The sequence below is a fragment of the Cydia fagiglandana genome, chromosome 12 (genome assembly GCF_963556715.1).
Source record: "Cydia fagiglandana chromosome 12, ilCydFagi1.1, whole genome shotgun sequence".
NCBI lineage: Eukaryota > Metazoa > Arthropoda > Insecta > Lepidoptera > Tortricidae > Cydia > Cydia fagiglandana.
The window spans coordinates 6906514-7333406 of record NC_085943.1 but is presented as its reverse complement, the minus strand read 5'-3'; the positions used below and the strand labels follow the sequence as shown (position 1 = coordinate 7333406).

The 426893-nt window shown below is 39.2% G+C and overlaps 9 protein-coding genes and 2 long non-coding RNA genes across 18 annotated transcripts; 6 read left to right on the top strand and 5 right to left on the bottom strand.

The window, feature by feature from the left end:
• Window positions 1–14574: 14574 nt before the first annotated feature.
• On the bottom strand, window positions 14575–139379 carry LOC134669515 (endophilin-A). 7 transcript variants are annotated; one of them, XM_063527108.1, is made up of 15 exons: window positions 139160–139379; window positions 49438–49511; window positions 38529–38597; window positions 37540–37756; window positions 33582–33715; window positions 32946–33012; window positions 32119–32175; window positions 30984–31069; window positions 29710–29813; window positions 28059–28150; window positions 23600–23689; window positions 20484–20605; window positions 19464–19626; window positions 16871–19359; window positions 15284–16727 (listed from the first exon to the last, which is right to left on the bottom strand). In XM_063527108.1, exons 2-13 carry the CDS (start codon window positions 49480–49482, stop codon window positions 19501–19503), a joined length of 1209 nt encoding a protein of 402 aa, XP_063383178.1. In that variant the 5' UTR covers window positions 49483–49511; window positions 139160–139379; the 3' UTR covers window positions 15284–16727; window positions 16871–19359; window positions 19464–19500. The 7 variants fall into 7 exon arrangements, with proteins under 7 accessions (XP_063383174.1, XP_063383181.1, XP_063383175.1 ...); XM_063527110.1 differs by having other exon boundaries at window positions 23600–23686; XM_063527104.1 differs by lacking the exon at window positions 23600–23689 and having other exon boundaries at window positions 14575–16727; window positions 27852–28150; window positions 139160–139374.
• Window positions 50551–53501, top strand: LOC134669224 (alpha-(1,3)-fucosyltransferase C-like). Its single transcript, XM_063526738.1, has 3 exons — window positions 50551–51612; window positions 52040–52132; window positions 53203–53501. Exons 1-3 carry the CDS (start codon window positions 50687–50689, stop codon window positions 53408–53410), a joined length of 1227 nt encoding a protein of 408 aa, XP_063382808.1. The 5' UTR covers window positions 50551–50686; the 3' UTR covers window positions 53411–53501.
• Window positions 63278–67349, top strand: LOC134669333 (alpha-(1,3)-fucosyltransferase C-like). Its single transcript, XM_063526845.1, has 3 exons — window positions 63278–64080; window positions 65515–65607; window positions 67145–67349. The coding sequence occupies exons 1-3, from the start codon at window positions 63278–63280 to the stop codon at window positions 67347–67349; spliced, it is 1101 nt and encodes a 366-aa protein (XP_063382915.1).
• A 1104-nt stretch (window positions 139380–140483) lies between the features above and the next one.
• Window positions 140484–249337, top strand: LOC134669521 (dmX-like protein 2). Its single transcript, XM_063527117.1, has 62 exons — window positions 140484–140748; window positions 141687–141887; window positions 154847–155000; window positions 165539–165618; window positions 167381–167510; window positions 171500–171620; window positions 172898–173083; window positions 173256–173383; window positions 173797–173957; window positions 174272–174344; window positions 175390–175576; window positions 176353–176537; window positions 178975–179088; window positions 180376–180560; window positions 181707–181821; window positions 182489–182681; window positions 184135–184285; window positions 185528–185729; window positions 185917–186129; window positions 186586–186740; window positions 186916–187061; window positions 187863–187969; window positions 188362–188669; window positions 191758–192039; window positions 194565–194828; window positions 195141–195290; window positions 195815–195966; window positions 196642–196705; window positions 198081–198158; window positions 199684–199806; window positions 200555–200696; window positions 201367–201546; window positions 203159–203380; window positions 203988–204163; window positions 205459–205596; window positions 206526–206641; window positions 207107–207347; window positions 207726–207966; window positions 208397–208535; window positions 210320–210531; window positions 211322–211558; window positions 212391–212623; window positions 217578–217747; window positions 218462–218568; window positions 219722–219966; window positions 220813–221004; window positions 221667–221788; window positions 226098–226240; window positions 226768–226930; window positions 227784–227886; window positions 227983–228162; window positions 228612–228793; window positions 230362–230470; window positions 232053–232115; window positions 233068–233128; window positions 233858–234093; window positions 235556–235625; window positions 235713–235787; window positions 236424–236641; window positions 241783–241888; window positions 242380–242489; window positions 243745–249337. Exons 1-61 carry the CDS (start codon window positions 140662–140664, stop codon window positions 242484–242486), a joined length of 9624 nt encoding a protein of 3207 aa, XP_063383187.1. The 5' UTR covers window positions 140484–140661; the 3' UTR covers window positions 242487–242489; window positions 243745–249337.
• A 352-nt stretch (window positions 249338–249689) lies between these two features.
• LOC134669512 (isoleucine--tRNA ligase, cytoplasmic) lies at window positions 249690–254813 on the bottom strand. The gene is made up of 4 exons (XM_063527101.1): window positions 254584–254813; window positions 254358–254463; window positions 253379–253580; window positions 249690–253002 (listed from the first exon to the last, which is right to left on the bottom strand). The coding sequence occupies exons 1-4, from the start codon at window positions 254709–254711 to the stop codon at window positions 249800–249802; spliced, it is 3639 nt and encodes a 1212-aa protein (XP_063383171.1). The 5' UTR covers window positions 254712–254813; the 3' UTR covers window positions 249690–249799.
• A 168-nt stretch (window positions 254814–254981) lies between these two features.
• LOC134669223 (COMM domain-containing protein 10-like) lies at window positions 254982–255904 on the top strand. Its single transcript, XM_063526737.1, has 2 exons — window positions 254982–255117; window positions 255286–255904. Exons 1-2 carry the CDS (start codon window positions 255086–255088, stop codon window positions 255833–255835), a joined length of 582 nt encoding a protein of 193 aa, XP_063382807.1. The 5' UTR covers window positions 254982–255085; the 3' UTR covers window positions 255836–255904.
• A 530-nt stretch (window positions 255905–256434) lies between these two features.
• On the top strand, window positions 256435–277643 carry LOC134669509 (E3 ubiquitin-protein ligase ariadne-1). 2 transcript variants are annotated; one of them, XM_063527100.1, is made up of 10 exons: window positions 256435–256800; window positions 266133–266285; window positions 266712–266780; window positions 269039–269125; window positions 269507–269635; window positions 270399–270569; window positions 271365–271561; window positions 272027–272216; window positions 273788–274014; window positions 274744–277643. In XM_063527100.1, exons 1-10 carry the CDS (start codon window positions 256597–256599, stop codon window positions 274823–274825), a joined length of 1509 nt encoding a protein of 502 aa, XP_063383170.1. In that variant the 5' UTR covers window positions 256435–256596; the 3' UTR covers window positions 274826–277643. The 2 variants fall into 2 exon arrangements, with proteins under 2 accessions (XP_063383170.1, XP_063383169.1); XM_063527099.1 differs by having other exon boundaries at window positions 266700–266780.
• LOC134669510 (uncharacterized) lies at window positions 262940–264215 on the bottom strand. Its single transcript, XR_010098912.1, has 2 exons — window positions 263523–264215; window positions 262940–263299 (listed from the first exon to the last, which is right to left on the bottom strand). It is a non-coding gene; the product is annotated as an uncharacterized LOC134669510 (long non-coding RNA).
• Window positions 277644–278208: 565 nt separating the features above from the next.
• Window positions 278209–279812, top strand: LOC134669511 (uncharacterized). Its single transcript, XR_010098913.1, has 2 exons — window positions 278209–278403; window positions 279612–279812. It is a non-coding gene; the product is annotated as an uncharacterized LOC134669511 (long non-coding RNA).
• An 839-nt stretch (window positions 279813–280651) lies between these two features.
• Window positions 280652–368114, bottom strand: LOC134669508 (sodium channel protein para-like). Its single transcript, XM_063527097.1, is given in 37 exon segments — window positions 280652–283232; window positions 283235–283639; window positions 283986–284189; window positions 284425–284729; window positions 285002–285272; window positions 285661–285906; window positions 286447–286641; window positions 286731–286853; window positions 288558–288680; window positions 290335–290508; window positions 290595–290860; window positions 290940–291081; window positions 291165–291280; window positions 291364–291525; window positions 292817–293021; window positions 293334–293521; window positions 294745–294907; window positions 295959–296132; window positions 296540–296826; window positions 298680–298745; window positions 299168–299270; window positions 300047–300252; window positions 300522–300765; window positions 304348–304650; window positions 305957–306121; window positions 307779–307923; window positions 308521–308581; window positions 308730–308942; window positions 310503–310594; window positions 310888–311016; window positions 311780–311985; window positions 314045–314200; window positions 317279–317458; window positions 324861–324961; window positions 328262–328368; window positions 333540–333659; window positions 367779–368114. Coding segments are annotated over 33 exon segments (6402 nt in total). The 5' UTR covers window positions 317426–317458; window positions 324861–324961; window positions 328262–328368; window positions 333540–333659; window positions 367779–368114; the 3' UTR covers window positions 280652–282815.
• A 13884-nt stretch (window positions 368115–381998) lies between these two features.
• On the bottom strand, window positions 381999–386182 carry LOC134669507 (phosphomevalonate kinase). Its single transcript, XM_063527096.1, has 3 exons — window positions 385830–386182; window positions 385180–385376; window positions 381999–384771 (listed from the first exon to the last, which is right to left on the bottom strand). Exons 1-3 carry the CDS (start codon window positions 385907–385909, stop codon window positions 384488–384490), a joined length of 561 nt encoding a protein of 186 aa, XP_063383166.1. The 5' UTR covers window positions 385910–386182; the 3' UTR covers window positions 381999–384487.
• Window positions 386183–426893: the final 40711 nt, after the last annotated feature.

Here is a 426893-nt window from a genome sequence, read left to right as displayed (position 1 = left end):
GCGTTAGCGATGCTGTAGCGCGTTACAAATGCGACTAACGCGCGTTAGTAGCGATGCTGTTGCGTTTCGTAAAAGCGCGACAGCATCGCTACAAAAAGTCGCCGTGGACGAGGGGCCTTATAGGATCACTCTTGCGTCTGTCCGTCTGTCACAGCCTATTTTCTCGGAAACTACGGGACCAATTAAGTTGAAATTTAGTACACATAAGTAAAGGAGAATGGGCAATTTGTCCCATGGATGTATACTATTGAGACATACCTCGTTTGAAAGGGCTTACACATAGCATTCATTTGTTGTATGACACCAACTTTGGATAACGTGCAGGGACTGAGCTATTAAAAAAAAAGTGTGACGCATATAAACTGTTTTTTTTTAGAGTATACTTGTTATGTAGCTAGTTGTTAGGTGTTTTATACGAAAGACCATGAGAAATGGTACACTTCAGTGTACCAATACCTACGTTTAAGTACGTAAAGGGCTGGAATTAATTGATAAAAGTTATGCTTGAATTAAAAAAACTGTAATTAAACACTTAAGCTTGCTTGTATACACAAGCCATATATAACAATTAAAAGCCATTTTTATAAGGTATTTTTAGACGTACACTTAACGTACACTTAAATGCTTGCAGGGGCTGAGATATAACTAGTTTATTAATTAATTCATTGTGGTAAATGCCGCTTTCATTGTTCTACCTGACACTAGATGGAGCTTTTGTAGAAGAATAGGCATTTTTACAATTGTTATACATAAATGAGACATATATTATTTGGAAGGTGTTAACTTTAGCATTAATTTCTTATATGACACCATAGGCCGAAAGTATCCAGGGAATATACTATTAATTATTTCGATCATGCACTGCGGCGTAAGTTGGAACTAAAAAATGTCACTCATCTAGGCTTCGTTTTCTAACTATTTACATCACTTTGCATGCCTGTAATATAAAGTTATTGGATTTCGTAAATTATTACTGGTATAATTCTTATATTTTCGTATATAATCAAGTCGCACTAAACAACTTAAGTATGTATTTTCAAATCCTCTCTAGTACTGACATCTTGCGTGCAATAGAAGAACCAAATAAGCGGCAAATGCTGGGTCCACATAGTCGCATTTAAACGCTCTAAAATATCACTGAGAACTAAGAATTCACGACATCACAAGTTTGTTTAAACCTGAATGTTGACAATAAAACGAGAGGTCACCATGAACATCGTAAGTTTCATATATATATTTGTCTCATTTTGTTGTTCTTACATATTCCAGTAATAAAGCAAGATAAACGAGACATAAGTTTCGAAGTTTGCGGTGGGGATATAACCCTGGCGGTCAGGCTAAGTGTTCTATAGAACCTAGTCAGTCCAGGCCAGATGATCAGGAAAAAAATTGGCGTCAATCTCATGTAGCGTCCACTCGATTTATCTCTCTGCAAGAAAGTATTACCGCAATTTAGAAATGCTTTACGTCAAGTTGAATTTTGACTTGTTGCGACATCTAGCGGTGAGTAGAAAAATTAAGGCTTAATTAACCACACTTAATTAACTCATTAAATGGATTTATTTCGATTCCTGCAAGCGTATGACCTCAGCTATGTTATACGAAAAATAGCTTATACAAATACTTTTCACATGATATACATGGCATGTGTATACACTCTTATTCCGCTGTACCTTTTGTGGCTGTACAGCAAGTAATTTTTAGTATGACGATTTTGTAAAACTGTAAACTCTTTATCGTTGGTGTTGATACAAAAACCATAAAGCATTCTTCATATTCTTTCTATTAAAATACGCTACAACTTATTATATCAAGCGTATTATGAAAAATAACTGCTTATGTGCGCAACTTTTTTTTGTATATAGCTCGGTCCCTGCAAGGTGTCTAAGGTTGGTGCCATACAATAAAATGATACTACGATTATGAGCTTCAAAACGACATATATCTCAACAGTATACATCCATGGGACACTGCCCATACTAAAGTGCCCATTCTCCTTTGTGACTCAAAGATGGACATGTTTTTTTATAATTTTAAAATACATAGGTTCGAAGTTATTTAAGAAAATAGCCAAAAAATGATAAGATAAATATAAAAAATAGTTTATTCAAGAAGGTGTCAGATTTACTTTAATATTATCGTTGATAAAATAGGAAATAAGGATGTAAGGCAGTATTTAATTAAGACTAGTTAATTATTGCTCAAAGTAATGTATTTATTATAGCGACAACTACAAGGTTTAGAATATGAAAAATGGTAGACATTATTTAAGTAATATATTTATATAAGCAGATTGTAAGTAAAAGTATATTGTAGATTTATGGAACAATTAATCGGCTTTATTATCACATCATTCACAAAAATATTATTTTATGCGTAATAAATATTGGTGGCTTAATAGTTAGTACTGGCTACCTTAACGTACACACTTGGCATAGTTTAAAATAGTAATAAAGATCGAGCAATAAGCCACATGATGTATTACACCGTAATCAGTTGGAATATACGTTACATAGTAACTATTAAAAACTCATCAAAGGGTTATATTCACATTAAAGATTGTAACGTACATACCATCAGACTATAACACAAAGAAAACATACAGAAATTTATAACAAGTCATAAAATCACAATTAAATAAAATTGACACTTAACTTCGTTCGTCGTCGTAGCTCTCCAACTGAGAAGTGACCCACAACTGTCAGACACCCGCTTATATTCGATTAGACTTCACCCCTTCTACCACTTCTTGGTGGGAATAACAAGTAAGATGTTTCCTGCACATCCGGTTATTATAATAATTCAATTCAACAAATGTATTTGCTGCATTTAGTTTAATTTATTATAGAATAATTAACGCAAACTAATACAAATTTAATATCATGGCTTATTATTATAAAATACTTTATTTACCTTACTTATGTTCTGACAGTTATGGTCAAGAAATATACATGGAGGGTAGTTGTGTTATTGAACAGCAGTTCTAACTTATTATTTCGATATAAGTACGTATTAGCTTAGCAAAAGTGAACCATCTCGTAAAAATGTAAGTGTGATCTTTGTTTTTATACTACGTATCTCACACGGCCATACTGACAGGTGCTTCGTTCTCGAAGTACCTTATTTCTATATTTATTATTATTTATTTATTATATTAAACTTAGTATATGCAATGACTATTTTTTATTAGTCAGATACTATATCACATATCACATTAATCAAGTGAGAGCTCGAAGGCTCGGCAGCAATTATCCTACTTACAATCACCATACTACTGTTTCACTTATCACATCAAGTGAGCCTCAGTAGCATGTATCACCCTAGGTTGGCTACTGGTCCACTTATAACATCAAGTGGGGCACACAGGCTCTGCAGCAGGTCCCTATATTGCTACTTTTTCACTTACATCAAGCGAGAGCTCGCAGGCTCGGCAGCAATTATCCTACTTACAATCACCATGCTACGGGCACTTATCACATCAAGTCAGCCTCGGTAGCATGTATCGCCCTGAGTTGGCTACTGGTCCACCTATAACATCAAGTGGGGCACACAGGCTCTGCAGCAGGTCCCTATATTGCTACTTTTTCACTTACATCAAGTGAGAGCTCACAGGCTCGGCAGCAATTATTAATCGGTTATTATTTTGTCAAATAAGCTTTTTAACTACACTGGAATGATGTACACTGGAAGTTCTCAATCGATTGATAATCAACTCATGTCTCATTCACATAAGTAAACTTTATAAACTTTTCTTTTTTTCTTTTTTTTTTCTTTTTTTTAAATACATAAATTACCTTAAGTATATAAAACTTCTTAATCCCATAGTCCAACTAGCTTATGTTTTGAACACTAGAAGATGATAGACATGTATAAATATATTTATGCATATGTACATAATAATATGTTACATATTCATACTTACATACATAAAAATTATTCACGGTTAAGGAACAAATCCTTCCGATGAACACACAGATGTACCCACTGGATAACGAACCCGGGACCTCCAGTTTGGTATGCAGAGATTTCTCTTTTTTTTTTTGACAAATAAAAATGCCAACACATGAAGTTTACTAATCCAAGACCTCCAATCTTCGTAAACTTACTAAGTTCTTGTGCACTATAGGTTTACAACCACAATAAATAATGAATTTTAAAGAGAGAAAAAAAAAGCTAAATTTTATAGTATCATTCGCAAACGTTTCTGTTTAATACAAAATTAATTTGGCATTCAGCTGGCAGTAGACGGTCGGGAAGGCATCATGGAGGTGGTCAGTTAAGAAGGAGGCTTGCTCAACTGGACTCGACTGATAGCTGGAAGTAACCGCTTAAGATCGCGACAAATGGAAAATAAATCTGGGAACCCTATGTCTCAAATTAATTTACAATAATTAATGTTTCTAAACTATTCTCCTGCCACAGGTAATGTCTATACCTACTAGGAGTTCTTAACTTTTATAAATTAACCTGAATTGTTTAACAGAAATAAACATTTTTCATTTTTTTTTTTGTTTTTTTTTTTTCATTCCATTAGGACTACGTTGGGCACTCCCATGAATTATATAAACCTAATGTAACAGAATTTTAAACTCCGTTCGGCCATCCCACAAAACAACTATTTTAAAAGTCAGTGATCAGTATTATCTATAATGTATTCAATATGTATAGATCTATCTTTTATTTAGCTGAAGCTTCGGTGGCAAAATAAAAATGTGGTTACAAATAATAGGCAACGTATTTCTTTTTATGAAATGGTATTTTGGAGCTTCCATCGTAACTGTCCTTAAACCGCAGGAGATAACGCGATATTCTTCTAGTTGAATCTTAACTTATCGTACAAAGGCGGATTCATCTTACAAAAGTCGTTCTCTAGGATGGGTCTAGGATGTTTTGGGCTTCTGGGTAGGACACAATTAATTCGAAGACATATTATTTATATCAGTCATGCTTCATTATGGCAATAGGTTAGGTATAAATAAAAAAAAAATTGATGTTTGCTAAATACTATAGAATCAGGATTATACGATTCATTTTATTCCTGAACAGCTCACTCATAGCAACAAGTGGCACCAAAAGGTTAATTCACCTATCTACCTTCCACTTGGCTTTATCAGTATTCCGGTGGTCTTATGTTTTCTTGTATGTACCAAAATTAAAACAAACATTAAAATGAACCAGAAGATCATAGGTACAAAATTGCCATTGTTATAGGCATTTTATTACCGCAGCATATTTAATTACCGCCAGACCAGGTAAATGGTGGTACATATACCCAAGGGCTTATGCGAGTTTACTACGAGAACTGGTAAAGTATATAACAGTTTAAAATATCGTATGTACATGGTGTTCACAAGGAATGCGAAAGACCTTAGCCACGCATTTCTGAGGTCAAAAGAGAGAAAATAATGTAATATGTGTATATGTCAATTTCGCCCAAAACAAAAAAAAAATTTTTTTTTATGTACTTGTACATAAAAAGTATATGTTATTGGTAAACATGTCACTTAAAATACATTTTTACAATTTTTTTTTTGTAAATCATAGTTGTTGCAAAGTGTTACTCGTTACTTTTTGACATCTATCGATAAGGATATTTAGACTACGTCCCATAGTAGTAACATCGTCATCAAAAAGAAAACTAGTTTTTTTTTTTTTTGTAAAGTATTTTTATTACCAAGAGAATATGTGCTTTTTATTTACTGACTAATTTGCATGTGCAAAAATCTTTCAACTTCACGGTTTCAAAACATAATTTACTAACACGGGACTTGAATTACCTCTGATTACCACAAGAACAATACTGACTAGTCTACTATTTTGTATGACGTAATTGTCTAAGGTTGTCACTGAGATATCCTTTTTTTTTATAGTCATTTAATACCCATCAATCAGTAAATTTATCAAATTGGAAGCATACTTTCAAAAACGCTTTTATGCCAAACACGTATTACTATCTGTACACAGAACTCGCATTAAGCACTGTAGGTGCAAAATTGTAAATAGCCGTTACTACTATTTATGAAAGTATCACGACTACCACCGACTGTTTTATTATCGATAAGCTTACGAGGGGCTTGTAACTGAAAACCAAAAGCGTGTTGACTTTATCCTTTACAGTTTTAAAACGACCTGACAGTTTAATATTGTTTACTGTTTTATACTTATTGAAATAGTTCCTTGATAAGATCCTGATCGGTGAGATAGAATCTTTAAGATATGTGCCTTCGATATCAGACTATTGAACCTAAGTAATTGGTGTTATATAAATATTTATTCGTATCAATCGTAACAAAAATAAGAAATAATGTGACTAATAAAATACAAAGGACGTATAAGGGTATTTCCACTTAACTGTATACCGTTAACGGCCGGTTAGGAAAAGTCACAAATCTGACGACAAATATCATAACCGCGACAATTAAATTAAGTATCAAATTCGTAACTAAACCGACAGCTGAACGTGACTTGATAAACGTACCTAACTTAAGACACGCGGTAAGTTACAATTAAAATGCCCATTGTTATTAACCGCCTAAAATTTCCAACGTAGTCTTTAATGCAGACCTCAAAATCTTATAATGAGATTCGAGTTGTAGCTAACTGATCACGATTAAAATATTTATCCAGGCCATAAATAACGTTATTCCAACGTTTGGAAACTTATTCAAACCAAACTGCTTTTCTAAAATCCAATTTCACAAATAGCTTCTTTTTTTATTATTATTCGATTCAGTCATTAACTAAGTCGTCATTTAGAATAGTATAGATTAGAAAATATGTATGTATGCGTCATTATGGTTACATAACAGGTTATGAAAAGGACAGACGTTTACGTTTATCTAACTCGGTAACTATTCGATGTGATTCGATATCTAAACATACCTATACAGTCCTATTTTTAAGTGTAACCAAATTTTAACATACCAGAAACAACATCATTCATCAGTCATCCTTCCAGACAGGCGCCACTCCGCAGCGTCTCACAGGTGCGGCAGTTTCTGTTTCGCGAAGTACTTTTGAGCTGCTTGCTGCGGTTCTCCATAAAAAGCATCATGCTTAGTATACCAAATATCTTGTTTCACCTGGGGTTTTCACTGAAAGTGAAACACCAGTGTCCTTGTGTCCAGGATAGCGCGGCTTACAGTGTCTGTTTGGAGTTGGATGGCGTCCCGCTGTTGACTAGCATAAGCAGTCCTTATACTCGTACTGCTCCTGAAACATTAGTTTTGTAGGCATAGAATGTGTGTAATATCATCCCACTTCTGATGTCAGATTTACTTTAATATTATCGTTGATAAAATAGGAAATAAGGATGTAAGGCAGTATTTAATTAAGACTAGTTAATTATTGCTCAAAGTAATGTATTTATTATAGCGACAACTACAAGGTTTAGAATATGAAAAATGGTAGACATTATTTAAGTAATATATTTATATAAGCAGATTGTAAGTAAAAGTATATTGTAGATTTATGGAACAATTAATCGGCTTTATTATCACATCATTCACAAAAATATTATTTTATGCGTAATAAATATTGGTGGCTTAATAGTTAGTACTGGCTACCTTAACGTACACACTTGGCATAGTTTAAAATAGTAATAAAGATCGAGCAATAAGCCACATGATGTATTACACCGTAATCAGTTGGAATATACGTTACATAGTAACTATTAAAAACTCATCAAAGGGTTATATTCACATTAAAGATTGTAACGTACATACCATCAGACTATAACACAAAGAAAACATACAGAAATTTATAACAAGTCATAAAATCACAATTAAATAAAATTGACACTTAACTTCGTTCGTCGTCGTAGCTCTCCAACTGAGAAGTGACCCACAACTGTCAGACACCCGCTTATATTCGATTAGACTTCACCCCTTCTACCACTTCTTGGTGGGAATAACAAGTAAGATGTTTCCTGCACATCCGGTTATTATAATAATTCAATTCAACAAATGTATTTGCTGCATTTAGTTTAATTTATTATAGAATAATTAACGCAAACTAATACAAATTTAATATCATGGCTTATTATTATAAAATACTTTATTTACCTTACTTATGTTCTGACAGTTATGGTCAAGAAATATACATGGAGGGTAGTTGTGTTATTGAACAGCAGTTCTAACTTATTATTTCGATATAAGTACGTATTAGCTTAGCAAAAGTGAACCATCTCGTAAAAATGTAAGTGTGATCTTTGTTTTTATACTACGTATCTCACACGGCCATACTGACAGGTGCTTCGTTCTCGAAGTACCTTATTTCTATATTTATTATTATTTATTTATTATATTAAACTTAGTATATGCAATGACTATTTTTTATTAGTCAGATACTATATCACATATCACATTAATCAAGTGAGAGCTCGAAGGCTCGGCAGCAATTATCCTACTTACAATCACCATACTACTGTTTCACTTATCACATCAAGTGAGCCTCAGTAGCATGTATCACCCTAGGTTGGCTACTGGTCCACTTATAACATCAAGTGGGGCACACAGGCTCTGCAGCAGGTCCCTATATTGCTACTTTTTCACTTACATCAAGCGAGAGCTCGCAGGCTCGGCAGCAATTATCCTACTTACAATCACCATGCTACGGGCACTTATCACATCAAGTCAGCCTCGGTAGCATGTATCGCCCTGAGTTGGCTACTGGTCCACCTATAACATCAAGTGGGGCACACAGGCTCTGCAGCAGGTCCCTATATTGCTACTTTTTCACTTACATCAAGCGAGAGCTCGCAGGCTCGGCAGCAATTATCCTACTTACAATCACCATGCTACGGGCACTTATCACATCAAGTCAGCCTCGGTAGCATGTATCGCCCTGAGTTGGCTACTGGTCCACCTATAACATCAAGTGGGGCACACAGGCTCTGCAGCAGGTCCCTATATTGCTACTTTTTCACTTACATCAAGTGAGAGCTCACAGGCTCGGCAGCAATTATTAATCGGTTATTATTTTGTCAAATAAGCTTTTTAACTACACTGGAATGATGTACACTGGAAGTTCTCAATCGATTGATAATCAACTCATGTCTCATTCACATAAGTAAACTTTATAAACTTTTCTTTTTTTCTTTTTTTTTTTCTTTTTTTTAAATACATAAATTACCTTAAGTATATAAAACTTCTTAATCCCATAGTCCAACTAGCTTATGTTTTGAACACTAGAAGATGATAGACATGTATAAATATATTTATGCATATGTACATAATAATATGTTACATATTCATACTTACATACATAAAAATTATTCACGGTTAAGGAACAAATCCTTCCGATGAACACACAGATGTACCCACTGGATAACGAACCCGGGACCTCCAGTTTGGTATGCAGAGATTTCTCTTTTTTTTTTTGACAAATAAAAATGCCAACACATGAAGTTTACTAATCCAAGACCTCCAATCTTCGTAAACTTACTAAGTTCTTGTGCACTATAGGTTTACAACCACAATAAATAATGAATTTTAAAGAGAGAAAAAAAAAGCTAAATTTTATAGTATCATTCGCAAACGTTTCTGTTTAATACAAAATTAATTTGGCATTCAGCTGGCAGTAGACGGTCGGGAAGGCATCATGGAGGTGGTCAGTTAAGAAGGAGGCTTGCTCAACTGGACTCGACTGATAGCTGGAAGTAACCGCTTAAGATCGCGACAAATGGAAAATAAATCTGGGAACCCTATGTCTCAAATTAATTTACAATAATTAATGTTTCTAAACTATTCTCCTGCCACAGGTAATGTCTATACCTACTAGGAGTTCTTAACTTTTATAAATTAACCTGAATTGTTTAACAGAAATAAACATTTTTCATTTTTTTTTTTTTGTTTTTTTTTTTCATTCCATTAGGACTACGTTGGGCACTCCCATGAATTATATAAACCTAATGTAACAGAATTTTAAACTCCGTTCGGCCATCCCACAAAACAACTATTTTAAAAGTCAGTGATCAGTATTATCTATAATGTATTCAATATGTATAGATCTATCTTTTATTTAGCTGAAGCTTCGGTGGCAAAATAAAAATGTGGTTACAAATAATAGGCAACGTATTTCTTTTTATGAAATGGTATTTTGGAGCTTCCATCGTAACTGTCCTTAAACCGCAGGAGATAACGCGATATTCTTCTAGTTGAATCTTAACTTATCGTACAAAGGCGGATTCATCTTACAAAAGTCGTTCTCTAGGATGGGTCTAGGATGTTTTGGGCTTCTGGGTAGGACACAATTAATTCGAAGACATATTATTTATATCAGTCATGCTTCATTATGGCAATAGGTTAGGTATAAATAAAAAAAAAATTGATGTTTGCTAAATACTATAGAATCAGGATTATACGATTCATTTTATTCCTGAACAGCTCACTCATAGCAACAAGTGGCACCAAAAGGTTAATTCACCTATCTACCTTCCACTTGGCTTTATCAGTATTCCGGTGGTCTTATGTTTTCTTGTATGTACCAAAATTAAAACAAACATTAAAATGAACCAGAAGATCATAGGTACAAAATTGCCATTGTTATAGGCATTTTATTACCGCAGCATATTTAATTACCGCCAGACCAGGTAAATGGTGGTACATATACCCAAGGGCTTATGCGAGTTTACTACGAGAACTGGTAAAGTATATAACAGTTTAAAATATCGTATGTACATGGTGTTCACAAGGAATGCGAAAGACCTTAGCCACGCATTTCTGAGGTCAAAAGAGAGAAAATAATGTAATATGTGTATATGTCAATTTCGCCCAAAACAAAAAAAAAATTTTTTTTTATGTACTTGTACATAAAAAGTATATGTTATTGGTAAACATGTCACTTAAAATACATTTTTACAATTTTTTTTTTGTAAATCATAGTTGTTGCAAAGTGTTACTCGTTACTTTTTGACATCTATCGATAAGGATATTTAGACTACGTCCCATAGTAGTAACATCGTCATCAAAAAGAAAACTAGTTTTTTTTTTTTTTTGTAAAGTATTTTTATTACCAAGAGAATATGTGCTTTTTATTTACTGACTAATTTGCATGTGCAAAAATCTTTCAACTTCACGGTTTCAAAACATAATTTACTAACACGGGACTTGAATTACCTCTGATTACCACAAGAACAATACTGACTAGTCTACTATTTTGTATGACGTAATTGTCTAAGGTTGTCACTGAGATATCCTTTTTTTTTATAGTCATTTAATACCCATCAATCAGTAAATTTATCAAATTGGAAGCATACTTTCAAAAACGCTTTTATGCCAAACACGTATTACTATCTGTACACAGAACTCGCATTAAGCACTGTAGGTGCAAAATTGTAAATAGCCGTTACTACTATTTATGAAAGTATCACGACTACCACCGACTGTTTTATTATCGATAAGCTTACGAGGGGCTTGTAACTGAAAACCAAAAGCGTGTTGACTTTATCCTTTACAGTTTTAAAACGACCTGACAGTTTAATATTGTTTACTGTTTTATACTTATTGAAATAGTTCCTTGATAAGATCCTGATCGGTGAGATAGAATCTTTAAGATATGTGCCTTCGATATCAGACTATTGAACCTAAGTAATTGGTGTTATATAAATATTTATTCGTATCAATCGTAACAAAAATAAGAAATAATGTGACTAATAAAATACAAAGGACGTATAAGGGTATTTCCACTTAACTGTATACCGTTAACGGCCGGTTAGGAAAAGTCACAAATCTGACGACAAATATCATAACCGCGACAATTAAATTAAGTATCAAATTCGTAACTAAACCGACAGCTGAACGTGACTTGATAAACGTACCTAACTTAAGACACGCGGTAAGTTACAATTAAAATGCCCATTGTTATTAACCGCCTAAAATTTCCAACGTAGTCTTTAATGCAGACCTCAAAATCTTATAATGAGATTCGAGTTGTAGCTAACTGATCACGATTAAAATATTTATCCAGGCCATAAATAACGTTATTCCAACGTTTGGAAACTTATTCAAACCAAACTGCTTTTCTAAAATCCAATTTCACAAATAGCTTCTTTTTTTATTATTATTCGATTCAGTCATTAACTAAGTCGTCATTTAGAATAGTATAGATTAGAAAATATGTATGTATGCGTCATTATGGTTACATAACAGGTTATGAAAAGGACAGACGTTTACGTTTATCTAACTCGGTAACTATTCGATGTGATTCGATATCTAAACATACCTATACAGTCCTATTTTTAAGTGTAACCAAATTTTAACATACCAGAAACAACATCATTCATCAGTCATCCTTCCAGACAGGCGCCACTCCGCAGCGTCTCACAGGTGCGGCAGTTTCTGTTTCGCGAAGTACTTTTGAGCTGCTTGCTGCGGTTCTCCATAAAAAGCATCATGCTTAGTATACCAAATATCTTGTTTCACCTGGGGTTTTCACTGAAAGTGAAACACCAGTGTCCTTGTGTCCAGGATAGCGCGGCTTACAGTGTCTGTTTGGAGTTGGATGGCGTCCCGCTGTTGACTAGCATAAGCAGTCCTTATACTCGTACTGCTCCTGAAACATTAGTTTTGTAGGCATAGAATGTGTGTAATATCATCCCACTTCTGATGTCAGATTTACTTTAATATTATCGTTGATAAAATAGGAAATAAGGATGTAAGGCAGTATTTAATTAAGACTAGTTAATTATTGCTCAAAGTAATGTATTTATTATAGCGACAACTACAAGGTTTAGAATATGAAAAATGGTAGACATTATTTAAGTAATATATTTATATAAGCAGATTGTAAGTAAAAGTATATTGTAGATTTATGGAACAATTAATCGGCTTTATTATCACATCATTCACAAAAATATTATTTTATGCGTAATAAATATTGGTGGCTTAATAGTTAGTACTGGCTACCTTAACGTACACACTTGGCATAGTTTAAAATAGTAATAAAGATCGAGCAATAAGCCACATGATGTATTACACCGTAATCAGTTGGAATATACGTTACATAGTAACTATTAAAAACTCATCAAAGGGTTATATTCACATTAAAGATTGTAACGTACATACCATCAGACTATAACACAAAGAAAACATACAGAAATTTATAACAAGTCATAAAATCACAATTAAATAAAATTGACACTTAACTTCGTTCGTCGTCGTAGCTCTCCAACTGAGAAGTGACCCACAACTGTCAGACACCCGCTTATATTCGATTAGACTTCACCCCTTCTACCACTTCTTGGTGGGAATAACAAGTAAGATGTTTCCTGCACATCCGGTTATTATAATAATTCAATTCAACAAATGTATTTGCTGCATTTAGTTTAATTTATTATAGAATAATTAACGCAAACTAATACAAATTTAATATCATGGCTTATTATTATAAAATACTTTATTTACCTTACTTATGTTCTGACAGTTATGGTCAAGAAATATACATGGAGGGTAGTTGTGTTATTGAACAGCAGTTCTAACTTATTATTTCGATATAAGTACGTATTAGCTTAGCAAAAGTGAACCATCTCGTAAAAATGTAAGTGTGATCTTTGTTTTTATACTACGTATCTCACAAAGGCATATTAGAATGCGCTTATGAACGTCAAATAAAGCTCCATCTGTGTATTTTTCAACTGTCTAGCTATCACGGTTCATGAGATACAGCCTGGTGACATACGGACAGTGGTGTCTTACTAATAAGATCCAGTTTTTACTTTTTGGGTACGGATCTCTAAAAATGGTCATTTATGCCTGAGTTATACACTCTTGCTTTTCACTTCGATTGTTAGTAAAATATACAATATTGTAGGTTATTTGCCGAGACTCAAAAAAATCGTACTCTGGCCGGTCGGGAGCGCGCCAGCAGGGCTGGCAGTTTGTATGGCAGATTTTGGACTTTATTGCCAAGTCAATAAGGGTCGTAATAGATGACTTTATGCTCTAGAACGCTATAAGCGACTGTATGTCGTCTACGCACGACTTAAATTCGAACGTTACGAGCATGAGAAGTGAAAAGGGTAGGTACTTATGTGAGTTATACTTAATAAAAATATTGATTTTGTTCCAGATTTATATCTTAAGGTACGTAAGTATCCATCTATTTAGGTATGCATGTAGGTGTATTGTCGCCCTCAGGGGTAGGTACGAACCCCTGCTACAAGCTCGCCCTATTACAAGCTTAGCTTAGGTAGGGACTAGGTCGATCTGTTTAACCCTTTATAAGGCAGAGGCGATATATCGACCACATACGCTCAATCAGAAATTCGACCATACTGTTTTAATAATAGGGCTCAAAATCGTTTGCATTAATTGAATATTCAACTTGCTTTTAAAATAGATTTTTGAAATGTAGGCTTCTGATAGCTGCAACAAATTCTGCGATAGCACGTCCCTGTCAACGGGCCTTATAAAGGGTTAAGATTCTCTATTTATATTTAGTAGTTCAGGCTTCCACTTGGTTTACCATTCAAGGTGCATACTAAGTAGACAGGAGACGGGTATACGGGCTCTGTTCTATGAGATTATACATATACATGTAAATTTGTTGGGTGTGGGGGGGAAAGAAACAACAATATAATTGTTAACATTTTATTAGGAGGCGAAAACGAGCAATAAGTTTTTGGATAAATTTTAATACAAATCAATATTAAATTTGTATTACATGTCGTAAATCGTCAAGTTTATTCTAACAAATTACAGTACATATTTAAGATTACAGTAACATGAACAGGAATAATAATATTATGTAGGTAGTAGGTACCTTGGCGCACAAGTGTTTTAACTATAGTTAACTATAGTTTCCTGGTGGTGGTGAAGTATTTACGCGTTAGGTTTCTCAGCACTTATGTCAGCTGGATAACAATCCATTATAATATAATACAGGGTACCAAGTAGAACACTAGAGGATATAAAGCAACACTGAACAAACATTCCATGGATATGATTTAAGTCAACGATAAATATTAGCGAAAGTCAACTAGGTATTCATCTGGTCAATAATACGTACTTTACGCATAACAACATTTTAAACTCATTTTAGGAGGACTTTGTTTAGAGATTGAGTACATACATCGATTAAAATTGGAACATCGTCGGCTTAAGTCGTAAACCTCGTAACTCCCCCTGAGGAGTTCCGAGGTTTGCGATGTAAGCCGACGACATGAGATGTTAAGGCGCGTTTATACTGGTTAAATTGTCAATTCTGACCGCTGAGTCAGCGTAGACGCGCTCTTACAGCCCAGTGAGTGCTTTGTCCCACACACCGAACATTAAAACACGACATCCTCATACCATTAATGAATGTATTATTCTTTCAAAATACTTACATTAAGGAGACTTGAAGATAGAACAATTATCATGAACTTACGTGTAACTAACATTAGATCTAGGTATTGTCTTTGTATGCCAGAAATGCGATTCAATGGGGTCCATTCACTTTATAATGATTACTATGAAAATGAATAGAATGAGATAATTATGTTCAACATTACTGCAACATCAATATTTGGACAAAGTGAAATATGACGATTTAAGATCTTATTCAATAAGTGCTATTATTACAAGTACATTTAACAATACTATTTTAATAGAGGCCATGAAGTAAAATTCCTAATTCAATATGTTTTGGTATAAATCATGCATAAACTAGTTTACAATTAAAAAAGAAAAAATATTATGCAAAAAAAAAAAGTATGAGCGAATTGTAATAATAGGTACGTAAAATTGATTTAAGTAATAATTATACTGTTTAGGACACTGCACCAACAGCACGATATCTAACGTTATCACAATGACATTATAATATGTTTATATTATACTTCGCCATAAAACATCAAACATCGAAACGCCACAAACTCCTGGCAAGATTGCAACAACTTACAACTCCATTCTCATAATTAAGTATAAGTATTACATACATTGTATACATTCTCCATTTAGATAAATAATTACCCGCAAAGATATAACTATAAAATCTAATCTCGTATTTTTAACTAGTATTACACCATAATCCTAATACATGTTCTGTGCTGTCACTGTTTTGAAATAATGTGATAACGCGTCCAGCTAACCATACGTTGAGAGGAAATACTATACAAATGTGAGAGCGCATCTACAAAAATAGATTCACAATAACTAATTTACAAACATTACTTGAAAATATCACTTTTCAAAATTGATGCTGCCGAAGGCATCGAGCCGCTGCTCGTCTCCACCTAGTTTGCAAAGCTATGGCCACGTTACATTGGGCTCATAGTCGGCCGAGTACTACTGGTATAACATACATAGTATGAATTTTATGGAATGATTTTTTCGGCTAAGGCCCTAATCTGTTTGTTTGTTTCTTTTCTGCATCGGTTACCAATGCTCAATGCTATCGCTACTGACTGAACGGGAACAAATTCGTTTAAAAAGCAATTTTACCGTCCTATTTATATGGTTTAAATTCATGTAACAGCTCATTGTGTTACCTGACAGGCCACAAACAGGCGACCGATTGTCCTACACTACCCAAACTCTATCTCAGAATGAGCTGTTACATAAATTTGATAATTAATACTATCACGATAGTTGCTTTGGCACCCGCCTAACACCTCTCCATAAAACAAACAGGCTTTTGTTTAAGAGATTAGGGCACGAGCCGAAAAAATCATCTCATAAAATGTATACTATATCTGTACTGTAAATAGTATTGGACGCTGAATGAGTCTCAACTTATGAGCCTAAAGGCTCCTCTTCACGTTGGGCCAACGCCAACGCCAACGAGGGACGCAGCCATGCGGTAGAATGAAATAGCAATATCACTTGCTCCCTCTAACGCATAAATGCGTCCCTCGTTGGCGTTGGCCCAACGTGAAGAGGAGCCATAATACGAACGTGTCCTAACTCTTCGCACCGCGTGGCTTTATTTTGGTGCTTCATTCATTACTCTCTAGACAATTATCGTAAGCCTAGGATTCTCAAGTCTCATGATCAATAACCAATCTCTACAGGTACCTAGCTTTAGGGGTGGGATTCGCATATTCAAAACTCCTTCATCCGACCATCCTAGGCTTAATTCTAATTATTGTAACACACTTCCTAGCTATAAGATGGAAGGTATCTGTGTTTACACACGTTCTAATGCTATTTAATTACCGTTGGTAATAGTTTGCCAAAACACGGCCATATGATTTAATACAATATTAACATAATGCAGTCGCATACTTAAAACATACTTAACTGACACATTCAATACATCAAAATGTAAAAAAATAATAATTAAATGGCAACGTAAACTAAATATAATCATTAAGCCCAAACATAATTTAATTGTGTTTTAAACGGAGCCTAGTTTGTACCTACAATTTATTTTCATAATTTCATGTAGTAAAATCAGAAGGGTAAATCTCACGTTCCGTAAAAAAATACATGTCATTTCATACAGGCAAACACATTCTGGAATGTCCAATAAAATAGCTACACTGCTAAATCAGGAAGGTAAAAAAAAACCTTGGAAGACGTGACCAAAAATATAGACGTTTGTAAAAACAGGGGTAACCATGGATAAAGTAATGAGTATGTATTATTTAAGAGGACACTTCATAACTATAACATTGAGCTTTTGACATAGTTCAGACGAAATGAAGGTATTATCTACTTACGAGTAATACTGCGTGGCGAATATAACAGTTTTTATAACGATTTGAAAACGCAGCACCCATTGACTACGTTGCTGTCGAAAACATTTTGTCTGTCTTGTCATTTGGTATTGATTTATTGCTTTAGGTACCAACCTCGCCACGAATGCTTCTGCGTCTCACAGAGATATTTGAAGAGTGTCTTTTCAAAAGGGCTTATTTTTATATGGTGTTCATAGATAAATAAGCCCTTATGAAAAGACACTCCTCATTTGTATTGTCTTGTACGGTACAAATATTATCGAACATAAGATAAGGTAAATTTACTCCTGCCTTCCAGCGATTTTATTTCAGTAGATTCATTTAAGAGGCCTGTTATTTGATTTGGTGCCTTATTCAGGACGCAGTCATTGTGTCTTTCCACTGGTTGTTAGTATTGGATCTGACTTTATTTCTGAGCGGTATACCTATGGACCCCTTTTACACGATTACAGTACATGTAAACTTGAACGTCAATCGTTTTAGTTATTTATACAATATTATATTCATACAACCAGCCACGAGAGGACTAGCCATGAGAGGACCAGCCATGGTCTTACATGAACTCTCAAATGGTGTTTGACAGAAGTAGCCAACAACGTAAACAAATGTATAATGTTTAAGCGGTCATAATGGCTGAAATGTGTTTTGTTCACTTCTTCAGTTGCGTACATAACAAGTTAGCTGCTTGTTTACAATATCGGCTTCAAACACCATTTAAAATACAAACATTAGGCTAGGCGATTGACAAAATGTCCCCGACACGAAGTCGCCGGCGTTGCGAGCCAGTGTTATTCCAACTCTTGCCGAGCCCACACAAGTCGAAAGCTCAGAAAAATCACCATAAATGCACTATGCATGTTTGTAACCAAAAACAAAAAAAACCTAAACGCAGCAAAGGGAGTACATTTTTAGCACTGAACTAGATGGCGCTGTACAGCATTTAGCTTTATGAGTACGGAGTGACAAAGGAGTCTCCTGCTTAGGGCTTTTTTACACATTGCAATATTTCACAGCGATAAGCGGGTTTGACAGCCGCGCGATTACTACGAGATACGAGCATTATTCATAATAACTGTATCGCCACTGCACTTTACAGTACATAATTAAATCTTATTTAAGCCACAAGATGGCTCATGAACGCGTACGATCCTTATTAAATTCCCAATAGGTATATTATATGGCTCCGTGCAGCACCATCTAGTAAAATGTCATTCTATGGAACTTGCTATGTAAACAAACCGCCATATTAAAATTGTCACTGAATGATGATTTCAATATGGCGGTTTGTTTACACAGCAAGTTCTATACAATGATACTTTACAGTACTAAACATGGTTCCACTTGGCGTGTCAATACCGTAGGCACGTTCAACGCTGACGCCGACCGGAATACAATTATTTTGACTAATGCAGCGGTCGGCAACCTTTGGCCCGGGGGCCGCATGCGGCTCGTGAACCTGTCACTTGCGGCCCGAGAGCCGCCTTGCCTATTTTGTATGTAATAGTGACAAACAACAGTGTCTCATAAAGTCATAAATATTAACAAAGTACGGCCCGCGTCACCTCTGTTAACTACTATGTGGCCCTTGGCTGCTAAAAGGTTGCCAACCGCTGGACTAATGCATGGAAGCTTCGCTGCGTCCGAGGCGTTTGTCTATTGTTACAATCATATTCGTCATATTCGTCGTTCTGAGTTTTCGAGTGAGCGCCCAGCTTAGGGTGGTATTCCACCTGTCCAATTTCATTGCCTCTCACTCTCTCATTAAAGCAAAATGTGAGATGCAATACAAATTGGACAGATGGAGTACCTTTCTCGGTAAGATGGTGCGGCCAGGACTGGGCTTACATGTTGGGCAGCGGCACGGTGACCTGAACGTAGCTGATGGGGAAGTAGCCCGTCTTGCCGTTGACGGAGCCCTCGAACCAGTTGTCGTCCACTTTGTTGATCAGTGTGATCACATCGTTTTCCTGGGGAACACGACATGATTGGTTAAATGTGGCAAAATGAAATGAGCTGGCGGCTACCTCGCATAACGTATCAGCATTGCGATACAGCGAGGAAATGCCGCCAGCTTCCTTGGTACAATGCCTCAGGGGCCTATTGTAGATTTAAGCTAGTTGTTAATTTATTTTAGTAATACCACTGTATATATCTTGTTTGTAAATAAATTAAATATAGTTTACTGGATTCGGACGAAGCTAAGTCTGCATGACAAAGTGAGCAATGTCATCTTATAAAAAAAATAGAGTAAAAAAATAAAAGCGTACAGGCGAGTTAAGTCGTTGTGGTGGTAAGTTTTGAGCCCTATTCTTCTTCCTCGCGTTATCCCGGCATTTTGCCACGGCTCATGGGAGCCTGAGGTCCGCTTGACAACTAATCCCAAGAGTTAACATAGGCACTAGTTTTTACGAAAGCGACTGCCATGTGACCTTCCAACCCAGAGGGGAAACTAGGCCTTAATAGGATTAGTCCGGTTTCTTCACGATGTTTTCCTTCACCGAAAAGCGACTGGTAAATATCAAACGATATTTCGTACATAAGTTCCGAAAAACTCATTGGTACAAGCGGGGGTTTGAACCCGCGACCTCCGGATTGAAAGTCACACGCTCTTACCGCTAGGTCACCAGCGCTTTTTTTCGTTTTTTTCGTTACGAAGCGTGAGTTTTGAACCTTATGGCAGGGATAAATATTAAATATATTTCCACCACAATTTAGACCTTAATTTAAAGTGATAAAGTCCAATTTCATGCACATTCCGACCCTCATGCCCGTTTAAAGGTCTCATATACATATCGGTGCTGTTGCATATATTTGAATTGCATACCTTGAATCCAAGCTCGCCCTGGTTCTCAGGCTCGAAGTCGTAGAGCGCGGTGCAGCACGGGCCCTTGGCGGGCGCCACCGGCGTCCGCGCGGGCGACTTAACCGGCGACGGCAGCGGCGACGCTGCGCAAACTCCTCGTTACTTACACGAATATAGTTGTAAGTGAAATGAGACCTTACCATGTGGTTTTAAAGATCAATTTCGATGTTTACTTCTTGTTGACACTGGCTTAATCGTTGATATAGAAATCACGGTAATGTAAAGGCTGGTTTTAGTGTCACGCGGACCGTCCGTGCGGATCGCTTCGCATCCTGACCAATATGTATTAAGTTCAGGGAGCGTTATAAACATACCTGGGATAACTCGGGGCAAGTTCTAGGGATTTGATACCGATAAAAAAGATGTCGATATAATTAAATTCATACATGTGCTCATTGAACATTCTCGATTACTATAAAAAGGTTTAGCAGTTTAAAGTGGGTGTTTTCATCTAGACGGCAATCATTAATACTGACGAATGTGGAATAAATACTGATTGTATATTATGAAAACTATTTTGAAATAAACATATACCCACACGTTTTAATTTGTTTATTTTTTTCTTTAATAATTAGGAAAAAATAAGTAATACTTATCTATTTATGTCGAATAACATTTAGATGTTGACAGTAATGTCAATATATTTTTTTGTCGATAATATATTTTGCTACATCACTTTCGTGCCCTGAGTTATCCGGTATGGTTACAAAGTAAAGCTGACGGGTCCGCGCGCACAGCTTTCTCATACAATTTGGCGGTGCGGAGCGATCCGCACGGACGGTCCGCGTGACACTAAAAGCAGCCAACAAGCTGCAAGTATTTTTAAACATATTATGGTAAGGTCTCATTTGTGTTTGAAATTCTATTATTTAGTAACAAACATGTCTAAAATCTACCTAATAAAAGACAACAAAATACGCCTACTAAACATCAACCCGAAATAATTAAATATTGGTACATACGAGTTGATTGTTTTTCAAATGGTAATTCACACATCGATGGCCATTACAAAGACAAACAATACGAATTAGAATCTTTCAGAAAGCAAAACGGGAACATCATAGAACCATGTCTAATAATTTTAATAACCAACAGAGAGAAAAAGGTCTTACGATTCGATTTACAACGTACTCTTGCCACAGCTATGTCGGATTAAGTTATTTTTTGTTGACTGTGGTGTACAGCCAACTGTAAAAATATGGGTGTAGACAACTTACTCAAAAATATGTACCATAGTTTTTAATTCACTGACAAGAGTTATGGGACATATTTTTGAGATGATCTTTACACCCATACTTTTACAGTTGACTGTACCTGAAGATACCGCCTGGGTCATTGCAATCTACTTATGCATTTGAACAACAATCAACTCGTAATACTACCACAGGTAGATTTCCAACAATTTTGTAAAAGCTATTTCGTTCACGAAGCAGCGTCAAGCGTGATTTCCCTTCGTAGATACTACTTGATAAACATATTATTTTATAAATAACATAAATCCACAGTAGTCTCTACTACGAGATAATTCTGAATCAAAATTAGATGGACTAGTTCGTACGAATGATTTTGAACATGGCCGTAAGCTCTACGATGAAAACATGCGACGTATAGCGAACATTTTCGTCGTAACACTATTAGTTGATGTCGCGAAAAACAAATGAATGATTGCGACATGCATGACACGACTAATGCCAGTAGAAAGGAGAACCGAACGAAAACAAACAAGCGAATCAGTCAACAACACTATTAAAATAAACCCAGCACTCGATAAGAAAAGTTACTAACCAAAACTCAGCTACGTGATTTAATGTATGTGTTTAATTGTAAGAGATGTCTAGAAACTAGGTTCAGACTTGATTTATTATATAAATCTCAGTAAAAGCACTTTCTAAGGCATGAATTTACATTTAGAAAAAAAATAAGGCTAGCCATTGTCAAACAGCAGTCTTTAACGAAATACATTTTCTTGAAAAACAACAGCATTTTATGCTAGAAATACACAAAAATAATATTTAGCAATATATTTTACAAGTTCAGCGTTATTTTTATGCCTTTGGTTACTTTTATCAGTGGCCAGGAAGCCTCATTAAATGCATTGTCGATATAAAAATAAGTTTTTTAAATCGGGCAACAAACAATTTTAATAAAATGGTAAAAATCAATTAGCAGTTTTATACACGTAGTCTTTTATGCATCTAGAAATTCAAAGCGGACTCGCTCGTCTTTCTATTTAAGTACCCACGTATTCGTATATTTGTATCTGTGTTCGTGTGTTGTGTTTGTGGATATTTTGTTTACCGAGAATATGTATATGTGTGACAAGTGAGCGTCTTCTAGAACTTGAAGCATTGTAGCAAACAAATAAACCGAAACAATTGACCGGGATCACAAACGCAATGCACAGACAACTAATCTAATAAACGCGTGAAATCGAACCTGACATCATGGCGTAGGTAAAAGTACCTACCAAGTAGGTAAGTAATACTTACCTACTTGCACAATGCACATTTAGCTCAACGACTGAGGGCTTTATTTTTTTACCTTCCTTTTAGCACCTAGTTAACATCAAAACAAAAAAGATTGTGTTTGACAATCATAATATAACACTGTAGAATAATAATATTTAGGAACTTACTTTAAACTAAAGGTAGAATCGAAAGGTAGAAAGAATTAAATTAACTGAACGAGAACCAGGACACTTCCGACACCTCGGTGTCTGTCCGTCCACTGTCTAATCTAAACACCAGCGGGCAACGTAAAGTCGTTCCTACATTTGATCGAGTTCAATTTATGAACACCGCTCTGTTTCCCGTTGGCATGCAGACCGCCTAAGTCTGTTATAGCCGTCACAAGAGACTTAAAGAACAAGCTACACTAAGGTCGCGTGCTGGACGCAAGCAGCGAGCGGCAAATCCAGGCCATTCATACATTGCGCTCGACCAAATGTATGAACGGCCTCGATTTTCCGCTAGACCACTTGCGTTTAGCCCGCGGCCTAAGCTGACGCTCCTACGCCAGAGTCTTGTTTGAATTCACGCATTATCAGATCAGTAGTGTGTGTTGGCGGTGTGTGTTACCGTTGTTGGAGCGCGAGTTGTTGCCGCCAGGGAACAGCTCGAGGTTCGACGGCGGCTTGTGATCCGGCGAGCCCGCGCGCGAGCCGTCTTCTCCCCGACGCAATCAGACAAAGTCCATACTCAGTAACATTTATCTCAACATAATTTACGCTGTTTCTGACTGGTCTGTGTGAAATCAGTGTAATGCATTATACCTTCCAGCAATTACCGCGGAAGCGAACCTCGCATCGCATCCTTAGCAATCATGGGGCCCCGTTTTACGAAAGCTTGTTACTTGTAAACAAGCAAGACTCTTTGTAATAAAAAGGGTAAAAATTAAATTTTAGGCGCCTATTTCTCAGAATTACAATTGACACCTAATAATTACATTTTCCTGTAGATGACCAGCAATGTACGGTGAATTTTCATAGTCTTGCGATAGTTGCCAGCGTGGTGAAACAGGCGTCACCTTTGTACTACAAGTTGCTAGCTTTCATGAAATGGGCTACAGCAATACTGATAGGTATCACGCTGATTTCATACCGCCCAGTCAGGTACGGGCCTTATAAGTAGTGGGAGTAAGATAGGCATTGATATGTGAACGGACGGGCCCACGCAAAGGTACTATTAGTGTTAAGTTTAGCTATAAAAGCCCGGATGACAGTTCCGGCGCGGATGCGGTAACATTTGTAAAGTTTGAACTTGTAATAATAAGATATATACGTATATCCTTTCGTACTAATCGAAATATTACAAATGCCGCGCCGCTGTCCACCTATTTGAGTTTGCATTTTAAATAGCCCGGTATTAATGATCGCACATTAATTTTGATCTCGACAGTTCTTAAGGTATATGACGGCAAATTTAAAGATGTGCTTCAAGTACGTATCTAAAACTTTAACCGGGTTTATAATAAAATCAATAATGGACTTCTACACCGGGGTAATGGACATCTTCATGCTAACGAATCAATCTAAGTAAATTCGTGTTCAACTTTGAGGTTCCTAGGATGTTGTGCAATACCATCGGCCATACAGTTAATTGAAGATTTGTAAACCTTATTACAAAGTTATAAGGCCCAAAAATGGTCAGTTAAGAGTGTTGCCTTTAGTACGATGTCGTAGGACTTCTGCATCGTGCATGTCAAATTTGTTCGTCGGTGTGACAGAACATAGAACACACATAGCCTCCTAAGGCCCAAGGTAGCTATAGTACCTCTTCAGTTTGATGAAATTTAAATCCTATTCAATTGGGACAGAGTCGCTTTTGCTTTGTTTCGATCCATTCTCCAACAACGCAAAATCAACTCTATTTCCTACACCATAGGTTAAAATTTCAGTGGCAAATTTTGGATTTTATATATGGCTGGGCCTTAGGAGAATAGAGAAGATAAGACACATCAAGTACTCGCTACTCGTCCATCGAAAATTAGTTTCAGGAAATCACAATATTACGAGTATCAATTCAGAGAAAAATCATAGGACAGTATCAGTGATAAGGGACATATAACATTCATTCATAGAAAAATAAAAGCTATATGCAAGAATATTTTTAAATTGTTATCGTTTTAATGATAATATAGGTTTTTTTTAAATATTTTCCATTCGTTGCATATTGCTTTATATGTTATGACATTAATAATAAAGTAAACATTATAGATAATTCGAGTTTGGGATAGGTATAGGTAGGAAAGGGAATGGACTCTCGGCAACCTGCGAAAAAAACTGTATTTCTGTACAGATTCACCGTAAACCGTACTAATTACTTAGTATACAAAATGCTCAAGTGAATTCTTTAATAACGATTAAACAAATGTTTTTATTAGAAAGTGCCAAAAAACCTACGAAATCCTTGCCCTAATAATACCCCCTTAAAAGACCCCGGATAAATTAGTCACGAGTGTTAGTTATGTTTTGATGTGTATGTATACAAATATTAAGATGTTAACACAGAGGTACAAATGAATAGTACAGAAAGACCACTCGATGCAGAACATGATTAACTCTCTCAGATAAGTCACATATATAGAGCTAGTCCATTTAGCTAACATATTTACACGAGCAGAATAAATAGGTATACTTATATGAAAAAATATATATCACTAAAATTTACTATTGTAATAGCACAAAATAATATAGTGCATTCGGCTAAACTAAGTCTCATTTATAATTATCCTTCAGTGAGATGCAAAGAGAGATTATGAATCCCACCAAAAACGTCAGCCGTAAAAAAAATTATGTCTTGATTGGCTTGGTTGTAGGATATGATGTAGGCAAAATCAATAAATTATTATAACGAGTACAGTCGCCATCAGATATCGACGCTTATCATGAATAGTGACACAAAACAAAATGAAATGCCATTCGACTTTAAATCTTACCAGTAAAAGATAGAATATTAAATGCAATAGCATTTCATTTTTAGTTGTACCACTGTTCATGATAAGCAACGATATATCGGAGCGGCCAAGGTGCTCACATAATTATATCTGAACACGCCTCTATTGCCAAGGCGTTAGAGTGCGTGTTCAGATTTTGTGAACACCTTGACCGCTCCGATATATCTGATGGCGACTGTACCTAACGGATTCATAGGTGAACCACGTAGATGCATCTGTTTTGGTAAAACCTAACCACTAAAGTAATCATTGGTCTACACAGCTATACTTGGTCAAACCAATTTGTCAGTCAATAGGAACCAGGAAAACTCATACTCGTCCTTTTCTTTTGGGTGCTAGTACTAGTGTAAGATAGTATGATTCTCTCTGTCTATGATTGAAATGAGACATTCCTTTGGCAAACTACAGAGTGTGTCTGACCATGGGGCTTTAAATCCAAGGCTCGATTCTACTCGCTAAACTGAACTACTTTTATTATGGCACCAACCCCGAAAAATTTTTTTACTTTTTCATACATTTTGGCTGTTCAATAGTCGACGTTTTCCATGGAAAAGCCAAAAAAATTTCCCCGATTTTAGGGTTGGTCCCATAGTAAAAGTAACTCAGTTTAGCGAGTAAAATCAAGCCCTGGATTTAAAGCCGCATGGTCAGACACATACTGTATATGTGGCGAGCATTTGTTATTCATATGTTTGGCATCCCTCAGTGTTTCTGTACTATTATCTGATGAAGAGTTTGTCTCTGAGAGTTTCAAGTGCCACAGTCCGCGATAAGCGTGCGAGTGCCCCGAGACAAACGTGACGTTTGACTGTGGATCGCAATACTTTTCACCCAACATGTTGACAAGGTTAATCAACTTTTCATCCAACATGTTGACAAGGTTAATCAACTTTTCATCCAACATGTTGACAAGGTTAATCAACTTTTCACCCAACATGTTGACAAGGTTAATCAACTTTTCATCCAACATGTTGACAAGGTTAATCAACTTCTCACCCAACATGTTGACAAGGTTATTAACTTTTCACCCAACATGTTGACAAGGTTAATCAACTTTTCACCCAACATGTTGACAAGGTTAATCAACTTTTCACCCAACATGTTAACAAGGTTAATCAACTTTTCACCCAACATGTTGACAAGGTTAATCAACTTTTCACCCAACATGTTGACAAGGTTAATCAACTTTTCACCCAACATGTTGACAAGGTTAATCAACTTTTCACCCAACATGTTGACAAGGTTAATCATCTTTTCACCCAACATGTTGACAAGGTTAATCATCTTTTCACCCAACATGTTGACAAGGTTATTCAACTTTTTTGCTGTGACAGCCGCCTTTATGGTTTGAGGATTTAACAGTTTAGAGTACTTTAAATATCAAGCAGTTGATATATGAGACCAATTCGAAGACCAGTACAAAAATAACTGATTATTTACACTACAGATACAGCTTGCGTCCGTTGCACTAACTTCTGTAAAATAGTTCGTTCTTCAATAATCTAGCACCCAAAAAGACTACATGTTAGGCCCGTAACCACACATATAATATTCAACCTTTTGAACGCGTGCGCGGCGCGTCATCGTGAACCTTATCAGAATGCACGAAGGTTGATATTGGGCTGTAGCCCCGCGCGTCAGTTGACGTCTCTGGCGGTCAAAAGGTTAAAAACTTTAGCGTTATTTACATCAAGTTGGAGTGATAGAATTCTGTAGTAACATAATAACACTGTTCAAATTAGACAACAAAGTTGATTCACCTTGCACTATCTACTTTGCGAAGTATGTAACCTTCACCTTCAAACCCCACATATACCTTCACCAAAAGCAATCCACAACCAAAACATAAATAAAACAAATAAAAACCTAAGTCACCTTTCCATGGGTCTCTGCCGTTAAACTGATTTCTTGGCGCCGGGTGGGGTTTGAACTGATACGCCGTGGGGTTAGGGCGGGGTTTGGGTGGGGTGGGCATTTCCCAGGCTTTGAAGGGGTCGCTGGTGCTGAGGTCGCCGACGGAGGAGGAGGGGGGGATGTGCTGGCGGGGCCGGGAGAGGCTTTGGGTGGAACCGTACCGCCTACCATTGTTCAGGTCGTGGATACCCTCGATGTGGAGGTCGGCGAGGGTCTTGGGCACGAACTCCATCTTGGGACGGTTCACGGCCTCCTCTTTCCTGTGGAAGAAGGCATGCATGGGTTTACTTAGAACCGCGTCCACGTATCAAGTTGACATTCTATGAAGTATAAAGAAAGAAATATTTTCTCCTCATCTTTCACTCTTTCCCGTCACAAATAGTGTCGCTGACAGAATCAAACGATATCGAAAAAAGAATCTAAGTCATTGCATCAGGGAAATATAGCCCCTTATGATGAAATCCCAGCATTTTTTTTATTAAAATTAACAGGATCATATCGCACCCACGGCGTGGTTTTACATTACATAGTCAACAAGCCCGTCTAAGAGGTTGACGACCAATTTACTTAACATCGCACAAAGCTTACGCCTACGACCTCTCCGAATGCTAATGAGTTTTGGCGGCCCACAATGTCTCTGTTTTGTCTATGTCATTGACCTTCTGATAACAGATTCTATTGATAACATTATTGTTCATTTAGATTACAAATTGATACTCGTCAAGTGTTAACAATCAGAATGTTGTTTTTATAAATCAAAGTATTTAAATGAATTGCATTGCATGCAGATTATCCCTCTCAGAAATTATATCTACGGTCTACCACTACCCCCAGGCTACTAACGTAAATTACATACTTATACTGGCGGTAAATTTGAAATTTTTGTGACCGTTCCCGTCACAAAAACCGTTGAACATTCCAATTTTGGTATACGAAATTTTATAAAGTTTAATGATAGTAAATTTTCAAATTTAATCAAGATATTGAGATAGATAGTGGCTACATTTTCGACGTTACGAGTTCTTAAAACATCACGAAAATTTCGCAACCCTCGGGAAAAGGAAACAAGTAAATAAACGTTTTCCGATAGTTTCTTAGGACTTGGGAGCCAATTGTGAAAGAAACTGCTATATTCCCAGAGGCTTCCCAATGTCTGACGATGCTATTTACATAAACATCCTCTATTCAGGCGGGATTTAGGAAACGCCGTGGAAGGTAACGACATATTCCAAGCGCCATACTCGTAAAGGATCAAACTAACAAAGGATGTTTAGTTTCCCTATAAAACGCGGTCGGCATGTTTTAGCGACAAAGTTATTGATTGTACGCTTCGAATTTGATGATTTACTGGAGCTGTACGACTGGACTGGAGCTGGACATTATGCAATAAGTCTAGCTGTCAAGATCATCAATACACAGCTACCACAGAACATACTGCGGCTTACAGTGCCATCTACTATAGCTGTCAAACTCTGAGAGATTTACTTACGACTACCTAAAATATTCATAAAACTTCGTAAGCTTCTATTAAATTTTGTTTCTTTCTTACAAACACAGACGTCAAAATTACGCATGGGAGAAACGGCAATTTTGATTTGATAGACGTTTATACAACTGACAACCTGATGTGTTGTGTGCAATATAGTGATTACTACTACAACTCTTTTATTAATAATATTTAATTTTATACCATCCTTTAAACATTTGCAATACATTTTACTCAGAATGTCGTTATAGACGTTTTTACGCAGAAACTTCCAAAAACTAGGTAGGTACCGCTGCCGCTCAACCATAGTCCAATATTCTACAAGATACTAACTTCTCCATAAGCGTCGATACGAGCCCTTGCAGGATCTCCGTACATTGCTGGTGATACTCCAGTAGTCCCTCCGCGAAGAATGTGAGCTGCGCCACTTGCTCCACCTAGAAGCACAAGTGTTGAATTTTTGTGAATTATTATTGTGAATCATTGTCACAGGGTGGACACGCCATACATCAAAAATCATTTGCGTTTATATGTGTGCGCGGCACGTCAGTACACGCGTCATTGTGAATGTGTGGGTAAGTCGCTTTACTGAGAGGACGCCAGAAGTCCGCCAGATTCATGTCGCGGTAATGCGAGTCGGGGTGGGGCGGTGCGTGGCCGTTCTGTATGATAATACATACTATTACTTATTCTGTGTCATTGTGATGTTATTTACAATAACATAACTGTAAGTATTGGAGCGTATTCAGTGTGAATCAATGTGAATATAATTATAAAACTTCCGACACTCAAGTTGGTACCAAACCTCCTCGTTATGGAGCGAAACATGGCGAGCAATTTTCAATGTGATTTAGTTTACAAAACGTTAAAATACCGAAAATAGCACTTAACTATATAAATCATGGAGTATAAAGTAAAAGGAGTGAAATCTCTTATGGTAGAGTAGTTGTAAAAGTGTCCAGCAGTCAGCTGTAAAGAATAATTCGAAATATCTCCAGAGTAGCGCTAGAGTAGCTAAGAACGTAGGCGTTATGGAAGGAGTGAAGTGCGCTGTCAATGATTTGATTTCTTTAATCAAATATTTTAGGTATTGTGGCGCCACCTATTTAAGGTTTTTTGATGGTGACTCTTTGATACATGGAGATTGTTTTCCTTACTAAAGTCGGACCAAGAAAAGTCTGCAGCGGATTTGATAGCCCATGCAGTGCAAGTGTCATTTATGCGTCATAATTTCATAGAAGTTTGACGTTTAAAATAACACGTGCATTGCGTGGACTATCAAATCCGCTGCAGACTTTTCTCGGTCTGATTCTATAATACGGAGTGTGTCTGACCATGGGGCTTTTGAATCCAGGGCTCGATTCTACTCGCTAAACCGAGCTACTTTTACTATGGCACCAACACCGAAATCCCGAAATTTTTTTTTACTTTTTCATACATTTTGGCTGATCAGATGTCGACGTTTTCTATGGAAAAGCCAAATTTTTTCCCCGATTTGAGGGTTGGTCCTATAGTAAAAGTAGCTTAGTTTAGCGAGTAAAATCAAGCCCCGGATTTAAAGCCCCATGGTCAGACACACCATGTATAAATTACGAAAATTAACTTACGTCATTGTCGAGAAGGTTGAACATGCCAATCTGCGCGAGCGTCAGAGACTCGGCGAACTTATCTTCCGCCTGCCGTATCTCATCATCTGGAATTTGAGAACCTGCCGTGTCAGCGCTTAATCAAAATCAACCAGCAAAAAAAAAACGTGAAATAATACAGACCAAACGGCGAAAATAAACGCAAGCGGGTTATATGGATTAGGTCCGACGTATGCGCAGGGCGGGAGCGGAACATGAAAAAAAAAACGAGCGAATATTAAAGTAACGGGGGTTAACAACTGCCAATTATTCAATACAGAGGACGCCGGATTGGATACAATTTGATAAATTGTCACAGGAGTGGCATTCAAAGTTTACAAATCGATCTCTTTTTGACAGCACTCGCAGTGCATAATTGGTCAAAAGATCAGCTGCGAGAATCATCATTCTGCTATCAGAATGAGATCAATCAGAAGTGTCGTCACGACGGAAATCACATACCTGAGCGTCCTCTGTAGAGTTGAGCTTATAAAATAAAAATCGAAAACGTCCCTTGCTAGAATGAGAGTTTCAAGTAACGTTTCAAGGAATGTCTAATAAGAGGCGAGTTAAATGACTAAATAATTGAATCAGTCCAACGCAAAAATACATTTCATCAGAATATTTTATCACAATGATTACCTATATGGAGGTCTTATCGCCATACAAACTTTAATCAATTAAATCTATAAGGGCCACTTGCACCATTCACTAACCCGGAGGTTAACCGGTTAAACCTGGAGTTACCATAGTTACCAGTACAATTTTACATTGGATTATCGGTTTAACCGGTTAACCCCGGGTTAGTGGGATGGTGCAAGTGGCGCTAAGAGTAACGCTGTACAAACAGCAACACTCCTAACTGTACATCGGTGGACCTTATTACAAAAGGCATAAGGTCCACCGATGTACAGTTAACAGTGTGGGGGATGGTATGACAATTTGTGAATCATTTCCATGAATACCACTGCTAATTTCTCATTATCAAATGAGCTTTAATAGCAATATATACCTCATCGATCTAGCAAAAGATACTATTAGCCTTAAATTAAATCAAAACATGATTAGGGACAACTTCTAGCCTCGAATTACGATTATTTCAGTATATTTCACATACCCTGTCTTGGAGTATTGCCGTGACTGGGGCTCATGTAAGGGCTCACCTTACCATGGCCTGGCCAATCATTCATATAAACAAACAGAGATAAACTTAAAGGTTGACTGAACAAAAATATATAGATGAGTAATTAAATTTAAACCGTGTTGAAATGCTAACTTTTTAATAAGAAAACGGCTTGACTCACGTTATTAGCTATACGTAGTTCGTTTTTTTTAGCATTAGAAAGAAGGTAAGCAATCTTGACATGTCTTTTAATTGAAAAACGCTTTATAAAAATCAATAACTATTATTTATGGAAGCAGAAGAATATAAATGATCGTATTAGATTCAGAATTGTTACATATTTGCCGTGACTTATTTTTAAAAAATGTTTTTCAATTAAAAGACACGTGAAGATTGTTTAACTTATGTAATGCTAAAAAAACGACTATATAACACGGACCACAGATAAATGCGACGTGGAATGAATGCATAGGATTTTTAATTAAGATAACGAAGTTCTTTCATTTGCCTACGGTTTTTTAATTTATGTCGCATGGCTATGAGATACCATTATTTCGGACTTCTAAGAGTCTTTCATAAGGGCTGATTTAGACGGCGCGCGAACTGGCATGCGATTTTAGTTACATTGCGGACTGTGGATTACGTCCAATTCAACCGACCAATCAAAACCCGCAATGGTATGAAACTCGCATGCGAGTTCTCGCATCGTCTAAATCGGCCTTAAGGCTGAGATTTAAGAATGTCTTCAGAACTTTTAGTAAGTACGAACGTGAGTCAAACCGGGTTTTATTACTGTAAGAAGATGAGTTAATCATAATCACCTTTTGCTTGGCGACGTCGTTTGCAGTCGAAGTCCAATCTACGGCCCTGTAGTTTCTTTCGGTGGTGCTGTAAAACATTTCATGTTGAATTTTGTGACCGGCATAGAGAAGCGTCTAAAAAAATATTACTCAGAATAAAAAAATATTACTCAAATGTGGTAGAAGTAGAAAAGATCAGAGCTGGACTAACTAATAAAAGTTACTGAACTCGCACAGCGCGTAATATACCGAAACTCGCTCACCGCCGAAACTTGAGAGCGCTCTTAATCTACTACGACAGTTACTGGTTTTAGTAGAGGCACGTAACGCAAGCATGAGAGAACTAAAATTACTCCATAGATCACAAACGGCTTGAGCACACGCCACGAGCGGAACCGTGCTTCGTCTAGTGAGTGTAAACTGACCTTTAACACAGAATAAATAATAGTACTAGGTCAGAAGACTCACTCTTTAACAAAACGCGTCTGTTACGATCAGGACAGGTATGGCCGCTAGGTGGCGACAGCGCCACTTATGCGGCTTATGGGTAGCCACCAAAATTGGTGTGGAACGGATGTACTTTTAGCTACCTGTAGCAAAGCGACGAAATCGCTTAATAAAATAAATTAATAAAGACAAATAGGTAACGTGACGTACCATAACTTCTTTGAGGTCTTTGGTTTGCAGGTGATGCAGTGGTTCGAGGAAGCTTTGTTTGATGTTGTCGTCGAGGGAATACTTCACGTCCGCCATATTTTTCATGGCCTCACCCATTTCGATGAGACATTGGGCTGAAACAATAATCATACATGAATCAAATTATGTCTTATGGCCCAAGATACGCACGCGTAGCACATTTTTCCGGTATGTAGGTACGAGGTAGCACTTCGGTAATGAGGCTACGGCGTAGCACTTCGTAGCGGAGCTGTGTTTTGTATTTAACAAAGGCTCGATTACTCTGATAACCCTAATTTACACATAACAGTGTCTTCTCCAAGTTGCAAGCGTTGTGCAGTTACAATCGGTCAGTACACCCTCTGGCTAAGGATAGATATTGTTTTTCGCCCACCCACGATAAGCTGATTACATAAACAACAACCATCTTAATTCGGTATTACCTAAATGAAATAGTTATTTGTACAACAAGAGATCAAAGTTTGATATTTCTTCGAGTGCTTATTTTGAGTCCCGTGCAAGCGAAAGATTCTACAATAGATTCACGAGCGTAGCGAGTGAATCTAATTTAGAATCTTGAGCGTAGTAAGGGATTCAAAAGCGCACGAGATGTAAATAACTTTGATCTCGTGTAGTACACAAAATTTTTCACCCTAAGCAGTGAGAACATACCTAGAGGGACAGAGATAATAGAACCCAAGTATATCGAACTTGTATTAGACCCCACATGTTGAAATGACATTTGACTATAAAGGTCACTTGAATGTCATTTTGTCTCACTCAGTGAGCAAAATCGCATTTTGCTCACTGAGTGAGACATACTCGGTGAGCAAAATCGCATTTTCACAACAAAATGACTCAGTGAGCAAAATGCGATTTTGCTCACTGTTTTTAAGAAGCAAAGTACCCTTGTTCGAGCTGCTGAGGTGAAAAAGTATTTTCTTTAGTTGGGTCAATTTTTGAAGAGGGTGTTTTTTCGACATTTGTATGGCAATTTTTTATTTTTGAAAAATCTGATTTATAATCATCGTTTCAGGAAGGGTTTTCAACAACAAAAAATATACTGTAGGAGGCACCTCTGTACTATTTATAGTTAGCTAGATATGGACGTTTAAAGATCGACATTTGTATGACACTATTTAGCCATTTGTAAGGCGCTTTTGACATGTATAAGGCATTTTTTCGACATTATATGGCAGTATCAACATATGCCACTATTTATTATTTTTGTTGCATTTATAAGACCCTGACGACATTTGTATAACACCTTCTCGACATCTGTATGGCACTATGTCGACATTTGTATGCCACAATCGACATTTATACGGTCAAAATCGCCGTATAAATGTCGCCATACAAATGTCGCGACATGTCGCCAATAATATTTTTTAGCGATATTTCCTACACAATACAACCGATTCACTTATTTATTTTACTATATATTTTAACACTATATTTGTAACTATTATTATAAAATAAACATTTTTATTCCAACTATGTACCAACGTATTAAGCGTCCATACAAATGTCATTGTAGTCGTACCAAAATATATCGAAAGAGATTTTTATCTGTTTTTAAATAAATTAAACTGTTTCCGGGTCTACATTTGATGTCAATCGATGCCCAACTAACCGCACTATTGCGTTGTAAATTTAATCTAACCGTTATTCAATAGACAAAGAAGATTATAGGGGGTATATTTAAGTCATAACAAAACAGGTGCCGCGCGGGACAGCGATAAAAAGGCTTCCCTTGTTTTATTAAATAACGCATTAATTTATCAATATGATTAAATAAATTCTTTAGAAAATGCTCTTTATAGAAATACAAAGTTGTTTATAATACGTTGCCTACATCCAAAGTTATGATTTTTTTTATTGCGCGATGCCGCCACTGGGACACGCGAAAAACGGCAAATTTCGCCGTTTTTGGAACTTCAAATGCGATTTTGTCAGGAACGAATAATATTTTAGGTACAGTTGTGCATGATTTTTAAAGCTTATAATACACTGAATGAAAATATATACATAGCCAGTCTTTTAGTCCTATGGACTTCGAGTTTTAGCCGTGGGACAGCAAAAAATGCCTATTTGAAAATTGACCCAGTTATAAGTGTACTATGCAACAGGGTTGTCACTGCCATACAACAACAACAAAACAAGAAAGCGGTGGGCGTCGACAATGTACCTGGAGAGCTATTAAAGTACGGAGGGACGGAGCTTCATGAGGCGGTCTGGAAGCTGTTCTCTAAAATGTGGGACGAAGAGCGAGTACCTGCTGACTTTCGAGTCTCTCGCATCTGTTCCTTATACAAGAACAAAGGAGACCGCGCTGACTGTAACTCCTACAGAGGTATATCCCTTCTAACTTCTCCGGGGAAGGTTTTTGCCCGTATTCTACTAAACCGCCTGATGCCGCTATCGGAAAGCATTCTTCCTGAGACCCAATTTGGCTTCCGGCCAGATAGAGGCACCTGCGAGGCTATTTTCTCTATACGGCAACTGCAAGAGAAATGTAGAGAGGAAGGTCAACCAATGTATCTGTGTTTTGTTGACCTAGAAAAAGCCTTCGACAGTGTGCCTCGCGAAGCTTTATGGGTGGTTTTGGCGAAACTGGGATGTACAGAAAAGTTTGTTAGGATGGTCCGGCTATTGCATGACAACATGCAATGCTGCGTAAGTGTCAAGGGCGAACAATCGGAGTTTTTCTCTGTTAGCTGTGGCGTGAAGCAGGGCTGTGTGCTTGCGCCCACTCTATTCGCCTTGTACTTCGCCGTAGTAGTTCGGGAGGCACTGCAAACTTCTTCTGATGGCATTCGTATTCGCTATCGCACCGATGGTGGCATATTTAACCTAGCCCGGCTAAGAGCGCACACCAAGGTGTCTCACGCAGTCATAACGGAGATGATGTATGCAGATGACTTGTGTTTTGTGGCCGAATCTCCAGGTGCTCTACAACAGCTTATGTCGAGTCTAGATGAGTCATGTCAAAGATTTGGCCTAAAAATAAATGTCAAAAAGACTGAAGTTCTGGCACTTGACATAATTGCCAATTCCCAGATTGACATTAAACTCGGCCGGGACTCGCTTAAGCATGTAGAGCAATTTAAATACCTGGGTAGCACTATTACAGCCAAGTGTCACCTTGACAACGAAATAAACTGCAGAATAGGAGCCGCTGCAGCAGCGTTCGGGAAACTTCGTTTCAAGGTGTTTCGGTCCCACGACATAAAGCTCTCTACAAAAGTTGCTGTATACATGGCTATTGTCCTGCCAAATCTCCTTTATGCCTCAGAAACGTGGTGCGTATATCGGAAGCATATTCGCTCATTGGACAGCTTCCACCTAAGATGCCTCCGCGATATTATGGGCGTCCACTGGTCCGACCGTGTTCGGAACACGGAGATCCTTAGACGTGCTGATGTCGCCGGAATAGAGGCCTACCTAATGAGGCGACAGCTACGATGGAGCGGTCACGTCTCCCGCATGTCCCAAGATCGAGTCGCGAAACGCATCTTCTACAGCGAACTGCAAACTGGTAAGCGAAAGCAAGGCGGACAGTTTCTGCGGTTCAAAGATGTGTTGAAGCGGCATATGAAGAGAGCTCATATAGACCCATCAACATGGGAGACACTAGCTGGTGACCGTCCACAGTGGAGGCATATTGTGCAGACGCAGGTGCGTGAGTTTGAAGCCAGGCGACGCACAGAGCTCGACGTTAAGCGTGACGAGCTAAAGGCCAGACCACCTGTGGCCATCACGTACAATTACGTCGGAGGGGTGCTGACATGCAGCGAATGTGGCCGCACATTTGCTGCAAGGATTGGCTACGTCAGTCACCTGAGAGCGCACCAGCGACGCTCTCAGCTGTAGCATAGCAGTCGCTGTAGCCGAAAACGGCTAGGAGGAGATGATGACTATGCAACAATTAGTTACTTACAGAACACAGTGTCCTCCCCAAGTTTCTTCCCGTAGTGCAGCATACAGTCACCCAGCACGCCCTCTGGTTGAGGGTAGGTATTGCTCTTCGCCTGCCCGCTCAGTTTGCTGATCCCCTTCACGGCAGCCATCTTCGCTCGCGCTGTCGGATTTGGCTGGAGGAACTCTTTTGTTTTGATTTGTAGCTCTTCCACTAGCTCGCACGTTACGTCTGTTTTCTGAAACATATTTAAATCGAAATTTGAGACGAACCTTACGGCACGGCTACGGTACCTTATACGCTAAAATCCGTGGTGCCATTTACTCATACATTCGATAATCATAGCCTTGCACGTTCGTCAGTCTCAGTCGAGTAAAAAGTACCTATTCTCAAACAAACACCGCGCTGCGGTATTTATGCTTTTATTAGAACACTTTGCCTCAAAACGGAAGAACAATAGACGAGCCGACACCGGAAGCAGGTATACCCCGAGGCTTCCACACGGAAAGGAGTTTTTGAAGGTGTTTTGTAAACAAACCCCCTAGGAGGATATTCGCCGCGTTGCCGTATTGTTTTGATGCGAGACGAGACTACAAAGCGTCAGCGCTTCGGTTCTACCCGACAGACGAGTCCCAAGTCCCAAGTTTATACATACATATTTTTGCTAATACCATTTAGTCCATTTATCATCATAATCCTTATAAATACCATCGCTGTATAAAATACAAATCCTACTCCAGAGGCTTAGTCAAGATCGCAATCGTTTGAAGAAAACGAAACGCTATCATTTCCGTACATTATTTACGTTTATCATAGCGTTTCGTTTTCTGCAACCGATTGTCATCTTGACTAGGCCCCCATATATGAATTGTAATAGAACCGCGGCAAGTAAATAGGTACACATTTGATTCTATCAAACAACGATAGAGTTTATTCCAAATGAATACCATTTTCGCATTTAATGTCAAATTAACTCCTTATAAATTAAATTGAATGTTTGAATAACTCACTCTTTCCATTTCCACGAAGTCCAAATCCAATTTCGTGCCTTCGGCACCTCCCATTTTCTCTGTGACATACTGAAACAAAGGAAAGCAATGAATTAACGAAGCTGCTTTTCAAAACAAGTCATTAGTTAATTAAGTGGTCGCAATCTACAATATTATCTGACTTTGTTCATTGTAATATATGTATAAGTATAATAGTTTCATAGTTTTAATTGAAATTAATCCAACACGTTATTGCGCTAATACATTAATAGCTCATTCCTAAATAATAAACTAAGTACGCGATACATCACCATTTACCGAGAAACAATCAAATTCCAGTTTTGCCGACACGTGTTTTCATTTTCGTGTAACGTACATAATTAAACACGCGAGTTCTATTTCCAACTTGTATAATAAATTAGTAAAATCTAGACAGTTCTAGCACGATCAATAAAAAGACCGAGAAACATCATAGCAGCAGCGTTGGGTCAATTGGATTCGTCAAAATCTAGCGCGTTGAGGGGTTATCTTATTTTATACCAAGTGGCAATTGAAGCGAAACAAAATATTGTGTACGAATTCACCTTTAGATGAGGATTTCACTTGGACGATCAATCAGTTTGAGGATGCCGGGAGCTTTGGCTAGGAGATAGGCTCCGCTGATGGTAGGTAATGATCAACCAATTCAATGCCAATCACATCATAAGTATACGAGTATATAGGCTTTACGAAGCTATACGAAGCATTTACGCTATATATCAGGAAAAACCATGCTATCGGCTACAACTTAGCGCTACGAGTAGCTTAGCAGTGAATGCATTAAGACGAAACAGGAGCTGAGTTTTAAATATTTTAGGTAAATATACCCGTCTCGCTAACGGAAGCGGCACCTAAAAGTAGTGCGATAAGGACAAGGCGAAAAATCCTGCGTAAAAATCTCAAAAATCGAGGTTTCGTACTCCTCTGTTTCCTCCTCCAAAACTTAACCAATCGTAACCAAATTTGGAAATCTAAATGATTATGAAATTATATTGTAATAAACTCAAAGTATTAGGTACTGGTAGTACCTATTAGTTAGCTAAAATAATTCGCAATTTGTGTCTAGAGGGAACAGTATAACTCATGTATTTTAACTGTTAAAGGTTTTGTAGGACAGGGGACTTAGGTAGCATTATTATTTATTCTCTACCTTTTCACGAGCGCTTTTACAAAGTATTTCATTACAATTCTGTTTGAGATGAGAGACGGGATCCTGCCTGCGACTAGCCAATTGAAACAAAGCGTCTATTTGTTCGCGTGTTCAAATTTGATCCGCGCTCAAGGAGACTCGACAAAGGATCGCTCATGTGAGACTAGGGGCCGATCTACTGAGTTGGAAGAACAATATTGTTATTTCAGACTACGTCTTGGAAACTTATCAATTAGTTTTTTGAAGCAGAAAAGAAGTTTGCTGAAATGTTAAGATTTATTCTATGGTGTTAGGTTGACCATAAATTATTGATGTATAGTGTTTTGATAATACTACCCAGCTGTTTAGATCCGGAGAAGGACATACCTACGATACTTTTAACCAAAGAATGATTCCTCGATTAAGGGGTGCTGTAAATTTCAATAGGTGCAGCCGACGTCAAAGTTATGTTTACATTTTTCGATATATTAAAAAGTAGTAAGGTGAATGTGGTTTTAAAGTACCTAAAGAGAACATACGGTGTAGGAATTTAATAGTACTATTTAGTATAGTAACTTGTCACTGTGAATGTGACAATAGCATCATGAGATCCCTAGCGACTTTCCTATTGAGTGTCACTGAGACAAGGTACGAAATGGTACGGAAATTAAATTCTAAGGACTGTACACTAGTAACCAATGAAGGGCCAAAAATATCTATATATCGGCGGCCGATCGTAAGATCAGGCATATCGTGAAATTCCTAGGCATATCGTGAAACGTGAAAATCTTTGACTCGTTCCCTGAGTCGAGCGGGGCTCCTATTTCTGGGCAGTTTGCCCTTCGGGCATCTGAAGCAACCTAACGAACCTATATATTGGTTTAATGTGACTATCGTTAAAACATTACACAGGAACATTACGATCTGCCTGATCTTACGATTGGCCGCCGACATTTATACTACCGTAATACTGACTGTACGTCGGCTTAAGTCGCAAACCTCTTAACTCCATTTCAAGGAAATTAGCAATACTTAAAGTCGTAAACCTCGGACAGCAATACTTAAAGTCGTAAACCTCGTAACTCCCCCGGAGGAGTTCCGAGGTTTGCGACTTAAGCTGACGCTGTAGCTTTCTTGTAGTGAATGGGACAAATTGATCAGTCACGGCGTCAACGGAGTCGCAGATACCTTCCATAACACTGAAGGTAGCGCAGCAGAAAAAGTATGAGAAAAACATTCTACCCCACAGCGTTATCGTAATAACATCGAAAAGCCGAGCACATTCGAAAGCGAAGAATGGCCGTTTAGCCGTGAAGAGTTATCGGAGCGCCGTATAAAGCCCGGGGTCGAGGCCTACCCTTGACCGAGATCGTCCTCTCGTTCCGTCGCCAATTATATAACGGAAGCTTCCATGTTACAATGTGAAACGTCGATTTATGGGATTACTTGGTAATCAATATCAGGGTTTATTTATGTAGTAAATCTCGTGGTAGTTAATTGGAACTAGGTGATTTATAGGACCTTGAGTCTAAATATTTTACAAGCTTTAATTTAGGGGTACCCCTTACGTTTTGAGCATGTATCATTGAATTTTGGCTCGTTAAAATCACCGTGAACATGTCTGAAATAACAGTAAATAATCGGCCAAGAGCATGTCGGACCATGCTCAGTATAGGGTTTCGTTCGTAGTTACCATTCTGTCAAAATACGCCAAACGAGGGCTAATAGTAAGTATCAAGTACATTACAAGCATAAGGCCTTTGCAGCGATTTGTACGTCTTTTTGCTAACGCTACGTCTTACGTAGGCGAACAACGCGCGAACGCGGCGCGGCGCGGCGCGGCGAAATCAATCCTTTGATGCCCATAGAAGTGTCCTACGTAAGCGATCTCGTTGCGAACGCGGTGCGGCGCGATTTGCACGCGAATGTCAGGCGGCGCGGCGCGGCGCGGCGCGGCGGCGGCCGCTTTCGCCGCGCCGCGCCGCGCCGCGTTCGCGCGTTGTTCGCCTACGTAAGACGTAGCGTAAGAAAATAAGATTTTTTGCAATAACTCAAAAACTACTTACTGGACGATCATTGATCGCTATAGTTTACATTGAAAGTATTTATTAAGCTCTTGTTTCACGATTTCTTTCATATCTTTTGGACCCATTGTTCAAAAGTTACATATTCCAGTTATAATACGTTGGCTTTAGTAAAAAACGCTGTCTATCTTTCTAAATATTATAGATAGTATATTTAGAAGGGCCAAAGTATTTTTATACTACCTTGATGTTCAGGCAATAAGGTCGTGAACACACATTTTAGCGCTTTGTCCTTCAGTATTAAATTTTTGGGAACGATCAGCACTGTATTACATTTTTGGGAACGAGCAGTTGAACTTTTAAAGAGCGGCACGCGAGCACTAGTTTGCTTAGATTGGGCTAGTGCGAGCAATTTAAATCTCTAATTGTCCCAATGTCGCAGGATCCTGTCAGGAGACGAAGGCCGCCATAATTGGGACACGGCTATATAGAGCGAGGCGCGGGTCACGGCCACCGCCCCGCACCCCGCCCGCCCAGGACAAATTATTAAATTTTCCACTTTAACCATAACCATAGTTATAATGCCGCTATATTAATACCATGTAACTTAAAAAAGCGGCCAAGTGCGAGTCAGAGTCGCGCACGAAGGGTTCCGTACCATTAAGCAAAAAACGGCAAAATAATGACGTTTGTTGTATGGGAGCCTCACATAAATATTTATTATGTTCTGTTTTTAGTATTTGTTGTTATAGCGGCAACAGAAATACATCATCTGTGAAAATATCAACCGTCTAGCTATCACGGTTCATGAGATACAACCTGGTGACAGATAGACGGATAGGAGTCTTAGTAATAGGGTCCCGTCGTGTTTACCCTTTGGGTACGGAAACCTAAAAAGGAACTTAGGAAACAGAGATATCGTCACATTTTTTCGTATGTTTAGACTAGTCTAAGAAACTGGAGGTCCAGAGTTCGATCCACGGTAAAGATATTCACTTATGTGATGTGCTTATCATTATCATAGGTGATGAGTTATCAAATCGTTAGATTTGACTTTGATTTTGCATTGCTATCGAATTAAACCCCCAATTATGAAAATAACCAATAATTGACTGATAGAACTTGTCTTATGGCATTAAGTCCGCCTTTTGTACTACAAAGTTTTCTTTTGTGTAATAAAATTGAATTAAAAGATAAATAATTCAAGCAAACTATAGCATAAGGAATCACGTCAAATAACAGTACAAATTACCCATTTTAAACTAACCCAACATTATATATTATTCAAAAATCCATTGGGTAGAAGTAGGCTAAGGCCTGAGTTACACTTGTAAGTTTTACTTACGTAAGTAGGGACAAAGCTATTTGTTAGAATGAGATAACGATATTCATCTCTCATTCTGTAGTATAGCCGTGTCCCTACTTACGTAAGTAAAACTTACAAGTGTAACTCAGGCCTAAGGCAATATTGTATGCGCTATTAGAGCTCCATCAATCACAAGAGGCTCGATTTACTTGTATATCCGCGCAGGACGAAACGCTTTTAAGGGGTTACCCGAGGTTTTCATCGATTTTTGACAAGTTTTAAATCGTATCTCCTTTTTTAGGGTTCCGTACCCAAACGGGACCCTATTACTAAGACTTCGCTGTCCGTCCGTCCGTCCGTCCGTCTGTCACCAGGCTGTATCTCACGAACCGTGATAGCTAGACAGTTGAAATTTTCACAGATGATGTATTTCTGTTGCCGCTATAACAACAAATACTAAAAACAGATTTAAATGGGGCTCCCATACAACAAACGTGATTTTTGACCAAAGTTAAGCAACGTCGGGAGGGGTCAGTACTTGGATGGGTGACCGTTTTCATTTTGCTTTTTTTTTGTTTTTTTTTTTGCATTATGGTACGGAATCCTTCGTGCGCGAGTCCGACTCGCACTTGCCCGGTTTTTTTGCACTACAGATAGAATTATAAGACAAACGGTTATCGGTTCTTCAATCTTTTATCTCCGGTTTAATCCACCGGATTTTGAAAAAAATGAATACTTATTTTTTTATGAATTTTTAAAACATTGTCAAATAATCACTTTTTTCGTATCTAGTTTGCAGTGAAGGATCTTACATGTACGAAATCTACATATTTGGGTTCGTCTTTGAAGTCTCGAAAATCGTGTCCAAGGTTTTAATTAACTAATTAACACAATAGTTATGGCCAGAAAACCAGTTTTTTAGCCTAAAATTGTTCAACTTTGATGCCAAATATCTCGAAGACAATGAACTTTAAAGTAAATATGGGATACTATATTGCTTAAAGCCGTTGCTATTAATATGATAAGCTAGAAAAAACATTAGAAAACTAAGGGATTCAGATCGAAGGTCATTGGCGTGGGGGAGCCCCTTAATACAATGTTACAAGAATTACCATACTTACCTATACTTGGTGAAGCTTTACCTAAACGGGACATTGCTAACAGTACTGTTTAACTAAGGTGGTTGGTAAGAAGTTATTATGCTCACCTAAGGACTGATTGAAGACATGAAGGTAATTTTTGTATTATGTTAAATCAAAACCCAAATAAAAAACGGGTTGCACTCCGGGAGTGCCGAGAGAAGTGAAAACTCAATGACTAGTCCAAAACGTCTGCAGCCTTCGAGCAACACCGGCTTCCGACATGTCGGAAGGGAGGGGCCGAAGCGATATCTCGCCGTACAAATCTTTCTGCCATTTTTCGCGGGGGGAAAGGTGCACACAGTCGCATTTCTCACACACTTACATACAAAATCCAATCTGTAATGACGACACAAATACATAGAAAATGACACACGTCAAAGACAAATCTTGCAAACCTCGATCTCTTTTTGTGTACGGACGAGTGACTAGTGTCACAACACGCACACTAATACATTTTCGTTGAAGTATGTCATTGTATTCTGAGAGGTGACAAGTCGGATTTGTCGCTCGACCGATCCGCAATTTGTACTGAGCGAGCAAAATCGATAAATCCAACAATTACTTGAGACTAAAATATAATAGTTGTATTTAAATGTAAGTTAACGTATGATATGTAAAAAAATATTACATGTGAAATGTAACACTTTCTTTTTGTGAATTTGATGTCCCCGACCTCTTTTTATAACAAAAAACCGAGCAAACAGGCATTTTTGTGCAGCAGTGTTCACGCGCGCGTCTGGACTCGGTCTAGTGAAAAATCCAAGTGCAACTAGTTTTATTACCCGCGCTAGATTAAATTGACGCACTAATCTTGTACCTCGGCAGAGGGGAAATAGTGCGAATGCCGCCTCCCTTCCGTGTTGCTCTAAGTCTGCAGCACTATGTATAATTGACCCATCCTCCTTTCTATTGAAAAACTTTAGTTCCGAAATTGCTGGCCAGTGAGCTTAAATTTGTAGCGTTGATTGTTTAAAATTCGAATAGAAATTGTAAAGTTACCTTGCAGACCTCGCAATATTTGGTCATGATATTTTGAGTTTTATTCACCAGTACTAGAGTTCACTTTTATTAGCGATTTCATCAAGATGTAGCTTTATTTAATTATATTGGAGTGATATAAAGTTAGAATGTAACTGTGAGATCCCCGTATTTCAGCCCGTACAAGATTAGAACATTGAGCTTTATTGCTTAATATAAAAGTCCAGTTTTAAATAATTCACCTGATTATGATACGTTATGACTAAAGTTCTTTGGTGAATAACATTGTCCGTCACACATGATATGACGTCAGCGCGTTACGCGTTACGCTGTCTCGAGTTTATTTCAGTTCATTTTTTCCCCACCTCAAAAAGTGCTCAGCGCCGCTAAAGAAGTTTTCACTTCAAAAATTCTGATTCTGACCCTTTAAGTAGAAAATCACCACGCAACTTATTTACTAACCGTCTGAGATATTAGAAGCGCACATAGATACTCAAACAATTTCCATACTACAGCACATCCCTCCCCAGTCTCCCCACCAGTGACATCGTGGCAGACTGAATAGGTACAAGCTCGTGACGTCACGGTCATTAAGTTTAATGAAGTTCGAGAGAATCCAATCGGTTAATTGCAAAACATTTCATCCGAACAAAATGCAGAATCAGCGGGTTTGAGGTCGATCGATGTTCAGGTCGCCGATTCTGTTTCAACAATTTGATAATTATGATCTTTAATTACTTTATCTCTTTCTTTGACCTTAATTATGAGCACTCTTAAGGCCGAGCCACACCGGCTTGCGTGTGCGTGACGTGCGCGTGTGCGTGCGCTAAAATGTTGGAGCCGCACACGCACACGTCACGCAAGCGGTGTGCCATCTCTCATAAGGATCTGTATACTACAACGCCGCACGCGCACGTGCACGTCACGCACACGCAGCCGGTGTGCACAGGCCATTAATCAGCTTTACCGGCTTACGCAGATTGGCGTTGACTATAGTCTGTATCTTTGTGTATGTAAATAAAAGTAAACAATTTGTAAATTTTCGGGCAGCAGTTATAACATTTATTGGTTAAGCAACCAAAAAATACAATACCGCCGGATCAGTCACTGAACGACTTGACTTTAACCTACATTATTTTGATCATGTAATGTTTTCATCTATTATTACCCTCAACTGGCTTAAGGAGATAAGGAGCCATTTGGGGGTAGATTTTGTTTACTTTTATTTAAATACCTAAAGATACAGAGTATAAATGCAATCAGCGGCGTTAGCATGGTTGCGTTTTTGTCGCCTCTCGCGTCTTGCGTCACTTTGGCACTTACCTACTTGTTAGAACGTGACAGAGATGGTGACAGATGATAAAGTAATGAGCATAGATTTATAAGGCATAGATTCCTAGTTCGTACACCCGCAGTGAAGCCATTTCAAGTGCGACGTCACGTCACACTCGCATCATCGTATTCGAACGGCCCTCGCAGTACTCAAAGTCAAATCGGTCTGTGTACACCTCCCGTTTAACCCTTATCTTGGCAAGGCTCAAAATATCTTAAATATAAACATTTTTTTAGTTTTTTGTCACCTATTGAGCATACTAGACTATTAAAAAATAAGAAAAAAAATCCAGGATTTTCCAGTTTCGGAAAATCATATGTATCATATTTGATACAATGCCAATAACTCGACAAAATAGTTACCTACTTTTTAGAAGAAAAATGAAGATTTAAATAAAAATAAAACATGTAATGCAACAGAAATTAGCATTTACTGCTAATTAAACGCAATCTAAAGCATCAGATGACTATTAAACCTGTAAAAATAAATTATATCTACGAATACCTGATCACATGGGCGGAAAATTAGATCCCGTGAAGTTTCAAAAAAGTCGTCAGCAATAAGTTGAGTAAAATATGAAAAGTAAACAAATAATTAAAATTAAAAAAAAAATACATTTTTTTTACTTTGGGGCCATTTTTTGCCATACACATATTTTTTCGTGCTACGGGCTACGGCGTAGCAATAATGCTACAGCGTACGAATATATAGTTAAATAACATCTAGTACTTAAAAAAATCAAAGTTTATTAACTAAATAATACGACAACTAATATTAAATAATTTAAGCATGTTTTATAACCCCACAAAAATAAAAAAAATAAAAAAAAATATTTAAAAATATTTTGACGATAACTTGCCAATGTATTAAATGTAATACAATCCTTTCGATATGTAGATTTCTGAGTTCTTGGCAGTGTATCAAATATAATACATATCAGTTTCATGTAAGGTTCTGTGTACTAAATGTTTTTAAATTCGAAGGCATTGTAAATATGTATACACTAAGAGACAGTAAACATATAAAAATGTAGATTATGGAAAAATATATACTAACATAAGAAATAAATGCGAAACTTCCAGTACGAACCGAAATCTATTGTTTCCGCGGCGCCATGTTGCTTATTACTAATTAATTTACAATGACACTCGTGTCAATTATTTTTTTCTATAAGTAAGGAGGGTAGCTCGACATATTGATGGCAGAATTATTGTGTTAGGTAATAAAGTGAACCTGCTAGATTTTTTTAAGTTCCATGTATCACGGGTGTTACGATGCCAAGATAAGGGTTAAAAATCAAAAACTACAGGAAAGATGCATGTGTGTACAGTGAATGGGTGTCACAACACATCATATAATAAAAACAAACCGCTTGATATTACATTTCACGCGTAAGTATCGAGTTTAAAGTGATATTTTTACATAATCGTAAATACGAAAATCGAAATTTTCGTCAGCCGCCATTTCTTCTAAATGTTGCCAGTGTAGTGAATATTTTTTCCTCCAAATGGGACATGACGTCTACATTCTAAAATAAATACGCTCAATTAAATTTCAGTGTATAATTATAGAAAATTATAATTAAGTTAATTATTTAGGTAAGTATTTACTTTTTTCTTATTTATATTTATTTGTGTCATGTGCGTTTCAGTTTTCTGACTGATCTACTTCTGTCTGCGAGATGGAAGGAAAAAAATAGACTAAATCGGAATGACGCAATATGGAAACATTGGAAACGGACTAAACACAGTCGAATATGCTCTGTCCTATTTAAATTTATTCTTTTTATTTTATGCATATTTGTTAAATAAATAAAAATAGTAAAAACTTATCAGCTATTTATTTATTCCTTATTTCACAATGTACAGAAATGCAACAAATCCCAAAATAAATAAAAAGCTTTTGCTAAAAAATCTAATCTACACACTTCCAAATTATTAATAACCAAGTGTGATGTTGTTAAAATTCCCCTACTTTGAGAGAAGTAAATGAATACTGGCAACATATTTTGTATATATGTGTGTGTTTGCTGAGCGTAAAACACGAGCGTTCCACGCACACATCGATCGTGTTTCGGCTTCACTTTTGGCAGGTTAGCCGTATGGAGACTATCAGTCTATGCGTTATTAGTTTAAGGTAATGAGGCGATCATGCTAGCGGTATACTAGGTTGAATCAAATATTAACATTCGGAGATGTTGAGAGAACATAGTTGTATTCATTGTATATGAAGTCCATCTTCATTTAAGCCATTTTAAGCCGGGCAACAAGACCGGATTAGCGAAACGCGGGTCCGAATTATGTGGTTAATAGAACACATTCACCGTAAAATGTAAATGTACCTTCACCCACACTGTTAACTGTACATCGGTGGACCTTATTACAAAAGGCATACAGTTAGGAGTGTTGCTGTTTGTACATAACTGTTAGGTTATGAGACATAATATATGTTAAGTCTTTGTCCATTTTCTACGGTCAAATGAATATAAACAAATAACGTTAGGATGTTTAGGATTCGCTGAACATGATTGGGAATTAAGGAACTAATTAATTCCGTTTTGTGTCCACAATAGTTAAGCCCTTTAGATTCCACTAGTAGGTAAGGTGTTTATACGGTTTAAAAGGACAGGGTGGCCTTAATCTTGGACAAAGACGGCTTGAGCCTTTAAAGCTTGGCGAGCCTATCTCACAACACTATTCCATTGTCTATTTTCATACCGATTATATACAAGGATATCGCGGGTGCTGTAGACTGTTACGGAATTCTTTTTGGTATAACCAAACTTTTGGCAACCAGAGGAGTTACCCTGCAACTGCATAATGTACGAAGCGATACAGCTATACTTCTAAATCACCTGTCAAATTCGAGACACAGATGTGTCTTAGAGTTTTCACATCTTTCTTGCACATTCAAAGGATCTTTGCAAAATGTAAACAATTAATCTATTCTGCCAATTGTAACTGAATAACGTCTACTTACTTGATTTGCTTTGTTAATTTGCTTCTTAAGACCCGCGAAAGCCATTGTGTTGATTCCTCGTAGAGCCTAATGGTCTGAAACAAAATAATAGTACATTACTACAGAAGCCGGGAAGTAAGGGATTGCTGGCTGAGTACATACTAGTATAGACGTCCGAGCTTTAATTTTTCACCAGGAAAAGTTATTTATTTAGTCATGCAGAAATCTTTATAGTTTATAGGGTTGTATCTCCTAAACCGTGCGTTGTAGCATTTACGATACAAGTGCAAAAAGTAGTAAATTCGCAACGAGTAGCGATAAATTAAAACGAGACATAATTACCTATTCGTCATAGGCACACGTTGATATTTATGGCATTAGTGCGGTAAAGTTGTAACATACATGCTTTACATAGTTTTTTTTATTATTAGCCTATAGGAGTGCCCCACTGCTGGGCAAAGGCCTCCCCTCTTTCCCGCCATTTGGTCCTACCCGATGCACACTCCCACCACTCTTTACAAAATGTGTCAATGTCGTCCCGCCATCTCCGTTTTGGTCTTCCTCTGTCCCGAGATCCATCCTGTGGGACTCAGTCTGTAGCTAGTTTGGTCCAGCGCTCAGGGTACATTCGGCAGACGTGCCCTGCTCAAGTGCTCAGTCCCACTTTAGCTTGATTATTTTGATTGGCTTATAGAAAAAGTATTACATAAAAGAAATTGGTGATGTTGGTTTTACTATAAATCCATTGTATTTTTTTGTTTTCACGTGTCAAACGTACGAGTTTTGTAACATTCTGAAGTAAATATGCCGGAGCGGGAAGGAGGCTGAAGCCAATTAATGATAATCTTATCAACTAATTTCAGTTCGGGCTTACGATGCAATATTACATGCACAATTGAACATTTAATTGTACTATTAATTTGTATACATAAAACCTATTCATTGAAATTGTTCTTGTACCTACTTAGTTTTATTTTCAATACTTCCGGGTATGGTACCTATTTAGTATGAACAATACAAGTTCTAAACAATTCACTTTGTATATCGATTTCACATGACTAGCAATTTTAAATTGATAGTTGATAACGATATCAAATGATTAAAATCCACTTCAGTAACAACGAGTGTGGATAAGCTAGCTCTACGTATCCTAGTCGCGAACGCTCTGACAGTCAGTGGTAACTAAATACAAAATAACAAAGGTGGTGGCACTTGGCGGTGGAGGCGGGAGTAGGTAACGGGAATAGTATATTTTCCCGGCAATACCGATATGGAATTAACGACGAAACGAAAAATCATTTTTATATGTATGTTAGTTTGTTTCATGCTGTTGCTAATATATCAGTCGGACTTTACCAGAAGTGCTTTACAGATACAGGATATGGATAATACTGACGAAAGCGAGGTATTAATTCCACAGAAGGGGATGAAATATATATTAGTATGGACGAACCCAAATGATGAACCAATCGCAAGTTGGGGTCGAGGACAGGAACAGTTTATTAAACGTAAGTGTAATGTAAACAGTTGCTACGTAACCTCAAAGCGATCGCTTCTACCGAGCATCTCACAGTTCGATGCAGTTGCGTTTCATGGCCCTGAAATAAAAAGAAAATACGTGCCAGACCCAGGAGTACGGAGTCCGCAGCAAAAATACGTGTTCGTCAGTATGGAGTCATCACATTATTACCCGATTTGTGCCGAGAGATATGATGGATTTTTCAATTGGACTTGGACTTACAGGTTGGATTCTGACGAATTTTACGGATACGTAACTATAAGGAACATTACGGGCGATATCATTGGCCCGAATAAAATTATGCACTGGATAAAACTGGATTCCATGCACCCAGTCGATAACGAGACAAAAGTGCTGTTGAAGAAAAAAAACAAGACCGCTGCATGGTTTGTTTCAAACTGCGATAGTTTAAGTAAAAGAGAAAAATTCGTCACTAAGTTGCAATATGAATTAAAAAGTTACGGTTTGGGGATAGACATTTTTGGAGAATGTACTGGGGCAACGAAAAAATGTCCAAGGACAAGAATGAATGAGTGCCTGAAGATGGTTCAAGAGGAGTATTATTTTTATCTCTCCTTTGAGAATTCGTTTAGCGAAGATTACGTGACTGAGAAATTGCTGACGGCGCTTCAGAATTACGCGGTGCCGGTGGTGTTCGGAGGCGCTAACTACACACGGTAAAATAATGCAATTTTTCTAAACGAAAATCGATTAGTTACTGCATTTAAACATAATTCTTTTAGCATTAGTAAAAGGGTACCTATACAATGATGTGTCTTTTTATTGACCCCAACTTATGAAACCAACAGAATAGTATGTTAATGCTCATTTATGATATTAGCTGTAAAAGTCGCTTAAGACCTTCTTTATAATGCCAAAAATACGAAGTAGGTATAATAATTGCCCAAAAAATTTGACTCATGAAAACGAATCATATGAATCCTATTCCTATCTCTAGAGGTCTACTAGCCACCGAAGAGTTCCGCTGTCCATCCTCTGGCTCCATTGGCTGCCTTCCATTGTTAGTTTGTTACAAGCGAAGTTACTTATACTCCTAACATAAGTATGTTAATAAAACTAGTGTTTAATGTAGGTACATTTCAGATTCATGCCAGATGGAATTTACTTGCATGGGGGTAAAATGAAGCCACCCGACTTGGCGAAAGAAATGAATGATATCATAAAAGACAAAGACAGGTAGGTGCTTATATATCTCTTTTTTTCCTACACTGAGAGAAAAGTACAACAAAAATACACTTAGAATTACAAAAATAAACTTAATCCGGGTACAAGGAGAGTTAACTAATAGGAACAAATTGACTTTTGTAATTTCTATTAGTTCTTGCAATTTCTATTATCTGTTTGTTGAAATTATATTTGGGATTACGGAGCTGTTTGTAGAAATAAATAAACTTTTCAGAAATCGTGAAACGTCCATAATTATTACTAAAACTTAATTTTTTCCCCCAGTACAGAACTGTTTTTTTAATTCCTGGTGATGATTTTTCTCTCATTGTAGCCTATTTGTTTGTCCCATTGCTGGGCAAAGGCCTTCTCCCCTTAATTTCCACGACTCACTCATGATTTGGTATTTCCTCCGGCCAGTTGTTCAGGAAGCTGTCCAAGTCATCCCGCCATCTCGGTTCGGGCCTGCCGCGCAAGTTAAACGTAAAATTTGACAACTCCGAACAACTGACATCAGGCTGGCCCCAATTTCACCACGGTGACAGGTGCCAGGTGCGACAATTGTAAAACATCACTGTTGCTGACGTCACAGGCATCCATGGGCTACGGTTACCGCTTACCATCGGGCGGGCCATATTCCTGTTTGCCACCATCATGGTATTATTAAAAAAACTTTATTATATCGAAAAAAAAAACCAGATATTTCTCTTACTAAGTTTATGACAATTGTCACAAGAAACACGACAATTGTCACGAAATTCCGACATATAACTCATTTCCTATAAGATTCACCAACAATTCTACAAGTATGTCGACTAGAAAAAATAATTCTTGTTTCACAACATAATTGTAATACATACAATTGTAGCAAAATGCTTGTCATGTTTGTAAGTATTTCTATAGAAAATATTTTATAAAATTGTAATATGTCACCTGTCGCTTGACAATTGTCGCTCGACATATGTCACTGACAATTGTAGCCGTTGTGAAATTGGGGCCGATATCGTCCGGCGAACTGGTAATCTCTGGGCCCCTTTAGACGGTCGTTGTATATTTATTTGATTGTAATGATAAATTTGCAGGTACTACAGTTTCTTCAAGTGGCGTAATCATTATTCTTACCACGATAAAAACGAGGCGCCAGATTCTGATGACCTGTGCAGAATGTGCGAGATGCTTCACGACCAAGCTCTTGTGAAGAAGGAAACTGTGTACAAGGATTTCAGAAAATGGTGGAACGTACCAGGAGCATGCTCAACTATACTTAGCGTTTTAAAAGCCTACTTTTAATATGCATAAAATCAGTGGCGTAGCGTGAACTAATCTAGCCGTGGCCGAAGTCGCATCTGCGAGGCCCTTTTCTTTCACTGTGCCCGAAGGGACCTCGTGGCCCTCGGGCCTTGAGCGCGAGGCCGTGGGCGACGGCCCACTTCTAGCTACGCCACTGCATAAAATAATGAGGATTTAATTTATTCATGAAAAATGTACATATTTAAATTTAGTTTGCTACAGCGTTTTACGAAGCTGTGTAAAACAAGCGGGTATCATTTTCTAATAACAAAGGTAAGCGCAAAAACCTAACATTTTTTAGTATAACTTTGGAAAATGACATAAGCAAATCTTTATTAAACTATAACTGGGACACAAACGCAATAAAGTGACACAAACGGTCGAGTGTTTAAAGTTTTATCAACGTACAAGTTCTTGGGGCACGGTAGTTTGTTATTGGCAGCGTTCCACGCGCCCAGATCGATGCGGGGGCGTAAGTAGGCTTACGTAATACTTGGTCAACAATAGCCCTAAATTGACCCCTAATGCGGCTGCATTAGGACATCGCGCCGGTTATGGACTGGTTACTTGATTTGATAGCGCGATTCGGGAAATGAATTAGAAAGTCAGTAGATAGCCAGCGCTTACGCTATTAATATTAACGTCGCTCCAATGTTCAGCCGGGGCAATGGTACCTTTTGCCGTGGAACGTCACATATCTTTACTATTTCATATCTAGTTCATTTCCCGAATCGCGCCGTGAGGAGTGAATCTGACGCTTCCAAAGACCATGACGTCTGCATTTTATGCAATAGCTTTCACATGTACCTAACTAAGTAAATGGCGGAGTTACCTACCAAGTAAGCTATATAGACCAGCGGTGGAACAAAAATGGGTTTTGATAACATTAAAGTTTTTTCTTTTTTGATATGTTATTGTAAGCATGTTAAATAACATTCATGTAAAAAGTTAGAAAATTTTAGGTGGAGCGTTCGGCCATATTTAAATTTTTAATTTTTGCTAAATAACTATGTAAATATAAAATTAAAGTTACAAAAAACTTTAACATATTCAATAACACTTTAATTTATTCACACTATTCGGTTTTTAGAAATCTGGAACAGCTGCTTTCTGGTGAACGTAAAAACAGGAATTATTATGAAAATACAGAATTAGAGTAGCTGATATTGCAAAATTACGATATTATCTATCAACTTAGTATACATGTAAAAAGTTAGAAATGTAGACAATGTGCTTGTCTAGATATTGATTTCTCGTTAAGCAGTATAGCCAATATTGAATTAAAGTTTGTAGAGTTAATATTACACGGTCATAATAAAGATCTTACTTCTCACACAAAAGATTAGAAATATAAAATCACGGCGACACTAAATACTGATACGTAAGTATGCATTCCGAGCTTATATTAAGTTACATTTCAAACGCGCGGCGTTTGCGCGCGCCGCGCTGTGCGCCGTGGCAGGAGGCAGCGATCGACGGTCGCGGGCTAGCGGTTAGCGCGGTGCCCTTAAAAATACGCAAAGCGTTTATAAAATTATTATCAATGGTAAATAGTTATTTTACACAGTACACTAATGGAAACTTACCTTCCCTTATTTATTTCTATATGTACTAGGGATTGCCCGCGGTTTCGTTTACGTAGAATTCGTTATCGTGTTAAGTACAGAAATAATAGATACATTTGAAAATTATTTTAGGTGCATTGTCATACAGATAACTACCCTTGTTAAAGTATTCTTCAAATTCAATACACAGGTGTCATTTCAATATAATTTTGCGTAATTTGGCGCTTTTAGGTTATAAATGACTAGCGACATATATTTTTTAAGAGCGATCATCTCCGATAATATTTACTTTATCATAAAATCAATTTCAAACTGACGTTATTCAATATTTATCATTTTAAAGTCAATATTACCAACCAACTGATCCAATTTACCTACGGTAACAACTCAAAATTTGCATCAAATTAAATGCCACTTTTCTTATCCGTTACGAACAATCAAGAGGGCCTTTACGAGCTGATGTGGTGAAAATTTTATTTAACCTTCGTCCCTTGAAACCTTCACTACGCTCAAGGTTCAACTTTACGAACCACTAACTACGCTCGTGGTTCAATTTTAGAATGTTTGAATTTGTGAATGCCTCGAACAGCCAAACTGTGGAATGAACTGTCCGATACGACCTTCAAACCTTCAAAGACCCCCATCTTAAAGGTCGGCAACGCGCTTGCAACCCTTCTGGTGTTGCGGGTGTCCATGGGTGGCGGTAATCGCTAACCACCAGATGATCCGTCTGCTCGTTTGCCTCCTATTTAATAAAAAAAAATGTTTCGCTTGTTTGGGTATCAATATTAGCACGAGCGGTTAATCAACAACTTTTCCCCTTGTAAAACAAATAAATAAGGTAGATGAGGTGCAGGCATATGAGGCCCGGCGGGTAACAAGGCCCAGCATTCAAAAATAGCAGTTGCTCCCTATTATTCCCAATTATTCTGAATTTGTACTTGTTGCTAAGAAGGCCCACTGTCAGTGCAGGTAAAAAGGTCTAGTCCCGGGCCTTATTGAACGTATGAGATGAAATATTAGATTAAAATATTTTAAGATAATTTTCAATATTTTTAATCTCTTATTAATAAGGTCGATTTGAAGAAACTTCTATGAAATTATGACTTATAAATAACACTTGCACTGCGTGGGCTGTCAAAATTGCTGCAGACTTTTCTTGGTCTAACTCTAATAATTTTTCACGTGCTTTATTGACCTAAAGACGTTTTAAAGAATCAAAAAGTCTAATAACATTGAGGCACTTATACTTTTTAAAGGCAGTAACTAATTACAAGTGACTTTTTTTTGTTAATACATAGGTAGGTATTTACGATCATCATCATATATTTAAGAGTATGACTCTTGTCGGTGGAGCAAATTCCATGTTTGGCGGTCCTCCGCCTTCTCTTTGACAGCCCGATACGACACGACTTTGATCTTTTCCTTTATTTGATCCATGTACGCTCTCCTTGGTCTTCCCCTCTTCCTGTTTGCTTCAACTTTCCCTTCTATGATATTTTTGATAAATTCGTCGTGTCGTATCAGGTGCCCAAGCATCCTTCCTCTTCTATTGTCTATAGTTCTTAACAAACTCCTCCTCTCTCCTACTACATAGGCCACACTGAATGTTTTGCACTACTGGCCACTGGTAAACATTTAAATTATGAATTGTATATTTAAAAAAAATACAGGCTTTTGATTATGGAATGTGACAAATGTTGGCGACAAATCGATCGTCTTTTGTTTTTAATGGCTTGTCAAAGTAAGTCAGTGCGTTGAACGTGGCTTTAACGCGAAAATATTTTTAGAGCTATGATTTTGTTATGATTTTAAAAGTTCGCTTACTCCGCAAGAGTGTAGTGCTTGCCTTCAAAATGCTTTTGGGATTGAAGCACCACATCTGAGCATCGTGAGCGTTGGTATGGTGAATTTAGTAGAGACAGTATTATTCTAGATAATTATTTTCGTGAAGGTCGACCGTCCACGGCGATCATTCAAGGAAACGTGGCTACTGTGAGACGACTCATTGAAGAAAACCCACGAATCACCTATGACGAAATTTGAGGACAATTAGGGATAGGTATGAGACAAATACAAAAGATTTTACAAGAATATTTAAAAGTCGGGAAGCCTTGTTGTCTTTGGATTCCTCACGAATTAACTTCAGTCCAAAAACAGGTACTTTTTGACTGGTGCCGAGAAATGCTGCGTAAGTACAAGCAAGAAAGTTCAAATGCTGTATATAACATCGTTAGAGGAGATGAAATCTGGATTTACTGCTACGATCCGGAAAAAAGGCATTAGTCCAGTCAATGGGTCTTTCGAAGGTGACAGGAGGCCCATAGAAGTTCAACAAGCCAAAAGCGTTGCCAAACATTTTGATCGTCTGTTTTTTTTAAACGCGACTTTTTTGTACCGTACTTTTAAATAATAAAAGAACGTTAAATACTGAGTAGTACACTACCATTTGTGTGCCCGCAGTCATTGAAAAAGACCGCGAGAGACGACCGAGAAGCCGCATCCTCCTGCGTCATAATAATGCGTCCACCGATACCGCAATAAAGGCAAAAACATTTTTTAATTACGAAAACGTGGAAAATGTCTCTTATACGGATTATAATCCAGACATTGCACCCTGTGACTTCTATCTATTTCCCAAAATTAAGGATTTAATTTGGGGTTTGACATTTAAGACCCCGGATAAGGCAGTTACTACGTTTCATCACCACGTCGAAAACATGCAGTCAAGTGATTGGGCCTCATGCTTCCAAAAATGGTCTGAGCGAGTGAATATGTGCATAGAATGTAAAGGGAAACATTTTGAGAAGCAATAAATGTATTATTATGGTTATAAATGATTTTATTCAAAAGTTACGCAAAACTTTCAGTGCGGCCCTCGTATGCGTAAAACCTCTTCGTTAGTTTTCTTTTCTTTTACGATAGAATTGCGAAAAATAGATATTTTGCAACGAGTGACGAATTTTAAAACACGGTCAAAGGGAGTGTTTTAACGTGCTTATTATAGCACCGGTCGTAATGTAGCACCAGATGTACTGTAAAAATTATGTTAAAAGATAATACTTACTGTTACGAATAAATATTTTTACTGTAAAAAAATATCCCACCAAACACATTTTCATGTAAATTTTGTTGCTAAGACGAAACCATAAGACTCGCACTGTCAAAAAGTTGTCAGATCTCTTGTCGAGCCAAGCTTCAAACTCTACAAGCCCTAACTTCACTAACTCTACACCTTAGTCAAAATATGTGGCTTGGCTGTTTCGCTACCGCCACATGGGCATAAGGTGAAAAATTTATTAAATTCATTATTTTTAGGGTTCCGTACCTCAAAAGGAAAAATACTGAACCCTTATAGGATCACTCGTGTGTCTGGCTGTCCGTCTGTCACAGCCTATTTGCTCCGCAACTACTGCACCAATAAGTTAAAATTTGGTATACACATGTAAGTCTCTAGCCCAAGGACATACACGTAAAGTAAATAATAGAAATTCAAATAAAGGGGTCACTTTTGAGATGAATGATAAATAGAAGAAAAAAAAACTATATCTTGTTATAATTAATATAAGAGAATTAGAATATGAATTAATATAAGAGAATTTTGTTAGAATTTTAATTAGTATAAGATGGATATGTATATTGTCATGTTATTTTCTCGAACTCCCCATCGGCATACAAACCTCCTCAAGGTTTTGCCCACGATGGGTCTTGTAATAATAATGTACTTTATTTAGCTTATTGTTCAATAAATTAAAAATATATATATATCAAACGAAGGGGCTCATTGTAAGAATCTCAGATATATTTTTTCATAATTTTAAAATAAATAGTTTAGAAGTTATTTAAGAAAATACGCAAAAAATGACCATTCCCTCCCCCCTTATCTCCGAAACTACTGGGTCTAAAATTATGAAAAAAATACACATATTAGCTCTCTTCCTATAGATGACAGGAAAACCTATTAGAAATGTGCAGTCAAGCGTGAGTCGGACTTAAGTACCTAGTTTTCCGATACCTACGGGTTTTTTAAAGACTACTCACTTTTCTCTTAAAAAAATATATTGTTAAAAATTGTGTAATGTACAGAACCCTTGGAACGCGAGTGCGACTCGCATTTGGGCGGTTTTTGTATTATACTTACATACAATAGTTCTTGTAGAAACGAAACGGCCAAGCCACACACTTTTGGTGTAGAGCTAGTAAAGTTAGAGGGCTTGTAGAGTTAGAAGCTTGGCAAGAGATCTGATAACTTTTTGACAGTGCGAGCCTTATGGTTTCGTTTGGGCAACATTGTACATCAAAATGTTTTTGATGGGATTTCACTTCTTTTTGTAAGTTGTTTATGACAATCTTCCATCCCCTAATTTAAAGGGTTGGGGGTGATTTACTATTAAAAATCCTGAAATAAGTATCTGGGGGCATCTGTTACACAATGTACTTCTTACTGATTCCCCATATAACCCTTCACCCCGTAAGGGTAAACTTTGGGGTTGAAATCTGCCTTCACCCCGTAAGGGTAAACTTTGAGGTTGAAATCTATTCTATATCCTTCCCCATGACAATACCTATCTACATACCAAATTTCAACTAAATCGGTTCAGCGATTATTGATTTCCCATACAAAATTAAACCCCATCTTCATCCCCTTAGGGATAATTTTTTTTTTAATTTATTTGTTGTTTGTGTACTAAAACTATCTTACATACCAAATTTCAGCTTCTTAGAGGACTTCAGGAAGTACCCGGTATTGATGATCATCAAGTGAGTGAGTCAGTGACGAAATCGAAGTTTTTAGATATGAATAAAATCTAAAGTATAAGAGCTATGCAATTGATATGCTTAATAAGTCCGAGAACTTTGTTTATCTGGTATAATCCAACCCCAAGTTATGAGGGTTCCAAAAAACGACGAAGCGCTTCGAGAAAAGGTAGATAGTGCCCTTGCGCTTTTCTCGTCTTGGCGGGGGCACTGCCGTGCCCCCAGATGTTAAAAGATGAGCCTACTGTAACTAATAAAGATTTATGTTTAGTTACCTACTATTTTCGCGTAAACTAGACAATTTTTATATCTTTAGTTATTAAGACCCAAAATAATTATTTTCACTTATTATAAATAAATCCTCCTGTTATGAAGTATCAAATATTGTTATTTGTATATGTATAACTCTTAAGTTAAAAACAATAAAATCTGTTATTACCTACAGTCAAAATGATTATTTTTTGCGGGATTAAGTAATACACTGGTAGTGTTCAATAAGGCCCATAATAGGACTTTTATAAAAGGTATATTTTCCAAGAGTATCGTAATATTTTTATAACTATTTTGGTATAATGAAGAAACTTAAATAAATGAGAAACCTATTTGAGTGAGTTTTTCATACTTCATATCCTGTTTATTAAAAAAAAACCATTTTAATTTAAGGTGGGCTGTATATAGGCATATACGGCCCACACGGAATATACAATAAGGTAAGTGAGGCCACTTACCTTATTGTATATTCAGGATGTATACCGTGTAATATTGATCAGTTGGTTTATAATATACATATTATGATATTGACGTTGAATAGGACAGGACATGACAATAGGAACCAGAAATGGGTATAGTTGGTCAAACCAATTTGTCAGTAAATAAAAACAAAAAACTATATTCACTACATCCTTTTCTTTTGGGTGCTAGTACTAGTGTAAGTCAAAGATAGTATGATGATTCTCCCTGTCTATGTTTGAAATGAGACAGTCCTTTGACAAACTATGTATAGTAAAAAATAGTTGTGAATATCTTGTACATTTTTATTACAATATTAGTCAAGATAATGAAATATAGCTGGTCAAGCAAATCTTGTCACTAAAAAAAGGCGCGAAATTCAAATTTTCTATGGAACGATATCCCTTCGCACCTACATTTTTCAAATTTGCCGCCTCTTTCTACTGACAAGATCTGATTGACCAGCTGTAGGTATTTTTACTTAATAAGATATTTTAATTTCACGTAATGTCCGCATCTAATTTATATATGTGCACGGTAAACAAACAAATGAATGATAAGAAAAGACAGACAGTGTTACTGAGCGGGAGGTGGGGCGAGGGGCGAGGTATAGGTAGGCTATGATAGGCTCTCGAGCGCCGCGCCGGCGACTGACGGACCAGCGCGGCGTATGTATGAATTTCGCGCCTTTTTAACTAGATTTTACTATTACAATGCAAGCTACACACAGAAATTTCTTACTTTCCATAATATGGCTGCGTATATTATTTTATAGTAATAGACTTATTTTTACAGACTCTAATTCAATATTAGATCTTATAGGACAAAAAACGTATATTAATTCTAAAGCATATATCTTATTCTTCTAGCTTTTTAGCTTGCCTATTAACTTATAAATTTAGATATGTTGTTGTGGATTTATTAAACTTTAATTCAATATCGACAAAATAATAAGCTAATTGTAGTTTGACAAAGAAGCACGTTAAAAAAAATTCTAATAATTTTACATTATAAAGCGTCATACATATTATAAACAATGGAACTTAAACATTGCACTTTAATTCAATATTAAAAAATCATTACTAAAAATATATAAATACCTAATTTATATCTAACGCTCGTTCTAACTTTTCATCATATATAGCATATATGCTTAAAAATATGTCCTATATCAGATAAGTATCACTTTTTCAACTTTAGAATTATCAAAACTTTTAGTGCAAAAATCCGGTCCCACTATTGAGCTAATAGTATAACTTACTAGGCTAAAAATAACTGCATTCCCGTTGCCAGGGAGGTTTTGGGTGTATACTGAGCAACTTTACTATGGAACAAACCCCGAAATTTCCCTGGCAACGGGAATGCAGTTATTTTTTAGCCACCCTGGCCACCCTGTATAGGTAGGATGAGTCGAGCACCTAACACAGACAACGATATTTTCTGTGTATTAAGTCCTTAAAAGCTCAAAGCTCAATTGACTGGAAACCCATCACATACAGTCCCGGTATATCGTATCTGCGTGTATTACCACACTTATACAATAGTTACAAGAACTTTTCCGACATTAAAAACTGAGGCGGCTAATAAATCAAAGTTGCATAACAGGAAAAGTACCATCTTACTACGCTGAATAGCCGTAGCCGTTACTTTTGCGGACGGGTCAAACTTTTCTTTAATTTAAAAAGTCACGTAATATTTAACAAGCAAGGGGATCCCCCTTAACGAGAACTCTTAAATAAATAAATAAATATATAAATAAATATTGGGGACATCTTACACAGATCAACCTAGCCCCAAACTAAGCAAAGCTTGTACTATGGGTGCTAGGCGACGATATATATACTTATATAGATAAATACATACTTATCGACATAGAAAACACCCATGACTCAGGAACAAATATTAGTGTTCATCACACAAATAAATGCCCTTACTGGGATTCGAACCCAGGACCATCGGCTTAGCAGGCAGGGTCACTACCCACTAGGCCAGACCGGTCGTCGTAGAAGGCAGAAGTTATATTCATTTTGAATCCAATTATCTAAACTCGCGAAATCGAAACAGAGATAAAAACAAAAACCGGCCACGTGCGACTCCGACTCGTGCACGAAGGGTCGCGCTCGCGTACCATTACGCAAAAAACGGCAAAAAAAGTTTGCTTTACGGGAGCCCCACTTAAATATTTATTATACACAATACGGATGCATATGTAAATGTGCATGCACAATTGCACACATAAGTTAGTACCTACATAGTTAGTTTCAGATCCAAATTAGAGATGGCGCTTTGAAATGAGTTTCAATAAAATGCTTCAAGAGGGCTCTCTTTACCTATTTAATATACCTATGAACCTACTATACTCTTTGCGTCATACGACGTCGGCCAGGAGTAAGAAGGTTTATACTATTTGACAGAAATTAAACCTCTGACACTTTTCCTGTCAGGCCCGTTTCACAAATGTCACAATAGTTTCATCTATAAAAATTAAATAATGTGTGACTTAGTTTTAATCTCAGTACTTCTGGGTGAATTAATACCCTCATTATGTACAATACAAGTTTAAAACAATGAACTTTGTATGTCGATTTCACATGACTAGCGAACGCTCTGACAGTGGTAATTTGGTAAATACAAAATAAGTACAATAAAAAAGGTGGTGGCAGTTGGCGGTGGAGGCAGTAGGTAACGGGAATAATATATTTTCGCCGGCAATACCGATATGGGATCATCGATGAAACGAAAAATCATTTTTATGTATATGTTAGGATGTTTGATACTATTTTATCAATGGGGTTTTACCAGAAGCGGTTTACAGATGCCGATAACCGAGGTATTCATTCCACAGAAGGGGATGAAATATATACTGCAATGGACGAGCCCAAATACAATACCAATGATATATTGGGGTCGAGGACAACAGGAGTTTATTAAACGTAAGTGTAAAGTCAACAGTTGTTACGTAACCCCAAACAGATCGCTTCTTCCGAACATCTCACAGTTCGACGCAGTTGCGTTTCATGGCCCTGAAATAACAAAATACGTGCCAGGCCCAAAAGTACGGAGTCCGCATCAAAAATACGTGTTCGTCAGTAGGGAGACACCACAATACTACCCGATTTGTGACAAGAGATATGATGGATATTTCAATTGGACTTGGACGTATAGGTTGGATTCTGATGGATCTTACGGATACGTTACTATTAGAAACATTAGTGGCGATATCATTGGCCCGAATAAAATTATGCACTGGATAAAACTAGGTGCCATGCAACCAGTCGATAACGAGACAAAAATGCTGTTGGAGAGAAAAAACAAGGCCGCCGCCTGGTTTGTTTCAAACTGCGATACTCATAGTAGAAGGGAAAATATCGTCACTAAGCTGCAAAGTAAATTAAAAAGATACGGTTTGGGGATAGACATTTTCGGCGAATGTACTAGAGCATCGAAAAAATGTCCAAAGACAAGAATGAACGAGTGCTTGAAGATGGTTCAAGAGGAGTATTATTTTTATCTCTCCTTTGAGAATTCGTTTAGCGAAGATTACGTGACTGAGAAATTGCTGACGGCGCTTCAGAATTACGCGGTGCCGGTGGTGCTCGGAGGCGCTAACTACACACGGTAATATAATGCATACTAGTCAAATCAGTTACTTTTTTAGAACTGTCAAAACGATTTTCTATATAGAATTTATATGAAGCATTACATTGTGACGTCACGGTCAACTCACCTACTTTTTTATATTTCTATCCGATCAATTATGTAAATAGAACTTTTGTTTAAAATAACTCCTATGTGTTTTTCTAATAATTATCTGGTGCTTTATTTCATGCATGGTGTAAAATAATTTATTTTAAATACAGTATAATAACCAATTCTTCTAAACCTAATCGATGAGGTAGGTAAGGTTTACTCGGGTAATTCCGAAATTCGGAATATTCCGAAAATTACTAATATGTATCTACCAAACGCGGCTACATTATTTGCTCTGGTAACAGTCCCTATGATAGCTCCTCTACACGATGGGCCAACGCCGGCCGCTCCAAGGGACGCAGCCATGCGGTAGAATGAGATAGCAATATCACTTGCTCCCTCTAACGCATAAATGCGTCCCTTGGAGTGGCCGGCGTTGGCCCATCGTGTAGAGGAGCCATGACGTTCAAGTATCTCCCTCCCCGCGTCAGTTGGCTCGGCACGTTAATGTAGCCGCGTTTGGTAGATATTAGTAATTTTCGGAGTATTCCGAATTTCGGAACTACCCGATGAAACACTGCATTCAAATTGAGATCATTTCTGCCAAAACTTTGATTTTACAATAAAGAGACATTTCGAGATCGCTTATCTTCTTTCTAATAATAAAAAAAACGAAGTTTAATAATTTCCCAAAGAATTAGACTCATCAAAACGAATAATATGAGCCCTATTCATATCTCTACTCTACTACTCTACAAGCGACCAAAGAGTTCCACTGTCCATCTTCTGGCTCCATTGGCTGACTTCCATTGTTAGTTTATTATGTAAAGTTACATACACGGTGTAACATGAGGAAACCGAATAATTTTAACCACACATTTTTGAGGTCAAAAGAAGGAAAAAATGTAATATAAGTTTAGGTCAATTACGCCAAAAAAAAATTTTATTTTTGTTCTATTCTATTTTTTGAATGTATTTGTACATAAAAAATAAATGTTATTGGTAAACTTGTCACTTAAAATTGATATTTACATTTTTTTTTTCGTAAAACCATATTTTTGCAAAGTGTTACTTGTCACTTTTTAACATCTATCAAGAAGGATATTTAGACTACGTCCCATAGCAGCAACATCACCATCAGAAAGGCCTTTTACACTATGTAACAATAAAAACTTGTTTTTTTTTTAAAATTTATATTATCTCTGAAACTAGCCGAATTTCAAAAAAGTTTATAGGACATTTTTGTCTCTAAATATGATCAGGAATACGCTGTTAAAATCATCGGTTTCCTCATGTTACACCGTGTATAGGAACTCGTGACATAAGTGTGTTGATAAAACTCGTGATTAATGTGCGTTTCAGATTTATGCCAGATGGAATTTACTTGCACGGGGGTAAAATGCAGCAGTTCCGCTTGGCGAAAGAAATGAAAGCTATCATAAAAGACAAAGACAGGTAAATAGGTGCTTAAATATCCCATTATACATTAATAATTAAATGCTCCTGAAAGCCTCAAACGCCGCAAATATGTCACACTCTAGGTAGTAGCTACATACAGTGTACCCAAAAAATAAGTGCATTCCCGTAGCCAGGGAGATTTTGGGATTATACTGAGCAACTTTTACTATGGGACCAACCCCGAAATCGTGAAAAAAATTGGCTGTTTCATATATTTTGGCTGGTCCATTCTATGGGAGGATATTTTGTTTTCGCAAGTACAACGAACAAAAAGTTGGAATTGCACGATATTTTGTATACCGAAGTACTAAAATCCTAACTAGACATTGGTAGAAATGGTAGACCTTTTTGTCACCTAACTGTGAGGATGATGTTATACCTGGATTTTCGATGTGTAGCGGAAGCAGTTATAAAGTTGACCCAAAAAATTTTTATTAAGCTATGAGCTTCATCACATATGTTCCTTGAGTAATTCTAAGCATTTCAAGCCTGGGAGCCAATAAGAAATGTGTGTCTACTCGGATTTGTAATGGATTCAAACTTTCAACCCCTTTTTAACCCTGTTAGGGGATGAATTTTACAAAACGCTGAAATTACTTTTCCTGTCTTTTAATAATATCCCCAAATACAAAGATTCAAGTCCCGCGTTCGAAAATTTTTTTGATATCCATACAAACTTACAACTCCTTTTTCACCACCTTAGGGGATGAATTTTCAAAAACGCTGAAATTAGTTTTCTTGTATTTTAATAATATATCGTTTTACGAAGTTTCAAATTCCTAGCTTAAAATAAAACTTGAACCCCATACAAACTTTCATCCCCTTTTTAACCCCCTTAGGGGTTGAATTTCTCAAAATCGCTTCTTATCTCTTGTACACTTTATAAATGTAATCTAGTGTGCAAATTTCAACTTTCTATCTTTTGTAGTTTCGGCTCCGCGTAGCAAAAATCTCCAACCAAATTTTTCACCTTTTTACGTTTTTCTTGTAAAATTACTATGAAATTGAAAAAACAAATATCAGCAATGAATTCTACGTCTTTGGTTTATACGAAAATGATACCAAACTTGCCCTAGTACCCACCAGGATCAGAGTAGATTTTTTTTAAAGATGACGGATGGCGGCCGTCTTTGTACCCCACCCTCCCCCCCACTTCAGGCTAGAAATGCTTAGAATTACTCAAATATCAGATGTGATGAAGCTCATAGCTTAATAAAAAATTTTTGGGTCATGTATGGCAGCGTTACATAACTGACTCCAGTAGTGTACCTGTTATGTATGATGTTACGATATGTGTATATTAAGTCCCCCAAATACTAATTTGTGTTATTTTTAAATACGTATATTTCTTATATAATTATACTAAGGAGCCCACTGATTACCAGTTCGCCGGACGATATCAGCCTGTCAGTTAAACGCAAAATTTGACAGCTCCGAACAACTGACAGGCTGATATCGTCCGGCGAACTGGTAATCTGTGGGCCCCTTTAGACGGTCGTTGTATATTTATTTGATTGTAATGATTAATTTGCAGGTACTACAGTTTCTTCAAGTGGCGTAATCATTATTCTTACCACGATAAAGACGAGGCGCCAGATTCTGATGACCTGTGCAGAATGTGCGAGATGCTTCACGACCAAGCTCTTGTGAAGAAGGAAACTGTGTACAAGGATTTCAGAAAATGGTGGAACGTTCCAGGGGCTTGCTCAACTAGACTTAGGGTTGTAAAATATTTTTAATATGCATAAAATAATAAAATTTTATTTACTATTTTGTGCAATACCTTTGGCATGTCATAAAGTGAATGATAGACTTAAGCGTAACACGTAAGCTAGGTATAAGTAATTATGATTACAACTGTCACCGGAAAGAGACAATTCGCCGTTAATTGCTGGTCCAACGAGTAAATACCTTGTCAGTATCAAACCCAAAACCCAAAGCAAAGATTAAATGTAAAATATCAAACAAAATCAATCAAAATCAAATCCAAATAAATGTTATTAAATATTTATCATCTAAAATCATCATTTAAAAGTCGATTCTACCAGCAAACATAAGAAAACAACTCAAAATTTGCATTTGATTACTTTTCCTCACATGTGAATAAAATGCGACTTTGCTATCAGTTTTTGAAGTGCAAAAGTAAGCCTTTCCGAGCTGGTGTGGTGAAAAATATTTTTTAATACAGTTGCTCAAAAAGTGCTACTTTACGTAGCTGTTTAGCGTGCGGAAAGTTGGTTATCTCGAACTAGTGCTTTTTACTTTTCCAATTTTTTTAAATTTATACTTGTTCCAATTCACGACTACTTATTGATGAGTGTTAATATTAGTTTCCTTTAAACGTCGTAATCAGCATAAAAACCTACCGTTAATGTAAGAATACGAAAAATATTACATATTTCATATTTAATTACTTACCTCTTCATCATTATAACACGTTTATTTTTTAATATTCAATATTGAAAATTCCGTTCTTAATAAGTTGACTGAATGGAACGGAATAGCTGCCAAACGCCCATAGATATAATATACTTAAAGACGACGTCTAACCGAGCTGTCACTGTTACCACTTTTGTTTAGTGTACGATTAACAATGTTTTTCTTATTTTTTCGCAACTGTATTAAAAAACGTCGTTCGATACACGTGCGGAAATGTCATTCTTCACTCGTCCCGAGTCTTGCCACTCGCCTGCGGCTCGTGGCAAGATATCTCGGTACTCGTGAAGTAATGACATACCTTCCGCACTAGCATCGAAATGTACTATTTTAATACAGTTGCTCAAAAAGTGCTACTTTACGTAGCTGTTTAGCGTGCGGAAAGTTGGTTATCTCGAACTAGTGCTTTTTACTTTTCCAATTTTTTTAAATTTATACTTGTTCCAATTCACGACTACTTATTGATGAGTGTTAATATTAGTTTCCTTTAAACGTCGTAATCAGCATAAAAACCTACCGTTAATGTAAGAATACGAAAAATATTACATATTTCATTACTTACCTCTTCATCATTATAACACGTTTATTTTTTAATATTCAATATTGAAAATTCCGTTCTTAATAAGATGACTGAATGGAACGGAATAGCTGCCAAACGCCCATAGATGTAATATACTTAAAGACGACGTCTAACCGAGCTGTCACTGTTACCACTTTTGTTTAGTGTACGATTAACAATGTTTTTCTTATTTTTTCGCAACTGTATTAAAAAACGTCGTTCGATACACGTGCGGAAATGTCATTCTTCACTCGTCCCGAGTCTTGCCACTCGCCTGCGGCTCGTGGCAAGATATCTCGGTACTCGTGAAGTAATGACATACCTTCCGCACTAGCATCGAAATGTACTATTGTAAACCTTGTTATCTTTGAATCGTACCAATAAATGTATCGATGAAAATATACGTCAGCGTATAACATTGTTTTCCGTGACGCAACTACAAAGGAGTAATCCGGGGGGTTGTTATTCAATCACGTTTGAACTAATGGGGCTCCTAGCTCAATAGTGGGACCGGACTTTTGCACTAAAAGTTTTGATAATTCTAAAGTTGAAAAAGTGATACTTATCTGATATAGGACATATTTTTAAGCATATATGCTATATATGATGAAAAGTTAGAACGAGCGTTAGATATAAATTAGGTATTTATATATTTTTAGTAATGATTTTTTAATATTGAATTAAAGTGCAATGTTTAAGTTCCATTGTTTATAATATGTGTGACGCTTTATAATGTAAAATTATTAGAAATTTTTTTAACGTGCTTCTTTGTCAAACTACAATTAGCTTATTATTTTGTCGATATTGAATTAAAGTTTAATAAATCCACAACAACATATCTAAATTTATAAGTTAATAGGCAAGCTAAAAAGCTAGAAGAATAAGATATATGCTTTAGAATTAATATGCGTTTTTTGTCCTATAAGATCTAATATTGAATTAGAGTCTGTAAAAATAAGTCTATTACTATAAAATAATATACGCAGCCATATTATGGAAAGTAAGAAATTTCTGTGTGTAGCTTGCATTGTAATCGTAAAATCTAGTTAAAAAGGCGCGAAATTCATACATACGCCGCGCTGGTCCGTCAGTCGCCGGCGCGGCGCTCGAGAGCCTATCATAGCCTACCTATACCTCGCCCCTCGCCCCACCTCCCGCTCAGTAACACTGTCTGTCTTTTCTTATCATTCATTTGTTTGTTTACCGTGCACATATATAAATTAGATGCGGACATTACGTGAAATTAAAATATCTTATTAAGGGCCACTTGCACCATCCCACTAACCCGGGGTTAAGCGGTTTAACCGTCAACCAAGTGTCAAATTGTACTGGTAACCATGGTAACTCCAGGTTTAACCGGTTATCCCCGGGTTAGTGGAATGGTGCAAGTGGCGCTAAGTAAAAATACCTACAGCTGGTCAATCAGATCTTGTCAGTAGAAAGAGGCGGCAAATTTGAAAAAAGTAGGCGCGAAGGGATATCGTTCCATAGAAAATTTGAATATCGCGCCTTTTTTTAGTGACAATATTTGCTTGACCATCTTTATATACCTACGCTAACGTCTACGTAATTTACTTTCTAGACATCTCGCTCACAATAATATGCGAGTACGAGCGAGATGCATAGAAAGTAAGTTACGTTCTCAATAACGTTTATGTCAGTGCCAAACTGGTGGTAGTCACACTGTAGGACTGTAGAGTTAGACCAAGAACAGTCTGCAGCGATTTTGATAGCCCACGCAGTGCAAGTGTTATTTCATTGTATATTTCATTATCTTGACTAATATTGCAATAAAAATGTACAAGATATTCACAACTATTTTTTACTATACATAGTTTGTCAAAGGACTGTCTCATTTCAAACATAGACAGGGAGAATCATCATACTATCTTTGACTTACACTAGTACTAGCACCCAAAAGAAAAGAATGAATATAGTTTTTTGTTTTTATTTACTGACAAATTGGTTTGACCAACTATACCTATTTCTGGTTCCTATTGTCATGTCCTGTCCTATTCAATGTCAATATCATAATATGTATATTATAAACCAACTGCTCAATATTACACGGTATACATCCTGAATATACAATAAGGTAAGTGGCCTCACTTACCTTATTGTATATTCCGTGTGGGCCGTATATGCCTATATACAGCCCACCTTAAATTAAAATGGTTTTTTTTTAATAAACAGGATATGAAGTATGAAAAACTCACTCAAATAGGTTTCTCATTTATTTAAGTTTCTTCATTATACCAAAATAGTTATAAAAATATTACGATACTCTTGGAAAATATACCTTTTATAAAAGTCCTATTATGGGCCTTATTGAACACTACCAGTGTATTACTTAATCTCGCAAAAAATAATCATGTTGACAGTAGGTAATAACAGATTTTATTGTTTTTAACTTAAGAGTTATACATATACAAATAACAATATTTGATACTTCATAACAGGAGGATTTATTTATAATAAGTGAAAATAATTATTTTGGGTCTTAATAACTAAAGATATAAAAATTGTCTAGTTTACGCGAAAATAGTAGGTAACTAAACATAAATCTTTATTAGTTACAGTAGTCTCATCTTTTAACATCTGGGGGCACGGCAGTGCCCCCGCCAAGACGAGAAAAGCGCAAGGGCACTATCTACCTTTTCTCGAAGCGCTTCGTCGTTTTTTGGAACCCTCATAAATTGGGGTTGGATTATACCAGATAAACAAAGTTCTCGGACTTATTAAGCATATCAATTGCATAGCTCTTATACTTTAGATTTTATTCATATCTAAAAACTTCGATTTCGTCACTGACTCACTCACTTGATGATCATCAATACCGGGTACTTCCTGAAGTCCTCTAAGAAGCTGAAATTTGGTATGTAAGATAGTTTTAGTACATAAACAACAAATAAATTCAAAAAAAATTTATCCCTAAGGGGATGAAGATGGGGTTTAATTTTGTATGGGAAATCAATAATCGCTGAACCGATTTAGTTGAAATTTGGTATGTAGATAGGTATTGTTATGGGGAAGGATATAGAATAGATTTCAACCTCAAAGTTTACCCTTACGGGGTGAAGGCAGATTTCAACCCCAAAGTTTACCCTTACGGGGTGAAGGGTTTATATGGGGAATCAGTAAGAAGTACATTGTGTAATAGATGCCCCCAGATACTTATTTCAGGATTTTTAATAGTAAATCACCCCCAACCCTTTAAATTAGGGGATGGAAGATTGTCATAAACAACTTACAAAAAGAAGTGAAATCCCATCAAAAACATTTTGATGTAAAATGTTGCCCAAACGAAACCATAAGGCTCGCACTGTCAAAAAGTTATCAGATCTCTTGCCAAGCTTCTAACTCTACAAGCCCTCTAACTTTACTAGCTCTACACCAAAAGTGTGTGGCTTGGCCGTTTCGTTTCTACAAGAACTATTGTATGTAAGTATAATACAAAAACCGCTCAAATGCGAGTCGCCCTCGCGTTCCAAGGGTTCTGTACATTACACAATTTTTAACAATATATTTTTTTAGAAAAAAGTGAGTAAAATGTCTTTAAAAAACCCGTAGGGATCGGAAAACTAGGTACTTAAGTCCGACTCACGCTTGACTGCACATTTCTAATAGGTTTTCCTGTCATCTATAGGAAAAGAGCTAATATGTGTATTTTTTTCATAATTTTAGACCCAGTAGTTTCAAAGATAAGGGGGGGGGGGGATGGTCATTTTTTGCGTATTTTCTTAAATAACTTCTAAACTATTTATTTTAAAATTATGAAAAAATATATCTGAGATTCTTAAAATGAGCCCCTTCATTTGATATATATATGTATATATATATATTTTTTAATTTATTGAACAATAAGCCAAATAATAGTACATTACTACAGAGGCCGGGACGAAAAGGGTTGCCGGCCGAAGACATATAGACTATAGGATAGGTCTGAGCGCGGGCAACCCCATTTCCCGCCGAGGTATGTATAGTGCTTTTCTCAAACATGCAATGAAATAAATAAAATAAAAAATCCACGAAACCCAAGTTTAATTTATAGAAAAAACTAAAAGTAAACTACACCCAAAATATAACCAACACGTACCTATATCATTATCACGCGTATGTTTTACACGAGTCGTGTATTTTTACTACCCGTATATTTTCATGTATCTTTGATTTTTTCGCCTTGTATCCGTCTGACTGTCGTTTTCGTCACATAAGTTTACATAGTCTTTCATGTTGATTTCATGTTTCACATACATCGTTGCTTTATGCATGGAGTAAATAAGTATAATTTCCAGTGTTGACGAATTTGTAGTTACATTCATTTAAAATAAGCCACAAAACTGTTTCTAATAATCTGTAAGCCATTTTTCTTAGTTTCTCAAATAATAAAATTGCCATAAGCAACCATATACATACTTCGTCTTTGACTTGGCGGCAGAGGCAGCAAGTTATTTAAAATCAATTCTGCTTACGCTGCCAATTCCAACACCTACGATTACAATTAATATTAATTTCGTTATTTCGTCGGAACTCATATTAAAGTAAAAAAATCAACAACGCACCATAAATCCAATAAAACAGAATGAAAATTTTTCAACTTTACCTCCATAACAATTTAAAAAAAATAACTACGCGTGTTTGAGTAGACCTTTTTACCGATAACGTTTAGATGAAATATTTTAAATGTTTTTATTTGTGTAGTTAAATTTATAATTAAAAATTATAGAATTTGGTTAATAATGTATTATTTATTAAGTTCATGTTGATTTTATACAAATAAAACTGCAAATTATAGCAAACATTGTTTTTTGTTTTTTTTTATAGGCGTAGTGGCAGAGTGTCATTACGAACCATAAAGCAAATACTGCCTCTAGTTTTTTTTTAATGGATGAATGCCACGATGCTGTGTCACAAATATCTGTGAAATGAAAATTAAAAAAAAGGACTTTGTCGGCCTAGGCCTGCAAGATTTGTATGAAATTCCATTAACTACCTTTTGTCCTAGCCGCACCTGAAACGTCATACTTCGCAGCCTATTATAAGGAACATAACATCAATATTTCATTGCATGTTTGAGAAAAGTACATTATTATTACAAGACCCATCGTGGGCAAAACCTTGAGGAGGTTTGTATGCCGATGGGGAGTTCGAGAAAATAACATGACAATATACATATCTATCTTATACTAATTAAAATTCTAACAAAATTCTCTTATATTAATTCTTATTCTAATTCTCTTCTATTAATTATAACAAGATATAGTTTTTTTTCTTCTATTTATCATTCATCTCAAAAGTGACCCCTTTATTTGAATTTCTATTATTTACTTTACATGTATGTCCTTGGGCTATAGACTTACATGTGTATACCAAATTTCAACTTATTGGTGCAGTAGTTGCGGAGCAAATAGGCTGTAACAGACGGACAGCCAGACACACGAGTGATCCTATAAGGGTTCAGTATTTTTCCTTGAGGTACGGAACCCTAAAAATAATGAATTTAATAAATTTTTCACCTTATGCCCATGTGGCGGTAGCGAAACAGCCAAGCCACATATTTTGACTAAGGTGTAGAGTTAGTGAAGTTAGGGCTTGTAGAGTTTGAAGCTTGGCTCGACAAGAGATCTGACAACTTTTTGACAGTGCGAGTCTTATGGTTTCGTCTTAGCAACAAAATTTACATGAAAATGTGTTTGGTGGGATATTTTTTTACAGTATAAATATTTATTCACTCCCTTTGACGGCTTTGACCGTGTTTTAAAATTCGTCACTCGTTGCAAAATATCTATTTTTCGCAATTCTATCGTAAAAGAAAAGAAAACTAACGAAGAGGTTTTACGCATACGAGGGCCACACTGAAAGTTTTGCGTAACTTTTGAATAAAACCATTTATAACCATAATAATACATTTATTGCTTCTCAAAATGTTTCCCTTTACATTCTATGCACATATTCACTCGCTCGGACCATTTTTGGAAGCATGAGGCCCAATCACTTGACTGCATGATTTCGACGTGGTGATGAAACGTAGTAACTGCCTTATCCGGGGTCTTAAATGTCAAACCCCAAATTAAATCCTTAATTTTGGGAAATAGATAGAAGTCACAGGGTGCAATGTCTGGATTATAATCCGTATAAGACATTTTCCACGATTTCGTAATTAAAAAATATTTTTGCCTTTATTGCGGTATCGGTGGACGCATTATTATGACGCAGGAGGATGCAGCATCTCGGTCGTCTCTCGCGGTCTTTTTCAATGACTGCGGGCACACAAATGGTAGTGTACTACTCAGTATTTAACGTTCTTTTATTATTTAAAAGTACGGTACAAAAATGTCGCGTTTAAAAAAAACAGACGATCAAAATGTTTGGCAACGCTTTTGGCTTGTTGAACTTCTATGGGCCTCCTGTCACCTTCGAAAGACCCATTGACTGGACTAATGCCTTTTTTCCGGATCGTAGCAGTAAATCCAGGTTTCATCTCCTCTAACGATGTTATATACAGGATTTGAACTTCCTTGCTTTTACTTACGCAGCATTTCTCGGCACCAGTCAAAAAGTACCTGTTTTTTGACTGAAGTTAATTCGTGAGAAATCCAAAGACAACAAGGCTTCCCGACTTTTAAATATTCTTGTAAAATCTTTTGTATTTGTCTCATACCTATCCCTAATTGTCCTCAAATTTCGTCATAGGTGATTCGTGGGTTTTCTTCAATGAGTCGTCTCACAGTAGCCACGTTTCCTTGAATGATCGCCGTGGACGGTCGACCTTCACGAAAATCATTATCTAGAATAATACTGTCTCTACTAAATTCACCATACCAACGCCTCACGATGCTCAGATGTGGTGCTTCAATCCCAAAAGCATTTTGAAGGCAAGCACTACACTCTTGCGGAGTAAGCGAACTTTTAAAATCATAACAAAATCATAGCTCTAAAAATATTTTCGCGTTAAAGCCACGTTCAACGCACTGCCTTACTTTGACAAGCCATTAAAAACAAAAGACGATCGATTTGTCGCCAACATTTGTCACATTCCATAATCAAAAGCCTGTATTTTTTTTAAATATACAATTCATAATTTAAATGTTTACCAGTGGCCAGTAGTGCAAAACATTCAGTGTGGCCTATGTAGTAGGAGAGAGGAGGAGTTTGTTAAGAACTATAGACAATAGAAGAGGAAGGATGCTTAGGCACCTGATACGACACGACGAATTTATCAAAAATATCATAGAAGGGAAAGTTGAAGCAAACAGGAAGAGGGGAAGACCAAGGAGAGCGTACATGGATCAAATAAAGGATAATTTTTAAGAAAAAAAACCGACTTCCATGGGGGCCGGTGAAAGATTATTGTAGTTGGTACACTACGTAGAAAAGGAGGTAAAACCACCCACTTTTCTACTAGCATCTCGCTTCTGTAATGGCTCCTCTACAGGATGGGCCAACGCCAGCCACTCCAAGGGACGCAGCCATGCGGTAGAATGAGATAGCAATATCACTTGCTCCCTCTAACGCATAAATGCGTCCCTTGGAGTGGTCGGCGTTGGCCCATCGTGTAGAGGAGCCATAAGGGTCGTAGTTCTAGCCTAACCTAACCCACTTCTCAGATAGCAGTTCGGTTCTGTGAGGATCGCAGTTCAAACCTAACCTAACCCACTTAATGGCGCATGCGGTGCGGTGTACGGGGGTTTAAGCGAGAAGGGCTAGTAAGATTGGCATCATCATACTTTATTTAGTGATTTATTTAGTTAAGGTATCATAGTGGTTTTCCGGGTCAAGGTCCGGGTCCGAACCGGATCCGGGTATGAGCCCGAGTCCGGGTCCCAGTCCAAGTCAAAACCGAAATTCGTAATCACCAAACGTGTACCATGCGTCGTTGAAGAGTTCTGTTCTGGTCATCATCAGCAGTTCCACTTCATCAAATGCGACAGTTTTTAATGTAAATGCTTGTTTTTATGATGAAAATACAAAAAAATCTATACGTATGCCATTAATATTTGAGGAGTTCCCTCGATTCCTTATGGATCCCATCATCAGAACTCGAGCTTGACAAAAATGTGGCTTAAAAACTTAACTTGTTTAACAAACATAACGAAAAGGAAAAATCGACAAACGTGAACTATGCGTCGTCGAAGAGTTCTGTTCTGATCATCATCAGCAGTTCCACTTCATCAAATGCAACATTTTTTAATGAAAATGCTTGATTTTCTGATGTAAATGCAAAAATCTCTATACGCATGCCTTTAAGATTTGAGGAGTTCCCTTGATTCCTCATGGATCCCATCATCAGAACTCGAGCTTGCCAAAAATGTGGCTTAAAAACTTAACTTGCTTAACAAACGTAACGAAGAGGACAAATCGCCAACCGTGAACTATGCGTCGTTGAAGAGTTCCGTTCTGATCATCATCAGCAGTTCCACTTCATCAAATGTCACTTTTTTGGATGTATATGCTTGATTTGTTGATAAAAACCCAAAAATCACTATATGTATGCCTTTAAGATTTGAGGAGTTCCCTCGATTCCTCATGGATCCCATCATCAGAACTGGGTTTTGATAAAAACGGGACCAATCTGTATGCATACACATTCAATCAAAAAAAGAATTTTCAAAATCGGTCTAGTAATGACGGAGATATGGAGTAACAAACATAAAAAAAAAAAAAAAAAACATACAACCGAATTGATGACCTCCTTCTTTGAGATTTGGAAGTCGGTTAAAAAGATCAACGTCGTGTCGTATCGGGCTGTCAAAGAGAAGGTGGAGGACCGCCAAACATGGAAATTGCTCCACCGACAAGAGTCATACTCTTAAATATATGATGATGATCGTAAATACCTACCTATGTATTAACAAAAAAAAGTCACTTGTAATTAGTTACTGCCTTTAAAAAGTATAAGTGCCTCAATGTTATTAGACTTTTTGATTCTTTAAAACGTCTTTAGGTCAATAAAGCAAGTGAAAAATTATTAGAGTTAGACCAAGAAAAGTCTGCAGCAATTTTGACAGCCCACGCAGTGCAAGTATTATTTATAAGTTATAATTTCATAGAAGTTTCTTCAAATCGACCTTATTAATAAGAGATTAAAAATATTGAAAATTATCTTAAAATATTTTAATCTAATATTTCATCTCATACGTTCAATAAGGCCCGGGACTAGACCTTTTTACCTGCACTGACAGTGGGCCTTCTTAGCAACAAGTACAAATTCAGAATAATTGGGAATAATAGGGAGCAACTGCTATTTTTGAATGCTGGGCCTTGTTACCCGCCGGGCCTCATATGCCTGCACCTCACCTACCTTATTTATTTGTTTTACAAGGGGAAAAGTTGTTGATTAACCGCTCGTGCTAATATTAATACCCAAACAAGCGAAACATTTTTTTTTATTAAATAGGAGGCAAACGAGCAGACGGATCACCTGGTGGTTAGCGATTACCGTCGCCCATGGACACCCGCAACACCAGAAGGGTTGCAAGCGCGTTGCCGACCTTTAAGATGGGGGTCTTTGAAGGTTTGAAGGTCGTATCGGACAGTTCGTTCCACAGTTTGGCTGTGCGAGGCAGGAAGCACATTAACAAATTCAAACATTCTAAAATTGAACCAAAGCGTAGCGAGTGGTTCGTAAAGTTAAACCTTGAGCGTAGTGAAGGTTTCAAGGAACGAAGGTTAAATAAAATTTTCACCACATCAGCTCGTAAAGGCCCTCTTGATTGTTCGAAACGGATAAGAAAAGTGGCATTTAATTTGATGCAAATTTTGAGTTGTTACCGTAGGTAAATTGGATCAGTTGGTTGGTAATATTGACTTTAAAATGATAAATATTGAATAACGTTAGTTTGAAATTGATTTTATGATTAAGTAAATATTATCGGAGATCGCTCTTAAAAAATATATGTCGCTAGTCATTTATAACCTAAAAGCGCCAAATTACGCAAAATTATATTGACATGACACCTGTGTATTGAATTTGAAGAATACTTTAACAAGGGTAGTTATCTGTATGACAATGCACCTAAAATAATTTTCAAATGTATCTATTATTTCTATACTTAACACGATAACGAATTCTACGTAAACGAAACCGCGGGCAATCCCTAGTACATATAGAAATAAATAAGGGAAGGTAAGTTTCCATTAGTGTACTGTGTAAAATAACTATTTACCATTGATAATAATTTTATAAACGCTTTGCGTATTTTTAAGGGCACCGCGCTAACCGCTAGCCCGCGACCGTCGATCGCTGCCTCCTGCCACGGCGCACAGCGCGGCGCGCGCAAACGCCGCGCGTTTAAAATGTAACTTAATATAAGCTCGGAATGCATACTTACGTATCAGTATTTAGTGTCGCCGTGATTTTATATTTCTAATCTTTTGTGTGAGAAGTAAGATCTTTATTATGACCGTGTAATATTAACTCTACAAACTTTAATTCAATATTGGCTATACTGCTTAACGAGAAATCAATATCTAGACAAGCACATTGTCTACATTTCTAACTTTTTACATGTATACTAAGTTGATAGATAATATCGTAATTTTGCAATATCAGCTACTCTAATTCTGTATTTACATAATAATTCCTGTTTTTACGTTCACCAGAAAGCAGCTGTTCCAGATTTCTAAAAACCGAATATTGTGAATAAATTAAAGTGTTATTGAATATGTTAAAGTTTTTTGTAACTTTAATTTTATATTTAGATAGTTATTTAGCAAAAATTGAAAATTTAAATATGGCCGAACGCTCCACCTAAAATTTTCTAACTTTTTACATGAATGTTATTTAACATGCTTACAATAACATATCAAAAAAGAAAAAACTTTAATGTTATCAAAACCCATTTTTGTTCCACCGCTGGTCTATCCGGGAGTTTAGTAATATAGCGAGGCAGATAAGCCAAAGAGTATATAAGTATTATGTTTCTCTTAGGATTTGCTTTATGTTTGAATATTTAGTATTTGTATATTTTCGTTTACTACCCAAGCCTAGTAGAAGGTACATTTATTTGCCGATTCATAAAAACGTTAATAGCTTTTGATGGTGTTATAAAAGATTATATCGTAGACTAAACACACATTGAGTAAACTTCAACTTACTAGACCCCGCCGAGAGACAGACAAATGGACGGACTACGACAAAGGTTTATTAATAGGGTGTCACGCTAAAAACGTATATATTAGGGTGGTCCACAAATGTATGAAAAAAAAAATTGTTTTATTTTTTCAGGCTCCACCAGTGTTTTCTTATTCGACTATGAACGAAACTTATATGTACCAAAATGGAGCCTTCTAGGACAACGTTTAGAGGTTGCTATGATTTGGAAGTAGTAAAATTCACTGAAAAGCGTAGTACCCGCAACGGCCAATTTCAATAGTACCTAATCTTAACGAGGTTTACCCTAATTACCCTGTTTCGTTATTTGTTTCATTTCTTATTAATACTTGCGTAAGTGAAAGAAGTATTTTTTGTTGTGCTTACTTGCGTTATGATATATTAAGTATCTGGTATAAGTTTATGATAAATCGATATGCGTAATTAATTGCATGGACCGTTTGAGAACTAGTGAAATATGGCATCGACTAGTAGTTCCGTATCAACTAGGGCTAAAACACCAGCAATATTGGTCTAACCTAGGCACATGCAGGCAGGCGAAGGAAGCCCTCCCGACACTCAACCCCAATCTGTCGCGGAGGCTTCGACAGCTGAAGAGACCACAGCTCCGGCTTTTAGCTGGGGCAATAACTGGACACGCCTCATTTAACAAACACCTATTAACCCTACGTGTTACAGATAGCCCCTCTGCAGAGCATGCATGGAGGCAGAGGAGACAGCCGCCCACGTCATTCTCGAATGCCCGGGGGTGGCAAAATACCGGGCACAACACCTCGGCTCACCGGGGTCTCTCCCAGAAGTCGTCGGCAACATTAAGGGTCTGCTAGGCTTCTTGGTGGAGTTGGGTTGGCAGGAATAGTGCCGCCATCCCATCACGCAAAATAGGCGCAATAATAGACGTCGAGTTGCGGAAAACAAGCCCGCGATAACCTATAACCTATCAACTAGGGCTACAGCGGCAGTGTGGTTAATTGGAAAACCAACAGAATCAATATCTCATGCGAGACCTCCGTCTAAAGGTGATGTGCTCAGAAGATTTCACTTTCATCATTTAGAAGAGAAGAAGTCCGTGAAACAAAGCATTAAAAATACGGTGAAATCTGTTCTAGCAATTTGGGCAAAAGCCAGGATTCCCACGCAAATAATTGACACTGCAGAAGGAACATTTAGAAAGCTCTGAGATGCATACAGCCTTTTAAAAAAATATATTAAAACTGATTTAGTCATGTCGTGTTAAAGAGGCGCTGTTTACATCTGATCTTTTAGAGCTTTTTAATATAGCTGCAAAAGACGCTTTAAACATAATGCAAAACGAAGAAGATAAGATATTTCTCACCATGCAACGAAAATATACAACAAGCTGTAGTATGGCTGGCACAGATGTAGCTTTAGCAATGGTCGAGAGAAATCTGAAGCATTTTTAGTAAAAGACCCGTCACACTGGCACACTGATCAAACTTATGTCGATATGCAGAAATTGCAGAAAAAGGTAGGTACAACAAATGAAAGTTGTAAATGACTGTGCAGAAAGAGGTATTGCTTTGATCCAAAAAATTAATTCAAGCATTACAAAAAACGAAGAACAGAAGCAATACCTTATCCGCGTCGTCGATCTGCATAGGAAGAAATACCCCGTAGCTTCAAAATCTAACATCCTCAAAATAAGTTCTGGTGATAAGGATCCGAGTGAAGTTAGTAAATAATTAATTAATATACTAGTATAGTTTAATGTTATTTCATGTTCTTTTTTTTCATGTTCATTTTCATATAAAAATGTCTAATTAAAGTGTGCTCCTTACAAAAATGTCTACTTTTTTCTGTACCTACATTCCAAAAAAGCGTCAAATCATAGCAACCCCTAAACATTACCCGATTTGTCTAAATTTTTATACAACGCCGTTTTAAGTCTAATCAAACGAAAAGAAGCTGGTGGAGAAAGGAATTTAAAAAAAAATTTTTTTTGGACCACCCTAGTATATATTTATTACAAATGTTTTCATTTGTAATAAATATATACTCTGTTTACAAGTGAAAACTTTGTATGATCATCATCGTTTGCCCTTACCAAATTCATTTGGGGTCGGCGCAGCATGTCATTTTCTCCCACACCTCTCTCTCGCCCGTCAACTCATCATTCACTCGCGTTCGTTTCATATCATCTCTCACACAGTCCATCCACCTTTTCCTCGGTTTTCCTTTCCCCTTACTGCCCTCCACATTCATTCGTAATACCTTTCTCGTCACATGACGACACCATAACCTTCTTGCAGTTCCAGCAACGCGTACTGCAGCACACCTAAAATCTCCTCTCATTCACGCTCTAAAATTTCTGAACACGCGTCTGTCATGGGCTCCTGAAAGTGATTTGTTTGCAAGTCGATGGGCAAGTGTATGTAAGTAGTATCTGTAGGTATTGCGAGGCGATGGATGGTAGTGGTATTTTATAAAACTGTTTTTTTAAAGTGTTGTGTACCGTAATAGCGTATAAGTTAACTCTAAATTGTACAATGATTTTGTTTATACTGTCAGACTGTATACATTTTGTTTGAATAAATAAAGTTAAACAAATAAATGACTTTCGTTATGTTATGTATGCAAATATGATTATGATAATCTCACATTCCCTCAAAGCATTTTATGTTAACATAGCCATAAAATATAGGTCGGTACAAAGCTTAAGGGAGTAAAATAATAGGCACTAAAAGTGAAACTATTTCTAATATATACAAAAGATATGAAAACGATGTGATAGAACGTCATATAAAGTAGCTAACTTGTTGCAGAATTGGAATTTTTATGACTTTAACGCTTGGATCGTGGGTTTTATTACCTATTTATATTTAAGGCTAAGTGCAAGTGCCTGAGTGCTGGTGGTATACATAATACATGTAGCTAAGACTAAAATTTGACATTTCTCTGTCGTGTTGAGTGCTGTACACCGAGCATTATTCATAAGGAAAGTGAAAAAGCTCAGGTACTTGTAATGCTTTGCACTCAGGCTTATCTTGAGGATATTGACGTACTATGTTGGTGTAAACGTACTATATGTATGCTGATGACATGTGTTGAAGGAGAGCTTCCAAAATTGCGAAATTGTTCCATATGTTTTTTTTTTGGAAGCCACTTATATAGTTTAATGAGCGAAAAGGTTTTTCATTTTCCAAACTTTGAAAACTTAATCTAATTTGAAATTTATCCAACTTTTTTGAAAACTTATATGAAGGAGATAGGGTAAGTTGGGTAACCATAACCAAACATTTTATTAGTAATCTTGAGGCCTTTCTTTAGTAACTTCAACGGTTCAAAACCTGATTTCTTGGCTTTCGCTCGATAGAAAAAAATCACGAACACGGAAACAACAAACGCACCTTTAAAATTTCTAACAATTTTGCATAAAAGCTAAAAATTGCTTCTAAAAATGCGCAATTTTATTTTTGATTGTAGTCATCGATTACTTTTTTGTAAAAACTTATAAACAAATTAAATAAATTTAAAAACATGATACCCGTGATCTCGCGGGCATGCACAGCCATCTCGCGTCCGCTAACGGCTAACGCTCAATGAGAATGAGAAAAGAACCTGAAGCCACAGGCCCTTAAATAGATACTAGATAGACAGATAAACTACTAGTTAGAAAATGACGGGTAGTATATCTACACCTCTACCTACAATATTGCGTCCACGGTCGTCACTGTCACTTACCAAAGTGTCTATGTCGGCGGCCGATCGTAAGGTCAGGCATATCGTGAATTTCCTAGGCATATCGTGAAACGTGAAAATCTTAGCGTAGCGGGGCTCCTATTTCTGGGCAGTTTACCCTTCGGGCATATGAAGCAACATCTAAGGAACCTATCCTACCTATATAGGTTTAAAGATCTTTATTTCTCATAAGAATACATAATATTCACTTACACGAGAATTTCTTACTTTTTTTTCATGCAAAATACATATTTTTCGGTGAGCGCACACTTAACTTATAACCACTTAATACTATTATATATTGGTTTAATGTGACTATCGTCAAAACATTACACAGGAATATTACGATCTGCCTAATCTTACGATCGGCTGCCGACATCTACACGAAATCTAGAATCCTACACCAAGTCAGACGACGCAACGGAGCCATGCACGCTGTTATGTCGACGTCCAAAATGTTTAATTTGTCGTTGATTTTTATTTGTTTCCTGGTTTTGTAGTTTCACAGTGCCTTGATTTTTACTGTAATGCTGTGTCAGTTATTTGAGTAATAAATAAATAAAATATAAAATGAAAATTCCTATTTTTGCACCTTACAAACATTGAGTGCTAATTTGCTATTGAATTGTTGTGGTTCACACATACAGTCAGTAGCAGAAGTTGCTAAGCGGGCGAGGTGTTCAAAATTACCTTGACATGCTCTTATTCTCTTAACAATAAAGTCGCGTCATGATCATTGAGAACACCTGGCCCGCTTAGCAACTTCTGCTGCTGACTGTACACATTCACATGGAGGCGGAAAGGTCAGAGAGCGCGATGTTGAACTTAATGCAAAGTAAACAGTACCAGCGGTTAACTTCATAAAAGCAAAAAGCTGTCTAATTATACTCCCGTGAAGAGTTATTTATTTATTAAAGTATCTTTTTAAGGATGTATTTGTATAATTATCTGATAACTATACGTGAGTAACATTAATTAGAAGGTTATGGGCCATTTAGACTGCGGGGTAATTTAAACTAATCGAAATATGTTCCATGTTTTACATTATTAACTAGACTTGAGATCTTTTTCGCTATTCACTTACCTAAAAACAATGTAGATGAAAATAAAGCATAAAATAATAATAAAAGTATTTAACAAGCGTGTTTTTTTTTTATTATAAAGGGGAGATGTTAGGAGACAGAAACTCCAACCACATAGGCACAACAGCTCTACCGGCGGGCTTTTAACTCGGTCCCTTATTGTAATGAAACCGAATAATCTACAGTCTACACGGGTTGGGTAACCAGATGATTGAAGCAAGTTGTTGATTGCCATCAGAACTCATTTAATTATCAATAATATGATAGTTTATTAGAATTAAAGGGGTTAGGAACGTTAGGAAACAAGAACCCCAACCCCATAGATACAATAGCTGTAGCTGTAGGTACTCGGCGGGCCCTCAGCTCGCTTCCTTGTTGTAATTAAACCGAATAATCTACAGTCAACAAGAGTTGAGTAACCAGATGCTTGAAGCAACTTGTTGATTGCTAATAGAACTCATTTAATTATCAATAATATTGTAGTTTATTAGAATTAAAGGGGTTATGAACGTTAGGAAATAAGAACCCCAACCCCATAGATACAATAGCTGTAGGTACTCGGCGGGCCCTCAACCAAGGCCTGTTCACTTCCTAAGAAAGTTATGTCCCCAAATAATTGCGCATGTGTGCGCCTGAAGCTTCTATGTATGCGTTGGCCTCCGGGAAAAAGTTGCGAGTAATAAAAATAAAAACATTTTTCTACAGCAACATTGCTCCCAACTCTGATTTAAATTATCACGAATTTTATACATAATTAATCATAAAACGGGACTTAAAACTTAATTACACGCGATTAAGTTTTATAATGAATATTTGCTTCCAACTGTCTTTATCAATATTCATAAAATATATGGAGGGTAGGTACGTCTACCCACCATAATAAAAAAATATATTTGTCAATGACTCTGTCCAACTGCTGTGGTTCAAGTTCATAACGAATTTTATTTATTAAATCTTTAAATAATAAATACAACGTAGCGGTGTTGGAAATTATATTCTCAACTATGGCAACACCGAATGTCATTCTGTCCTGATGTCCTCTTTCCTTGATGGCTATCTCTATGGCCGCTGTGTTTGCTATCCTCGTATTTTAAATTATATTCTAATTAATAGTTAATTAGTTATCGTGTGTCGTGTAACCCGCCTGACAAATATGAACGTATGGTATTCTGAGAAATACACATTGCTTCATCTGCAGAGACGTGAGTGTTTTATTTCCACGCCAACTCCTTACCGCCATTAACACGCCGTATTCCACTGCACAGGCCCCGATCTTTACTACAAGCGGTACAACCACTTAAGACTGTAAGTCTGTACCTACATAGATTACAGCAATGCACATAGAAAATGTGCTAAATGCGGAGCAACGGCTGTTGAAGCAGCCAGAGTGAAATTTATACAGCTTTAGTGGGTTCAGAAGGAACCGAGTCATAACGCATCTGGAAAGCGTATTAATTAACCGTGAAGAAATGTATGAATGAATACAAGTTACAAATCTGTGTAAAATGCCGTGTGTAAAGTGTAGTGTATCTGTGGGTAAAGTGTAACAGGTAGGCATGCCTAATGTTATTTTATTTGTATAATACTGAAAACTTTGTGAATGCGCTTTATTAATGTCTATTTTTATTAAGTTGTCAGGGTTTAATTTTCAGTGTATATTTCTATATGTAAAACATAATACAATGTTATAAACATAAATATGCCTTTTATTTAAATCAATAGATAATACCACAAACAAGGGGTAATATTTGCATCTTTCATATATTTCGTGATATGAAGATAACAAATATGTTTATCAACATAATTACTATATACCTATAATACCAATACCCACCAGGCTAAACCGGTTGTCAACTTTAGTTCCATTGGTACACATCGAGGGCGCCAGTAGTATAAACGTATAAACGGTTGGGGACATTTTTTTGTATGGAGTTACCGTTCTTCTCCTAGTGAGTATTATATTCTTTGCCCTCAACCCGCTTCCTTGTTGTAATTAAACCGAATAATCTACAGTCAACAAGAGTTGAGTAATCAGATGATTGAAGCAACTTGTTGATTGCCATCAGAGCTTAATTAATTATATATAAAATAGTATTTTTCTGATAATTACGCTAATGAATAAAGACTCAATTTATTTATAATGACGCCATAACGGCACTACTTTGAAAAAATTACGTATCTCACACTGCTACTCAAAGTTGAAAGGCAGTAAGGCTGTATGCATCCCATACATACGTACTATACGTAGTTACATTTTTCTTTTGATTGACAAACAAGATACGAGTGTTTTCAAAGTAGTGCCGATATGTAATTTGTTTATGTGCAAAACATGATATTTAGTAAAATAAGTTGTAGCTACGAATACAAAACAAATTAAGTATAACACATAATATGCATAAAGTCAGGTATATATTTATTCGTATGGCATTCACTATGAGTCGTTCCACAGTTTTATTTACAAATTAATGTCTGGGGGCCCGATTCGGATTTTGAAATAGACATCTATTAGATATCTTTTAGACATCACCAAGATAGTTACGATAACGATATGTTTAAGATCTAACCTGTCAAATTTGACATTTGCGCGATTCTGGAGATACTCTTGATCGATTTTCACAGGATATGACTTAGAGATCCAATTCACATCTAATAGATATCTTACTCTATCTAACGTAAAAGTGACATTGGTTGCCCGAATTGCGCTGCAAAAGAGAACTATAGTTGATATCTAAACTATAACGTAATATCTATAATGGATCTAGTACGTGTCGTCTCTTGTGAATATCTTGAAGTTCGAAAACGGCAGTAGGTTCTTCATCCATTGGGCTGCGTTATCACTAATAGACTGGTCATATTTTTCATAAAATCGATTTCGACTGGCAAAGCATATTACTTTTTGGCAACCGGGTTTTTTAACCTAATTAGACCCTGCTAAATCCGAATTTGCCGGTTGCTCGATCGAAATCTTGACCGGAAGTGTGATATTTGACATTAAAGGTCCCTTTTTTTCGTTTTTCGCAAATAACTCTTAAACGGTGGCACATAGCAAAAAAATTTCTATTACATAAGTATTCTGCATAAAATTGCCTACAAGAAAGATTCAGTACAATTTTTCGCTAGGATCAATATTCAAAGACATTTTAACGCGGGAAATTTAATTATAATCACTTCTAAGGTCCCGTTTTTTAGGTTTTCGTAAATAACTCATAAACGGTGGCCAATATCAAAAAATGTTGTTAGACGTTAATAATCTACACAAAATTTTGAACAAAAAAGATTCAGTACACTTTTCGCAGGGATCAATATTTAAAAAGATAATAAAGAGGGAAAGTTAATTATAATAAATTCTAAGGTTCCTTGTTTTTATTTTTTCGTTAATAATTTGAAAAGTTTGACTCATAGCAAAAAAAAATCTTATACATAAATAATAAACGTAAAATTTCCTACAAGAAACATGCAGAACACTTTTCGCTAGGATCAATATTAAAAAAGACAAAGCAGCGGGTAAGTTAATTATAATCAATTCTAAAGTCCCTTTTTAGTTTTTTGTAAATAACTCGTAAACGGTGTCCCATAGCGAAATAGGTTTTTAAGAATAAATTATCTACATAAAATTTCCTCCAAAAACCATCTAGAACACTTTTCTCTAGGATCAATATTTCAAGCGATATTAAAGGAAGAAAATTAATTACAATCAGTTCACAGGTCACTTTTTTTTAGTTTTTCGTAAATAACTCGTAAACGGTGGCCCGTTGCAAAACAATATTCTACATAAATATTAAAGATAAAATTGTCCACAAAAAAGGTTCTGTACACTTTTTCGCTACGATCAATATTTAAAGAGATATTAAAATTATAATCAATTTCCATGTCCCTATTTTTAGGTTTTCGCAAATGACTCGTAAAATAAGGCTCATAGCAAAATAAGTTCTTAATGTTCTTGTAAATAAATAATCGATATAAAATTTTCTACGAAAAACATATGGAACACTTTTCTCTTTTTAGGGTTCCGTACCTCAAAATGAATAAAAACCGGCCAAGCGCGAGTCGGACTCGCGTTGCAAGGGTTCCGTACATTACCCAATTTTTAACAGTGTATTTTATACATGTGAAACGCGAGTGAATTGCCTTTAAAAAACCTGTAGGGATCGGTTCAAAAACTAAGTAATGTCCGACTCGCGCTTGACTCCATAATTCTAATAGGTTTTCCTGTCATCTATAGATTCTATTCTGTATATTTTTTCAAAATTTTAGACCCAGTAGTTTCGGAGATAAAGCCCCCTTCCCCAAAATAAAACATTAAAATACAAAAAAATACCATCCCCTCCTTTATCTCCGAAACTACTGGCTCTAAATTTTGAAAATAAAATAAAATAGTTCTTTACCTATATAGACGTAAACCTAAAAATAGGGACCTGGAAATTGATTATAATTAACTTACCCCCTTTAATACCTCTTTAAATATTGATCGTAGCGAAAAACTGTACAGAACCTTTTTTGTGGACAATTTTATGTTTAATATTTATGTAGAACATTGTTTTGCAACGGGCCACCGTTTACGAGTTATTTACGAAAAACTAAAAAAAAGTGACCAGTGAACTGATTGTAATTAACTTTCTTCCTTTAATATCGCTTGAAATATTGATCCTAGAGAAAAGTGTTCCAGATGTTTTTTGGGGGAAATTTTATGTAGATAATTTTTTCTTAAAAACCTATTTCGCTATGGGACACCGTTTACGAGTTATTTACAAAAAACTAAAAAGGGACTTTAAAATTGATTATAATTAACTTACCCGCTGCTTTGTCTTTTTAAATATTGATCCTAGCGAAAAGTGTTCTGCATGTTTCTTGTAGGAAATTTTACGTTTATTATGTATGTATAAGATTTTTTTTGCTATGAGTCATACTTTTCAAATTATTAACGAAAAAATAAAAACAAGGAACCTTAGAATTTATTATAATTAACTTTCCCTCTTTATTATCTTTTTAAATATTGATCCCTGCGAAAAGTGTACTGAATCTTTTTTGTTCAAAATTTTGTGTAGATTATTAACGTCTAACACCATTTTTTGATATTGGCCACCGTTTATGAGTTATTTACGAAAACCTAAAAAACGGGACCTTAGAAGTGATTATAATTAAATTTCCCGCGTTAAAATGTCTTTGAATATTGATCCTAGCGAAAAATTGTACTGAATCTTTCTTGTAGGCAATTTTATGCATATTACTTATGTAGTAGAACATTTTTTGCTATGCGCCACCGTTTAAGAGTTATTTACGAAAAACGAAAAAAAGGGACCTTTAATGTCAAATATCTCACTTCCGGTCAAGATTTCGATCGAGCAACCGGCAAATTCGGATTCAGCGGGGTCTAATTAGGTTAAAAAACCCGGTTGCCGAAAAGTAATATGATTTGCCAGTCGCATCAAGAAGGAGAGCGATTTTGAATTTTTTTGTCTAGTCTATAAACGCTATTAAGTCCAGAGGGTCACCAGGAGTTTCGGGTTGGGGCACTCGTGAATTATATGGTTGATAGATTGTATAGGCGCTCCGCAATAACATCCCGGTGAGTTTTTCCACACACACCGAAACATGAAATCGCCAGATCGACCGTGCCCTGTGCGAAGTCTATTAAGCTGGCACATTTCCCGTCTTGCGACCGACTGTCGTATTCGAACTTCAATATATTCACAAGAGACGACATGTACTAGATCCATTCTAGATACGTAATAGTTTAGATATCAACTAGTTCTCTTTTGCAGCGCAATTCGGGCAACCAATGTCACTTTTACATTAGATAGAATAAGATATCTATTAGATGTGAATTGGATCTCTAAGTCATATCCTGTGGAAATCGTTCAAGAGTATCCCCAGAATCGCGCAAATGTCAAATTTGACAGGTTAGATCTTAAACATATCGTTATCGTATCTTGGTGATGGCTAAAAGATATCTAATAGATGTCTATTTCAAAATCGTAATCGGGCTCTAAGTCCAGAGGGTCACCAGGGTTTCGTTTTGGGCACTCGTGAATTATATGGTGGATAGATTGTATAGGCGCTCCGCAATCACATTCCGGTGAGTTTTTCCACACACACCGAAACATAAAATCGCCAGATCGACCGTGCCCTGTGCGAAGTCTATTAAGCTGGCACGTCCCGTCTTGCGGCCGAGAAGCCTTTGGGCCTTTCGGTGGGATGGTATTCGCTGAACGTCATAAGAAATTACTAGACATTCTTACGTCACACAAGGCAATCTTAACAATACTTAAAAGCCTAGAACAAGCCTAGGACTTAGGGGACCTAAGTAAGGTCTAAGAGTTATCCTTGTATTCCAAGTATTCTGTGTGCAGCAGGCACACATTGTCGTATAAATAGAATTGACATTTCAGGCATTATTAAACTCTGTGGGCGGTATAATACGGTTACTGTATTTTCCAATGTCGTCCAAGTTTCGCAATATCATCCTTAATGAAAAAAAGGTATAACAATAGAACGTCTTGAATTAAATACTCGCTAATACCCGTGTTGGGTACTAGCGCGCGAACACATAACGACATTAAAATGCTGCAACAGCAAAATGTCAATCGTATAAGGCTTCATTTAAACATCGATTACGTAATACCTTTAGATCCTTCGACTCGTTCTACGTCCTTTTAACAACAAAGTCACAACACTGACGGGGGGTATTGTAATGTCAGTTTTATGCGGGGTTAGAGCGGCGTAGCGGCCGTAGGTCGGCTCTCGTAGCGCGGGTCGACTGAGGCGCTCGTAGCGGCTACGGCGTAGCATGCGCGCGCAGCCTCGCCCCTTCACACATGGACCCAATACTAATCCACGGTCAAAATCACAATTAATATCGAATTGGGATCTTCTAAAAATAATCTAGATAGTCATCTTATTGATTATTGGTAGAATGAAGTAAGTATTTATTAGAAAATAGAGACAGTTGAAATAAACGTGAATGAGAATAATTATTGACTAGTAGGATGTCCTATAGGCGGAATAAACTTACCAAGATACTATGTAGGAGGCATTAAACAGTTTTGCTAAAATCACACAATACCAAATGTTCTTTGTTTAGGACACATACGAATGAAACGTAAACGAAACATTTTTCGTTGTAATATGACGTAACACTCAAGATATTAAAATGGAACAAGAAAAACAAATGTTTCCTTGGCAAACGTAACATAAATGGAAATTGAGGTAATATTTTAAAAGCTAAAAACAGTAAGAAAACATTTTCATCGCACTTGTTATAAAATATTCATTTTCTCCACAAATATACTCTGTATCTTTAGATACTTAAATAAAAGTAAACAATTTGTACATTTTCGGGTAGTTAGTAGTTATAAATATATGTATAGGTAAGATAGTTTCGTAGCAACCTATGCTTCAGATGCCCGAAGGGCAAACTGCCCAGAAATAGGAGCCCCGCGACGGGGCTCCGTCGACTCAGGGAACCAGTTAAAGATTTTCACGTTTCACGATATGCCTAGGAATTTCACGATATGCCTGATCTTACGATCGGCCGCCGACATATACAGGGCAAAACATCTCGGATCCCCGAGACCTCCCCGCCGAGGTCCTACTCAACATCTAAGGTTTGATATGATTCCTTGAGGGATTGGGCTGGCACCTGGCAGGACTTGTCTACCCCCACCCCCGTCACGCAAAATAGGCGCTAGTCATCTAGTTGAGAAAAAATCGCCCGTGCTACAATACAATCTTACCAAAGCCTTAAAATGCGTAGACGACTTGCTATGGTAAAATATTTCTTTAAACTGATACGAGGCACATTGTCTAATCCTTCCTTATTACAATTTGTATCGCTTAAAGTACCACTCTCTGATCAGATCAGATCGGGGAAATCCTGAAGAAAGGCCAGGTCAAGAGCACCCTAAACCGGCGAGCGTGTATGAGGAATGTTATGAATGTGAAGGAAGCGAAAGAGGTATGTCAGGATCGTAGCAAGTGGAAATCCGTGGTCTCTGCCTACCCCTCCAGGAAATAGGCGTGATTATTGTATGTATGTAAAGTACCACGACACATTAGAGGTTCCCTCCGTCCATGCCAACGGCCGCTATTCCTGGTCCCGCACGCCACGATAAATCTGAGCAACTCTCCTCTGTATGTGGCCTTGAACCACATCAACAATATTCTGCTATTTGACCCAACACTGGACTTGTTCTCGCATTCGGAGTCGAGATTTCTGGCCACAGCCGCTCGCTATTTGGAGTCAATTAACACTCCTACCACAATACAGTATTAGATTACTTTACTTGTGCATGTCATGTTAGGCCTAATATGTGACGTCTCACGAGTAAAGGTACCTTATGGCGGTTGGCGCTTACGCTATTATTAACGCCGCTCCAATATTATTGCGGCCTCATGCGACGTAAGCGCCAGTCCCCATGAGGTACCTTTTACCGTGGAACGCCACATATGTGTATCAAAATTAATGTATATTAAAATTTAAATTCACCTACATATACATTGAAATGTATACGTGTTTATCTTATAATTTAACTAATAGTACATTACTACAGAGGCCGGGACGAAAGGGGTTGCCGGCCGAAGACATATAGACTATAGGATAGGTCTGAGCGCGGGCAACCCCATTTCCCGCCGAGGTATGTATAGTGCTTTTCTCAAACATGCAATGAAATAAATAAAATAAAAAATCCACGAAACCCAAGTTTTATTTATAGAAAAAACTAAAAGTAAACAACACCCAAAATATAACCAACACGTACCTATATCATTATCACGCGTATGTTTTACACGAGTCGTGTATTTTTACTACCCGTATATTTTCATGTATCTTTGATTTTTTCGCCTTGTATCCGTTTGACTGTCGTTTTCGTTACATAAGTTTACATAGTCTTTCATGTTGATATCATGTTTCACATGTACATCGTTGCTTTATGCATGGAGTAAATAAGTATAATTTCCACAGTATTGACGAATTTGTAGTTACATTCATTTAAAATATGCCACAAAACTGTTTATAATAAACTGTAAGCCATTTTTCTTAGTTTCTCAAATAATAAAATTGCCATAAGCAACCATATACATACTTCGTCTTTGACTTGGCGGCAGAGGCAGCAAGTTATTTAAAATCAATTCTGCTTACGCTGCCAATTCCAACACCTACGATTACAATTCATATTAATTTCATTATTTCGTCGGAACTCATATTAAAGTCAAAAAATCAACAACGCACCATAAATCCAATAAAACAGAATGAATATTTTTCAACTTTACCTCCATAAGAATTTAAAAAATATAACTACGCGTGTTTGAGTAAGTAGACCTTTTTACCGCTAAAGTTTAGATGAAATATTTTAAATGTTTTTATTTGTGTAGTTAAATTTATAATTTAAAATTATAAAATTATAGAAAGTATTATTTAAGTTCATGTTGATTTCATACAATAAAAACTGCAAATTATAGCAAACATTGTTTTTTTATATATAGGCGTTAGGCAGAGTGTCATTACGAACCATAAAGCAAATACTTACTGCCTCTAGTTTTTTTTAATGGATGAATGCCACGATGCTGTGTCACAAATATCTGTGAAATGAAAATTAAAAAAGAGGACTTTGCCGGCCTAGGCCTGCAAGATGTGTATGAAATTCCATTAACGACCTTTTGTCCTAGCCGCACCTGAAACTTCATACTTCGCAGCCTATTATAAGGAACATAACATCAATATTTCATTGCATGTTTGAGAAAATGCTATTTATGTAATTACCTATAACTTTCATGGTTGGCAATCTGCTGTAAATGTAAGTTGGTTAAATAAATAAACAATACGAGGTGCACTCCGGCCCGATCCGATTATTGGTAATCGCACACAATGCCAAAATCGCACATAACGCGGTAATCGCAGTGGCTCCACACCGGTTCCACCGCAAACTTCCTCTGTGTTAAATTGATCCATTTTTCCTCTCGACACCCGGAACTTTTTAATTCCCAACTTTTGTATGATACAGGGCTAGAACTTCGACACGACGCCTATTTGATATTAACTGAATAATGCGAATTCTAAAGTGGTCAGTTCAAGTTCTTAAACTTGAACTGAGGCTGAAATAAAATATTTTTATGAAAATAGCCTGACGACAAAAGTAATTTCTGGGTTAATAATAGCGTAAGCGCCAAACACCATAAGGTACCTTTACCCGTGGGATGTCACATGTTTTTACTATTTCATATCTAGTGAATCTCTAGGTAATTCATTTCCCGAATTGCGCCATTAAGTCTAGTAATATAATTTGAATTCCCTTAATCAGAGGCACCTTTATTTTTTAATATGTAATATATGTATTGTGAAATGCGTTACATAACATGCCGTATTTCAGTATATTTATAAGTAAAGATCTCTTCTTTCTAATAATTTAATATTAAATGCTCCGTCAATGCCTTTTTATGTTAAATTTAATTCCACATAATGAGGCCGCGAGATGGAAAAAACGCGAATTATAAGGTATCGAAGGACGCGCTATGTGGGGCAAGAAGCCCCGTGAAATTTTGCGACTCGATGACAATAGCTGTGGATTAGAGGCAAAACAATTTTTCGCTCCAGCTATTCTATATACAGCTAAGGGGTCCGTATAATTTCTAAAATCGTAAATTACTAGGAAACTCCTGAAGAAGGTAAATTACTCTGTCTAGTAATGTAATGTAGGTAGTACAGGTACGTAGATATTAAGGATACACCACTAATCACCTTGTTTTGTGTGTCGGCAGATTTTTATTTTACTGTATGTTTAAATACCCTCCATGTTATTATTTAGTTCTTTCGCTAATTTCATGCAAAATAAATGTATTTGTGTAGTTTTAAGTTCTCATATAAGTGAATTGTCAAATTCTTAATGAGAATAAAGAATCTTAAACCTAAAATATGTTTCAAAGAACACTAAAGTTTTACATCATTGAAATTAAAAGTTAAGACCTAAAATAATTTGTGAAACGTTAATTATATAGTCGTTCCACGGCAAAAGGTACATGATGTTGGCTGGCGCTTACATCGCATAGCGCCGCAATGATATCGGAGCGGCGTTAATAATACCGTAAGCGCCAACCGCCTTAAGGTACCTTTACCCGTGGGACGTCACATATTATGATCATGTTATTGTAGATACATTTTTAATTGAAAAACGTCTTTTGAAAAGCGTAAAAACATTTTGGTCCTGCTTCTTGTTACCTGAAATTATACTGTAATTTCAAAGATCTCTTAAATTATTACTCGGCGAAAAGTGTAGATTTTAATAAACCTAAATTAAGGGCTTCAACTACCAAAGCCGCCTACGCAGTCGCCCACGTCTTGCCCACGTCACGGATCTCTTTTACGAAAGAAAACTACCTCACAGACTTTTTGCAGGTAAGTACCTATAACAATTTTATGTCTGTACCTATAGGTATTACAGTCTGACGACCTTATTCTTTTTAACCTCTTATAGAAATGTCAGAATTACCGATAGGGGATCAACGGTTTAAATATTAGATTTTACAAACATTTATGAAAACGGCATTAGTCATTATCTACATTACAACCCCATGTGGATACAAGTGAAAACTTACAAGGCCTAGCTAAGTATTATTACGGCCAGATTCCAACTTTAGGATTTTAGGATACGTCAAATATATCGGCTAGATACGTATGGGTTGTATATGTCCGTGTCAAATGTGACGTTCCTTCAAACAAAAACGTCACTTTTGACACTGACATAACTATCTATCTGACGTATCTAGCCGTAATATCTTAAAATTCGAATCGGGCATCAGTCAGTCAACTAGGGTCGAGTGCGTAAAAAGAGAAAGATATTATATCCTAAATAATTAAGTAAGTATTCAAAATAGTTTTGATTCAGACTCCATGGAGGTGTTACGCAAAGCAAAATGATGACCATATGTCAAAAAGAACTCCGGTATTCTGTTAACTAATAAGCGCCACTTGGTCAACACCGACATTGGCAAATTCACCCTGTGCAAAATTGCAGGGAGTAAGCCAGAAAAAAAAAAAAAAAAATCCATCCCACTAACCCGGGGTTAAGCGGTTAAACTGTTAACCCAGTATCAAATTTTAATGGTAACCATGGTAACTGCAGGTAACCAGTTAACCATAGTAACAAGTGGCCCTACAGTAGAGTGCGTAAAATGAGTATATTCAAAATTGTTTCGATCCAGAACGCAGAGGTGTTACGCAAAGCAAAATGACGACCGTGTGTGAAAAAAAACCCTGGTAATTAGTTTGATGATATGGTGACCACAACAACCTTATTATGGCGGTGATGGCCACACTTAATATGTCACCTTATGTCCGTGTACCTTACCTGCAACAAAGGATTACATTATGAATTTATGATTAATACACTGGCCTGATACAATTAGGATTACAATAATACTAAATATCTTGAAAATCAATGACGTGCCTACACTGTATTTTAAAAATCAGAAAATATAAAGTCAACATGTTGATATTTAAACGTCCAGTCGACTGTATTTGTAACAATTTGTTCAGTGAAGTTAACAAAAATCAATAAATGTAAATTATAAATTAGTCATAATTATAAATTTACACGTTCACTGCGGGGATGCGGCCAAAAAACCCCAAGCCCAACCCATTATAGTACCTATTTTGCACTAATTGCCGAAGGGAAGGTTTTCAAGCGATAATAGGGGCATGCATGACAGAATTATTAACAACGACTTTATACATATAAGTCAGTGGTTACAGCCAAGTTTTTAAATATTGACACGGACATAGTTTATTGTATGGGCAACATGAGAGGTCATGTATACATATTTTTGACACTTTGTACGCGTCGATATTTAATGCTTTGATTGTACAGTACCTATAGCCTCCTACTACCTAGTACCTCGCGTGATAGGATAAAGATCATTCACATGCGGCACTCATCCATAGTTAACTACCCAAGGCTGAGAAAACTATTGTCTTAGAAATAAGACGCCTAAAGTAGATATCTAATGAGTAAGTAGTGTTTATTTGATAATTAAAAACTGTGTTTGTACATCAAAAACACGAATCGATCGGGGCAATGCATTGTGCTTGCATCATTTAGGTACGTGCGTATTCATTGTTTGATGATGGCATTAATATTTCAATTAAGAGATTTGCTAAACATTACGTTTTTGTCATATATCTATATGACTATAAGTATCTATACAAAACAGATAACAGTTGTCTATACGCCCACCTAATTATCAAGGCATGCCTTTATTTGAGCTGATTTGGCGCGTGATACTACAGTTTCTTATCAGAATGTTTATACGAACTAGATCATAGAAATATGTATTGAACACAAATTAAACCCTCGGCGCGATTCGGCAAATGAATTAGACATTTACTAGATATGAAATAGTAACGATGTGTGACGTTCCACAGAAAAAGGTACCCTATGGCGGTTGGCGGTTACGCTATTATTATTAACGACGCGCCAATATTATTACGGCCATAAGACAAGGTACCTTTTGCCGTGGAACGTCACATATCTTTACTATTTCATATCTAGTGAATCTCTAATTCATTTCCCGAATCGCGCCGTCTCGCGTTTTGTAATACACATATTTATTGATACTAACGTGTCTACCGTGATAAAATTTCATTATTTTACAATTTATTACGTTATTTACGTTTCAACTGGACGGCTGTTTCAAATGTAATTTGTTTCAAATGAATAAGCCATGAAACCGGCGCGGTGAGAAGGTATTTAAGGCAGGTAAGGATTAAGGGCTAAGTAAGGGAGGTAACGATTTTATAGCGCGAGTCTGGGGAGTCGGGCATCAAATATTAATTTAGTTTTGTAATTAAGGAATGCAAATCGGTTATTTTTTGTATGGAAATAACCGCGGTTTCGGTTAAAAACCGATTATTTCCATACAAAAAATAACCGATTTGCATTCCCTATTTGTAATTAGAAGACTCAAAGAGGATAGAAAATAGGATATAAAATTACCAACCAAATTAACTAAAAAAATATAAACCACGTGTTCTTTCTCCTTTCACTTCTACAAAATAAATATCATATAGGTTAAATAAAAATAATCCAAATAAGTATAGAAAATTAAAATCATTTCAACACGATCAAATATTTTTTGCCGACCGCGCTTTGAGGAATTACCGGGGTTGGTACCGCAATGTCGGTTATATGTGACGTTATCTATGAAAAGGGACCTTATTGTCAATGGCGCTTACGCCATTACTAACGATGCTCCGATATAAATACAATGCCGAGCGAGGCTGTGCGGCGTAAGCGCCATCGACAATAAGGTCCCTTTTCTAGATAATGCCCCATATTATACGTTAGGAAACCTTCAAAAGGGTCAGTTTGCGCGTCTGGTTACTGGTTAGTAGAAGTAAGAGTAAGAGTTTTTAAACCTGACTGATTTGAGACGAATCTAACTACACCTTAAGGGGCCCACTGATTAACAGTCCGCCGGATGGTATCTGCCTGTCAGTTGTTCGGAACTGTCAACTTTTTGTTCTAACTGATAGACCGATTCCGTCCGGCGGACTGTTAATCAGGGCCCCTTTACAGTTTCAAATCCTTTAAGTCTATGCATCCCAAAGAAATGGACATACATATCGAAAAACGCCTATCAACCCAATCAACGGGATAGAAATTAGGAACAACGGCCAAGATCAATGAAAGATACCATCAACCATCAATACAGCGTGAAGGACGCGTGTGGCGCGAAGCTGACAATTCAGTGATGACCGTCCGTTCATTCAAATGGGTGGCTCGGATCGAAGAGGGTGCGCGCGCATCCCCCCGCCTGCTAAAACTGTTCACAAAACATTTTATATATTGAAGTTGCTAGTATAACTTGACCTTTAGAGCCGCCATACACGGACTGCTCGAGCAGTAACCCAGTGATCAACATACACGGACTGCTTTTGCAGCTTGACCGCATGATGAAACTTCACCGCGCAGCCAACCGCCCGAAGGAGTTGCAACTGCTTGAGCGGTTCGTGTATTGCGAATGACGATTTTGTATTGAAACTGCAGATCACCCAACGGCGACCGCTTGAAGCTGTTGGCACTGACTGCTCAAAGCAGCCCGTGTATGGCGGCCCTTAGAGGTAAATAATACTGCGAACAGTTACAAACATATGAGCGTCTCGCCGTCATACTGAATTGATTTGGGACAGCACATATATGGTGACTTCGCCTGCAATCTTAAAGAAATAAAAACAGTTTATATTTTTCTGTGACTTCTATTTGTCGTATATACTTCATCTCTAGATCCACTGAATGGAACACAGGTATATTTTTATATCCTTGCTAAGAAGCGATGCGCTAATCGTTGTGAACAGCGCTGAGTATAAGAGGCTTATATGGCTATATTTTACGATTATTAAAATAATAAAAAAAAAAGATTATTAAGGGGTAATAATATAGTAATCATACAAGATTTCGTGAAACACATACTGAACTGACTAATTAAAAAGACCAACACTGAAATCGCAAATAAAAAAAAAACGCGATTTAAAAAAAAATCTAAACCTGATATAGATTAGGTTATCATATTATAATAAATTCATCAGGCCAAAACAATACGCTTTTTTTTAAATTTCAAACTCATAATAAAGTTCAATAACCGTAATTACATGACCTACATATTCTGCTTACGGAGTGTTGCTGGTCATATAAAAAGTCACCTTATTCAGGTCGTTGGAAACTGGAACATGATTAAAACTCCTCCAAAACTCGATAGACACTTATGTTATTCGATTCCCCTTAATTTTTAGAAGCTTATGAAAATACTTTGGATGTAAATGTGATGTAAATTGGACTAAAATTGTTACTTCCTGTCGTTTCGTTAAAAATGCATATTATTAATTCTAAGCGTTTTGTATAATTTTAAGGTAAGGCTTTCACAAGTTTTATTAAAATTTTACTTCGTTTTGACACTTCCAAACTTGATAAACGTCTTGAATTAGCATAAGTTTGATCAAACGTATAACTTATTTACCAGCGTAATAATTTGTTTCAACGAAGACTCCGAGTGCATTATGATCTGTTTGCTTGCATTGTTTCGGACTACGAAGAACTACGGTATAAGGTTTTTAAAAATGGAGTGTAGTGTAGTGTATACGTAACATGTGCATGTGTACGGGTATTTAACACCTTGCATTTGTCCCCTACAGCTCAGTTTCTAAAATAAAAATCTGGACATATAAGGAAAAATCATGTACGTGTGAACGGCAAACTGACCCCTCCGAAAGTGAGTCAATGTGTCAGGGGCGCGTCGATCTTATGCACTAAGAGCGATGTCACACTGGGGCTATACGAGCGAGTGGGTAACTTGCAGGGTGGTTTACTTACTTTACACGATGGTCGATGAGAAGTTAGTGGGTGGTGGTCAAACATATTACTGTATGATTTGTATGACGTACGTGACTGCAACGCTACAAGGTTAACTGCAGCATGGTTATAGGTTCAGGTGCATGCAACTGATTTGTTAGTAGGCGAGTCAAAATTAAAGATTTAAACGTAAAATTATTCAATGTTAATGTCTCACAACAGTTTAAATTAAAGATTCATCATCATATATTTAAGAGAATGACTCTTGTAAGGCCTGATTCGAAACAAATTTGACAAATTCAGAGTGATTTTTCTTGGATATTTTCTAGCTTACTTTATATATACACTACGACATTATAATTATCAGAATCACAAAATTATTATACCAAAAAAATTTTTTTTTATCAATTCTAAGATGATCAAAAAAATCAAATAAACGCCGCCGTCTTTTTAATTAGGCGCCAAATTGCTGTCAAAAACTTGATAAGTATGGAAGAAACTTGCACATAACTAATTTCCAACATAACCTGTTACCTAATATTATACCAATACTGAAAGGTAATTTCATTGCAATATCCATGAAACAATGAGGATCTAGACATATCTTCAAATATCTGGCGTATCAGGAATTTCGTCGATGTGGTGTCAGTTACCGGGCATTGGTTACTTTTCGACAGAGAAATCGACACCAACATCACTAAAAGAAACGGTTCGCAGCTTTAGTTTAATAATGCGGATTTCCAATATTACTTTGATAATATTTGGAGATGATCCACGATGTTTATGAGGCAATCAGCATGCTTAAGCCAGTACCCTCGAAATCGGACCAAAAAACTTGATTCAACAAAGTCCCACAGTATTGACCTATTGAACGGTATGGAGTGGAGTGTCCAAGGAATTAGTTCGTTAAAACAACAAAAACTATATGCAATATAATATTTCAAAATAAACATTGTTCTTGATAGGACTCAAACTAAGAAACTGTCAAAAAACACTGTCGGATGTATGATGGAGGGCATACAACAAAACTAACGACAGGAGCGGGAAGAAATGGAAAATGATGAATTTACTTATAAATAACAATTTTTAAACAAATTTTCAATAAATTATGGAAAAACAAATCTTGATTCAGCTAGCTTCAGTACCATTAATAGGGTTTTCAATTTGGCAGATTGAATTCGAATCAGGCCTTAGGTGGAGCAATTTCCATGTTTGGCGGTCCTCTGCCTTCTCTTTGACAGCCTGATACGACACGACGTTGATCTTTTCCTTTATTTGATCGATGTACGCTCTCCTTGGTCTTCCCTTCCTCCTGTTTGCTTCAACTTTCCCTTCTATGATGTTTTTAACCGACTTCCAAATCCCAAAGGAGGAGGTTATCAATTCGGTTGTATGTTTTTTATTTTTATTTTTATTTTTTTTTATTTTTTATGTTTGTTACTCCATATCTCCGTCATTATTGGACCGATTTTGAAAATTCTTTTTTTGATTGTATGTATATGCATACAGATTGGTCCCGTTTTTGTCAAAATCCAGTTCTGATGATGGGATCCATGAGGAATCGAGGGAACTCCTCAAATCTTAAAGGCATACATATAGTGATTTTTGTGTTTTTATCAACAAATCAAGCATATACATTCAAAAACGTGACATTTGATGAAGTGGAACTGCTGATGATGATCAGAACGGAACTCTTCAACGACGCGACGCATAGTTCACCTTTGGCGATTTGTCCTCTTCGTTATGTTTGTTAAGCAAGTTAAGTTTTTAAGCCACATTTTTATCAAGCTTGAGTGCTCATGATAGGATCCACGAGAAATCGAGGGAACTCCTCAAATTTTAAAGGCATGCGTATAGAGATTTTTATATTTTCATCAGAAAATCAAGCATTTTCATTAAAAACTGTCGCATTTGATGAAGTGGAACTGCTGATGATGATCAGAACGGAACTCTTTAACGACGCATAGTTCACGTTTGGCGATTTGTCCTCTTAGTTATGCTTGTTAAGCAAGTTTAGTTTTTAAGCCACATTTCTGACAAGCTCGAGTTCTGATGATGGGATCCATAAGGAATCGAGGGAACTCCTCAAATCTTAAAGACATACGTATAGAATTTTCTGTGTTTTCATCATAAAATCAAGCATTTACATTAAAAACTGTCGCATTTGATGAAGTGGAACTGCTGATGATGATCAGAACAGAACTCTTCAACGACGCATAGTACACGTTTGGTGATTTCGAATTTCGATTTTGACTTGGACTCGTACCCGGATCCGGTTCGGACCCGGACCTGGACCTGGACTCGGACTCGGACTCGGACTCGGACCCGGACTCGGACCCGGACCCGGACTCGGACCCGGACTCGGACCCGGACTCGGACCCGGACCCGGACTCGGACCGGGACTCGGACCCGGACTCGGACTCAGAGACCCGGACCTTGACCCGGAAAACCCCTATGATACCTAAACTAAATAAACCGCTATGATTACCTACCATAAAATGTAGGTTTAAAGTATGATGATGTCAAACCCCTCCCGCTCAAACCCCCGTACACCGCACCGCATGCGCCGTTAAGTGGGTTCGGTTAGGTTTGAACTGCGATCCTCACAGAACCGAACAAAAGTAGGTTAGGTATGGCAGTGTTGGCATCAATCTGAACTAAATCAATCCGGATTGATCAATCGAATTGACGCGTCAATCCGAATTGATCAATCCGGATTGATCAATTCGAATTGATTCAATTCAGATTGACGCGTCAATCCGATTGAATCAATCGGAATTAACGCATCAATCCTCAATTCGGATTAAATCAATTCTCAATCTAGATTAACCATAGTCCCTAAGATTACTTTTCAAAGGTGTCCTTTTTTGGGACTTACTTACTGGACTTAAAGTCGATATCTGAGGTTCCCAGAGGTTCGAAAACATGTTCCTGATGTCAGTATTGACTGATGTCCCTTTTTGGGACATTTTTCGAAATTGGCCGATTACGTTCATATTCGTAATCGATGTCGACCATAGGTCCCGAAAGATGTCCCTTCCATTTCGGGACATTTTTTTAAATTATTCGTTGGCACTTTAAAACGATATCTGAGATTTCCAAAGGTTCACATGGTAGGTAACATGTTTCCGACGGCAATACAGACGTAGTATCCTTTTTTTTTTACATTTATGGGACATTTCTTAAAATTATCCGATTGCGCTCAAAATCGATATCTGAGGTGCCCAAAGGTTTCGAAACATGTTTCTGACGGCAATACCGAGAAATGACTTTTTACCTACGCTAAGGTTCCGAATCATGTTTCCCACGGTAATATTCCGAGATCCCTGTTTTGGGACATTTTGGGACATTTCTTGAAACCAACCGATTGCGTTCAAAATTTATATCTGAGGTGCCCAAAGGTTGCCCAAAAGAATGATTTATTTTTATTGAATGCCTTGCGAGTATTACAGTAAGTATCGGGATATCCCCCGGTATTCACTGTAATACTGGCAAGGCTTTATATATTGAACTTTACTTGTTATTATGGATATTATTTATTCATTTATCTCACAATAACAATCTGCCATAAAAACATAACAAGCATCAAATGAAATCGAAGGGAGCCCGAAATATGATATTTTTTTATTGATTTAGACATAATTATAATATCGTATAGAAGTTATCTTACAGATGTATTCTCATAATTATTTTTTATCCATTAATCTTGCAAACGAAAATAACAAAGTGAAATTTTTAAACCCACATAACATTGTTCTAGAATAAAAAAATGTACCTATAGATATTCAATGTTAACCTTTACGACAAATAATAGTTGGTAAATGTTACTTACCGTAAGAACAACTGCGATGTCCAATCCTCAAAGTCACGCCAAGTTAATCGTATGAAACAGTCCAGAAGTAAATCCAAAAGTCCGTATAACAAGCCAACGCCAAAAGAAAATCCACAGTCCAATTTAAAACAAACACACACAGTCACACACCAACAAACAACAAGGGTTGAAGACCGAATGTCTTATCTCTACTGGACTCAAACTGGACACTACTAGAACAATAAAAGGATTAGAATCATGCTATCTCTTTCGCACTCGTACGTTTTTAGAACGCATCTTGTTATCAGCAGGGTGGCGTAATGCAGGTAGTAAAGTAAGTACGCGGCTAAAGTGTAGAATCTAAATATTGCCGTTGAAACCATGTTTTGCACCTCAGATATCGATTTTGAATGCAAGCAGTCACTTTCAAAGAATGTCACTAAAATGTTCCAAAACTGGACCTTTCAATATTGCAGTTAAAAAGATGTTTAGAAACCTCTGGTTACCTCAGATATCGATTTTAAACGCAATCGGGTAATTTCTAGAAATGTCCCAAAAAAGGGCATCTCTCAATATTTCCCTCGGAAACAAGTTTCGAAACCTTTGGGCACCTCAGATATCGATTTTGAACGCTATTGGTTAATTTCAAGGAAAGTCCCGAAAATGTTCCAAAAAGGACATCCTTCATATTGCCGTCGGAAACATGTTTCGGAACCTTTGGTAAACTCAGACAAGTCAGACACCGCTTTTGAACGTTGAAACTAGCCAAATTAGTTTCGAAAAGTGGCCTAAATAAAAAGGACATTAGGTAGGTACATACAAAGTAATCGTCAATCCGAATTGACGATTGAGGATTGAGGATTGACCGATCAATTCGAATTAACGATTAGTAATCGTCAATCCTCAATCAGTAGATTTAGAATTAGTTTCGTCAATCGTCAATCGTCAATTCGGATTGATCGGTCAATCCTCAATCGTCAATCGTCAATTCGAATTGATTTTTTGCCAACACTGAGGTATGGTTAGAACTGCGAGCCTTACAGAAACGAAATGCTACTAGAAAAGTGGGTTTGATTAGGCTCGAACTGCGATCCTCACAGAACCGAACTGCTATCAGAGAAGTGGGTTAGGTTAGGCTAGAACTACGACCCTTACGGAAACGAAATGCTACTAGAAAGTACTGTTTTTACCTCCTTTTCTACATAGTGCACCATCTACCATAATCTTTCACCGGGCCCCATAGAAGTCGGTTTTTTTTTCTTAAAAATTATCTTTTATTAATACATTCATCGTGTCGTATCAGGTGCCCAAGCATCTTTCCTCTTCTATAATAGTCACGTGAATATTCATAGCATCTGTCAATCCGATACATTTCTCCTTTTCGTTTATCAACTATACGATAGTCATCTTGGCTAAGCCCCAGTACGTTAAGATAAAGATAGTTTGAATAATATCAAGTAGGCATATTACAATGCGCTTATAAACGTCAAATAGAGCTACGCCGGCTCCTAAATCTGTAACCTTCCCGCTCACAAATCGCCAGTGTGTTAACGCTCTAACAATACAGAAATATAGATCGCGAGCCGTCCCTTGACCCTCTCCGGTTAGTCCGGTAACGATTTACCCCGCACCCGGTGTTCATTTTATTTCCATTCAACATTTTCCCCGTTAATAACCAATTTGGCTTATCAACGCTCCAGTTAACACTGCAAATTATGAGTCTTTAGCTGAAATTCAAATGTCAATTAAGAATAAGTAGCTATGATTACGTTATTGCAGATTGCAGAATACGTATCGAAGGAGAATTTGGGACAACAGGAAGTGTTATGATTTGAGCAGCTGGTTCGGGATCCTTTTGCTTCAAGTTAAAATAAATAGATTATTTAATTCAATCGAGACCCGGTCCGCGAAATCTAGGCTTTTGTGTGCGCATAGCGCTCTCATTTGGTCTTAAAACGATAACGATGACGTCATACGAATCTATATCTAGGTCTAGACCTACATCTCGCCCTTATTTAGTGGCGTGGGCGTTATGGCACGATCTTGGCATGAGACGAGTCGTCAATGGCGCCCGACTGTCTGCCGTCTACTTTCACTACTAGATCAGCATATTACGCGGTCAAGATTGAGGAGAAAAGCGAAACGCATCAAAATTATTTTATTTTGTATTTTATTTATTAGGAAAACTTACAGCTTGAGTAACAAGTTACGTAAATAACATAAAAACAGTAAACCAATTACAAGTTTCCACAGGCAGAAACTGTGTAAAGTACATAGCTTATAGTCAAAATATTTTGTTACATCTTCAAAAGTGACACGATTGCTAAACGGAGCTTGCAAAATTACATGTTCATAAATAAGAGCTAATATGGAGCTAATATGAATGCTTACTTTTCGGCATCTTGGCAGAAATTCGTTTGAATAAAATCCAATTTATTGTTCGTTCGAAAATGGTAGGTACAAAAAATTAGAGCTTAAAGGTGACAGCCCATTTCCAACGACAGCTGCATTACTGTTCATTTTACTATGGAAATTGACAATAACAGCGACGCGTTCAGTACTAGTAGTGCAGCTGCGGTCAGAAATGGAATGTTACCATAAAATAGCTACAGTTCTAGCCTTCACTTTATTAGAATAATTTTTACTCTATTTTTCCGTCTGCCTTTACTTTTTAAGGTCGTATAGGTTAAAGCGCGGTTGAACCATTTACGATCGACTAAGGGTCATTTTACGACCTCCACTTTCGGACACAAGATCTCCACGGAATACCAACGGGCATTTGCTGCATGAATACTGAATGGCCTGAGTTAAATATGGATCGAGTGCTACTGAATTAGGGTCCGACGGAATGGAACGGCGAGTCAAACCTTAGTTAAATATTTATATGCCTTCATTTCGACTGTTTCAGCTACAGATCACATGGGAGATTAGGGCTGATTGAGTTGTTATATTGATTTTATATGTTTTGGCTAAAACATAAATCAATTTCTATTTAGGAATAAACACATGGAGGGACGACGTAGACTAGTTCACATGGCACATTTTGACACCCTTTTGACTCGATTCGACTAGCGAATTGTAATAGTTAGGATAATAGGGGGTATGGGATCAAAAAATTCCATGCAAAGTATGCTTATTTAAAGAGTTACACTAATTGCCGCAGCTAAAGTGTTAAGTAACAATTGCTACATCGCTGGCCGAATATTACAGGCCCAATGTTTCACTTTTATCGAACTGAAATTTGAACATTGTCATAGTGACATTAAGTCGAATTTCAACTCTCTTGAAAATGTAACATAGAACCCTGTAACATTGGGCCAGACATATTTACGTATATTTATAATCCTTCGGCCAAAGTTTAACATGATTAATCAGTTGATCACTCACTCAACCGGATGTTGATATTTAACTTTATTAATAATTTGTTTAAAAAACTGACACAAACATGCCGATGCTCAATAGCCCGTTGCCCCGATGATATTGATCAAATACGAGTAACACATGATTCACTGACCGAATTAAAGGTAGGCATAACAATAAATGACCCGTATTAATCGTACCCCATACAGAAAGATTATTAGGAATGAAAAGTTTGTTTGGTGGGGTTATCCGCAGATGGTTAGAACGCAAAATGACTAGTGTGTTGTTTTGCCTAAATCGCAATTAGTCTACATCGCAAACGGTCTAGAACGCAAAATGCCCGAATTATTGTTTCCGTTTTATCTTAAGAGTGCTATTACATTTCGGGGTTGAGCGAGTTTAGGTATTTTACGCGCTGCGGCAGGCCGTGCGAGCTCAGTATTCCGATCCCTTCTACCACACTCGCACTACAATGATGGATTAAACATTCTTGATCCTTCGCGAAGCATATTGAAATCAACCATAACAACACTAACTGTACTTAACTTATAAAGTCCTAAAACTGTTATTTGGTAAGTACGAAAATACTAAATGCAGTGCAAATGTACATAGGGGCTGTTCATAAATTACGTCGTCTATTTTTGACCCCCCCATCCCTCAAATCATCCAAAAATCATGCTTCGGATGACTCTGTTTCCTCCTACGTCATGCTACCATCATCCGATGTCCATGACCCCCTCCTCCCATTTGAAACGACGTAATTTATGAATAGCCCCATACTCGTACTTATGAACGTATATTACTCGAAAGAAATTATAGGTACTCGCTTATTTACAAGAAACAAGTTACAAGAAACTGAAGATACACAGGGTCTGATGATGGAGCTGGAAGGTGGCCACGGGTACCAGTCTATCATGTAACTAAACCACTTCGTGTTTGGGCTCGTTTGATTCGTCTAAACAAGATCTTTGACACTGAAGATACACAGGGTCTGATGATGGAGCTGGAAGGTGGTCACGGGTACCAGTCTCTCATGTAACTAAACAATTTCGTGTTTGGGCTCGTTTGATTCGTCTCAACAAGATCTTTGACACAAGACAGTACTCAGGGTCTGATGATGGAGCTGGAAGGTGGTCACCATTACCAATCAACCATACAACTAAACCACATCGTGTTTAGGCTCGTTTTATTCATCTCAACAAGATCTTTGACACTATATAGGTGATACTCAGAGTCTGATGATGGAGCTGGAAGTTGGTTACCGGTACCAATCAACCATGCAACTAAACCACTTCATGTTTAGGCTCGTTTGACTAGTCTCAACAAGATCTTTGACACTAGGTGATACTCAGAGTCTGATGATGGAGCCGGAAGGTGGTCACCGGTACCAATCAACCATGCAACTAAACCACTTCATGTTTAGGCTCGTTTGATTAGTCTCAACAAGATCTTTGACACTAGGTGATACTCAGAGTCTGATGATGGAGCTGGAAGGTGGTCACCGGTACCAATCAACCATGCAACTAAACCACTTCGTGTTTAGGCTCGTTTGATTCGTCTCAACAAGATCTTTGACACAAGATAGTACTCAGGGTCTGATGATGGAGCCGGAAGGTGGTCACCGGTACCAATCAACCATGCAACTAAACCACTTCGTGTTTAGGCTCGTTTTATTCGTCTTAACAAGATCTTTGACACAAGATAGTACTCAGGGTCTGATGATGGAGCCGGAATTTGGTCACCGGTACTAATCAACCATGCAACTAAACCATTTCGTGTTTGGGCTCGTTTGATTCGTCTCAACAAGATCTTTGACACAAGATAATACTCAGGGTCTGATGATGGAGCCGGAAGGTGGTCACCGGTACCAATCAACCATGCAACAAAACCACTTCGTGTTTGGGTTCGTTTGATTCGTCTCAACAAGATCTTTGACACAAGATAGTACTCAGGGTAATTAGTAAGTAGTAATACAAAATAGCCAGGTTTAGCAGAGAAAACTTCTCAACATTTCCAAATAAAAGCTTGCCGTTCAGTGCTTCACGCGGTTTTTCGGAAACGACCATCAGAAAAAAATTCATTACTTATTTAATAAGTCCTTTTTCTAATATTTACAACGATATTTAAAAAGATAAGAAGACGCTTTTACTGGAACAAGTACTCATTGTTTCTAATAAGGAGCACAAAGTCCTGAATTTCGTCGACTAGTATCATCAATTTTGCATTATTTCGACTTTTCTTGTAAGAGCGCTCTTAACTTTATAGCGCTGTCGAGCGCGGGGCTCCTATTCTTTGCTGTTTGGCCTTCGGCCATTTGAAGATGCCTAAACTAACCTAACCTACCTATGTAAAATGTGGTGATATAAAAAGTGGGCATTTTGCGTTCTAGACCGTTTGCGATGTAGACTAATTGCGATTTAGGCAAAACAACACACTAGTCATTTTGCTTTCTAGACCATCTGCGGAGTGTTAGTCTATTTTTTTTAATAAATAAACGAAAATTCATGTTTATTTTAAATATTTTTGAGTTATCAAAGGGTCAAAAGTGGTTCTATTTATAGTAGAAGAGCCGGCCGCAAATTTTCTAACCGACTTGATACCACGATGAAATGCACAATGGTTTCCCATAAAAGTGATGCTAAGTCCGAATTCGATAGTCTGCCACGGCGGAACTTGCCGAAAGTACGAAAAAGAAGGCCACTTCCGGTGCGAAAAAAGGGGGCTGATTTAACCCATCTGATACCGAAATAATAGTTATGGCAGCAGTTAGAAATTTACATGTAGACACATAAAAGCGAAGTCTGCCAGTGTTTTTTTTGCCGGAAGTGCTTGGCAGACGCTCTCAAAGGTGGCCAACGGGACCCCTAATTTAACCCATCTGATACCACCATGAAACCAATTCCAGTCGGTAGGTATGAACCCTCATGTCAGGAATATATAAGTCTGCCAAGGCTTTTCCTGCCGAAACACCTTGGCAGACGAGATTATGTAAGCAAGGTCGGCATCGGTTACCCTACACTAACCCATCTGATACCACCATGAAACCAATTCCAGTCGGTAGGTACGAACCCCCATTTTAGGAATATATAAGTCTGCCAAGGTTTTTCCTGCCGAAACACCTTGGCAGACGAGATTATAAGCAAGATGACCATCGGTTACCGTACACTAACCCATCTGATACCGCCATGAAACCAATTCCAGTCGGTAGGTATGAACCCTCATTTCACGAATATACAAGTCTGCCAAGGCTTTTCCTGCCGTAACACCACGGCAGACGAGATTATGTAAGCAAGGTCGGCATCGGTTACCCTACACTAACCCATCTGATACCACCATGAAACCAATTCCAGTCGGTAGGTATGAACCACTATTTTAGAAATATATAAGTCTGCCAAGGTTTTTCCTGCCGAAACACCTTGGCAGACGAGATTATAAGCAAGATGACCATCGGTTACCGTACAGTAACCCATCTGATACCACCATGAAACCAATTCTAGTCGGTAGGTATGAACCCTCATTTCAGGAATTTATAAGTCTGCCAAGGCCTTTCCTGCCGAAACACCTTGACAGACGAGATTATGTAAGCAGCATCCACATACGAGGGATCCGTATTTTGGGATCATACAGATTACGGACATTATTAATAGCTGTAGGCTTATTTATTACTTTATGCTTATACATATTTGTATATTATTATGTTATTAATAAAATATATTTATAATTTATTAAACCTAAACTTAATACATTGGGAATTCATTACCTGCTTACGGCAGTAGTAGGGATAAGTGGGTCAGTTCTGGCTCACCGAGCCAGGCCAACAGTCCCTCCCCCTTTTTTCCCTTGTTGAGGCCCTGCAACCTTGCCTTGAACCCAAACTAATGTCATTGTAGCTCGAATCTAACCTAATTTATTTTTATTGCTTTTAGAATATTTCAATTATCTACTATTGCAAAGTTAAATGTTGAAATCTCTATTTCGAAAAATGGAATTTTAATGTGACTTTAACACGTTCACTGCGTTACGGGGGCTTTAAGCCCCGTACGATGTCATCATTCAGTGCGAAGTTAAATTTATTTGAGAAGTTAAAGGGGGAGAGGGTGCACACATTTTACCACTTTGGAAGTGTCTCTCGCGCAAACTATTCAGTTTAGAAATAAATTATATTAGAAACCTCAATATCATAAGCGATAAGACCGCCTGTTGTTACCTCTATTGTCTTTTTTTATGTTATTGTCCATTTATTGTAAACTAAGTGTATGTGAGGCGTGCAATAAAAAGTATTGTATTGTATTGTATCATTTTTGAAGACCTATCCATAGATACCCCACACGTATGGGTTTAATGAAAAGACATTTTAAGTTTCAGTTCTAAGTATGGGGGACCCCCAAAATTTATTGTTTTTTTTTCTATTTTTGTGTTGAAATCTTAATGCGGTTCACAGAATACATCTACTTACCAAGTTTCAACAGTTCTTATAGTTTCGGAAAAAAGTGGCTGTGACATACGGACGGACAGACAGACAGACATGACAAATCTATAAGGGTTCCGTTTTTTGCCATTTGGCTACGGAACCCTAAAAAGGAGGTATTAATTCGGTTTTTTAATGTTTGATATCTCCGTCATTTTGGGATCGATTTTGAAAAATATTTTTTTAGTTGAGTTGTAACTTGTAAGTATATACATACAGATTGGTTCCGTCTTTGTCAAAACCCAGTTCTGATGGTGAGATTTATGAGGAATCGAGGGCACTCTTCAAATCTTGTAAGGGTGGTTCACGTTTGTATGGGAAAAATTCAAACTCTAGCTAGAAGAAGCGGCACCCCCCTTATTTTGTTTCACTTATTATGTTGACAAAATACGCCAAGCATCTTGCAATCTTAACTACAAGGGGGTGCTCAAACACTTTTTTTAAATTGTATGAAATCAAAAAAATAAATAAGTTACTATTTTTTTGATTTTTATGTAAGTAGTAGTTTTCACATTATTTGAAAGTGTGATTTAAAAGATATTATTTTGAAAGAAAATGTTTTTCTACTTCAAAACTTATACATCACATGTGCAAATAGTGTGAAACCAGATATTTTAAATAAAATTCTGAATCATAATTACTCTTTTTGTTGGGTTTCAAACAACATACAAAATTTCAACGTGGTTAAGCACCACCTTGTATATGTATAGTTCGTTTTTTTAGCATTAGAAAGAACTTGCAAGAAGGTAAGCGATCTTAGCATGTCTTTTAATTGAAAAACGCTTTTCAAAATTCAAAAACTATTACTTATGAAAGCAGACGACACATCAAGATTGTTTACCTAATTTCTAATGCTAAAAAAAACGAAGTAAAGTTGAGATAAATTAAGAAACTTTTACACCAAGTTTCTTAATTTATCTCAACTATAATCTCAATTTATTAACAATAACAATTTAAAAAATGTTTTTTGAACCACCCTAACATATAGTGATACTGGTGTATTTTAAACAAACCAAGCATTTACATTCAGAATTGTGACATTTGATGAAGTGAAACTGCTGATGATGATCAGAATGGAACTCTTCAACGACGCATAGCTCATGTTTGGGGATTTGTCCTCTTCGTTATGTTTGTTAAGCACGTTAGATTTTTAAGTCATATTTTCGTGAAGCTCAAGTTCTGATGATGGAATCCATAAGGAATCGAGGGAACTCTACAAATCTTAATGGCATTGTATAGTGACTCTTGTATTTTCATCAGGCAAACAAGGATTTACATTAAGAACAGTGGCATTTGATGAAGTGGTATTGCTGATGGTGATCAGAACGGAACTCCTCGACGACTTGTCTTTTTCTAATTGATTGTTAAGCAAGTTACCCCACTGGCAAAACAAGCAAGATTTTGAATTCGACTTCTACCTGAACCTGGACCCGGACGCGGACCCGGACTCGAGATCACGAATTCGGACACGGACCCGTTTTCTATTTGGTTGGTGTAAATGGAGTTGGTGAATTTTTTGATTAATTCGGGCGAAAACTGGAAGGTTAGGTATCATAAAATGTTCATGAAGAGAAATAGTAAGAGATGGTATCATTACCAACAACTGTGGAAAATACTGTGTAGTTACTCTTTATTTAAAAATAGCAAAATCAAATTGCATGATTTCATTCGTTTTCTCCACTGTACACAGAATAAGTAATGATATTTAGACTAGACAAAAAAATTCAAAATCGCTCTCCTTCTTGATGCGACTGGCAAATCATATTACTTTTTGGAAACCGGGTTTTTTAACCTAATTAGACCCTGCTGAATCCGATCCGGTTGCTCGATCGAAATCTTGACCGGAAGTGAGATATTTGACATTAAAGGTCCGTTTTTTCGTTTTTCGTAAATAACTCTTAAACGGTGGTGTATAGCAAAAAATGTTCTATTACATAAGTAATATGCATACAATTGCCTACAAGAAAGATTCAGTACAATTTTTCGCTAGGATCAATATTAAAAGAGATTTTAACGCGGGAAATTTAATTATAATCACTTCTAAGGTCCAGTTTTTTAGGTTTTCGTAAATAACTCATAAACGGTGGCCAATATCAAAAAATGTTGTTAGACGTTAATAATCTACACAAAATTTTGAACAAAAAAGATTCATTACACTTTTTGCAGGGATCAATATTTAAAAAGATAATAAAGAGGGAAAGTTAATTATACTAAATTCTAAGGTTCCTTGTTTTTATTTTTTCGTAAATAATTTGAAAAGTATGACTCATAGCAAAAAAAAATCTTATACATAAATAATAAACGTAAAATTTCCTACAAGAAACATGCAGTACACTTTTCGCTAGGATCAATATTCAAAAAGACAAAGCAGCGGGTAAGTTAATTATAATCAATTATAAAGTCCCTTTTTAGTTTTTTGTAAATAACTCGTAAACGGTGTCCCATAGCGAAATAGGTTTTTAAGAATAAATTATCTACATAAAATTTCCTCCAAAAAACATCTAAAACACTTTTCTCTAGGATCAATATTTCAAGCGATATTAAAGGAAGAAAGTTAATTACAATCAGTTCACAGGTCACTTTTTTTTAGTTTTTCGTAAATAACTCGTAAACGGTGGCCCGTTGCAAAACAATATTCTACATAAATATTAAACATAAAATTGTCCACAAAAAAGGTTCTGTACACTTTTTCGCTACGATCAATATTTAAAGAGGTATTAAAGGGGGTAAGTTAATTATAATCAATTTCCAGGTCCCTATTTTTAGGTTTACTTCTATATAGGTAAAGAACTATTTTATTTTATTTTATTTTCAAAATTTAGACCCAGTAGTTTCGGAGATAAAGGGGGGGGGTGGTATTTTTTGTATTTTAATGTTTTATTTTGGGGAAGGGGGCTTTATCTCCGATACTACTGGGTCTAAAATTTTGAAAAGATTTACAGAATAGAATCTATAGATGACAGAAAAACCTATTAGAATTATGCAGTCAAGCGCGAGTCGGACATTACTTAGTTTTTGAACCGATCCCTTCATATATAAAATACACTGTTAAAAATTGGGTAATGTACGGAACCCTTGCAAGGCGAGTCCGACTCGCGCTTGGCCGGTTTTTATTCATTTTGAGGTACGGAACCCTAAAAAGAGAAAAGTGTTACATATGTCTTTCGTAGAAAATTTTATATCGATTATTTATTTACAAGAACATTAAGACGAAACGGGAGCTGAGCTAAAAGTCAATTTTGAGATTTCAAGCTGAATATACCCGTCGCTCTGACGGGGCGTAACCGCGGCGTGAGAGACTGTATTTGTATGTATAATGCACGCACACAGACGCGTGCGGTGCGCCCGTACTCGCGCTGGCGCGCACCTCACTGATTGCAATTTGCATTGCCACTTTTTGTTACTGCTACTACTAAGCAGGGTAATTCGCCAGTAACTGGCCACTTTTAATAACTGGCCGCCCTAAACTAAAAATGAATCCTATTCACCTATAAACAGAATTCATTTTAGTATAAGGTTTCAATAACTTCAATAACTGGCCACTTTATACTAAAATTAATTATATTTATAGGTGAATATAATTAATTTTTGGTTTGGGGTGGCCACTGACGAATTACCCTATTGCGATTGAACTTTTTTACTTACCCGGCTTACGTTTACGGAACTCGATATCGAATAGGGTAATTCGCCAGTAACTGGCCGCCCTAAACTAAAAATGAATTCTATTCACCTCTATACACCTTTATGTACTTAGTGGTTAATACTAGTATTTAGTAAGTATTTTTTTTTTTCAATAATGCTCAGAAACGGAGTATAGACATGACAAATATAAATATTAACGTCTTTGTAAGGCAGGATTGGACATTCTATAGAGTAAGAGTAAGTGTATGTAACAACCAATTCAGCTAGGACTAGGGAATGCTATCTAGATCTCGCAATTTCGAGATCTCGCTAGATCTCGCACGTATTTTCGAAATTTAACCTAGTTGACAGGAAATCTCGATATATGCAATCTCGGTCGAGATCTCGATTAATATATTCGAGATCTCGAACAAGACTGAAAGTGAAATACTTTGTTTTAAGTAATATATGACCTTAGATTCATGTTTTTCAGGCAGTGCTATTATGTGTACGGCTTTAGCTCTATTATTATTACGCAGTTTCTAAGTAAAGGTAAATAGTGGTTTAACATCGATAGCATTTCAAAGAAGTAAAGTAAAAATTAAAATTGATTTTATGTTAAATATTTAATTTGTTGTTGTTATTTTCAAAATATAACATGAGGTACCTTAAGTAAGTAGTATGTCGGCGGCATATCGAAAAATCGTAATCCTTGGCGTATCATGAAACGCCACCATTTCCTGATCTAATATTAACCCAGGCATATCACGATCTTCCTTATGAAAGAGACGGCAGATCCATCAGAGCAATGCATTCTTTGATATTCCTAGCTTCATAGCGGGCGCATTGTAAAATAATTGATCGAGAAATCATATACATATTTTCAATGATTTTGTAAATGACTACAGTTATGACTACGGTTATTAGAAACCAATTATAGTATGTTTAATATTCTTTCTAATGGTATGCATCACCAATTGATCAGTAAAATAGAACCCGAGAAATAATGATCAGTTGAGGTCGGTCGCCCGCCATTTACGTGACGGAACAAAATTCATCATTACCTACTTTGTTATATGTATAATATCATACATCAATAAAACTTATGTTTTTTGAAAGCTAATGAAATTTTTCGTATATTTTATAATAACATTAATTGCGATAAAGTTATAATTTATTGAGTTAGACGCATGTTTTGTCAGTACTTATGCCATCCATGCACGGTAAAAAATCATATATTTTAAATATTTTGTAAATGACTACAGTCATGACTACGGTTATTATAAAACAATAATTGCACGTTTAATACTCTTTCAAACGACATCTCACACGAACCGATCGGTCCCATAGGACTAAAGACGTGAACAAATATCAATGCTGGTCGGCCGCCCAGCCTTGATATTTGTCCTTCTTCCTTCCTTCACTTTTTCCTTCCTTTTTTTCGACACGTCCCCCCCCCCTCCATAAAATAAAAACCGGTTTATTCATATTCTGGAGACCACGAGGAACACGTCCATACCAGTTTTAGGTATTTAGAAGAGATGTCGACGAAAATCGTGAAGGAGACGACTTTTGTTTAATTTGCCTATAGACTATAGGAATATCAGAATATCACACCTTGAGGTTTGCGCAAAATGGCTGGTGTTCGCTAGGCAGATCATGAAATGTCGGTGTTTCATTATATTCCTAGGAATATCTCGATACGCCCGATTTTACGATGTCTATATCTATGGAATTCTTAGAGATTATTGATTAAAATAACACATTTTTAGTTACTTTGTCAAATTCGATCTCGTCGAGATATTAATCTCGATCCCGAAATCTGACTGTCGAGATCTCGAAACACCCAATCTCGATTCGGATTTTTCGTGCGAGATCTCGAATCGCCAATCTTGGTGCGAGATTGCATTCCCTAGCTAGGACCTTAAATTGCTTGACAATTACGGAGCGTGACTGTACCTAAAAATTTTGTAAACCCATAACCATGCAATAAAATATTTTTGATTTTGATTTCTAATTTGAAATATTAGAATCAAAAAGTTCAAAATAGATTGTACCTATGTAACTACAAAAATGTGTTCCCTCTCAACGCAAAACCCCTTGTGTCTTAGGAGGATCTAGATATTTTCACACAAGACGGTTTATCGATAACTTCTTACATCACTAGATTATCGACATTAAATGTCGACTATTGCCCATCACTTTTCTGGCTGTGTACGTATTTAGAAACTTGACTCCGCCCCTAAAATTAGTGCGATAGGGACAACTGCAGCTGAGGCGAAAAATCCTGCTTAAAAATGGCAAAAATCGAGGTTTCGTAGTCCTCTTTTTCCTCCTCCAAAACTTAACCAATCGTAACCAAATTTGGAAATCTAAAAGATTATGAAATTATCTGTGTCGGACCGTTTTGCTTTTTTGGCTAATTGATATCAGTTTTGAATACCACGCCTCTCATTGCGGCATAGTCAATTAGGCCATTTTGGCCATTTTTGAAGGGCTCTAGCGCCTTAAAAAACAAAAATATAAAAAAAAGCAAAACGGTCCGACACAGATATTGACAATATTAATCTGTGTTGAAAAAATCATTGCTCTAGCTTCAAAAACCACGGAGGAAAACGAGGACTACGTTTGTATGGAGAAATGACCACTCCTGTTGGCTCTTAAGAACTTATTTTGCTATGAGCCTTATTTTACGAGTCATTTGCGAAATCCTAAAAATAGGGACCTGGAAATTGATTATAATTAACTTACCCCCTTTAATATCTCTTTAAATATTGATCGTAGCGAAAAAGTGTACAGAACCTTTTTTGTGGACAATTTTATGTAGAATATTGTTTTGCAACGGGCCACCGTTTACGAGTTATTTACGAAAAACTAAAAAAAAGTGACCTGTGAACTGATTGTAATTAACTTTCTTCCTTTAATATCGCTTGAAATATTGATCCTAGAGAAAAGTGTTCTAGATGTTTTTTGGAGGAAATTTTATGTAGATAATTTATTCTTAAAAACCTATTTCGCTATGGGACACCGTTTACGAGTTATTTACAAAAAACTAAAAAGGGACTTTAAAATTGATTATAATTAACTTACCCGCTGCTTTGTCTTTTTAAATATTGATCCTAGCGAAAAGTGTTCTGCATGTTTCTTGTAGGAAATTTTACGTTTATTATTTATGTATAAGATTTTTTTGCTATGAGTCATACTTTTAAAATTATTAACGAAAAAATAAAAACAAGGAACCTTCGAATTTATTATAATTAACTTTCCCTCTTTATTATCTTTTTAAATATTGATCCCTGCGAAAAGTATACTGAATCTTTTTTGTTCAAAATGTTGTGTAGATTATTAACGTCTAACAACATTTTTTGATATTGGCCACCGTTTATGAGTTATTTACGAAAACCTAAAAAACGGGACCTTAGAAGTGATTATAATTAAATTTCCCGCGTTAAAATCTCTTTGAATATTGACCCTAGCGAAAAATTGTACTGAATCTTTCTTGTAGGCAATTTTATGCAGAATACTTATGTAATAGAACATTTTTTGCTATGTGCCACCGTTTAAGAGTTATTTACGAAAAACGAAAAAAAGGGACCTTTAATGTCAAATATCTCACTTCTGGTCAAGATTTCGATCGAGCAACCGGCAAATTCGGATTCAGCGGGGTCTAATTAGGTTAAAAAACCCGGTTGCCAAAAAATTATATGCTTTGCCAGTCGAAATCGATTTTAGGAAAAATATGACCAGTCTAATTACTATATATGTTCAGAATATTATTTGAATTAACTTAGGATAGGATACTTAGGATAGGAAATAAATGTGTGTTTTTATATCTTTAAACCCAATTACTAAGTAGACTGCACATACATTAAAGTCACATTAAAATTCCATTTTGCGAAATAGAGATTTCAACCTTTAACTTTGCAAAAGTAGATAATTGAAATATTCTAAAAGCAATAAAAATAGATTAGGTTAGATTCGAGCTACAATGACATTAGTTTGGGTTCAAGGCAAGGTTGCAGGGCCTCAACAAGGGAAAAAAGGGGGAGGGACTGTTGGCCTGGCTCAGTGAGCCAGAACTGACCCACTTATCCCTACTACTGCCGTAAGCAGGTAATGAATTCCCAATGTATTAAGTTTAGGTTTAATAAATTATAAATATATTTTATTAATAACATAATAATATACAAATATGTATAAGCATAAAGTAATAAATAAGCCTACAGCTATTAATAATGTCCGTAATCTGTATAATCCCAAAATACGGATCCCTCGTATGTGGATGCTGCTTACATAATCTCGTCTGTCAAGGTGTTTCGGCAGGAAAGGCCTTGGCAGACTTATAAATTCCTGAAATGAGGGTTCATACCTACCGACTAGAATTGGTTTCATGGTGGTATCAGATGGGTTACTGTACGGTAACCGATGGTCATCTTGCTTATAATCTCGTCTGCCAAGGTGTTTCGGCAGGAAAAACCTTGGCAGACTTATATATTTCTAAAATGGGGGTTCATACCTACCGACTGGAATTGGTTTCATGGTGGTATCAGATGGGTTAGTGTAGGGTAACCGATGCCGACCTTGCTTACATAATCTCGTCTGCCGTGGTGTTACGGCAGGAAAAGCCTTGGCAGACTTGTATATTCGTGAAATGAGGGTTCATACCTACCGACTGGAATTGGTTTCATGGCGGTATCAGATGGGTTAGTGTACGGTAACCGATGGTCATCTTGTTTATAATCTCGTCTGCCAAGGTGTTTCGGCAGGAAAAACCTTGGCAGACTTATATATTCCTAAAATGGGGGTTCGTACCTACCGACTGGAATTGGTTTCATGGTGGTATCAGATGGGTTAGTGTAGGGTAACCGATGCCGACCTTGCTTACATAATCTCGTCTGCCAAGGTGTTTCGGCAGGAAAAGCCTTGGCAGACTTATATATTCCTGACATGAGGGTTCATACCTACCGACTGGAATTGGTTTCATGGTGGTATCAGATGGGTTAAATTAGGGGTCCCGTTGGCCACCTTTGAGAGCGTCTGCCAAGCACTTCCGGCAAAAAAAACACTGGCAGACTTCGCTTTTATGTGTCTACATGTAAATTTCTAACTGCTGCCATAACTATTATTTCGGTATCAGATGGGTTAAATCAGCCCCCTTTTTTCGCACCGGAAGTGGCCTTCTTTTTCGTACTTTCGGCAAGTTCCGCCGTGGCAGACTATCGAATTCGGACTTAGCATCACTTTTATGGGAAACCATTGTGCATTTCATCGTGGTATCAAGTCGGTTAGAAAATTTGCGGCCGGCTCTTCTACTATTAACTGGTTCGCGTAATGTAACACACTAATGCCGCGCAGCCAGTTCCTTTTATGGCTCCTCTTCACGTTGGGCCAACGCCAACGCCAACGAGGGACGCATTTATGCGTTAGAGGGAGCAAGTGATATTGCTATCTCATACTACCGCATGGCTGTGTCCCTCGTTGGCGTTGGCGTTGGCCCAACGTGAAGAGGAGCCTTTACTGGAACTTGGCTTGGCACTCTGCTGCGTGTCTTGATTTCTTGATATTAATTAGTAAAGTGTCATTCTATGGAACTTGCTAACTATGTAAACAAACTGACTGAAATCATCATTCAGTGACAGTTTCAATATGGCGGTTTGTTTACATAGCAAGTTCTATAAAATGACACTTCAATACTAGTTACTGGCAGACTTAATCATAAAATTCATAAATTATAATTCGTGGCTCCTTGACACTTCAAAAACTGCTGATTTGTACTGCTGCGATTGACTCTGCTTATGAAAAAATTGCCGACTGTTGAGACGGTAAAACTATGTTGACCCAAACGACTGCAATCCTATCAATATAACTGTGGAGCTATGAATTTACGATCATTTTAATGTGGAAGCCGTTCCGCACCCAACCTAAACTTTCCACACGCGCACGCTCGACGAATCGAATTCCTTAGGGGAAAAGTGTTTACGTATGCCTATAGCTAAGAGTCTTAGGACAGAGATCACTGGTTCTCGAAGCCAGCCAGGCTTCTCTATTTCTTCGAGCTATTTTAATTAGCTGTACTCGTATATAAGTAGTTCTGGGATAGATACAGTACTTAGGTTCTACGCTCTTTTATCTTCCGGCCCGAGATTTCATATATCCCATACCCATACACATACTCGTAACCATAATATTATATGGATTTGTGGGGTTGGTGGTTTCCGTTGCCAGACGTCAGACCGTCCACACCAATATAGCATTACTGTTTCCTGATTATCATTACACCTCATTAAACAATGTTTTTATGTTCAATTTGATTGTATGTTTGCGATAAACTCAAAAACTACTGGACGGATTTTCATGCGGGATTCACCTATCAACAAAGTGATTCTTGAGGAAGGTTTAGATGTATAATTTGTTAATCCGTGCGAAGCCAGGGCGGGTCGCTAGTACCTTATATAGAGAGGCGAACCATATGTCGAGTTTTGGTGGTGGTTTATTTATTTATTTTCGCGGTGGGAGGGTGATAATGGGAACAATAATTGTCATCAGTTCGCCTCCGGCGAAATGCACTGCGAGCCGAAGGAATTCCAGTCCAAGAGCATCATTCGCATTTTAACAATGACATTTTAATTGGACTAGCAATCAACAATATTAAGTACGAGTGAGATCACTATAAGTAGTGTCAAATTAAGTTCATATTTTTACTGTTCGAATCCAACACTCCAGGCGTGTGTACATACTGTACGTAGCAATAAACCGTTAATGGATGTTCCCATGTTAACACCTTCACAGGAAAGAATGTATAAAAATACAGGTAAACAAAGTTTATGTTTTCCTTGTATTATGGCTGCCTTTATAAGCCGAAGGAACTAAAGAATTTCTCTTTGTGTAGGTACGCGATTTTCTAGCGGTTAACAAGGTGTAGGTACTGCCTGCAAGAGCTGTGATTACATCGCGCTGTGGAATATCTACAATATCTAAATTCTTAATACGAAAAAGGGAATTTCTAGAGGTTAAGCAAAACCATAAACCAGTCAGTGAAAACGATTTCGCATATCTAATTCATAACGTTATTACGCAATTTGAAAGTTACGTTACGGTCAGGTATGTGATTAGTTATGCTTGTCATTATCACAGAAGCACGACTACATCTGATAAAAAAAAATATTTTTTTTTACAAAGTATAATTTAAAGTGATCTGCCTGGATATTGGATATATTTTAAGATAATTGGGTAAATTCAATTAAATCACTCCAGCGTCACTTTGCCTACGAGCGCAAACATTTTCAACTTATTTTAAACCAATTTCCCTGACACTATTAATACCAGAGAAACAGCCTCACACTATGAAAATACCTGTTCTGTTTTCCGTGCTGCTCAAGCGTCAACTTTCGGCACACTGCGCTAAAGAAGTTGCGGCTTTTCGGCTCCGTCGAACAGTAATACTATAGACACATCTGCCAGTAAATAAGAAAGTCAGATCACATGGAATAGTCGGCCGAGGCGAAGCCGATAATTCTTACTTTACGGTAACTATGTAAGTACATACATACTTAAGAGCCAACAGGAGTGGTCATTTCTCCATACAAACGTACTCCTCGTTTTCCTCCGTGGTTTTTGAAGCTAGAGCAATGATTTTTTCAACACAGATTAATATTGTCAATATCTGTGTCCGTTTTGCTTTTTTTGATATTTTTGTTTTTTTAAGGCGCTAGAGCCCTTCAAAAATGGCCAAAATGGCCTTATTGACTATGCCGCAATGAGAGGCGTGGCATTCAAAACTGATATCAATTAGCCAAAAAAGCAAAACGGTCCGACACAGATAATTTCATAATCATTTAGAGTTCCAAATTTGGTTACGATTAGTTAAGTTTTGGAGGAGGAAACAGAGGAATGCGAAACCTCGATTTTTGAGATTTTTACGCAGGATTTTTCGCCTTGTCCTTATCGCACTACTTTTAGGTGCCGCTTCCGTTAGCGAGACGGGTATATTTACCTAAAATATTTAAAACTCAGCTCCTGTTTCGTCTTAATATCTTATGTATACCTATCTTTAAGCAATTCGCGCACCTACAGTCACAAACAGTGCAAACTTCGATTATATGGCAGCAGTTAGGATCATGCATGTGGCTCTCTATGGTCTGTATCTTTAGGTATTTAAATAAAAGTAAACAAAAAATTTGTACATTTTCGGGTAGTTATAACATTTATTGGTTAACCAACCAAATACAAAACCGCCTGGATCAGTGACTTAATCACCTGACTTTAACCTACATTATTTGATCATGTAATTTTGTTTTATCTTTTGTTTACTTTTATTTAAATACTTAAAGATACAGAGTTTAGTGACATGACAGTGACCCTCACAGCGCGATTGTATCGAGTTACTCTGTTCTGGACTCATTCTGTGTTAAAGGTACTATTTTAAAAGCGAGCAAGTGCCGTTAACCACCCGCTCAATACGCCAGGGGGGCTTATTACTATAAATAGAGACCCCCCGCGTCTCGAGTGCACTTTGTAAACTTACAATACAAACGTATTAGTTTCACATCAAGCAAAAACAGACTTTATGTGACATGGTATAAGGTAGAAAAAATCTATGACAAATTAGTGTGTACCTGCTATGCCAGCTGTGTATATGCACACTTCAGATGCAGCTGATGTGGTAATTGAGCGTTATTATGTGGGAAGCACGAATAAACCACGATTTTCTTTAGCATCAACATAAAAAGTAAAAAATACGGTACCCGTACCGGTAAAATTAACGTTAACTAGGTAACGTTATAATAATGTTAAGTTATCAAGTAACGTTACCATTTACTACCGGTAGTAAGGTATTTTTATGATTTTAACGTTACTTTATAATGCGAATTGGTAACGTTAACAAGCCCTGAACTCTACAGAATAAATAAGTTTAAAACCATGGCAGTTTAATTTATAGTCAAGAATAAGTAGATACATTTGACTAAACTACTCGTACCTAGTCCACAGCAGAAAACACTAGAAAAGCGGCTGAATTCCATATTATGATAATCAAAAATACAGGGTGTTACTTTCCATGGGGCTTTAAATCCAGGGCTTGATACTACTCGCTAAACTGAGCTACTTTTATTATGGCACCAACCCCAAAATCCCGATTTTTTTTTTAAATACATTTTGGCTGATCAGATCTCGACGTTTTCTATGGAAAAGCAAAAAAAAATTCCTGTTGGGAATGGGTTGGTCCCATAGTAAAAGTAGTTCAGTTTAGCGAGTAAAATCAAGGCCGGGAATTAAAGCCCCATGGTCAGACACATACTGTATAAAATTAGCGTGTGGTAACTACACGTCCATTTAACCATTATTAATATTTAACAATTTCCAGGGTTACGTAGGCAGGTAGATAAGTCGTTGGCTACAAAGATTACCAAACGGAGCCTCCTTTTCACCGTAGAGAACCGTAAAGGTAAGCGGACCTCTAAAACAAAAGTCAGTTAACCTACCTAAGTACCTATTAAATTAATAAGTAGGTAGAGGTAGATATTCTGGGTATCACTAGTGTCTAAAATCATTCACCTAAATAATTCCTTAACACACATGCATAATCTTTTTAACCTTGTGTGAGCAAAAAACATGGATGACATCATGAACAGCGCCTTGCCTACATACAAGCAATTCACGCTATTCATAGTAATAATAACAGTAAGGTTCAGAATAGTTCAATTGAGCCAGTTTTAATGCAGGCAAATGGAGTTTGGCACAATTGCACCAGAGACCAGTAAATGGCAAAGACAGGTCACGTACAATGTTGCGCTCTCTCCTAATATTATTGTTGCACAGTGAGCATGGGCATATCTGGACGCGTCCTAATTTTTTATTGACACGCAAACAAAAGGTAACAAAGGTTGTTACGGTATATTTGGCTACTTAGGCGGTCAAGTATTTCATGTTACCTGTACGCATTTGTAAAGGTTTGACATTCATGTGTTGTGTACCGTTTATGCTTGGAATATGAAACCTTGGAATATGTTGTCACTGTAACGTAATACCATCTGTTTTAACGCTCGCAGATAACTCAATAAGTCAATCGATATCGTTAGGGCGTATTGAGTTGAGGTAAGGTGGAATGTATTTTTGATGAGATGAGCAGTGATTAGTGAGTGTTGCATTCTTTACAAAATATATGTTTTTGAGTCTTTAGTAAGTAGCGTAAGCAGCGCATGATGGTGAATTTACAAAACCGGGCAAGTGCGAGTCGGAATCGCGCACGAAGGGTTCCGTACCATAATGAAAAAACCGGCAAAAAAAAATCGGTCACCCATCCAAGTACTGACCCCGCCCGACGTTGCTTAACTTTCGTCAAAAATCACGTTTGTTGTATGGGAGCCCCACTTAAATCTTTATTTTATTCTGTTTGTTCTGTTGTTATAGCGGCAACAGAAATACATCATCTGTGAAAATTTCAACTGTCTAGCTATCACGGTTCGTGAGATACAGCCTGGTGACAGACGGACGGACGGACGGACGGACAGCGAAGTCTTAGTAATAGTTTTACCCTTTGGGTACGGAACCCTAAAAAACGATGTCTCTTCAGTGAATGCATACAATGTCATATTGATTGACTGTCTGAATTATTTACTTTGTAACGGTTCGGGGAGCCCTATAGTGGTATAAAATAAAAGTAATAAAGAAATTTGTATTAACAAGTATATTTACCATTCCGACAAGAAATTTAAGTGGCAATATTATAATAATAACTAGCTCAGTCGTAATTTAAATAAATAGGTATTAATTTTTAGAGCACAGGGGGTGAGTCTGTGTTTCAATAGGCTGGAAGACCTTGGTAACTATGGGTAAAAATATTTGAATATTGGGCGCCTTTATAAAATAATAAAAACCGTCTGACCTCCAGTTAGATAAGGAATGAGAAACGAGCCTTGCAGATTCGTGGTGGTGAGCTCAACCACCCCGGTGCCGCAGCCGCCGCCTCCGAACGTCCATGCTAGTTAAGCCGCCAAGGAAGCACCAGCTCAGCGCGGTCTGGAGCACATCCTCGCCCATGCCGACGCCCTTGACTAACTAGGGGACTGAAGGGGTAAACGAAAACCTCTTCTTAAATAAACCTCTTTCTGAAATACCCTTTCTTGAAAGCCCTGCCTGAAGGCCTGCCTGAAGACCCTGCCTGAAGGCCCTGGAAATAATTTAAAAAACAATAAGTATGTGGCTTTGCCGATTCTCGACGAGAGTTAAAATTCACCAGAACGGTTGAGCAACTTACCCAATGCAGAAAAGAAGCCGGCTTGTAAGTCCGTGCTTTCATGTCGATGCATGGGGCCTTCAGAGGTTATGGTACGAGGAACATAATATTCTCTCTGAAAATAAGTAATAAAACAATAAGCACTGAACACGTCTCGAACAATTTGATACGTAGATCAAGGAAAATACCTACGATTAAGCGGTTTAAGCCGCGATTTAAAAACAATGTGGCTCACTGGCCTTTGAAGAAAACGAATCGAACTACACCATCTCATCCGAATTGAAAATGACAGCTGACAGATCAAACCGAAGATACTTCCACTGCTGCGCTGCGTTTCGTTGCGCGCACGATGTAAATAAATACCGCTTTCAAAACTCGTATCAGTCAAGAAAAAGATAATAATAATTTCCAAAAAGGAAAGAAGAACAGCAATTATACTTTTAATTAGGTTTTAATTTTTGTAAATTAATAAAAGAAAACCTTTTATTTAAGAAAATGCAGATAGCAAGCTAACTCACGCCCTCTGTCGATCCTTCCAGCAACTAATTAGCCTTTAGACCGACGTCAATTCGATCAATGCAAGTATTACCATTGCTCAACGCTAGATGACCTTTATATTAGAAACGAAATATATTAATGCCTATGAGGCTTTAAAAAAATGTTGTTACAGTACATCCCTCCCCGAATAAAATTTTGACGTAGGCAAAATTTTGAGCTGGTCTCCAGCTCCAAACATCTATCCGCAGAAAGTAAACAACAGTTATCCACCACAAAATAATAAATTTAATAAAAAAAACAACCACCCAAATCGAACCCACGCACTAAACTAGACTTACTTTATAGTAAACTCAACGTTTGCAAGTCGAGCTCCAAGCTACAATTAAATACTACAAAACGTCGCATCGCGTATATTTCTTGGTGACATAACGAACGGCCCAGGCCGCGGGTTGTGCGTCCAAGTGATATAGCGGAAGACGGCATATAGCCAAGTGAAATTAAACTAACTAATATCGGTGACTGTACTACAACTAATTTAAATATATACAACGCGCATATCAGGCCGTGACTGTCAGACGTCACAGGTCTAAACGCGGTAATCAGACAATAACACAACAACAATGATACGTTGACCAGCTGTGTCTGAACGACAAGCAGACGGTAACGTTCAAAACAACACGAGACACAAGGAACTCGACTGTACAGGCTCCATTTCAGGCAATGCAAGTCTGTCAGTCTGACACACAATAATCCGATGTTTGCGGACAACGCTTTAAGGCGTGTACCACATAACAACCCCCTAACATCAACATTAACGTTCACGCATATGATTTAAGTCATACCGCAAAGCGTTAACAAGGTAGACGGCACTGCTATTAAGAGCTTGACGGTTTAAAATCCGCCAAAACCCGACCAGCCAGTGCCGATTGGAATGCTGGTTTAAAGCGCCAGCACCCCGGTAAAACACACGAAGAGTCTTTAAATCGTCCTCTTCGCCCACCAATAACAAACAAACCACGTGCCTGAGTTACGTTTGCTCAGACACGATCGAAAGAAAGTAATACGTAAACAAAACTCCTGCACGCAACACATAAAAAAAAAACTCCTACCGAACATCAACAAAAAAACGCGCAATCACCGATAGTTAACTAATAAGTAAGTATTTACTCCATCTAAAGTAACAACAATAAGGAAAAACTCGATTTAAGTCGAGATATAGATAAGGAAAAGTAGGTAATTAACATAACTCCCGTACGAAACAACTACAATAAGATTCAACAATAAAGACAAACCTCAAAGAAATGAACCCGGATATTGTTAAATGCGCACGTTGGACTGAGTTAAACGATTAAAGAACTAAGAGGTCAACCAGTTATTCAAAACTTAAATGGATGTTACATTTTTTATTTTTAGAATCACCCTGTATGCTCTTCACATGTTTAACTTACTGTGTTAAAGTTCCAAAAGTACTAAATATTTAATATGAATATCTTGTGCTACCATTTACAAAACCGCAATTCACTATCATTAAGTTAGTAATAATATATTTAAGGTAAAAACAGCAGCAATAATTTGGCTGACTGTACTTAATTATTCTCCTACGCATCTATAGTGATTAATATTATTTAATATTAAATTAACCACCTTCCGGAACAAACAGTAATAAAACTAATAAATTTAGTACAACATTATAAAAAAATAAACTGCTGACTGTACCTCGTTCACATCAAAAAGACAAATTCATCTTCAACCATTAAGCATAAAAAGAATAGATAAGCTTGCGGTACTATTTGAAAGAAAATTTAGGTATAACTTGCTTGACACTTCACTTCGGTAAAGGAATAAAATAGGTAGGTATGGTCAGCACTTTTAGCAATTAAAAAATAAAACTGAATAATTATATTTGGTAACTCACTAAGCAAGGGTAAATAATTCCAACTGACTGTACTTTTAATACATAAGAAACCTCCTACAACAAAACATTCTAAATTAATTAATAATTTTTAACTAATATTTTAACAATTATTTTGCCAACCATACCAATGAGGATAAATGTACACTAAAATAGGTACAGAAATACTTGTAACACCTGTTCATAACATTCTACTTCAAATTATTTAACTTACTACCTTCATAACTACAAGATAACCTCTCAAAAGTATAAATAAAATATTTAGTTTTAATTACACAGTACCGCAACACTAAGGTAAATTAATAAGTAATTGTAAGAATACAAGAATGGCTATTGCTTTATAACCTCCATTATACACAACACACGGTGCTTAACTGCTTTAACTACAAAGGAAATAATAAAAAGAATAATGGTCTTCCAGCTTGAACACACTAGAGCCACACGTAGGGCTGCCACTGAACGGTTCGGGGAGCCCTATAGTGGTATAAAATAAAAGTAATAAAGAAATTTGTATTAACAAGTATATTTACCATTCCGACAAGAAATTTAAGTGGCAATATTATAATAATAACTAGCTCAGTCGTAATTTAAATAAATAGGTATTAATTTTTAGAGCACAGGGGGTGAGTCTGTGTTTCAATAGGCTGGAAGACCTTGGTAACTATGGGTAAAAATATTTGAATATTGGGCGCCTTTATAAAATAATAAAAACCGTCTGACCTCCAGTTAGATAAGGAATGAGAAACGAGCCTTGCAGATTCGTGGTGGTGAGCTCAACCACCCCGGTGCCGCAGCCGCCGCCTCCGAACGTCCATGCTAGTTAAGCCGCCAAGGAAGCACCAGCTCAGCGCGGTCTGGAGCACATCCTCGCCCATGCCGACGCCCTTGACTAACTAGGGGACTGAAGGGGTAAACGAAAACCTCTTCTTAAATAAACCTCTTTCTGAAATACCCTTTCTTGAAAGCCCTGCCTGAAGGCCTGCCTGAAGACCCTGCCTGAAGGCCCTGGAAATAATTTAAAAAACAATAAGTATGTGGCTTTGCCGATTCTCGACGAGAGTTAAAATTCACCAGAACGGTTGAGCAACTTACCCAATGCAGAAAAGAAGCCGGCTTGTAAGTCCGTGCTTTCATGTCGATGCATGGGGCCTTCAGAGGTTATGGTACGAGGAACATAATATTCTCTCTGAAAATAAGTAATAAAACAATAAGCACTGAACACGTCTCGAACAATTTGATACGTAGATCAAGGAAAATATAAAAATTTTACCTTCCAATAAAATTATTATTATGTTTCCTATCCACATCGGATATCTTCATTGAGAGAGTAACGCGATCGTTGACCAATGATGCCGCTAGCGTCTATGTAGTCGCTCCGCCCCACGCCGTGACGTAGTTCCGCTTCCACTTCCTGCGAACCGTTGCTCGCTTCCCGCCACTCGCCACCGCCATGTCATTGTTGAGGAGAAGTACCGTCGGCATAAAAGTAGCCTAGTAGCCTGCCAGGAAGGCATTACTCAGATATCCGATGTGGATAGGAAACATAATAATAATTTTATTGGAAGGTAAAATTTTTATATTATGTGTTCCGTACTCCACATCGGATATCTTCATTGAGACCTGTTTATTATCTCCTGGTGGCGAGTTAGCGGGCGCGCAAGCGATAGGGCTACACCTACTGTCATAGAACTCAGAGAACGAATAAATATGTATACACCATATTGCAACCCATGAAATCACAGTGACTCGTTATAATGTGAATTACAGGAAATTGAGAATTGAAATTGTAATCTCAGGTTCGAAACTGGTTTAAGAGAATTCTCATTCGAAATCGCATCCGATCCGCAGAATCTCGGCGAGTCATGTTCCCAATTAACATAAGCGAAAATATCGCTAAGTGAATAGCTTTCCAGCCAATTTAGTTATTAAGTACATCGTGGATCAAAAGCAATCGTAGGCGAGGCCGGCTTGGATGAGACTGTGGCTGAAAGAAATAAGCGAAGTGTCCCCTAACATTTTGTGTAATTCTCGCAAGGTGACGTACCCAGACTACCTACTTATACTGGGTCTATACTTTATTCCGGAGCTTCTAAGAGTCCAGTCGGTAAGACACGTTATCTGGTTTAGAGCCGAATTTCGGACACAAAATAATAGCGTTAAAGTTATCTATGTAATTGCCCGGGCTACAGTGTAGTAGAGTAAGGTCATTGACCCTGCTGCCTGATGCTAACAGCAAAAGTGCGGCAGCTATTCTATCGTACTTCTTCTAACGTACCTAACGTTGTAGGGCTATTTAAATTAGGGCAAGTAGATGTCTCGCGTCCCAAGCTGGTGCTTTGGGAGGCGCTGGTCTCGCTATTAATGGCGTTGGAAGAAGGCATAGTGTCCGATAGTGGTTCATACACAGCACTTGTGAGAGGATTATGAACGAGTATCGTTCTGAAAGCTAACATGGATAATAGAAATAGACGTCTGAGATAGCTCGCTACTTCACTGGATAGAGGTACCTGGCAGTTGATCTTATTTTTGATGCACCATAAAGACCGTTTCTACATTGTGGCCGTACATGCAGCCTGGACAAGGGGACGATCTAGGGGCTCCCGTTACTGTTTTCTATACAAACACAGTACCGGAATCGGGAATATCCGGTTCTTCCATATTAGTGAGACAGTGACAGTTGCGTTTCGTTCGCTACGTAGCGTTAGACCTTGGCATGTTATATGCATGCGCCAGTCACGCCAGTAGCGGACGTCACTCCTGATCCCGCCAGCTCGGTGTTGGAGCGTCCTATCTGACAGGAGCTACGCCTCATTCTTAAGGTCGTTGACTCGTAAGGGAGGGCGGTCTGACGTTGTGTTCACTAGGACCGCCAGTAAATTGCAAGCTTACCACAGCTGCTTTAAGACTCCTTATCACGCCGTCGCAGTACACAGACTAGGCTGGGAGGTGGAGACATCCATGCCAAGTCTCACAGGCAGCTGTCAAAGGTCGTGGTAGCAGTTCAATGAGTCTGTTAAGAAATACCGTGGCACAGTGCGAGGGCTCTCGAAAGCGGAGGCCGGCCAACAAGGCGCCTGTCAGGTGAAGACAGTCTCGGCGGCTGCTGGGCGCAGCTGCCACTCGGGCGCGCAGTGACTTCTTGATAAACCGTTGCCCTCGGGGGTTGTACCGACCTGGCAAGTAGCAAGCAACCAGCGCGACCTGTAGACGATCTGCTGGCATCAGCAGTTTTAGCGACAGCCGTAGTAACGGAAGGGATGTAGTGTCGCCGTCGTTTTATGTATACTGTACCGGTGCGGTTGTATGTTTACACTTCTGTCGTCAGCGCTGCAGATGCGGCCCGTTAACGGTTACTCTTCGCTGAAAGGGCCTTACCTCGTACATTGTCTACCAATATTGGAGATTGTAACGGACTGCTTGCATAAGATGAGGAAGAAAGTGGTGCGAGGCTTTCGGCAGCTCCGTGTTGCTGGGGACTGCGAAGGCTTCACCTTCCTCCATGAACTAAAGTTTGCGAATTTGAGACTGAACAGAAGGCATTGAGTCTCATTTCTGCGAGAAACTCTGCAGCAAGGCAGGCCTGTATGTCGCGAAAAAGAAAACTTTCAATCGGTGTGTTGTGCCGCGTGTCCCACGTGATGTCTAGGAGCGTGATGGTCTAATTCGCTTTATCCGAAGAGACACCCTATATCGAGTTAGTATAGGGCATCGAGTTAGTAGCATGCTTTTAAGGAAATCGAACTGATGAAATCAAGTCTAAAATCGATTTTGGCGCTTTGCGTAACAAAACTGTTTCGATAAAGTCGAATACAGACAGATGGAAACTGCTGGAGTCCTCCTGGCCCCTTTCTCTTAGCACCGGAAACTCAAGCTTGTTCAGGCGCAGCGGGTTTATTTGTCCCATTTTGTTTATTATGGCTTTTCGCACGAGTTCGTCTTTGTAAGACGGAACTTAAGCTGGAGAGCGCGAGCAAGCAGAGATAATTATGTGAAGTCTGCAGACCTTTTCGATGCCTTTCACCTCGGTTTCGAGCGGTCGCACAGGGCCTTGTCGCTAGCTGTCCTCTGGTTGGACCACTCCATGGCCTCGAGAAGTCGTAGGAGCTTCGAAGCGACACAGCGAAGTCGATCAGCACCTTTATGAAGCCCGGGAACACGACGTATTTTCCTCTGAGTATCGACATATCTTACCGCTTTCAACTCCGGGCAGTCGAGCCGCGCTAGGACGGGGCTCTTTACGACCTTGTCTGCCGTCGCCGGAGGATTCTTTAACCGAAACCAAGAGCTTAGCGGTCTGTTCGTGCTGTACCATACCATACCTATACCTGCACCATAGCTATAGGCGCCTGCGTACCTCAATGGAACCATGTGGACAGGACAAAACTGATACTGTGGCGCCCAGCGAGCAAGGGACGACATCGTCGTAGTTGCAGCATCGGTGGGCAGCATCGGCGTGATTGTGGCAACCGCCGCCGCTCGGGAGGCGCCGGTGCGTGAAGCTAGGGGCGCCATCGTGCCTGAGGCCGGGCGGTTCATGGCGGCCGCCACTGGTTCGGGAAGCGCTGGTGCGTGAGGCGAGGACCCATAGTGGCGGCCCGCTCTAGAGGCGTTGTCGCGTGAGGCGGGCGGCTCCATCGTGGCGGCCGCCGCCACCGGCTCGGGAGGCGCCGGTGCGTGCGGCGAGAGGCGCCATCGTGGCGGCCAGCTCGGGAGGCACCGGTGCATGAGGCGGTCGCCGTCTGGCTGGCTGGTCTGGGAGGCACTGCTGTGAGGCGAGAGGCGCCATCGTGGCGGCCAGCTCGAGAGGCGCCAGTGCGCAGGTGGTGGTGCCATCGTGGCGGGCGGCATCATCGTGGCGGGCAGCGCCATTGTGGCAGCCGCCGCCACCGCGTCGATGCGTAATGCGAGAGGCGCCATCGTGGCGGCCAGCCTGGGGGGGCAGGCGGTGTCATCGAGCGGGCGGCGCCATCATGGCGGCCACCGTCGCCAGGCTCAGGTGCGAGAGGCGCCGTCGTGGCGGCCAGCTCGACAGGCGCCGGTGCGCGTGACGGACGTTACCGGCACGGGAGGCGCCGATGGCTAGGCTCGTAGTTGCACGCATCATCACGGCGACGCTGTTGCCCTCGGCGGTGCCATCGTGGTGGCCACACCGGCGCGTAGGTCACCAGCGACGTCATGACGGCCGGCAACCAACGCGGCGATCGTCGCTGTACTCGTAGCATTTCCACTGCTTACACGTAACTTACCTTCCTTCCGCTCGAGCAGTCGGGACGCAGAAGCGGTCCGCCTTCACCTTGGCGCGATCCACCCGCGATGCGCCCGCAGCTGCAGGAGCGGCCGTGTGACGTCTCGCAGAGCCACGCGGATCTCTCGGAGTCCCGCTGGACTGGAAGCGTCCGCACCGCAACTGCAGCAATAGGAGCGGGCGTAGCAACAGGAGCGGGCGTGTGACGTCTCTCGGAGTCCCGCGGACTGGAGGCGTCCGCACCGCGACTGCAGCAACAGGAGCGGGCGTGTGACGCCTCTCGGAGTCCCGCGGACTGGAGGCGTCCGCACCGCGACAGGCGTCCGCACCGCGACTGCAGCAACAGGAGCGGGCGTGTGACGTCTCTCGGAGTCCCGCGGACTGGAGGCGTCCGCACCGCGACTGCAGCAACAGGAGCGGGCTCTCTCCCGCGGACTGGAGGCGTCCGCACCGCGACTGCAGCAACAGGAGCGGGCGTGTGACGTCTCTCGGAGTCCCGCGGACTGGAGGCGTCCGCACCGCGACTGCAGCAACAGGAGCGGGCGAGTGACGTCTCTCGGAGTCCCGCGGACTGGAGGCGTCCGCACCGCGACTACAGCAACAGGAGCGGGCGTGTGACGTCTCTCGGAGTCCCGCGGACTGGAGGCGTCCGCACCGCGACTGCAGCAACAGGAGCGGGCGTGTGACGTCTCTCCGAGTCCTGCGGACTGGAGGCGTCCACCGTGGCCCGCAGCGTCGCGGTGTCTCGGAGTCACCTTGGACGACAGCAGAAGACGCGGCGCGCGCGGGCGGGGGCGGGCGCCGGGCCCGCGCCCCCGCGTGGGGGACGGGGCGCCCCGGGCGCGCCGCAACTAACAACACGAGGTACTCCCAGGCTACTGCCTGAGAACCCTCCGCGAGTGACGAAGTAACTTCTGAACGCCAATAAAATTAGAATATCTTAAACTGGCTCACCGGATGGTTCGAGACAATCCAAACCTCCTTATCAGCGAAGCGCGGCGCCCGAAAGCAGCGCGCGCAGGCCGTCCGCCGCCGCGCCGCCCGGGCGCCGCCGCCGCCGCCGCAGGCACGATGACCGCGCGTTCCCTCTCCGATGCGGAGCGACTTGTTACCACTTGTTAACAAAAACCACTGACGCACTTCCTACTTCGATCTCGAAAATGCGAGTTAACGGTAACGATTTTAGCAGCATGGAATGTGAAAATTAATTTAGCAAGAAAAAAGTGGGTAGAATCGAAAAGCACCGTTCGATGACTTCGATCGCGAGACCGCCAAAAGACTAATAGTGGCGATCTCTGCCATATCTCACTATTTAATCGACCGAGCTTTGGATCGGAAATGTTAAAGCACCATGCTGCAAAAATATACGCAAAAAATATTTGCGGACCATCGGTCAAGACGGTCGACGAAACAATGTCATGGCGGTGGCGAGTGGCGGGAAGCGAGCAACGGTTCGCAGGAAGTGGAAGCGGAACTACGTCACGGCGTGGGGCGGAGCGACTACATAGACGCTAGCGGCATCATTGGTCAACGATCGCGTTACTCTCTCAATGAAGATATCCGATGTGGAGTACGGAACACATAATACCTACGATTAAGCGGTTTAAGCCGCGATTTAAAAACAATGTGGCTCACTGGCCTTTGAAGAAAACGAATCGAACTACACCATCTCATCCGAATTGAAAATGACAGCTGACAGATCAAACCGAAGATACTTCCACTGCTGCGCTGCGTTTCGTTGCGCGCACGATGTAAATAAATACCGCTTTCAAAACTCGTATCAGTCAAGAAAAAGATAATAATAATTTCCAAAAAGGAAAGAAGAACAGCAATTATACTTTTAATTAGGTTTTAATTTTTGTAAATTAATAAAAGAAAACCTTTTATTTAAGAAAATGCAGATAGCAAGCTAACTCACGCCCTCTGTCGATCCTTCCAGCAACTAATTAGCCTTTAGACCGACGTCAATTCGATCAATGCAAGTATTACCATTGCTCAACGCTAGATGACCTTTATATTAGAAACGAAATATATTAATGCCTATGAGGCTTTAAAAAAATGTTGTTACAACTTGTCTTTGCCTTTTGGTGAGTTATTAGACTCAATTAGAAATACAAGTGTTCCTTTCATGATAAAACAAAAAAATAGATGGGAAGTTGCCAGAGGATCGCACTTTATCGCGTGAATGAACGTAAAACGATAACAAACAAAACAGAAAATTACTAATAAAGATAAAAAAAATAATCAGCAACAATGTTTTTAGTTGAACAGATGTATGGACAATTGAACTGATAATTGTTCACTAATGAATTTTTCTACAATAATATTTTTTGTAGATTGGATCATCATAAATTTATAACCTATAGTTCGTTTTTTTTAGCATTAGAAAGAACTTGAAAGAAGGTAAGCGATCTTGGCATGTCTTTTAATTGAAAAACACTTTTTATAAATCAATAACTATTACTTATGAAAGCAGAAGAATATAAATGATTGTATTAGATTCATAATTGTTACATATTTGCCGTAACTTATTTTTAAAATGTGTTTTTCAATTAAAAGACACATCAAGATTGTTTACCTAATTTCTAATGCTAAAAAAAACGAAGTATAGTTTTAGTCAGTAGAGTAATTGTCATTTTCTTCTATTCTACTGGTCTTTTGTTTTCTAATGTTTTGATCACTGATCCATTATTTTAGCCCTTTGTTCTGAACATATTTGTTGATTTTATGATAGTAAATCAGTTTTCAATATTTTTATGATGTCTCTTAGTTTAGCCTTCACAGACAGGATGCATTATTAAATTATTTTATTAACTTGATGACAGAAATGTTGGTCTTGCTCTGCGATTATTTAGGTATTCTGCCTTCAATAATTGTATGGGTCTCAATAAGAAATTCTTAGATCAAATTTTCTAATAAAATTAAATCTAGTATTAAATGTATAACTTAAGGGAAAATTATTGTTATTGCCACTGAATAGGGCCTCAATTTGTAACAACTGTTATTCCAAACAAGTATATTTGTGATACGTTTTATTTATTTACTGTTCAATGTGAAAACAAATACATATAACATATCTTTAAATCTGGTTAGGTACGAGGTACACTAATTGCCGCAGCAAACATGTTAATACCGGCAGGGTCATGGGTATTGTTAATTAATATAAGGGTTATAGATATGTGACATTAACTTTTCATATAGGTGAGGTGGTCACAAGTCATGGGTTCAAACCTCCACCAGAAAATATTGTTCTAGAAACTGGCGGATTTGCCCTAATGCCCACTAGGCACGGGTCTAGGGCGGCAGCAAGGCAAGTCTATAATATTGCTGAGAAAGGGGCGGCAAGTAGTAACTACAGTGCCTGGGGCCTAAGGCGCCCAAGACTACAAATCCGCCACTGTCTAGAAAAAATACAATATGTGACTAAAACTTTGGTCAGCATCCACAAACACAGACAACAGGTTATAAGCAAATAATTAGTAAAATAAAACAAAAGATTGTCGGTTATTTAAACTAAAGTATAGGGTATTCTAATGGTTGACTTACAAGAACTAAACTAAGATGAATTGGCATAGACCAGCCATCAAAATGTTCCAAGTCAAATGCAGTTTTGATTTGTCAAAATAAAGATTCAAATTGGAATGGAACAGGAGACCTTTTAATAGGACGCTGGGCAGCTAGAGGATAGACAGTTGCAACAATATTTTATTTACAATTCATGCTGATTCTATCCTATTATGCATCCACAGAATCTGATCTACTTGATTATTAGTTTAGAGCCTCATATTGTTACATATATTCACACAAGAGAAAACTGTGAGTACTAAGAAAAGGCATTAGGCCCAAAACTACACAAAATATTTTGTTTATAATAATCAAATCTAAATTTGCCTTAATTTACTTGGTATAGTCGCAATTACTGTCTGTTAGGGAAATATTAAATTATGTTAACCTTATACTCATGTCCCTTTAAATCTGTACCATATATATTATATACTTAAGTGTTTAAATCTTATATCACTAACTTGAACTGCCTTCAGCATATCAATACTAACATTATTCGATTCTTTATGCCATTATTTCAATTAGTAATACTTCGCAATTTACTGGCTAACTTTCTATTAAAAACGAGAGTGGAATGAAATTAATAATATGCTGATACAGATTATATCTCTTACCTTTTCCACAATCCAATTCCAGCAAAGAGCTAATAGGTGTTGTAGCTGATAACACAAACACAAATTCCACTATTGTTTAAGTAAAGTCTCCGTAAATTAATTTCTTTCGGATTCCGCGATAATCAATACGCGTACACAAAAAACAGTCAACCGACTATCATCTCGTCTCTCAGACAACTATACAACGTAACTTTCACGTTTACGTCCGCTGAGTTCTGGATGATTTTATTGGACGATCTAAAAAAAAATATTAAATGTAATACTTCTCAAATGTTAATTAACTTGATTTGAATCACAGTAACAACATTAAAAGTTGTCAAATAGGGAAATTGGTGAAGAAAACATACTCATGTGAATTAAACTGTCATTGTAGGATGGCAACGTTACGTTACGTTCTATGTCGGTGATATTTCTTCGGTGTGGTCAGGTAAAAGTTCTTAAATATGGCAAAAAATGTAAAGGGCTCCACAGACATTTGTGATTTACGGACACAACAAATGAACAAAGTAAAATGAAGCAAAAATAAGTTAGAATGAAACAACGTATCACAGCATATATATATTTGTAACGATATTGTGAAACCCTTTTTAGACTACGCAATTTCTTGGCTCTATTTCTCGTGTATCCTGCTCCAAGCTTTACCTTCTCCTTTTTGAACAATAATTTATAATTTTATTATCATACTGAACATTAGGTTTATGTATTCGTATACATTTAAGTGGAGTATGTTTGGAAAAAGAAGAGTCGTGGAATGTATGGCAACCAAAACATTATATGACTCTTCTCTTTCCAAACATACTCTACCTTAGACGCATTTATTCATTCATTTTTTAGAAAGACGAGACGATGGGCCTTAGTAGCTTGGTGCAGGGATCTAAAAACTACTTATGAACACTAGGTTACATTCAAGTCATGATTTGGGTTTGAAAAATTTATTGGTGTCATATCTAGGATTGATTTACCTAAAATATTTATTATGTGTACATATATGAAATCTTGAGTTATTATTATGAGGGTAATGAAATAACCTCAAAAACCTTAAAAGTCTCGATTTACATTTTACTATAGCAACACAAGTTACAAGGACCGTTCCGAAACTATCATATTATCTTCCAACGGTATGTCGTGAATTTTATATTCACAAGTTTTCTTTTAATAATTTATTTAAATGTGAACCATTTATTTAATTATTTCTTTGAATATAGTAATAACATTATATTTTTAACCACAACGTATTTATTATTTTAATAAATTATGTAAAAGATTTTATGAATTTTGAACGTGTCCCATTTTTTATCTCTTTCCTTCACTCTACGTCATTCTCTCACGTTCGATGTATGGTGTCATTTCGTTTGTAATATTCGTGATTAAAGAAATATTAAAATGTTGAGAAGATTCCTTGTATGTTTAGTCAGCTATGTCTTGCTACATTGAAGATATGCTAGTGACTTTTGGTGGTGTGGAAAAGTTATAGCGAAGAAATTATAGTTAAATAGTTCAGTATGAACTGTCACCAAGTATTAAGTGGGGCCTGTAATTCAGGAGATCAATGTTTTGCTGTGGGTTCAGTCGAGGGAATCCCTTTCACAGTAAGTCATATGGTTGAGCATTAAATGACAGTTCTTATTAAGCTAGGTCTTGTGATGAGATATCTTTTAAGGTGGTAATAGAGTAATAGTTCTAACAGGAAAATCTAATTTAGCCAAGATTGATAAGCACTATATTTTGCATTGGGTGCTCTATTAGGTAGTAATGAAACAATTTTAGAAGGATTATAGTGCCTTGCGGAGTTGCGGCCAGTAAGTATGGCCTCATGAAAGAGTTAGATAATTTCCTTGAACATTAATTTGCATCTGTTAGCTACAGATATTTAAATAAGAATGTTATTGTAGACACCATTGTTATCCTTGAAGGTGATCAGTTACATTGCTTGTCATTGTTATTATGATCTTGTTGATTTAATTTCAAGTTCACAGTATTATTCTTGAACCTTAGTTAATTATGATTTATCTCTAACAATCTAGACTAGACTAGTCTAGACTTTTTAGAGTGCTAACAAAGTACTTGCTGTAGATAGTCTCTAAACACACAGATAACACTTAAATTTATTACTGATATTTGTTTATACTATGTCATATTACAACATATATACTTCATTGTAAGGTATTGTAATTTTTTTTTGCATTTCATAGTTGTAGTAGTGTTGTATTATCTTAGGGTCATTGCGTCAGTTTTCGTCCAGTTGAGGAAATTTGAATATAAACCTACATTGCTGCACAAATTTAGACTTATTGCAATCCTTAATGTCTAAACAATACATCTATCTACATAAAAATGATATTTCACAAGTAGAAAATTAAATATATTATTTGCTAATCCATCAAGTGGGTGAAAACTAGCACAATGACCATATTCCATCTGTCCAATTTCTTTGTCAAAAATAGGCTTTACTGACTTAAAAAGTCTTAAGTGGGTTTTACTGTAGTAGTTTTCAAATCAGTTGCTGTATCATCAATATTCTTTCCAGGCTTATGCTGCGGGCTGCAACATAGTGATACTAGCTTCAAATTTTGAGAGGGTCCAGATTATCCCCGGAGCTATCCATGGCTACATCCGTATCGGCTCCCTGGACTGCAGTACGGACACTGGAAAGATCGCTGCGGCGTATGGTGCTGAAGTCTGTATATTTGAGCCAACACCGTTGATCCATAGTGCAGCTACTACTCATGTAAGTACATATGCTCGCCCACACCGTTAACTCTACATTAGTGGACCTTATGCCTTTTGTAATAAGGTCTACCAATGAGGAGTGTTGCTGTTTATACATAGAAATAAAATTTAAACTTTTTCATATTATGTTCCTGGAATCCACGAAATTGACAGTTTGTAAATTGTGAATGAATTTGTTCATAAATTTTGCAGCTGCTTTACATTATTACTATAATAAATTAAATTATTCATAAGGAATAAATTATTCATAAATAATAAATGATTCGTGGAAATTAAGGGGAGAGGTCTTTGCCGCTGGGCAACTGGTGGGACACTCAAATAGGCTAGGAAAAAAAAAATATTTATGCTTGGTGGCCCATTGGTAAGGTGTGTAACTTCCAAACCAAAGCCCGCAGGTTCGAACTGTAGCTGAGTTTCTGGAAATATATGTTCAAAATACCAATTGATATTTGCCAAACGCTTTTTGGTGAAGGAAAACATTGTGAGGATATCGGATTAGTTCCAAAACCCTAGTTTCTCCTCTGTGTTTAAAGACTATCAGATCGCAGTCGTTTTCCTATTATCATAGTCATTTGTACCTATGTCATTTCCTGCAATCTGGAATTAGGTTGCCGAGCGGACCCCACGGTGCCCAAGTAAGCAAAAAAAGTGAATAGCGTTTATAACTTTTATAAGTCCACATATTAGCATATATCTGGACGGCATACCGCAACTATAAGATACCTATTTGCTGACATAAACCTATAGGAAATAAAAGATTTAAGCTTCGAAATGAAATGTTTCAATAGAAATGTCAATCCGTTAAAGGTTGAACTCTGTAAGAGCTGCCAACGACAAAAGCTGTCAGCACATTTCTGTCGTGGCCATTTAGACGGCAATTAGTTGTAACGTTCACGGCGAGGAAATGTAAACCGTTGCCACAGACATTCATGGAAATAGACACAGAATCACACATGCCTGAGGGTGGTATTCCACCTGTCCAATTTCTTTGTCCAATGTCAGTGCGTCTCACTCTCTAATTCAAGTAAAATGTGAGACGCAATACAGATTGGACGGATGGATTACTACCCTTAGGTATGGCAACCAAGTGACAGTTTTGTGTGAAACTGTGAAGCATCTAAGGTGCCCAAAAATAGCTTAAGGCCCCGTATTGTGATCTAAAAAAGCGGTACGATTTTCCAATAACTCCCCTCTCTGAATCTAGAAGGTTTAGACAGAAGGTGCCGTCAGCTTAATAATAAACGTGGTAGCATTTAAAAAGTCAACTAATTCTTACTATTACGGTGTTATACGTAGGTATTATTCAGTTTGTTCTACTGACCCGACCGAAGATTACTGAGATGAAAGATAAGATTTAACTATCAAGTAAGTACAAGTTAAGAACTTAAAGTCGCGCCACCACGGAAATACATTTTTACTTTTCAGTCTTTTCACCTAACAAGCTGTTACAAACATAAAGTTTGAATCTGGCTAGTCAGACATGTTAGACAATAATAAGTGTAATTACAGAGATACGCATTGGGACTATTTGGACTGAATTCTAAAAACATGGGGTGTCCAATTTAATGATAACATTATAACTTAATTGTTAAAGAATTACCTACCTCAATCAATCAATCAATAATTTATTTCGTCATCATAGGTGTAAATACATTAATACAGGTGATAGGGTGTTTTTAGGGTTCCGTACCCAAAGGGTAAAACGGGACCCTATTACTAAGACTTCGCTGTCCGTCCGTCCGTCCGTCCGTCTGTCACCAGGCTGTATCTCACGAACCGTGATAGCTAGACAGTTGAAATTTTCACAGATGATGTATTTCTATTGCCGCTATAACAACAAATACTAAAAACAATAAAATAAAGATTTAAATGGGGCTCCCATACAACAAACGTGATTTTTAACCAAAGTTAAGCAACGTCGGGAGTGGTCAGTACTTGGATGGGTGACCGTTTTTCGTTTGCTTTTTTTTTGTTTTTTTTTTGCATTGTGGTACGGAACCCTTTGTGCGCGAGTCCGACTCGCACTTGCCCGGTTTTTTTTCAATGCAGCAGCACAAATCTCTGCCATTCATTCTTTAAGTTGGTAAGGTAATAATTAGCATAATCATTCGCACGCAATGTTCCGTGTGAGCGGTGTGTGTAATCTACACGAGTATATGTCTGAACCTGTTAGTTTCAGCCAGGTGTTGTAGTTGTAACGACTGGATACAGTTAAACAAGCTCTATTTATCGAGGGAACCCTTCATCCCACGCTTCCCAGACGAAACCCAAAGTAATAAAACTCCGCGGTCGGATTGGTAAAAATAACGCGTGTACATTGACTGACAAGATGTAAGCCTTATTCCAAAGGCATAAAGTCCAAATGATCAGTTAAGAGTGGTAGTAATGTTTCAATGCCTGTTTCATTTAGTAGGCTAATGGTTTGTCTGTATTAGACGTATACGATCTAGAACAGTGGTTCCTAACCTGGGGGTAATTACCCCCGTGGGGGTAAAACTGGTATTTTACGGGGGTAATAAGCTAACCTAATATAACAATACAACAAACTTACACGTTTTATTTTTTATTACCATTGGGAGGAGGGGTAAAATCAGGTTCCCTAGTTAGTCATAGGGGTGACCGGACTGAAAAGGTTAAGAACCACTGATCTAGAAAGATAAAGCATGCCGCGAGCTATCTGCTGCGAGTCGTTACTCGTTACCTTATCAAATGTTTTTAAACAATAATGGTCGTATTATTTCAGGAGTATTTTAAAGGCTAGTTTGCCAAGTGTTATGGACTTACTAGGACGTAAATAAATGCGGATTGAATATACGCTAAGCTATTATTATCACTGCTTAAAATTATCTGTTAGAAAATGAACTAACTGCCGGTAGGAACACTAACAAAAATTAAGAATTTAAAAAACCCCTCAGCGCACTGAAACTGGCGGACCGATTTTGATAAAACATGTCTTAGAACCACCGCTAGAAAGCCTGCGTAAAAAACCGCATCCAAATCAGTACATCCGTTTAACAGCTACGGTCACTACGGTGCCACAGACAGACACACACACTTAGCGATCAAACTTATAATTATAACACCCCTCTTTTTACGTCAGCGGTTAAAAATCAGTATTAAAGTTAATAAATAATAATTTTCAGATGTCAGCAGACAAATGGGATAGGATCAATTTTGTATATTTCTTCGTTTTAATCTTGACACAGCACCAGTAGAAGTTCGAACGTAAAATGCATTCTGTAACTATAAATTGTTCTTAATGTCGAAAAACTAGTTCCAAACTTGGCACCGTTTCAGATACCACTGCTAGTGTCAAATGCGAACTATATTATATCCTTTAACTTTTTTATGGTTCCGTACCCAAAGGGTAAAAACGAGACCCTATTACTAAGACTCCACTGTCTGCCTGTCCATCTGTCTGTCTGTCACCAGGGTGTAGTAGTAGTAAACTCTTTATTGTACAAAAATACATATTAAAAATAACATACAATTAGCAAGAAGTACAAAGGCGAACTTATCCCTTTGAGTGTATCTCATGAACCGCGATAGCAAGGCAGTTGACATTTTCACAGTTCACAGATGATGCATTTCTGTTGCTGCTATAACAACAAATACTAAAAAGTACGGAACCCTCGGTGGGCGAGTCCGACTCGTACTTTGGGTTTTGGTGTTTTCATTCGTTCCGTGTACAAGTGTATTATGTATGTTATACTCATACATATAGTATATCTGACTATAGGTATTCATAATATTCATTCATTTACTTTAACGGAGAGGCGACCCGTCTATCAAGGTATTTCTATCACATTGATTTTACAAGATGTTTATATAAATGTATTTATGTACTGTTATGTTAAACGTTTGTAGTAGGTACCTATGTTGTAGTCTTCAATTGCCTGTTAACGAATGCCACATATGATTGATAATGCTAACTAAGCAATTTAGTTGGGCGGTCATTTAAATTATATCAGTTCATACCGGTTTTCGGTATAATATACACTATACAGCCGGCCGGCCCAAGGTGACATTCGCTATCGAACGCTTTGTGTCTCTCTATCACTCTTCCATATTAGTGCGACAGTGACCGTTGCGTTTCGATCACTACGGAGCGTAAACAGGGGTGCGAAACTCCTGACTTCGGGCAAACTCGGCTCCGTTCGGCTCAGCATTGCTCCGAGCAATTATTAGGGTTGGCACAACTTGACGTCCCTTTGCGTGCACGACCACGGATAAGATAATGACTTGAATTTTGAAAACCCTAAATAGCCGAAAGGGACATGTCATATATTAGAAAGGGACTGATTCGACCCTGAACCGCTGTCAAACTTCGGTCTTGTAGGAAGTTGCCTTTCTGTACGGTAATCATCATCATCATCATTTCAGTCATATGACGTCCACTGCTGAACACATGCCTCCCCCTTGGACCTCCATTCGTACCGGTTGGAAGCGACCAGCATCCAGCGTCCTCCGGCGACCTTAACAAGGTCGTCTGTTCATCTTCTGGGTGGACGGCTTACGCTGCGCTTACTAGTCCGTGGTCTCCACTCGAGCACTTTTCGACCCCATCGGCCATCTTCTCTGCGTGCAATGTGGCCCACCCATTGCCACTTAAGCTTGCTAATCCGGTGGGCTATGTCGGTGACTTTAGTTCGTCTACGGATCTCCTCATTTCTGATTCGATCACGCAGAGAAACTCCGAGCATAGCCCTCTCCATAGCTCGTTGAGCGACTTTGAGTTTTGAGATGAGGCCGATAGTGAAAGACCACGTTTCGGAGCCGTAAGTCATCACTGGTAACACACATTGATTAAAGACTTTCGTCTTGAGTAGTACGGTAGTACTATTATTTATTCTGTGGCGTAAGCGATTGGCATGTTGGCTACGCGGCCAGTATTGTTTGTATTTATGTATAGGTCGTTAGTGCCATTCATGTTGTTCTTGGCATGGTTACTCTTGAATAAAGAGTATATTGCTGCATATAAATACTAGTATCTACCTCAGAAATGAATTTAAACACCACTGACCTAGTTTGTTGTGTATAGGTAAGTAGGTTTTAGTCTTTAGGTGTTGGATAATAATGTAATGTGTACGTTTCCGTTTTTAACCGACTTCCAAATCTCAAAGAAGGAGGTTATCAATTCGGTTGTATGTTTTTTTTTATTTTTTTTATTTTTATTTTTTTTTATGTTTGTTACTCCATATCTCCGTCATTACTAGATCGATTTTGAAAATTCTTTTTTTGATTGAATGTATATGCATACAGATTGGTCCCGTTTTTGTCAAAACCCAGTTCTGATGATGGGATCCATGAGGAATCGAGGGAACTCCTCAAATCTTAAAGGCATACATATAGTGATTTTTGGGTTTTTATCAACAAATCAAGCATATACACCCAAGAAAGTGACATTTGGTGAAGTGGAACTGCTGATGATGATCAGAACGGAACTCTTTAACGACGCATAGTTCACGGTTGGCGATTTGTCCTCTTCGTTATGTTTGTTAAGCAAGTTAAGTTTTTAAGCCACATTTTTGTCAAGCTCGAGTTCTGATGATGGGATCCATGAGGAATCAAGGGAACTCCTCAAATCTTAAAGGCATGCGTATAGAGATTTTTGTATTTACATAAAAAAATCAAGCATTTTCATTAAAAACTGTTGCATTTGATGAAGTGGAACTGCTGATGATGATCAGAACAGAACTCTTAAACGACGCATAGTTCACGTTTGGCGATTTTTCCTTTTCGTTATGTTCGTTAAGCAAGTTAAGTTTTTAAGCCACATTTTTGTCAAGCTCGAGTTCTGATGATGGGATCCGTAAGGAATCGAGGGAACTCCTCAAATATTAAAGGCATACGTATAGATTTTTTTGTATTTTCATCATAAAATCAAGCATTTACATTAAAAACTGTCGCATTTGATGAAGTGGAACTGCTGATGATGACCAGAACATAACTCTTCAATGACGCATGGTACACGTTTGGTGATTACGAATTTCGATTTTGACTTGGACTGGGACCCGGACTCGGACTCATACCCGGATCCGGTTCGGACCCGGACTCGGATCCGGATTCGGACCCGGACTCGGATCCGGATTCGGACCCGGACTCGGAACCGGACTCGGACCCGGACTCGGACCCGGTCTCGGACCCGGTCTCGGACCCGGACACGGACCCGGACTCGTACCCGGACTCGGACCCGGACTCGGACCCGGACTCGGACCCGGACTCGGACCCGGACTCGGACCCGGAACTTGACCCAGAAAACCACTATGATACCTTAACTAAATAAACAACTATGATTACCTATCATAAAATTAATGTAGGTATAAAGTACGATGATGCCAATCTTACTAGCACCTCCCGCTTAAACCCCCGTACACCGCACGGCATGCGCCATTAAGTGGGTTAGGTTAGGTTTGAACTGCGGTCCTCACAGAACCGAACAAGGATTAGGTTAGATTAGAACTGCGAGCCTTACAGAAACGAAATGCTACTTGAAAAGTGGGTTTGATTAGGTTCGAACTGCGATCCGCACAGAACCGAACTGCTATCTGAGGAGTGGGTTAGGTTAGGCTAGAACTACGACCCTCATGGCTCCTCTTCACGATGGGCCAACGCCGGCCACTCCAAGGGACGCATTTATGCGTTAGAGGGAGCAAGTGATATTGCTATCTCATTCTACCGTATGGCTGCGTCCCTTGGAGTGGCCGGCGTTGGCCCATCCTGTAGAGGTCGTAGAGGAGCCATTATACAGAAGCGAAATGCTAGTAGAAAAGTGGGTGGTTTTACCTCCTTTTCTACATAGTGTACCATCTACAATAATCTTTCATCGGCCCCCATGGAAGTCGGTTTTTTTTTCTTAAAAATTATTATGTCTATACAGTATGTGTCTGACCATGGGGCTTTAATTCCAGGGCTTGATTTTACTCGCTAAACTGAGCTACTTTTACTATGGGACCAACCCTAAAATCGGGGATTTTTTTTTTTACTTTTCCATAGAAAACGTCGACATTTGATCAGCCAAAATGTATGAAAAAGTAAAAAAAAATTCGGAATTTTGGGGTTGGTTCCATAATAAAAGTAGCTCAGTTTAGCAAGTAGAATCGAGCCCTGGATTTAAAGCCCCATGGTCTGTAACACCCTGTATATTCCGTAACTATGAGTATGTCGGCGGCCGATCGTAAGATTAGGCAGATCGTAATGTTTTGAGGATAGTCACATTAAACCAATATATAGGTAGGATATAGGTTCGTTGGGTATGCTCGTGAAGTTGACCACCCCATATCTTAGTGAAAGATTTTCACGTTTCACGATATGCCTAGGAATTTCACGATATGCCTGATCTTACGATCGGCCGCCGACAAGTATACCAGCTTTGTAGTATTGGTAGGGAAATTTACACTAACGATATTATGACACATATCATCAGCTGACATCCGCAGTATAGTCCCAGGATTAATTTATCTAATAACAGTAACATTCCACTTGATTAGCGAAGTAGCGTATAAAACAACGTGACATTAATGTATAAAATTGTATAAGCTTGTAATCGTTGTCCCTGTCTCTTTCGAACAAAGATGAATGTCAGAGAAAAGAATGAACAAAATATGACCCAGATATTGAGCACATTTTTTACCCGACTACGAAAAATTTTTAGAAATAAGGTAGGTACATGTAGGTACAGTGTATCCATGTACCATAAAATGTATCGGAGCGGCCAAGGTGCTCACAAATATCTGAACACGCCTCTATTGTCTAGGCGTTAGAGTTCGTGTTCAGATATTTTAGAGCACCTCGGCCGTTCCGATATATCTGATGGCAAGATGGCAACTGTACCTACATGTCTCAAAGTTGGGAACAGGCCTCTCCTCTTCTTTTCTCCGAAATTAAAATATGTGTGTGAAGTCCTCAATGGGTATTAGATTTCACATTTGAATTTCTTCGCAGAATCGTACTTCGGTATGCATTGCAGGTTTTCTCATGTGGTTTATATTATGTTTATACTTAGATGTACAGTCGCCATCAGATATATCGGAGCGGCCAAGGTGCTCACAAAAATCTGAACACGCCTCTATTTTCAAGGCGTTAGAGCGCGTGTTCAGATATTGTGAACACCTTGGCCGCTCCGATATATCTGATGGCGACTGTACTCATGTAATCTTATGATTTATGATAAAGATTATGTTGTCAAAATGCGTCAGTGATTAATTAAAATGTAAATATTGACTGGACATGGTCCATAAACACACAATTTGTTTACAAGCAAGCATTCAATAAATTATCTTAGGGCGCCCTCTATTCTATTTCATTCGAGCTCTTGATTCGATTATTTGATGGCAAAGAGACGGAAAGTCGTTATTTTTAAGGCTCCGTCACACAGGCGCATTTTGCGGGCGGCGCTTGAGCGGGGCGCGCCGCTTTTACATATAAAACGCTCACGTCGCGCTCACTCCCCGCCCGGAAACACGCCTGTGTGACGAAACCTCCACTATTTAAGGGTTCAGCTATAATAAAATTTATTAAATGTAAAGTTTTGTTACTATAAAGTTAATAGATAGTCGTATCGAGTGACATCACAATATACATGTATTTCATTTAATTACTGCGGTTACTGTAATTTTTCAAAAAGCAAAATATGACCATTCATTACACTTGTGTCCATTTTTTTAAATTAAGTATAGTCACGTAATTTGAATGTTAGTCACTTTTGAACCTTAATGCCATATGTTACCTACAAAGAATCGAAAAGTGTCAAAACTTAAAATTCCTTGACTGTACAATACAATGTCTTCTTCCATTCAAACAAGTCGAATTTTCTCTCAGCACCTTATACTTCTCAGTAAAACAAATATGACAGATTCATCGCATGCAAATTATGTATGTCACGACCGCGACTGTTGTAATCAAGAGGAAGCGTACACTAGAGAATGCTTATCGAGTCACGTTCAATTTGGGATTGAATTTAAACGGCATGATAATGAACCGATGTCAGAACCCACGTACTTACTCGAAAAGACTTTATGAACAATAATTATAATAGTACCTACAGTCAGAATCGAGATGATATATTATACCTACTTATACTGTGACTGTATGTCACGCTCCGTGGGTTTTAGGGTTCGCTAAATAAAATTGAACATTCCATAGCGTAAGTATTGAACAACCAATTTAGCTAAGACCCTAAAAGGCTCAACAATCGGGGAGCGTGATAGTACATAAGTTCCGAAACACTGATGTTTAATAACTTCATTATCGTCCATCATTCTTTCTGTCATTTCTGATTCCATCATTCTAACCAATTCACTGTCAGTATAATGTCATTTCTAGTATCATTACTTTGACATAACTCCAATACTGACGGAAATTATTAAAATAAACTTCATTACTTGCCGTCATTCCTTCATGACACTCCCTACACTATCACTAAAAACGTCATTCCGTCAAAGTAATGTCAGTATCCATGATAGTGTCGGGGCCGTAATTGGTAGGTACGAGCCGGGGTTTAAATCCGCAACCTCCGGATTGAACCTCATGCCGCTAAGCTACTAGAGCCCTATATTGTTTATTTTTATTAAATTAAAATAAATAAACCTTAGGTACGTATAAGATCATTTAAATGTAGGTATACATTTATTTGATCTTATACAATAATGGTGCGCGTAAAAATATACCACTCGCTTATGACTCTGCAAAATAAAATCGTGTCAGATTTTTTGCGCAGTTATAGTGGTTATTTTCTTATGAAAAATTAAGCTAGAGCTCCAGTTGAGCTGCTGAACGATCAGTAAAGTGATATTTTGCTCTAACGGCTACATCAGATACATATTTTGCAGTTTAATTTATACGTCGAACTGCATTCGTGACTTAAATTGGATTGCAAATCAATACTGTTAGAGCCACGTGATTCCAATTCGCCGACGGACTATAATACCGGACGCATCCCGAGCTCTGAACATATTAAAAATATTGTAAATAAAATACTTAGTAGGTTAAAAATATTAAAATTACTAACTAAACGGACTGTGAGGTCTATGAGTTAGTCGAGTTATAAAATTCAGGATAGGTGGGTATTTATTATTTATTATTAGCCTATATTGTCCCACTGTTGGGCAAAGGCCTCCCTCTTATTCTTCCACGTAGGGATACGTGAGGGAATCCTCAGAAGTTTCCCACCAGTCTCTGTCAAAAGCGTCAATCTCGTCCCGCCACCGACGAGGTCTACCGTCACGCCTTACAATTTGTGGGACCCAACGGGTGGACCCAATCGATTCAGGCGTAAATACGTACGAGAAGTAGTCCCCGTCCGAGGTTTCTGTTTCGGCATAAAAATCATGTTTTGGCCGAGTGTTCGCTTTCGGCCAAAAACATCCAAAGCGCGCACCCGAGCTGCATACATCGCCATTGTTAGTAGCTCGGTACTACTTACAGGGCTAGCGTGTTTTGTTTGAAATGTTCAGTATATTTGTGTTGGCTTGTAAAAATCTGACAAGCCTACTGTGTTCTTGTGTGGTGACGGCTTCGGAAGCCGGTGTTGGCGGTGTTGCTCGAAGGGTGTCGGCATTTACGCAAACATCAAAGGGCTCCTCTACATGATGGGCCAACGCCGGCCACTCCAAGGGACGCATGTATGCGTTAGAGGGAGCAAGTGATATTGCTATCTCATTCTACCGCATAGCTGTGTCCCTTGGAATGGCCGGTGCTGGCCCATCGTGTAGAGGAGCCAAAAGGCGTCGGACCACTGTTACATTTTACACCGTGCCCATGTTGTTTGAAAAATACTATAATGTAGAGCCATAAACGGCCACGGGCAATTGATCTTCATTATATTATAAATTATCAAGTCTTCATAAAGTGGATAGAGTAGTTCTAAATGGCTATTGTCCAATGTCAAAAGTACGTGACTCTTTGCCGTACCTACTTACGGAAAAAAAACATAAAATATCAAAGCAGTTTTACGCTTTAAGTGGCAATTCTTGATTACGTATTCAAGAGCGCCACAATAACACACATCTTTGTTTGTGAAACATTTCAAATGAATGTTGTCTAATTTATATTGATTGAATCTCGGAAACGGCTCTAACGATTTCTATGAAGCTTGGTATATGGGGGTTTTCGGGGGCAAAAAATCGATCTAGTTAGGTCTTATCTCTGGGAAAATGCGCAATTTTGATTTTTTATATGTTTTTCGAGCAAAGCTCGGTCTTACTATTAACTACAACAGCTTACCTACTTATTTCACGACTAATGATAGTTGAGATATAAACGCTTGTGTTTAAAACATACCGATTTATTGTTCCAATTAAATATTAACTTTGATCGTGAAGATGATTTAATTTCATATATGATATGTTCCACTTAGAATTTGCTTAAATACAAACTGCCATGCTAGTTTTTCTATCAACCTGTACCAATAGGTATATTGTAACTATTACCATGTTACACAATTGTTGTATTCGCTCGTTCAATCCATTTGTGGCAGCACATTTAAATCGGCCTGCACATACTACGTACAGACCTAATAACATGTGTACACAATAGAACATGGTACGGAAGTATGAACATATGTAACTTCCACTGTAGATTTGTACCATCGTACACACTGTTAACTGCCAATCCGTAGCCTTCTTTCCTTCCTTCTTTTAAAGGCATAAGGTCAGGGCCGTCTTAAACTATGCTGGGGCCCCTGGGCACATAAGAATTTGGGGCGCTTTTGGAAAGTAAAGAAAGCTATTAAAGTTAAATTTTTTTACTATGATCTTCTGTTTATTATTTTGTTACTGTCTGTCCTTCGGGGCCCTCTGAGGATGGGGCCCTGGGCAAGTGGGCAGGGGCCCCGTGTGCCCTTATGGTAAAGACGGTACTGCATTGCATAAGGTCCACCCGTGGCCAGCGTGGCTGTTAGTACTTAAATCCATCGCGTGCCGACATACATAGCCGAGCCGGTGCTAACTAATTCTACGTAATTTTTCTTCAAAAGCTGTAAGCAAAGAGCTCATTGTCTTTAAGTAGGCAAGCCAATCAACTTTAATTTTGCTTGCTTTGCTTTTAGACCTGCCATTGATTGAAAATGCCCATTCTATGAAGGTGCAATATGCAGTCATACATAATATGACGGCCAAGTTGACCAAATAAATCGTTTCATTCGTAACACACCATTTTACCATGGAAATAAGAATGTGTTCCGATATATGTTGGGGCACTTTGGCAGTCACTATCTAAGTATATATTTGATGCTAACTAACTGTACGATCTGGCTACGAAGTTTACCATTTTTCGCCAAATTCCCATACACAGTTACCCGTTGTTATTGCTCTCTAGTATATATAGTTGACATTTAGTATACATAGGCTTTGTATCTCAAGTTATTGAAACGTTACGTAAAGCTGCTGGAGACTGTTTGTCTCCAGTTTATCGATTGCAGAAGTTTTAAGCACTGCGGTGTTAGCCGCTGCGGAATATCTGTTCATACCTATAGGTAATGTAGGTGTCGTACAGATATTTGCCTAGTCTTTCCTGTTTCGGATACTGGTTATAATACTTGCTATTTTGAATCGAAATAAAATGACGTAGGAAGAATTGTACTTTCGCAAACGCGCTATGGTTTCCCGAGCTGTATATTCTGATGTGTTTTTTAACTGAGAGTTTATATTTTATAAAAAATGTCCCACAGTTTTTTTCCTATTGTGTTACCATTTCCCCATATACTTTGTATGGCGGGAACAAAAAGGAAAGTTTGAAAAATGTATGAAAATTTTAGGACATTTTTTTTCCTATGAGGATGAAAAGGGCTCGCGATCCTGACTAGTGACTAGAAATAACACAAAATTGGTAAAAAAGGTCACAATATGTAAAATTGCCAAAAAATAAAACAAACGCTTAACTACGCAATAAAAAGAGTTTCACAATTAAGAATTCACCTGAAAAATCGACAGGTTTTTTTATGTAGTTATTTCTTTTAAGGGTTTGGAGTACCGATGGGTGCAAACCGGGAAGCTCACCGCGGACGGACCAATCACTGCCCTTTCATGGAACTTGGAGGGCACGCGGCTCCTCACCGGTGGAAAGATCTTGCAGCTCTGGCACCAAGCATCACTTTATCAAGAGGACAGCCAACGTAAGTCAAAGTCGCCATTTTGAATTATGTCTCTGACGGTCCGATTGCGATCAAATCGATGTATAGTCGTTTCTGGCGTATTTATATAGGTAGGAAAAACTGTTGGGAACTTCAAACGTAATTTATTCGTAAAAAAAAGGTGTGTATGTGATGTATCACATCTAATTTTTTTTTTCCCTATTCAGAAAGCCTACCGCGAACCACGTTCGACGCGTTGCCCCCCTGTCACACGGCGCGATTCGGGAAATGATTTAGAGATGCACTAGATAAGATATAGTAAAGATATGTGACGTTCCACGTGAAAGGTACCATTACCCCGACTGAATATTGGAGCGGCGTTAATAATAAGCGTAAGCGCCTGCTGCCATAAGGTACCTTTTGCCGTGGAACGTCACATATCTTTACTATTTCATATCTAGTGAATGTCTAACGGCGCGATATCTTAAAGTTCGAATCGCGCCGACACTTTCGTACAACAAGGGCAACAGAGAGGCAAGACATTGAAAGTTGTTCGCGGTAGGCCCTTAGCAACCCTTTGTCGTTATCATTACACATCTCTACGAAGCATTCGGCTATCGGCTATTTCATCAGTCAAAGTGTCGTCTAGCCTAGTCTGAATCCAATAAGAAATAGAAAAGATCGTTTCATTAAATATTATGTACATACTCATACTCATATACCTACTACACCGAGCTTACACAATACAAAACCGTACGGCTACTACCAGTTTTAACATTGACAGATACGCTCGCGTCTACGTAAATTACTTTCTATATATCTCGCTTGCACTAATATGTGAGTACGAGCGAGATGCATAGAAAGTAAGTTACTTAGACGCGAGCGTATCTGTCAATGTGAAAACTGGTGGTAGTGGTTCTGGTCGCTTTTAGTCGTCTTTTCGTTTGTCGTGTTTTGTAGTAACGTGCGCCCAAGGCTCAAGCCTGTAACATAAATACATATAAACTTTTTGGGTGAAAATGTTAAAATGTATAGTAATAAGAGTAAAGTTGTGAGCCTTGAAAATCTGAACATTACGCGATTATTCATGGATTCGTCCTTTATACACGTAAAATGTCACTCGGACTCGGACCCAAAGTTAGAAAATTATTCCCTATTGCGAACAACTTTTTCATTGAGGGTTATTCTTCCGCAATTTCACCTAATAATAGTGACTTATGTCACTATTTATAGGTGAAATTATCAATGAAGCTATCAGTCCGAAATCCTTTAAAAGCATAATGAAATGAAATGAAATGAAAACATTTATTTTCAGGCAACTATTGGCCCATAGATACATACCTTAAAACTAGCATACATATTAATACAAAATCTATCTTAAAACTAAAAACACAATTATGGCTGCGATGCAGTTCGCAACCCCGCAGTGTCAGGGAGCCGGCCGCGGAACCGCCTGAACTTGACACCCTTCGGCCAAAACTCCGCCTTGGTGAAGGTCGCTAGATGTTCAGTCGGAACGCTCAGCACAAAAGAATTAAAATTCACACTGTGTCGAGATTCCAACTTCACGACCCTCAGGATGAATCCGGACTTGGCTCGTACATACTTCACGATCTCCTCGACCTTCGTAAGGTAGTAGGTAGTAAGGTAATAAATCAATCGCTAAGATATGCTGTTCACGTGACTATAATTCACTTTTGTCTAAAACGCGATATGACACAGGTTTTATCAGAATGTACTCAGTGTTAGCACACTGAGATAATGGATAATGTGGATAATCTTATTTTGAGCGCCACCTTAGTTGACAGTGGCGGTCGTTTAATGTACAATGGGACCATATGAGTTAAGCTTTATTCGTAGATCACAAACAAGCAATTATCGATATATGTATATTAATGTCATGGGAGTCTAATGCGCGTTGCCAGCTTTTTATAAATATTTCTTTCTTGAGAACGTCCCTTGTCCCTTGAGGAAACCTCGATAGAAAGCCCATTCCTTAGCCTCTGTGCGCGTCATTTTATGTGAACTACTAAACATACTATAAACTACGTACGTAGGTACTTCTCCGTGATGCGCTATGGCCGGCACTTAGGTATATATGTCGGCGGCCGATCGTAAGATCAGGCAGATCGTAATGTTCCTGTGTATTGTTTTGAGGATAGTCACATTAAACCAATTATTAGGTAAGATAGGTTCGTTAGGTTGCTTCAGATACCCGAAGGGCAAACTGCCCAGAAATAGGAGCCCCGCGTCGACTCAGGGAACGAGTCAAAGATTTTCACGTTTCACGATATGCCTAGGAATTTCACGATATGCCTGATCTTACGATCGGCCGCCGACATATACATCATGAACGATGCATTTAAGTAATATTATTTCAAACAGGAACATTATCAATTCAGGAATACGAATACAATAACTTGTTATGCTCATTTTATTGCAATTACATTGATTTATCGCTTACGAGTATATAATTAATTGCTCGAGCAATTTTGTTATATAACATAACGAAATAATCAATTATCAATAAATTATGGGTTGTACACAAGTTTTAATTATGGCGCGTAAATCATTGACATTTAATAACCAGCTTTTGCTGTAGGACTTAGCTAATTATTACAATAACGGCTAAAACGTAAATGTCAACCACAATATCCTCATGACAACCTAATGAGTGAGCCGGAAATGTAACTCAAGCCACCGAATAACTAATTATGTGTGTGGCATTATGTGATGCGTAGGTCCATGTTCATATTATGTATTCTGAAACGCTTATCTGCCTGTTAAATTGGGCTAGTTTCAGTATGAGCGTTATCGCATAATTCTATGCCATCGTATGCTCCTGTTTCTGTACCTATGTACAGCACAATTATCCGATTGATTAACCTCACTTAGCAGTGAGCTATAAAAATTAAGTGAACGTTTTAACGTTGACAGATGATTTGGTGAAACCTACCCCTATCATACGTAATTCAAAGTGACAGTTAAGGTGGATGTCTAGGGATGGGATGCCGATTATCAGCCAAAAGATGGCGTCACTGTGCACGAATTGTGGATTTTCACTATTTCTCCCAAAATACAAAGTTTCATAAGATGTGTTGATATGTGCGAAAACTATAAAAAATACTACATCTAAATCGAGACATGTTCAACTCAACATTGTCTCATTTCGTTATTACCGGAATCCAACTGCAAAATATTGCAATTTCTTGCATTCACGCACACTTACGTACTTAAAGTCACCTTAAAGTCAGTGTCAAATGTCAGCACATTCGTAATGTTACAGTAAAGTAACCTAGAGGGCGCAGCGGATGAAATGTTTATTGTTGAAAAAAGATTGGAAATTAAATAATAAATTCTTGTTTGAGCAACGATTAAGAATTACAACGCATTCAGAAGCAACTAATGTTTTCGACCATCAAATGTCATGTGCTCGTGGCACCCGTAGCCTCTATTTTGAAAAAAATCAGATTGTAGCTAAGATACATGGTTCAAACCCCGACAATGCCAGTTTTTTTTTATTTTATAATTTTAGCATTCTCTTTTGAATTATTTTAAGCGTATGTTATTCTTCGAAACTAAACTTACGTGAGTAAAATATTTTCAGTATTTTAATTATTTTTTAATAATATTATGGGAAGATTTATAAAAGTATTTTTATTTTCCGATTTCAAAGGATATAAATAATGATTAAAATAATTAAAAAAAAGTCATGCATGAGGCTAATTAGGATCGCAGAATAGGTATATAAGAAGTCAACTATCGACGAAGTATAGCTGGTCAAGCAGATCTTGTCAGTAGAAAAAGGCGGCAAATTTGAAAAATGTAGGCGCGAAGGGATATCGTTCATAGAACATTTGAATTTCGCGCCTTTTTAGGGTTCCGTACCCAAAGGGTAAAACGGGACCCTATTACTAAAACTTCGCTGTCCGTCCGTCCGTCCGTCCGTCCGTCTGTCACCAGGCTGTATCTCACGAACCGTGATAGCTAGACAGTTGAAATTTTCACAGATGATGTATTTCTGTTGCCGCTATAACAACAAATACTAAAAACAGAATAAAATAAAGATTTAAATGGGGCTCCCATACAACAAACGTGATTTTTGACCAAAGTTAAGCAACGTCGGGAGTGGTCAGTACTTGGATGGGTGACCGTTTTTTTTTTGCTTTTTTTTTTGTTTTTTTTGCATTATGGTACGGAACCCTTCGTGCGCGAGTCCGACTCGCACTTGCCCGGTTTTTTTACTGACAAGATTTGCTTGACCAGGTATAAAATAAGTTTCCAAAATTTTATTGAAATGATATACCTACATGAAATAATCAAATACAACACATTTACTTAAAATAACTTTTAAAATAAGGCATATAAAATTTCCAAAAAGATGAAACAAAATAAATAAATAAATACAAAAAGAAATGAGTCTTTGTTCGTGGTTTGAACCCTGTCATGCTGTTCAACTTGTTAGACTTATACTCAGTAGCTAAAAGCCACTAGACCATTTGACCATAGTAGACCCGGGCGAAAAATGCCTTCTTATTTAAGTAACCCATTACTGTCAAAAATATCAAGTTTGAATTGATTTGAAATATAATTTTTCATTGTCGAGTTATTGACATCCAAACGTTGCGAGCATGTTGTACTTTAAACCACTTGGCAACGTCGCACGGGGAATTCTTCTGAAAATGTATGTCCTTTTATATTTTGATATTTATGGATATATGAGGATTCTTCTACTTATGTTGCAAATTGATTAAATTATCGAGAGAAAAATGCTAATGCAAAGAAAACAAGAAATATCCGTTTCATTTCTCATGCTATTGATTCGGTTAAATTGTGTTCTAATGTATGGGGAAGACAAACTAATTATAGCCAGCCTTTTATGAATGTAGTATGACACCATAGGGTATGGTGCTTTACGCACACTAGCGTCCCTTCCCCTCCCCCTGACGCAACCCCCCCTTTTTGCATGAAATATGTCCCGGTACACAGTTTTTTACATTTTTTGAGGAAAGAATATATTTTAGGAAAAAAGTGTCAATGAAAGAAATAATCCTTAATAAATTCTTAATAAAAAAGGTCATATTCATTTTTTTTATATCATGCACCTAATTCATGTATTAGCTTGTCAAAATTCGAAATAACATAGTTTTTACTTAGGGTTCGAAACTCATTTATTATACACGGTGTAACATGAGGAAACCGAATAATTTTAACAGCGTATTCCTGATCACATTTAGAGACAAAAATGTCCTATAAACTTTTTTGAAATTCGCCTAGTTTCAGAGTTAATTCCAATAAAAAAAAAACAAGTTTCTATTGTTACATCCAATCCGCATTGGGCTAGCGTGGGGACTATAGCCCAAGCCCTCTCGCGCATGAGAGGAGGCCTGTGCTCAGCAGTGGGACGTATATAGGCTGAAATGATGATGATTGTTACATAGTTCAAAACGCCTTTTTGATGGCGATGTTGTTACTATGGGATTTAGTCTAAATATCCTTATTGATATGTCAAAAAGTGACAATTAAGTAACACGTTGCAAAAACTATGTTTACCGAAAAAAAAGTAAAAATCCATGTTAACTGACAAGTTTACCAATAACATTTACTTTTTATGTACATACATATATACTCAAAAAATTAAAAAATTGCGGCCAAGTGCGAGTCGGACTCGCGTTCCAAGGATTCCGTATATTACACAATTTTTAACAATGTATTTTTTATTTTATTTATTTATTTATTTAGATATTTAATTCAGGGAACAAGGCCCATATTACAAATACCTTACAGACTAACATACATATGTATTTTATAAACTTAAAACTAAACATTATTTATGCGAAACGTGAGTGAAATCTTTAAAAAATCCGTAGGAGTCGGATCAAAAACTGTAATTAAGTCCGACTCACGCTTGACTGTACATTTCTAATAGGTTTTCCTGTCATCATAGACCTATTTTATGTATTTTTTCAAAATTTTAAACCTAGTAGTTTCGGAGATAAAGGGGGAGGGGGGAATAGTCATTTTTTGCCTATTTTCTTGAATAACTTCTAAAGTGTTTATTCGAAAATTATAAAAAATATATATTTGAGATCCTTACAATAAGCTCTTTCATTTGATATGTAACATGATATAGTTTGAAATTTTTTATTTTTTAATTTTTTCATTTACCCCCCAAAAGTGGCCCCCATGTTTAAAATTCATTTGTTTACAAACTTACATATGTGTACCAGATTACAACTTGATTGGTCCAGTAGTTCCGGAGAAAATCGGCTGTGACAGACGGACAGACAGACAGACGCACGAGTGATCCTATAAGGGTTCCGTTTTTTCCTTTTGAAGTACGGAACCCTAAAAACAATAAAAAAAATTGTTTTCGGCGAAATTGACCTAAACTCATACAAACATTTTTTCCTTCTTTTAATTTGACCTCAGAAATAAAATCTTTCGCATTTCTTGAGGACACCTTGTATAATAAGTGTTATAAAATGAATATATAACCTTTTTTACTAAGAATTTAATAAGGAACTATTTCTTTCATTGACACTTTTATCCTAAAATGTATACATGAGGTCAAAAAAAGGAAAAGATGTAATATGTGTTTAGGTCAATTTCGCCAAAAAAAAAATTTTTTTTGGTTTTTTTTTTAATTTTATGAATGAATTTGTATATAAAAATTGTCACTTAAAATGGTTTTTTTTTTCGTAAAACTTAGTTTTTGTAAAGTGTTACTTGTCACTTTTTGACATATCAATAAGGATATTTAGACTAAATCCCATAGTAGCAACATCGCCATCAAAAAGGCGTTTTGAACTATGTAACAATAGAAACTTGTTTTTTTTTTATTGGTATTAACTCTGAAACTAGGCGAATTTCAAAAAAGTTTATAGGACATTTTTGTCTCTAAATGTGATCAGGAATACGCTGCTAAAATTATTCAGTTTCCTCATGTTACACCGTGTATAATAAATGAGTTTCGAACCCTAAGTAAAAACTATGTTATTTCGAATTTTGACAAGCTAATACATGAATTAGGTGCATGATATAAAAAAAATGAATATGACCTTTTTTATTAAGAATTTATTAAGGATTATTTCTTTCATTGACACTTTTTTTCCTAAAATGTATACTTTCCTCAAAAAATGTAAAAAACTGTGAACCGGGACATATTTCATGCAAAAAGGGTGGGTTGCGTCAGGGGGAGGGGAAGGGACGCTAGTGTGCGTAAAGCACCATACCCTAAGGTATCATACTACATTCATAAAAGGCTGGCTATAATTAGTTTTTCAAAAAGCACAATTTGACCGAATATATGAAAGAGGGTCATTGTTGTTGTAAAAGGTGTGCAGGAAATGATACGTTTCTGCACTAGAGCAGTTTAGGTTCCAATTACAAGTACGATTTTATTATTCTTTTTACAATAAGCAATTGAAATTTGGGTATAAATGGATTTGTTATACAATTTCCATTCTGATATTTGACTCCCCATTCCATAAATTACTTTTGGCCAAATTGTTAATTGAAAATACCTACTCTCAAAAATACCTACTCTCAAAAATACCTACTATAAAAATGTATTTAAAAAAACACATGCATTTTACTTTCCTCGTATGCGAAATGAAAAGTAGAGTGTTTTAACTCGGGTGAAAGGCAGCATTTTTGAAAAAAAACCAGGCAAGTGCGAGTCGGACTCGCGCACGAAGGGTTCCGTACTATAATGCAAAAAAAAACAAAAAAAAAAGCAAAAAAAAAACGGTCACCCATCCAAGTACTGACCACTCCCGACGTTGCTTAACTTTGGTCAAAAATCACGTTTGTTGTATGGGAGCCCCATTTAAATCTTTATTTTATTCTGTTTTTAGTATTTGTTGTTATAGCGGCAACAGAAATACATCATCTGTGAAAATTTCAACTGTCTAGCTATCACGGTTCGTGAGATACAGCCTGGTGACAGACAGACGGACGGACAGCGAAGTCTTAGTAATAGGGTCCCGTTTTACCCTTTGGGTACGGAACCCTAAAAGTATCATCTACTAATGTTATTGTTATGCACAAGCAGAAGATATTATAGAATCTTGTTTATTTACAAGAAGATGACATTTTTCTCCACATACCTATAGTAACAGCACCAGTCATGGGACATTTAAGAAGAAATTTGGAGTATTTATGATATTTCCCTTATACATGTAACTGGTCTACCGCTTAGCGTGTTAAAAGATGAAAGTCCTATCCGTCTTTCATGTTTTAGGCGTGTTGTATCAAAGATATTGCAATGAGTTTCCACATACTTAACAAATTAAAACTATGTTTTTTTCTTCTCCAGTCATGGACACCAAAGCTCCAGTAATGGGCCCCCAGTAATGGACGTGGATCCAGTAATGGGCCCCCTATAATGGACATTGCTCTATCAGTATAAAATATTGAAATGGGGTATAAGTTATGGCAAAAAAATCAATTTTTGGTATAAGCTTTTATCGATGAATGTATTTTTCTTTCCACAGCCAATTATTATTGTATTAGATCCATCGAGACAATTCTAATATACCTAACACAATTAGTTAGGGTTTATTTCGATAAAATTCCCATGGCCACCTCCTGTCTCCATCATAAGATCAGGTCGATGTTATCATATATAATATTGCATTATCATCAGATTTGCATACTTAATTACGTACTTACAAAAAAATTCAATTGTATCGGAAATCGAAAAGTGGCTCAAATTCAGTTACCAAAATTTGACCCACACAAACTAACAGGGCAAGTTAAATAAAAGTTTGGAAAAACGATATTAATTTATGCGAAGTCCGAGAATACCTCCTGGTTGACGTATTTCGTAACTACATTTTACTTCTGTATTGTTTAAACATGAAATTATGCCATGGCAAGCATTATAATGTCAATTGTCCCATTATAGGAGGCATGCAGTTTTACAGCTCCTATAATGGGATTGGGCCAAATACCACTATTTTTTTTACATCTGTGGAGTCACAACATAGTGTGTTGTATACATTATCTCATGGTAAATGCAATTAACAAAACACATTCTAGTTTTCATCGAGTATTAATTAATTAAAATTTAATAAATTAACTCACCTCTCTTAGCGAAGTTGTTAAGAATTCGTAGTGGTATTTTTTTTCAGTGACACGACAACTTTTGGGTTGACGCCAATTTCTTAAAAAATAACCAAATTTAATGAAACTTTAAATTGAAACAGCTCTAAGACTCATATTTATGATAATATACAGACAGTGTTTATAAACTATTTTTAGATACTTATTTTAGAGGATTTGTGGTTTTTTGTCCCATAACTGGTTCCACGTCCATTATAGGGTCCACTACTATATATATTTTTGAGAAAAATATAGCTAGGTATTTTAGTTTAAAAATCATTGTTACAATAAATATAGGCTTTTCCAGAGAACATTTACCGAAACGAAAGCAGAATTCACAAGGGTTTTCGGTGGACGACCGTAACGCGAATGATTGTTTGGACTGACCTTTCTATAAATATATTAATGTATTTTATTGTGTAATAATCATAATAATTATTAAGTTATATTAAATCTGGGAATGAAATTATATCAGAAAGGAGATTCTTAAATGAGTAGGTATACTCGTAACATGCTTTGTGCATTAAATATACCTCCCTCTATTGAGTGAAAATAAAACAAAATACACAGGTAATCTGTGTTGCGGTTTTAAAGTGCCATCTGTTACACCTTTGACAAATTAAAAATGATTGCTTGTCAAATGAAGTCGCCATGTTAGAATTACACCGATACTATAAGCATCACTCACACAAACAAGCAATGAGGCAAAATTTTACCAATATTCAAAGGCTTTTTTCTTAATAATTTTAATCAAAATCTAGTATTTTTTTACGTTCTGCGAAGACAGAAATATATATACTACCCAAACATTACATATACAAGTGAAGAAACCCTATATAATAGGAGCTAGGGTGCCAAGAAAGTTGTATGAAAATCGAGCAAGGAGAACCACCTTAAGCGCGCGGTTGTTTTATTTCTGAGATTTTATGCAGTGAACGCATGCTTCAACGGAATGTAGGAAAAATGGCAATGCGCTTGCCGCTGCGTTTATAGAACGTAGCTTTGTAATAGAGCCCGGCGGCTAATCCTATTGTCTATTGTTAAGTAAAACCGCACGAGCTACTTACCTGCAAAAAAGGGTCATAATTATTCTATTTGGCACCTGAGCGCGGGCTAGTCCAACGCTCAAAAAACCAGTGTAGGTGCGCTCTCCGATAACGCGCCTTTGTTACGCATCTCGATGACACATTTTAAACTGGTTCTGTAGCGTTCGACTCGCTGGCACTCAGTAACCGAAGTATTGTACTTTTTATGCAGGTGGTTGTGGCACGTGGCACGAGCGGTTTTACTGAACAATAGACAATAGGATTAGTTCGGGCTCTATTCGAAACCTACGAACTATACCGCATAAATAATCATCATCATCATTAGATTATCTGATCTAAAATGGGTGTGCGGCAAACGCATTGCGTTTAACGCTGCGCTTGTCGCATAAAACAAACGCGCGCTTTATGGTATTACTTTAATTGCAGCAAGCTCCGGTGTAACATTCCAAATTGGCGGCAGCGACAAAGACGACAAGCCGCCGAAGTTGCAGGATGAAGACGAGCCCGTAAGTCTAAAGGCCTGTGCACACCGGCTGCGTGTGCGTGACGTGCACGTGCGCGTGCGGCGTTGTAGTATACAGATCCTTATGAGAGATGGCACACCGCTTGCGTGACGTGTGCGTGTGCGGCTCCAACATTTTAGCGCACGCACACGCGCACGTCACGCACACGCAAGCCGGTGTGGCTCGGCCTTAAGTCTAAATCATTTTGGAGTTTTTCGTATGTGACATAAAGGTCTTTCATTTCATCCTGCATTCAATATTAAATTACAACGAGAGAGAGAGAGAGAGAGAGAGAGAGAGAGATATAGAGAAAGACTTAAAATTGTGATTCTACGATGCTCAGCAAAAGACAATGATAGATGTCCATTTAGTGCAAATTTTTGATTCGTCTTAATTTTCTCATGTCTATACATCTCTATAGATCTCCACGTACACTATTCTACATTTATTTTTTAACTACTATGAAATCATTTAGACCGATTATGTAGCGTATAATAAATTTTAAATACATCCCGACGTTTCGAACCCTTTACAGCGGTCGTACTGTTTAACGGGTGGCTGAGGAAAATATGATAACTATCGCGGTAACCGAAGAAAATATTACTACAAAAAATCTTTTATAAGATGCATCCGTATATCTTAAAACATATATCTGCTAAATCTAGAAAGAAGATCTTCCGTGGAAATCTGTAGAGTTCGAAACAATCCGTTTAACGGACAGATCCTAACAGATAAGATAACGTTCTTAATTAACTGTTTACTCTCTTAACCTAACAACATCATGCTCTAATTTAAATTACAACTATATACTAGTTGACACAAGGTTGCTTCTCCAATGAACAAATGAGTAAGATATGAGGTTTACTAAGTAAGCGCCAAAATGGAAATATGCACTGACAGTGTGATATCATTGTTTGTTGTTACCTGATATCAGTTGATACGAAGTACGGACGGAATCTAATTTGATTATATTCATATCAGCATTATTTTTGAAAGAGCAACGAACTTTGAAATATAATTAACATGTGTTAATTTGTCATGTGTTTGTTTTGATTAACCAATAACCAAACATTTTGATGTTAGTATAAAATTATGTCAATAAAGGTGGCAAACGAATGCCTAATTCATTTTTAGGGTTCCGTACCCAAAGAGTAAAAACGGGGCCCTATTAGTAAGACTCCACTGTCCGTCCGTTTGTCTGTCTGTCTGTCACCAGGCTGTATCTCATGAACTGTGATAGCTAGACGGTTCATGAGATATAGTCTAGTCAGAGACAGTGGAGTCTTAATAGGTTCCCGTTTTTACCCTTTGGGTACGGAAGCCTAAAAAAATGAAGAATCCATAAATTGAACCTTGTAGTAAGGGTTACTCCACGGACGAAAACAACGTAGTTATATCTCAGTCGGCTTTTATTGATATACTATCTAACCATCTAAGTACAGTTACTAACAACTTTTACGTAAGTAACTACTGTAACATCAGCAGGCGTTTTGACAGAGACACCGCACTGTGATCACAATAACTATTTTTGCAAGATTAATGTTGGAAGGTGTTCAATAGCTTGAATGCAGCCAACCAAGCAGCAATCCGCTCCTAACATTTGACATCGTTCGTAATTTGCACCTCGGAGGTCACTATTCTACGTCGACACATCGTTAGCGTGTTCTATCTCGGAGGTGGCGCCATCTCTTGAGAAGTTTGGGTACTACAACCTTATTTACAGCGGTTAAAGTCAATTTTGCATTAACTGTACATTCATTTTCAGGGTTGGCTGTGCGTATGGCAGTGTCATACGGCGACTCCGGCGCATCACCTCGCCTTTTCACCGGACGGTGTTCTCTTCGCTACTTCGGGAGTCAATGACAGATTAGTTAAGATCTGGTATCAAAATAAAGGTAATTCAATTTAATCAATTCAACTGATTGTGCAAAAGTTAAGGCCTGTCTCCATTTCGCGCGGCAAACTATCGAACATTGGCTCGCGAGGCAGCCGCGCGCAATGGATACATTATAACAACGCTACAGAAGGTATCTAGAGTTAGAGCAAGAAAAGTCTGCAGCGATTATGATAGCCGAAGTGTTATTTTAAACGACAGACTTCTATGAAATTATGACGCATTAATAACGCTTGCACCGCGTGGGCTATCAAAATCGCTGCAGACTTTTCATGGTCTGAGTCTAAGCGATTGTCAATGCAACTGAAATAGCGCTAGAATATTTTTGGATGCGTCAGCATAGGTAGGTATTATTTGCCATTTAGGAAAAATATAGTCGGCATACTTCACATAAAACCTAATTTAATTGGGTGGTAATGGTTAATTAATTAAAAATATATTAGACTAAATTTCTAACACGTGTGTTCCTTTAATAACAAAAATCATTAGCCGAATTATATCACGCGTCGAGAAATTTAAAATTTGAACTTTATACTGATAGTTTTAAGACTCAAATTCAATAGTAACAAACATGTCTCTTTCGCTGTTTCAATTTTGCGGTAACAATACAGTTAAACGCCCTCTGTTTATAGACATGTGTTAATATGAGTTAATCCGATTAATGTGTACCTCACGTATTAGTAAGCCTTGGTCACGTGTTGTGTATTAGACAATTGTATTTACATTTTTACAACGTGGTTACAATGTATCTTTGCCTTTTAGGAGTTGTAAATGGTTTTACAACTGGCATTGTTATGTTTGGTGTTAGGTTTTGTGTGGTCATTTGGTCGGTATCGTCTTGGGTCGTCCCATTCGTTTTTCGTCAAGTTCTTAAATTAGTCCTATTCTGCTTTCGTCACTCATTCTACATTCGTCACAATCGTCGTCGGTGGCTTTCAATGTAGAATGAGTGACGAAAGCAGAATAGGACTAATTTAAGAACTTGACGAAAAACGAATGGGACGACCCAAGACGATACCATTTGGTCAACTTATATTTCTAAGTCACGTTGTACAAAACACTGATTGATTTTAATGCCACCTGACGCAAGAAGACACGAGAAAGGAAATATCATATTAAATTAACATCACAGTATTTAACAATTAACATAAAACTAGAGCAGACTCGCGTGTTTTAATTACTTTTTGAGTTAAACCCATAGATTAGATCTACGCATTTCACAATGGACAGAAAACTGCGAGAACATGATACAGCCTGGTTGTTTCAACGTCTTTTATCAGTCTTAATTTTAGACAATTTAATTTCGAACCTTATTTACACGTGGGTAGATGTGTTATATCACTTGAACCGAAAATACAAGTAATCGGTCGCTTTTTTTAATAGCTTAGGTGTGATCCTGCATGTGAAGCTGGTGGTTCAGGGTTCGAATCCTAGCACGAGCATTAATTTCTTTCAATGCCAATATATCTGTTCGACAATTTCAAAAAATCTTTAATAGCGTTCAGTAAAGGGTAACTCGCAAAAACAAGAAAGCCGAGATTGGACACTGATTCTAGCACCCTCAGTTTTTCTATTTACTTGTTTGCTAATAGAATATTATGCTCCTACTAGTCAAATCAGTTTCTTTTTTAGAACTGTCAAAACGATTTGATAATATGGAATTTATATGAAACATTACATAATAACGCACAGTGTTCGATTTCCTTCAAAAAATTTCCCTATGCTGTTAATTGCATAAATCAATCAAGGAATGCATTTGAAATGCAAGACTAGAACACCCAGAAGTATATTTCAAATACTTTTTTTAATAAAAAATAAATTATATTTCATGACCTTGACATCGAAAAATTACTAAATAAATTCTACAAAAATATCTGATGAAGAAGTCGCTTTTTAATCAATGTAGTTCGATAAAGAAGCCTTTGGCGCATATTTTCTAGTTCCAAGTTTTGGAATTTACCCTCTGGTTATCGAGTAATTCATATAAATAGAAATTTTTTATTTCATTTTTTTCTCCTAAATAACTCAAAAGTGCGACTTGTGACTAGCACTGACAGATTGCTCTTAACTAGGTCAACCACTGGTAAAAAAATCACGTTCCACTATCGCGGTGTTTGGGAGTTATCGAATTTAAAAATACAGTGTTAGGGTTGACCCTCAACTTGACCTTTAATTTTTAGTCAGAATTAATTCAAAATTTTCCTCTATTACAAAACTGTATATTGTTTAGACATACTCCAGGTACATAAATAAAAATACAGGAACACTGGATTGACGGGAGCAAAAGTGCACCAGTGCTAGTGATTAATTAAAAATCGACTAATCGTAAAAAACAATTTTATCCATCATTATCAAAATGGCTAAGTTTGAATACATTTAATTGTGTGCAAACCTCTTTCATTTATACTTATCACAAGCGCTATCCGATAAATATCGTGCCATATTTACTGAGATATTAGGTCTTGATGCGTGGTTAATCGACGGATTACATATTATACTTGTCGTTGTCGCCATATCTTGCGAGTATCCTATCGATGCAAAAAAGTTCGGTACTCTTTGCCGTACGCTCGCGGAAAGGTATGTGAAGAAGTCGTCATATGAATGGCATCCGATGACTGTAACGGTACACAAAATTCTAGTACACGGCGAAGAGATCTTAGATTCATGTTTTCTTCCTGTTGGTATGCTCTCAGAGCAAGCGGCCGAATCGCGCAATAAATTTTGGCAGTCAGATAGGGAACACCATTGACCAACTATGATAGATCTCTTTCACCGTGCACTAGAATCATCAGATCCGTTCGTGTCTATGGCACACTACAGACAACGCCAAAAATCGTCCAGTAGGATTAGTCTACCAGAAGCAGTTCGTGAACTTCTGAAGCCGATTCATGAAGAAAACTTACAAGAGGCTGAAGTCGATGATGAAGATCTAGCTAATGATGGATCTTCGTTAATAGACGGTGATGAAAATCCATCCCATGTTGACGACTGGACGTTAGTTCTCGAAAATGAAAATGATTTGTATGAGCCACAAAATACATAAAATCTGAGACCAACTTACGAAAAGAAACTATAACTTGACTTCTGAATTTCTTTCTTTCTTTTCTGAATTTAATGACTTTATTGTTTAATAAAGTGCACTGCACTTAAAAGTTTCTGCGTGGCCCAATTGACTGGTAGAGAATGCCTTTTGGCAAGTCTGCCATTTGTAATTTCTTGTATTGTGCAATAAAGGTTAAATAAATAAATATAAATAAAGTTTCTTATGTTGTTCCTTAATTTAATTTAATCAGATTTTTCAATTACTCCGACCTTTCATATTTGTTTGACCTTTAAGTAACAACCCTAAAAAGTATAATTTGACCTTTATACGTAACTCCCAAACGCCGCGATAGTGGAACGTGATTTTCGTGGTGACGTGACCAGTGGTAGACCTAGTTAAGAGCCATCTTTTAGTGCTAGTTACAACTCGCACTTTTGAGTTTTTCAGGAGAAAAAAAATGAAATAAAAAATCTGTATTTATATGAATAACTCGGTAAGCAGAGGGTAAATTCCAAAACTAAGAACTAGAAAATATGCGCCAAAGGCTTCTTTATCAAACTACATTGATTAAAAAGCGACTTCTTTATCAGATACTTTTGTAGAATTTATTTAGCAATTTTTCGATGTCAAGCTCATGAAATATAATTTATTTTTTATAAAAAAAAAGTATTTGAAATAGACTTCTGGGTGTTCTAGTCTTGCATTTCAAATGCATTCCTTGATTGATTTATGCAATTAACAGCATAGGGAAATTTTTTGAGGGAAATCGAACACTGTGTAACGTCACGGTCAACTCACCTACTTTTTATATTTCTATCCGATTTATTAAATAGAAATTGTGTAAGTAACTGCTATGTATGTTTTTGTAATAATTATCTCGTGCTTTATTCCATGTATGGTGTGATATCATTTATTTCAATTTATTAATATGCTCGTTTGTGTTTCAGTATTGGTGCACGCGCAAGGCGAGCACGCGTCGTCTGACCTCAACTACACGTTCATATACGTCGCGCACCCGCGAGCGGTCACGCATCTGTCATGGCGGAAAACGAGCAAATATATGCCCAAGTGAGTCTTACTTTAACGTTGATAAGAACTAGGGCATGCAGTACCGGTCCCGGTACCAAGAAATTCATTTCCCGGTTCTGGGCATGGCCGGAACCGGGATTCCCGGTTCTTCCCGGTTCTCAAGGCATCTTTAGATTACTTTTAAGAAATTGTTTGAGTTAGCGTACAATCTTTATAAATGACTTATTTACATATAAATAATTGCTTAAAAAATAGTAAATGACTTATTTTATTAAAAACAAACACTTAATTGGCGTTCCAATCTATTTTACAAATTTAACCGGCACACTTTGCCTCCGCCTGGGCCGAGCCACACGGCCGTAGCGTAGTCGATGCACTCAGCACTATATGACGGCACGGCCTGCCTGCACGAATGCCTACTTTACTAGGTTAGTTTGTCGGGTTGTTCGGGTCCCCCGTTTCATAGCATCATTATTAAATGTTATATAATGTCCCGAGCTAAAATACTAAAACATTACTACTATTGAAATGGGAATATATAGTCATATGATGAGAACCGGGAAGTACCGGTACCGGGTCTCCAGTACCGGTTCTTTTGACACTATAAAATTCCCGGGAAATCCCGGGAATATGAGAACCGGGAATTCCCGGGAGCATGCCCTAATAAGAACTGTTAAACTAGAGCTTTACAGTCATATCTGTCTTACAATTTAGAAACAATGCGCAATTTTTGTATACAAGTCGTTTAGTTTTCTGATAAGGAAGTTTTGTAACATTTTAGTACTTCTTCATGATTGTTAATGTTGAATATGAGTTTTGTTAAGTTGGTATGCAATAAGTGCAATAACTAACGTATGTTGTGGGACTATAATGTAGTCCCACGCATCAAAAATGAATTGACTGTATAAGATGTGTAAAAAGTCTAAGAAAACATTGTGCTCCGAGTATGACAGTCGTAGAAGATGACGCTGTACGTGTACAGCGCTATAGGGACCGTGCGCATTGGAGGGTCTGCCATCTTGTCGAATCGGAAACATATGTGCACATGTACATTGCCAAAACAAGTGCTACCATCTACCGTTCTCGTAGGTATGTTTCCTTGTGCATGGTAGGTTCTGCCATCTTGTGGGCTACATCGGAAGCATAAACGTCATGTTTACGCCGCGCGCCAAAAATCTGACGGCTATCTAACCCTATAGTTCATGCACGCCCCCTTTATGTTTATTGATAACTGAATTGTCAAACAGAATTATCGCATAAGGCGCATAATATACGGAGCTATGCAGCGCCAACTTTAACTTAATTTATATTTTCAGGGGCAGCGTTGGCAACGTGCTAGTGACATCATGCGTGGACAATATCTGCCGCGTGTGGTCGGAGACGCTACTGCCGGACGACGAGTGGGGCGGCTGCGTGACGGCGCACAGCCGCTCGCCGCCGCGCCGCCAGCGCGCCACGCACCGCCACAAGCACCGCTTCATGCAGCGTCTCAAGCACATGAAGTGAGTGTCGGAGCTGCTATAGTGTAGTGGACCGCGTGTGGTCGGAGACGCTACTGCCGGACGACGAGTGGGGCCGCTGCGTGACGGCGCACAGCTGCTCGCCGCCGCGCCGCTTAACTTAAAGTTAACATCCCTCTCCTTATCATGTTAATAAAGTAATATTTTTTTGCAGGACATGCTTCCACATACGACGGAACGCGCAGTCCTCTAAGCAGCCCGGGGCGCCCATCCCCACTCTACCCTCGACGTATAGTGCACACGACTTCCACAACCCTTATCACGCCACATCTTATACTGGAGGTACATATTTAGACCTACTTTTATTGTTGTCAATTGTTTTTCGTTAGATTTGGATAAAATGTATTTATTTCAAAACGTTACATCAAAAAAGGTACAAATAAGTCTTAAACTCACATAATACTTGTAGTAAAATTTGTTTCTTTCTGTCCCCACAAAAATAAACTAAACGCCGAAGACTAAAGGAACCAACTGATTACCAGTTCGCCGGACGATATCAGCCTGTCTGTTACACGCAAAATTTGACAGCTCCGAACAACTGACAGACCGATATCGTCCGGCGAACTGGCAATCAGTGGGCCAATAATAAAACACTACTTCGTGTGATAAACAAAAGACTGGGGTTTTGTTTATCACACGATGTGGTGTTTTATTTTATATTTTCGATCAAAAACATGTGTTTTGTGTTGTTTTAGGTCTACATTTCCATCTAGCAGCATCTATAAACGCAGAGACAGACATTCCCCTAGTGCCGTCGCTGGCCGGCGGCGGGCGGTTCATACTGCACTGGCTACACAATAAGGAAATGCATTTCACCAGCCAAGCTGAGGCCATACTGCATGATCTTACTAAGAAGGTAATCTATATAGGAGCATTCCACGGGCTGTCCCGTACAAACGCATTTTATTTCATATAATATTACAACTTTTTCTTCGGCGTTTAAAGCCGACGGCTATTTTTTGTGCATATTTCTGACCTTTTGTCACAGAAAAAGAAACTCCTGTACTTACATATCTTGAGAAAATTCGCGTTTGTACGAAAATTTTTGAAATTTCCAAGTAGATATATGATTCCTGAGGGGTTGTGGCGCCCCCTGGCCAATATTTTCATAGAAAGTAATTGAATTTGTTCTTAGTTAATTGTAATTAAAAAAAAATTGTTTATTAACAGGTTTTGGATAAAGAAGAGTCTGAAGAAGGAGGTTCAGAACACACCACGCATCCGGACGGAGAGAATGACGCGAGTATGACATATTAATTCTTAATACAAATATTGTTCATGCATCGATAATGCATTGAGGAGTGATTTACAACAGTTTCTACGAAATTTTATCGTTCTCAAATAATGGCACGACCTGCGATGCGAGTATATGACCTCAGTTTTTTATTAGAAACTTGTTTATGATCAAATCACTCCTTATTTATGTAATAAAAACCCTTAAGGTTTGAGAGATCTTGATGTAGGTGACATGAAAGAGTAAAAATCTAAATATGGCACTCTCAATATCAGCTTGATTTTATTTTGTATTTTATACGTTTAACTTGGCCGTACACACTGCCGGGTGTTTAGATACATTTATATAACATCGCTTGTCGTGTAATATTCACTCATTCAACATTGTCATTGAGGTAAAATTGTCTCCATAACCTGTAACTCATATACATAAACTCTCTCATAATAGTCATAATTATACCTATAAACATTAGGTACGTGGCCTCGGCTAAGTAACTACAGCAACTGAAAGCTATGTTGAGTCTTTCGCAGGCAAAAGTTATCACTTTGTTCGATGTTAATAAGGGTATTCCACCTGTCCAACTTTTTTGTCCAATGTGTATTATGTCTCACATTTTGCTTTAATGAGAGAGTGAGACGTAATAACATTGGACAGATGGAATACCACCCTACGGCATAACTTACACTATGTTTATTAATAATCGCACAAAGCACCTTTTGTCTGCGAACGCCTCAATTTTGTAGTAGATAGTCAAACGGCTTGGTAACTATGCGCTTCCTTGCTTATTCCATGCTGCATAGGACATAGGCGGCCCAGTCAGTTGGCTAAAGTACAGTCTGAGGATAACAGCAATAGTGACGAACAACCAGGTAATCATATCTTCGATATACATTATACCTCGTTTTTTTAGCATTAGAAAAAAGGTAAACAATCTTGATGTGTCTTTTAATTGAAAAACATCATCGTTATCGACATATTATTGTCCGTGGTCAGAGAAAAGTGTAACATAGCAACTCTCCTATTCACTGTGAAATAAAACATCTATGTGTCACAGGTAGCGGTAACCACAGCCATCCAACCCTGTCCAACACGACGTCCATAAACTCCATAGCAACAGACGTAACGTGCACGCACTTACCCGACTCGTTAGACGCGAAGATTGAAGGACTTTTACGGGATTGGCATCAGAGCCCTGATCTACTCTTCTCTATACATCCTGTGGACGGCAGTTTTCTTATATGGTACGTATGGTATTTTTGTAATACCGTAGGAAACTAATATACATCCAATAGCGATGGAGGTCACATGCACGCACGAACCACCATAATCCTCTGTTGCCTGGTCTGCGTACTGGTGAAATTGACTATGTGTGTAGACACGAAAGAGGAAAACCACTCTCCAAGCGAATGGCCCCACCTCGTATCCCTGTCATTTAAATGTATACATAGCTTTCGCGTGAGCCAGTTCATGTCTGAACTGAGCCCCATTTACTTTACATTAGATCTTTTTGATACCTAAGACATATATGTAAAATAATACTGCTTGTACTTGGCGGGCCATAATTCTGTACCTTAAATTATATAAAATAAAGTTTTATTCTATTCTATGTCAAACTTCGAGTTTTGCTCCGAGCAATTATTAGGGTTGACCTTTGCGTGCACGACCACAGATAAGATAATAGCTTGAATTTTGACAACCCTAAATAGCTGAAAGGGATAGGGCCATATGTTAGAAAGGGACAGCATGTTGCGACCCTGAACCGCTGTCAAACTGTTTTGTAGGAAGTTATTATTATCCTCCTAAGGCCCAGCCGTACAAATGAAAGATCCAAAAATTTCCACTGAAACTAGAACCTACAGTGTAGGACAGAGTTCTCTTTTCGTTGCTGGAAAACTGAACGCAACAAAGCAAAAGCGACTCTGTTCTAATTGAATAGGATTTAAGTTTCATCGAACTGAAGAGGTACTATAGGTAGGACCTTGGGCCTTAGGAGGATATTATTTATTCTGTGTTACAGGGTGTGCGAATGGCTAGACGAGCTGCAAGCGGGCGCGATCCGGCAGGCGCAAGTGTCGTTCTCGGCGCGGATCCCGTCCGCGTTCCCGCTGGGCGACGCCACCACCATGTGCACGCCGGCCGCGCTCTACCACGCCGCGGCGCAGCCGCTGTACGTGCGGCACCGCACCAAGCCCGTCACACCCGGTGAGTCACTTGCTCACACGTCTGTCCTACAACGTGTCGTTCTCGGCGCGGATCCCGTCCGCGTTCCCGCTGGGCGACGCCACCACCATGTGCACGCCGGCCGCGCTCTACCACGCCGCGGCGCAGCCGCTGTACGTGCGGCACCGCACCAAGCCCGTCACACCCGGTGAGTCACTTGCTCACACGTCTGTCCTACAACGTGTCGTTCTCGGCGCGGATCCCGTCCGCGTTCCCGCTGGGCGACGCCACCACCATGTGCACGCCGGCCGCGCTCTACCACGCCGCGGCGCAGCCGCTGTACGTGCGGCACCGCACCAAGCCCGTCACACCCGGTGAGTCACTTGCTCACACGTCTGTCCTACAACGTGTCGTTCTCGGCGCGGATCCCGTCCGCGTTCCCGCTGAGCGACGCCACCACCATGTGCACGCCGGCCGCGCTCTACCACGCCGCGGCGCAGCCGCTGTACGTGCGGCACCGCACCAAGCCCGTCACACCCGGTGAGTCACTTGCTCACACGTCTGTCCTACAACGTGTCGTTCTCGGCGCGGATCCCGTCCGCGTTCCCGCTGGGCGACGCCACCACCATGTGCACGCCGGCCGCGCTCTACCACGCCGCGGCGCAGCCGCTGTACGTGCGGCACCGCACCAAGCCCGTCACACCCGGTGAGTCACTTGCTCACACGTCTGTCCTACAACGTGTCGTTCTCGGCGCGGATCCCGTCCGCGTTCCCGCTGAGCGACGCCACCACCATGTGCACGCCGGCCGCGCTCTACCACGCCGCGGCGCAGCCGCTGTACGTGCGGCACCGCACCAAGCCCGTCACACCCGGTGAGTCACTTGCTCACACGTCTGTCCTACAACGTGTCGTTCTCGGCGCGGATCCCGTCCGCGTTCCCGCTGGGCGACGCCACCACCATGTGCACGCCGGCCGCGCTCTACCACGCCGCGGCGCAGCCGCTGTACGTGCGGCACCGCACCAAGCCCGTCACACCCGGTGAGTCACTTGCTCACACGTCTGTCCTACAACGTGTCGTTCTCGGCGCGGATCCCGTCCGCGTTCCCGCTGGGCGACGCCACCACCATGTGCACGCCGGCCGCGCTCTACCACGCCGCGGCGCAGCCGCTGTACGTGCGGCACCGCACCAAGCCCGTCACACCCGGTGAGTCACTTGCTCACACGTCTGTCCTACAACGTGTCGTTCTCGGCGCGGATCCCGTCCGCGTTCCCGCTGGGCGACGCCACCACCATGTGCACGCCGGCCGCGCTCTACCACGCCGCGGCGCAGCCGCTGTACGTGCGGCACCGCACCAAGCCCGTCACACCCGGTGAGTCACTTGCTCACACGTCTGTCCTACAACGTGTCGTTCTCGGCGCGGATCCCGTCCGCGTTCCCGCTGGGCGACGCCACCACCATGTGCACGCCGGCCGCGCTCTACCACGCCGCGGCGCAGCCGCTGTACGTGCGGCACCGCACCAAGCCCGTCACACCCGGTGAGTCACTTGCTCACACGTCTGTCCTACAACGTGTCGTTCTCGGCGCGGATCCCGTCCGCGTTCCCGCTGGGCGACGCCACCACCATGTGCACGCCGGCCGCGCTCTACCACGCCGCGGCGCAGCCGCTGTACGTGCGGCACCGCACCAAGCCCGTCACACCCGGTGAGTCACTTGCTCACACGTCTGTCCTACAACGTGTCGTTCTCGGCGCGGATCCCGTCCGCGTTCCCGCTGGGCGACGCCACCACCATGTGCACGCCGGCCGCGCTCTACCACGCCGCGGCGCAGCCGCTGTACGTGCGGCACCGCACCAAGCCCGTCACACCCGGTGAGTCACTTGCTCACACGTCTGTCCTACAACGTGTCGTTCTCGGTGCGGATCCCGTCCGCGTTCCCGCTGGGCGACGCCACCACCATGTGCACGCCGGCCGCGCTCTACCACGCCGCGGCGCAGCCGCTGTACGTGCGGCACCGCACCAAGCCCGTCACACCCGGTGAGTCACTTGCTCACACGTCTGTCCTACAACGTGTCGTTCTCGGTGCGGATCCCGTCCGCGTTCCCGCTGGGCGACGCCACCACCATGTGCACGCCGGCCGCGCTCTACCACGCCGCGGCGCAGCCGCTGTACGTGCGGCACCGCACCAAGCCCGTCACACCCGGTGAGTCACTTGCTCACACGTCTGTCCTACAACGTGTCGTTCTCGGTGCGGATCCCGTCCGCGTTCCCGCTGGGCGACGCCACCACCATGTGCACGCCGGCCGCGCTCTACCACGCCGCGGCGCAGCCGCTGTACGTGCGGCACCGCACCAAGCCCGTCACACCCTGTGAGTCACTTCTGTCACGTCTGTCCTACCACTGAAACAGGAGGCACGATTTGATGGCGTGATGCACATCTGTCACATGTCGTCCACTTTGTTAATGTTTCTTATGATTACAGGCCAACAACAGCAGCAGCCTGAAACCGTGACGACACCGCTGGCGAGCGTGCAAGAGGAGAAAGAGGACACCGAGTGGCCTCAGAACGACGAACAAAAAGAACCTCTGGAAAACGGTATTATTTATTTATTATAAGCCTATACGGTGTCCCACTGCTGGGCAAAGGCCTCCCCCCTTGGTTTCCATTCGTCTCGATTTTGGGCAATCTTCGGCCAGTCGTTAAGATATGTGTCCAGGTCGTCCCGCCATCTCCGTCTGGGCCTACCACATCCTCGCCCGTCTTGCGGCACCCATACCGTGGTTATTTTGGCCCACCTCTGTGGGTGCATGCGGCAGACATGGCCGGCCCAGTCCCATTTGCCCAGCCCAGCCCAGCTTGGCGGTATTATTATGTGACGTTATCTATGAAATGGGACCTTATTGTCGATGGCGCTTACGCCATTATTAACGATCCTCCGATAGAAATGCAATGCCGCGCGACGCTGTGCGGCGTAAGCGCCATCGACAATAAGGCTCCTTTACATAGATAATGCCCCATATATCTTTACACTTTTGATTCATATAAATTAATCCTGCTTTATGTGGGCCGTAGTTCAATGAAATGGAGTAGAATCGTGAAAATAAAAGTAACTTTTATCTCAAAAAGTATTAGATAACGCGGTACTCTCAAGTAATACTCGTCCGTAAACGTCACTTTATGGTTTTGAATAGTAGTTTACAATCTTAATTTGCGTTGACATTATAATCAATGTAGAGGTATGTCAGGATAGTAGCAAGTGGAAATCCGTGGTCTCTGCCTACCCCTCTGGGAACTAGGCGTGATTATACACGGTGTAACATGAGGAAACCGAACGCATTTCTGAGGCCAAAATAAGGAAAAAAAAATATTAGTTTAGGTCAATTTCGCCAAAAAATATATATTTTTTTTAATTTTTTTTTTTTCAAATTATTGAATGTATTTGTACATAAAAAATAAATGTTATTGTTAAACTTGTCACTTAAAATTGATTTTAACATTTTTTTTCGTAAAACCTACCTTTTACAAAGTGTTACTTGTCACTTTTTGACATCTATCAATAAGGATATTTAGACTACGTCCCATAGCAGCAACATCACCGTCAACAAAAAGGCCTTTTACACTATGTAACAATAAAAACTTGTTTTTTTTTTTAAATTAATATTATCTCTGAAACTAGGCGACTTTCAAAAAAGTTTATAGGACATTTTTGTTTCTAAATATTCAGTTTCCTCATGTTACACCGTATATGTATGTATGTATTGTATGTATGTATTGTAATCAATTCAGTGCGTCGGAAGATTCGAAAAATCAACTACGGCGCTTTCGCTAAATGTGATCGGACTTTTACACAATGCTAATTTTAATATACTATTTTAATTTTAGGAGAATTAGAAGAAAATAACAACGACATGAAGCGTAAACAGAGTATAGCCACAGAAGACTTGGGTGAAAACCAAGAGGGCGACGTGTTGGACTCGGCCCCTGTCATATCCATGGTCACCAACCATACTAATGGCACGCTCAATCTATGGCAGCTCACGTTTGATGACAAGTCTAAATTTTCACAGGTAATATATGAAATAATTGTTCATTAAAAAAAGGGGTCGTCTACTTTATTGATGATAAGTGTCAATGTTCAGTTTTAAAGGTCGGTTGCACCAAACTGTTCATATCGTTAAAGAGTTCGCTAAATTTGTATGTATGGGAAGTTTCATAGTAAAGCGCCGGGGTGCACCGGCTGACGTTGATCAGTCTGTCAAATGTGGTTGGTGCAACTGACCCTAAGGGTCGGTTGCACCAAACTGTTCGTATCGTTAAAGAGTTCGCAAAATTTGTATGTATGGGAAGTTTCATAGTAAAGCGCCGGGGTGCACCGGCTGACGTTGATCAGTCTGTCAAATGTGGTTGGTGCATCTGACCCTAAGTCTTCGATTTCTAGACTGACCACGCTAACTTTCACAATTTGAGAGTAAGGATGTCCATCCTTGACGTTTTTTTTTTTTTTTATTATGAATGGGCTTACTCATGGCCACAGACTAGCCGAGGCGTAGACGTGGCCTACGATGGAGCGAGCTCGCCCAGAAGGTGCCTGTTCACTCTTGATTTGAAGGTTGCCGGGTTATAAGAACACGGAAATATAGACGCCGGCAGGGAATTCCATTCCTTGGACGTTGGACTTGACATGAAAACTAAGCGTGGTCGCGACTCTAAGGTCGCGTGTAATATTCTTAAACATATGTTGGGACCGCGAAGAAAAACATCAATGGTCTTTTAACCTTTCTGGTGTTGAAACAGAATCGATGTTTTTATCTACGGCTGTGCCAAAGAAGGCAAACTAAATTGGCTATTGTGGTTTGATTGACGTTATAAAAATAGACAATTTATCTGTATTTTATTTTTAACCGACTTCAAAAAAAGAGGAGGAGTTTCTCACATCGTCGGAATCTTTTTTACCCGACTACGGCAACGCAAAAGGAGGGTTATGATTTATGTATGTTCCCCGATTACTCGAAGACGTCTGAACTGATTTGGAAAATTCTGTTTTTCAAAGAGTATACTTTCCAGGTTCCCTTTTTAATCTTAGAGCTTTTAGACTGTTCGGGTCAAATGTTTTTGATGGTATTGTCCCACGTTCTATTGAAAATATCCCAAGATAGTTTTAGTACGAAGGAAATTTTAAATAAAGAGTCATTCTATAAGCTTTATATTTACAGGTGTTATCAATAGGACACGCGTCAAGAGCGTCCGGACATAGGTTTAGGGTCAACGACATCACATGCCATCCAGTATTACCTCTATTACTAACGACGAGCCACCACAACATATCAGGTAAGCTAAATAATTCATTTTAAATACTTATATATCTTTGTATGATATTTAACCCTTTCGAGTTTTGAATACATAATAACTCACATTTATAGACGGGTCAATAAATTCGCGATAGACCCGTTTATAAATGTGAGTGATGTGAGTAATATATCTTTGTGTGAACGATTTTCACAGGCTTGGAAATATCCCAGGAGTATAATACTAAAAAAATAAGAAAAACTTTTACCTTTTACAGAGTTTGATAGGTTATTTTGGATGTCAAAAGATGGTATAATATCTCGGGCACCCCGAAATTGAAGGCCCTCGAAAGACGTCGCACGTATAGTAGCTACATTATAAGGGATTACAGCAACTTTGCTGATAAATAGAGTCGCTTACATCTCGTCACGCTTGCGTGTGACGCCACAGAATAAATAATAGTACTACCGTACAGAAGACTCACTCTCGAACAAAACGCGTCTGTTACGATCCAGACAGATATGGCCGCTCGGTGGCGACAGCGCCACACGCGGCTTATGGCAAACCCCAAAATTGGGGTCGAACGGATGTACTTTTAGCTACCTGTAGCAAAGCGACGAAATCGCGGAGTGAGACACGCCTGGTGACGCATACAAACATGGCGGTATCAATCGGAAACCAGAGTCTTAAACATTGTTTACACTTTCAGATAGTGACAGAGATACGCACGCACCCAACGACGACACCGCGGCCGGCGGGCTGTGCTCGGAGCTCATAATGTGGCGAGTGGAGTGCGTGGGGCCGCTCGGCAAGTCGGGCGGCGTGTCGGAGCTGGCCAGAGTCAACTCGCCGCATCTCTCCGCCTTTAGCAACGTGGCGTGGCTACCTACGCTACTGCCTAGGTAATCTTTAACAACAGACACACACACAACGACGACACCGCGGCCGGCTGTGCTCGGAGCTCATAATGTGGCGAGTGGAGTGCGTCGGGCCGCTCGGCAAGTCGGGCGGCGTGTCGGAGCTGGCCAGAGTCAACTCGCCGCATCTGTCCGCCTTTAGCAACGTGGCGTGGCTGCCTACGCTGCTGCCTAGGTAATCTTTAACAACAGACACACACAACGACGACATCGCGGCGGGCTGTGCTCGGAGCTCATAATGTGGCGAGTGGAGTGCGTCGGGCCGCTCGGCAAGTCGGGCGGCGTGTCGGAGCTGGCCAGAGTCAACTCGCCGCATCTCTCCGCCTTTCGCAACGTGGCGTGGCTGCCTACGCTGCTGCCTAGGTAATCTTTAACAACAGACACACACAACGACGACACCGCGGCGGGCTGTGCTCGGAGCTCATAATGTGGCGAGTGGAGTGCGTCGGGCCGCTCGGCAAGTCGGGCGGCGTGTCGGAGCTGGCCAGAGTCAACTCGCCGCATCTCTCCGCCTTTAGCAACGTGGCGTGGCTGCCTACGCTGCTGCCTAGGTAATCTTTAACATGTAACAAACACTTGTCTTGTAAATTTGGCATTTTTAATGCTTCTAAGCAATAAATGTGCGCCGAGCCGAGTTTTCTGCGATGTGGCTAGGATAGCGTCGCGTCAAGTAACAAATATGTGCAGCATGCAATGAGGCCGCTCGCATTCGTTTGATTAATTCGTGTGCTATAAACGCCGCACGGCCCCGCCTGGCTGCGCGCTATTCTTGATTGGGGTGATTAGAACTTAACCAGCCGTCTGAAGTGAGGAACTGAGGGCCTACCGCCAACATCAAGAATCGTTATTTTCTCCTCTTTATCCCTCGAGTGCGTGAAAGATAGAAAAGGAGATAACGATTTTCGATTTTTATATGTTAACTTCAGGCCCTCCGAATTTATGCTTATATACAGGTTCATTCACGAAAGCTGGCACCAATGGAATTAACGAAACGTTCATTGTATGAGTATCACCTGTATCGCTATACAGTCAGAGCCACCCTTTTATTGGTTAATGTGACACACACAGATATTTTCATTCACTCATTCCATTCGTGCCAGCTCTTGTGAATCTACCTGTACCAAGTCACGACTAAACTAAGGGCTCATTTAGACGATGCGAGAACTCGCATGTGAGTTTCATTAAATTGCGGGTTTTGATCGGTCGGTTGAATTGGATGTAACCAATAGTCCGCAATGTAACTAAAATCGCATGCCAATTCGCGCGCCGTCTAAGCGTCGGTTGCACGAAACTGTTCGTATCGTTAAAGAGTTCGCAAAATTTGTATGTATAGAAAGTTTCATAGTAAAGCGCCGGGGCGCGCCGGCTGACGCTGATCAGTCTGTCAAATGTGGTTGGTGCATCTGGCCCTTAATCAGCCTTAATTCCACTTTCACAGCACAACTCTCGGCAACCTGTCAAACTCTCCGTCGGCGTGTTTCGTGGCGAGCGACGGCGAGAGCCTACGCGTATTCCAGGCGGTTATCGACGCGCGGACGCTACTCGCCGAGATAGCCACGTCGGAGCGGCGACACAACAACAACGTAATGGTAGTAGCTGAGATGTGTGTTTAGTTCCTTACCACCCGGTATTCCACCTGTCCAATGTCAGTGCGTCTCACTCTCTCATTAAAGCAAAATGTGAGACGCAATACACATTAGACAAAGAAATTGAATAGGTGGAATACCACCCTTAGACCCTACAGGTATTTACATTTTGATTAGTGTTAAGTGCCAGTTCATATATTTGCTACTAAACGCAAGATGTATGCACTCGCACGTAACACTATTCAAAGTGTAAATCAGGCCCTTAGATACAAAAGAGTTGACTGTTGTGGTAGCTATAAATTGACTCCTGTAGATCTTTTAGAACTCTTCGGAACTTGTTGATTTTTTAGATAGCTACGTGGTAGTTTAGTTGTGTGTGTTAGTTTAGTCTTCCAGTAAAGTTAGCCTTAGAACTAATATTGTTGAATTTATTAACTGTCACGGTAGTAATAGATTGGCTGATTTAAGTTCAACTAGGGTTGCAAATAGAAAAAAAAAACCAAATGTTTTTTTTCAAATTTATGAAAAAAAACATGAATAAAAACCTGGCGCCATGGTTTTTTTTCTAAATTAGGTTTTTTTTCAGATGAACAAAAATATGCCACAATAACGGTTTTTCGTGATTTATTTATATAAATAACTTAAAACTAAGTGCCCCGATGCGGCGGCGAGAGGCGTTGGTGTTGCCAACAGTAAATTGCGATAACTACCACTACAGATTTCATTTATGCTGTTATTAATCAAAGTTGTTAAATTAAACTGGTTTAATGGTTAACATAAAGTCTAAAACAAGTAAAACAACCGTATAAAAGTATTAACTGCCTTGCAAATTTTGAGTTTTTATACTTTTGAAAAAAAACGTACTCCAGAAAAAAAACGGTTTTTTTTCAAGTCAGAAAAAAAACCGTTTTTTTACAACCCTAAGTTCAACCCTTGGTAGTTTTGGTTAGCTGACACAGCGATGTCGCGATGTCCGAGCCCCCACAACAATAACTTCGCCTGAATAATAGTATATACGGTATACACGGTAATAAATCATTTATTGTGCCACTTGATACTAATTATTGAAAAAGAAAAACATTTTTCTCACATCATTTTTACTTGTTCATGCAAAAATAATAAATTCTCTAAATGTATTAAAAACAATAAAAATATTGATTTAAATTCAGATTTTATTAAGTTGAATTACATAGGTGGCGTCCCAATCGAAATTATTGTGACAACAATTTTTTTTATTCTGTTCAGCCACAAGACACAATGTCCATGTCATCCGAGTCAACATTAGAGGAAGGCGGTGGTATACCGCTCCACGATCGCATCAGGATCGTGTCGCAGCAGTCCACGGCGCGGCCCGGCGCCATCATACAGCTGCACGCCATCGCCGACGCCACGCACGACTGGCACAACACGCAGCTGCTGCACGTGTTCCAGGAGCAGCTCATCACAGGTGTGTACAGACAGACGGACATACTCCGCGACCGCGTCAGGATCGTGTCGCAGCAGTCCACGGCGCGGCCCGGCGCCATCATACAGCTGCACGCCATCGCCGACGCCACGCACGACTGGTACAACAAGAGTTTCAGGTGGCTGACTGACAATCTAAAAATGTTTTTTTTTTTTTACCTTTTCCCCAGGCGAACGTACCACGACAGACACCGACAGCACCGACTCCGGCGTCGAAGGCGACATACACACTATAACAGAAGCTGGTCTAGAAGCAATAGTGGATCTTCGTAAAGCGGCAGTCTTCAACGAGCCTTTCTACATAGTGGTCTTGGAGCGCACAGACGGTGGCTCCACTGTGCATATGTGGAGGCTCACTGTGTCCTCACAGGCGGATCCTTCAGGTATTATGATTTTTTTTTTCTATATTTATTTAGAAACCTTTTTCATGGAGACTATTTTGGCTCCGTTAGCAACATTGCATAAAAGTAATTCAAAATACACACGATAACCAAGGACGGTCTAGAAACAAGATTAGATCTGGGCAAAGCAGCAGTTTTTAATGAGCTTATCTGAGTATATAACGGGATCCTACACTCTGTGTGTTAAAAAAAAACCGTTTGGGCACTGATGTGAAAATTTGAGAAGATGATGACAGCAGTCTACACATATCGAAGTCTCAAATCTCGTAAATCCTCCGGAGGAGTTACGAGATTTACAACTTTAGGTATTGTTGCCTTTAGGTATTACTAATTTCCTTGAAGTGGAGTTACGAGGTTTGCGACTTTAGACGACGATATTGTGTTTCCTTTAAGTGAATTTAAGCCTTATGGTTTGCACAATAAAGTTGAAACTTGCAGACGAGCTGACGAACAGCATGATGTACGTGCCGGACAGCGCGCTGGTCCAAGAAGATGAGGGCGAGTCCCGAAAGAACTCCGTGTCATTCGACGCGGCGGAGCGCGCGCCGCCGCCGCCGCCTGCCAACTCGCATCTTGCTATCACTACTAAAAAGGTATACTCTGGAAAGCCCACTCTGTCAGTAGAAAAAGGCGCAAAATTCCAATTTTTCTATGGGAGGACCTTTTCTAAATCGTGATAGATACACGTGAGTTAATATGTGTTCAAAACGCGAAAGTATTAAATTTTATATAACATTTCTGTTGTTTAACAGTTAAAATATATTTTAGGTGTGCGAATGTCCACTGGCGCTGCCGGATGGAGTGGATGTGATCCACGCTACCCCGGCCGCTGGTCATTTAAGTTCGGCCTCCATATACCCCGCCTGCCTAGCGCCTTACATCCTAGCCACGGCGTGTTCGGACAGTACACTGAGGTAAATCAAACATGGTTTATCTTTATACATTCTTGCACAAAAAGTCTCGATTATTTTTATCATTTTATTTCTCTACAAACACCATACAAAAATAAGCCCTTTGAAAAGACACTCCTCATTTATAAAACTTAGCAAACGTTTTTTAAATGTTGAATAATTTAACGGTTTAGACTCAGTTGTTGTTAGTCACTCGCGCGACATGTTTCGGAGAGCCGTGCGAGCAGCGTTCACGACGGCCGTGTACGCGATGTCGTGAACGCTGTTCGTACTGTTAGTGCGTGAGAAAGGAGACCTAGGCTCTCCGAAACATGTCGCGCGATTGACTAACAATGAGTCTAAACCGTAAAATTATTCAATGTTAGTATGTTTCCAAGTTGTTGTTGTTTAGTATGTGGCCAAGTTAAAATGGGACTGGGCTGGTCATGTCTGCCGAATGCCGGACGACTTGTGGGCCAAGTTAACCACAGAGTGGGAGCCCCACGAGTCTAACCGGGGAGCCGGCAGGCCTCGTCGGCGATGGCGGGATAACTTGGACTCCTTCTTGAGAGGCTGGCCAGATATTGCACTAAATAGAGACGAGTGGAGAAAGAGGGGGGAGGCCTTTGCCCAGCAGTGGGACACAGTGGGCTCTGAATAATATAATAATAATAATAGTATGTTTCACAACAGCTTAAATTCGGTTTTTTAAATGTTTTCCCTTTTTAATAAACACAAGGACAAATGATTATCAAGCGCTTGTAAAATTTGACAAGCGTTTATGAATAACGTCATAACTTACTAACTTTTGCTATTGACTTTTAGATTCTGGAAATGCAGCGTTACGAAAAAAGACAATGACGAATATGACTATTCTTGGAAAGAATGGGAAATGATGAATAAGGACCATGAGTCTGCTATTGACATTCCGGGTACGTAACATCTTTAAATATTTCAGTAACCGTAACTATGATACTACCCATTCATTTAGTGGTTTGGTATCGAGGTTTACCCAAAAATTCGAGATGGCGCTATGAGGTTATATATATATATATACTCAAACGCACCCAACTTGTCAGTAGAAAAATGCGCGAAATACAAATTTTCTATAAGAGATCAACCCTTCGCGCCAAATTTTTTTTAATATGGCCGCCTTTTTCTACTGAAAAAGTAGCTGTCCCAGAGTATAGTGCATTTAATAATACGATGCGCGAGAGTATCACAAATGGCACTCGATCGGTGCATTCGCCAGTTCCGGACGCACCTTTATTTAAATGTCCCACAGCTGTTAAGACAATTTAAGCTAATCAAGTGTAAATTCCAGGGCAACCGCTCCACATAAGCGCCGCGTACTCGGGCCGCATAGCGTGTGCATACAAATGCGGGCGCTCATTCACCCGGCCCAAGGGCGGCGCCACCTCCGCCAACTCCAACCCCGACGCGCGCTTCGTGAACCTGAGCGTGTGCGTGTACGAGTGCGAGAGCACCGGCGGCGCGGAGTGGCTGCTCGAGGACACGATACCGCTGAAGAACGTCAGCCTGCCGAGGGTCGGGGTGTGCGCGGACACGCAGATCGACTTGTCCTATCTCAACAACAGCGCGTTCATGCAGAAGAAGCTGCGGGTCACGCAGGTTTGTGCTTATCACCACGCTTAGATAGAATGAAAATCAAACCATACCATATTTTAGCCAAAACACAAGACACTTGTACACGATATAGCAAAAATCTCAATCTCAAATCCCCAAAATTTGAAAGCTGAAGTAGATAGCGCTTTCTCCTTCTTCAGTCGGTCCCTCAATACTGAGGATCGTGACATCATATCCTTCTGTTGAAGACCAGGTTCCTCCATAGGGTTCTATTCCCCGCCATGCGCATGGCCTCGTGCAGTTTTAATTGCATAGGTGCCGTAATTTGAGCACACCATCTAGCAGGAGGAGGGCCCTGAGGTCTCGTGCCTTCAACTTTGCCCGTCATTATTACTCTTTCCAGGCTATCCGGAGAGCGACGTGAGAGGTGTCCGAAGTATGAAAGCATTTGGTCCTGGCATATCGTTGACAACCTGCGTTTTATGCGTAGCTCCTCCATTATGGACTGATTGGTACGCATTGCCGTCCACGGAATTCGTAAAAGTCGGCGCCAACACCACATCTCAAACGCGTTTATACGCTTTATCATATTGGCTCGTATGGTCCATGTCTCCGAACCATACAGAAAGATTGGGAAAACCAGAGAGCGTACAAGTCTAACCTTTGTCTGTCTTAATATACTACGATCCCTCCAAATCTTATCTAGCCGAGCCATAGCTCCCTTCGATATTTGAATCCTCCGAATAATTTCCCCGTCACAGCTACCATCGCTAGATATAAGTGAGCCGAGGTAGGTGAAGGCACTGACACAATCGAGATCTTTTAGTTGTAAGCTTCGTGGAGGAGCGTTTTTCCGATACACAAACATCAGCTTGGTCTTTGCATGGTTGACGTGAAGTCCTAATTTGATGCTTTCGGCTTCTATTCGTTTGAACAATCGACTCATCTCCTCCTCATCGGAAGCCAAGAGCGTTGTGTCATCAGCATATCGCAGGTTGCATATCGTCTGTCCGCCAATCGATATGCCGCCGTCCCAGTTCTCGATGGCCTTGCGTACAATGTATTCGCCGTAGATATTGAAGAGCTTAGGAGACAATATACAGCCCTGTCTCACTCCTCTTTCCGGCTTGAACTGACCTGACAACGTATTCTCGATGCGGACTCTGGCAGTACTTTCGGCGTATAGATTTTCTATGAGATGTGCTAAATGAGCGGGGACGCCCATCTCAGAGAGCACGTTCAGCATGTTTTCCCATCTGACACAGTCAAATGCTTTGGCATAGTCTATGAAGCATAAGACGAGCGGTTTGTTCCATTCACGGCATCTCTCGATGATCTGGCGCACGTTAAAGATCTGCTCCCGTGTCCCCCGCCCAGGTACGAATCCAGCTTGCTCAGCAGGTATTTGCCGATCCAAGAACTTCGCTAATCGCGAGTTTATAATGTTCAGAAACACCTTACTGGCATGGGATATGATAGACAAAGTTCTATAGTTGTCACACTTGAGCGTTGAGCCTTTTTTATGAAGAGGTATTACCAACGATTCAGTCCAGTCTCTTGGCCACTGACCAGTCCTCCACACTTTCTGACAGATCTGGTGTAAGAACTGCGTTCCCTCACTGCCTAGATTTTTAAGGAGACTAGCACATATACCGTCAGTTCCTACGGCATTTATCTTCAGGCGCTTGATGGATTCTTCCACTTCGGAGAGGAGGATGTCCGGTTCCAGAGCATGCTCAGCGTCCCTTCGTACCAGAAGATGTTCAGGACTATCTCTATAGAGTTGTTCCGAGTACTCTTTCCATCTTTCCAACACTTTGCCCAGATCTGATAAAGTTTGTCCATCATTGTCGGCTATGTGCCAATTTCTGGGTTTATAGTCGCGAGTAAGGATTTTGACTTTCTGGAACATGTCTTTGGTATGGGCAGTTGCAGCATGGCTTTCAATTTCCTCACACAACGCATGAATCGAGTTATTCTTATCACGTCTGCATGCCCTTTTAACGCACGCGTGTAGTCTGGAATATTCCTTCCTTGTTATTTCCGTATTGAGGCCTTGTTCTTTAAGAGTCCTCTGACGCTCAATAAGTTCCCATGTAGCATCAGTTATCCATGGTTTCCGGTTCGGTGAACTCCTAAAATCGGGGGTGACTTCTTTCGCTGTTTTTGACACAGCAGCCTTGAAACTACACCAAGATGTCTCTGTGTCTTCAAAAGGATCCCTGACAACGTCCTTTATCTTGAGAGGCAACCTTTTAGTGAATTCTCGCAAGGCATTACCGTTCAACTTTATGCATTTCCTGCCAACTGGCTTCGGGATACGCTTAAGATGGAGTCGGAAGTCAGCTACAAGCAGCTGGTGGTCACTGCCACAATCGGCCCCCGGAAATGTTCTGACGTTGATAATAGAAGAACGCCATCTCGACTGAATCGCAACATAATCGATTTGGTTACGGTATGCCCCTCCCGGTGAGATCCAAGTGTACAGTCGTCGTGGGTGATGTTGGAAACATGTGTTCATAATAGTGAAATGATTCTCCAAGCAAAACTGTAGAAATGTTTCTCCACGCTCATTCCTCTTTCCCAAACCATATTTCCCGAGGACTTCCGAGGAATCGCCACTCTCATCCTTCCCCACTTTAGCATTCAGGTCTCCTATAATAACTTTTATATCCTTGTTTGGGATAGAGCACAGAACCGAATCAAGGTCGTTATAAAATTCTGTTAGTTGTTCCTCTGTCGATGCTGAGGTAGGTGCATAGACTTGAATGAGCGCTTTACGGAGCTGTATTTTTTGTGGTAACGGAATTGCTAGAGTACAATGTAAGGAACCGTACATCGCCAAATCGCCATCTACATTAGCTGTCAAAGTCGAAGCATGAGTATATCTTAGGGGGGTATTCCATCTGTCCAATTTCTTTGTCCAATCAGTATTTGCGTCTCACGTTTTGCTTAGTGAGAGAATGAGACGCAACGTACATTGGACCAAGATATTGAACAGGTGGAATACCAACCTTAGACTTTACTCATATCATACAATCAATAAATTTTTGATTATATTATAGTAAGTAGGCTTCGTAAGGCTGCGCGTATGCGTACGAGATTTCTGCTAACGTATTCTTTCTGTTATCAGGTCCTTCAAACCCTGTCGTCTGACGAGAGCCGCAACCGCAACGGCGAGGCGGAACCGGGCAAGTCCGCGGGCCTCCTCGCCGTGCCTTCCTTCAGCACGCTGCAGTCTCTTCGGAAGAGTATCATGGAAAACGGGAACACGTGTCCACTGACGCAGAAACACTTGGTGCAACTAGATTGGGTGTCGAAGGAGGATGGATCGCATATACTGACTGTGGCGGTTGGAAGCAGGGTGTTGTTGTTTACGCCGGTGTCTAGCGACTTGGCTCAAGCCAACTTGAAGGTACGTTTGTGACTTATGTAGTGACAAGTAGGCTCGCTATAGCACGCTGCAGTCTCTTCGGAAGAGTATCATGGAAAACGGGAACACATGTCCACTGACGCAGAAACACTTGGTGCAACTAGATTGGGTGTCTAAGGAGGATGGATCGCATATACTGACTGTGGCTGTTGGAAGCAGGGTGTTATTGTTTACGCCGGTGTCTAGCGACTTGGCTCAAGCCAACTTGAAGGTAGGTTCGCGACTTATCTAGTAATAGGTAGAGAAGTAAGCTCGCTGTATCTTCAGCACGCTGCAGTCTCTTCGGAAGAGTATCATGGAAAACGGGAACACATGTCCACTGACGCAGAAACACTTGGTGCAACTAGATTGGGTGTCTAAGGAAGATGGATCGCATATACTGACTGTGGCGGTTGGAAGCAGAGTGTTATTGTTTACGCCGGTGTCTAGTGACTTGGCTCAAGCCAACTTGAAGGTAGGTTCGCGACTTATCTAGTGATAAGTAGCTAAGTAGGCTCGCTATACCTTCAGCACGCTGCAGTCTCTTCGGAAGAGTATCATGGAAAACTGGAACACATGTCCACTGACGCAGAAACACTTGGTGCAACTAGATTGGGTGTCGAAGGAGGATGGATCGCATATACTGACTGTGGCGGTTGGAAGCAGGGTGCTGTTGTTTACGCCGGTGTCTAGCGACTTGGCTCAAGCCAACTTGAAGGTAGGTTCGCGACTTATCTAGTAATAGGTAGAGAAGTAAGCTCGCTGTATCTTCAGCACGCTGCAGTCTCTTCGGAAGAGTATCATGGAAAACGGGAACACATGTCCACTGACGCAGAAACACTTGGTGCAACTACAGTAGAACCCGCTTAAGACGACTCTGATGGGACCTAGCAAAAAAAGCGTCTTAAACGGGAAGTCGTATTAAACGTGAAAAAAACTAGTATTGTTTCATGTACAAACACCGCAGCGGTGATAATGAGCGAATGATATCTAAGTGTAGGTAGGTATAAGTTCACACTCAACGTTTAATCAAGGAACACTAACGATAGGCTCAACTAGAAAGTTGTGGAGTAACTAACTGCAAATAAAAATCTGGGAGCAACAGCTTGCACTTCGTGGTCCATAACCGTCAAGCAAATGGCATTAGCATTCTCATGCCGTTATCGGCACTCGCGGACCCGACAATAGATATTAGACAAAACAAAAAACCTATTAAGGTAGGTAATAAACACATTAAAAAATGTTAGCTAACGGCGTATTGCATAACAATACGACCGTACGACGGTTATGCCAATGACACAAACGTGCATATGGTGCGTAACGGGAATTTGAGATGGCGTATTAAGCGGGACGCGAGTCGTATTAACCGTGAAAAAATGTATGAAAACAGGCCTAAAGTTGCAGGGACCGGCGTAAAATGGCGTATTATGCGGGAAATCGTATTAAACGTGATCGTATTAAGCGGGTTCTACTGTAGATTGGGTGTCTAAGGAAGATGGATCGCATATACTGACTGTGGCGGTTGGAAGCAGAGTGTTATTGTTTACGCCGGTGTCTAGTGACTTGGCTCAAGCCAACTTGAAGGTAGGTTCGCGACTTATCTAGTGATAAGTAGCTAAGTAGGCTCGCTATACCTTCAGCACGCTGCAGTCTCTTCGGAAGAGTATCATGGAAAACTGGAACACATGTCCACTGACGCAGAAACACTTGGTGCAACTAGATTGGGTGTCGAAGGAGGATGGATCGCATATACTGACTGTGGCGGTTGGGAGCAGAGTGTTATTGTTTACGCCGGTGTCTAGTGACTTGGCTCAAGCCAACTTGAAGGTAGGTTCGCGACTTATCTAGTGATAAGTAGCTAAGTAGGCTCGCTATACCTTCAGCACGCTGCAGTCTCTTCGGAAGAGTATCATGGAAAACTGGAACACATGTCCACTGACGCAGAAACACTTGGTGCAACTAGATTGGGTGTCGAAGGAGGATGGATCGCATATACTGACTGTGGCGGTTGGGAGCAGAGTGTTATTGTTTACGCCGGTGTCTAGTGACTTGGCTCAAGCCAACTTGAAGGTAGGTTCGCGACTTATCTAGTGATTAAAGGCTAAATAGAATCGTTAATATCGTTATGCCCTCAAAAATATTTTTAATCAGTTCTATCGCTGGTGTGTTTTTCACGATTCCAAGATACAAACAATACCAGTTAGGTTATTAACAAAATAATATATTTAGTGATTTAAATTGACACACTAGTATGTTAACTTAAGTCTATGAAGACAAGAAAATACTTCCATCCGTCTTATGCTTGCTTATGAAAGCAAGATGGAACGTTATGTTATAAATATTTAAATTGGTAATCAATAGAATAGAATAGATTTATTCGTAAGCACAAACAATCGGAACAGTACATAGTATAAAAGAAAACACAAAATAAGATTAAAGTGCCACGAAATGGCCCCATCTCAGCATGTTGCTGGTGGCTTCCAGCGCTGATCTTCCGATGAGACCAATACATATTCTCTTCCCAACAGGCCATGAAAGAATCCATCAACAACAACCGTCCAATACTCCGCAAGGCATCCTCCCTGGCAGCTCCCTTATTCGTCGAAGAAATCCGATGGATGCAACTCAGGCGTATCCAATTGAAAACCGCCGATGGTTTACCACCCCTGCCCATGCAGATATCGTGGGTGCGAGACGGGATATTAGTGGTGGGGATGGACTCGGAGATGCACGTGTATTCGCAGTGGAAGCCAGAGCATCAAAACGCCGCTTTGGGCATGTCTGGTGTACAGGTTAGTTTTTTAACTCTTTAACCCTTCAAGAAGATCCGCTTGGTGCAATTCGGGGGTATCCAAATGAAAACCAATGGTTTACCACCACTGCCCATGAATAGCATTTCATACAAACGATGCTACAATCAAACATCAAAACTGATGTTAATGATATTTTTATAAGTTACGGATTATTGAGACTGAATTTATAATTCCGGACATCAATTAATTGCGTGGCGTTTGGAGCGTGGTTCTTTCCAATGATTCTTTTGAAGTCTTTGTCGCAAATATATTATCTACATTACATTTTCATGTGGCACCTTAATTCGACAGGAAATCGATGAGGGCAGCGAATCCCGCGCTTTACGTGACTCCGATCTGCGAGTCTCAGCGCCGCATTTACAGAGAGTGTCCTCTATCAATCTACAGTTGTTAGAGCGGGATGCAAGACGACGGAACAAGACGCAGCCGGATCAGCCGCAGGTGACTATTGGCACTGCGGTACCTCCAAGCATTCCTAACTTACGTCGCAATTTTGTTTCTGCCTGTAAAGATCGGTTTTTCGAGGATAGCGGTGCCGTCATATAGCGGCCGTCTCCATACTAAATAATACGGTAAAATATGGATGTCGTAGTATCGGTTTTCCTAGGATAGCGGTGCCGTCATATAGTGGACATCGGATGATGGTAGCATGACGTAGGAGGAAACTGGGTCATTCGACATGATTTTTGGATGATTAATTTTATACTCTCTTTGATATGTACACGCGTGAGCTGTGGTCACCTATAAGTGGCTAAGCATCTGTTAACGTTAAATGTCCTTGTTCCTATGTAATTGTGTAGATGTATTATCCGTTGGTGACCCTTAACCCGTCCACTCCCACGGCTCATATAAGCCGCAACGCTTATGGTGACGTCAAATCGTGGGAATTGACAAGTTAAATAAATAATTAAAAAAAATGAACAGCCCCTAAGCATTACAACATTGTTCTACTTTTCATATCGCAGCCTCTTCTCGACTACATGCCGGACTATGGTCTCTTCGAGGCATCTCAAATGGCCTGCCCAGTGTTGCCGCAGTATCATCCGAAGCAGCTTATGGAATTGCTAAACAGCGGAAAAATACGATGGGTTAAAGCTATCCTCGCTCACTTGGTGAGGTAAGAAAAAGAGAATGTTCGAGATAATTATCTCAACTTACTTCATTGCTAGAAAATCTCTCGGTATATTAACTAGTTATCGATCTTACTTAGTAAATTAAATTAGCTATAGTTCGTTTTTTTAGCATTAGAAAGAACTTGCAAGAAGGTAAGCGATCTTGACATGTCTTTTAATTGAAAAACGCTTTTTACAAATCAGTAACTATTACTTATGAAAGCAGAAGAATATAAATGATCGTATTAGATTCATAATTGTTACATATTTGCCGTGACTTATTTTTTAAACGTGTTTTTCAATAAAAAGACACATCAAGATTGTTTACCTTATTTCTAATGCTAAAAAAACGAACTATACGTCACTGAATATTTGTAAAGAAAGGAGGATTAAACTTGCGAAAGTTTCATGCTTTCAATTACGAGTAAGGTTAACTTTTTGTCGTTTTTTGGCTACACATAGTAACTTTTATTCGAAAGAAAGGGTCATTATCGAGCATGTTTCCAAAACAAGCAATACTACAGTGCCAACAATTAGTATTGTATACGTATTTGCATTGGGCTTAATAGTCATTTGCGGAAGTGCCGCACTCTTAATATAGACGCCGCTTAAACCATCATCTTATTGATGTGACAGGCCAATGATGATGATGATGATGATACGTATTTTACTTCTTACAGACGTATCGGCGGCACATGCGCCGGACGAGGGTCTCAGGGCGACGAAGACAGTTTATCCAGACAGGTATGAACGCACGCATCCTGGTATATCGTGGCACGCATATTAGCGTATGTCAGAAAAGCACACCTACTCTATTCCAACTATCGATCTGTAATATCGATCAAGATTTTGTCGATAAAAAGAATAGAAAGATAAAAATAAGCAAACATACCTGGCCCCTATTTCACCAAACGTGACAGGTGCGACAATTCGACAAGTCTCATTGTTGCTGACGTCACAGGCATCCATGGGCTACGGTTATCGCTTACCATTGGGCGGGCCGTATTCCTGTTTGTCACCATCATTTTATTATTTAAAAAAACTTTATTATATCGGCAAAAAACAGCTATTTCTCTTGTGATGTTTATGATGATAATGATGACAATTGTCACAAGATTTCAAAGAACTTTTGGTAATTCTTGACAGCAAATGAGTTCTGTGTCGGAATTTCGTGACAATTGTCGTATTTATTGTGACAATTGTCATTAGCTTCGCAAAATAAGTACTTATTTACTGGCGATATAGTGGAGTTTTTTTTTAAATAACATGTTGGTGGCAAACAACTACATCGCCCGTCTGATGGTAAGCGGTTACCGTAGCTTATGGAGGCCTGTGACGTCAGTAACAGTGATGTCGACAAATGCGACATTTGTCACGTTGGTGAAATAGGGCCCTGATGAAATCACTTTCCTTTATTTCTGGCATAGTTTTAACACATCTAAATTAGCTGAAGAAGATTAGCTTCATAAATAAGCTTTACGCTTATCTGAACACTATCCCAACTTTTATTTGTGTCGTCAAAGTAAGCATTTACTCAACATGTGTACAGATTTTGAGCGATTGGCATGAGTATGAAAGTATATCGTACTTAGCTTAGCTTGCATATTGTGTTTCGGTCTACTCTTCAAAACTTTTACTTTATAAATTTTGATTGGCATTCGAAAATGACAAAATCGTATACTGTTATACTTATAGTGTGTGTACTGCGCAGTACACACGGTGTAACAAAATTTGATCTGAGTAGAGTACAGTTAACTGTAAAAATATGGGTGTAGCCAACTTATTCAAAAATATGTCCCATAATTCCTTATTCGCTGACATACCTAAGAGCTATAACTAGTACATATTTTTGAGATGATTTGTGCACCCATACTTTTACAGTTGACTGTACATATAAGTTTTTGCAGGTATAGTGGAAAAATAAAGAACAGAAAATTGTGCTTACATTAAAAGCCCTATCACTATGCCCTTAATTAATAGATCACTTCCCGTGACACTTCACAATCTTAAACCCTAGCGAATCGCATGATGCAAACCGGAACGTATTAACATTGAGGAGCGTCACCCCACAGGCGATTTTTAGTCGCAGTCGCAATTGCATGTCGCACGTGTGTTACAGCGCGGCTGGTCGCGGTCGCGAACTCTTTCGGTGTCGTTCGCTGCTGGCGCCGCTTCGCCGCTAGATGGCGTTGCTCAGGTAAGCGCTGAAACTAGCCACAGACGTATATTTAAAGGGATGCCACATGTATTGCGATTTGTATGAAAAATAAGTGCCCATTGTTGGCATTACTCGATGGTGTAAGTCTTTGGCATGCGAAGTAAATTAGTTTGAGTATCTTCTTAGGCATATGTCTGTGGAATTAGCACTAGGTAAATATTACAAATTTGACAAACTAGAATCTGCATAATATAGAAAAACTCTTGTGTTTAAAGGAAGCTGGACAAAAGTTTATTAAAATTTCAAATTGAATTCTAGAAATACTTTCTTTTTCTTATTTTAATTCCAAATAAAGTTTTAAGTATCTTGTTTTTATAACCTATCTGATCGTAGGAGTATCTTTTCAAAAACCTAATTGAAGGAGTATTTTAGCAACTTAACTGCAGTATTCTGGTAAGATGATGATGGTATTGAATGAAGGTACTGAAAAAAAAGGCATTTGCATTGTGTTCCCCCTTTTCAATCCTTTTTGCTTACTTTTGTATACATCGATGTCATCAATGTTGTATTCACTTCCATTTTGTACAGATTCGCCAACATTTTATGTCTGTGCGAAACGTCTATCGATTCAAATGGTTGCAGATATGGAGCCTACACCAATATTGTTTTTAATTGATTCACTCTTATATACCTACGTATGCAAATAAAAAAATATAATAGGATTTTTTACGTTTTTACCAGTTTTAACTCTTCAAATTGAACGTAAGTTTGATTAATGTTAATCAGACATAATTGGCGAGAATAATTCAGAGTAGGTAATTTAATTATATTTCTATTTTATTTATTAGATTACATCGTACATTAATTGGTCAATAAGCCGCTTTTGGCATTAAAAATCCTCCAAGCTAATAGTCCTAATTTCATCGTGTAAGAGCACCCTTGTGACTTATTTATTGAATATTCTTTTTTTAACTAGAAATGGGCCTTATTGACCAATCAGGCCGCGTAGCCAAAATGCCAATTGCTTACGCTCCGTACCGATCGAAACGCAAGTATCACTGTCGCATTAATAGAGTGATAGAGAGACACAAAACGTTTCGTTGTCGAAGCGATAGCGATTGCAACCTTGGCTAGGCCGGCAGGTGTATGAGGACTTAACGATTCATTATTTATAAACAATAATAATACTGACTAAGAAGCTAAGAAACTAAGAAGCGCTGGTGGCCTAGCGGTAAGAGCGTGCGACTTGCAATCCGGAGGTCGCGGGTTCAAACCCCGGCTCGTACCAATGAGTTTTTAGGAACTTATGTACGAAATATCATTTGATATTTACTAGTCGCTTTTCGGTGAAGGAAAACATCGTGAGGAAACCGGACTAATCCCAATAAGGCCTAGTTTCCCCTCTGGGTTGGAAGGTCAGATGGCAGTCGCTTTCGCAAAAACTAGTGCCTACGTCAAATCATGGGATTAGTTGTCAAGCGGACCCCAGGCTCCTATGTGAGCCGTGGCAAAATGCCGGGATAACGCAAGGAAGAAGAAGAATAATAATACTGACTAAATACAGATAACAGAAGACGTGCAGCTAGATTACGCAGAGATAACTTCGGTGCCGCCGCTCCCTCTCTGGACGTTGCTTGTTGCCGACAAGGAGTCTGCCCACCATCCGTCCACAATACAGGAGGCCAAGGTCAGTCCATCCATACATTTATGTTATAGCACAGAATAAATAATAGTACTAGGTACAGAAGACTCGCTCTCTAACAAAACGCGTCTGTTACGATCAGGACATATATGGTCGCTAGGTGGCGACAGCGGCACGCGCGGCTTATTGCTAGCCACCAAAATTGATGTGGAACGGATGTACTTGTAGCTACCTGTAGCAAACATATATTTATGTTTCAAGGCGTGACCACAGTCTACACTACACGGTGGTTAAAAATTTACTGCATTCCTGTTGCCTGTTATTTTTTGGCCAGCCTGTATAAAACAGTACAGTCATTCGACGAAGCCGTCTAGACAGGGCAATTGTGCGGGATGCGAAGTGCGATGGGTAGGTCGCGAGCACCCGAGCTGCATGCATCGTCATTGTTAGTAGCTCGGTACTACTTACTAGCGTGTCTTATAGTAAGTCAAGTGTAAGTCTTCGGCAGTGGTTTAAAAGTCTGACAACCCTACTGTGTTCTTGTGTGGTGTATGGTGTTGGCATTTACGCAAACATCAAAGGCGTACACTAACACACACAAACACTATTAGAGTCAGACCGAGACAAGTCTGCAGTGATTTTGATAGCCCCGGCAGTGCAAGTGTCAAGTTAATCGTCAAAATTCTATGAAATTATGACGTATAAATAACACTTGTACTGCGTGGGCTATCAAAATCGCTGCAGACTTCTTGGTCTAACTCTACTTTTTACACTGTGGCGTAACTTATTTCAGGATTACGGAGATCTATTTGACGGGACCATGGACGTAGATGAAGACTTGGACGCGTTGTTATTAGACGAGGAGGAGTGCGTCGATCGCCGGCCGTCGATGCCGCCGGAGCGGCAGCCGTTGTCGCACTTTGGACCTCGTCAAGGTATCGCTAATAACCAGACCCAGGAGACATTACACATCGAAGTATTACAAAGGGGATGCACACCTCAAACAGACAATAATATCGAAAATATAAAACGGTATCACCTTGGCTACGCGGACAGCGCCCCAACGGTTCATCTTGTAGCTTCTACCCGTGACTTCGTCTACGTAGAATGATGACGCTGATTGATAAAATCGTGCTTGAGAGGAAGCCTGGGCCCAACAGTGGGACGTATATAGGCTAAATTATTTCTTTTATCTTATGTCCTTCCCCGGGCCGCAAACTACCTACATACCGTATTTCACCTTAATTGTATCAGGGATTTTTGCGTGAAGAGGTAATAGATAGACAGAGTTACCTCTACATCCACAGTTACATATTATCTAGTAGGGATTATAAATATGACTAGCACGCGCAAAATAGTACTTAGTCTAGCAAGCCAACTTAATAAGTAGAAAAGGGCGGCAAATTCGAAAAAGTCTAGCGAAGGGACTAACCCTCATACCAATTTTGAATTTTGCGCCTTTTTCTACTAATAAAGTTGGCTTCTTAGACTACATGAACGCGGCATTTATGGAGAAGGTAGTAAATTGTATTGCGCGCCACCGCTATTTACACAATTTAACAATACTTCGCCACACTCGTGATCCAACTGATTATTTAATTACAGGCCGCATTCTCTCCCGGCTACTGACCCACACACATTTACCCGGGCTGAGTTCACTAGACCAGATGCATTTGCTCGCGTTGGCCGACACAGTGTCGACGTGCGACGCCGACTTCGCCGAACGCTTTGCCGCGAACGCCCGCGTCGATGTCGCGCAGGGCACAGGCCAAGAGATATTACCTGGTAAGTGGTATGCTTCACATGTTGCTTTCTGACGCCACAGACCCCCACACACTTGCCCCGGCTGAGTACACTAGACCAGATGCATTTGCTCGCGTTGGCCGACACAGTGTCGACGTGCGACGCCGACTTCGCCGAACGGTTTGCCGCCAACGCCCGCGTCGATGTCGCGCAGGGCACAGGCCAAGAGATATTACCTGGTAAGTGGTATTATTCACATGTTGCTTTCTGACGCCACAGACCCCCACACACTTGCCCCGGCTGAGTTCACTAGACCAGATGCATTTGCTCGCATTGGCCGACACTGTGTCGGCGTGCGACGCCGACTTCCCCGAATGTTTTGCCGCCAACGCCCGACGTCGATGTCGCGCAGGGTACAGGCCAAGAGATATTGCCTGGTAAGTGGAAATATTTTCACAGGTCGCTTTCTTTCCCGATTCGGACACGCATGGGAAGGTCTGTGCTCGCTGGATCGTTGCATTCGCTTTGGTTGGTATGGTATCGTTGTTTCCGTACTTGCGTAGGGTAGAAAATACTACCTGTTTAGTGCTAACGTTAAAGACATTTTGTTTTTATCGTGTTCCAATGTCACTGAAAGTGCAAATGGCATTGAGAAAGCTCCCTTATGAGGTCTCCCGAAAGCTCTATTTGCGGTTATTTTATGTCACTGCAATTCGCACATTTTTTTATTATATAATCACTCCAAGAAGATTGCTGCTCCGTTGAATTATGATAAAGATTGTATTTTTGACGACCGGTCTGGCCTAGTGGGTAGTGACCCTGCCTGCGAAGCCGATGGTCCTGGGTTCGAATCCCAGTAAGGGCATTTATTTGTGTGATGAACACTAATATTTGTTCCTGAGTCATGGGTGTTTTCTATGTATATAAGTATGTATTTATCTATATGTCGAGGATTGTGGGCGTATCATACTATCTGCAGCACATCAGAACCTTCAATCGTGGATGACGAGGGCCTTCAATGAAATACTATGTTCAACTCACAATCTTTACTGCACAAGACTCATTACAAATCACAGCACGCGATTCGTTTCTTATCTTAAGCAAACCAGTGGATTTGACCCAGGAGCCGCCACAGACGTCATCTTTTCCCGATCGTTCTCATCTTGCTTCATCTGAAGATTGATTGAGAGCATAACTTCAATTGTTCTCGACTTCAATTGTTTTAATAGCGCACTCTATGACGTCTTAGCGGAACTGCGTCGAACGCCACTCAGGTGTACGTAACACCCTAGTTTGCTCTATTTGTCAAGGTTTGCATGATAAAACGCCTCTTGAAGGCGACAGATGGCACATTTCAGCCATTCTCCGACATATATAAGTATGTATATCGTCGCCTAAGCACCCATAGTACAAGCTTTGCTTAGTTTGGGGCTAGGTTGATCTGTGTAAAAATGTCCCCAATATTTATTTATTTATTTATTTATTATAACTTAAAGGCTGATTTAGACGCGAACTCACATGCGATTTTAGCTACATTGCGGAATGTTGGTTATCTCCAATTCGACCGACCGATCAAAACCCGCAATGTAATGAAACTCGCATGCGAGTTCTCGCATCATCTAAATGAGCTCTAATCAACTTGTAATTCTTTCAGACTCTTTGGACGATTGCGGCCTCCGATTCCTCCTCGCCATGAAGCACTACGGCTACCTCCTCCGCTGCCTGCCCCTGGCTCAACGCGCGAACCAACAGCGGAACGGCGTGGGCACCTGCAACCTCGTGTGGGCCTTCCATTCGGAGACACACGAGCAGCTACTGGCTTTGATACCGGGCTACTCTAAAGGACAGCCCAAGTGGACCACTATGAGAGAGTTAGGTAAGAATTCCATATAATTATTTAACTGCGCTCTCTAGTTTCCCTCGCAAGAAACTAGGGTTTCCTCCGCTACAACGGATCGGCGTCCGTGCTTGCTTCCTGTGCTACTTCCATTCAGAGACACACGAACAGCTACTGGCTTTGATACCGGGGTACACTAACGGCTCGGCCACGACTGGCGACGGCGGCAGCGACAACCATAGGTGGGAACACAAGGTCCGATTGCTGTGTCTCGCTCCAACCTATGGTTATCGCTGCCGCCGTCGCAGGTCTCGCAATGTCGTGGCGGAACTGTAAATATGTTTTTGTGTAGAGGACACCTTGGTCAGCTTGGTTAGCGTGTGCATATGCCACTTTCGCACTCTCTGACTGTACGTAGTATAAGATGTAAGTAACGAAATCGCCTCACGTCACATGGCGACCCCGCCAGGATGTACGCTCGACCTATTCAACTAGTTAAATACAAAGTTGGTAATAATGTCGGACAGTTATCGACTTTTCGATCACAATTTGTAATAGCACACGTTGAAATTTCTAATTAGAGTTCAGTAGTAAGGGTCTGCTTATAAGTAAGCAGACCCTTGAAATGTGAAAACTTTGTTCTCAGGCGTAGGCTGGTGGATAAGAGGCGACCTGCTGCGCATATGCGTGGAGCGGCTCGCCCGCGCCTCCTACATGGCCAAGCAAGATCCCATGGACGCTGCGTTGTACTATCTCGCTATGAAGAAGAGGATGCTGCTATGGGGTCTGTTCAGGTCGAGTAGAGACGAGAAGATGACAGCAGTGAGTATTATTTGGCATAAAACTATGGCTCAGGCAGGGTATGAAAGTAGGAAGGTGTGTGCGGTTATAATATGTATTGTATTTATTCGTGTATATATTAATAGTTATGTGTGTATTTATGCCATAGATATATATGTATTAGGGATGTACCGACTAGTCGCCGACTAGTCGGGAAAGCCGACTATCCGGCCACATTTGTACCTCTAGTACCTATTTGTAGCTCTTTGAACCTATGTATAGAGAACACCTTTTAGCCAAGCTAATATATGAATAGCGCAACCAAAAGAGCAAAACTATTGTTTTTCACCTGAACTTATACGAAACTAATGATCTGGGCCCTATTTCACCAACGTGACAAATGTCGCATTTGTCGACATCACTGTTACTGACGTCACAGGCCTCCATAGGCTACGGTAACCGCTTACCATAAGACGGGCGGTGTGGTTGTTTGCCACCAACATGTTAATTAAAAAAAAACTCCACTATTATAATTAGAATATTTTAGAATATTAGTGGTAACACGTTGTAAAATTTAGTGCTAACCACCATTTGTTTGTTAACCTGTTGCTATTGGCGGGAACCTATAATTGGCTTTCTGTTATCTATATACATATCTATTGTACAATTGATAGCTGTTGGTTCTCCGAATAATAAATAAATAAATAAATAAATAAATAAATAAATAAATATCGCCAGTAAATAAGTACTTATTTTGCGAAGCTAATGACAATTGTCACATGAACTCATTTGCTGTCAAGAATTACCGAAAGTTCTTTGAAATCTTGTGACAATTGTCATCATTATCATCATAAACATCACAAGAGAAATACCTGTTTTTTGCCGATTTAATAAAGTTTTTTTAAATAATACAATGATGGTGACAAACAGGAATACGGCGATAACCGTAGCCCATGGATGCTTGTGACGTCAGCAACAATGAGACTTGTCGAATTGTCGCACCTGTCACGTTGGTGAAATAGGGGCCTGGCCGACTAGCCGACTAGTCGGCCGACTAATCGGCCATTCGAGCGCCGATTAGTCGGTTAGTCGGCTAGTCGGCCAAATCAATAGTCGGTACATTACTAATATGTATGTATTTAAGTGCCTGACGTTCGTTGGCTCCTTCACATTCGAAAAATCACGGGACACTTCTGGATGAGACTAGCCCAAGGCCGGGATAAGTGGCGTACACGAAAAGAGGCATATGACTGGAGGCTAAAATGATGATCTATTTATTTATATTTTTTAGTATGTAATGATGTATTACGTACTAAATGCCTGTTCTTTCTCAACAGTTCTTTTCAAACGACTTTTCGGAGGATCGCTGGCGGAAAGCGGCGCTGAAAAACGCGTTCGTGCTGCTCGGAAGACAGCGGTTTGAACACGCTGCCGCCTTCTTCTTACTCGGAGGAGCCCTGAAAGATGCCTTGGAGGTAAACTAATGTGAATTAAATTTATACAGAAAGGAAAAAATGATATGGCGCGCTGCGTGTAACTTGCGACGGAAGATTTGGCCAGTAGCGGATTTGCAGTCTTTGCCGCCCTATAGCCGCCCCTTTCGCGGCACCCATCATATTGACTACATTTTAAGTTATTTTTAGTTATCATCAGCGAACTTTGTCAGCGGCTTTGCAGCCCCCAATTTTATGCCGCCCTAGGCCCGGGCCTACTGGGCCTTAGGGCCAATTCGCTACTGGATTTGGCGATCGCACGAGTTTTAACGATAAAAGTATACTTCCGTTTAAAATTTTGCTGGTCAAATTCCTCGGTATAATAAGCTGGTGATATACAGCTATTTTATTCTAAAATTATATGGCTGTGGTATTCAATAGTGTACAACAGAAAATAATTGAAAATTTGAAGTTTCGTTATTTTTTCTATCGAGACAACATTAACCTTATAAGGTTTTGGTTGGAATCTGTCCTCGCAAATATGGTCGCGAAAAATTTAAAATCGGAAACAACAATGAATATTACGCAAAACTCTGCGTAGGGGGCGCCACTACCACTATCCATCACAATCTGGGGGTCTACCACAAAACAAGAAAATCGAAATTTCGTTATCTAACCTCTATCACTTTTGCATATACGAGCGACAAAGAGGCAGATGACTAAATTTAGATTTTCGCGTTTCCCGGTAGGCCCTTGTTAACAAACCGCCTTGATGCATCAATGTCATATTTTATTGTCTGTGAAAACTTGTCAAAAAACAGCTTTAGGCACAGTATGTATGAGTTACCCTATGGATTACTAGCTAGCTTAGTGCTGCCCTTTGGCTGCAGAACTATGCAGTAATATCCCCTATTAAGTTAGACTTTTACGGATTGGTCAGTCAGGGCAGTGAATAGAAATATTTTGTGTAGGTGCTGATAACTCGACTAGGCGACTTGCAGCTGGCCATGGTCGTCGCGAGGCTGTACGAGTCAGACAACCCAGCGTCACCCAGTTTGAAGAGATTGTTAATGGATGAAATTCTCGGGTAACATATTTACACTCCTAAGTTTCATCTTACTGTCAAAGTTTAAGTTGATCCTTTTGAAGAAAATAACTAATAACTGTAATGAAACAACTCCTTCCTTTTGGATTATCTTTTAAAGTGTATTAGTGAAGAGCTGTAGAGCGTGTAAAATAAAGGACGGCTAACATAGCAATACATTTTATATTGATTTATGACGTACTACCTCTCACGTCGAATTATGGTCCCTATGACAATTCCTTTAGGACTCTTTTGGGTGGGCCTAATTTAGAAAATAATGGAAGAAATATACTGTGTTTAACTTAAATGATATATATCTAAATAAATTAATGTGCAAAAATTCCAAAATTAATCTACATACATTTTACATGACAGCTGCTCCATATTAAAATGAACTGTCATATGACCATCATCCGCGATAGGTAAAGTCTTAATTTGACCCTTCTAACTCAACATTTGTTTATTTAGCGGCGAAACCGAAGACGGCCAAATAGACCTAGAGCGAGCACACCCCGACCCATTCGTGCGCTCCATGGCACTCTGGGAGCTGAAGCGATACGGCGAGGCCCTCGACACTTTACTAGCGCCCGCGGGCCGTCTGCACACCGCACGCGAGTCGCGCGACAATGAGCCCGTGCCCAGCGTGTTCAACTTCTACGTGTACCTGCGCACGCACCCCAGGCTGAAGCGGCACAACCTGCCCAGTCAGGTCAGTCCGCTATGCGCGCGCGTATAGTTAACAATGATAGATAGCACTAGTAGATAGGAATCCCTCGACGCCGACGATAGTCTCATTTAAGGCCGAGCCACACCGGCTTGCGTGTGCGTTACGTGCGCGTGTGCGTGCGCTACAATGTTGGAGCCGCACACGCACACGTCACGCAAGCGGTGTGCCATCTCTCTTAAGGATCTGTATACTACAACGCCGCACGCGCACGTGCACGTCACGCACACGCAGCCGATGTGCACAGGCCATTAAGCAGCGTCCTATATATGTATAGTCTTGCGCGCAATTTTGAACGTTTAATGAGTCCATACATCACAGTAGAATAATTCATAACGTTTGTTACAATTATTAATCTCACAGGGAGCAACGCTAGCCCTCCTCCAACAAGAGTCCGACGAAGGCATCACGCGGCTCGAGCGGCGGCTCTACTTCCAAACGGCGCACGGACACTTCAAGGCGGGCTGCCCCGCGCTGGCCTTGGAGGTGTTGTCGAAGCTACCGGCGCGGGTGCGGGACGAGCGCCGCCCGGCGCCCGTGGCCGCGCCGTCGGTCGACGAGGCCACCATACACACAGGGCAGCTGACCGATGCGAGCGAAACAAGTAAGTTTTAAAGATATTTGAGGTGCCTAGGTGTCATCGCGTCAACACTCAGCCTTGTGCCTTATATATGTCGGCGGCCGATCGTAAGATCAGGCATATCGTGAAATTCCTAGGCATATCGTGAAACGTGAAAATCTTTCACGTACGCTACGCGGGGCTCCTATTTCTGGGCAGTTTGCCCTTCGGGCTATTGGTTTAATGTGACTATCGTCAAAACATTACACGGGAACATTACGATCTGCCTAATCTTACGATCGGCCGCCGACGTATAGACATCATATTCCAACAAGAGTCCGACAAAAGCTTCACACGGCTCGAGTGACGGTTGTATGTACTTCTAAAAGGCGCACGGGCGCTTCAAGGCGGGCTGCCCCGCGTTGGCTTTGGAAGTATTATCGAAGCGAAGTAATAATTTCTATGTGTTTCGTAGAACAAACCGCGAATCCTGACCCAGCGCCTGCAGAAATGGACTGGGGCTCGTCAACAATAGACATGGACTGGAGCGCGCCTGTCAGCAAACCTAAAGACGACGAACTCGTGCTCAGCTGGGACGATGAAGATGACAAGGGGTATTTATCACCTTCCTATTGATCACTTGTCTCTTCCAAGCCGCGAATAGATCCAGAGGCTGCAGAAATGGACTGGGGCTCGTCAACAATGGACATGGACTGGAGCGCGCCTGTCAGCAAACCTAAGGAGGACGAACTCGTGCTCAGCTGGGACGATGAAGATGACAAGGGGTATTTATCACCTTCTTATTGATCACTTCTCTCTTCCAAGCCGCGAATAGATCCAGAGGCTGCAGAAATGGACTGGGGCTCGTCAACAATGGACATGGACTGGAGCGCGCCTGTCAGCAAACCTAAAGACGACGAACTCGTGCTCAGCTGGGACGATGAAGATGACAAGGGGTATTTATCACCTTCCTATTGATCACTTGTCTCTTCCAAGCCGCGAATAGATCCAGAGGCTGCAGAAATGGACTGGGGCTCGTCAACAATGGACATGGACTGGAGCGCGCCTGTCAGCAAACCTAAGGAGGACGAACTCGTGCTCAGCTGGGACGATGAAGATGACAAGGGGTATTTATCACCTTCCTATTGATCACTTCTCTATTCCAAGCCGCGAATAGATCCAGAGGCTGCAGAAATGGACTGGGGCTCGTCAACAATGGACATGGACTGGAGCGCGCCTGTCAGCAAACCTAAGGAGGACGAACTCGTGCTCAGCTGGGACGATGAAGATGACAAAGGGGTATTTATCACCTTCCTATTGATCACTTGTCTCTTCCAAGCCGCGAATCGATCCAGAGGCTGCAGAAATGGACTGGGGCTCGTCAACAATGGACATGGACTGGAGCGCGCCGGTCAGCAAACCTAAGGAGGACGAACTCGTGCTTAGCTGGGACGATGAAGATGACAAGGGGTATTTATCACCTTCCTATTGATCACTTCTCTCTTCCAAGCCGCGAATAGATCCAGAGGCTGCAGAAATGGACTGGGGCTCGTCAACAATGGACATGGACTGGAGCGCGCCTGTCAGCAAACCTAAGGAGGACGAACTCGTGCTCAGCTGGGACGATGAAGATGACAAGGGGTATTTATCGCCTTCCTATTGATCACTTGCCTCTTCCAAGCCGCGAATCTATCCAGAGGCTGCAGAAATGGACTGGGGCTCGTCAACAATGGACATGGACTGGAGCGCGCCTGTCAGCAAACCTAAGGAGGACGAACTTGTGCTCAGCTGGGACGATGAAGATGACAAGGGGTATTTATCGCCTTCCTATTGATCACTTGCCTCTTCCAAGCCGCGAATCTATCCAGAGGCTGCAGAAATGGACTGGGGCTCGTCAACAATGGACATGGACTGGAGCGCGCCTGTCAGCAAACCTAAGGAGGACGAACTTGTGCTCAGCTGGGACGATGATGATGACAAGGGGTATTTATCACCTTCCTATTGACCACTTGTCCAAGAGTTGGGTCCCAAAATTGGCAGTTTTTGTTAGGTGGGTCGCAGCCCAGTTAACTTTGGGCACCACTGGTGTAGATCAGCGGTTGGCAACCTTTTAGCAGCCAAAGGCCACATAGTAGTTAACAGAGGTGATACGGGCCGTACTTTGTTAATATTTATGACTTTATGAGACATTGTCGTTCTATTACATACAAATAGCCAAGGCGGCACTCGGGCCGCAAGTGACAGGTTCACGAGCCGCATGCGGCCCGCGGGCCGCAGGTTGCCGACCGCTGGTGTAGACGATAGTACACAAATTCGTATGTAATTTTACATAGGACACATACCAGTGTCCTTACCCTTATTAACCTATTCTGTCTCTTAATTAATTTAATTTGTTTAGTTCTGGAGCATCAGGCGCATCCACGCCTCCGCTAGAAATGAAGATGGACAAGACAGAAGAGACCGAAGCGAACGGGGCGGCTGAAAGCGAGAAAGAGAAGGAAGACGAGGCGCCATCTGTCGACATTATGGCGCAGCAGCTCAAGTTCGTGGCGTGCCTCAAGATATTGATGGAGGAGTTGAGCACCCTTGCTACTGGGTTTGAAGTGGATGGTAAGTGAAAATCATTCAGTTAGCCTGTTGTGGTGTCCCACTGCTGGGCAAAGGCCTCTCCCCCTGATTTCCATGACTCCCGTTGTAGTGCCTTCTCCGGCCAGCCACTGATGAAGGCGTCCAAGTCATCCCGCCATCTCCGTCTGGGCCTGCCACGTCCGCGCTTCTTTTGCGGCATCCACTTGGTGGCTATACTAGCCCACCTATCCGGATGCATGCGGCAGACGTGACCCGCCCAGTCCCACTTCAGCCTGGCGGTCTTCTCTCCCACGTCAGCTATGCATGTTTTGGAGCGCAATGTGGTGTTTCGGATGCGATCCGTCCTTTCTTCCAAAATCATTCATTCATTGAAAATCATTCATTCAATTTAATTCATTCACAACATCATTATTTTCTTCTTCATGTTTGTCCTGGCTTTTCGCCACGGCTCATGGGAGTTTAGTCGATGTCTTATGAATCATCAGAACTGAATTGTAATGAAAAGTAACTAGAAATATTACGTTATACTGAGGAGCATAAAACGAATACTTCCATATTTATTTAATTATCTAAGAATGAATCTGTTTCTTTGATTAATTTTCACATGCCATTCATCTTTGTTGCTCTCGTTGTTGAACATAAGATTGTCTATTTCTTTTTCGGAGGCTTGTTAGCACGTGCACGTTTTTCGCTTGCCTTAGGTGCGACTAAAAAGTAACTTTTACAATTTGTACAATTTCAATGGTACGATTTCGGGACGCCTATAACCTATCTGAAGTTTTAATATCATTGTTTTCCCGTTATTCCACAGGGGGTCACCTCCGCTACCAGCTCTACATATGGCTCGAGCGCGAAGTCGAGGCCCTCCGTCGGCTGTGCGGCTACGCGTCCGCGAGCAGCGCGGCCGGCGGCGGCGAGCTCATATGTGCTGACGCGGACCCACCGCCATTACCCGACCGGCCGACGCTGCATCAGCTACTTATAAGGGAGAAAGCGGACTTTGAGGCTAAAGTGCAGAGGGCGGTCAGGAGGAAGAAGTGGCTTAAAGGTAGGTTGTTTGTATTCGTTCATTCATTAGGACGCCCCAAATTCTCATTATGTTCGGCGGCGGCGAGGTCATATGTGCTGACGCGGATCCACCGCCATTACCCGACAGGCCGACGCTGCACCAGTTACTAATAAGGGAGAAAGCGGACTTTGAGGCTAAAGTGCAGAGGGCGGTCAGGAGGAAGAAGTGGCTTAAAGGTAGGTTGTTTGTATTCGTTCATTCATTAGGAGGGCGCGAAATACTCATTATGTTCGGCGGTGGCGAGCTCATATGTGCTGACGCGGACCCACCGCCATTACCCGACCGGCCGACGCTGCATCAGCTACTTATAAGGGAGAAAGCGGACTTTGAGGCTAAAGTGCAGAGGGCGGTTAGGAGGAAGAAGTGGCTTAAAGGTAGGTTGTATTAGTTCATTCATTAGAAAGGCGCGAAATATTCATTATATTCGGCGGCGGCGAGCTCATATGTGCTGACGCGGACCCACCGCCATTACCCGACCGGCCGACGCTGCATCAGTTACTTATAAGGGAGAAAGCGGACTTTGAGGCTAAAGTGCAGAGGGCGGTCAGGAGGAAGAAGTGGCTTAAAGGTAGGTTGTATTAGTTCATTCATTAGGAGGGCGCGAAATATTCATTATATTCGGCTCATTATAGAAAGGGACAGCATAATTCGTCACTGAATCGCTGTCAAAATTCGGTTTTGTTGGAAATGTCCTTTCTGTACGGTAGTACTATTATTTACTTATTCTGTGGCTAAAGTGCAGAGGGCGGTAAGTGTAAATTTATTTTTAGGCTGTGTGGATTTTGTATTGTTGTTGTTTATTATGTTTCAGCGAACGAAACCCTCCTCCGTACACTGCTGTCCTACTGCTCGCTACAAGGCGCAGGCGGGGGCGGCCTGGCCTCCGTCCGCATGGAACTAGTACTGCTGCTGCAAGAGCTGGGACAAGACAAACAGCACCAGCAGTTACTGTCGCCTCTGCCGTTCCCTACTACACTGCCGCTGCTGGCCGCCGCCGTGGCCACTAACAACACCGTGGTGGCGGACCCCGTCAGACACCTGCAGGTTAGACACTCGCGTGGAACTAGTACTGCTGCATATAACACTTTAAACTCTCGCGTTTTGTACACATATTCAATTACACAAACGGGTCTACCGCGATATAATTTCATTGTTTTTACCTTTAATTCCGACGTTTCAGCTGAGTTGCACCAGCTGTGGTCACGGAAAGACTGACGTCCCAACAAATGTCAACGGAGATATTAATAAAACAACACTAAACTAGGTACCCGAAATTAGTTTATAAAAATGTTCGGGGTAGACAAAGAAATTGCAGCTACCCGTTAAAGTTTAATGTTTATTGTCCACGGCACGACACGCAACACTCACAGTATCCGTACACTGGTCCGAAGATATATCTGCTGGTTTCAACATTTGAATCACTGGTCCCCAAGTAGACGATAATTTGTAACCGTCCTCTCGATTGAAATTTTTAGGGTGTTTTTTGATTTCAATCGCCTCTCTCACGATCCGCGGATAATAGTGTCGCTCGTTGGAGAGGACTTTGGGTTTATGTAGCTCAATCCAGTGATTCGTTCCTGTTCTCAGCAAGTGCTCAGCTATCAGTCAGTGTGCGTCAGTCTTTCCGTGACCACAGCTGGTGCAACTCAGCTGAAACGTCGGAATTAAAGGTAATAACAATGAAATTATATCGCGGTAGACCCGTTTGTGTAATTGAATATAGTACTGCTGCTGCAAGACCTGGGACAAGACAAATAGCACCAGCAGTTACTGTCGCCTCTGCCGTTCCCTACTACACTGCCGCTGCTGGCCGCCGCCGTGGCCACTAACAACACCGTGGTGGCCGACCCCGTCAGACACCTGCAGGTTAGACAAGACAATATACTCGCGTGGAACTAGCAGTTCCCTGCCCAACCAACACAAGGCTGCTGATTATTGTTTGAATAATACAGCATGCCGTACTGTAAGCTGAATAATGTCTGCAACAGCTCTGTTACAGATGATATACAGACGTTAGATGTTATACTATTAACATCCACACAGGAAACCATCAGTTCACTAACTGATGGTTTCGTAAACCTTATGGCAAAAGACAAGGTCCACTGATAGTTTAAAAGAGCAGCAATACAATGTGCTGACAGCGCGTCTTAATTTTTTTCTACAATTTTGACTATTTTGAGTCTTCTATATGGGGTGCAACAAAAATACCGGGAATCCTTATAAGCCCGTATCGTGTTCTGATTAGGAAATAGTAAAAAAAAATTTTTTGGGCATAAAAAATTTTGGAGTTTGTATTGGAGGGTTGGCCGACTTAAACGACTTGCATTATATTTCGCGTTATGAAATGTCTTCTTCTACTTTTTCCTGATCAGAACCGTTACGAATATGCCCTTAAACGGATCCCCCCTATTTTTATTACACCTTGTAGACAGGACCCGAGTTTATAAAGATGATTCAAGCCTCTCTAACGTGTTTAAATAACACACGTTTCGATGTAACAGATTAAAAGATTAGCAGAATTGTACAAACAGCAACACTTTATTACACTTATTACCACACCCCGTTATCAGTGTTGCAGATTCATTGAAAACGCTAGGGTTGGCACTTTACATTTAAATTTTATTACATGTGCCTGGGCCCAGGTATACCTACGTACCTATAATAATTCGACATGGTGTTTGAAGTTGTTAACAAAATAAACCTCTTTTCATCCGGTAATTAAAAAAGGATATATTGCTTTTCAGTCTATAATATGTCGTAACGTCATTTATGTGTCAAAACTTTAATTTATGTCGTATATGATTCGTTCTCAATATTCAGTTAAAGTCATGAATTTCCTAAATGATCACTTAGAATTTTCCCGGTTTAATACAGAGTTGATGGCGAAATTAGAAGTAACCCGAATGCGACGCGGAAATGGTTCGTGAATTTAATACCTTGTACAAATAACAGTGTAGGTATAAATTAGCTAAAATAATGTACATACATACAGTATTAATTTTCGAATAAATACTTAATTATTTCTTTTAAATCAAATTTACGGGTTTGTTCTGTTACAGATAAAAATATGATACATTTGTGCCAATGCACCATAAATTTTAAAGTAAGGTGCCTTCGGTTCTTATTAAAACATGTTGACATATACAACTATGACGATTGTTGGGATGAAGTAGTTAAAGTGTTCAGAAAATATACAACAGAATGTGAAAATGGATGGACAAAAGGGGAATTCAACTGCACGTGCAATAGGGAGACATCGAAATTAAGAAAAATGCTTATGAAAATATCACCTCAACAAATGGAACCTTTTTGGATTGAAGTAGTGAATTTGATTGAAAAGTATTTAAATTAGTTTAGTATATATATCCTTAATTAAATTGCGGTTGTAAATCCACAACATCCTTTTATTTCTCGCATAAGGGCCCTCGAGATAAACCTTATCCATCAAAGCAATTACTGGCCAGTTGTTCTTACTCACAATGTCAATCTATTTACAACATTGTCTTTTGTTGACTTGAGTGCTTAGATGGACGTCATATTTAAATCGAAATAACTATATTCTTAAAAAATATAGCGTATTTCTGTACACTAAGCATGGATAATTATCTGAAGGATAACGTAGAGTTTGAAACCCATGGGCAGACTATATTTTGTAAGGTATGTGATATAGAACTTAAACCGAAAAAGTTTATTTTGGAATCACATCTTAAAACTCGAGGTCACAATGACAAAGCCGGCAATTCTCCATCTTGCTTTGACCTGGATTTTGAAGCTGAAAATTTAGAAATTCAAGATTCCAGAGTTTTTTGTAAATCTTGTAATGTATCTTTATTTTTCTCCAAGTACAGTGTACAAAAGCATTGTGATACATTAAAACACAGAAATATAAAGAATATGCAACCGGAATTCAATAAAGATTTGACTGAATTTTTGGTTAATTGTAATATACCCTGGAGCCAATTGGATAACCCCAAATTTAGAGAATTTATTCAAAACTGCTTGACGCATAAATATGGAAATGACATCAGCCTTCCGTGTGAGTCTACATTAAGATTAAATTACTTGCCAGTCATATATGAAGAAAAAAAAAAAAAGATAAGAATAGATTTAAAGGACTCCTACATATATTTGAGCATTGATGAGACTGAAAATCATGGAAAAAGCATCGCCAATGTCATTATAGGGAAGATGGATAACTGTGTCTCAACACCTCGAATATATGCAAGTAAAATTTTAGAAACCACAAATCATAGCACTGTGTCAGATTTAGTAGTCGAGACTCTAAAAGACCTGTGGGGTGGCAATTACGAAAATAATCTTTATAAGCTACTAATTTTAACAACGGATGCTGCCCCGTACATGATAAAGGCTGCAAAAACTCTTAAAGAGATTTTTCCAAATATGTCTCATGTAACTTGTATAGCCCACGCATTGAACAGAGTAGCTGACACGATAAGAGGTATATATCCAAATGTCAACAAATTGGTTGACAGCGTCAAAAAAGTATTTAGTAAATCGCCAAAACGACTTCAGAAACTGAAAGACATGTTTCCTTCAATTCCAAAACCTCCCCGTCCGGTCATCACAAGATGGGGTACATGGCTAGAGGCAGTTACCTATTATCAAAAATACTTTACTGAAATCAAAGACGTAATAAATGAATTCAACAGTCGAGATGCTGTTGCCATAGCAGCGGCGAAGCGAGTTTTTTGCAGTCCAAATTTAAAGCACGACATTGATTTCATAGTTGATAAATTTTGTTTCCTAACAATTGCAATAGATCAATTACAAAATTCCAAATTAACGTTAGAAGAATCTATGTGCATTGTTATTGGTGTCCAAAAAAAGTTGTCTATGTCAAACCTTCACCCCAAAGGAAAAATTGTATATACGAAGTTGAACACAGTCTTAAAAAAAAATCCCGATTTCAGTACAGTAAGAGTTATTTTAAATTTACTTAATAATGGGGAAGCTGAAATTACAAAATGCATTAACAAAAACACAGTGGAACATTATAATTACCTAAAATATTTACCAATAACATCTGTAGCTGTGGAGCGATCTTTTTCATATTTAAAATGGATATACAGTAACAGACGACAAAATTTAACGCCAGCTAATCTAGAAAAACTTTTAATAATTTATTCAGACAAGTAATGAATCACTACATAGTACATATATAAGAAAGTCACTGTAGCTGTCTGTCCGCCCCTATGTACCTATGCTTAAATCTTCAAAATGACCCAACCAATTGATGCGGCTTTTTTTTAGTAGATGGAGTGATTCGAGAAGAAGGTTTTTAAGTATAATGAATGCATAATACAGTAGAGGAACCCGTGATTTTCCCGTGCGAAACCGGGGTGGGTCGCTAGTATAATATATTAGAAGAAATAGTTTAGTTTTCTGTGTTTTTGAAAAAATAAATGTAGGTATTTTTAATGACTAATAAAATAAATTTACATTTTACCACTAATGAAAGTATACAAATGTTTTGCGTATGATATTTATTCAAGAAACAATATAATGTGATAGTAAAAAAAAATGTTTTATTTTACCTGTAAAAACATTCTTCAAGCAATAGTACACATGTTGCATTGACAATAATAATTGCATTGATAATACCTACCTATTAGGTATTTATTATTAAATAATAAATTAACAAAAGGTAAGATGATTATGTTAAAATATTTTTCTGTCAAAAATTTAAACAATATGTCACATTTACTCGACATAAATATTATGTAACAACCCTAGTACCAGATTTCAATGAATCTGCAACACTGATAACGGGGTGTGCTTATTACAAAAGGCATAAGGTCCACCGATGTAAAGTTAACCTTTTGTTCGCCGCGCGTATCGTGCGCGCCGCGTCATCGTGAACCTTGCTGGAATGCACGAAGGTTGATATTGGGCTGAAGCCGCGCACGTCAGTTGACGTCTGTGGCGGTCAAAAGGTCAAAGGGTGTGGGCGGTGGTAACAACAAACTTTTTTCAACAGTCCGTGGCGCAAGACATGCTGGGAACACTGGGTGAGATGGGCATCCCCGGCGGCTCGGCCACTCGCCTGTTACACACGCTACGGGTGCTCGCCGTGGCGCTCTCCGCCTGCATCTACCAGAGCCTGTGCGACTCTGATACCTTCCATCTCAAGCACCACCATACGGACAGGTGAGAAAAAATACATAGATTGCTCACTCCACACATCAGTACTGTTACTTGACACTAGATGTGAATCTGCTACTGGATGCTAGATGTTGACTCATCATTCGCTTGCCCTTATCCCATTCATTTGGGGTCGGCGCAGCATGTCTTTTTCTTCCATACCTCTCGCCCGTCATCTCATCATTCACTTGCGTTCGTTTCATATCATCTCTCACACAGTCCACCTTTTCCTCGGCTGATGTTGACTATGAAAGTAATAGTATTTTTGGTACCAAAACTCATGTGTGGAGTGACAAGTGCTTACTCCATACATCAGTTTTGGTTCTTACTATATTTATCTATGGTACAGTCACCACAAGGGATTGTTATGCCATTTAGGGTTCTTGCTAAATTGGAAATTCTATAGCGTAAGTATTGAACAGCCAATTTAGTTAGGACCCTAAATGGCGCAATCGCGGAGCGTGATGTACGTGTATTGATCTGGCGAATAAATTCGCGAAACGTTCGCTCACGGTTTTTCAGTTTGGTAGCACTGTAGTATGTAGTCAGTCGCATTTTTCATGTCTTTTATGAAATAAAAAAAAGTTGCCGACCGTTTAGCAAAATGTTTGATATGAGGCGCAAATTGGTTGCCCAACATACTTAAAAACAGCATGGTGTTTTTTTTCTAATTTCGCTCTCTGTATATTCTGGAGTGAATAATCATCTTTTTTTTGTCAGTATCATTGCCGAAACACCGGGAACCCACACGTCCCATATGCTGGCTCGGCAAAGACGGTATTCAACTGAAGAACTTACTGTCACCACTCCACCTAACAAATGGCCAGGTAAAATAAAACTACATTACTGTTAATTGTCTTTATTACATTACATCTTATGGTGGTATTCCGATATCTTGGTCCAATGTGTATTGTGTCTCATATTTTGCTTAATGAGAGAGTGAGACGCAATTACATTGGACAAGTGAAATAACACCTTTAAATAGGTATGTGGAATTATAGTTTGTCAAAGGACTGTCTCATTTCAATTATAGACAGAGATAATCATACTATCTTTGTCTTATACTAGTACTAGCATTCAAAAGAAATGGATGATTATAGTTTTCCTGGTTCTTACTTACTGACAAATTGGTTTGACCAACTATAGTTTATTTTTATTTTAGTAAACTGGCAATATTGATGCCTTTAACAAACACCTGACCGATGGTGAGCTTGTAGCATTACATTTACGCGTAATGCCAGTTTAGGCTTGTAATGTTGTAATTTCATTATTTTTACCTAATCCGACGTTTCAGCGTTGCGGATGAATTAAGTTAATATTAGGTATTCTTTTCACCGTGTTGGCATTTGGACGCATCATATAGACGGTCAAGCAAATCTTGTGAAAAAGGCTCGAAATTCCAATTTTCTATGAGACGATATTCCTTCGCGCCTACATATTTTTCAAATTTGCCGCTTTCTTCTATTAACAAGATTTGCTTGATCAACTATATAGTATGTATCAGAACGAAAGGCAAAGAAAGAGACCCATTAATGTTTAGGTCATACATACTGAGCAAGTTTTACTATGGGACCAACCCCGAAAACGCGGAAAAAAAATTGGTTGTTTTATACATTTTGCTGGTCTGATGTTGAAATTTCCTATGGGAGAGTCATTTTTTTTCCGCGTTTTTGGGGTTGGTCCCATAGCAGGCGTGGCTCACTCCGCGATTTCGACGCTTTGCTACAGGTAGCTAAAAGTCCATCCGTTCGACCCCAATTTTGGGGTTTGCCATAAGCTGCGCGTGGCGCTGTCGCCACCTAGCGGCCATATCTGTGCTGATCGTAACAGACGCGTTTTGTTATAGTGAGTCTTCTGTACCTAGTACCTACTATTATTTATTCTGTGCCCATATTAAAAGTTGCTCGGTATGACCTAAACATTAATGCGTCTCTTTCTTTGCCTTTCGTTCTGATACATACTGTATATTCGCATCTTTAGGAGTGTCGGCGTTACGCGGGCTGGCTCTGCGGGCGGCCGAGGAGGAGGAGGCGCCGCGCCTGCCCGTGCTGCTGGCGGAGGCGTTCTGCGCGGTGTACCTGGCGCTGCTGGGCTGGGCGCTGGCGGCGCGCGACGCGCACCTGCTGTACCGGCTGGCCGCGCACACGGCCGACGCGCGCGCGCACGCGAGGCTGTTCGGCGGCGGCGTGCGCCGCCTGCTCACCACCGCGCCCGCCCCGCCGCAGGTCTACTACATAGACTAGGAATCCTCTAGACGGAGTTCAGAGCAAATATTTCATGAAACCGATGCTGCCAAAAATACAGGGGTGCGTGGGACGAGGTGAGCGAGTCCCGTGCCGTCATTGGTCCGTTTAAAGACACAGACGTCACACAAAGACACTTTGTCTGGAAAATGGAGTAAAACTACCATATATTTGTGGCAGAGGGGGTAGCGCTACTATGCTCAGTCTGGAGGATGTCTTGTCTGTGGTCTACTATTACACCCGCAAGCAGGTTCAATTTTGTCTCATTCTAACGAGCAATAATGTCAATATGACCGATAGGGACAAACGATTATCAACGATTTGTTAGATTTGACGAACTTTTATGAATAACGCCATTACAATATATCATATAAAACATTAGTGTTATGATCACATATTAAAACATATTACTTATTAATTTGGGATACTAGATAGACAGCTGTTGGATCTCCAAAACATAAATAAATAAAATAAATAAATATTTATACCCGGGTCTAACGTTTTAGGGGCCCCGGGGGTATCAGTATATCGGGTCTGAGTCGAAACATCGGAAATAAAGGTAACAAAATAAATTCGCGGTAGGCCCCCGTATAAATATGTTTTAAAACGCCATTACAGCTCACATGAGTTGAGGGATAGATTAGCATCTCCGATGGAGTCGAAGCAAATGCTTATTTATTTATTTATCAACTAATTCCAACAGCTATGAAAGATACATTAAACTTTATAAATAGCATTACAGAGTCAATTATAGTAACTCGCATACTATTTCCTCATGATACTATTTCTATAGAAACAATTGATTCTTATTTAGTATTTGTTTCGCAGCCAAAACTAGTGGAACGCGCTGAGGGCACCTCCGTGTGGTCCTCTCTCCGCGAGAAGCGAGCGCTGCTCAACATGCGGCTGCTGGGGCTCGGGCCCTCGGTCCCGCACAAGAACATCCAGGAGGGCAGGCCCACTTACAGGGAGCAGTTCGTGCCGCCCTACTGCAGTATATTGACGTTCCTGTTGAATAAGGTTCGTTATGCTCTGGTTTCCTAGGATAGCTGTGCCGTCTCCATACAAATGCTACAACATCCATATTTAGAAATTTCGGTGAAGGAAAACATCGCGAGGAAACCGGACGAATCCCAATAAGACCTAGTTTACCCACTGGGTTGGAAGGTCAGAGATGGCAGTCGCTTTCGTAAAAATTAGTGCCTACGCCGATTCTTGGGATTAGTTGCCAAGCGGACCCCAGGCTCCCATGAGCCGAGGCGAACTGCCGGGACAACATGAAGATGATGAGATGTTAAGAGAATAATGGTGTTTTTAGGTAACCAACAAATCTAAAGATCGGTTTTCCTAGGATAGCGGTGCCGTCATATAGCGGCCGTCTCCATACTAAATTAACCTGACATTGTCCATAATTATTATTATTTTCTTCTGTTTGTTTGTTTTACTTGTGTTATTTATATCCAATTTTATTCTTTGTATATTTATTGTTGTGACTTATAAATAAGTTAAATTAACTGTATTTGCATGCATGCAACTGTGCTTATTTATAGCAAATAAAATTTGTTTGATTGAAATAATACGGCTAGGTATAAGGATGTCGTAGTATTTGTAAGGAGACGGCCGCTATATGACGACACCGTTATCCTAGGAAACCAGAGCATAACATTGTGTTTTATTTTTAGCCAACTCCCGAGCAAGACCCCGATTGCTGCGATTATGATTCAGCGGAGTCGGGTGCTGAAGATCCCGATGACAGCGGCAGCGAAGCGGACGATGACGACATCTTTGATACTAACCCGGCCAGGTAAGTGCTATCAAAGAGAATAGAGTGTATAGAGAGATACTGTCGTGGTAAATTATAAGAATAAGAATAAAGAATAAAGAATATTTATTTCACAGAAAAACCTTCTTAACAATTATAAGTGTCCTGTGGCCCCACACTAGGCTATGTCTGTGACGTGGTAGCCGAATTCGTTATTCGTAAGCTAAACGTTTAGTAAAAACTAATCTAATAGGTAAAGAAATTAAGTAGTTCAGTTTTGATATTAAATCTACGTACATATATTATGAGCTGTAAATACTAAGGTTTGTGTATGTATGTGTGTGTGTGTGTGTGTGAGCATTAAATCATAGCAAGCAAATGTAAGCAAATGTAGCCCTACGAGGTAATTTATTCTCTTGGGATCAGATACCAACCGAAGTCACTATCTACTACTATTACCTTACAACTTTCAAAATTTCTTCACACTCGTCATAACTCCAGGATAGCAGGAGAGCCTGGATTTGCATTTTGGCTTGACTTAACCGACAATCTTTTATATTACAGATTTTGAGTAACTTGTTGTATATATGCGGCAACAGAAATGCCTTAAACCGATTAGCAAAAGCAGATTTAACTCTCAGTTTCGGGACTTGGAATATTATTTTCTGTAACATATTTGTCAGATTGAGTGATTGACTAGTATCTCTGTGCATAAGCATGGCAACACGTAAAATGAATAATTTTCTCACTGACAAACTTGAGCTTCACTATAGAGAGCATGTGTAGGATATCGTCGGGGTCTACGTAAGGAAACCTTAAGTACCGCCCTTTGAGCTCTTTCCAAGTCTATTAAAGTGGACTTAGCACAGCCTCCCCACGCAAGAATGCAATAATCTAGAATAGATTGACATAGTGCCAGGTATACCATATTAAGAGTTTGTCCATCTGTAGCCTCTCTTAGTAACTTCATTGTATAAATGAGTTTCCGAAACCTACCCGCTGTTATCACGATGTGCTTTTTAAAATTAAGTTTCTCGTCTATTTCTATTCCTAAGTATCTTAAAGAGTTAGCTCTGTTAATGCTGTCACAAAGGCATGAGCAGGGCGAAAGGCCACAATATACGTCACAATTTATAGCATGGATCTTAAGGTTGGTCATTGATGGAGGGGGGCTTGAAGACGCAGATTTATGGAAGCACAAGAATTTGGTCTTGTCTGGATTCAGAGTCAAAATATTTTGATCCAGCCACTGGGACAGCTTTTGGAGGCCTAGCGTTGATACGTCTTTGACCTGGTCCCAAGAGCGACCATGAAAGATTATGGCAGTGTCATCTGCGTAGCAAAAGGCTTCACTATTTGAAAGGTCGAGAGACAAAACATCATTTATATATGCGATGAATAGCGTTGGGCCCAAGATGCTGCCCTGGGGAACCCCAAATGACACAGGCATTGGTTCACTGACTAGGTTACCAATTTTAACACGCTGATCCCTGTCAGTCAAGTAACTAGAGAACCAGTTCAAAGCGATTCCACGTATGCCTAGTGTCTCCAGCTTTCTCAAGAGGATAGGAGTGGAGACCGTGTCGAAAGCTTTGGCGAGGTCTAAAAATACCCCCAAGCAACACCGGCCCTCATCTAAGTGTTTAACTACACTGTCTACCAAAAGAGTCACAGCCTGCTCGGTGGACCTGCCCTTGCGGAACCCAAACTGCCGATCTGAGAGGATAGAGTATTTTTCTAGGAAGCTAACCAGTCTTTTATTGGCGATACGTTCCAGAAGCTTCGAGTACGCTCCAAGAAGGGATATGGGGCGGTAGTTACACGGCGAATCGGTTTTTCCTCCTTTATGGATTGGAATTATAGCAGCAGTTTTCCATTCTTGTGGAAACGAACCCGAAGAGAAACTTAGGTTAAAAATTGCCGCCAGTGGCTCCGATATGATAGTACCTATATTCTTTAGCAGTCTGTTACTTATGCCATCATTGCCAGGAGCACTATTTACATCTAGCCTACTAATTAGCCCGGCCACTTCTTCTGCATCTGTTGGTTTCATAAAAAAGGAATTGGAGTACGCATTTCCATTGAAATTGTCTTGTACCTTGAGTGCTAACGATTTTTCACTTTCATTGATTTTTGACAGTATAGAGCTGGCCAGATTTGATCCCACAGAGGAAAAATAAGCATTGCAATGATCTACAGACTCTTTAATTGATGGTTTAGTTTTTAATAAGTTATCAGCTGAAGACACGGGAGCACACAGGCGAAAAATCAATAAAAGTCGGACAAAACCTAAACATTCAGGATTATTATAGAAATCGTATTAATGCACGTTTGCCAACTAATAAAAACAAAATTACAATTATATTATGACATTTATTAAATTTTGATCATAATATCTGGTTCTTCTAAAAGATTTAAAACATTTTGGCATATGGGAAGCGACTTTTTACTACCCAATTTTCTTAGTCCTGTTATATAAGGATCGGAAGACATTAAAAGTCTTTTCCATAGCCATTTGCCTAAAAAAAATGTGACTAAGCGCTCAACCTTGATTACATTAGTCATCGATTAAAATGAAAATTTTGTTAAAACGTCGCGTAAGGTCGCATAAAATAATGGTTGTATGTTAAAACCCAAGTTCTGTAGTTTCTAAAATTGATAATATCAAAACCGGATCTATCAGGAAGTTGTACTTTTCTCCTTGGTGAAGTTGAACAATATGCAAAAAATACAAGACATTACACTTATTTTTTTTTATAATAAACAAGCAAGCATAGCTATCAAAAGTAACTATTAGTAATTAGGTTATTACCTCCTAGAAGGGTATCCATCATTAAATCACAACTTTCTGAAAGCAAACGATAAATAAGTAAGCACATAAATAACACTCGCAGAGCAGTAAAATATTCGCCTTTGAACAAGTCGAACTTTGGAATGAGAACGTGTCGCGTAGATGACTCTAACATGAAAATGATTATGCGAGTAGCGTGCACTGTTTATTGGACTACCCGCTAAGATTGGTTTTTGCCTGTTGGGGCTACTTAGAAGTTTTTTGGTTTTGTCCGACTTTTATTGATTTTTCGCCTGTGTGGGGAGGAGCCTTGTGGGTTATCCGCTTTATCGTGCTCCAGAGCTTTTTCGGCGCGTCCTTATTTTGTTTCAACTCTTTACTGTCATATTCTGATTTTAAATTTCTTAAAAGAGTAATGTAATAATTTCTGTAACGCGAGTATATTAGCTTTTTAGTTGCATTATTGGGATCTTTACGTACCTCCTGGTGTAATTTGTCCCTATGTCTAGAGCATCTCAACAATCCTGGAGTCATCCAAGGTTGAATAATGTGAACCGACCGTTTTATTTTTACTGTTTTAGAGTGTTTAGAAAGGGCATTTTGGACTATATTGGAGAAGATCTCCACGGCACGATCAACGTTAGAGCAGTCTGTGACCCGTGTCCAATCGACGGTCTTCAATTCGTCCTTCAGTGAACAGAAATCAATTTTTGTTTTAGTACGGGTCTGCTTACCTGGTTTATGTGACTGGAGAGTGACACCGGCCATGGTGATGTCATGGTCTGTAAGATCTGAAGAGCATACTACTGATTCTGACGGGCAATTGTTCGATACAAAAATATGGTCCAGACAAGATTTACTGTGTGTTACAGAGTTGATACACGAAATAAGACCGGATTCCGCGAGGACGCAGAGATAGTCTCCAGCATGAGAACCAGTATCATTACTGTCCAAGATATCTATGTTTAAATCTCCAGTGACAATTAGACAGGTTAATTATGTAGCCACAGTAAATTTACTGCCATCTTTCGACAGAAGATTAAAACTCTTTGAACGCCATTTGACTTTGATCCTTATTCCTTAACTGATATGTGTTAATTTGTTAAAATTTTGAAATTAACGCCATCTACTCAAGAGTAGGCCAAAGATTTTGGTGCCATCGCTCGAAAAGATTGCACCATACCTTTGGCCTATTGTACAGCCCCTTAGTGGGTTCCCACTGTGCCCAGTTCATCATATATCTACTGCGCTTAGGGCCATAGAGACCATAATAAATCAATATCAAATAGCGTTCTTTTATGGCGCAATAGAATATCCAAGTAGCTAAGCTGGAAAAATAAAGACCATATAATATGTAGCACTGTACACTGTACAGATGTAGTGTATAATTGTTTTCCACCGTATTTTCTCGGAAATGTTCGTATTTGTCATGCTACTTCAGTCAACCTCAGTACTTTTTCTACCGAGACTGACTGAAATAGCAAGACACGTTCGTACGTTTCCGTGAAAAAACGATTGAAAATAATTATGCCCTACATCCGTAATATTGTTCATGTGCAGAGAGGCGAAACGCACCAAACTAGTGAATACAGAGCACTCGGACCCGGACTCTTACTCGTGGGTGCTGATGCGCGTCGCGGTGCTGCGGCTCTCGCAGCAGAAGCTGCAGCACTTCCTGCAGCTCTGCGGCATCGAGATGTCAGGTATAGTAACTGGGTCTAAATACATCGACGTCAAAGATATTTTTACATTTTTCGCCCTATTACAAAGGAATAAGGTGCAAAAGTGTAAACATATCTTTGACGTCGACTGTACATTTAGATGTTACATTTCTGCATTGGTTTACGTATTAAGCAACCTTTTCATTTTTAACCGAGTTTATCGTGAACTTATCTCGTCGAGCGTCGTGATTGATGAAAGGCAAAGGGGCATGGAGGGAGGGCAAAAATTAATGACGACTATTTGCGAATTGCGTTGACATTGACGCAATTAAAATTATAAACTGAAATAAATGTCATATACCAAGAAAAAGTGACCAAGGCCTCCAGTGCCCCAGGCTGGAATCGAACCAGCGTCCTCTGCTATCGCGGCAGGTGCCTGTGCCATTCGGCCACCGGGCCACAGCGGCATAGGTCGAATTTTTCAAGTATATGCACTTCTTACTGAAGGCTTATGGCGCCCCCTCAATGCAATTAATTTTTGGTGCAATTAATTGTTTGTACATTTTTAGAGCTGGCAACAACGAGTCCTACCGTGCACGCCGCCTTACGCCGCGTGGACCAATGGCAGCAGCAGTTAACCGAGAACCTGGAATCGCGTGCTCCGCCCCCCGACTATATCCCGGGCTGCTTCCCGGAGCAGCTGCCCGCCGGCCCGCCCATCAACAAGTACAGGTCAGTCACCACGTACACAAGGCCGCACTGGCAGGGTCGCCATGTGAGGTCGGACGTTGAAAGAAACTACTTGCTCGGAGTATATGTCTATATTGTTTAAAATAACATAAGTAGCAGCTTATATAGTGGAGCGGTCACGTGTGAGGGTAAGGCGTAGTTCACACCACAGACTAATGGCGGCAGCTGACTGAGAATCTGACTACAGCCACAGAATATATAATAGTACTAGGTACAGAAGGTTCACTCTCTAACAAAACGCGTCTATTACGACAGGTATGACCGCAAGGTGGCGCAAGCGCGAGCAGGCGTCCGTTCCGTAGCTACTACTGCTAAACACCAACATTGGTGGGGGCTGCATGTACTTGTAGGGACACGACTAAATCGCGGAGTGAGCCACGCCTGCTACAGCCTTCCTCTTACACCAGTTGCTAAGTTGCCAGCTAGCCCTTTTTACATGGTGTCCCTAAAATTAAAGACTTAAAGGGCTTATAGAACAGCTTATGGGCTAGAAGATTAACCAAATTTACCTTTGATGAAAATCTCTTCTTTTTTAAGATATCGGCACGGCACTTTTATGAAAATCCTGGTTATAAAGTGCCGCTATCTCAATATCTCGAGATTTTCATTAGGGGTAAATTTGGTTAGTCTTGTAGCCCATCAGCTGTTCTATAAGTCCTTTAAGTCTTTAATGAATTCACAAATAGTGAGAGATTACATGGCGAGCAAACTGACCGTACCCACCAGGTAACCATTGAATGCCCTAAAGACTAATATCTATCTGCGATTAACCTTTTTAACTAAATACTCCGTTGAAATCTGAAACTAAAACACTAAACAAACTTACTGTTTCCAGATGCTTGTTAGAGAAACACAATACGCCATTCAACTCTAATCTATTCAGCACTGCGCCTGCGAGACGACTGTGGAGTTTCCTCGTACGACAGGAGTCAGTTCAGGTACCTAAAATACTATTATTTGCATTTAAATAATTATTTTAACTAGATATTATTGCTATTTTATCTGTTGGTGGTAAATAAAACCTGTTATTGTAGGAAATATTTATCCGCGCGGTGTTCTCCCGGCGTCGCACCATGTCTCTCACAGCGGAAGCGACCGGCGAACCGCGTCCTGGCTGCCTTCCCAACCAACAAAGGCTCGGGGACGATTTGCACAATCCAGTCAGGATTATACACAAGGAGCAGGACTCCATCGCTGCCTTCTGTCTCAACCGGGTGAGTTGGTATTCTGTACACAAAAGGATTCAAAGTTCAAAATAGACCGTAACTAGAAGGTACTACAATTAGTATTTACGCCGAAACTTCCAGAGTTACTCCATTGTCAAATAAATCTAGCTTACGTAATGTTTGCGATTTTTTAACTTGGATTTCTAGGCGCTTAGTACGCGCTGGTGGCCTAGCGATAAGAACGTGCGACTTTCATACCCCGGCTCGTACCAATGAGTTTTTCGGAACTTATGTACGAAATATCATTTGATATTTACCAGTTGCTTTTCGGTGAAGGAAAACATCATGAGGAAACCAGTCAGCAGTCGCTTTCGTAAAAACTCCTACGTCAATTCTTGGGATTAGTTGTCAATCGGGCTCATGAGCCGTGGCAAAAATGCCGGGATAACGCGAGGAAAAAGAAGATTTCTAGGCGCTTATAATGATTAATATTGCAGGTCGGCGGTGCATTGCTTGCGGTAGCAACGGCGCGAGAGGTGCAGGAGATGGACGTGTCGCTCCTACTGCGCGGCGGAGCGAGCTGGGCCGAGGACGAGTGCGAGGTGGACCTGCTGGCGCTCGCGGCCGACCCCGCCGCGCTGCCCGACACAGGCTTCCTGCTCATACAGCACCAGGACAAGTCAGTACAGCACACGTGTACAGGTGTCGCTCCTACTGCGCGGCGGCGCGAGCTGGGCCGAAGACGAGTGCGAGGTGGACCTGCTGGCGCTCGCGGCCGACCCCGCCGCGCTGCCCGACACCGGTTTCCTGCTCATACAGCACCAGGACAAGTCAGTACAGCACACGTGTACAGGTGTCGCTCCTACTGCGCGGCGGCGCGAGCTGGGCCGAAGACGAGTGCGAGGTGGACCTGCTGGCGCTCGCGGCCGACCCCGCCGCGCTGCCCGACACCGGCTTCCTGCTCATACAGCACCAGGACAAGTCAGTACAGCACACGTGTACAGGTGTCGCTCCTACTGCGCGGCGGCGCGAGCTGGGCCGAGGACGAGTGCGAGGTGGACCTGCTGGCGCTCGCGGCCGACCCCGCCGCGCTGCCCGACACCGGCTTCCTGCTCATACAGCACCAGGACAAGTCAGTACAGCACACGTCGTTGCTCCTGTCGGCGCGTATATTCGCAACTAGCCGGGTCCACACTGAGCGCGATTACGCGCGAGGCTATTTCCTAGCTAACAAGCCTTGCCTAGCACGTATGCTCGCTCTGTGTGGACCCGGCTTATTTACTTATGTACTTAGCAAGTACACATGATATTTGCTAAGTAGCTCTCCTTATGCTCTTACTTTACACCTCTAGCTGATACTACCATAGCCACACAGACCACACTGGTACAATATAATGTATTTACTTTTCATATACGATTCAGATTGATTTCACAATTACCATCTAGAGGCGCGTTTTCAGATATAAGCTCTATATTATATTATATCTATATTTCCGTGTTCTTATAACCCGGCAACCTTCAAATCAAGAGTGAACAGGCACCTTCTGGGCGAGCTCGCTCCATCGTAGGCCACGTCTACGCCTCGGCTAGTCTGTGGCCATGAGTAAGCCCATTCATAATAAAAAAAGAAAGCTTGTTCTCAGAATCGCAAATTTCGCCGGCCGTGCGGCTGTCATTCTGAGTTTGTTGGATAGTAGACCGATTCCTTTCGGAATCCATGTTAGTTGTTATACAGTCATATAGCAATAAGAATTTAACCAGTCGAACGCCCATAGATCCATATTGATCTGTGCTGAGTCAACATCTGATACTGAGTCGGTACGACCCAAATTGAGTTAGGGCGCTCCACGGGTTAAAAGCGTCTAATTACACTGTTGGCCTCTAAATGTCGTGCCAGTTTACTTTACAATACAGTGAAACAAACACTAGATCCACTAGAAACACTAGATCTGGACCCGGGTATGTCCTTAAACTACGTCCAGGACCCGGGTATGTCCTTAAAGCACGTCCAAGACCACCGGTGGATGGGCAGCAGCGTCCCTCAAATTCGGTGTACTCAACTGCGATCGCCAACCCGCCTGCCAAGCGTGGCGATTATGGCATTCACCCCCCAAAAAAGGAGGAGGCTTATGTTCAGCAGTGGACGTCTTATGGCTGAGATGATGATGATGAAACACTAGATCTGTTTGTATAGTAGTTTTAGGCTTATTTTTATGGTAATTTTATAAGCTGTAATTATTCTGGCAGGCCCAACAACGGTTCCGTGCCTGGCACCGGCAACAGCTCGCCACTGAACCCCAACGCGCCGCAGATCCCGGTCGGCATGGCGAGTCAGACGGGGCGGGGCGCCAGCGTTGTAAGTATACTTTTAACCCGTTCGTTATTGACGACGCGTCATCGAATAAAATTATACCTTCCTCCATAAATTTATTCTACCCTAAATCGAAGGAGATATAACATGCAACCGTGACGTGATAGTCTAAAAACATTTATAGCAGAACACGTACACTTTGAAATAGAAATGGTTTATTTGATGTTGAATACACGCTTAACCTATAATACAAAAATCTTATTCTAATACAAGACACCAAAATGGATGCCACTTAGCATATGGCGATGACCAAAGCCATAGCGCTGGTTTTCAGCTTGGCTGGTTTGCATCTTATGAATTTAATTTATACAAAAAAAGAAACATAATATTCAATAGTGTATAGCGAGTCGTATAACAAAAAATGCGGTAATTAATACAAAGCAAAATTGTCGCCACATAAATAATAACAAAACAAATGCTTGTGATATGGCTAGCTGGCCGAGCTCTAGTAAAACTCTAAGAAACATTATATTTCCTATGTGAAGAGCCTTCTTCTTGTGAAGCGAAAATTAGAATAAATCACAACGTGATCTACGGTATAAATGTGCAACTGTGTACCTTTCTGGGATGAATCATTTTCATCACAATGAAGTATCCAAAGGTGACATCTAACGTGCACATAGCTGATTCATGACTGTTTTTATATTCCTAGATGGATTTAACACTTTTCCAGGCACAGTACATTTATCGACCACATACCGGCCAATAGAATTTCAACCTTATAGTAATCTGATTCGAGGTACAAATTAGATTGGACTTTCGGGAAATGTGAAATGTCTTCAAATCAATATTCAAAGCTTAATTAATTGAAATAAATTTGGACTTTTTGGGAAAATTATATATATTGGTGCGGCCTGGGAAAGGGTTAAATATTTGTATGTACACGTACAGAAGAACAGGTCTGAGGATCTAAGAGAACAGATGATTTTAAGAATGATTAGATATTTCGTAAGTGCAGTCAAGAAATTTGATTTCAGTTCCACTTATCGCACTTTGTTACAATAACAATTAATATGAAACCCGAAGTGCCAAATTCCTTGACAGTACAGTCCTCATATAAATCCGTCCGTCCGTCCGTCTTTATCTACTAACTACAGTAGTGCGCGAACTACAAATGCTGGCACACAATAACGCGCTATATGTGATAAAAATATATTAGATACTAATTAGAATTCTTTCGTATTTATTTTATAAATTTAGTTTATAATTGACATAATATAGTATGGATATAATTGTTATAGTAGCGAAACTAATCATATTACTGAAACTACTAATAAATAATTGTAGGTAAATATTGTATTCATTAGTTTGTATGGTCTAATACTAACAGATATGTATGTATAGTATAACAAACTAATAATCTAAAAAGGGTTGATTTAAGAGTTGGATGGGTCATTGGGAACAATTTAACTCCATGGAATGTTACTAATACTTTGGTACTATTGATTGATAGTTATGTTATTGGTTTTTAACTATTTACCAGAAAATAAGTAAAGTTAACGCAAATAACGGAATGCGAATCGTGTATAAAACGACTGATTGTTGTAAATAATGAATTGATTGACAGCTGGATCGACGGGCAAGCCACGCAAGTACTAAGCCAACTGGCCACGAAGCGTATATTGTCACAGTACGTGGATGATATTAACTAATGCACAAAACGGGTTAGCTGACGAACGAATCAATGTCCGCAAACCAAATTACACTCTAAACACAACAGTGTAAGTTTCAAATTTGAACAACACTGATTCGTTCGCAGCGATACTAACGTGGTGTGGATTGTGTATGTACGTGACGTTATTTGTATCCGTGTCGTTGCGGGGCTTCGCTCGTGCTTACCTATACTTCTATTAGCCGACCGGTAAACGCACAAAAGATCGCAGGGTTGATCACAATAAAATCTAGTCAACACTGATAGCACAATGTCCTGTCGGTTTAGATAACAATAACTTGTTTCACATAGAATAACTCTGTAATGTGTTCGCGGGTCGTAACTGAGAGTTGGTCGCAGGTGAAGGGCTTGCAGTTCCCGGGTTGCCACGACGCGAAATACTGTCGCCTGGTGCTCCACCGTTCGAAGCTTCTCATGAAACCGGTCAGTGACAACCCTAGCCAGTTTCGTTCACTTTTACAGTCACTTTCTCAGTGATTTGCACTTCAGCTCGATGTTCATTTTGTTTATTATCGCTATCCGTTTCCTTTTTCGCAGGTTTTTTTTTTTATTTCAACAGGAATTTCGTAGATTTCGGTTCGTCATCAAACATCGCTCTTTGTTTATGGATTTATTTATTTTTTTCACTCGTTTTTCATTGTAGCAGATCCTGTAGCCGTCGACCGATTTATTTTCTCCTGTTTTAGGTGTATGTGTGCGTTGGTACTCTTATTGTCGTTCGGAGCTTATGTATGTTTGTGTTGTCCGATATCTGTTTAATCTACAAAATGCATGATCTGTCCGGTGTCTGTTTAACACGAAATACTAATTTGTTCATCATTTTTATACAACACGGTTTCTTTTTTATGCACCATATATGTAATATATTTAAGTCCTTTCGAAATGATATACAATATTCATTTATGTATAGGTGCTGAAACACAAAATTGATAACATCAAGCGTATGGCAGCTCATCCTTCGCAACCATTGTGTAAGTATACGATAATTCAAATATTATCGCTAAAATAAGAGTTCGACTAAGCCAACTCTGCATGGCACTTGCAATGACAAAATGTGCCAACTGCCAATGTCATCATTACTGTCAAATTACTATGAAAATATGGCGTACCTATATGATGAGACTCCCTCGCTTTGGTCTACTCAAGTCGGGGCTAGTGAAGGTGTTCCAACTTCTGCCCTTGACAAAACTCGCCCGGTTCTTAATATTCTGAGGTCCTTGGATAGTATCTAGTAGAATCAATAAACGATCCAGTAGGTAAGTATTTCCACTATACTATTTGTCAGTGCCGTCGAGTGGTTAATATTATCTCGGGAGTCTCGGGACGATAATTTCAACTTTAAGCACTTACTTCCGGCTTCCGGCACATGACGACCCTGCCATTATGATTTGCTGAACTGACAGCGCGCTGCACCAGCCAGTAAATTTAGATTGAAATACATTGTCCTATCGTGCGGTGAGAAGAGCGTATGTCCCGAGTAAGAGCGTGAGCCCCCGAACGGAAAACGTTCGTCTGGGCGTCCCAGATACCGCTGGAGTGACGAAGCACAAAAAGGCCTGTCCGCCCTCGGAATATCGAACTGGCGTGAAGTGGCGCAGAATATTGAGTGGCGCTCTCTTGTATCAGAGGACAAGATCCTTTTTGGGCCACTGAGCTAGTGATGTATGTATTTAACACTGACCTTTCCCAACGTTTATCAGACCTGACGGGCGGTGCCGACGGCTCAGTCCAACTCTGGGAATGGGGCCACTCGTCCTGCGTGTGGTCGGTGCGCGCGCCCGGCGCCTTCGCCAAGGTCACCCGCGTCCGCTTCTCCGACTACGGGAACAAGTTTGCGGCTGCGGATGCCGACGGCAACCTCGCCATGTGGCAGCTGCACCCGTCGGCGCAGCAACACGACTCTACGCAACCACACGCCTCCGCTAGGCCGTTCTTCGTAAGTACACCTTATACTCGTAGTACGACATAAAATCTTAGAGAATATAACCAAACTGAGTGGTCATTAACAGGCGTTCCCGTCTGTCCAAAATGGGCGGCCAATGGTCAACCACATGTATGGACTGACGTTTATGATATGGCTATGTTTACGTTACGTATACATTTGATGTGCCCCCCGCAAAAAACGGCAGACTAATATTTTATACCGAAAATTATAGACATCGCGTCTCCGTTGGTTATATCCTCTAAGCATAAAATAGTAGAAATTAAATAAAATGACTAACTAACTATTTTGGCTCAGCGATCCAAAGAGAATCTTGGCCTCCGAAACGAGAGCGTGCCACCTGTCCCGATCCTGCGCAACTTCCTGCCAGTTACTGACGCGAAGCTGAAGCAGATCCGCCGCCACACTGTCTTCCCAGCGATACCTGGGCCGACCCACTGGACGGCTACCAGTCGGTCGTCCCAAGAACGCCTTCTTGACAGCCCGATCCTCTCCCATTCTGAGTAGGTGACCGAACCAGCGAAGTCTGTGCGCTTTCGTTTCGCCGATGATATTGGGTTCGGCCACTAACTCCTCGATCTCGGCATTTTTCCGGATCCTCCAGGTGCCGTCATCTCTCTGAATAGGTCCCAGGATCTTGCGAAAAACTTTTCTCTCTGCTACCAGGAGCTGACCTTCTTCTTTTAGTGTTAGGGACCAGGCCTCACAGCCATACATTAGGATAGGCCGTATAACGGTTTTATATATCCGTAACTTTGTATGTTTGCTGAGAAGCCTGGACACCAACACTTTGTGGAGGGCTGCACTGCACCGCAGGGCGTTTTGGATGCGTATGTTGATCTCCTCCTCTCTGGTGTTTGTGTCGGTAACAGTGCATCCCAGGTACCGAAACTTCTCAACTCCACGGTAGACGGTACCCCCAACATGAAGACTATCACGCTGGATGCGTGTATTCTTGTAACGTTTCATGTGGAGGTATTCAGTTTTTGCCTGGTTGATCCTGAGACCTAAACTAGAGGCCTCTCGTTCCAGGACACTAGCTGCCTCCGCTACCTGTTCACGGCTCTCCCCTAATAAAGCCAGATGACCTGACCTGATGAAATAAAATGGAACAAAAAAAAATCCGTATCTATTACATTGTTGCCATGTTTAAGCATTTTACGTCAAAAATGTGACAGTTACGTAGGAAGTGGCGCACTCAATGATATTTCTACAAATTTGTTGTCGGACTTTAAAACAACCTTTGAATGAAAATGTAGTCATTAATAAAATACTATTTACTTGAAAATAGGAGTCGTTAGAAGGATTTTCCATTGTTATTTCACTGTAACAGTATAACTGATGTCTGATACCTTATGTATGAAAATTTCCATACAAAGTGACGTGTTTATAAGTAAACTTACGCTAGAATAATCAAATTCTCTAGGCCTAATTAACTTATAATTTTTTATTGCAGACTCACCAGTGTCATAGTAAAGGAATTAGTGACTTCGTTTTTCTTGGTTCCTGCAGTTTAGTTGCTACAGGTAATTAATTATGATATTTAGTACAGATTTGGTTATAATTCTAGCTGTAATAAACTGTAATATTATAACTGTTTAATTTTGTTTCAGCCGGGCATAGTTCGGAAAGCAAAAATGTTGCCATATGGGATACGTTGATGCCGATCAAGAAGGCGTTAGTTGTTTGTGAGTATGCGTCTCGTGTTGTTCTTTTTAAATTTAAATTACTTAATTACATTTGAGAACCACTGATGCTTAGAATGCTGCACAAAAAGTGCGCAGAAAGTGATACGTTTCTGCCCTAGAGCATTTAACTTACTAAGTACTTATTTTTTTGAATTTTTTACTATAAACAATTGAAATTTGGTTTTAAATATATTTATTTTACAATTTTCAGTCCGATATATAAATCCCCATTCCATAAATAACGATACTCTTACCTTAATTGTTAATTGAAAGTATCCTTCAAGAAATTTAATATGTACCATATAAATTTATACTTAGTCATGTAAGTCATGTTTAAAAAAAACACATGCATTTTACTTTCCTTGTATTCGAAATGAAAAGTATTTAACTCGGGTGAAAGGTATCATTTCAACTACCTACTACTAAACTACCTCGGCATAGAGTCAGACCATTGACCAAGCTAATTTGGCGGCGATTTAGTTAGCACTGACTGTGGCAAGTGCGGCAGTGTTTTTTTAAACGTCAAACCTTTATTCAATTATGACGTTTACTTAAAAACCTTTGCAGAGTCTGTGCTATCAAAATCGCTGCTAACTTATTGTCTGACTCTAAAAATAATTCATGTTTACTCCTCAGCCTGGACATGCCACGAGGGCGGCGCGGCCTGCCTCGCCTGGGCTGGCTCGGCCGGCGCGCTGGTGTCGTGCGGGCGGCGCGGCGACGTGTTCGTGTGGGACCTGCGCACGCGCGCCTCGCGCCACAAGCTGCACGCGCACCACGCGCCCATCAAGTGCGTCGCGCTCTCCCACCACGAGGACCAGTACGCCATCGGCGCGGCCGACGGGGACATCAAGGTAGGTCGCACCACATGCAGCGTGGACATGCCACGAGGGCGGCGCGGCGACGTGTTCGTGTGGGACCTGCGCACGCGCGCCTCGCGCCACAAGCTGCACGCGCACCACGCGCCCATCAAGTGCGTCGCGCTCTCCCACCACGAGGACCAGTACGCCATCGGCGCGGCCGACGGGGACATCAAGGTAGGTCGCACCACATGCAGCGTGGACATGCCACGAGGGCGGCGCGGCGACGTGTTCGTGTGGGACCTGCGCACGCGCGCCTCGCGCCACAAGCTGCACGCGCACCACGCGCCCATCAAGTGCGTCGCGCTCTCCCACCACGAGGACCAGTACGCCATCGGCGCGGCCGACGGGGACATCAAGGTAGGTCGCACCACATGCAGCGTGGACATGCCACGAGGGCGGCGCGGCGACGTGTTCGTGTGGGACCTGCGCACGCGCGCCTCGCGCCACAAGCTGCACGCGCACCACGCGCCCATCAAGTGCGTCGCGCTCTCCCACCACGAGGACCAGTACGCCATCGGCGCGGCCGACGGGGACATCAAGGTAGGTCGCACCACATGCAGCGTGGACATGCCACGAGGGCGGCGCGGCGACGTGTTCGTGTGGGACCTGCGCACGCGCGCCTCGCGCCACAAGCTGCACGCGCACCACGCGCCCATCAAGTGCGTCGCGCTCTCCCACCACGAGGACCAGTACGCCATCGGCGCGGCCGACGGGGACATCAAGGTAGGTCGCACCACATGCAGCGTGGACATGCCACGAGGGCGGCGCGGCGACGTGTTCGTGTGGGACCTGCGCACGCGCGCCTCGCGCCACAAGCTGCACGCGCACCACGCGCCCATCAAGTGCGTCGCGCTCTCCCACCACGAGGACCAGTACGCCATCGGCGCGGCCGACGGGGACATCAAGGTAGGTCGCACCACATGCAGCGTGGACATGCCACGAGGGCGGCGCGGCGACGTGTTCGTGTGGGACCTGCGCACGCGCGCCTCGCGCCACAAGCTGCACGCGCACCACGCGCCCATCAAGTGCGTCGCGCTCTCCCACCACGAGGACCAGTACGCCATCGGCGCGGCCGACGGGGACATCAAGGTAGGTCGCACCACATGCAGCGTGGACATGCCACGAGGGCGGCGCGGCGACGTGTTCGTGTGGGACCTGCGCACGCGCGCCTCGCGCCACAAGCTGCACGCGCACCACGCGCCCATCAAGTGCGTCGCGCTCTCCCACCACGAGGACCAGTACGCCATCGGCGCGGCCGACGGGGACATCAAGGTAGGTCGCACCACATGCAGCGTGGACATGCCACGAGGGCGGCGCGGCGACGTGTTCGTGTGGGACCTGCGCACGCGCGCCTCGCGCCACAAGCTGCACGCGCACCACGCGCCCATCAAGTGCGTCGCGCTCTCCCACCACGAGGACCAGTACGCCATCGGCGCGGCCGACGGGGACATCAAGGTAGGTCGCACCACATGCAGCGTGGACATGCCACGAGGGCGGCGCGGCGACGTGTTCGTGTGGGACCTGCGCACGCGCGCCTCGCGCCACAAGCTGCACGCGCACCACGCGCCCATCAAGTGCGTCGCGCTCTCCCACCACGAGGACCAGTACGCCATCGGCGCGGCCGACGGGGACATCAAGGTAGGTCGCACCACATGCAGCGTGGACATGCCACGAGGGCGGCGCGGCGACGTGTTCGTGTGGGACCTGCGCACGCGCGCCTCGCGCCACAAGCTGCACGCGCACCACGCGCCCATCAAGTGCGTCGCGCTCTCCCACCACGAGGACCAGTACGCCATCGGCGCGGCCGACGGGGACATCAAGGTAGGTCGCACCACATGCAGCGTGGACATGCCACGAGGGCGGCGCGGCGACGTGTTCGTGTGGGACCTGCGCACGCGCGCCTCGCGCCACAAGCTGCACGCGCACCACGCGCCCATCAAGTGCGTCGCGCTCTCCCACCACGAGGACCAGTACGCCATCGGCGCGGCCGACGGGGACATCAAGGTAGGTCGCACCACATGCAGCGTGGACATGCCACGAGGGCGGCGCGGCGACGTGTTCGTGTGGGACCTGCGCACGCGCGCCTCGCGCCACAAGCTGCACGCGCACCACGCGCCCATCAAGTGCGTCGCGCTCTCCCACCACGAGGACCAGTACGCCATCGGCGCGGCCGACGGGGACATCAAGGTAGGTCGCACCACATGCAGCGTGGACATGCCACGAGGGCGGCGCGGCGACGTGTTCGTGTGGGACCTGCGCACGCGCGCCTCGCGCCACAAGCTGCACGCGCACCACGCGCCCATCAAGTGCGTCGCGCTCTCCCACCACGAGGACCAGTACGCCATCGGCGCGGCCGACGGGGACATCAAGGTAGGTCGCACCACATGCAGCGTGGACATGCCACGAGGGCGGCGCGGCGACGTGTTCGTGTGGGACCTGCGCACGCGCGCCTCGCGCCACAAGCTGCACGCGCACCACGCGCCCATCAAGTGCGTCGCGCTCTCCCACCACGAGGACCAGTACGCCATCGGCGCGGCCGACGGGGACATCAAGGTAGGTCGCACCACATGCAGCGTGGACATGCCACGAGGGCGGCGCGGCGACGTGTTCGTGTGGGACCTGCGCACGCGCGCCTCGCGCCACAAGCTGCACGCGCACCACGCGCCCATCAAGTGCGTCGCGCTCTCCCACCACGAGGACCAGTACGCCATCGGCGCGGCCGACGGGGACATCAAGGTAGGTCGCACCACATGCAGCGTGGACATGCCACGAGGGCGGCGCGGCGACGTGTTCGTGTGGGACCTGCGCACGCGCGCCTCGCGCCACAAGCTGCACGCGCACCACGCGCCCATCAAGTGCGTCGCGCTCTCCCACCACGAGGACCAGTACGCCATCGGCGCGGCCGACGGGGACATCAAGGTAGGTCGCACCACATGCAGCGTGGACATGCCACGAGGGCGGCGCGGCGACGTGTTCGTGTGGGACCTGCGCACGCGCGCCTCGCGCCACAAGCTGCACGCGCACCACGCGCCCATCAAGTGCGTCGCGCTCTCCCACCACGAGGACCAGTACGCCATCGGCGCGGCCGACGGGGACATCAAGGTAGGTCGCACCACATGCAGCGTGGACATGCCACGAGGGCGGCGCGGCGACGTGTTCGTGTGGGACCTGCGCACGCGCGCCTCGCGCCACAAGCTGCACGCGCACCACGCGCCCATCAAGTGCGTCGCGCTCTCCCACCACGAGGACCAGTACGCCATCGGCGCGGCCGACGGGGACATCAAGGTAGGTCGCACCACATGCAGCGTGGACATGCCACGAGGGCGGCGCGGCGACGTGTTCGTGTGGGACCTGCGCACGCGCGCCTCGCGCCACAAGCTGCACGCGCACCACGCGCCCATCAAGTGCGTCGCGCTCTCCCACCACGAGGACCAGTACGCCATCGGCGCGGCCGACGGGGACATCAAGGTAGGTCGCACCACATGCAGCGTGGACATGCCACGAGGGCGGCGCGGCGACGTGTTCGTGTGGGACCTGCGCACGCGCGCCTCGCGCCACAAGCTGCACGCGCACCACGCGCCCATCAAGTGCGTCGCGCTCTCCCACCACGAGGACCAGTACGCCATCGGCGCGGCCGACGGGGACATCAAGGTAGGTCGCACCACATGCAGCGTGGACATGCCACGAGGGCGGCGCGGCGACGTGTTCGTGTGGGACCTGCGCACGCGCGCCTCGCGCCACAAGCTGCACGCGCACCACGCGCCCATCAAGTGCGTCGCGCTCTCCCACCACGAGGACCAGTACGCCATCGGCGCGGCTGATGGGGACATCAAGGTAGGTGGCACCACGTCTTAGTGTAAGGCCTGAGTGGACGCTCGAAGCGGAGCGTTCGGCGGGCCGTGCAGCGTGGCGTCGGGCTCACAAGTGATTTGAGCAGCGTGCACTAAGCCCGCTTCTACACGTATACGTTTGCATTTGTTTAACATGCACGACGAAGGCCCAGCCTGCTGCACGCTCAACTCGAGCGTCCACTCAGGCCTTACACTTACACATGTCTACAGCTGAAGACTGATCTTGAATTTTTTTTGAAGTGATAAACTCTTTAGCGGCGTTGTACACTTTTTGAGGTGGGGAAAAAATGTTAAACTCGAGACAGCGTAAGGCGTAACCCTCTCTCTTTCTACCGCGCGGCGAAAATGTATGCCTGAGCCTGCTGTTTCGTTTAGGTGGCGCAGGGCGCTTGCGTGACGTCATGTGTGACGGACAATGTCATTGTTTTTTGATTTAAATGCCATCTAGTGAGTTTCCCTCAAACTGGTATTAATATAACTGTAGTAATCACAGTGATGTGCTTAGGGGTTTCAAATAATGCGACAATATAACACTAGATGGCGTTAACCTCAATCATACACAGTGCTGCAGACATTTTGCACTATATGGCTCTGTTATTAATATTTTGAGTTACAATGTCGTTGAGTTTTCACTTCTGCCGGCACTCCCGGAGTGCAACCCGTTGTTTTTTAAACATTAATTATTATACAGTAATGTTACGATACTAATCGACCACTTATTGGTCGAACGGTCGATAATTATAGACCATTTGTTCAAATACGCGACAGCCTATGACTCTAGCAGTACAAGTTATACAAGAGGAATTATTAACGCATGTGGAGGAATAATAGCATCTTTTAAACAAGTGTTTACTTAACTCCTAACCCTCACTTTACATGGCGATTCTGCCTCAACGAGGCCTTGTGCCTATGCTTTTCTCTATTACTAACTAGGTATTTCTTACTCTTGTCATCCTTACTCCGCGAAATTCCTGACTTCGGTCAAACTCGGGTCCGCTCGGCTCAGCATTGCTCCGAGCAATTATTAGGGTTGGCACCACTTGACTTCCTTTTGCGTGCACGACCACAGATAAGATAATCACTTGATTTTTGTCAACCCTAAATAGCCGAAAGGGATAGTGCCATATATTAGAAAGGGACAGCATGATTCGACCCTGAACCGCTGTCACACTTCGTTTTTCTAGGAAGATTCCTTTCTGTACGGTAGTACTATTAATTATTCTGTGTCCTTACTATAATATGTTTGTATTACTGTTTTCTCATCTCTGTATTCGTTCCCAGGTGTTCTCACTGATGACGCACCAATTACTGCATACGTTTGCCGGCGAGCATGCACGCAGCTCCTTCTTCAAGCACATCGGTCAAGGCGTCACGCAGATTCATATCGGTATGTGGCTCATAAATGCATAGAATTAAAGTTAAAATAAGTAAAACATTAAAATAATGGGCCATACGGTCACAGCTGGGCCGGGTCACTGAATTACGAGTAGTTAAGCGGGGCAGGCATTCAAAATGAATGTGTGTTTTTTTACTTCTATTCCCATATAATGATGTGTCCTAATGGAAGTAATGAATACATGGACTCCTGGGTAACTCAGTTTTGGTATCCAAATGAATACACGGGACAGGGAACTTTTTATAGATCTGTAACTATGTACATTATAGAAGGTCCAAATTTCTTCTTACTAAACGCTGCCCCGATCCCAACCGTTTAATGTGAATCTTCATATACTGCAGTCGGGAGAAATTATGAGACACAGTGTTATGCAACCGCGATTGCTCACTCACCATTTAAATATTTATAACTACAATATAGAAGGTTCAAATTATCTAGACGTTTTAAAGTTTTGGCATAATGTGTTTTCGTATGACCTATAGACAGCGCCGGACGGCTGTTCTCGTGCGGCGCAGACGGCACCATGAAGGTGCGCAAACTGCCCGAGCGGGACACGCCGCCGCCGAGCCACGCGCAGTATTCTAATTAATAGGTGAGTTACTGTCACAGAACACCTCAACTACCAAACGGAGCATAAGTTAATCTAGGTCACCACACATATGGTCTCCCGTACAATATAGTATGGCAGAGAGCGTCCGCTTATTTCAGTTGCGCCCACAATGGGGTTGGCCGGTGGAAGTTTTTAGCAGATGGCGCCATCATAGCTTGCCCTGTCCGTCCCTAGAATTGTGTAATTTTTTTGTTTTTTTAATACCCTGGATGCCAGCCCTTTAAGCCAATTCTCATAGAAAAAGGGGCAAACTATGATGGCGTCATCTATGCAAACGTTTGACAGTCGCCAACCCCATTAGGACCACTACTCGGGTATTTTTAAAATATTTATTTCCTTTATTCATCATTCTTCTTAGGCTAGGTTTTTATAATATGAATATAAACGTAAAATATAAAAACACTTACAAAACAATAAAAAAAAGTTATAAACACATTATAAAAAACCTAACCTAGGGTGCCGCCGGCAGCGGGGCAGATATTTATTGTTATTAAGGTATAGGGGTTTTCTTGGCTTATTATACTTAGTATAAAATAGCGTAGAATACAACTCTATTGTGCTACTGGATTCGTAGCAGTTTACAAGTAAAATTAAATTGTACATATACATATTATGTGTGGTGACTAAACGTACTCTTTGTAAATGCTTCGTAGTCTGTGGTTACTGTGTAATGACTAATAATACAGCTGACAGACTGTGAGCCCTATTGCAACGAGATAAGGTTTACAAAGTGTCCGTTAAGTGTGTTGTGAACTACGTATCGTATCGTTCAAGAGCGAGTGTACCACAGTGTATGTGAGAGTGAGGTTTCACAGAATATGAGCGCAGTAGAGGAGAGGTGCCCGAAGAAATAAATATCCAATAATACGCAATGTCAGTTTGGTCACGATTTGGTTCATTTTTAGGGTCGGTTGCACCAAACTGTTCGTATCGTTAAAGAGTTCGCTAAATTTTTATGTATGGAAAGTTTCATAGTAAAGCGCCGGGGCGCGCCGGCTGACGTTGATCAGTCTGTCAAATGTGGCTGGTGCAACTGGCCCTTAATATTCACACAGAACGATCCGCCTCGCAGAGAAATTGCCGCTCGTAACCGTTTGGTCTGTTGTTATGCTCTGTCTTTTTTCCTCTTGGTTTTTTTTTATGGCCTGGTTACGAGACCCCTTGCAATTCTTCGACCAGTGTTGCCAGTATTTGTATAAACGCAACTTTTTAATGCTATTTTTTTTATTGGTTGTAGGCAGGCGAGGTGCACCAGCGAGAGCGGTCGTCGGCCTACCCGCGATACCCTTGTGATGTATTTATCGTTATTGATACTCAATATTACGAGTATGAGATATACGCTGTTAGACTAGTCACTGTTATTAAATCTTTAGTTAATTCTAGTGTGAAATATTCGCTATTTTTATCGTAATGTACCTTTGTCCTAGATGAAAGATATAATTTATTTATTCGCACGTGCTGTTGGCTGAATTTGTATAAGTCCACTTTATCGGCCGCGGGCCTAAGTGAATGGATAAAGGAGTTGGTGAACTCGCATTTTGAAATCATCATCCATTCGAACAGAGTACTGTCTTATAAGGCTTAAAGCTCTGGTTACCTAGGATAGCGGTGCCGCCATATAGCGGCCATCTCCGTACAAAATACTACGATATCCATTTTTAGCCGTATAATTTTTTATGGAGACGACCGCTATATGACACGCACCAACCAACAAAATTAGGTATCTTTCAGTTTTCAGTCTCAATATATTTCACAATCGAAATAGCAGGAATAACTGTTAGTGCAGTTTTGTTCTTTGATTTGGCCGATTTTAAGTTTCATATCGAAGTTGGTGTGACTTCAAAATGCGAGTACGCGTAGTTAGTAATTCTTATGTGGTATTGTATCGTCTGAAGTAGATTGTGTCTAGTTTGAACCAAGTGCAATAAGATCGCTAACTTATGAATAACGATGTTGCCACATCGTCGAAGCCTTTAATAAATACAGTTAGCCCCTTGATCAATCTAGCTTACGTGAGTGCGTATTACTTATATCATATGTGTATTAGGCTAAGCAATAAGAAGGTATAGAGGGAAATGCTAGGAACACAATTTTTGACTCCGTAACTTTGGACTAGTTAAGAGGTGAACATATAAAAAGTTTTAACTGTTCTAAGCTTTCGGTTTGTCTGAGTAGTCATGTCGCTAAAACGCAAAAATTGGACCTTACCTCCCTCTCTCCCCCGGCGTAGAGGCTACGGCCGGGGACTTTTGATATGTTCACCCCCTAACTAGTCCAAACAAAGTTACGGAGTCAAAAATTGTGTTCCCAGCATTTCCCTCTACAACTTTTTTTGAGCATTCATTGCCTGACCTATATCTTGTTAACGCATAATAATTTATAATATTTATCTCATGATCGTCTCTGTTGGCTATCGTGAATGTAATGTTTAACTTTTATGGAATACGTATAATCACATTCGTATGTGGGGTCATGCTTGATACAACGCACTTTTGTTATCGTTTATACATGTTACTTGTATCTATTGTTGAAATTATTTGAGATTAACTAGCTTTTAAAATTTCCTAGCCTGTTTTAATGTCCCACTGCTGGGCAAAGGCCTCGAATAAAGCAGGCTTTTCAAATATCGAATGTAAACATATTGTAAATGCAAAATTGACAGCTGAGATCGATATAGTTGGGCGGCGCCATGTGTTTTGTGGTATCGGTTGTGAAAGTTAGTGCTTTCTGGCTAGTTACCTCGTAATGTATGGGGTTCTATTGCGGTATCTATTTCAGCTCTCAAACTGCAGCTATAGTGTAATTCTATGGAACTTGCGAACTATGTAAACAAACCGCCATATTGAAATTAAATAAATAAATAGTATAGGACATTTTTACACAAATTGACTAAGCCCCACGGTAAGCTCAAGAAGGCTTGTGTTGTGGGTACTTAGACAACGATATATGTAATATACAAATACTTAAATACATAGAAGACAACCATGACTCAGGAACAAATATCTATATCATCATACAAATAAATGCCCTTACCAGGATTCGAACCCGGGACCATCGGCTTCATAGGCAGGGTCACTACCCACTAGGCCAGACCGGTCGTCAATTGTTAAAGAATGACGAATTTACTAGTGACTTTTGTTTACACAGTTGTCAAGTTCCATAGAATGACACTTTACGGTACGCTACTTTAAGCGTTTTAGGATTACTTTGTTTATGCCAGCATTCTTCCTCTCCCAATATTATTGTCACAGGTTGTACCTAACTTTGTTCTTGTCAAATAATTTCAACCATATCCATGTTACACTTTCATACACCTTAGAAGTAAGTTTCACTTTGTAACATGGTAGAAATCGAGAACACATCCATTTATAAGCAATATTTAGTTACGAAGTATTTTGGAAGAGATATATATTTGAATGAAGTATGTTGCGTTGCTTATGCGGTATGCATCGTTACGTTACCAGTATTATCACAATTGTAACTACCCGAGGATGACCCATCTACCTACCGCGAACTACGTTAGACGTGTTGCCTCCCTGTCACACTTATGTACGAATTTACAAGTGCGATAGAGGCAAGACGTCGAACATGGTTCGCGGTAGGCCCTCAGCATACCCCGGGGTTTTGGGTGCGGGAATGTTTAACACTAGCCAAGAATAGGTAAGAACTATAAAAAAACAGAAACTATATTAACATTTCTAAGCAGAATTCAAGCTTACTGCCTGTTTGTAATTCATAGTTTGGTAAACAATATTACAAAGTTATAAATACACGAAATCATTTGCCGGGACGCAACCAAAACCTCAGGGTACCTATGCCTATCAATGGCGGAGCGTCTATAGAGCATAGGTCCCAGCAGTTTGCCTAATTTGAGAAAATTGACGATTTTAGCGTACACAGCCCAGGTGCTCAACATATCTGAATATGCACTCTAACGCCTTCACAATAGAGGCGTGTTCAGATATTTGTTAGCGCCTTGCCCGCACCGATATATATCTGATAGCGCTTGTAGATAGGCTCTGTTTCAAAAAACAGGCCAAATTAGCTCTGGCCTTTCCGCTGGGACTGGCTGGGAACAATTGACGCGCCGCCACTGTAACCTTAATTGGATAATATTTTATGAAATTTAAAAATATTTCACCAATATCAGAATCTGTCAGGAATTGGGACAAAGCATGATTGAATATCACCTAAATAACTGTTAATAAGAGCACGCTTTTTTCACATCAAATGCACTAAATTCTGCTTAGTCCATCATTAGGTACCTACATCCGTTCATTAATCTTATGAAAGTTATATATAATATAATGTGAACTGCCTTCCTCATTCGTAGTGGCAAAAAGACACTTTTTGTTGTTTTCTTATTTAATCAAGTCTATTTGTGATATGGTATTTATTTATATAGGTTAATGTTATAATATATTCACCAAAGTTAATGATTTATAAAATATTTCAAAACTATAGTGTAAAACCAAACGAAAACTAAGCTTATGGATTTTGTAAATGTACATAGAAATTTCGCACAATAATCACTTGAGTATTTTCCGAGTTATTTATTGTTATCGGGTATGTTTCGCTTCCTTTGTTATAAACTTGTTTTCGAAATTGTTTGTGTATTTTTTTTTTGTAATCACCACATCACAACTTGCTTAGTGTTCTGTTATAGTTTTAGAACACACTTTATTTTTTTTAACTTGATACGTTCCCGTATATCATGAGCCGAGGTAGAAATAATACAATTCATTACCTTGGAAAAGGTAAGAGTTATCCTATATACGGTGGCGTACATTGGCATAGATATCTAAGGACTGGCCTTACGACCATTAAAATGGTACTAGTTCAGCGGTGTCACTCACGAATTCCAGCCAATCGTGCAGTCTAACGCAACTAGTTGCGACTTGCGACCAATATCAAGCGTGATGCGAACTCGTGAACCAGTCGCGCGCGAGTGCGAACTCATCAATCGATCGCGTTGTAGCGGAGTCACATCGCTGTATTGGCCTCTATAATGTCTCATTATTATTGCCCATAAGGCCAGTCCCTAGATACTATATATATACATAGATACTATAGACACTGGTGGTGATGGTGAATGATGTCAAGGGGTCATCCATTAATTACATCACACGTTTAGGGGGAGGGAGGGGGTCAAGAAAATGTGACATATTGTGACATGGGGGAGGGGGGAAACACAAACTTTGTGACGTCACTTTAAATTCATCAGTAACCGAAAATTTTTTAAATTATTTTATTCGCTGTACATTTAAATAACAAGTTTTTAAAACGATAATCGTTTTTATTCGTTTAATTTTCTTTCCTAAGCAGCTTTGGGTTATAAAATTACTAATATTTATATCGTCAAAAATATTTTGATAAAATATTAATAATACTTAGGTACTTACTTAATTCGATTTGGCTATTTCGTAGAAAAAATGTGACGTCACACTAGGGGGGAGGGGTTTGCCAAATGTGACCAAGTGTGACAAGGAGGGGGGGAGGGGTCAAAAAACCTAGAAATTCGTGTGACGTAATTAATGGATGACCCCCAATGGTGGCGTACCTAGGCATGGGCGAAAGCCTAGCACTTAAGGGGGCCCGGCGAGAGCCAATCTTTTTTGGGAATACACATTAAAGAAAAGGGCTTTATACAGATGCAGCTTCGCCCACGGCTAGATTAGTTCACGCTATGGCTACTGTCTATATATCCATACAACTACTGTCTATATATCATACACATATTTTTGTTTACCTTGTCTTTTCTGTACCCGAAAGTTTAGAATATTGGCATTACGCATACTATATCGGGACCGATGTAAATCACTAACAGAAAATAGGCTCCAGCATTAACTTTCAGGTGCAGGAGGGAGATTTTTCAGTCCCAGGAACTAATATTTATGACACTTATGACCAGCTAATTCAAGTATAATATTTTAACACATTCATTGCCACTAAGTGCTACGGGTTACGCTCGTGGCGCGTAGCCATGTCTTTGCCGTATGGAGCGCGTAGTCGCTACGAACAGTGTACCCGACAGTCGGGTTCTTGGCCCTGAATGTGTTAACTGGTTCCTTTTTTCGATTAATCTATTTACTACGAACATTTTGTAAATTCAAATTCACCATTCTTACTTTCTGAAAAAAAATCTAAAGTTTCATGGAAAAAATACGAAATCTTTAAAAGCAATATTTGTGCCATTTCCAAGTAAAAGGCAACTACTTAGTATTGGTTAATAATCAAGCGAAATAATTGATGAGAAAACGTCCTTATTGACGACTTATTATTGCGGTGCTTTTTGCTTGGATATGTCACGTACCTACCTAAACCTATACAGTCAGCAGCAGAAGTTGCTAAACGGCTGAGGTATTCAAAATTAACTTAAGTAACTTAACTGTGTGCAAGTCATTTTGTATAGGTTAATTCCTCGCCCGCTTAGCTACTTTTGGTACTGACTGTACATAATTTCTGTGGAATGTCCTCACTGTTGCCGTGCAGACTGTACAAAATTACTTTTGTAGGGTTTTAGCTGTGATCTGTATTTTGTAAGTAGTTAATTGGCGTTGTTTCAGTGAAAAAACATGTCTATAGTAAAGTTTATAATATTATTGTATCTATTTTGATAAGTTACATAATATGAAACAATAACTAATGATAGTAATCCGTGAACACAGAAATCGTTTTGTCAATTTAAATATAATAAATGACCCTAGATGAATATGAATAAATAAAAGCATTCTGCACCTACGTAATACTTATTTATATAAAGATTCATTATAGTGCTTATTTTGTTTTATTTATAAAAGATAATTTAAAATAAAAGTCAACTTAACTCAGTGATTTTTAATTTTAGTAGACACCTATAGGATTAACCTTTCATAATTAGTGTATGTTGAGTAGGTATAGAGCAGAAAAAATGGTTCTTTATAAAGATAAATTTTGTTTAGGAACCTTATGAATCACAGACAAAAGATAAGTACTTAAAATAATAGGAGGAACAGCAAGCATTAGGGCATAGGACAGACCAGTACTTCGTACAGAATTTTCACTGTCTAACGAAACTCATGTTTGACAGTGGAAGTACGCGAAACATGTTGTCCCTTCCTAACGCATGACACCTATTTTCTATTTTACGCTCTCAAGACCCGTAGAAAATCATAAATCATAGTTTCATCAAAACAAACAAAAATTGCGGCAGTTGAATTTATTCAATAAATAAAGTTCTTAGTGTAAAACGCTACAACACAAAACAATACTGTAGTAAGTAGCAAGAAGTAACAAGAGAGAACACAAAGAAATCACTTTAATAACTTACTATCTATATTTGACACCGAAATACCAAGATATTCTGATGCAAACTTGAGAGCACTTTCCTTGTTTAATGTGATCTTTCCAAGAGGGTTTTCCAGGAAAATGGTGACCGCTTTGCTGCCATTAGCAACGTTGACAAACTTACAAAATGGACTAGAAGTTGATTCATTCGCCTTTGGCTTCGCCATAGACACAACAATAGTTTTTGCGTTTAAGTTGTTAGTGCTCTTTACTTCCGCGCCGTCGCACCATAAGGTAAATTTCATACCATACAAACCGAAAAGAACTTCAACTTCGTGATGCAGATTTTTCAAGCTGATGTATTTGTTGTCTTTATCCGTAAGAATTATGCTAGCTTGTTTCCCGCTGGCGCCGAACCGCGGGGTCAAACCTTGTAAGGTAATATTAGCCCACGGCTTCAGGGGCAGTTCTACTTCTTTCCGCCAAGTAATAACCAACTCCAACTGAGAGCCCTTCAGCTCTTGCGTTTCCCGGGTGATCACAGGTTTCGATGCGGTTAATTGGTCTAGAGTAATCATCGGAGCTTTCACTGTAGACTCTATGAGTTCTCTATGCGAGTTTATGATGCGGGCGATATCACTAGTTTTACTGACGGCGTAGTAAATATTAACTTCGTCGGTGGGAACGAGATGAGCCTTCTTCCTCAATTTCTGTACCCTGTTTATGACCTCCCTTGCAAACCCTTCGTCAAGCATGTCTTGGTCCGGCGTGACGTTTAGCAGAATCAGCACGTCGTTGTCGCTATGCGCTTCGTATTGATCATTGCCTGTTGCTTGGAAAATTATTCGGACTTCCGACACGTCAATGCGTTGGCCAACGATCTCAACAAAACCGTCGGTAATCAGTTTTTCACACTGATCGTTGTTCAAGTTCTTCAGGCCCTGCGTGACAGCTTTAAAGTCGCCCTTCAAACGTGCGCCTAGCAGCTTGTGGTCGGGCTCCGCTTTCAGTGTGATGCCGAATTTTTCCTTGTCGCTTGTCAGCTGCAAGTTCTTTACATTCATCTCTTCCAGAACATAGGTATTTAACGACTTTACGTCCTCCAGGTATGATTGGTCTCGATGGATAACAATCATTTCTGGCAGCGGATACTTGATGGGAATGGTTTTCCGATCTCTAAGAACTCTGCCCAATTCAATCACTGTCTGCATTCTTTGAACTGCTCTCTCGATATTAGTGTCTATCAATTCCGATTTCGGCTCTGGAATCATGTTGAAGTGTACGCTTTCTAGAGAATCTCCTGGCAAAAGTTGGCGCAGTGTCTTGTACATCAGCTCAGTCAAGAAGGGAGTGTAAGGAGCCATCACTCTGATCATGTCAAACAATACTCCAAATAGCGTATCCAAAGCCGCCTGGCAATCTTTAACTCCAAAGTCTCCCTTTAGCCTCTTCCTGTTCATGCGCACATACCAGTTGGTGAGATGATCGATGAATTTAGTCAGCCTGGGAACAACAGTGTACAGCTTGTAGGCCGCCATTTCTGTCTTGACAAAAGTAATCAGAGATTGTGTAAAAGAGGTGATCCACTTATCCATAACGTTCTCTTTCACGTTTTTCTCATTAAATTTGTAGTCTACTTTGTCTTCCTGGATGATTCTCTCAACATTCTGCATCAAAAATCTAAATGCATTGTACCAAGGGAGGAAGACATCCTTAATGACGTCTCTGACACCCTCTTCTTTGAATCGCAGGTTTTCCGCTCTGACTACTGGAGAGTTCACCAGATACAATCTCAATGCATCGGCACCATATTTTTTCACTACCTCCAATGGGTCAGGATAGTTCTTTTTACTCTTTGACATCTTTTGTCCGTCAGCTGCTAAGATAAGGCCATTGGCTATCAAGTTCTTGAATGGTGGCTTCTTGAAAAGAGCAGTCGATAAGACAATGAGAGTGTAAAACCATCCTCTCGTTTGATCGATACCCTCAGCAATGAAGTTGGCGGGAAACCTTTCCTCGAAGTCCTTTACGTTCTCAAAGGGATAATGGCATTGCGCGTAAGGCATAGATCCCGACTCAAACCAGCAGTCAAAAACTTCAGACACCCTTTTCAGAGGTGGGTGGCCAGGTCTAGCTGATGGAATATCCAGGTGATCAATGCTCTCTCTATGTAGATCAGTTATTTCTTTTCCCGTTAAAGCGCTGAGCTCAGCAATGCTACCGACACAGACGATCTCTTGTTTATCGGGAGATATCCACAGTGGAATAGGAGTGCCCCAGAACCTGTTACGGCTAATAGCCCAATCGCGTGCTTCTTTAAGCCAATTCCCGAATCTCTTTTCTTTCACATGATCTGGGACCCAGTAGGTAGCTTCGGCAGATTTTAAAAGGTCTTGACTCATTTGCTCAACTCTTACAAACCAAGATGGCACAGCTTTGTATATGAGAGGGGTCTCAGAACGCCAACAGAATGGGTAATTATGCTTCACCTGCCCCAGTTGCACTAGGCGGTTTCTTGCCTTAAGATTTGCAATTATATGCTTATCAGCATCTTTAACGTACTGGCCGAGGAAATCTCTGACGGGTTCCGTGAATTTTCCACTTGCATCAACTGGGCATACCATTTCTTGATCCTTTGTTATGACGCCTGCTGCCACGCAAACTCTGAAATCATCTTCACCAAAGTATGGGGCCTGGTGTACAATGCCAGTACCAGAGTCCTCAGTAACATACCCATCTGTTAGCACTTGGAAAGCATTAGGGCATTTCTCAACAAAATAGTCAAATATAGGTGTATATTTCAAACCTTTCAGTTTGCTACCTGGGATTTTTTCAAGAATGGTGAAGTCTTCAACATTCTTGAATATCACTGGCAATCGTTGTTCCAGTAGCACATAACAATTTCCTGTGCCTTTTTCCTGTACCTTAATATATGTGAGTTTGGGATTCACACAGAGTGCTAAGTTACTCGGAAGTGTCCAGGGAGTCGTGGTCCAAGCTAACAAGGAGAAACCTTGATTGGTCGGAAAAGAGACCACAACAGCAGGATCCAAAACATCCTTGTAATTCTGTCCAGATTCAAAGTTGGACAGTGGAGTGGAGCAGGCAGTGGAAAACGGCATTACTTTGACTCCCTGGTACACTAAACCCTTGTTATACAGTTCCTTAAAAACCCACCAAATGGATTCCATGTACCATGGGTACAGTGTTTTGTAGTCATTTTTGAAATCTGCAACAAGGAAGCACCAATTGAATTTTTATATGCCCAGAAAGTATTGGTAGCCCAGCAGCTAAGCTTGCAACTTTGAAACCATAGGTCATGGTTTCAAACTCTGGCTCATTCTAATGAGTTTTTGAATAATTTATGTGAGGTGAAGGAATTTAGGTGAAGGAAAGCATCCAGAAGAAAGGCTCATCTAGGCTAATTCCAAAAAGAAGGCCTAATTTGACCTCTGGGTTAGAAAGTTAGATGGCAGTTGCTTTCGTAAAAACTAATGCTTGCTAATTTTGGTATTAGGTTGCTAAATGCGCTTATTGCCAAAAAGTGCAGTCAAAGATGATGACAGGCAACATAATTTTGAAACATAAAGTAAAGAATACATTACCTATCCACCTCCCCATACGCGTGATGATGTTCTCCCAATCAGTAGAATATCGCATGACGATTTTGCGGCACTCAGCATTATATTTATCAATGCCCATTTTCTCCACATCACTCGGCCCCTTGATACCAAGGGTTTTGTCAATTTCATACTCGACGGGCAGTCCATGGCAATCCCAACCAAAGCGCCTCTCTACATAGTAGCCCTGGAATATGTTTTATAAATCTTAATAAAATATACAAGTTCCATAACTGTAACTGACCGAGCATTAGCAAAGGTCCCTATTTCAGCTTGGGCAAAAATGCTTTCAAACATCCAGATGATATGGTTAGGTTAGGATTGATTTTTCATAATGTGACCAACCAATCATTTCATGAAATTATCATTTTTTAAGATCTTGCCACAACAAACATTTTGTAGCAAGTTTCACCAAAGCAGTGATTAAATGGTAAAATTGGATGTCTGTTTTTAATGATTTTGGGTTTTATATTGTTTGATGATTTAGTTGATGGTAAGAGCTAATTTTTGAATTGAATGATTTGGTTTTTGAATTTCAGTGTTTAAGCTCAATATTTAATTTCATTATATTAGGCTTAATCATATAAGGACTATATAATAAATACATGAGATAAGTCAATATCAAACAAATTGCAAACAAAGTGTGATAACTGGTAATAACTAACTGATAATATTATAAAATGTTACTCAAACATTCTTAATTTATTAAGGTGTAATTTTCATATATGTAATTCAATATATTATAAATAATACTTGATCATAAATATGATGCTGAATGAATGAATGTTATGAATGTGTGATTTATAGTGAATGTTGAGGTGGCAAAATAAACTTTTAACATAAATTGATCGAAAGCTGTATAGTATCCTAACTTATCCAAAAAATATTTTAATGGTGGGATTGTCAAGAACATTTTGAGTTTGTATGGAAAAAACAATCAATTGAATGGTCAATCAAGGATTACCTGTTGATGAGCGTAACGTGTGACTACGTCTTTGATGGTGCCAGCAAGGATATGACCGTAGTGAGGTAGACCGGTGGCGAAGGGCGGTCCATCGTAAAACGAGTACCTAAAGAGCAAAAAGTTATTTTATTAAACAGACAGATTTGGAATAGACTATAGTTAAGTTACTAGTATCATCAAGTTATCTAGGTTTATGCTACAGTCCGTTTTACATAACCTAACTCACCGAGGTTTATTTTTTGATTGCTTCAGACAACTTTCAAAAGCGTTGATATCTTTCCAGAATTGTAGGATTTTCTCCTCTTCCTTTGGGAAGTCAATGTTCTCGGGAACTCTTATTGCTTTTTGCGACATGATGAAATCCAAGTTTTGCTTATTTCATCATACTTTTCTACCTCTTTCTTCAGAGATTTTCCTCACAGACATATGCGGTTAAGGAGTGCAATTTGACATTGACACTTGACATACACGCTGTGCCAGTGTGGCATATGATGGCAGCTGTCATCATGACAATATGTAGATGTATTTTTCTAATTTATTGGGGTTCTGTGATGTAAATATGGAACCCTTATCGCTACTTACCAACTTGAGTCATGTAAACGAAGCATAATATAAGTCAAAATGACATGAAACATTATTGACATTGACATGTAATTACTCTGTAAATCCAAATACAAAGTTATTTAAATTAAATAAATCTCTCGTAAGACATTAAAAAAGTTAATAAAATGGATTGTCAGTGGTTGAAATTAACGCCTAGGTAAGGTGGTGCTTGGCTATTATTAGGTACTTAACGTAGTCATTGTAGCTAGCATCCTCCCCTAATTAACTCTGCCCATTTTATTGTAGGAAGTTTACATTCAATATCAATATAGACATAGTGAATATCGTTAAAAGTTTGTGGCTTAATTGTTGTTCATAATTGCAGCTTAAGTAAGGGAATCGCTGTTGTAAATCAGCTGGACACCTCAAAATTTGAGCAGTTCCTTCGAAGAATTGTTACTAAGTTGAAAATTCAAGATGCTGAGATTTTCACCGAGGAAGAGCAATTGAAACTGCAAAATATATTTAATGTAACTGAAGAACAACTGTTGCTAGCTATTAAAACCCTGCTTTATGTATTTAAGAGGCTATTAAAATTTGTCTTCATGCCTAAAAATTTGAAGAATGATTTGGAGTCATCAGGATTTTTAAGTGACAAAGCTGAAATTATTTTGAAGACATGGTCTGTTGAAACTAAAACAATGGTCAATGAATTAGACACTGAAACTCATAAACATCTGGACACTTTAAACTTTTCATGGAGAGTTAATGCGGAATTAAGTTCAGATTACCACAAGAAGAGTAAAGTTCCAAAAGCTTACTTGAGCTTAAGTGGTGGTGAAAATGAGACAGAAATAGAATTCACACATCCAGAGCTTTACTCAATGTTTCTTCAGTTTGAATCTATCCAAAATGAATTGGATAATGTAGTTTAGTATAGTACCTATAGTTGTTTGTATCTTAATTTTGTCTTTGTTGGTAATTAATAAAATGTATGCAACCAAGTTGTTTTTCATTTTCAGATGGCATATAATCAATTGCCAATTAGCCTTACAAAGCTACATTAGAAACTAGTCTAATGTTAGCTACCCAAAACAATCATCAATAAGTTTGTGTACTTAAAAGAAAAACACCGAGCTAGGAAGAGTCTACCGAGAACATCGAAAACTTCGAGGAACTATCTCTTTTACTCCAATTAAGGCATAATTAGGGTTGTTAGAGCGAGAGACATAATAATTGTTTTTTGTCAAAGCCGTTACAGACGGGCGTACCGGACCGCGACCTTGGTGCGGTCAAAATAATATTACGACTGCAGAGATAATATAATAATATTTAATTACACACGATGACACGATCGAATGCATGCCGGACGGCGGACGGCTTATACATTCAACTTGAAATATGAGAAAATAAAAAAGAAATAAATTTAAGTGGTGGTAAGAGTGTCTATACATGCTTTAATCGTGTAAACACTTTTTAAATTCCCATAGACAAAATGATACAATGCAAAAAAAAGTGACGTCATAGACGAGACTAGTATTCACGTACGATACGTCAGAGGTTTTGGCAACCCGTAGGTGAACTATTTTCTTCATTGTTGACCTTTCCTAAATCTTAGGTGTAATTATTTCATCATTAGAAGTGCTTTAGCTTTACCGTTTATATCAAGTGTAGATATTTTGACAAAGCCTCAACGATGGACTCGGAAGACGATACAAAGGATGATGTGGATTCTGGGAACGAATCGAGCGGAGACGATGTCGACTTTGTAATGGACGAGACCCACAGTACTAGGGAACGACAGGTGGAGCTGGATGAATACCCGTACGAGGTGCTATCTACAGAGGAAATCGTCCAACACATGGTTGATTGCATCAAAGAAGTGAACACAGTCGTCGAGGTCAGTATGCTAGTGATAAACAATGGAGCGATTGAATGAGGTTACTCGTCCACTGGACTGCCACTAACAGGATCTTTTGTGTTCCTTATACTTTGTTGCACTTAATCTGACTATACTTCTCAGTCCATCATCTAAAGTTTTATGGTTCTAAATTTCCTTTGTCTAACAGAGAAAACTGATGGCCTATAAACCTAATTTCCTCTTATTGGTAGAAATAAATTGTTCTAGTTTTTTGGACAAGCATACAATGTTTCCCAGTGGGAAATCCCCACCAGAGATTCAGTTCATGTGTGAAGAATTTAGCTGGGGTAGGTATATGACTCATTTGTTATTCTGAGTAATCAACTTACTGATGCTTATTTTCTCTTTGGTATTTCTACTGATATTTTCATGTCTATGATATTTATTTAGGTCTTTTCCTTCATTTATTTTGAGGAGTTTTCCTGCATGAATATAACAAGCAGGATTCTGGTTTTGAATTAATGAATAAAATAATATAAATAAAGATACTAGCTTTATTTATATATTGTATATATTTTTTTTATTCAGACTTTATTTCGGACATCACAGATCCACAAATGATTAGTTAGGTACAATATTACTTATCACTATGTTAGTATTGACAAAACAACTTATATTTAACATTATTTACATTATAAATAAATTCATAAATATAAAGCAAATGTTTTGTAAATATATTCTCCACTTCAGGCAACAAAGAGTCAACACTGCAGTGCTAGGAAAGGACGCTAAGCACAAGGAATTTCATACATTGACCCGCATGTTCCTATCTCTGTTGCACATGCATCATTATATTGCTCTCCTGGTCGCGCAGTGTTATTGGCTGCTGGCACAAGACAGCAATATAATTAAGTGCATGCAATAGTGATAGGAACAGGCAGGTCACTGTATGAAACACATTAAAACATGCCTAGAGAAATGCAAAGTTGATTTTTCAAAATAAAGATTTTAAATAGAGTGGTAACCTTTTTGTAGGCCTCTGGGCGGCTAGAGGATGAAATAAACTTGACCTAAATAAGATATTAAAAAGAAGCATCTCAATCTATATACTTACTGGGAGACTGCTCTATTTACTGTAAATATTGTTAAAATACAATCAATATTCTTCACATTCACAAACAATGTAATAATGATATCCATAAGCCCGGTCCACACAGAGCGAGCATACGCAATTTCCTCGCGCACAAAACGGCCAGTTTAGACGTGCCTCGGCCATGAGCACACACACACGCGCAGGGCACGTCTACACTGGAGGTGTTGTGCGCGAGGAAATTGCCTCGCGCGCATGCTTGCTCTGTGTGGACCTGACTAATGAATATTTATATATATAAATTGGATAAACTAAGAATTACTAATCTATATCCAGGGTCCAACTGTAGTTTGACCCTGGAAAATGTCTATTGAATCTTGTACAGTCAGCGTCCAAATAGTTTGGTACACCATACAAATCATGTGGTGTACCGAACTACATATTTGAATACTTTGGATGCTACCTACTACATATATGACGCTGACTGTACCTGAAACTGAGGTACCTACCGTAAACTGAGGTAACTTTAGTCCACAACTTACAACTATGGTCCAAATTCAATGTTCTATAGTTGTATAGTAGGATTATAGTTACCTGAGTTTGTACCCATTTATTTAAATGTGTTGTTGTGTTCCTGTTGGTAAGAAGATGCAACGTGGTGTGCATGGTTACGTTTGATTTCATTAAAATTATAATTGGATTGAATGAATGTTTATATCATCTTAGGTCAATACAGATGGTTACATGCCTGGCTCATGATTTCAATAAACAAACTTAGTCTGGCAAGCTACTTCTGGCTGTAGAAAAAGGTGGCAAATTAAAAAATGTAGACGTGAAGGGTTCCATAGAAAATTTGAATTTCGCGCCTACAGTTGAAAATACTCACAAAGTGGGATTGCCAGTTTACCAGTTTGACTTAAAGATTTTTTTTCTGTATCACCAAGAGTTTCCTTCTTCCTTGCGTTATCCCAGCATTTGCCATGGCTCATGCGAGCCTGGGGTCCTCTTGACAACTACTCCCAGGTTTTGATGTAGATGTAGATGTAGATGTAGTGTAGGGACGCCTGGCCGGAAGCAGGCGGGCTGTCGATCGCGTGCCGCGTTCATTCAGCCCGATTCCCTGGAGTCGGAGCTTCAGGTTACTGTCCCGGCGGCATTCCCTCACCATTCTCCTCAAATCTTCTTGTTTTCCTGCAGAACAGAAGGACATCTTTGAGTTCGACGTCCTTTAGTTCGTTCTCTTTTAGTGTGTCTTTGCCGAATGTATTATATCGCGGTGCCGCATACATAATACATTCCGCTAGTAGGTGTAAGCTAGTCTCCTCCTTACCACAGTGTGGACAGGAGGCATCTCTGCTTATCTCCATTATCTTAAGGTGTCTATTGAGAGTGTTATGACCTGTAATGATACCTGTCAGAAGTCTCAGACTGCTCTTACCTAGTTTCAGAAGATACCTGGTTCTCCTGTGATCTATGCCTTTGATCATCATCTTCGACTGTCTACATCCAGTTTCTTCTTCCCATTCTCTTTGTGCTTCCATCTCTTTTACCTTCTCTATGACTCCCTTCGTGACGTCCGCTGACATAGGTAGAGCCGGTTCCGGACCAATGTGTTCCGTTTCCGCCCCCATCCTTGCCATCTCGTCCGCTTTCTCGTTACCCGTCACTCCTTGGTGTCCTGGTACCCATGCCACCGTGACGCTTCTTCGTTTGCCTATCGAGTTGAGCTCCTCCCGACATTCTCTCACAAGGGAGGAGGTAACCGATGTTTTCTTTAGTGCCTTCAGTGCTGCTTGGCTATCTAATACAGTCATTATATGTTTTCAGACAAACAAATTAATATAGTTTTCAAACCTGTGTGACGTGATACGTCTAGGTGTACTGTTTAAAATGCACCACTCTCCCCCCCCTCCACCTGACGCTCGACCCCCCCCCCCCACCTTGATATGTGTCCCCGTTGGTAGTTTTTTGGCATTCTCACGAAAACTATAATAGATATCAAAAAAGTGTCAAGGACAGAATTAATCCTCATTAAATTTAGAACAAAAATGGTCTTATGTGTTTTATTATAAGTTGGACGGTATTCAAGCTATAAGTACTTGTATAACCTTAAAATAACAAAATAACCATACTAGTATGACGAAATGCAGAATATCTTCAAAACGGCTAGACCGATTTTAATAAAATATACCTAAAAAATCACCGCAGTGAAGCCAGCTATCAAACAAAAGAAACTACATCAAAATCGGTTCATCCGTTTCGGCGTTACGAAGTCACAGGTAAACACAGAAATACAAATTTTTTTCAACTGCACCCAATAATTTTGTAAACCTATTAATTTTGATCAATTATTTTAATGGGATCATGTCCCTTGAAGTTTTAGCTTTACGAAAAGTTAAAAAACATGGAAAACGGCCCAGTATTTTTCAAATTATCGGCATTTTCCCGATTTGTGAGTGGTTTCGTGTTATCACGCGCACGAGTTGCCCTTGACCCCTATAAAACGGGGGGTAGGGGAGAGGTTGTTATCAGTCACTTATCAGAAGTTGACCGGTACACATATCCGCATATTTTCCCGTAAAGAAGACCTGTGAAAAATGGAAACCACTGAAGCTGAAGTCCGCCAAGTCGTCCAGTTCAGCTCCTGCAAGAGGGGCGTAGCCAACGTTCCGTAGCTGCCACGCTGAATTTAAGTCAATCTACAGTTTGCAGAGTTTACCAGAGGTTCCAACGGACTGGATCCTTTACTTCAAGACCAAGAAGCGGCCGCAAAAAGTGTACATCAGAGAGGGACGACCGCTTCATTGTCACAACATCTCTCCGAGATCGACACCTGACAAGGGTTGCCATTCAGCAGCGTCTGCGTGAGATACGAGGAGTGGCTGCCAGTGAGTGGACAATAAGAAGAAGACTTAAGAAAGCGAACTTGACACCCAGGAGGCCTGCAACGGGGCCCAGATTGCTGGCGCGACACCGTACAGCCCGAAGAGAGTTTGCAGAAAATCATATGGACTGGACCATTGAGCAATGGATGAGCCATAGGCGACCCTTTCGGAGAAGCAACATTGGGCGAACCGTTCTTCTGGCCTTCTGTAGACTCTTCCTCTTCGGTCACATCCATTCAAGCATATTCTGCACACGTCCGAGAAGAGAACTGGGGTCCATTGCTCAATGGTCCAGTCCATATGATTTTCTGCAAACTCTCTTCGGGCTGTACGGTGTCGCGCCAGCAATCTGGGCCCCGTTGCAAGCCTCCTGGGTGTCAAGTTCGCTTTCTTAAGTCTTCTTCTTATTGTCCACTCACTGGCAGCCACTCCTCGTATCTCACGCAGACGCTGCTGGATGGCAACGCTTGTCAGGTGTCGATCTCGGAGAGATGTTGTGACAATGAAGCGGTCGTCCCTCTCTGATGTACACTTTTTGCGGCCGCTTCTTGGTCTTGAAGTAAAGGATCCAGTCCGTTGGAACCTCTGGTAAACTCTGCAAACTGTAGATTGACTTAAATTCAGCGTGGCAGCTACGGAACGTTGGCTACGCCCCTCTTGCAGGAGCTGAACTGGACGACTTGGCGGACTTCAGCTTCAGTGGTTTCCATTTTTCACAGGTCTTCTTTACGGGAAAATATGCGGATATGTGTACCGGTCAACTTCTGATAAGTGACTGATAACAACCCCTCCCCTATCCCCCGTTTTATAGGGGTCAAGGGCAACTCGTGCGCGTGATAACACGAAACCACTCACAAATCGGGAAAATGCCGATAATTTGAAAAATACTGGGCCGTTTTCCATGTTTTTTAACTTTTCGTAAAGCTAAAACTTCAAGGGACATGATCCCATTAAAATAATTGATCAAAATTAATCGGTTTACAAAATTATTGGGTGCAGTTGAAAAAAATTTGTATTTTTGTGTTTACCTGTGACTTCGTAACGCCGAAACGGATGAACCGATTTTGATGTAGTTTCTTTTGTTTGATAGCTGGCTTCACTGCGGTGATTTTTTAGGTATATTTTATTAAAATCGGTCTAGCCGTTTTGAAGATATTCTGCATTTCGTCATACTAGTATGGTTATTTTGTTATTTTAAGGTTATACAAGTACTTATAGCTTGAATACCGTCCAACTTATAATAAAACACATAAGACCGTTTTTGTTCTAAATTTAATGAGGATTAATTCTGTCCTTGACACTTTTTTGATATCTATTATAGTTTTCGTGAGAATGCCAAAAAACTACCAACGGGGACACATTTCAAGGTGGGGGGGGGGGGTCGAGCGTCAGGTGGAGGGGGGGGATAGTGGTGAATTTTAAACAGTACACCTAGATGTATCACGTCACACAGGTTTGAAAACTATATTAATTTGTTTCATTTTCCCATACATTGATTACATAGAATAACTCAATTAATCGGTATATATTACAACAGCACCTTCTTGCTGCACACTCTCTTTAATTATGTGTGCACAGCGCGCTATTGCACATACCTCTGCTTGAAATACGCTAGCATACCTACCCAACGGTATTGATACCTTCTCTCCCAGTTTAGGGATTACTATGCCTGCTCCTGCTAGTTTCGTTGAGCTTCTTCTAGAGCCATCCGTAAAACAGATAGTCGTCGGGTGACTGACTTCTACCTTCCAGTTGTCTCTCTCTCCTATATGTATCCTATACTTCTTGTCAAATATCTCCTGCCTTTTTATAAGGTCGTTATTGGCCATCAGCATCTCAAATTTTGATAGCGCCTCTTTTTGTATCAGCGCGTGTCTCTTGTCCACACAGCTTCCTCTCCATTCCTTGCATGCTTTCATTCTATACCACTGTTCGGTGGCTCTTTTCTCTACCTCTATCCAGAGTGGCTTCAGGCCTAGCATTACCTCCAATGCATGTGTCGGGGTCGTTCTCATGGCCCCTGTCATCATGAGGCACGCTAATCTCTGTACTTTGGTTAGGTCTTTTTGGTATTCTTTAATACGGGCCCTGTGCCACCATATCACTGCCCCGTATAGCACCCTGGGAAGTATCACCGCCTTGTAGATTGTAATACTTTATTTTTAAACTAAGGGTCCTGAAGGGGATAAAACAAACAACCCGATAGTGGACAGGTACAATTTAATTGCCGGCCTGGTTAAGTTTACACTTTGGAGCTTAAACACTACTTAACGACTTATTGATAGTAAACTAAATTTATATTTATCTAACCGGGTTTTAATTATTGTTGGTGATACTTGGTCGATTGCGCTATTGGATAGTTAATACTAAAAGGTGAATAGTCCAAAATCGCAGTTTAGGAAAAAGTAGTGAAAGGCTTAGCTGCACTGTAGCGACAGTCGACGGCTCTCTCTCGACCAGATGGCCGGAGGTTCCAATAGCTCCGACTCTGGCGGGGCCAGCTGCACAGGTCGACTGGCACAGAATCTGGCCTACCAAAGGCCGCGCCCCTAGTAGACACCTCCTGGAAAATTCCGGGTACGGGATTAGTTCCACTGGCTCAGGTCACGCCAAGAATCTGTGGTCCGTGCCACGTGAGAGTCCGTTTCACATAGGAACAAGGGTTTCCATGCGTAACCCTTTGGGGTTATATTACAGTATAGAATTCAGCGCTACGCGGGATACTTTTATGTGGCCGCATGGCACGCCATACAATTTCTGACAAAAGTATATGAACGACGCCTTACCTGTCGGAGGAAAATCGTCTTGCCGGGGTTTATGAGTGATCGAATATCAACTCCGAAGTGCCCAGGACGCTCCTGGTTCGCCCTTTCGGGAAACGGGTTAACCTCAAGGTACACCTGAGGGCAGGCTGAAATAAACGGTTCACGTCAATAATCGCATAATCCAACAACAGATTCCGAATTTCACGGTCTTCACAAACGAATGTAAGATTACTTACCAAAGATGAGAACGTTGTCCCAATTATTTAATATAAAGCCGAGCCCGGCTAGGTCGGGGAAGAAAATCCAAGTCCCAAAATGGCCGAATCATTCTCCCTCGGTGCCTCCTCTTCGATGTTGCCAGGGTTACAATCCCAAGGCATTTAACAAAACTGACGTGAAATTCTAAATACGGAAATTAGAACAGAGCGTGGTAAACGCTGCTGGACAAGCACGGTATGATATTTTTAAGAAAGGGAAAGGAAGACTCGACAATCTATACATTCTTACCCGTTCATGGAGAATGATAATAATTATTTTGGTAAGAACTAGTTGGCGATCGAACTGGTTTCGAAGGGATTCAGACCTATCTCCCTGGCAACACGGAATCGCTGCCAACTTGACAGTCCATCGACACTATTCGAGACACAGATTTAATCGCCCGTCCGGCTTCATAGAAGTATTTTGTTATCTAAATATTTTTCCATTACAAGATCCAGTGGATCATACCTGGCTTCAGTCCCCAGTTCTTCCCCACTGCCCTTTTGCATTGACACAGTGTTCTTATGGCTTTTGCCGTCTGTTCTTTGATGTGAGTTTTGTATCTGAGTGTACTGTCTAGAGTCACTCCCAGATATTTCAGCTCGTTCACCATTTCTATTTCTATGCCTTGTATCTCTAAGGGTCTCATCTCCTTTATTCTCTTATTAGTGAATAGCACTAGCTTTGTTTTCGACGGATTGAGATCCAGTCCTCTCTCTCTACACCACCTCAGTACCTGTCTGAGGCCTTTTGCCATTATATCTCTTATGACGCTAAGAACCGTCCCTCTCACTAGTAGCACTCCGTCATCAGAGTAGGCCTGCATATACATACCCCCTCTGTTGAGCTCCTTCACCATTGAGTCAAGAAGTAGGCACCACATCAGGGGGGACAGACATCCCCCTTGTGGGAAGCCTCTTCTTGGACTAATCTTCTTTGATACTCCTCCTAGCTCCGCCGTTATGGATCTGCCTTTTAGCATTTTTCCTATCCATTTTGCTATTGTCGGTCGGATGCCCTCTCTCCTCAGGCTTTCTTCTACGGCGTCGAAAGTAGCCTTATCAAAGGCCCCCTCTACGTCGAAGAAGCAGCCTAGTGCATATTGTTTTGTGTCTAATGCTCTTTCCACCCTTACCGTTAGGTTGTGTAGGGCTGTCTCCGTTGATTTTCCTGCCATGTAAGCGTGCTGATTCCCGTGTAGGGGGCATCCGCTGCTTTCCACTTTCTCTCTTATGTGCTTATCTATTACCTTCTCTAAAGCCTTTAGCACAAACGACGACAGACTTTATGCTTCTAAATGATTTCGCCTCTTGGTACGATTTCTTCCCCGGTTTAGGCAGGAAGACCGCCCTTACCTCTCTCCATACCCTTGGAATATAGCTTAGGGCTATACTTGCCCTGTATAATTCCACCAGATTCTCCTTTATGTATCTATATCCTTTCTGCAGTAGTGCCGGTAGGATTCCGTCAGGGCCCGCAGCCTTGAAGGACGCAAAGGAGTTGATCGCCCATTCAACCCTCTCCTCCTCCACCACCTCCAATGCCGCCGCCCAGTCGGACTCCTCCTGCCCTTCCTGTTTACTTATTTCTGTCACCTCTACACAGTTCGGAAAAGGTTTTGATGTAGGCACTAGTTTTTACGAAAGTGAATGCCATCTGACCTTCCAACCCAGAGGGGAAACTAGGCCTTATTGGGATTAGTCCGGTTTCCTCACGATGTTTTCCTTCACCGAAAAGCGACTGGTAAAAATTTCAAATGATATTTCGTACATAAGTTCCGAAAAACTCATTGGTACGAGCCAGGGTTTGAACCCGCGACCTCCGGATTGAAAGTCGCACGCTCTTACCGCTAGGCCACCAGCGCTTCTGCCTGCATCACCAATAAGGACCTCTTTGAGGCACTTGTCTCACCAAGAGCGAGTAAGCGATTAACTATTGGCGATTTTCTCGCCCCAGGAAAGGAACAAAAGATTAGGATCCTATGTTAGTAAAAGAGACACATATATTAATAGTTCATCGCTGGCTGTTCACACTGCCGGCGAGAACACTCGCTCTACTAGTTTGTCGCCGCGATAAGATAAAACTAGCTCAGCGGTACTCGCTCGGCGATGCTCGCTTCGTAGTTAGATGCGAGACCAATCAGTCTGCGTGTTCGGCTACGCTGCACCGCCCGAGCGAGTGACGCGAGTAATAGCCCGTCGCACTCGAACACTCACCTATAGCCGAGCGACAAAATTATTGGAGCTAACACTCGCTTCTCGCCGCTCGCCCACTCGTTTCTAGTTTATCGTTCTACTCGCTTATCGCTCATCGTCGGCGATGGGACAAGTGTCTGAAACTCACCTGTAGTCTAATGTAGCATTCATTTTGCAGATACCAGCTACAACCACCCGCATACTGCTAAATCACTTCAAATGGGACAAAGAAAAGCTCATGGAACGTTTTTACGACGGCGACCAGGATCAATTGTTCTCCGAGGCTAGAGTCATAAATCCATTTAGAAAACCAGTTATACAGAGGCCAAAGGTATTTATTTAAATACCATACTGTACATGTTATTTTTATATGTACTTAATTTAGTTTATACTGCCATTGCGTGTGTAGGGAATAAAAAAAAAACAAGTTCAATTTGGTTAAATTCCAGCTACGTGTCCATCCATCCAGTCTAGTTAAATTAAGTTAAAATTTACATATTTATGTAACTGATGACCAAGTGATTAAAAAAAGAATAGTTGCTGACCGTTCAAGATGAAATATTTGACACAACTAGTGTTAAGGCCTGTCTCCATATTGCGCGGCAAACTATCGAACATTGGCTCGCGCGGCTGCCTCGCGAGTCAATGTTCGATAGTTTGCCGCGCAATATGGAGACAGGCCTTTAGAAGTTGTTGAGTAACAATTTGGTTATATCTTTATCGTGACTATGCAAATTTGATTTAGACCGTGTTGCAGCTGCCCAGACGGACGTCGACGTCAGGAACTGAAGAGTGTGAAATATGTTTCACAGTACTGCCAACTGCGGTAAGTTACCATATATGGCATATATACTTAGTAGAAGTATTTATTGAGGTCCCAGTCATATATAGTCTATGGGTGGGTGTAGGAGAGAGTTGGCCAAAAAGTATTCCATTACGAATAAAAAATTCGGATAACTGATTTGCCGAATCTGTTGTATAACATTTAACTTCTTTTTTTTTGTATCATTTGTGTGAGTCAATCGGTCCTCGCTAGAAATACGGGCGTCTGGTTGCTCTTTTTCGGATAGAAGCTATATGTGACGTGTCTAGTAGGTGCATATTACTGAAACATGTAGGTGTAATGAGTATTTTATTAAAACATGTAGGTGTAATGAGTATTTCAACATTCTCTATATTTTCCACTAGGTGCGCTAGGCTGAGGTGAATTGATAAATATTTCTTTTGAATGTTGTATTTATTTTAAACTATGGGGAAGAAACAAATGATCATTATTTACACCGTATTGCGGGAAAACCACTAAGCTTTTAACTGACACTAACCATGTCGTGTATATACATGACAGTGAAAATTTTAAACTCGATCTGATGCTAGTTAGAGACATTTTAAGATGTTAAGGTGACTCTCATCACCGTTCGTCATGTATACTGTACCATCGCCCACACTGTTAACTGTACATTACTGTACATTGGTGGTCCTTATGCCTTTTGTAATAAAGTCCACTGATGCACAGTTAGGAGTGTTGCTGTTTGTACACGGCTAGTTCATTTCCCTCCTAGGCTAACTGTACCAGTATATACAGGGTGATCAATCCAAATGGGTCAGTATGGAGAAGTCAGAAACTATGAGAGATAGCAAAATCTGTTCTTAGGAACCATGGCTTCAATTTTAGATTTAATAATAATGGCATTCATATTTTTTTTTAATCTATCATACATAACCGGGATTCGAACATGGTCAATATTCTTGTTGTTTGTTTGTATGGCAACTTTTAAACGATGCGTGATAGGTGGGGGGTGCTCGACCAAATATCATAGAGGGCCCCGAGACAAAACAAAGTACATAAAAAAAAAATCAAAATGGCCGACTTTTTTTTTAATTTTTTTAAGTTGGTCCGAGCGCGCTGATATTCGGCATGCGGTGAGCCTGGGGGCCCAAGATTACAATGTCAAAAAAATATTTTTGGAAAAATTCAAAATGGCGGCGGACACGGGCAAAGTAAAATTTTCAAGTAGGTTAAGCGAGCCCGAAGGGCGAGCTTCATGCCGGGAGACCGAAGACCGACCCCGGTGGAAGGCCGAATGCCCTGAGCCTCCACCCCTACTCCCAAAACGTGAGGCCGAAGGCCGAACTGCGTGAATTCGGTGCTTCCAAGCGTTCTACCAAGTCAACTGTATTGATGACCGAAGCCGGCAGGCCGAATGCCCCACGGCGAAGCGTCGAGGCTTGCGAAGGCCGAAGGCCGAGCTCTGCGTAGGGCCAAAGGCCCGAAGCGTCACACGAGAGGGGGAAGTTGGAGCTTAAACACGACCCAACACTTTTCCTATTGGGAGTCGCTTTTTGGGCGTCGGGGTGGAGGCTTCGGGCCTTCGGCCTTCCACCGGGGTCGGCCTTCGGCCTCCTGGCCTGAAGCTCGCCCTTCAGGCTCGCTTAACCTACTTGGAAATTTGTCTTTGCCCGTGTCCGCCGCCATTTAAGATTTTTCCAAAAATATTTTTTGACATTGTAATCTTGGGCCTTCAGGCTCGCCGCATGCCAATTCTCAGCGCGCTCGGACCAACTTGAAAAAAATTAAAAAAAAAGTCGGCCATTTTGATTTTTTTATGTACTTTGTTTTGTCTCGGGGCCCTCTATGATATTTGGTCGAGCACCCCCCACCTATCACGCATCGTTTAAAAGTTTCCATACAAACAAACAACAAGAATATTGACCATGTTCGAATCCCGGTTATGTATGATAGATTTTAAAAAAAATTGAATGCCATTATTATTAAATCTAAAATCGGAGCCATGGTTCCTAAGAACAGATTTCGCTATCTCTTATAGTTTCTGACTTCTCCATACTGACCCATTTAGATTGATCACCCTGTATATGTATGTATATCATCATCATCATCATCATCATATATGTGTACCAGTTGCAAGATATCACAATTTCTTCTGTACATTGAATAGGCTATTAAGGTTCATTGGTCGACAAACACTACATTAATCTTTAGATACCTACAGTGATAAGATGTTAACACCTTTGTCTTCCATGTTGTCATAATAATAATTTGCATTTCAACTCTTTGTTTATTTCCAGATGATGACGGGTCTGGAATGCGGGCATAGATTTTGTACACAATGCTGGTGCGAATACTTGACTACCAAAATAATGGAGGAAGGCTTAGTAAGTCAAATATATCGTACCTTTTAGTATTAAAATACAGTACATACAGTCAAAAGTCAATTAAGACTCGGTATAGTACTACGATTCTGCATTTCTTCGAAAAAGTGCCACTTATAATTCAAATTACTTTTTTTAACATATCGAAAGTAAATAAAATTGAACTACTTATATAGCTATTTGTATTCGACGACGTCAAGACGATGACGTCATAATTCCCTGTAATTTTGTGTCGGCCGTTTTCAATTACACAGTACCTATTCGTTGACACTGATTATCTTTCCAAATACTTGTCACATTTAAGAAAAACGAAACCGAACTGACGTCATAACATAGTCGTAAAGTATTGTTAGATCAGTTTTGTGTAATGTCTTGCCGTTGCAGGGTCAAACTATAGCGTGTGCGGCGCACGCATGCGACATATTAGTCGACGACGCGACTGTAATGCGACTGGTGCGCGACGCGCGCGTCAAGCTCAAGTATCAGCACATCATTACCAACAGCTTTGTGGAGGTAGGTATATGTATTAACATTTTTAAGGAGACTGTTCAGTTTTGTTAACAAAATCATCCCAAGATTTTAATTTATGCAATAGGCGAATCCACATAGAATAAGGTCTCGCGAGCGTATTGCCTCGTGAAACAGCTCCACGTAAAGTAATGTAAGATGTGCCTCGCCTGAGGCAACGTGTCCGTGTGTGCGTGTCTTCACCTACTATACACGCGGCAATTCTTCGCGAGGCGACTCGTTCTGTGTGGACCCGCTTAACATCTTGATGGATACTAAACGCCTAAAGGCGTAAATCTATTATTCTTTATATTGTGTCTGGCTGGAGTAGTGTCCACCATAGTGTTAATAAATTAGATCAAACGATTGCACGCAATGATGGGTAGATTATGTTCCTAAGAATATTGGACCATGTTCACCACTAAATGTACCATAATCTTGCAATAATGAGTAGAGATAAACTGAAATAAATGTCATACCTGTACTAAGAAAAAGTGACCAAGGCCTCCAGTGCCCCAGGCTGGAATCGAACCATCGTCCTCTGCAATCGAGGCAGATGCCGTAAAATAACAAACAGCAGCTGAAAATAATTTAATTTGTTCTAATACTTCTAAGGGCCACTTGCACCATTCACTAACCCGGGGTTAAAACTAGTTACCATGGTTACCAGTACAATTTGACACTGGGTCAACGGTTTAATCGGTTAACCCCGGGTTAGTGGGATGGTGCAATTGCCGCTAATAGTAATGACTGAGGATATTGTGTGTAGTGCAACCGACTGCTCCGCTGGTGCCCGTCGCCGGACTGCAGCAACGCGATCAAGGTGGCGTACGTGGAGGCGGCGCCCGTCACGTGCCGCTGCGGGCACACCTTCTGCTTCAGCTGCGGCGAGAACTGGCACGACCCCGTGCGCTGCTCGCTGCTGCGCAAGTGGATCAAGGTACTGCTCTGATACATATATACATACAACCGACTGCTCCGCTGGTGCCCGTCGCCGGACTGCAGCAACGCGATCAAGGTGGCGTACGTGGAGGCGGCGCCCGTCACGTGCCGCTGCGGGCACACCTGCTTCAGCTGCGGCGAGAACTGGCACGACCCCGTGCGCTGCTCGCTGCTGCGCAAGTGGATCAAGGTACTGCTCTGATGTTGACTTAATGGTACCAGGGGTGCTCCTTACTTCTGTCAAACTCGGCTTCGCTCGGCTCATCATTGCTCTGAGCAATTATTAGGGTTGGCACCACTTGACTTCCTTTTGCGTGCACGACGACAGATAAGATAATCACTTGAATTTTGACAATCCTAAATAGCCGAAAGGGATAGCCCCATATATTAGAAAGGGATAGTATGATTCGACCCTAAACCGCTGTCAAATTTCGGTTTTGTAGGAAGTTTCCTTGCTGTACGGCAGCTGACGGTACGTCCCCGATTTTACGATTATTCCCAGTGTCACTCCAGCTCGTCTGAACGGGTCTCAGTTCCTTCTTCATAGAGCTCCGCTCGGGACAGTTGGGACGACCAAATAACAGCAGTTTACGTCGGTAGTTAGAATGCCCGATCGATTTTCATTTGTGGGTTTTGTCCAAATTGGTCTTTGTCTACGACACTGCGCCCAAACTCCTCCGTTGCCGTGTCATGTTTCGGTCAAAAGGCGTGAACGGTACTTGGTCAAACTTATTCGAAGACATTTAACCTCAACACTCAGTCGTATATTCATAATATTAGCAATTGTCTCCAGAAATGCGACGACGACTCTGAAACATCGAACTGGATAGCGGCGAACACAAAGGAATGCCCGAAGTGCAACGTGACCATCGAAAAGGACGGCGGCTGCAACCACATGGTCTGCAAGAACCAAAACTGCAAGGCGGACTTCTGCTGGGTCTGTCTCGGGCCCTGGGAGCCCCACGGTAGCAGCTGGTACAACTGTAACAGGTATGAATGTGTCAATGTGTGTATATCCATAAGAGAAATAGGTGACGGAAAAAAGATGGCTGAATTCCGAAAGACTTGCTTTGCTCGCGCAGCGGAGAGGTCCCACCGCGGATCTTCCTCGCGTTTTTGGCACTGCTCATGCGAGCCAGAGGGCCGCTTGGTACCGCTGAATATATGGCGATTTCATAATTCTTGCTTTTCGCAGTCCACGCTGAGGCAAGCTGCAAACTATGCGATACGCTTCCTATATTTTGGCTCTACTTTTGTTTTGATTAAAGTTATATTAGTAGTGTATTCTTACTAAGTCACCCTCCTCCTAAGTCCCTATGTCCTTTTAAAAGGCCAAAATCAAATCGAATTTTAAAACTATAATGTAATAAAAGAAGATTCCAATTTCAAAACTACATAAATGATTTCGACTTAGGATATAATTATTTGTGTTAAAAACCTCTCTTAATCGTCCAGATACGACGAGGACGAGGCGAAGGCGGCCCGCGACGCGCAGGAGCGGTCGCGCGCGGCACTGCAGCGATACCTGTTCTACTGCAACCGCTACATGAACCACATGCAGTCGCTGCGCTTCGAGTCCAAGCTGTACGCCTCCGTCAAGGAGAAGATGGAGGAGATGCAGCAACACAACATGAGCTGGATCGAGGTAACTTCATACTGTATACCTGCAGCGGTACCTGTTCTACTGCAAGCGCTACATGAACCACATGCAGTCGCTGCGCTTCGAGTCCAAGCTGTACGCCTCCGTCAAGGAGAAGATGGAGGAGATGCAGTAACACAACATGAGCTGGATCGAGGTAACTTCATACTGTATACGTGCAGCGGTACCTGTTCTACTGCAACCGCTACATGAACCACATGCAGTCGCTGCGCTTCGAGTCCAAGCTGTACGCCTCCGTCAAGGAGAAGATGGAGGAGATGCAGCAACACAACATGAGCTGGATCGAGGTAACTTCATACTGTATACGTGCAGCGGTACCTGTTCTACTGCAACCGCTACATGAACCACATGCAGTCGCTGCGCTTCGAGTCCAAGGTGTACGCCTCCGTCAAGGAGAAGATGGAGGAGATGCAGCAACACAACATGAGCTGGATCGAGGTAACTTCATACTGTATACCTGCAGCGGTACCTGTTCTACTGCAACCGCTACATGAACCACATGCAGTCGCTGCGCTTCGAGTCCAAGCTGTACGCCTCCGTCAAGGAGAAGATGGAGGAGATGCAGCAACACAACATGAGCTGGATCGAGGTAACTTCATACTGTATACCTGCAGCGGTACCTGTTCTACTGCAACCACTACATGAACCACATGCAGTCGCTCCGCTTCGAGTCCAAGCTGTACGCCTCCGTCAAGGAGAAGATGGAGGAGATGCAGCAACACAACATGAGCTGGATCGAGGTAACTTACTTTATTATCAACTAGCGACCCGCTCTGGTTTCGCACGGGTTAACATTATACACCTAAACCTTCCCCAAGAATCACTATATTGACAGGTGAAAACCGCATGAAAATTCGTTCTGTAGCTTTTAGGGTTCCGTACCCAAAGGGTAAAAACGGGACCCTATTACTAAGATTCCACTGTCCGTCTGTCACCAGGCTGTATCTAATGAGCCGTGATAGATTTTCACAGATAGAAGATTGAAATTTTTACAGATGATGTATTTCTGTTGCCGCTATAACAACAAATACTAAAAAGTACGGAACCCTCGGTGGGCGAGTCCGACTTGCACATGTCCGGTTTTTGAGTTTATCGCGAACATACAAATAAACACACAAACAGACAGACGCGGCGGAGGACTTTGTTTTATAAGGTGTAGTGATCTATAAGGGTAAACTTAGGGTGGAATTACATTTATCAGTATTAAGCCGCATTTTATATATGACCCTTACGAGTATATTTTTAAACCGAGAAGTTTCAATAACTCCTCGTTGTCACCCTTTCCCGCATATTTCCGCTGTTGACATCGCAAAACCTTCTCTCTGTTTGACCTATTTTTATCTCAGGGGGAATCTAAACAGTACAAAAAAACCATACATAAGTCTCAAACAGACCATTTATTTTGTTTTGATAAGTAGGTATGCTATAAATTGTGGCATTCACGATGACGCGCAGATTTCTCAAATATAACTTTTAAAAGCATGACAATACGAGCCAAAGCACGTGTCTTCGTGAATGAAAACATCTATATTTTCATAATGAATGTTGTATTCCAGGTACAATTCCTGAAGAAGGCCGTCGACATCCTCTGCCAGTGCCGGCAGACGCTCATGTACACGTACGTGTTCGCGTACTACCTGCGCAAGAACAACCAGTCGGTGATCTTCGAGGACAACCAGCGCGACCTGGAGTCCGCCACCGAGACGCTCTCCGAGTATCTGGAGAGGGAGATCACTAGCGAGAACCTGGCCGATATCAAGCAGAAGGTCCAGGATAAATATAGGTATGCATACATACATACATACACCCAAGGCCAAAAGTATGGAAACAACGTTTTTTTCTTTAATGTCTCATGTTAGATACATGATATATCTTTGTTGTATATTTGTATCCTAAAATTTGCATTGCTACACATCAAAATATCCTAAAATACTGTCGAAAAGATAAAAAAAAGTTAGGACAAAGATGATAGTTGAGGACAGTCTTTTCAAATGGGCTTGTTTCTCTATGGACACCATACAAAAATCCTCCTCTCTATCATAGCCATAAGCCAGCATTTGAGTAATTTACTATTCAAATGTTCTATTATTAATTTTACCATATTGTTTTCAAATCTTATTTCAAATGGTATAAGGAAACCTCACGTGTATTTTTCTACAGTGAACGAAACTATGAAAAATACACCTACCACATCAGTAGATACTTTTTCATGGTTTCGTTAAACATAAATCTTCACTCTGCACTTCAAAATAGCGAGTCTATTGAACGAAAATAGCAAAATAATCAAGATTTTCTATATATGTTGCAATTTTTCTTAAAATTTGATCGAAAGAAAAAATTTTAAATAAATACACGTGAGGTTGTGTGGGGGGAGGGGAGGTAGCGAAAAACCTCACCAAATATCACCAGGGGGGAGGGGGGGTCAAAAAGTAGCCGAAACGCGTGATTTGTGCACAACCCCTTACAAGATTGTCCTGTGCTATGGTATGAATGATATTTGTCGTGTGTGCAGATACTGCGAGAGCCGGCGTCGCGTGCTGTTGCTGCATGTGCACGAGGGCTACGAGCAGGACTGCTGGGACTACACAGAGTAATCACCTCCCACCTCACTCCTCACACCTCACTCCTCACACCTGACATTACTCAACTAACCACATTACCACATCTGTGCTCAAAACTCACACTAAGGTCAAGGTGAGGAAGATCGTTTACAACAGCGGGCGACAACATTTTAGCAGCCAAGGGCCAAATAGTAGTTAACGAAGTTGACGCGGACCGCACTTTGTTAATATTCATGACATTATTAGACATTGTCGTTTGTCAATATTACATACAAAATAGCCAGGGAGGCTCGCGGGCCGCCTGTTGTCGACCGCTGGTTTATAAGACCGTCTAAAAGCTCTTTAGTCGCTTCTAACTTTTGTCTGTACAGTCGGTCAGTAGAGCAGAATGAGCCAAGCTCTTCCTTTCCGTGTCTGTGAGACTTGGGATTATGCAAATACAAGAGTTCTTGCCCTCTGTGACGGTCTACACTAAACAATATGGCGGTCTTCCTCATATCGACCTCCTAGTTATCTCTGGCCGCTTGTAACGTCCTCAAACGTGAAAGCGCGGCGCGTGAGTACTAACGTTCTTAGCACAGACGTTTGAACCTGATACTTGGTCAAATGTATGTACCCATACAGACTGCACGATTGTCCCCGTTCGATAATCACTCGTCATTTACGATTTCCGGTTATTTTGATTATTGCACTTGATTGTGAATTTTTTTTTTAAGTCGCGTACCCAAACCATTATGACAATTCATTTACTCTTATTATGTCGTTCGCCAATCATGTTTAATTTTCTATACATCTCATGATTTACGGAAGAACGCGTTGGAATTAAAAATGAATCCGTGTTGCTTGTGTTATATATTTAAATTTTATCTTTATTCTTAATCTGAATGTTTTTTCGAAATTATGTTAGACGTTTGAGCTTTTAATAAGTTTATCTGACGCGTTCACGATCAAATTGTCTTTAATACATCCACGTCTAAACCTAATAACACATTTTAAAATAAAGAGATGCAGGATCCAACACCTTGTGTTCGTTTTGAATTTATTGTATGTAAGAATTTTATTTTTCTAATAATAGTTCACCTATGTATACACTACCGGTCAAAAGTTTTAAGTTCACCCCTTGTTTTAGTACAATTGAGTACTTTTGTGCGATATTTTTTCCAGTTCGGATGTCGAAATGTGTTTCCAACTGATCCGTTATTTCCAGAGGTGTGTTTATCAGTCTGACACAATTTACAAACATTTCTAACTGTATCAACAGTACTCATTTGTACCGAAAACAAGGTGTGAACTTTAAACTTTTCACCGGTAGTATAAATTATATTAAAATATGTATAAAATAATTTATCGTATTATACGATGATTCATATACATATATCGCTGTTGAGGGACATGTTTTGCTGATGTAAGATCTCATGTAATTTACATTTTAAATGTATATTTTCACGTGGTGAAAGATATATTTACTAATACTCTCATTTGGTACTTGTATCATTAAAAACTAGTTTCTAAAGTGTATAATGGTAAACCAACACTTCTTGTACTGTCAGTAACGCCATTTCATTCAAAAGTTGTATTAACGGTAATTCATAATATTTTGTTCTAAAATTAGAAACCATTATATTTTAGTGCAGAGTTTAGAAGTTTATTTTAGTCATATTTTTATTTAGAAACGATAAATTGAATGGACTGGAATGCTAGTTTTGTAATGATGAAAACTGTCTGTAGTCCTCGAGAATTTCCTGACACTTGTTAAAATGTACACTCGATGTTCTAAAGAGCCTCAGTCGTATGGTATGTCATATACATACATAGTTGGACTGGTAAGTATAGCTTGTAGCTAGTACCAGAAACACTTGTCCAGGGAATTTTCCGTTGATTTGTTGCTACTTCAAAATCTAACTTTTATTTTTGATGTTTACTTTGACTGCGTAATAATAATTATCGTGTAAATCGTATTAGTGTAGTGTAACATTTAAAACTTCGATGATACTTATTTGATAATTGTATTATGACCTCATGTCCCTCGGGATTTAGAATAATAGCATTTTGTTACTTTATTTTAGCTTTGGCTTGATAATTTGAACTAAAAAAAAAGTAGAAAACTAGCATGAAATGGCACAATATAGAGTTGCGATGAAGATGAAACAAAAAATATATTTTACCAAAAATCCTATTTTTGTTATTAGTGTAATGTTTATGAATACGAAGGTAAGCTGTTCGATCGCAGTTTAGTTTGTTCGGCGTTATGGCCTCTCTATAACCTTACACATAACGTGCGTAGAGGTAATAGTGCTATACTATACCTACAGACACGACCGGTACTGGAATTCGCTGACTGAGGGTCGTTAAAGTAAACATAAGTCGCGGCTAAGTTAACACTAAATGTTTGCATCTCGGGATTCGCTATTTCATACAAGTTAAGAGATAAAATCTATTTTTGAAAGTCTAGTGAATTCAAGCTTTTTGTACAATAGAACTCGCGCTACATATCTGATATCTCTGTCATATATATTAAAGGATTCGTGCATAAGTCGGTTGCACTGCCAGTAAACGTCTAAAGTAAAATAATGTAAAGCTTGCGTATGAGTGTTCACATAGTGAGCGCGCGTAGAGTAGAAGGTCCTCGCTCAAACAGAGTAAGCGAACACCAGAGTAACCCCACGGTATCGCTAGAGTAGCTAAAGGACCTAGTTTCGGAACACACTTGTACATATAGACGCTATATAAATATTTATATGGTTAACTTGTAACTCACATTATGACAATGGTAATATGAGCATCGTGTGTGTGACTATGTTTAAGGACACAGTTGGTTAAGTAAGAATGAATAAAATAGTAACATCGACTAGATATGTTTGTCATTTACCTCTATCCACAATACCACACCTCATACTCCTTACTCCATCAGTACTCAACTAGGGGTCTAACGCGAACCACGTTCGACGTGTTGCTTCTCTGTCACACTTGTAAATTTGTACGTAAGTGTGTCAGGGAAGCAATACGTCGAACGTGGCTCACGGTAGGCCCTCTGAACTCTACGCTGTTGTAAACTATGCTGCTCTTAAATGTCTCCTATGGTCGTACTTTATGCCTACTTCCTACGAATAGCCAAATCTTCGTCAGAATGGTGATTTTGCCATTTCTCGAAGGGTTTAGGACTAATAATATTATGGTTTTCTTATGATAACCCACGCAAAAGATCTCGTGGATAAATTTTATTACTTAAATATTAGTATAATGCGGTTCTAGAAATGGCTAATCACAAAAGCCCTTTCCTTTCCTCACCTGTAGCGGATTTGCAGATTTTGCCGCCCTAGGCCCCAGGCACTATAGCCGACCCTTTCTCAGCACCCATAATACTGACTACATTTTGAGTTATTTTTTGGTTTTCATTAGGGAATTTTTTTGCCTCTAATATTTCGCCGTCCTAGGCCCGGGCCTACAGGGCCTTAGGGCAAATCCGCCACTGTTCCTCGCCTCTTCTAATATAAAACGTTGTTCCCTAGTACAGATGACGCCTATCTCGAGTGCATGCTTAATATTTGTTGTCGCAGGGACGCATTGGCACCGTCACCCACGAGACCAAGTAAAGCTTAGTGGAGACACTGGTGAGCTATCGTAAAACACTAGTAAACTAGTAATCAAACAGACAGTTTACAAATACAATATTGAGTAAGTTTAAAAAATAACTGATGATATTATTCAGCTGTAATTCCTAGTTTGTAGTAGTAGTAGTAGTAGTTTCACGTAGTTTCATTTAGGCCGCTTTCCCACTATGTCGTAACGACAGACAGTTCAGACAGTTGTGCGTTGTATACACCTATAGAACGGCAATGGTTGTCATGGCTTGTATATATTTTATTGACGACTACCTATCTGTCGTTACGACATAGCAGGAACGCGGACTTAGGTTATTATACTTAGCAGAAGCACAAAGAAATATATTTTTAGGGTTCCGTACCCAAAGGGTAAAATGGGACCCTATTACTAAGACTTCGCTGTCCGTCCGTCCGTCCGTCCGTCCGTCCGTCTGTCTGTCTGTCACCAGGCTGTATCTCACGAACCGTGATAGCTAGACAGTTGAAATTTTCACATATGATTATTATGATTGTGATATGATTTTTCTGTTGCCGCTATAACAACAAATACTAAAAACAGAATAAAATAAAGATTTAAGTGGGGCTCCCATACAGCAAACGTGATTTTTGACCAAAGTTAAGCAACGTCGGGAGTGGTCAGTACTTGGATGGGTGACCGTTTTCTTTTTGCATTTTTTTCCGTTTTTTTTTGCTTTATGGTACGGAACCCTTCGTGCGCGAGTCCGACTCGCACTTGCCCGGTTTTAGGGTTTGTTTGTTTTTCCCCTGGCATTAGTTAATTTGACAAGTAGTAGGTAAGTATTATGGTATACCTAGTGTTGTTGTATGTATAAGCAGATTAAGTAATAATATAAGTATTGTGTCCCCCTCCTATGTTTCGACTGTTTCGAGTCTCAAGACCTTTTTATCCGTCGAGTTAGACCATTCGGTTGAGGCGATTCCCTTGAAAGTCCCAGCAGCTGTCTACGATATTTTTTTAGTAACTATTTTCAAGAGACTGCAGAACTGCAGAAACCTACAAAATTAGTGTTTTTCAGCATCGTCGCAACTAAATGAGTTAGACGAGATATCCAGATTGAATAAAAGGACCCTGGATACTCTTGTAATCAAAGTAGGTAGGTAAATACCTACCTGAAACAATTTCTGAGCCTAAAACAATGGTGGCTTCAAACCAGGAAATAAAAAAAAACGTTTAAAATTACCATTTACTATTTCAGGCAAAAGGAGTCAAGGCGTTTGGAGTATTTTTAAATCATACAAGTGAATAAAGACTAATATGTATAATTAAATATTAGGACATATAATAGCGAGGTATTAGTTAAGAGTCCCTCACGTTTCATGAAATTCTGTATTTTTTTAATATGTGTAGGACATGGTTTATAATATAATAAATAAAAAACCTGCATAAAAATAGACAATGACGTTTGATTATGATTAAGAGCGTACATTTAAGGCGTGTGCACACTGGCTGCGTGTGCGCGACGTGCACGTGCGCGTGCGGCGTTGTAGTATACAGATCCTTATGAGGGACGGCACACCGCTTGCGTGACGTGTGCGAGTGCGGCTCCGACATTTTAGCGCACGCACACACGCACGTCACGCATACGCAAGCCGGTGTGGCTCGGCCTTTAATCCGGTTAAGAATTTGTAAATATTTTTTCATTCTTCTGGTAATGTTACATGAGCTTACATCACAATAAAGTAGCGCGGGAAAATCTAAAACAATATGAGATATCTACTAACTTACGAAAAATTTGTTTTTAAGTGTTACCTACTAGGCCGATTTTAGAAAACGAATGGAACATTCTGTATTATGTCCTGCACAGCAACATTTTTTTCTTACAAGCCTTATGAACAAACGGTGACAAGTGCCACGCGCTTTGTCTTACAAGTTTAACTTTTAAGTACTTTTAAGTATTGTCATGAAAAGGCGATATTAAATTCGTATATATTAAGAATACTATTTTAAAACTCTGAATACGCTTCCTGATTGTGCTACGCCGTAGCTCCTAAACACAACGCTACGGCGGTCGTAGCCTCTTGCGTTAATGATGGTCCATGATAGTTCGTTGATCAACCTGTTTGATGTAAATTGTACCGTTGACATGAAATTTATTGTTCTTTATTGTTTTTGCACAAGTTTATTGGTCTTTAGTTAATTTAGTTTGCGACAGTTTTAACGAAGCATCTTTAATGAACATAGCACAGAATAACTAATAGTACTACACATAGGTAGTCCAAGAATAAAACTTCAATGTAAAGCAGTCAAGTTCTATATTTCATCGTTTACTTAATTTATTTTGTACAAACTTCAACAATATATATAATAAATACTCAAGTAAACCTCTATCATTCAGCAAACTGAACTCACTTTTTTGTCATATATTTAAAGAAATAATACAATGATATCATAACTTATTGTCCTAAACTTAATTAAACACAACTTCTTTGTGCAAATATGCCTAATAGTAAAACGTTTGGTTTGACCAACACAAGAGGATGTTAAAGACCGTTCGTCGTATAAATATATAACAAGAATGAACAAAACGGGTCAAAGGAACAGAAGAACCAATTGAACGAATGAGCGGGTCTGGCGGGGCGGCGCGGGGGCGGCGGGGGAAGCGCCGGCGCCGCGCCGGCCGCCACCCACGGTACTTACATACTCTTCACGTACCAGTATTATTGCAAAATATGTGCAAAACGGTAAGCATCTCTTTTAGTTTACAATACACTGACTCTTTAAACTGCAACACGTAGATTGTCTCGCCTATCAGTTTTTCACATTTTATTAAAACGAATTGAAAACAACCGACACACAACTATTCGGTGACTTGTTCCATAATGAAAAGCGAAAACGTTCGTCGAGCACACGTTTACGTTTATTGCTTCAAGCTTATTTACGTAACGCTGCCTTATTCGCTCATTCCATACTAGATAGGTATTATGAAAAATATTTGTGACGTGCGGTTTGGGATCTACCCGGCGATAAGCTCTCAATATTTACAGATTTGTAAAAAATTGACAACTTCCAAAGTTTAATTACAAATGAATTACGATAGTTCTTCACGGTATAGTGGCCCCGCAGATTTCTGCGGCCGCGGCCACTGGCGAGCGACGGGTCGCTACAGAGGTATCATTTGAAAAACAATACATACTCAATAATATCTACCTTACTCGGTAAGGGACGTTCGATCTCTTAGGTATTATCAATATATCTTATTTGCTAGTTAAGGTGACTCTTTCAGTTAGCCGAATCGGTGGGTAGTCTGGGTTAGCGTTCTTGTTTCGTTAGTCGAAGATCGTCACAGCATTGAATGTAAATCGCGAGAGCAATACTCATGGAAGCAGTACCGGCCCGCTTGAAGTCGTCATATTTATACGGAGGGCGGGCGCGGGCGCGGCGGGCCGGGGGAAGCGGCCCGGCCGCCCGCGAGACCGCAGCTAATGTAATCCGGGGAAAGGAAATTACATTAACTAGGTACCTACATGGAAAGTGCGCGTTACATAAAATGGCTCGATTCCTATGATGCGTACTGAATTAGGACGGAAGTGAATTCTGGTACCGATTTCACAGCTGATTTGTTAAGCTTACATAGATATAACTTGCAAAAATTTGTCTAAACTCTCTTTATTTCGAGGGAACCGACGGTGTGCCGACCTCGTATAGAAAGATACAACGCAACGTCATTTCGGTACAGTAAGAAGCTTATAAACTGGAACTATTAAAACTATTACGGACAAAATTGATATGAATCGGCGTAGCCATTGCTTCTCTTAAGCGTTTATTAGATACGATTACACTAACGTCCAAACGCAACGGACGAGTCGAAGACGTTACAATGATTGTAATGATACAAGGTAATTTCGTTTAAAGTCGTTAAGTTTAAAATATTGGTGTGCTACATCAATGTGCTCGCTGCGTGGCCGGCTCGCGCTCAGGCGGCCCGCGGGCCCGCGCGAGGAGCCCCCGGCCCGCGGGCCGCCGCGCCGCTGGCTGAAGCGGAACCGAATGAAGCAACGCACTCGCGCCGCGCTGTGCGACGCCTCACTACTCTAGCACGAGTATACGGATATTGTTCGACACCATTTCGGGGAAAGAAAATGATATCTCACAATTTATTATCAAATCAACGATCTCCGTCATCTTAATTAAAAGATCGTATCGATTTAGAATTTACAGGCAGACAGTGATATTCATCGAATACAAAAATAAGCTTATAGAATTTCCTCAATATTATCCGATACCTTACATTACGTTATCAGTGACAAAAACATGCTCGCTACAACGATTCTCTTAAAAAAACAGGTTTCTCTCACATGGGCAGGTTTAACGCGACGATGTAAATAGATACGAATCGGTACAATAAAATATAATAATATATATTACACTCGCGCGAACGTCAGTCGCAAAACAAACAGTCTCAAAAGCTTCGGCCACGCGAATATAAAACACTCCACTTAACACTTCGAACGTCTCTAATCGCGCACGAATTAACGTCCCAAAAAGAAAGGGCGCGGACGCGCGGCGTGTGACGGCCGGGCGCGCGCGCGGCAGCCGCACCGCCGACTATGTACAGCGAACATCTAGCGTAAACAATAATCAGGTGCGCTTGGGCGGGCTGAGGAGCTCGGGCAGCGGTGCAGGCAGCGGCGCGTCGTCGACCAGCGCGGGCAGCAGCGCGAGCGCCAGCGCGGGTCAGACGGGCGCGGGCGGCGGCGCCGGCTCGGGCGGCCGCGGCGCCGCGCCGGCGCCCGCCAGCACCACCCGCGCCGTGCCCGCGTCCAGCAGCACGGCCGTGCCCGAGCCCGCGTCCGCCGCCTCCGAGCCGCCCGCGCCGCGCCGGTGCCGCCGCCACGCGTGCTGGATCAGCCGCGCGCAGTACTCCTCGCGCTGCCGCCACAGCGTCGACGACACCGGCTCGTACCCGACCTCGTCGGGCCGCCCCGGCTCGATGTCGCCCGTCTCCTCGATCGGGTTTCCTTTCCGCGCGAAGAAGTCCTTGGTGAGGGCGTCGAGGATGTCCACGCAGAACATCATGTCTCCGCGGCATATCGGGATGTCCATCGATATGATCTTGTACTTGTTGGGCTTGTGGATCTGCAGCGGCGGCTCGAGCACGTCCAGGAACTCGGAGAGCTGGTCGTAGCGGATGTACTGCGTGCCGTCGGGGTCGAACCGCTGCCAGATCTCGTAGTACATGTCGTAGTCGTCGTCCGTCAGACCCTCTTGTACATCCTCCGTCGCCTGTCAATCACATTCAAAAATCGATTATTAACACTCATTTTATACAAAATACAATCTAATCTGATAGTATTATGATTAAAGCTGATATTATCACCTTTTTTACAGGGTTTCAAACAAACTTACTATATATATTTTATACCCCGTGACAACAATAATACGCCCTAGGCCCTGGCCCTGTAGCCGCCCCTTTCTCAGTACCCATCATATTGACTACATTTCGAGTTATTTCTTGTTATCATCAGCGAATTTTTTGTCACAATTTGCCGCCCCTAATATCTTGCCGCCTTAAGCTCGGGCCTACTTGGCCTTAGGTCAAACCCGCCAATGACGAAATACCAAAGCTTACCTGAGAATAGTTCTCTAGAATGACGGCGATGTACATGTTGATGACGATGAGGAAGGAGATGACGAGGTAGGAGAGCAGGTATGTGATGCCGATGGTGGCCGAGCCGCAGTTGCCGGGGTAGCCGCGCTCGTTGTCCGGCAGGTCGCACTCCTCCTCGTTAATAATGCCGTCCAACACGCCGTCCCATCCGGCTGACGTCGACATCTACATATTACGTTACGCATAATTAATAATTAAACTTGTTGAGGCGTGTTATTAGTTTAAATATGATAGATACCATTACAACAATAATCAGATTCTCATACAACAAAATATATATCGTATCAATCGTATCATATTTTAAAAACCTATAAATTCGTCTCAGCAGTGACCATTGGTAACGCTACGTTACCAGAGACATGTAGCTGATGTAGTAAATCAATGAAAAGCTCGTACTCACTTGGAAAAGCAGAATCATGCTCTGCACAAAAGTCTTGAAATTATACACGTCGTCCAGACCACCTTTGTCCTTGACGTGCATAAAGAACGACATCCCAAAGATGGCGAAGATGAACATGACAAGGAACAGCAGAAGGCAAATGTTGAACAGCGCCGGCAGTGACATGGCCAAGGCGAACAGCAGCGTCCGGATGCCCTTGGCGCCTTTTACCAGTCGAAGGACACGACCTACTTTCGCTACTCTTACTACCCTTAGTAGAGTTGGTGATACAAAATATTTTTCTATAATATCGCTCAATACCAAACCTGCGAAAGAAAAGTAAATCATTAGTTTGGCAAACATTTGTATTTTGTTTTAAAAAAATATAAGTAATACAGTAAATTTTAACTGAAAGAAAGTATTTAAGTAGAGGAAAAATACTTTCTTTCAGGCCAGAAGAAATTAAACCTTACGTCAATGTCTGAAAGGTTATATCATTCTGTATAAACTTCACACATGACATGAAAGTTGAAATGGGGGACGGATAAAAATGCCATTTAACTTTAAAATAAAAACAACATGATTAAATGTTACTTACTAAGAATAGAGAACATTACGACGACAAAATCGAACAGATTCCACGGTTCGACAAAATAATGGTAGCGTAAGGCGAATATTTTCAATAGGCACTCGGAACTGAATATCACGATGAATATCATGTTGAGATAGTCGAGCACGGTGCTGAAGGTCTCCGTTTGCTGGTAGTGGTCCAGCGTCATGGTCAGCATGTTGAAGCCGATGAACAGCATGATGATCATGTCGAACTTCTTGTCCGTGCATATCTCGAACACTATTGCTTGTGGCCGCCACTGGAAACAAATGAAAAACAATTTTAAGTAAGTATAAATTATCCACATTAGTCCATGTGGTAACATCCACCAGTAACATAAGCAGCTTCTGTGTGCCTAGTATTGAAAGGGTTGTACAATGAGCTACAGAGACGTTCAAATCCGCCTTCATAGAAACTGTACGGTAAAATTCTTTCATGAATAAGAAAATTATGTGTGTTTTCACGAAGTATTTAGTATTTAACTTTTTAATATATTTCGTACCTTAGCTCTAGGAATACCATTAGGTGTGTTTTCACGAAGTATTTAGTATTTCACTTTTTAACATATTTCATACCTTAGGTCTAGGAATACCTTAGGTGTGTTTTCACGAAGTATTTAGTATTTCACTTTTTAACATATTTCGTACCTTAGGTCTAGGAATGGCTTTTAACGGTTTCTTGGAGCCCATCTTCTTCATGGCGTTGTAGTATTTCTTCTGGTCCTCCGTCATGAACATCTCGAGGCTGCCGCCGGCCTTCTTCTTCTGCTCATTGAAGTTGTCGATGATAACTCCGATAAACAGGTTAAGAGTGAAGAATGACCCGAATATTATGAAGAATACGAAGTAAAGGTACATGTATATATTTGTTTCTCGTATTGGTTGACGGCCGACCTACAAACATTTAAAATATGTATCAAATAACGCTCCATAAAAAAATCTTAGAACGTGTAGACGGCACGTTTGACATGTACAGTCAAAGATTATAAGTTCCTACTCATTTTGTACTTTGTCACAGTGACAATAGTATGAGCTCTCTAGCGACTTTCATATTAATTGTCACTGTGATAAGGTACGAATTTGGTTGGTAATTAAATTCTTTGACTGTACCTATTTCTGTAAATTGCGTAATAAAGAGCTGATCAGTAATAGAGTTAGACCAAGAAAAGTCTGTAGCGATTTTAATAGACCACGCAGTGCAAGAGTTATTTAGTCGTCATAATTTTATAGAAGTTTGACGTTTACTTGCGTTTCGTGGTCTATCAAATTCGCTGCAGACTTTTCTTGGTCTAACTCTAATTACCGAATATTCATTGCTCTCTAGAAATGACCAATTTAACCCTTCGCAATGTAGAGACTTGCGCTTTAAATGGTTTGGAGTCATTGATTTTTTTTTCGTTCGTGATTGGCAATTTGGCAACATCTAGAACTTACCTCTCTCGAATCAATGGCATCGTTCATGATCTGAATCCACCCCTTGAATGTAGCAACTTGGAACAGGCACAGATAGGCTTTGCCCACATGATCGAAGTTCATAGGTGAGTTTTCCCAAGTGTAATTTTCCAAGATACACGCATTTTTGTCCGGAATGATTTCGTGGCTCAAAGTTGTGTGGTTCAAATCGACGCACTGGAACATCAAACATTTGAATGCTAAGTATATGTCCTAGGGGATATAATTGTGTATATTTTTTATGGAATTATAGTATAATAGCATACCTTGAAGTATTTTCCAGCAAATAGCTGAACACCCATGATGGCAAAGATTAGCCAGAAGATGAGACACACCAGCAGTACGTTGAAGATGGAGGGGATTGCCTGTACTAAAGCATTTACCACCACCTACACAACATATATGCAATTAAGTCTCGTTGTAGCGTCACAAAATAAGTATGTAGATAATAAATATGCATGGTATTTTACATGTAGAGAGTGTTTAATGAATCAAGGATGACTCACGTTTGACCGGCCCAGGCCCGGGCCTAGGCGTCCGACATAATTGTGATTTTCTATGACAGCTGGCCCCTATTTCACCAACGTGACAGGTGCGACAATTCGACAAGTCTCGTTGTTGCTGACGTCACAGGCATCCATGGGCTACGGTTATCGCTTACCATCGGGCGGGCCGTATTCCTGTTTGTCACCATCATTGTATTATTTAAAAAAACTTTATTATATCGGCAAAAACAGGTATTTCTCTTGTGATGTTTATGATGATAATGATGACAATTGTCACAAGATTTCAAAGAACTTTCGGTAATTCTTGACAGCAAATGAGTTCTGTGTCGGAATTTCGTGACAATTGTCGTATTTCTTGTGACAATTGTCATTAGCTTCGCAAAATAAATACTTATTTACTGGCGATATAGTGGAGATTTTTTTAAATTAACATGTTGGTGGCAAACAACCACACCGCCCGTCTGATGGTAAGCGGTTACCGTAGCCTATGGAGGCCTTTGACGTCAGTAACAGTGATGTCGACAAATGCGACATTTGACACGTTGGTGAAATAGGGCCCTGATCGATGATCACGTGGTGTTTTCCATAGAAAACCAAGCGCCGGAAGAGCCGGCTCGGCACCGACCGGTCTAACGTGAGTCATCCTTTAGTTCGGTGAGTGAAGTAGGTAGGTACATAATGTTAAATAATTTAAGTAAGTTTGTTTTTTATGGATTATCCTTATAAATTGTAAAAGGTATTAGACCTTTCTTTTGATCTTAACTTTGAAACTATAGATTGATTGTTAATGAGTGGGTATGATTGATATGATTGCTAAAATACATTTGGTGGGAGGTTAGCTAAGTATTTAGTGTAGATAGCAAATAATAATTTAAATAATTAATTTATACAATAGGTACACAACATGGAATTTAACATTACACATAACAAATATACAAAACGTACACTACATTTATACATGTTACAGTTTAATAAGTCTCACAAAGCATGCTCTAATATAAATATAAAACTAATAGCACTCAACAGGAAATTATACAAGAAACTTACCGTACAATTATAATTTAAATAATCCAGAATATGCGAATTACAGCTACCGCATGCCAATCGCCAAGAGAAAATACGATGTAGAATAAGGTAAAAAGTCTAAAGTGCAGAGACTAAATTAACATTCCAAGTAACTATTACTAATAATCAGAAAAATCCAAGAGAAAAAGGAGACCAAAATATGACAATGATTGTGTCTGCCGAAATGAACCAGCTTGGACCGATTTCCGACTGACTGAGAATATGACCAATGATACTAAGCCATTCAAGGGTGCCACCAACGACTGCAACATGATTCACTACAATTTGATCGATAATGGACTAACTACCGATGATTTTGAAACGATTCGTGACTAAACTAAGTTATAAAACCAAAGAGACCAGATGTCAGATGTAGGATTACTGAATAGTTCGAGCGGAGATCGAGTGTTTGGGAATGTTGGTGAAACTGTCGCGCTACGCGCTCGTGTCGGAGCTAATGCGGGGTGTGGTGGGGCGGGTGTGCGGGTGGTGTGCGTGGGCCCGAAGCAGGGTGGTACGTACCCTCATGCCCTGCATGCGGCTCATGGCCCTGAGCGGACGCAGCGCGCGCAGCGTTCGCATCGTTTTGAACGCCTGAATGCCGCCGGCGCCACAAAGCGCCGCTACGAAGTTTATAAGCGAGACCTGATGGAATCAAGGGTAATCATTGGATAAATGAGGCATCACACATGATAACTTAACAGATATTTAGTATTAAGTAAAGTAGTATTTGCCGAAGAACCTGGAACAGAAATGAGGTCAACCAATCGCAATAAAACCTATTAAGGCTCGGAAAGCATTTTGAAAGGAGAGGTTTGTAAAGAAGAAATGTAACCGACACCTTATCAAATCAATAGGGACCACATACATGGTGTTGAAGACTGTATAAGAGAAGGCTCCAACTAGTTAGAAAAAAGTGAAAAAACCTATATCTAGATTATGTTCTATAAGTAGATACATATAATAATTTATAAGTTTATGTAATACAGAGTACTAGGTATATGTAAACATCAATTGGTGTGCAAGTGTACACAAATTTTAGAAACCATTATAGCAGCATTGAACATGTTATTATATAGAACTAATTAAAAAAAATGTATTTAATGGAGAAGTTTTCATATGCCATGCAATCGAAAATTAACTGAGAAGTGTTTCGGGGTGATCATGATTCACCTGACTGGTGTATCGGTTGGGCATAGGTAGCCAATGTCAGGAGGCACGGGAAAGGGGAAAGATAAGCAGTATCCACAGACAGACAAGATTACGACATCTAGAGGTTGAGGCAGCGAGAAGAGTCGACACCTCCGCTGTGACACATCCAACAGTTAAAGCTACACGCTTTCATGCCGCGCTGCCCATTCGTGTGAACTGAATTTCAAACGGCACTTTAATTCAATATAATATAATAAGTTGTTTGGTAGTTCAATGAGCAGTGCGACGAGGACACGAGGCGCGGTCTGTAGCGCGGCGCGTACTCACGCGCATGCCCTCCCATCTGGACACGGCGCGCAGCGGGCGCAGCGCACGCAGCGTACGCATGGAGCGGAACGCGGGAATGTCGTCCGCACCCGCCATCACCGCGCCATGGTTAACGAGCGACAACTAACGTCACACACCAACGTTACTCTTTGTTCCACTACCCTTAACTAGACACTGTAATGCCATCATTACCAGCTGACGAGACAAGGCAAGTCTCGAAAATAGGGAGTGAAATTCGGTTTGAATTTGAGACTATTACTTTTATAAAAAATTTGATAATCTTCGCAAATAGTTATGTATGTCGCTAAATGTTTGTTGTTTGTACCTATGTATACCAGACTGGCGCAGATTGCGGTGGACGTCCGGTCATTTTCAGTTTAGTAGACCTTTCTGCTTGGCTACTATGTTATTAGACAATGTTTACTTTGAAGCGTACAGTTTTGGGTTATATACTTCACCAAATCAATTAGGCAATCCACACACACTGAAGACAGGATGTGGCGCAGTGCGCAGCGAAATCCTAATAGGTATTTAAAAAGCCGTTTGGTAATATACTATGAGTCGGCGAGCAAAATTATTGGTGTTACTCTATTTACCACGGCAGATCGTGGTTTCAGTGTGTGAATCTTTTTAAGGATGACTCACGCTAGAACGCTCCGGGTATGGGCTGGGGTGCCCGACACTTCTGTTTATATGACAGATGACGGTGATCACGTGACGCTTTCTATAGAAAACTGAAGTGTCGGACGCTCCGGCCCGAGCTCGGACCGTTGTAGCGTAAGTCATCTTTAATGGCAATTATAATAAAAAAGAATATTACCATGACGATGATAAAGTCGAGCCAACACCACGCGTTGGTGAAATACTTCTGAAACCCGAGGGCGAGCCACTTGATCAACATCTCGAGGAAGAAAATAACGGTGAAAATGCGGTCCATATAGTACAAAATGTCTTGGAGGATTGGTCGTTGAGGCAAATGTACATCTTCTAAAGCCTGAAATTATAGAGAATGAATTGATTAGGTACTTTTTGTTCAACTGCTGTGGGATAAAAATAATATTGTGTGAAAAGAATCCGTACCAAAGCCAAACTACTGAGCAAGATCATAGTAATCACAGCCGTTTCAAAATAGGTGTTTTCTATCAGTCTAAAAGTCTTCAATCGAAGCATGCCCCAGCCTTGCCAGAATGGGGAATCGTCGTCTCCGGCGAGGAAGGGGAACTTCTGGTAGCAAGGTTCTGGACAGCAGTCGGCGGGCGTGTCGTCGATCACGTCTTCGTCGTTAGCGACGATGTCGTGTTTGGGGATACCATCCATTTTACCCTCTTCTTCTTCTTCTATTATTTCTGCAATAAACAAATCATTTAAGGCAACTTATCGTGGCATTATTAAAAACAGCAGCATTCATGTTTCTAGTATTCTCACCTTCTTCTAAACCTAATTCTTCTTTGCTAGCATCCTTTTTCTCTTCCCCGTCTATCGTGTCAGCTGAACCTTTGTGACTTTCATCTTTAAACGACCTATTTTTATGACTACCGTATGATTTCTGGCTTATCGTATCGTCATCCTGAAAACAGCAGTTATTAGTTTAGGCCAATTTTAAGTCTTATTAGTCATAAATAAAGTTTGTAATTTCTTAAACATGCATACCTGTATAGGATAGCCGAGATGATTGAGCTCACATTCTAACCGATTGTCTCTATGATTATCCGTTATTGCGTTTATATTGTTCATCAATATCTTCCCTTTCTTGTACTTATTGTCACCTGAAAGTATACCATTGACTTCTTAGGGACACCAGGTTATCACTTTTCCTGCTACTATGTTCGTCCCGAATCGTATGTGTTACCTGGTATAGTGAACTCCATGCCGTCTCCTATGGCCACCTCGACTTGATCCTTTAGTTTCTTGTCCTTGTAGAGGACGGCGTCGTCGAGGTCGGTGCCAAGCTCCAGCTCGTTGTCGACGCGCTCTGAGGACACGCAGCGGCCGCACAGAGCCGCCTTTAAGCCTACGTGCCCAGTGTCCCCACGCGTGCCACACGCGACACCACGCCGCATCCAAGCATAGAAATCAGACCAGGACGAACAAACTTAACATCATTTGCCAGAATTGTGTCAGTTACAATAAATACTTTAATTAAAAACAGGTTTCTTTTATGACATACTTTTTCATTGACTCGACATAAAAATATAAAATCATTATGGATATACATATTACTGGTTTACTCTTTTTTAATTACATACAACAATGTACATCGGCGATCTGGGCCATTTTTTTTATCTGTAGGTTTTTAAGTTTTATTATGTTTGTTTATTTCTTTCTTTGTTTTTATCAATAAAATTTTACTCATACGTTGCAATGTTGCGTAATTTTAAATTGCTGTAAAATTATAATAAGAATAATAACCAAAACAACAATTTCATAAAAAAATTAATTGTTTTTTTATTTACTTTCATGCACAAATCACAATCACACAAATAAAGCAGCACAACAACATAAATCCAGATCGACAGTAAAAACCACACAGTGGGAAAATAAACAACTAAAAATAACCAACTTGTACAACAACACGACAACAACAACAGTGTATCGACAGGAATCTAAGAGTGTTCGTCCACTGAAGGTGAGCGAAGCAAAGCAAACGTGGTTTGTTCTACAATAGCTTAAGTAGAATTAAATTTTAAACTCATCTTCACCAATTTATTTTTAGAAGAGTTTAAAATAACTACGGATACTTACCTACTTTTATTTTACCGCAGCTAATTTATACAAGGAAAATGTACTAGTGCCACTCATTTGTTTTGCCTCGCTGAATATTGAGCACACATTTATTTTATTACACTCAATGGCAGGTCCGCAATCTACACTTGGATGTAGGGACACAGGCAACGCACAGTGATACAGGTTATAAGGTATCGAAGGGTACAAAACCATGCTTTATTTTACATAATTGACGTTAATCACACAACACAAACCATGCTACGGGTGGCTTCGTAGGCACGAGGTACGTAGGGAAATGAAGTGGGAAGAAATGGACATACATTTTATTTAGAATATTCAATTATGTGGCATATTTAATTAGGTATGTCCAAGTAAGTAGTAACAATTACAGTTTTGATAAAATAGAGCTGTCAGTTACTTCTTGGCCTGATAAAGCACTATCTTCTTTAACAGTGAATAAATGAGATAAGAATCTTCACACGATATAGGCACATCTAGCAGATACAGTATGAGTAGATGTATTTAGTACCACAACGACAAGGATACGACATGCTACGACAACTCGGCACACATCTTACCGGGGGCGTGTATAGATATCTGATTGGTCAACTTGTTCTTCAATAGTTTCAAGAAGTCCGCTATACTCCGCTTTATCCAGTTGATGAACCTTGATATCCGGTTGATGGCTTCTGCGATTTTATTCGTTTCCTGGTCGGCAGTGGGCGTAGATAAACTCGACGATCCAAAATTTGACAGTAACAGGGCCAAGAAGAGGTTAAGTACCTGAAATGTATTTATTGTATAGCTTCGTGCTGTAAAAGTAAATTAAAGGGGCTTCTGGTGACCAGAGGGCTGGCCACTATTTCGCCTAGCGTATTAGTATCGGTATCGCCATACAGCGGGGAAATACGGCCAGCTCGGGTAAATACGGGCACCAGCGGGGAAATACGGGCACCTTGCCCGTTGACGGCGATCTGGGCCCAATTTTTTATCTGTAGGTTTTTTAAAGTTTTATTATGTTTATTTGTTTCTTTTTTTGTTTTTATAAAAAAAAAAATTAGTGCAAAAAAAAGAGCAATAATTGAAGATACCTACCACAAGATTGCCAATGACGACAGTGGCCAGGAAAAAGGGAATACAGGAGACATCACCGACCAGCATGCAATCCCACATGCTCTCTATCCATTCTCCGCAGAGCACTCGGAACACGATCATGAAGCTGTGCATGAAATCAGTGAAGTTCCACCGAGGCAGGTCGCCGTCCGGGAACCGGTCCACGTAATCTGATGATGGAAACATACATTCAATATACATTTCTCAAAATTAGGTGATAAAGCAAATATCTTTTTGAAGCTATCAGTGGTGACTAAAGCTGTTATAGTCTCATTTAAAGCGTAACAGCCGGCCTAGCCAAGGTTACAATCGCTATCGCTTCGACAACGAAAAGCATTATGTCTCTCTATCACTCTTCCATATTAGTGTGACAGTGACAGTTGCGTTTCGATCGCTACGGAGCGTAAGCGATTGGCATTTTGGCTACGCGGCCTGGAGCTAAAATAGTATTCTGAAGCTATTTTAAATTAATACTTACGCGGAAATAAACTAATACGGATTGTATACTTGACACAAAATACATGCATTAGATATCTTAACTGACTTGTTGAAAGCGTTCACATGCATCAAGGCGCCTAGTCATAGATACTGTTAGGAAGTAACTTACTAAATAGTCCGTTTCTACGCAAACATTCGAAAGGCCAAATAAGGGTAAAGTAAGAGTTGAAGTGAAGCTGGCGATGTTTCACAAGTGAGGCGCCTTTAGGGGCTTTGGGGTCCATTTACTCAAGTGCCTGACTTACTCGGCTACAATCCGATCGGCGACAAGACAGAGCATAACGGTGTGACGCACAACAACACAATAGTCGCTAGTCAAAAACGGCGACGCGCCCGAGAAGAGGGGAAACTAATAGCCAGCTATAGTTACTATAACATCTACAGGTAGTGCAAAAAGCTTTCCCATGTCAAATATATTTTAAATATAATAAAATATTATTGAACATCACACCAAGCCCGTGAGAAAAGTTTTTTCACTAGAGCTGTAATAGGGTTAACGAGCTAAACGTCCAATTAACTTAATTATGAAATGGCAGTCAATGTATTTCAATTTAGAAAAACTCTTAATTGATCGTTATTGATTATTACTATCCGACGTAATTATGCTACAACAAAAGGCTGGTAGATATATGTGAAAATTCATAAATCAATGAATTACCAAATTATTTTTCCGGGTTTTCACTTTTCATAATTTGTTTTACACATACATTGCTTATGTACTCAGGACAATTGCACACATTACTAGCAATTCATATAAATAAATTATGTAACAAATGCTAAAAAGTTGTATTCGAAAATACATTGACTGCTTTGATAGAGAGCGCGTCGCCTTTCCACCAAGACACGTCCAATTAAACACCAATGTACATGCAACACTCCCACCAATATCACTTACCCACGTAATTTTTCCCGAAAAGTTGCATACCCATCACGGCAAATATGAAAATAATGATGCACAATACGAAGGTCAGGTTGCCCAAGGCACCCATCGTCCTACCCATTATAGAGATGAGTAAATTAAGTGTCGGCCACGACTTTGCCAATTTGAATACTCGAAGCTGCAAGTACAAATTGTGAAATGAGGCGTCACACAAGCTCGCTCTTCGGCGCTTCACCTATGCTACTGCGTCCTAACTGCAGGCCCACGACCACTCGCATCTCTCGCGCTCCACAATACAGAGCCGATGATGCAAGTGGCTCAGGACCTGACTAATGTATAGCGAATGTGTGCTTGAGTCACCTAACAAATGTGCATTGCTTTGTTTTTGTTTGAGTGGGATATATGTTTGTCTTTTAAAATGTGAGAGCTTTTTAACACCAATATCATATATTAAACCTTGTCATATCGGCTTTTAATTTAAATAATTTCCGCCAGATAGTAACGACATAGATCCCATCATCGACCTAATGCATCGAAATGCCCCGGAAGCGAAGCTGCAATCATCTAGATACTCGATGCGAAGCGGGTTATGTCATGAGTCAAGCGTGGCGCGGGCGCGGCGCGGGCGCGCGCGAGACCCATGCCGTGTTAAGCCACAGCGCGGACCCGCTGTTCCTTATGAAATGTCCAACCAAGCCCAGTGTACAATATTAAGAGGTGTTAAGCTGAATCAATAATAAAGCTTAATTGTTAGAGATGCGGAATTGTCTTTCAAATTGAACCTGTGTAGTTCTTGCCAAACAACTGCATCCCCATCACGGCAAATATGAATATTATGATGCAAAGTACAAAGGTCAAGTTCCCTAAAGCTCCCACGGTCCTACCCATTATGGATATAATAAGGTTTAGGGCAGGCCAAGACTTGGCCAGTTTAAACACACGCAGCTGAAAATATTTTATAACATTTACATAAAGTATCATTATGTGTAACTGAATGTGTAATGTTCATACCGACAGGTAAATACTGGGAGTGTGCTTGTTTAGATTTTGATGTCATGAGCATGTTCAGTGTATGCACCAATATTCATAAAACGTGTAAATAGATATGTATAATGATAATCAATATAGTTAATATAAGATCAACATGTTTCCATGTTAATAAATTTCAAATATAATGTAAATAAGTATTATATAGTCAGTGTATTAAATAACTGAAGATAGTAACTTACCAAACGAAATGAACGCAACACTGACAAACCCTGAACTCCTTCCAGTCCCAACTCCAGTAATGATAAGGCCACGATGATGAAGTCAAATATATTCCAACCCTCTTGAAAGTAAAATTTTGGACTCATTGCTATTAACTTTAATGTTGCTTCTATGGCGAATGTTGCGGTGAAAAACTGCAAGTATAAAAAAAAACATAAAACATCAATATCATAAGGTTTAATATTGAATTTCATCAGCCAGAAACGTCACTACTGACACTGACTGACTACTGACAGACCATATCCGTATGAAATCCAGATCGAATTCATAACCTATTATTACAATCAGAATTCTTCGTAGCGCTACGCCGTAGCGCGTAGCAGATAGGTATTTCGTATTATTTACCAATACCGTTAATATTAATTCCAATGAACTAAAACAAATATAATCTCAGAATTTATAGCATTATTTATAATACAATTGAATTGAATATTTGTAAAAACATGCAATTAATTATCATGCTTTACAAATATGTAATTCTTGTACTCTATTTTATTAACTATCTAGATCAAACAAAGATTGATAATGAAACAATACTCACATAATTGCCGCTCTTCAAAGCCTTTTCCATATCCTTATTCATGTCGTGGTGGTCGAGAGCCATGAACAGCGTGTTCACAACGATACACAGCGTGATAAACAGTTCCACGAACGGATCGAACACCAACAGGGCCACGTATTTCTGAAACTCGAGCCACAACCAGCAGCAGTCCCACACACAGAATAAGTCTATCCCCTTCCACAGGCAGTCTAGAAGCCGGTCCTTTAACGTCGGCCCGTCCTCATCATCTTCCGCTGCTGCTGTTTGGAAGTAGTATACTGTTGATACTGTTCCGTTTACCAGTGTGAGTGTATGTGTTGAGGAGAGAGAGAAATAATTTTGTTAGTATTCGCTCATTATCAGGTAATAGAGGTGATGAAAATTCCAATCGGCAGCCGTTGCTGATTTTTTTGATTGGGTTGTACATTAAGAAATTTTATGAACTATGCACAGACGTAGTGCATAATTGTTTTCCATCGTATTTTCTCTGAAACGTACGTTTGTCATGCCACTTCAGTCAACCTCAGTAGGTACTTTTTGTACCGAGACTGACTGAAACAGCAAGCCACGTTCGTACATTTCCGTGAAAATACGATGGAAAATAAATATGCACTACATCTGTATACTAGTATATTTTTATTACCAATATCCATATTTTTTGTTGCGTCGTAGGTTGTCATTTATATCTGTTGTTTCATCAAAAATGCTCAAGCCCGTGGCATTCAAAGGGGATAGCTGGCACAATGGACTTTCTGAATGCGACATCCTGAGGACCACTATAGTGCGACTGTAAACTCGTGCAAATCAAACCCAAACTGTTCTGGCGGTGACATTCATCTTGTTACCAAGATAAAAGCTTACCAATGTTAACTACACATAATGCAACTATGATGAAATACTCCATCTGATAATTTTAGTTCTGAAGGCCCAAAAAATATGAATATCGTGGCTTATAACAAGTTTATTAAGCAATACTCAGCTCAAAATTTAGAAATATTGTTATTTTTTAACCTTAAGATAAATATCTAACATTTATCATGCACTAAACTGTACTTTGCAAACTTATATCGACTAGAAGTCCATGCGTTCAACAAAAAATACAAAAATATAAACATGCGTGTGCGTGAAATAACGTATTGTAGACAACCGCCTAAAAGTTAGTTGAGGCCAGTCATTGCAAAACATTTTGTGTCTAAATGGTTACAAGCAGACACAAAATGTATCGAATGGGCAAGTCTCAAATTGACTCCTAGGCGACAGGCAACAATAGTTTTAAGTAGCGTCAGACGGTCCAAATGTGATTAATGTTTAGTGCCATGGTGAATTCAGAAAGCGGAATAAACACAATGCCAAAAGTATTATATCTGTGTAATCAATCAGTTCAAATGTCTGTTTGTGATAGGTTTTTAGGCAATAGAGTTTTTGCAGTATGAACTGAGCAACACAGTGAATCGTGAGCACTGAGCGGCTACCGCGAAAACCGAAATTCGCAAATTGCGGGGATCTTTCTCTTTTACTCCAATGAAGGCGTAATTAGAGTGACAGAGAAAAATCCTCGCAATTTGCGAACTTCGATTATCGCGGTTATAGCCCTGATTGAACACTTGTTATGGTAAAACGCAGCGGAGAGGCGTGTTACTACTCTAAAGGCGCATCACACACCACGAATAAAGGGGTGCGTGTATTACGTTGAAACACGCATCTTGAATGCTGTACGGATCTCTCACTCCACAGATGTCTCTGCCAGGTGCTGGTGCTCACAACCATCGCGACAATAAATGACACCCTTATTGTCTTTACTCTTGCCAATTATGCTTTTCTTCATTCGCATAATGAGCAAATACCATTGTGTATAAGTGTTGTGAGTGTTGAGTGTAAGCGTCATATTGACATGTTAGGCGAAAACTTCGCAGTGTGTTTTAAATAAACTTATTTAAAAGTAGAAAACCTTACATAACATTTTATTGACACGGTGATGTTAAGAAGCAAATTTAATTAAAACATGACATGACTTAGCACATTAAAAAAAGAACATCGACATTAAAATAAGATGTTGTAATGCACAAGACAGATAGCACCGACAGCAACTTGTAACAAGTATTGGTTACAAGAGAGTCAATATTCTGAAAGTGGTCCGTACCGTTCTGATCGCTGGCTCTGCTTTGCCGCCCGGCTTGTTCTATTATTTCATTTAGTACCATTACATCTGAAAGTTAACAAGATATTAATTAAGTATACTACCTATATGCATCATCTACAAAAGCTATATTAATCGGCAACTGTGTAAGGCCTATTGATATTGTATGGATATAAATAAATACTATTTTTTACGCCTTAACTTTTAAACCGATATTATTAACGTATAAAAAGCCCTGAGGATGGACAGACTGTAAGATAGGTTATTTTTGGAAATCCGCCGAAAGGAAGATAAAATTATATAAACTGAATCTGAAGCGAACATAGTCGCGGACACAGTTAGTTGAATATAAAAGTTAGGTACTCGATTTTGATTTCAGTAAATGATTCGCATTAAGGTTAGTAGGTCAACGTCGGAAGGGTGCATTAACGCTCGAACAGTGATTGATGGTGTCTTGAACATAGGTACTAAATGAGTTTGTTAAACGTTACCTCTCATATCTACTACGTTAGGCTGCTGCGACGACTCTATAAAAGGGTTATCGTTTGAAGGCTTCAGTACTTTCCCCGCTTCGTCCGTGCATTCACTCATTTCCTAAAAAAGAAAAAATATTTTAAATTTTCAGATTTAATGGTACTGTCAAACCATTACACAAAGGGAGTGTTTCTAATGGAATATTTGGGTCAAAAACATTACTGTGTTACGTCTTTCCTGTAGACATACACAAGAGTTAAGGGCTATAAAGGTTAATTTTCTTATTTAACCCTTATCCACGTGAAAAGGTCCTCCTTTTATATAGAGAACTATGTATGATAAAATCATTTCTTGCTGCATGCCCACAAGCTGTTAACAGGAGAGAAAACTAGTGTGTTCGCACGAACTGTATATGTCTACAGGAAAGACGTAACACAGTAATGTTTTTGACCCATTTCAGATTGTAATAGAAGTAGATAAATAAATCTACGTAAAATATGACAGTTTGTAAAACAAAACTTGCACCAACTAACAAGCCTTACATAAAAACAACGACGCCAACAACAGATAGGTTTTTTGGTAAAAAGGTCCAGATACGTTTACATATTTTCTGATCAGGCGCGAAACTAACAAGCAATCCAGTGAGCCAACATCGAAAAATTAAAAATCATTTTCGCTCTTGCATATTCCAGCGACAAAGAGGCAGAACGTTTTCGATATTGGCAGAACGCCCTCTGAACTCCTTGCCAGCTTCGCGCCTGATTAGTTACTTTATAAGCCCACTCCACACCCGCGAAACCGCCCCCTCCACACTCATGCGCGAATCGCGGCGCGAAGCCGCGAACGCGAGTGTGAAGTCGGTTATCGACAATGATATGACGTGTACGAATACTCACATATTCTCTGAGCGGGCGCGACGCGAGCGAGGAGTCTTGCCGCTGCGGCGGGTAGGCGTGCGGCTGCGAGGTGATGCTCTGGTTGCGCGAGGCGGAGCGCCCGCGCAGCCGCGCCTCCTTGGTCTGCGGCTTGCCGCCCAGCAGGTCGCCGTGCGATGTGTACGACAAGCGCGACTGGTGGGATGTGTAGGACGAATGTCGGGAACCTGGAACCGGTGTTGCGGAGTTCTTTAGAGCAGGCTTTAATTTAAACCCATTTTTAGGTTGATGTAGATGATCTTTCAATCTCAATACCACGGTCCACACGGTGGTGGCGGTGGTCAGTTAAGACTTTAGTTCTCTAAGTATACCTATTTACATAAGTCCATTTACTTACCCACATATAGGAAACTTAAAAATGTAGGCACACAGTATAATTTTCAGATCATGCACAATATTTTTTTTAAATAATATTTAAAAAAGAGTGAGTACACACCTAAATTAGCGTAGTAGACAGGAATGATGATAGCACCGTTCTCCTCGGACATGGGTGTGACGGCGTTGGAGTCGTCGGCGTAAGGCAGGTGCTCCTGCGCATCCAGATACGTGGAGAGCACCAGCGGCTTGCGGTCCGCGCCGGGCGGGTAGCGCGCGCGCCCGTTCGGCCGCAGCGTCATCTGGTGCGACCCGCGCGACCCCCGCCGCAGGTTGAACGGCGACCCCGGCAGGGACAACGAAGCCTGCCACCCACACTTTAGTTAAAATCTACTGCGACATAATTGACGTACTAATACTGCATTTCATTTAACCACTTCAAAATTTTCAACTGCTTAATACACTTTCCTCAATTCAGATCGAGTAGTATTTGAACGAGATCACTCTTATCACCTGCAGAGGCACATTTGCTAGCTTTTTTCACTTTATATTTTCGGTAATCTACTAATTTTACTTTCATGTGCTGATAAACAAAAACTATAGATAGTAATACACAGTTAAGGAAACGCTGAAAAGTAAAGAAAGATAACCAAGGCAAAGAAAATGACATGTGCTTGGAATGGTCTCCTGCGCCAATTTACGGAATACAAATGCATTTTATTAGATTTAAATAGATTTTGCATATTTTCTGTCAATCGGCGCAATCAGACAAAGTATGTATTCTAATAGCATCTAGAAGGGTGAAATTGGTTAAAAGAGAAACAATATTAAGAAAGTCCTAGGGAAGGGAAGACGAAGGGAGCACAAACACCAATGAGGAGAGAAGGACCAACCTGTGAGCCCTCCCGGAGTGGCCCATATGACAACTGCCCATATTTATTAATGCGTTCGGGGTGAGGGACCTTCAATACACAAAAAGAATTTTGAATTTATAATAATCTCCCGAAAATATTGATCAAGTTTCTAAACATCGACCAAAGGGTAAAAGGACAGAGCGGGCACAGAGACAAATAAAGTACTAGAACAAAACCAATGAATATGCGAAATAATCTACAGCCGTGAAAGTTGTTCGTTATTTCTCGTGAAAGAAGACTGCGGATACAGTGATACATAAACAGGCACAAACTCAAGGAAATGCGCGTAGAAGCGAGTACTTGATAATGAATCAAAGCTTATATTACTTAATGCGAGGAAACATAAGTCGTTTTAAATGTGAATTGGAAACTACAGAAGTGTTGATAATAATGTAAATGAATATTTGTAATACGTAAAATCAAGTACAATAAGAAATCATACACGCAGCATTGAATTACATTGCTTATATCCGCAGGAAGTTAATAAAACAGTTTAAGATTAGTTTTTATGTGTGGTGATCTTATTGTATTTGTGATACGAAAAAATAATAACCAAATGAATATGAGTTAAAGCAACGGTTAGTCAGGTATAACTTTGTTTATTAACACATGAAGTAACGTGGGGTCTGTTACATGCACGTCTGCATACGCCTAGTTCCTAGCTGTGACTATAACCTCATGTACGACTCTAAATACGTCTAAAGTCATGAAGACAGTTCTTTTGATTTGTAATTATCTGATTGTAAGCCTCTGATTCTAATAATCAAAATTGAGGAATATAAAACATTAGGTAATTTGTATTAACAATTGTGTAAAGTTAAATATATTTAGGCCGAACCTACCTCTTTGTCGGCGATTCGTTCTCTTTCAGTCCGGTCTGTCTCAAACACAAACATGGCAAAAGAAACAATCTACCATGACAATAGAGTTCTCTCTCCAATATTATTCCTTGAGACGTATTAAACTTATTAAAGAGCCAATTATTTTGTAATAACTATTTAATTTTGTCTGTATTTAGATTGTTTATAGGATTTAATTACGATATTAATATAAAGTATGAAAAAAAAGAAATATTATTGGAGACTGGGACTAAGAAAAATATAGATAGGTAGGTACTACTAAATAACTGTTTTTAAACGTAACGTAAAATTCATGCTTTTCGCTATTCATATCTATGAAGTCAACCGTTTTGATAATATGCAGGTAGGCAAATACTTTGTCGAGGAAAAAAAACAATGAATGATAATCATGTTTACAATAATACATAGCCAATACCTAAGTACTTATGCAAACAATGTACATAGTATGAGATAATGAAACTGATACTATCTAAATCTAATTGAGGAACAAATGTATCTACTTCACAGATGTTTTGTGAAAATGGAATTGATAATGGCGACGACATGATCATTGTCAACACAGGAAAACGTCTAACATGCGTCAAGGCCGAAGTAGCTTTGGCACGATCGATGGATGTCGGTACAATCTAAAAATAAAACATGTAAACAAAAGTCGGCGGCTAACAAAACGATCATGTTTGCAAATATGCAGATGGAGCCTCAATACCTGAGTATAACTTGATATGAAACCTAGCGATCAGAATAACGATCTAAGTTCTTCAAGCTAGGCTTAATCTAAATAATTATGCATCTCTATTTGTTTATTCGTGAGATCAATGTTTTTATAGAAAAACAGTTAAGTATGTACTCATTTTAATTAAATAAGTACCTACATAATAAAAAATCTAGTTTCAATACTACATGTACTCTACGATGTAATCTAAGTAGAATGAATTATTATTATTTATGGTTTTCATTCGATCCACTAAGTAACATATTTTGACATACGATAATACAGACAAACCATTTCAGGGCTAATCATTTTTTTTGTCGAATAGTCTCAGAGGGTTACTAATTACAACTGATCAGAGGGATCTGTATATTTGCAGGGCACTGGAAATCGTAACAAAGAAATAGACAGTGAAAGTATCGTTAAGCTCAGCAATAGACACAGATAACAGACAAAAACTTCTCAACTTGAGCATAAAGTATGTGCTAGAGTCAGATTAGAGATGGATTTTGTGATAAAATTTAGAGAAAATAAATGTGCCTTATGTTTAGATTTAAGCATGTAGATGTGATGCTTCAGCTCAAGTTGGGAAAGAAAATTCTCGTCTGTCAATGAATCGAAAGTTCTGTTGTTAAAACTTTTGCTTGTTAAGCTCAATAAGTAACTTGGTATATTTTTGGCCAGTACTAATGAATCATTGATAGCGAGCAACGGGGAGTCTCCGACAACTGTAACTGGCCACCAGCGTGTGGTGTGTCGACATTCACTAGTGTAGTGAACAATGCAAGCTGCCGTGGGAGGCCACGTTAAAGTTGCCGGGCACTGCGGGCGCAGCACGGTTCCATTTTTATCGCTTGTCACCATGCCTGTCACGTTCTAACGCGACAAGCGATAAAAATGGAACCGTGCTGCGCCCGCTGGTAAAGTCGACCATCGCTGACGCGTGACTTGAATCGCGCGGTCGATGTCACACCGGCTTTACCCTTAAAACTGATTTCAAGTTTCCACGCGCAGTTAGTCATTAGCGTACCACATCGCTTTAATAGCTTGTGCTACTGGAAGTACTGGAGTACGATACATATTACCTAAGTCAAATTTGGAATGCGATATTGAAGCGATATGGAATGCTCGATAACTGATTGTACCTGGAATGAAAGAAATCAGTTTTTTTCCACCTTTTCAAACTGGTCCTAAGTTTTTCAATAAATATTTTAAGTTGAAAAAATATCCGCAAGCAGACACGTAAGTAATTAACGTGACGTATTCCAAATGTGTTAAGACTAATTTGTAAAGGTGGTAAATATTTACATGCCCTTCATTATACAGCACGGCTGATATAAAGATGTAAACCAGTGGTTGGACTATGTCGGTAACTGTAACTGAAAGAGATTCATTAGATGTTGCTTTAGAGTCCTTGCTGTGTAGTGAGAGGCACGCGTTAGCGTTCAGCGGTCGCGTACTTACCATGCTGACCTTCCTGTGGCGGCGTGCGTCGTGGTGCGAGTCGGGCTTGTGCGCGGGCTGAGTGCTCACCGAGTCCTGGAAGGGGTCGCTTCGCAGCGACATACGCTCGCGCGTGTTGTCGTCCTGCGCGCCGCGCTCCTGGTTCACGAACAGCTCGTAGGACTGACAGGAGAAGTCGGACGGCGACTTGGCGGGGTGCGCCTGCGCGTACGCGGCCGCCTCCGCCGCCTCCGCCATGTCGCGCGCGTGCGCCTCCCGAGCCTCCGCCCTGTCCGCTCGCGCCTTTGCCTTCTCTTCCGCTTCCTATTATATATAATCACGATATCACACCGAAAACACGGAAAATTAAAAACATCGACCTATATTACAAGGCTTCGTTTAAAGTGCATCGATAAAACGTTGATAAAGTTACGGGTCACAACATCAAAATTTTACAATCAGTCAAAAAGGCTGACAGCGACTGAAAGACCTCGGTGTTGAGATGGCCGTCTAGCTGGTCGTGGTCTGTGTCGTCGTCCACATGGGTGACTACTATACTCGGCGTGCTCATGACTCCCTTCTTCAGTTCATCGTCATCCGCATACTCGAGATACCGATACGGACATCGATGATATTGAGCCTGATGTGTGATACATAGGTATCTTAATGTTTGATGCTTTTGATTGTCAGGATTTAATGGTTACTTATAAACAGTACGATTGTAGAGATTATTAAACTAGAATCAAGGTCATGAAAGTAGGTATACAACCTCAAAATATCATGAAAAAATACACATTCAGAAGAACAAAATTTGTCAGTTTCAGTTCTATTCTCGAAAATATTTCTTACGAATGTTCTGTACAAAATACAAATAAAGGCCCCTTTTTTTATTTTTTTTTATTTTTTGTCACAATTTGATAAAAAATTTGGTAGATTAGAAGAGCTCCACATTCTGATCGGAATAAACACGAAATGTAAACTTGGAACGAAAAAAATGAAAATTCCCATTGAGTTACGAATATTCCATACGTTTTCGTAACTGAGTATAAGATTTTGTAGGACACGGTGAACTTGCGCTTATGTTGTACAGAATAGGGAACTCTATCCATCCACCAAATTATTATCGGATAAAAAATACAACACCACACGTGATACAGCCTGATGGGGCCCATATTGGGTCGCATAACAATTGATTGTCCTAATGTAATGTTACACATAAAACTCATTTCGCATAGTTGTTATTGTGCTGGAAATATTAACATTTCTGAGAAATTATAACACAAACCTAACATAACCTACCCTATTCTACAGAACCTATGCAAAATATTTTCGAAAATACTTTCTGTTTCAGCTGGAAAAAATATGCGAGAAGAGTTTTATGCGTAACATTACATTATGACAATCAATTATTATGCGACAAGATAGGATCCCAGCCTGATGCCAGACAGACAGATGGACAGCCAGACGAACAGTGGTCTTAGTAATAGTGTCCCGTTTTTACCCTTCGGGTACGGGTCACTCAGGCGCGTTCAGACGGCGGCGCGTGAGCGGGGTGCGCCTCTTTTACATATAAAACGCGCCTGTGTGACAGAACCCTAAAAATAACCCTAAATCCTCTGGCCCAACTCACCCTGAGCGCTTCCTCTTCCGCCTGTTCCTCCTCCTCGGCCTTCTTCTGCAGCTCGTCGTAGGACATGGCGACGATGGCCAAGATCAAGTTGACGAGATAGAAGGAGCCCAGGAAGATGATCACCACGAAGAAAAGCACGTGCCACGACCCCGCCGACCTTAGCACCTGGAAGTATATGTCAATTTATTTTTCACATCATCTATTTGGTAAATTTTTCTTTTTGACGTGCCACTTTTCTGTTCTAGGACATTTATATATATATTCCAGTATAATGAAATATGAATATACACGCAATAAACAAATAATAGTAGATTGTACAACAAGGGCATAAAGTGACTCATTTTTACCCGAGGCAATTTTTTGGTAAAATAGTAGACGAGGGTTAAAATGGACATTTATGCCCTTGTTGTACAATCTACTATTTTTTTGTATATTGCGTGCCCTTGTTGTACACTCTGCTTTTCACTTCGATTGCGAGGAATATAAAATTATATTTTTCACGGCAATTTACACCACGAAATTGTCGTAAAGCGAAAGAACATGATACATAACCAATTCCCGCCAACTAACTTTTTAATTTTTTTTTTAATTTTCAACATTTAAGACGCTTGGTTTTCTGCCAAGTCAAACATTTCGGAGCATTTTTGAACGATAATCGACTCCTATTTTATGTGATTTACTAAATTTAATGACAGAAAATACGGATTTCTAATAAATTGTAGCAATAATAAAATAATATGTATAACAAGTTTTGTCATCTACACAATTTAATTGCTCAGTAAAATTGTGCAATATGTTTTAACTGTTTGGCTGTTGAGACCGATTACCTTAGTCTTAGAAGAAAATTTTACTTTTATGCTCTAGAGCATAAAATGCGATTTTATGTCGTCTACGCACGACATAAATGTGCACTTTTTGAGCATGAGAAGTGAAAAAATATTTATTTATGATATGCACATAATCGCTAACAATTTCTATGAAATAGTCTCTAACAGTCTAACAGTTTTCGCTGCGTAGGTACCCTGTTGTAAAATATTACGGATTACTGGCGTAGCACTCGTAGCACGCTTGTATGCAGAGATAATTTCACCTTTTTTTTCTTTTACGAAGAAAATGTGTTTTTTAACATCATGTTATAGTTTTTATAAGTTTATGATAAGTAATGATCTTGCAATAAAACCAAACATATCATGTCAACGTGATTTCAAATGTACATTTGCCATCGTTTTCGTAGCGCTACGCTTGTAGTTTATTCCAGCGTTTCCCGTTTTGTAGAAGAAAGCGACTACGAAACGAGTACCCTAGTTCCCGGCAGTTCATTTAATTATTCAATAACAATATTACATTGTGTTTGGAAAACTTAATTCTCAGCACATGCATACAGAAAATAGAATAAGAAAGATAAATTGTAAATTAAGAACAAAAAACCGGGCAAGTGCGAGTCGGACTCGCGCACGAAGGGTTCCGTACCATAATGCAAAAAAAACTGACCCCTCCCGACGTTGCTTAACTTTGGTCAAAAATCACGTTTGTTGTATGGGAGCCCCATTTAAATCTTTATTTTATTCTGTTTTTAGTATTTGTTGTTATAGCGGCAACAGAAATACATCATCTGTGAAAATTTCAACTGTCTAGCTATCACGGTTCGTGAGATACAGCCTGGTGACAGACGGACGGACGGACGGACGGACGGACGGACGGACGGACGGACGGACAGCGAAGTCTTAGTAATAGGGTCCCGTTTTACCCTTTGGGTACGGAACCCTAAAAAGTCAACAAGTCACTCAATGTGTTAAGGTTAGCAGACTTGCAGGCAACTCACCAGTTGGTAGAGGTTCTCCCAGTAGTCCTGCGTCATGAGTCGGAAGGCGGAGAGGAAGGCCCAGCCGAAGGTGTCGAAGCTGGTGTACCCGTAGTTGGGGTTCGGCCCGTAGCCTTGCAGGCAGATGTAGCCCGGCTCGCATTGACTGGTACCAAACATCACGTTAAAAACTAAAGGCCACTTGCAACAATCCTTGGGTTAGCCACTAACTCGGAGTTAACCCCTCGTATGCTTAAACACGGATCCGTGAATGTGAGTTAAAATCTATTGTTTTAATGTCAAAGTCACTTTTTCAATGATCAAATTTGACAGGCCGCAGACAGTTAACCCGGGCACAGAATAAATGATAGTACTACCGTACAAAAAGGAAACTTCCTACAAAACCGAAGTTTGACAGCGGTTCAGGGTCGAATCATGATGTCCGTTTCTAATATTGTTGTCAAAATTCAAGCCTTTATCTTATTTGTGGTCGTGCACGCAAAGAGACGTCAAGATGTGTCAACTCTAATAATTGCTCGGAGCAATGCTGAGCCGAACGGAACCGAGTTTGCCGGTAGGGAGGAGTTTCGCACCCCTGACCCAGGGTTAAATTGTATTACATATCAAAGTTAAAAACAAGACAAACACTATTTAGCTTTTATACCCTATATTTAAGCCTATTCCTTGACCAGTAAATAACCATTTAAAATATCAACAGTATACCCATTCGTTTTAGATCAGTTAAAAATCAAGGTTAATTTACCCAGCTCCCGAAGAATTCCCGCACAGCGGATAGTCCCCGTTCTCGCCTGCGTACCAATTTGCTGTGAACAAAATAAAATAATATTAAACTACAACGGTATAAGGTCTATAAAAAGGTCTTTCCATTCTAATTTGATTCTTTATATTAAAACATCAAACTTGAGTTTAAGATAACCAAATGAATAAAATAATAATAAAAATGATTCTTACTTTCGTTCTGGCAAAACCTCTCCCAGTTCTCATCGGTGAGGTTGCCCCACGAGCCGTCTTCGGGGAACACCTTGACGCACTTCTGCGTCAGCACCCCCATGTAGATCTGCAGGCCCATCAGCGCGAACACCGACAGAGAGAACATCGTCAGGATGATCACGTCCCGGAGATTCTTCACCGATTCTATCACGGCACCCACGATGGTTTTCAAACCTGCCGGAAACTTCCATGTAGTGATCGGTTTATATTAATTATTAATTATAATTAATCGAAACTAAAACTAGCTACTTCTATACATTTAAACGGCTATTTACTACGATAAAGTATATTACTAAAAAAGAATGGCTAAAATGAGATTGTATGTAGTAAAGGCAAGTACGCGTCTTTGTTTTGGCAGTAAGGCGAGCATACTTTAAAACCCATGTAGAGCATACCAGAAACGATAAAGTAGAAGTAGAAGGAGGAATAGGAGAGCCCACCCCAATTAGAATGGGACAAGGCCAGAAGTAGAGAGGACCTGATGTAGCTCAGGTATATTAGGTATGCTTTTTGCTACACGCCCAAAATCGCAACCTGCGTACATTTCTAGTATATAGGAATTAGAGGTACCGTAAAACCGTCCAATTGTGATCCAAAACTACCTAACTGAATTATATTCGTTTGTTTAAGATAATTATTCGTTTGAGCGGTCTATTATTGCTAATTATCTTGATTTCGATTTTTTTTCCTAAAGATTTTACAGTAATAATTAATAATGTATGAAGCGAAGTCATTTAAATGTTATTTGAATTCATCGCTCATTTTAATGAAATGTAAACATAAATAAACTCAATAGTGTTTGTTTAATACATTTAAACTTCGACACGTCGGTTGCACCAAACCGTCTGTCACCGTTAAAGCGTTCGCAAAATTATTTTTTCTACTCGTCGACTATAATTCTTGAATTAAGATTTCGTATACCAAACTGCTTTGGGTACTGTTAATGTATGGGCTCCCAACTCAACTATAATATTCATTTCGATACAGTTTAGTCAACTATAATGAAATTGACCAATCACAGCTCGCCGCGATCAAGAGGACGAAACAAAACCATAGCTAAAATTAATTATTTATTATAGGCTGTACTGTATTGTAAGAACAATTGCTTCATAAGTCAGAAACGCACATGTGACACCCTTAATATAGGAACATCCATAGACTATGAAAACAGCTTAGTGTTACTTGTTAGTCTCCATAGGCTACGTTGGCTAAAATCGAGAAAAAAACTGTTTAAAAATTGAATTTTGCAAGGAGCAAGTACCAGGGCCTCATGAGTTACGAGAAGGTGTCGTTGACCAACCCGCCGTGGGATGCGGGGCGCGGCGGCCGGGTCTCGTAGGTGTATGAAGGTGTCGTGGCTGCTCGCACTTAGCTATATACTTTTGGTTTGGTTTGTTTGTATGATTCTACTAGTTTAAAGTATTATTTTTGTTGACTTGTAGAAAAAGTATTGTATACAATAGTGATATAATCAAGCTTTTCAATCTCGTACCTTACTTAGGCAACTCAGCAAGCTTCGTTGCCTAAACACGGTACTCGACTGAAAAGCTCTCTATTATATCACGATTGTATAAAATACTATTGTAGGGAAAATTTCATACCTCAGCTTTTTGTCGTAAATCAATCTGTTAAATGTGGTTGGTGCAACTGGGCCTTAGTCTTGATATGTCATCGATCCCATTTTAGCCAGACTAGTTACGCTAATAGTAGATAGTTAGTTATAAATGGAATTACCCGGCACGATGGCCACAGTCTTCAACGCTCGCAGTACCCTGAACGTTCTGAGAGCGGCCAGGTTGCCGAGATCTATCCCCATCGTCACATAACTGCAAACAATACCCGCAACAACAACATCTACATTATTCACTACTACCACTCTAAACTTCATCTATTCTTACTTCACATTAACTAGACTTAAATTCTGTACAAAAATTATAAACCTTAATATCTTGCTAGATAAGATCTATTCAAATGTATTTCGATAACAATTACAATAGGTAAACAGTCATCTAAAAAAACTATAATTTAACGAGACTTTAAAGGAATGAGAAAAAATCTACTTTCAAACTGTTTTGAGTAACCGTATGCTACGTAATTGAATAAATTGTCTACTACTCACGCTAAAGCTATAACTACGAAGTCAAGCCAATTCCATGCATCTCTAAGGTATGTGAATGGCTGCAGAATGAAACCCCTGGCCATTACTTTCACCGCCGATTCAAACGTGTAGATTCCGGTAAAGATAACTCTGTAAAAATTCACCTCCACTGTGGAATGTCGCTCAACAGAACAGATATTTTAATTCAGAATATCATTAAGCTTAGGCGACACTAATGGAAGTTCTGTATTTGAACTTGTTGAAATGAAGGGAGTGAGTCGCAAAACAGTTTTCTAAATACGATAAATATGATCAGTTGTTATCTATGTAGGTAAAAGTAAACGAAGAATGTGTCAAAGTATGTACAGTTTTATGAATGTTAAAAATATACAAAATCTTACTCGTAGGGAGCAAAGCATTAGTAGAAAAAATATTTAAAAATGGTATTTTTCATGAATCCAACCAGAAAAAGTTAGTCGTTGTATGTAATTGTGTTATAATTAAGGAAAATATTATTCATAAGGTCTGTTTTTGCTATGTAACTTATTTCGAGAACTAGCCCATAGTGTAAACATCTAAAACTATATTCATAAATGTAACTGAATCATATCAAGTAAGTAAGGTCTCGTAACATATAATATAAATTTACCAATAACGTATAAGTACTATATATAAGTACAATATCTAATACATGTTTCCGATAATCTAATAAATTAATTCTGTTACTAGCTGATTATAAATCTATCAATTTTGAAACTAGCGTGCAAACTACTAATTATATTCTCTAATGTAAAACCTAATAATATGAATATAGTCCGATTATGTATAAGTACTGTCAAAACATATAACCCTGGATGGTCGGTATAGGTAAACTAGTTGGATAGAAAAAATATGATAGTAAATGTATACTCACTCAGTACTTTCGACGGTAGGCGTTGTAGGCATTATCATAAGAATGCAGTTGACTAATATAGTGGTAATAATGAACAAGGAGAACAAAGGGTGCACTAGAATGTATATCGCCACTCTTCTTATTGGGTTGAACGGATCCAGTATCCATAAGGCGTTGGTGGCGGAAAACCTGAAGATATCTTTACCCTTGCTTATGACTACGAAGGTCTGAAACAAAGACATTACACGCATTAAGTAGATACACAATACACACATGTTGACAAAAAATAGAAACCGTAACAATACCAAAATAAAAATAAAATAAAGAACAAGAAGCATCAATAAGAGGTAGGTTTGCTGTGTGCGTTGCAGCAAAACAAAAGGGTTTTGGCTCAGATACGCTTCACTCTTTCAGATGAAGCACTGATCATTCTGCTAGAACCCTATTCATATTAGCTTTATTCATTGCTAGATTCAGCTATTATAGGTCTGTTACCAATAGGTAAATGGTCTATAAATATGTAAGATTGTTACCACATTTAATGTTATTTAGTGGGCTCTTGCAGTACATTAAGTATGGGAATACGATTCTGATTTCAATTTCTTATTTGCAAACTGCTATGAATTTGATTTGCCAGCTCTCAATAGTCACATTTCTGGTGCAAAAATTAATATCAGAATCGAGGTCCGGGATGTCTTGCACTGTTGTCTCAGCTCAGGTGACTCCGCTTGCCAAGATTTTTCCTTGAATTAAAGTAAGCTAACTGTAGTCCTTTAGTATTTTAACGTCTCTCCCTGTCTGTACTCCCTAAAAATTATAGTAGCTAGCTTCTACGATCTATTATTCTAAGACAAGGTCACTGCCACTAAACCCCATCTACATCGGACGTTTGCTTATACTCGTAGCGATATCGGATAATGTGAAACGGTAGTCATAGTTAACCTAGAAGTCTATCTAATATAAAGTACTCAGTAGTTTAACTACTACTAAGTAGTGCTTGGTTATATATATACTTAATTGCACCACCTACAGTGCAACGATCAAACTTTGGTCCTAGAAATTAAATGTACACCGATTGATTCCGTACCAGCAGTAAACTTTGTAAATAGCATTATTATTATCGCTCTTAGAGCAATAACTAGGGTCGTCTTTAAGAGCTTACCCCTCTGCCGAAAACATGTATACACGACCTTAATGTACAGGCAATAACGTACTGTATACATATTTTTGACACTTTGCCTGTATTTCATAGCTGTGTTGTTGACTGTACAGAAAATGACAGTCAAGGCGCCTCCAGTTACTAAACGAAATTAAGCAGGTACTGTAATGTATAAAAGTATTCTGTAACGATATCTATTTCGTATTTAAGTGCTCTTTTTAGTGGTTTTGTTGAGCAAAGTGTTTTATTATTGAGGGCCACTCGCCTCGGAGCAATGACCCAACACTGCAGCACAAGCGTCACAGCAGCGGAATGAAATTCTCCTGCTTATACCTTGTCTAGTGCATATATAGTGCTTGTAATATCATAAAAGCTTATCAAACAAACATAAATTTAGCAACCGATACAAAATGTATAAGGAAACAAATAGGTATATCGAAGCTGAATTAATTAAAGGCTCGAATTAAAAAAAAAACAACGGGTTGCACTCCGGGAGTGCCGACACAAGTGAAAACTCAATGACTAAATGTCCGCAGCACTATGTATAATTGACCCATCCTCCTTTCTAAAAAAACTTTAGTTCCGAAATTGCTGGCCAGTGAGCTTAAATTCGTAGCGTTATGTAATTGTTTAAAATTCGAATAGAAATTGTAAAGTTACCTTGCAGACCTCGCATCTAAATATATTTGGTCATGGTATTTTGAGTTTTATTCACCAGTACTATAGTTCACTTTTATTAGCGATTTCATCAAGATGTATCTTTATTGAATTATATTTGAGTGATATAAAGTTAGAATGTAACTGTGAGATCCTCGTATTTCAGCCCGTACAAGATTAGAATATTGAGCTTTATTGCTTAATATAAAAGTCCAGTTTTAAATAATTGACCTGATTATGATACGATATGACTAATAAAGTTCTTTGGTGAATAACATTGTCCGTGACACATGACGTCAGCGTTACGTTACGCGTTACGCTAAATCGAGTTTATCATTTATTTTTTTTCCCCACCTCAAAAAGTGCTCAGCGCCGCTAAAGAAGTTTTCACTTCAAAAACATTGGATTATATATTTCTACAGTCATTTTTATAAAACAAGCCTTAACAAGCTCTAATATTTATTACTCACTGTTTGATTGTGATAGAAAGGGTCGATGTCCTCGAGGGGCGTGGAGGCGAGCTCGAGCGGGAAGGAGCCCTGCATGCGCACGGGCAGCGGTAGGCCCTGCTCCAGCGTCGCGTCCGGCTGCGGGCCCTCGTCCTCGTCCTCGTCATCGTACCGTACCTACACACCACAACACACAACACACTGTTAACTACCGAGCGTAAAGTCGGGTTACTTTAGCCCTGGAGGGTAACTTTGGCCATTGAGATTTACTCGGTCCTGGTTATACAGTATGTATCAGAACAAGGCAAAGAAAGAAATCCATTAATGTTTAGGTCATAATGAGCAACTTTTACTATAGGGCCAACGCCGACAAACCCCGAAAACGCGGAAAAAAAAATTGACTCCCATATGAAATTTCAACATCAGACCAGCAAAATGTATGGAACATCCAATTTATTTCCTCGTTTTCGGGGTTGGTCCCATAGTAATAGTTGCTCAGTATTAACTAATGGGTCTCTTTTTTTGCCTTTCGTTGTGATACATACTGTATTATTGCTCTATAATTATGGAAACATGCCACGAGGTTGGTTTAAGGCTTTAAGCTAACCTTTGACATTTTTATGTTTTTTATTAGACCGTTTTTAATGAGGTGTTCATATGGGTCAAAGTTACCCTCCATTGGGTCAAAGTAACCTGAGTTTACGGTATTTAGATGTTAAAACACCAGGAACCGTAGCCAAGGTGACAAAGGTTTTTCGTCAATCGAAAAGCACAAATCGGGATAATGATGATGAAAATCACATCATAATTCGTTTATCGTCAGGTGACAAGCAAAAGTCACTACTTACTAAAAAAAATAAACAAAACTCGACCTTTTCTTTTCGTAGGTACTAATATGGTTCACTGTGGCTATGAACTTGTGTTGGTACTTAGTGACTTTTGCTTGTCACCGGACGATATTATTTAAGTTTCGATTGGCGTTTTCTATGATGATTGGCACTTGGTGAGTCCCTATAAGTTAAAGCTTAGTTTTAGCGCAGCAGCAATACCTGCTATACTTATGGGCCGTGCTGTGTTTGCTACAGAGCTACCACGATTTCCAATGTAAACATACAATGAAACTACTTTATTGTGGTTAGTTGGTACCATCACACTCTCTGCGATTGTTGCGACATTTAGGGTCCTAGCTAAATTGGTCTTTCAATACTTAACCTATAGAATTTCCAATTTAGCAAGAACCCTAAATGGCATAACAATCCCGTGTGGTGACTACATATAGTCTCATTAGGAAATCATGGCAGCTTTAGGTAAAACAAAGGACATACTCGTACACATACTCGTATTTGGAGTTATCATAGAGACGCAATGTTAGTACCGAGACATTATGGCGGCAATCTAATATGTATGTGGCGTCGACCAAAGTACAAGGGTAACAGAAGGTTGTGACATGTTTTAAATGTTCGAAGGATTTGTCAAATATGACTCATAGTATTGTTGTTGTTGTGATAGGCAAGTAAGTACTATACTTTACTGTACATTAATTGCTTCAACTAAGTCTTTACACTTATATTAGAGACGTTCAAAATATATGTTACAGATATATTTATATTTAGTAATATTTTATAAAAAATGGTTATAAATGTATCTTTATCGGTCCATTGAAAGCTACCTAATTTAAAAAACATCATAAGATAGGTACTTGTTTATATTCTCTGTATTCATACTCATATGTTTCCTACATTTATTTATTAAATTACATTCCTAAAAATGTTACTTACACTCGTTCCATTCGCGTCAAAAAATAATTTGTTATTTTATACAAGCCAGCTTACAATCATAAGCTTAAGTATTTAAAAGAAAACCACAAACATTAGCAAATTCATAAGACAAGTGTAACAATACTGTTGGAGTCAACTAGTGTTGTTACTGTGTCGTGGGAGCATTGGAAGCAAGTTTAATATTCTGTATAGTGCTGCTGTCGTGTGGCCATGATGCGTGTCCTGCTGATCTAAAAGCTTACCATGGTCCTATTACCCCTCTATTAAGTCACCTATCCGAATGTTAACATTCATTTGCTTATGCTGTAAGATTTCAATTTACAACTGCATGTTGACGATTCGAACTCGGTTCCGAAATAGCAGGATGCTCAGGAAGCCAGACTTTACAATGACCATTACCAACTAAACTCGTTCATATTTCAAATAAACCGTTACTAATTTATATTGGTATGCACTAATCGCTAGCTAGGTGACGTCACCATGCTAGGCTGAAATGACAGCAGTCAATGATGAGGTGGCGAGATGAGTCCAGTGCAATGCTTGACTAGGTGAATTCGTGCTCGTGTGTTTTGCTAGCGCTAGCGCTCTGAACGTTGCTGCGTCTTCTTTTTCGCACCTATCCACTATAATAAACTTTTTTTGCCGATGCCGAATAATTGACTAAGTTTGTTTTATACACAGGGGTCTAGTTCTAACGTAATTAATAATAACAATGGACTAGCGTTGGCTAAAGGATTCTCTAGCATCTATTTTAGACATTGGATTTCACAAAAGGATGGTTTTGGAAGCATATTTATCTTATCTTGATTTATTTTCCAGATTTCTAGCTTTATCTATTGGGTCGTGAAGACGCTCGCTATTGAAATGCATTTACACCGTAATAATGCAACTAAATATGACAAGCTTATAATAACTACTGTATAATAGCTGTTTACCGGGACATTGGCAACGCTCTAGGATTCTTTTTCCGAATACTGGCCGAGAAGCAATGTGTTCAGAAAATACTTTACGAGTAAATGCAGTTAAAACAGAATGGACACAAGTTATCGCTTAATAGCCATAGTAACATGCCGCCAATCTCAGATGGAACTAGCATTGTTTGCTTCTGCAATGAATTTTGAAGTTGATGCGATAACTTGTAAAAATCATGTCTCTAAAACGAGCTGTAAAAAGGTAAAAGGGGCAAGCAGGCAAATCTTACTTCTTTTTTCTTTTTCGTCCGCCCCAAATCGTTCTGCAATGATTTAAAAAAAAGTCAGAGCGGTTCGCTGCATTGCTGACGAATCCAGAAAGAATCACTTCAAGTTACTTCCGTTGCAGAGTAGCTAAGTCAGCAAAGAGGTACTAATCGATCTCCCATTGAAATAGTTCGTTTTGTGTATAAACCTAACGTTGTAATGATGTTTTGCATGTCCTATTGCTAGGCACACACTCGTGATCAAAATGGCACACTAGAGTGAGATCAACGTATACATACCTCGCCTTCCGCTCGTTTTTTCTCGAGTTCCTTTTGCTTGGCATGCTCCTCTGCTATGCGGGCTTCGATAGCGGCCAGTGACTCTCGTGAGAAGGGTCGGAACAAGCTTCGTTCTTCCTCGCTGATCGAGTCCAAGTCCACGGACATTGTCTATCGAACTCCCCCCGAGTGAACTCCCTACTGCATTAGAAAAAAATACGACATGAGAATCAATCAATTAGATAAACAACTAATACATTTACTAGGCACTATTAATGATGTGTTTTTTATTCATATTGTTATTTATATAAATTTAAAAAATCCTTATACCTTAGCTATCTAAGAAAGTATACAAGTACGCAATCAGTCAACGTCGAATCGATAAATTCTTAAAGTGAACTAATAATTAGGTATTGTGATTTGTGATTAATATGTGAAAATATTTGCACTACTTAGTACCAACTTATGTCGGTCACATATTAAGCTAGTTCTCTAACACTCGTGGTTTTATTGCAATCCAATCCAAAAACACCAACAGGTAATTTTACAACATGAGTACAAAATGTAACCTATTAGTACACCTACATTATACAGTTTACGTACTGAACCAAAGACATTAAGGAAAGAGTCGCGCTCAACTCGCAAATAACTCGGAAAACCGAAGCAAAATCAAATAGGGAAGGGAACTGCGGCACTGATTATAACAAGTCCTGACTTTATTCCCAACTTTAGTATCGGCTATTATATAACGGAGCTGGGTCCTTGGAACAGTTGCGTAACGCAGGAATATAGGTCAACATTTCTCGTGTTATGCGTGGCCTTCAGCTCCGAGTTTTTGTTACTAACTATGTTGCCAGTAACGCACACAATATTATAATTAGCCCGTAAAGTTGTGATGGGCCCTTAAACGCAAGCCGAGCTTTAATAGAAATTGATCTTGTAAATGGTACTAAATATAATATCCGTTACTTATTTTCTGTCGGCTTCTTCCTTTCCTTAAGGAATATCATGAAAATATGTCTTGTTTCGGGTATTGATGCAGAAAATGGTCGTTATCATAAACGCAATAAGCGGACATCATAAAATGTACATAATAATAAATCATTATGACATTAAAGCTCTCCAAGGGGCCTCTACGTGTTGGATCTGTGTCCCCACGCAAGCCTATCAAAAAACCGGGATTATAGGCCCGTGATATCCAAGGAGATACAATTAAATCATATAGGTACTTAGGTAAGTACCTAAATATATATTTACAACGGTTTTTTTTTATAAACTTTTTGAGTTACGACTTAACCTTACGTAATATGTATTATACGTATATAGTATGTATTTTAATATTTATAATGTTATTAATATTTTGCATACCTACTGATTAGTTCAGTGGTTAATCTCACCGTGTGGTTTATGATTTGATTATGTATGTATGTACATATGTATGTATGATTTGATGAGGCATAACGCCACATTACTTAATAATAACGCCACATTAATAGGCCGATTCACTTAATAACAATTTGTACCAACCAATTTGTAACCAAAAGCAAGTGCCTTAAAGTCTATATTTCACCAGAACATGCACGTACTGATTCGCGTAATGATGATGACTGATGCCTGGTGCCTGATGATGATGACAAGACGGTCGTATCAAACTAAGATAAAAACTAAATCAAATAGTTAAAACAGACCGACAGACAAGGATCGGGTGCGGGGGCGATTGGCCCGGAACCGATCCTCTCAATACCGTTTAGTAAGGTACGCTCAATGCTGCTGTCACGTACAGGGAAACTACACACAGAACACTGGCTAAACCAAGCTGGATGCAGACAGGCCAAGCAAGCCATGCCTAGCATGAACGGTAAGCTCACAAGGACACTCCTTCAACTAGGATGGGTTCGACTGAGTATAGTAATCAGTGTCATAACCGGTCATGGACTTTTTAACAAACATCTTTTTATAACAGGTGTCACAGACAGTCCCCTATGCCGTGGGTGCATGGAGAAAGAAGAAACAGCCTCTCACGTGGTGTTGGAATGCAGCGGATCTCAAACATCTCGGATCCTCGAGAGACCTCCCCGAGGTCCTACTCAACATCAAAGGTTTGATAGGATTCCTCGAGGAGCTGGGCTGGCCAGTCCACCCCTATCACGTAAAATAGGCGCAAGACGGAGTTGCGGAAAATTGCCCGTACTACAATACAATACAATATGGTAGATCTTAGCATCATATCAATAACGGTTAATTCATAACTGTCAAATGTGATGTTAGAATAATTTCACTGTAAATTGTATAATACATCATTAATATCGTAATTAGACTTCAATTATAAACAAATTTATTATGAATGATAGATAGTTTTATAGTAGGATATCGATCGGGAACAACACAGCAATATTTCATATCGGGGCGCGGTGAAGTTACCCCATTTATTAGCCTGGAATAAGGTCACTCGAGCCCGACACAAAGACATGCCTCCAAGCCAACTAAACTCCTTTTACCTACTAAAACTTGATATATATTATATATATAAATATAGTCTTATTTATGCTTAACTAAATAATAACACTAATAACTCAAAACAATTTGATAAAAAAATACGGATGATGTTATAGCTAAAAGAACTTTATGCATAAAAATGGATTTATTAAAAAAAAATACAGATGATGTTATATCTAAAAAAACAAAATGCACAAAATTGAATTGTAATTAATTTTTTGGGCGTAAAAAGAGAGACTTAATCCAAAACACTTGTTTAAGGATCGTCGTTTATGAATAAGGCAAAAGCAACAAAAAACCGCATTGGAAATCAGTCACCCGTTTTGACTATGACTATAATTATATGTGCGCAGTCTCTGTTCTGTCGTGGAACGGATAAAAACCTTAGTAGACAACAAATAATTATAGACGGTCAAGCAAATCTTGTCAGTAGAAAAAGGCGCGAAATTCAAATTTTCTATGAGACGATATCCCTTCGCGCCTACATTTTTCAAATTTGCCGCCTTTTTCTACTGACAAGATCTGCTTGACCAACTATATATTTCAAAAAATCATAAGTATTGGGTTAAAATAGTTTTAATATATCCTGTCCCCGTATGATTGCTGCTCCTAGTACCGAGCTAATTTAGAAACGAGATAACAAGATAGCTAATATAAAATATTTTTCTGCCCTCCGGAGTAAAGTGTCAACATTCGGCCCGCTGTGCGAACCAAACGAAACCAAACGAAGATGCCGCTTTTCCGGCTCCTCCGTCGCGTCGAACAGAAAAATACACACCGTCCGTTAGTACTTTCCTGGGCTACTACCGCGAAAATCGAAGTTCGCAAATTGCGGGCATCTTTCTTTGTTACTCTAATTACGCCTTCATTGGAGTAAAAGAGAAAGATCCCCGCAATTTGCGAATTTCGATTTTCGCGGTAGCCCCTCTGGTCCGTTTGTACCTAAGGCTAGGTATGTAAATATACAATTTTTTTAGAAATCGTTTTGACACCAGAATAAGGCAGCACACCATAATGCAACCTTAACTCAACATTTTTAAATCGCAGTCTAACAATATACCAAATTTTATAAAGGAAATAAAGTCCTGCCAGAAGCGTAACTTTTCCATTTTTTCCTTCAATATAAAATTTCAAATATCGCTCGCAGACGTATCTGCTTGTTTAAAAATTGGTTTAGCAATATACCTGCCTATACACCTACCGTAAAGGGCAAAAAGCACGCTAACCTTTATCGTCACCCCTTTATTTCCCGTTTAACCCTCTTATGGACGTCGTTTCAGTTGTCTGACGATTATTTATCACTTTTATCAGCTACCTCAATGAAAATTTAATACGTATTCTTAAATGAGTTTGGTTACTTGTTTGTTTTTTAAATATTCAGTTCAATAAATAATATTGTAACCAAGGATGGTCAGAATACTACAATATCAGATACATTTATAATAATGAGTAAACATTTGAAATTACATATTACTTACATCTAGTTGATGACCTCTTTTGACCAACCTTTTATATGTATAATTATTATAGAAATAGAAATGTTTATTTGCCAGAATACGTTACAATTAGGTCTTAACTAATACAGTTTTAGTTTCAGTATTCAGTCGACATGAAGCCAACATGCAAAATGTATGTAAATTACATTTACTAGTAGGGTACATCATCAGGTACATGCATAAAATGTCAATAATCTTAATAAAACAATGTCAATTCATTACAAATAAAATTAAAAATAGAACTACTTAAAATTGCACATATAAAAATTAAAAATTAAAAAATAAGCTAAAATAAAATGGTTTGGTATGTCAGAGTTATGTCTTGAATGAATTTATATCACAATTTGAAATTTAAATAGTCCTTAATAGTATAAAAACAATGATCTTGTAGCCACTTATATATATAGTCAGTTCTTTCTTAAATTCATTTCCATGCAATATTCACAATTCATGAGGAAGGTTATTGAACAAAACAATACACATGTTATACGCATTTTTCCTATAGATATCAGATTTACAAGCTGGCTGGTATATCATATTTTTATACTGGGCTCGTAGCTCCCTTGCAAACATGTCTTCTCTGTTTTTAAAATATGCTGGGTGGCTTTTAATAAATAGACATGCCTTTAAAATGTACATAGAAGCTAAGGGAAGAATCTTAAATTTTTGGAATAGAACTCCACCTATTTCTCTTAAACATTTTTTCTGTATTATGAATGCCCTCTGAACGTCAACAGAATTGCCCCAGAGCAAAAGTCCATAATTGAGAGTGGACGACACATACCCATGGTAAGCAGTTAACGCGCCCCGAACAGAAACTGAATTCCTTAGACTTCTTAAGGCGAACACAAACCTCGATAACTTGGAACATATCAAGTCCACATGATCTTTCCAATTCAAATGTTGATCGATAACTAAACCTAAGAATTTCGTAGTTTGATTTTCTTCAATAGGAGTATTATTAAGGTTAACATTTAAATGTACTGGATTTGAGTTATACGAATGGAATTGTAAAAATGAAGTTTTGCTTATATTAATTTTGAGGTTATTATTTTCTATCCATGTGTTAACATCAGTCAGTGCTTTATTTACGTTCGATTCGTACATAATTTTGTCAGTTCCTTTCTTTCCCATCACGGAACAATGGTGTTCCGGACCTTTGGGAGGCGTGCGCGGAGCCGAAGCCAACACGTAGAGGCCCTTTTGACACTTTAATGAAATGTAAGGGGTACACCGAGCGGATGCTGCCCTTACCCGTGTCATGGGACGCACGCAGAGGCAGCACCCGCCAGGGTGTAAGGGCTATTGAGAGTTGATGAAATCTAAAATGAACTAGGTTATTGGGTGAAAGCGATGGACTAAGTACTGAGCTATGGGGTAAAAAACCGGACGCCTGCCTAATAAAACGGTATGCAATTTTATTTCCGGCAGACGGTGACTCGCCCTCACAAGATGGGCCCCCACAAAAAGCGACATCTAGGATGGCTCAAGGACAACACCGGTGTGAGCGGCTCAGGGGTGTCGAGAGGTGTGCGCCGCTTTCTACCCAGTGGCTGTTAACAGCTACTGTGCCAACTTCAGTTCCTTTTATTATTAATGTTGTGTCGTCTGCGAAAAGTATACACTTTTGTGATGTTGCTTGCGGCAGATCGTTGATATACAGCAAGAACAATAAAGGGCCTAAATTACTCCCTTGTGGTACCCCTGACCCATTGACACGACCCTGAGACCTGTACTTCTCCCTTATAAGTTTATTATCCTCAGTAACCATTCTTGAGATTTCAGTACATTGGATTCGATTGACTAAGTAACTTCTCATCCAATCAAGGGCATTACCTCTAATACCATAGCAACTAAGTTTGGAAAGGAGCTTCGAATGATTAACGCAGTCAAAAGCCTTACTCATGTCGAGAAATATTGATGTCACTGGTAGTTTGTCATTAATAGCCTCTGTTATATCTTTAATAAAATCAAAACAAGCTAGTTCAGTTGAGCGTGACTTTCGAAACCCAAATTGTTCAGGCAATAGTATGTTATGTAAAGTTAGATAGTCAATTAGTCTTACAAACATAGCTTTCTCAATAACCTTCGACATAACAGGGACCAAAGTAATGGGTCTGTAATTATTTGGATCTTTCCGGTCTCCTTTCTTGAAAAGCGGTTTTACAATAGAGAATTTAAGCTGTTCAGGAAAAGCGCCATGAACAAATGACAGATTTATCAGGTGTGCCATAGGACGACATAAATATGGAGCATTGGTTTTAAGTAAAATTGTTGATATATCGTCATAGCCACAAGACTTGCTACTTTTTGACGACATTATTAACTTATAGACTTCATTTTCATCAACGGGTCTTGAAAATATAGATTTAACTTGGTTCTTTTGACTGTTAAAATTAATTGGTGAATTATGATATGGAATGTGATTATTAACAATATCGATAAAAAAGTCATTAAAAATATTACATATGTCCTGAGGATTATAATATGTTACATTATTATAAGTCAATACATTAATGTTATTACTAGGATCACTGGAGTTACAACGATTTATTAAGTTCCAGGTCGCTTTACATTTATTTTTGTTTGACTGTATATACCGATTATTACTCAACTGTTGAGATTTATGCATACATTTTCTTAACATGCGGCTATACTCTCTGAAACGAGTTTTACAACTATTATTCCTTTTCTTTCTGCACATGATATACAGCTTGCGTTTTATATGGCAGGATTTTTTTAATCCTTTAGTTAGCCAGTTAGTTTTCTATCATTTATTAATTATTAGCTTTACATTACTTATTTACTTTCTTGTTTATTATTATGATAACATTGCATGCAGAATATATTTCCCGTGCTTTTGTTTAAATTTAACATAATTGACGCACACCGAGAATGGATTGATTATTAACTGGGCGTTTTCAGAAATAAATATCGAAAACCCGATTCTCACAGATCCCGGTGTTTTTGGGTTCTTTCTACTCAGAATCACTAGCATATTCAATTCTGATGATAAAATAAAATGTCCCAAAATTTTTTATGAAAATTGTACATTCCACTACGTCACGCACATACAAGTGAAAAATTTTTTCATACTAAAACGTGACGTAATGGATTGGACATTTTGGGACATCTTTTTTTAATGGTGGGATGGAGAATGCTGTCGATTCTGAGTAGAATGAGCCCAAGAACGTCCAGATGTGAAAGAATCAGGTTTTCAATATTTATTTCTGAAAACGCCCAACTGCACCTAGAATGAAGCTTAAAATAAAATTACGAATATAAACAATTTTGCATCCCATTATGTGGTGGAATTATGTACAGTCAACTGTAAAAATATGGGTGTACAAATCATCTCAAAAATTTGTCCCATAACTCTTATGTCAGTAAATTAAGAACTATACACATATTATTGAGTAAGTTGTCTACACCCGTATTTTTATAGTTGACTAGGAACATAATGGATTTAACCAACTTGTAATTGTTTTATAACCTTCATTATTGCAAGTGAATGTAAGGTAGGTATCTATACTGTATTTCTTTTCTTATTTCGATTTCTATAGGTATAGTCCGTGTGAATAAAGACAGCAAGGTATCGATAAGCTGTTTACCTGCTAACAGTGAATGGGCGGGCGATGGTGCGGGGACCGCGCGCGGCCGCACGCCCGGCGGCCGCGATCTCCCGCCGTCCACCTACGTGGGCGCCGCCCTTCTGTACAAAATACCGACCGTTAGGGTCTCCCCAAATATATCGACGCGCATTCGGCAAAAGCCGATAGGAAAAAGCTTTATGTCCGCGCAATAAGAGCGAAAAAGTCGTCGGTCGGCTCGGCTCGCATCGGCCGGCACCTGCCAACGCGTCGACGGCTTTTTCGCTCTTATTGCGCGGACATAAAGCTTTTTCCTATCGGCTTTTGCCGAATGCGCGTCGATATATTTGGGGAGACCCTTACAATACGCTACTTACATATTTCAGAGATTTCTGCTAAGCTACAATTCTTCCTCGCGTTATCTCGGCATTTTGCCACGGCTCATGGGAGCCTGGGGTCCGCTTGACAACTAATCCCAAGAATTGACGTAGGCACTAGTTTTTACGAAAGCGACTGTCATCTGACCTTCCAACCCAGAGGGGAAACTAGCCCTTATTGGGATTAGTCCGGTTTCCTCACGATATTTTCCTTCACCGAAAAGCAACTGGTAAATATCAAATGATATTTCATTACATAAGTTAATAATTTTACTTAGTACCTTAAGAGTAGTTAAGTGTTGTATATTTCTGTTATACATGTTTTATAGTTCGTTTTTTTAGCATTAGAAAGAACTTGCAAGAAGATAAGCGAACTTGACATGTCTTTTAATTGAAAAAGGCCTTTTAAAAATCAGTAACTATTACTTATGAAAGCAGAAGAATATAAATTATCGTATTACATTCATAATTGTAACATATTTGCCGTAACTTATTTTTAAAATGTGTTTTTCAATTAAAAGACACATCAAGATTGTTTACCTTATTTCTAATGCTAAAAAAAACGAAGTATAGTGAGAGCTGTTAAGGAAATAAGTGAATGTCCTTTAGTGTGTCTCTGTAAACTTATCTCCTGCTCAGTGCTCACTTATTTCTGTTTGCTTTCCAAATAAATAAAATAAAATAAATTCCGAAAAACTCATTGGTACGAACCGGGGTTTGAACCCGCGACCTCCGGATTGAAAGTCACACGCTCTTACCGATAATAGAGTAACTTTATACATTGTTTGCGGCAGCGCTCTTCCGCCTTCTGCTTACAAACCGGTATCGATTAGAAATTACATGGAAATTACTCAATTACCTACGTGTTAGTGTAGGTACTGTACTGAATGTGACAAATTAGATTCTAACATTACTAGGTAATTATAGATACGATAAAACGATTTGTTAGTATGAATATGAAAGGTGTGACGTCACTAGATTGCGGCGCAATCTAGTGACGACCACAGACAGGGGGGTTAGACACCCCTTCTGTATTACAATTCACATGTTACAATATATTTCTGTACTATTATACACCACACTATAATAAGTCATATACGTTTAAACGATTAGTTAGGGTCGTGAATAAAGTTAAATATGATGTCACGAAATAGTTTCGTAGTCGCCGACTCCCTACGGCGGCGGTCTGTACAAAATATCGGTTGAAATAGGATAGGTTATGGCTACGCTCGTAGCGCGTAGCTCGCGCTGGCACTGAGTGTGTTAAGCTGTAAGCTAGTAGGGGAGAGCGGGGGCTGGAAGTTCCGATTTTTAAATAACATACAAATTTCGAAATAATATAATATAATGTAATAATGTTTGAATGTCAAAATGAAGAATTTCATTTATATGACATCGTTCTAAATTCTAAATGCCGTTTGGTTTTCTACTACTTACGCTTTTATTTTTATCTAAAGTCAGCGCACAGGTATGCCTACTAAGTACTTATAGTTAATATAAATAATTGATTGAAAAATAATAAAAAGAAAATACGTAGTATTTGTGCGTACATATACAAAAGTACCGAACAGTTTGGTCAGTCGTAAAAATAGACGTTCTAAATCTATAAAATATTCATAAATAGCGACGTAACTTTTACCGCGATTACGTAAAAGTTTATAGTGCGCAGTCAAAATGGTGTACTTATACCAGAGAAATACATCGTAGGCCCTTCGTGTTTTGTAATACGGTTAACTTGTGACCTTACGTCTGGGTGGTTTATAGTTGCATTATGTTTATCCACCGTCTAGCTGTGGAAGGTCAGATGGCGAAACTGAGACCGTTTATAGCTATCGATATAAGTAGCAGTCGGCTCTTTTACACAATATGTTTAAAAATACCTACTGGTCATTTTGTGAAACGAAACGAATCGTCACATCATAGCGGTACGATTAACGTCTTAAAAGCTAATCTGCCCGATTCGAACTTTAAGATACGTCAGTTAATAGATCTAGAAACGATATGATTTAAATATGTCAGTGTCAAATGTGACGCTTTTTCAAACAAAAACGTCACCTTTGACACTGACACATCTAATCCATATCGGGCCATGAGACCGTTTATCCATATAGCAGTCGGCTCTTTTGCACAATACATATGTTTAAAAATACCTAATACTCATTAACGAGACGAATTATAATCGTCACACCATGAACGGAACGACTAACGTGTTAAAAGTAATGTCAAATAGAAGAGAACATGAGTCTTGGTGCGTAGCCAACATGCCAATCGTTTTATGCTCCGTAGCATATCATCCCAGCGAAGCATCCCAAGTTGGATTAATAAATTTCACACTGTATACCTATGTAGTACACGTACTTTTACTACTACGTACTTACCTACCTACTATACGTACTTTTTTACGTACTTACTTGTATTGTTCTATAAGATCGTTTTATAGGTTAATATCAAATAAAATAAAAAATGTGCTAAGCTATTCTCAATCATCAAATTGAATTGAATAATCTGTAGCTACCTACTTTAGTAAGTCATTCATTATCATACTTTGGCTACAGGCCAAAGCCATAACAAATCCATACACAAGTCCATAAAAATCATTCAAATAAGTAGGTAGGTACTTATGTAAAAATTACATTGCCAGCTGACCATCTGTCTCGCTCGCAAACTGTCGCTATGTTGCCTACCATCAAGTGACAGTCGCGCTGTCTCCGGTCGCGGTCTTCTGTCTCGGTCGCTTGTCTCTGTCGCGGCGCGAACCGCCACCTTTAAGGTGGAAGTTCGCGCTGCGACAGAGACAAGCGACCGAGACAGGAGACCGCGACCATCACTTGACCATAGGCGGCATATAAGCGACAGTTCGCGACGAGACAGAGACAGGTGACAGAGACGCGAGAGGTCTCTGTCTCCCCGCGAACTGTCGCTTATATGTTGCCTATGGTCAAGTGATGGTCGCGGTCTCCGGTAGCGGTCTCCTGTCTCGGTCGCTTGTGTCTGTCGCGGCGCGAACTTCCACCTTTAGATAGATTATAGTAAGTAAAGTATTACCTGTCGTCCGCGAGAGCAGTGTGGCCGCGGCTACCAGAGAGATGAAAGTGAGCTCGTGTTCGCTGATAGGGACAGCCAGCAAATGGGCAAGATTTTTCATGTCCGACCTGAAACCAACGATGCGAAACAGACTCAATATATACTCAATAAGATCATACGCTAAGATGGAACCATGGCTTATTCGATTAATGTTTTGAGAGACCATCAGTACCTTTTATAGATAAGCATGGCTGCAGACTTTTTATACCGGGTGTGGCCTGTAATATGAGCAAAAGATTTAACTGTAGGCTGTACTCCTCATACTGATCAACATTAGTTCAGCGACTTTTGAAAATAACTTGTAGTTTGATTTTTAATACACTTTAAAGGTTATTTAAAGACGCAATGTATTGCGAATTTTGTTATGTTTAAGGCTTGACAACTTCGAGCAACACGGAAGGGAGGCGGCATTCGCACTATTTCCCCTCTGCCGAGGTACAAGATTAGCGCGTCAATAAAATCTAGCGCGGGTAATAAAACTAGTTGCACTTGGATTTTTCACTAGACTGAGTCCAGACGCGCGCGTGAACACTGCTGCACAAAAATGCCTGTTTGCTCGGTTTTTTTGTTATAAAAAGAGGTCGGGGACATCAAATTTACAAAAAGAAAGTGTTACATTTCACATGTAATATTTTTTTTTTACATATCATACGTTTAATTACATTTAAATACAATTATTATATTTTAGTCTCAAGTAATTGTTGGATTTATCGATTTTACTCGCTCAGTACAAATTGCGGATCGGTCGAGCGACAAATCCGACTTCTCATCTCTCAGAATACAATGACATACTTCAAAGAAAATGTGTTAGTGTACGTGTTGTGACACTAGTCACTCGTCCGTACACAAAAAGAGATCGAGGTTTGCAAGATTTGTCTTTGACGTGTGTCATTTTCTATGTATTTGTGTCGTCATTACAGAGGGCCTACCGCAAACCAAGTTCGACGTGTTGCCTCCCTGTCACACTTACGTATGAATTTACAAGTGCCATAGAGAGGCAACACGTCGAACGTGGTTCGCGGTAGGGCCTTTGATTGGATTTTGTATGTAAGTGTGTGAGAAGTGCGACTGTGTGCACCTTCCCCCCGCGAAAAATGGCAGAATGATTTGTACGGTGAGATATCACTTGGGCCCCTCCCTTCCGACGTGTCGGAAGCCGGTGTTGCTCGAAGCTTGACAAGCAACGTCAATCACAATGATATGGCGTGGCGATGGCGTCCATTGAAGATAATATTTATTTTGTATGAAAAATAGGGAGTCTAAATACCTTCATATTTTTTTAAACTTGTTGAACAATAGTGTCACCGTTTGAGGAGTACAAACTATCGTTTTAATTATTTGCTCATGTTACAGGCCACATCCGGTATAATAGATAGCTGTCCCATTAACAGGGATATAAATAATTACAAATACAAATAATTTACATATTGAGAAAAGTATAGTACAGTGGTTGTTCTTAGTTCTTAGTCTTGTTCAAGACTTAAGAATTTATATAGAAACAAGTGGCTTACAAATGTCTGAACTAGGATTCCCTGTGTTTCAGGCAGCGAAGGACAATATATTAATTATTTTTTAATTATTCACATAATTATAAACTATATGGATTACACAATATAACTGCAACTGATAATATAAGTATAATGCTATCCCTAATTTTCGTATTTGACCTAGGATTACGCATAGTTAGTACCGATTTCGGGGTTAGGTTAAAACATTTACGCGTCATTGACGTGTCTTGTTGATCATTAACATCAATTCCTATAATATTTTATGTAATAGTCAATAGCTATTTAGCTATCGAGTTAGCAGCCAAGTGAAAACGGTAAATGTCCCGAAAGTTCATTACGTTGTAAGCACGCTAATGTGAAACCCAAGCAATCCAATAACGTGACCTGCCCAGTTGTAACTATTTTAAGTGCAGCAATTTTAGACTTTCGTAATTTGCTACGTAACTACGTTAATTGAATATATTTGTGTAGTTAGATTAACTGACCTAAAACAGTTCGTAGGTAAGTACTAGCTTATTTTGGGTTTATGAAATGTTATCTTTTGTTATTTATCCTTAGAGTACTGTTACAAGACTAAATGCTTATAAGAACTTAAAAACATAAATAAATATAAATACAGCAGTGAGACCGAGCAGGACTTACCTATAGTACTTACATTTTTAAAAACTTGCATCTTGTGTGTCCTTGTGCGCGTGCACAATAAATTGTGTGTTTCCAGTAAATTGATAATTCTAAATATTAAATTCTTAATTGTACCTACATACCTAATAAAAAAACCGGCCAAGTGCGAGTCGGAATTGCGCACGAAGGCATTATTGCGCATTATCAAAAAGTCACGTTTGTTGTATGAGAGACCCACTTAAATATTTATTTTAATGTGTTTTTATTATTTGTTGTTATAGCGGCAATAGAAATACTTCTGTGAAAATTTTAACTGTCTAACCTATCACGGTTCATGTGTTACAGCCTGGTGCATGACAGACGGACAGTGGAGTCTTCGTAATAGGGTCCTGTTTTTACCCTTTGGGTTCGGAACCCTAAAAAGGAAAAAAAGTATAGGTATTTCTCGTGAAATATGCCTTATCCTACAAATAACTACATTAAATACCATCATACCATTACTACTTATTATTATATCATTACTTATCTCTTCCTTAATGTGCCCCTGTGTATATATTATATATATATATATTGTGTTTGTATTTTTGTATGTGTTTATATATATGTATATGTATGTTATATATATTAAACTATTTGTTTGTACCTATTGGTACATATTTATATAATTGTATATGACCGAATGTGTAATCTTCTTATTCCTGTAATTTATTTCGTGCACTACCTGTTTTTAAAAGTTTTCTATTCTTTATATCCTGCTACCCCAAGGTTGTCTGGAAGAGATCGCTTACAGCGATAAGACCGCCTGTTGTAGCAACAGTTACACTGTAAATCTGTTATTTTATTTTTCTTTGTGGTGCAATAAAGAGTATTTACTTACTTACTTACTTACTTACTTAAATAATGCAAAAATGTTTTGGAAAACAACCGCGACCGTTAAAGTGCGATAAGAGCAAAATATTTTCGCCTTTACATTTTCTAACAAAAGTAGATATAGTTTGTCAAAGGACTGTCTCATTTCAATCATAGACCGAGAGAATCACACTGTCTTTGTCTTACACTAGTACTAGCACCCAAAATAATAGGATGAGTATAGTTTTCTTGGTTCTTACTGACTGACAAATTGGTTTGACCAAAAAGGTTTTATTAGGTACTTTTTATTTGATACCGGATATGAGTGAACATAAATAATATATGGATCCTTTCCCCATAGGTACCCACTTACTGAAATACGCAATACCATGCAGTACTTGCTTAGAAACATCACAGTAAATATTACGATTCCCGAGAGACCCTTAAACAAACACAAACATACTGGCAGTTCGTTGCGGTTTAAGGATGACTCACGCTAGACCGGGCCGTGGCCGGACCGGGGCGGGCCGGAGCGGGCCGACACAGGGGCTGTCAGGAGCGCCAGCGTGACCGGGCCGTTCCGAGGCCGGGGCGTCAGGGCCACCCGACACTAGTTTATTTATTGCATTAACACTAGTGCTGTCCGAGCGTCTAGTGTCTGTAGAAACTCGAGTGCTTTGAGTCTGAATTTGAAGAACAGCTCTTTTTTACAAGACTGCGGTTAAAAATCTTCTCCCAAGTCGAGTCCTTTGTAGTCTTTTTTAAGAGCAACTTGAAAGAACTCGACCCTTCAAATAAAGACTCCGTGAACAATTTCATAAGTTTTTCCTATATTTCAGTAAAGAAACTAAGCGTTATTGTATGATATATTGTATGTACGTATCTAATCTACATATTATACTTACATAAATCAGACCAAGAAAAGTCTGCAGCGGATTTGATAACCCACGCTTACTCCCTCATTCATTATCCCATTCAAGCATGGCAAACTCCATAATTCCTTAAAGCTGTTTCCAATTAGGAGTTTTTTGAGCGTTAGCTTAAGAATGTGGACGGAACCGCGAAATCGCCTTTTCATACTTCCTTATTTTCCTCTCTGGATAATAACATACAGCTACTTAACTAAAAATATTTTGACACAATTTGATGCCCCTCGTTTATTTTATTTATTTCGAATTTTTAATTAAGACGCATTTAAAAAATTGTGTGGAATTTGTTGTTAACTCCTAATTCGTACCGTAAACCAAAAAATCGAAATGAAACACATCGAAATGGACATGAAATGCAATAATATATCTATGGTTATTATTAATGTCAATATCCAAAGAGGAAAATGGGAACATTTGTATGGATAAGCGGTCGTTCCCCTTCCTATTAAAAACAAAAAAAAACTGTATTGTCATGAATGAGAACCCACAGGAGACTCGCCCTTTGTCTGACCTTGGCCTGGATAGGAGGCCTGCGAGTACCATCCCCTTCACAGTTAACTATACATCGGTGGACCTTATGCCTTTTGTAATAAGGTCCATCGATGTACAGTTAGCAGCGTTGCTGTTTGTACAGATTACATCGGGGGTCGTGTTCCGTAGGGGAGTAATTAGTTAAGGGAGGCTTGTTTAACAACTAGTAATGTTGTGTTACTTACATTTCAGATGTGATCACGTTATTTCATCACCTTTATGTAATAATGATAAGGTAAGGTGGGGTAAGACTATCACTTGTATGGAATCCTCACACCACTGTCTTACACCATAAACTATGTTGGTCTTAACTTATAGTCAGGTAAGTTGGATAACATGATTGATGTGTAATTTATTTGTATAAGTAACTATTAACACAGCCTCTATGTCCCATCGTTTGACTTTTTTAATTTTTTTTATTATTATATAATTAAGGAGCGAAAAACGAATTCCATACACTTTTTTTAATAGAAAATGTATGTGAAATTGCGTCACAAATGACAAAACTAAAATTCTTTTTCGGACACTTTTTAAATTAGTCCTCGTAATTTTGAGTAGAAATAACCTCTAACTAAAAATGCCCGACTACTCAAATCAAAATTATGAAATAAAATAATATAGAATAGTTTATTGTATTATGTATTTGCAAGTTCTATTGAACTCCACTTCAATACCTACCATTGTAACACAAATGCGTCACATAACTTTCATTCCTTCGCATCACTTACCACACGCCACGCGCTCGCCGAGATATCACACGCTAGCTTACTTTTTCTAAAAAATAAAATTTTGTGTAGTTACCGTATATAGTGCTTGGGGTATTGTCTAGAACGCGCGCGGTTCGTTGGCCGCGACGCCCGCAGGCCGCGCGCGCTGCTGGCTACCGGCGCGCGCGCACCACATCTGCCTCCGTTGCCGCCTCTGCAACAACCATGCCATCTATTTAATACCCGTAACATGCTTTACAGACTGACATAAGTACATGCAAAATAATAGCACTCAAAAATACATTGATAAAGATTTTCACTGCGCCATTTTGTTGAATTTAAAAAGGAATCGTTTGAGTTTGTGTATAATTGCTAAAGGACATCTCACCCCTGGCATCCCTTCTCTCCCCATTCATAACCCAACTATCCACGCAATCCCTACTCACCCCATTTTAGTTTACGTTTTGTTTTAGTTAAACTTATTGTAGTGTTCGTTTTTTATGCTTTTTTGGTCTAATCCCTAATTTCTTTTTGTCAATGTACTGCCATTTTTGGGCCACATTTTCATATTGATTATACTTAACTATGAAAAATTACCAATAAGTACCCAAGGGCGGATCCATTCAAGGGGGTAAGGGGGGTCACAGGTAGGTACACAATAGTACACATGCTTAGACTCGAATGACGCATACTACTCAATCGATGCCTTTTCGAGACCTAACACTGTACCAAGTAGATAAAACTATATACTTACATATTAAATTATAGGTATAATACAAATAAACAACTGCTAGTTCGCTGGCTCGCATCAGCCTTGCCTGTCCAACTATGTAAATATAATAATTAATTAATCATAAGACCTAGCATAGCCTAGCACCTTACTCCTTCGTAATAAGGCGAAAAATGTAAACATATCTTTGACGTCGACTGTACCTGACATGTAAAATTCCATTTTTATCAATAAATAATTGAAATTGAAACTGTACAGCTGCAGCTGCAGAAATAGTTGAGCCCCCCTCTCCCATGCGAACAAATTTCTATGCAGGGGGTGTCAGTTATCTCTGCTGACTATAACTACGTATTCGAGTTCTTTATCTGAAGTGTTTCCACATTTGTTGTCCTTAAAGTGTCAATGACCCAGGGAGGGCGGGTCGTCCTCCATAGAATATATATATAGATACACAAATGTAATGAAGGAAACGTTGATCAATTTTTAACTTTTCTTTGGATGTTTTATTAAACATGACCTGACCCTTTCGGGTGCGTGCCCTTCTTTGAAATACCTATTTACATATACAATTAAATTATACATGGAACGTAAAATGTAATTAATAGCGACATTAACTTGACATTACGAAGTCTTTAACCGCATTTTAGAACGCCTTTTACCGCATAAAGTATTCAAAAGGCAAGGTGCCGAAACTGTGTGTGGAAGTCATTTCATATTCATATTTAAAGTCTGCCGTCATCCTTATCATGAATGTAAAATAGTATTGAAGTTATAATTAGGTATTTATATGAATTGGAATCCAAAACGTAAGATATTCAATAAAATAAATATTTGTTGAAATAATTTGCAAAAGAAACATTTATATATTTCAGTACGTAAAGTTAATGGTATATATCACATATGTTATGTACAATCATACAAATTTGTTGAATGATAAACTTGAGTATACATAAGTACGGCGTTGTCTCGCAGATGAAAGTAGGTAACTAAACGCAAGTTGGCTTAAACAGAAGTTTACAAGTTCCAGTTATACATCTCCGCTGTCTAGTTATTTGAATGCACTGAGAGCTCATTATCTGGGTAGTGTCAGCCCATTCACGGGCCGGCGGCGGCAAGTCTGTCGCTTCCCGCTGCCTTGTATGCTATTGGTCGCAGAACAGAAGCATACTAGTCGAATTCTCGAGTGAACCAGCATAAAATGGACTCAAGAACTGTAACAACTATGTGTAACCGCCAGTGTTGGGCGTAATTAATTACTCGTGTAATTTAATTACATGTAATTAAATTGTTTGTAATTTAATTACATAAAATTTAATTTCATGTAAATAAATGTTCTGTGTTGTTTGCAATTGTAATTACATTAATTAGTAATTAAATTGCTCAATTACTTTTCATTTACCCTTTTAATAATATGCAAATATGAACAAATGTACTTGGAGTAAAGAAAAACTTTTATGAATTCCATTATACGCTGGATAACGTTATAACATAATTTTTATCCCGGGAATCATACCTTTACAGGGTACTATGTGACAAACCACGTTAAAAATGACGTAAGCGCCGACCTAAGGTTAAAATTTAAATTTCAAAATGTAATAAAAAATGTAAGTGTACATTTTGCAATTGTAATTAGTAATAAAAATATTAATTACTTTCCACATGTAATGGAAATTATTTGTTGGAATTACATTTTGTAATTGCAATTGTTAATTAGGAATTCAATTACTTTTTGCCCAACACTGGTAACCGCCGAGCGCATTTATACTTGAACGCATGAATCGCTCGTGTTCGGCAAGGGATCAGAATGGTACCGTTGGTTGGTCTGAAACGACAATGACGGCGCGGAGCTATCTGCGCCCGACGTTTCAATGGCTGAGTAGCTGCAAGTGAGATTTAATATAAAAAAATGGACTTTTGCTACAATGCTGCTGCTTTGTAAAAATTTTAATATTACGGCAAAGCTGATAATTTACAAATAAAACATTGGTAGATATATACCATAGGGCAGATACAGATACTGCAACGGCGGAGTGCAGTTCCCATACAAGTTGCAGTCGTGTTGCAGTCAGTCTGCACCAGTCCTTAAGTGCTACTTAATATTTTATTTATTTTATTTATTTTATTTATTCAGAACACATACAGTCATATAAGATACATATGTTAGAGGTGCGTAATACGCACATAAATCTTAATACTAAAAAGACCTGGAGGTTCATAAAATATACATGTAACTGAAAATTGGTATACAATAGGTACAAGCATAAGCCCAAGGTAGGATACCTACAACAAGAAGCAAGAATAACTCATTAATACTTACAGCAAAAAGTCGGAATAATAATAATAATTACAGCGAGGGTCAAGAAAAGAAATATAGAATTCTGAAAATAGGAAGCGTAGTACAGTAAAATAGATAAAAATCAAGGAACAATAGCTATCAAAATAAAATCTCAGAGAGTAGGTAGTTACAGCAATAATATTTTTTCCTTTAACATGATTTTAAGTGTAGTAAGTGATTTGTGAAAGGGATCAATCCTGCCTAGATGTCTATTACAATAGTTGGGCACTCGTCTGAAAAACGTATGCTGCGCATATTTCTTGCGAGCAAAAGTAACGTGAAAAAGGGGCCTAGAACGTAAGGGGCGGTGCGGAACACTAAAAAGCACTTTTTGTAAAAGATTAGGGCATTGGATTGCATTTTTACAAATTTTGTAGAAAAACATAACATCCAAATACATCCTACGATTACTGAGGGAAGGGATATTGAAGTACTTCGCAGCCGTCGAGGTGTCATTGAAGTGAAAACCTGTCCTATAACTAAGAGATTTTATAAAAATGTTTTGAATCCGCTCCAGTCGATCAATATGTACCTGATACTGCGGTGACCATATAACACTACCGAACTCGAGGACGCTACGGACAAAACAGAAAAACAATAACTTATAAGCAGGCATCGGAGTTTTTATCGCATGGTAAGACTAATAGCAAGCTATGGAGTCGACATTTGCCATAAATGTAAACTCATATTCATACTCATGCTCATTTATTTCATTAGTTAGGTATTTTTTTATAATCAAGGACAACAATTCGCAGGTTTATCGTTTTACAGTACATTTGAAGATTAAGACAGGCTCGTAAACTGATATTTACATTTACCATTATGAATTCATCCGGACTAAGTTGAAATGAGAACCAAGACATATTTTCGGCAAATGAATGTAGGATCTTTTAATTAGTGGAAATTTTCATAGAACATGAAGCTACAGGAATAAAAGCTTCAAAGTCCTGATATGACATGATAAATGCATCATCTTTTTCATATTTACAGTTATGAAACTTATGAAATGAGTAAACAACTGCGACCTTTTTCATATTTTCGGGGGTAAATCGGGTTCTATGATGATCAAATATCCACTTGTGACTAGAAAACGATCGTTCTACATCAACTGATGTTAACGTCGCGTATTCTAATATTCTTTCGAATTGCTGAGAATTTGCCATGGCTCTAACCTCTACGAGGTCCGGATTTCTATAGAGTACTTTATCCAATTTATCCTGAACTGTTTCAGGGCCGAAACATGTAAAATACTGTCTAATTTTGTCTAATATACGGAAAGTTTGCTTTATGGATATGTTGGTACATTCTAACATTGTAATCGACTCGACAATAAGTTCATAGTTATCTTTTATAAAACTTAGCTCTCTTTGGATATTTACGCTCGACAATGCGGCTTGGGCTTTCGATATTGCGATAGCTTCTCTGCTATTTAATTCAAATATAACACTTCTTATTTTTTCATAATAAGTTTCATAATAGAAAGCAGCACTCAGCCACGTACCCCACCTCGTTATTACTGGTTGCGGGGGTAATGGCACATCGGGAACCATCTCTTTAAATAGCCTCGTTCTTTGTGGCGATTTGAGAAATATCTTTTTGACGTTTGAGACCAAAGTGTTAACTTCGTCATGCTCAGATCTTATTTCTTCTGCAACTCGATGGAGTGCGTGTGCTAAACACGTAACATGTTTCATATTATAAAAAGTTCTTTTTAAAATTTTGCCAGCTAGAAGCATGTATGCAGCACTATCCGTGCAAAATATCAAAAATTTATTAATGTTCTGTGTATAGTCATTTTGCCACAAAAAAATTAAACTATCTTCTACTAATTTAGCAATTGAGGATCCATTCACCTTTTCTATTACTTTACACGACAGCAAATACGGTCTGGATGGAAGCCCTTGCAGTGATTTTACAATTACATTAACGACACAGTTTCCAGACCATCCAAAGTTTCATCTACAGAAAGCCACAGGTACGAATTGTTTAATGCGATTCTTATTTTCTCTATGACTGGGGTATACATTTTTTGCAGATAATATTTTCTTAACAGAGATTCATCTGGTAATTTTTTATTTGAGCAATTACAGCAAATATGTTTTTCCATAAATTTACGAAAGTTAGGATTACTGAGTCTATTCCAAGGGATGTTACAGTTGATTAGAAATAAACAAAGGTCTATATAGAAGTCACTTGCAATTCCAGATTTCTTTTTATGCTGAGCACTTTTTATATGTTTCGTGACATTGTCTTTTTTGAGCTGAGTGATAGAAAAATCACAAACAGTACATTGTATAACTGACCGGTCGGGATCATATTTTAGTTCCTCGTGGTCTTCTATCCAGTTCTGTACAAAGCTTGAAGTTCCAGTGGATTTCGTTTGATGAAGAATACTGTTGATATGTTTTAAAATAAATGTATGTTTCAATTGGGTGAGTTGTACTTCACAACTCAAGCACACTATAGCAGATTTTTCATAGTCATATTGTAAATCGTTGTATGGCTCTATCCATGCCAAAATTGCAGCAATGTCTGGGTTAGGCATACCTAATAATTAATTATGGAATATTCCACGACGTATTTACCACTTACAGATATAAATAACTACTACGTTTGCAATCACCAGTGATTGACACATGATGACAAATATACTAATCAATTTTATCAGCGGTCAGTACCTACATGACATTAGGTCTTTCGCAGCGATGTAGTTTGTATAGTTGTATGTTAAAATAGTTGAAGTTATGAATTCATAATGTAATAGAAAAATATTTTTTTATATAATTCGATTAAGATAATATACACGACCGACCGCTCTAAAGGCATTTTAAGATAAATTAAATAAATGAGTATGAGTATGAATATGATTTTACATTTATGGCAAATGTCGACTCCATAGCTTGCTATTAGTCTTACCATGCGATAAAAACTCCGATGCCTGCTTATAAGTTCTAGGTCGCTTAAAAGGCTGCCCTACCCGAAGCAACATGCCCAAATTTTTATATGCCCGCTTACAAATGTTATCTATGTGGGTATTAAAATTTAATTGCGAGTCTAATGTAACTCCTAAATCTCTAATGAAGGAAACTCTTGAAATATTTGAATGGGATAATTTATAATTATATATTATAGGGTCTTGCTTACGATTGAAGCTGATAACAAAACATTTGTCGGGGTTAAGGAAAAGATTATTTTTTGAACAATATTGGGAAAAACGATCTAGGTCTTCTTGCAATGCATGGCAATCCGCTTCCGAAGTAACAGATTTGTATATTTTCGTGTCATCAGCATAAATTAGCATAAATTAGCATAAATTAGTAATATTATACGGATAATGCAGTTAGTATGAAAATTTGATGCCTGTACAGCAGTAAGGTCTAATGCGCGGCTGTACAGGTCCTAATGTTTTTAAAGACATAAGTTGATTGTTAAAAGCTAACATTCATAAAAGGTTTACGTCACGTATGTACATATGTAATATATGTAGGTACCTAATACGCCGTACGTTATAAAATGAATTGAAATGGAATGTTATTCCAGTACAGTTGGAATTCAGAGACAACGCAATAAACATCGGTTGCGACGTTCTGTATATAATTCACTGTAAGTGGTAGAATCGTACTCGTGGGGTGAACAAACCCGCTGGATCGATACCGGTCGAGCTCGCGGGAAATCCACCCGAAGCAAATGCTGAGACCTTATGACGAATAAAATGGAAACATAGCTGCTTAAGCGGCGATGGCTGAGTGGATATGACGTACGATTTTGAATCCGGAGGTCGCGGGTTCAAATCCTGGCTCATACCAATGAGTTTTTCGTAACTTATGTACGAAATATCGTTCGATATTTACCACTGGCTTTTCGGTGAAGGGAAACATCGTGAGGAAACCTGCATTCAAAGGTGTATGTGAAGTCCCCAATCCGCATTGGGTTAGCGCGGGGGCTCAAGCCCTCGCTCATGAGTGACGGCCTGTGCCCAGCAGTGGGACGTATACATATAGTAGTAGTACCTTAAAACACTTTACTGTACAAAAATCAAAACAAAACAGGAAAAATAACAGTCGTCATTAGTACAAAGGCCAACTTATCCTTTTAAAGGACCTCTTCCAGTTAACCTTCGAGCAATTGAGGGAGAATTGGAGACGGTAGACATCCACCGGCACCGATTAACGGCATCAATAAAAGAAAAGAAAAGTAGAAGGGAAAGTAGCTTACATTGAATTAAATATAGTAGTATACCCTATAATGGACGTGGAACCAGTAATGGGATAAAAAAACATAATTCCTCTAAAATAAGTATCTAAAAGTAGTTTATAAACACTGCCTGTATATTATCATAAATAAGAGTCCTAGAGCTGTTTCAGTTTGAAGTTTCATTAAAGTTGGTTGCTTTTTAAGAAATTGGCGTCAACCCAAAAGTTGTCGTGTCACTGAAAAAAAATACCACTACGAATTCTTAACAACTTCGCTAAGAGAGGTGAGTTAATTTATTAAATTTCAATTAATTAATACTTGATGAAAACTATAATGTGTTTTCTTAATTGCATTTACCATGAGATAAGGTATACAACACACAATGTTGTGACTCCACAGATGTAAAAAAAAATAGTGGTATTTGGCCCAATCCCATTATAGGAGCTGTAAAACTGCGTACCTCCTATGATGGGACAATTGACAGAATGATGCTTGCCATGCCATAATTTCATGTTTAAACAATACAGAAGTAAAATGTAGTTACGAAATATGTCAATCAGGAGGTATTCTCGGACTTCGGATAAATTAATATCGTTTTTCCAAACTTTTATTTAACTTGCCCTGTTAGTTAGTGTGGGTCCAATGTTGGTAGCTGAATTTGAGCCACTTTTCGATTTCCGATTCAGTTGAATTTTGTGTAAGTACGTAATTAAGTATGCAAATCAGATGATAATGCAATATTATGATAACATGGACCTAATCTGATGATGGAGACAGGAGGTGGCCATGGGAACTTTATTGCAATAAACCCTAACTAATTGTGTTTGGGTATATTAGAATTGTCTCGATGGATCTAATACAATAATAATTGGCTGTGGAAAGAAAAATACATTCAGCGATAAAAGTTTATATCAAAAATAGTTTTTTTTGCCGTAACTTATTCCCCATTTCAATATTTTATACTGATAGAGCAATGTCCATTATAGGGGGCCCATTACTGGATCCACGTCCATTACCGGGGGCCCATTACTGGAGATTTGGTGTCCATGACTGGAGAAAAAAAGCATAGTTTTAATTTGTGAAATATGTGGAAACTATTTGCTGTATCTTTGATACAACACGCCTAAAACATGAAAGACGGATAGGACTTTCATCTTTTAACACGCTAAGCGGTAGACCATTTACATGTATACGGGAAATATCATAAATACTCCAAATTTCCTCTTAAATGTCCCATGACTGGTGCTGTTACTATAATACCTACTTTGTTTTTTCAAATTTTCTAAAGCTTTTGTTGAACATCTCTGCTTAAATATTTAGCCTCCATTTACCTGATTGTGTCGATTTTGATCGACTCGATCAAAGCAAATGTCGATATCAGCTCGCGGCCTGATTGCGGCTCCATTGCGGGCATTCCTCTCCTTCGAGTTCCAAATGCGATGCCACTAATTAGCACATGCTGAAGGTAACAAGTATTTACGGGCCAATTCGAACGTACACACGACATCAAAATGACATATTTCAAATATCATTCAGTGGCGGCCATGCATAATGGAGGATTCTGTACTTTCATATCATACGGTATGAAAAATCCATATAGGCAATAAGTTTTAGGCAAAAATTTCATTTCTGGTACAAGCTTTTATCGCTGACTGAACTTTTCTTTCGACAGACAACTAATACTCATCGAGACAATTCTAAAAACAACACACAATTAGGTTGCGTTGTTTCATCACAAGAGTTCCTATGGCCACCTCCTGTCTCCATCATCAGATCAGCTCGATGGTACCATAATATTGCATTGTCATCCGATTTACTTATACATGCATGCAAAATTTCAGCTCAATCGGAAACCGGGAAGTGGATCAAATTTAACTTGCAAGATTTGATTACAGACAGACAACGGTCAAATGAAACTAAATAAAAGCTTCTAAAAATGGCGTAAGTTCGCGGCACTTACGTCCTTTAAATAAAAAGAGAAGTTTTTTTTAAACTCAATAAAATATTGCTCAACCGATCATGTTCATAACAATTTTCGTGGAAATAATAATGTATTTAGCTATATTTTCTTACAACTTATTTAAATTTTTTCAAAAAGGAGCAAAAGTTAGAGGGGGTTGGACACACACATTTTTATTTGGAAAGTCTCCAAGCGATTATTTATTTTCAAACGTATTACTTAATCAAAGAACTTTTTCACGCCACTGCTCGGAGATATGGCATTGCAATACGAATATGGTCTAAATCTCGTCTCGTCGGAGCCGATATCTATACAGCGTTGTAGAGGTATGTACTCCCCAATCAATATCTTGGGTCAACGTACTGTACGTTTACACTGAACTAAACTATCTAAACTAAACCGAATGAGTTGTACGATGAAAGATAAATAACTTTAAAATCACAACAAGAAGTGACCCAGCAGAAAACTTTTGTGACGCGAAAAATAATTCAAGATTATTAATATTGTATGGACCCGGGTATGTCCTTAAACTACGTCCAGGACCCGGGTATGACCTTAAACCACGTCCAAGACCACCGGTGGACGGGCAGCAGCGTCCCTCAAATTCGTTGTACTCGACTGCGATCGCCAACCCGCCTGCCAAGCGTGGCGATTAATATGGCATTTATCCCCCAAAAAAGGGGGAGGCCTATGTTCAGCAGTGGACGTCTTATGGCTGAGATGATGAATATTGTATGTGACTAATAAATAGGCCTTAGTTGCCTGAAAATCGATACATATTTGATTTAATTTGAAAATATTCAACAACGACCTCTCGTGATTGAAAACATGTATATAACTCTTCTGCAGAAAACCGTGCCTGCAAAAAACTGGACATCGGTGGGAAAGAGCTCTAAGTCCGATGTCCGTCGAGCTGGACATATCACAAGGTTGATGTAGACACAAAGGTACTTTCTACAAACAACCGCACTAAATGCAGATGTTATAGTACGATGATGATGTGAGAATGAAGTACCATCGCCCACACTGTTAACTTGTACGACCTCATGCCTTTTGTAATACTAATAAGGTCAACCGTTGTATTACAGTTAGGAGTGTTGCGCGTTTGTACTATCTTGGGTTGACAGGTGGTACCTATACACTTATCAATTCCTAAAACGGATAACAAGTTTAAAGCTTAACCCTTGACCTTTAAGCACCACCTCAGACGGTCCCCGGAAATCAAAACAATCAAATTAGAATTTTACCAAAGATACCTCAATTCGTTCGTTTTGTAATATGACTGAAGCCTGTGCCTGTATCTGTTCCAACTTTTCATTCGTTCTAAGAACTGTTAAATCATTATTAAATATAATTACTTCGTATAAAAATATGAGTTCTATTATAGAATTTAGTGCTCGAAGTGACTAAAGCCTACTCGAGTTATACAAAAGAGAAAAATAAAATAAAAGCGTGTCGACGATCCCTCTGCGGATCCCTCTCTGACAATCTCGATTATACACTATTTTCGTCGTTGCTTTGTTTTAAGGCGTCGAGAGACGCTCCGAGGTGCTATTGTGGCTTTCCGAGTGAATCCCGCTCCTACTAGCTAATGCACCCACTACACGGTCTATTTATGTACCGCCTACACCTCTTCCCATGAGATCTTGTACGAATTTATTTCTGTTCTGAGTACACTTTTCTTCATAAGAGCGCGCTTCGATTATTATGGGCTTAATATTTATGGTAGGAAATGCTGCCACAGTAACCTAAAGCGGCATCCTACTTTGTAAAAATCTTACTTTACTATGCGGGATCTGTTCGTATTATATATGTGCTTTTTGCTGTATATGAGTTTTCCCGTGTTACCGGCTACGAACGTAGCGCGTAGCTTATGCTAGCAGTTATATGAAAACAGATCAATAAAAGACGAATTAATATAATCTAAATCAGATAATAATCCTTTTCAAATCCAGCCAATTTCGTTAAACAATACCGGTGTAATCGTAGGCCGGACCAGTCTAGTCCGCCCGCGGTGATGCATTTTGTAATATATTTGTAATATTCTTGAGAATGTGCGCCAACAATGCTACGTTGCTAATAAAGAAACAGTGAACAAAGAAAATGAATAAAGGCAAAACGGATCGATCAAAATCCATTAGAAAGTTTATGTTTAATAACAACAAAATACTTGGCACACTGAGATTGTATTGTCATCAAAACTATAACCTTGCCAAAACAACGAGTGTTGTCACGCTACGTCTTACGTAGGCGAACAACGCGCGAACGCGGCGCGGCGCGGCGCGGCGAAATCAATCCTTTGATGCCCATAGAAGTGTCCTACGTAAGCGATCTCGTTGCGAACGCGGTGCGGCGCGATTTGCACGCGAATGTCAGGCGGCGCGGCGCGGCGCGGCGCGGCGGCGGCCGCTTTCGCCGCGCCGCGCCGCGCCGCGTTCGCGCGTTGTTCGCCTACGTAAGACGTAGCGTTAACGATTGAAATTATAGAGGTTAAATTTATTCTCGCGTGAGGCTATTTGATACCCCGGGGCTATTTGTGTTTTGAGCTAATTATAATAAGGAGTTAATAAATGGTATTGACAAAATAGAAGACATCGGTACGAGTATAGTTAAAAAATTTTGAACTGATCTTGTTCACTTACCTGTACTAACAATGGCATTGTTCTATTACAATCCTATTATCTGGTGGATGGTAAACCACAAATTAGGATAATCACCTCGTAGTAAAAGCGGATTATAACCGCCTTGAAATGTTAGTATAGATTAACGACTCTATTTCTTTAAACAATAGACTACAAAATACACTAACTAAATAATGGCTAACCTAACTTTTTTGCATTTAACAACCATCGACACTCAAAAAGAATGCACTCAGTAGAAAAACAGCTATGAGATACCATAAAATTTCATTATATTATCGGCTCTATAGTCTTATCATAAGGATAAAATTGCTTTGAAGGTAAGAATAACACTTCATACGTTTTGCATTTAGAGATAACAGATGTGCCGCCAGGGTCGTACTCGCATTGTTGCAATTGATAAGCACGTGGTTTATCTGTTTATGCCGGAATGTTATTTAGTGGTAATTTTTTCTGACCTATACCTAAAAGTATACCTAATAAAAGAGCGAGCGAGACACCAATAAAAAATAATTACCTGGCCTGTTATCAAATTGTGTGTGTTAAGATTATAGGCATATTTTTGTATAAGAATCTGTTGATTTTGGACACATGGGATTATTTTTTTATATATACACTTATGTAACTTTTTTTGCCTCTAGTAGCATGTAAAACATTTCGCAGATTGAATATTGATATATATTTGTATAAGAACTTGTTGATTTTGATTAAATGTGATTATTTTTGTTAACTAATATGTATAATAAATTATTATTAATAATTATACATTTTTATCTTTCTACATATTTTATTTAACACCAGAATACGTCCCTGTCGTAGCTAAGGTGCATGTGACTTTCCAAAAGATTGAATATGATATTATCTTTTTAGACCATTTTAACCCCATTCAACAAGAGATAAGGTTTAAAATTCAATAAACATGCAATGTACTTCTAACTTATTTTGTAAGTAAATTGGTTGGCGCCTACGAGAACAAAAGCAGATAATAGGATTGTAATAGAACAATGCCATTGTTAGTACAGGTAAGTGAACAAGATCAGTTCGAAAAATTTTAACTATAAGTAGGTATATAAAAATAATTGAATCGTGTTCACGAAAACGGCTCTCAACATTCAGTAAAAATATAAAACAGTTACTTAATATATTTAGGTACGGTTATTGAAAAAGATATCTGTTGAGAGTGTTGAGGCAGAACTCAAAATCAATCATAATTTTTGTTTCTTTAGGGTTTAAGTACTTTGATTGTCTGAGCATCGCTCGGTCACCGATATTGTGCATTGAAATGAAAAGTGCAGTGGCACTAGACACGGCGGCGGCCCCACATCACCTGTTCTACGAAACCGAATGACCTAGTTCTGGCGTGCCGCATCGCAACAACTGTGTCGCCGCAAAAACCGCCAGTGCACGGAATGTTCCAGTAATTATACGCAGATAAGCCAACAAAGGAGCTAAGGTTATAGAAATTGGAAGGGGGTTCTTTTATTTTAATTTATATTTGAAGGGCCTAGGTTGTTTGGATTTAAACTGGATGACGAGGCCTTAAAGGGTTGCGACGCGGCATATTTAGTTCATAGCCCACTTTCAAGTTCCACTGAAATTGTGAATAGCGTTCCTGTTCCGGCCCCAGCGTCAACAGATATCATGTTTTTGAATTGATATTTTTTAGTAGGTAACTTTTAACAAAAAAAAGTAATCGATGAGTTCGATCAACAATAAAATTGCGCCAATTTAGAAGTACCTAACTCATATTTACATTGAATAATTTTACGGTTTAGACTCACTTGTTTTTACTAACTTTCATATTTTTAGCTTTTGTGCAACAATTGTTACAGCTTTTTAGACCTATGCTCGTGATTTTTTCCTATCGAGCGAAAGTCACTAAATCAGCTTTCGAATCGATGAAGTTACTAAAGAAAACTTTCTAGATGGTTTTTCGTATTTTTTGGCAACCATATTATAATCTAACAAGGCGCTAGGATTTTTCAAAAACTCAGCTGGCTAAACCTACTGCACCTTAACGATGAGTCAACTGACGTCACGGTCACACCAAAGAAGGAAAGATGAGTCGATGGTAAATAAAGTAACTCGAACAGGGAGGCGAATTCAGATTGCAATAACAGGTAATGAATTTGATGTGCATTTGTTATGGATTCTTCAACCAGAAACGCCACTTTTGACACTGACAGACATAGTTTCTCTTAGCGGAGCGAGTTAGCTCGGATTCGGCTCTCAACAGGTAGGTGCCTACAGAATTAACATATGACCTGATTATTTTTACTTGGTTTTGTTGGACCTTCCTAAGTTTCAAATCAGTTTTCCCTTGTGCAAGCCGAATTCTAAAGCTCACTAGATATGATTGCCAAATTCAAAGGCCCCGCCCTCCACGCCCGACACCTACATCCGCATCATTGATTTCTAGAGCACAATCGTCCAAAAAAGTTTACACCTCTACAACAGATTATCTCTAACTACGCGCTTAAACATCGTTGGGTAATCTATTGTTTTTGACAGTGACAAAGAGTAAAACACACAATTAAGTTCTTAGTTCTAATAGTGAAAAAAATACGAAAGGTTGAGGGGGCGGCGAAGGCTGCGCGGCGGGAGGGGCGGCGTCAGAGGCTCAAGGCCCTCGGTTTTGACTGCGAGCGCCACTGCGGGCCTATGCGTATTTCTACGTATACGAGGCACATTACAAACAGCTGGCCGGAAGTACACCTTATTTCCAAGCAAGAAGGTTTACGAACTGTCGGAATATTTTGTGAATACACCTCTGTCTCGGCCAGTCTTGCTGGAGCTCGAGGGACGATCGTGAAGGGATCTCATATACCTACATATCATCTTGCCCTTTTGGGTGCAAAAATACTTAGGATTCGTTTGTGCATTGTTATCAGCGATATTATACATACTTTTTATGGAACTGTTGTCAACTTAAAATTAAGTATGTAACTTCTAAGGTTAACGAACTCTTTAACGACAGATACGGCAAAGAGACATTACAAATTTTGGTTAGAAATCTTAACCATAAAATGTAATTATAAATACTAGACGCTCGAAATTAATGTAATTGTTGGTGACAGCAAAAAGCTTTAAAAAGTACTGATAGATAATGAAAATTTATCATGCTTTTAAAAATGTAACAAAATTTTCCAACTAAACAAAATTAAGGTACCTTTTAAGTATGTATTCACCAATCACAATAATTGAACATCACCCCCTAACGGAAATAACTAATACCTAAATACCTATTATTACTTATGAAAAATAACCTTGACTAATGAAGCCAACACACCTACTGAACTACATTTCCATGTAGCCACCATTATAATCGAGCGGATTATAAAATAATTATTCTCGCTTGAAATACATACACCTACTTCCGTGTTGACCTCGTCATTCCAAAGTTGGGTTGTTTCCATCGCTACCTGGCGGTACGCGAGCGATCGCCGCAAACAAACCGGTATACGTGTAACTCAATGTCTGACTACACTCTTTCGATTTGTAGCTGGCCCCGAGCGGCTTATCCTTTGTCTATTGTTAGGTAAGTAAAACCGCACGTGCTATAGAAATTGAACTAATGGAAAAATATTTTGCGAGGCTGTGTGTGGTCCCTCTACGGTTATTGAGTGCAGGTGAGTCGAACGCTACAGAACCAGTGTAAAATGTGTCATCGAGATGCGTAATAAAGGCGCGTTATCGGAGAGCGCACTACACTGGTTTTTTAAGCATTGGACTAGCCCGCGCTCAGGTGCCAATTAGAATAATTAAGGCCCTTTTTTTCAGGTAACTTGCACGTGCGATTTTACTTAACAATAGACAAAGGACTAGGCGTTCGGGCCAGCTACAAATCTAATGACTATACCATACGTTGTAAAAAGGATATCTACTTACTACCGATAGTTAAGTCAGGCCACCCACACAACATTACGTAAGTAATACATATATTAGACATGAAATCGTGGAGTCGTTTTTGAAATTAATGACGATACCCGAAAGGTGCTTAAATAACTGAACTCTATTACAAATCCTTCGTCGTTTGTCCAGTTAAAGTTTTCATAGAGCATGGTGGTAACGATTCGTATTTCTATCCGTCCGTCTATGATAAGTCGTATGTATGAGCCTAGCTATGTGATATTTGTAATAATTGTAAAATTAACTTTTACTGTTACTATATGTGTGTGTTATTTATCTGTTACCCAAAGGTTGTATGGAAGAGGTCGCTCTTTAGCGATAAGACTTTGTTGTTGTCTGCTTCTACTAATGTTTTTTTCTTCTTTTTGTATCTTTTTACTGAGGTGTGGCAATAAAGAGTATCAATTCTATTCTATACTGGCTGGGTATACTATTACTGATGAACACAGCCAGTGTCCTGTTTATCAAAGGCTTGTAACTTCCTTAGCTTGGAAGACCCTTTCTAACAAAAGCTGTCAAAAAGGGACTTCCACTTGTATTACAAGTTACAAGCTTTTGATAAACAGGGCACTGCTAGTAATCGTAGTAAAGTAACATACTGCTACAATCCTCCATAATATGTCTGTACAAGTGCGTGCATCTATTTACTTACCATAACGTCGGTTGGGGCGGCGGCTTTCAGCGAAATTGCTTTTATTTCCGCTGCAAATACTGGAATTGCGATCGCGAGTGTTTGCAGAGTTATATGAGCTATCTAATTGGACAGCTAAGATGGCGTCGAGACATGAGATATAAAAATAATTGTTTATTTTGTCTGGGGTTTTAAAATACTAGTAGAGTTTATATGCTATAAAATTATGTAGGTAGGTATAAGTACCATAGGTCATAAACAAATGTTTGAAAGTGTAGACATTGGCTGTATACTTATCTAAAGTGAATTTATCCTTTCCTCTATCATGTAAACAAACACTTCTCGAAAACATTATCACACTTTTCTCTGGAATTACACAATAGTCATCACTTAAAATGTTGTTGTATACTTAAAACATGTATTAAAATCAACTAAATAACCACTGAAAAATATCATTTCTATTAAGAATTTCATCAATAATCGCAGTAACGAACGGATCATATCAAAAACATCTGACATTACGATACCTAGATTGGAATGTCACTTCGACGTCACGTTTGTTTACATGATAAGACTTAACGTTACGAATACGAAACCTCACGAAATACTAACTATAAATTACAGTATTTACAAAATACGAATTAATATAATATTTTATGTAGGTAATAGGTTATCTTTCGCTCCTACCTGTCTTTTGGAAAACTGAGTACCTTTGGTAGCGCCAACCTCTTTTAGTGTGACAGACTTAATGTCTATAAGAGTATAAATCAAGGTTTCATCAAAAAAAAAAAATCAAGGTGTCAAGGTCTAGACAACTGGAAAGATGTTTTATTATTTATTAAAAACCTTTAGATTACAATAGATTAAACATACAAATTAGAAACTAAAATAAACCTAAGAAAGAGTAAAACTAACTTAACAAGGTCTAGAATTTTCTATTAACAATATCACTTCCTGTTATGTACCATGTTTAAGAAAAATAATAAAGTTGGTAGTCAATTTTGTTAAAGCGGAAAATAAATAAAATAGCTCATAGCTCAGCTCGGTGTCAATGTGTAAGAAAAAAACTGAACATAAAAAGGATAAAATCGTCAAAATATAAATAAATTAATATGTTGCGTGATCAATTGTACTTTTCTTTTGTATCGTTTTACTGAGGTGTGCCAATAAAGAGTATTCTATCTATCTATTATAATAAAAATTCCTTCTTTCATAACAACAATATATTTCTTGATCACAATATTCCGTTACAGTTCAATCTCCAATCACCTTACTTCACAATCGTCCTCCCTTCACCTCTGCCCGTAACCGAATGCCCGTTAACCGCTATGCCAGTCGTCTTTTATTCTTTCTTCCAACTACCTTCTATTTACAAAGGTCAACTATCAATAACGTTACTATTAAATTTATTAAATTATAGATTGCCAACGATTACTCAACTCTTTATTTTATTAAATCTGTTTCTAATAATTAGTAATTTTAATGAATCTTACACTCGCCCATCCTGACATTGTGCATGTCCTCATGCACAGTCATACTAATCGCGTCTGTCATCTAATCTTACACTCGGCATGTCAAATCATCGGGCATTCACTAAGAAAATTATTAATACCCATTTAATACAATTTCTTTGTCTGTCTATATACATTTTTTTTTTATTGAATTCATCTAGGTATATCTTCACATTATTATTTCAAATCCAATAAATATATCCATCTAGATATATAAGTTTTTATTAATGTTACACATACTACTACATAATATAAAGTACTTACTTTTTTTTTTAAAACAAATCATCACTACATATAAAGTACATTACTTAACATATTAGGTTGCTTTTTTTTTCATTATTTCTTTTGTTTTTTTTTCTGTTTTTTTTTTATCACTCTCATGACACAACGTGTCTCACAACATACCATTTTTTTAATCAAATTTTATATGTAGCACATTATTCCTCTTGTTTTTTGATTCCATATTTTCTCCATTCCATTCCATTTTTCATTCCATTTTTTTTTGTGCTACTTACTGAATCACTCTCATGACACAAACGTGTCTCACAACATAACATCCTCTATTTCCGTCTTTTTTTTTTCATCGTTACCATATATCCGTTCGTCCATCCATAGCAAATTACCAATTCAATAATTCAATAATCCAATAATTCAATAATTCAATAATCCAATAATCCAATAATCCAAAATCCAATAATCCAATAATCCAATAATCCAATAATCCAATAATCCAATAATCCAATAATCCAATAATCCAATAATCCAATAATCCAATAATCCAATAATCCAATAATCCAATAATCCAATAATCCAATAATCCAATAATCCAATAATCCAATAATCCAATAACTCAATAATCCAATAATTCAATGATCCAATAACTCAATTATCCAACAACTCAATAATCCAACAACTCAATAATCCAACAACTCAATAATCCAACAACTCAATAAGCCAACAACTCAATAAGCCAATAACTCAATAAGCCAATAACTCAATAAGCCAATAACTCAATAATCCAATAACTCAATAATCCAATAACTCAATAATCCAATAACTCAATAATCCAATAACTCAATAATCCAATAACTCAATAATCCAATAACTCAACTCAATAATCCAATAACTCAGCTCAATAATCCAATAACTCAGCTCAATAATCCAATAACTCAACTCAATAATCCAATAACTCAACTCAATAATCCAATAACTCAACTAAATAATCCAATAACTCAACTAAATAATCCAATAACTCAACTCAATAATCCAATAACTCAACTCAATAATCCAATAACTCAACTCAATAATCCAATAACTCAACTCAATAATCCAATAACTCAACGCAATAATCCAATAACTCAACTCAATAATCCAATAACTCAACTCAATAACCCAATAACTCAACTCAATAACCCAATAACTCAACTCAATAACCCAATAACTCAACTCATTAATCCAATAACTCAACTCAATAATCCAATAACTCAACGCAATAATCCAATAACTCAACTCAATAATCCAATAACTCAACTCAATCCAATAACTCAACTCAATAACCCAATAACTCAACTCAATAACCCAATAACTCAACTCATAATTCAATAACTCAACTCAATAATCCAATAACTCAACTCAATAATCCAATAACTCAACTCAATAATCCAATAACTCAACTCAATAATCCAATAACTCAACTCAATAATCCAATAACTCAACTCAATAATCCAAGAACTCAACTCAATAATCCAATAACTCAACTCAATAATCCAATAACTCAACTCAATAATCCAATAACTCAACTCAATAATCCAATAACTCAACTCAATAATCCAATAACTCAACTCAATAATCCAATAACTCAACTCAATAATCCAATAACTCAACTCAATAATCCAATAACTCAACTCAATAATCCAATAACTCAACTCAATAATCCAATAACTCAACTCAATAATCCAATAACTCAACTCAATAATCCAATAACTCAACTCAATAATCCAATAACTCAACTCAATAATCCAATAACTCAACTCAATAATCCAATAACTCAACTCAATAATCCAATAACTCAACTCAATAATCCAAGAACTCAACTCAATAATCCAATAACTCAACTCAATAATCCAATAACTCAACTCAATAATCCAATAACTCAACTCAATAATCCAATAACTCAACTCAATAATCCAATAACTCAACTCAATAATCCAATAACTCAACTCAATAATCCAATAACTCAACTCAATAATCCAATAACTCAACTCAATAATCCAATAACTCAACTCAATAATCCAATAACTCAACTCAATAATCCAATAACTCAACTCAATAATCCAATAACTCAACTCAATAATCCAATAACTCAACTCAATAATCCAATAACTCAGCTCAATAATCCAATAACTCAGCTCATTAATCCAATAACTCAGCTCCATAATCCAATAACTCAGCTCAATAATCCAATAACTCAGCTCAATAATCCAATAACTCAGCTCAATAATCCAATAACTCAGCTAAATAATCCAATAACTCAGCTCAATAATCCAATAACTCAACTCAATAATCCAATAACTCAACTCAATAATCCAATAACTCAACTCAATAATCCAATAACTCAACTCAATAATCCAATAACTCAATTCAATAATCCAATAACTCAACTCAATAATCCAATAACTCAACTCAATAATCTAATAACTCAGCTCAATAATCCAATAACTCAGCTCATTAATCCAATAACTCAGCTCATTAATCCAATAACTCAGCTCAATAATCCAATAACTCAGCTCAATAATCCAATGACTCAGCTCAATAATCCAATAACTCAGCTCAATAATCCAATAACTCAGCTAAATAATCCAATAACTCAACTCAATAATCCAATAACTCAACTCAATAATCCAATAACTCAACTCAATAATCCAATAACTCAACTCAATAATCCAAAAACTCAACTCAATAATCCAAAAACTCAACTCAATAATCCAATAAACTCAACTCAATAATCCAATAAACACAACTCAATAATCCAATAAACTCAACTCAATAATCCAATAAACTCAACTCAATAATCCAATAAACTCAACTCAATAATCAATTTCAATTTTTAATTTCAATTCTTTATTCATAAAAATATAATTTTACATGTCAATCCAATAAACTCAACTCAATAATCCAATAAACTCAACTCAATAATCCAATAAACTCAACTCAATAATCCAATAAACTCAACTCAATAATCCAATAAACTCAACTCAATAATCCAATAACTCGATAATGCAATATCTCGATAATCCAATAACTCGATAATCCAATAACTCGATAATCCAATAACTCGATAACCCAATAACTCGATAATCCAATAACTCATTAATCCAATAACTGCTTAATCCAGTAATCCAGTACCTGATCAATCCAGTAACTCATTAATCCAATAACTCACTAATCCAGTAACTCATTAATGCCGTAACTCATTAATCCCGTAACTCATTAATCCCGTAACTCATTAATCCCGTAACTCATTAATCCCGTAACTCATTAATCCCGTAACTCATTAATCCCGTAACTCATTAATCCCGTAACTCATTAATCCCGTAACTCATTAATCCCGTAACTCATTAATCCCGTAACTCATTAATCCGTAACTCATTAATCCGTAACTCATTAATCCATAACTCATTAATTAAAATAATCCAAAAATTTTATAATTCGATAATATTATACTTATCAGCATATGTAGGTATTTTCATCATATCGTTATATTACTTGCCACTTAAGCGTCAGTTGCACCAACCACAATTGACGAATTGATCAACAGCAATCAGCAGAGCTTTGCTTGCTAGAATAACCAAGCTAAAATATTTAAAATGCAACGAACTTCTTAAAACCAAGGATACTGAAAGCGAATCAATACACGGTTATAACGAATACTTTACTAGTGTAGGCCCAACCTTGGTTATTCAATCAACACCAGCCAAAATGATCCCGCCAACATTATAAGATTTATAAGATTGAAAAAAATTCCCGTCAGTTTGTTTCTCTTATTATTCTAATCATAATTAGAAAATTGTAGATTTCCCGGATACGCGGAACTGTCCTGTCGGGCCGCACACATGTGTTAGGATTAAAGAACAAGTCGGTAATTTTAAACAAACAACTTTACATATAATGGATTAACTTTGTTTCTAATCTACATTAACGACTTGACTTTCTTGGATCTGAACAATGCAGACGTTGTGCTACGCTGATGACACGGCAATACTATTTCACGGTGCTTCCTGGGATGCAGTAATCGCCTTCACAGAAAGCGGTCTAGCTTTGGTGACGAACTGGCTTCAATACAATTTGTAACTCTAAAAGCAGACTAAACGAGATATGTGTGCATGTATAAAACAGCTGCTTCCGCCTCGTGGTCTCTTAAATGTGTCAAAAGTTTATTCATATTTAATATTAGGTTAGGTACTACTGGTACCTACACACGTCATGTAATTGTAAAACAATAGAAAAACTTCGTCTATAAAGTACTTAGGTGTTATTCTGTATGAGCAGACTGACAACCGACAGAGGAAGATGAGAAACTCAACTTTACAGCGTACATTCAAACCACAGCTAAATAGTGTCAGGAAATAACCTAACACTCATTTAAATATCTTCGAAATGTCATGGATATACCACAGCGCAAATCAACCTATATTGCCCTAGCTCAACCCATTATTACGTAGGTAGGTACTAATATCGGTGTATAGCGTATCGATCGTTATTGTTGTTTTTTTTTTTCTTTTTATATACCTACTAAATTATGAACAAATACTGAAGAAACGTAACTTAGTCTTTCCTTTACCAGCGTTAACGGCACATTTTGCCAAAAGAGGAAACAACCAAGATCAAAACTTATGAATTAGGCTAACGAGCCCCATACAACTAACTTGAGCGAACTACAGGACACCACAGCATTGCCTGGACAACGATTCCACCCCCATAATCTGTGAACCCGTACCTCGAGACAACTTTCGTCAATACAAATAACTTTAAGGTACTGTACCAAAATATTCGCAGTTTAAGCAATAAACGACATCTATTAAAATCTACAACTGAAGATGACAAAGATATACAAGCCATCCGTTCCTGTCCTGTGCGGCTTCCACGTGAAAGCGATCCTGGCCGTTGTCCTTCCGTGTTGATCTTCGAAGCCATCTCTCATTGCCTCGGCCGTGTCTGCCGCTGCTGCGGCTTCGACGGTTGCGACTCCGCCTGTTGTTCCCCGGGGACTGGCGGCGGTTGCGACTTCGGCTTCGACGTTCTTGTCCATCATCAGATTTCGATTTTCGGCCACGCTCAGGAGTTTTCAAGCGCCGCCTGGATGTTTTTTCCTCATGGTCCATAGTCTGGAACTCGAAAACAACACCAGCAATGGAAGAGTTCTAAATCTTTGGATGGTTAATAATAGACAAATATAAATTGTTCTTATTAAGCTAAATTCAACTGTTTTATTTATTTATTTAATTTACGTTACTGCTTCCGGGGTAGAATGCGGGACGTTTAAACAGATCTTAAATCCAAAACAGATCCGTATCCCGGTACGGATCCGGAACACAGGCTTTTCGAAACGGGAAAATTCTAGAACTGGTACAGAAACGGAATCTAGAACAAATTCGGGATCCGGCACTGATCCGATACCAATCCGGCACGCATCCGGTTCAGATCCGGCACGAATCCGGCAAATGATATACATGCGGTATTAATCCGGCACAGATCCGGTACCAATCCGGCACGGATCCGGCACCAGTCTGGGACGGATCCGGTACGAATCCAGCATGGATCCGGAACTCATCCGGCACAAATCAGGTATGCACCCGGCACGGTTCCAGTATCCGGCACGGACCCAAATCCAGAAACGGGATCCGGAATACGAAACGGGCCGCGTAGCCAAGATGCCAATCGCTTACGCTCCGTAGCGATAGGAATGCAACTGTCACTGTCGCGCTAATATGGAACCGAACTATTCAAAATAAAACGGTGTTCCAAAGGTTTCACGCTACCCGCGATGTAATGAATGCTTTAATTATATTATGGATAGGCATTACAGCAAACACAAAAAAAACCTAACTGTTGGTCTTGAAGAGAAAACTTGCAGTATAATTGCTCTCGAGTGAACGAATAGGCCGAAATGGGTTTACCCAATTATTTTGTTCTTGATAAAATTAACGGTGTCTTTGTTTCTAAGCGCCCGTTAAACATAAACTTCCTAACATAGGAAATATGAAATGATAATTAATTTCAACAAAACAACAACCAATATAAGTGTTACTAATATATGTATAGGTAACTATATAATTATAATAATTTTACACCACTGTTACTATTGTAACAAATCAATTGGGTAATTAAGATTTAACTCGATCAGTTCTAATATTAATACCTACATAATATAATACATTCAGGAATACCATAGTGACTTGTAGGTACTTACCACTTCTGATGTATAATAAAAATTCCTTCTTTCATAACAACAATATATTTCTTGATCACAATATTCCGTTACAGTTCAATCTCCAATCACCTTACTTCACAATCGTCCTCCCTTCACCTCTGCCCGTAACCGAATGCCCGTTAACCGCTATGCCAGTCGTCTTTTATTCTTTCTTCCAACTACCTTCTATTTACAAAGGTCAACTATCAATAACGTTACTATTAAATTTATTAAATTATAGATTGCCAACGATTACTCAACTCTTTATTTTATTAAATCTGTTTCTAATAATTAGTAATTTTAATGAATCTTACACTATCTATAGACCCATAATGTAGAGGCAGTTTGGAGAGCTTTGATGTCATGTAGACCAAGTCTGAGCATCGTAGGCTAGAACTGAAAGTACGCTCCTAGCCTGGAAGTAGCCATCGTTTTAGTGACAGAGGGCAGGTCGCCCTTCATCAGGTGTATTGTAGCTCTTCCAGCCATGGTGATTGAAGTGAGGTTGTTTTTAGGGTTCCGTACCCCAAAAGGAAAAAGCGGAACCCTTACTCGTGCGTCTGTCTGTCTGTCCGACCATTCCCCCCCGCCCCCTTTATCTCTTACAATTTTGAAAAAAATACACAAAATAGTACTTTACCTATAGATGACAGGAAAACCTATTAGAAATGTGCAGTCAAGCGTGAGTCGGACTTATATACGTAACCCTTGGGACGCGAGTCCGACTCGCACAAAACCGGTTTTTTTTAAAGTGTTATAAATCATTTTTGATTCAAGGATGTTAAGATTTGCAAATTTTTATTACAGTCAAGTGCATCCATCCATCCTTCCGTCCATGCTCGCCGACTCCTTCCAGCCAAACATTTCTTTTTGGATAGGTAAGTCATAAGTGAAAATATTGCGGTAAGTAGTATGTTATGTGTAAAAACAAATAGTGTACATAGCGTAGAGAGTAGAGAACTATCACGAGTAAGTATGTAGACTTCATTGTACCTACTAAGGCAATCAATATGCATAAATCAGTAATAAAACTAAGGCTAATAATTGATCCTTTGTTGGTCTTAAATAAATTTAATTTAATTTAATTTTAATCAGGAGCATTAATGTTCGATTTTATGTTTATACATATTAAGTTTAAGTTTATATTTCATAATCGCTTACCATTTTCACACACACGCACACACATAGACTAAGTATTCGCTCACACTTTTTTTTACAGACTATTCGGTGTAAAACTAGGTGTCCATAATTATTTTATATTAACTTTGACTAATGACTGTTGTTCATACGTAATAGCCCAACTTGTTTCCATAAACTTATCAAATAGTCCCATAAAGTGGAGATGTTTCTGCTTCATATTATGTTCAAGGGGTAATTTTATCTAACTGCAAGTAATATTAACGGTAGAAATTACTTTCCGGAAGTTTATTACTTACACCCGTTGAGGAAAACGTTCGTGAGTCGTGACATGACGTGAGCGTAGCGTGAGCTCGCTACAAATATGACAAATTCACTAATATTTACGTGACGACGAGGTCACTACACGAATTGTATAACAAGTTGTGTCACAGCAGTAATAGGTAATTAAGTAGGTAATTATGTATTACCCAGTGGCGTAGCTAGCATGGGTGGCACCCGGTGCGGATATTGTGGGTGTCACCCCAAAATTCAATCAAAATTGTAAAATATATTTAAAAAGAGTAATTGTATTTTTTGTTAAATAGCTCAGGATTTACGCCATCGCTTTCATTTTACGAATTTTATAGGTGGCACTACTGATGTTCACGGTCGAGTGTCACCCCTAAATGGGTGACACCCGGGGCGGACCGCTACGCCACTGGTATTACCTACTCGTTTTCCTGTCCGTTACTTAATCCGAAGGCGTAAAATTCTTTGATGGTAGGCATGTTGTGCTCAATTGATTTCCCGAACCGCTGCAGAGACGTACAAGGTAAGTAAGTATTCGTAAATTACCTGTACAGGTACCACCACTTTGGGTCCGATTCGGATTTTGAAATAGACATCTATTAGATATCTTTTAGACATCACCAAGATACGATAACGATATGTTTAAGATCTAACCTGTCAATTTTGACATTTGCGCGATTCTGGAGATACTCTTGAACGATTTCTACAGGATATGACTTAGAGATCCAATTCACATCTAATAGATATCTTACTCTATCTAACGTAAAAGTGACATTGGTTGCCCGAATTGCGCTGCAAAAGAGAACTAGTTCATATCTAAACTATAACGTATCTAGAATGGATCTAGTACGTGTCGTCTCTTGTGAATATCTTGAAGTTCGAATACGGCAGTTTAACACTGACATAAGTCGATGTTGTCTGAGATAGGTAAATGTTTTTATTATAAACGCTACGCTAGCGTGAACGTAACTTACTTTCTTTCCAACTCCAACTCGCCCGTACTGGCATATTAACTAGAGTGCGAGTTTCATGTATTTTGGGGTACCTAAGAAAAACTCATATGTCATGTCGCTAATGATATGAGGCGTTTTTATAATTTTTCGATAATTCCATAATCCTGTTTCAGATTATTTGTTACATCAAGGCGGTTTGTTTGCTGTATATACTAGTGGTGCCCCCTGCGCAGATTTTTGCGTAATATTCCCTAATTTCCCTATTAACAATTTTCTCCTTGTTTTGAAATTGGGAAAACAGCGACATAGCTCAATCGAAGCTCAATTAAGCCGGAACGCCAAAATGAAGTAATTTATTGTTCCGGTGTAAGAACGCGTGCCTAATAACCAATACGCGCGCAGGTGCGCGCCTGCGAGGCCAATTCGAACGTTCACTTGACATGAAAACGATATCTGAATAATATCAATTACTTACTTAATAAATATTTAACTAGTTTATGTATATAAACTACTTCGCACGGGTTAACAAATTACAAGAATCACTCTATTGATAGAGGTGACAACCGTATGAAAACCCGTTCAGTAGTTTTTGAGTTTTTCGCGAACAAACACACAGACGCGGCGGGGGACTTTGTTTTATAAGGTGTAGTGATTATTACTGTTTTATTTAAAATAAGCTTACTTAAAAAGATTCTGTGCTCATCAATTACAATGACAATGACAATATTATGAAATGACAATAGTTTCACCGTATATTCCAGTAATCAAAGACATAAAAGATCAAAGGGAGGCGGCGGGCAGCACTAATGAATGCAATTCCAACGCTTCGATTAAAGGAAAAAGAATTCTTGAAAGCCTTTTAAGGTTAGAATTCGTATAAATTCTTAATGCGTATTGTCTTCACGCAATCTAGATACCTACTTTAACGGCCATCTTTGAATATATTAGGATCGATATTAGCATAGAAAAACAAATACATCAGAGTGCTCACATCAGTTCTAGTACACAGTACTGCTATACCTGACAAAAGATGCTGCAACCACGTTGCAACGACCAAAAAGTCTAAGGGCCCGATTCGGATTTTGAAATAGACATCTATTAGATATCTTTTAGATATCACCAAGATACGATAACGATATGTTTAAGATCTAACCTGTCAAATTTGGCATTTGCGCGATTCTGGAGATACTCTTGAACGATTTCCACAGGATAAGTATGACTTAGAGATCCAATTCACATCTAATAGATATCTTAAAGACTGTATCGTTAATTATAGGGACAAATTTACCTAGCCGTTTTTTTTTTGGCATTATATTTTTATTTCATAACTACACGTGTGTTCAATTAGTGCTTTAATAAGGTACACATTTCGTCCTGGGAGCTCGACGCGAAGCATATAGGACGAAATTTACCCAATCCTCTCGAGTAACAATAGCGAGTGGTGACAAATACTAGAAGAAAAATTGGGGTTTGCGAACAAGACAATATCACACCAAAAAAATCATACTATGTAAACAGCAATTACACATGAGTCGTATTAAGGAAAACATCTGGACATAGTCTAAGCATTTCTTTTCGTTAAAAAAAAAGTTTAGTGTCTGTGCATGGTGGCCTTTTACAGAATATGGCATGCTACTTACGACAACTATGACTTTGAGCTTTTCTATCGACCCGCTCTAGCGATGGATCAACGCCATGAATGTCCGTGAGGCTTTGGTTTTAAGTTTATTCTTCTAGCGGTTTTCGTCATTACGCTTGTATCAGAAATTGAAGGGATTCCAAAACGTAGGGTGAAAAATCGTTTTTATGAATTTTTTTTCCTAGCCTATTTCAGTGTCCCACTGCTGGGCAAAGGCCTCTCCCCTTAATTTCCACGACTCCCGATTTGGTGCTTCCTCCGGCAAGTTGTTCAGGAACAACTGCTGGTTGTTGTTTTATGTATTAATATAAAAAATTCGACTGGTAGATAATGAGCCCGATTCGGATTTTGAAATAGATATCTATTAGATATCTTTTAGACATCACCAAGATACGATAACGATATGTTTAAGATGTAACCTGTCAAATTTGACATTTGCGCGATTCTGGAGATACTCTTGAACGATTTCCACAGGATAAATATGACTTAGAGATCCAATTCACATCTAATAGATATCTTACTCTATCTAACGTAAAAGTGACATTGGTTGCCCGAATTGCGCTGCAAAAGAGAGCTACTTGATATCTAAACTATAACGTATCTAGAATGAATCTAGTACGTGTCGGGTCTTGTGAATATCTTGAAGTTCGAATACGGCAGAATGACATTCTGTATTCTTTCATAGTTCAGGTTCGAAGAGGTTGTTTTTGTATATATGTGTCAATTGTAACAATCCGTTACATTGTTTGGCAATAGCGTACAATAAGTACATGCCATGCCTATTCACTCTTTCTTGGCTAGAAAATGCCATCACTTGACACAATTGGCACACGACATTTGCGAATAAATATACCTACTTATAACTGCCATAAAAATGTATGTTTGGTATGTATTTACTTTATTGTGCATAGAAATAAAAACACGAGAAACACAGTTACAGAGTCAATTTAATTAAATACAACAAAGGCGAACTTATCCCTGAATGGGATCTCTTCCAGTTAACCTTTGAGGAAATGAGTAGGACAGAAGTAACGACGAGTTTGGTTATTTTAAACATCATAAAAGTAGTTAAGAGTGACTCCGGTGAGTGTAACCCTGGCAAATGAATGTTAATTAAATAAATGATTTCCAAAACAAAATAGGAATTTATTAAACGGGTCTAGTTATTGTAGTTGCAGGTGTACAGACACCTGCAATAATATGTTACTCTTTGAAAGCTGCAAAAATATGTGGCACGCTCTTATGGCTCTACAAATAAGATCATGTCAGATATTTTTGCGGCTTTCGAAGAGTAACATATTATTGCATGTGACGGTATGTACAGTAATTAATACAGTAGTTTTTAGGTTAGGTACCTAAATCATTGTCATCATAATCTCATTTAAGGCCGAGGCACACCGGCTTGCGTGTGCGTGACGTGCGCGTGTGCGTGCGCTAAAATGTTGGAGCCGCACACGCACACGTCACGCAAGCGGTGTGCCATCTCTCATAAGGATCTGTCCTATACTACAACGCCGCACTCGCACGTGCAGGTCACGCACACGCAGCCGGTGTGCAAAGGCATTTAATGTCATGTTAACCTCTTGTCACCCACTATTGAATAAAGGCCTCTCTTCACCACATTTTAATCGAAGTAGGTCCAAAATAGTGGTATACATAATTATAAGGTAACTTCAAATAGGGCTAGGTATATCCCATGACTTGGTTTTAGAATGTCAAATAATCAATTGTTCATTTTTTAATTCAGCTTTCTGCGAAAGCTATTAGGTGTCATTATTAGGAAGTATCGATTAACTGATAGGTAACGTTTAAATGTAGTCGTCACGAAGCAGTTTAAAGTCTAGATATCTGCATGACCTGTTTGTTACTAGGTCAGTTACGTGCTTTAATGTTATGATTAGCTTATTAAGTATCATGCTATCCTTCTCCCTTAAAGTGACATTCCATTTCCAACTGCAGCTGCAATACTGTTCATTTTACCATGGAAACGCGTCTCTGTCACTGTCAATTTCCATAGTAAAATGAACAGTATTGCAGCTGCAGTTGGAAATGAAATGTCACCCTTACAATACAAGCCTTGCGAGTCAGCAAGCGGTACGCATTTACCAATGAACTAGAATTACTAGAGAAATCAGAATTCTATTGTAGGGGAGACCGAACAGAGTTGTGACATCGTTGATTTTTTGGAATCTATTAACTAAAAACAAGTATAGTTCAAGTTACGTGCTAACAAACGCACACAATTGCGAGCTCGCTAACAGTCATTAGATCCCAAAAAATCGACAATGTCACAACTCTTATCTGTCAAAACCCATATCGGTCTCCCCTAATTTTATTGCAGGTGACTGTACATTCTGACCGTGAAACCACCCAGCTACAGCCTCCTCCTGTCCACCATACTCAGTTTAAGCCAGTGAAATTTAAAAATAGAGTTGATTTTCCTTTAGTTCACGTTTTAAGTTTAAAAAATAGTTATTTGTTTTACACGGGGGCAAAGTTGTTGTTTAACCGCTCGTGCTAATATTGATACCCGAGCAAGCACCGCACAGACTTAAATATACCCTAGATGACGCAAATGCATCTACTTCGCGTGTCCGAACTCTGACCAAGCGTCGAGGATGGCCGTCGCTATTGACAGTCCACACACGTCAGTTGTTGCAGCCGATAGTCCGTAAAAAATTAAAAAAATGCCTCGTTGCGTGATAATTAACTGCAACAGCCCAAAAATTGCAAGCACCCAAGGGCAAGGACATATTTCCTATCACAGGTAAGTAATTTTAAAATGATATTAATGAGTGAATTCATTTTAAACAATTTTTTAAGTATTCCAGATTGTCTTTCCAATAATGTACCTAAGTAACTATAGATTAACGTTACAAAACTATATTTACATTACATTGCGCGTTTGCTTTGAGCGTTTGATCTGACGTTGTGAGTTAAGAGACGATGAATATCGGACTAGCGATACCGTCTCGCATCGCTTCGACTTCGTGGTACAGGCCGTTTATAATTCGTCTGTCAAATTTAGCGACTAGTGTTGTTCGTTCTACCAATCGCTTCTAATAATCGATTTTAATCGATATCGGACATATGAAAGATGAAGTTTTATTGATAAAAAAAAATTATGTGCTAATTTTACACGACACCTTTAAAAACATGAACGGCAAAAACAATACACTCTTTTATTGGGCAGTCGTGTAAAAAGGAGAGTAATTTAACCACATACGATTATATTTGTGCCTATCGTTTTAGTAGGGTTATAAATTTCTATTGTGTTAACTTTCATTATTTTTGTTTTCCACATGATCCAGTCATAGATTTTGAAAATACCAGTTTCATTGAAGGGAAAAGTTGGGAAGAAGGTCATTCGTCTGTTTTTATCATTAATCTGTCTTTATCATTCGTCTGTCAGAAAATCGATGTCATTCACGACAATCAATTTGTGATTTTTGGCGTGGTTCGCGGGGGAGCGGGGAGTGAGCGAGTGAGACCGCAGATATAAAATCTATGAGTGTGAGCAAGCCAGTTGAATCGTAGCGGGGCAGAGGGGCATTGGTGTCATTGAATCGGTTAGGATTTCTCATCACTAAATTGCGGCTGTGACGTCACAGTAGGTGGTAAAAAGTCGGCACGCTTGGTTTCAATACAAATCGTGATATTTGCTTCATCTAGGGTATATTTAAGTCTGTGCGAGCAAGCGAAGTCTCCAAAATTGGAATCTAAAAATTGAATCTTGGTTTTGATTGAATTGGTTCTAAAAATGGAATCTTGAGCGTTCCGAGGGAGGGAGGGCGAGGGGAATATTTGCATACGAGTGAAACACCAAATTTTTTTTCATAACAATCCGAAGTAAATATTAAATGTAAAATATCAAACCAAATCAATCGCAAATGAAATACCTGAAATATCATCCAAAATCATCATTTAAAAGTCAATTCTACCAGCAAACATAAGAAAACAACTCAAAATTTGCATTTGATTACTTTGCCTCACATGTGAATAAAATGCAACTTTGCTATCAGTTTTTGAAGTGCAAAGTAAGCCTTTCCGAGCTGGTGTGGTGAAAAAGAATTTTCAGTGAATTTTTTTTTTTACTTTTCAGTGAGTTAGTATTTATTTGTAGTGAATTTTTTGATTGGAAATCAGATTCCCTATGGGAGCGTAGGTTCGTATCCTACCGACTGCGCCAAATGAAATGTACGTTGAGGCCGATATAAAGAAACACGATATTACTTCAATGGCGGTTTATTCTAAACTAAAAACATGGTCAAGCGCGAGCGGTATACTCACATATTTATATCAATAACTTGTTAGTTATATCTAACTACAAGTAGTATTGTGATATAATACTATACCTATCCAGGCTTTTTATTCATAACTTGCAAAAAATGGTTCTTTAAAAATCATATTTGGCAGAACGAGTAGGATAGTTCATCAGAACAACTATTTGCGTTGTACAAATGTGACGTTCCACAGAAAAAGGTACCTTATGGCGGCCGGCGCTTACGTCGCATAGCGCCGCAATAATATTGGAGCGGCGTTAGTAATAGCGTAAGCGCCAACCGCCATAAGGTACCTTTACCCGTGGGACGTCACAAATATACTTAAGAACGAAACTTAATATTAATTATAATACGGATAAAACGTAATGCAATGACAGAAAACTACACTACTACTACTTCTAATTGCCTTTGGTAGATAACTACATAATATATTTATCTATACTCAAGCATTTGTAGTAAAGTTCTATATATATATATTGTGCTTGCACTAGAATTAAAGTATTCGTCCCTATTGCAGGTAGCTTGTTAGTAAGGGACAGATACTAACGACTTGATAGTGATCGTACCATCATCAACATAGTTAACTGACTATTCGTGGACCTTATTGCCACGAGATAAAGCCTATTATCAGTTAAAGGTGTTGCTGGTAGAAACAGTCCTGTGTTTATGATGGTGGGTTGTAGCGCTATGGAACGCGTAGCGCGCTACGTATGACGTACGTAGACCCGCTACGCTAGGCTACCGTAGCGGTTGGCGCCCTAATGTCTCGAAGAACTAATCGCGAATCATATACCTACCTATCCCTACTTTTGAAATCTCTCGACTTCTCTTAGAAACTACCTTTGATGTTACGTCACATGCGATAAAACGTGGATCGAATGAAGAACTACATTACTCATACGATTTCTTACTTCAGTATGATTTCTCACTAAACTTATATAACTGACGTGTAGGCTCCGGTGAAACAGAAAAAAACTTTTACGTAACTTAGTCAATTTCACTTTTATATAGTTTGACGGTATTATCCAATATTCTCTCGCCAGGAGACGTATCCACAATGCTTTGTGGATAAAATATTTGATATATCCGACATATCCGTAATTCGGTATCTACCTAAAACTACAAACTACACCTATCTACGTTTGTGTCCCGTACATGTCATATGCCGTTCGACAGGATACTCATGACGGGCTTTCCGTTTGTATGTAATCGATCGAACCTTACCTGACAGCTGTCACGCTGTAAACATGACAAACGGAAACTGAATAGTTATTCTCGGAACTGAAATAGTCCACTTTGTTCACGATTCATGGCGAGTTTAATAGGTGTAGCATGGGTTAGGCGCATAGTGTTGCGACTAGTGGCAGCAAGGTCAGGCAGGCTGGTAAGCGGGTGAAGCGGCAGAAAGATGAAGCGTCAGGGATAGTGGTGCGGGGTCGGTCGGGTAGAGCACAGCAGCGAGTCGACGGCGGCGGCGGCGGCGGCGAGTGCCGCAGCCCGCGCGGCGGCCGTCCTTGCCGCGCTAATAGCGCGAGTCACGCGAGGGGGTCGATAGCGCCGGACAGCCTCCGCGTCAATTATTCAGCACGCGATGCCACCGCCGCCGCCACGCGCCCGGACAAAGAGCGCGCGCACTGCGGCTAGCCACCTACCAGCGAACCGGCCGTCGCCCGCAGCCAGGCGCTCCACCAACTGAACCACTTATGCGTACAGCTAAACACTGGCCCTGGGGGCTGGACGCGCGTTACGTAAAGAGCGCGAGGATGCGCGGGGCTGCGCGTGGCGCTCGCGGGCGCTCGGTGCGGGGTCGCGCGCGGAGTGCCACACGGTTATGCAACGCGCCGCCGTCGCCCAGCGCCGATCGAAGCCGCGGCTGCGCGCAGCCCGCGCCGCCGCCGCGCCACCGCCGCGCTCAATGGCGCCCGTCGCAGCGACGCAGCGCCCATTCAATCACACGCTATACTCATCCACCAGAGACCAGGCCCCACCTTAGCTGCAGCCGTCGCCGTCCCCATACATCCCCCATATTCCTTCTTCCTAGAAATTCATTAGTCATGATTTTAGTCAGTAATAAACTACTTGACTTAACTAATTCACTGCTGCTATCTGTTTCCCGCCTACGCGCGCTACGTCAATTTACTTCTTGGAAATGGTATTGTCAAAAGCGTCAAAGGAAATGTATAATTGCATTTTCATTTGATTTTAAACGGGTCATCGTTCTTTGTTATTTCTAGCTCCACCTAGTTCTAGATTACATACCTATCCTACATATCTAATGTCGGGTCACATTCTCTATTTGTAGATTTTTCTATCTTTGTCAACAACAGGCTTTATCTAGACGGCCTAGACTGCGGCTAGGTCTTTGTTTGCAAGAGCCTGAAGCGGCGGATTCGCGGCGCTAGTCCCGTGCTGAAGGTCGTCCTGACGTGACCTCATTACGATGCTCATGGCGATCGAAGCAGCGCCAGACTACGAGTAGCCGAGCGAGACAATACGTCTGCCAACTTTCCTTTCTTTAGAAACCATAGCGCAAGCAATGTTTCGACGCATCTCCTAATCCTATCTTGCATTTATAGTCATACTTGTTATGAAAAAAAAGCTGCACTTTAGGAGGAAAACAAGCCGCTTTGCACGATGATAGTAGAGGCCCATTTAAACATTTTTTTTTGAAGAACCCGTCATTTCGTCCTTTAGGAGCCGAGGTGGAGCGAGGTCCCTTAAAAACTGAAAAAAAAATCTAAAAGTGTCACGGATCACCCGATTTCGCTAAATTTGGTGTCGATTGTAAGAAAATGACTTGCTTCATCGTAAAAAAAATTAAAACAAATTATGTCAATACAAAAATAATGTAAAAAAAAATTAAAACCTATTTTTTCCTTTTACACTTTATTTTTGCAAATAGTGTATTCCATATAGGAAAAAGTCTACAAAAAAGCTAAATGATAAAATTAAACATATTTATTATCGTATACTGAAAACCACATCAAAATCGGCTAAGAAGTTTAAGAGATCCATGTTTCAGAACTTGGCCTAGTTTTGTTTATTTATTTTATAGACCAAGAAGCACGTAAATCATAGTAAATTTTAAGTATCTTGTGGGTATTTACTTTATCTATTATAAAAATATGTGTATATATTCACAAAAAAATCGGCCAAGTGCGAGTCGGACGAAAGGTTCCGTACCATTACGCAAAAAACGGCAAAAACATTGCATTTGTTGTATGGGAGCACCACTTAAATATTTATTTTATTCTGTTTTTAGTATTTATTATTATAGCGGCAAAAGAAATACATCATCTGTGAAAATTTCAACTGCCTAGCTGTCACGGTTCATGAAATACAGCCTGGTGTTTACCAGTTCTGTTCGTTTGGACAGACGGACGTACAGACAGACGGACAGCGGAGGTCCCGTTTTTACCCTTTGGCTACGGAATCCTGAAAAGGTCTATTTGCCGTCATTCGTACTTGGCTCACATGGTACGCTGCATGCAAGGTATGTTTGTTAAGTGCAGCTTGAGTTGAGGGAAGGTTAGTTACAAGTTTGTTCTTTACTGTAAAAAACCGTGCTCTGCATGTGCGTCATACAATTTAATGAAATGGTTTCTAGGGGAACAAATAAGCTTATGAAGGCAGGTACTTCAGGATGCTACTGCACGCTGGACATCCGACAGGCGTGTTGGAGTATCAGGGCCTAAATATACAAATGCTTCCGTGAGCGCGAAAACACAGCCTCATTTGGGATGCGACGTGTGTAAGCACACTTGCCCTTGTGTGAGGACACCTCAGGCCACAGAGCGCGACGGAGCAGCCGCCGAAAACGCAGCAAAACTTAAACGAGCGAAATATTCAAATTTGGAGCCTGCCTACGAATTTGTACATACGAGTAGGTACCAGTAGCCGCAGAGACAAGCGGTTCTTAGTGTGCTGAGGCAAAAAAACTATCAATAAGTTAGGATAATGATGCCTACGTGAAAAAAGGGGTGACCCCAGGGTCGGCGCATCTTTAGTCACACAGCGAAGCAACGCGAGCCGTGTTATAGGCAGGCAGAGTTCATCGGAACCATCTACCGCAAAAATACTGCAAGTTCCCGGCTCTAATTCTGCATCCAAAAAGGAGTCAAACAGGATGATCGACCCACTATCTCCAAAGCTGTTTACCTCTTGCCTACAGGAAATCGTCCAGATGCTGGTGGCTAAATGGTAAACAATGGGCATTGACGTCGGCGAAATAAGGTTGACATTGACAAACCTGCGTTTTTTCGACGACATAGTCTTCTTTTCCCCCACTGCACCTCATTTAGAGAAAATGTTAGAAGGACTTAGACCAGCCAAGTCTTGAAGTCGGATTCGAAATGAACAGGACAAAAACCCAGTTAATGGTCAATGGCGTGAAACGTTGGGTCGCGGTAGATGGGCAGGATATACAATTTCGTTGACGAATACACCTGCTTGGGCGAGATAACATCCTTCGATAATAAGCAGTCCAAGGAAATCGATCGACGCATCGAAAAAGCCTGGAAGAGTTTTTGGTCCACGAAGGGCCATCTTCCACTGGCATCAAAACTCAAACACATCATGTGTATCCATGCTTATCCTAACAACCTACAGTGCATAAACTTGGTCATTAACAGAAGCAAAAGTCTCAACTAAGGAATATGTCAGTACTATCGCCTAGTAAATAAAACTTAGCCAAATTCTAAAACTTGAATCTCATAAACGGCTTAACCGATTTTGATGCGGTTTTCAATATACGATAAGAAATATATTTAATTTTATCATTTTGTGCTTTTTTGTAGACTTTTTTTCTATATGGAACACACTATTTGCAAAAATATAGTGTAAAATGAAAAAATAGGTTTTAAATTTTTTTACATTATCTTTGTATTGACATATTTTGTTTATATTTTTTTTACGATGAAGCAAGTCATTTTCTTACAATCGACACCAAATTTAGCGAAATCGGGTGATCCGCGACACTTTTAGATTTTTTTTTCTGTTTTTAAGGGACCTCGCTCCACCTCGGCTCCTAAAGGACGAAATGACGGGTTCTTCGAAAAAAAATGTTTAAATGTGCCTCTACTATCATCATGCAAAGCGGCTTGCTTTCCTCCCAAAGTGCAGCTTTCGGGCAAAAAAGCTTCATAACCAGTAAGACTATTACCCAAATTACACGTTTTGAACAATAGACAATCGAGGCAAGCGATTTATAAGTATACATACACATATTTACATACTGGCTATTTAGTTACGATATCAAAACAGCATATCTCCACATACTTATGTCTTTTGACATATAGTTCGTTTTTTAACCGACTTCCAAATCTCAAAGAAGGAGGTTATCAATTCGGTTGTATGTTTTTTTTTATTTTTTTTATTTTTTTTTTTTTTTTTTTTTATGTTTGTTACTCCATAACTCCGTCATTACTGGACCGATTTTGAAAATTCTTTTTTTGATTGAATGTATATGCATACAGATTGGTCCCGTTTTTGTCAAAATCCAGTTCTGATGATGGGATCCATGAGGAATCGAGGGAACTCCTCAAATCTTAAAGGCATACACATAGTGATTTTTGGTTTTTTATCAACGAATCAAGCATATACATCCAAAAAGTGACATTTGATGAAGTGGAACTGCTGATGATGATCAGAACGGAACTCTTCAACGACGCATAGTTCACGGTTGGCGATTTGTCCTCTTCGTTATGTTTGTTAAGCAAGTTAAATTTTTAAGCCACATTTTTGTCAAGCTCGAGTTCTGATGATGGGATCCATGAGGAATCAAGGGAACTCCTCAAATCTTAAAGGCATGCGTATAGAGATTTTTGTATTTACATCAGAAAATCAAGCATTTTCATTAAAAACTGTTGCATTTGATGAAGTGGAACTGCTAATGATGATCAGAACAGAACTCTTCAACGACGCATAGTTCACGGTTGGCGATTTGTCCTCGTCGTTATGTTTGTTAAGCAAGTTAAGTTTTTAAGCCACATTTTTGTCAAGCTCGAGTTCTGATGATGGGATCCATGAGGAATCAAGGGAACTCCTCAAATCTTAAAGGCATGCGTACCTATAGAGATTTTTGTATTTAAACGGGTCATCGTTCTTTGTTATTTCTAGCTCCACCTAGTTCTAGATTACATACCTATCCTACATATCTAATGTCGGGTCACATTCTCTATTTGTAGATTTTTCTATCTTTGTCAACAACAGGCTTTATCTAGACGGCCTAGACTGCGGCTAGGTCTTTGTTTGCAAGAGCCTGAAGCGGCGGATTCGCGGCGCTAGTCCCGTGCTGAAGGTCGTCCTGACGTGACCTCATTACGATGCTCATGGCGATCGAAGCAGCGCCAGACTACGAGTAGCCGAGCGAGACAATACGTCTGCCAACTTTCCTTTCTTTAGAAACCATAGCGCAAGCAATGTTTCGACGCATCTCCTAATCCTATCTTGCATTTACCCAAATTACACGTTTTGAACAATAGACAATCGAGGCAAGCGATTTATAAGTATTAGACAAATAAGTATACATACACATATTTACATACTGGCTATTTAGTTACGATATCAAAACAGCATATCTCCACATAGGTACTTATGTCTTTTGACATATAGTTCGTTTTTTAACCGACTTCCAAATCTCAAAGAAGGAGGTTATCAATTCGGTTGTATGTTTTTTTTTATTTATTTTTTTAATATTTTATGTTTGTTACTCCATAACTCCGTCATTACTGGACCGATTTTGAAAATTCTTTTTTTGATTGAATGTATATGCATACGGGTGCATTACATTTGTTATAATTACTTTTCATATATTATAGTTTGATATATCGTTATTTGGAATAACGTAATAAATGGCATACTACCGTAATACCTAATTAACGGTATACTGTAAGCATCACAGTAATGAGTATACTGTACGTGGCCTTATACTGGTGAAACCGCGTAGTATGCATCTGGCTTTATACTTTTTGGTTGTTGTATCTATGGTCTTTTTGGTAGAGATAGACAACTGTCAGAATTAGCGGCAGGTCTTTGCCCCGAGGTTATGTCCGATTTGATCTTTTGTAATCTTACAATTAATCCTGTATATCGATGTAATAAAAGAAATGTTACTGGAAGCAGTGGTTTGAGTGCTAAACCCCTTTTACTGAGCATTAAATCTATATATGATTATATCTCAGAAAGCGGGATTATGAATTCAAATGCCCACATAAAGATTGGATGTTATCTACTGTGAGAAGAGACGTTGGAATACAATGAGAGTAGATCTCGACGAAAATGAAACTTACGCAACCATCAGCTTCATGGTGATACATCATTAAGAGCCTGTTACATGGTTATGAAGAAAGATATGGTGGTAAGGATGTCATCGTGCAGTATTCAGGTGCAATGCAGATGCTCAGTGAAGCTAAAAGTTATTAACACTGAGTTGTTTAATGACATTTTGTAAGTTGATTGTTTACTATTGTTATTTTTGGATGGACTAATGCCACTAAAAGTTTTTTTTTAATGATGCATGTGGATATAATATTTACCTATATATGTTAAGAGATAACAAAGAAATGAGAATGAATTGATACAGAGGTTTTTGCTATGATGGAATGATGGGATATAGCTAAGATGAGAGGGAGAACTTAAACTGACAGCGGGCTAGAATTGTAGGAGAGTGGCCCATGATAGTTGTCAATGTAAATATAGGTACTCTAGTCTCTAATCCGGAGAAAAAGAATCTTAATAGGTAGATGTGTATTTTGGATGAAGGACACACAGAAATTAGTTTTAGATTTGATAGTAAATTGATAGCAAATAAATTATTTATTTATAAAAGTTTATATATGGGAAAAAGTAAAAAAAAGTTAATTGTAGATATTATACCATACCATATTATATGTGTAGGTACAAATTTAATTGCCTTTTATTGTTATATTGAAAATTTTCAATCGGTAAATATAGAGAGAGGCAAATAGAAACAATAGTGAATGTATGTAAGCGCACACAGCACACAGTATGAATTCTAAATTTAAAATGAGACTGGTAGATTCATGTCTTTTCATACTATTGTTACCAATGTATTTTTATTGCTATTGTCCCATCTCAACAATCCTCCAATTAATTATATATTCATTTTCTACCCTAGATTGAACTGAGTTGGTTACTTCTCAGTTTTAGATCTCATCGGTTACAGATTAGTCATAGGTTCTCTAATTATTTTTATTTTTTTTTGATTGACTGTAGACTTTATGTGACAATAAGGATAGTCCAGGCTTAACCTCAAGATAGTTACAAACATAGGAAGCTAAAGTACTATTATTATTAATATTACATTTCATGAGTGGAAAAGAGACAAAATGATTTTACACCACAATTTCTAAGCATGTGATAATGATAATGATCTTTGCTACTGCCAATAATTAATGATGACACTTTTCTTTCATGGTTTCAACGCCGGTAATGTACGTGAAAGAATGAAGTTGGTGATAAGTGATGGAGTCACAGCATCTGGCTGAAGCAAAGTAGGTTAAGCTATTAGACGTGCACAATCCTCAACTGGAAAGCCAAAATCATGAAAAAGAAGGAAGAAATCAGATGGCCAGATGACATTAAAAGGTGGCAGGGAATCCATGAAAGAGGCATATGTTCAGCAGTGGAGCTGAATGAGCAGAGAAAAAAGAATATGAATATTAGATTGTTGTAGAATTAAGACATGGTAAGAAGATTACTAAACATACATAGGTTGTGTTGTGAGCAATTAGTGATGATAAGTGTCATACTATTGTAGATCACAACGGACAGGGTTTTAGCAAACTATTATATAAATATTATGAATCTAGACTATGATTGTTTATGTTTATAGTTTGGCAGACTGTCTAGCGCAGGCCTTGATGGCAGACTGTCTAGAGCAGGCCATGATTGTTTATGTTAGTTTATAGTTTGGCAGACTGTCTAGTGCAGGCCTTGATGGCAGACTGTCTAGAGCAGGCCATGATTGTTTATGTTAGTTTATAGTTTGGCAGACTGTCTAGTGCAGGCCTTGATGGCAGACTGTCTAGAGCAGGCCATGATTGTTTATGTTAGTTTATAGTTTGGCAGACTGTCTAGCGCAGGCCTTGATGGCAGACTGTCTAGAGCAGGCCATGATTGTTTATGTTAGTTTATAGTATGGCAGACTGTCTAGAGCAGGCCATGATTGTTTATGTTAGTTTATAGTTTGGCAGACTGTCTAGCGCAGGCCTTGATGGCAGACTGTCTAGAGCAGGCCAAGATTGTTAATGTTAGTTTATAGTTTGGCAGACTGTCTAGCGCAGGCCTTTATGGCAGACTGTCTAGAGCAGGCCAAGATTGTTAGTTTATATTTATGTATTTTGACAAGATGTATAGAACAGGCCTTGAGGGCAGACTGTGATTGTTGATGTTGGTTTATGCTTTGACAAGATGTATAGAACAGGCCTTGAGGGCAGACTGTGATTGTTGTTGGTTTATACTTTGACAAGATGTATAGAACAGGCCTTGAGGGCAGACTGTGATTGTTGATGTTGGTTTATACTTTGACAAGATGTATAGAACAGGCCTTGAGGGCAGACTCTGATTGTTCATGTTGGGTTATATTTTGGCAAGATGTCCAGAGCAGGCCTTGAGGGCAGACTGTGGGTGTTGATGTTGATTTATACTTTGGATGTTACTTGTAGATGTATTTTGGCAGACTGTCTAGAGCAGGCTTTGAGGGCAGACTGTCTAGAGCAGGCCATGACGGTATGTTAGATTATATGTATTTTGGTATACTGTCCAGATCAGGCCATGATTGGTTATAAGTACTTGTTAATAGTGTGGCAGACTGACTAGCGGCGCCTTGATGGCAGACTGTCTAGATCAGGCCATGATTGTTTATACTTGTTAATAATGTGGCAGACTGACTAGCGCAGGCCTCGATGGCAGACTGTCTAGATCAGGCCATGGTTGTTTATGTTTGTTTATAGTTTAGCAGACTGATTAGCGCAGGCCATGATGGCAGACTGTCTATGACTATGATTGATTATGATATTTATGATAGATTATAATTTGGTAGAAGCTGTTTAAAGAAGGCTGATAATGCTACCAGGTGTTGGTTATTTATTACAAAAAAACTATTTACAGTATTAAACCATGTGAAGTGTGAGGATTGATTTCTCAATAAGATTGATATATACAAAATGCCTGTGATTGATTAATTAGGGAGTTAAAGTCTGAAGGTTAAATACTGTTATGAGTGTTTATCTTTTGTTATTATTAAGGTGGATGGCATGTTACGTTATATTGTTGTTATTAATGTTTAATTACTTTTAGTGAGAGGACTCACTAAAATAAAAAGGATGGCCGAAGCTGTAAGCATCACAGTAATGAGTATACTGTACGTGGCCTTATACTGGTGAAACCGCGTAGTATGCATCTGGCTTTATACTTTTTGGTTGTTGTATCTATGGTCTTTTTGGTAGAGATAGACAACTGTCAGAATTAGCGGCAGGTCTTTGCCCCGAGGTTATGTCCGATTTGATCTTTTGTAATCTTACAATTAATCCTGTATATCGATGTAATAAAAGAAATGTTACTGGAAGCAGTGGTTTGAGTGCTAAACCCCTTTTACTGAGCATTAAATCTATATATGATTATAATACATAATGTTATTATTGATATAATGATCATAAGGTATATTTACACTTCCCCTAATATACATTGTCATAATGATTAAATACTCTAAAGTGTATTATTTGTTATAACAAGTGACATCACATAATTATTTGTATGGTATAATAGTTGCAAGACATAAATGGGTTAGGTTAGGTTGGAACTGCGACAATTTATGTATAAACGAATAACTACCTAACAAAAGGAGGGTTAGGTTAGGTTAGAACTTTGACCCTCCGTAGAATAAAATACTCTAACAAAAAAGTGGTTTAGATTAGGTTTGAACTGCGGCCCCCGCAGAACGAAAAACGTAAAAAAATTGGTTAGGTTAGGTTAGAACTGTGACCTCCCTAGGTTAAAATAGCTAGCAAAAGCAGTAGGTTTGCGTACTAGTTATAAAAAGTATGTAAAACTTTACGTTATCAGTAAATGAAATATGGCACAAAAGGTTATACAATATATGTATTTATACTTGATAAACTTGTATGAAGTATTACGTTATACAAAAATATAATATAACAAATGTTATTATAAAACATGTCTTTATAATATTTGAAAATTATATCACATTAGGCATTATATCATGACAATTTAGATGAAATCACAATATATTAAAGGAAACGTATGATAAAAATTACATTATAACATACAATAATATATCAAATGGCGTTATAACAAATGTATAATAGTTTTTTTACAATTATATTAAACATTACACACCCATATGCATACAGATTGGTCCCGTTTTTGTCAAAATCCAGTTCTGATGATGGGATCCATGAGGAATCGAGGGAACTCCTCAAATTTTAAAGGCATACACATAGTGATTTTTGGTTTTTTATCAACGAATCAAGCATATACATCCAAAAAGTGACATTTGATGAAGTGGAACTGCTGATGATGATCAGAACGGAACTCTTCAACGACGCATAGTTCACGGTTGGCGATTTGTCCTCTTCGTTATGTTTGTTAAGCAAGTTACATTTTTAAGCCACATTTTTGTCAAGCTCGAGTTCTGATGATGGGATCCATGAGGAATCAAGGGAACTCCTCAAATCTTAAAGGCATGCGTATAGAGATTTTTGTATTTACATCAGAAAATCAAGCATTTTCATTAAAAACTGTTGCATTTGATGAAGTGGAACTGCTAATGATGATCAGAACAGAACTCTTCAACGACGCATAGTTCACGGTTGGCGATTTGTCCTCGTCGTTATGTTTGTTAAGCAAGTTAAGTTTTTAAGCCACATTTTTGTCAAGCTCGAGTTCTGATGATGGGATCCATGAGGAATCAAGGGAACTCCTCAAATCTTAAAGGCATGCGTATAGAGATTTTTGTATTTACATCAGAAAATCAAGCATTTTCATTAAAAACTGTTGCATTTGATGAAGTGGAACTGCTGATGATGATCAGAACAGAACTCTTAAACGACGCATAGTTCACGTTTGGTGATTTTTCCTTTTCGTTATGTTCGTTAAGCAAGTTAAGTTTTTAAGCCACATTTTTGTCAAGCTCGAGTTCTGATGATGGGATCCATAAGGAATCGAGTCCTCAAATATTAAAGGCATACGTATAGATTTTTTTGTATTTTCATCATAAAATCAAGCATTTACATTAAAAACTGTCGCATTTGATGAAGTGGAACTGCTGATGATGACCAGAACAGAACTCTTCAATGACGCATGGTACACGTTTGGTGATTACGAATTTCGATTTTGACTTGGACTGGGACCCGGACTCTGACTCATACCCGGATCCGGTTCGGACCCGGATCCGGTTCGGGCCCGGACCTGGACTCGGATCCGGATTCGGACCCGGACTCGGAACCGGACTCGGACCCGGTCTCGGACCCCAACCCGGGCTCGGACCCGGACTCGGACTCGGACCCCGGACCTTGGCCCGGAAAACCACTATGATACCTTAACTAAATAAACCACTATGATTACCTACCATAAAATGTAGGTATAAAGTATGATGATGCCAATCTTACTAACCCCTCCCGCTTAAACCCCCGTACACCGCACCGCATGCGCCATTAAGTGGGTTAGGTTAGGTTTAAACTGCGATCCTCACAGAACCGAACAAGGGTTAGGTTAGGTTGAAACTGCGAGCCTTACAGAAACGGAATGCTACTTGAAAAGTGGGTTTGATTAGGTTCGAACTGCGATCCTCACAGAACCGAACTGCTATCTGAGAAGTGGGTTAGGTTAGGCTAGAACTACGACCCTTATGGCTCCTCTACACGATGGGCCAACGCCGGCCACTCCAAGGGACGCATTTATGCGTTAGAGGGAGCAAGTAATATTGCTATTTCTTTCTACCGCATGGCTGCGTCCCTTGGAGTGGCCGGCGTTGGCCCATCCTGTAGAGGAGCCATTACAGAAGCGAAATGCTAGTAGAAAAATGGGTGGTTTTACCTCCTTTTCTACATAGTGTAGTATCTACTATAATCTTTCACCGGCCCCCAAAGAAGTCGGTTCTTTTCTTAAAAATTATTTAGCATTAGAAAGAACTTGGACGAAGGTAAGCGATCTTGACATGTCTTTTAATAGAAAAACGCTTTTTAAAAATCAGTATCTGTTACTTATGAAAGCAGAAGAATATAAATGATCGTATTAGATTCATAATTGTTACATATCTGCCTTAACTTATTTTTAAAATGTGTTTTTCAATTAAAAGACACATCAAAATTGTTTACCTTTTTCTAATGCTAAACAAACGAACTATAATAGTTTAAAAAATCGACATTTGTAGTAGTACTTATACTGCAACTTTAAAAAATAAAAATATACTTACCTAAATATTAGATACCATATTTTATACCTATAGATAATGTTTCATGCCATACCAATATTTTTGAACGTAGGTATATTATATATGAATTAAGTACTTGTATAAACCAAAGAGTTTTTAAATACAGAATAGATACGCATCTTACTTCGAAAGCCACTTAATAGGTACCAGTATTTTTGTTTTCATAATATTTTATGGACATTGCCAGTCTCGATTATTTACTAATCACCAATTAAAATCTACCAGCCATAATTATAGTTAGTAGGTATCTCTGTAATGTAACGTTTTATCTAGTTTGATGTTTTTGCCGTTAGTTTTCTAGTTAGTAGAGTGCCACTAGTGCCATCTCGTAGACTCCGAGCGAGGCTAACATCAGTTCGCTACGTGTAGGGAGCTTGAAGATACCACTAATTACAACTTTCTTTGGCCGGCTGTAGAACATATTGTGAATCTACATTGAAAAATTTCGTCGTCATTGTTATAGGTGGGGCCACTGAGCGTAGTCATATACTTAGTATCCCTGTTAATATTATTAATGCGAAACTCTTGTCTGTCTGTTACTTCTTCACGCTTAAACCGCTAATCGATTTTGAACCTGCCTGTGCATTTTTTTCCAAAATCTTCTAAGTCTTCCAAGACCATTTTGGCGTAGCTGCACGAGATCTTGTAGATGCCCCCAGTGCCCCTTAAAAATCCAACCTGTATGTAAACAACCTTTAGGTATGTTTAATTTCTCTTAATATTTCTTAATTTCAAGCCGACCCCTTATTTCCCAATCTCAGTAGTAGGTATTTAATTAGTCACCCGCAATTATTTTACCATTTTGACGCCAATCGTAGGTCCAACGCCAAAGACGGATTAATCCGTCACAGACCAAAATAGCACTACGTGCATATGGGTAAAGTTCAATTTCAGTTTTGACAGCTTTTGTGTTTGACACGGCGTCGAAGAGGTTAATATCATCATTATACTGTAGGTATCTTTAGGTATTTAAATAAAAGTAAACAAAATCTACCCTCAAATGGCTCCTTAAGCCAGTTGAGGGTAGGTAGGTGAAAACATTACATGATCAAATAATGTAGGTTAAAGTCAGGCCGTTCAGTGACAGATCCAGGAGGTTTTGTATTTGGTTGGTTAACCAATAAATGTTAGAACTACCGAAAGATACAGACTATAGATCAAGAAAAATGTTAATACATACCACAATCCAAGATTCTTACCATACCAGTGAGATAATATGAATAAGATACTCAAGTATGCTTTGTAATCGTATATTACAGTCATTTACGGTACAATAAGTAACGTAGGTATAATTAATAAAAACACAACCGTAAAATATGATACCTATACAATACGGAAATTCAATCTTTCTTATGTAATTAAAAGATATGTAAAACTAATAAGTTATTATTGAGTTTCTAATTTTTAACCGCCATTATTTTTCTTCTCTTCACTATTGTTGACATAGGTAGAATATAAAATACCAAAGTAAATTCTCTATTTGATTACTAATTTTATAATTCCTGATAATAATGACCAAAGCACGTTATCAATGTCGCAATTCTTAAAAAAAAGAGTTGACAACATTATTTACACTTCAAACAATTTTTTTATAACTTTAGGTGGAAATAGAGCTACATAAAATACCTACATTTAAAAAATACTTACTTAGGTAAAAAATTAAAATTCTCTAGCTTCGCCACCCATTCTCATCTTCGCCTAATCATTTATTCACTATACTAAAACTTATTCCAAATCCTAAATTCTGAATTACTGAAAATGTCAGTTCAATTCCAAGATGCGCCAAGATGTCTAAAAAAATCTAAATTTTGTGAGAGGTAATTAATGGACGTCCCCTGACATAGGTATTATTGAAACGAAATTCTTTAGTTTTGCCTTCCTTCTTCCAGCTACGCACACAACTACGTCTAAAACTCATAGTATAGGACAGTCCTATACTAATAATAATAGGGAATATTACTGCAGTGTTCAGCTGCCATAGTGCAGAACTAATTTGTTTAGTAAGCCATAGAGTAACTAATACATTTTTCTTTCTTTCTTTTTTATTTAAGAGCTGTGCTCTTGTCGGTGGAGCAATCTCCAACTCGTCCGGCCCTCTGCCAACTCCTTAACCTTCTGATATGACACGACCTGGACCTTTTCTTCTTATAAACTAATACATTGCGACCTTTCAAAGGCGTTTGACTGCGTTGAACATTGTACTCTTCTATTAAAACTGAAGCACTACGGGTTGTCTGCAAATGCTTTAAAATTAATTTCATCATATCTTAGTTATAGGTCTCAAACAGTAGTCATAAATAGAACACAATCTAGCGGAGCGCCTGTCAAATTAGGAGTGCCTCAAGGCTCTATTTTAGGGCCTTTTCTTTTTTTAGTTTATATTAATGATTTACCCTCCATTGTCGAAAACTGTTGCAAAATTGTTCTATTTGCAGACGATACATCTTTAATTTTTAAAGTGAATAGAAATACAACTGATTACGATAGCATCAATGATATTCTTTCGAAAGTTTTAAACTGGTTTACAAGGAACAACCTGCTACTTAATCCCCAAAAAACCAAGTGCATGCGATTCACATTACCTAATGTTAAGCTTGACAAAAATATAAATGTTCATTTGAATGGAGACCGCTTGGAGTTAGTAGATAAAACCATCTTTTTAGGTTTAACTTTGGACACAAATTTGCAGTGGAGTCCTCACATATCGTCATTAGCTAGTAAATTAAGTTCTGCAGCTTTTGCAGTTAGGAAAATAAGGCAGTTGACTGACGTAGAGACGGCACGTTTAGTGTATTTCAGCCAATTTCATAGTTTAATGGCATATGGAATTTTACTGTGGGGTAAGGCAGCGGATATACAAACAATATTTGTTCTACAAAAAAGAGCCATCCGGTCTATTTACAAGATGGGGTCTCGAGAATCATTAAGAGCCCGATTTAAAGAAATAAATATCCTAACAACAGCATCTCAATATATTTACGAGTGTATTGTTTATGCTCTAAAGCACATAGATTCGTTTAAGAAAATGAGTAGTTCTAGACATAAGCATAAAATTGCAATGCACAAGTTTCGTGTGCGTAAAATATATAAATCATTTTTGGGGCAATGTATATTATTTTATAACAAATTGCCCAAAGAGGTGCTTAATTTGCCAATGCTCACTTTAAAAAAATATTTAAAAACCTCCTTAATGAAAAAAGGATACTACAGTGTCGAAGAGTACCTTAACGATAAAACTGCTTGGCCTAAATTGAACCAAAATAAGAACGACTGCATGAGGCTTAGTGATTAATTATATTTATAGAAATTAGACCTTTAAATAACTGTTGTTATGTACCTAAACTTCTTCTCATGTTTGTTTTGGAAATTATTGAAAATTCAATTATGTACCTATTTATGTTAGATTATTTGATTATTGCGCTTATGATTTTGTTTTTGACGATGCACATTGCTGATTCAGCCATTGTACAACTAGGTAGGTATAATTTATAATTTTAATATATTCTGATGTTGCATGAGATTAAATTATTGTAAATACACAATGACATAACTACCATTAGGTAATCGCATTTTTGCATGTTTTAATTTTTAGTTTAGTATTAAGTAGGTACTTTCCTTTCATCATTTCCAAATTGTAATGTATTTATTCTTATTTGCGATTTTTTTTTGACATTTCCTTCTAAATTATTGACTCCTTTTAATTAAATTTATTGTAACTGTGCATGTTTAACATAAAATGTAGACATTGACGATGCAAAAGCGATCCAACAGATCCTACTTGAATAAATTGATTTTTATCTTTTATCTTTATCATACTAGGCCTTAAAGTTTTTTGACCAGTTTTCACTATGACATTGATCCACTTAAAGCGGTTTTTTTACATGTGGCCTACCGCGAAACGCGAAAATCGAAATTTCTTTATCTGCCTCTTGATTTCTGGGTCGTGATCCAGAACCACTTTTTCTGGCTCTGTAAATGATCCACATTATCATATGGTAGTATTTGATTAAAAGATAATTACTTTAATTATTCTTATTTTTCAAGTAAAATTATTTTATACTAAGTAATTATGGTCACCCTATGACTTTTGACATACGCTGTATGGAAAGCGACAAGACCTGACGTCTTGTTGAGTGGGGTCACCAAATTGTATGCAAAAATGTTTTTTCCTACTTGTCATCTGGAAAATAATCATCATTATTGGTGATAAAAAATAATCAACAACATCATTAGGCTCATTTTTGGATTCTGTATGATGTCTGGCTCTCTTGGTCCACGACGCCGAAATCACCCTGTATAGATCGAATAAGCAAGAGTGATAGAGAGGCAGAAACCGAAATTTCGATTGTCGTGTTTCGCGGTAGTACATGTGATTGACCCAGTGACACATGATGTGTCATTGATGATGTCAATGAGGGTTGTTTACTGTATGTGCTAGTGGTGCTACCTACGCAGAGCTTTGCCTAATATTCCCTATTATCGTATATAGATTTTTTATATATACGGTATATTACGACAAAAAAAACCGGTAAATATACATTTCTTATAAATTAATAATAAAACTTAAAACAAATAAATAGGACATTGTAGATCTATAAATTAATTATGTATGTATTAGTATTCCACCTGTCCAATGTCATTGCGTCTCACTCTCTCATTAAGCAAAATGTGAGACAAAATACACCTTGTACCAATATATTGGTCAGATGGAATAGGTATCACCCTAAGACTAAGTTATGGATGCCAATTACAGGTTACATTTCAAATATATTAAATTAAACTATAAAAAAACCCTTCTTTGCTTACATATATAAAAATATGTCACATCTACAGTACAATACTGTATACAAACAGTGAAATATATTTAACTTCACAGTCAGATCTAAATCATAAGTGGGACAATAATCCCAGAATACTGCCTAACTGTTCCTGCAGCTGCTCTCTTCCCTTCCCATTATCTATGACCAGGTCCCACAGAGTATAATCATCCAAGTCACACTCTGAAGCGACATTGTCTATGCCCTCCTTGAACTTGTATCCTCTTTTGACTCTAGTATCTTCGTCTGCAGTTATACGGATAGTTCTGATGAGATCCCTGTAGGTTTCTTTGAACCAGCAGATGTCAGTTTTGCGTCTGATGTCGCTGACTATCCATATGGGTCTGTCGGCGGCTAGAAAAAAAATTGATAGTTGAGAAAAAATAAACAAAGTTTTGTACGGAACACTAAAAAATGGCGCGTATGTGGTGGATGAATCATACTAAGCCTGGAAAAGGGTTAAAGAGTGTGCCTCTCCCACATCACACACACATAGAGTATAGAAACAACTAGTAATAGTTGTTTCAACAAACAAACATATAGGTAACAGAGTTGTACTACTTCATACTGACTTCTATTTTCTCTGTTTGTGTGATGCATCATAAGATTACTTCTAAATCTTTAAATGTGATTAACATAGTTACAAACATACTTTAGAGGTATGTGCATTAAGTAATGTTCTATCTCCACCAGGAGATAACTAAAAAAACATGCTTGTAAGTTCTTAAAATATACTGAAGTGAATGAAAATTTGTTTATTACCATTTTGACAAGCGACTCTACAGAAGCAGCCGTAATCTTGGTCTCGCATCTCGTCGCTCCACTTTATCATTTCCAATCTGTGCTGCTCCTTGTACTCGCTGTCGCTCAGCAGCTCATTCAGATTCAAATTCTTCTCCTTCGCCCAATGACTCTTTATAGGCTGAGATATCTTTATCACTTCGCATCGGTCTCCCAGCCTGGAATATAATATTATTTATGGAATTAGAATATAGAATTATAGCTACAAACTATCTTTTTTAAGCAGTCCTATGTATCCTATTTGTTATCCTTAGCAATTATAATAATTTTGTGATGTTGAACTAAATAAAAAAAAATATATAGAAAATACCCATGTCCATGACTCAGGAACAAATATCAATGCTCATCACACAAATAAATGCCCTTACCAGGATTCGAACCCAGGACCATCAGCTTCTGGCTTCTTAGGCAGGGTCACTACCCACTAGGCCAGACCGTTCATACAATAATAGAATTAATTTAAAAACAATAAAAAAGTATGAACATCAGTTTCCAATTAGAAACCTTAGGCTTCATTGAAAATGTAATAAATCAAGGTAAAACACTAGAATAGAATATATTAATAGTCAATGAGTAGCCAAATGTTTGAAAGTGTGATAAGTGAGACTTACAACTTCTGCAAGTGGTCGGTCAAGTAATCTTTCCCAGACTTCCTTTTGCCACTAAACAACAAGATGATTCGCGGAGCCATGTTGACAAATAGATAGATATATTTATTCTAGTTAAACATATTATTTTGTGTGGCTTGGTTTAATTTAGTTTCTATCATTTGAGACACTACAACAAGTGTATCGAATAAAGTCCGTTTCATTTATAATCCAGCTTCAAGATCACAAGCAATTAATATGATGTTTTTAACAGAAAAAAATAATTATTCTTCATTTCACAGTTAGTGATTATTAAATTGCTTTAACTAGAATTTAAGAAAAACAAGGAAAACAACATAACATACACTAACGACACTAACACTGAATTTGTCAAATTTGACAGCTGAGTAGGCATTGCCATATTAAATAATGATTCAAAAGCTTGCCAACCAAACAAATTATATTTAAAACAAAACATCTTTGTATTATGCAAACTTTACTTTAGTTAATTTATAGAGTTTATAAATGAGATTGAATATAAACAGAAATAACTACTTTTACACAAAAAAATAATGGTGCTGGCATCCATCAATTTATTCCAACAACTTCTCGATGACTAAACTTCTACCAGATCAAATGTTTTGCAAATTCGCGCTAGATGGCGTCTATATCCGAACATTACAAATTTATCAATAGGTGGCGCTCCAGTCTACTAACGGGACTTAAATCAGCAACGCGGGATTTTTGTAAATTATGACAATAGTCATTTTATATAGGTACCTGTACTTGTAGACAATTTGTAATATTTACACGCTGTCAATTAATTTACTTTAACTCATACTAATTATAATAATGAATGAAGTAGGTAGGCAGTTCTTATCATTGTTAGATATCTCGTATCAATGCCATTTGACAGTACTTAGTGATCGTGACTAAAACTGACTAAGAATTATCTAAGTAGGCACCTCTACTCATTATCTACCTAATACTGACTAGGCCTCTAGTTACTAGCTTAGTACCTAGATGCGATGCGATAAATTGTGTAAATGTTGAGTAGCTATATAAACTAAAATGTATATGTACCTCTTTAATAATTAATACACCAAATAAATAATGAAATCACGTAATACTATCGGTATTACATCCTGTCGCTATCTGTAGTGCAGCGACACCGATCGCGTCCAATAAAACTTATAAAATGTCCACTAAACCGATGGCCGTGACTAAGTGAATGAATATTCGATACGCGTTGTATCGCAGCGCCCACGCCGCATTATTATACCCACCATAACATATAAGTAACTATAAATAAAATCGTGCCGACACGAAAAAAATTGCGTTATTTGAATGCCGGCCGATAATTTAAATGTAGCAACAACCGCTTTTAGCTTACAACCTTAATTGACTTAAAAATGCTTATCAATATTCGACAGCGGCCACCCCGACCTAAGTGCCCGAGCCTTTGTTTCAAATTGAATTATATTACGACGAGATCAAAACTCAATTTGGTAAGCCGGTCGCGCTTGCTTGCGCCCTTGTCGAACGAACACCGAGCCCGAAGCACGATGCACGCTCACGACTTTCTGAACAACTCCGGACATGACATTCCACGTTTCGTTGTAGATTAGAACGAGATGGATATTGAATCGAGCGAAGTAAAAAAACGAGACGGAAGAACTCGGAGCGGTCCACGTGGACTGCTTAATATCAACACGGGAGCGGCGACCAATAGAAAACGGCACCGCTAATGTATTTCTCACCTCCGCACTCACACCAAGGATTGCTACCATTTTTACATTATTTATACGATTCTGAACTTTCCGGCGTCCGCATAGAGTTTTAAACCACGGTTGCGGTGACGTCGAGCTCTATATTCGAAATGACTTATAAAAACTTAGCGATAAGATTTTGATTCTTATTCGGTGCGGCTAGAGTTTATTGTTGTTCGCGGAGTGGTTTGCGGTTCTTGAATTTAAAACGATTCCCAAGAACACGGGCGCGAGTTGGTGAAGGTTGGAGGAGGCCGCGGTGCAAACTGCATCGTCACAGGGCCGGTCCCCCCGCGGCGCCCCCACCCCCGCACGCGCCCGCCATTATTGTAGTGGGCCCGCGCAACTGTTCCGAGTCAACTGTTGTGCTGAGCCACGTTTTCACAGCGACGAAGATCACAGCCGCTGCACTGTGACTGCGACCAATATCCCTCCCGCAATATGTCGCGTTTTATTACTACTTATTTTATTCTGAGGGTTTGGCAACTTTGGCATGAACAAAGAGACGCATGCACTCGCTGTAAAGTAACGAACTGAGCGCTTGCGCCCCTAAAATAATGTTAATCTTGCATCCGAATGCAGCTGTCACCCTGGGCGTCAAGTCAGCGAGGAGTTTAATCTCGAATCTCGCGGGTAATACATTATACATTCCCGTTAGGGTAAACATACAAAGTTCAGAAGCTCGCTATAATTCGGGACAGAACCGGTAGCTATTTTGACAGATGTTTAACGATAACCGCCTCTGCCTTCGGCGCGATAATGACACGATCGTTATTATACCAATAAAATTGAATACATGTTTAAGATATCGCTGCTTTCATTAATAAATACAGTCAGCCCGAATTTTGTGTTAATCAATCAAGAATTAATTAGCACCTTGACACAGGAGTTTCTCGTTTTATCTGAAAACAAATTGAAATTCATGATGGAAATATATTAACGAAATGAGAAACAAAAGATTGTTGGGCTCCTTTAACTAAATGGTTCGGCGAAACAAATCTACTCTTTAGAGGCTCTTTTATGGATTATATCCTTGATTCAATGAAAGGGGATCTTTTGTCGACAGCAGACCCGGAAATATTAGACGTGCTCCCTTTGACGCCCCTCGGGGGGTCGGCGGGGAGGGGAACGCACGGCGGGGGTATTGTTTGCTCCGATGCAGGTACCGCTTATTTTTAAAGAAAACACATAAATCTCATGACCGAGCTTGAGCTGAGCTTACTCATACTGGCACCGTAGCGGATAGTTCGTAGCTCGTAGCAGTCGTAGCGCGCGTAGCGATTGAATAATTGATCGCGGTGGGGTGGCCACGGATTTAAACCACTTTGTTTAATACCTCGACTGGAGATATTATATCGTGGTCTGTAATTGAACGATTTTTTTTTAAGTACCTACACAAGTAAAGATAATTAGGCCTGTTTATTTAGGGTTCCGTAGCCAAAATGGCAAAAAAATCATTTAAATAACAAAACACTTACTTCAATATCGACTTGATACAATGTTATGTATTTTCAAAATCTCAATCCGATTTCTTGTACATTCTCAACGCTCATTAAGTACCTAAGTTTCCCGTCTAACCAACTTTATTTGTAGCACTTTGTAAATTGCCTCCCACACTTTTAGACCGACTCACTCCACTAACAAAACTCCGTAATGTTTTCGTTATCATTAGTAACTTTTTTCTTAAAATAAAAACCATTTGTTTAACTCAAGACCAGCAAAAGTACGGGCAAACGGTTCGCTTCTCACTTTGCTTAAAATTGATTTATGGAGTTTATTCGCTCCCCTCGCTCGAGCCTATTTTCCCTGTTTTTATGTGGGCGTTTTTGTTCATAAAAAAACTGCTTATTTGGCAATTTCGGTTATTGTACAACTAACAACTTGTATTGTATTGTACTATAAAACCTACCTACTATTATACTATGTCCGTTTATGGCAGGAATATGGTTTAAGACATTTATTATCTCATTAAGAATTTACAAAATTCAGGTACAGCAGTTAGGTACAGTAAACAAATATCATATGCCTACATAATTAACCATTTATCGATTTTGTACTTACTAATATTTTATGGATCCACGGATTCGAAATAAATAATAAATTGAAATGAATTGATAAAAAAATATACGTCAAAAAATCATAAAGTTACCTATTAAATATTTAATTTACATTTGAGTAGATAAGTAAAACTTAATTAATTTCATGCCCGGTGTTTATAAGTTTTCTGTACGGTTAAATATAATCATAAACAATAAGTAGGCGACATGTTATCTACACGTGTTCGGTCCTAAGTATAATAAAGAGCTTAAGTAATTACTTATACTTGTACGCAGGAATGTTTGAAATGGAATTTCGTAGATATCTATATTAAATGCATATCGTAAACATGAATGCCTTACTCTGCGTCAATTGTTGTTTAACACTTATTTTGTTGCTTGCGTCAGGCGTGGGTCACTCCGAGATTTCGTCGCTTTGCTACAGGTAGCTAAAAGTACATCCGTTCGACCCCAATTTTAGGGTTTGCCATAAGCCGCGCGTGGCGCTGTCGCCACCTAACGGCCATATCTGTGCTGATCGTGACAGACGCGTTTTGTTAGAGAGTGAGTCTTCTGTACCTAGTACTATATTTATTATGTGCTTGCGTAATAAAATCGAAACTTAATGAGAAATACCAACTAGAACATTATGAATATTTACGAAGAGGTCACAAATTGTAGTTGCAGGTGCGATTTTACTTTAAATGTACGACATTGACAGGCTCACTTTCCTAAAACAATATTTTTTTGGTAGATTATTTTTACAAGAACACAGGGGGCCGATTTTTGAATTTCTACCACTCGATTTCGTGTATTCCGTTAAATAATAGGTATCTCCACTACTAGGCATTTAAATTCTACTAATAGAATTGATATCGAGTGATCAATACCATAGATTCCAAATATCGATCGCTCGTATTTCGAAAAATAGCATTTCACCGTTTTCCACCGATTTTCGAGTGACGAAATTGAGCGATCGAATTTCAAGTATCGACCCCCAGGTCGTAAATGTGGACGCAAGTGACGCAATAAATCCCTGTATTTATACAATTAGTAAAAGTGACTATTTGTGGTGACGGCGCGATCTAATTTTTATTTGTGTTTTGTTTGTATTGTGTCTGATACAAACAGTTCATTAGATACCTACCTAATGTCTGGCTCAACTTGTAAAAGGAATATGGCGCGTGGTGGCACTTTCTTCATCGATCATCGATCAACTTTGAATATAACAGTGGCGTTCAAAAGAGCATGGATAGTTGTCGACCGTAATGCCTTAATATTACGGTTGAAATATGTCCATGCACTTTTGAACGCCAGTGCCACTGTATATATATTGATATAGATTACCAGTCTATTACATACGTGTCTCCACTCGCGTCTTCGGGCCCGATTCGGATTTTGAAATAGACATCTATTAGATATCTTTTAGTCATCACCAAGATACGATAACGATATGTTTAAGATCTAACCTGTCAAATTTGACATTTGCGGGAATCTGGAGACACTCTTGAACGTTTTCCACAGGATATGACTTAGAGATCCAATTCACATATCTAATAGAAATCTTACTCTATCTAACGTAAAAGTGACATTGGTTGCCCGAATTGCGCTGCAAAAGAGAACTAGTTGATATCTAAACTATAACGTATCTAGAATGGATCTAGTACGTGTCGTCTCTTGTGAATATCTAGAAGTTCGAATACGGCAGTTCCATGTTATGTACTTATGTAACAGATGCGCGCAAACGCGGTAATCCGGCAGTGCGGTGGCATCTGCTTGCTGCACTATTCACCTCCACATTTCTACTCGGACACGCTAGTATAACTTGATCTCCAGCTCCGTAGCGACCATTAGTGAAAGGGTGATATTTATACTGGCCACTTGGTGGTCGTGTGTAACAAACAGATCTGCTGACCCATTCCGCGGACGTCGTGCCGACTGGACCTACATTGTTCTATGCGACAAAATGTCGCGCGAAATATTGCCGAGAATAACACCCCAAATATGTTTCGGTTTCATTGCTGTTTAGGTAGGTAGGTACGCATTTCAGTACCTAAGTTTAGAATAGAATAATTCCAAATGATTGCTCCTCCGAGTAGGTATTTTTGTCAGCTCAGTGTCCTATTAAGTAGTAGCAGAGATGAGTCACTTTAAGTGAGGCGGAGTTTTTGTTTTTTATTGATATATGTCACAACCATTCCATTGGGTTTTGAACCGAATAATTATACAAAATTCGTGGAATTTGTTATTAAATCACAGAATCAAGTCAAATAGGTCGTCAGGATCAACGGAGACACTAATAGGTACATACATTATATTTATTATGTTCACAAATAGAAGATTACACAAACATTGACATTTTCTGTCTTATTTTGTTGCCTTTTTTCCATTAATATATATTTAAATTGTATACTTACTGTATTTTTTCTGTTTGTTTATGTGTGTTGTTTTTCTAGTTTTATTTCATGCTTATCTATTGTTGTGATTTATTATAAGTGAATTCAACTGTATTTGCATACTGTGCTTACTCATAGCAAATAAATATGTAGGTACTTTTATTTAAATTGATGAAAATAATACATACTGAAATGTACTGTATTTTTTAACTAAAATTGCTGAATGCTTCAACTTGTAAAGCAGTTTTTTCAAGCAATGCCCATATGATCATGCACTGATAGATAACCTTTAAGTACAAAGTACAATATTGAAAAGAATGATGAGGGATTCAGATTCTGCGATAGTGTAAATTTAAATCAAAAACCACATGTTTACAATTTTTACAACCCCACCAGCAAGCACCCTTCACTAGCCGTCCTTAGGTTGAACAACGCGCCGTGAAAAACGCCCCATATCTCGGGCATTATTCATAACAAACAAAAGGGGAATTAATGGCGGAATAAAATACTTTTAATTTCCCCGGGCGCGCTAATCGGCGGGAGTCGGATCGGCCTTTTTATTTTACCGTATGAACGCAAGCCCTGGGGAACGCTGAGCGGCGGATGCTCGCAGTTCGGTCGTGTTCCTTTGGCATTCGCAATATTTAGAATGAATAAAGGTACCTACACTGGTGGTGCAGGGCAGAGTAGAAGGTGGGTGGGGCCCATGAGGTGGACGGACCAAATAAAGGCAGCAATGGACGGCCCCTTGCACGAATGCACTAAACGCGCAGCCGTCAGGGAGGAGTGGAGGCGAGCCGTCAAACGTGTCACAAAGGGAGACTTCCAATGATGACCACGACCGCTCTGTCAAGAGTGACCCGATCAAGAAGAAGAAAGGTACCTAGTAGGTATGATGAAAGTCTAGAGAAACTGATTATGGTTGGTACCTACGCGACAGCGAAAGCAGACGATTAAAAAAAGACTCGACGTGCCGCGATTTCTTCATGGTCGTAAGAGACGCGCTAGGCCGGTAGAGGCAGATCTTCCGCTCTCTGATACTGACCACGATCCTCGGACCACGAGGGACCGACCCAAGAGAGACACAGACTACCTCTGTCTGAGGAATTTGTGAGTGTAGATATGGACGACTACTCCGGGCACCGTGCAAGCAGGGTTCACCGATACCCTGGACCAGCCAGCTAGGACGTGACGTACCCTTCAATCATGATCCGATTGGCCCGGGAGAAAGGGAAACCTCGGCGGCAACGGCAAGCGATCTCTTGGTGAATCTCAAGGATTAACAGTGTTCTTTCAATGAGGGAGTGTTCACCCAATTATACCTACTTAATTGTTTAGAATGACATAAAATTTGATTACATACTCATCCTAAATGACATATGTAATTAGCAATTAGTAACTATCCAAAATTAGTAATATAGATTTTATTACCTGCTGTAGCTACCTACATAAAAAAAATCATTACGTGACGAAACGAGATATCCGTACGGAGTTAAGCCTTCGGGGAGCGCGGGGTGCGGTCACGCGCGTGGAATTAGCGTCCCCTGCCTCCCCTCACTCGACCCGCGAGGTGTCACCGAGCGCCGCGAAAAAAGGGGAAGGGGCTAGTGGCACACATACCCGATACCCGAGGGGAGACCGGGGACCAGAGATTCCTTTTTTAATTTCAAAATCATTCATGCCTCGATAACCCTTCGATTTATTTAAATCAACAAGCTTTTCACGGTATTAATTGAATGTTGGCTCTTATATAGGTACGGATTTTATTATCCTTAAAGCTGTTTGCGTTACAATCGCTTTGCGGTTTAAACTGTGTTAATTATAATGTTTTACCTATACTCTGTTAACAACAAAGGCAATAAAAAAAGCAGTTTCCGCTGAGCGCACACATCTCGACACGGCTAAGCCACTAATTGACTAACAAACAGCCATACAGACCGCAAATACAGTGAGGCATTGCGAAAACAATGACGCACTGTGCCGCTTATCGACCCATTCTGGAAGATTTCCTTCCCCATTTAAAACAGACTTATAATAAACATCGCTTCAACGGCTCATTATTTTAACATTACCTATTGTTAAAATATTACAGTAACTTCAGCTAGTTTTGTAAACATCGTCGACCTAATCGCTACATCCTGCCTCGAACCATGTCACGTTACGTCCCAAATAAATGAAGTCGCAGTTTGCATAAATGGACTAGTCACGTCAGTCAGGTACCTTACTCTCCGTTTCTAAACAGCGAAACTCTTCATCTTACCCTTGTCATACCTCAGTAAGGAATAAAGCGAGCGAGCGAGACGGCAATTTCAAATTCGGGGTCCCAGTGCGCCCACCCCTCGAGAGATGTCGCTCTTTCAACCGGCAGTAAAAATACGTGCGGGTATTTCCTGTTCCTGTGGGGGGAGGGGTGGGGCGATAAATAACTCAGTTTGCGGCCAGAGGGGCGTGAGGAAACCGCCAGATAGGGTTGTCAGTTATTTTTTGGAGTTATGTTTTGGGGGCGAGCGATTTTTCTATTTTGTTGAATGTCACGTGTCTGAAGGCTGATTCGCGTATGCATACGAAACAGGAAACTGAAAAAGTAGTTAAGGCTGCTTGCTGCTGGTGTTACAATACAATGTACTGAATAAGTGGATACTACTACTATTTTTCTTGCACTAAAGGCCTGTGCACACCGGCTGCGTGTGCGTGACGTGCACGTGCGCGTGCAGCGTTGTAGATCCTTATGAGAGAGTACACACCGCTTGCGTGACGTAATGCGCGTGCGGCTCCAACATTTTAACGCACGCGCACATACACGTCACGCACACGCAAGCCGGTGTGCACAGGCCTACCACCGACATATCGTCCTAGGTCAAGGGCGATGAAAAAGGATTTAAAGGATAAGAATGGCTGGTAGAGTAGAGAACAATGCCTTGAATTCCGCCATTAGTCCTTTCCCTAATTTTTGCAATAAAGTCCGAATTTAGGAATCCCATTAAGTCGGAAAAATCTTGAATTTGAATTAACTATTATACTCCATAAATAATATACATATTTATAAGCAAAATCCTAATATCAGATTATTTTTAGCATAATTCACAGTCATGTATTATACCCAGTAATATAGAGGAAACTGCTAACCACTTACAGATACAACACAACACCTCGGTTCCTCGCGTTATCCCGGCATTTCGCCACGGCTCATGAGAGCCTGGGGTCCGCTTGACAACTAATCCCATGATTTGACGTAGGCACTAGTTTTTACGAAAGCGACTGCAATCTGGCCTTCCAACCCAGAGGGTAAACTAGGCCTTATTGGGACTAGTCCGGTTTCCTCACGATGTTTTCCTTCACCGAAAAGCGACTGGTAAATATCAAATGATATTTCGTACATAAGTTCCGAAAAACTCATTGGTACGAGCCGGGGTTTGAACCCGCGACCTCCAGATTGCAAGTCGCACGCTCTCACCGCTAGGCCACCAGCGATTGAACACCTCGATATAATATATATTATTTACTTTTATATTTTTCCTTTACTGTCCATCATCATTTAAAACACCTAATACCTAATAAACAAAGACAGCTACCGCTGGGGTTGCGTTATTCTTGTCCGCGTGTGAATTACTCTTATTATTTTTAACCGACTTCCAAATCCCAAAGGAGGAGGTTATCAATTCGGTTGTATGTTTTTTATTTTTTTTATTTTTATGTTTGTTACTCCATATCTCCGTCATTACTGGACCGATTTTGAAAATTATTTTTTTGATTGTATGTATATGCATACAGATTGGTCCCGTTTTTGTCAAAATCCAGTTCTGATGATGGGATCCATGAGGAATCGACGGAACTCCTCAAATCTTAAAGGCATACATATGGTGATTTTTGTGTTTTTATCAACAAATCAAGCATATACATTCAAAAACGTGACATTTGATGAAGTGGAACTGCTGATGATGATCAGAACGGAACTCTTCAACGACGCATAGTACATGTTTGGTGATTTCGAATTTCGATTTTGACTTGGACTGGGACCCGGACTCATACCCGGATCCGGTTCGGACCCGGACTCGGACTCGGACCCGGACTCGGACCCGGACTCGGACCCGGACTCGGACCCGGACTCGGACCCGGACTCGGACCCGGACCCGGACCCGGACCCGGGCTCGGACCGGGACTCGGACCCGGACTCTGACTCAGAGACCCGGACCTTGACCCGGAAAACCACTATGATACCTAAACTAAATAAACCACTATGATTACCTACCATAAAATGTGGGTATGATGATGCCAAACCCCTCCCGCTCAAACTCCCGTACACAGCACCGCATGCGCCGTTAAGTGGGTTAGGTTAGGTTTGAACTGCGATCCTCACAGAATCGAACAAAAGTGGGTTAGGTTTGGTTAGAACTGCGAGTCTTACAGAAACGGAATGCTAACTACTAGAAAAGTGGGTTTGATTAGGTTCGAACTGCGATCCTCACAGAACCGAACTGCTATCAGAGAAGTGGGTTAGGTTAGGCTAGAACTACGACCCTTACGGAAACGAAATGCTACTAGAAAGTACTGGTTTTACCTCCTTTTCTACATAGTGCACCATCTACCATAATCTTTCACCGGGCCCCATAGAAGTCGGTTTTTTTTTCTTAAAAATTATATTTAGTTAAGTTCAAAACGCCCTATTGCCCTGTTTTACTGAATGTTGACTTGGGGCGCTATTCCACCTACCCAATTTCTTTGTCCAATGTGTATTGCATCTCATATTTTTCTTTAATGAGACCCACTGACATTGGACAGCGAAAATTGGACAGGTGAAATACTAACCCTTAGATACCCGTTTTAGTTTCAGTAAATTACAAATACCTACATCATCTTATCCATTCTTCTATATTCTTTTTTTGTTCATATCCTATATACAGAGATGTGACTTATTTGAAATACTTTTATTTAAAATGCAAATACAAAATGCAAAATACCTATTTTGTATTTTGTATTTAAATACCTTTTGAAGAAAACTATTTTACAGTATTTTATTTGAAATAGTTTTTGGGACCTATTTTCTATTTTCAAAATACAAAATACTTTATAGTAGGTAAGTAATGTAGGTAGGAGTTACAATCTCTTCTGATGTTACAATCCTGGCAACTCTCTCATTCTTTTAACATGGAACTGTTGAATCTGTTTAGTAACGTCGCACATGACCACAAGCGTAGCGAGTGGTTAAAAAAAGTGGAATCTTGAGTGTTGGGAGGGTTTCAAGGCAGGAGAGGAGAACAAACTTTTCTGCCCTGGTGAAACACAAACGAGACGTTTTTATCACACTAACGAGAGGCATTATACTAGCTGTGAAACATTACAAATTAATGCTTTAAAAGTTGGCCGATAAAAACCATCATCCATACCTAAATCCTACCGGTTAATATGAGCAAACAACTAGAAATTTGCACTTTAGATAGAGGATTGATTTCAAAGAATAAAGAGAGTCTTTTCAACTCGGAAATTCCGAGTAATACTATTTAATTCAGACTAGGTATTCACTACTCAGAGTACCTTATATCGAAAAATATTTGTATTTTAAAAAAGTATTTTGAAAATACCTATTTAGTATTTTGTATTTAAATACAAATTCAAAAACTATTTTGTATTTTGCATTTGAAATAGTATTATCAAGGAAGTATTTGCATTTTGTATTTAAATACTTTTTATAAAGTATTTTTCGCATCTCTGCCTATATATATTTATACCAGCTAATAGGCAGCCCTACCGCTAGGGTTGCGTTGTTGTTGGCCGCGCCGCGTGTGAATTACTCGCGGGTTCACGCGTCTTGCGGACCCGAGCCTCGTTAATGAAATTTCATATCGCTCCGAGCCGCGACTTTGTGCGGACTGAGATTAACGCAATAGCGGATTATACTAAGTTTGAAAATAGAACTAATTCTATTCTAGCATTTTGTTTGCATAGTCAGTTTCCTGAGAACCGCCTCATTCATACTCATTGTAATAGGGCCAACATGTGAACCTCGACTATTACTTGCACTTATTGAATACGCAAAGAGCTGAATTGTTACATTATCTGTATATCTGACAACGCTTCCATTCTAATATAGCCACTATATCAGCGCCTCTCAGACCTTACGCTGTAAGCAAAATTGTTTCACTTTATACTGTTGGGTCTTATGGCTCATCTACACGATGGGCCAAACCCGGCCAGTCCAAGGGACGCAGCCATGCGGTAGAATGAGATAGCAATATCACTTGCTCCCTCTAATGCATAAATGCGTCCCTTGGAGTGGCCGGCGTTGGCCCATCGTGTAGAGGAGCCATTACCTTCCATAAGCTACGTTTTCCCGCTCTCGCGCCCGCTCCTCCCGTCTACAGCCCCAGCCAGCCTTTGTCCGCTACCTACGAGCTGAATTGTTACACTTGACTGTTGAACGCTATTGTTCGAGCGTCATTGATACCCACTCCGGTAAACACACTCAATAGAAATTAACGGTGATTGTTGCTCCTCATTTGTACAAAACTAGAACGATACTTCGATTTAAATCTCTGTGAAATGCTATACAATGATTAATTGGAGCTGGGCTCGTAGATAGCTCTATTGTTAGTAATTCTGCTTTATTTCGGTTCGAACACGAAACTAGGTTTATAATGGAGGCTAATACTCGACACGCAAATGAAACAATAGTTAGAAATCAAACATCATAATTTAGGTCGGTGTACCAACTTAAGAATGTTATTTCTCTTAAATAGGTGTTGTATTATGTATCACGATTGAATTCTACCATATAACGAATGCATTGTGATTTGTAATAAATCGGTAAGATAGATATAATATATGTTAAATAATATGCTCTCGGTATTCACAGTTCAAATTTGAAAAGTGGTTTACATTTCTTAAAATTATAGTGGTCTAAACTTTTCTATCGTAGGTAATAAAGTATAACCCGTAACCCGTGACTACAAAACTTTTAATTAGAAACAACGTTCAAATTAAACATTTTGTAACTGCACCTCAATTTCAACAATTATTTGGTTACCACCTCAATTTAAATTAAAAGTGAAAACCGATAGATTACGCAGTAAAGCCTGTAAACCGTCCCCGCGGCACCCACGCACTCTAATACTGCAAACACGGCTGGCTTAATTCACGAATTTAAACGAACTCCAAGAACTTAAGTACGACGCTTAATAATATTAAGCTCCACGTAACTAAAAATATCACAAAATTGCTTTTTAAGACGGAGGAAATCAAATTAGATAAATTATATTTAATTTAGTCATTAGCTTAGCTACTTACATTGTTGGTACTTGTACCTTGTACATTGGGGGCCACTATAATAGAAAATAATACGAATGGTATACTCGTAAGTGGGCATACTGCTATGTTGTTGAAGATCGTCTTGCGATCAGCAGCAGCGATTGCAATACAAAGCAAGATTTATCCCAGATAAAGCGGTACAAATTTAAAGGTTTAATTCTCTTCTTCCTTGTCGTATCCTCATGGCTGAGGGACGTAACGAATGTGGACACTTTCACCAGTGCCTTCCAAGCCGCTCTATCTTGGGCCCAGTGCATGCTAGCCTGCAATGTGGTGTTTGTAGGTTTAAATTAAAAAGTAAATAAAATAAAAGCAACTTTACACCATTCAGTCCTCACGAGGCTAATGTTGTCCCGGCAGGCAAACGCGACGCGAAACCTTTTTGCAGTCCTTAACCGGCGGCCACGACCGTCGACCAATATGTCGTCCCCTCGCATTAGAAGCTGATTTGCACTTTTATGTGACATTCTCACGTCATTAAACGAGCCCGGCCTGTTCTAGACTATATCAGTCCGCTTTCGAATGCCTGCTGCCACTTATGAGCCAAGTAAATGAGCTTTGCTTTAGAATAAATAAAAGTCAGCTTGTTATGGTGATTGGTTCTACGACCGACACTTACCTTATATTTATGATCGTGTTATGGAGAATGTCCTAAAGGCTCGCTGGACACCTTAGTTGGATATTTATATTTATGCAGTTAATATAAACGGCTGTTTGTAATGTTCGCACGTCGCGGGTGTTGCATTGGCCTAGTCTGGGGTGATGCGGAAAAACTCTGTGGTAGTGTGAATCGTGAGTAGAGTTGGTTATATAAACTTGATACATTTTTCCTCCTTCCACATTGTTGCTAACAGAAAGAATTTGTGTATTTAGGAATGAAATACACCCGCAATATTGAACTATATTATCACTAAACCTTATAAAACAAAGTCCCCCGCCGCGTCTGTCTGTGTTTGTATGTTTGTTCGCAATAAACTCAAAAACTACTGAATGGATTTTCATGCGGTTTTCACCTATCATTAGAGTGATTCTTGCGGAAGGTTTAGGTAGATGTATAATTTGTTAACCCGTGCGAAGCCGGGGCGAGTCTCTAATTTAAAAAAAATCTCGGTAGATCATCACGTTCAGGCCCTATATCTCCCTAGAGGATTTGGACTGTATTTTCCCCATGGTAGCCTACCTATATTCTCCATGTATAGTAAATGTTCTCCATGTAAATGAGACATAAGTAGGTATTATTGTAAATCCTCAAAATAAACAAGAACCAGACTTGTGTTGTAACACTTGTAACTGTGAGTAAGCAATGTTTCTGTCGGTACACTCGAACGTAAAACCGTGTAAATTATAGAAGGCTTTATTTATGATATTCTGACTGCTAATATAGAGTGTGCGATGTATTGTTTCTCGTTTAAATTAGCTAACGTAATAATTATTGTCAATTACTTTGCATAAAATAAACTGTGACGTTTGGACGTTTGATGAGCAACCCGTTTATTAGCATAATCCTACTATATAAGTCATGTGGTGGTGGTTGTTGTTATATAAGTATTCGTGCGATAAAGGGGAAATGCGATCCAGTTCACACAGCCGCTGACATAGGTATGTAATAGTTATTTACGATACAGTGCGGAAAAGAGGAAATTCGAAATGAGTGGCGATAAATTAAAACACGACCGAAGGGAGTGTTAAATCGACACGAGTTGCGAATTACCTATTCACACGTGTCTCGTACAGCGTTTTACAATACATTATGGCCCTTTAAACTTTTGACATAAACACGAAAAGTGCTATTTCACGCAATAGTGCGGGAAAATAGGACCCTATGTACTGTAAATGTACCAACCAACTCGTTATAGCCGTGCTGGAATAGGTAACTTACTTATACATAAAAACAGGTAGTTGTTACGCTACGTCTTACGTAGGCGAACAACGCGCGAACGCGGCGCGGCGCGGCGCGGCGAAATCAATCCTTTGATGCCCATAGAAGTGTCCTACGTAAGCGATCTCGTTGCGAACGCGGTGCGGCGCGATTTGCACGCGAATGTCAGGCGGCGCGGCGCGGCGCGGCGCGGCGCGGCGAAAGCGGCCGCCGCCGCGCCGCGCCGCGTTCGCGCGTTGTTCGCCTACGTAAGACGTAGCGTTACAAACGTGTCCGCTCCAGGCTCTGTGCCATGAAGCCCATTTTTGCGGCGCTACCGGAATCCGGGGGTTTTATTTTAATTTATAAATATTTTCCTGGAGCCCTTAAACCCTTGCTTCGGCTAAATCGCTACATAATGGCCGGGGGCTGTTTATGTTATATGCTTTAAGGTTGTGTTTGGGGGTTAAATGTTTTTCTACTTATTGATGTTGTGGCTATTAACAATGTTAAGGAAGTGGGGTTGGCAACTGTCAAAGGTTTGCATAGATGGCGCCATCATAGCTTGCCCCTTTTTAGGATTCCGTACCCAAAGGGTAAAACGGGACCCTATTACTAAGACTTCGCTGTCCGTCCGTCCGTCCGTCCGTCTGTCTGTCACCAGGCTGTATCTCACGAACCGTGGTACTAGCTACCACAAATTGAAATTTTCACAGATGATGTATTTCTGTCGCCGCTTTAACAACAAATACTAAAAACAGAATAAAATAAAGATTTAAATGGGGCTCCCATACAACAAACGTGATTTTTGACCAAAGTTAAGCAACGTCGGGAGTGGTCAGTACTTGGATGTGTGACCGTTTTTTTTTTTTGCTTTTTTTTGGTTTTTTTTGCATTATGGTACGGAACCCTTCGTGCGCGAGTCCGACTCGCACTTGCCCGGTTTTTTTATGAGATTTGGCTTAAAGAGCTTGCATCCAGGGTATTAAAAAAACAATAATTTTACACAATCCTAGGGATTGACAGGGCAAGCTATGATGGCGCCATCTGCTAAAAACTTCCACCGGCCAACCCCATTGTTGGGAATGCCAAAATAATTTAAAATGTTATACATACCTAGGTTCGAGTAGGTACTTTTAGTTAAGGTCGATTTTTCTAATAAACTTAGATGTATCCTGTTTTTAAGGCAGTACTTTAGTTAGTTTTTGTTGGGGTCAATTAATGTTTAAAAAATAAATTAAATAAGTAACTATCTCATGTATTAGGTACTATGTATAAATACTTAGGTACAGTCGCCATCAGATATATCGGAGCTGCTGAGGTGCTCAAAAATATCTGAACACGCACTCTAACACCTTGAAAATAGAGGCGTGTTCGGATATTTGTGAGCACCTTGACCGCTCCGATATATCTGATGGCTACTGTACGATCAAATTTTACAGAAATAAAAATGAAGATGTAGAAACTAGTTCGCGCTTTCGTAAATATAGTAAATAAGTACCTACTTATCTTAGGGCCGATACAGAAGGGCTGCAACACGATTGCAATTTTTATGGGAACTGCACACCGACTGCACGCCAACTGCAACGTCAGCGTGCAGTTCCTAATGTTCCTATACAAGTTGCAGTCGGGTTGCAGTCCGTCTGTACCGGCCCTTACAGTTCTTACTAATTAGTTAGTTCTTATGTTTCGCATGGATACATTAAAAATATTTAAATATAGGTAAGCCAATTCTTTACTGTCCCACAACTGGTGAAACCAAGGTAAATACATACTTAGTTTACAAAAAATTTAAGTCATACCTACCATAGAGTACCCATTTTAATCTCGGTATAATTAAAATTTAGTTTTACAATGGCTTCAATTAAAACTTGAATAAATGATAGCCTTACACACAAAAAAATCAACAATATTTCTCAAAACTCCGTCCCCGGCTTTTGTTTGTGCGAGCGCATTTGTTCAGCAGTGTCACACATGAGTAATGCAAGACTAAGTATTCCTATAGCTTCGAGATTACGGAATAAATCAATTTTTTTTACTATCCAGTGTAACTTGATACCTACGTAGCTCTGTAAATAAATAAATACCGGGTGTGGCCTGTAATATGAGCAAAAATTTAAACTGTAGGCTGTACTCCTCATACTGACCAACATTTGTTCAGCGACTTTTAAAAATAACTTGTTAAAAAAAAAATAATACACTTTAAAATTTATTCTAAGACGCAATGTATTGCGAATTTTGTTACGTTTAAGGCGTGACAAGCAACGTCAGTCACAATGAAATGGCGCGGCGATGGCGTCCATTGAAGATAATACATATTTATATTGTATGAAAAATAGGGAATCTAAATACTTCATAATTTTTAAAAGTTGTTGAACAAAAGTGTCACCGTTTGAGGAATGCAATCTATTATGTTTTAATTATTTGCTCGTGTTACAGGCCACACCCGGTATACGGAAACGCTTATAATGGTTTTCTGAGTCTTCGCCTCGTGCATGTTTACCGGCAATTGTTATAACAAGTAAGAACGCAGCAGTTACCCCAACTGTGTCAACCATTGTACCGCCGACGTTGCCTAACCATTCGTTAGCTTAATGAACTATGTATTATTAACTACCATTCTTATTGCTGTTTGCTGATGGTACGATATCAGAGCGGGTGGTTTTAATGCAAAGCGTTAATATTTTAATAGGTACCCAGGTACCTACAGGTTGTCCCAGAATTCGACGTCAAGCTGTAAACGGATGATAGACCAAGTCATAACAGTTATCATAAAAATACAAAAAAAAAACCCAACTCATGTTCTTTAAAAATTATGGTCACTTCACTAAAAAATCCAAATCCTGTAATTATTCAAGATTACACAATAATAAAAAAATTAGAATAAATTATGGAATTTGTAGTAACAAGAGTTAAAGAACCATTACAGGGTGTGGATTTTTTAGTGAATTTTTAAAGTGACCATAATTTTTTAAAAACATGAGTTGGATTTTTTTTTTTGTATTTTTATGATAACTGTTATGACTTGGTCTATCATCCGTTTACGGCTTGACGTCGAATTCTGGGACACCCTGTATATAGCTACCAATTTCTAAAAATACAAAAAGCGCTTTTTCTTTCGAGACGTGTTACTTATCATTTAATAATAATGTTTAAGAAGAATTTTGCAGGTTAGCATGTACTTACGTACTTACCTATACCTGTAACAAGTAAAGTTTAATTGTTAATTTATGTACTTACGTCTCGACAATCAGCTGCATTGTGACTTACGATGCTCTTCAAGTCATCACCTAGTATTATGCTTTAAATATTATTACAAGCTTTTATTTACTTTCACCTGACCGTTTGTCTGTCTGTCTGTCTGTCTCTAATCAAATATTGCAAGTTAAATTTGATCCACTTCCCGGTTTCCGATTGAGCTGAAATTTTGCATGCATGTATAAATCGGATGACAATGCAATATTATGGTACCATCGAGCTGATCTGATGATGGAGACTGACTGACTGACTGAGCTGAACTCTGTGATGAAACAACGCAACCTAATTGTGTTAGGGGTTTTTAGAATTGTCTCGATGAGTACCTATTAGTTGTCTGTCGTAAGAAAAGTCAAAGAACAGTCAGCGATAAAAGCTTGTGCCAAAAACTTTTTATTTTTCTTAATTATTCTTGGAAATGTTTACGAAATATTTTGTTTACGTCAATTATACTTACTTATCTACTATTAAATAGCCTTATTAATATCATCCAAATGGCAACATTGGCAAGTCTGTGTTCGGACATGCTAAAATACATATTCTTCTTTTGCTTGTTTGACCCAAAAACGCCTTTGATATCTACGCGCCTAATTAAATTTTTCACCCACACAAACGTTTGAAAGACCTTTAAAGTTTGATGTCGCAGACCTTGTACGTCGTGTAATTACTTTAATAGTAGTATTAGAGACATTTGTGTCGTAAAAAATAAAAATAACTATCCACGATCAAATTCCGCATTCTTATTGCCTTCCCAGTGCTTAAAGCTAAGCAGACCAGCAAAGTGTGACCTAAAAATCTGTACCTAAATAACTATGTGTTATCTGCAGTACCGTCTTTACCATAAGGGCACATGGGGCCCGTGCCCAAGGGCCCCCATCCTCAAGGGGCCCCGAAGGACCAAACAGTAACAGTATATTTAATTACCCACAATGCCACAATAAATAGAAGATAATAATATGTAATAGAAAAATGTTAGTTTAATTCGCTTTCTTTTCTTTCCAAATTCTTATGCGCTCAAGGGCCCCATCATAGTTATTAAGACGGCCCTGGTTATCTGAGTTCATATTAAATTTGTATACGAAATTAATTGTAATTAAACAACTGCCCGGTAAAGACAGCGAAAGTTTTCTTTAGGAAAGTAGAATTCGAAACTTGTAATGAAGACAGACGATAGCCTACCTATACAATTATTTACCTACCTACTAATAGGTAGGTGCATGGCTGTCCTGTAATGACATAAGGTATAAATATTTAATGATAATATTAATACATAACGAAAGTTTCGGTTTCGGCAGGTTTTGGCATGAAAATAATTAGGTATTCGGCTAAAAAACTGCCAAATCTTTCGGCCACGCCGAAACTTACAAGATTGTTTTTGTGATACTCGTAGTAAAGTAATATTTATAATGGCATTTAAAGACGTTTCGGTAAATAATTACTTTAAGTGACTTAAGTAGGTATTAATTACAAAGTTAATTGAGAATGCATTAAGTATGTAATATTAATACCTAATACATTTTCACTAATGTGGTTAAATGGCTCTATAACAATGTCAACTTGTTAATGTATGTTTCTATCGAATTCGCATAATTTAAATACATTTAACCAAATTATTAATTAGTATTATGCAGGTATTATTTTTCTAAATTCTAAAATATCACGTCATGGGTGCGTCATGGTCTCTGGCAACCCCACATTGCGTTTTGTATTTTTTTTTTGTTAAGTACTATTATACTCTACAGTCCCTATTTTTCATACAAAATAAATATTATCTTCAATGGACGCCATCGCCACGCCATATCATTGTGATTGACGTTGCTTGTCACGCGTTAAACATAACAAAATTCGCAATACATTGCGTCTTAGAATAAACTTTAAAGTGTATTAAAAATCAAACCACAAGTTATTTTTAAAAGTCGCTAAACAAATTTTGGTCAGTATGAGGAGTACAGCCTACCTACAGTTAAATTTTTTGCTCATATTACAGGCCACACCCGGTAGATATGTATACATAGTAAAGATAATCTTTACTATTTCATATGTAGTGAATCTCTAATTCATTTCCCGAATCGAGCCATATAACTGACATCCAGCAGGTGTGGCATTTTACGACAACATTTTATCTGCGAACAGGCGTCAGGATACCTAGGCACTTATTACCAGTCACAGTAGGTACAGGTAGTAGGTACTGTCTGACCCTTCGCCTAAGTATGAGTAATGTAATCATGCTCTAATAGGAAATGATCATGCGGTCGATATGGCCGCTAATAGAACTAATAGACATTTGGGGGCGGCCAATGTGACATATAGGTTTAATTGCACTTTGATTTGATTGTAATATATTTCATGAATTTGGATGCAATATTTTGGGTTGCATTCTCGTATTGTTAGTGTGTTATTGTGATATGTGGGTACCTTATATAGATAGATGCATGCTACAAAAGTAGATATAAGTTACGTTGCAATTTCATTGACACAATTTTGCAGAAGTACTTACGAAATACCTAACAAAAAACCGAATAGCTGTAAAATTTTCTTCGTGAATTTAAGGTGCGGAAGGTTCAAAGAGCGGAGTTTTTAGAAAATCGTAGCGCTCTTTTAGATCACAATACCGTTGCCAAAAATGTAATAGCCTTGAGGCCTTTCTCTAGTAACATCATTGATTCAAATCCTGATTCTATGGACTCTCGCTTGACAGAAAAAAATCACGAATATGGTGGTTAGGGAGGCGAATAGGGGAATTTTCGGCAATACTCGAGCGTGGCAGTTTAAGATATGAGAGATACCTTAGACCTAATAGAACAACCTTGTAAAGTATTTAGCTCTATATGTAGTGACGCGCGCCTAGTATAGACGATCAGATTAGTAAAAAAAAATGGATAGTCTGAAATACTCGAGCGCGTCAGATTAAGATATTGGGGGTTGATTTTAGTGTTTAAAGACTAAATTTAACTAATCTGACGATAAGTCCTTGACGCCGCCGAGTTATAGGGTCGCGAACTTGTAAAAAAAAAACGTTAATCCGGCATTCTCGAGCGCGATTTTTTATTTTTTTATTTTGAAGAATATAATCTAAAACTTACTAAAAATACAAAATCTGCCGGTTTCCGCATGACCGGAAGTGTGGAGGAGCCATTTCGTCTTCCTAAGAACGCGTTGCGGCATATAAGTCGCGAACGATACATTTTACAAAAAAAAAGTTTAAATAAACAAAAAAGGTAATTTTATTTTACACCAAAAAGGTCTCTTTACATAAGAAAGGAAAAAAAAGAAACCAAACCAAACCAAAAAACCTTTTTCGGTCAGATTAAGAGAACCCACCAACATTTTTGTCAGATTTAAAAAATATGCTTTCAGGATACCGAGATAAACCTCCCCTATGAAAATCTGACGCGCTCGAGTATTTCAAAAAAACTGTTTTTTTTTGCATTTTCAAAAATTCATCGTAACTTATCGTCACGCCGAAATCGTCAGTTTTTTTAAAGGAAGCTTCCTTGGGGCCTACTTAACACCCCTTCCGAAAATCTGACTCGCTCGAGTAAATTTTTTTTTTTGCATTTTTGACTACTTTATATGCCTACCCCCACCACGCAAACCGGCAGATTAGTATACCGTTGTTATCAGAGGCACTCGGGGCATACGTAGTATGAATATCTGACGCGCTCGAGAATGCCCAAGTAACTGTTTTTTTTTACATTTTTGAAAAACCGTACACGCCAAACCCACCGCTAAAATGGTTTTTGCCATACGAGCTTTTCTTTTCGAAATTATTTTATCTTTCGATTTTGATAGGTCTCGACGGCGCCGTTGAATTACGCCATTTAGCTACCTCGCCTCCCTAACTATGGGTCTAAAACGCATTTTAAAAATTAGTAAAAATGTTTATACTTAAGCTAAATATATGTAAATTGCTTCTAAAAAGGGCAATTACCTTCTTCTTATTTCCCCTGCCCTTATCCCACGTTATGTGGGGTCGGCACAAGGCACAACATGTTTTTCTCTTCCAGTCTCCTCTGTCTTTCGTGTCCTCAGCACTCACTCCTTTCTTTCTCATATCCTCTTTCACACAATCCATCCATCGTTTTTTGGGTCTACCATACAGTCAGCAGCAGATATACCTGAGCGGGCAAGGTGTCCAAGAAAACATATACACTTCAATCGTCACAAAAATAAGGACATCTAAGTTGTCATTTTAGCGTAGGCTTTCAGTTCGTCACATATATCTTAACTTCTGAGTTTTTCTTTAACACATATACCCTTATTTAATCACAATGACAATAACGGTTACAAATTCAGTGGTAACTAAGCACTCAAATTCAAGCTGCTGTCATTAATACCTACACGCACTGCCAACACGTACGTCAGCAGCCAGGGTGCCACCAGTTGCTAAGCAGTTGTTATTTCAATGGTAACTAAGCATCAACATTTTATCTGTTTAACTTTAAAAAAAATACTGTAGCAACTACGAATTGACACCTCCTTTCTTAAAGAAGTATTTTATCGTCAAGTGTCAAACTTCGACAATAAATAAGTATTTAGGTTCTACGAGAATGATCGGTTTTTTATTTTAGGGCCCCCCCCACATCTGGCGTCTTTTGAGCGTCGGCGTCTACAATTCTATGGCCGACGTCGATGCAGCGTCGACGCAACTGCGCAGCGACGTCATTTTCCATAGCGCTGGACCGACGCCGACAGACGCCGACGCTCGAAAGACGCCAAACTCCAAGCCGTAGAGCATATTATATGTTAATATATTTATTTAGCCCGCTTATTGTACTAAAATATACTACAGTGAAACCTGGTTAAGTGGGACCTGGATAAGTGAGAAACCTCTATAGCTGGGACTCATGGTGCGGTCCCGACACCTTAGCACTGAATTACCTCTGTTACTGAGAAAAAACGAACCTCTATAACTGGGATTCGTTATTGTGATTTTATAGTCACATTTACCTCTATAACTGAGACAGAGAGTGTATTTTACCTCTTTTACTGAGACTATATTTATAAGATTACATTTTCCTAATTGTTTTTTTTAGAATTTTATACAAATTACCTCTGTATCTGAGATAACGTCAATCTATGACGTCTCTAACTTGGACTTTATTGATCTATTTCCGTATTCTTACTAACTCAGACACAGAGAGTGTATTTTACCTCTTTTACTGAGACTATATTTATAAGATTACATTTTCCTAATTGTTTTTTGGAATTTTATAGGGAATTGACTTCTGTATCTGAGATAACGTCAATCTATGACCTCTCTAACTTGGACTTCATTGAACAATTCCCGTATTCTTACTAACTCTTAGTCAATCCACAAATTCCGCATTTGCCTAATTGTGTCTAAACAACTTCAAGTTTGATTTAGTTAATTTATGTAAGTAGTGAAAACTATCTAAACGAAAGCTGAAATTTTGATAAGTAACACGAAAAAATAAATTTTCATTTATTAAATTTCTAATACGCATTGAAGTCCGTATCAAATTTAATTTAATTTTGAAATATCTATCCTTTGGAGAATCATTCAAAATTAATTCAAAGAAATATTTAAACAGACTAAACAATTATTTAGGGACAAGGATTATTTTACCTTATTTATTTTTAAAGATAATTACTAAATACCCTATTAACCACCTCTATAACTGAAATATACTCTATTCTCACCTCTATTAATGGAACCCTCTGTAAATGAGACAGAAATTTATTTGTACCTGGCTAACTGGGAGCCTGGGTAAGTGGAAAACCTCTTTAAGTGAGACAAATTTGCTCGCCCCTTGAGATCTCACTTATCCAGGTTTCACTGTATATAGTACTAAAATACGATGCTCCGAATCGATTAAAGAACGAAGGAGAAAATAATAGAATTGAAACTTAACACGTTCACTGTCCCAATCTGACATGTAAACCTTATGGCTTTGTAATAGAGGCTAGCCGTGGCCCCATGTGAGGAGCACGGGCAGTAAAGGTGTTAAGCATATCCAACTATGACTCTCATGATCCGCAAGAACGGTGCCGCCTCTTTTATACAGGGCGTCCCACGGCGATGCCACATGGAGGGAAAGTACCTTAAATATCATAGATAGCATATTTTGCTGAAAGAAGACTTCATTTTATTTTTAAAACTTAGTAAAGTTGCATTCATACTTTTTTAATTTTTTTTGAAAAAAAATGTATGGAAAAAAATTATCGCGTCATTGGAGGAAAAGTACCTTAATTATTGTAAATGAACATCTTACTGAAAGAAGACATTATTTCGATTTAAAAAAACAAGTTGAATTGCATTTTAAATAATTTCATGGTTAAACCGGGAATCGAACCCGCTACACGAGAAAAAAAAATACCTTGTAGCTTTGTCATACCGATCGAAAGGCTTCAATGACGCGATAATTTTTTTCCATACATTTTTTTTCAAAAAAAATTAAAAAAGTATGAATGCAACTTTACTAAGTTTTAAAAATAAAACGAAGTCTTCTTTCAGCAAAATATGCTATCTATGATATTTAAGGTACTTTCCCTCCATGTGGCATCGCCGTGGGACGCCCTGTATATGTACCTATGCGATAAAACCATCACTGCCATGCATATACCTACGCAATATGCTAACTGTTGACCATAGGAATGACGAATTTTGTTTTTACAACTTAGCAGAGAGGATAGAGTATACGGAGTTATATACAGTATGTATCAGAACGAAAGGCCAAGAAAGAGACCCCATTAATTTTTAGGTCATACTGAGCAACTTTTACTATGGGACCCGGAAAAAAGTTTACTCTCCCATAGAATACCTACTTCAACATCAGACCAGCAAAATGTATGAACCTTCCAATTATTTTTCCGCGTTTTCGAGGTTGGTCCCATAGTAAAAGTTGTTCAGTATGACCTAAACATTAATCGGTCTCTTTCTTGGCTTTTCGTTCTGATACATACTGTATATCTTTGAACTTATTGTTAGTATAACCTAGCAATAAACATCAAATGGCATCATTCCGCACAGGAGTAATCTAAGGAACGCCCACTGCGGGTTCAAACCTACAACGTCCTGTTAGAAAGTCTTACATACGCTAAGAGTCTTACATGTGACATATCTTCAAAAAACATATAAACTTATGCGAAATTAATATAAAACCACAAATTAATAATAGAAATGAAACCCAAAAAAAAAGCTGTAAACTCTAGGTGCGTCCGACTGAGATTTGAACCCGCGGTCTCTGCTTTGAAAAGCAAACGCCTTAGTTACAAGACCACAACGTGCTTTGACAATTGGCTCTAAATTCGGCTTCAGTTAGCTTTCGCTATGTGTCACTCATTCGTTTTGATCTCGGAGTAATTAACAACGGAGACGCCATGTCTATAATTTTCGGTACAAAATAGTCTGCCGTTTTTTGCGGGGGAGGGGCACATCAAATGTATAGGTACGTCATGTCAGATAAACGTCAGTCCATACATATGGTTGACATGTGGTTGACCATTGGCCGCCTTTTTTCGACAGAGGGGAACGCCTGTTAATGGCGGCTCCATTGTTAATTACTCCGAGGTTTTGATGATTCTATTCAATAAAAGAAATAGTTTGCAGTAAGTTGACTGACAGGCCCCTGTCAATGGTTGAAGGGCAAAACGTGAGATAGATGTATGTGATGACAAGACTGTACTGCTTTCGATGATTTTCAAAATCAAAACGCTTTACCTGAAATTAGCATGACTATTATTCATTCAATATACGACCATACATGTATGCTTTAAACGTCTATTTTTCCATATTGTTCAGATATATTTGACACGTTGACCGCTTAGATACCAGTGGTTTTTTGACAGCTAAGGTATCAATGATTTGTTGTAAGTGTAGAAATTAATGAATAGCGACTGTTAAGATATTTGTGACATGTTGAGCGCTCACAAGTAAATGCTACCATGACAGTCAACAACTTTTTGACAGTTTAAACGTTTACCTCTCTTTGAGCACCTGGAGTGTATAGCGACTTCTGCTGCTGACTGTACCCTCTCCGTCCATGATAATTTCACATTTTAAAAATTCTGGGCAATCATCCCACTTTTACCCTATAAAACTCTAACCAACATTAGGTCCCTATAGTTTGTAGCTTTCTAATAGAGCACGACGGCTAATCCTATTGTCTATATCGTCGGGTGACAAGCAAAAGTCACTAACTAACACCATTGAAATTATTGGACAATAAACCGTGTTCCAAGTGTAATAAAGTGCATTGTTACTTTGCTATTTACTATCCTGTTTTACTGACAAATCCTGTAATTTTCCTGTTACCTCGGCCGTGTTGGCATCATCGCCGTGAAATGAAAGGAAAACCAACTTTTGTGCAAAAACGACTCGGTACTGATCGCGTTAACCTACATATTATAGGTACATAGGTACCTTATTATATACATTGCAACTTGTAATTATTACAGTAATTTATTAATTACGTATGTTTACTCCTTGAAACATTGATTGTGAGACAGAAATAGACAGGTAGGTATAATAAGTGTTATAGTATATAACCTATTATACCTAGTTAGTATAACACTTTCAACACTTTGTTAAGTAGAGTAGAGGTACAGTCATCTGTAATAATATGTTACACAAAGAAGGCCACAAAAATATCTGACACGATCTTATTTCTAGACCCATAAGAGCGTGTCACATATTTTTGCGGCCTTCGAAGAGTAACATATTATTGCAGGTGACTGTACGTAGTCATTTTGTCAACAAGATTATAGAACTAGTGAGAGTAAGTACCTAAAGAGTAAACCGAATTCATCGATGATAAAATTGATAAACGATTATGAATGGGCGCGTAGTAGGTACGGCGACGGCGGGCAGCGCGGTCATGTCGTGCGTAAAGAGTCTAATCGAGCCCGCTTTGTTTACAGGCTGTCGTATAAGGACGAATCAATAAGGCAGTCGATACCGAGTTTAATAGAGTGAGCTCTCGAGCGCCCTCATTACCCCCGCAATTAGCACGGCGCTCCCGACGACGCACCCCGCGCGAAAAACGAATAAAAAGAGCTGCCCTCAAAATGGCCGCCGCCCCCCTCCTCCGCACCCCCCGCGTCGCTTCGTGATTGCATCCCCGCAGCTCTTATAAATATGGCCGTATTCCTCCCGCCTTTACTGATTGCCCGTATACCCCCCGGCCTCCCCCCGCGACCGCGCCGCCGGCGTCTGAATAGATAAACGAGTCCACGTGGAGTGCCGCGCTTATAAAAATCTACCCGGCCAATGGCGCTCTTTTCGCGCACTGTGCCGACCATTCGGCGCGCGGGAACGCGTGTAACTCCGCCCTTAATAAGCGATCTCGCCGAACCGACCAATCGCGCGCCGCGATTCGACTGATTCTGTTCACCGACGTCGAAGCGGTCCACGTGGACTGACGCACACACTGGCGCGCGTATAATGCCTCGAGTGGAAATAGCTATGACGGCGAAATGGGCGACAGCGAAAAAAATAAAATGCGGTCGGTCGTCGGTGCGGCGCGGCGCGGCGGCGGGTGTAAACAGGGATATTTCGGAGCGACTCGTTCATTATTATTGAATGCGCGGCGCTAATGGCGACTCGCGGGTCGCAGGTCGGCTTCCGCTCTTGCCGCCGAGCCCGCCTCATACTCATACCTGTACACTCTACACTCGCCGTCAGCCATCCGAGCGAACAGGGTTCCCACAAATACGTGAACAACACTATTGTCAAAGCGTACGATTGCATATTCTTATGTTTTAGAATTAATTACAGATACGAGTACTTTGGAAATTGGACTTTAATACTTTGCTATATCACTTAAAATGCCAAAGCAGGATGATTATGTTAAAAAATGGCAATCTTCTCAATCCATAACACCGATAAAACAGTCATTCGACAATTACAAATACAACACTTAATCTTATCATCAGAGTAACACGAACGAAGTATTGACGTCAAAATGTAGGTATATACCTACCTGTGCTGCACAACACATGTAATGTTAAAATGTTATTTTTAATAACTTTAATTGATGGCCTTCGCCCGACGATTCAATTGTGGGCTCACATTTAACACGTCGAGTATTATCTCTTTGAACAACATGACTGGCGTTCTAGCGTTCTTTTTTTTCGAACGCTAATAAAATGTTAGACAATTTTTTTACGGGGAGGAAATAAAAATTGGGACTTGAAAACACTGGTAAAAATATCGGACCCGAGAAATCCTCTTTTATTTATCGGAATTTAGTTCTTGGTTCTAAATATTTTTTGTTCATGTAAATGTAAACAAGAACTGAAAAAGAAAAGGATTTAAAAATTTATAGTTCGTATTTTTTAGCATTAGAAAGAACTCCGCAGAAGCAAGCGTGCAGTTTTTATCAGGCTCGTTAATTGTTAATAATTATTGAATTATCTAATGTAGCATGATCAATACATATAATTTACTTCAAATTGTTAACCGCTAAAAGTGCCAGATTTAGAACCACAAGCGAACTTCTCCGAAGTTCTTTCTAATGCTAAAAAAAACGGACTATAAGAAAAAGTATTTTCTTTATTCTAGTAATAACAGATATTAAGTACCTAGTAGTAGTAGTAGGTAAAAGTGTTATTTTAAAGAGGTAAAAAGTATCCTAGAATCGACACTACCTTATAGGTAATACATAGTTAGAATTAGGTAGATACCTATTACTACCTATATCTTAGATCCTAATATACTCCTAGTAATAGTATAAAATGACGTCAATGATATACGTAGGTACGCGTACATGGGTCATGGGTATTAATTACATGAATTAACACGATTTAGAACGTTCTACAATACAAAAAAGTTGTTATTGCGGCGCTACGCCGTAGCGCGTAGCGCTTGCAGAAGCGAATGTTCGCGGGGTCATTAACTCCCGCCATGCTCTCTTTACCGAACGTCAGCTGTTTCTCATTTATCGGCGCGACTCGGGAAATGAATTAGAGATTAACTAGATACGATATAGTAAAGATTAAAGATAATATGTGACGTTCCACGTTACGCTATTATTAACATCGCTCCAATATTATTGCAGCCGCCATAAGGTACCTTTTTAAGTGGAACGTCACATATCTTTACTATTTCATATGTAGTGAGTCTCTAATTAATTACCCGAATCGCGGCGCCAGCCGCCATAAGGTACCTTTTTCTGTGGAACGTCACATATCTTTACCTATTCATAATCTAGTGAGTCTCTAATTCATTTCCCGAATCGAACCGTATATGTATACCTATACCTAATGAGTACAGAAGCGACACTTCAGATACTTGTGCTACCTACCGAATGAGTATCAACTCTACACGTCAACTGTGAAAAGTTGTCTTTGACTAGGGCTGTGCTACTTGGTAGAGTTTTTTAAGTTGAATGATAGGGTAATTCGCCAGTAATTGGCCACCAGTTAGTAACTGGCCACCCAAACCTAAAAATGAATTATATTCACTTATAAACAGAATTCATTATAGTATAAGGTGGCCAGTTATTGATACCTTATAGTAAAATTAATTCTGTTTAGGTAAAGGTGAATAGAATTCATTTTTAGCTGGCCAGTTATTGGCCGGTGGCCAGTTACTGGCGAATTACCCTACTAAGATTTAGGACATGAACAGCATGAACTGTATATTTTTTGGTTAAAAAATATCGATGTAGAGATGGGACCTTGAATAAAGTACAGAGCTCGGTTTAATAGAATATGATTATATACATACATGTAAGCTGATCAAGGTTCAATTTCCTTGGATTAAGGGGAGCTGAAAATGACCAATCACGGCCTTTTAAGAGGCACTGAAAAGTACCAATCGTGGTAGGTATTATAAGTCATTTGTGCCATGGCTATATGAATATATATTCCGTTTTTTTCTTCATGCATACAAATATTTATCTAAAGTTCCGACAGCACATAAAAGTAGTTACCTTTAGTAGATACGTACCTAGAAGATAATATAACACAATATGTACTTTTAACTCTTGTAAGTACACGTTCTATGCGATATTCGCGCACACATGTGAGTTCTCTGAGCTTAGGATGTTTGTCTAGTCTAGCATGAGTGTCGTCGGGAGCCGACGCTAATGATCCAATAAACTTAAGATTAACCTTTCTTCCCTTGGAACAACTTAGTATTCAGATTCAAGTAACCTTTACACACTATACGTAGGTACCTATATATAATTATAAAAAAATCTAAATTATGTATTTTTACCTACCTAGGTACTTGTAAAAATTTTTCTCTAATATCTATACATAGTAGAAATGTTAAAATTATTCTTATTTATAGGTTGTTGATGGTAATATGTATGTACAGTCAACTGTAAAAATATGGGTGCACAAATCACCCATATATGTCCCATAACTCTTATGTCAGCGAACTAAACTTTGGGACATATTTTTTAATAAACTGGCTACACCCATATTTTTACAGTTGACTGTACATATATAACCTATTAATAACTTAGAAAAGGCTTAACCGTAGCTGTTTGCAAATAATTTGCTATTATATACTTAATTATACCTACACGGATGCCATCGCCCAGTAGGTACAGTCGCCGTCAGATATATCGGAGCGGCCAAGGTGCTGACAAATATCTGAACACGCCTCTATTGTCAAGGTGTTAGAGTGCGTGCTCAGATATTGTGAACACCTTGGCCAGTCGGATATATCTGATGGTGACTGTAACTATTTGAGCTATGCATTAATTTTAATAAGGTTATAATAAAATTCTACACCGTACACGGTAAATGACCTTACAATTATAAATATTGATGACATAACGTTAGTTATGGACATTCAATACCTAGTTTCCTTCCTAATTGGCTCAACGTACAAATACCTAATGAATCGGTATGTCAATTTAGTTGTCAATTTACTCATTAGCAGTAATAAGACGGTAAGACTTAATGACCATGCTCGTGCTCGGTATTCACGCATTTTTAATTACTCGTTTCCTGTTGCGTGGGGGCAACCCTAGGGTAATTGTTCAAGAAAATTGGGTTACACATTTTTATCATAATAAATGGTCATTAGTTTTTTATTTGCATATGAAGCATAGAGGTAAATAGGTAGATCGAGATTATTTATAATTATTTTTATTCGTTTGTCATTATGCACCTATTGACTGTGTGTAGATATACTTCTTCACACAGTCAGAAGCAGAAGTATATTTTACGAAATGTAAATGTACCTAACCTGCATGGATCTATCGACTTACTGTGTCTGATGGTCAAAACCGTGGTACACAAAATAAACAAAAAAAAAATCAAACGAAAAAAAATGCAATAATATGACTTAAAAATCGGTCAGGAATCAGGATCCTTCCTTATCATACACAGACAATAAATAGGTTAATAAGATACAATACGTATCATACTATGCGTTTATCATTTTGAACATCTCGCCCACTTCTGCTGCTGACTATATCAATTCAGTTGTCAATTACTCATTAACGGTAATGAGACGGCGAGGGCGTTTAATGACCGTGCTCGACAGGTATTCGCGCATTTTTAATTATTTTTTTCCTGCGCGTACTCGGGGCAACCCTAACCAATTTTCAGTCCGATGACTTCCTTGGAAAATTGGTACGTAATTATTTTTTATCGTATCTCACAAATGGCCGATTTCATTCTCTAAAGCCTATAATTGCAAATCAGTTAAAAAAATAAGTGTTAGTCGGGCTCAGCCGCGTATTACCAGCACACAATTACCTATTGATAACGGTTTATTATTTTCTTTTGAGCTGACACACGCTTGACCGATTTTTATATAGGTTTTTTTTTGTTTTGCGGTTAATACCTAGTAGGTACATAAAGGTTTAATGCCGCAACAGTAATGCAGCTGCAATTACCATGCGAATTTCACTTTTATTATAAAAATAAAACTATTAAAACGGATTAATATCGTGTATATTAAATTTATACTACATCGCCTTTTCTTTGTTTTATTTCATGACTAACTATCGCGGTAACCGAAGACAATATTACTTTTATTATTATAGGTTAACCTACCTATAACCCCTCGCACCTTTATTGTGACTTACCCACATCATATCGTTATAATATTGACTTAAATGTGAACCCAATGGCGCAATTATAAGCTGAATAATTGGCAAATCATTCGCACCGACATTAATTAGTCTGTGTGCAAAATGTAATTACCATTATCGTCTAATCTTAGACCTGCAACATTGTTTTCTATGTAATGTTTAATTAGGTTAACATCAAAGAAATATTCTTCTTAGTAATGTTAAAGGTATGAATGTTGAGTAAAAGTTTTTATGAGATTTTTTACTGGCAACTTTACTAAAATAAGATACCTACGTAAAATTTGATATCGAAAATCTGCGTTGGCAATAAGTATCTACCTCTAAAATTACCCTCCCATAGAAAATGGACCAGCCAAAATGTATGAAACAGCCAAATCTTTTTAGCGATCGGGGCTATGGTTCCATAGTAAAAGTTGCTCAGTATAATCCCAAAACCTCCCTGGCATCGGGAATGCAGTTATTTTTCGACACAAATATTACAATGATTTAAACTTTCACGATTATCAAAAAAAAGTCTGTATATATTGTTTGAGAGCCGTGTAAACATATTTTTGCAACATTGCCTTATAAAGATGTATCTGATCGCGACTGTACCAACTAATCACGGCACGCGGTTGTACATGCACCGACGCTGCCACTCTAATAGCCGTTAGCTAAAACAATGTATATTGCATAATTAATGTCGCTCATTAGATAAAACGTGTCGCTGTGTTCACGTGTTTGACGGCCTGGAACTAATTTTTGCGAGTATAGTCAATTTACGTTTGATGGGGATTTAAGTAATTTGGATTACAAGTAGTAAAAAAAATACAATTTCGTTGGTATATTGAAAACTCTAAAATACAAAGGAAAGCGAGATTCTAATAGGCCTTTGGGCAGCTACAGGTTAAGGCGAGTTGCAGTACCTACCAAATTTTAAGTTTACATCAGCATTTTAATAACATTTTAGAAGTTTACATTTTAAGGTTAAATATTGCTAAAAAATAAGGTTTAACACGCTCCAGACTTCCGTAATTTCGGAACGGATTAATGTTAATTTCCTGGCTTGTGTATTGACCTGTAATGCCTACATTAATTACTGCTGCACGAGACAGCAGCGAAATGACTTATCGAAGCGTTTAGATTAATTTATTTATGGGTATACAATCCTTGTGTCTATCTACAGACTGAAATAGGGATGTTGCCTGTATTTAAAAGAAATGATTTCACACTATGCACGAAATAAATAGTCTGAAAAGTATTAAATCGTAGATAGCAGTTGTTATTTACACGATTTAAGTATATTTTAAAAAATCGGATAAGCGAGCGAATATTGTGTGGGCCCTGGAAACTACTATAGGGCATCCGAGCTTTACCAATAATATTTTATGCCCCCTTTTTAAGACGGCCAAGAGGTGGGTCCGGAATTTGGCAGTTTTTGTTACGTGGGTCGGAGCCAGTCAACTTTATTAGGAACTACTGCTCTAGATAGTTACATTGAACTATTTAGGTCCCTACTATTAATCAACAGTATATTTACACTACAGACGTATAATAATATTATACTCCACAAACATGCTACTCCAATACACTCGAAAGCTGTCGATGCACGATGCAAGTAGCAATCGTAATTTAGTTGGCATCTCGGCATCCGCGAGTAACGAGCCGCGACAACAACCGTGCACCTACGCTCATTCGTTCCCTTCTCTCTTTTTACTCGTCTTTAGGGTTCCGTACCCGAGGGGTAAAAACGGGACTCTATTAGGTACTAAGACTCCACCTTTCCGACTGTCTGACAGTCACCAGGCTGTATCTCATGAACCGTGAAAGCTAGACAGTTGAAATTTTCACAGATGATGTATTTGTGTTGCCGCTATAACAACAAATACTAAAAACAAAATAAAATAAATATTCAAGTGGGGCTCCCATACAACAAACGTGATTATTTTGCCGTTTTTTGCGTAATGGTACGGAATCCTTTATGCGCGAGCCCGACTCGCACTTGGCCGGCTTTTTTAATACTTATTTTGAAGCCGTTTTGCTCGATGAAGCCCACATGTCGCGACCGCAGTTGCGGCTTGTGGGAACGGCGAAGGAATGGATATGGCATTTAAATTATTTTATGGGGTGAAATATTTCAGTACTTTAAGTATGTGATGATGATGATGATAAGCTAGCTACTATTTGTGGTCACGAATAATGGGAATAAATTAGGTGTGCTACAAGTGGCATAAAGTTAGCCAAGCGATATTCATCGATCTTTTTTCCATGGATTAAGTAGAGAGAACATATTTATTTTTCGTTACTTATCTGTGGTATTAATCTAATAAGTTCATTGATAAATTATTTCGCTATAAATTGTATCATCGGATTCATTTTGTATTTGATAAAAGGGTTTGCGGATAAGTCAATAAAGTAAGTATTTAAGTAAAAATCGCCTCTACTTAGCTCCACGCGATAACGAATAAATAACAATCAACCGCCACATCGCGATACGATATTTAGCTAAACGTTTAGCTAAAGTTAGCCGACGTAAGGAGTACTCCTTAGGCTTGCGGTTAGATCGAAAACTTGATTCTCTCAAAATGACTTTCCTGTTGGTCATGGGTGACAATAAACTAATCAGTTTCCCTTATTTTAGCGATTATCTCTGTAACATCATCGATTCCTGCTTCAAAACCTAAAATCCACCACTGAATACGTTAATATTTAGGTATCTAAAACTATAAAAATCGTCTCTTCTTAGCTCCACGCGGCGTGAAACAGATCCGCCGCTGGCGATCGCGCGATAACGAATAAATAAATAACAATCAGCCGCGACATCGCGATACGTCGACTAACTTAGCTAAACTCCTTAGGTGTGTGGTTAGATCAAAAGTTGATTCTCTCAACTCAAAATGACTTTCAAGTTGGTCATGGGTGACAATGCTAGTCACTTTCCCTTATTTTAGCGATATCTCTGTAACATCATCGATTCCTGCTTCAAAACCTTAAATCCACCACGAATACGAATATTTAGGTATCTAAAACTATAAAAATCGTCTCTTCTTAGCTCCACGCGGCGTGAAACAGATCCGCCGCGGGCGATCGCGCGATAACGAATAAATAACAATCAGCCGCGACATCGCGATACGTCGGCTAACTTACGCCCGCCACCGCGCAGATAACGCGCTAATTAATTAACCTTAATCACCATTCCCCATTCCTTTGAACAGCACTCGTAAACACCTCTATCGCTAGTCAACATCTAGATAAACTTAACGTATCTTCCTTATTTTATCGTTGCGTTGGTACGAGATTTAATGTGTTTTATTTAGTCTTATTAATCGGTAAGTATTAGGTAAGTTATCAGCAGAATGTTATTAATTAAATATCGCGTATAATCGATTTAATGTCAACGTGCTATTTTTCTCTCTTAGTTGAGATCTGGACGGAACTCTTGAATATCTTAGCATAAGGCTGCAGAGTGGGTAATGTAACAAATGGGAATGCGCGAAGATAAAGATCTTAATTATCTTACTTAGGTAGGAAGCACACGGAAAACCCTCTACATTAACTATCGCAAATAATCGTCATTTCAAACTCGAGTTTAAACCTATTTTTACGTGTTAAGTACATAACAAATCTTGGTAATTTGGTACGAACGACGACGTCGACTGCGTGCATACACCAGTCGTTAATCTTTGAATTTATTGCAGAAGGCAGACAGAACACAACATAGTAGCTCATAGTTGCACTTGTGTTTAAAGTGTATGTTATTTGACATAAACGGAAGTTAATCGTGCATAAATATATTACTCTAATAGAGGAAAGAGCTCATTATGGACTTCCGGTATATTGGTCTTTTTATACCAATAAACTTAATGCACCATTAAGTCATCAAAACCACATTTGTTACTTCATAAAATATTCAACCTATTGACGTTACCTAATTGCTATTACGTCGAGATCAAAGTGGACCTTTACTCACTAGTCGAGTAATGAAGTGGCCAAACAAAGTGAGCAAACAAAACAGGCAGCATAATTAAAGAGCGCGAACAATTAGTTGTATAACCGGCCATTGTCAGCGGAATGCCATTCCGTTTGCTTCCCAGAAGGCCGCTCTATCCCCGCAGACCTTTTTAAACTTTTTTTGCTCAGGAATTAATATTTAATGGGCCCAGTTGAAATTGAATGCGATCCGGGCTTTAGATAAGAGTTTATTTACATTTGCAAGCGTGTGAATTATTAGCCGAGTTGAATAGGCCAGGGTGTCATTCGAAATCGTTAGTCGAGCAAGGTGAGTCGAACTTAGGTAAATCAGAAAATTCTTGGGGATTATGCATTGAGTATGAAGTGTAATGTAACAAAACAATTATAAAATTATAAAGCTACACATTAATATGATGATAAGTATGTCTGTTTAATATATTTTCCTTAGGTACATTTGGCATGAAGTCAACCTCAAGCTCTGACCTAAATATTTAGGAATGAGTTTTTTATGAAACTTCTCCCAAAGGAGAGATAAATTGGACACAAACAGATTCCCACGAGACGTCCAGAGACGCAGTAACGTCGGTATTTTTATTATGGACATCGTTATTTATCTCTATATCACTCGAATATTACAAGTGCGATTGAGATAGAATAAACATTCGTGTTCGCGGTAGACCTTTTGGCTTCAGTGCGGATATGATGGTCGTTCTTGTTTACGCGACAGCGTGTTAAAACGGTGTCCGTCACTTTCTAATCCACGGTGTTAAAAAGTGACAGTTATTTTATCACATGGATAAAGTCATCCATAATACGCCGGCTGGTTTACCTTAAAGTTGACTCGGCAAATTCAGGCCAGCGATGAGAATGTGCCAGGCTTGGATTACGGTGGCGATGAATTCCTAGTTGTGTGGGCAGTTAGCAATACTATCTACTTTACGAAGCTGCCTACGAATTACTCGACTACTGGAACTTGTTTTGCTGACTAGTTTTCGCAAGCTTTTATCGAACTTCGTAATAGCGGCTTTAAAGTGTTCAAACATGAGGTAAAAGAAGCATTAGTAATGGCTTGGCTGAAAAATAAGAACTTTTCTGGGTATTTTTTCTAAGTTAAGCTGGAGTACAGAAATAAGAGAATTGTATTGAGAAATACAGAAACCCGCATGTTTTATTTAACTGTTTAAATATGAAATGTGTCAAGGCTCGTATATATCTTGAATCTTAATTAACCTCTTGTTAACTTATATCTAATCGACGTATTTGTTATGTAACCTACTTAATAAGAATAACAAAACTTTAATGCATTGAATGTTTGCAAGGTTATATTTTTTATCTTAATTTGATCAAATGAAACAAATGTACAATCACCTATCTACCTACTACAGTTACAAATTCTACACAAAAATGATATTTAAATAAATCGGACGTGTAAATACATTTACAACATTTTTGAATAAATATAGACATCTGTTTTCGACGCAACTAAAATAAACACAATAGGTACAAACATGTACATGTTTGTGAATTGGGAACAATTTGTATTGGAGGTCCATTCGAAGTTAGAACTTCTGTTAGCTACACAATATAAAACACAGATATTTTTGAGTTAATCTACTGAATGCTTTTTACTAAGTATGTACCTACAATAGACCTCTAATCTTCAATTAAAACCACTCGCAAACTCAAATGGCATCTCCAAACCATTTACGACGTCGCCATTTAGGAATGTCGTAATGAAGGTTTTATGAACGAGTGCGAGAATCTCGCATTAAACTCATGCTTATCACAGCCTCTCTGTAGGACATAAACCGCCGTTAACATCCTCTCAAACCACTAGAGTTTACAGCCTTTCATAATTAAATATTATCAACTGCACTCAAAATCGAGTGGACGATAGTAAAACTGTTTATTACACAACGCGTCACCCAGCCGACAATGAGCGTAAATATCCCACTTACCGGGCTATTCAATGATTGACACATCATTGTACGCCTAAAGCGACCATCGGATCATTTCGCGGCCACTTTATTCACAAGGGTCTGTTACATTGCTGCTTACACAAGCACTCAATCAAGCCGCCGCATGCTGCACCGGCGGTGGTTAGCGAAATTAAAAAGATTTAAAAAGTACGGGCGCGTGGTAGAGGAGTATGGGTAATGCTAATTAAGAGATGGTTATCGGTGCCGTGTTAAAGTAAAAAGTAATAAGACTATATGAACCTTTGCGCGCTCTTACGACGTTTTTAATTGATTATTGGCCTCCTTTGAACGTTCGCAGCGTGAATTTGCGAAATTCGCAGAAAATAATAGTTGCTTTAGCGTTATAATAGAGCTGACCGAAGTGGCATTAGGAATGTAGAGTTTGTGGTTATTGGTGGCGATGAGTAACGAGTAGCTTGACTTGCACTTGTACAATCGACGTTAAATATCACAAGTACATACGATTTTGTACCTTAAAAATACTGAATTAAGGCGTATTAGGTAAGTACTTTACAATTAATAATGCAATTGTGTCAACATTTGTTGGTAGCAATACTACCAATAAATGTATACGTAGCAGTGGCGGCGCGTCCATGAAAGCCGATTCCCACCGGCTTACCTGTTTTTGGACGTTGGAGCAGAGTTGTAAAGGAAATATGTAAGCCAAATTAGCCCCGGCTTGCCTATGGATATGTTTGACGCGCCGCCACTGATACGTAGTAGCATAAAATAAAGCATTGTAGTTACTTTTTATCTTGTGCACGTTTCATTTCAAAGTTCGTATAATTTGATTTGTTTTGGGATACATTACACCGAGGGAAGTTGGGGGAAGGTGGATAGGTATATATAAATGTATGTACCTATATAGAACTTACTCGGAAGCTACCTAGTCTTAAGTTTGGCAGTTTCTTTTTTGTTATTCTTTGGAAATAACCTAGTATTAAAAAGCAACACATATGTCACATATACATATTAAATATAAATGTTACTTTGTAGGTACCTTCTTAGTTGCAATAAATAAATGATAATTGATAAAGAAGACCCGTGAAGACCTATGTAGGAATAAGGGGTCATCCATTAATTACATCACACTTTTAGGGGGAGGGAGGGGGTCAAGAAAATGTGACATATTGTGACATGGGGGAGGGGGGAGACACAAACTTTGTGACGTCACTTTAACTTCATCAGTAACCGAAAATTTATTTAAATTATTTTATTTGCTGTACATTTAAATAACAAGTTTTTAAAACGATAATCGTTTTTATTCGTTTAATTATCTTTCCTAAGCAGTTTTGGGTTATAAAATTACTAATATTTATATCGTCAAAAATATTTTGATAAAATATTAATAATACTTAGGTACTTACTTAATTCGATTTGGCGATTTCGTAGAAAAAATGTGACGTTACACTAAGGGGGGAGGGGTTTGCCAAATGTGACCAAGTGTGACAAGGAGGGGGGAGGGGTCAAAAAACCTAGAAATTCGTGTGACGTAATTAATGGATGACCCCTAAAGCAAGACTCGCAAGCTGACAGTTGCAGCAGGCCATGCGTTTGCGTCCTACCCACATTTTTCGAGATCCACGTCAGTTCTCGGGCCCTACGAATACAGATTGTAAAGTTTATGATGCAGCGTGGTTGGCCATAACACTATAAAGGCAGCCACACACGTCGCTACCTGAACGACGCCGCTGTTTGCACCAAACAGACATATTTAAATCACGTGTCAACATCACACCTTTGAATTAGGCATTGTTTTTTGGATATGTAAATGAAAAGAAAACAGTTTCTTAAGATACGTACCCACCCAATATTTAAACAACGTGTGATTGTGTAAAATACTACGTATTGAATAAAAAATATATAAAAATAGGTATTGAGTTTCGTGATAATTATCGGGAAGGTACCTATTTAGGGTAAGTAGTATTTTAGACTACCTAATTTTCTGTTTTTGGAACATGATTATATTAATAATGAAATAAATTATTCTGTCAATTGTAGAAAACCTACTAGGACATATGATATAATTAATATCTACCTACTAGGTAGATATTAATTATATCAGCACTGAACCTCCATTTTGGCTGTAATAAATTAATTGCGGTTTCATACGTGTGATTAGTTAAATCCGCGGCTATAATACGATTGTACCTACCTATAAATTATACTCAGCTCGTAATCTATCTAACGATCGCTTGATTATTTTTTTAATAAAATTCATAAATAAATCTTCATTTAATTTTATCAGAAACATTGATAATCTAGCTACTTAAAATAACCTAATAGCAAAACTCCGATTAGACAAGCTTTAACTTACGAAGTAAAACAAAAACATCGTTACATTACATCCGGCTGGATCCAGCTCTAGCGTGTAATTATGATTTGATCCATGATTAGTTAATCTTCCTCTATTTACGGAGCCACTAGCCGCCTAGACCGGCAAACTGTAATAGACATATCAATTTCCAGCGGTCGGATTACGCTCCCTCCTGGGCATTTAAAACGTTGCATCTACTTTGCC

What these genes read in the sequence shown, in the direction of transcription:
- LOC134669515 (XM_063527104.1), bottom strand. Translation starts at nt 49,482, where the DNA reads ATGGCTTTCGCGGGTCTTAAGAAGCAAATTAACAAAGCAAATCAA. An exon ending in TGGGGAGGACACTGTGTTCT is followed by an intron (nt 33,716 to 37,539) that starts GTAAGTAACTAA and finishes TTATTGTTTCAG; the next exon opens with CCCAATGTCTCATCGAAATG. An exon ending in TCAACCTTCTCGACAATGAC is followed by an intron (nt 29,814 to 30,983) that starts GTAAGTTAATTT and finishes TTGTGCTTCTAG; the next exon opens with GTGGAGCAAGTGGCGCAGCT.
- LOC134669224 (XM_063526738.1), top strand. Translation starts at nt 50,687, where the DNA reads ATGGAATTAACGACGAAACGAAAAATCATTTTTATATGTATGTTAGTT. An exon ending in GGAGGCGCTAACTACACACG is followed by an intron (nt 51,613 to 52,039) that starts GTAAAATAATGC and finishes GGTACATTTCAG; the next exon opens with ATTCATGCCAGATGGAATTT. An exon ending in ATCATAAAAGACAAAGACAG is followed by an intron (nt 52,133 to 53,202) that starts GTAGGTGCTTAT and finishes ATAAATTTGCAG; the next exon opens with GTACTACAGTTTCTTCAAGT.
- LOC134669333 (XM_063526845.1), top strand. Translation starts at nt 63,278, where the DNA reads ATGCCGATAACCGAGGTATTCATTCCACAGAAGGGGATGAAATATATA. An exon ending in GGAGGCGCTAACTACACACG is followed by an intron (nt 64,081 to 65,514) that starts GTAATATAATGC and finishes TGTGCGTTTCAG; the next exon opens with ATTTATGCCAGATGGAATTT. An exon ending in ATCATAAAAGACAAAGACAG is followed by an intron (nt 65,608 to 67,144) that starts GTAAATAGGTGC and finishes ATTAATTTGCAG; the next exon opens with GTACTACAGTTTCTTCAAGT.
- LOC134669521 (XM_063527117.1), top strand. Translation starts at nt 140,662, where the DNA reads ATGAACTGTCACCAAGTATTAAGTGGGGCCTGTAATTCAGGAGATCAA. An exon ending in CGCCACATCTTATACTGGAG is followed by an intron (nt 173,384 to 173,796) that starts GTACATATTTAG and finishes GTGTTGTTTTAG; the next exon opens with GTCTACATTTCCATCTAGCA. An exon ending in GCACTTTGGACCTCGTCAAG is followed by an intron (nt 200,697 to 201,366) that starts GTATCGCTAATA and finishes ATTTAATTACAG; the next exon opens with GCCGCATTCTCTCCCGGCTA.
- LOC134669512 (XM_063527101.1), bottom strand. Translation starts at nt 254,711, where the DNA reads ATGTCGCAAAAAGCAATAAGAGTTCCCGAGAACATTGACTTCCCAAAG. An exon ending in CAATCAAAAAATAAACCTCG is followed by an intron (nt 254,464 to 254,583) that starts GTGAGTTAGGTT and finishes TTTGCTCTTTAG; the next exon opens with GTACTCGTTTTACGATGGAC. An exon ending in GCGTATGGGGAGGTGGATAG is followed by an intron (nt 253,003 to 253,378) that starts GTAATGTATTCT and finishes TCCTTGTTGCAG; the next exon opens with ATTTCAAAAATGACTACAAA.
- LOC134669223 (XM_063526737.1), top strand. Translation starts at nt 255,086, where the DNA reads ATGGATTGTCAGTGGTTGAAATTAACGCCTAG. An exon ending in TGGTTGAAATTAACGCCTAG is followed by an intron (nt 255,118 to 255,285) that starts GTAAGGTGGTGC and finishes TCATAATTGCAG; the next exon opens with CTTAAGTAAGGGAATCGCTG.
- LOC134669509 (XM_063527099.1), top strand. Translation starts at nt 256,597, where the DNA reads ATGGACTCGGAAGACGATACAAAGGATGATGTGGATTCTGGGAACGAA. An exon ending in TGCTGCGCAAGTGGATCAAG is followed by an intron (nt 270,570 to 271,364) that starts GTACTGCTCTGA and finishes AATTGTCTCCAG; the next exon opens with AAATGCGACGACGACTCTGA. An exon ending in AAGGTCCAGGATAAATATAG is followed by an intron (nt 274,015 to 274,743) that starts GTATGCATACAT and finishes TCGTGTGTGCAG; the next exon opens with ATACTGCGAGAGCCGGCGTC.
- LOC134669507 (XM_063527096.1), bottom strand. Translation starts at nt 385,909, where the DNA reads ATGGCTCCGCGAATCATCTTGTTGTTTAGTGGCAAAAGGAAGTCTGGG. An exon ending in ACCGACCACTTGCAGAAGTT is followed by an intron (nt 385,377 to 385,829) that starts GTAAGTCTCACT and finishes ATTATATTCCAG; the next exon opens with GCTGGGAGACCGATGCGAAG. An exon ending in TAGAGTCGCTTGTCAAAATG is followed by an intron (nt 384,772 to 385,179) that starts GTAATAAACAAA and finishes TTTTTTTTCTAG; the next exon opens with CCGCCGACAGACCCATATGG.